General features: G+C 37.6%; 4 protein-coding genes, 1 non-coding gene and 3 pseudogenes across 7 annotated transcripts; 4 read left to right on the top strand and 4 right to left on the bottom strand.

The window, feature by feature from the left end:
• Positions 1 to 14,723: 14,723 nt before the first annotated feature.
• Positions 14,724 to 22,323, bottom strand: LOC105476557 (TM2 domain containing 2). The gene is made up of 4 exons (XM_011732591.3): positions 22,008 to 22,323; positions 21,113 to 21,200; positions 19,390 to 19,505; positions 14,724 to 17,375 (listed from the first exon to the last, which is right to left on the bottom strand). Exons 1-4 carry the CDS (start codon positions 22,232 to 22,234, stop codon positions 17,162 to 17,164), a joined length of 645 nt encoding a protein of 214 aa, XP_011730893.1. The 5' UTR covers positions 22,235 to 22,323; the 3' UTR covers positions 14,724 to 17,161.
• A 148-nt stretch (positions 22,324 to 22,471) lies between these two features.
• On the top strand, positions 22,472 to 135,717 carry LOC105476623 (ADAM metallopeptidase domain 9). Its single transcript, XM_071068356.1, has 22 exons — positions 22,472 to 22,940; positions 33,787 to 33,884; positions 37,874 to 37,932; positions 39,573 to 39,651; positions 41,731 to 41,807; positions 42,828 to 43,023; positions 44,412 to 44,477; positions 47,249 to 47,320; positions 48,702 to 48,871; positions 51,259 to 51,340; positions 52,134 to 52,267; positions 67,733 to 67,904; positions 82,007 to 82,099; positions 83,109 to 83,304; positions 102,452 to 102,557; positions 108,701 to 108,884; positions 114,132 to 114,212; positions 114,463 to 114,568; positions 121,214 to 121,355; positions 122,424 to 122,511; positions 132,586 to 132,653; positions 134,323 to 135,717. Exons 1-22 carry the CDS (start codon positions 22,844 to 22,846, stop codon positions 134,414 to 134,416), a joined length of 2,460 nt encoding a protein of 819 aa, XP_070924457.1. The 5' UTR covers positions 22,472 to 22,843; the 3' UTR covers positions 134,417 to 135,717.
• Positions 44,179 to 44,248, bottom strand: LOC112425715 (small nucleolar RNA SNORD38). The gene has a single exon (XR_003016845.1). It is a non-coding gene; the product is annotated as a small nucleolar RNA SNORD38 (small nucleolar RNA).
• Positions 135,718 to 138,376: 2,659 nt separating the features above from the next.
• LOC105476556 (disintegrin and metalloproteinase domain-containing protein 32) lies at positions 138,377 to 292,149 on the top strand. 2 transcript variants are annotated; one of them, XM_011732589.3, is made up of 25 exons: positions 138,377 to 138,542; positions 150,067 to 150,146; positions 157,204 to 157,265; positions 167,694 to 167,769; positions 170,354 to 170,430; positions 171,835 to 172,012; positions 181,757 to 181,825; positions 184,999 to 185,070; positions 185,269 to 185,435; positions 190,331 to 190,412; positions 205,258 to 205,394; positions 222,137 to 222,317; positions 235,404 to 235,496; positions 236,830 to 237,028; positions 245,802 to 245,910; positions 247,569 to 247,752; positions 256,434 to 256,520; positions 267,984 to 268,086; positions 271,184 to 271,340; positions 278,557 to 278,595; positions 282,013 to 282,051; positions 283,474 to 283,512; positions 288,437 to 288,475; positions 290,852 to 290,890; positions 292,025 to 292,149. In XM_011732589.3, exons 1-25 carry the CDS (start codon positions 138,392 to 138,394, stop codon positions 292,029 to 292,031), a joined length of 2,466 nt encoding a protein of 821 aa, XP_011730891.1. In that variant the 5' UTR covers positions 138,377 to 138,391; the 3' UTR covers positions 292,032 to 292,149. The 2 variants fall into 2 exon arrangements, with proteins under 2 accessions (XP_011730891.1, XP_011730892.2); XM_011732590.3 differs by lacking the exon at positions 283,474 to 283,512.
• LOC105476554 (large ribosomal subunit protein uL3 pseudogene) lies at positions 178,364 to 179,559 on the bottom strand (annotated as a pseudogene).
• Positions 260,716 to 261,114, bottom strand: LOC139355685 (small ribosomal subunit protein eS12 pseudogene; annotated as a pseudogene).
• Positions 292,150 to 327,824: 35,675 nt separating the features above from the next.
• LOC105476553 (disintegrin and metalloproteinase domain-containing protein 5) lies at positions 327,825 to 463,111 on the top strand. 2 transcript variants are annotated; one of them, XR_984127.2, is made up of 22 exons: positions 327,825 to 328,020; positions 328,778 to 328,857; positions 332,828 to 332,883; positions 335,956 to 336,034; positions 336,363 to 336,439; positions 337,253 to 337,424; positions 339,888 to 339,953; positions 360,961 to 361,032; positions 361,207 to 361,373; positions 362,161 to 362,242; positions 367,719 to 367,855; positions 375,119 to 375,302; positions 393,567 to 393,662; positions 412,970 to 413,168; positions 430,303 to 430,393; positions 431,007 to 431,238; positions 441,725 to 441,811; positions 442,418 to 442,529; positions 452,811 to 452,973; positions 454,290 to 454,340; positions 454,817 to 454,913; positions 462,954 to 463,111. XR_984127.2 is itself a non-coding variant. In XM_011732583.2 (21 exons), the coding sequence occupies exons 1-21, from the start codon at positions 327,840 to 327,842 to the stop codon at positions 462,964 to 462,966; spliced, it is 2,397 nt and encodes a 798-aa protein (XP_011730885.2). In that variant the 5' UTR covers positions 327,825 to 327,839; the 3' UTR covers positions 462,967 to 463,111. The 2 variants fall into 2 exon arrangements, 1 of the variants encoding a protein (XP_011730885.2); XM_011732583.2 differs by lacking the exon at positions 454,817 to 454,913.
• Positions 338,226 to 339,030, top strand: LOC139355862 (large ribosomal subunit protein eL21-like; annotated as a pseudogene).
• Positions 463,112 to 473,220: the final 10,109 nt, after the last annotated feature.

The raw sequence follows: 473,220 nt of genomic DNA, 5'->3' as shown, positions 1-473,220 counted from the left end.
GGAGCAGAAGGGCAGGCCCGCTCAGGAGGAATTACAACTTCATCGCCGCGGTGGTGGAGAAGGTGGCGCCATCGGTGGTTCACATGCAGCTGTGGGGCAGGTAAAGGAGGAGGAGGAAGACCTCCACTGTCCCAGCTAATGGTTTCTGCGTGCCTACCTACTCCAGACCCTTCGCAAGCGTCATTTAATCCTAAAACACCAGTGAGGAAACTGAGACGTAAAGAGGTTGAATAACCTGTTCAAGGTCATTTAACCAAAGAGCAGAGGCACAAGGATAACTTCCAAATCCGAGCTCCCCCTGCCCACTTAGGTGGCTGGTGCTTTTTCCCCGTCCTGCCACAGACAAAATTTAAGGTCAGATGTAAGAGCTAGTAGGCATTTTCTTTTCTTTTTTTGAGACAAGGTCTTGCTCTGTCGCCAAGGCTGAAATGCAATGACAGATCATGGCTCACTGCAGCTCCATCTACCAGGCTCAAGTAATCCTCCCACCTCAGCCTCTGGAGTAACTGGGACTATAGGCAGGTGCCACCACACCCAGCTAATATTTGTATTTTTTGGAGAGACAAGGTATTTTTATATTGCCCAGGCTGGTCTCAAACTCTTGGACCCAAACGATCTGCCACCTTAGCCTCCCAAGGTGCTGGGATTACGGGTGTGAGCCACCACATCCAGCTTAGTAGGCATTTTGGTTGTGATCTTGCTCAGCCCCCACTTTGGATGCAAGGAAATCCAGACCCAGAGAACAGGGTTAATTTGTCCTATGTTACGAGGCCAGTTGGTGGTGGAAACTAAGCCAGAATCAGAGCCCTTTGATTCTCTCCTGCCTGGGTCCTTGACACTGTGGTACGAGGCTCTTACTTTTGCCTCTAGTATTAGGATTGGGTTCAGCCTTTTCGCAGCAGAGAACCCATGGGCTGCTACACTAACCAACTCTGAAGAGGCAGTGTCCCTGGAAAAGGAGAGCTGGAGCCAGCTCTCAACCATGCTCACAAGAGATGGCTGGGGCCCTGTGGGTGCCAAGTCCATTGATACACGGAGAAAATTTACGCATAGCCAGGGAAAAGTGAAATGTCTGAGAAAACTGTGATGGAAGTCTGGGCATGGTGGCTCACGCCTGTAATCCCAGCACTTTGGAAGGCCGAGGCGTGTGTATCACCTGAGGTCAGGCGTTCGAGACCAACCTGGCCAACATGGTGAAACCCTGTCTCTACGAAAAATACAAAAATTAGTCAGGCATGGTGGTGCATGCCTGTAGTCTCAGCTACTCGGGAGGCTGAGGCAGGAAAATTGCTTGAACCCCGGAGGTGGTTGCAGTGAGCCGAGATTGTGCCACTGCACTCCAGCCTGGGCAACAGAACGAGATTCTGTCTCAAAAAAAGAAAAAAGAAATAAAGAAAAGAAAACTGTGATGGAGGTATGTTTAATAAGAGTGAGGTTCCCGTGACTCTCAGATGATATGGCTGTATCCCCTAACTTTCTTGCCCTCTGTCTATACTATTGTCTTGCGGAGACAGGTTACTTCACGGCAGGATGCCTGTTCCTGTGTACAGTGGCTCTGGGTTCATAGTGTCTGAGGATGGGCTCATTATTACCAATGCCCACGTTGTCAGGAACCAGCAGTGGATTGAGGTGGTGCTCCAGAATGGGGCCCGTTATGAAGCCGTTGTCAAGGATATTGACCTTAAATTGGATCTTGCGGTGATTAAGATTGAACCGAATGTGAGTATTTCAGGGCTGAGTCAGAGTCTGCATATTTGGAGATTTTTATCTATTTGCTGGTATTTTCTGCCCCACTACACTCTCACACCACATCTTTTCTGTCAAATATATGCTTTTCTCTGGTTTCTTTCTGTTCTTTACTCCTTCTTATTTGCTTCAGTGCCTTTCTATATATCCCTTACCTTTTCTTTTCTCTTTTCTTTTCTTCTCTTTTCTTTTCTTTCTTCTTTCTTTTTGAAACAGTTTCCCTCTGTCGCCCATGCTGGAGTGCAGTGGCTCAGTCTCAGCTCACTGCAACCTCTGCCTCCTGGGTTCAAGCGATTCTCCTGCCTCAGTCTCCTGAATAGCTGGGATTACAGGCGCCTGCCACCATGCCCGGCTAATTTTTGTACTTTTAGTAGAGACTGGGTTTTACCATGTTGGTCAGGCTGGTCTCAAACTCCTGACTTCAAGTGATCTGCCTGCCTCGGCCTCTCAAAGTGCTAGGATTACAGGTGTGAGCCACTGCGCTTGGCCTCTAACTGTTTCTATTAACTATCAAGCAGTCTTTTTTTTTTTTTTTTTTCCCCTCCTTCAACTCCTTCTTCAACAAACGCTGCTTCAGGGAAAATTATTCCTCTATTTGTCTTAGGATATCAGAAATTACTGCAATGGACTCAAAGTTGCTAAGGAATACTTTGAAGTCCTTACTACACATAGTACTCATGGTGTGCACATCAGATATATTGACATGGTGTTTAAGAGCTTTTTAGAAATTCAGTCTCAGCCTTTACCCAGATAGATGTGCTGACTCAGAATCTGCATTAACATAACATCCCGAGGTGATTTGCACGCACATTACAGTGTGAGAAGTGTCACCCTGGGTGATCTTCTTTCTGTTTGTGGCTTATTCACTTTGACTGTTAAGCTTCGAGCTGGAATGGTGCTGTGTAAATTGCTAATGTCAGTTTATGTTCATCAGTGACTTCACTGGCTGTTTACTAATAGTAATTTCTATAAAGTAATTGTTTTAGATCTTAGAAATGGTCCTAGTCATCTTAACAATTGAGAGCTTCACGGTAGTTGGACTTTGAGGAAGAAGTAGAAGGCAGTCATAGAAGCTGTGTGAGTGGGTGCTTCTCAGGTGGTAAGGGCCAAGGTGATGGAGACAGCATCATATATGTGTTAGACACACACGTTGGTCACTTCTGATCTTGATTTGTTCTTTGCCCTTTCTGTCCTCCTCATGCCTCTCTGGGCACGTGCAGGCTGACCTTCCTGTACTGATGCTGGGAAGATCCTCTGACCTTTGGGCCGGAGAGTTTGTGGTGGCTCTGGGCAGCCCAGTTTCTCTGCAGAACACAGCTACTGCAGGAATTGTCAGCACCAAACAGCGAAAGGGCAAAGAACTGGGGATGAAGGATTCAGATATAGACTACGTCCAGATTGATGCCGCAATTAATGTAAGTCACTTAGGACAGAGGTGCCCAACCCGTGGGCTGTGGACCAGTACAGGTCCATGGCCTGTTAGGAACTGGGCCACACAGCAGGCGGTGAGCCACGGGCGAGTGAGAATGACCGCCCGAGTTCCACCTCCTGTCAGATCAGCGGCGGCATTAGATTCTCATAGGAGTGCAAACCCATTGTGAACTGCACATGCAAGGGATCTAGGTTGCATGTTTCTTATGGGAATCTAACTCATGCCTGACGATCTGAGGTGGAGCAGTTTCATCCCAAACCATCCCTCTTTGTGGAAGAATCGTCTTCCACAAAGCCGATCCCTGTGCCAAAAAGTTTGGGGATTGCTGACACAGGAGGCCTATCCTCGGATCACACAATATTGGCAGTTCAGTGAGAAGAATATGTCAGAGTGAACTTTGGCCTTTTGGGAATGTCCAGGTTTGGTTAAATTGCTGAGGGAGGAATGGAATGCCACTTTGTTAGAGTCTGTCCTGTTCAATGTGATCACTGGCATCCATGCTATTGGGTGGTCTGTTGTGGAGGTCACCTTTCCTGTAAGAAGGTGGTGGTCCCTTGACTGGGCGTGGTGGCTCTCACCTGTAATCCCAGCACTTTGGGAGGCCAAGGTGGGCGGATCATGAGGTCAGGAGTTCGAGACCAGTCTGGCCAACATGGTGAAACCCCGTCTCTACTAAAAATACAAAAATTAGCCGGGTGTGGTGGTGGGTACCTGTAATCCCACCTACTCAACAGGCTGAGGCAGGAGAATCACTTGAACTGGGAGGCAGAGGTTGCAGTGAGTCGAGATTGTGCCATTGCATTCCAGCCTGGGCAACAGAGTAAGACTCCGTCTCAAAAAAAAAAAAAAAAAAAAAAAAAAAAAGAAGAAGGTGGTGGTCCCACTGCTATAGTTCTTTACCTACACTTACTTTGGTATTGGTGATGATAGGGGCACAATTTTGCCAGCCAGAGGGGAATAGGAGCTTACTAGAGTGGGCTGCTTTTGGTAAACTGTTTTGGGAGCTGTGTATAAAGGACAAGGGAGCATGTATTCATTGGCTTCACTGATGTCTTTTTCAAATTCCGCTTTTAGCCTGGGAATTCTGGTGGTCCTCTGGTGAACTTGGTAAGTGATCACTTTCCTTGTTGCTTCATGTTTCCTCTTAACTTTCAAAGACTTTATTAATTCCAGGTCAGGGGTGGTGGCTCAAGCCTCTAATCCCAGCACATCTGGGATGATTGCCTGGGGCCAGGAGTTTGAGACTAGCCTGGGCAACACAGCAAGACACCGTATCTACAAAAACAAAAACAAAAAAGGACTTTACATTTTCCATGATGCAGACTCGGGTGCCACTCTTGTGTAGAGAGCTGTGGAATGGTGCTTTTCTGTTCTTGGACCTTAAATCAATAGTTAGAAAAAATTCAAGCTTGTTATCCTGGTGTGTGATCTCATCCCACTGAGAACACTGGGGTTCTAGCTCTGGCTTCCTTTGAAATTTCTCTCTTCCCCGTGCTTTCTGTTTTCATTGGCTAGTTACCAAAAGCCCTGGATTTTATTTATTTATTTATTTAACAGAGATAATGTCTCACTATGTTGGCCAGGCTGGTCTCGAACCCCTGAGTTCAAGTGATCCTCCTGCCTCGGCCTCCCAAGATGTTAGGATTATAGGCATGAGCCACCACACTGTGCCAAAAGCCCTGGATATTAAACCCAGGTTTATGCCGAATGACCAGCTTTGCTATGAAATGTAGATCCTTGAAGACCCCCTGATGCTGCATATGAAGAACTGTCTCTCATTTAAAAATGCTAATTACATAACGTCATCTGTCCAGGTTTTTAGTCTTGACCTCTTGACCTGCTTATAGATGAGAGAAAAGCCACAACCAGCACTCCTGACTTTAAGTGAGCTGCCTGCCTTGGCCTCCCAAATACATTGCTGTGTCATATGTTCTTAAATGGTATTCCATGTCTCTAGTGGAAATGCCAGGTTTTCTAGTTGCTCAAATACATGTGAACACCTGAAAGAGTGCAGTACTGTTTGACATATAGCATGCGATCATCCTTTCTCAGTCCCTTTGCACTGATTGCTTTTGGTTCCTGTTTAAATATTACATTTGCTTTTAGAATGAATTTTATGCAAAATGATTTTTTTTTTTTTTTTCACTCATAGCATTGCATGTCATTTTTGTTTGTTTTGTTCCTGCCTTCTCCATTAGACAATGAGTTTACTAGAGCAGGGATGAAATGCAGAATTTCAGGCCATACCCCAGACCTACTGAATTACAATCTGTAGTTTAACACAATCAGAAATCTCTTTTCTGGCTGGGTACAGGGGCTCACTGCTGTAATCCTAGCACTTTGGGAGGCTGAAGCGGGTGGATCACCTGAGGTCAGGAATTCCAAACCAGTCTGTCCAACATGGTGAAAACCCATCTCTACCTAAAATACAAAAAAAAAAAAAAAAAGAAAAGAAAAATTAGCTGGGCATGGTGGCATGCGCCTGTAATCCCAGCTACTTGGGAGGCTGAGGCAGGAGAATCGCTTGAACCCAGGATGCAGAGGTTGCAATGAGTCAAGATTGCACCAATGCAACACAGCTTGGGCAACACAGCGAGACTCCATCTCAAAAAGAAAAAAAAAAAAAAGAAAAGAACAAAGAAATCTCTTTTCTATCCTTTCCCATTACCTAAAAGGCTACAGGAAGATGAGGTGCATAAAGAGGAAAATACTTGCTACCTCCTACCTTTAGCTTAGCAAAGCTTTGTTCCCTAAGATCAATTTTGCTAATTCTTCTGAATAGTTTCAGTGCAGTGTTGCTGACAATCCCACAGCTTTTTACCTTTTCCATGTTTATTTTTAGTTTTGGTTAAATAATAAAAAGGCAAATGCTCCTTGTCCTACCTTTGTCCAAACACAAACTGTGGCTCACTTTTAAAGTCAATGTAACTTACTAAACGAAAAAAATGAGCTCAATAATTTTTTTTTTTTTTTTTTTTGGGATGGAGTCTTGCTCTGTCGCCCAGGCTGGAGTGCATTGGCGCGATCTCGGCTCACTGCAAGCTCCGCCTCCCGGGTTCACACCATTTTCCTGCCACCATGCCTGGCTAATTTTTTATATTTTTAGTAGAGACGGGGTTTCAACGTGTTAGCCAGGATGGTCTTGATGTCCTGACCTCGTGATCTGCCCGCCTTGGCCTCCTAAAGTGCTGGGATTACAGGCGTGAGCCACTGTGCCCGGCCATGAGCTCAAGATTTTATTTTATTTATTTATTTATTTTATTTATTTATTTTTTTGAGACGGAGTCTCGCTCTGTCGCCCAGGCTGGAGTGCAGTGGCCGGATCTCAGCTCACTGCAAGCTCCGCCTCCCGGGTTCACGCCATTCTCCTGCCTCAGCCTCCCAAGTAGCTGGGACTACAGGCGCTCGCCGCCACGCCCGGCTAGCTTTTTGTATTTTTTTAGTAGAGACGGGGTTTCACCGTGTTAGCCAGGATGGTCTCGGTCTCCTGACTTCATGATCCGCCCATCTCGGCCTCCCAAAGTGCTGGGATTACAGGCGTGAGCCACCGCGCCCGGCCGAGCTCAAGATTTTAAAAAATCCTCAGCATCCTTGATCCTTTGGCCATGAAAAAAAGGTAACTTCTGTGCATGTGCAGTTGCCCTTTGCCCTATAAAGGAACATCCGTTGCTCTCTTTTGAAGAAGTACAAAGTTCCTCTCTGCCAGGTTTTCTTACCCTAAGTAACTAGCTTCACTCCTTCCTCTGTATGTTCTGGTCTTGCACTCGTCAGTCTGCAAAACTTCATGACTGAATGATGTCCCCTCCCTTGCCAGGATGGTGATGTGGTTGGCGTCAATTCATTGAGAGTGACTGAAGGAATCTCCTTTGCAATTCCTTCAGATCGAGTTAGGCTGTTCTTGGAAGAATACCATAAGCGCCAGTTGACAGGTAAAGCAAGTTGGGATGTTTTTGTTTGTTTCCTCGTGCTTTTCAGGAACATTCAATCTTTTGTGGTGACAGCAATTTTTTTGTTTCTGTGTTTGAGACAGAATTTTGCCTGTCATCCAGGTTGGAGTGCAGTGGCGCGATCTTGGTTTACTGCAACCTCTGCCTCCTGGGTTCAAGCAATTCTCCTGCCTCAGCCTCCCGAGTAGCTGGGACTACAGGCACCCACTGCCACACCCAGCTAATTTTTGTATTTTTAGTAGAGATGGGGTTTCACTATGTTGGCCAAGCTGGTCTTGAACTCCTGACCTCCAGTGATCCGCCTGCCTCGGCCTCCCAAAATGCTGGGATTACAGGTGTGAGCCACCATGCCTGGCCCAGAGACAGCCATTTGAATCCTGTAGACTACTGGGTCACTCACTTGTACGCAGCTCCTATAATGGTGATTTGAGCAGCACTGTTTGGGGGACTAGGCACAAACCAAGCATGAGTTGAGCTAATGTGGAAATGAAACCCAGGGGCTGGAGGCAGGAGGTGGGTGGGAGGAGTGTAAAAGTGCTAATGACAAAGGTTCTCTGAAGCCTGTGTTTCATCCAGGTAACCTAAAAGGATAGCTATGATGGCAAAGAGATCCTGGGACATGGGTGTCTGTTAAGCTGCAGTAACAGGAAAGAGGTTTTGTTGTAACACATCATAACTTTCCTTTCCAGGAATGGTGTTTTCAAATAAGAAATATCTGGGTCTGCAAATGCTGCCCCTCACTATGCCGTAAGCATGTGTTTGAATATGTCTGGGTTGTTTTTCAGAGGCAAAACTAGCTGCACAGTCTTAACAGAAAAGCTGAGCTACTTGGACCACAGCCAGGTACTCTTGTGACCCTAGGCCCTATCTGTCTCAGCGTATGTATCTGTCTCTGCCTGTGTCAGCACTAACTATACATAGTTGATTTCATTGTGGCTGTATTTTATAATGTCCAGTGGTTCTAGGCTTTGGGATAGAGGCTCAGCCCGAACCAAGAGAATGACTGTGATTAGCTTGATGGAATCTTCCCTGGCCTTTGTGAGCCTAGAGCAGAACAGAGTACCTACTAAGAGTCTCAGGCTTTTACCAGGGCTCAGAAGACTAATTCATTGTTTTCTAATCTTCTCACTTCTCTTAGCCTTAGTAAAGAATTGAAAATACATTATCCAGATTTCCCCGATGTGAGTTCTGGGGTTTATGTATGTAAAGTGGTGGAAGGAACAGCTGCTCAAAGGTAAGTGAAGTGAAGGCCTTTGTCATCTACCTTTGCTTTTACTAGATGTGTGCCATGGTAAAACACATGGGAGATCCAGACTTGATCTGTCCAATACAGTGGCCACTACCTACATGTAGCATGTACTGAACACATGAAATGTGGCTGGCGTGACTGAGGAACTGAATTTTGAATTAAATTAAGTTTAATTTAAATAAAAAACCCCAGGTCAGGCACAGTGGCTCATGCCTGTAATCCCAACACTTTGGGAGGCCAAGGTAGGCGGATCACCTGAGGTCGGGAGTTTGAGACAAGCCTGGCCAACATAGTGAAACTGTCTCTACTAAAAATACAAAAATTAGTGGGTGCGCCTGTAACTGCAGCTACTTGGGAGGCTGAGGCAGGAGAATCGCTTGGACATGGGAGGCAGAGGTTGCAGTGAGCTGAGATCACACCACTGTACTCCAGTCTGGGCAACAGACCAAGACTCTGCCTCAAAAAAAATAAAATAAAATAAAGATATTATCATTGTGTAGTAGTATATTGGGGTGTGTGTTATTTCAAGTGGATTTCAAAGACATAGGAAACAGAGTGTAAAATAACTATTTAAAAATATCACGTTATAATGATAATATTTTGGATATATTGTGTTAAATAAGATGTATTAGTAAATTAAATTCATCTGTTTAAAAATTTTTTAAAATGTGGCTACATGAAAATTTAAAATTACATATGTGGCTTGCACTGTTGTCTATAGGACAACAGTGGTACTTGGGTACTTATAAAGGCTTTTTTTGTATTTTGGGAGGGAGGTGGTTCTCTATAGTCTAAGAAGAGTTCATGTTATGAATTAATAGCATAAGTTTAAATTAATTTGGCTAGGAATTCCCAAATCTACCCTTTCAATATTAATAGTTATTACTTAATAACTATTAAGTGATTAACACCTATTAGGTATTAGTAACTAACTATTCATTAATATTTTTTTTTTTTCCTTTTGAGATGGAGTCTCACTCTTGTTGCCCAGGCTGGAGTGCAACGGTACGATCTTGGCTCACTGCAACCTCCACCTCCCAGGTTCAAGCGATTCTCCTGCCTCAGCCTCCCGAGTAGCTGGGATTACAGGCACCGGCCACCATGCTTGGTTAATTGTTGTATTTTTAGTAGAGACAGGGTTTCACCGTGTTGGCCAGGCTGGTCTTGAACTGCTGACCTCAAGTGATCCACCCACCTTGGCCTCCCCAAGTACTAGGATTACAGGTGTGAGCCACTATGCCTGGCCCATTAATAGTTATTATTAAGAATGGGAAGAATTTAAAGTGTTAAAGGTTTGAGTATATATTTTAGGTTTTTTTTTTTTTGAGACGGAGTTTCACTCTTGTCACCCAGGCTGGAGTGCAATGGCGAAATCTTGGCTCACTGCAAACTCCGCCTCCTGGGTTCATGAGATTCTCCTGCCTCAGCCTCCCAAGTAGCTGCCTTTACAGGTGCCTGCCACCATGCCCAGCTAATTTTTGTATTTTTATTACAGTCGGAGTTTCACCATATTGGCCAGGCTGGTCTCGAACTCCTGACCTCAGGTGATCCACCTGCCTTGGCCTCCCAAAGTGCTGAGATTACAGGCATGAGCCACTGCGCCCAGCCATATTTTAGGTATTTTAAAACAAATTTTTTGGCTGGGCATGTTGGCTCACCCCTGTAATCCTAGCACTTGGGGAGACTGACGTGGGAGGATTGCTTGAGCCTGGGAGTTCGAGACCAGCCTGGCGAACATGGTGAAGCGCTGTCTCTACAAAAAATAAAAATTAGACCAGGTGCCGTGACTCAGGCCTGTAATCCCAGCACTTTGGGAGCCCAAGGTGGGCAGATCACTTGAGGTCAGGATTTTGAGACCAACCTGGCAAACCTGGTGAAACCCCATCCCTACTTAAAAAATATAAAAATTAGCTGGGTGTAGTGTTCCATGCCTGTAATCCCAGCTACTTGGGAGGCTGAGGTCGGAGGATTACTTGAACCTGGGCAGCAGAGGTTGCAGTGAGCTGGAATCACGCCCTTGTACTCCAGCCTGGGCAATAAAGCGAGACTCCATTAAAAAAAAAAAAAATTAGCCAGGCGCGGTGGCTTGCGCCTGTGGTCCCAGTTACTTGGGGAGGTTGAGATGGGAGGATCATCTGAAGTCTGGGCTGTAATGAGCTGTGCTCATGCCACTGCACTCCAGCCTGGGCAAGAGAGTGAGACCCTGTCTCAAACAAACAAGCAAAAAAAAGAAAAAAAAAAAAAAAAAAACTATAGCAAAACCCCACAAAACCTACGTTTTTATTTGAATCCTGAATGACAATATCAGAGGCCAGCACTAAGACCTGTGTAATAAAGCAAAGGCTAGAACAGCTTCCAAAAGAAGGTTCTCCAGCTGATTTCACTGTTGTTTCAAAACATTTAATACTAAGTACTGAGGGAAGAGGTGCCTTGTCCTACAAATATCATTCTCCTGGGCTTCTCTGTTGTACTACTTCTTCTTCTTCTTTTTTTTTTTTTTTTTGAGACAGAGTCTCGCTCTGTCCCCATGCTGGACTGCAATGGCGTGATCTCGGCTCACTGCAACCTCTGCCTCCTGGGTTCAAGCGATTCTCCTGCCTCAGCCTCCCGAGTAGTGGGACTACAGGCGCGCGCCACCACGCCCGGCTAATTTTTGTATTTTTAGTAGAGATGGGTTTTCGGTGTGTTGGCCAGGATGGTCTGGATCTCTTGACCTTGTGATCCGCCTGTCTTGGCCTCCCAAAGTGCTGGGATTATAGCCGTGAGCCACCGCGCCTGGTCCGTACTTCTTTATTATCCCTTCTCATTGTTTTTATTTTTCAAGAGCTCAGTAATCTGTTTAGATTATGGCACCACTTTCACTGGGGCTTTCCCTCTGGTGAAATCAGAGGGCACTGTTCAGCATAGCAGTCATAGGTCTCATGTTACTAAATTTGGCATATCTCTGGCTTTTCTGGACTTTTCTCATTCCTGCTCTGCTCCACTCTTCCCCCACCTCCTTATTTTTAAGTTCTGGTTCGAGACCAAAGCTATTTCTTTCGGCTAAGTCCTTGCTACTCAGAATGTGGTCTGCAGACCAGCGTCATTAGCTCAGCAGGGCTTGTTGGAAAGGCAGAATCATAGGTCCCACCTTTGATCCACTGAATCGGAATCTGCATGTTTAACAAGATGCCCAGGTGATTCACATGTATGTTAAAATGTGAAAATTAGTGCCGGAAGTTGCTGATGAACAGAAATCAGGACTGGGCATGGTGGCTCATACCATGATGTGGGAGGATCATTTGAAACCGGGAGTTCGAGAACAGCCTGAGCAACATAGTTTCTAAAAATAAATAAACAAAATAAACAAAATCAGCTGGGTGTGGTGGCAGGTGCCTGTAGTCCCAAATACTTGGGAGGCTGAGGCAGGAGGATCACGTGAGCCCAGGAGTTTGAGGCTGCAGTGAGCCATGATTGTACCACTGTACTCCAGCCTGGGTAACAGAGTGAGAGGCTGTCTCAAACAAATCTGTTCTTTCTGGCTTTCACCAACTTATACCTAATAATAATGATAATTACACCATTATCTGGCACTTACAAAACTTTTACTATATCTCAGGCACTATTTGAAGTGTTTTATTTTTATTTTTATTTTTTTTGAGACTGAGTTTTGCTCTTGTTGCCCCAGCTGGAGTGCAATGGCGTGCTCACTGCAACCTCCGCCTCCTGGGTTCAAGCGATTCTTCTGCCTCAGTCTCCCAAGTAGCTGGGGTTACACACCTAGCTAATGATTGTACCTTTAATAGAGACGAGATTTCACCATGTTGGCCAGGCTGGTCTCGAACTCCTACCCTCAGGCAATCCACACGCCTGGGCCTCCCAAAGTGCTGGGATTACAGGTGTGAGCCACTGCTCCTGGCCTATTTGAAGTATTTTATACACCTGTTTGTGCTCCCAACATTTTGTGATATAGGTATTATTTTACAGAGGAAGCAGCTGTGGTACAAAGAGGTTCATTAACTTGTAGAATGCAGTAAATCAGAGAACAGAGAGCAGGGATGTGGGCCCTGGCTGAACCCTTCTATTACCCTGCTTTGGTGGTTGCTTTTTTGTTTCTGAGAGGCAGAGTGATTTAGTGGCAAGAAGATGGGTTCCCAAGTTTGAAAGACCCAGGATGAAATCCCTCTCACAAGTTGCATGACACAGAAAAAGGTCATTTGTCCTATCTGAGCCATAGTTCCTCATATTTGGTGCATAGGTTATTAGTAATAATTTGTGGGTTTCTTTTTCTCTTTTCTGAATCACAGGACTAGTATGAATTAAGTTCTCTATAAGTTCTTTCTTTGTACTTACTGGTCCTAAGTCATCCACCTAAACTGTCCTTGTTCTAAGATTATTTCTTGATTTTAGTTTTATACTTACGCATGTCTTCACATCCTCTTGCATTAAACTTCTTCTTTTTAAACTCCACATATCTTGATCAAACCACATTATCATTCTTCCTTGAGCTTCTCATTTCTATCAAATGGTGTCTCCTGGAGTCATTTGCTGTTCCTTTTTCAGCCTATTTTTACCAAATCACTGGCATGGCTATTTCTGTATTGTAGTGTTTTGTATTTGGAGCTGGTTTTTGCTTCTAGAATATATAGTCTATGTGAAGCAATTAAGTTGAAGGCAATAAAGTCACAACTTTGGGGAAAAGGAGCCTAGAGCCAGAGCTTGAAATATTTAGACTCAGAAGGTTGGCGGGTTTTTGATTTACTGGAAGAAGAATTTCTATAATGCAGCTCAGCATCCTTCCCAGCTCCATAAGCTGGTGAGCCAGGCAGCGGGGTGGGGGTGGGGATGGAGGGCGGGTGGCGGGGGAAGATGGGCAAGTGAGTGGGCTGCCAGAATCAAACTGAGCCGAGTTTAAGTGTCTGGGAGAAAACATAGCACTTGGGCTTTTCACTTTGGCTGCTGAAGCTGGGAGTATGTTTGAAGTTCACAGAGGTCAGGGACTGAGAGAAATTAAAAGCTAAACTCCCCCTTCCAAACCAATTCCAAAAAATGGGAGGAGTAAACTTCTCACATGATTCTGATAGGAAATTAATTTTATAAAGGTAAAGGTAAACTGTCTAGAGGACAGTTGTCCTCTAGGGATGTTTTTGCAGCATATTTTGGAATAGCTTTATGATTTGGAAGGATTGAGGCTATTTCTGGTTTGTATGCTTAATGCCAGCAAAATAGTGCCATTAAGACAGAGATATTATAGATGGGGATAAGTAAAATTCTTCTTGTAGTTTCATGGTTCTCTTTTTTTTTCTCTCTCTCAGCTCTGGATTGAGAGACCATGATGTAATTGTCAAGATAAATGGGAAACCTATTACTACTACAACTGATGTTCTTGAAGCTCTTGACAGTGATTCCCTTTCCATGGCTGTTCTTCGGGGAAAAGATAATTTGCTCCTGACAGTCATACCTGAAGTAATCAACTAAATATCTTGTTTTAAAGTGGGATTATCTAAAACAAAAAACAAAAAAAAACCCAGTTATATCACCTGGTTTGCAGATGTGCCAAACATGGCAAGAGGTTTTTGGATCTTCTTCTTATAAAGAAAAATGGATGGTATCAACCCAAGTGCCCATCGATGACAGACTGGATAAAGCAAACGTGGTACCTATACACCATGGAATACTATGCAGCCATCAAAAGAACAGTCCTCTGCAGGGACATGTATGGAGCTGGAAACCATTATCCTCAGCAAACTAACACAGGAATAGAAAACCAAATACTGCATATTCTCACTTATAAGTGGGAGCTGAACAATGAGAACACATGAACATAGGGAGGTGAACAACACATACTGGGGCCTGGCAGGGGGTAGGGTAGAGGGAGGGAGAGCATTAGCAAAAATAGCTAATGCATGCTGGGCTTAACACCCAGGTGATGGGTTGATAGGTGCAGCAAAGCATCATGGCACACATTTACCTATGTAACAAACCTGCACATCCTGCATGTGTACCTCAGAAATTAAAAATAAAAATAAAAATAAAAATGGTAATCTGTTGTGAGATTACAATTAAAAAATTAAAAAATGGAGTTTGAAACACATACACACATTCAGGGATCATTAGGTTGGGGTACTATGCTGTTGCTAAGATGCCTATGTCAAGTGGAAGAAGAACAGTGTCAGGAAATCTGGGGGAACTGATAACATTTTATTAAAGGTAAGAAACAAATAAAAGACAGGCAGTTTCTAATTTAACCTTGAGAGGACACTGTAGTATTTTAAACCTTTATAGCCATAAACTAGATATAATACACACATATACAAATAGATCTGTCTACCAAAATTTAAGAAACAGCCTGAATAAAGTGCAAAGGCAATCAATTGTTAAATAATACTCCTTTAATCCATCAGGTTTTCAGGTTGTATCACATTTGGCCAGGTTTGTGGGTAGACGGATGATGGGTGTCATTTAAAAGTCAAATGAAAACTGGTAATTTTGGATTGTCACATAGGAATATTGATGATTCTCAGCACTCTAGCAGTGAGAACAACTTTTGTCTCCAGCAGCTTTTCTGACTGTAAGAAGGGCATCTTCAGTAGTTTCTAGTCTTTTTCCCTTTTAACTAAGTTCTCACCCCTGGCAACATAAATGACTTTAAGCCTTGGAGCTGTAAATTTTTTTTTATTTTGGGGGGGACAGGGTCTCATTCTGTTGCTCAGGATGAAGTGCAGTGGTGGGATCTTGGCTCACTGCAACCTCTGCCTCCTGGGTTCAAGTGATTCTCTTACCTCAGCCTCCCGAGTAGCTGGGCTTACAGGTGCACGCCACCACGCCTGGCTAATTTTTGTATTTTCACTAGAGACGGGGGGCGGTCTCACCATGTTGGCCAGGCTGGTCTTGAACTTCTGACCTTAAAAGATTCACCTGCCTCGGCCTCCCAAAGCGCAGGGATTACAGGCTTGAACCACTGTGCTGGGCCCAAAGTTTCTTATTTTTTAAAGAAAACAACTTTTGGTAGGGTTATGAATATACTTAGGAGGTTAAAAAAGTGTGAAATGAGGCAGGACTTGGTTAGGTGTAAAGTAGCATCTTATTTTGGGTAATATAATTTATGTTTTTTAGACTTCCCTTAGTTTTAAAAAATATATATATATGGCATCCTTGAACTCCCTTAAACTTTATTTGTATAAATTTATGGGGTACCAGTACAATTTTGTTTCATGTATAAATTATGTAGATGAACCCCTTTAAATTCTATGTAAAATCTGTGTATGCGCATATTTCTGGGGAGAGTCTAGTTTCTTCATGACCCATAAAAATTTAATAAATACTGTCTTAGGGTATAGAGATTATGAATTAAAAGTTTACCAATTGTTATGTGATAAGCAAGGTTAAGGTCAGTGTGGTACAGAACTTTCAAGACAGAATAGGATCATCTGTTTCAAATTTTTTACAGAAAATTGCCACCTTTAACAATGTAAAAACAGTGATCAGGAATGATAAAGCAAGAAATTCTTAGGAAAGCTACAAAATGATAGAATGTATCCAGGGAAGTTACTTTAACTGGGATATCTGGTTTTAAATTCAATTATTATGAGGTAAACTGTGAGTGAGTTCTACCTTGTTTCTAGAATTTGTAAGTTATTCTGAGTAAGAGCCTCTTCCATTGAGTTGGCCACATTGCCCACTTTTGATTTTATATTTCATAGTTCTTTTCAACTTAGATTGCAAAGGATGGGAACCGAGTTTTTAAAACCACTTACAATTTGGAACATTTCCTTTTATTCCTGGCGATTTGGGAATGCAGAAGTGCGGCTGGATCTCTGATTGCTGCAGCCCACAGGGAGAGATTTAGTACCGTCCTTTTTGAGAGAATGTGCTAAGTTTCTCTTTGCTCCCATAAATCATGTCCTAATTTAGTAGAACTGTGTTTTTCTTTTCAAAGGCATAAGGCTCCTTGCTTTATCTCACCTAATCACGAAGAATAGTTTTACGGAAACTTGTATGAAATCTTAATTTTATTAGCATGGGCTGGTAAATGCTAATTTACAACATGGGCTGGTAAATGCTGATTTTTAGATTGGACAGCTCTGCCAGGAGGAATAGCTCAATTCACACATCTGATGCCGCTGGCTTTCAAAACATAATTGGAATAAAGAAATTATCGCACTGCATATACTGTCTCTGGAACATAATGGAGACACAAGAGGGTTCATTTCAAATGACTAGGTTTCTGCAAAACAAATATAATTTTGAGTTTACTCCCTCTACTGAAAATACTCATACAGTACTCTAGGTTGGCAAAATTTATTCTGCATTTAAATTCAGAAAGTCAGAATTTCAGTGTGTATTACAATCCATGGCCATTTCTATTTCTGCTGAAGATTTTCATTGTTCAGCTTCAGTTCTTGCATGAAGACTCAGGGTCACAAGAGGAACGTGGATACAAATATTCACTTTGCTCAACTTGTTGGGTCCGCTTGCTCCAAAGGACTGAAGATATAGCAATGTACAGAAAGGAAGACTATGGAAACCCATCCACAGCTTATAAACTCGTCACTATCCTTTATGTTTTGTGCATGACGAAAGGAACAAATTTGATTCCCACAACACTTTTTGCTTGTCATTTCGTCTGCAAGGTAAAATCTGGTTTGAAATTCCAAAGTCTGAACAAGCCTTCTTAACCAAACAAATGCCCTCCAAAGAGGGAAAATAACATCAGGTCTGATATCAAAGAAGAGTTTTGAGCCTGTAGAGATGAATTCAGAAGACAGAGCTTTCACCTGCCTCCCTGGGCCATGACGGCAGCTCTTTTTAGTAAACAGTGCACCAGTTGCTGCCATCACTTGGCATCAGCCCTCCAGTAATTAGCAAAATAAGGTCAACAAACCACCAAATCCCAAGTCCTCCAAGTGTCAACAGCTTCCCTACTGCAGTGCCAGTGTGTCCCAAACAGAATCGATCCACGCCAAAACATCCCAGGAAGAAGGAGTAGAGTAAAGTGGTTATGAAGTAGTGTCCGGTATACCTAGGTGAAAAGAACAAAAAGGAAGATGTTTTACTGCACAAAAATTTAAACCCTTAAAGATTAGTGAATTTAACATGAGTGATAAGAAGGTGCAGTGGCCCCTCTGTGGCCTTTTATCCTCCATTTTGTTTTCTTTTACAATATGGTCAATGAGGTGAGAGGATCAGGAAAAACCAAAGTTTATTATACTCCTAGGTCCTAGAGACAGGAGGCACATCGTGTTACACAGGGCTACCTGACAAAGATAACAGGGTAGTTGGAAGACAGAAGCGAGGGGAAGGCTTTTGGCCACTATCTTCATTGGGGTTTCTGCAGGAAAGGCAAGACAGGGCAGGACAAATAGTTTAGAATTGGCTGGTTTGAATAACCTCAGCCGGCTCTAAGGTATAGGAGTGGTCCCCGGTTGCCTGGCACTTGGCCCTGAGAAGATTAAGGCAGAGGAATATTATTTCCTGGGGTGTACAGGCCAGAAACAGAAGATATGTCTCTGGACTAGTTTGCATATCAAAGGCATGCTCCTGGTTGGACCCTTTGCTATCTCTAAGAAATGACTAGCTTCAGGAAGGGCAGTCTCTTCACAGCCAGAAAGGTTTTTAAGATGTCAAACATCATAGTGCACAATAATTTAAAAAACTTTTTGACCATGTCGTGGTGGCTCATGCCTATAATCTCAGCACTTTGAGAGGCCAAGGTGGGAGGACCACTTGAGCCCAGGAGCTATAGGCCAACCTAGGCAACATAGCGAGATCCTGTCTCTACCAAAAAAAAAAAAAAAAAAATTAGCCAGGTGTGGTGGAGCACACCTGTAGTCCTAGTTACTCAGGAGGCTGAGGTAGGAGGATCGCTTGAGCCCAGGAGGTCTGTTTGTGCCACTACACTCCAGCCTGGGCAACAGAACAAGACCCCATCTCCCAAAAAAAAAAAAAAAAAAAAAAAAGCATTTTTTATAATACACCCTCTTCACCTTTACTTTACTCTCCAAGAATCTCTAGTTGGTAGAGGGTCTCAACAGAATACTTGCTAAGATATGGAGCATCTCTAAGAACAAATACTGACTTTTGCAGAGTTGGATTGGACAAGAAGTCATCAAGCACATTAGCACAACAGGCACCATGGTAGGAGTAGGAGTCTGGGCTCCCATCCTCCTCTGTAGAGGCTCTTTTCCTGAGACTCAGATGGCTTCCTGCGTGTAGTTCTCTAAGGTAAGGAAGCACTGTCCTTAAATGAACACTTGATCTCCAAACACTCTTTCCTGTTGTTTTGTGGCAGTGAAAAGCAAGGACTTCTTCATAAGGCTCTGCCCCTAGCCACTGTGCTGACACAGCTGCAGTTACTCTAATATTACTAATCATAGCCATAGACTCTTTCCATTAGCAAACTGTATAAGGCAATTCTGTGCCTTCAAGCAGAATTTACAGAAATGACCTTGATCCTTTACCTTTAAGATAAACTGATTTTCAGAGTGTGGAGCCTACACTTTTTATAATAAAACCTTTATTCTTGAATTACTAAGGCAATTTGCACAAGATTTATATCTATCGTAAGAATTTTGGGGCTAGATCATCTGGCCTAAAATTCTGTAGATGAGGGATAAACTGAGTGCCCAAAGGCACTTAGCAAGTTGGAGAAAAGAGACAGTTAGAACTTCACCTTCTGGGCTTAAGTCCAGAGTCCTCTCTACTATAAACATATTGCTTCTATAAATGAATTATGCACAATGGTAGCCATAGACCCTCTTTGGTGGTTAAAAAAAGTCATATCAAAAAATAACAACGAGCTGAGCACAGTGGCATCATGTGCCTGTTGTCCCAGATATTGGGGAGGCTGAGGCAAGAGTATTGCTTCAGTCCAGGAGGTCCAGGCTGCAATAAGCCGTGATTGCACCACTGCACTCCAGGCTGGGTAACAGAGTGAGACCCTGTCTCTTAAAACAAAAAATAAATAAATAAAAAGACAAGGAAAATGGCTCTACCTCCAACCAAGTACCAACTACTCCAATCAAAGTAACACTTACTTTATACAAGGTTTATTTTCTCGTAGGAAGGTCCTAGGACTGGCACACTCAATTCCATCTAAGGCATGGCACTGGACTGAAGTGTGTTCCACGTCGCTGTAGGCCTGACCGCCAAACTGTGGAATAACAACCAAGACCAAAACCAACTCACCAGAGCAAGTGACACAAACATCTATCTTTATAAAAAAATAATAAAAGAATAAAAGTTGCCTCAGGACTACAATTATTCCAACAAGGGTGAGGTACAGCTGTGCTCAAGGGCAAGGAAATTAGTGACACACTTCATGTGATTTTAAATGAGTCCATCTTAAATGTACATTGTTTTAAATAAACTCCTGTTTTCTTCTTCATGACTGGCTTCTTCAATAATATAGTAAAACACTCCAAACACACTCAATGTCATTAAAGGCTGTTTAGAAGAGATGAACACAATGCTTTACTTATCCCAATTTACAGGAAAAACAGCATATAACAGCATTTGGGAGTGGGTATTTAAAAAGTCACTGCCTATTAGAGGTCTCTTTTATATCTATTAAAAATAAATAGAATTAGGAAATAACTCAGGATATTAACTGACTCAGGACTTTATTTAGGTCATAAATGTGTATTATCTGATATCTGTGGGACATCTGTAAATTTAAGTTCCAGCCAAAAATTTCAGAACTGGGCCTCTTACCATTGCTTAACTGAATTCTAGCCAAGAAATCACAGATATTCATTTTTTACTAGTACCTTATATCAGTGCTCATTACTATTTGCATCGGTGAGTTCCTCAAAGGGAAGGAACTGGGAAATAATGCTTACAGGATAAACTCAATTTTTAATTAAAATGGGCAAAAGTGATCTCTATACAATATTAACTCAAACTTTAATCAATAATTATCAACAGAGTAAAATTTCATTGTCCTAAAAAAATATTTATCTATACATGTTTTCAGTAAGAGTTGCTCTTTTAGTCTTACTACTGTCAGGTTTATTCCTCTGTGTCTGATTTAGTACAAAAAATGCTTTCCCATCATTCTCTTAACACCTGACCAAGTCTTGACTTGTATTATGCGGCATAATAGGATGGTGAGTCCACGGTGGGGAGGAGATACATCAACTTCACTGGTTATTTTTAGAGATAGATAGGAACTGTACACTCAGCTTTAGGGATATTATTAATATAACTTAATAGCTTTTTTCCATTCCAAGAAGCCACTGTTAACCAATGGCTTCCCCTGGAATGCTTTAATGTCCTACAAAGACATATACTGATAGACCCTATCTATCTCCTAAGGGCATGGTGGAATCTGTTTGCCTGGAGAAAAGAAATGTCATTGGCAAGAGAAGCTCTGTCCCAAATGCATGTGTAACAAAGATACTGCCCAATCCATCATCAGTGTTGCAAAGTGCACAGACTGTGTTTTGCTCTTTCAGGAAAAGTGCATGCCTTGGAGAGTCGGGGTGACATTTTAGTTTCAAAATCTGTCAATGGCCAAAGGAACCAAAGACAGGTTGGTCTTTGCACCTAGGTGGTTTTGGCACAGAGATTGTTCCTTCATAAGGAAACCAAATATCTTGCTCAGTCACTGACCCTGGCCATGCTGGAAATTGCCAGTAACGGTCTTTCTGACGAAATTCTTCAAAAAACTTTGTACCTCTTATACTTTTTATGTAACAGCATTTAGACATTCCTATTTCTTATTGAAGGGTTTGCTCTCACAACAAAACAAAAACTCACCTTGAGACAACCATAACCAAGTTCCTGGGATGCAGTTGCATTTCCAACATGATCCACTGGGTCTTCACATTCTATAAATTCATCAGGTCTGTAATTCACAAGATCATGATCATTATCATCATATGGTCTTTGCAAATCGCTGTTTGCATGCAAGTAATCTAACAGGCAAAAGACATTTCTTCATCAAGTTTTCTGGGGTTCAGTTTCACCCTGCTGACCCCTTTCCAAGCCAATTAAACTGAAGCACAGCAGGTCAAATGGACAGCCACCCAAATTAACCTTTTGTTGGAGAAGGGAGGTGTTTCTGGTCCTGTTTCTATAAGGATTCTACTTCTGCCACAGTTTCATCTCTTCAGTAGGCAAACAAGATTCTGGGGGCAAAAATTAAGCTAAAGAATTCTCAGTCCTCTTTGCATCTCTCAAATGCCTTTTCTTGTTTGATCGAAAAGAGATGTTAAAAAATGGCATGATTCTGCAACGGTAAGAATATTGATTGCTTTTTGAAAAAGTGCCTTGTAGGCAGAGACAAGTCGTTTATTCTATTTATGCCTTAGTACTGGCACCGAATCGACCGACTAATATTCTCCTTGGGCTAAAGGGCGTAGGGCAAAGAAAGCACAGCCTCATGCCTTCTTCCAGAGGGTATATGATGTTACTCCTACCCAGTTCTCCTCTTTGGGGATCCCAAAAGCTCTGTCACTGACGCACAAGGGTTTTCCCTGCACGGGCAGTGAGAAACCTGGTTCATGGTATTTGCCTTCGGAATGACCACTGGGTCCTCAGAGGGGCAGGGTCTGAAAAAACGCAGCATCTCCCCCAACCCTACCTTCCCTCAACACCCATATATCCCTGGCACACCCTCCACATCCACCCGCCTCGACCACTGGTAGCTTACAGGTAAGAGCAGAGGATGACCGGAGAGTGGGGGTCGCCATATTCCCAGTTCGCAGCACCCCCGGGGCCCTCCGGGTGGGCGGCGCCAGCGGATGTGAGCTCAGGCTCAGCGGTCGCATTTTGCGAGTGGCTCCGAGACACACAATGCAGCAGAAGTAAATTCCCCAGCAGCAAAGCCGCCTGGCCGCACAGAAGTAAGTAACTAACCGGGCAACCACCTAGCACCATCTTCCCCGGCCCTGGAGCGGAGACCCGGCCTCAGCCACAACCCGAAGCCAGCAGCACAGACCCAATCACTGCGTGGTCAGGCCTTTCCGCGTAGCCCCGCCCGCGTGGCCCCGCCAAACAGCCAATGGACGCGCAGCTCGACGCTCCGCCCACCTCCACCAACCAACCAGAAAAGGCCGAGCAGACGGGCGGGGCTGCACCGCCCTACGCTTCTGCTTCTCGATTCCTCTTCTGGTTCTCATGCTCCTCCTTCTTTTGCGCCGAATGCGTCCTCCAATCGGATCCGTCGACTCCCTAGGTGGGCGTGCCCGGCAGCCGAGGGGGCGGGGCGGATATGACTGGCGGGCCGACTAGTGCTGGTTGCCACGGCCGATTTAGAAATCCTATTCTCGCGCCGGGGAGTGGGTTTTTCCCTACGTCCGCGCAGCCAGGCGATCTCGGGAGCGAGCTCGGACCGAGGGCTGAGTTGCGTCAGTGCCGCGCGCGTGCTCGTCCCCGGGCGCGCGCGCTTCCCGGCCAGCCTTGGGGCCCCGGCAGGGTTGGAAAATGATGGAAGAGGCGGAGGCGGAGGCGACCGAGTGCTGAGAGGAACCTGCGGAATAGGCGGAGATGGGGTCTGGCGTGGTTTCGCCCTCGGGGACCCTTCGCGTCCGGTGGTTGCTGTTGCTTTGCCTGGTGGGCCCAGTCCTCGGTGCGGCGCGGCCAGGTGGGTGTCCGCCCCCCGGGTCCGTTGGGACGGCTGTTTCCTAGGGACGGGGCGCACGGAGTGAACCTGTGGTGTCCGGGAGTGGAGGGGCCCGGCCTGGGGATCGGACTCGGGGTCGGGGGGCGCGGCCGCTCCAGGTGTGTGCGGCAGGGGTCGCACCCGAGGCTTGGGGTCTGGCGCCCCAAGCCCTTCTTGGCCCGGGTCCTCTGCACGGCGCCGCTTCCTCCGTGTCCTGTTCGGTGGAACGGTTCCCGGCTTCCCCCATCCCCCGCCGCCTCGCGCGAAGCCGGGTCCCCCAGACGCCCCGAAACCCACGCTGGGGCGGGCGCTGGTCTCGGCGGGCCGGAGCCCTGCTGGCTGGGCGCGCCTGCGGGCGTTCAGTCCTCCAAAAGCCTGCAGGGAGGGAGCTGGCTCTCGCTCGTGGAGTTAATGTCGCTTGGAAAGAGACTGGGAGATGAAACTTTTGCTGCAGGTTATAATTTGAAATTTTGACGTTCATGGTATCCTTGGGTCAACACAGCTAAATTTAGTGATTGAATAAAGGTGGGTGGTAGGACGCTCATTTCTCTTGGGTCATTTTTGTAGTAAGAATATTTTGTAACCGATGTGCTATCTTTCTGTATAGCCAAACTGTTTTTTAAAAATCTGTTTTTATTGGGTTCGTACTGTGTTAAATCCGGACAGATAATCCCTGCTCTGTTGAACTCACAGGATTATTGGAGGAATTAAGTCATTTGTGTGAAATCGTTTTTGAATTGTGAAACTGCCCTTGACTATATAAGATACTTGTATTGGAGATGCCCAAACATAGTGGAAGCAAATTGTCAGCACGCTGGCGTCTTTCTGTAAACAGGTTGTTTATTTTGGATTTTGTATGAGATAATTGTTTACATGGCTGTATTTTCTCTATCAGCGACAGAGGATGATGGAGAATGGGAGTTTTTACTAAATCATTGATTGAAAGTTATTCAAAGGTGATGATAGAAGATTTCAACGCAGGACTGTTGACCTTCAGGAAACTAATTACTTGTTTTTCTTATCTTTGGCCGCTTCATTTGAAATTAAGTAAATTTGCCCCGGTGTGGAAATGTTGAAGCTCTGAAAATGTTTTGAATGGGAAGTTGCCAAATTTCTTCTGGTTAAAACTACTTTTCCTGTGATATTCTAGATGGTTAACATTCACCGATGTTTAAAGTGAAGACGATTATACATCCGGAGTTTTATTAATCTGTGATTTTTTGTGTTTGTAAATGTAAATAAGACTGTATTTTTAAATGTTAATATAAATGTCAGTCATTACCGACCTGCATATAGATGAATGGAATATCCTGATGGTGTTTAACTGTGCTTTTGGCCAGCTCCTCATTTCGGCGTGTGTATGCTTCTTCAAAGTTTAGCCACCCTTTCTGGAACTCCTGTAAACACCACACAATTGCTTGTAGAGGGGCAGAAGGTGACCAAATACGCTAAGTGCATCTGAGAGATTGGGGAAGGATTTTTAGAGAAAATGGTGTTTGAACTGAGCTACATCGGTGATTTTTCAAGCAGAATAGTAGGAATACATTCTAAGCAGAAGGAAGTTTTTCCAAGAGTAAGAGCGTGGGGGGGCGGGGAGCGTATGAAAGAACATGACTTGTTAGGAAATGATGAAACTGTCAATATGACTTCATGCAGACTATAAGAGGGAGGGATGGAAGATCAAACTAAGGTAGGTTGTTACCAGTTGGGAAGAGTCTTCTATGGGGAACTAAGGGGTTTGGACTTTACCCTGTAGAGAGTTCTTTGGGCAGTGGAGGTTTTAAGTAGGGATGTGACCTAATCTCATTTTCTGTTAAGAAAACAGGCAATACCGTGGAGGATAGAATATAGGAGGGAGAGACTAGAGGCTGGGAGACCGGTTAAGAGGCTTTTGTAATAGTGTGCAGTAAGTCAACTCTTGTTTCTCTTGGGGATGTTCATACAAAATCAGCTGACCACATTTTTGCAGTACAAGATGTTTAAAACGTGCGCTGAAACATTTTCCAGGATTGAAAGAGGAATTTGAGGTACCAGGCACACATCAGTTACATTAGGAGTTAAGTAGGTTTTACAAGATTTTTACTACCATTTATAACATTGTCTCAATGAGGAAATGCAATATCATTTCCAAACAGCTGACTTTAAGTAAACTTTTTTTTTGTTTGTTTTTAAACTGACAAAGGTAACTGTGTCATTGTAAAAAATAACAAGGGGAATCAGGTATGAAACCTCTTCTGATTTTCTGAGGTAGTAATTATGATGAACAGATTTAGAAATTTTTTTTAAACAAAGACTGGCATTCTAAAGAAAATGACTGAAAGCTTACTCATGGTGAGTCACTGTAAAATGATTTGTGTAGTAAGAACTTAGGTCCATACTAATCTCTTTTTTATATGCCAGCAAAATATTTGAATTTGATATGTTTGTGTTTGTGCTGATAGGAGAATGTAGCCTTTTACATTTAAGGATGATTTGGTTTTCAAACTTTTAAGTAAAAAAGAAAGCATGTATAATTAAAATATGTATAAACCCAGTTGCTGGTTTCCAAGACAGTTTTCAAAAAGCACTTGAAGCTTTAACTTACCAGATTTATATTTGCTGTTCGTTAAAAATCCTGGTTTATAATAGAATTTATTATGGAATCCCCCAAAAGATGCAAGCTCTAAGTAACTGGAAGCTTTTTCTTGGGAAAGCTCAAACATATGACATAGCCTCATATTTCTTTTTCCTCTTTGATACCTAATATATACTGGAGGCTTGGAGTCATGCCATCCTTTTGAGTCAGCGCTATGGGACTGCCTCATAAATGAATGCAGTCCTTTTGGTATCTCAGTAGCTAATCCCTCACAGTCTTTTTTTTTTTTTTTTTTTTTTTTTTTTTTTTTTTTGAGACGGAGTCTCTCTCTGTCGCCCAGGCTGGAGTGCAGTGGCGCGATCTTGGCCCACTGCAACCTTCACCTCCCCGGTTCAAGCAATTCTCCTGCCTCAGCCCCCTGAGTAGCTGAGACCACAGGCACGTGCCACTATCCCCAGCTAATTTTTTGTACTTTTAGTAAGATAGAGTTTCACCGTGTTAGCCAGGATGGTCTTGACCTCTTGATCTCGTGATCCGCCCGCCTCAGCCTCCCAAAGTGCTGGGATTACAGGCACGAGCCACCGTGTCCGGCCTCTCTCACAGTCTTTGAATGGGTCTAGTGTGGACCCAGCTAAAGTTGGATAGCACAATGTTGTTTGTATGTTGAGAGATTATTGTAGTTTATTTTCCATTTCATGTTGTTATTTTAATCAGATTATTTTCCCTAAGCGATCATATGTGGGACACTGCTTGAGTCACATCTTTTTTTTTCTTTCTGAGAGACAGGGTCTTGCTCTGTTGCCGAGGCTGGAGTGCAGTGGAACAGTCATAGATCACTGTAACCTCGAATTCCTGGGCTGAAGCAATCCTCCTGCCTCAGCCTCCTGAGTAGCTGGAACTGCAGGGGTGTGTCACCATGCTTGGCTAATTAAAAACTTTTTTTGTGTGTGGAGAGGCAGTCTCGCTCTGTTGCCCAGGCTGGTCTCGAACTCCTGGGCTCAAGCGTTCCTCCTGCATCAGCTTCCCAAAGTGCTAAGATTACAGGTGTGAACCACCACGTCTGGCCTTAAATCACATCTTTTAAGAGTGAGCTAGGGAACCTTAGAATTTAACTTAACTTGGTCAGTTTTTAAATATGGAGTTGTGTTTGTATTTATTTATGTTTATAGTAACGTAAGTATTGAGTTGCTAAACCTTATTGGAAAAAAAGAAAATGGTATCACCCCTAGACATGTTATATTATAGGGCAGAACTCATTCCCATTCATGGGAAATGTCCCATTCCCTTTGATGAATTGTTCTTTTCATGAGATTTTTCATGATTTAAGTCATTTTAGGGTGATTTTAACCTCTTCTCTCTAGTAGTGTAGAATCTTCATATGAGTAGACCCCAGGAGAGCCTGTTTCTGATCAGTCTTATTGAAAGGTTTAGAATCCTGTTGTGAATATATCTTGGGCCTAACCTCCCATCCCAGCTGCTTAAGAGAAGTGATTAAACAGTCTGTACATAGCAATACAATGAAATATGATTTTGCTATCAAAATGACAAATGTGTAGGCTATGTAGATTTGTAGAAAAATTGATACAAAAGATGTTAACCGTAAAAAGTAAGGTTGACTTTTAGTCATATGTGATAATTACAACTATGAGAACTATGTGTGTTTAGCTATAACAATCAGAAGAGGTTATTTATTCAACACATATTTTATTGAATACATATTGTACCAGTGCAGGAAATACATGATGAATAAGATACCGTGCTTGATCTCAAAGAACTTAAATTCTTTACTGGAGGAACTTAAATTGTCTAGGACATTAAATCTTAGAAATGGGTGGTTTTTTCCCAAAGGGACACTTAAAACAAGTAACAGAAGCCATTCTTTTTAAATGTAAAGATGGGTAAATATTTAAGAAAAGTATAACACTAAAAAAGGTAAGAGTGTATGACATAGTCATAGAAATTATAATTAAGTATGTTTGAAGGTAGTTTTCTTTTTTTTTTGAGACGGAGTCTCGCTCTGTCACCCAGGCTGGAATGCAATGGCTCGATCCCGGCTCACTGCAACCTCTGCAAGAATCGCTTGAGGGTTCAAGCAATTCTTCTGCCTCAGCCTCCCGAGTAGCTGGGATTACAGGCACGTGTGCCACCACACCCGGCTAATTTTTGTATTTTTAGTAGAGACAGGGTTTCACCATGTTGGCAAGGCTGGTCTTGAACTCCTAACCTTGTGATCCACCTGCCTTGGCCTCCCAAAGTGCTGGGATTACAGGCGTGAGCCACCACGCCCGGCTCAAAGGTAGTTATTAATATATGGTATGTATTTATCCGGAATTGACCTGGTGAATACTAGAATGAAAAAAAAAAAGGCAAAAACTGCAATTACTTTTGCACCAACCTATTATATGGCTCGAAATAACAGTGCTTTGTAGATCTGATTGAAACAATTTTTCTAGAAGAAATACTTTGGAAACAGAATTAACTTATTTATCCTGAATGTGGAAGCCAGGTTTATTTTATTTTCTACAGTGGAAGCACTTAAAAGTGGCTGTTTATGTAGTAGGCAGGAAAAAAATGAGAGAAGCCCACGGTTTGGAGTTCACATTTGTTTGCTTTGCAATTAGGTAGAATTCTCTTTTTTTTTTTTTCTTTTTTTTGAGACAGAGTCTTACTCTATTGCCCATGCTGGAGTGCAGTGGCACAATCTGGGGTCACTGCAACCTCCACCTCCTGGGTTCAAGCGACTCTTCTGCCTCAGCCTCTCGAGTAGCTGGGACTACAGGCGTGCACCACCATGCCCAGCTAATTTTTGTACTTTTTTTCAGTAAAGACGGTGTTTCACCATACTGGCCAGGCTGGTCTGAAACTCCTGACCTTGTGATCCCCCCGCCTTGGCCTCCCAAATTGCTGGGGTTACAGGCTTGAGCCACGGTGCCCAGCCACAATTAGGTAGAGTTCTTTTAACTCACTTCCCTATACTACAGTTACGGTTATGAAAAGCATGCTCAGACTTCCTCTGAAACACGCTACAGAGTATAGAAAGATCTAAGGAGTTAGAGAAAGAAAGAAAGGCAGCTAACACCTTTTGCTTTCTCTAAGATTAGACATGCTAAGTTTCATGTTTCAATGGTTCATGTTTTCTCTTCAGGCCATGTTTTCTTTTTTTCTTTTTTTTTAGATGGAGTCTCCCTCCGTCACCCAGGCTGGAATGCAGTGGTGCAGTCTCAGCTCACTGCAACCTCCCTGTCCTGGGCTAAAGTGGTTCTCAGCTCATTGCAACCTCCCCCTCCTGGGCTCAAGTGGTCTCGTGCCTCAGCCTCTCGAGTAGCTAGGACAACAAGCGAACACCACCAGGCCTGGCTAATTTTGCATAGTTTATAGAGACAGGGTTTCACCATGTTGACCAGGCTGGTCTCAAACTCTTGATAAAATAAATGATTAATTGTGGCATTTTGGTTTTCAAAATGAGGATTGTGTTTAAAATGCAAAAGAAGGAAAGAAAGTTATATGTAATCTTCCTATATTTAGCTTTTATTTTACTTTGTTGGCAGTCTGGGTAAACAATTCATAGAGGACAGAAGACTTGGTTTCTAGTCTTGGCCTGAAACTTTTAGCTGTCACAGCTGGGGGATGCTATTGGCACCTAGTGGGTGGAGGTCAGGGATGCTACAAAACATTCCACAGCACACTGGACAGCCCCTTTACAGGTTGGAGGTTTATACAAATAATGTTAAAGCTCTTTTTTTATATTAACGTGGAAAAATGTTATTTTGGTTCCCATGAGAAAGTGCTATTTGGAATTAAAAAAAAAAAACAACTAAAGTGAATTGGGGGAAAATCTATGCAGGATATGAACAGGAAACAAGAAAAAAACCTGACCTAGAGATTAGAAAGGAATTTTGGGAAGAAAACACAGGAAGGAGGATTTTCATACAATTAGTATGTATTATTTTGATCGCATTCCTGAAGTATGTGCATTTGTTATGATGTTTTGGAACTTTTTACGGCATGGCTTTAATTCAGAAAGTGGTTGCTTGGATTTTAGAAGCAAGATGTCAATATCAGAATAACAGCTCTTACATACAGAAATTATTTCAGGGTGCTATGATTTTGAAAACCTTTTAAAAATAAATGGTTAGTTATGGCATTTTGCTTTTCAAAATGAGAATTGTGTTTAAAATGGAAAAGAAGGAAAGAAAGTTACATATAATCTTCCTATATTTAGCTTTTATTTTACTTCGTTGGCAGTCTGGGTAAAAGAGTCATAGAAGACAGAAGACTTGATTTCTAGTCTTGGCCTGAAACTATAAGTAAACTAACTTTGCCTGTAAAGTAACTGAACCTGTTTCCAAATGAAAGCTCTTTAAATACCTGCCTGCCCATAAGAACTATAGATGCTTTCTTTTTGGAGGCATTTCTTTTTCTCTGTTATGTTTGCTTCTGAGTTGTAATGAAAACACTTCAGTTTGGTTCTATATTGTTTAGCTTCTAGTGTAACAGTTGTCTGTGTCTATCAGCATATATATTCTTTCTTTTTTTTTTTTTTTTGACAGGGTCTCCCTCTGTTGCTTAGGCTGGACTGCAGTTTCTTAATCATGGCTCACTGCAGCCTTGATCTCCCAGGCTCAGGTGATCCTTCCACTTTAGCCTCCTGAGTAGCTGGGACCACAGGCGTGTGCCACCATTCCCCCCTAATTTTTAAAGTTTTTTGAAGAGACAGGGTCTTGCTCTGTCGCTCAGGCTGGTCTTGAGCTCCTGGGCTCAAGTGATCCTCCTGCCTTGGCCTCCCAAAGTGCTGGAATTACAGGGTTGAGCCACTATGCCCGGCCAGCATATATAATCTTGTCTGTAATGATTTACTTAAAGATAATTTTTTTTTTTTTAAAGTGAAAGCATGTTTATTAAGAAAGTAAAGGAATAAAAGAATAACTACTCCACAGGCAGAACAGTGGCATGGGCTGCTCAGCTGAATATACTGATAGTTACTTCTTGGTTATATGCTAAACGAGGGGTGGATTATTCATGAGTTTTCTGGGAAAGGGGCAAGGATTTTCCTGAACTGAGGGTTCCTCTTCTTTTTAGACCATATAAGGTAACTTCTGGGCATTGCCGTGGCACTTGTAAACTGTCTTGGTGCTGGTGGGAGTGTCTTTTAGCATGCTAATGTATTAGAATTAGCATATAGTGAGCAGTGAGGACAACTGGAGGTCACTCTCATGGCCATCTTTGTTTTGGTGGGTTTTAGCTGGCTTCTTTACCGCAAACTGTCTTATCAGTAAAGTCACTGTGACTTGTATCTTGTACTGACCTCCTATCTCATTCTGTGACTAAGAATGCCTGACCTCCTGGGAATGCAGCCCAGTAGGTCTCAGCCTTATTTTACCCAGCTTCTATTCAAGTTGGAGTCAGTCTGGTTTGAATGCCGCTGACATATTTTCCCTCATCCTTTTACATGGGAACCTTAATCCTAAGGATTGTAGAGGGACAAAGATCTATCTTCTGTGACTTCTTCAGGCTGAACAGGGGCAATCATTCCTGCCTAACTATAGGGTATCCTGTATCCAGGGTAGAGAGGAGCTCGGTCACACAACGTCAGTATGCTGAGGGCCATTCACAACTCTTTGAGTTCTGTTGAGTTCACAACACAAAAGGTGATATCTAGAAGATTAATAAGATTAATAATTAATAAGTGTTCAATTTAAGAAAACATTCAGTAAGCTTATCCTGCATTCCCACACAAAGATTACAATAGCAATATATTTCATGACAGTAAAGCAAAATAAGTAAAATTATTCCAAGTAAACTAAATAGAAAGGTGTTCCATGAACTGGGCAGTTGTTGGAACCAAGCTGATATAGGGTCATTAACTGATTCCAATATATGCCCAGAATTAGAGTACTGATCCAGATGTTAACATTAGCCATCCCTCTTGTTTCTTCTGAGCTGCAGTTAGAGGTCACTGATTGGTTCACTGAAATAAGCAGAGTCAGTTCAAATTGCAGGGAAAAACTCAAAAACAACTGATGAGACTAGAATTTAATGACAGGTGTACCATAGTTCTTGAAACATAATTTTTCTCTTTCCTGTCCCCCATTTGCATTAAAAACAAATCATGATAGGACTGATAGGATATGATAGTTTGCAAAATAAGCTTTAGTCTTATTATACTTCACCTGATTATTTGAAATAAGTGCAGTAAGAATAATTATTTGCCACATAGGCACTTTTTAATTGGCTTTGATGGAACTTTGTTCCATAAGGAATCTCAGATAAGACTTTTTTTGAAGCTGAGCTCAACCATGGGTTTGCACAGTTAAATACAGGTGTGAGTTGGGTAAATTCCTCTCCTCTGAGGTCCTGAGATAACTTGGTGCACCTGGGCCTGTAGATAGTGACATTCTTTATTTACAACAGATCAGGAACTTTGTACAGGGACTGTGTAGACAAGGTACATGGCCACTTTTCTCAAGGGGCTTTTATTGGCTCTGTAAATCAAGTTTGATTCCTTAAAGGAAAGCACAACATTCCAGTCAAAACTTGGTAAAATAACCAGTTTCTCCAGTTGTGTCCTGTTGCAAAAGAAAACAGATTCTTAAAGAAATATAAGATGCTGATGGGTAAAGAGTTTAAAAGCTGTTTATACATGCGTTATATTGGGTATGATATAATTTATGGTTTCTTGCTTGCAGCTGTTTGTATCTTTATTAATCCCAAACCAGACAAAGTTATAAACATTTTATATACAATGTTATCTTGGAAAAAGTTAGATGTAAATAATTCATCTTAATCTATATTTGAGAAATCTGAGGGGTATAAGGAAACTAATGAGTGAATGAACATATAGATTGGATCAAAGGAGGAGAGTATGAGAGTAGGGAGACCAGGTAAAAAAGTATAGTCATCTAGAGGTGAGGTTAGTAAGGGTTAAGCCATTAGTAATAATGCTGGAAGAAAAAGAGGTTGTGTTGGACTTGTCGAGAGATTATGTATTGGACTCCAACATGGTGTGTCTTCCTAAGAGATTTGTGTTGGCAATTTTGATTATACTCAATTTGGATTCAAGTGATGACTTTAGAACCCAGGCCCTGCTTAAGAAATCATGATTCCGTGCTGATAGACTGAACAGAATTGGAAGTGGGAGTAAGTCTGCATGACTTTCAGAGTTCTTAACTGTTAACAAATTTTGTATAAAGTTTGTGTTTTTGTGATGGATTAATGGCTATAATTTGAGAGCATGGCTACATTGTTGAGTATATGTTTGTTATATTTGTTAGAGTTAACCCATCAGATATTAAAAGTACCTTTTCCCACTTACAGTCCTTGTCCATTTAATAAATGTCTTAGTCTGTGTTGCTATAAAGGAATACCTGAGACTGGGTAATTTATAAAGAAAAGAGGTTTATTTGATTCGCTGCAGGCTGTACAAGAAGCATGGCACAGGCATCTGCTTCTGGAGAAGGCCTTAGGCTGCTTCCATTCATGGCAGAAGGGGAAGTGGAGCTGGTGGGTACAGAGATCACAAGGCGAGAGAGGAAGCAAGAGAGATGGGGGAGAGAGGCTCTTTTTAACAACCAGCTCTTGAGGGAACTAATAGAACAAGAACTCTTTCTCCTTCCCTGGCCCCTCAGGGAAGGCATTAGTCTGTTCATGAGGGATCCACCTCCATGACGCAAACACCTGTTACTACACCTCACCTCGCAACACTAACACACTGGGGGTTAAATTTCAGCATGAGATTAGGAGAAGTCAAACATACAAACTATGGCAGTAAGTATTTAGTAGTATCATCCGAGAGGATGTTATTCATGCTTGGTGAGGGGGAGGAATGGGAGATGAGGGAAGGGTGCTAGACTCTAGGATGTCTTCCCCCATTTCCCCACCAAACAGTTCTTTTCTTTCTTCTTGTGTTCATGCCTTAAGATTTCTTTTGAGAAAAAAGGGTTAGGGTTTATAGCTAAAAATGTTTGAAATGATTGCTATGTGTATTTATAATGTTTGGATAAAGACTGGTATACTTTTTAAAGAAAATACATTTTCCTCCCTCATACTTACCTAATGCATTGCTATTTTCATGTATTAATACAACTTTATATAAAAGTACTTTTATTAGATGCACATTATAATATGGGAATGTAATATGGGAATGTCAGGTGATTTTTCTGTGATTTGAACATTCAGCTTTTGATTTTCATTATATTGTGTGCCCACGTAGTTTTTCAGTTTCACTTATTATATTTGTTTTTGCCTTCTCTGTAGGCTTTCAACAGACCTCACATCTTTCTTCTTATGAAATTATAACTCCTTGGAGATTAACTAGAGAAAGAAGAGAAGCCCCTAGGCCCTATTCAAAACAAGTAAGTTGTATCTTGAGAAATAATGTGTTTAATTTTTTTTCTTTTCTGTTTTAGCACAAAGGTGTTATTTGTAGCAGTGATCAGTGAGTTATTACTTGGCTGTTACTTAGCATAGCACAGCTGTGTTAGTAAAAGCAACATATTGAGCCTTAGTATCCTTTTTTTTTGAGATGGAGTCTTGCTCTGTCGCCCAGGCTGGGGTGTGCAGTGGTGCAATCTCGGCTCACTGTGACCTCCGCCTTCTGGGTTCAAGTGATTCTCCTGCCTCAGCCTTCCGAGTAGCTGGGACTACAGGCATGCGCCACCATGCCTGGCTAATTTTTTGGTATTTTTTTAGTAGAGACAGGGTTTCACCGTGTTGGCCAGGCTGATCTTGAACTCCTGATCTCAGGTGATCCGCCTGCCTCGGCCTCCCAAAGTGCTGAGATTACAGGTGTGAGCCACAATGCCCAGCCAGTATCTTTTTTTTTTTTTTTAAAAGACAATATGATCGACTCGAAACATAACAGAATAAAATAGTTAAAATAGAATTCTATCACTAGGGTAGGGTGCTGATTATATACATTTTAATTGACTGGCAATGGTCACCGTGATTTTTATTATAATAAGAATTATAATTCTTATTATAATTATATAACCTGACTCAGTTTGTGATAGCTAGAACACTTTATACTATATCTTCACTGACAGTGGAGAGTGCTAATGTGTTAAATGCATGTATTTTATATTAGGGAATATTTACAAAAATACAGGTTTTATTTCCATATTGGAAGAAACTAACTGTGCTGTTAATGGGGTAACCAGTGCACAAAAATTATTTTTTGTACTATTCTTTTGTAAAGTTTGTTCAGAAATAATCTATTTGGACTTTAATTTTATAAGTCTTTCAACTTTATAGAAGTATAATTAAATTTTAGTATAATTTAACAACAGCAGGTAATAAAGCATAGAATTTAGCTTATTCTGAATTATATTAATATCTGAATTGCTGATACACTCAGAAATGTAAGGCAGCTTGCCTGTTTTTTAGGGAGTGGGCATTGTAAAAAGAACACTGGAGTTGAGGATCAGGAACTTTTAGTTTTGGTCCTCCCTGCGAGTACCACCACCTACTAATTGGGTTGGTCACTCAACTCCATTTACTCCTGTCTAACTGAGGAGTAAATGACTCTAAGATCTCCTCTGTAGAAGAATTTATAAATTTTACTTGTTTTTGGTTTGAACTGGACAGCCTACCGTTTGATTGTGTTTTGTCTTAGAATAGAGTTAATCAGTTAATCTCTGTTTGGGTGCGATCTCGGCTCACTGCAGCCTCTGCCTCCTGGGTTCAAGTGATTCTTGTGCCTCTGCCTCCCAAGTAGCTGGGACTACAGGCATGTGCCACCATGTCCAGCTAATTTTTGTATCTTTAGTAGAGATGGGGTGTTGCCATGTTGGCCAGGCTGTTCTTGAACTCTTGGCTTCAAGTGATCTGCCTGCCTCAGCCTCCCAGAGTGCTGGGATTACAGGCACGAGCCACCTGTTTTCCTCCTTTTCTTCAGTGAATAGTAGACTTTCAGCCTAGGGACTGTGTTTTCTACTTTTTTGTGTCTCTGATAGTATCCTCATTTAGTACTTCCCTCATTGATACTTGGGATTGTCATAAATAACTGTCATTTTTATGCTTTGGTAAATATTTGGAGAAGTGATATGGTCAGTGCATATTGAACTGGATTTTGCTCATTCAACAGTGAATGTAATTTACTCATTCAAAAGTATTTATTGAGTTACTATTGTATGCTAGGTACCATTTAGCTATTGGGGATATGGCAGTGAACAAAACAGACAAAAATTTATGCCCTTGCATGAATGCAATCTTGTATTCTATGGAGCTTGCATTCTAGTGAGTGGGGGACAGAGAGAGACAAAACAAAAACAAAAACAAAAAACCCCAAAACCAAAAATGTATATAACTTCAGATGGTGATAAATGCTGTGGAGAAAATTAAAGCAAGAAAAGGGATGGGAGGCTGGATATGGTGAGTTGCTGGGGAGAGGATTGCATTTTTCAATAGGATGGCCAGGGAAAGCCTTACAAGAAAGTAGCCCTTTAGTAAAGACCAGAAGGAGGCAGGTGAACAATCCAGGCAGATACTTGGGGGAGGAGTAAACTATCACAAAATAATCTTTGGTCTCTAAGATTTCTTTTTATTTCTTTTTATTTTATTTATTTATTTATTTATTTATTTATTTATTTATTTATTTATTTATTTTTGAGACGGAGTCTTGCTATCTCATCCAGGCTGGAGTGCAGTGGCCGGATCTCAGCTCACTGCAAGCTCCACCTCCCGGGTTTACGCCATTCTCCTGCCTCAGCCTCCCGAGTAGCTGGGACTGCAGGCACCCGCCACCTCGCCTGGCTAGTTTTTTGTATTTTTTAGTAGAGACGGGGTTTCACCGTGTTAGTCAGGATGGTCTCTATCTCCTGACCTCGTGATCCGCCCGTCTGGCCTCCCAAAGTGCTGGGATTACAGGCTTCAGCCACTGCGCCCGGCCCTCAGATTTCTTTTTAACAGACATAGCAGTGATGTTTTTACGTCATGTGATTGTCTAAGAGAGAATGATAGAAAGGCACATGATAAAGCTGTAGCAATGGAAAGAGCTTGGTGGTTTTGATGGCCCACTGGAGACTGAGGTAGATGATGAAGGGTTCTTGGCGTCCCATTCGGGATGTGGAGGTAGAATGACGGGATCCGTAGTTTGGTCTAGCGCTTAGAAGTCAGAGGCAGATGTGCTGTGGTGAAGGGGATGATGCTGTTTCTTGACAAAATGTTAACCGAGCCTGGAAACAGTAGGGAATATTAAGTAGACACTTCTGATAATGTTAGTTGTCGAGTCCCTTCCTGACTTTCTTTTTTATTAAAGAGCTAAGGCAAAGTCAGATCTCTTAGTTCCAGAGATCACATTAAGCACTTGTGGCTAATGGCATGGTGAGTTACTGGGGAAGTTGTTTCAGAGTTGCCTGAGGTAGAGAAGATGATCCCATGAATTGGAGGATGTGTATATATGTTACTTTAATTCCTTGACTCTAAGATGTCATCAATTGTGAGACACACTATATTGTTTTATGTACCACTAATAAAGAGACAGAAGTGGCCCAGCGGGGTGGCTCATACCTCTAATCCCAGCACTTTGAGAGACCACATGGATTACCTGAGGTCAGGAGTTCAAGACCAGCCTTACCAATATGGTGAAACCCTGTCTCTACTAAAAAATGCATATAAATTAACCAGGTGTGGTGGTGGGAGCCTGTAATCCCAGTTATTCTGGAGGCTGAGACAGGAGAATTGCTTGAACCCGGGAGGCAGAGGTTTCAGTGAGCCAAGATTGCACCATTGCACTCCAGGCTGGTTGACAGAGTAAGACTCCGTGTCAAAAAGAAAAAAAAAAAAAAGAAAAAAAGAAAACAGAAGTGGTGCTGGTTAGACTGCTGTGCCTTTGTATGATGTGTCCTTGTTTCAGGGACATTAATATGAGGGAAAAAAGCATGTTTTAGAATTGATGAAATGAGGTAAGCCCTGTAATTCGTATCATAAAAGGAGTTGAATTTCTTTTCAACTTTATATAACCAGAACTAGGGATAATCTCTTGAAACCAAGAGTGTCATTTCATTTAGACAAAAGCAGGAACTGTCTTATACTGTAGGTAATACATTGATGGACTTGAGAAGATAATCCCTGCAGTTATAGCTGAATTAGAAATGAATTTGAGAAGAGTTAGATAGACATGAAGGTTATTTTCCATGATCAGTTATGAAAGGAAGGAAAGGATAATCAGAGTATATTTTTTATTATTTAAGGATCGACACAAAGTTCTTCTATTAAACTGTTCAGCCAATACCAAATTATTTTAATTCAGAATGGAATTTCCTGCATCTTATAAATGAGATGTTGTTGAAAAGTAATTTTCAAGATGATGTTTTATTCTTCTTTTCTCCTTCTGTGCATTTAGGTATCTTATGTTATTCAGGCTGAAGGAAAAGAGCACATTATTCACTTGGAAAGGAACAAGTAAGACATTTAATTTATTTTGGCTTTTCAGTAATGTTTTTCTAATAGTATATTGGTTTTGTTTCTAGTTTGATATGGTTTAGTGGATCCTGAACCCTGGGATTAAGCAGATTTAGCTCTTCATATCTGTGCTGCACAGTGGCAGCTGGCTGGGCAGGCAGTAACTTCCAAACAGGAAAGAAGGCAGAGACCAAAGCCAAGCACCCCCCAGTTTTTTCTTTCCAAATGCATCTCTAAGGGAGCAAAGGCTACACATGTGTGGGGGAGTTGGGGAGAAGGGGAGCCTGCAGTGACTGGACAGGGTCCAATTATTGGAAAGACTAAGGTTCCACCGGCTACTCCCATGCCTACTCACATAGACTTTAATAAAGGTAAAGGATATAATGCATCAGGACAAAGAAAGTGCAGGCAGTCATCAAGGCACGACCCCCAGGGTCCTTTTTCAGTTGTACAGATGTGCTTTGCCTCCATATTATGAACTGCTGAGATATGTGTGAGGCATCATATTTTCTGGGGAGCCCAGGCACAAGTTTACTGAAGATATCTTTTCTACCTCGCTGATCATGTAGCTAAAGTCAGGCTGTGTACCTAACTGAATCAGATAAAAACCTTCCATTTGTTCATTTCTAGTCAATATAGACAGGCTGGTCCCGGGTGCCTCCAGGGGAGTTTTGAACTTGAAATGACATATTTATGAATCACACACTTAGCACATTGCATCCCTGACCTGTCCATAAGGCCTGGAGATAAGCATACAGCTGCTGCAGTCCTGCTGCAAGAGAACCTGATCCTCATAAACATGCTTGATGCCACTGAACCTCCTTAACATGGAGTGAGGCTTTGGAAATCAGGAATAATTGTTTCTTTCAACAGTTGAGACAGAAATTTGCCTCCATACTTAGGAGTTTAATTCTTATTTATATAGAACTTTTAGAAAAGAGTGTAAAAAACCATTTATTTTTCTTCTGTAAATATGGTATCCTGTCAGTAACCCAGTTTTTACTTTTCCTGTGAGTTGTGTCTGAAAAATTCAGGGACATTATTTATGTTGCCTTAAGTTTTTTGCAGCTAGCATGTTATGACCATTAGAAAAAATGTGTAGCTTAATGTTACATATTATTTATGAGTAATGTACACTATTTCAGAGTTGTCTGTTTATGAGCTTTTTTTTTTTTTTTCTTCTTTTTTTTTTAAGAGACAAGGTCTTACTCTGTTATCCGGGGTGGAGTGCAGAGGCATGATCATAGCTCACTGCAGCCTTGAACTCCTGGGCTTAAGCAGTCCTCCCACCTCAGCTTCCGGAGTAGCTAGGACTATATGTGTGTGCCTCTATGCCCAGCTCATTTTTTATTTTTTGTAGTGACAGGGTCTCACCATGTTGCCTAGGCTGGTCTCAGACTCCTGGCCTCAAGTGATCCTCCTACCTCAGCCTTCCAAAATGTTGGGGTTACAGGCGTGAGCCACTGCCCGCCTGTTTATGAGCTTTTAATTTTATAGTAGCACATTTTAAAATAATAATTTATCTGGTGAAAATTCTTATTTACTCCAGCTCGTCTCCTCTAGAGATAATGCCTTGTGAATCATATCCTTAGTTGTAGATAGATAACATATATTTAAATGGTATTTTATTTCTCTTCCAGAGACCTTTTGCCTGAAGATTTTGTAGTTTATACCTATAACAAAGAAGGGACTGTAATCACTGACCATCCCAATATACAGGTAATATATTTTCCTCATGATCCCATAGCAAATTTTAAAACAATTATAATTTAAAAATGAGTTCTGTATAGGCACTCAGGACTGTTACATTGCACAGCCCCACAGGGCACCTTTAACATTATGATATATGGGTTATCCTGGGAAAAGTGGGTGCATTTCTATGGACTAAGCTGTGCCTTACAGCTCTCCCGGTACTCAGTAGTTAAGGTTTTTTTTTAAAGACTAGGAAAATAAATCTTCTATTTAATGGTAATCCTCACTGATGATGGGGAAAATTTGATATGTTTTGAAAATAGGAGTTTTCGATTTTTTTGTTGAAAGTTAATATCTGTAAAAGTGAACTTATTAAAACATTTAATTCGTCGTTAATATTTAGTAAAGAAAAACACTCGTTTGGTGTTACATGTTCTAATGTTCTAAATTTTTTCTGAAAATAAGTCTTTCCTAAAAGAGGTGTGGTCCTGTCTGGATCAGAGAACAGAGTACTCCTGGGGACAGAGCTGGCCAGAATACCGAAAATAATTGGCAGATGTCAAATTTGGCTTTATGTGTTTATTACTAGGCATAAACATTTCTAGTTTTGTTTGAGTGTTTTACAGTCCTTTTTGGCACTTAGGTATTACACATTTTTTTCTTTTGCCATGGTTTTCATGAGAAATCTTTATTCCCATTACATGTTTTTTTTTTTTTTCTTATGTACTTTGTAATACTTTACTAGGTTGAATTGTTTCTGTTGGTTGTGCACTTTTTGCAGCATTCTTCAAATAAATAGGAGGCAAAAAAATCTTTATTTTAGATTAATTATTAGTACTTACAAAAACCAAGGAACTGCTGACTTAGGCCTATCCTCTTCTGGTCCACTATCTGATTTCTTTATCTTAGTGCATTATTGGTCCATTGTTTAATAGCAAATTAGTAGAGGAGTTTGAATTTACCTTACAGCATATACCAGATAGAAAATAACCCATCCATCCAGTCGTGCATCCAACGATTACCAAGGCAGAAGGCCAAACACAGTGTAATTTATGTCACTTGACAAAAGCTGTAATGGTAAAAGGCATTTTTTTCCTTGTAGAGGTTTCTTGGCATACTTTCTTTGGACATACACTGTTCGGGCTTTAATTTTGACTCATTATTTGCTGATGAAACTCTTTTAATCTGTTTGTGCCTTGGTATGTTCACTTTAAAATGTAATAATAGTTAACATTTTATGGATATATTGGGAAACTTAACTGAGTTAATATATAAGATGCTTATAACAGTCTGACAATTTTTAACTCAACGAATATTATTTGTTGCTATTATTTAAAGTATATGCTGTTAAAACTGCTAAAAATCAATTTTAATTATATAGAAACTTATGTAAGTATTTTTTTTTATATAATACTTACGTATCATAAGTATAATAGAGTTGTTATGCTTTTCTGGGTGTTTGAAAAATGTCAACCAAGACAGACGGAGTCTCACTTATTTCTTGGTTATTTAATATTGTTCAGGTAGATGAAAGTATGATTGTAGATTTGAAATACAAATTAAAACTTTGATACTGTAATTTTTTTAACATGGCCAGACTGTCATGTATCGTAATGACATATACTTTTGTCCATAAAATGAAATTAAGTTTCACTGAAAGATTTACGTACTTTCCCCTGGGGATTCTATTGCTTAAGATTAAAGTTTGTAAAGCATCATCAGTGTCTTCCACAGGGTCATTTTATACAAACACAGTTTTAGTGAGATGTCAGCCGGCTGCTGTTGGTTCTTGGATCGACTGTGATTTAAAATGTTGAAGATGACATAATGCATCTTGTTCTGCTTCTAGGCTGAAAGGTCACTGAGGCAGAGCTGTTTGTACCTTGTATTCCCTGGAATTCTGCCTAAACATTTGTGTACTCATAGGGTGGTAGGAGATAGTCTGCAGATGGTCTAAATAATGCCATGTGATACTATGAGATGCCAATAATATAAATAAAACTTTGTAGTTGACTGGCCTCAAGTAATTTTGTTAGCTCTGCAATTTCTGTGATGATTTTCAGCAATGTAGCAATATTTGAAGATAATACAGTATTTTTCACTTAGAATCATTGTCATTTTCGAGGCTATGTGGAGGGAGTTTATAATTCATCCGTTGCTCTTAGCAACTGTTTTGGACTCAGGTAAGCAATTTCTTTTATCTTCTTTTTTTTCTTTCCCCTGTGTCTTCCCCTTTTTCCTATTTCTGTCTCCAAATTAAATCCTTTTGGGCACTTAGCAAAACTGGAATTTACTTTGATGTTACTGAACATTTTTATAGCTGTGTTTCAGATATCCTTGACATGTTTATTTAAGAAAGTATTATAGTTGATGAGTTTTAATATGTAAAGAGGAAAATTTTTTTGAGACCACTAAATCATTTTTGGTATTTAAAATAAAATATGCTTTAAATTTCTCTAGCACTTTATATTTATAAAATTTTCACTTGTATTATTTAAGACTTGTATTTAAGTCTCATTATGACTGTGAATAAGAGCTCATTATTTCCGTATTTAGGTGAGCAAACTGAAGTTCAGATAAATTATATTACACTTCAAATTAAGTTATAGTATTAAAATTACATTCCTTGAGGTCATGGCAACATGGCACTGTACTGGTTGGTTGATTGCATGATTGCTTGAACTAATATGTATTAGTTCTATATAAGATGAATATGATTATCTTCACTTAAGTACTAACACTTATTTAATAGTTACTGTGTGCCAGGCAATATGTTTTGTGTGTTTTGTGCTTATTAAGTAATTTTGTTTTCAGAACAATCCTTTGCAGAGTGCAAACCAAGGCAGAGTTTAAATACCTTGCTGAGAGTCCTGCAGCTAATAGAAGACATTTGGAATTCGAACTCTTGTCCTCTGGTCCAGATGCCACATTCTTAATCACTACTTTGTAGTACCTTCCATTTCCTGTAGATCACTCAGGGAGGTTAAGTGACTTGCAGGCAGTGACCCTGATAAGTAGCTATTTGAGCTTTCAATATAGGTCTGCCCCAGCCCTGTCTGTCTGATTCTAAAGCCTCTGTTTTATTCTCTATATCATGCTATGCCTACTTACACATTTAAGAAGTAGGACTTGAACTTAGGTTTTCTGATTCCTTTTGTATTTTCTTTTTCTTAAAATTTGTATGTGTGTAATGCAACATTCAGAGGACTGCTGCATTTAGAGAATGCAAGTTATGGGATTGAACCCCTGCAGAACAGCTCTCATTTTGAGCACATCATTTATCGAATGGATGATGTCCACAAAGAGCCTCTGAAATGTGGAGTTTCCAACAAGGATATAGAGAAAGAAACTACAAAGGATGAAGAGGAAGAGCCTCCCAGCATGACTCAGCTACTTCGAGTAAGGAAATAACAATTTTTCATGGCTCAGACTACCATTTTAGAAAAATCATGTGTTTATTCATGAAACCAATACTATGAGTAGTGTTTTTTTTTTTTTCTTTTCTTAATTTTGCCAAATGTATGCCAGACATTGTGATAGGTACTAGGGGATGAAAAGATGAGCAATATACAGTTCCTGCTACCAAGTTGAGTACAGTTTAGATTCTGTGGGTTTTGGAAATGAGGGCTTAAATCTGCAGCAGTGCTTACTGTGGCCTTGGCCTCCTGGGCTCAAGCAATCCTCCTGCCTCAGCCTCCCAGTAGCTACTACTACAGGTCTGTGCCACCCACCGTGCCTGGCTAATTTAAAAAAACTTTTTGTAAAGATGAGATCTCATTACATTATCGAGGCTGGTCTTGAACCCCTGGCATAAAGCAATCCTCCTGCCTCAGCTTCCTAGAGTGCTGGGATTACAGGCATAAACCACTGCACCCAGTGCAAAAGAGTTTTTCTTTAGGTACCTCTTAGACAACTCGAATGGTGATTCTTGAACCCTAGATTGGAAAGAGAGACATGGCTTTAGGACTTTAACGACTTCAGGTGTGTTTCAAGGACACTCTCATCCCTGTTTAGAGACTGCTATAGCACTTCATGATTTACTCTTGACATGGCTGTCTCTTAGACTGAAATTGTTCTAGGACTAGATCAACTTCAGCTGCAGGGATTGTACCTTTCTATGAGATATGTTGCTGCCTTGAAAGAGGCATATTTTTAATTAACTTATACTAGTTGATGGCATTATTTTTATTGCCTCTCCTGCTATCCACTCTTTTGACTTGGACTATTCTTTTAGACTTTAAACATTGGAAAACATTAAAATTTTTGCTTATTCTACTTTGCATGAATTTCTGTAAAATGACAAAACTAGTCATTTTTTTAAATGGCAACCTTGTTCTAACTTCTGCTCTGGGATATTAGTGACTATGTTTTATCTTTCAGCATAGCAATGGGGTTTTTCATTAAAATGTGTGTGTGTGCATGTGTGTGTGTGTGTGTAGTTTTGATTTTAGAAAATTGGTAATGCTGCTTTGTAAACTTAAACCCATTTTGTCTGTAACTAGCATTTTTCTCATATTGGTGCAGATAACAGGTAACACTTCAAAAACATTTTTTTCCCCTCAGACATAGTTTATCATCACTTAAAGTCAGTAGCAGAACTGGACAAAGTTTTCATAACTAAGGAGATAACACTTCAAAAAACATATTTTTTACTATCTTAATGTAGGATGTGTTAAGTAAAATAATTTTATGATGTTCTTAGCAGACATGAAATAGGTGATGAGAGATTAGGATGTGATCATGGCCTTATAACTTTTTTGCCTTTATGATGTTTGTGTTTTTGACAGAGAAGAAGAGCTGTCTTGCCCCAGACCCGGTATGTGGAGCTGTTCATTGTTGTAGACAAGGAAAGGGTAAGATTGGTGACAATTTTTCTTCTTTTCCGTGAAAAAGATATGAGAAATGAGCATTTAATGAAGGAAATATAAACTACAGTTTGTATTGATTTTACTTAAATAATGATTTTAAAACTAAAATGGTTTTTTTCCCTTAAACCTTATACCACCAGAATACCAACAGAAGCTAAATGTAGCAAAATGTGACTGCCTTTAAGTTTATTTTTTATTAATGATTTTTTTTCGTGTTCTTGCTGATGACTTGCTTATGCTGAATTTTTTCAGTGAATCTGTACTGCCTATCAGGCTCTTGAGAACTTTTCAGATTACTTTAGTGGGCTGTGGCTCTAAAAGGTTTGGCTTTGTTGGCTAATAAAATTGCTTTGCTTTCTAGAATTTGAGATAACCTATATTGCACTTTAAGAGATGGAAAACCTCCAGGTCCTGGCATGCTTTAGAAGGGAATAGTATTAATTTCCGTGTACAGGATCACATGAGGGCATTTTCCTTATTTATATTTAAGAAACTGAACTAAGTGCTTTGCTTTAACTAAGAGAAGTAATGTGTCCCTACTTTGGCATTTACAGGATTATCAGTTTTAGAGGTAATGGCTATATAGTTTATTTTCATGTTGGTTTTTTTGTTGATATAATAATACTTCACATATTTATGGGGTACAGGTGAGTATTTGTTACAACAGCTGTGTAATTTAAAATAGAGAGTATTTTTAGTGTTTTGACTTTTGCTTCCAATTTTGTTGTCAGTGTGAAAAAGTTACTTGTGGAAACTTACTATGATTGGCAGTTCCTTTCTTGTAAGCTGTAGAGACAGTTTTGAGGTTTTTTTGGTTTTAAAAAAATTCCTTGTTGTATGTAGGTTGGAAAATAACAAGCCACTCCAAATAACTAATTTGGAGAAAATATTAAGAGATAGACTCGGATTTGTACATTATAGGTTCATTGCCCTCAAGTGGCAGAAGGAAAAGCACATGGAATATGAACAAGTGTGAACTCAGCCCCAAACAGTGGGCAAAAAGCTTCTGTAGAAGAATGTTTTGGACAAATCGCAAAAGTCAAGATTCAAATGTTTATCTCGGCCAGGTGCAGTGGCTCACGCCTGTAATCCCGGCACTTAGGGAGGCTGAGGCGGGCGAATCACAAGGTCAGAGAGGTCGGAACCATCCTGGCTAACATGGTGAAACCCTGTCTCTCCTAAAAATACAAAAAATTAGCCGGGCATGGTGGGGGGCACCTGTGGTCCCAGCTACTCGGGAGGCTAAGGCAGGAGAATGGCATAAACCCGGGAGGCGGAGTTTGCAGTGAGCTGAGATTGCGCCACTGCACTCCAGCCTGGGCAACAGAGCAAGACTCAGTCTCAAACAAAACAAAACAAAACAAAACACAAACAAAAAACACAAAATGTTTTTCTTCATTGCTGTCTCCAGATGTATTTGTTATATACAGATAGAAAATTGTTAAAAAAAAAAAAAAAGGTTCAATTTCAATCAAGCCCTGTCAAATGTATTAAATTAAATTTTTTTTTCTTGTGTAGGAGAATCATGATTAGATCCCTAACTGATAAAATCTGATATATTCTGATATCATAGAGCAAAATCAGAAATCCTTTAAAAATTTTTCTTCTGCTAAATTGGTTGTATAAAATAATGTTAAAAATAGACATTTGAGTTAGCCAGGTCTCAAAGAAAAACTAGTCATATTTATTTGGCTTAAGATGGTTAAAGTTCTGTATGTTTTCATCTACATATGATTTTTTAACTAGCGATTATTGGTTAATTTCTCATTTTTAATTCAACTCAGCATTTAGAAATGGTTTATTGGTGCTGATCTGTAAGCACTCTGGCTGTTTCCGTACCTCAGTTCTGTTTTCTGTATGTCACTTTCTTTTTTCTGTCCGTAAATCTTCTTCCACTACGTGGAAGAAGTCTCTCTGAACCTGTTCTGGTTTGGAAGCCACACAATTACTGAATCAGTCATTCCTTGCTCAACTAAAGTCTTAAATTTAAAAGAAAAAGGTTTATTGGTGACATCATTAGCCTAAGAGGTGGAAGGGTCAGGAAGTTCTTTAGATTGTCTGTTATTCTTTTCTGTCTGCATTTTGATTGCTTAAAACTCTACCTTTGTGAAATGCTTGAAAATACTTTTGCATTAAAATAAATAAAGGGAACAGTAAGAAGATAATTTGTTTTAAAGTTCTACTAATTTGGAGAAAATGAAGACTTCAGTGCTCTTTCATTATTATTCACTTTACCCTTTTACTGGTTTTTCTTTTATTCCTATCACTACAATGTAACCTTTAAATTTCTTAATTTGAAATGTTGATAAATGTCTAAATGCTTCAATTTTTTGTTCAGAGGAAATATTTGGATTCTTATCTTCATTTTAACAGACACATTTTTATTCTTTTTTTTTTTTTTTTTTTTTTTTGAGATGGAGTTTCGCTGTTTCTCCCAGGCTGGAGTGAAGTGGCGGGATCTTGGCTCACTGCAACTTCCGCCTATCCCTCAGGTTCAAGCAATTCTCCTGACTTAGCCTCCTGAGTAGCTGGGATTATAGGCACCCGCCACCACACCTGGCTAATTTTTGTATTTTTAATAGAGAGAAGGTTTCGTCATGTTGGCTAGGCTGGTCTCGAACTCCTGACCTCAGGTGATCTACCCTCCTGGGCCTCCCAAAGTGCTAGGATTACAGGCCTGAGGTACTGCACCCGGCCTTACATTTCTATTCTTAAACTACTTTGGTGATAATGATTCTCCTTCTTTGCTTTTCCAGTATGACATGATGGGAAGAAATCAGACTGCTGTGAGAGAAGAGATGATTCTCCTGGCAAACTACTTGGATAGTGTAAGTTGTATTTTCTGTCAACCAGGGTGATTCTGTCCTATTCTTTCAGTCTCGGAACAGACCTTAAAAATGTCTCATTTTGAGTTCTGATTTTCATAGGGCCTCAATGGCTCAGTCTTTGAGAGGTCTGCTTTCTGGTTTGTTTTGTAACTCTTTTTAATGTTTAAAGGAAAGTATCAGTGTAGAAAGACTTTGAGAAGAGCAAGAGATTTCATATTACCATTTACTTTATCTTCAGAGTAGCTAGGCTTAGGTGCTTTGGCATTTATGGAAGGATCTTTGAATTCTTGTCGAATGCATCTTATTTTGAGTAAGGCTGCCTTCTACCCTGAAAACATGATACGACAATATTTGTGTGTGTGTGTTTGTGTGTGTGTGTGTGTGTGAGAGAGAGAGAGTTTGGTTTGAGATTTTGGAGTTCATCCAGTGGGAGATACTAAAGAATTCGATATATGTTCTTATAAAATAATTTTATCTACAAAGCTGATATGAACACCAAGCGTGATAGTGATGATAATGATGACGATGATGATGATAGCATTCACTTGAGTACTTACGGCGTGCTAGACACTGAGCTAAGTGCTTTACATTTATTAACCCATTTACTCCTTACCATACCCCTATGAAATTAAGAATTCCACAGTCCTTTTTCTGAAACCTCTGATGTACCTGTGATTAAAATTTTAGATAAAAGTTTAGAAAAACAGTGTGATTCACTCTGTATATAACACCTCTTGGGGTAGCACCTTGTAATCAGACTCATTGATATTTCTGCAGTGAAATATAGGAGTATTTACATTAAATGGGTTAAATGTGGACTGTGAATTGGCTTGCATTATATCAGGGCAAATTTTGGAAGCAGTTTTACCAAAAACTTAATTTCCAGAGTTTGTCAGATTTTAGAATAGAAGATAATAAGGATTTTGAATCTCTGTTACTATCATTTTATGGTTGAGGAAACTGAGACTATTGAGAGGTTAAAGTCTTATTGTATTTTTTTTTTTGAGATGGAGTCTTGCTCTGTTGCCCAGGCTGGAGTCCAGTGGCACAATCTTGGCTCACTGCAACCTCTGCCTCCCGGGTTCAAGCGATTCTCCTGCCTCAGCCTCCCAAGTAGCTGGGATTACAGACGTGCGCCACCATGCCCAGCTAATTTTTCCATTTTAGTAGAGACAGGATTTCAGGATTTCACCATATTGGCCAGGTTGGTGATCCACCTGCCTTGGCCTCCCAACTGCCCAAAGTCTCATTGTGTTAAAGTAAAGATTGTTTTTTTAGGCAGGGAAGTTTTAATTTAAGTAGCCTTGTTACTTCATATGGTTAAAAGATTTTTCTCACATTCTTTACTATATTTTATATACTTTTATTTCTCTCTTCCCAGATGTATATTATGTTAAATATTCGAATTGTGCTAGTTGGACTGGAGATTTGGACCAATGGAAACCTGATCAACATAGCTGGGGGTGCTGGTGATGTGCTGGGGAACTTCGTGCAGTGGCGGGAAAAGTTTCTTATCACACGTCGGAGACATGACAGTGCACAGCTAGTTCTGTAAGTATTTTTTTTTAAACTACTGTTAATGAAATGATCAAAATAATAATTTTTGCTTATTTTCTTGCATTGGAATTGTATTCTTTTGAGGTTTTGGGTGTTCATTTAAATGAGGAAAACTTAGCTTGATGTGGCATTATCATGAAACCTCTTCTGTCTTAGATTCCTGTCACCTTTCTCCCATGTCCTCCTTTTTTCTTGGGTTTACTTCCTCATTTGGGTATAGTGTGTTTTCTACTAGTTTTTTGTGAGCGGATATATGGAAAGAAAGCATTTTGACCTCGTGAGTGTATGAAAATATGTTTTCCCAGTTTCGGAACAGAATTTAAAATTTATCTTAATTTGAGTTCTGATTATTCTAGGGCCTAGGTAACTCAGTATTTCCTAGGCATGCTTTGAGTTTCTCTCTTTTTTTTTTTTTTTGAGACAGAATCTCACTCTGTTGGCTAGGCCAGAGTACAGTGGCACGATCTTGGCTCACTGCAGCCTCTGCCTCCTGGGTCGAAGCAATTCTCCTGCCTCAGCCTCCCAACTAGCTGGGATTGTAGGTGCCTGCCCCCACCCTCGGCTAATTTTTGTAGTGTAGTAGAGACAGGGTGTCACCATGTTGACAGGCTGGTCTTGAACTCCTGACCTCAGGTGATCCACCCATCTCAGCCTTCCACAGTGCTGGGATTATAGGCGTGACACTGGGTATAAAATTCTCTCCATGAAATCCTTTTTCTTCACGATTTTGAAGGCATTGCTCTTTTGTCTTTTTTGTCCCAGCATTACTATTGGGAAGTCTGAAACATTCTGATTGCTGACCTTTTGTATGTGGCCTGTTTTTCCCCTGTCACTAGAAACTTGTAGGATCTTTTCTTGGTTCCCAGGTTTCTGAATTTTCCTGATGATGTGTTTTGGTGTGGGTCTTGGTTTTCAGTAAAATCGTATGCTCACACATCCTTGTACCAGTGAGAATACCATCTAGTTCACTAAATATTAAAAGGAGCAGGTGTCAAGCATACTCACTATGCCTTGCCCAACCACACCCACCAAACTATCTTAACCCCCTCTGTTTGTGTGGTCTCCGTCTGTCCTGTTGGAGACATTTCCCAGATACTTGATGATTTTTAGTTGTTTGTTTACAGTTGAGAATGGGGTTCTGAAAAGGTTTTTGGAAGCCTTGAGTCCATGAGTGCATTTTGGAAACTATGAGTTCACTATAGGGTGGTCTGGCTGGAATGTTTCCTTGTCAATCTGCTTGTGTCAGTACTTCTGGTCATCTTCTCCTGGCTGGTCAGATGGCCCAGAGAAGGATTTATCCATTCATTTAAAATATATTTATTGGGTGTATACCCCAGGCACTGGGACATAGCAGTGAACAAAACTGGAAAAATTCCTGCTCTCGTGGAGTCCATGTTCTGGTGGAGGAGATTGGCCATAAATGAGATAAATAAGTACATGTAGTATGTTAACCAATGATAAGTGGTAAGGAGAAAAATAAAACAGGGAGGGTAGATATAAAAGCATTGGAGGAATGAGGTTGAATTTTGAGGTGACATGGCCTAGCCAGGGAGATGCCTTCTGAGTAAAGGCCTGAAGGAGGTGAGGGAATGAGTCTGGGTTATATTAATATTAGGGAAGAGAGGTCCAGGCAGAGAGAACAGGTGCTGAGGTACAGGTGTGTAGGGTGTGGTTGGGAATCACACGGGGCCCATCCAGATTTTTTTTTTTTTTTAAATTTTGGAGACAGAGTCTGATTCTGTCACCTAGGCTGGAGTGTAGTGGTGCAGTCTTGGCTCACTGCAACCTCCGCCTCCCGGGTTCAAGTGATTCTTCTGCCTCAGCCTCCCAATTTGCTGGGATTACAGGTGTGTGCCACCACAGCTGGCTAATTTTCGTATTTGTTTTTTTAGTAGAGATGGGGGTTTCATGATGTTGGCCAGGCTGGTCTCAAACCTCAGGTGATCTACCCACCTCGGCCTCCCAAAGTACTGGGATTGCAGGCATGAGCCACTACTTCTGGCCCATCCTGACTTTCACGTTCACCCTGCTCACTGCGTGCAGCTGCCCGTGTAAACATATTCATTTCCTTCGTTATCTGTCTCTCCTCACTAAACTGTGTGAATAAATAAACCTAATGTGTTTTAGGAGAGGTTTCATCTAGAAGGTAAAAAGAAACAAACTTGTCTCGGTATCCAGAAAGTGTCTTCATTTGTCTGAAAAAATTAATAAGAAGGGGATAAGGCATAATTATATTCTGATTTTAGAATTTTTTTTTTTTTTGCCATTTTTCTGCCATGATTTGTAGGTTCTCCTAATCCAGTTGAGATTATTCATAAAATAAAAGCAACATGTCCCTTTTTTCCCCAAGAACATTTTTTAACTTTTACATTTTCATTTAGAAAGAAAGGTTTTGGTGGAACTGCAGGAATGGCGTTTGTGGGAACAGTGTGTTCAAGGAGCCACGCAGGCGGGATTAATGTGGTACGTTGTTCTTGATGTTTAACTTTGGATGTTTGCACTGGGACAATATCTAGCATTTATTGACTGTGTACTTCCTCTCCTGGTGCTTAAAACGATATTTTGGGTGTTATGAGGAACACAGTAGAAGTGGCAGATGGGTTCTTTCCCTAGAGACTGGGTCAAGTTTTTAAATATGTATTATGTGTTTATTAGCTTTTTTCTTTTTTATTTATTTTATTTTACTTTAAGTTCTGGGATACGTGTGCATACTGTGCAGGTTTGTTACATAGGTACACATGTGCCACGGTGGTTTGCTGCACCTATCAACCCATCATCTAGGTTTTAAGCCCCATATGCATTAGATATTTGTCCTAATGCTCTCCCTCCCCTTGTCCCCCACCTCCTGACAGGCCCCAGTGTGTGATGTTCCCCTCCCTGTGTCCATGTGTTCTCATTGTTCAGCTCCCACTTATGAGTGTAGCTCTTTACTTTTTATGGGTGAGGAAACATGTACTCCATTTTAGATAATTAAATTAGAACCATCAACTTGTTTTCCTATAAACTACCATGAGTAATCTCTTGGTGCTAAAGTGGTTATCTCTTGCTTGAAGGATCCATGTCCATCATCAGTATGTGATTCATGTTACTTTCTTACTAGACTGAAATGTATAAAGACTGTTGTTGGATGCTTGATTTATCATATAGGCTGTCAACAGTGTAGTGAATAAATTTCCATTTGTGAAAAAATAATCTGAGCAGCAAAACATTTTCTTTGCGTTCAGAAACCTAATTACTACCTTCCTGTTCTGAACAGTTTGGGCATATCACTGTGGAGACATTTGCTTCCATTGTTGCTCATGAGTTGGGTCATAATCTTGGAATGAATCACGATGATGGGAGAGATTGTTCCTGTGGAGCAAAGAGCTGCATCATGAATTCAGGAGCATCGTGAGTACTTGGGTTCTTTTTTCTTCTCCTTTATATGGTATTATAGATCCATGTTTCTTACACTGTGAGGGATATTCATGTCTACATTGGGAAAACAGGAAATGTTATTTCTGGTTCGCTGAAATTAATTACATGACACACCAATGATAAGTCTTTTTTATTTTTTCCAGCCTTTTAGATTCAGGGAGTACATGTGGAGGTTTGTTACCTGATGTATTGCTGAAGTCTATTTTTAATTTAATAATTCCAGAGAGCTTTAAGAAGGCAACACTTACATAGACACAAGTATGTAACTACACTCTTCTGTAAACCAATTATAGACTGAAAGTGTAAGAACGTGGCAAAGTTTATATCTGAATTAGAAATTAGGAGGGAGTTTCTGCTAGGTTCAGTGTGGATTAGATTACATTGAAGGACTGTGTAAGAAATTTCTTCACAAACCTCTTTTTGAGAAAGTGCTGCATTGTCACTGTAGGTAGAAGAGATCCTGACATATTTCTATTTACAAACCCTGTTTTATAGAGATAAAGGTGGGAGGCAAGACAGAGAAGAGCAGAGAGAATGGTTAACATTTATTAAGCTCTTTTTATGTGCAGGCACTGTTGTAGGCTTTTAAAAGGTGTCCACTCACTTAGTACTTATCAGTGAAATGAGGTGCACATACTTTATCTCCATTGCAGATGAGGAAACTGAGGTCACACATCCAAACTGCTGACTGGGATTCAAAGTCAGGAAGTCAGAGCCTGTGATCTGATCTTAGAACCCTTTCCTGTCCCAGAGCTAAAAAATAATTATAATAGAAGGTCCCGTGGTGGTTGGGCATCAGAAATGTAGATTTCTAATGCAAATTCATTGTAATGCCAGCGAGGCTCCTTCCTGATTTAGAAGGCAGGAGTCTTAAGCAGAGACCTGAACCTAACTGTAGTGCATACGTGTGTAGCTGCTGAGCCTGAGTGAAAATTAGATATGAGAGATGGTATCTTTAACAAATACAGGACAGACATGGTGGCTCATGCCTATGATCTCAGCACTTAGGGAGGATTGCTTGAGACCAGGAGTTCAAGACCAACCTGGGCAACACAGTGAGACCCTGTCTCTAAAAAAAAAAAAAAAATTAAAAAATTAACTGGGTGTGTTGGTGCGTGCCTGTAGTCCCAGCTACTCAGGAGGTTGAGGCAGGAGGATTACTTGAGCCCAGGAGTTCAAGGCTGCAGTGAGCTATGATTGTGCCACTGCATTCCAGCCTGGGCAACAGAGCAATACCCTATTTCAAAACAAACAAAGAAACAAACACACATGAAGATTTCACATAGGGAATATCTGTGGCTGCAAGTGTTCATGCCCCTTCCCACCTCCCTCAGGCTCCTGAAGCACTGACAGAGTAATAAAAACTTCTGTCAACCAGCCTTTCAGCTGAAGATCTGAGTGGACAAGACAATTTTAATCACATGCTAGTATAAAGGGAAGCACTCAAGCAGAATTTACAGTTTTTGAACAAATACTAGGCTCAAAAATAGATATGGAAGAGTTAAAATAGTACTTACAAGAATTCATGCTTCATAAAAAAAAAAAATTAGGTACTTAAGGAAAGTCATATGTTTGTAAAAGATTTCCTGTAGGAGAGGGAAATAAATTTAGGATTTGCTTTGGCCAGCAGTGAAGTTGAGAAAGACGTCAGTTCAGGGAAACAAGAAATGAGTAATGAACAATGAGGTAAGTCAATAGATTAAAATAAAAAAGAAGCATTCAGAGGTAAGGAGGGAATGTTATGAAACAGTGCCATAGTGGAATTTAATATGGTATAGGGAGCAATGAAGAGTGGACCCATACTTTATTCACCAACTTGTGAAACATTTATTGAGCACTGACTACCTGCTAGACTTTGTTCTCGGCACTTGGAATACCTCAGTGAGTTAGATCGACTCACCCTTCAAGGAGTTTACATTTGGGGGGGAAGACAATCTATAAACGTAAGAAAATCAATAGTAGAGAGTGTTAGAAGGCGATAAGTGCTATGGGAAATAAAATAGAGCAGAATGTGGAGGATTGGGAGGGCTGAGGGTAGTGAAACAACAGAACAGGCCTCAGTATGACAAAACTGGATGTTAATAACAGAAACCTGAGTGAGTTGGTATTTAAAACCACTCCCCTAAAGTAAACCCTGTGTCAAACAGACTTATAATTAAAATATTTTGAGGAGAATGGTATTTTGAATATTATATTTAAAACTTAGTGCATATTGACATTTAAATATGAAGATAACATAATCTCAAATTTAAGGTATCCATCATTTTCCCCAAGGGAAGAGCCAAAAAAGTGTTGTTGTTGTTGTTTGGTTGGTTGATTTGAATGTGTATAAACTTGCTAGGGATACAGTAGATAGAAAGGAAGTGAACTGTTTGTTACTGGATCTTGGAGAGTCTCTGTAGCTACAGGGGAGACTGACCCCATAGGAGTTGAGGTAGAGGGACACTGATGACATGAGGACACTGATAACATGAGGTAGAGGGACACTGATAACACTGATAATAGAGACGATTCCAGGGGAATTATTCAGCCTTATTCTCCCAGTGACTTCTTATCTCTTGAATAGAAGTGGCCAAAGTGAGTACCTATGTCTTGTCCAGCTTAGTGGGAAAGCTTTTGATTTTTCACTGTGGAGTATGATGTTGGCTATGGGCTTTTCATATATGGCCTTTATTATATTGAAGTGATTTCCTTCTTCCTAGTTTGTTGAGATTTTTTGTTGTGAAAGAATGTTGAATTTTATCAAATGCCTTTTTGGCACCTGTTGAGATGATTATGTGACTTTGATCCTTGATTCTGTTAACGTGGTGTTAATACATTTTTGTGTGTTGAACCAGCCTTGTATCGCAGATATAAATCTCACTTAGTTGGAGGGCCTGATGTTTCTGATGTGTTGTTGAGTTCTATTTGCTAGTATTTGTCTCGAGGATTTTTACATTTATGTTGCTAGGGATATTGACTTATAATTTTCTTTTCTGGTTGTCTCTTGTCTGACTTTGATATTAGGGTGATGCTGGGCTCATAAAATGAGTTTGGAAGTGTTCCTTCCTCTTCAATATTTTGAGAAGACTTTTTTTTTTTTTTTTTTTTTTTAGCAGTTTTAGATCCGGAGAATAATCAAGAGGAAAGTAGAAAGACTCCTCTCATACACTTTCTGTCCCCACACTTGCATAGTCTCCCCATTTCAACATCCCCAAACAGAGGGGTATGATTGTTAAAACTGACGAACCTACATCGACACATGTGGACTTCTCAAAGTCCATACTTTATGGTTCACTCTTGGCGTTGTGCATTCTATGGGTATGGACAAGTGTATGATGATAAGTATCCCTCATTATGGTATCATACAGAATATATCCATCGCCCTGAAAAATCCTCTGTGCTCCACCTGGTCATCTCTCCCTACCCCTTCAACCCTTGGCAACTGCTAGTCTTTTTACTGTCTCCGTGGTTTTGTGTTTTCCAGAATATCATATATTTAGAATCATGCAGTATGTTGCCGTTTTACATTGGCTTCTTTCACTTAGCAATATGCATTTAAGGTTCCTCTGTGTCTTTTCATGTCTTGATAGCTCATTTATTTGTAGTGCTGAATAATGTCCCATTATTTGGATGTACCACAGTTTGACCATTTACCTACCGAAGGACATGTTGGTTGCTTCTAAGCTTTGGCAATTATGAAAAAAGCTGCTGTAAGTGTCTGCGTGCAGGGTTTTGTGTGACCATGTGTTCAGCTCCTTTGGGTAAATACCAAGGGATGTGATTGCTGGATCATATGTTAAGAGAGTATGTTTAGTTTTGTAAGAAACTGCCAAATTGTCTTCCAAAGTAGCTGTACTACTTTGTATTCCCACCAACAGTGAATGAGAATTGCTGTTGCTCTACATCTTTGTCAGAATTTGGTGTTGTCAGTGTTTTGGATTTTGGCCATTCCTATAGTCATGTAGTGGTATCTCATTGTTTCAATTTACATTTCCCTGATGACATAGGATGTAGACGATCTTTTTGTGTGTTTATTTGCCTTCTGTATATCTTCTTTGTGGCATCTGTGAAGGTCTTTGGCCCATTGTTTAATCAGATTGTTTCTTGTCTTATTTTTTAGTTTTAAGAGTTCTTTGCATACTTTGCATAAGAGTCTTTTATCAAATACGTCTTTTACAAATATTTTCTACTAGTCTGTAGCTTATCTTCTCACTCTTTTAATATTGTCTTTCACTGAACATACATTTAATATTTTATTTTATTTTTGGGACAGAGTCTCCCTCTGTCGCCCAGGCTGGAGTGCAGTGGCCAGATCTCAGCTCACTGCAAGCTCCGCCTCCCGGGTTTACACCATTCTCCTGCCTCAGCCTCCCGAGTAGCTGGGATTACAGGCGCCCGCCACCTCGACTGGCTAGTTTTTTGTATTTTTTCAGTAGAGACGGGGTTTCACCGTGTTAGCCAGGATGGTCTCGATCTCCTGACCTCGTGATCCACCCGCCTCGGCCTCCCAAAGTGCTGGGATTACAGGCTTGAGCCACCACGCCTGGCCCATTTAATATTTTAATTCTTTCATGGACGATGCCTTTTGTGTTGTATCTAAAAAGTAATTACCATATCCAAGATGATCTAGTTTTTCTCCTATGTTATTTCCCAGGAATTTTAGAGTTTTGAATTTTACACTTAGATCTTTGATCCACTTGGAGTTAATTGTGGAGGATGTAAGATCTGTGTCTAGATTTATTTATTTATTTTTTGCATACGAATATCTAGTTGTACCAGCACCATTTGTTGAAAAAACTATCTTTTATGTCTTTTGTCAGAGATCAGTTAGCTGTGTTTGTGTGGGACTCTTTCTGGGCTCTCTGTCTTGTTCTATTTGTCTTTTGTTTTGCCAGTAACACAGTCTTTAAGCTTGTGCATGCATCATGTAGTTCTCGTGCCGTGGTTTTCAGTTCCATCCGGCCATTTAAGGTCCTCTCTACACTGTTTATTCTAGTTAGCCATTTGTCTAATCTTTTTTCAAAAAGTTTTTAGCTTCCTTGCGATGGGTTTGAATATCCTCCTTTAGCTCGGAGAAGTTTGTTATTACCGACCTTCTGAAGCCTATTTCTGTCAGCTCCTCAAAGTCATTCTCTGTCCAGCTTTGTTCTGTTGCTCTGAGGAGCTGCAGTCCTTTGGAGGAGAAGCAGCACTCTGATTTTTAGAATTTTCAGCTTTTCTGCTCTGGTTTCTCCCCATCTTTGTGGTTTTATCTACCTTTAGTCTTTGATGCTGGTGACCTACAGATGGGGTTTTGGTGTGGATGTCCTTTTTGTTGATGTTGATGCTATTCCTTTCTGTTTGCTAGTTTTCATTCTGAGAGTCAGGTCCCTCAGCTGCAGGTCTGTTGGAGTTTGCTGGAGGTCCACTCCAGACTCTGTTTGCCTGGCTATCGCCAGTGGAGGCTGCAGAACAGCAAATATTGCAGAAGAGAAAATATTGCTGCCTGATCCTTCCTCTGGAAGCCTCATCCCAGAGGGGCACCCGCCTGTATGAAGTGTCAGTCGGCCCCTACTGGGAGGTGTCTCCCAGTTAGGCTACATGGGGTTCAGGGACCCACTTGAGGGGGCAGTCTGTCTGTTCTCAGAGCTCAAACACTGTGCTGGGAGAAGCACTGCTCTCTTCAGAGCTGTCAGACAGGGACATTTAAGTCTGCAGAAGATTCTGTTGCCTTTTGTTCACCTATGCCCTGTCCCCAGAGGTGGGGTCTACAGAGGCAGCAGGCCTTGCAGAGCTGTGGTGGGCTCCGCCCAGTTCGAGCTTCCTTGGCTGCTTTGTTTACCTACTCAAGCCTCGGCAATGGCAGATGCTCCTCCCCCTGCCAGGCTTCTGCCTTGCAGGTCGCAGGTCAATCTCAGACTGAGGTGCTAGCAGTGAGCAAGGCTCTGTGGGCGTAGGACCCCCCGAGCTAGGCACGGGATATAATCTCCTGGTGTGCCATTTGCTAAGAACGTTGGAAAAGCACAGTGTTTGGGTGGAATTGTCCCGATTTTCCAGGTACAATCTGTCACGGCTTCCCTTGGCTAGGAAAGGGAAATCCCTTGACCTCTTGCGCTTCCTGGGTGAGGCGATGCCCTGCCCTGCTTCAGCTCACCCTCTGTGGGCTGCATCCACTGTCCAACCAGTTCCAGTGAGATGAACCAGGTACCTCAGTTGGAAATGCAGAAATCACCATCTTCTGCGTCTGTCACACTGGGAGCTGCAGACCGGAGCGGTTCCTATTTGGCCGTCTTGGAATGGCAACACAGTCTTGATTACTGTAGCTTTAGAGTAAGTCTTGAAGTTAGGTACCACCAGTCCTCCAACTTTGTTCTTCTTTTTTACTATTATATTGGCTATTCTGGGTCTTTTGCCACCCCATGTAAACTTTAAAGTCAGTTTTATCTATATTCACAAACTAATTTGCTGGGATTTTGATTAGGATTGCATTGAATGTATAGATCAAGTTGGGGAACCGACATCTTGACAATATTGAGTCTGCCTGTATGTAAGCATGAAATATCTCTCTGTTTATTTAGTTCTTTGATTCCTTCATCAGATAGTGTTATTGTTTCCCCATAGAGATCTTATACATATTTTGTTAGATTTATAACTAACTCTCATTTTTGGGGGTCCTAATGTACCTGATATTATGTTTTTAATTTCAAATTCTACTTGTTCATTGCTGGCATATAGAAAAGCAATTGACTTTTGTATACTAACCCTGTATCCTATAACCTTTCTGTAATTGCTTTTTAGTTCCAGGAGTCTTTTTCAATTCTTTTTGATTTTATATATAGATGATCATATTATCTCTGTACAAAGTTTTTCTTTCTTTCCAGTCAGTATACCTTTTACTTCCTTTTCTTTTCTCACTGCAGTAGCTAGGACTACCAATAATCTGATTCTGCTTTACCTTCCTCATATTTTTTTTTTAGTGTTGACAGTGTATTTATTTTTATTTTTAATAGTTATGCTTCTAAAACATATTTAAATTTTATTTTTAATCCAAATTGAAAATATATTTTATAATTATATCACTTAATATATTTACTGTAATTACTGATACATTTAATCAAATCTAAATGCCGTTGATTATAAGATATAGCACTTTTTACATACCACTGAGAATGAAATATGGTGTCAATGAAGTTAATACTTCAATTGTAATCTGAAATGAATCTCAGTCTCAAAGTTATTTAAATATGAAAATAATGTTTTAGAATCAATTAAATATAGCATTTGGGTTTAAATCTACCATCTTATGTCTTTCCTTTATTTGTCTTACTTCTTTTATGGTTTTATTAAACCATAAAGTAAGTTTTATTAAAACTTATTTTATAAAATGGTTTTATTAAACCATTAAGTCTTCGGTGTTAAATATTTAAGTTGATGGATGTTCCAATTGCCCTGATTTGGTCTTTACACATTGTATGAATGGATCAAGTGATTACATGTATCCTGAGAATATATACATCTACTGTGTATCAGTTAAAAATGGGACGACAACAACAACAACAACAAAATCTTCTGTGTTATTTCTTTTGGGTTGATAGAGTGTTTTTACTTTTATTTTCACTTTGTAGAAATGGGGTCTTGTTATGTTGTCCAGGCTGGTTTTGAACTCCTAGGCCTAAGCAGTCCTCCCACCTTAACCTCCTGATGTGCTGGGATTACAGGCATGAGCCACTGTGCACTGCCAGATAGTGATTTTAGCATATACTGTTTTCCTTCTAGACATATTTCTAGAATGGAAATTATACAGTCTTTTATTTTTTTTTAAAGTTGCCCTAGAAATTGTTACATATATTCTTGATTTATCTTGTCTACCATTAAATCTTATCCTTCCCCACACAGTTCAAAGACTATATAGTACTTTAACTCCGTTCATCACTTTCTTGACTCATATAGCTGTGTGCCAGGAAGATACTAGTGATTGTTGAATGAAAATTGTTTATCATTATTCATTTAGATTTTGACCACTGCCCTTGCTCTTTGGTCCTCTTGCATCTCTGACCTTCCATTTGGTGTCCATTTTTAGGTCTGATCAAAGAACCAATTTTGACTTTCCTTTAGTGTGTGTTTAGTAGTAGTATATCTCTTAGTTTTTGTTTTTCTCCTCAGGGTGTCTCTATTTCTCTCTCTTTTTTGAGGATATTTTTGTTGAATATAGAATCATCATCAGTTATTTTTCATCATATTGGGATTTTTCCATTGTCTTTTGCCTTCCATGTTGTTGAGATGTCAGATGTCAGACCATTATTCCATTGAAGTGTCTCTCTCTATTTACCTATGGCTGTTTTCACAATTTTGTCTTCAAACGTTTTTTTGAAATTTCATTATCATGTTCCTATTGTAGAAAGAAAAAAAAAACATGCATACATACATATGTAATGTATATATAACACATTTACACATATAAGTCTTCATATCCTGCTTAGAAATTTTTTAGTGTAAGCCGGGCGCGGTGGCTCAAGCCTGTAATCCCAGCACTTTGGGAGGCCGAGACGGGCGGATCACAAGGTCAGGAGATCGAGACCATCCTGGCTAACACGGTGAAACCCCGTCTCTACTAAAAACACAAAAAATTAGCCGGGCGAGGTGGCGGCGCCTGTGGTCCCAGCTACTCGGGAGGCTGAGGCAGGAGAATGGTGTAAACCCGGGAGGCGGAGCTTGCAGTGAGCTGAGATCTGGCCACCGCACTCCAGCCTGGGCGACAGAGCGAGACTCCGTCTCAAAAAAAAAAAAAAAAAAAGAAATTTTTTAGTGTTTTAAAGTTTGTGGCTTGATATTTTTCATCAGTCAGAAAATTCTCAGTCATGTCTTTACATACTGCTTCTTTACATATTGCCTGTGTACACAGGGTGTCTGCACATTTGCTGTGTCTCTTATGCCTCTGTGATTCTAGTGAACTGTGTGTTAGACCTCACTATGTCTCCTTTGTCTCTTATTTTTTAAAATATATGTTTCCTATCTTTTTGTGTGTTTTTTTTTTTCTTCTGGGTAATTTCTTCTGATATCTTTCACCTCACTGATTTCTGCCTTCATATGTATTTTGTCTGTTGTTAAACTTATCCATTGAGTTATTAATTTTGCTTGTTTCATTTGTCAAATTTCTGTCAGGTTCTTTTTCAAATCTGATACTAGTTTTGTAGATTTTAGTTTCCCGCCCAAATTTTCATGCTTGTCACTTTTGCCCCTGATCATAGTAAGCATGAATGTTTTATGGCTATCATTTGATAATCTTAGAACTAGAATTAGGAATCTTTATTGGACTCTATCTGCTCAGTTTTTTCTTTCTTGTAGTGTATTATGGCTTCATGTGGTATTTTATATTGTGTAGCCATTATATTTAAAAATTTTTTAAAGAATAATTTCTAGGCCGTGCGCGGTGGCTCATGCCTGTAATCCCAGCACTTTGGGAGGCTGAGGCAGGCAGATAATGAGGTCAGGAGATCGAGACCATCCTGGGTAACACGTGAAACCCCATCTCTACTAAAAATACAAAAAAATTAGCCGGCCTTGGTGGCGGGCGCCTGTAGTCCCAGCTACTCAGGAGGCTGAGGCAGGAGAATGGCGTGAACCCGGGAGGTGGAACTTGCAGTGAGCTGAGATCGTGCCACTGCATTCCAGCCTGGGTGACAGAGCAAGACTCCGTCTCAAAAAAAAAAAAAAAAAAAAAAAAAAAATTTTTGAACTAGGATGAGGTTATGCTAGGTAATTTTTTTTTCTTTTATTTTTCCTCAGATTCCTTTTTACTACCAAGGTGATACTAAACTTTCTTTTTTTGAGGGCAGATTTCCTACCCTCTACTTCGCAGGCTATTTAATAAATATTAATTTTCTATCATTTTGTTTGGCGTCTTCTTTTTTTAGATGCCAGTGATGTTGTAGATGTTTCATTTTTTTCCCCTCAGATAACTCAGTCTTTGGGTTCCAGTTCTATTTAATAAAATGCATAATCTACCCTTGTAATAAGATTTTTTGTTATTATTTATGATATTTTGGGGACAGTGGTATTCTCATGCGTTGCTCTTAGATTCCGGAAAGTGTGAGTTGCTCTTCCTGGAAGGTGCCTTTCTAGAGAATTGACTTTCTTGACTCTGCCCCTCAATGTCATCTCCGTCAGCAAGTTTCCATAATCAGGTGTTTTTTTTCTTAATCTAATTCAGTACCAGCACTTAGAATCTTCTCTTAAGACTTCCTAATCCTAGGCTGTGGGCATCAGCATAGTAATGGTGGAAATGTGTTCTGGGAATTTTCAGAGTACTCAAAGAAATAATGTTTTAAATGATAGTGGAAATTTTTTCTTTGTCGTTTCCAGGTAAAACGGTTTCATTATTGTCAATCTCCTTTTGAAGCCATTTTGGGAAAATCACCTAGATGTGAGAAAAGAGAGGAGGAGAGGCTATAAATCATTAATATTGTGGAGTCTAGAGGTGATAGAGAGTAGAAATACTTGAGTTGCTCTTCAAGCCACGTTATCAGGTGAAAGATCACTCTTTTTGTTGCTGTAGGTGCCAGGCAGGGATGGCTAGTGAAAGGGCATCTTCACTGTGGCCTCCAGAGCATTTTAAGGTCTCACCGAAGGCCAACACAGGGGGATGTTGTTACTATCTCCATCTGTTAAAAAGCACCAGAAATGTCTATGATTTTGTTATGCTTTTTAGTTCTATAGTCAATTCATTGTGGGTGAAACTTTTTTTTGGGGGTAGATTGCTGAAGGATCAAGCATTTGAAACACTGCTTATGAGAAAATATCTTTCAATTACGAAATAATGAGCATATTTAAAAAACAACTTGTTTAAAGGTGATAGACTTTATATAGGTTAAAATTAGGGACGAAAATATAGGACTGTACATATGCCTGCACAAGTTCTATGGCCATTGTCTAATTAAATATATATAATTTAGAAATATATGTTTATGTAGCATATATATTTAAATATATATTTAAGTGTGTGTATGTGTGTTTTTTTTTTGTTTTTTGTTTTTTGTTTTTTTTGGAGACACGGTCTCGCCCTGTTGCCCAGGCTTCAGAGCAGTGGCATGATCATAGCTCACTGCAGCCTTAAACTCCTCCCACCCCAGCCTCCTGAGTAGCTGGGACTACAGGTGTGCACCACCATGCCCAGTTTATTTTTTGTAGAGACAGGGTCTCACTGTGTTGCCCAGGTGGCGTCGAACTCCTGGGCTCAAGTGATCCTCTTGCCTTAGCTTCCCCAAGTGTTGGGATTACATTATTAAATATATTCCTACAAAAAACATTATTGCATGTATACCATGTAGCAGGCACTGTACTTACCACATAAAGATTAACAGTACAAAATAAAAAACAGTTACAAGCCTCTGTTTAAACTGCAGTCTCCTTTGTTTATCAAATAATTACTATATACTGCTTTGACATTTTTACTTGATGTCTAGGCTCAAACTCCTGTGGTCCGTCCTAAAGTCATCCTAAAATCTGATCTACCCGTAGTCTTCCCCATGTGAATTAATGGTAACTCCTTCCTTCTAGTATCCCAGGACAGCAGCCTGGGAGTCATTCTTGATTTCTCTTTTTTCTCACTCTTCATCTTAATGGCTGTTCCTTTAAAACAAAAGCAATTCAACCACTTCTTACAGCTCCCACTGTTATCATTTTGGTCCATCATCATCTGTTTAGTAGATTTCTCTAAGGGCCTTCTTTGTAGTCTTCCTCCTTAGTAGAACAGGTATGGTGATCCTATTAAAACATTAGTCAAATCATGTTACTCCTGCTCAACACTTTCCATGGTCTTCCCCTTCTAACTTCCCTATTTGACTTACAGTAGAAAGCCACATTCCTACAATGGCCTATTCCCATCTTTGCTGACTGTGTCTCTCATGACTCATTTCCTCACTGACTCAGTCTGCCAGGAAAGCTTCTACCTCAGAGTTTTTGCATTTGCTATTCCTTCTCTCTATAATGTTTTTCTCCCGGATACACAGTTTTGATTGAACTCTCACGGGTTTGAGATGCCTGTCCTGACTACCCTTTTAAAATCACAAGCATCCCTTCCTCTGCAGAGCTCATCACACCCACACTCCCTCACCTTTTTTCCCCATAGCACTTATTACCTTGTAATATGCTACCTAATTTATTATATAAGTAAATCACTGAATCATAATCATAACCTTTACAGAGGCAGGGATTTTTATCTGCTATTTCACAGTTTCATCCCTTGTACCAAGAAGAATGCCTTGTACATAATAGATATTCAGTAAATATTTGTTGAATGAATGGTTGACTGATATTGCATAAAAGGACTCCTCCTTACAATATTCTTAGTAGCAAGAAAAAGAATAAGGAAGACAAGTCTTTCTGTTCTTGTTAAAAGCCTTGTGCTAAGTCTTTTCTTTCCATGAGTCAGAGTTTTGCCTTTGCCTATTCTTTTGTCTCAAACCATTGATAGTTTATGTTCTTTGTTTTTTCTTTCTCTGCCAGCGAGTCTTTTAAAATCCTTCCACATCCCACATCTATAGACTTTTTTTTTTTTTTTTTTGGTCAAACAGCAGTTAACAGTACCAAAATGTTTTAGGCAGACTGCATTCCAATCCAAGAGGCAGGAGTCAGTACTATCAACTTTTCTGCAAACCAGTTAGCAAAGAAGAGTTTAACATGACTGCTCAGGGCGAAAAATATGTTTCTTAGAGTTCCTTGGATGTACAAAAGACCCAGCCATAGATAGAGCTGCTTTTTCATTAACTAGAATGCAACATAACTTTCACTCCTGCTGCTACTTCTGGTACCATTGCTCAAACTGATGAAAAAGAGATTCAGGGTACCAAATTCCCCTGAAAAAATACAAATGTATATAAGATATAAATTTCATTGTATTTAAGGTGTACAACATGTGTTGATATAAATATAGATGGTGAAATGGTTAGTCAAGCAGATTAACACGTCCATCATTCTGCGTTGTTGCCCATTTTTTGTGTGTGTGGCAAAAAGCACCTAAAATCTCCTCTTTTAGCAAAAATCTTGAATGTAATACAATATTATTATCTATAGTCCTCATGCTGTACCTGAGATATCTAGACTTGTTTGTCCTACGTATCTGCTAGTTTGTATCAGACTTACATGTCCCATTTCCTCCACCTCCACCATAATTAGTGTTTTATTTTCTGTCTCTGGGTTTTTGACTTCTTTTTTTAGATTCGAAAATAAGTGAGATCATGCAACATTTTTCTTTTTGTGTCTGGCTTGCTTCATGTAGCATAACATCCTCCAGGTTCCTCCATGTTGTGGTAAATGTCAGGATCTCCTTTTATAAGGATGAATAATAATCAGTCTTATATGTGCCACAGTTTGTCCATTCAGCTGTTGACAGACACTTTGTTTGTTTCCATATCTTGGCTAATACTGCACTGAAAATGGGAGAATGAGGTGGTGTTTTCATTTTCTTTGGGTGTGTACCCAAAAGTGAGATTGCTGGGTCATATGATAGTTCTGTTTTTAATTTCTTTAGGGAACTCCTATTGTTTTCCACAGTGGCTGCACCAATCTACATTCCCACCAACAGTGCTCAAGGATTCCCTTTTTTCTGTACTCTTCACTTGTCACCTCTTTTATTTATTTATTTGAGACGGAGTCTCTCTGTTTCCCAAGCTGGAGTGCAGTGGTATGATCTCGGCTCACTACAACCTCTGCCTCCCAGGTTCAAGCAGTTCTCCTGCCTCAGCTTCCCAAGTAGCTGAGATTACAGGTGTGCACCACCACACCTGGCTAATTTTTGTATTTTAGTAGAGATGGGGTTTCACCACGTTGGCCAGGCTGGTCTCAAACTCCTGACCTCAAGTGATCTGCCCGCCTCGGGCTCCCAAAGTGCTGGGATTACAGCGGTGAGCCACCATGCCTGGCCATTTTTGATGGTAGTCATCCTAATAAGGGTGAGGTGATATTTCATTGTGGTTTTGATTTGCACTTCTTTGATGATTAATGATATTGAGCATCTTTTCATACACTTGTTGGCCATTTTTATGTCATCTTTGGAGAAATGTCTATTTAAGTCTTTTGTTCATTTTAAAAATGGAGTTATTTGTTTTTCTACTATGGAGTTGTGTGAGTTCTAAAAAATGTAGTTTGGATATGAGATACATGGTTATAAGATACACCTTAACATGGTTTGCAGAGATTTTCTCCCAATCTGCAGACTTTTCATTTCATCGGTTATCTTTGCTGTGCAGAGCTTTTCAGTTTGATAGCTATAGTAATCAAAATGGTATGGTAGTGGTATAAAAACAGACATGTAGACCGATGGAACAGAATAGAGAGCCCAGAAACAAATCCAAACGTGTAGTCAATTAATTTTTGACAAGGGCACTAGGAGGATACAATGGGGAAAAGATAGTTCCCTTCAATAAATGGTTCTGGGGTAACTGGATTTCTACATGCAAAAGAATGCAATTGGACCCTCTTCTTACACCATACACAAAAATCAACTCAAAATGGATAAAATACCTAAATGTAAGACTTGAAACCATAAAACTTTCTAAGAAGAAAACATTGAGGAAAAGCTCCTTGACATTGGCCTTAACAATGATTTTTTGGATATCACACCAAAAAACTCAGGCTACAAAAGTAAAAATAAAATAGAATTTTAATGTGACATGGATTCCTCAAAGATATAGGTGGTGTATAGGTCTATTTTCCACTAGTTTTCAAAGGTAAAAGCAGCCAGTGGGACTATCTGAAAGTATTTTATAGTCATTGAGTAAAACAGTAGCTAAAAAGAAAATCCCAGGTAGGACATATCAAAATTGCATTTGTATAAATCTCACATAGCTTAAGTGGGACATTTCTTAAAGGCCAACTAACCTTCAAAGTACTAACCATGGTTCCCAGGAATTATCATAAAAGTTATTATATGTAAAGCTCAAACTGAAAACTTGTCATATAGGAGTAGCTGAAATTCTATACTGCGCAGTCTGCCTCTTGATGGCCAGTGTGTATCTGAACTGGAGTTTTCCATTTGCATTGCAGAGCTCCTAATAAGTGGTAATGGGCATGGGTGAACAGAAAAATGTTATCCTTCAGAGTAGAAAAAAGACTGGAGACAACGTACAGCTACCTTCCAAAATTTGAAGAACCTTTACTGTGTTAGATAAATAAAACTTTATTTTTCATGGGACTAAATAATTTTTAAAGTCTCTTCTGATGCTGAGAATTATTTTGTATTTCAATGTAAGTGATATTTTGGAAGTACAATATATTGTAAGAAAATAGTGAATTATTATATAGTAGCTGAAGTCATGTTCAATATTTATCACGAGTAGGTGTGAATTCTCATTTCTGTGCACATAATTATTAGCCTCTTTTCTGTCATTTAAAATATGCACTTTGTGGGTTAAACACATGACTTAACATTTTCAGAGTAATCGCTGTGACATAAGATCTTTTTCTTAATGTTTACTATAGGGGTTCCAGAAACTTCAGCAGTTGCAGTGCAGAGGACTTTGAGAAGTTGACTTTAAATAAAGGAGGAAACTGCCTTCTTAATATTCCAAAGCCTGATGAAGCCTATAGTGCTCCCTCCTGTGGTAATAAGTTGGTGGACGCTGGGGAAGAGTGTGACTGTGGTACGCCAAAGGTCAGTTTAATTTTTGATTTTTGCTTTGTAAAATTGCCATGATATTTGCAAGAAATAAAATTGCTTGTTTTGGGCAACTCTGACATAGGGGCTAAAGTAAAATTTAGCAGCACAATGAGGATTGTTATTTTGTTTGTATGGCTGTGTTCCAGGGATTGGTCATCTCCTTCTTCTCAGAGTATGACTAATGGTGCCATCTGTTTTGAAGTCAGGGAATGTGCCATGTTTATTCTCTCTTTTTTTTTTGCTATCTTCTATGATTTATGGTTATTAGCTTATTTGGTTTAAAGAATGAATTTCACGTGGCTCTTTATTTGTAAGCTTTCGCCATTCTGGTACTGCCATTGCAGGAATATTTATTTAGCTGGACTCATTTTAAAAATGAATTGGAGCTGGCCCATCTTCCAGAGTCCTTCAGTATTCAGAGTTCTTGCTACTCAAAGTAGCACTCTCTCTTTGTTAACCTTCAGTGTATGTACTGGTCTCTGGCTTTTTGACCTGTTATGCACACTCATTGCTCTAAACCCACGCCCATCTTTGTTAGGATTGTTCCGTAGCCATATTCCTTACCATACTTAGCCACGCTCCTCTCAACATGGCCTGCTTGAGCCCTTTCCTCCTAGGCCTTGTCTTAAGTTTGAAAGACACTTGTTCAACTGTATGTAAGTTCTACTGTATTCTCAATCTTCTCCACAAGTGCGTCTTTTTCTTCCCTACCTGACCATGCCTGGCTTTTACCAGGTGACTTTGCTTTCCAGAAATGTAGTATGTGTCTTATGATGGAGCTGTGTTGGGCTTTTGTTGCAGTATTGATGCACGTCAGGGACTTTTGGTAAGTATCTTACACAGTATAACCCTCATAATAACCCCAAGAGATTGGTAGTTTTAATAGTCCCATTTTCAGGTGAGGAAAATGAGACCTGAGCAGGTTATGTTTAATTTCTAAATTAAGATGCCATCAGGATGACTAAGACCTTCCTCTTTCTAGGCATTCTTAACTTCTTCCTGAAGTATTTTATTAGTCTTTTCTCCCAACTTCACAAACAAACTTACTGAAATAATAATCTATATTTGCTTCTTGAGCTTTCTCACTACAAAATTACTTTTTTTTTTTTTTTGTTGAGACAGAGTCTCGCTTTGTCGCCCAGACTGGAGTGCAGTGGCCGGATCTCAGCTCACTGCAAGCTCCGCCTCCCGGGTTCACGCCATTCTCCTGCCTCAGCCTCCCAAGTAGCTGGGACTACAGACGCCCGCCACCTCGCCCGGCTAGGTTTTTGTATTTTTTAGTAGAGACGGGGTTTCACCGTGTTAGCCAGGATGGTCTCGATCTCCTGACCTTGTGATCCGCCCGTCTCGGCCTCCCAAAGTGCTGGGATTACAGGCTTGAGCCACCGCGCCCGGCCCCAAAATTACTCTTAAAAATACTTCCTCCCCCTCAAATATCACAGGGTGTTTTTTGGTATAAAAGTTTCAAATAGGGCTGGGTGTGGTGGCATGTACCCATAATCCTAGCACTTTGAGAGGCTGAGGTGAGAGGATTGCTTGAGGCCAGGAGTTTGAAACTAGCCTGAGCAATATAGCAAGACCCTGTCTCTTAAACAAACAAACAAACAAACAAACAAACAAACCCCGAAAAGCCAAATAGTCTTAGTTATCCAGAGGCTGAGGCAAGGAGGATTGCTTGAGCCCAGTAATTTGAGGTTACAGTGAGCTATGATTGGATCACCGCACTCCAGTTTAGGCAAGAGAGTGAGACCCTGTCTCAAAAAAAAAAAAAAAAATTCAAGTAGTAAGTAAAAGCAACTTTACACACCTTTATTTCCCCCATAAATCTCTTACTTCCTTTTTATTTTTTATAAGTTTGATGTATGTCTTTTTAGACTCTATTGCATACATTTATATACAGTATACAGTAGGTACATTTATAAATATTGGGCTTGTTTTAGGATTTATTTTGACTTTAATGTGGTAAGAATACTTCGCATGAAACTGACCCTTCTAAGAGATTTTTAAATGTCCAATACAGTGTTGTTAACTCTGGGTATTATGTTGTACAGCACATCTCTAGAACTTTTTCTTTTTCTTTTTTTTTTTTTTGAGACGCAGTCTCGCTCTGTAGCCCAGGCTGGAGTGCAGTGGCCGGATCTCAGCTCACTGCAAGCTCCGCCTCCCGGGTTTACGCCATTCTCCTGCCTCAGCCTCCCGAGTAGCTGGGACTACAGGCGCCCGCCACCTCGCCTGGCTAGTTTTTTGTATTTTTTTTTAGTAGAGACGGGGTTTCACCGTGTTAGCCAGGATGGTCTCGATCTCCTGACCTCGTGATCCGCCCGTCTCGGCCTCCCAAAGTGCTGGGATTACAGGCTTGAGCTACCGCGCCCGGCCTCTAGAACTTTTTCATTGTGTGTAACTGAAACTTTATATCTGTTGATCAGCAGCTCCCCATTTTCCGTTCCACAAGCCCCTGGCAACCACTATTCTGTTCAGTGCTTCTATGAATTTGACTATTTTAGATACCTAATATAAGTGAAATCACATAGTATTATATCCTTTGTGGCTGCCTTATTTCACTTAGCATGGTATTGTAGACTCAAGTTTCATCTATGTTATTGCAATGACAAGATTTCCTTTGTTTTTGGGAAATACTATTCTGTTGTATGTGTGTATATGTATGTATATATGTACATTTCTTTATCACATTTTCTTTATCCATTCAATTGTTGACAGACATTTGGGTGGTTTCTATATCCTGGCTACTGTGAATAATGCTGCAGTGAACATAGGAATGCTAATGTCTCTTCAAGATCTTGATTTCATTTTAGATAAGTACCCAGAAGTGGAATTGCTAGATCACATGGTAGTTAATATTTTTAATTTTTAAAAGAACTTTTGTACTATTTTCCATAGTGCCTGCACCATTTTGCATTCTTCCCAACAGGGCACAAGGGTTCCAGTTTCTCCACATTCTTGCTGACACTTGTTGTCTTTTGTTTTTTTCCATGATAGCAATCCTAACATGAAGGGGTGGCCTGCCCCTCCACACCTGTGGGCGTTTCTCGTTAGGTGGAACGAGAGACTTGAGAAAAGAAATGAGACACAGAGACAAAGTATAGAGAAAGAAAAAGTGGGCCCAGGGGACTGGCACTCACCATACAGAGGACCCATGCCGTCACCGGTCTCTGAGTTCCCTTAGTATTTATAGAATAAGTTTAAGGGAAAGTGCTGTGCCTTGACATGCATTTGCAAATATCTCCATAAACCTTTTTAGTGCATAAAGAGCAGCATTGCGCTAGCAAGTCCCACCTTTGCCCTAAGGCGGTTTTCTCCTTTCTCAGTAAACAGAACATACAATCCAGTTTTACACCGAGATGTTCCATTGCCCAGGGATGGGCAGGAGACAGATGCTTTTCTCTATCTCAAACTGCCAACAACTGCCAAGAGGCCTGCTTTCCTCTTGCACTAGTCCTCCTCAGCACAGACCCTTCACGGGTGTCAGGCTGGGGGGCGATCAGGTCTTTCCCTTCCCACGAGGCCATATTTCAGACTGTTACTTGGGGAGAAACCTTGGACAATACCTAGCTTTCCTAGGCAGAGGTCCCTGCGACCTTTGGCAGTGTGCGTATCCCTGGGTACTTGAGGTTAAGGGAATGGTGATGACTTTTAACCAGCAAGCTGCCTTCAGGCACTAGTTTAACAAAGCACATCCTGCACAGCCCAAAATCCCTTAAACCTTGAGTCAAGGACAGGTTGGGGGTATGGTCACAGATTAACAGCATCTCAAATACAGAACAAAATGGAGTCTCTTATGTCTACTTCTTTCTATATAGACACAGTAACAGTCTGCTCTCTCTTTTTCCTACACTAACAGGTATGAAATGATATTTCATTGTGGTTTTGATTTGCATTTCCATGACGATGAGTGACATCGAGCATCTTTTCATATACCTGTTGGCTATTTGTGTGTCTTCATGGAGAAATGTCTGTTAAGTCTTAGGCCCATTTTAATTCATTTTTTTTGTTTCTTTTAACATTTTTATCTATTTAGGGGATATAAATGCAGATTTCTTGCATGTATATATTGCATATTGGTGAAGTGAGGGCTTTTCATGTACCCGTTGTTCAAACAGTGAACATTGTACCCAATAGGTAATTTTTCTGCCCTCACATCCCTCCCGTGCTCCCACCTGTTGGGGTCTCCAGTGTCTGTTATTCCACTCTGTACGTCCGTGAATACTGATTGCTTAGCTCCCACTTATTAAGTGAGAACATGCAGTATTTGACTTTCTGCCTCTGAGTTATTTCAGTTAGGATAATTATAACCCATTTTAAATCAGGTTATTAGTTTTTCATTTTTTGCTATTGAGCTGTAGCACTTCTTATCTATTTTGAAAGTTTAGCCCTTATCAGATATGTGGTTTGCAGATATTTCCCCCTATTCCATAACTTGGCTTTTCACCCTGTGGATTGCTTCCTATGCTGTGTAGAAGGTTTTTAGTTTGATATAGTCCCACTTGTCTATTTTTGGCTTCTGTTGCTTTTAATTTTGGCATCATATCCATGAAATCATTGCCAAGACCAATGTCATGAAGCTTTTCCTCTGTTTTCTTCTAAGAGTTTTAATGTTTCAGGCCTTATGTTTAAGTCTTTAATCCATTTTAAGTTAATTTTTGTGTATGGCATAAGATAAGGTTCCAATTTCATTCTTTTGCATGTTGATATCCAGTTTTCCAGGGAGGAAGGGACTACTTTTTCACCATTCTTTTTCTTGGCATCCTTGTTGAAGATCGGGTGATCTCATATGTGTTGGTTTTTATTTCTGCATTCTTTATTCTGTTCCATTGGTCTGTATGTCTAAATCTTATTTTATTTTAGATTCAGGGGGGTACATATGGATGTTTGTTACATAGGTATATTGTGTCCTGGTGGGGATTGGGCTTCTGGTATACCCATTACCCAAACAGTGAACGTTGTACCTTATACATAATTTGTCAGCCCTCACCCTTCTCCCACCCTTTCCCCTTTGGGAGTTCCCAGTGTCCATCACCTCCATCTTTATGTCCATGTGCACCCACTGTTTAGCCCACACTTACAAGTGAGAATATGCAGTGTTTGATTTTGTGTTTCTGAGTTAGTTCACTTAGGATAATGGCATCCAGCTCCATCCATGTTGCTGCAAAGGACATGATTTCATTCTTTTTTTTGGCTACATAGTATTCCATGGTGTGCGTGCGTGCGTGTGTGTGTGTGTGTGTGTGTGTGTGTGTATGATTTTTCTCATCCAGTCAACTGTTGATGGACACTTACATTAGTTTCATGACTTTGCTATTGTAAATAGTGCTGCAATGAGCATATCAGTGCAGATATCTTTTTTATATAATGATTTATTTTCCTTTGAGTAGATACCCAGTAGTGGAATTGCCGGGTCAAATGGTAGTTCTAGTTTTAGTTCTTTGAAAAATCTTTATACTGTTTTCCATAGAGGTTGAACTAATTTACATTCCCAGCAACAGTGTATAAGCATTCCCTTTTTTCTGCATCTGCACCAATATCAGCCTTTTTTTTTTTTTTTGACTTTTTGATGATAGCCATTCTGACTGTTACAAGATGATATCTCATTGTGGTTTTAATATGCATTTCTCTGATGTTCAGTGATGTTGAGCATTTTTTCATGTGTTTGGCAGCTGCTTGTATTTCTTCTTCTGAGGAATGGATTTTATTGAATCTGTAGATCACTTTGGGTAATATGGACAATTTACCAATTTTAATTCTTCCAGTCCATGAACATAGGATGTCTTTCCAGCTATTTGTATCATCTTTTATTTATTTTAGCAATGTTTTGTAGTTTTTAGTGTGTAATCTTTTTCCTCACTTGTTAAGCTTATTCACAAATATTTTGTTTTCAATACTATTGTATATAGCTTTGTTTCCTTAATTTCCTTTTTGTAGTTCATTGTTAGTATGTGGAAATGACCTTATTTTTGCGTGTCAGTTTTGTATCCTGCAACTTTACTGTATTTATTTATTAGTTATAACAGTTTTTTGATGGACTCTTTGGGATTTTCTATATGTATGATCTTGTCATCTTAAAAGAGGGACGGTTTTGCTTCATTTCCAATTTAGATGCCTTTTAGTTCTTTTTCTTGCTAATTGCTCTGGCTAGGACTTCCAATACCAAGTTGAATAGAAGTGGCAAGATTGGGCATCCTTGCTTCATTTCTGAACTTAGAGGAAAAACTTTTTGTTTTTCACAACTAGATATGATTTTAGCTATGGGAATTTCATATATGCCCTAATTATGTTGAAGTTATTTTCCTTTATTTCTAGTTTGTTGAGAGCTTTTTGCATGAAAGCATATTGAATTTTATCAAGTGCTTTTTCTGTATCTGTTGACATGATCATGCGATTTTTATCCTTCATTTTGTTAATGTGACATATCTCATTAATTAATTATTTTTTATTATTTATTTATTTATTTTTTTGAGACAGAGTCTTACTGTTGCCCAGGCTGATAACACAGCCTGTGTTTGCCAGTGCTGCAAACACAGCTCACTGCAGCTTTGACCTAATGGGCTCAGGTGATTCTCGTGCCTCAGCCTCTTGAGTAGTTGGGACTACAGGCATATGCCACCATGCTTGACAAATTTTTGTATTTTTTGTAGAGAAGGAATTTTGCCACGTTGCCTAGACTGGTCTCGAACTCCTGAACTCAAGCAGTCTGGCTGCCTAAGACACCCAGAGTGCTAGGATTACAGGTGTGCACCACTGCACCTGGTCTCATTAATTGATTTTTGTATATCAAGCCATCCCAATTTATACCCAAGGATAAATTCTACTAGGTCAGGTGTATTTTACTTTCAATGTGCAGCTGAATTTGGTTTGCTAGTATTTTGTTGAAGATTTTGCATCTGTATTTATTTGGCACATTGGCCTGTAGTTTTTTTATTTATGGCATCAGTTGAAATGTCTCCTTTCTCATTTCTGATTTTGAGTCTTCTCTTTCTTTTTCTTAGTTAAGGTTGGTCAATATTGCTTATCTTTTGAAAAATACTAACTCTTGGTTTTGCTGATTTTTCAATTCTTTTTCTAGTCTCAGTTTTAATTCTGATCTGAAGTTCATTATTTTCCTTATGATAATTTTGAGTTTAAATTTTCTGTTGCTTTTCAAGTTTCTTGGTTTGTAAAGTTAGATTGTTTATTTGAGGTTTTTTTTTTTTTTTTTTTTTTTTTTGGACAGAGTCTCACTGTGTCGTCCAGGCTGGAGTGTAGTAGCACAATCTTGGTTCATTGCAACCTCCACCTCCTGGGTTCTAGCGATTCTTGTGCCTCAGCTTCCTGAGGAGCTGGGATTCCAGGCGCTCATCACCATGCTTGGCTAATTTTTTAGTAGAGATGGGGTTTTGCCATGTTGACCAGGCTGGTCTCGAACTCCTGACCTCAGGTGATCTACCTGCCTAGGTCTCCCAAAGTGCCGGGATTACAGGTGTGAGCCATCACATCTGGCCTCCTTTTAGTATTAGTTTTGCTGTATTTCGGAAGTTTTTACATATTGTGTTTTTTGTTTGTCCAAAAGTATTTTTTAATTTCGTGTTTGATTCCCTTTTTGACCCAATGGTTGTTCCAAAGTGTGTTGTTTAATTTCCACATATTGGTGATGTTTCCATTTTCCTTTTTACTTTTATTGCCGTCTTTTTCTATTCTAATTGCTAGTTTCATCCATTCTGGTCAGAAAATACATTTGGTATGATTTCAGTCTTCTTAAATTTCTGAAGACCTGTTTTGTGACCTAACATGTGAGCCTAGAGAGAGTTCCATGTGCGCCTCAGAATAGTATGTATTCTGCCACTGTTGGGGAGAATGTCCTGTATATGTCTATTAGTTTGATTTGGTCTGTAGTGTTGTTCAAGTCCTCTGTTTCCTTATTGATCTTCTATCTAGATGTTTTATCTATAATTAAATTGCAGTATTGAAGTTTCTTACTATTTTGTGTTGCTATTTCTTCAGTTTTGTCAGTGCTTGCATTACATATTTAGGTGCTCTAATGTTGGGTGCATATATATTTATTATTGTTATATCTTCCTAGTGAATTGTTACTTTTATCACTATAAAATGTTTTTCTTTGTGTTTTGTGACAATTCTGACATAGAGTCTCTTTTCTTTGATATAAGTTTAGCTACCCCTGCTCTATGTGGTTACCATTTGCATGGAATATCTTTATTCATTCTTCACTTTCAGCCTACATATGTCCTTAGAACTATAGTGAGTCTCTTGTAGATAGCATACAGTTTAGTTTTGTTTTTGTTCTTGTTTTTATCCATTCAGTGTACTATGTGTTTTTGTTGGGGAGTTTAACATAATTACATTTAAAGTAATTCTTGATAGGGAAGGATTTACTGTGATTGTTTTAAATGTTTTTTGTCTTGTAGCTCTTTTGTCTGCCCTTTCTTGCTGTTTTCCTTTGTATTTTTTTGATTTTGTCTGTGTGTTGATGTTCTTTTATCCCTATTCCTTTTTCTTTTATGTAATTTCCTTCTATAGGTATTTGTTTATGGTTACCTTAGAGTGTACATAAAATACCTTGTAGTAATAACAGTATTTTTAAGCTGATAACAACTTAACGTCAATTACAAACAAAAACTCTTCACTTTAAGTTCTCCCATTACACAGTTTATGTTGTTGTGACAGTTTACAATCCATTAATACTGTGTATCTTTCAACATATTTTTTAGTTTGTTTTTGTTTTTGTTTTTGAGATGGAGTTTTGCTCTTGTCTAGGCTGGAGTGTAATGGTGCCATGGCTCACTGCAACCTCTGCCTCCTGGGTTCAAGTGATTCTTCTGCCTCAGCCTCCCGAGTAGCTGGGATTACAGGTGCCTGCCACCATGATTGCCTAATTTTTATATTTTTAGTGGAGACAGGGTTTCACCATGTTGTCCAAGCTGGTCTCAAACTCTTGACCTCAAGTGATCTGCCTGCCTCGGCCTCCCAAAGTGCTGGGATTACAGGTGTGAGCCACTGTGCCTGGCCTATAGTTATATTTTATGCTTTTTCTTCTAAATTTACACTAGAAGTGAAAGTGATTTACTCAGTACCATTAACAGCAACACAGTATTTTGCATTTATCTATATATTTATTCTTACTAATTAATTTTATACTTTCTTTTGCTCCTGTGTTGCTATCTAGCAGTCTTTCATTTCAAGTTGAAGAACTCCATTTCACATTTCTTAGAAGAAAGGTCTAGTCATGATGAACTCCCCTGCTTTTGTTTTTCTAGGAAAGTCTTAATGTCTTCTTCATTTTTAAAGGATAGTTTTGCCATATATAGGATTCTTTCTTGGCAGTTTTTTCTTTCATTACTTTACTATGTCACCTCATTCCCTTCTGGCCTACAAGATTTCTGCTGAAAAATCCACTAATGGCCTGATGCGGGTTCCCTTGTGTGTGATGAGTTGCTGTCTTTCTTACTGCTTTTCAAAATTCTCTGTCTTTGTCTTTTGATAATTTGATTGTAATGTTTCTTGGTGTTGATTTCTTTCGATTCCTCTTACTTAAGATTCTTTGGGGTTCCTGCATGTGGACGTCCATTTCTTTCCCCAGATTTGGGAAAATTTCACCCACTACCTCTTTTAAATAAGCTTTTTGGTACTTTTTCTTTGCTCCTTGTGGGATTGCCGCAGTGTGTATATTGGTCTCTTGATGGTGTCTCATAAATCCCTTAAGCTTTATTCACTTGTATTTCTTTTTCTTTTTGCTCCTCTGACTTGATAAGGTAACCTGACTTTGAGTTTGTTGAATCTTCCTTCTCTTTGCTCTGATCTGCTGTTGCACTCCTCTGTTGCATTTTTCCATTAAGTTGGTGTATTCTTCAGCCCTGAAATTAGTGAGAAGACCTTCTTCACTAACTAACCTGGCCAGAGCTTTTTTGGGCCTCTCAAACTTTCATATTTGTTAAAACTGCTGTTTCTGTTGTTGTTAGCCCCCTGGTGTCTACACTGTGCTGGAGCCCATCAGTGTTCCAAAAGGGGAGAAAGAAGTGATTTGTTGGGCAATCCCTAGAAAAGCTGCAACATGTGACACGTGGTCCAACTGTTTCTCTTTTCAGGGCAAAGCTTGGAAGTGGTATTTTATTTATTTATTTATTTATTTTTTGTTTTTTTAAATCACTGTGTTAAACTGGGTAGAGGAACTGTGGCAAGTGTCTGAGCAATAGTTGGAACAGCCACCTTTGTTCTTTGTGGCCTTCAGGGATCTAGCATATACCAGCTCCATCTGTGCTCTGAGAGAGGAGAGAGAAAAGCCAGTTCCTTGGGTAGCTCCTAGAAAAATTGTAGCATTTGGTGTGTGGTCCTCCTTTGGGAGAAGCTAGGAGCCTTTTTTTTTTTTTTTAAGTATTATTATTATTATCCATTTACTTTGCGTTGAGACAGGGTGAGGAGCTGTGGCAAGTGTCCACATGCTAGTTTAACCTGCCACCTTTGTTCTCTGAAACCCCCAGGGATCTAATATATTTCAGGTCCTATATGTCGTCAGAGACAGATGAGATAGAAGGTAGTCCCCTCAGGAAGCACTCTAAAAAACTGTAATATTGGATGTGTGGCCCAACTCTTTCTCTCCTCAGGGAGATGCTGAGAGCTGTTTCCTCCTGATCTTATATGCCATGTCATGGGTTGGGATTGTGGCGAGAAAGGATCTCCAGTTTTCCTACTGGTTTCAGTGTGGCTGGTTTTACAATTGCCTGCAATGTAGTAGCCTCTCAACTAGTTTCTGGATTTCTTACAAAGGGAATTGATTAATGTGTTACTGTTGAATTGCTGACTTTTTATAGGAAATTTGTTAGCCTCCAATAAAAGTTAAAATGCACATGCTTTTAGATCTAGTAATTCTACCTTTATGTAACTATCTTAGAGAAATATTTGTATATATGCACATGGGATTTGTACAGGGGTGTTTATTGCAGCACTGCCTGTTGGAGGAAGGAGAATCCAGGGCTTTCTATTCTCCCATTTTGGTGATGCCATTCTGGCTTTTGTTTTTGTGTATAAATAAAATCAGATTTAATATTGTTTAAAATTGACTTAAAATCTGTTGTATGCAGATTTTTTTCTATTTCGATATCCTGGACATTTTTCTGTATCATTTTATTATGTAGACATCACCCTTTAATTTGCTGAACAGTATTCCAATACAAGGATTTACTATGATTTATTTAACCATACTCTAATTACTGTAATTAGTGTTTTCTGTTGTAAACAGTGCTGCAGTATACATCCTTGTACACACCTCACGTGTATATATATATAGATATACACACGTCATGTGTATATATACAAATATTTTTCTATGATAGTTATTGTACATAAAGGTAGAATTATTGGATCTAAAAGCATGTACATTTTAACTTACATCAGAAGCTAATGAATTTCATATAAATAGTCTGGGTCAGTTTGCATTTCTGACAACAGTATATTATGCCATTGTGTATCCATAGTCTTACCAGCACAGGATAATATGTTTTCTTAATTTTGGCAAGCTGATGGGTAAAAAATAAGAAGATACTGTTTTAGTTTACAGATTTTCATGTGATTATAGGTTATAGGCATCATTTTCTTCTATGAATTATTATTTTATGTATTTTTTATCAGTTCTGTTGGTTCATTGAATCTTATTTTAAATTGATTTTTAGGCCTCTTTCTATAAGATGGACATAACTCCTTTGTTATATATGTTCTAATATTCTTTGTTTATAGCTTATTTAACTTTTCATAGGTTACATTTTATGTTGAAATTTAAAATTTAAATGAAGGCAAATTTACTAATTTTTTTCCCATAATGGCTTCAGAAATTTGTATCTTTAGCTGGCTTTTAGTATTCTTATATGTAGATCATCATCATAGCCCCTCTACAAATTATTTTAGTTTTTGTTAAAATTTTTATGTTAGCTCTTTGAGGAGGGGGCATGTGGAGTAAGCTTGGAAATTAAACTTATCCACTAATGATCAGTTGTTGTGGAACCATTTAAAAAGGTTCCTTTACGATAACCTAAGTTCTGATATACATTGTCTGTTTCCTGATTCCCTATTCTTTCATGAAGCCAACTGTCCTGCAGTGTTTTTGAACTGGCCAGCGTTCACCTACAAATCTTTATACGTTTTTAATTGGGTATATGCCCCAGAGTGGGATGACTTGGTTAGATGGTAGAGGTATTTAACTTTTCGAGAAACTCTCAAACTGTTTTCTAAAGTAATTGTACCATTTCTCATTTCCATCCTTAGTGTATGAGAGTTCTCATTGTTTCCTATCCTCACCAATACTTCATGTGGTGAGTCTTTTTAATTTTAGCCATTCTATTGAGTGTGAGGTGGTGCCTCATTGAGGTTTTATTTGCATTTCTTTAGTGACTAATGATGCGTTGAGTGTGTTTTCATGTGCTTATTTGCCATCAGGTTATCTTGTGGTGATATGACCGTTCACCTCTTTCCCCTCTTTTAAAAATTTTGATTACTTATTATTGAGTTTTGAGAATACTTTGTATATTCTGTATACAAGTTCTCTATCAGATTGTCAATATTTTTTCCAAGTTGTAGCTTGCCTTTAATTAGCTTAGCAGTATGTTTTGAAGAGCAGAACTTTTACATGTTGATGAAGTTTATTTTATAAACTTGTAATTTTATCGGTTGTTCTTTTGGTGTCCTATCTAAGGACTTCTTGCCTACTCCACAGTTGCAAAGGTTTTCTCCTAGAAGTTTTATAGTTTTAGGTTTCACATTTAGTTCCATGATGCAATTTGACTTTTTTTTTTGGGTATATTTCAAGATGTGCATTAAAGTTCATTTATTTTTAAATGTTTATTATGAAATAATTATAGTCTGACAGGAAGTTGCAAAATAATATAGAGTCATGTACTTTTCACCCAGTTTTCCTTAGTGATAACACCTTATAAAGCTGTACCACAGAATACAGAACAGAACATTGACATTGCTATTTTAACAGAGAAGATGTCTCTGTGGGTGGGAGTTTTTTTTTTTTTTTTGAGGCGGAGTCTCGCTCTGCTGCCCAGGTTGGAGTACAGTGGTCGGATCTCAGCTCACTGCAAGCTCCGCCTCCCGGGTTTATGCCATTCTCCTGCCTCAGCCTCCCGAGTAGCTGGGACTACAGGTGCCCGCCACCACGCCCGGCTAGTTTTTTTTGTATTTTTTAGTAGAGATGGGGTTTCACCATGTTAGCCAGGATGGTCTCGATCTCCTGACCTTGTGATCTGCCTGTCTCGGCCTCCCAAAGTGCTGGGATTACAGGCTTGAGCCACCGTGCCCGGCCTGTGGTGGGAGTTTGGGGGTAAGAAGGAGCCATGGTGGCCCAGAGTATGGTGAGAGAAGCCAAGCAAGGTAAAAAGAGTGTTCAACTAGGGTGAAGAGCCACCCAACAGAGAAGTTAGACCCTGAGCGTGAAGATAAATGTCTTTATGGATGCTAACCTCTCTGTGATCATCAGGCGTACTGTTATGAACGGAATGTTTGTGCTTCCCCAAAACTCATGTGTTGGAACCCAACCACCAGCATGGCTACATTTGGAGATGGGGCCTTTAAGGAAGTAATTAAAGTTAAATGAGGTCATAAGGGTGGGGCTCTGATCCACTAGGATCAGTGTCCTTGTAAGAAGAGACACCAAACATCTTGCCTTCTCTCTGCCCACATGCACTGAGGAAGGGCTATGTTAGCACACAGAGAGAAGGCAGCCCTCTGCAAGCCAGGAAGAGAGTCCTCACCAGAAACGGAACTAGTAGGAACCTTGATCTTAGATTTCTAGCCTCAAGAACTATGAGAAAATAAATTTCTGTAGTTTAAACCTGTGGTATTTTGTTATGGCATTCTAAACAGACTAAGTAAGGCACATACTATATGATTTCTTTCCTTTGAAATATGTTGAGACCTAAATACTTGCATCTGAAGAGACACTGTTAAATCCAGAAACAGTAAGCGACTGTTTCTGGAGGGTAACTGCTACAATCATGTTAGAATGAAGTAGATTTTAGGTGTAAGGTAAGAATTTTATTAATGAATGTTAATGTCAATAACTAATTTCTTTATTGACAGTCATTTTATGTTCACAGGAATGTGAATTGGACCCTTGCTGTGAAGGAAGTACCTGTAAGCTTAAATCATTTGCTGAGTGTGCATATGGTGACTGTTGTAAAGACTGTCGGGTAAGGAATTCCTCCTTCTTGGGAACAAAAAAAAAAAAAAAAAAAGAAAAGGAAAATCTGTGTATATCAAAATTTATTTTTTGAGATTTCTGAGTGAGCACTATTTTTATTTTATGGTCATGGGAAAAATTTTATGCCACTTGTGTGTAATTTTAAAGCACATTCGTTTACATTAAATGGTCTGTTGAGATTGTTTTCTAAGTAGAAACATTTTTTTTTCTGATTTTTAGAGTAACATATATGCTTGTTAGCAATAATTAAATAACACAAAACCATAGAAAGAAGAGCATGAAAGAGCCTCTATCATTTTATACTCTTCAGGTAGCCATTGTTGATAATTTGTTAATATAATCACGTTTTTTCTATACAAATGTGATTGTATGTGTGTCTGTCTGTTCTTAAGTGGGTAAGCACAGATACATATATTTTTATCTGCTTTTTTCAATATGACACCATGAACTCTTTTTTTTTTCCCATTCATGTAGTTCTATAATACATGGTTATTTAAGTAATATTACTTATACAGTTGTACCATAATTTCTTCAGTTAACTAATGATGGACATTTTGATTGCTTCCAATTACTGCTTATAAGAGAAATCACTGGTGCAGAATATTCATAGTAAGTTTTGATATACATTTTATATATCTTTCACAAATGTGCCAGTCTGTACTTCTGCCAACAGTGTTATCAAATACTTGTTTCCTTATGCCAATATTGGTTACTAGTGAGCACTATACTCCTGGTTAGTTCAGTAGGTGTAAAGGGTTCTTGTATTTTTATTTAGTTTGCATTTCTTTTGGTTACAAATGAGGTCATGTTTCTTTACTTTCCATAGTTAGGACTTACATGAATTACCTATTGTTAGCCATTGTTCATTTTTCTATTGGGTTATTTAATCTTTTGTTATTGTTAGAATGCTTTGTAGATATAAATTCTGTGGTTTCACATTTGATTAATTTGTGGACATTATCCTGATACTTATGTTTAATTGCATTTTATTTCACTAGTTCCTTCCAGGAGGTACTTTATGCCGAGGGAAAACCAGTGAGTGTGATGTTCCAGAGTATTGCAATGGTTCTTCTCAGTTCTGTCAGCCAGATGTTTTTATTCAGAATGGATATCCTTGCCAGAATAACAAAGCCTATTGCTACAACGGCATGTGCCAGTATTATGATGCTCAGTGTCAAGTCATCTTTGGCTCAAGTAAGATATCATCATTTATAATTGATTGCTTTGATATTATTTATTTTTGATTTAGGTATTTTAAAAAAGGTAATGAAACATTATTGATAAAGTTGAGGCTCTCTTGTTTCTCATCATATTTCCTTTCTTCCTTCTTTGGAGGCAGTCATGATCATGAATTTAATATGCACAGATTCAGTTGATGTTTTCTAATTTTTCTGTCTGTATCTTTTTATGTTTTTTGTGTATCGTTTACACACACGCACAGATACATTTGTAGTATCCTCTAGTTTTAAAAATGTTGAATTGTGCACATGGGTCTGCTGTTTGCATTGTTCACTCAGAATTTTCTTGAAATTCATCTATATTGATATATTTATATCATAGTATATTAAAGTATTCCATTAGATAAATGGATCATGATTAGTTATTCTCTTACTGATAGATATTTGGGATTTAAAAACAATTTATGTATTTTTACTTTTTAAAGTTTTTATTTTTATCGAGGGCATACACATAAAGAGCCAAATTATTGTATAATGCATAGTATGAACAAATAAGGACTGTTCCCACCCAGTATTCCTATCACTTGAGGCAGTTTTACCTTTTCTGGCTAAGATTTTTGTTAACTTGTGCTAAATTTTTAGATAATCTCTTGGCAATGCTACGTTTTTATTTTTTTGTTCTAGGCATTAGTTATTAATTTTTCACTATAGAAGATAAGTTAGTTTTCTTTCCTTCTCTTCTTTCAACCCTTAACAACTCCCGTCATACCTATGCTCATTTTCCATTCTTCATCCTCCCAATATGGATTAATTGTAATTTTAGTTAGGGCAGTGTTGACTGTGTATTGTATAATGGCCACATTAATGCTCTTCACAACTAAACTATATAGTAAGTTATAATTACTTCCTGATTTCTCTAGAGTTACTAATTCTGTATCTCTTTTTCTCTCTCTCTTTTGGTTTGGTTAATTTCCTATGTACTTTCCATTAATTAACTTGTATATTGTTAACCATTGGCCTGATTGTGCCTTCAGTTGATTAGTGGCATCGAGTATTCTATTTATTTCAATTTGTTCAAATAAGTCTGAACAGAAGTCCTCTGTTCCTCTTCAGTCTTGACTGGTTTCCCTCTGTATAGTTAGTGTTCTCCAGATAAATGGAACCATTGTGTTGTGTGTTTATGTATACAGTTGTGTACCACATAACAACATTTTGGTCAGTGAGAGACTGCATATACAACAGTGGTCTAATAAAATTATAAGGCTGTATTTTTACTGTAATGTTTCTATGTTTAGATATGTTTAGATATCTTTTCTATGTTTAGATATGTTTATATGCCATTGTGTTACCGTTGCCTACAGTATTTAGTCCAGTGTCATGGTGTACACATTTGTAGCCTAGGAGCAGTAGGCTGTACCACATAGCCCAGATGTGTAGTAGGCTATACCACCTAGGTTTGTTTAAGTGCACTCTGTGATGTTTGCACAATGACAAAATCACCCAACAACTCACTTCTCAGATCATATCCCTGTTATTAAGTGACACATTACTGTAGATACTACTGTATATATAATCTGGAGGACTTGTTACATGAATCTAATATTAATATATAATACATAATTTACATATATACTATATTAAAATGTAATCTTATGTATTTATTACATGAAAATCGAATATATTCTCCTGGAGGACTCTGATATATTAGATTCATGTAATAAATCCTGCATAATAGCACGAGCCCATATATGAATTGGCTGTGTGATTGTGGAGGCTGCTAAGTGTGAGATCTGCAGGGAGAGTCAGCAATCTGGAGACCCTGTAGAGCTGATGGTATAGTTCCAATTAGAAGTCTGGCAGGCTCATGACCGTGGAAGAGCTAGTGTTTCAGTTCAATTCCAGAGGCCGGAAAACAGCTGATGTCTCACTCCAAAGACCTTCAGGAAGACTTTTCTCTTACTTCAGAGAGGACTGGCCTTTTTGTTCAAGTTTAAGATTGATTGGATGAGGCCTAACTCCAATAGGGAGGGCAATCTGCTTTACTCAGTCTACTGATTTCAATGTTAATCTCATCCAAAATCACCCTTACAGAGACATCCGTAATTACGTTTGATTAAATATCTAGGAATTCTGTGGATCAAATTAACCTTACTAAAAAGGGTAAAATTAACCCTAATCAAAAATCCACTCCTTGTCAACTAGACACCTTGTTAAACCATACCAAATCTCCAAATGTGGACCTTGTTAAGGGCATAATTCCACCTAGCATGATATAATACCACTGTCCTGCATACAAATAAAACCTCACTAACCTCCTTCCCAGAAAAGGAGGTAAAGTCTTTGAGTGATGTTTATTCTTCTTCTTGATATCCCATAACTTAAATACTGGGATATAAAATGAATAATACTTAAATACTATAATATCAAGTCAATATATCTTATGTTGCATGATAAAGGTATAAGGAATGAAAACATTTGCTCAATACATGTGTGTGTGTATGCACACACACATACACACATGCAGCTATCCTTAATGAAACAGTCTTTGTTTCTGTAACTGGTCACGTGGTTGTAGCTGGTATTTATAACTAACTTCCACCTGTTCTGTATTCCCTTTGCCTTCAGCAAGCACATTAGCTGTTTGTGGTTCTTTATCTGTTAGGGTGACCCAAACTGTCATTCTTGAAGGGTCTAGGCCATTTGTAATCCTGCCTAGATTGGGTTGTTATAGTTTTCCATTGAACTTAAAACTCGATCATGGAGGATGGTAACACTAAGAGATGCCCTAAGGGATCTCTGGCATTCTAGACATACTCTTCCTTGCCTCCATTGTGGAGTAGTAGGCCAATTTTCCTTTGGTAGTTCGGATCAGTAATTCTACCTGGCACAGAAACTGCCTTCTTTGCCTGTTGACTCAGAGGTATGAGGACCCATTGTGACTGGGCTGCTGGCTTAATTTCTAGTTCAGTGGAATCATTATTGTGGCTCCTGGTGGCAGCAGTCCTCCCTTTGGAACTAAGGCCTCTAGTCCAGTAGAGCATAAAGTCATGGGAACAGGAAACAAAATTTTGCTAGTGGGTCACTATGGATAATGTTGTGTGGTGTTCCTCCCATTTCCACCCCTTGATACCTGGACACATGAATCCTGGTTATGGAAAAAACAGCATTAGATGTTGGCTGCTGATTGAGAGCATATACAGCCTTTCGGAGAACCTTGCCCCAGCACTGTAAGGTATTGCTGCTTAGTAGCACTGTAACTGAGTCTCCAAAAGGCATTTCCACCATGCTGTCAGCCAGCTGCTTCAGGATGGTGGGGAAGGAACATGGTAAGACGAGTGAATTCCATGTGCATGGGCCCATTACCTCACTTTTTTGCTATCAAGTGAATTCTTTGGTTTGAAGTAGTGCTGTGTAGAATATTATGATGGTGGGGGAGGAATTTTGTACATCCACAGAAGGTAGTTTGGTAGTTCACAGGAGTGTTGCTACAGGGATGGCAAATCTATATCAAGAGTGCGTGTCTATCCCAGTAAGAACAAAGCACTGCCTCTTTCATGATGGAAGGGGAAAAATCAGCCTGCCACCAGGCAGCTGACTGACTAACCTAGGGAACGGTGTCATACTGGGGACTCAGGATTGGACTTTGCTACTGGAGAATTTGGGCACTTAGCAGCAGCAATAGCCAGGTCAGTTATTGAGAGGAAGTCCATGATGCTGAGCCCATGCATTGCCTCCAGCTCTGCCACTGTGAGTACTTGTTTCCTGAGCACATGGATGAGAACAGTTGGCTGGGGAAAGAATGAGTCATCCTGTCTACTTGATTATTAAAATTCTCCTCTACTGAGGTCACCCTTTGGTGAACATTCACATGGGACACAAATATCTTTGCCATACAACCCAGTCATTGGCCGTAGCCCATAAACTGGTAATCACATCTGGCTATTTCTTCTTCCAAGGAAAGTGAACAACCAGCTGCACTTCAGGGATGTCCCAGAAAGGGGCTGCAGTGCTACAGTCATCCACTTTTGGTTCTTCATATCATGTAGAACCATCTGCAAACCAGGTCTCTGTCTTCTTTTCCATTGTTACCTGCTGGGTAGGAAATTCCCCATGAGGTCATACTTGCTGACTAGGAGAGAAAATGTAGTGTAGCAGGAGTGGGGAGCAGGGGCTTTTGGGGTACTTCTTTATGTAACTTGTGCCTTCCAGGCCTTGGTTGGGCCCAATTACATATGTAGCACTTCCATTTCATGATGGGGTGCTGCTGCACATGCTCAGCTTTATAGCTTGGTGAGTCAGATGACATCCAGTTTATGATGGGCAACTCAGGTTGAATGGTAACTTGGTGAGTGGCCCATGGTTACATGTTCAGTTTCTCCTTTAAGGCCCAGTAGCGGGCCAACAGTTTTTTCTCAAAAGGAGAGTAGTTATTCACAGAGGATCACAAGGCTTTGCTCCAAAATCCTAAATGCCTGCACTGCACCTGACCTATAGGGAACTGTCAGAGGCGCTAAACAGCATTTCTGTCTGTAACTGCTGGTTCAAGCACTGTTTGATTTCTGTCTGTAACTGTTGCTTCAAACACCACTTGATCAAGTGGGCTAAGCAGCAGAGCGTCTTGCCTGACAGCCTGGACCTATTGCAGAGTTTCCCTTTGTTCTGGGCCTTGCTCAAAACTAGCGGCTTTTTGGGTCACTGGGTAAATGGGCCAGAATTACACAACCAAACGAGGAATATTTTGCCTTCAGAAATCCAGATGGACCACTCAACATTGTGCCATTCTGTTGGTTGTGGGAGTGGCCAGATGCAACTTCTCCTTCCCCTTAGAAAGGATATCTTGACATGCCCCACACCACCGGACATCTAGAAATTTCACTGGTAGAAGGCACCTGAATTTTTGTCAGATTTATTTTCTACTTTCTGTTGTGCAGATATCTTGCTAGTATCAAGAATAGTTGCTTCTTCTTGCTCACTAGGTCTAATGAGCATAATGTCTTCAATGACTAGTGTGATATTTTGTGGAAGGAAAAGGTAATCAAGATCCCCCAAACTAAATTATGACATGGGGCTCTAGAGTTGATATTCTTCCTAAGTAGGACAGTGAAGGTGTATTGCTGGCCTTGCCAGCTGAAAGCAGCTGCTTCTGTGTGGATGGGTATAGGTAAAGGTATTTTTCAGATCATAGCTGCATACCATGTATTAGGGGGTGTGTTAATTTGCTCAAGCAATGAAATACATTTGGTACAGCAGCTTCAATTGGAGTCACCACTTAGCTAAGCTTATAACAATCCACTGTCATTCTCCAAGATCTGTCTGTCTTCTGCACAGGCCAAATAGGCAAGTTGAATGGAGATGTGATGAGAGTCCCCACCCCTGCATCTTTCAAGTCCTTGATGTTGACACAAATCTCTGCAGTCCCTTCAGAAATGTGGTATTGCTTTTGGCTTACTATTTTCCTAGGTAGAGGCACTTTCTAGTGGGTTCCACCTGGCCTTTGTTACCATAATGGCCATCACTCCACAGGTCAGGGAACCAGTGTGGCGATTCTGCCAGCTGTTGAGTGTGGTCTGTTTCAATTATGCATTCTGGAACTGTGGGAAAAAACCCACAAGGTGGGTTCAGGGACCCACTAGGCCTGCTGTGAGATGGACCTGAGGTAAAACTTCATTAATCACCTGACCTTCATAAGCCCCTACTCTGACTTTTTGGCCACAGTGACATTTTGGGTTTGCTGAATTATTTCAGTATAGGTTTCTGTGTTCCTGAAAGGTCTAATTTTTTTCTCAGTGCACAGTGTCTTAGTCTGATCAATTCTGTCTCAGTCTATTTTGTGCTATTATAACAAAATGCTACAGACCAGGTAATTAGTAGTGAACAGAAATTTATTGACTTCTGGAGACTGGGAAGTCGAGATAAAGGTGCTGCCACCTGATGAGGGTTGTTTTGCTGAGCCATCACATGACAGAAGGTGGATGGGCAAGAGACAAAGTGGGGCCAAACGCACCCTTTGATAACAATATTAATCTTATCCCAGAGGGCAGAGCCATCATGGCCTAATCACCTCTTAAAGGTCCCACCTCTTAATACTGTCACAATGGCAATTAAATTTCAACATGAATTTTAGAGGGGACAAACATTTAAACCATAGCTGGCTGCTTTAACAAGATGTACTGTAGACTGTGTGGCTTAAATGGCAGACACTTACTTCTCAGAGTTCTGGAGTCTGGGAGTCTGAGATCAGAGTGCCAGTCAATTTGGTTCTTGGTGAGGGATCTCTCCCTTCTTCTTATAAGATCGCCAGTCCCATCATAAGGGTCTCATCCTCATGATCCCACTTAACTCTGATTACCTCCCAAAGGGCCCATCTCCAAATACCATTGGGGTTAGGGCTTCAACAGATGAATTGTGGGGTACACAAACATTGAAGGGGTACACATACATTCAGTGCATAACCATTGCCCTGGTAAAAGGCCATAGGTCCCTTGGAAATGTCTGGTATAATGATTAATAGTATAAATTTTTGGCAGCATATGGGAGGGTTCTTCCTTAAGGAGATCTACTCTGCCTTTATTTGAGAGTTTCTGTTTCTGTAAACCGGCTCAAGTCAAGGAATTGGTTAAGAGGCTGTGACTTTCTGTTTTTATGATTCAAATTAGACTCGTTTACTTGGCCTAGAGTTTTCTTATTTGGTACGGATCAAGTAAGACTATGGGAAGCTGCCTATCTTGCTTCTACTCTAGACAGAAACAGTGTGATCAACTAGCCAATGCTGTAAGTTTTTACATGGGTCAGGTTATTGTGATTGCTGCTTTGACTCTGCTCTCCATTATGGTAACTATGCCCACCTTGCCTTTGGTGGTTGAATGTTGACACTTTCCTATCATCTAGGATCTGATACTTTCATTGCATTTAAGTTTCCCAACTCAGTGGCCATTGCTCCTACTACAAGGTCTGCCCTTTAGATAAGAGTGATCACAGAGCTTTTCAAGGATGCTAGGCCTCCCTTACAAATATATTTCCTACAGTCTTGGTAAAAGGTGTGTTTTCCGAATTCCTCCAGGGTGGGTAAATACATCTGAAGTGACAAATTGACTCCAACATTTTAGTCTCCCTCAGACTTTGGATCCCTTTCTCTGCATTAAACTGAGACAGGCCCTGCATTCCTGACTTGCTCACTGTGAGCTGCCTTTTGAGTCACATTTCAGCCAGTTAGCCGAACAAACTGTTAGAGACCTTTCTAACTCCCTGAATGGCAACATTCAGTGCAGAGTCTCAGACTTGTGAGTCCTCATCAATAAATTCATCCCAATCCAACTTTATATTCCTCCCACCATTATCTCACACCCTTAATATCCCTTCCCACACATGTTCCCTGGATTTTTTTCTGTAAATTAGAAAATTCAAGTAGTCTTGGAGTGTGGTGAACCTCCTCAGGGGTCGTGTTTAGTATTTCACCTTTAGGGGCATTTTCTATGACTTGAGTCTAGTTATAGGTTTAGAAGCAATGAGATATTTTAGAGGTGGATCCTGAGGGAAATTGGCATTGTCGTGCATGGCACCTGCCTCCGGGGAGGCTATTACAGTTTCCGCAGGCAATGCAGGGTTAGTCCCCTCAGATGGTGGAGACGCTGTTTCCACTGGCAAAGACGACTCATCAGAATTTAGAGGCTCAGCCAGGTGCCTGTAATCCCAGCACTTTGGGAGGTGAGGCAGACAGATCACTTGAGGTCAGGAGTTCGAGACCAGCCTAGCCAACATGGCGAAACCCTGTCTCCATTAAAAACACAAAAATTAGCCAGGCGTAGTGGTGCACTCCTGTAGTCCCAGCTACTTGGGAGGCTGAGGCAGGAGAATCGCTTGAACCTGGGAGGTGGAGGTTGCAATTAGCTGAGATCGTGCCACTGCACTCCAGCCTGGGCAACAGAGCAAGACTCTATCTCAAAACAAACAAACAAACACAGACAAACAGTTTAGAGGCTCAGTGTACCCAGCTTTATCAAAGTCTCCCCACATGTCCTCATTCCAACTTTCAAGAACCAGTTCCTTGCCGGTCAGTACCCTCAATTTAACAGTAGATACCCTACAAGGCTAGGAGTTCAATTTGCTTTCAGCCAGTCACAGGATAAGATTCTAGGTTTGATTTTCAACAGTCTCAGCTCTGCAACTACTGGTGATATGGCTGTCCTTTAGGGCACACAGAGAAAATTTCAGGTCACTTATATGGTGCTTTTTTTTTTTTTTAAATTATACTTTATGTTCTAGGGTACATGTTTACAACATGCAGGTTTGTTACATATGTATATACATGTGCCATGTTGGTGTACTGCACCCATTAACTTGTCATTTACATTAGGTATATCTCTTAATGCTATCCCTCCCCCCTCCCCCGACCCCACAACAGGCCCAGGTGTGTGATGTTCCCCTTCCTGTGTCCAAGTGATCTCATTGTTCAGTTTCCACCTATGAGTGAGAACATGTGGTATTTGGTTTTCTGTTCTTGCAATAGTTTGCTGAGAATGATGGTTTCCAGCTGCATCCATGTCCCTACAAAGGACATGAACTCATCCTTTTTTATGGCTGCATAATATTCCATGGTGTATATGTGCCACATTTTCTTTATCCATTCTATCATTGATGGACATTTGGGTTGTTTCCAAGTCTTTGCTATTGTGAACAGTGCTGCAATAAACTTATGTGTACATGTGTCTTTACAGTAGAATGATTTGTAATCCTTTGGGTATATGCTCAGTAATGGGATTGCTGGGTCAAATGGTATTTTTGGTTCTAGATCCTTGAAGAATTGCCACACTGTCTTCCACGATGGTTGAACTAGTTTACAGTCCCACCAACAGTGTAAAAGTGTTCCTATTTCTCCACATCCTCTCCAACACCTGTTGTTTCCTGACTTTTTAATGATTGCCATTCTAACTGGTGTGAGATGGCGTCTCATTGTGGTTTTGATTTGCATTTCTCTGATGGCTAGTGATGATGAGCATTTTTTCATGTCTGTTGGCTGCATAAATGTCTTCTTTTGAGAGGTGTCTGTTTATATCCTTTGCCGACTTTTTGATGGGGTTTTTTTTTTTCTTGTAAATTTGTTTGAGTTCTTTGTAGATTCTGGATATTAGCGCTTTGTCAGATGAGTAGATTGCAAAACTTTTCTCCCATTCTGTAGGTTGCCTGTTCACTCTGATGGTAGTTTCTTTTGCTGTGCAGAAGCTCTTTAGTTTAATTAGATCCCATTTGTCAATTTTGGCTTTTGTTGCCGTTGCTTTTGATGTTTTAGACATGAAGTCCTTGCCTATGCCTGTGTCCTGAATGGTATTTCTTAGGTTTTCTTCTAGGGTTTTTATGGTTTTAGATCTAACATTTAAGTTTCTAATCCATCTTGAATTAATTTTTGTATGAGGAGTAAGGAAGGGATCCAGTTTCAGCTTTCTACTTATGGCTAACCAGTTTTCCCAGCACCATTTATTAAATAGGGAATCCTTTCCCCATTTCTTGTTTTTGTCAGGTTTGTCAAAGATCAGATGGTTGTAGATGTGTGGTATTATTTCTGAGGGCTCTGTTCTGTTCCATTCGTCTATATCTCTGTTTTGGTAACAGTACCATGCTGTTTTGGTTACTGTAGCCTTGTAGTATAGTTTGAAGTCAGATAGCATGATGCCTCCAGCTTTGTTCTTTTGACTTAGGATTGTCTTGGCAATGCGGGCTCTTTTTTGGTTCCATATGAACTTTAAAGTAGCTTTTTCCAATTCTGTGAAGAAAGTCATTGGTAGCTTAATGGGGATGGCATTGAATCTATAAATTACATTGGGCAGTATGGCCATTTTCATGATATTGATTCTTCCTATCCATGACCATGGAATGCTCTTCCATATGTTTGTGTCCTCTTTTATTTCACTGAGCAGTGGTTTGTAGTTCTCCTTGAAGAGGTCCTTCACATCCCTTGTAAGTTGGATTCCTAGGTATTTTATTCTCTTTGAAGCTATTGTGAATGGGAGTTCATTCATGATTTGGCTCTCTGTTTGTCTGATACTGGTGTGTAAGAATGCTTGTGATTTTTGCACATTAATTTTGTATCCTGAGACTTTGCTGAAGTTGCTCATCAGCTTGAGGAGATTTTGGGCTGAGACAATGGGGTTTTCTAAATAGACAATCATGTCATCTGCAAATAGGGACAATTTGACTTCTTCTTTTCCTAATTGAATACCCTTTATTTCTGTCTCTTGCCTGATTGCCCTAGCCAGAATTTCCAACACTATGTTGAATAGGAGTGGTGAGAGAGGACATCCTTGTCTTGTGCCAGTTTTTAAGGGGAATGCTTCTAGTTTTTGCCCATTCACTATGATATTGGCTGTGGGTTTGTCATAAATAACTCTTATTATTTTGAGATATGTTCCATCAATACCGAATTTATTGAGAGTTTTTAGCATGAAGGGTTGTTGAATTTTGTCAAAGGCCTTTTCTGCATGTATTGAGATAATCATGTGGTTTTTGTCTTTGGTTCTGTTTATATGCTGGATTATGTTTATTGATTTGCATATGTTGAACCAGCCTTGCATCCCAGGAATGAAGCCCACTTGATCATGGTGGATAAGCTTTTTGATATGCTGCTGGATTCAGTTTGTCAGTATTTTACTGAGGATTTTTGCATCGATGTTCATCGGGGATTTTGGTCTACAATTCTCTTTTTTTGTTGTGTCTCTGCCAGGCTTTGGTATCAGGATGATGTTGGCCTCATAAAATGAGTTAGGGAGGATTCCCTCTTTTTCTATTGATTGAAATACTTTCAGAAGGAATGGTACCAGCTCCTCCTTGTACCTCTGGTAGAATTCAGCTATGAATCCGTCTGGTGCTGGACTTTTTTTGTTTGGTAGGCTATTAATTACTGCCTCAATTTCAGAGCCTGCTATTGGTCTATTCAGGGATTCAACTTCTTCCTAGTTTAGTCTTGGGAGAGTGTATGTGTCCAGGAATTTATCCATTTCTTGTAGGTTTTCTAGTTTATTTGCGTAGAGTTGTTTATAGTATTCTCTGATGGTAGTTTGTATTTCTGTGGGGTCGGTGGTGATATCCCCTTTATCATTTTTTATTGCGTCTATTTGATTCTTCTCTCTTTTCTTCTTTATTAGTCTTGCTAGCGGTCTGTCAATTTTGTTAATCTTTTCAAGAAACCAGCTCCTGGATTCATGGATTTTTTGAAGGTTTTTTTGTGTCTTTATCTCCTTCAGTTCTGCTCTGATCTTAGTTATTTCTTGCCTTCTGCTAGCTTTTGAATGTGTTTGCCCTTGCTTCTCTAGTTCTTTTAATTGTGATGTTAGGGTGTCAATTTTAGATCTTTCCTGCTTTCTCTTGTGGGCATTTATGCTATAAATTTCCCTTTATACACTGCTTTAAATGTGTCCCAGAGATTCTGGTATGTTGTATCTTTGTTCTCATTGGTTTCAAAGAATATCTTTATTTCTGCCTTCATTTTGTTACGTACCCAGTAGTCATTCAGGAGCAGGTTGTTCAGTTTCCATGTAGTTCATTGGTTTTGATTGAGTTTCTTAGTCTTGAGTTCTAGTTTGATTGCACTGTGGTCTGAGAGACAGTTTGTTATAATTTCTGTTCTTGTACATTTGCTGAGGAGTGCTTTACTTCCAACGATGTGGTCAGTTTTGGAATAAGTGCGATGTGGTGTTGAGAAGAATGTATATTTTGTTGATTTGGGGTGGAGAGTTCTGTAGATGTCTATTGGGTGTGCTTGGTGCAGATTGAATTCAATTCCTGGATACCCTTGTTAACTTTTTCTGTCTCGATCTAATGTTGACAGTGGGGTGTTACAGCCTCCCATTATTATTGTATGGGAGTCTAAGTCTCTTCGTAAGTCTCTAAGGACTTCCTTTATGAATCTGGGTGCTCCTGTATTGGGTGCGTATATATTTAGGATACTTAGCTCTTCCTGTTGAATTGATCCCTTTACCATTATGTAGTGGCCTTCTTTGTCTCTTTTGATCTTTGATGGTTTAAAGTCTGTTTTATCAGAGACTAGGATTGCAACCCCTGCCTTTTTTTTTGTTTTCCATTTGCTTGGTAGATCTTCCTCCAAATCTTTATTTTGAACCTATGTGTGTCTCTGCTCGTGAGATGGGTCTCCTGAATATAGCATACTGATGGGTTTTGACTCTTTATCCAATTTGCCAGTCTGTGTCTTTTAATTGGACCATTTAGCCCTTTTACATTTAAGGTTAATATTGTTGTGTGTGAATTTGATGCTGTCATTATGATGTTAGCTGGTTAATTTGCTCGTTAGTTGATGCAGTTTCTTCCTAGCATTGATGGTCTTTACATTTTGGCATGTTTTTGCAATGACTGGTACCGGTTGTTCCTTTCCATGTTTAGTGCTTCCTTCAGGATCTCTTGTAGGGCAGGCCTGGGGGTGAAAAAATCACTCAGCATTTGCTTGTCTGTAAAGGATTTTATTTTTTCTTCACTTGTGAAACTTAGTTTGGCTGGATATGAAATTCTGGGTTGAAAATTCTTTTCTTTAAGAGTGTTCAATATTGGTCCCCACTCTCTTCTGGCTTGTAGAGTTTCTGCCGAGAGATCTGCTGTTAGTCTGATGGGCTTCCCTTTGTGGGTAACCCAACCTTTCTCTCTGGCTGCCCTTAACATTTTTTCCTTCATTTCAACTTTGGTAAGTCTTACAATTATGTGTCTTGGAGTTGCTCTTCTCGAGGAGTATCTTTTTGGCGTTCCCTGTATTTCCTGAATTTGAATGTTGGCCTGCCTTGCTAGGTTGGGGAAGTTCTGCTGGATAATATCCTGCAGAGTGTTTTCCAACTTGGTTCCATTCTCTCCATCACTTTCAAGTACACCAATCCGACATAGATTTGGTCTTTTCATATAGTCCCATATTTCTTGGAGTCTTTGTTCATTTCTTTTTACTCTTTTTTTCTCTAAACTTCTCACTTCATTTCATTCATTTGTTCTTTAATCAAATGAAAAGAGTAAAGATACTCTTTCTTCCAGTTGATTGAGTTGGTTACTGAAGCTTGTGCATTTGTCATGTAGTTCTCGTGTCATGGTTTTCATCTCTATCAGGTCGTTTATGGACTTCTCTGCATTGGTTATTCTAGTTATCCATTCGTCAATTCTTTTTTTCAAGGTTTAGTTTCTTTGCGCTGGGTTCGTAGTTCCTCCTTTAGCTCTGAGAAGTTTGTTTGGCTGAAGCCTCCTTCTCTCAACTTGTCAAAGTCATTCTACGTCCAGCTTTGTTCCGCTGCTGGCAGAGAGCTGTGTTCCTTTGGAGAGGGAGAGAAACTCTGATTTTTTGAATTTCCAGCTGTTCTGCACTGCTTTTTCCCCATCTTTGTGGTTTTATCTACCTTTGGTCTTTGATGATGGTGACATACAGATGGAGTTTTGGTGTGGATGGGCTTTCTCTTAGTTTTCCTTCAACAGTCCGGACCCTCAGCTGTAGGTCTGTTGGAGTTTGCTTGAGGTCCACTCCTGTGAGGCTATTCCCAGTTAGGCCCTCCCAGTTAGGCTACTTGGGGATCGGGGACCCACTTGAGCAGGCAGTCTGTCCATTCTCAGATCTCAACCTCCTTGCTGGGAGAATCACTACTCTCTTCAGTGCTGTCAGACAGGGACATTTACATCTGCAGAGGTTTCTGCTGCTTTTGGTTTAGCTATGCCCTGTCCCCAGAGGTGGAGTCTACAGAGGCAGGCAGGCCTCCTTGAGCTGTGGTGGGCTCCACCCAGTTTTAGCTTCCAGGTCGCTTTGTTTACCTACTTAAGCCTCAGCAATGGCGGGCACCCCTCCCCCAGCCTTGCTGCCGCCTTGCAGTTAGATGTCAGACTGCTGTGCTAGCAATGAGGGAGGCTCTGTGGGCGTGGGACCCTCTGAGCCAGGCACAGGATATAATCTCCTGGTGTCCCGTGTGCTAAGACCCTTGGTAAAGTGCAGTATTAGGGTGGGAGTGACCTGATTTTCCAGGTGTTGTATGTCACAGTTTCCCTTGGCTAGGAAAAGGAATTCCCTTCCCCCTTGCGCTTCCCCGGTGAGGCAATGCCTCACCCTGCTTCGGCTCTTGCTGGTTGGACTGCACCCACTGTCCTGCACCGACTGTCCGACACACCCCAGTGAGATGAATCCGGAACCTCAGTTGGAAATGCAGAAATCACCCGTCCTCTGTGTTGCTCACGCTGGGAGCTGGAAGCTGGAGCTGTTCCTATTTGGCCGTCTTGGTGCCCCACCCCACTTATATGGTACTTGAACTAGGAATCCCTGAGTTTATCACCTTCTTTCCCTACTTTGTCCGGTAAAGTAAGGCGCTACCACGCAATCTCCTGCTGTTAGTATGAGAAAAAGTTTTGAAGGTATCCTATACATAGTTACCCAGATCCTTTCTTCTCGTAAATGTCTGATTAGGAGTCTCTAGTGATGATATGTTTTTGTACTGCAATTACCATATCATGCTATGAACTATCAGTACTGTGTTTACTTTTGGAAATAGAGTTGTAGGTGTCTTTAAAAATCTAATCAGATTAGATAGCCCATTCTAGAAACCTTGGAATTGATTCAGAAAACTCATTCTCAAAGTTCTGTTCCTCTGGAACCCCTGTTGGTCCAAAATCTGAATTAGACTGCAGAAAAACAATGTCAATTGGATACATACATATTATGTATATATTTATTCATTTATTATAAGCAGTTGGCTCATGCGATTATGGTAAGCAACTGAAAATCCCAGATTTGTAGGATGGTTTGGCAAGCTGGAGACACAGAAGAGATGATAGTTTAGTTCCAGTCCAAGTTTGAAGGCCTGAGAACCAGGATTGCCAATAGTGTAATCAGTATTTATCCTGAGATCTTTCACCATAGTCTGAAGGTGAATCGTTGGCTCTTTCCCTTTTGAGTCTCCTGTTTGCATTTCCCGTATTATCCTTTTTCTTGGTTTATTTCCTCCTTTCATGGAACTTTCGTTTCAGTAGTTTCCTTAGATAGGGTAAATTAGAGGTAAATTTTTTGAGATCCTTCAACTGTGAAAATGCTTTTATTTGGACTAAATACTTGATTGATGGGGATGGAAATCATTTTCTGTCACAGTTTTGAAGCCATTGCTTTATTGTCTTGTAGTTTACAGAGTTGCTGTTGAAAAGTATGAAGCCGTTCTGATTTTTGTACCTAGGGTTTCCCTTATCCCCTCTGAAGAAGCTTGGAAAATGATCTCTTCAAGGTGATATGCCTTGATGTGGGTTTGTTTTTATTCACCTTGCTGTGTAATTGGTGGGTACATTCAATCTGGGAATTCATTTTTTTTTTAGTTCCGGAAATTTCTTCCCTTTCATTTTTTTGATGTGATTTCTTTTCCTGGATCACATATTATTTGGATATTGGATTTCCTAGATTTCCTTGGATATTGGATTTCCATATCTTTTCTGTCTTTTTATCTGTGTGGTTTTTGTTTGTTTTTTTTTTGACCTACTGTCTGAGCAACTTCTTCAACTTTATCTTTTAACTCTTTTATTGTGGTTTTCATTTCAGGCACTATGATTTTAGTTTTCAGAAACTCTTTTATATTCTCTGAGTTTTTTTTCCCCACTTCTTTTTAAGAAATAATCTGTTCTGGGCCAGGTACGGTGGCTCATGCCTGTAATCTCAGCACTTTGGGAGGCTGAGGCAGGTGGATCATGAGGTCAGGAGATCTAGACCATCCTGGCTAACATGGTGAAACCCCGTCTCTACTAAGAATACAAAATTAAAAATTAGTCGAGCGTGGTGGTGGGCGCCTGTAGTCCCAGCCGCTGGGGAGGCTGAGGCAGGAGAATGGTGTGAACCCGGGAGGCGGAGCTTGCAGTGAGCCAAGATCATGCCACTGCACTTGAGCCTGGGCGACAGTGTGAGACTCCATCTCAAAAAAATAAATACATAAATAAAAAAGACTTAATCTGTTTTTATTCCATGCATGAAACATCTTCTCTTATGTTCGTTAGTATGTTAATGATAATTTTTAAAAACTTTCCTTTCTTCTGCGTAACCTCGTTCCAAACATTACTTTTTTTCTTTGTTTGAATTTCCGTCTTTCACATTAGCCATGTTCCTCATCTCTTCCATAGTCCCCGGTCCATGAGAGGGGAATAAGGAGCAGAGGGGTCACTCTAGGCTCATGGGGGAGGCTTGTTAACTGGAAACTTTCCTATAGGGTGATATGGTTGAACTTTTTAATTAGGGAAATGCCAAAAACCACATCTTTAGGTTTTTTTTCCCTCTTGGGCTTGTTAGATTCCCTTATGAAGACCTTATCTATCTGCATCCTGGAGGGCCAAGACCTAGCTGTCAACCGGGCGTGGTGGCTCATGCCTGTAATCCCAGCACTTTGGGAGGCCGAGGCAGGTGGATCGCCAGAGGTCAGGAGTTCTAGACCAGCCTGGCCAACATGGCAAAACTCCATCTCTACTAAAAATACAAAAATTAGCCTGGCATGGTGGTGGGCACCTGTAATCCCAGCTACTTGGGAGGCTGAGGCAGGAGAATCACTTGAACCCGGAAAGCAGAGGTTGCAGTGAGCCAGGATCACGCCATTGCATTCCAGCTTGCGTGGCAAGAGTGAAACTTCTCCTAAAAAAAAAAAACAAGACCTAACTGTCAGCATTCTGGGAGGGAAACAGGAGGTGAGGGAAAATAAGACTGGGACCTCAGTATGAGGCAGGCAAATGTTCAGTTCATCCCCTTATGTTTAGAACAGTTTCTGTGCCTGTTACTGTGCCTGGTATCTCTTGACTCCTGGAACCTTGTGTTTTACTCTCTCCAGAAAATAAACCTCCAGTCTTTTCCCAGGGTAGAGAAGAGACAGTCACTTGACTTCACAAAGATGGGAGGTGACTTGTGGGTCAAACTGCTTCTTAAACAGATTTAAAATTTTTCCTCTTTATTCCGGCCACCTGCCCCTCCTTATTTTCTATAGCCAGAGGTACCTGTTACTACCAGTTTCTTTTCTTGGAGGAATTCTGTGTGTAAAAAGGGTTGATCTCAGTTTTTTCTGTTGCCAGCTTAAGATTCAGTTTTCTGAGATACATTGAGTCATTTACTACTTCACCAATTTCTTTTTGGCTTCTAAGTTTTGTGCAGTCTCCTTTCCCAGTTCCATTGTCTATAGGTTTATGAATTAAAAAAAAAAAAAAACCAAAACTACTTTCTTTGCTTCTATGGGATTTTAGGAGGGGGGGGGAAATACATGCATATATTCAGACTTTTTACCTGAAGTTTGTTGATGGCTTCTGATTTTAAAGATAAGTCAGTTCTGGTGTTATAGGTCTAGTTTTCATTCCTTTGAACATTTGAACTTGTGGAGAATAAGGATTTAAAAGTCCTTCACGAGCTCATGCATTCTCAAATTCCTTATATGTTTAGTACACACCAAATAAATATTTATCAAATAAATGAAGAACTTAAGAGCTAACATAAGAGAAGGTATTGACGTTTACTGTCAAATTTTACCCTTAAAAAAACCTTATGAGGAAGGCAGGGCTCAGAGAGCTAAATGAGGTCACACAGCAGAAAGCAGCAAAACCATGATCTCAGCCACCATGAGCATGGTGAGCTGATGAAGACTTACTGCTAGAATTTATCAAAGACATTGTTAAAAGAAGATACATTAGTTTACTTCTTAAATGGAAATAGGACATATTGAAATATTGAATATACAAATAAGCAAAAGGTAGAAAATAAATAGTTCTACTGTCAATATTCTGGATAAGTAACTGTTGAAAATTTCATGAATATCTTTCACTTTTTTTATGCATATGAGTGTATAATATACAAAAATGGTGTGATATTGACATACTGCTTTAAAACTTGCCCCCTTTCAGCCTGGACTGCATAGCAAGATTCTGTCTCACTAAAAAAAAAAAAAAAAAAAAATTAGGTGTGGTGGTGCATGCCTGCATTTCCAGCTACTTAGGAGGCTAAGGCAGGAGGATTACTTTAGCCTGGGAGGTTAAGGCTGCAGTGAGCTATGATCTTGCCACTGCATTCTAGCCTGGGCAACAGAATGAGACTCTGTCTCAAAAAAAAAAAAAAAAAAAAAGGCTAAAATGTAACTGCCTATTTTCAATACTAACAATAAATTGTGAATACTTTTCCATGTTAAACATTTTTCTACAACATTGTGTTAATGATATACTGTAATTTATTTAAACAGTCAACAGTGTTAGCAGTAAACTTTCGTATAGTTTAGTTGTGGCCTCCATTTATCCTTCTGGATAAATTTCCAGAAGCAGGATTGCTGTATTAAAGGCTTCTAAGACATTTCAACATGATCTCCAGAAATATTATACCACTTTATACCTTCATTAGCTATAAGTGAATATTCATTCCTTCAAATGTTTCCAACATCAAGTATTTCCATTTTTAAAACTTTGCCAATTTAATAGCATTTTGCAGCATAGGCAACGTAGCAAGACCCCATCTCTACAAAAAATAAAAACAAAAATTAGCCAGGCATGGCGGCATGTACCTCTAGTTCTAGCTGTTTGGGAGCTTGAGGTGGGAGGATTTCTTGAGTCCAAGAGTTCAAGGTTACAGTAAGCTATGAACGTGCCACTGCACTCCAGCCTGGGTGACAGAGCGAGATCCTGTCTCTTAAAAAAAAAAAGAAAAAAAGGAAAGGAAGAATAGATTGTTACTTTGTCATCTGTCGTGTTTGTCAATGTATCTAATTAGTAGGGACATCTAAACCAAGCATCCATTTATGATAAATGAAAAAAACAAAAGTAATAGCTGGCAGTGTTTTCTCCAACCCTTCCTAGCTGATCTAACCAGTGATGCAGTTGATTTATATGTGAGAGCAATGAGAATGAATATGCTGCAAATGGTACTCTACTGTGCATGCTTTTTAATTTATTTGTAATTTGTTATTTAATAGTTTTTCTTTTAGGGCCTGAATGTTTGAGTCCAGGCTAACTTTTAAGTACAATTTAAGCTTTATTTTTACATTTTGTCATTACATATGAAATGTGCAATAAAAATGTACTATGTGTAAGGCTTGAAAGGTTTTCCGTGGCATTGAGGCTGTTCATCCAGGTGTTTAGACTGTTGTAGGGAATGCTTTTATTTCGAAAGCTAAATTGCCATAACTTTTTTTTCTTTTTTTAAATGTTTAATGTTACAGAAGCCAAGGCTGCCCCCAAAGATTGTTTCATTGAAGTGAATTCTAAAGGTGACAGATTTGGCAATTGTGGTTTCTCTGGCAATGAATACAAGAAGTGTGCCACTGGGTAAGTGGAGGTGCAGTCATAATGGAACATGAAAGATTATAAGATCCGTCATCTCTAGTATCTTTTTTTTTTTTTTTTTTTTTTGAGACGGAGTCTTGCTCTGTTGCCAGGCTGGAGTGCAGTGGCGTGATCTCGGCTCACTGCATCCTCTGCCTCCCGGGTTCAAGCGATTCCCCTGCCTCAGCCTCCTGAGTAGCTGGGACTACAGGCACATGCCACCACGCCTGGCTAATTTTTTGTATTTTAGTAGAGACGTGTTTTCACCATATTGGCCAGGATGGTCTCGATCTCCTGACCTTGTGACTTGTGATCCGCTCGCCTCAGCCTCCCAAAGTGCTGGGATTATAGGCGTTAGCCACCGTGCCTGGCCATCTCTAGTATCTTTTACGACTGCTCCCTGTGACCGCTGATTTTCTCCCCCTTAAATACCTAACTTTTCGAACATTTTACAATGCAAAGCTTCAGAGAGACTCTGGTGTTAGGAAAAGAACTGGTAACATAATTTGTCCCTTTAGACAGCAACTACAGTCTAGTGGTTTTTAGACTCTTATTTTGTTTATCCTTGATTTATAATAAGAACCCCAACTAAACACCGTTTTCATTTTACTTTCAATAAAAGATTATGTTACTAAGTCCCAAATAAAGGAACCTGCAGAATAAACTCTGAACTTCGTTATTTTTTTTCTAGCTTTGTGTAATTTCAAAATGATGAATTAAAACATTTTATATTTCTACAATTAACATTTGCTTTTTGTAAAACATTAATAATAAAACATTACAAAGGAGGAAAAAGTCATCTATAATCTCAATCCATGTATGTTCACTAATGTCAGTGGAATTATTTTCTTCTTCTCACTAACATTTTATATAATTGGAATTATTCTGTAATATTATGCATTGCTTCTACCCATTCTACCTCCTATGCTACCAGTTAGGCTAAGCAACTATAGTGAAACAGTGCTTGCTAAGAAGAAATAGCAACAAAGACCCCCAAGTCACTAAATCTGACAGTTGTTTTCAGGTCTTCATGCTGTAATACTTGACCTGTCAGTAGCATTCAATTATGCTGGCCATTTTTTCCTTCTTGAAGAAACCTCTTTTTTTTTGGTGATTGTGTAGAATATTCTTCTTCTCCCCCGACCCCATGTGATTTCGTTTACTTCTGTGGCTTCATTTGGCCCCCTCTGTGAGAAACTCCAGCCCTGCTGGCCTGCATGTGGCCTACGGCCATAGGTCTCTGCACCTGCTGTTCCCTCTGCTCGGCATGCTCTCTTTCCCCCTCTCAGCCTGCTCAGTTCTTCATCCTACAGATCTCAGGTGAAGTGTGGTTTCCCCACGGAAGACTTCTTCCACTTCCTCAGCAGGACCAGCTCTCCCTCTGACAGGTGTTCTTGATGCTGTTTGTTTCTTTTTCACAGAATTTGATATATTTTCATTATTTTTTAGTTCATAGTATTTTCTAATTTACACTGTGATTTTTTTCCTTTGACTCGTGTTGTTGAAAGCCTATTGCTTAATTCCCCAGTAGTTGGGAATATACTGGTTATCTATTTGGTTTTGATGTCTAGTTCAATTCCATTGAGAACACATTCTATATGATTTCACTTCTTTGGAATTTATTGAGATGTGCATTATTTAATTACACTTGGAACATTCATCCATACAGACTAATATATGGGTCTGCCCCTTAATACCAGACCAATATATGGTCTGTATAGGTAAATGTTCTATGTGTAATTGAAAGAAAAAGTATATTCTGCAGTTGTTAGAGATGTTATTCTATAAATGTCAAGTTAATAGTCTTATTCAAATCTTTCATATCTGTGGTGTATGTGTATTATATATGTTCCTTCAATTTCTGAGAGAGGTATATTGAAGTCTCCAGTTATGATTGTGGATTTGTCTGTTTATCTTTTTAGGTATGTAAATTTTTGCTGTATATCTTTTAAATTTGTTACTAGGTGCATACACTTTTAGGATTTTTATGCCCTCCTGATGACTTGGATGGCTTTAGCAAATTTATCATTAGCAAATTCTTTTCATTTCTGGAATATTCTTTTGAAGTATTTGTCAGTTTCATTAATTATGTGGCTCTTTTGTTATCACTCTTCCTCACCAAACTGTAAGGTTCAGTGATGCATTTTATCTTTTGCATTTAGCATAATGCCTGGAGGAAACATAATAAATGACTATTAAACATTGAATGAATGAAGGTACAGATGATATGGATGAAGAATGAATGGGTGGAGAATTAATATAACCGATTGAATGAACTGATTTAAAATCTAGGGATAAGTGGATTAATGCACACTTGGAAAGAATTTGCTAGACATTTATCATATTCTTGTCTTTAGCCTTGTCTGGTTTCATATTTTTATGAATATCTTGTTGAAAATAGCAACTATACTTATCAAACTTAAAAATTACTGAATAACTCATTTAGGAAGCATTTTATAATAGTAATATACAAACGATATAGGCATTAAGAATATACATTTGAAGTTAGACTCTTTGGATTTGAATCCTGGTTCAATCACTTAACGTCTCTGAGTCTTTGGACAAGTTACTTCACGTACATACCTCATTTTTCTGTTCTGTAAAATGGGGATAATAATGGCACCTGTTTCCAAGTGTTGTTTTGAACTGAATGAGTTAATGGGTGTTAGTACTAAGAGGAATATCTGGTTCATTGTCATGCTCATCATCATCATCACTATTTTTATTGTCATCTTCATTGTAGAATGTGTAAAATCTAGAAAAGTCTTTTCTACCCATTGAAACTACCAAAAACATCTAGAAACGTTTAAAGAAAGTATTCACATATGGTCCTACCATCCAGAGATACTCTCTTAAGTTTTTGTTATATTTCTTTTTTTTTTTTTTTTGAGACGGAGTCTCGCTCTGTCGCCGGGGCTGGAGCGCAGTGGCCGGATCTCAGCTCACTGCAAGCTCCGCCTCCCGGGTTTACGCCATTCTCCTGCCTCAGCCTCCTGTGTAGCTGGGACTACAGGCGCCCGCCACCTCGCCCGGCTAGTTTTTTGTATTTTTTTAGTAGAGACGGGGTTTCACCGTGTTCGCCAGGATGGTCTCGATCTCCTGACCTCGTGATCCGCCCGTCTCGGCCTCCCAAAGTGCTGGGATTACAGGCTTGAGCCACCGCGCCCGGCCTATATTTCTTTTTTATGTGTATATACATTTATAAACATAAGCCACATGTTTACTTTCACTAAAAGGGTCATCTTTTGGTACATAGATAATGTCATTTTTTCAAGCATTGTAAAAGATAAATTCCAAATATACTGAGGAGTAGAAAGAATAGTGTGATGAATACCAATATATCCCAGACCAAGATTGTTAATGCCTTATCATTATTTGCTTCATCAAGATTTTGCTGAACCATTTTAAATAAATTACAGACATGATACTTTACTCCTAAATTCCTTAGCATCCATCTTCAACAAATAAGGCCATTCACATGATCACATCACACCTAACAAAATGAATGATTTCCTAATATCATCTAGCATCTGATCAATATTAGTATTTCCATAAGTGTCCTCAAATTGTCTTTTATAGCTTGTATTTTTCAACATCAGGACTCACTCAAGGATCAAACATTGCCTTTAGTTGTTATGTCACTTAAGTCACTTTTAATCCAGAATACCTTTTAGACTGATTTTTTTTTTCTTTTCAGTGACTTTGATTTATGGAAATGTCTGGGCCAGTGGGCTCATGTTCTGGATTTGTTTTAGTTTCCTCTTGGTGTTGCTTAACTTAGTTTCTATCATCTGAATTTTCTTTAAATCAGAAGTTAAGCCCAAAATCTTTTTTTTTTTTTTTTTTTTTTTGAGTAGAGCCGCACTCTGTCGCCCAGGTTTGGAGTACAGTGGCATGATGTCGGCTTAGTGCAACCTCCATCTCCCAGGTTCAAGTGATTCTTGTGCCTCAGCCTCTGGAGTAGTTAGGACTACAGGCGTGCACCATCACACCTGGCTAATTTTTGTATTTTTAGTAGAGATGGGGTTTCACTATGTTGGCCAGGCTGGTCTCGAACTCCTGACTTCAAATGATCTGCTTGCCTTAGCCTCCCAGAGTGCTGGGATTAAAGGTGTGAGCCACTGTGCCTGGCCCTAAACCCAAAATCTTAATTGAATTCAGGTTAAATATTTTTGGCAAGAATGTTCATAAACAATGCGTTATATCAAGGAGTCACTTAGTGCTGAGTAGTCTTATTAATATTAGTGATAGTCAGTGGCAATGACCAGATCTTACTATTGTGGAGTTATGCTTTTTAAAATTGCAGCTGTCAGGTAATATGTGGAGTGATGATTTTGTGCCATGTAAATATCCAGTTCCTGACCAGTGTTTCACTTTATGGATGATCCTTGCATGAAGCAGTTATTTTACTGAGGGTTGTAACTGAATTTTCTTTTCTGTTAGTATTATTCAACAGTGAACATCTCTTCTTAGTTTTGTTAGCTGTTTACATTTCTTATTTTATGAGCTGCCTGTTTACATCTTTGCTAATTTTTCTGTTGAAGTGATTTTCTTTGTCTTAATGATTTGTAACAGCTTTTTATATTGTAAGAGTATTTTCCTTTACTCTTTAATGTATCACCAAGCCTATGTATGAAATACTGAGTATATCATAGCAATGTGAATTTTGGTAGGCTCCAACAGATCTTAACTGAGGTCTACTTTATGCCACACTTTGATTTTGAGGTTTTCATATCTAATTTCATCTAATTATGTGAGATAGGCTTCATTTATCTCATTTTTTTTCAGCTGAAGAAACTGAAGCTCAGAAAATTTAAACACTTCTCTCAGGTCAGCTAGCAAATAAATGGTGACTTAAGAATAAATGTAAAGTTGGGACAAAATTATTAACTCTTAAATGCAGGATGAAGGAAAGATGAAGACTTAATAGCAGCACATGCAAAAATTAGGAATTTTAGTTAGTGATATATTCAAGGACATCAATAATATAATGTAGTTATAAAAGCTATTGTAATTTTGAACTTAATAGAAGTACAGTATCTAGAATAAACAAGAGCTCCATTTTTTTCTTTGCTCACCAGGCTGTCACTGAAATTTCATGCTCCATTCTGAGCACTATGCTTCAAGAGGCAGTGAGGCAAACTGGAACATATTTAGGAGGGAGCGTCCTTGTTGCATGAAAAGTGATTGTAGGATAGTGACCTGGTGAAGTAAGTATTTAGGAGCTGCATAATAATTATCCTAAAATAGCTGCTGTGTGAAAGAAGGAAAAGATATCTATGTAGTCTCATGGGGAAGATCTGGGACCAATGAGGAGAAATGTTTTGCAGAGGTAGATTTTTACCTAATAAGCAAAAGAACATGATGGGAACTAGAATGGGCAGTTTCAGGAGGGTGTAAGTTAGAGATATTGGGAAAAAATATCCTATGATGACTGGGCAGTGATATCATAGAGAAGACTCAGATGTAGAGTAGGTGCTTGGATCAGATGACAATCAGTTAAACAGGAAATCTCAGTACAGCATCATAAGAGTTATTGACCTAGAGTGTTATGAAAGGATATAGGAAGGGCATTTAATTCACACAGCCTTGGCAATAAGAATTATGGTCAGGGAAGCCTTCATAGAGTTCCGATATTTAATTAATGAATTCACGAGTTAATGAATCGATTCTTTAAATAAGTAACCAAGAGTTAGCCAGGCAAAGAGGGGTGGAATCCTTTCGTAGTTATTTTGCATTATAAAATCTAATTTCTGCTTTATCATAACTCTGTAAGAAGACATAATTGAATTTTGATACTGCTATATTATTTTCTGTATAATAGAATTTATAAAATTATACTTAGAAACAACTTTATTAGACTTTTGAGCTCTAGACAGACAGTGAAGAAGATTAAGTGTGGTAAAAGAAGCAGCATCAGCACCAGCTGGTACCCTAATTTGCATCTTAGCATCCACTTAACTCTTTTTCCCCCTTTTCTGCCATACTGAAAGAGAGCTACTTTGACCTCTTTCGCTCTCATACACTTTCTTTGTTAAGATTCCCTCCATAGCAGCAAGCTCTGTCCATATGCAAATATATAAATTTCTTCTTTTGTTGTATATACTGGATGCATTTTATGTTGCATTATTTCTCTCTCTTTATAGGAATGCTTTGTGTGGAAAGCTTCAGTGTGAGAATGTACAAGAGATACCTGTATTTGGAATTGTGCCTGCTATTATTCAAACACCCAGTCGAGGCACCAAATGTTGGGGTGTGGATTTCCAACTAGGATCAGACGTTCCAGATCCTGGGATGGTTAACGAAGGCACAAAATGTGGTGCTGATAAGGTAATCAAAATATTTTTTATTTACAAAGTAAAATGAAAAAAGTTAAAAAAATTATACATAGTAAATGGTTGCTCTTTTCTGATTGTAAAAGTAATCTAAATTCATTATAGAAATTTTAGAAAATACAAAGCCACCAAAAGAAAGTTAAGAACTATAATTCTGTCATCCACATTTCTTTACTGGGGTCAGATAACCAGTGTTTTCCACTTTGAAATATACTGTGCATGGTTCCCTCCCCTACTGATATGCTACAATTTATTAGCCAGTTTGCTATTATTGGGACACTTTGGCGATGTCCTGAATTTCAGGGTGTGTGTCTGTGTGTGTTTCTGTACTAGAAATGTCACGGACATGTTCCTAACCACCCGAACTCTGCTGTTTGAATTAGATACAAGGCCAGAGTCAGTCAGCCCATGACTTATTACTAGTGGTTTCATATGAGAAGATGCCCTGGACCAAATTCCTTTTTCTGGAGAATATAAAATTAAGGAGGGTAATTAAGAGTGTGGGCAGAAACTGTAAAAATTCTTTGAGAGATGCTATGAAGTAGGAGCTGGGGTAGAAGGGATGTGGCAACCTTAAGCCTTATACAAGAGATATGAGGGGGCAGGATTGTTGAGTAAGTTGAAGAAACCAACTCAGAGGAGAGAGAGAAGGAGGATATATATTTGATTATGTAGCCCATGAAAAAGAAAAGTGGGTGAACCTTCAGGTTACTTCACTTTCTCCCAAGTTTTCAGTTCCAATTCTGTTTCTCACTACTTTTTACAAGAAGATCCATATATTTTTGGGCCTGTCCTTGCAACTAAGTAAACTTGATTGTTGCAGTTGTTATAAACAACGATAAGAGATATATACATTTAAATTTTGATAGAAAGTACAATTTTCCTTTCAATAAGGTGGTAACAATCTATATCCCATCCTAGGCAACAGAATAAGACTCTGTCTCAAGAAAACAAAAACAAAAACAAAAACAAATTGTGCTGAAAGGCTCATGACAAAAACAACTCTGACACGCTCTTATCTAATCTGCCAGTCTAGACGCCTAAAGGCAACTGCGATTACTTCTGTTAATTACCTCCCTATTTCAAATTAGGGCCAGGCACGGTAGCTCATGCCAGTAATCCCAGCACTTTGGGAGGCTGAGGTGGGTGGATCACTTGAAGTCAGGAGTTTGAGACTAGCCTGACCAACATGGTGAAACCTTGTCTCTGCAGAAAATACAAAAACTAATCAGCGCGGTGGTGCATGCCTGTAGTCCTAGCTATTCAGGAGGCTGAGACAGGAGAATCGCTTGAACCTGGGAGGCACAGGTTGCAGTGAGCCGATATTGTGCCACTGTACTCTAGCCTGGGCAGCAAAGTGAGACTCCCATCTAAAAATAAAATAGAATAAAATAAAATAGCATGCTATTTCTAGATTTATCTATTTTAGACATTATCCACTAGTTTTATTTTTGATAGATAAGAATTCAATTTTCTTATGCAACTCCCAGTTTCCCTGCTCTACCTTTTCAAAATAAGTGCTTAATATTTATGTAATTAATATTGAGGTGTTATTGAGTCAGTCCACAATAGCTCAGTGTACACTGGGCATACTCCAGACGAGGTGAGAGAAAACAGGGGAGGCTAAACAACTGGAGATCAAAGGATCATTTTTATTAGGAAGAAAGCATATAACATGACTTAAGTACATAGCAAAAATGGGCTTCCTCATGCTGCCCTACGCAATTAAACTTACCTGTCCAGCCTTACCTGCGAAGTTTAATTGCATGGTTGAAAGGGCAGACCAGAATGCACCCTTTTTGCCACCTCAGCTTACTACTACCTGGTACCGCAGGTGTAACCAGCATGCCTGGCTAATTTTTTTTATTTTTCTGTAGAGACAGGATCTCACTATGTTGCCCAGGCTGGTCTTCAGCTCCTGGGCTCAAGTGATCCTCCCTCCTCAGCCTGCCAAAGTGCTGGGATTACAGGTGTGAGCCACTGCACCTAGCTGGGCATCTTTCCATGTCTTTATTAGATCCATGTATTTTTTTCTGAGAAGTTCATATTGGTATCTTTTTGTTTTTCTGTTAGATTGTCATTTTTTAAGGCTTCTCATATGTGAAGAATGTTAACTGTCAGTCAGTTATATCTGTGTAAATATGATCAACAATTTGACATGAGCCTATTTTAAAATATCTTTTTTTTTTTTTTTTTTTTTTTTTCTGGTGCCTCACTGTGTCACCCAGGCTGGAGTGCAGTGGTGCAATCTCAGTGCAACCTCCGCCTCCCAGGCTCAAGTGATTCTTGTGCCTCAGCCTCCCCAGTAGCTGGGATTACAGGCATCTGCCACCATGCCTGGCTAATTTGTGTATTTTTAGTAGAGACGGAGTTTCACCATGTTGGCCAGACCGGTCTTGAATTCCTAACCTCAAGTGATCTGTCTGCCTCGGCCTCCAAAAGTGTTGGGATTACAGGCATGAGCCATGGCGTTCGGCCTTAAAATATCATGAAATTATATCAGTCTTATCTGTTTTGTCTTGGTTTCATGTCATGTTTAGAAAAACTTTTTGTATCTCAGTATAATATAAATATCTGGCTTTTATTGGCACAATTTATTAACATTTCATCCTATTTCTCTGATCTTATTGCTGCTGTTAAATATTTTCTTGATTTTTCTACTTGATCTTCCTCTCTTGCAGTATTACACAAATTATTTATTTGTGTGGGGTGTGTGTATGTGTGCACACACACTTTGGTAGTTATATGTCTTTCTATTCTGCTTGTTTACTTAATAACAAGAAAAGCACATCAATATATTTTTCTCAAAGTTGTCAGGATTAAAAATAGTATCTACTGATTGTTTCGGTGTAAGCTATACCACTTTTACTTCCAAACCCCCATGTCCCAATTTTTATTTGGTAGGAAAAACATTGGCTTTAGATTCCAGGTTATTTTTAACGTACATCAATGTATTTTTAAGACCTTTTGTCTTTCTGGATTTTATTGCTAACTGCATAGTTTTTTAGCTATGACAATAATATTTATGTACAAGAAAGGATAGCAAGTGGTTGGCGTGTGTACCTGGACTGATACACCTTGACCCAAACTGACACGCCGTTGAAACCATATACCACATGTTCTGTACAGCTGTAACTTTGTAACTGTTGGTTTAATTTATGAGTCTAACACCTGAGTTTTCACACAGCAGCTAGGATCCTATCCCTTCTGGTATGTACCAAAACCTAGACTGGACAGTTTGAGCAGACTGACAGCTTGGTTGGTACTTCTTCAGATCTGTATTCTTTATATATTTATTCAACATTTATTTCCAGGAAAAGCTAAACATGGGGTAGGGGAAAAAGTGGAAAAGAAGAACTCCTCACTTTCGTTTTTATTGTCCCAGGTAGTTCAACTTTGCTCCCCACTTGCATCCTGAAATCAGTAAACCAGAAGTCTTATAGTCAACTTTGCTTTACTTTGATGTGTGGTGGTTGGTGGTGGTGGCCATGGGTGGTAGGGGGAGTGGTGGTAGTATGTGAGAGGATGGTCTTACCTTCCCACTGTGAGAGTTTTTTGTTTTTGTGAGGCAGGGTCTTGCTCTTTCACCCAGGCTGGAGTGCAGTGGTATGATCTTGGCTCATTGCAACCTCCGTCTCCTGGTTTCAAACGATTCTCCTGCCTCCCAAGTAGCTGGGATTACAGGCATGCACCACCATGCCCGGCTAATTTTTGTGGTTTTAGTAGAGATGGGGTTTCACCATGTTGGCCAGGCTGGTCTTGAACTCCTGGCCTCAAGTGATTCACCCACCTCGGCCTCCCAAAGTGCTGGGGTTACAGGCATGAACCACTGCACCCAGTCCCCACTGTGAGAGTTTTTGAGTGTATTCGTTTCAGTTTGACTTTTCCCATTCCGCAAGGTAAACACTGCCAATCAGAACACCCTTTCTCCGGAGGACTTGGAATTTTCCTGTGCCTTAAAGTAAATCTGCCGGTTATTAACACATTTCATCTTATTTAACTCTTCAGGTGTCCACTGTGAATCAGTTATTGACAGGAAAATCTTCTTTTAACTGGCAGGGAAACTCTTGGTAAATATCTCCTCTAAAGACTTACGGATACAAGAAAACAGTATTTTGAAATCTTTATTCAGGAGTAGTGCATGGCTAGAGGACAGATGAGGAGTGACTTACTGTAGAATCTTCTGTAATTTTGGAATTTCTAATCATTTGAGTATATGTCCTATTTAAAAATTAATGGACAATTGGAGGAAACAGTGTTTGGAGATCTTCTGACTTAAAAGTACAATTCTGTTTAAACCTGTGTATTTTTTAGAGTGGTAAGGCTGTCAATATTTCATTGTATGTTTGTTCTCTAATTGTTCTTTATTTCATTTGAGCATTTAAATATTCTGATCTTGTACACAAGATCAGTTGGTTAGTTACCTAATAAAATTTTACAATAGCACTCAACAGTCTTTTAAAAAGTCTTCTTTTTTTCCTCTAACATCACAACAGAGCAGTTTTCACAAAGATGTCAACTAAAAAATTTCTAAAATGTTTTAGCAGATTTCTTTAGATCTTAGGTTTAATATTTTTTCTGAGTTAATGTTTTTTATCTCTCAGTATTTAGGATTCATTTCTATTTCATATCTCATCATATGAACTAGAATTTCTTGAACCATATAAGATTATGACTTATTTTCAATATTGCTTTTAATAGAAGTATCTAATCAGGGTACTAGAAAACAGATTTTATCTTGTCAACAAAGTACGCTTTTATTTTTGAAAGAATTTTAAAAATTAAAATAAGTTTTAAATATCAGTTGTCCTTTTGATATCTGTCACAGTAAACAACACTTTATGAGAGGTATAATGGAAATAGATCTTCTGTCCTTGAATCTTCCTTCTAGTCCTGGGCTTAACTGTATCTGGTTACTTTTGATTTGAAAAAGTCCATTTGTGAATATTTTATTTAGGATCTTCACATCTATATTCACATGGAAGGATAGATAATAGTTTTATCTTTGTTTTTGGTCTTTATGTCATCTTTGTGTTTTTTGATAATTAATTTTGTGTCAGTTAATTAATGCTACTTATTTTTCTGCATTTTCAAAAATATAATATGGGAATTAATGGTTCCTTGAAAGTTTGAAAGAATTCTGCAATGAAGTAATCTGTACCCAGGTCTTTTTTTCTGGGTACTTTTAAATTAATATGGTCAGTCTTTCTTTACTTAGTTCTTTTTTTTTTTTTTTTTCCAGATTTGTAGAAACTTCCAGTGTGTAGATGCTTCTGTTCTGAATTATGACTGTGATATTCAGAAAAAGTGTCATGGACATGGGGTAGGTAATATTTTCTTTTGGTTTGTTCCTGAATGTCGTGCTAAATAATGAGAAATCTCAGAGGGGACTAGATGAGAATTCCCAGGATTTTCAGATATTGGGGAATTTTGATTCCTGATACATTTTTCATTCTTAAACAGTGTCAGTAAGCTTGTATGAATTTAGTCCTTTCTCTTGGTTTCCATTCTTGAGTTGATGATACAGAGCAACATTCACAATTAACAAAAGTGGTATTTTGATTGTTTTGAAGGTATGTAATAGCAATAAGAATTGTCACTGTGAAAATGGCTGGGCTCCCCCAAATTGTGAGACTAAAGGATACGGAGGAAGTGTGGACAGTGGACCTACATACAATGGCAAGTAATATAGAAGAAAATTAGTGTGATCTCCCAGTGGCCCAAGGCATAAATTGGGCATCCTTGTACCTCTCCCTCATTTCCCACATCAGTTATACATTTAATTATGTTGATTCAGCCTCCTAAATTCCTTTTGACTGTTTCCATTTTTCTCATCCCCATTTATTACTTTCAATTTCTTGCCTGGACATACATCATAGCCTCTTATGTAGGCTCCCTATTTTTCATCTTGCTTCCTTTAATCCATGTTTCACTCCACATTACAGTTTTAGTGTTTTCCTTCAAGAATTCAGTTTTGATTTTGTCAGCGTCTTGCTTTAATTCAGTGTGTTTGCATTGCTACTAGAATGAAGTCCACAACTCCTTAACATGGCTTAAATGCCCTGCATGACTTGCCCCAGCTTACCTTTCCAGCCTCATTTCACTGTGCTGAAGACATATTGTAACTTCTTTGATTTCCTGTACTAGACTACTATCTTTTACCTGTGGGCTTTCATACCATATTATTTTCACGTTGTTGGCACTTGGCTAATTGCTATTTAGGCTTCAGATTATACCTCATTTTCTAAAGGAAGTTTCCCCTGGCTGCTTAAATCTGAATTATCATTCCCTTCTATTGCTTTTCTAGTACTGTTAGCACTATCTGTTAGCACTAATTACTATGCTAATTACTGATTTGCCTTTTAAAATTCCCTGATAGACCATGAGCTCCCAGTTTACCGGTATCTTTCTAGTGACATCATATGCTTTTTTTCTCTTGGGTAACTACCAGCTAGAATGACTAGTCATATAGTAGATATATGTTAAGCTTTTAAAGAAACTGCTAAACTGTTTCCCAATGTGGCTGTACCAGTTTACATCCTCACTAGCTGTATATGAATGAGAGCTCCAATTTCCCCACATCCTCTCTAAGCTTTGCTATTGTCAGTCTTTTTAATTTTAGCCATTCCGGTAGGTATGTAGTGGTATTTCAATGTGGTTTTAATTTGCATTTCTCTAATTACTAATGATGTTGAACATCTTTTCTTGTACTTATTTGCCATCTACATATCTTCTTTGGTTATGTGTCTGTTTAAATCTTTTTTCCAGTTTTTAATGGGTTGTCTTAATGAGTTTTGAAAGTTCTTTGCATGTCACTGATTCAAATATTCAAGTGCTTTATGAAATATGCCTTGTATATATTTTCTCTTAGTCTGCTTACTTTGGGTTTCATTTGTTCTTTTTCTAGTTTCTCAAGGTAGAGAATGAGGTCATCTTTTTCTTTTCTGATACAGGCATTTTATTGCTATCAGTTTTCCTCTAATTCATCACAGAAATTTTGACATGTTATACCTCCATGTTCATTCAGTTCTGAATACCTTCTAATATGCTTTTATTTTTTTCTTTGACTTACAGGTTATTTAGATATGTGCTATTTCTTTTGAAGTATCTGTGGATTTTTTAGTTATCTTAATGTTACTGATTTAAATTTTATTTTACTGTAGCAAGATAACTTACTGTATATGACTTGAATCCTTTTATTTTTTTAAACTTATCTTGTAGCCCAGAATGTGGTTTACTATTACGTATTCTACTATTCTTTGGTGGAATATTCTGTAAGTTATTAGTTCATGTCAGTTAATAGGTAGTCAGATCTTTCATATCCTTACTGATTTTCTGGTCTACTTACTCTGTCAGTTATTGAGAGGAATATTGAGTTCTTTGGCTATAACTGCCAATTTGCCTATTTCTCCTAATAGTTCTATCAATTTTTGCTTTATTTATTATGATGCTCTGTTATTAGGTGCCTAAACACTTAGAATTATTCTATCCTCTTTGTAAATTGACTCCTTTATCCTTATGAAATAGCCTTCTTTTTCCCTAGTAATATTCTCTGCCCTGCAATGAGATATTATTAATACAGCTACTCCAGATTCCTATTAATTAGTCAGCATGGAAAATCTTTTCCCATCCTTTTACTTTTAATTTATTTATATCATGCTATAATAATTAGTGCATATAGTTGGATCTTGCTTTTTATCTAATCTGCCATTCTCTGCCTTTTAATTAAGTTGTTTTGATAATTTATATTTAACTTGATATGTTTATGTTTAAATTTACTGTCTTGATATTTTCCGTCAGTCTGCCTTGTAGTGATATTGTAACACTTCAGTATATTTCCATTTCTCTCATTTTGTGCCATTGTTGTCACATGTTTTACTTCTACTATAAATCCCACAATTCGTTATTATTCATTTTTGAACAGTTGGTTATCTTTCAAAGAGACTTAATACTAGAAAAAGTCTCTATATTTACCCATATAATTACCATTTCTGGTGTTCTTCATTTATGTAAATTTGCATTTTAATCTGATTTAATTTCTGCTTGAAAGATTTCCTTTTACATTTCTTATAATATGGGTGTGCTAGTGACAAATATTTTTAGCTTTTGTATGTCTGAAAAAGTCTTTAATTTGCCTTGCTGCTTGAATGATAATTTAACTGGATAAGAATTTTGGATGATTGTTTTCCTCCCTTTTTACTTCTAAGAATATTCCTTGTCTTCTGACTTGCATTGTTTTTCCTGAAAAATCTGCTGTCATCTTTTTCTTTGTGATGTCTTCTGTATATGTCTTTTTGTAATCTCTGGTTGCTTGTAATTTTTTCTCTTTATCTCTGGTTTTTAGTAATTTCTTATAGTATGCCTTGGGGTACTTGGGATTTTTTGAGCTTTTTGGATCTTTGCTTTTGTAGTTTTCTTCAAGTTTGGAAAATGTTTGGCCATCATTTCTTCAAATATTTTTTTCTGTCTTCCTCTTTCTGTCTTCTCATTCAAGTCCTCCAATTTTATGTATATTTGGCTGCTTGGCGTTATTTCACGTCTCACTGATTGGCTGTTGATTTTTTATTTTTATTAGTTTTTAAAAATTTTAATTTAACTTTACTTTTTTTGAGACAGCGTCTTGCTCTGTCACCCAGGCTGGAGTGCAGTGGCATGATCTTGGCTCATGGCAAACTCTGCCTCCGGGGTTTAAGCAATTCTCATGCCTCAGCCTCCCGAGTAGCTGGGACTACAGGCGTGTGCCACCACGCCTGGCTAACTTTTGTATTTTTAGTAGAGACAGGGTTTTACCCTGTTGGTCAGGCTGTTCTCAAACTCCTGGCCTCAAGTGATCCACCCACCTCAGCCTCCCAAAGTTCTGGGATTATAGGTGTGAGCCAGCACACCTGGCTGGCTGTTGATATTTAAAAATTACTCTTTATTCTCCATGTTTAATTTTGAGTAACTTCTGTTACTCTTCAAGTTCACATTTCTTCTGTGAAGTCTAATTTGCCATTAACTTGATCCAGTGTGTTGTGCATTTTAGACATTATAGTTTTTATTTCTAGAAGGTCCATTTGTTTCTTTTATATATCTTTCATAACTCTACATAAGATGCTCAATCTTTACTTTTTTGAACAAATAGAATACAGTTGTAATAACTACTAATGTCCTTGTCTACTAATTCTGTCATATGGGTAATTTCTCAGTTTTGATATTTTTCCCTCTTTTATTTTCTGCATTTTTGTATGCCTTATAAATTTTTATTAGATGCCAGAAATTGTATATCCTACCTTGTGGGTTATTGGATATTTTTGGATTTCTACTGATGAGGTTTGTACTAGTAGCTTGAGTTATGTCGACATAATTTGATTCTTCTGGGTCTTGTTTTTAAGCTTGTAAGGCAGGACCTGAATAGCATTTAGTCTAGGGCTGATTCTGCTTCATTACTGAGGCAAAACCACTTCTGTTTATGCTGCTCAGTACCACGTTAATTATGAGGTTTCCCCCGGAGCAAATACTCTTCCTAGTCCTGTGTGAGCTGTGGGGCTTATTTCCACCAATCTTTTCACATGGTTCTTTCTCTGGCTTCATATGGTCTCCTTACATGCATATATCCTTCAGCACTGATGCAGATCTTTCAGCTTTTCTCTGTAGCTCCCTTCCCTTTGGTACTTTGCCTAGGAACTCTAGCTGCCTTGCCCTCTTCAGAATACCAGCTCCATCTCTTTAACTGAGGGAGACCACTGGAGTTTGCTTTGGTGCCCACATCCCTCATTAGTGTCTGTTAACTTTCCTTAGATACTAACCTCGGACAATTGTAAGGCTCACCTTATTTTTTCTGCCTCTCAGGGATCATTGCTCTTTGTTGCCTGATGTCCAGTGTCTTGAAAACTGTTATTTCATATATTATGTCTGGTTTTCTGGTTATTTTAGCTGGCAGAGTAAATCTGGTCCCTGTTACTCCACTTTGGCTATAACTGGAAGTCAGGACTATGGATTTTAATGGCTGTGTATCATTTCATCCTGTGGATGTGCTGTAACTTCACTTAGCTGTTTTCTGATTATTTGACATTTAGATTGTTTCTAAGATTTTGATAATGCAGTGTTAACATTGTAGTGTACATGTTAATGCTATACATTTTTCCAATTGAAGAGTCAGTTGCCCGTAATGAGGTTAGTTTGAAGAGAATAATCCTTTTTATGGTTTAGGAGTAAAAATTCCTAATAAATCATATACATTTGTATAATGCCACTTAACAGTGCAAAGGTATCAGTTTCAAAATAATCTTGCCAGTGTTGAATGCTTTAATTTAAATTTTGTCTACTCATTAGTAAGTATAAAATGACATACGAAGCTTGCTTTAATTTTTTGTACAGTTGACCCTTGAGCAATGCAAAGATTACCCCCTGCGTAGTTGAAAACCCATATGTAACTTTTGGCTTCCCCAAAACTTAACTACTAATAGTCTATTGTTGACTGGAAGACTTACCAATAACATAAACAGTTGATTACCACAGATTTTGTCTGTTATATGTATTATATACTGTATCATTATAATAAAGCAAGCTAGAGAAAAGAAAATTTATTAAAATCATAATGAAGAGGAAATATATATACTATTCATTAAGTGGAAGTAGATTATCATAAAGACCTTCATCCTCATCATCTTCCTGTAGAGTAGGCTGAGGAGGAGGAGGAAGAGGAGAGGTTGGTCTCAGGGGTGGTGGAAACACAAGATAGCCTGCATATAAGTGGACCTGCACAGTTCAAACCCACATTGTTCCAGGGCCAACTGTATTTTGATTTTCAGTTGGGATAAATATTGTTTCATATAGTTTTGGGATAAATATTGTTTCATATAACAACTTTTTACAGAAATTTCTGGTTCTTTAACAAACTTAAAATTATGAATCAGTTTACCACTCCTGTTTATATCTACTATATTGTTTCTCAAAAGAACACAGAACAGATAAAATACTTAAAGAATTTGTAAAAGTTCTAATGAAACTTAAAATCTAGAAGGCATGAAAATAAGATTGATAAATTCAACTATACAAAAATAATAAACTTCTCCATGGAGAAAAGCATAGTGCCATAGGTTAAAATGGGGAAAATATTTCCAACTTGTATCATGGACAAAGCTAACCTCTCTAATATTTAAAGAAGTTTTAGAAATTAAGAAGAAAAAAGCAAGAGTCCAGTAGAAAAATAGTCAAAGGACTGAGCAGAAAAAAATAAACAATGTTTCCTTAAGAAAAAAAATGAGGCCGGGCGCGGTGGCTCACGCCTGTAGTCCCAGCACTTCAGGAGGCCGAGGAGGACAGATCATGAGGTCAGGAGTTGGAGACCAGCCTGGCCAACATAGTGAAACCTGTCTCTACTAAAAATACAAAAAAATTAGCTGAGCGTGGTGGCGCATGCCTGTAATCCCAGCTGCTTGGGAGGCTGAGGCAGGAGAATCGCTTGAACCCAGGAGGCAGAGGTTGCAGTGAGCTGAGATCGTGCCATTGCACCAGCCTGGGCAACAGGGTGAGACTCCATCTCAGGAAAAGAAAAGAAAAGAAAAAAATTATCAAAGTATAATTAAAAAAAGTAAATTAAAATTCTATAAGAGAAAATTTTTCACCTACCAGGTTTGCAAAAATCTGGAAGTTTGGCTCTGTGGGTGAGGCTATGGGGAATTCTTACATATTGCTTGATCTTACAAGCAATAAATTGTAACTATTGAAAGACAAATTGACAATACCTAAAAGAAATGATGAATGCACTTGTTTATTGATATAGCAGTTCTGCTTTAGGGAAATTATTCTGTAGTTATTATACCTACACTCATATGATATGACATATGTACAAGGTTATTCATTATAGCAGTTTTTTTGCTAGTAGCAAAAGATTGGAAAAATAAAAATGTTTATCAGTAGGATACAAGTTAAATAAACCCTAGAACATCTTCACAATGGAGTTTCGTATAGCTGTATGGAAAACGAGGAGGACCACTATGTTCAGATGAGTGGAAAAAAACTGATGCACCAAATGGTATATAAATAGTATGCTACCTTTTGTGTAAGAAAGTGTTGACAGTAGAAACATATTTTGTTCTTGATTGTTTGTTCAAAGAAATACTGTAAGATTACAGAAGAAACTAATAAAAGTGGTTATTTTTGTGAAGGCAGAAATAAAGTGGGCAGGAATGAACTGTGAGGAACACTTCTCAATGTATTCAATTAATGTCAGTTTGATTTTTGAGTAATGTGAAAATTAATGTAAAGTATTTATAATCATCTAGTATTTTCTGGGTAGTATGAGTTTGGTGACTGTTGATGTAAAATTCTTCTCTCTAGAAATGAATACTGCATTGAGGGATGGACTTCTGGTGTTCTTCTTCTTAATTGTTCCCCTTATTGTCTGTGCTATTTTTATCTTCATCAAGAGAGATCAACTGTGGAGAAGCTACTTCAGAAAGAAGAGATCACAAACATATGAGTACTTAGATTTTTTTCTTTTAATTCCTATATTAAATATATACATATATTTTCTGAGACAGAATCTTGACTTCCCTGGGCTCAGGTGATTCTCTCTGCCTCAACCTTCCAAGTAGTTGGGATTACAGGTGTGCCACCACACCCAGTTAATTTTTGTATTTTTTTTGTAGAGATGGGGTTTCGCCATGTTGCCCAGGCTGGTCTTGAACTTTTTGAAGCCATCCATCTGCCTCAGCCTCCCAAAGTGCAGGGATTACTGGAGTGAGCCTCCACGTTCTGCCTATATTAAATAATTTATAAAGTGTTAATGCTGATAGTCATATCACCAGAGATTGGTAATCCTCTAAAATAGGGTTGTAAGTTATTTCTCTGACCTTTCGACATGATTAGCATGGGTTGAAAGGTGGTGGTGACCAAGCCGCCTCTCTTAAGGGGAGGAGAAAGGATTATGTTGGTCAGCCTTTAGGCTGCTGAAAGTGGCCCTCAGAGTTCATTTTGCTTAACACCAATTTCTGATAGAGGAGTAAGTAGATACTTCCTATTATACTTCCAACTGACCAGTCTATGCATAATTCCCCCATCTGCATTTTTGAAGTTTGAGTTCCATAACTACAGCTATCTTTCATACATCTCCACTGCACTGATTTGCTGTCACCTCAGCATGTCTAAAACTTACCTGTTACCTTTCCAGCCAATCCATTCACTACCCTTGTATTTCCTAATTTTTAAAATGACTACTTGGCAACCTGAGAATATGCTTTTACTCTTCTCTGATTTTAGGAAGACTTGAGAAAAGTTAGGGAACATTGGCCTCATTGACCACATTTCGCAATTTCTTAAAATTTAAGTTTAATTATAAAATGTGGTTAGTAATGCTTTCTAATACCATAAGGATTAAAAATATGTGAAAGCTGTTAAAATGACATAAAATTTTTAACTGTATCATGATTATCATCCCCACCACTACCAACATCATTATTCTGTATTTGGGAAAATGCAAAATGTGTGTAATATTTCATGTAGAAATGTTTTAATCTTAATTTAGATCAAAAGTAATTGTATCTTTCAGGTCAGATGGCAAAAATCAAGCAAACCCTTCTAGACAGCCAGTGAGTGTTCCTCGACATGTTTCACCGGTGACACCTCCCAGAGAAGTTGTAAGTATAAAATGAAAAATTATTTTTCTTTATTGTATTAAAGGATCAAATGCTTAAAGATTAAAAACTAAGTTATGTAGATATAGCTAGAAACATAGATACCTTCTTAAGAATTCAAGAGTATTGTATGTGGTCGCAGAGTTTTTTTGTTTTTGTTTTTGAGACAGTCTTGCTCTGTTGCCCAGGGTGGGGTATGGTGGCATAATTGCATCTCATTGCAACCTCTGCCTCCCAGGTTCAAATGATTGTCATGCCTCAGCCTCCCAAGTAGCTGGAATTACAGGTGTGTACCACCACGCCTGGCTAATTTTTGTATTTTTCATAGAGACGGGGTCTCACCACATTGGCCAGGCTGGTCTTGAACTCCTGACCTCAAATGATCCACCCGTCTTGGCCTCCCAAAGTGCTGGGATTACAGGTATGAGCCACTGTGCCCTGCCCCCTGAGTTTTTTAAAGGAAAACCAGCAGAGTCCTTCGCTCAGAGGACACAGAAAAAGACAGCTGGACATTAGGAATGCCTTGCCTAGCAAGCAGGATTGGGAAATGACATGGGACCTATGCTATCACTACTTTTTTCTATGTCTGCTCTTTTCCTATTTTCAATACCTGTCTCCATCTCCCTTTGGGATGTTACAAAGACCTTGGTGCTGAGCTATTGGATTGGCCTAATTGTCTCAGCTGTAGGACTGATAGTCACTGTTCCTGCAAGTGAGGAACAGTGTTTAGATCAGTGTTTAGATGAGGGAGTGTTTAGATCATGACACACTTTTACTGATCTGCATATATCCCTAAGCAATATGTAATTTTTATATCTGTTTTAAAACTTTTAAGAACGTTTTATTTGATAATTTGCACATATATCTGCAACCTGCTTTTCCCCTTAATCTCATGTTGTGATTTATCTCTATCAATAGATATAGCTGTGATTCATTCATTTTCACTGTTGATTAGAAATCTTTCTTCATTTTTTAATACACACACACACACACACACACACACACACACACACACACACACAGAGACACAGAATCTCCCTATTCTACCCCCTTTTCCTTTATAAAAAGGAGCCAAAATTGTTATGCCCTTTCTCCTCTTAACCATATATCTTGGAGATTTTTCCACGTCATTATGTATACAGGATGGCCACATAGGCCCTATGTATGCTAGTTCAAAATTATCTGTATACTTTTCTTCATCATTGGCATATATGTATATATTTCTTATTTGATTTTGGCAAAATATATATAAAATTTGCCATTTTAACCATTGTTTTCAAGATGTTTTTTGTAAATTTAACAGTAGTGGTAAAAAAAAACCCAAACACTAATATTTACCATCTTAACAATTTTTACATGTATAGTGCAATACTCCTAAGAATATTTACCTATGTTTTCTTTTAGTAGTTTTATAGTTTCAGGTCTTCTGTTTAAATCTTTAATCCAGTTTGAGTTGATTTTGGTATATGGTATGAAATACCAGTTCATTTTCATTTTTCTTCATGTGGATATGAAGTTGTCCCAACACTATTAATTGAAGTGACTGTCCCTTCTTCATTGTGTATTCTTGGCACCTTTGTTGAAGATTAGCTGACCATAAATTTGTGGATTTGGGGTTCTCTGTTATGTTTGTCTTTATGTCTATTTTATGCCAGTAGTATGCTGTTTTAATTAGTACAGCTTTGCAGTGTATTTTAGAATTTGGTAATGTGTTGCTTCCAGCTTTGTTCTTTTTGCTCAAGATTGGTTTAGTGATTCTGGGTCTTTTGTGATTCCATATGAATTTTAGGATTTTTTTCATTGTTATGAAAATTGTCATTGGAATATTAATAGGTATTGTATTGAATTGAATCTGTAGTTTGCTGTGGTTATTTTAATATTAATTCTTCCAGTCAGTGAGTATGGGATATCTTTTCATTTATTTATGTCTTCAATTCCTTTCATCAGTGTTTTATAGGTTTCTTTGTACAGATGTTTATTTTGGGGGTTAAATTTATTCCTATTTTATTTATGTATGTATTTTTGCTGTCATTCTAAATGGAATTTTTTTTCTGGATTTCTTTTTCAGATAGCTTGTTGTAGTGTATAGAAATGCTACTGATTTTCATATGTTGATTTTGTATTATGCAACTTTACTGAATTTATTTAACAGTTTTTTGGTTGACTCTTTAGGGTTTTCTATATAAAAGACCATGTCATCTGCAAACAAGGACAGTTTTACTTCTTTCTTTCCAATTTCGATGTCTTTTATTTCTTTTTCTTGCCTAACTGCTCTGGCTAGAACTTCTAGTACTATATTGAGTAGAAGTGGTAGGAGTGGACTTTCTTGTCTTATTCCTGATCTTAGAGGAAAAGCTTTCAGTTTTTCATTGTTCAGTATGATGTTAGTTGTGGGCTTGTGATGTACGGCCTTTATTGTGCTGAGGTTCATTATTTCTTTCTTTCTTTTTGTTTTTGAGATAGAGTCTCGCTCTGTCACCCAGGCTGCAGTGCAGTGGCATGATCTTGGCTCACCGTGACCTCTTCCTCACAGGTTCAAGTGATTTTCCTGCCTCAGCCTCCTGAGTAGCTGGGATTACAGGCATGTGCCACCCTGCCCAGCTAATTTTTATATTTTTAGTAGAGAGACAGGGTTTTGCCATATTGGCCAGGCTGGTCTTGAACTCCTGACCTCAGGTGATCCACCTGCCTCGGTCTCCCATAGTGCTGGGATTACAGGCATGAGCCACCATGCCTGGCCCAGTTTATTCTTTGTATACAAATTTGTTGAGAGTTTTTATCATGAAAGAATGTTGAAATTTGTCAAATGCTTATCCCTCATTTCTTAAAATGATCACATGGTTTTTGTTATGTTTATGTTCTTCACTTCTGTTTTTTGTTGTGTAGCATATTTATTGATTTGAGTGTGTTAAACTATCCTTGCGTCCCCAGAATACATCTCACTTGGTTATTGGGAAATATCCTTTTATGTGCTGCTGAATTCAGTTTGCTAGTATTTTGTTGAAGATGTTTGCATCTATGTTCATAAAGGATATTGGCCTGTAATTTTCTTTGCTTGTGGTGTCCTTGTCTGGCTTTGTTTTCAGGGTAATGCTGGCCTTGTAAAATGAGTTTGGAAATATTCCTTCCTCTTCAAGTGTTGGGAAGAGTTTGAGAAGGATTGCATTAGTTCTTCTTTAAATGTTTGGTAGAATTCAGCTGTGAATTTATCAGGTCCTGAGTTTCTTTGATGGGAGACTTTTTAAAGTTACTAATTCAGTCTCCTTACTTATTATTGATCTTTTCAGATTTTTTATTTCGTCTTGATTCAATTTTCATATGTTGTATGTTTCTAGGAATTTATTTTTTTCTAGGTTCAGTTTGTTGGTGTATGATTGTTCATAGCAGTCTCTTATAAAACTTTGTATTTCTGTGGTATCAGCTGTAATGTCTCCTCTTTCATTTCTGATTTTATTTGATTCTTCTTTCTTGTTTTCTTCGTCTACTTAGTGGTGTGTTAATTTTATTTATCTTTTCAAAAAACCGACTCTTAGTTATATTGATTCTGTTAACACTATTTTTCCAGTGTTTCATTCATTTTTGCTCTGATCTTTGCTGTTCCCTTTCTTCTACTAACTTTAGGCTTAGATTGTTCCTCTTTTTCTAGGTCTTGAGGTATAACATTAGGTTGTTTATTTGAGATTTTTTTAAAAAATGCAGGCACTTATTGGTATAGACTTGCTATAAACTTCCCTCTTAGAACTGCTTTTTCTGTGTTGCGTACATTTTGTTATGTTGTGTTTCTATTTTTATTGTCTCAAGATTCAGTTTGTTTCTTGGTACACGTTGGGGATTGGTTCCAGGACCCCCACATATAGCCCAATCTGTCTATCCTCAAGTCAGGCTGTTGGCCCTGCAGAACCCACATATAGGAAAAGTTGGCCGTCTATATATGTGGGTCATGAATACTGTATTTTCAATCTGTGTTTGATTGAAAAAAATCTGCATATAGATGTACCTGTGCAGTTCAAATCTGTGTTGCTTAAGTGTCAGCTGTATTTTAAAATATTTCTTGTTATCTGCTATTGACCAAGTGGTTGTTTAGGAGCGTGTTGTTTAATTTTCCTGTATTTGTGAATTTTCTAAAATTCCTTCAGTTACTGATTTTGAGTCCTAATATCGTAGTTGGAAAAGGTACTTGATGTCAGTCTTTTAAAATTTGTTAAGGCTGGTTTTGCAGCTTGACATATTATCTGTCCTGGAGAATGTTCTGTGTGCATTTAAGAAGAATGTGTATTCTGCTTCTGTTGGATGGAATATGTTTGTTAGATCAGTTTTTTTAAAGTCTAGTTTGAGTCAAATGTTTTCTTACTGAGTTGTTGTCTGGATGATCTATCTGTTGTTGAAAGTGAAGTATTGAAGTTTCCTACTAGTGTTGGGTTGCTATTTAGCTCTGCCTCCAGATTAATTAATATTTGCTTTATATATTTAGGTACTCTAAATTGGCTGCATATGTATTCAGTTGTTATATCCTTGTGATGAATCGACCCCTTTACCATTAATGCCCTTTTTCATCTCTGTTTTTAATGTTTTTGATGTTACATCATTCTGTCTGATGTAAATATTGCTATCCTTGTTCTCTTGGTTTCCATTTGCACAGAATACTTACTCATATTTAAAGGAATTACTGATAGGTAAGGACTTAATATTGCTATTTTGTTTTTGACCCTTCCTTCTTCCCTTGCTGCCTTTTGTATTTCTTTTTAATTAAAAACAATTATGGATACATAAGAGTTGCACATATCACATGGGGTACATGTGATATTTTGAAACAAGCATACGGTGTGTAATGATCAAAGCAGGGTAATTGGGATAGTCATCACCTCAAGGATTTATGATTTCTATGTTAGGAACATTCCAACTCTACTCTTTTAGCTATTTTGAAATATACAATAATTTTTTTTGTAGTAATATTTTGATTCTCATTTTCCTTTGTGCATATTCTATAGTACATATATTGTGGTATCTTTGCAGTTACATAAAATATTTTATAAATGTATAGCAATCTATTTTAAACTGATAACTTCAATCACAAAAACTCTACCCCTTTATATTTCTTCTTCTTCCACTTTATGTAATTGACGACACAAAATTACCTCTTTTTATATTGCTTATCATTAACACAGATTCATTACTTTTTATGCTATGCTTTTAACATTCTAACAAGATTTAAAAGTGATTTTCACACTTACAGTACTACAGAATTCTCTACTTGTCTATACGCTTACCTTTATTATCGAGTATTGTATTTTCATATGGCTTTGTGTTGCTATTTATTTTCCTTTCTCTTCACCTTTTTTGCTCCTCTGCCACTTTGATTTTGAGTATACTGTCTTTGAGTCCACTGATACTTTCCTCTACCTCATCGTTTTTGTTGTTGAATCCTTCCAGTGAATCTTTCAATTTAGCATTACAGTTTTCAGCTCCAGAATTGCTGTTTCATTCTTCTTTATAGTTCCTATCTCTTTGTTGATATTCTCATTTTGTTCATACATCATTTTCCTGATTTATTTTAGTTGTCTCTCTGCATTCTCTTTTAATTTTTTGAACATCATTATGATGGTCATTTTTGAATTCTTTGGTAATTTATATATATCTGTTTCCTTAGGGTCAGTTTCTGGAAATTTAGTTTGTTCCTTTAAATGTGCCGTGTTTCTCTTTCTTTGTATTATTTGTCATTTATTGTTGGGATTTTGGCATTTGAAGAATGAGCTGCCTTTCCCAGATTTTGCAGCCTTGTTTTATACAAGGAGGACTTATGCTACTCAGCCTGGCTAGAGATTCTGGAAGCCTCTCAAAACTTTTTTTTTTTTTTTTGGAGACAGAGTCTTTCTCGGTTGCCCAGGCTGGAGTGCAGTGGTGCCATCTCGGCTCATTGCAACCTCCGCCTCCTGCAACAAGCGATTCTCCTGCCTCAGCCTCCTGAGTAGCTGGGACTATAGGTGTGTACCACCACTCCCAGCTAATTTTTGTATTTTTTAGTAAAGAGGGGGTTTCACCATATTGGCCAGGCTGGTCTTGAACTCCTGACCTTGTGATCTGCCTGCCTTGGCCTCCCAAAGTGCTGGGATTACAGCGTGAGCCACCACGCGTGGCCTGTTGTCTAGTATTTTAAATCTTTTTAAAAACTTCTACAATATAAATATGACTATTGAATTATGAAATGTTTATTTAGGTTTGTGAGACCATACACCAATTAAATTAATTGTTAAGAGGATGGACTGTGAGCCAGACTGCCCAATTTGAGTACTGCCTTTGTCACTTTATAAGCTGTGACTTTAGGCAAGATTCTCAAACTCTCTCTGTACTTGTTTCCTCATCTGTAAAATAATAATAATAATAGTACTAATCACAAATGACTTTTGTGAAAATCAGAGGGATTCGTATGTGTGGAGCACTGAGAAGTGCATGTGGCACATGTGAAATGCTCTATGAGCTTTAGCTATTTTCCCATGTGTTCATTGTCTGCTTTCAACCTTATTGAATCTCAGCTTATTTTTCTGGTATTTAGCGAAGGTATTTTGGTAGTAAATTCTCTGTTTTTGTCTTTTCAGAATGTGTTTGGCTGACAGCTGTTTTTTTTTTTTTTTCTAAGAACTTTAAAGAGACTATATTTTAACATCCTTTGTTGCAATTTAAACATTGTCTGTTATTCTAATGTCTGCTGTAGATGATATCTTTTCCATGTGGCTTTTTCTTCTGTATCTTTAGACTAGTTGGTGTAGATGTGGACTTTAAAAAACTCCTTTGCCAATAAATAGACTTCCTGAGTTGATTTACGTTTTTCAATTCTAGCAAATTCTTAGCAATTATTTCTTTATTGCTTCTGTCTCATTATCTGATTACCTCTTTCACGCATTTCTTGCATGTTAGACTTTTTACTATCTCTCTGTTTCTTAACCTCTCTTTGCTATTTCCAGTATTCTTGTGTATTCCATTCTGATTATATTGGATCTACCTTCTATTCACTGTCTCTACTAAACTATGCCAAATCTTCTCCTTAACCAACTCATTGAATGTCTAATTTCACTAGTTTTATAGTACATTTCATTCCTGTAGTTCTACTTAGTTCTGTTTCGAATCTGCCTGGTTATTTGTGATTGTTTGTTATAGTTTTATTATCTATTTTAAAGCTTTTATTTATTAAAGCATATTCAAACACCTACTTTATGTGGTGTATCTGGTCATTTTAATATGTATGCCCTTGGTGGGTTCTCAGGTTTGTTATTTCTGCTGACTTTCATGATGGCTTATTTCTTAGTGCACTTGTGATGCTGATTGTAAACTCACATTCTTTGGAACTTTATATTGGAAAAAATATATTTGAGTCCTGAATTATTGTGGTTTTCTACCGAGAGTATTTTTCTTTGCTGGATGCTTGGGGCATAGTCAGTCTTTGATGTCTTTAAACTGAAATTTTTGTTGATTTTTTTTTTTTTGACAACACAAATGTTATAAACTCTGGTCCCCAAACTCTTATGAGGATGAGTGTGGAGACTGTTTTATAAGTTCCCCGTCTATTAGCAGGGGCAGTATCATCACAGGCCTTCCTTGAGGCAGGTATTTATTTTTCTAGTTAACCCATGGGGGTGTAACCTTTCGTATGTCTAGGCTTTGTATAGGGCCTTTTATTCACCATTCCATCCTGCTCAGGCCCTGGCTTTTCCTCCTTTATCTATGGGTTACTGAAAATGCATACTGCTGCCTGCCAAGGATAGGAAGATGTTCACAGGATGAAGGCAACTCCGTTGTTTGGACTCTTTCATACCTTCTTGGTTTTTTTTTGGCCTGTAAGATGTTTCTTACTTCCCACCAACCCAGCCAAGTGTTTCAAAATACCTTTTAAATATTTTAGGCAGCATTTTAGGTGTACTGTACTGGGAAGTTTTCTCTGGATATTTGGTCTACTCTTTGCAAGAAGTGAACATGTACTTCATTCTTTTTAATGACTGCATACTGTTCCCTCTTATAAATTTACCAGAAATTTAAAAACAGGTTGTTTCCAGTCTTATACCATAAAAAAATGTGACACTAAGCCTCCTTGTAAATAGATCTTTGCATATATTAAAAAATATACGTCAAATAAATGCCAAAAAAGTTTTTAAAATTTTAAAATTTTATTTTTAATTGGCAAATCATAGTTGTGTACGTTTATGGGGTACAGCATGATGTTTTATGTAAACAATGTGGAAATGATTAAATCAAGCTAATTAACATATCCAGCACCTTGCTTGCTTGTAATCTTTAGCTTGTTTTCATTATATTTAATCGACAAATAATAATTGTGTATATTTTGGGATATGGTGTGATTTTTTTTTTTTTTTTTTGAGATGGAGTCTCACTCTGTTGCACAGGCTGGAGTGTAGTGGCATGATCTTGGCTCATTGCAACCACTGCCTCCCGGGTTCAAGCAATTCTTCTGCCTCACCCTCCCGAGTAGCTGGAATTACAGGCCTGTGCCATCATGCCTGGGTGATTTCTTTGTAGAGACGGGGTTTTGCCATGTTGGCCAGCCTGGTCTTAAACTACTGACCTCATGTGATCCACCTGCCTCAGCCTTCAAAAGTGTTGCGATTACAGGCATGAGCCACCATTCCTGGCCACAATGTGATGTTTTGGTCTATGTATACCTTGTTGTAGGATTCAGTCACGCTAATTCTCATACCCATCACCTCACCACGTTGTCATTCCAAAAGTGGACTGGATCCCTTTGGAGTGCTGCTCCTATGGCTTCTGGAAAGGGATGGAGACATTTTGTTGCATTTTTCACCAATTTTCACAGTACATATAAATCATTCTGTGGTGAAAAAAATTGCAGATGATAGACCACCTGTTCTGTGGTAGAAGCCAGAGGGTGCTCAAAGTCTTCACCACCACTGTGCATTCTCTGCCAGTCATAGAACTTTAGGAGTAGATAGTAAAGAACATAGAACTTTTAACAGTAGATAGTAAAGAACATCTTGGTCAAGATCACTTCATTATTGATTTAGTAATTCCATCTGATCTTTCCTAACGTCTTCTAACATAATGTGATATGTGAAAAATATTACTTTTACTTTCTTATTTGAGGCTAAGTCATACAGTTTCACTTTGTTGTAAACTTCAGCTACTTCATCAAGGAAGAATATAATGAATTCCAAAATCAAGGATTCTAGCTGAGTGGTATTTATAGTATTAGTTAGATACTGTATAGGTTTGGCAATACATTTTGGAAGATTTTATTTAAAATACATTGACATAGGAAATATGTTACCTTTTAACTAATACAGTTGGTTTGAAGCAAGATCATAGCACTTTGGTATTACTGAATTAAAAAAAAAATACCTTAAAAGAATTAAGTATTCCACATTTAGTGGTAAAGATATGTCAAATAAGCAAAATATTTTATAGCATTATAATGCTATAATTCACAGCATTATAAATAAATACAGGTTGAGCACCCCTAATCTGAAAATCCAAAATGCTCCAAAACCCAAAACTTTCTGAGCACCAACATGATGCCACGGGTGGAAAATTCCACACCTGCCCTAATGTGACGAGTTGTAGTCAGAATGCACTGTTGAGTACTTATATGTGAATAAATCTAAGAAAATGATTGCTTACCAGTAGTATATAAATTCAGAGTCAGGAGTGATGGTGATACGAAACAACCACAGATTGTCCACATGAGGGGCTGAGAGAGTGACACCTTTGCTTTCTGATGACTCAGCATACACAGACATTGTTTTATGCACAAAATTATTTAAAATATTGTATAAAATTACCCTGAGGTTATATGTATGAGGCCTGTATGAAACATCAATGACTTTTCTGTTTAGACATAGGTCCCATCCCCAAAATAACTGATTATGTATGTGCAAATATTCCAAAATTGGAAAAAAAATCTGAAATTTGAATCTCTTCTGGCTTTAAGCATTTCCATTAAGGAATATTCACCTGTAGTCTGTTTATTGATTTTAAATATAGAGATTTCTTTTATGTAGAAATCATATTTATGAGCACATAGTGGTAATAACCTTATTATATTTTTCTTTTTAGCCTATATATGCAAACAGATTTCCAGTACCAACCTATGCAGCCAAGCAACCTCAGCAGTTCCCATCAAGGTCAGAAGAAAATTTGCTTAGATTTTTTTGACCAGAATAAAACCTAGGGGTTAATGTCTAATAATTTCCCCTGTATTTTAGTGTAATTTAGTGAAAGGTATTTATTGTCAACAGTTTACAAGAACATGATTTGCAGAAAGGTTTTAAAATAACTTTTATATAAATTTTATCATATTGGTACAGGGTCAAAATGAAATATTAAAGAAGCTTGAGCAAGGCATAGATTCTGCTGCCACAGCTTTCATGTGCCTAAGATTTAGAAGCAAGAGCCTTTGAGGTAACCAGCAGTTGGAAACCAGATGGGTTAGAACAGCCTTCCTGTCAAAAACAGCTAAAAAAGCTGGACAATATAAGAAAATATGTGTTTGAAGGCATAGAAGACTAAAGAAGTGAGGAATTGTGGGGGTAAGGTCAGGAGAGGAAGGAAAGCTAGAAATGGCCCCAGCTTTGGGGGCCACTTTTCCTTCCTAAATGAGTTTACCTGTTCTGACAATAGACAGGCTAGGAAGCTGAGGAGAGTGTTCTACAAACTCACAGGGCAGATTGGACAAAATTTGGAATCCTGCCAAAGAGGAGGCACCTTAGCAAACATCTCAGGTTCTGTGCTGGGACCCAGAAGTAAGAGTGGACTAGACCTTCAACTGATTTCTACAATTTCTTATGTTTTGCTCATGATCAAAAAAAGCCAAGTGTAAAAGAAAATATGACTAAAACCAAAAAACAATAGGCCATAGAAACAGACTGAGAGGGTATCCAGTAAATAGACATGGACTTTAAAATAACTATGATGTCATGGAATTAAAAGTCAGTATTGAGAATTTCACCACAGAACTAAAAACTTAAAGAATCAATGCAAATTCTAGAACTGAAAAACACAAGAACTGAAATGACTCAATGGATGGGCTTAAAATCATCAGAAAGGAAGATAATTTATTACTTCATTTTGTATTACATAAAATGCATAGGACCCTCCCATCCCCCAGAAGTCTTTCAAATTACAATTGCATTGTAACTCTGAGGACTATCTTCATATGTAATCTTTATTATACAGTAAGAATACATTGAAATCCAACTGAGGATCAGGGGAAGAGTATATAAATTATGAGGGAGACATTCACCAGGTAGTGTTCTAGTGTGTTATTGGAGTAGAGGTGTACTAGAATTGGATGATGAGGTTAGGAGAGGCTGTCCACAGGTGGAAGTATGAGGTTTGAGATGGACACCTGGTGTAGAAGTCATAATACTTTTAATTCTCAGAGTGGATCTCATGTTGAAGGAGCTATAAACAGCTAGGTTTACACCTAGCAGTAATTTGCTGCCCTCAGATTCTAACAGCACAGGCAAGTGCTTGATCACTTGGTGTCTTTTACAGTTTATCTTTACCATTTCATGTGCTTTTTTTTTTTTTTTTTGAAAAAACATGTAAACTAGAAACTTCATACAACATTGTTGATTATGGAGTAATATTATTTAAAGTAGTTATTCCATTTTAGACTCTAATTGGAGCCCTTTAGCCATTGAATATCACCTTAATACTGATCTCAGAATGTAAAGTACCCTTTCCTATTGTCAGAGATGTTGAGGATGGTGTTATGTTGAGCTTGTAATGAATATGGCATTATTTCACCCAGTCTAAACACGCTATTAACTATCTCTTTTCCCCTCACAGGCCACCTCCACCACAACCGAAAGTATCATCTCAGGGAAACTTAATTCCTGCCCGTCCTGCTCCTGCACCTCCTTTATATAGTTCCCTCACTTGATTTTTTTAACCTTCTTTTTGCAAATGTCTTCAGGGAACTGAGCTAATACTTTTTTTCCTTGATGTTTTCTTGAAAAGCCTTTCTTCCTGTTGAAACTATGAATGAAAACAAAATACCACAAAATAGACTTTACTAACACAGAAAAACAGAAACTGATTGTGAGAGTTGAGAAATACAAGGAAATTCAGTAAAGCCAGGGAATTTACAATAACATTTCCGTTTCCATCATTGAATAAGTCTTATTCAGTCATCAGTGAGGTTAATGCACTAATCATGGATTACGTTATTTTGAACATGTTATTGCAGTGATTCTCAAATTAACTATTGGTGTAAGATTTTTGTCATTATGTGTTTAAATGTTATTCTGAATTTTTTACCTTAGTTATCATTAATGTAGTTCCTGATTGAACATGTGATAATCTAATACCTGTGAAAACTGATTAATCAGCTGCCAATAATATCTAATATTTTTCATCATGCACGAATTAATAATCATACTCTAGAATCTTGTCATTCACTACATGAATAAGCAAATGTTGTCTTCAAAAGAATGCACAAGAACCACAATTAAGATGTCACAATATTTTGAAAGTACAAAGTATACTAAAAGAGGGTGTGTGTATTCACACACAGTTACTCGCTTCCATTTTTATGACCTTTCAACTATAGATAATAACTCTTAGAGAAACTAATTTAATATTAGAATTTCTATTATGAATCATGTTAAAGCATGACATTCTTTCACAATAGCACTATTTTAAATAAATTATAAGCTTTAAGGTACGAAGTATTTAATAGATCTAATCAAATATGTTGTTGATTCATGGCTATAATAAAGCAGGAACAATTATAAAAACTTCAATCAATTGAACTGTTACAAAACCACTTGAGAATTTCATGAGCACTTTAAAATCTGAACTTTCAAGCTTGCTATTAAATCATTTAGAATGTTTACATTTACTAAGGTGTGCTGGGTCATGTAAAATATTAGGCACTAATATTTTCATAGAAATTAGGCTGGAGAAAGAAGGAAGAAATGGTTTTCTTAAATATGTACAAAAAAGTTACTGTGGTATCTATGAGTTATCATCTTAGCTGTGTTAAAAAGAAATTTTTACTGTGGCAGAAATGGTATGGATAGTAAAATTTTAAGCACTAAAATTTTTTTCATAACCTTTCATAATAAAGTTTAATAATAGGTTTATTAACGGAATTTCATTAGTTTTTTAAAAGTGTTTTTGGTTTGTGTATACATACATATACAAATACAACATTTACAATAAATAAAATACTTGAAATTCTCTCTTTTGTGTCTCCTACTAGCTTCCTACTCAACTATTTATAATCTTATTAATTAAAAAGTTATAATTTTAAATAAAAATTCTAGTCAAACTTTTATAGATATTATCTCACTAATTGTCGGACTTTTGCCAAAGTGTGCACAGTGGCTTTTGGAAAACAGATTAGTTTTGAAGAAGGCAAAAATTTCAGTTTTCTGAAGACAGCATGTTATTGTAACAATCAAGTATACATATTAAATATTGTGGGCAATCTCAAATGAAGGTCCATCATTTCATTTTAAATCTCTGAATGAATTCATATAAGACTCAAACATTTATGCCGTTCACTCATGTAGCCTCAATTTTTGCAATCGCAATGCATATCACTGAAATTTTACAGTTGGTAATGTATTAACTATGTAACTTAACACTTGGAATTAAATAGTTCTTTGGATCTTTGACTAGTTAAGAAAGTTTTTAAAAAGACTATTGGATCTGAACTTCTTTTACTTTTATATACTTTTTAATATACTTTATGTTTTTTACTTTCTTGGTCATGGATGCCACTTCAACATTTGAAAATATTAAAGGATGTCCTTTCTATCTTCAAAAAAAATAAATAAGGGTAAATTATGCAAATTGGACATCTCCGTTTGACTCTGTATGTCAAACTGACCTTGTTCAGAGTATTGCATTCTCCCTTTCTCCTGTGTCTGCAACCATAGAGTTAAGCACAATTTGGGTTTTCTAAACCCAAATCAGATTTCATTAAATTTCATAAATGTTTACTAAAACCTACCATTTTTCAGACACTGTATTAGGTACAGTGATATCTAAGTTCTGGATAGGATATGTTTCCTGACTTTTAGAAGCACATCCTCTGTTATGAAGAGAGCCATACACACAAGAATAATACAAAATCAATCCTATTAAAGATACAAACCGAAAGGTTGGGGAGTAAGAAAGAACAAAATGATATAAGAACCAGAAATTCATTCAGAATACTTACCACTAATTGATGAGTTGAAGCATTTACTGTAATTGCTCTTCTGTTTGTTTCAAAGCAAGGTGAAACTAGCTGTGGCTCAGCAGCTGCCTAAAAGCAATGTTAGCTTAGCATTGGCTGTTCCTATTGAGATACAAACTCGGTGTATTTTTTTGTTGCCTTGTTCCGCTATTCCTCCACCCAGCCAAGATGGAGTTTTGCTCTTGTCACCCAGGCTGGAGTGCAATGGCACAATCTCGGCTCACTGCAACCTCCAGTTCCTGGGCTCAAGCGATTCTCCTTCCTCAGCCTCCCCAAGTAGCTGGGATTTCAGGCACCCACCACCACACCCGGCTAATTTTTGTATTTGTTAGTAGAGACGGGATTTTGCCATGTTGACCAGGCTGGTTTTGAACTCCTGACCTCTGGTGATCCACCCACCTCATCCTTCCTAAGTGCTGGGATTACAGGTGTGAGCCACCGCACCTGCCTGTTGCCTTGTTTTTGTTCATGTTATTAATTTCAGCTGTCAATTTCCCTGTTGAAATTGCTTGCATCCATAAAAATCACATCTTCATTTTAAATGTGTTAATTCCTCAAGTGAGATTTTTCTGTTCCCATGAGGCCTTTTAGTTTATGTGTTGGCCTATTACATAGTATGAGAAATTAATCCATTCTTTGAAAAGAATGAAAAGCTAATGCATACAGATGGAGGCCTGGTGTGAGGCTGGGAAGGAGGAGGCATTGCAGTTCCAGGGAATAAAGCATTGTTTAGGAAAGACCCAAAGTCAGAGCTGCCAAAGCACTGGGGATAGGAGAAATTAAGTGGCAGGTTCCGGTCTGAGTTCAGAAAAATTACTATGCTGAGGCATTTGGCTAGAATTTTCTACTGAAATGTAAGTACTGTAATTGTGGGCAAGAATCTTCTCTATCTCTTTCACTACATGAAATGAGTATTTATTGCACTGAGAAGTTTCTGAACGATAGAATGACATCACATGAGTTTTAGCCAATGGCCTGCGGAGAACCAGACTGGAGGAAAAAGCCTGGTTATGAAGTCCATTTGGGCAGCGTCAGTGGGGAAAAAATGCAGCTGGCGCTCTTCAAAAATATGAAGAGCTGGCGTTTCATATTGAAAAGCGGCTCACTCTTCCCTTCTTTGGAATATTCACACATCTGGCTAGTTTTGAAAAAATATTAGAAACAGGTTTGGCAAATATGAATATATATTTGGGTGTGTATATAGATTTTAATTCAGAAAGTATTACACATTCGCTTTTGAAGGGACCGAGGAAGCCCCGAACGATGGCGGATGCCTGTAATCCCAGCTACTCAGGAAATTGAGGAGGGAGGATCGCTTGAACCCAGGAGTTCGAGACCAGCCTGGGCAGAATAGTGAGCATCCCCGTCTCAAAAACAAAACAAAGCAACTGGGAAGTGCCTGGTGCAGAAAGGCACAAGCTGACTGTGAGTAAGTGTGTCAGTTCTTAAGGTCCATCAACACAAAAGCGAAAAGTTAGTGGAGGACTGCGAGCACGAGCGCGACAGAGGGCGCTGGGTGGTCAGTGGCTCCAGCAACCACGCGGCGGGGTGCGCCGCGAAGGGAGCTGGTTGTTTTAGTCTCGGGGCACCCGCTGCGGGCTCTTATTGTTCCGGACGCTGAACACCGAGAGCACCCCGGGCTCCGGGGCCTCCCGAGAACGCTGCCCCATGAACGCACGGGGAGCGGCCCCCGGCGTCCGCGCGTACCCGGCAACTCCCGGCGTCCCAACGGCTTCCCGCTGGCAACCCCGAAGCCGCACCATGTTCCGCCTCTGGTTGCTGCTGGCCCGGCTCTGCGGCCTCCTGGCGTCAAGACGCGGTGAGCCAGCCCAGACCCTGACACTAGTCCGGACGCTCGTCACACTGCGGCCTGACTCCTTGCAAAGCCCGGGGCCCTCCCTGCCTGGGTCCCTTTGGTCCTGTCACCCTGGCAACGGGGCCTTTTCCAGGGGATTAGGCGCCCCGTCCCATGGAGAAGCGACTCAGGACCCAGCGCCAGGGCTCACACCTGTAATCCCAGGGCTTTGGGAGGCCGAGGCGAGCTGATTGATTGACCTCGGAGTTGGAGACTGGCCTGGGCAACACAGCAAGACCCCGTCTCTAAAAAAAAAAAAAAAATTAAAAATGTTCCGAGGTGGTGGTGCGCACCTGTGGTCCCAGCTACCCGGGAGGCTGAGGGAGGAGGACCACGTGAGTCCAGGAGGTGGAGGCTGCAGTGAGCCGAGATCGCCCCCACTGCACTCCAGCCCGGGCAACAGAGATCCTGTCTTCTTTTTAAAAATTAAAAAATTTTTTTTGTGTGTGACCGAGGCCCTTCTGTTGCCCAGGCTGGAGTGCAGTGGGCAACAGTGGGCAACAGAGGGAGACTCCAGCTCATAGTTCCCCAGAACTATGAGGTAAATAAATTTCTGTTGTTTAAGCCATGCAGTCTACACTATTTCGTTATGGCAGTGAGAGCTGACTAATATAGTACTTAACAGCCAAATGATTGAAAAACTATAAAAGTTCATTAGTAAGAGAACTGCTAAATAAACTGTAGTTACCTCCAAACAATGCAAATGGAACATTGTGGAGAGGGAGGAAGTAAGACACGCCATGTACTGACTCTGGCTGACAAGATTCAGAATAGTATGTAATAAGAGGAGGAAAATAAGGGCATATCAGAACACTTTACTTGCATGTAAGCCTCCCTGGTGATACTGTAAATTTTTGAGAACTCTTCCTAGTCTTCTTCCTATCCTGCCACAATTACCTCTGCAGCATAGCAGAGGTGTGGTCAAGGCCAGGGTGTCAGCCTGGTTAGACTGGGGTGAGGGTTCTCTTCCTGGCTTGTAAACAGCTACCTTCTCCCTGCACACTCACAGGACCTTTTCTTTGTGTACAAGGAAAGAGAGAGCAGGAGCAAATTCTCTGATGTCTCATCAGGGCACAAATCTCATCATGAGGGTCCCGCTCTATACCTGAAACCCTGGTTACCTCCCAAAGGCCATAACCAAATACTGTCACCTTGGGGGTTAGGGATTCAACATAGAATTTTGTGGGATACATTCAGTTCATAACATGTACAAAGTTTTAATGCAGTGATTGTCAAAGTTTTTGGGTTCAGAACTCCCTTATACATGAACAATTATTGAGATTCTCAAAGAGCTTTTGTTTATGTGGATTTATATCAATGTTTAACATATTAGAAATTAAAGTAGAAATGTAAGAATGTGTATCTCATTCATTAAAAATGAAAGTAATGGCCAGGTGTGGTGGCTCACATCTGAAATCCCAGCACTTTGGGAGGCTGAGGCAGGTGGATCACCTGAGTGAGGTCAGGAGTTCGAGATCAGCCTGGCCAACATGGTGAAACCCCATCGCTACTAAAATACAAAAAAATTAGCCAGGTGTGGTGGTGCATGCCTGTAATCCTAGCTACTTAGGAGGCTGAGGCAGGAGAATTACTTGAACCCAGGAGGCAGAGGTTACAGTGAGCCAGGTTGTGCCATTACACTCTAGCCTGGGTGACAGAGGGAGGCTCTGTCTCAAAAAAAAAAAAAAAAAAAAAAAAAAAAAGAAAGTAATATGCCTTTTATATGTTAACATACGTATCACATTTTCAAAATAAAAATAACTATATTTTCCAAAACAAAAAATACGAGAAGAGCAGCATTTTTGTGAATCTCTTTAATATCTGCTTTAATAGAAGACAGCTACTTCTCATATCTGCTTCTGCAGTCAATCTGTTGCTGTATATTTCATGTGAAATATCTGAAGAAAATCTAGACTATACAGTTGGAAAAGGAAGAAATACCTTAATACCTTTTTTCCAGATAATTGAAGGTATTCTTTGTGTACTACAACAAAAGTTGAGCAATGGTGAAGTTTAGTGGCAATGTAGAACATATCAATGAAGTGTTCTTAACATGCTGTATTAATCCATTATCTATCTTGAACTCTGGTATGTTATCCATGTATTTTTGAATGTATTATTTTTTAAAAATTTTTTAAATTTTTGTAAAATACATGTAAAATAAAATTTCCATCTAACCATTGAAAAAATATTAATAGGGCTGGGCGTAATAGCTCATGCCTATAATCCCAGCACTTTGGGAGGCTGAGGTGGGTGGATCACCTGATGTCAGGAGTTCGAGACCAGCCTGGCCAACATGGTGAAGCCCCGACCGTCTCTACTAAAAATATAAAAATTACAGATGTGGTGGCACGTGCCTGTAATTCCAGCTACTCAGGAAGCTGAGGCAGGAGAATTGGTTGAACCCAGGAGGCAGGAGCTGCAGTGAGCTGAGATGGCACCATCGCACTCCAGCCTGGGTGACAAAAGCAAAATTCCATCTCAAAAAATAAAATAAAAAATATTAATAAACTTTATTTTTTAGAGCAGTTTTAGGTTCATAGCAAAATTGAGCTGAAAGAGTTCCCATATAGCCCCTGTTCCCAAATATGCATTTCTCCCACTATCAACATCTGGCACCATGGATCCATTTGTTACGACTGAGCCTGCACTGACACATCGTTATCATCCAAAGTCCACAGTTTGCATTAGGGTTCATTCTCCACGTTGCACATTCTGTGGTTTTGACAAATGTACAATGACACGCATCCACCATTGTAGTATTATACAGAATAGTTTCACCGCCCTACAAATCCCGTGTGTTCTGCTTCTTTATCCCTCCCTCCCCACTGCTGCTGGCAACGACTCATCTCATTAGTCCTCATAGTTTCGCCTTTTCCAGAATGTCAAGTATTTGAAATCATATAATATGTAGCCATTTTGGATGGACTTTTTTTTACTTAATAATGTGCATTTAAGGTTCTCCCATGGCTTTTCATGGCTCAATAGCTTATTTATTTATTTAATTGTTTTGTTGAGATGGAGTCTTACTCTGTTGCCCAGGCTGGAATGCAGTGGCAGGATCTTGGCTCACTGCAACCTCTGCCTCCCGGTTTCAAGCAATTTTCCTGCCTCAGCCTCCCAAATAGCTGGGATTACAGGTGCCTGCTACCATGCCCAGCTAATTTTTTTGTATTTTTAGTAGAGGTGAGGTTTCACTATGTTCAGCAGGCTGGTTTTGAACTCCTGACTTCAAGTGATCCACCTGCCTTGGCCTCCCAAAGTGCTAGGATCACAGGTATGAGCCACTGCGCCGGGTCGCTTATTTATTTTCAGTGCTGAATAATAGTCAATTGTCTGGATCTACCACAGTTTATTTATCCATTTACCTACCAAATGACATCTTGGTTGCTTCTAAGCTTTGGCAGTTATGAATAAAGCTTCTATAAACATCTATGTGCAGGTTTTTGTGTGGACATGAGTTTTCAACTCATTTGGGTAAATACCAAGAAATGCTATTGCTGGATCATATGATAAGCGTATATTTAGTTTTTAAAAAAACTGCCAAACTGTCTTCCAAAGTGGCTGTACCATTTGCATTCCCCCTAGCAATGAATGAGAACTTCTGTTATCAATGCTGTCATATTATAAATTATATGCATAACTATAAGTGCAAGAAATCCTGGCTGTCTTTTTTATTATAACTCAGAAGAGAGAATTTAAACTTTCAAAGGAAAATGCCAACTCCAAACTGCTGATGGTCCCGTCAGCTGAGGGATCTTGCTCAGCAATTTGGGGATGGCATTTTCACATTGAGCAATCACTCCTCATGTCCTCCTCCTTCCAGCCCCTGGCAGCCACTGATCTGCTTTGGATTTACCTGGCCACCACTGTCCCTTTGGATTTACCTATTCTGGGTATAAATGGAATCATACAAAACATGACCTTTTCTGTCTGGCTTATTTCACTTGCATAATGTTTTCAAGGTTCATTTCTGTTGTAGAATGCACTAGAACTTCATTCCTTTTTGTGACTGAATAATATTTCATTGTATACATTCACCCATTTGTTTACCGATTCATCAGTTGATGGACGTTTGATTGTTTCCAACTTTTGGCTGTTAGGAATAATGCTGCTAGGAACATTCATGTACCAGTTTTTGTGTGGACATATGTTTTCATTTCTCTTGGATATGTACTTACAAAGGAAAATGTTAGGCCCAATGGTATAGGTATGTCCATTTCCTTTTCTGGACTTTGTTATCCCCCAATAAGAAACTGGCTATTCTGGGTCTTTTACCTCCTCATGTAAACAGTAGAATCTGTTGGTTGATATCCACAAAATAGCTTGCTGGAATTTTGACTGGGATTGCCTTTACATAGAACAAATTGGGAAGAGGCTGGGAATGGTGGCTTACGCTTGTAATCCCAGCACTTTTGGAGGCCGAGGCGGGTGGATCACTTGAGGCCAGGAGTTCAGGACCACCCTGGCCAACATGGTGAAACCCCATCTCTACCAAAAAAATACAAAAATTAGCTGGTCGTGGGGGCAAATGCCTGTAATCCCAGCTGAGGCAGGAGAATTACTGAAATCTGGGAGGCGGAGGTTGCAGTGAGCCAATATCACACCACCGCACTCCAGCCTGGGTGACAGAGCAAGATTCTGTCTCAACAAAAAAAAAAAAAAAAAAAAAAGAAAAAGAAAAGAACAAGTTGGGAAACGCTGACATCCGATGGAGTGGCAGTGACTACCTACAATGTTTTGTTGAAAATGATTCTGAGGCTTTGCCTAAATTTAGTGTAAAAACTATGATACCTACTAGATTTTTGAAGTGACATACTCATTTATGTATCAGTCTTTTCCTAAAGTGGGATAGTTGAGGCCAAATTTGGCTTTACATCAGAATAATCTCTGGATATTTCTAAACATACAGATTTCTGGATCCAAATCCTGGAACTTTAAAAATAATTATAAACTTGTTAATAATTTTTATTTGGTAATATGTGATTACATTCAAAATCAAGTAAAAGAGGCTACCCTATACGTTACCATCTTTCCTGGTTGTCAATTTTACTATACTTTTAAAGAAAACAACTGTTTTATCAGTTTGATGGTACTCTTTCTGGACTTTTCTCTAGACACTTAGATATAAATATGTATAAATATAGACATATGGTCCTTTTGAAGTAAATTATAAATGATGAAAGCATATTGTATACATTTATGTACATCATCTATTTTTATATATTTTGGATATTAATCATTTTATTTTTTCTATACCTTGCACAAGTTTTCTTCAATGTGTTATTGATCTTTTTATTTGTGATATCCTGATTTTTGTGCTAAGTTTATCAACACTTTCTTATGGCTTCTGCATTTTGTTTTCCTTATTAAGGCTTCCCTTGGTACAATGATTAAAACAAATAGTTTCCCATACTTTCTTAAAGTTATTTTACAACTTTAGAAAATTTAGCCTTTCAGTCTTTCTAATAGTTTTGTAACCTTGTACATGATGTCTTGTAATCCACATTGTGGTGCTAGATAGGAAACTATATTTGTATTTTTCCAAATGGATAATGAATACTGATATTACATCATTCCCCCATTTAATTGTAATGCGAAATTTAATGTGAAATTATAGTTGATTAGTGAAAAAAATATAGATGCCAATGTGTTGATTCGTTGAAACAAATCAACTCGGCTCCCAATACCTAATATGCAGTTATTGACCTGGCAAGTGTTATATTCAATTCCAGTCAGCAATGGTGACAAATGCCTTTATCTGACAAGAATAATACATTTTTCACCACCTTCCCTTCAAGCTGTCAACTGTCCTGTCATAGCACAGAGGGACACTGACCATTTTGATTTCCTATTAGAACATCATGAATGTAGTAGTAGACGTTAAACTATCACCGCCCCGTTGCTCCCAAAGTACACAGGTAGGTCTCAGTTAGAGACCTGTCATGAGACTGAGGATACACTAAAAGGGTTTAAATAAAGAGAGTTTAGCTATGGGACTATTTATAGAGATGTGGGCACCAATAATTAACGATGAAATGCACAGACTGGTAACAGTGGAAAGCCATATCACATGTGTTGAATTGATTGTTTGCAAAGATGGCAATGGCCTTAACACTTCCTCCATCCTTGTGTGTGCTTCCTTTTTGCAACATTTCTTTGTCATTCCTCCCATTGAGAGGTAGAATGTATTTCTTCATTCTCTGAATCTGGTTGGCCTCATGACTTGCTCTGGCCATTTGAATGTGGTAGAAGTGAGTTGTGAGACTGCCAAGTCTATGCCTCAAGAGGCCTTGCAGCTTCCTCTCTGCTCTCTTGAAGCACTGTCTTGACTGCTACATGGAGAATCCTAGACTAGGACGATAAGAGGGTGTGTGAAATGGAGATGACTCAACCTAGGCCATTCAGTCAAAAGACCATGAATGGTGTTGTCTTAGTCTCTCCAGGCCTAGGCGAGCTGCCAGATGACTGCAGCCACCTGAGTAACATTATGAGTGTCAGTACAGTGGGTACTGCAGGGTGTCCTGTGTCATAACACTGAAGTGGCAGGGCAGTGCCATCTGTATCTTGAACTTGCTGCAGAGTCTTCTCTTGCGCTGGATCCCAGTCGATTTTGACAGCTTTACCAGTCACCCGATGAATGATTCAGGCTTTCACACCCCAAAACAGTATGTATTATCTCTGAATTCAAAAACTCAAAAAGGCCCGCCACTCGTTGTGACTCTTTTTTTTTTGTGGTGGGCTATGCAAGGTGTAGCCACTAGCATCTCACTTTGTACAGGATATCTCAGCATGCTGCAGCCACTGGACCCTAAGAAACATCGGGGTTGTAACTATCCCTTAAACCTCCATAGGTTCTACCACATTCCGGCATACATGTATCTGACTTAAACATCTAGGGCACTTGCTACTTCTTGCTCACTAAATATATTAGCATGATGTCTTTCACATGCAACTTGACCAGCATGATGTTCTAATGGGAAATCAAAACGGTCAGTGTGCCTCTGTGCTGTGACAGGACAGTGTCCCTCTGTGCTATGATTTGTTGAAACAAATCAACACATTGGAGTCTATATTTTTTTCACTAATCAACTATAGTTTCACTTGAACTAACTAATGAGACTTTAATTTCAACGAGCTACTTCATTTCACAAAAACTGTAATTTCGTTCACCATTGATGGATCCAGGTCACAATTTATCCCTTGATCTATGTAAGTCCCTATTCTGATCAATGGACCATGCTGATATTTTGAGTCCTCAGGATTAGTGTTAGTTCAGAGGCAGTAAATAATACTCCCTGAAAGTCTGGCTATTTCCCCTCCCCAGGGCATAGTCATCATGGTAAAAGGACACAGGACACTATGGAGGAGGCTGCAGGGGAAGATTCGTAGCACACTCCTGTGGTCGCATGGCAAGGTCTTTCCTAAAGAGGACTCTCTCACTCCTCAATGAAAAGGCTGCAAGCCTTTGAACTGGGTCAGGTATAGGAACCAGGGAAGAGGCTGTGAGTCCTCGTGGTGATTGCATCAGTTTCTGCGCACCACAAACTAGAATTTTCTTGACTAGCCTGCTCATCTAGTTCATTTCTAGGGACTCTGTGATCAGTTAGATACTACCCAGGACTTCTGTAGGTGAAAGCATTTTGTTTTTCACACTGTCCTTGTGGCTTTTTCTGGTAATTGTGCTCACCTGTCTCTGAGAGTCAAGTGTCTGACATCCATTGTCTGCCACTTCAGAATTCCATGATTCCCAGTCAAAGCAAGGAATCATGTTTAAAAACTTTTTTATAAGTTTTATTTTTTCTTCCAACTTTAATTTTAGGTTTGGAGGTACATGTGCAGATTTGTTATATGGGTAAATTGTGTGTCACTGGGGTTCTGTGTACAAATGATTTCATTACCCAGGTAGTGAGCATAGTATCTGAGAAGTAGTTTTTCAGTTTTCTCCCGCCTCCCATCCTCCACCTTCAAGTAAGTTCTGGTTCTATTGTGCCACTCTTTGCATCCATGTGTACTCAATGTTTAGCCTCTGCTCAAAAGTGAGAATATGCGGTATTTGGTTTTCTGTTCCTGTGTTAATTTGTTTGGGATAGTAGCCGCCAGCTGCACCCGTGTGGCTGCAAAGGACATGATTCCATGGTGTATATGTACAACATTTTCTTTTTCCAGTCCACTACTGATGGATATCTTGGTTGATTCCATGTCTTTGCTATTGTGAAAAGTGCTGCAATGAATATACGTGTGCATGTGTCTTTATGGTAGAACGATTTATATTCCCTTGGGTATGTACTCTGTTATGGGACTGCTGGGTCAAATGGGAGTTCTGTTTTAGGTTCCTTGAGAAATCATACTGCTTTTCACAGTGGATGAACTAACTTACATTCTCGCCAGCAGTGTATAAGCGTTCTCTTCCCTCTGCAACCTTGCCAACATCTATTATTTTTTGACTTTTTAATAAGTCATTCTGATTGGTGTGGGATGATATGTCACTGTTGTTTTGACTTTCATTTTTCTAATGATAAGTTTTTCATATGCTTGTTGGCCACATGTATGTTTTATTTTGAGAAGCATCTGTTCATGTCATTGGCCCATTTTTTAATGGGGTTGTTTTTTGCTTGTTGAATTGTTTAAGCTCCTTATAGAGTCCAGATATTAGACCTTTGTTGGCATAGTTTGTGGATATTTTCTGCATTCTGCAGGTTGCCTGTTTACTTGGTTGGTAATTTCTTTTGCTGTGCAGAAGTTCTTTAGTTTAATGAAGTCCCACTTCTCAATTTTTGTTTTTGTTGCAATTGCTTTTGGAGTCTTCATCATGAAACCTTTGCCAAGTCAAAGATGTCTATAATAGCATGTCCTGGGTTTTCTTCTAAGGTATTTATAGTTTTAAGTTTTACATTTAGGTCTTTAATCCATCTTGCATTGATTACTGAATATGGCAAAGGTTCAGTTTCAGTCTTCTGCATATGAGTAGCCCGTTATCCCGGCACCATTTATTGGATAGAGAGTCCTTTCCCCATTGCCAAAGAGTAGATGGTTATAGGTGTGTGGCTTTATTTCTGAGTTTTCTAACCTGTTCCATTGGTCTATGTGTTTGTTTTTGTACCAGTACCATCCTGCTTTGGTTACTGTAGCCTTGTAGTATATAGTTTGAAGACAGGTAGTGGGAAGCCTCTTGCTTTCTTCTTTTTGCTTGGGATTGCTTTGGCTATTTGGGCTCTTTTTTGGTTCCATGTGAATTTTAGAATAGTTTTTTCTAATTCTGTGAAAAACTATTGTTGGTTTGATAGGCATAGCCCTGAATATGTATGTTGCTTTGAGCAATATGGGCCTTTTAACAATATTGATTCTTCCGATCCATGAGTATGGAATGTTTTTTCATTTGTTTGTGTCATCTCTGATTTCTTTGAGCAGTGTTTTGTAGTTCTCCTTGTAGAGATCTTTCACCTCCATTGTTAGCTGTATTCCTATGTCTTTTGTTCTTTTTGTGGCTATTTTGGATGGGATCGTGTTCTTGATTTGGCTCTCGGCTTGGCTGTTGCTGGTGTATAGAAATGCTAGTGATTTTTGTACATTGATTTTGTATCCTGAAACTTTACTAAAGTTGCTTATCCGATCTAGGAGACTTTGGGCAGAAACTGTAGGGTTTTCTATAGAATCATGTCATCTGCGAAGAGAGAGAGTTTGACTTCCTCTCTTCCTATTTGGATGCCTTTTATTTCTTTCTCTTGCCTGATTGCTCTGGCTAGTACTTCCAGTGCTATGTTGAACGGGAGTGGTGAGAGTGGGCATCCTTGTCTTGTTCTAGTTCTTAGAGGAAAGGCTTTCAACTTTTCCCCATTCAGTATGTTAGTTGTGGCATTTAATGATTATGGTTACTTTTTTTTTTTTTGAGACAGAATCTTTCTGTGTTGCCCAGTCTGGAGTGCAGTGGCATGACCTTGGCTCACGATAATCTCTGCCTGCTGGGTTCAAGCGATTCTCCTGCCTTCCGAGTAGCTGGGATTACAAGCATGCGCCACCACCACACCCAGCTAATTTTCGTATTTTTAGTAGAGATGGGGTTTCACTGTGTTGCCCAGGCTGAACTCTTGACCTCAGGTGATCCACCTGCCTTGGCCTCCCTAAGTGCTGTGATTACATGTGTGAGCCACCGTGTCTGGCCGACTATGGTTACTTTTAATCTTAATTTTTCTGTACCTTTATGTCACTGAACAGTTTCTACTTATACTGCTTGTTTTTAGGTTTAAGTCACATTTTTTGGATCACACTGTTAAGCAGATTTTTTTTCCTTTTTTTTTTTTTTGAGACGGAGTATCCCTTTGGCACCCAGGCTGGAGTGCAGTGGCGTGATCTTGGCTCACTGCAACCTCCACCTCCAGGTTCAAGTAACTCTCCTGCCTCAGCCTTCTGAGTAGCTAGGACTACAGGTGCATGCCACCTGGCCAATTTTTGTATTTTTAGTAGAGACGGGGTTTCACCATGTTGGCCAGGCTGGTCTGGAACTCCTGACCTCGTGATCCACCTGCCTCGGCCTCCCAAAGTGCTGGGATTACAGGCGTGAGCCACCGCACCTGGCTCTGTTAAGCAGATTTAAGGAAATTGGTACGCTTATATGATCTTCCTCATCTTCTGCTATAGTTACTGAAGTTGTGTATATTATGTTTATGTAACCAGAGCTTTTAACATTTGCATCTGTTATATAACTATGATTCCCACAGTTGTTTTAGCCTTTAGTCTATAGTTATAATTATTTTGTTCTCACTGTTAGGCATTTTACCACAACTCTGCTGATATTTTTATTGGGAGAAATGTCTCTGACTTTCGTGACAGACTCATGTGAACTTTTTTTTCTTTTTGAGTTTTGCTTGTAAATATCTCTCTTTTGCCTTTATATTTAATGGCCTTTTTGCTGAGTGTACATTTATAGGGTCTTCACTGTCTTTTCTTAAAATTCTTTTTTAGACATTGTTCTTTAGTCTTTTAACATTGAATAGTGTTGTAAAAATTCTCAAGCCAGCCTGCTTATCTCCCTTTATACATAACATGATTTTCCTTTTTTTCATTCTATCATATTTGCAAGGAATTCTATCTTGGAAACCCAACAATTTCAGTAGAATATGTTTTAGTTTAAAGTAATGATCAGTTATTCCTGAAATACAGTATACTTTCTAGTCTATTGTTTTGAATCTTTTATTTCAGGAAAATTTTTTTGAAGTATGTCTTTGATTTTTTTGGTGAATATTTTCTGTTTTCTTCAGGAACCACACATTTCGTGTCAGCTGAATACCTCTTCCCTTCTCCTTTTTTGTTCTTTCATAAGTACCTTGTCTGTTTTTCAAAGTAAGTGTTTTCAAGCTTTATACAGAAGTACACAGTGATGAGCCATGCATACCTGCACAAGAAGCAATCTTTATGAAAGAAACTGAACAGATATTTAGTCAAATTTAAGGCAAGGGTACTAACTTTTTTTTTTTTTTAATCTCTTTAGGTTTTCAAAATTCACTTCTACAAATCGTAATTCCAGAGAAAATCCAAACAAATACAAGTGACAGTTCAGAAATAGAATACGTAAGAGATATTTTTTCGCAACCTAAATGTTTATATGAAATTTCTTATTTTTATTATATAGCTATGAAATATGTCAAGCCCATTTTAATATGAATATAATATCTCTTGTATTTCTACTGATAGGAATTAAAAGCTTTGATGGTAAAAGCAAATAGGTAAATTAGAATGTTCTGTATTTTGTTAACGTTTGTCATTTTCTTATGGTAAATTTTTTTTAAAGTTTACATATAGAAGAGAATGTAGAATTACATGTTTTATCTGAGTGATATCTAGGACATCAGCACAAAGAGAATAATTTTCTCCAAAATGTTGAAGACAATTTCTTTTCAATAAAGCCTCTTTCTCAATCTCCACCTCTACATCTAGCAATTCTCAGACAAGAAACCTTTTATTCTACTATTTTTATTAGAAAGAGAAATACTTTATTTTATTCTTTGATTTATTTAGCAACTATTTCTCTAGACTTGTCATGTGCATAGCTATATGCTATAGGTGTCTTAGGCGATTTAAAAAAAAGAAATATGATTAAGCAAGATTTGCTTGTAAGTGACCAATCTTTTGGTAACATTCTATTTTTAATGGTTTTGTTGAGGTGCAATTTACACCACCACAGAATTCACCCATTTTAAGCATCCAGCTCAACAATTATTACAGCAGTACATAAATAGAATTGTGCAAACATTACCACAGTCCAATTGTAGAATGTTGCTGTCAACCCTTTTTAAAAAGATCCCTTATGCACATTTGTAGTTCTTCTCCAGCCCTTGGCAACTGCTGATCTGTTGTCTGTCTCTATGTATTTGCCTCTTTAGGGGCATTCTATATAAATGGCAACATGCAATATGTAAGCTTTTGTATTAGACTTTTTTTCACTTAGGATTATCCATTTTGTAGCATTGATCAGGTTATTAATTTTTATTTCTTAAATGTGGATATACCACATTTTGATTATCCATTCTCATTCTCCAGTTGATGGACTTTGGATTGTTTTCCGACATTGAGTATTATGAATAATTCTTTTATGAGCATTCATGTATGGACATGTATTTTCCCTTGGGTAGATTCTTAGGAGTGAAATTGCTGGGCACATGGTAAGTTTGTGTTTAACATTTTTAGAAACTGCTACAGTGTTTTCCATAGCGACTGTACCAATTTACATGTCACATCAGCAATTTTTGAGTGTTTCAGTTTTTTCACATACTTGTGGACATTTGACATTTTCTGTCTTTTGGATTAAAGCTATTGTAGTGGGAGTGTAGTGGTATGTAATTGTGGCTTCTATTTGCATTTATTTAATGAATAATTATGTTGAGTATTTTTTAGGAGCCTAATAGCCATTTATGTGCCTTTTCTGTGGAATGTCTACTCAAATTATTCACCTATTTTAAAATTTAGTTGTTTATTTATTTTTGAGTTCTATGAATTCATTATATATTCTGGACACAAGTTCTCTATCAGATATCTCATTTGGAATTATTTTCTCCCAATTTCTGGCTTGCTTTTTCATTTTTCTCAGTGGTATTTTCTGAAACACAAACATTTTCAATTTTGATGACATTCAGTTTATCAAATTTTTTTTAATGGTTCTTGTTTTTGGTTTTGCATCTAAGAACTCTGTTATGGACTGAATTGTGGCCCTTCAAAGTTCATATGTTGAATCCCTAACCCCTAATGTGACTATATTTGGAGATAGGGCCTTATGGAGGTAATTAAGGTTACATGAGGTCAAGGGCCTTACGGAGATAATTAAGGTTATATGGGGTCATAAGGCTAGGGATTTAGTTAATCTAATAGGACTGGTGTACTTACAAGAAGAGGAAATATACTAGGGGTTCATGCATACAAAGTGAAGGTCATGAAAGGATACAACAAGAAGGCAGCTGTCTGCAAGCCAAGAGGAGAGGCCTCACCAGAAATCAGCCCTGTTGGCACCTTTATCTTGGACTTCCAGCCTCCATAACTGTGAGAAAATACATTTTTGTTGTTTAAGCCACCTCGTCTGTGGCATTTTGTTTGGGTAACCTGAGCAGAGTAATCAGATTTTGGTATTGTGAAGTGGGGTGCTGCTTTAACAAATACCTAAAAATGTTGAAGTGAATTTGGAACTGAGTGAAGAGTAGAGGCTAGAAGACTGGTGAAGTACATGCTAAGAAAAAGCCTAGATTGCCTTGAAGGAATGGCTGGTAGAAATATGGATGCTAAAGGCAATTCTAATGAAGGATCAGAAAGAAAAGACTTATAGAGAAAGCTTTTATAGTCTTAGAGAATATACATATAATTATGAACAGAATAGAATTGGTAGAAATATGAACATTAAAGGTGTTTCTGGGCTGGGCATGGTGGCTCACACCTGTAATCCCAGCACTTTGGGAGGCTGATTACCTGAGGTCAGGAGTTCAAAACCAACCTGGCCAACATGGTGAAACCCTGTCTCTACTAAAAATACAAAAATTAGCCTGAGGTGGTGGCAGGCACCTGTAGTCCCAGTTACTTGGGAGGCTGAGGCAGGAGAATTGCTTGAATCCAGGAGGTGGAGGTTACAGTGAGCTGAAATTGGGCCACTGTACTTCAGCCTGGGTGATAGAGCAAGACTCTTGTCTCAAAAAAAAAAAAAAAAAAAAAAAAAAAGTGTTTCTGGTGAGGTCACAGACGGAAATGAGAAATGTTATTGGAGACTGGAGGAAAGAGATCCTCGTTAAAAAGTGGCAAAGAACTTGGCTGAATTGTGTTTTAGTCTTTTGTAGAAGGTAGAAATTGTGGGGGACAACCTTGGTTATTTAGCCAGGGAGATTTCTAAGCAAAATGCTGAAGATGAGGCTTGTTTTGTCATCACCGCTTATAGTAAAACGCAGAATGCAAGAGGAGAGAGGTAAATGGAAGGAATTATTAAGCAAAAAGGAACAAGAACTGGAACAAGAACATCCATATTTTTTAAACCCAAATATATATCATCATAGTTATTGCTTTTTCACAGTGCTATATCTTTTAAAGACACTGAAAGGAGAAATTAGAAAAACTATTAAAGTCTTTTATGTTAGCTCACAAATTTACCCTGCTTTTTGAGTTACCATCTAGTGTTATTTCCTATTAGCCTAAATAAATTTCTTCAGTATTTCTTGTGAGACAGGACTTTATTTCACCATTTTAAAAACAGATTTTGCTGGATATAAAATTGTTAGTTGATAGATTTTTTTTTCTTTCAGTACTTTTTATGTCTTCACTGCCTTCTGGCCTACATTATTTCAAATGAACAATCTGCCACTAATTGTATTAATACAACTTCCTTGTACATGATGAGTTTTTTTCTTGATATTTTCAAGATTTTCTCTTTATGTTTGACTTTCAACATATTAAATGATGTATCTTGGTGTGTATCTTCTTGTATTTTTTTTCTACTTGAGGTTGACTGAGATTTTAGATGTGTAGACTAATGTTTTCCCTCAAATTTTAGATGGTTTTGGCCATTATTTGTTCAAATATTTTTTTTTCTGACCATGCCATTGTTTAGATGTTTGTTCTCCCAAACCCCATGTTGAAATTGGACCCCAGTGGTGGAGGTGGGGCCTTATTGGAGGTGTTTGGGTCATGATGTCCCTCATGAATGGCTTAGTGGCATCCTCATGGTAATTAGTGAATTCTTGATCTATTAGTTGAGACCTGGCGCCTCCCCCTCTCTCTTTCTTCCTCTCTCATCATGTGATCTGCTCCCCTTTGCCTTCCACCACAGTTGGAAGCTTCTTGAGACTCACATCAGAAGCAGATATTGTTGTCATGTGCAGAGATGTAATATCTACATGATTTCTTCAACTATAATCAACATCAGTGATGACTGTGAGTTTCCCAGTAGATTAGGCTATGTTTGTGACTGGGGACTGTGGTGAGGCTTTACTGGGGATGGGGGAACCAGGCAAGCCAGTCCACAGTGATGGCAGTGGCAGGTCAGGTGGATGGGGCCCTGGGCAGTGTGTGACAGCAGCAGTGGCAGTGGCAGCAGTGGGCCAGTCCTCAGGCTGTCTGGTGGTGCATGTGAACACCATTAGTGGTGGCAGTAGGTTAGGTCAGCCAGTTCCAGGCTCCTGGCTGGTGCATGTGGGTGGGCACTGGTCGGGGTTGTGGCAGGCTAGGTGGGCCATTTTCCAGGCCCCTGGGAGGCATGCATGGGCACTGGTGCTGGTAGCAGATGGGGCTGGCCAGATATCAGATCCCTGGATAGTGCATGTAGGCACCAGGGGTGTTGGGTGGCCTGAGCTTGCCCTCAGGCCCAAGGACTGCGTTTGGATGGGCCAGTCCTCAGGCTTACTGAAGGCCCATGCAACTGTGCTGTGGCCCTGCTGCTGGGAGCGTGTGGGGTTGCCGTCAGTGTTGGCAGCCCCAGGCATGTGGCTCTCAGGTTCTGGGGAGTGCATGCTTCATCTCCCTTTGTCCTGGGGGCAGTCTTCCCAATGTGCTACATCACCCCTTCTCTGGGGCGTAGTACACTTTGTGGGCTAGAGTGCTGGGGACCCAGGTGCCCCACTTGTTCAGCTGGCATTGTGCTGTGATAGCCCTGTGGGTGGACATGGGATGTCAGCAGGGCTCCAGGGCTGTGGAAATGGGTCTGCTGGGTCCCAGGGCAGGATGCGATCTGCTGGGGCTGGTCTTTCAACATGGGGCTGTGCTGCCTCTGCTTGGGTATCGAAGGGTGAGTGGGACTCAGTGTGAATTCCCTCTGAAACAATTCAGTCACCAGGAGTGCAGCTAGGCAGGGCCCGTGAAGGGTCAGGGGCTCCCCTGTGGCTTGTATTGCAGGCATTCATGGAGGGACCCTGGACCGTGGAATACCTCTCGCTTGCTTCTTCTCTACAATGGGGACTTCTCCTGGCCAGCCCAGCTGCTTCTTTGCTTCCCTTTCCTTCCAGGCCTCAGAGGTTCCCTCTCCCTTCCCTTTTGAAATTCTAGTTTTCTCTCCTAGATTCTCTGTTTGACATGTACTTATCTGCTCACTGTTTTGGTACCTCTTTGTTGAGGAGGCAAACACAAATTTACCATAATTGTTTAGTAAATTATCTTATGGCCTCCATTAATCAACTCATCTACACTCTAAGATCTACCTGAACTTCTCTATATAGCCTGCAAATCAAGGTATTTCATGATAACACCCATAGTGAAAGTATAGCTAAAAGAAGTATTATCTGGGATACTAATAATGGTTACTAAGTTTTGGTTTTGAGAAAAATATTCATCTAAGAACTGCTCAGGGAAACTGCTTGCACATCAAATCCACCTTAAAATAAGATAAAGATGGGGCCGGGCACGGTGGCTCACGCCTGTAATCCCAGCACTTCGGGAGGCTGAGGCGGGCGGATCACCTAAGGTTGGTAGTTCGAGACCAGCCTAACCAGCATGGAGGAACACCATCTCTTCTAAAAATACAAAATTAGCCGGGCATTGTGGCACATGCCTGTAATCCCAGCTCCTTGGGAGGCTGCAGGAGAATCACTTGAACCCAGGAGGCAAAATTTGCTGTGAGCTGAGATGGCGCCATTGCACTCCAACCTGAGCAACAAGAGTGAAACTCTGTTGCAAAAAAATAAATAAAAAAATAAATAAAAATATAAAGATGCTCAAGCATCTGTGTTCAGTTATCACATTCAGATCAGGCTCACTAAAGAGCTAGTGTCACCAATGCAAATTTAAAAAGTAGGATGCGCTGATGTTTCAGGATTAGGATTTTCTCTTTGGTGCTTCTGCTTTATATTTGCCATATGCCTGTTTTGGTTCTTTTCTCAATTTATGTCTGGTTTTTCTTTTTTAAAAATTAACTTTTGAAATTTTGGAAGAATTTTAGACATACAGAAAAATTGCTAAAAGACTACAGAGTTCCCATATATACTGTTCACTCAGTTTCCTGTAATGTTAGCTCTTATATAGCTACATGGATACATGATATTTATTAAATACAAGAAATTAATATTGATACATTACTAGTAAGGAAACTGCTTTATTTAGATTTCTGGATTTCAACCAGTTTTTCTTCTACTGTCCATTTTGTTCTGGGATCCAATCCACGATACTACCCAGCATGCCCCCCTCTCAGGCTCCTTTGCTCTGTTTCTCAGTCTTTCCTGGAATTTCATGACCTTGACAGTTCTGAGGAGGTCAGGTACTTTGTAGAACACCCCTCGATTTGCATTTGTCAATATTTTCTCATGTTCAGTGAATTTTAGGGAAGATTAACATAGAGATGAGGTGCTCTCCTCATGACATCGTATCGTGGGGTACATGATATCAAGTTGACTTACCACCAATGATATTGACTCTGGTTTCATTTCTGACCTGGCAACAACCTACCTCATTCTTCTTTGATCTGTATGGTACCCTGGTTGCTTCTTATTTTCAGAGATCCTGGAATGCTTATCTTTTTTCTGTGTTTTGATATTTGTGTCCTTTTCATTTTTATACGTTTTAACTAATTTTTTCCTCTGTTTCTCTAACTCTTGCTTTTCACATGTTCCCTTTTGCTGTACAAAATCTCATCACTGAGGTTCACTGACATACAGATATTCCAACCTATTGTCATTCATATTCTAACTTGAAAATAGTAGAGATAAAATCAAAGACAATATTAAATTTTGTTCAATAATCTGTTTAAAATATAGGGAAAAGGCAATACATCTTAGGAGAGTTTTTAAGAAAATGGTTAAATAATTTTTATGATGGACAGAGTAAGCTTCACTGATGTGGACTATCCTCTTATCCCAATGATGCCACCTAAATAGATATTTTAGCGTAGCGCGTGGCCTATTCATTCATAAGAGGTTACAGGTTAGTTACAGGTAGATTTTTAATCCTATGTCAATCCTTAGACTGGGTTTATTTGTGTGGAAATAGTAAAAGTCCATTATAAAATAAATATTTATTTTTTTGATGTTTTGCTGCAGATTTTAAATCACATGTAGTCTGAGAAATGTAATGAAGATGTTTTAAGCATTGTTGGAAGAGATTAATTGATATAAAACTATTGTTTTGCTTCTTGTATTGAATTTGTCTTCACTCTCGGTTGTTTTCAATTCTCTAGGAACAAATATCCTATATTATTCCAATAGATGAGAAACCGTACACTGTGCACCTTAAACAGAGGTAAATTTTTATTCTTTAGTTTTGGATTTTATTTTGTTTCTATGAAGCTGTTTACTCATAATAGAAAATGGAGTATGAGAAAAATACATGGAGTTATTATTAATTTTTTTAATTGTCTTAAGTAAACAGATGCTCTCCTGTGGCTTAATTAAAGTTTGGTTTTAATGTCTCAAGTAGTCTTTGGTAAATGGGAGTTAGAACAAAAAACAGGGACTTATCTCCTGAAGACTGATTTATAATATTAAGTTGGCAGGACCAGCAGGACCTATATCATTAGGGCAGATGTCACAAAAATAAGTAAATCTGTAGCTGATTTATATCAGTTAGGGTTTATCAGAGAAGTGGGATGATCATGAGGAATATGGGATAGGGATTTAATACAGATCTTATAATGTTGCAGAGCTGGCAAATACTTTATGGAAAATAGTCCTAGCTTTGCTACTCTTCAGAGAATTATTAAATAATTGAAATGATTTTCTATAGGGTTTAATTCTCTGATGTAAACCCAATTGGGAAAGGCTGGCTTGGAAGTCATTTGTGACATTCAAGAGGACAGCTTCAGCTAAACTAGTAAAACTAGACTACATGGCATTGGAAAGAGGTGGATTATGAGAAACTAGAGGTAGCAATTATGGACTTTTTCAAAAACATCCCTCAGAGAAAAAAGAGGCTTACATGAATATTTTGAAGAAAGAGAAAACAAAATATTTTGGTTGACGGAAAATTTCTTAAGGAGAAGAAAAGAGAGATGAAAGGCGTAAACAGGCTGGGCGTGGTGGCTCTCTGTATTCCCAGCACTTTGGGATGCTGAGGCAGGTGGATCAAACTCCTGAGGTCAGGAGTTCGAGACCAGCCTGGCCCAACATGGGAAAACCCCGTCTCTACTAAAAAATACAAAATTAGCTGGGCGTGGTGGCATGCACTTGTAATCCCAGCTACTCGGGAGGGTGAGGCAGGAGAATTGCTTGAACCCGGGAGGCAGAGGTTGCAGTGAGCCGAGATGGTGCCACTGCATGCCAGCCTGGGTGACAGAACGAGACACTGTCTCAAAAAAGAAAAAAAAAAGATGTAAACAAGTGGTTTATTGTGTATAAGATACTAAGTAATTCTCCCAAAGAAAAGGTTAACTTACTCTTTTAGGCGGAAGAGAAAAGGAATATGGTGGACGATAACCCAAAGATCTTTGGGAAGAGTATGAGGGAAAGTTAGAGAGCTCACATTGCATTTGAACATCTTATTAAGACTATAAGCAGTGTTGAGAAATGGAGGGCCCTGAGCTTGGGAGAGGGATAGGGCATGTGTATATCGTTTTGAGAAATTAACCGCTTAATGATTATGATAGCCTAATGACTATTAGGAAGCTACAGCAAATAGTTTATATGAAAAATAATGAGAAGCAGAACTATGGCTGCATAGAGATAGGGAGTTTCCTTTGGTTTTTGTGTGTGTATGTATGTTTTTAGTTTTTTTTTTTTTTTTTTTTTTTAAGTTCTAGGGTACATGTGCACAACGTGCAGGTTTGTTACATAGGTATACATGTGCCATGTCAGTTTGCTGCACCCATCAACTTGTCATTTACATTAGGTATTTCTCCTAATGCTATCCCTCCCCCAGCCCCCCAGCCCCCAACAGGCCCTGGTGTGTGATGTCCCCCGACCTGTGTCCATGTGTTCTCATTGTTCAACTCTGACCTATCAGTGAGAATGTGCGGTGTTTGGTTTTCTGTCCTTGTGATAGTTTGCTGAGAATGATGGTTTCCAGCTTCATCCATGTCCCTGCAAAGGACATAAACTCATCCTTTTTTATGGCTGCATAGTATTCCATGGTGTATATGTGCCATATTTTCTTTATCTATTCTATCATTAATGGACATTTCGGTTGGTTCCAAGTCTTTACTATAGTGAATAGTGCCACTATAAACATATGTGTGCATGTGTCTTTATAGTAACAATGATTTATAATCCTTTGGGTATATGCCCAGTAATGGGATGGCTGGGTCAAATGGTATTTCTAGTTCTAGATCCTTGAGGAATCACCACACTGTCTTCTACATTGGTTAAACTAATTTACACTCCCACCAACAGTGTAAAAGCGTTCCTATTTCTCCATATCCTCTCCAGTATCTGTTGTTTCCTGACTTTTTAATGATCGCCATTCTAAGTGGCGTGAGATGGTATCTCATTGTGGTTTTTATTTACATTTCTCTGATGACCAATGATGATGAGCATTTTTTCATATGTCTGTTGGCTGCATAAATGTCGTCTTTTAAGAAGTGTCTGTTTATACCCTTTGCCCACTTTTTCATGGGGTTGTTTTTTTTCTTGTAAATTTGTTTAAGTTCTTTGTAGATTCTGGATATTAGCTCTTGTTAGATGGGTAGATTACAAAGATTTTCTCCCATTCTGTAGGTTGCCTGTTCACTCTAATGATAGTTTCTTTTGCTGTGCAGAAGCTCTTTAGTTTCGTTAGATTCCATTTGTCTATTTTGGCTTTTGTTGCCATTGCTTTTGGTGTTGTAGTTGTGAAGTCTTTCCCCATGCCTATGTCCTGAATGGTATTGCCTAGGTTTTCTTCTAGGGTTTTTCTGGTGTTAGGTCTTACATTTAAGTCTTTAACCCATCTTGAGTTAATTTTTGTGTATAGTGTAAGGAAGGGATCCAATTTCAACTTTCTACATATGGCTAGCCAGCTTTCCCAGCACCATTTATTAAATAGGGAATCCTTTCCCCATTTCTTGTTTTTGTCAAGTTTGTCAAAGATCAGATGGTTATAGATGTGTGGTGTTATTTCTGAGGCCTCTTTTCTGTTCCATTGGTCTATATATCTGTTTTGGTACCAGTACCATGCTGTTTTGGTTACTGTAGCCTTGTGGTATAGTTTGAAGTCAGGTAGTGTGATGCCTCCAGCTTTGTTCTTTTTGCTTAGGATTGTCTTGGCAACACGGATTCTTTTTTGGTTCCATATGAACTTTAAAGTAGTTTTTTCCAATTCTGCAAATAAAGTCATTGGTAGCTTGATGGGGATAGCATTGAATCTATAAATTACTTTGGGCAGTATGGCCATTTTCATGATATTGATTCTTCCTATCTATAAGCATGAAATGTTCTTCCATTTGTTAGTGTCCTCTTTTATTTCGTGGAGCAGTGCTTTGTAATTCTCCTTCAAGAGGTCCTTCACATACCTTGTAAGTTGCATTCCTAGGTATTTTATTCTCTTTGTAGTAGTTGTGAATGGGAATTCACTCATGATTTGGCTCTCTGTTCATCTATCATTGGTGTATAGGAATGCTTGTGATTTTCGCACATTGATTTTGTATTCTGAGACTTTGCTGAAGTTGCTTATCAGCTTAAGGAGATTTTGGGTTGAGACGATGGGGTTTTCTAAATATACAACATGTCTTCTGCAAACAGGGACAATTTGACTTCCTCATTTCCTAATCAAATATCCTTTATTTCTTTCTCTTGCCTGATTGCCCTGGCCAGAACTTCTAACACTATGTTTAATAGGAGTGGTGAGAGAGGGCATCCTTGTCTTGTGCGGGTTTTCAAAGGGAATGCTTCCCATTTTTGCCCATTCACTATGATATTGGCTGTGGATTTGTCATAAATGGCTCTTATTATTTTGAGATACATTCCAACAATACCTAGTTTATTGAGAGTTTTTTTAAGCATGAAGGGCTGTTGAATTTTGTCAAAGGCCTTTTCTGCATCTATTCTGCATCAATAATCATGTGGTTTTTGTCATCGGTTCTGTTTATGTGATGGATTACATTTATTGATTTGCATATGTTGAACCAGCCTTACATCCCAGGGATGAAGCCGACTTGATCGTGGTAGATAAGCTTTTTGATGTGCTGCTGGATCTGGTTTGCCAGTAATTTTTTGAGGATTTTCACATGATGTTCATCAGGGATATTGGCCTAAAATTCTCTTTTTTTGTTATGTCTCTACTAGGCTTTGGTATCACGATGATGCTGGCCTCATAAAATGAATTAGGGAGGATTCCCTCTTTTTCTATTGTTTGAAATAGTTTCAGAAGGAATGATACCAGCTCCTCTTTGTATCTATGGTAGAATTTGGCTGTGAATCCGTCTGGTCCTGGACTTTTTTTGGTTGGTAGGCTATTAATTATTGCCTCAATTTCAGAACATGTTATTGGTCTATTCAGAGATTCAATTTCTTCCTGGTTTAGTCTTGGGAGGGTGTGTGTGTCCAGGAATTTATCTATTTCTTCTAGATTTTCTAGTTTATTTGCGTAGAGTTGTTTATAGTATTCTCTGATGGTAGTTTGTATTTCTGTGGGATTGGTGGTGATATCCCCTTTATCATTTTTTTATTGTGTCTATTTGATTCTTCTCCCTTTTCTTCTTTATTAATCTTGCTAGTGGTCTATCAACTTTGTTGATCTTTTCAAAAAACCAGCTCCTGGATTCATTGATTTTTTGAAGGGTTTTATGTGTCTCTATCTCCTTCAGTTCTGCTCTGATCTTAGTTATTTCTTGCCTTCTGCTAGCTTTTGAATGTGTTTGCTCTTGCTTCTCTAGTTCTTTTAATTGTGATGTTAGGGTGTCAATTTTAGATCTTTTCTGCTTTCTCTTGTGGGCATTTAGTGCTATAAATTTCCCTCTACACACTGCTTTAAATGTGTTCAAGAGATTCTGGCACATTGTGTCTTTGTTCTCATTGGTTTCAAAGAACATCATTATTTCTCCCTTCATTTTGTTATTTTATTTACCCAGTAGTCATTCAGGAGCAGGTTGTTCAGTTGCCATGTAGTTGTGTGGTTTTGAGTGAGTTTCTTAATCCTGAGTTCTAATTTGATTGCACTGTAGTCTGAGAGAGAGTTTGTTGTGATTTCTGTTCTTTTAAATTTGTTGAGGAGTGTTTTATTACCAACAATGTGGTCAACTTTAGAATAAGTGCGATGTGGTGCTGAGAAGAATGTATATTCTGTTGTTTTGGGGTGGAGAGTTCTGTAGATGTCTACTAGGTCCACTTGGTCCCGAGCTGAGTTCAAGTCCTGGATATCCTTATTAACCTTCTCTCTCATTGATCTGTCTAATGTTGACAGTGGGGTGTTAAAGTCTCTCATTATTATTGTGTGGGAGTCTAAGTCTCTTTGTAGGTCTCTAAGGACTTGCTTTATGAATCTGGGTGCTCCTGTATGGGGTGCATATATATTTAGGATAGTTAGCTCTTCTTGTTGAATTGATCCCTTTACCATTATGTAGTGGCCTTCTTTGTCTCTTTTGATCTTTGTTGGTTTAAAGTCTGTTTTCTCAGAGACTAGGATTGCCATCCCTGTTTTTTTTTTTTTTTAATTTTTAAATTTTTTTGCTTTCCATTTGCTTGGTAGATCATCCTCCATCCCTTTATTTTGAGCCTATGTACGTTTTTGCACATGAGATGGATTTCCTAAATACAGCACACCAATGGGTCTTGACTCTTTATCCAATTTGCCAGTCTGTGTCTTTTAATTTGGGCATTTAGTCCATTTACATTTAAGGTTAATACTGTTATGTGTGAATTTGATCCTGTCATTATCATGTTAGCTGGTTATTTTGCCCGTTACTTGATGCAGTTTCTTCATAACATTGATGGTGCTTACCATTTGGCATGTTTTTGCAGTGGTTGGTACTGGCTGTTCCTTTCCATGTTTAGTGTTTCCTTCAGGAGCTCTTGTAAGGCAGGCCTGGTGGTGACAAAATCTCTCAGTATTTGCTTGTTTGTAAAGGATTTTATCTCTCCTTCACTTATGAAGCTTAGTTTGGCTGGATATGAGATTCTGGGTTGAAAATTTTTTTCTTTAAGAATGTTGAATATTGGCCCCCACTTCTTCTGGCTTGTAGGGTTTCTGCTGAGAGATCTGCTGTTAGTATGACGGGCTTCCCTTTGTTGGTAATCCAACCTATCTCTCTGGCCACCCTTAACATTTATTCCTTCATTTTAACCTTGGCGGATCTGACAATTATGTGTCTTGGGGTTGCTCTTCTCGAGGAGTATCTTTGTGGTGTTCTCTGTATTTCCTGAATTTGAATGTTGGCTTGCCTTGCTAGGTTAGGGAAGTTCTCCTGGATAATATCCTGAAGAGTGTTTTCTAACTTGGTTCCATTCTCCCCGTCTCTTTCCAGTACACCAATCAAATGTATACTTGGTCTTTTCACATAGTCCCATATTTCTTGGAGGCTTTGTTAGTTTCTTTTCACTCTTTTTTTTTCTCTAATCTTGTCTTCTCACTTTATTTCATTAATTTGATCTTTAATCACTGATATCCTTTCTTCCACTTGATTGAATTGAAAGCTTGTGCATGTGTCATGAAGCTCTCGTGCCATGGTTTTCAGCTCCACCAGATCATTTAAGGTCTTCTCTACACTGTTTATTCTAGTTAGCCATTTGTCTAACCTTTTTTCAAGGTTTTTAGCTTCCTTGTGATGAGTTAGAATGTGCTCCTTTAGCTCGGAGAAGCTTTATTATTACCGACCTTCTGAAGTCTACTTCTGTCAACTTGTCAAACTCATTCTCCATCCAATTTTGTTCCCTTGCTGGTGAGGAGCTGCAATTCTTTGGAGGAGAAGAGGTGCTCTTTTTTTTTTTTTTTTTTTTGGAATTTTCAGCTTTTCTGCTCTGGTTTCTCCCCATCTTTGTGGTTTTATCTACCTTTGGTCTTTGATGTTGGTGACCTAGGGGTGGGGTTTTGGTGTGGATGTCCTTTTTGTTGATGTTGATGCTATTTCTTTCTGTTTGTTAATTCCTTCTAACAGTGAGACCCCTCAGCTGCAGGTCTGTTGTAGTTTGCTGTAGGTCCACTCCAGACTCTGTTTGCCTGAGTATCACCAGTGTAGGCTGCAGAACAGCAAATATTGCTGCCTGATCCTTCCTCTGGAAGCTTCATCCCAGAGAGGCGCAGGCTTGTTTGAGGTGTCTGTCGGCCCCTACTGGGAGGTGTTTCCCAGTCAGGCTACATGGGGGTCAGGGACCTGCTTGAGGAGGCAGTCTGTCCATTCTCAGAGCTCGAACGCCATGCTGAGAGAACCACTGCTCTCTTCAGAGCTGTCAGACAGGGACATTTAAGTCTGCAGAAGCTGTCTGCTGCCTTTTTTCTACTATGCCCTGCCCCCAGAGGTGGAATCTATAAAAGTAGTAGGCCTTGCTGAACTGTGGTGAGGTCCGCCCAGTTCATGCTTCCTGGCCACTTTGTTTACACTGTAGGCTATTCGAGCCTCCGTAATGGCGGATGACCCTCCCCTCATCAAGCTGCCGCATTGCAGGTTAATCTCAGACTGCTGCGCTAGCAGTGAGCAAGGCTCCATGGGCATGGGACCTGCTGAGCCAGGCACAGGAGAATATCTCCTGGTCTGCTGCTTACTAAGACTGTGGGAAAAGTACAGTATTTGGTCAGGAGTGTACAGTTTCTCCAGGTACAGTCTGTCACAGCTTCCCTTGGCTAGGAAAGGTAAATCTCCCAACCCCTTGCACTTCCCACATGAGATGACACCCCACCCTGCTTCAGTTCACCCTCTGTGGGCTGCACCCACTCTCCAGCCAGTCCCAGTGAGATGAACCAGGTACCTCAGTTGGAAATGCAGAAATCACTGCTCTTCTGCATTGATCTTGCTGGGAGCTGCAGACCAGAGCTGTTCCTGTTTGGCCATCTTGGATACAAGCCTCCCTTTTCTGTTTTTGAGAAAATGCTGATGTGACAGAAAAAAGATGTAATAACAGATTGACTATAGTGGTGGCAGGGATTTGGTGGGGTAGAGGGAGGATGGGAACAGACCTGAGTCAGGTATTATGGCTCCCTGTTGGAGATGCTGGATATGAAGTGCTTGTTATCCCACAAGGGGAAATGTCCTGATGGCAGTTAATTTAGTTTAGAATGGGGGACAGAAGTGTGAGTATCCACATTCTTTCATGATGAAAGCTCTCTGCAAATTAGACCTAGAAGAGATATACCTTAAAACAATAAAGGTCATATATGACAAAGCCATAGCTAACATCATACTCAGTGATAAAAAGTTGAAAGTTTTTCATCTAATATCAGGAACAAGATAAGGATGCCCATTTTCTTTCACCTATTCTATTCAACATAGTATTGGAAGTACTAGCCAGAGCAATTAGGCAAGAACAACAAATAAAAGGCATCCTAATGGGAAAGAGAGATGTTAAATTGTTCCTGTTGCAGGTGACATAATCTTATATGTAGATTACTTATAGAAGACCCTAAGGACTCCACCAAAATTTGTTAGAACCAATAGACAAATTCAGTGAAGTTGTAGGATATAAAATCAACATACAAAAATCATAGCATTTCTATACATTAATAACAAATTTTCCAAAAATGAAATCAAGAAAACAATCCCATGTACAATAGCTACAAAAAATAAAATACATAGGAGTAAGTTTAACCAAGGAGGTAAAAGATCTGTATACTGAGAGCTATGAAACATGATGAAGGGAATTGAGGAAGACGCAAATAAATGGAAAGAACATGGATTGGAAGAGTTAATATTATTAAAATGGCCATACTGTCCAAAATGATCCACAGATTCAATGCAATCCCTACCAAAATTCCAATGACATTTTTCACAGAAATAGTAAAATTCCTATGGAACCCCCAAAAGGCCCTGAATAGCCAAAGCAATACTGAATAAAAAAAAACAAAGCTGGAGGCATCACACTACCTGGCTTCAAATATATTGCAAAGCTATAATACTCAAAGCAACCTTTTTATATAAGCGGTAAATGAAACCACAGAAATGAACAAGATAAATCTATACAGGTGGGGGTGAATGTTAAAGGTAAGAAAGAGAATCAGCCTAGAATTGAGTGCCATGGAAACATTTAAGGGATGAAGGAAGGATCCAAATAAAGGGACTTAAAAATGTAGAAAGACAGGAGAGCCAGGAGGAAGTGGTATCTATCATTATCGCTGAAGAAGAGATGGTTTCAAGAAGGGGAATGTGGTCCACAGTAGGAAATACTTCAGAGTATTTTATTTATTTATTTTTTTGTTTTATTTATTTTAAAATTATTTTTATTATGTATTTGTTTTTGAGACAGGGTCTCTCTCTGTCACCCAGGCTGGAAAGCAGTGGTGCAATCTCAGCTAACTGTAGCCTTGAACTCCTGGCTCAAGTGATCCTCTCGCCTCAGCCTCCCGAGTAGCTGGGACCACATGAGTATACCACCACACCTGGCTAATTCTGGTATTTTTGGTAGAGATGAGGTTTTGCCTTGTTGCCCAGGCTGGTCTCAAACTCCTGAGCCCAAAGCAATCCCTCCACCTCGGCCTCCCTAAGTTTTGGGATTACAGGAGTGAGCCACCCCACCTGGCTGCCTCAGAATATTTTTACTTGACATAAAACTGTCTTTTGGATTGGACAGTCAGGAGGTCATTAGTAATATTTGTGAGATCGGTTTGAGTGGAGGCTTTCCAACAGAAGCTAGTGTGGATGGCCTAATTAAGTTACGTTGGGTTGAAGAGTGAACATGAAGTGAGGAAGCATAACTAAAATAGCATCATGAGTACAGGGATTAATACCAAAGTTGAACTTAGACTGGATGTTTCAGTACATATGCTCAGATGAATATGACGTTTATACAATACTCTTCCACTTCATTATAAAAGTAATATATGTGCATAGTAATAAAGCTTTATAAAGAATGTAAGAACAGAAAACTCTTACAATCCAACATCCTGTTTATGTCTATTAAGTTTTTTTTTTTTTGAGACGGAGTCTCACTGTGTCGCCCAGGCTGGAGTGCAGTGGTGTGATCTCAGCTCACTGCAACCTTCGCCTCTTGGGTTCAAGAGCTTCTCCTACCTTAGCCTCCTGAGTAGCTGGGATTATAGGTGCCCACCACTACACCCAAGTAACTTTTGCATTTTCAGAAGAGACAGGGTTTCACCATGTTGGCCAGGCTGGTCCCAAACTCCTGACCTCAGGTGATCTGCCCACCTTGGCCTCCTGAAGTGTTGGGATTACAGGTGTGAGCCACCACGTCCGGCCATCTTTTACATTTTAGAATGCTCTTCTTTCAGTCTCTTCTTTTCTTCTTAAAAGGAGTCCATTAAGGTAGGAAAACTATTTTGAGTAAATGTATATTGCTTTAAGTAAACATTAAATATATGTCAAAAGAAAATACTACCTTTATATCAGGTTAACAGATGTTTTATCTAAAGATTCAGACAGTAAATGTTTTAGACTTTGAAGGCCATATGTTCTTTGTCAAAACTAGTTAATCTCTCATCTTATAGCATGAAAAGAGCCATGACAATATGTGGGTGAATGGGTGTGGCTGTGTTTCAATAAACCTTTATTTACAAAACAGAAGGTGGGTCAGATTTTGGCTGAGAGTGTCAAGTTTACTGTGTTTTTATATGTTTCAAAAAGAATAATTTAAAAAATTTCCTCTTTTTTATATTCAGATATTTTTTAGCAGATAATTTTATGATTTATTTGTACGATCAAGGATCCATGAATGCTCGTTCTTCAGATATTCAGGTACGATTTAAATTCTGTGTTTTATAGTTTTTTTAAAAAATGTTTTTTTACATTAAATAAATGCTTTATTATACAGAAGTCTCTCAGGATTCACAGGGGATATATTTAAGATATTTATTGATTAATGATCAGGCTTTTCCTGAAGTTTTGGTAAAGACAAATTAGATTGACTTAGCACCTTTCACGTGGCCGAGAACATAGTCACTATTTTTTTAATTAATAGATATTTTGTTAAATAAAATATGTATTATTTATTTATATTTTGTTTGTAAGAATATAAATTAACAAGAAATGTGGACACAAATGTTATGAGACACAAATCACAGATCAAAAACTCTTTCTTTTTTTCTTAACTCTTCCCTCATCTCATCCATCATTTATACATCCATAAATCCTATTGACCCTGCCCTTCAAACTAAGCGTCCAGCATCCACCTTCTTCCTCTGCCTCCATCCACTGAGACCACCCATTTCCAAGTAAACGCCATCTCTAGTTTGGATTATTGCCATAACTTCCTGAATAATCTCCCTGCTTCCTCACCTTGCCCATCCCTTCATTTTATTTATTTATCCCTTTATTTTATTTATTTATTTTTGTATTTATTTATTTATTTTGCCCAGGCTAGAGTACAATGGTGCGATCTTGGCTCATTGAAACCTCCACCTCCTGGGTTCAAGCGATTCTCCTGCCTCGGCCGCCTGAGTATTTGGGATTATAGACATGCACCACCACACCCAGCTAATTTTTATATTTTTAGAAGAGATAGGGTTTCACCATGTTGGCTAGGCTTGTCTCGAACCCCTGACCTCAGGTGATCTGCCTACCTCAACCTCCCAAAGTGCTAGGAATGCAGGTGTGAGCCACCGTGCCCGGCCTTAGTCAGTTCTCAATATGGTGACCATTTTGATCCTGTTAAGACATAGTCAGATTACCCTGCTTCTCTGCTCAGAACCCTCCACGGATGGCCTCCCACCACTCACAGAATGAAAGCCAGAATCACCTGGTTCCCTTTTACCTCTCTGACCTCGTTTCCTGTTATTTTCTACCTCGTTCACTTTGTTCCAGCCTTGTTGTTCTTCACATATAACAGCTATGTTCTCCTTTCAAAGACTTCATACTTTCTATTTCCCGGTATCCAAATGCTTGTTGTTTCCCAACAGACCCATATGTTTTTCGTCCTCATTTCCTTCAGGTCTTTACTCAGAATCACCCTATTAGTCCTTGACTAACCCCTACTTTAAATTGGTCTCTTACTTTTAACACCCCATTTCCTTTACCTTTTTTTTTTTTTGCCCTTTTCTCATGGCAGTTATCAATACATGATTTATCGAATATATTTTATTTATTTACTTTATTTTCTGTCTCCCCAGTGCAATATAATCATCCCAAGGGCAGGGCTTTTTGTCTGTTTTATTCACTGATGTAACACCAGTGCCTAGAAAAGTACCTAGCATATACTTGGAATATAATAAAAATTTGTTGAAATATTAAACTAGATATATTGCTTCACTTACATTGGATGGGATCATCATTTTGTTTTATTGCTCCCTTTTCCTTCCCTTAGTTCCATCTAAGCAGTGTGTTACTAAGAAATCTTAACTTTATTTATAATAAAATGTACAGCACCATTGGGTATTGGAAATTATGTAATTTTCACATCTGTGACAATGTTTGTGACTCTGTGTATCTCTAGCTTGATTGTACTGTGCTGAGAGACCAATTCTGTACAATTTAATTCCTTTGCAATCTGTTGAGTCCCGCTTTATGGCCTGGAGTATGGTTTCTATTTTGTAGATGTTCCATGAGTGTTTATAAAGCATATATTCTAAAGTTTTTAGGTATAGTATTCTGCATGTATTAACTAGGTCATACTAACCACGTTGTTCAAACCTTTTGTAGATTCTGAACACTTGATCTATCAGTTACTAAGAGAAATTAACTTTAAAGAACTTTTTATAACTGTAGATTTTTAAATTTTTACTATTCTTTCAATTGTGACTTTATATATTTTGAAGCTGTGTTATTAAGTGAATGCCAATTTGGAATATTTGTGTCTTCCTGGCAAATTGAAATGATTATCATTACCAAATGTCTCTGTTTATCTCTAGTAATGTTTCTGGCCTTAAAGTCCACATTTCCTCTCTTAGTGCAAATTCAGAATCATCCTTTCGGTTTGTGTTGGCATCTAGCCCTTCAGTCTTCCTGTGTCATTGTATTTTTATGACTCTTTTTTAGCACCATATTAATTAGGTTTTTAAAGAAATCCACATTTACCATCTTTGTCTTTTAATTGAGGACCTAAATTTATATACTGGGAGATATTTTTACCTAAAGCATGAGACAACACTTTGGAAGCAGGGGGTAAAATAGTAATCTCAAGTCATAATCTATTATAAAGTGTAGTTAATATAGTGTAAGTGGCAATTATGGGGAGAATTTTTTTCTGAATGTCACTTTGCTTGTACTGATAAAAATCATGGAGCCTGTGAAAAATATTCAGAAGGTTCTCTCAAGTATAGAAGTAGGAAGTCACTAGAAAGTTTTGTCACTTCCTAAGTAACTACTTTACTTTTTTTCTTCCTAGACTCAATGCTACTATCAAGGAAATATTGAAGGATATCCAGATTCCATGGTCACACTCAGCACGTGCTCTGGACTGAGGTTGTTTTCTATTGTTGATTACAAAACACCGTAGTTATGATATTTGGCTGCAATGAATTTGTTCTCTTTGTATTAAGTGTGGGGCTGAAGGAGGATTCCTCTGTGGACATTATTTAATGATATCCCCCTCTGAACATGTTTCCTATTCTCTTATTTCTCCTCACTTTCCTCATCGATCAGAAACATTTCTAACCTTTCCAGTGGTTTAGATTTCCTAGTCTCCTTGCTCTATGTCTTATGTTTCCTTGACTACAGAAAAGACCATTGAACATGTTTGACTACAAGTGTTGGAGAAGCTAGGTTTAGGACAGCTCAGTCACTGTCTTGGAAAACAGGGAAATTAATCACTGTAATGCTGTATGCTTGCACACTTAGCAGTTGTGTAGGTAATTTCTGTTGCTTTTATAACTACAAAGAAGTGAAATGGAGAGTTGGTTTTGCAGATTAGGGTAATCTTTTGTCTTCTCAGAGTCATCTCTAAGACAGGTTTGGGTCAAAATACTGGACTGAAAATGTATTTATGTTACCCACCATGTATTTTAGTGTTGGAGATATAAAGTTAAACAAGAGATGCTTTTTCTCAAGGAAATCATCTTCCGACTGAGGAGGCAAATTATATATAAACAATTTTTAATACTCATAAAAATACTCATTTTTCTAATGATATTAATTATCTTGAGCTCTTCAAGAATTATTGGGTTTCCTCCTTAGGGCTTAGGGAGTTTTCCATTCTGTCAGGAAATTTTCCACCTTCATTTTGTAGTGTAGGATGCTTGTTTTCACAACTGTGCTTCTTCAGTGCTTCCTACACAGAACCCTGAAATTTGGATCTGAAATCTGTTTTTTAGAGAGTAGTGACTTGGGCTGTTACCTGTATTCAGAGAAAAATAGTGATACAAGTCATTTACTCTTTAAAATCTTGCTTTTAATTTCTTATTCAAGAGTATATAAGCAAAAGTAGTAAATATTTCATAATTCTGCCAAATTTTATTTTTAAAAGTAAAGTTTCTCACTGTATATATTTGTCATATATGCAGTATAATCATTTTTCAAAAGCATGGCAAACCAAAGAGAGAGTCATCATGATTTCTGTTTACAGTTGTTTTAATTGAGATACTGGACTTGGAAAGCAATAGAATTATTCAATTACTGTTATGCTATGTACTGTGTAACTAGCAATTGATTAAGTAACTTCTGCTGCTCTTACAACTATACAGAAATGAAATAAAAAATGTGTTTTGTGGATTAGGGAAATCTTTTGTCTCTTCAGAGTCATTTCTAAGATGGAATTCAGATCAAAATACTGGACTCAAAATGTTTTACTTTTTTTCTTTTGGATTTTGTCAGAAATCCATTATATAGAGTTGATTAAAAGCACTTAAAATTATATTTATAATTTCACAGAGGAATACTGCAATTTGAAAATGTTTCTTATGCAATTGAGCCTCTGGAATCTGCAGTTGAATTTCAGCATGTTCTTTACAAATTAGGCAATGAAGACAATGATATTGCAATTTTTAGTGAAAATAACAGAAGCCTGGAAGAACACCCAATGGATGACAACATTTCTATAAGTGAACAAGTGAGTTGTGTATGTTTTGTTACTACTTTTAAAGCAGTTATTACTTCCATTTAATTTATTTTAAAAATAAATTTATGAGCCCATTGTACAATTGTAGTAAATATCCTTTCCTTGTGAACATCTTATCTTTTTTTTTTTCTCACTCTGTCACTCAGGTTGGAGTGCAGTGGACAGATCATGGCTTGCTGCAACCTCTGCCTTCCGGGCTCAAGCAATCCTCCCACCTCGATCTCCTGAGTAGCTGCGACCACAGACATGCACCACCACACCAGACTAATTTTTTGTAGAGACAGAGTCTCACCATGTTACAATGCTGGTCTCAAACTCCTAGGTTCAAATGATCCATCCACCTCAATCTCCCAAAATGTTGAGATTACAGGTGTGAGCCACCGTGCCTGGCTGTTCATCTTTCTGTTACCTAACAATTTCCTTGAAACCGTACATCACCTTTTTCTCATTGCACCAATCTACCATTTACTTTTTATGATCCGCTTTATTTTAGTTCTTATTTTGTTTGTTATATTCTTATTACTTTCCAAAAATTCCCTCTTGTATATGCAATATAAACTTTAAAAACTCAGTCCCTGCTTTTGCTTCTACATTTCTGGAAGTTACTCAATCAAGTCAATAATTTTAAAGGTTATATTCATGACCAATGAGTCAGCATTAATTAAATCATAGATATAATTAAAAATGTCATAAGCAGAATTGCTGATTATGGTCATGTAAATTGTTCAGTGAACACACTATATAACTGCATGTGTTGGTGCTTACAAAAGCAATTGTGAAAGAGAAAATTTTTATGCCAAGTAACATTGGCATCAGTATTTTATACAAGAGTGTGTGGCAGTATTCATTATTTCCAGTATATACTGTCCCTGTTTTCTGTCAGTAAAGAAAAAAACACCAGGCCAGACGTAGTGGCTCATGCCTGTAATCCCAGCACTTTGGGAACCCAAGGTGGGCAGATCACCTGAGGTCAGGAGTTCAAGACCAGCCTTGCCAACATGGTGAAACCCCGTCTCCACTAAAAATACAAAACTTAGTCAGGTGTGGTGGCAGACGCCTGTAATCCCAACTACTCGGAGGCTGAGGCCGAAGAATTGCTTGAAACTGGGAGATGGAGGTTGCAGTGAGCCGAGATCACACCACTGCACTCCAGCCTGGGTGAGGGCAAGACTCCATCTCAAAAAAACAAAAAACAAACAACAACAACAACAAACACCAAACCTCAGAATTTAGCTGGGCATATAAACGAAGACTGTATTTCTCAACCTCCCTTGCCTCTTAGGTAGGGCAATATGACAAAATTATGGCCAGTGACATGCGAGCAAGCATAATATGTGTTACTTCTGGCTTGAATATTAAAAGGACGGGTTTTATCTTCTTTCTCTTTTCTACTGGCTGGAGTGTGGACATATTGACATATTATGGTCCACAAGGATGAGGCTGATGCCATACAGGTAGCAGAGAAACAAGGTGATATGAGCCTTGCTTTTGAAGAATTTTCAGAGTGGAACTACCATACCTCTTCACAAATTTACGTGAGAGAGAAATAGACTCTAAGTTTGTTTAATTCACTATTATTTTCTGTCTCTGTGTGGATGGCAATCCTAAATCTTAAATAATACAGGGTCCAAATGAGAGTGCAGCGCCAGAGTTTTCAGTGCTAGCAAATATATGTATATAATTTCAAATAATGTTTGTGAACTAGATGCTGAACTTTTTTTTCTTGCCTTGTAAAAATTTCTAATTTGCAATGACTGAGATGACCCAGCGTAGTGAACAATGTCAGTGCCCTGCCCAGATCCCCTCACATTCCTCTCTAGTATATTTTTGTGGGCGTGGTACAGGAGGGTGGGACACCCTGTCTTTGTTTATGCCTTTGCTTTGAACATATGCCACTTGTAACTCTTTTTTATGTGGGCTGCCCTTCAGCCAACTGAAACTGCTTTGCCCAGATGGCAAGGTAAACATAACTGCTAGAGATTTACATTTCCCCAGGGTGGTCCTTAGCCAGCACCTCACCAGTGTGGGAAAGGGAGCTCAGTTTCTTGTTACAGGTCAGGACCACTCTGTAGCACAACTTACACACCAGATTTTCTCTGTGGGACAGTGTCTGAGAGCACACTCTTTGTGTGGATTCCTCCTCATCCTAATACTGCTTCTCCCACTCATTAACTGGTCTCTCCCGGGAGAACTTTCTTAGTAAATTATCTACATATAAATCCTGTCTCAGATTTATCTTTGGGTTTCCTTTGAACACCAGGAAGTTTTCACATATTTATTTTACAGTGAAGTGATAATTACTACAATAAAGTAATTTGAGCACATATGTCAGCCAAATTGCATTTGTATCATTTGGAAAGTGGTATGATCTGGAAAGCGGGGAAGCTTTGGATTCCCACAGATATCATCGTTTGTCTGGACAAGTGTTGAAGGAAAGAAAAACAGCCAAATGAAAGACAGACAGAAAGTTCCTCATATATATGTATATGTATGTGTGTGTGTGTGTGTGTATATATATATATATACACACACATATAATTATACTTTAAGTTCTTGGGTACACGTGCAGAATGTGCAGGTTTGTTACATAGGTATACACGTGCCATGGTGGTTTGCTGCACCCATCAACCCGTCATCTACATTAGGTATTTCTCCTAATGCTATCCCTTCCCCACCCCTGACCCCCTCGACAGGCCCCAGTATGTGATATTCTCCTACCTGTGTCCGTGTATTCTCATTGTTCATCTCCCACTTGTGAGTGAGAACATGTGGTCTTTGGTTTTCTGTTCTTGTGTTAATTTGCTGAGGATGATGGTTTCCAGCTTTATCAATGTCCTTGCAAAGGACATGAACTCATCCTTTTTTATGGCTACATAATATTCCATGATGTATATGTGCCACATTTTCTTTATCCAGTCTATCATTGATGGACATTTGGGTTGGTTCCAAGTCTTTGCTATTGTGAACAGTGCTGCATAAACATATGTGTACATGTGTCTTTACAGTAGAATGATTTGTAATCCTTTGGGTATATGCTCAGTAATGGGATTGCTGGGTCAAATGGTATTTTTGGTTCTAGATCCTTGAGGAATTGCCACACTGTCTTCCACAATGGTTGAACTAATTTACTCTCCCACCAACAGTGTAAAAGCCTTCCTATTTCTCCACATCCTCTCCAGCATCTGCTGTTTCCTGACTTTTTAATGATTACCATTCTAACTGGCATGAGATGGTATCTCATTGTGGTTTTGATTTGCATTTCTCTTAATGACCAGTGATGATGAGGTTTTTTTTTTTTCATATGTTTGTTGGCTGCATAAATATCTTCTTTCAAGAAGTGTCTGTTCAAACTCTTCACCCACTTTTTGATGTGTTTTTTTTTTTCTTGTAGATTTGTTTAAGTTCTTTGTAGATTCTGGATATTAGCCCTTTGTCAATGGGTAGATTGCAAAGATTTTCTCCCATTCTGATTATCTCAATAGACGCAGAAAAGGCCTTTGATAAAATTCAACACCGCTTCATGCTAAAAGCTCTCAATAAACTAGGTATTGATGAAATGTATCTCAAAATAATAAGAGCTAGTTATGACAAACTCACAGCCAATATCATAATGAATGGGTAAAAACTGGAAGCATTGCCTTTGAAAACCAGCACAAGACAAGGATGCCCTCTGGCATCACTCCTATTCAACATAGTATTGGAAATTCTAGCCAGGGCAATCAGACAAGAGAAATAAATAAAGCATTTTCCAATAGGAAGAGAGGAAATCAAATTGTCCTCATATGTTTTCTTAGTTACTGCATGTCATTGTAATTTATGGTAATCTGTGTCAAGAATTTCAATAGCCTGGATGGATGCATAGAGCAAAGTGGCAATAATGGTAGCAACAGAGGCAGTAGAGCTCTACCTTTGTGTGACAATAGCATTACATTGACAGAGGCCAAACATGTGAGGCTTCCTGAACTGAGAGACTCAAGATGTAGTTGCTTATTCCAGTAGAAGAGTCAATGGATGGATTAATTTCTGAAGTAGTAGGGTTTTCCTTGATGTGCAGAAGCAGGATGACACGATAAATATAAAGAGCAGTGTGGCAGTAGATTCAGGAAAAGAGATGTCTAAGCCATACAGAGTACCAGTTGTGGATCTTGACTCACTGCAACCTCTGCCTCCTGGGCTCAATAAAGACTTAATTTGACATTTGCGAATTGTTTTCTATATGTCTTATATCTTTTTTTGTCTCAGTTTCTCTATTACTGCCTTCTTTTGTTTAGTTGATTTTTTTTCTAGTATGTCATTTTGATTCCCTTCTCATTTATGTTTCTTGATGTAATTTTGGTTACTTCCTTAGTGGTTTCTCTGGATATTACAATAACATCTTAAATTTATAACAATCACAGTTTGAATTAATACCAACTTAGCCTCTATAGTATACAAAATGCTGTTTCTATACAGCTTTGTCTTCTTTATGTTTTTATTATCACAAATTATCTAATACATTAAGCTATGTTAATGATAATACAATGTACAATAGCTTAATAATTATTGTGTGATACATTTTCTTTTAAATAATTTGGGGAAAAGTGAGGAACAACAAACCAAAAATATAATAATAATATCTTTTTTTTTTTTTTTTTGAGGCAGGGTCTCACTCTGTCATCCAGGCTGGAGTGCAGTGCTGGTGCTGTGATCATGGCTTACTGCATGTATCCTTTACCTCCTAAGCACAGGTGATCTTCCTGCCTCTGCCTCCCAATTAGCTGGGACCACAGGCATGTGCCACCATGCCCAGCTAATTTGTTTATTTGTAGAGACTCTGTCTTCCTTTGTTGCCCAGGCTAGTCTCAAACTCCTGGACTCAAGCAGTCCTCCCATTTTGGCCTTCCAGAGTGTCAGGAGTGTAAGTGTGAGCCACTGCACCCAGCAATAATAATATCTTCTATAGTTACCAATGTATTTACCTTTACTGTGTTTTAAATTTCTTTTATTGCTTCTTGTTACTGTTTTGTGTGCTTTCATTTTAAACTGAAGGACTACCTTTGGCATTTCTTGTAGGGCAGTGTATTAGTTTACTACAGCTGCCATAACTTTACCATGGACTGGGTAGCTTAAATGAGAATATGTATTTTTTCACAGTTCTGGAGCCTAGAAGTTTGAGATCAAGGTGTTAACCAAGTTGTGGTTTCTTCTGAGGCCCCTCTGCTTGGCATATAAGTAACCGTCCTCTCCCTGTGTCTGTACAAGGTCTTCCTTCTGTGTTTGTGTTCTAATTTTCTCTTACAAGGATACCAGTTACATTGCATCAGAGCCCATCCTAATGACCTAATTTTCAATCTGATTACCTCTTTACAGGCCCTGTCTCCAAATACAGCTTCATTCTGTGATATAATGGGGTTAGATCTTTAACATATGAATTTTACTGGGATACCATTTGGCCTGTAATAAGCAGGCAGGTCTACTAGCAATGAACTTTTTCAGTTTTTATTTATCTGGGAATGTCTTAATTTCTCCTTTATTTTTGAAGGATAGTTTTGTCAGATATAGAGTTCTTGTTTGACAGTTTTTTTCCCCTCCAGCACTTTAAATGTCATCCCACTGCCTCTGGCCTCCCTGGTTTCTAATGAGAAATTAGATATTAATATTATTGAAGATCTCTCATTTGTGAGGAATTGCTTTTCTCTTGCTGTTTTCAAGGTTCTCTTTTTATCATTAACTTTGGACAACTTGATTATAATATGTTTTTTTTTTTTTTTTTTTTTTTTTTTGAGACGGAGTCTCACGCTGTTGCCCAGGCTGGAGTGCAGTGGCGCGATCTCGGCTCACTGCAAGCTCCGCCTCCCGGGTTCCCGCCATTCTCCTGCCTCAGCCTCCTGAGTAGCTGGGACTACAGGCACCCGCCACTGCGCCCGGCTAATTTTTTTTTTTTTTTGTATTTTTAGTAGAGACGGGGTTTCACAGTGGTCTCGATCTCCTGACCTTGTGATCCGCCTGCCTCGGCCTCCCAAAGTGCTGGGATTACAGGCTTGAGCCACCGCGCCCGGCCTGGACAACTTGATTATAATATGTTTTGGTGTGAATTCTTTTGAGTTTATTCTACTTGGAGTTTGTTAAGCCTTTTGGATGTGTAGATTCATGTCTTTCATAAAATTGGGGAGGTTTTTACCTATTACTTTTTCAAATTTTCTTTCTGTCCCTTTCTCCTCTTCTGCTAGGAACTCGTCTTATATATGTGCTTGATGGTGTCCCATAGGTCTCTTAGGCTCTGTTCATTTTTCTTCACTCTTTTTTTTCAGTGTCAGATAACTTCTATTGAGATCCCATCAGCTGCACAATCTGTTCCAGGCATTAAGCTCCTTCTTCCTTTGCAATCTGGTCTTTCTTGAGTGGTCCCATGAATGCTTCTTTTCCATGGTTTGGAAGTGGCCATGGCCCAATTTAAAGGTAGTCTCAATGAACTTAACATCAGTCTTCTCCAGAGCCCACTGCTTGGTCTGCATCAAGACTTGTGGAGGATGAGCCCTTGCTTCTTAGTTCCCACCACACAGCCCTTCAGCATGACAAAGTCATTGGTCACTTTACCATAGTGGACAAAGCCACCCAGAGGGTTGATGCTCTTGTCAGACAGGTCATAGTCAGTGGAGGCATTGATCAATTTGCCATCCTTGATGAAGTAGCCCTGACTGATCTTATAGATCCTCTTGTTGAACTCAGTGCAATGATGGTAGCCTTTCTGCCCAGTACATGCCACAGAGAAGGTCATATGGGCAGGATGCCATGCCCCAATATAGGCAACCCTGCACAGCCCTCAGTGGGTCTTGTAGGGCAGTTTGTTGGTATACCAATGACTGGTGACTTCTTTGTAGCCTTTGCCCTTGGTCACCCATTTGATGTCAATCATCTTGTCCTGCCCAAACACTTGTTTCACAGGTACCTGGTCCTCTAGCCTCTCCAGGGACCAGTCCAGTTTCTCGGCCACAGTGCCTCTGTTCACCTGGGTCTCCATCACATGGGTCTTCTTTTGACATAAAGGAAGCAGGTGCATCTGGGTGTAGGTATTGATGCGGATGACTTGGCAGTACTTCTTCATGCTGTTGAAGTCCTTCTCCAGCTGCTTCTTGTCATCCTCACCCTGCCATTTCTTGCAGTACTTGGTAAAGGCCTTCTACTTAGCTTTGTGCCAGTTCCTATAGAAGCGCCTTTTGCACTCATTGCTAATGTGCTCAACAAAGATGGTCTTAGAAATTCAGAGGCCTTGAGGGGTTTCCATATAGCCCAGGATGCCTACAACCACTATGGGCAGTGTCTCCACAATGGTCACAGCCTCTACCACTTCCTTCCTGTTCACCTTGGGTCCTAGCCGGTCAGCTTTCCACACAATGTGTCATGCCAGCCTTGTATCTCATGAAAGCTTTGAGGTGGACCAATTTAGAAGGGTCATCACTGGGGAAGCTCTTCACCTTACCATGATGCCTACTGCTGTGTTTCCAAGGCAGGAAGCCCAGGGACGCATGTCTTGGAGCAAAGGATTTCCTGCAAGACATCATGCCATCAAATTCTGCTGGTAGAGCTTTATTCTTTTTTTTATTGTGCTCCTCATGTTGAATAATCTTGATTGATTTGTTTTGAAGTTTGTTGATTCTTTTTTTCTGCTTGCTCAACTATGTTATTGAATCCTAGTGAATTTTCATGTATTTTACTTTTCAGCTCCACAACTTCCTTTTTATAATTTCTGTATTTTTATGGATACTCTCTATTTGGTGAAGTATCATTCTTCTGCTTTCCTTTAGCTTTTTTACACAGTTTTTCATAGCTTTTTGAACGTATTTTAAGATAATTAATTTACCTTCTTTGTCTAGTAAGTACAATGTCTGGGCTTCCAGAGGTACCATTTCTATTTCTAATTTTCTGAGAATGGGCCATACTACTTTCTTGTTGTTGTTGAAATTTGAACATTTTGAGTATTTTGATGTGGTAATGCTGGAAATCAGATTCTTCCTCACTCCCCGGCAAGGTCTGTTGTTACTGCTTGCTGTGGGTTGTAGCTGTTTGCTTGTTTACTGACTTTTCTAAAGTAAAGAAATATTTTGTGAACAATATTGTCTAGTAGTCACCTAGTGATTTGATAGAGATTTCTTTAAATTACTGGAGCCGAAAAAGAAAAAAGACTTCCTTGGTTTTTACAGATTGACTCTGGGTTTTGATATACATGCAACACTTATTCCAGATGTTGACAACTAACCCTTGGCCTTGACTCTTGCTTGTACAATGTCTGAAAGCCAGGCAGAGGAGAAAGCTTAGTGTCAAGTGTTTTCTGAGTGTGTGTCCAGCCTTGGGCATGTGGGTGGCCCTCTAGATTTCCCAGTATATGCCTGAAGTTTTCAAAGCCTTCATTTCTCCACCCATTTCCTTACCCAGCCACTTTCTTCCTAGACTTTTTAGTGTGCCTTCTGCTTTTCTTGTCCATTTTTCCTTGCTCCAAGGGCTCCGGCCAGTATATTTGCCTTGAAATGCTTTTTATAAACACTGCCTTGGAGTCCACTCCAACCCTGTGAAATTTCATGGTGGAGGAAACAAAGGAAAGCTTGTGAGCAAAACTGTTAGGGAGCCACTGGACAGCTCAAAACACATAACCATAATTCTTTGAGAACAAATTTGGTATTTCTTCCTCTGGCATGGGAAAGCCACACCAGGAACATGGGCCTCTATCTTCATGGATGCCAATGAGCTGGATGTGTGAGATGGGATGGTAGGTGGGTCAGTTCAAGGACCACAATACTCTCTTATAGAAACCCAGCAGCTTTTTTCCCCCTCAAGCATTGTCTAGTTTTTTATTTGTATGTTTTTCTGGGGCAATGGCGTGAATAGGCCATTTGCTCTTATCATCTGGCAGGCTGATCAGATGTGTACAGGCAGGGGTTCCAAGATCAGGAATGGCAGTATGAAAGGTGACTTAGGCTCAAGATTGGCAAAACAACACTTCTATTGCCTTTATTGACTCAAGCAAGTTACAAAGCCCAGCCCAGATTGAGAGAGAGGAAAAATAAACTCACCTCTTGATGGGAGGCACTGAAAAGTCATATTGCAAAGGACACGAATACAGAAAGGAGCGTGGTGGCTTACGCCTGTAATTCCAGCACTTTGGGAGGCCGAGGCGGGCAGATTGCGAGGTCAGGAGATTGAGACCATCCTGGTTAACACGGTGAAACCCTGTCTCTACTACAAATACAAAAAAAATTAGCCGGGCGTGGTGGCGGGTGCCTGTAGTCCCAGCTACTCAGAAGGCTGAGGCAGGAGAATGACGTGAGCCCAGGAGGCAGAGCTTGCAGTGAACTGAGATTGCACCACTGCACTCCAGCCTGGGCGAAGAGGCGAGACCCCCTCTCAAAAAAAACAAAAAACAAAAAACAAAAAAACCTCAACACACATATAGTTTTTAAAGCAAAAGTTTACTTCTGATACGCAGATGAAGTAGACGGAAATGCTAGGTGTTTTTTCTTAGTTCATAAACTGGAAGTTGTAAATATATTGAGATAGATGTTATAACTTCATGGGCAATCTTCTAACTACTTGAGTACGTTGCCATAAAACTTAAAACTTTATTTATGGATTTTAACCAATTTGATAAAGCAAACAGCTCTGCATATCTTGTAAGTGCTGTGGTAATAGCTTTAAAGAAGAGTTCAAGTAAAAAAATTATGAAATTTTTCATGTATTATATGTGGTTTTCCTTTTTTCTAGTCAGAACCAGCTGTTCCAGATTTATTTCCTCTTTATCTAGAAATGCATATCGTGGTGGACAAAGCTTTGGTATGTGTTTTGCTTTTTCTTTGCTTTGAAATATTTGCTCCAAATGTGTGATTATCCCTAGCTAGCTAGACAGAAACGAAAAGATTCCAATGTTCTTACTCACATGTCATAGAGACAATAGTGGAAAAATGTACAAACTGAGAAACTAAATAGTCAAAATAATACTAGTTTTGTCAGAAATGTTTTATTTGAAATACTTACATAAGAGTACTGCAGAACAAAATGTATTTTTTTTCCCTGGCACTTCACATTTATAGAGTCCCTCTCAATCCATACTACCTTTTAATGGTGATTTTGGTAGAAGTGAAATTCTATTTTAGGGAAGTTTGAAGAGCAGAATGTAGTCTAGGGAACATTCCACCCTAGAATATTTATTGGGACAAAAGTGATGATAGTATAACTATCTATTAGAATGACTTCCACTAATGAGTCAAGATGTTTTTTAGCAGTTTTTGGTGGGGCGCCCATTCTAGTCCATCGTTTACCTGATGAAAAGAGTACCTCGAGATTCTTAATTTCCATAAACAGTCTGAGGCCTCTGAATTTCAGAACCTTGGGGTGATAACTTAGTTTGCGGTCAACTAGATATGTCTTTATTTCTTCTAATAGTTGAAAGATTTCAGAAAATAGAGATTAAAAATATACTTTCTAGGTTTTATTCTGATGATAAGCAGCTGTTTGTGTATACCTACGGAACACCACAGTGGGTATGACTAGTCCTCATTGGCAATTTCTATTCCTAGAGTTTAGAGCTTGTCAGGAAGCCAGAGTTAAGGTCAGGGACCAGGAGGGATTTGGAGAAAGATGTGAAAATAACTTGATTTATTAGAGTACAGGGAAAAGGGCAAAGGGAACATTTAAGAGAACGTTGAGACATTGAGATAGCTGAGAGAAAATTGAGGTATTTCTGGTAAACACAACTAAGTTTCCAGGAAATATTTTGGATTATGAAAATTCTTCTGTTTTTGGATTATGTTATATATTTTGAGAGTAGTTTCAAAAGCTTGTCCAAATTGCCAGGTTTTCAAGTCATATAATGCTGATTAAACATTACTACTTTAAGTTCTTATACATGTTTACATTTTCTTTAATAAAAAAACCCCTTGGTTAGGGCGTGGTATATGCCTGTAATCCCAGTACTTTGGGAAGCTGAGTTGGGTGGATCACCTGAGGTCAGGAGTTTGAGACCAGCCTGGCCAACATGGTGAAGCCTCATCTCTGCTAAAACTACAAAAATTAGGCAGGCATGGTGGTGCACACCTGTAGTCCCAGCTACTCAGGAGACTGAGTCAGGAGAACTGCTTGAACAAGGGAGGTGGAGGTTGCAGTGAGCCGAGATCGCATCACTGCTCTCCAGCCTGGGTGACAGAGGAAGACTCCATGTCAAAAACAAACAAACAAACAAACAATCATAGTATTCATAGTTCCTTCAGTGACTTTATAATTTGTAAATCTATAATTATGGCATCGTGAATTCATTGCCATGATTGTAGAAAGCATATGGTTCTATATATACACAGTTTAATAATGGAGACAGACATGGAAACACAACTGTAAGTTGTTATACTATAAGAACATCCAAGTGGGTGTTTTAAAATGTAGGTTTTATTATTACTCAGGTATATTGAAGCCAACAGATCAGGAGATGGTTGCTATTGAAAAGACAGTCTGTTTAACTGTACATAGTACATACTCAGTTTCCAATGGTAGGGGGCACTCTCCATCATTCAGGGCCCACAAAGGGAAGTACTGAGGTCAGTAAGGAGGGAAAGTGTCATTGAAATATTTTAAATAGGGGAGTGACATATTTCTATTTTACCTTAGAGTAATCATTTTGGTAATAGTGTAGGGACCACATTGCTGGTGGGAAAATTGAGGGGGAGGAATCATTTAAGAGATTATTTTAATAATCAGGGTGAAAACTTATAAATAGGTGGCATCAAGAATAAAAATAAAGGAACAACTTTAAAAGTTACTGATTGGGTTGAACTAGAAGAACTTGATTTGATTGATTTATTCGTTTACTTAGCAAATTCACTGAGCATCATCTAGATAACAGTTGCTGTTCTAGCCGTTGGGAATATAGCAGTGAATACAACAGAACAATTTCCGCTCTCATGGAGCATATAGTGTAATAAATGTAGGATGTGTTAGATAATAATACCATTCACTAAAGTAGTGAAAATATAAGTAGGAACAGATTTTTGAAGGAAGATGATGAGTTTAGTTTTGAATATATTTATTTTAGTTTTGGATATGAGTTTACTTTGGGATAATTTGAGGCTCCTGTGGAACGTCCAAGGTGATGTACTGTAGAGAGTTTGTCTATGGATATGTGCAGTTTGATGTAGTTGCAATCCAGTTTTTCAGATTTCAAGAGTGACGTATATGTATGTATACACACACACACTCATTTGTGTATGTGCATGTGTGTGCAGTTTTATGCAATGGTATTACATAAGTAGCCTTGCATAACCATTGCCACAATCGAGATACTCAACAGTACCATCACCACAGGAGTCTCCTATGTGATCCCATTAGAGCCACACCAATCCCTTGCCCTCTTCTGAGCCCTTGGGGGTCCACTAAGCCATTCTCCTTCTTTGTGATTTCACACATATTGCATAAAGTTATCAAGCAGTCTGTATCCCTTTGAGATTATGTTTTCATGCTGAGCATAATTTTCTTGAAGTTTATCCAGGCAGTTCCATATATCAACATTTGTTTCTTTTTATTGCTGAGTTTATGGTAGGAATGTACCACAGTTTATTTAACCATTTAACCATTGAACGACATATGAGTTGTTTCTAGTTTTTAGCTATTATGAATAAAGCTGTTATGGACATTCATGTACAAGTATTTGTGTGAGCATCAGTTTTTTGAGATAAATGCTCAGAAGTGAGATTGCTGAGCCATATAGTAAATCCATTCTTTGTTTTGATTTCAAAGAAGTTGAAGTTACCAAACTATTTTCCAGAGTGGCTGTACCATTTTACATTCCCACCAGCAATGCCTGAGGGATCCAGTATATATTCATTTTTCACTTATTAATGTTTTGTTTTGAACTGTTGAACCCCAAAGCAGCCTCATACCTCTGACAGTAGATGGAAATGAATCTTAAAAATACTATATAATAAATTGTACTTAAGTATAAAATTAATTCTGTTTTTCAGTATGATTACTGGGGCTCTGATAGCATGGTAGTGACAAATAAAGTCATTGAAATTGTTGGCCTTGCAAATTCAGTAAGTATTTTTCTTTTCATATTAAAATAATTTTTGTTTTGAAATGATAATTTGCCTAAACTTGATATGGTATTCCTGGATAATTAACCCATCCATATAAACTGAGTATGGGATTGTAAAAACATCGAATTAATTTCTGGGTTTTTATAAGACAACATAAATAGTAATTATGCATGTATTTATCTCTTCTGTTTTTAGATGTTTGCCCAATTTAAAGTTACTATTGTGCTGTCATCATTGGAGGTTTGGTCAGATGAAAATAAGATTTCTACAGTTGGTGAGGCAGATGAATTATTGAAAAGATTTTTAGAATGGAAACAATCTTATCTTAACCTAAGGCCTCATGATATTGCATATCTACTAATGTAAGAATAATGTTTCATTATTCCTAGAAAGAAATCAAAGATTTGTGATAATTATGTGGCTTAATGTAAGGAATTATTATTCATTTCTGAATATCCATGCTTCGATTATTTAGTATGTGCTTTATTCAGGCTTTATGCTCAATTTCTAGTTGTCAGGCAATAAAAAAAAAACATTACTAACATTTATTTCTAGGCTAATAAAGCTTTTATAAATGAAGACACTGAGAGTTCCAAGAGGTTAAGCCATCTCAAAACTCTTGGATCTGGTGATACTCCTAAGGTTTGAACCCACAGTTTGTATCTCTAGAGCCAAAACGCTTAACCACTACCCCTAAAGAGATGGGATTTATCTTGAGAGGTTTATATTCTTATATGAGCTTTGACCAAAGGCTTGGTAAATGTGGTTACAAAAGTTTTATCCTAATGAATTTTCTGAGTAATTTTAAAATGTTAGTTTTCTAATTATAAATTATAGCTATATATTTATAATTGTAATCATATTAAATTTATTAGCGGTAACCAGCAAGTGTCTTTCAATAAAACTATACATGTCTATATATGTATTTAAGTTTAGTATGTCAGTATTTTCTTTCGCTTGTGTGAGACTAATCTTTCCCTCACATCTCGGCCAGCCATAAATGTTATTCCTCTTTTAACTTTTGGTAGTCTGATGGATGTAACTTAAGGTCATTGTCGTCGTTTTAATTTTCTTCTTTTCTGATGACTGGTGGATTTGAGCATCTTTTCAAATGCTTGTCGATCATTTGTATCTGTCCTTCTGCAATCGTCTTTTCTTGTCGTTTGATTACTTCCCTATAATTTGTAAGGGCTTTAAAAAATAATTTCATTATCTTTAATATTTATATTTTTCCCCATAAGTTATTGGGGTACAGGTGATATCTGGTTACACGAGTAAGTTATTTAGTGGTGATTTGTGAGATTTTGGTACACCCATCACCTGAGAGTATACACGGTATACACTGCACCATATTTGTAGTCTTTTATCCTTCGCCCCACCTCCCACTCTTCCCCGCAAGTCCCCACAGTCCGTTGTATCATTCCTTTTTTTTTTTTTTGGAGACGGAGTCTCGCTCTGTCGCCTAGGCTGGAGTGCAGTGGCGCGATCTCGGCTCACTGCAAGCTCCGCCTCCTGGGTTCATGCCATTCTCCTGCCTCAGCCTCCCGAGTAGCTGGCCCCCGCCACCTGTATCATTCTTATGCCTTTGCCTCATAGCGTAGCTCCCACATTTTGGGGAGAACATACGATGTTTGGTTTTCCATTCCTGAGTTACTTCACTTAGAATAATAGTCTCCAATCTCATCCAGGTCACTACAAATGCTGCTAATTCATTCCTTTTTATGGCTGAGTAGTATTCATATATATATATGAATATATATATAATGCTGCAGTTTCTTTATCCGCTCGTTAATTGATGGGCATTTGGGTTGGTTCCATGATTTTGCAGTTGTGAATTGTGCTGCTATAAACATGCATGTGTAAGTATCTTTTTCAAAAAATGACTTCTTTTTCTCTGGGTAGATACCCAGTAGTGGGATTGCTGGATCAAATGGTAGTTCTACTTTTAGATCTTTAAGGAATCTTCACACTGTTTTCCATAGTGGCTGTACTAGTTTATATTCCTACCAGCAGTGTAGAAATGTTCCCTGATCACTGCATCCACACCAACATCCACTGTTTTTTTGATTTTTTGATTATGGCCTTTATTGCAGGAGTAAGGTGGTTTTGCATTATGGTTTTAATTTGCATTTCCCCGCTCATTAGAGATGTTGAGCATTTTTTTCATAAGTTTGTTGGCCATTTGCATATCTTCTTTTGGGAATTGTCTATTTATGTCCTTAGCCCACTTTTTGATGGGATTGTTTGTTTTTGTCTTACTGATTTGTTTGAGTTCATTGTAGGTTCTGGATATTAGTCCTTTGTCAGATGTATAAATTGGGAAGATTTTCTCCCACTCTGTGGGTTTTCTGTTTACTCTGCTGACTATTCCTTTTGCTGTGCAAAAGCTCTTTAGTTTAAGTCCCAACTATTTATCTTTGTTTTTATTTCATTTGCTTTTGGGTTCTTTGTCATGAAATTCTTGCCTAAGCCAATGTCTAGAAGGGGTTTTCCAATGTTATCTTGTAGAATTTTTAGTTTCAGGTCTTAGGTTTAAGTCCTTAATCCATCTTGAGTTGATTTTTGTATAAGGTGAGAAGTGAGGATCCGGTTTCATTCTCCTGCGTGTGGCTAGCCAATTATCCCAGCACCATTTTTTGAGTAGGGTGTCTTCTCCCCACTTTATGTTTTTGTTTGCTTTGTTGAAGATCAGTTGGCTGTAAGTATTTGGGTTTGTTTCTGGGTTCTCTATTCTGTTCCATTGATCTATGTGCCTATTTTTATACCAGTACCATGCTATTTTGGTGACTATGGCCTTATAGTATGGTTTGAAATCAGTTAGTGTGATGACTCCAGATTTGTTCTTTTTGCTTAGTTTTGCTTTGGCTATGTTGGCTCTTTTTAGGTTCCATATGAATTTTAGAATTGTTTTTTTCTAATTCTGTGAAGAATGATGGTGGTATTTTGATGGGTTTGAATTGAATTTATAGATTGCTTTTGGCAATATGATCATTTTCACAATACTGATTCTACCCATCCATGAGCATGGGATGTGTTTCCATTTGTTTGTGTCATCTATGATTTCTTTCAGCAGTGTTTTGTAGTTTTCCTTGTAGAGATCTTTCTACTTCTTGGTTAAGTATATTCCTAAGCATTTTATTTTTTTTGCAGCTATTGTGAAAGGGGTTGAGTTCTTGATTTGATTCTCTGCTTGATCACTGTTGGTGTATAGAAGAACTACTGATTTGTGTACATTAATCTTGTATCTGAAAACTTTGCTGAATTCTTTTATTAGATCTAGGAGCTTTCTGGAGGAGTCTTTAGAATTTTCAAGGTAAATGATCATATCATCAGCAAACAGTGACAATTTGACTTCCTCTTTACTAATTGGATGCCTGTAAGGGTTTTTGAATGCTTAGATACTAACTTGTTTATCTGTATGACAAATACTTTTTCCATATCTATAATTTTTCTATAAACTTTTTATTCTCTGCTACATTTCAGCAGACCTTGCTGGACTGAACAAAGGAGGATGAGTGCAGGAATAAAGACAAAGACAAAAGAGTATATTTGCAAGAAGGGGCCAGGGGACTCCTTGCTTCTAGTGAACGGGGGTCCTGAGCTTCTAGAGCCCATCGTATTTATTGAGTAAAGGAGATAGGGAGAAGGGGGTGGTGGTGGTCAGCCGCTTGACTTAGTGCAGGCCTGCATGACTGTATTCTTTGAACAGTAGGCTCCAGATATTCCAGTAGATAACCTCAAGGAGCACAGTGCCAGGGAGTGACTGCCCTCAGTATACCTTCTGCTGGCAGGCACAGATGTGAGTTTGCTTACATTCTGCATTCATGATGAACAGTTTGCTATTTAATCATATAGCCTCCAGGGGAATGCTAAGTTGGTCACGACCCTTAGGCTTTCAGTTCCCAACACTACATGAAAACTTCTACATTTCATATGGTCAAATCTGTTAATCTTTTCTTCTTTCTTTTGGGTTTCCTGTATAGTATAGAAGGTCTCTCCCAACCCCAAATTTTAGTCTGCTAGATTTTTCTTTAGGATTAATATTATTACCTTTTATAGAATATGGAATTCATAGTTAGAACTGGAGCTGAACCTTTGAAGGAGGAGGGAAAGGAAACAAACACTGACAAAGCAAGGTAGTAGAGCTTGACAACTGATTTGATGTGGAATGGGCACGTCAAAACATGTCAGTATGAATTAAAAAATGTATTACTGAGTTTGTCAGGAGTATGCATAGAATTTTAGGGGAAGTCTGAGTTATAAAAACAGGGCTTATTAAAGTATCTGTGGGAGGGAGAAAGAGTGTAAACAATCCTTAGACATTGGAACATAAAACCAATGTTGGGCATTAGGAACAAATACTTGGAAACAAATGCTGGAAGGGTTAGATATAAACAATCTCAGAGAGACAGAATAAAGGTAGTGGAGAGGCAGTGTGATTGTGAAGTGAAGTGCAGTTGAGACAGAAAGGACATTTCAAATTGAAAATTGAATACCAAGCTTCTTAAGTTTCTTTACTCACATCCTGGCTTGTTTGGTGGGGGCTCTAAATAAGGCAGTGAATGCTTGGAGCTTCTATACCTTAGTGGTTGAGAATATGGCTCGGATTCAGACTGCCTAAGTTCAGATTCTTCAGTAGGATGTATTAGTCATGCTACCTTGAGAGAGTTACTTATACTTCCCATCTGACATTTGATTTGCTCAATGGGGACAAAAATAATATTCACTAGTTTGTTTTGAGTATTAAATGGATTAGTTGATGTAAAGCTCTGAGAATAGTGTATTATTATATGACAGTTTAAATGGCCCCTTACTCAAAGCTGAAATAATAATGTTTAGGTGTGAAACAATAAAGCACTCCTATTGGAAACTGTTGAACTTTACTACCTGGGAGCAACACATTTTAATCTACACATTAAAATGATTTGTCACTGTCACTCAACAAAGTATTTTTTATCAGAATATTGGAGCAAAACCTTTGATAAATGTAGCCAGATGTGGTGAGAACAATAAAGGCATTAAAAAGTTGGATCCATTGGATATGTTTCAGATATCAAGAGTATTTAATCTAATTAATACTAATATGTCATATTAAATGGTATTGCAAATTTGAAACAATTAAGAACATATGGAAAGATCGTACCTCAATTTGCTTCAGATTTGGATTTTATGAACTGCAGACTTAAATTATTAGCAGGAATTCTCATTTTTAAATTGTCTGTTAAAATCAATTATAAATGTAAACTTATTTATTTAGTTATAGGGATTATCCTGATTATGTGGGAGCAACGTTTCCTGGAAAGATGTGTATTACTCGTTATTCTGCAGGAGTTGCACTGGTATGTAACTGTTTAATCTTTTTTTTTTAATTAACACATTTAAAAATTATTTAACATGATAGCATATATTTTATACAGTTTATGTGCATGTTTACATTTACAGATTGCATTTGTCTTCCATTACTGTTAAAATTTTTAAGTGTTTAGAAGGAAGAATATTTTGTAGATCAATATCTTGTTGCAATTAATTATGTTTGGGAGTTGGAATAAAAATATCATAAATACACATGCTCTTCTTGATACATAGAATAATGCATTGTGAAAAATTATCTGCAATAAAATTTCTACAACCCAAAATAGATTTTTGCTTGCAGACATAAAATTGGAGAAATATTCTTATAGATAAAATAGATTCAAAATCAAAACAAAAACTAGATTAAGGATTCCTTAAGATGTTTCAGAACTCTGAAAGCCAGTAAAATAAACTTTTATATGTATTTATAATATTGATAAATGTGATTTTATATATATAATAGGTAAAAATAAATGCATTATTAAAAAGTTGATGCTTCTCTTTGTGCTATTTTCTTACCCTACTCCTTTTTTAAAAAACAAGTTTAAGTACTATTTTTTTTAACTTACAAAATAATTTATGTTAATGATGTCAAATTTGTTAAGTATATATCTAGGAACATATAAGAAAATTAATATAATCTTGCATTTTGCCACCAGGTGGAGATAACCACTATTAACGTTTTGATTGATATATGTATCTTCTTGTTTTCTTAAAACTTTTAAATAAAAAGTTTTAAGAAACTTAAAACTTAAAAGACTTTTAAATAAAAAAAATTTAGAACATGATTTTAGAAACTTTTATTCATTTTTTTATTGATACATAATAGTTGTATGTAAAGGCAGTGAGCAGAATGGTTGTTACCAGAGGCTAGGAAGGGTCGGGGAAGAGGGGAGGAAGAGGAGTTGAGTAATGGGCACAAAATTACAGTTAGGTAGAAGGAATAAGTTCTAGTATTTTTTTTTTTTTTTTTGACAGAGTCTTGCTCTTGTACCCAGGCTAGAGTGCAGTGGCCCGATCTTGGCACACTGCAACCTTTGCCTCCAGTGTTCAAGCGATTCTCATGTCTCAGTACAGAGGTGACCCCAACAACTGGCTGAAGTTTTTTGTATTTTTAGTAAAGAAGGGTTTTCAACATGTTGGCCATGCCAGTCTCGAACTTCTGGCCTAAAGTGATCTGCCTGCCTCGGCCTCGTAAAGTGCTAGGATTACAGGCATGAGCCACCATGCCTGGCCAGTTCTAGTATTCGATAGCACAATAGGGTGACTATAATTAACAATAATTTATAGTATATTTCAAAATAGCTAGAGGACAAGATTTGGATTGTTCTCAAAATAAATAAATGGCATATGTTTGAGGTTATGGATAGTCCAGTTACCCTGATTTGATCATTACATATCACCTGCATATATATCTTCTACTTTGTGTCTTTCTCTGTTTATCTGCTACTGTAGCTCTTTCTATGTATTTTTTTTTTGCAAAATGTGATTTTGCAGCACCTGTTTTTATTTCTAATACTTAAACATTTTTTATTACTGAAAGAATGAATACACATGGTAAATTGTTTAAGCTATAGATATACAAAGCGAAAAGTGATAGTAAAACTTTCTACCCCTTCATTTAGTCCTATTGAAGAATTTAATAATTTCCATTTAAGTTCTTCTGTTGGTTAAATTTATTTATTTAAAAATATGTATGCCCTTACTTCTATTTTAATTTATAAACTGTAGACAATATTGGTAATATTATATTTGATATGTCGAGTCCACTCTCTCTACTTGTTGCTTATGTTTAAATATATATTTTTTATATAAATATATAAGTATAAACATATATATAAATACATATATTTGAATATTGGTTCTTATTTTTGATTTTACATAATATCTATATATATGTTACACAATGTCTACTGTTTGCTTGCTGTGAACAGTAAGAGGTGTAATGTAATTGTATGTTTCTTATACCCGTTGTCAGGGTTTAGATAATTTATAACTTAATTCTGTAGGGCTTTTGCACTTTGTCTAGAGATTGATGTAAGAATTAAATAAATAAATAGCATTTTACAGTATTATAAATATATAAATAATATTAACTATTGGATAAAGAAATAAATATTTCTTTTTTTTTTTTTTTTTTTTTTTTTGAGGCGGAGTCTCGCTCTGTCGCCCAGGCTGGAGTGCAGTGGCGCGATCTCGGCTCACTGCAAGCTCCGCCTCCCGGGTTCCCGCCATTCTCCTGCCTCAGCCTCCCGAGTAGCTGGGACTACAGGCGCCTGCCACCACGCCCGGCTAGTTTTTTTTTTTGTATTTTTAGTGGAGACGGGGTTTCATTGTGTTAGCCAGGATGGTCTCGATCTGCTGACCTCGTGATCCGCCCGTCTCGGCCTCCCAAAGTGCTGGGATTACAGGCTTGAGCCACCGCGCCCGGCCAGAAATAAATATTTCTTATGCCAGTAAAGCTTTGACGGTCAAAGGAGGATATTTTAGGCATCAGAATCTAATGGAGCACTGACTTTTTTTTCTAACTTTTTTACTTGTTATGGGTGAAACCAACTGCCACAGAAAATGAAATCCCATCTTCCTTTTCTTGGAATCTTTTACTGCTTTTCTGGAATAACTCTTGATTTTTTTTTTTTTTTAACACAGTGTGTATGAATCGCAAACATTGAGCTATTTTTATCAATGAAAACACTTTTTTCCTTCAGAGTTTAAGTTCTGGGGTACATGTGCAGGATGTGTAGGTTTGTTACATAGATAAATGTGTGCCATGGTGGTTCTCTGCACCTATCAACCCATCAGCTAAGTATTAAGCCCCACATGCATTAGCTGTTTATCCTGGTGCTCTCCCTTCCCTGGCCCCCCCGACAGGCCCCAGTGTGTGTTGTTCCCCTCCCTGTGTCCATGTGTTCTTATTGTTCAGCTCCCACTTAAAAGTGAGAACATGTGGCATTGTTTCCTGTTACTGTGTTAGTTTGCTGAGGATAATGGCTTCCAGATCCATCCATGTCACTGCAAAGTCATTCCTTTTTACGACTGCATACGTAGTATTCCATGGTGTATATGTATCACATTTGTATATGTATCACATTTTCTTTATCCATTCTACTATTGATGGGCATTTGGGTTGATTCCATGTCTTTGCTATTGTGAATAGTGCTGCAATGAACATACGGGTGCATGTGTCTTTATAATAGAATGATTTATATTCCTTATGGTGTTTCTGCCTCTAGATCTTTGAGGAATTGCCACAGTGTCTTCCACAATGGCTGAACTAATTTACATTCTCATCAACAGTGTAAACATGTACCAGGCTGGCCACGGTGGCTCACGCCTATAATCCCAGCACTTTGGGAGACTGAGGCGGGCAGATCGCGAGGTCAGGCGTTTGAGACCAGCCTGACCAACATGGTGAAACCTTGTCTCTTCTAAAAATACAAAAATTTGCCGGGTGTGATGGCAGGTGCCTGTAATCCCAGCTACTTGGGAGACTGATGCAGGAGAATTGCTTGAACCCGGGAGGCGGAGGTTGCAGTGAGCAGAGATCGTGCAATTGCACTCCAGCCTGGGCAACGAGAGCGAGACTCCGTCTCAAAAACCAACCAACCAACCAACCAACCAACCAAACAAACAAACAAACAAAGAAACATATTCCTATTTGTCCATGGCTTTGCTAGCATCTGTTGTTTCTTGACTTTTTAATAATCGCCATTCTGACTGGTGTGAGATGGTATCTCATTGTGGTTTTAATTTGCACTTCTCTAATGATCAGTGCTGTTGAGTATTTTTTCATGTTTTTTGGCCCCACGAATGTCTTCTTTCGAGAAGTGTCTGTTCATGTCCTTTCTCCACTTTCTAATTTTTTTCTCTTGTAAATATGTTTAAGTTCCTTGTAGACTGTGGATATTAGACCTTTGTCAGATGGATAGATTGCAAACATTTTCTCCCATTCTGTAAGTTGTCTGTTCACTCAGATGATAGTTTATTTTGCTGTGCAGAAGCTCTTCAGTTTAATTAAATCCCATTTGTCAATTTTTGCTTTTATTACAATTGCTTTTGGCATTTTTGTCATGAAATCTTTTCCCATGCATCTGTCCTGAATGGCATTGCCTAGATTTTCTTCAAAGGTTTTGATAGTTTTGGGTTTTACATTTAAGTTTTTAATCCATATTGGGTTAATTTGTTTTTTGTTTTTTTTTAGACAGGGTCTCACTCTGCAGCCCAGACTGGAGTGCAGTGGCACAATCTAGGCTCACTGCAACCTCTGCCTCCAAGGTTCAAGCGATTCTCTTGCTTCAGACTTGCCAATAGCTGGGATTACAGATGTACACCACCACACCTGGATAATTTTTGTAGTTTTAGTAAAAACAAGGTTTCACTGTGTTGTTCAGGCTGGTCTCAAACTCCTGTCCTCATGTGATGCACCTGCTCTGGCCTCCCAAAGTGTTGGGGTTACAGGCATGAGCCACCATGCCTAACCAACTTAATTTTTGTATAAGGTGTAAGGAAGGAGTCCAGTTTCAATTTTCTGCATATGGCTAGCCAGTTCTGCCAGATCCATTTATTAAATAGGGAATCCTTTCCCCATTGCTTGTTTTTGTCAGGTCTGTTGAAGATCAGATAGTTGTAGGTGTGTGGTCTTATTTCTGAGTTCTCTGTTCTGTTCCATTGGTCTGTGTCTGTTCTTGTACTAGTACCATGCTGTTTTGGTTACTGTAGCCTTGTAGTATAGTTTGAAGTTGGGTAGTGTGATGCCTCCAGCTTTGTTCTTTTTTCTTAGGATTGTCTTGGCTATTTGAACTCTTTCTTGGTTCCATATGATTTTTAAAATAGTTTTTTTTTCTAATTCTGCGAAGAATGTCAATGGTAGTTTAATGGAAATAGCATTGAATCAATCTATAAATTGCTTTGGGCAATATGGCCATTTTCATGATATTGATTCTATTTATGAATATGGAATATTTTTCAATTGTTTGTGTCCTCTCTAATTCTCTCGAGCAGTGGTTTGTAGTTCTCTTGAAGAGGTCCTTCACTTCTCTTGTTAGCTGTATTCCTACGTATTTTATTCTCTTTGTAGCAACTGTGAGTGGGAGTTCATTCATGATTTCGCTCTCTGCTTTTCTGTTGTTGGTGTAGGAATACTAGTTATTTTTGCACGTTGATTTTGTATCCTGAGACATTGCTGCAGTTGCATATTAGCTTAAGGAGCTTTTGGGCTGAGAGGATGAGGTTTTCTAGGTATAGGATCATGTCATTTGCAAACGAAGACAATATGACTTCCTCTCTTTCTATTTGAATTCCTTTTTTTTTTTTTTTTTAAGTTTGCCTTATTGTCCTGGCCAGAACTTCCAGTATTATGTTGAATAGGAATGATGAGAGAGGGCATCCTTGTCTTGTGCCAGTTTATAAGGGGAATGTTTGTAGCTTATGCCCATTCAGTATGACATTGGCTTTGGGTTTTCCATAGATGGTTCTTAATATTTTGAGTTATATTCATTCTTTCAATACCTAGTCTACTGAGAGATTTTAACATGAAAATTTTTTCGAAATGACTTTTCTGCATCTATTGAGATAATCATGTGGTTTTTGTCTTTAGTTCTGTTTATGTGATGAATCACATTGATTTGTGTATGGTGAAACCAACCTTGCATCCTGGGGATGAAGCCAAGTTGATCATAGTGGATAAGCTTTTTGATGTGCAGCTGGATTCAGTTTGCCAGTATTTTATTGAGGATTTTTGCATCGATGTTCATCAGAGATATTGGCCTGAAGTTTTCTTTTTTTGTTGTATTTCTGCCAGGTTTTGATATTAGGATGATGCTGGGTTCATAAAATGAATTGGGGAGGAGTCTCTTCTTTTCAATTGTTTGGAATAGTTTCAGTAGAAATGGTACCAGCTCTTCTTTCTACCTCTGGTAGAATGTTAGCTGTAAATTCATCTGGTCCTGGGCTTTTTTTGGTTAGTAGGCTATTCATTAGTTCTGCCTCCATTTCAGAACTCATTATTTGTTTATTCAGGGATTCAGTTTCTTCCTGGTTCAGTCTTGGGAGGGTGTTATATGTCCAATAATTCATCCATTTCTTCTAGATTTTCTAGTTTCTGTGCATAGAGGTGTTTATAGTATTCTCTGATGATTGTTTGTATTTCTGTGGGGTCCATGGTGATATCCCCCTTATCATTTATGATTGTATCTATTTGATTCTTCTCTCTTTTCTTTTTTACTAGTCTAGCTACTGGTTTATCTATTTTATTAATTTTTTCAAAAAATCAGCTCCTGGATTCATTGATTTTTTGAAGGTTTTTTTGTGTCTCTGTCTCCTTCAGTTCTGCTCTAATCTTGGTTATTTCTTGTCTTCTGCTAGCTTTGGGGTTTGGTTGCTTTTGGTTCTCTTGTTCTTTTAGTTGGCATGTTAGGTTGTTGATTTGAGGTATTTCTAACTTTTTGATGTAGCCATTTAGTCCTATGGATTTCTCTCAACATGGCTTTAGCGTGCATCCCAGTATGTTGTCTCTTTGTTGTCATTAGTTTCTAAGAACTTCTTGATATCTGCCTTAATTCCATTATTTACCCAGGAGTCCTTCAGGAGCATGTTGTTCAATGTCTATGTGGTTGTGTAGTTTCAAGTGAGTTTCTTAATTTTGAGTTCTAATTTGATTGTGCTGTGATTTGAGAGACTGTTATGATTACAGTTCTTTTGCATTTGCTAAGGAGTGTTTTACTTTCGATTATGTGATTGATTTTACAGTAAGTGCCATGTGGTGATGAGAAGAATGTATATTCTCTTGATTTTGGGTGGAGATTTCTGTAGATATCTCTCAGGTCCACTTGATCCAGAGCTGAGTTCAAGTCCTGTATATCTTTATTCGTTTTCTGTCCCAATGATTTGTCTAATATTGTCAGTGAGGTGTTAAAATCTCCCACTATTATTGTGTGGGAGTCTAAGTCTCTTTGTAGGTCTCTAAGAACCTGCTTTATGAATCTGGGTGCTCCTTTATCGGGTGCTTATATATTTAGGATAGTTAGCTCTTCTTGTTGAATTGAACCCTTTACCATTATGTAATGCCTTTCTTTGTCTTTTTTGATCTTTGGTGGTTTAAAGTCTGTTTTGTAAGAAACTAGGATTGCAACTCCAACTTTTTTTCTGTTTTCCATTTGCTTGGTAAATTTTTCTTCATCTCTTCCTTTTTTTATTTATTTTTTGTTTTTTTGGAGACAAGAGTCTCACTCTATTGCCCAGGCTGGAGTGCCATGGCATGATCTCGGCTCACTGCAACCTCTGCCTCCCAGGTTCAAGAGATTCTCTTGCCTCAGCCTTCCAAGTAGCTGGGATTACAGGCACATACCACCATGCTTGGCTAATTTTTTGTGTTTTTAGTAGAGACAGGATTTCACCATGTTGGCCAGGCTGGTCTTGAACTCTTGACCTCAAGTGATCTGCCCACCTTGGCCTCCCAAAGTGCTGGGATTACAGGCTTGAGTGATTGCTCCCAGCCATCCCTTTATTTTGAGCCTATGTGTCTTTGCACGTGAGATGGGTATCTTGAAGGCAGTATACCAATGGGTCTTGACTCTTTATTCATCTTGTCATTTGTGTCTTTTAATTGGGGCATTTAGCCTATATACATTTAGCCTATTTACATTTAAGGTTAATATTGTTCTGTGTGAATTTGATCCTGTCATCATGATACTAGTTGGTTATTTTGCAGACTTTTTTATGTGGTTACTTCATAGTGTTACTGATCTGTGTACTGATCTGTGTACTTCAGTTTTGGTAGTGGCTGATAATTGTTTTTCATTTTCATATTTAGTGCTTCCTTCAGGAGCTCTTGTGAGGCAGGCCTGGTGGTGATGTATTCCCTCAGCATTTGCTTGTCTGAAAAGGATCTTATTTCTCTTTTGCTTATGAAGCTTAGTTTGGCTGAATATGAAATTCTGGGTTGAAAATTCTTTTCTATAAGAATGTTGAATATTGGCCCCCAATCTCTTCTGGCTTGCAAGGTTTCCGCTGAAAAGTCTGCTGTTATTCTGATGGGCTTCCCTTTTAGGTGACCTGGCCTTTCCATCTGACTGCCTTAACATATTTTTTTACTTTCAGTTTGATCTTGGTGAATCTGATGATTATGTGTCTTGGGGCTGAGTTTCTCATAGAGTATCTTACTGGGGTTCTCTGGATTTCCTGAATTTGAGTGTTGGTCTGTCTTGTTAGGTTGAGGAAGTTCTCGTGGATGATATCCTGAAGTCTGTTTTCCAACTTGGTTCTGTTCTCCCGGTCTCTTTCAGGTATCTTAATCAGTTGTAGGTTCAGTCTTTTTATATAATCTCATATTTCTCAGAGATTTTGTTAGTCCCTTTTCCTTCTTTTTAGTCTGTTCTTGCCTGAATGTCTTTTTCAGAAAGATAGTCTTCAAGCTCTGCTATTTTTTCCTCCTCTTGGTCTATTCTGCTATTGATACTTGTGATTGCATTGTGAATTTCTTGTGTTGGATTTTTCACCTCCATCAGTTCAGTTATGATCCTTTATAAACTGGCTATTCTGTTTATCTGCACCTGTATTGTTTTATTATGATGGTTAGCTTCTTTGCATTGGGTTAGAACTTTCTCCTTTAGCACAACAAAGTTTGTTATTACCCACTTCTGAAGACTACTTCTGTCATTTCAGTCATCTCTGTCTCAGCCCAGTTCTGTGCCCTTGCTGCGAGATGTTGGGTTCATTTGAGGAGCAGAGACATTCTGGCTTTTTGAGTTTTCAGTGTTTTTACATTGATTTTTCTCATCTTTGTGGGCTATCTACCTTTGATCTTTGAGGTTGCTGACCTTCGAATGCGGTTTTTGTGGGGCCTCTTTTTGTTGATGTTGTTGTTGCTTTCTGTTTGTTTTTCCTTTTAACTGTCAGGCCACTCTTTCACAGGGCTGCTGCAGTTTGCTGGGGGTTCACTCCAGACCCTAGTTGCCTCACTGTCTCCTGCACCTGGAGGTATCACCAATGAAGGTTAAGAAACAGCAAAGATGGCAGCCTGCTTCTTCCTCTATGAGCTCCATCCCAGGAGGGCACTGACCTTATACTGGCCCATATACTCCTGTAGGTGGTGTCTGTAGGAGGTCTCACCCAGTCAGGAGGAATGGGATCAGGGACCCACTTAAAGAAGTAGTCTGGCTGCCCCTTCACAGAGCAGATGTGCTGTGTTTGGGGGAGCCCTCCTCATCTAGACCACCCAGACTCTCTAGAGCCAGCAGGCTGGAAAGGCATAGTCAGCTGAACCACAGAGACTATGGCCACCCCTTCCCCCTGGAAGCTCCATCCCAGAGAGAGATCAGAGTTCTGGTCTGGACCATCTGGAGTATCCAGAGACAGCAGGCTAGAATGGCCACCTCAAAGCATAGAGATGTGGCTGCTCCTTCCCCAAGGAACTCAGTCCGTTTCAGTCAGTCTCCAGCCTGCTGCTGTTGGCTGGCTTGAATTCCAAGCCAGTGGGTCTTAACTTGTGCGATGCTGTGAAAGTGGGGCCTGCAGAACGACACTGCTTGGCTCCCTGCCTACGGGAATGCATGAACCGATCTCCCATCTGGCAGGAATTCCTGGGGATAGGATATTCAAAACTCCTGGGTGTCCATGTGTGCCCAAATGGCTGCTTCCCTGAGGCTCCACACAGCTCTGTGCTTTGGACCCAAGGCCCTGGTGGTGTGGGCTCATGAGGGGATCTCCTGATCCATGGTTTGCAAAGAGCCATGGGAAAAGCACGGTTTTCCAGGTGGGGCTGCACAATCACTCATCACTTCCCTTCGCTGGGGATGGGGTCTCCCCTGGCTACATGCCACTCCTGGGCGGGCCATCACCCCACCCTGCTTTTCCTTGCTCTCCGTGGGTCAAACTGTCTGCCTGGTCAGTCCCAACGTAAGAACCTGGATACCTCAGTTGAAAGTGCAGAATTCGCTTGCCGTTTTCATTCCTTTCCAGGAGAGCTGGGGACTGTAGCTGCCTCTAATCAGCCATCTTGGCCCTACCCCCTTCAATGAAAACACTTTTATTTTGTCTTAACATTTGATTGATAATTGGGATAGGTATAGAATCTTTGTCCTAACATCTTCCTACCTCAGCATTTTGAAGACTGTTGTATCATATTTTTGCCAAGTCATTATGAAGTGAAAAGATGGCAAGGAAATTGAGGGCGTATGTAAAGGAATTTGAACTGATGAGTGAAAGAGAGAAGTTAATAAGGAAATTAGGAATAGTGAAAATGTGGTTTTCACTAGATAAACTTGTGGTTTCACAAGATAAAAAAAGGAACAAAGATTCATGACTATGTGAGCAGAGAATGATTGTTTTCTCTTTTATTTCAAATTCATTTATTTTTTAAATTGACATATAAAATTGTCTGCCTTTACTATGCACAACGTGATGTTTTGAAGACTATATACACTGTAGAATGGTTAAATCTAGCTAACAAATACATTGCCTCACATACTTATCATTTTTATGGTGAGAATGCTTAACATCCACTCTCTTAGCATTTTTTAAGAATATAATTTATCATCGTTAATTGTAGTTACCAAGCTGTACAATAGAACTCCCGAATGTATTCTTCCTATCTATTTTTAAATATCCATTCTTTGACCAACATCTCCCAGAAGAGGATTATTTTGAATTCTTTGTCAGTCATTTCATAAATCTCCTTTCTTCTGGGTACACTGCAGGAGCTTTATTAGTTTCTTTTTGTGATGTCATATTTTCCTGATTTTTCATAATCCTTGTGTCTCTATGCATTTGAGGAGATGGTCACCTCTTCTAGCTTTTGCACATATTCTTTTCTGGTAGCAGACCTTTACTTTTACTGTAACCTGGGATTCTGGATGTCATTGGTTACAACCGTGGAGAGGCAGACCTTGGTGTTGGGTTCTCTAGTTGGGATTGGTTGCTTCCCGTACTCTGAGGTCAAATGGTATAGCTGGCTGTGCTCTGTGGTCTAGTGAGACCACTGGCTGGACTCTAACATCAGGTGGGGATACTGGCTGGGTTCTGTGATTGTTTCTGATGGAGCAGGATTGAAGGTTGTCTTCCCTGGCTAGGCAGTATTTTTGTATGTTTGGAATCTGTATCATGTTTCCTGCAGTATGATGCTGTTGGCTAGTCTCTCTGGTGTAGCACCTCCGTGGGCCAGAATGAAGAGCAACCCCAAAGAATCATGTACTTATCACTGTGAGCCCCACCACTGTTTTTCATCTCCAACTGACCCCAGATGGCTTAACCCTACCAGCACTCCCAGTGATTCCTGTGTGATGAGACAGGAGTGAGCCTTTCACAAATGGTCCCAGAATGGTGGGGAAGTTAAATGTCTGCCTCTAATTCACCCCTACCGTACCAGAAACCATAGGCCCAGAGTAACTCTGCATGCAGTGCCACACCAGCCTGGGGCTATTCCCAATATAGTATATTCCCAATATGGTATAGTAAGTCACCACAGCCTCTGCCAGCTATATGCAGCAACTGATCTAGCAATTCCCATCCCATTTTTCCTCATCAACACTCACTCTGTTCTCAGACTCAAGCCTAATGGCTACGGGGGAAATGGCACCAAGTTTTGGCTGCTGCTTTAGGATATTTAAAAAATCATTAGTGACATCCTTCCTGCCTCTCTGGATGTTGTTCCTTAGCTGGGGCCACAACTGAATCTTTAGCCAGCCATTATGGGCTTGTTGCTTTTGTGTTACAGGACACGTGGTGAGTAAATCTTGTAGTAATGAACCCATTTCTATAAATACTAGGCCACAAGATGTGACCCCGATCAGAAACAATATTGTGTGGTGATGCAGAAGATATTCTTCAAGCACAAGAATGTGGTGCTTTAGAATCACTGCAGACAGGCAAGGAAAATCCATACCTGGGATACACGAGGACAAATCATTGCTCCTTCAATGAATGAACAGTCCACTGTAATAAACCCATCTCCAGTTGACTGGCTAATCCAACAGGGGCATAATGCTATGGTGGAAGCTCATCACTGGCTTCTGTTGATGGCAGGTAGAGTGACCTAGATATATAGAAAGCCAGATCAGTTTCAGAGGATAATTTACAGTCATTATCTATCTTTTGCACCAGGGAAACAAACAAGTTAAATGATTATGTGACATGCATCATTACTCCTACAATTTCAAACTTTAATGGTGACGCTTATATATGCAGTATGCAATTCCCTAAGGGATGCCATATTACTCTTCATTTATCATCTTGGGAGCAGTTCCAGGCACTTCCTCTTGGCCCTCCCTGTCAATAATATGTCTCACTCCATTGGTCAGCAGACAATACATGCTAGTATTTCTATACCAGGCATAATTCTGGGATTTGGAAAATAATAGTAGGACATATCTGAAGTTCTTTTGGATGTACTTACTGTTAGATGAACTTGAAACAAGTTTCTTCTGACTACTTGACCTCCATAAGGCTGCACTTAGACCAGTAGATTAAGATGGTATTCAGTTTTTCAGGGTAACTTTAGTTCTGACTCAGAATCCAATAAGCCCCAGAAGTCCTAGCTATTTTCTTTTCCTGCATGCACAGTTATTCTAGTGAATAGCTACAGGTCCCTCTGTGGAAGGCTTGGAGGAATAGTCACAGTTTCATCTGTATGGCAGGTTCCTTCTTTAAAGGTACTCTCTTAGTTGAGAATCCCTGAGGTTGTGAATTGATTTAGGTCTGGGAATCTGCATCACAGCAACTCATGTTAAGTTGTTGCCACCAGACATAGATATCAAGAAAACCTTCAGTATGATGCTCATATATTTTATTTTTAGGGTCCCTGAAATAATTATCATAATCCTTGTAGGTCAAAACAGCTTTGATAATATGTAAGCCCCTTTAGCTTATGGTGGTAATTGCATCCACCTTGTCTCAGTTAAGCCGTGCCACATGGCCTGTAACACTCCTGGTCCCAGTGTTCCTGTTGCAGCTGGGCGTGGTGGCTCATGCCTGTAATCCCAGCACTTTGGGAGGCTGAGGCATGTGGATCATTTGAGGGTCAGGAGTTTGAGACCAGCCTGGGCAACATGGTGAAACCCTGTCTCTACTAAAAATACAAAAATTAGCCAGGCATAGTGGTAGGTGCCTGTAATCTCAGCTATTTGAGAGGCTGAGGCAGGAGAATCACTTGAACCCAGGAGGTGGAGGTTGTAGTGAGCCAAGATCATGCCATTGCACTCCAAGCTAGGCAACAAGAGTGAAACTCCCAGATCCATTGCATTAATTATGTGCTACCGTCATCTCTAGTCTACAAAACAACAACCAGCAGAGATTTTTGATGATACTGGTGTGTCTTTCAGCAAAGCATTTCCAAGTGTCTTGAAGGAAATATCCTCCCAGCTGTCTTTGAATGTTTGATCAAGGTAGTTGCCCAACAGGTTTCACACAGTAGATTCCTTCAATATTACCATATTCCTGAAACTCAGCACTTTTTCACCATACAGTATGCCAGCAAAGCTCCATTATTTTGACCTTACTGACAGTAGGCTCCCGTTAAGTCTAACTTCAGTTAACATGACTCCTGCTTTTACTTGGCACATTAAATACAAAATCCCAGGTGAGTCATGATTAAAATAAATTTTTTCCAGTACAGCCTTCTATTTCATACTGTCTGATCAATCCTTTTCAAAATATAAATTATCCCCTTCCAGAGCAGTACACTGATACTTCTCCTTCAAGACCATGTTGAGAATTAATTCTTGATTTGGACCTAGAGGCAATGTGGGGTAGTGAGACTAATGTTCCAGCTATCTTCACTAAAACTTTTTTTTTTTTTTTTTTTTTAAATGCAGGAGCTCTCTCATTGTTTGGAGAGGGCTTCCTCTGCTGGCAAGGGAAGTAAAGAGATGTTATTCCAATTGTTTGCCTCCCAAGTTTCAGATTCTAATGCTTTTCCCACCAAATCTGATGCTTTTCCCACCAAATCTGGTGGGTTCCAGCCTGGTCCTCAGCCATGTCAATCCATGACTACACAAGAGTTACTTCATTGCTGCTGCAGAGGCTTTCTGATTCCCCGTTTGCATTTTCCATTGCTCATTTGCAGTATTCCCTTTCTATTCTTCATTATGTGCATCCTTTAGGGCTCTTATAAGAAATTAGTTGACCCCAAAATCTTTATTATCCCTATTGTCACCATAACAATTAAATGTCTTTATCTTCCTCCTCCTGCATCATATCCTATGCCAGCTTTGGTAATAATTTGAGAAATCATGATGTCATTTCATACCATGAATTACCAATGCCCCATTTCTTTTTCGCAAGGAAGTTATCTGTGTTACATATATGAACAACCTAATCCAATAGTGCCATCTGAAGGATCTGTTTTCTGTGGCTTCTTTTCATACCAGTCACTGTGTCAATGAGGTTCCTAGTAGGCAGCAGGGTGAGCACTTAAATTGGACAATTTGGTTAATGGCCATTTCATGAACTGGGGGTTGGAGGAGATGATATGGATTATCCAAAATGAGTTTTAGAGCTATTGTAAGAAGTTAGGTGAGTTGAAGATTCTGGTCCATATAACCAACAGTGTAATGTATATTTTCTTTATCAAAACAATTCTTTTGTATATTGATAGTAACTACCTAAGAATTATGTTAGGTGTCCAATTGTTAAATTATCACAAAGCTTGGCATACACTCAATATGCTTCTATCTCAGTAAAACTTCATAAGAAGAGCTTCAGCTTCTCACCTGTTCAAGGATCCATATCTCCCTAATTCTCTTTCATTTGATACAATAAAATATTCATAACCAGAAAATTATTTTTTACCACCCTCTAGAGAATTATCTTTCCTTAGAATTTTCTTTGTTGTTATTATAGTACCCCAAGGAGATAACTCTGGAGGCATTTTCAGTTATTGTCACCCAGATGCTGGCACTCAGTCTGGGAATATCATATGATGATCCAAAGAAATGTCGATGTTCAGAATCCATCTGCATAATGAATCCAGAAGCTTTGTAAGTTTTAACAAAATATTTATTGCTTATGTTTATTTCATTTTAAATATTCAGAGTGTGAAAATTTACTATTTACGTAAAGCACAAATTAGCTATCAATGGGCCAAGTTCACTACAAAGTATAAACATGTAATTTTAAATGTAAAAGTAGTATTAAGTGTAAATTAAAGGCAATCAGGATAACAAATCCAATCTGCAAGATATATTAGCAAAAGAATATGAAAGCACTTAGTAAGGATCTTTAAAAATATTTCAGCAGAACATAATAAGTGGCCTTTGTTTTAGACAAGGTATTTTTGGTTTTGCTTTTAGAATAGTCTGATTTTATGAAAAAAAAAAAAAAAAACCCTAACATCCAAAAGAGTAAGAAGTCCTAGTTGGAGACAAATATATATATATAAATATATATATATATATATGTTTATATATATATTTGTGTGACTTTTGATAAATTACTTGACTTTGCCTAGGTTTACTTTTCTCATCTTTAAATGGGTATAATTATGCCTATTCTTTTATTTCACAGGGTGATATAAGAATAAAAGAAAAAAAGTGAAATAGGAAAGGGTTTTCTAAACTGTAGAGTTCTATAAGTATGTCATTGATTAGCTACAGTGATTTCTAAACTTATTAATCTTCCCCAAATGGTATATCAGACAAGAACTACAGCAGGTGTCATTAGCATTTTGTAGTTTTTCTGTTTGTAGATATGGCCTATGATGTGGGTAAGCCATTCATTACTGAAGAACAGTCAAAGGTCAAAAGTGAAAATAAGACATTAAATTTTGAAAACATATTATTTTTATGGGTACTCCTAAGCACCTCTTAAGGGTTAATTTTTATGTTCTAAAGATAACCCAAACTCAACATATATACCCATAAATATAGCTCAAACTCAACATATTTCATATATATATACACACATGCAATTATATTAAAAATTAGCTCTAAAAGGAATGTGTGTATATATGTATATATACACACCCAAACACACATACTCACACATATCCATATATGTATATATATAATTGATATGCATATGTCCATATAGATTGATAAATGGAATCTATCTATGTATCTATCTATGTATCTATGTATCTATCTATCTATCTATCTCTCTGTCTATCATCTATCTATCTATCCATTCATCTATCACAACAATATGAGAATAATTATTTTGGGCTCATTGTTCATATGGCCAGCTATTTTCAAGTATGCTAGGACAATATGTTTTGTGTAGGTCACCCAGAGCCTATGATTAATGATAATAAGATGAACAAATATTTACATTGTACTTACTATGTTCTAGAGACCATTCCAAGCACTTTACATATATTAACTTATTGATTCTCACAATATCTCTACAGGACAGTTCCTATTATTCCCATTTTTACAGATGAGAAGCTAAGTTATAAAAAGGATAATTACTCGTGGTCAGATGGCTAGTTTGTGGCAGACTTGGGTTTTGATCCTGTATTAGTAAACCTTTAAGTTCATGTGGTATTTTATGTTTAAAATGCTTTCACATATAATCTCCAATTTCCTACAAATCTCTTGTGTATGAGTAGAGTATTATATTAATTTTTACAAAATCTAATAATAGCACACATGTATAACTCTTTTGCATATCCACAGTATATCTCACACATTATTCTATGTTAATTCTCAAAGAAAACACGTAATTAATTACATAATTCATTTTTTTCCCAATTTTTATTTATTTATTTATTTTTAAAATTTTTAAAAAAATTATTATTATACTTTAAGTTCTAGGGTACATGTGCATAACGTACAGGTTTGTTACATATGTATACTTGTACCATGTTGGTGTGCTGCACCCATCAACTCGTCAGCACCCATGAACTCGTCATTTACATCAGGTATAACTCCCAGTGCAATCCCTCCCCCCTACCCCCCATGATAGGCCCTGGTGTATGATGTTCCCCTTACCGAGTCCAAGTGATCTCATTGTTCATTTCCCACCTATGAGTGAGAACATGCGGTGTTTGGTTTTCTGTTCTTGTGATAGTTTGCTGAGAACGATGGTTTCCAGCTGCATCCATGTCCTTACAAAGGACACAAACTCATCCTTTTTTATGGCTGCATAGTATTCCATGGTGTATATGTGCCACATTTTCTTAATCCAGTCCATCACTGATGGACATTTGGGTTGATTCCAAGTCTTTGCTATTGTGAATAGTGCCACAATAAACATATGTGTGCATGTGTCTTTATAGCAGCATGATTCATAATCCTTTGGGTATATCCCCAGTAATGGGATGGCTGGGTCATATGGTACTTCTAGTTCTAGATCCTTGAGGAATCGCCATACTGTTTTCCATAATGGTTGAACTAATTTACAATCCGACCAATACTGTAAAAGTGTTCCTATTTCTCCACATCCTCTCCAGCACCTGTTGTTTCCTGACTTTTTAATGATTGCCATTCTAACTGGTGTGAGATGGTATCTCATTGTGGTTTTGATTTGCATTTCTCTGATGGCCAGTGATGATGAGCATTTTTTCATGTCTCTGTTGGCTGTATGAATGTCTTCTTTTGAGAAATATCTGTTCATATCCTTTGCCCACTTTTTGTTGGAGTTGTTTGTTTTTTTCTTGTAAATTTGTTTGAGTTCTTTGTAGGTTCTGGATATTAGCCCTTTGTCAGATGAGTAGATTGCAAAAATTTTCTCCCATTCTGTAGGTTGCCTGTTCACTCTAATGGTAGTTTCTTTTGCTGTGCAGAAACTCTTTAGTTTAAATAGATCCCATTTGTCAATTTTGGCTTTTGTTGCCATTGCTTTTGGTGTTTTGGACATGAAGTCTTTGCCCATGCCTATGTCCTGAATGGTATTACCTAGGTTTTCTTCTAGGGTTTTTATGGTATTAGGTCTAACATTTAAGTCTCTAATCCATCTTGAATTAATTTTCGTATAAGGAGGAAGGAAAGGATCGAGTTTCAGCTTTCTACTTATGGGTAGCCAATTTTCCCAGGACCATTTATTAAATAGGGAATCCTTTCCCCATTTCTTGTTTTTGTGAGGTTTGTCAAAGATCAGATGGCTGTAGATGTGTGGTATTATTTCTTAGGGCTCTGTTTTGTTCCATTGGTCTATATCTCTGTTTTGGTACCAGTACCATGCTGTTTTGGTTACTGTAGCCTTGTAGTATAGTTTGAAGTCAGGTAGCATGATGCCTCCAGCTTTGTTCTTTTGACTTAGGATTGTCTTGGCAATGCAGGCTCCTTTTTGGTTCCATATGAACTTTAAAGCAGTTTTTTCCAATTCTGTGAAGAAACTCATTGGTAGCTTGATGGGGATGGCATTGAATCTATAAATTACCTTGGGCAGTATGGTCATTTTCACGATATTGATTCTTCCTATCCATGAGCATGGTATGTTCTTCCATTCGTTTGTGTCCTCTTTTATTTCACTGAGCAGTGGTTTGTAGTTCTCCTTGAAGAGGTCCTTTACATCCCTTGTAAGTTGGATTCCTAGGTATTTTATTGTCTTTGAAGCAATTGTGAATGGAAGTTCATTCATGATTTGGCTCTCTGTTTGTCTGTTACTGGTGTATAAGAATGCTTGTGATTTTTGCACACTGATTTTGTATCCTGAGACTTTGCTGAAGTTTCTTATCAGCTTAAGGAGATTTTGGGCTGAGACAATGGGGTTTTCTAAATATACAATCATGTCATCTGCAAACAGGGACAATTTGACTTCTTCTTTTCCTAACTGGATACCCTTGATTTCTTTCTCTTGCCAGATTGCCCTAGCCAGAACTTCCAACACTATGTTGAATAGGAGTGGTGAGAGAGGGCATCCCTGTCTTGTGCCAGTTTTCAAAGGGAATTTTTCCATTTTTGACCATTTAGTATGATATTGGCTGTGGGTTTGTCATAAATAGCTCTTATTATTTTGAGGTACGTTCCATCAATACCGAATTTATTGAGCGTTTTTAGCATGAAGGGCTGTTGAATTTTGTCAAAAGCCTTTTCTGCATCTATTGAGATAATCATGTGGTTCTTGTCTTTGGTTCTGTTTATATGCTGGATTATGTTTATTGATTTGCGTATATTGAACCAGCCTTGCATCCCAGGGATGAAGCCCACCTGATCATGGTGGATAAGCTTCTTGATGTGCTGCTGGATCCGGTTTGCCAGTATTTTATTGAGGATTTTTGCATCGATGTTCATCAGGGATATTGGTCTAAAATTCTCTTTTTTTGTTGTGTCTCTGCCAGGCTTTGGTATCAGGATGATGTTGGCCTCATAAAATGAGTTAGGGAGGATTCTCTCTTTTTCTATTGATTGGAAGAGTTTCAGAAGGAATGGTACCAGCTCCTCCTTGTAACTCTGGTAGAATTCAGCTGTGAATCCACCTGGTCCTGAACTTTTTTTGGTTGGTAGGCTATTAATTATAGCCTCAATTTTAGAGCCTGCTATTGGTCTATTCAGGGATTCAGCTTCTTCCTGGTTTAGTCTTAGGAGAGTGTAAGTGTCCAGGAAATTATCCATTTCTTCTAGGTTTTCTAGTTTATTTGCATAGAGGTGTTTATAGTATTCTCTGATGGTAGTTTGTATTTCTGTGGGGTCGGTGGTGATATCTCCTTTATCATTTTTTATTGCATCTATTTGATTCTTCTCTCTTTTCTTCTTTATTAGTCTTGCTAGTGGTCTATCAATTTTGTTGATCTTTTCAAAAAGCCAACTCCTGGATTCATTGATTTTTTGGAGGGTTTTTTGTGTCTCGATCTCCTTCAGTTCTACTCTGATCTTCGTTATTTCTTGCCTTCTGCTAACTTTTGAATGTGTTTGCTCTTGCTTCTCTAGTTCTTTTAATTGTGATGTTAGGATGTCAATTTTAGATCTTTCCTGCTTTCTCTTGTGGGCATTTAGTGCTATAAATTTCCCTCTACACACTGCTTTAAATGTGTCCCAGAGATTCTGGTATGTTGTATCTTCGTTCTCATTGCATTAATTACTCTAGCCATCAATTCTTCCACTTTTTTTTCAAGATTTTTAGTTTCTTTGCGCTGGGTACGTAATTCCTCCTTTAGCTCTGAGAAATTTGATGGACTGAAGCCTTCTTCTCTCATCTCGTCAAAGTCATTCTCCGTCCAGCTTTGATCCGTTGCTGGCAATGAGCTGCGCTCCTTTGCTGGGGGAGATGCGCTCTTATTTTTTGAATTTCCAGCTTTTCTGCCCTGTTTTTTCCCCATCTTTGTGGTTTTATCTGCCTCTGGTCTTTGATGATGGTGATGTACTGATGGGGTTTTGGTGTAGGTGTCCTTCCTGTTTGATAGTTTTCCTTCTAACAGTCAGGACCCTCAGCTGTAGGTCTGTTGGAGATTGCTTGAGGTCCACTCCAGACCCTGTTTGCCTGGGTATCAGCAGCAGAGGCTGCAGAAGATAGAATATTTCTGAACAGCGAGTGTACCTGTCTGATTCTTGATTTGGAAGCTTCCTCTCAGGGGTGTCACCTGTGAGGTGTGGGGTGTCAGACTGCCCCTAGTGGGGGATGTCTCCCAGTTAGGCTACTCAGGGGTCAGGGACCCACTTGAGCAGGCAGTCTGTCTGTTCTCAGATCTCAACCTCCATATTGGGAGATCCACTGCTCTCTTGAAAGCTGTCAGACAGAGTTGTTTGCATCTACAGAGGTTTCTGCTGCTTTTGTTGTTGTTGTTTTTGTTGTTTAGCTGTGCCCTGTCCCCAGAGGTGGAGTCTACAGAGACTGGCAGGCCTCCTTGAGCTGCTGTGAGCTCCACCCAGTTTGAGCTTCCCAGCGGCTTTGTTTACCTACTTAAGCCTCAGCAATGGCAGGCACCACTCCCCTAGCCTTGCTGCTGCCTGCTGTGCTAGCAGTGAGGGAGGCTCCCTGGGCGTGGGACCCTCCTGGCCAGGTGTGGGATATAGTCTCCTGGTGTGCCCGTTTGCTAAGACCCTTGGTAAAGCGCAGTATTGGGGTGGGAGTTACCCGATTTTCCAGGTGTTGTGTGTCTCAGTTCCCCTGGTTAGGAAAAAGGATTCCCTTTCCCCTTGTGCTTCCCAGGTGAGGCGATGCCTCGCCCTGCTTCAGCTCTCGCTGGTCGGGCTGCAGCAGCTGACCAGCACCGATTGTCCCACAATCCGTAGCGAGATGAACCCGGTACCTCAGTTGAAAATGCAGAAATCACCTGTCTTCTGTGTTGCTGGAGCTGGGAGCTGGAGACTGGAGCTGTTCCTGTTCGGCCATCTTGTTCCGCCCCTACATATTTCAATTTAATGTGTTTATTAAAAAGCCTTGGAGTATAAGTAGCCAAAGTGATCTACTTTTACTTGATACACAGTTAATTAATAGGTACGCTTTAGCAGGTGTCAGTAGTACCAGCAGTGATTTATTGGGTACCTATTAAAAGTCAGATAATTGAATTAGATACTTCACTTATTTAATTATACTTAATTCTCACAGCCTCACCTATCTATGAGGTAGACAGGCATTATCCCTATTATGCAGATGAAACTACTAAGACTTAGATAATTTAATCACTTTGCCTAACTATGTCCTCATAAGTCATAGGGTTGGTATTAGTCAACAAGTTTATCTAATTTCAAAGCCTTGTTTCATTCTATAGTCTACACTTCCTTCATATAGAAGACTTAATATATTGGCATTCACTTTAAGTAGCAAGAAAATATTAGTAACATGTATTTGTAGTAAATTCATTTTTATACTTAAGCACTCCTTCCATGATATCTTTTTTTTGGGTAAAACTATGTCTAAATGTATTTTTATTGTTGAAAAAATTCTACTGATACATAATAATTATACATATTTATTGGGTACATGTGATATTTTCATATCTGTATACCTGTGTAATGATCAAATCAGGGTAGTTAGAATATCCATCCTCTCAAACATTTATCATTTCTTTGTGTTGAAAACATCAAATCTCCTCTTCTAGCTATTTTGAAATATACAATAAGTTACCATTAATTACAGTTACCCTACTTTGCTATTGAACACTAGAAATTATTCTATCTAACTGTGTCTACTTATTAACTAACCTCTCTTCATTCCCCTACCCACTCTTCCCAGTCTCTGGAAAGTATCATTCTACTCTCTCTCTCTCTTTTTTTTTTTTTTTTTTGAGATGGAGTCTCACTCTGTTGCCCAGGCTGGAGTGCAGTGTTGCAATCTTGGCTCACTGCAAGCTCCACCTCCCAGGTGCACGGGATTCTCCTGCCTCAGCCTCCCGAGTAGCTAGGACTATAGGCACCTGCCACCACACCCGGCTAATTTTGTTTTTGTATTTTTAGTAGAGATGGGGTTTCACCATGTTAGCTGGGATGGTCTCGATCTCCTGACCTCGTGTTCCACCTGCCTCGGCCTCCCAAAGTGCCTACTCTATATCTTTATGAATTAAACTTTTAAAGTCCTGCACATGATTGAGAATTGTGATATTTGCCTTTCTGTGCCTGACTTTTTCCACTTAACCTAATGACCTCCTGTTCCATTCATGTTGTTACAAATGAAAAAACCTCATTATTTTCTATGGCTGAATAGTATTCCATTGTGATGTATACCACATTTTCTTTACCCATTCATCCATTGATTCACACTTAGGTTTATTCCATGTTTTGTCTATTGTGAATAGTGCTGCAATAAACATGAAGGTTCAGGTATCTTTCTAATATACTGATTTCCTTTACTTTGGATAAATACCAAGTACAAAGATTGCTGGTTTGTATTGTAGTTCTAGTTCTAGTGTTTTGAGAAACCTCCACAATACTTCCTATCAAGGCTGTATGAATTTACATTCCCACTAACAGCGTATGAGTTGCCTTTTCTCAACATCATTGCCAGTATTTGTTAGTTTGTATGTTGCTTGATAATAGCCATTCTAACTGGGGTGAGATCATATCTCATGGTGGTTTTGATTTAAAAATTTCCAGTGATTACTGATGCTGAATATTTTTTCATGTCAGAAAAGACAGCAGGTTGGCAATTTGTATGTCTTCCTTTGAGAAATGTCTATTCAAATCCTTTGCCCACTTTTAAGTGGGATTATTTGTGTGTGTGTGTTTAAACTTTAATTTTAGGTTCAGTTGTACCTGTGCAGGTTTGTTATAAAGGTAAACTTGAGTCATGGGGGTTTGTTGTACAGATTATTTTGTCACCCATGTACTAATCCTGGCACCCAATAGTTGTTTTTTTCTGATCCTCTCCCTCCTCCCACCTTCCACCCTCAAGTAGGACTCAGTGTCTGTTGTTCCTCTGTATGTGTCTATGTGTTCTCATCCTTTAGCTCCAAGATATGTGGTATTTAGTTTTCTCTTCCTGTGTTAGTTTGCTAAAGATAGTGTCCTCTAGCTCCATCCATTGTCCTGCAAAAAACATGATATCATTCTTTTTATGGTTGCATAGTATTCCATGGTGTGTATGTGCCGCATTGTCTTTATCTGGTCTACCAATGATGAGTATTTAGGTTGACTTCATGTCTTTGCCGTTGTGAATAGTGCTGCAATGAACATTATACGTGCATGAGTCTTTATGATAGAATGATTTATATTCGTTTGGGTATATACCTAGTAATCACATTGCAGGATTGAATGGTAGTTCTATTTTTAGCTTTTTGAGGAATCACCAGTGTTTTCTACAATGGTTGACCTAATTTACACTCCCACCAACAGTGTATAAGTGTTCCTTTTTCTCCACAACCTCACCAGCATTTGTTTTTTTTTTTGACTTTTTAATAAGCATTCGGATTGGTATGAGATGGTATCTCATTGTAGTTTTGATGTGCATTTCTCGAATAATCAGTGGTATTGAGCTTTTTTTTCATACGCTTGTTGGCTGCATGTATGTCTTCTTTTAAAAAGTGCCTATTCATGTCCTTTTCCCACTTTTTGATAGGGTTGTTTGTTTTTTTTCTTGTAAATTTGTTTAGGTTCCTTATAGATACTGGATATTAGACCTTGGTCAGATACATAGTTTGAAAATATTTTCTCCTGTTCTGTAAGCTGTTTGTTTACTCTGTTGATTGTTTCTTTTGCTGTGTAGAAGCTCTTTAGTTTAATCAGATTCCATTTGTCAATTTTTATTTTTGTTGTAATCGATTTTGGAGTCTTCATCATGAAATGTTTGCCAGTTCCTATGTACAGAATGATTATTGCCTAGGTTGTCTTCCAAGGTTTTTACATGTTGGGCTTTACATTTAAGTCTTTAATAAATCTTGACTTGATTTATGTATATGATGTAAAGAAGGAGTTTCAGCAGGAATGGTAGCAGGTCTTCTTTTTCCATCTGGTAGAATTTGGCTGTGACTCCATCTGGTCTTGGGTTTTCTCTTTCGGTTAGTTGGCTATTTATTATTGATTCAATTCCAGAACTTGTTATTGGTCTTTTCAGGTAGTTAATTTCTTGCTAGTTCAGTCTTAGGAGATTGTATGTGTTCCAGAATTTATTCATTTCTTCTAGATTTCCTAGCTTGTGTGCCTAGAGGTGTTTGTGGTAGTCTGTGATGGTTATTAGAATTTCTGTGGGGTCAGTGTAACATCCCCTTTGTCATTTCTAACCTTTACCATTATGTAATGCCCTTCTTTGTCTTTTTTTATCTTTGTCCGTTCAAAGTCTGTTTTGTCTGAAATTAGGACTGCAACACCTGCTTTTTTCTGTTCTCCATTTGCTTGGTTGATTTTTCTCCATTCTTTTATTTTGAGCCTATGGATGTCATTGTATGTGAGACGGTTTTCTTGAAGATAGCATATCATTGGGTCTTATTTCTTTTTCTAGCTTATCACTCCATGTCTTTTAATTGGGACATGTAGCCTGTTTACATTAAAGGTCAGTTTTTATATGTGTGAATTTGATCCTACCATCGTGTTGTTAGCTGGTTATTTTGCAGACTTGTTTTTTGTGTGGTTGCTTTATAGTGTCACTGCTCTGTATATTTCAGTGTGTTTTTGTAGTGGCTGGTAATGGTCTTTTCTTTCCACATTTAGTGCTTCTCTCAGGAGCTCTTGTAAGGCACATCTGATAGTAACTAATGCCCTCAGCATTTGCTTGTCTGATGTCTTTGTTGATTTTCTGTCTAGATGATCTGTCCAGTGCTTCAAGTGGAGTGTTGAAGTCAACAACTATTATTGTATTGGGGTCCATTTCTCTGTTTAGTTCTAATAATGTTTGTTTTATATATCTGGGTGTTCCAGTGTTTGGTGCATATATATTTATAATTTTTATATACTCTTGCTGAATTGTTCTCTTTATCATTGGAGACTTTTTTCTTTTTATGTGTTTTGTCCTATAATCTATTTTTTTTCTGACATAAATAGTGAGTGTAGCTACCCTTTCATGCTTTTGGTTTCTGTTTGCCCAGAATGTTTTTTTTTTCCTTTTCCTTCACTTTTGATCTACATGTCTTTACAATGTAAGTGAAGTTTTGTAGGCAGCATATATATTTTTAAATCCTTTCAGCCAATCTATATTTTTCAATTTAGGAATTTAAGCCATTTATATTTTAGATTATTATTGATAGATTAGGACTTACTCCTGTCATTTGTCAATGTTTTGTGATTGTTTGATATATTCTTTCTTTCATTCTTCTTTTTTTTTTTAGGCAGGGTCTCACTTTGTCACTCAGGCTGGAGTAAAGTGGTGTGATCTTGGCTCACTGAAACCTCTACCTCCTGAGTTCAAATGATTCTCCTGCCTCAGCACCCCAAGTAGCTGGGACTAAAGGTGTGCACCACCATGCCTGGCTAATTTTTGTATTTTTAGTGGAGATGGGGTTTCACCATGTTGGCCATGCTGGTCTCGAACTCCTGACCTCAGGTGATCCACCCACCTCAGCATTCCAAAGTGCTGGGATTACAGGCTTGAGCCGCTGCTCTCAGCCTTTCTTCCTCTTTTATTATATACCTTTACATTAGATAATTTGGGTCGTGAGAACATTTAACATTTTATTTTTTTTTCTCTTCTTCTTTTCTCATCTGTTCCATCAGTGAGTTGTATACTTGTATGTGTTTTCATGATGGTAGCTATTCTCCTTTTACTTCCTGGTTTAGGATTCTCTTAAGCATTTCTTATAGGACTAGTCTAGTGGTGACAAATTCCTCGTTTTTTTTTCTTGTCTGGAAAAGACATTTTATTTCTCCTTCATTTTTGAAGGATAGCTTTGCATATAGTATTCTTGGCTGATAGTTGTTTTCTTGCAGTACTTTCAATATGTACTTTCATTCTCTCCTGGCCTATAAGGTTTCTGCTGAGAAATCTGCTGTTATTCTCATGGGTATTCCTTTATATGTGACTTGACATTTTTCTCTTTCTGTTTTTAGAATTCTCTGTTTGTTTTCTACTTTTGATAGTTTGACTATATATGTGCTTTGAACAAGACCTTTTTGGTTGAATATATTTCGAGATCTTTTGTTACCTGTATCTTGACGTCTATATGTCTTGCAAAACTTTGGAGAGTTTCAGCTATTATTCCTTACATAAGTCTTCTGTGCCTTTACATCTCTTCTTCTTCTAGTCCCAAAATTTGAATATTTGGTTCCTGTATGGTGTTTCATATGTCATGTAGGCTTTCTGTCATATATGTATATAATTTGTCTGATCAGGTTATTTAAAAAGCTCTATCTTCAAGTTCAGAAATTCTTTCTTATGATTAATCTGGTCTATTGTGGAAACTTTCTTTTGTATTTTTAATTTTATTTATTGAAATAATCAATTTCAAGATCTCTGTTTAGTTCTTTCTTATGATATCTATCTCTTTGTTAAATTTCTCATTGAAATTATGAATTGTTTTCCTGATTTCTTTGTATTATTTATCTGTGCTCTGTTTTGTCTCACTAAGTTTCTTTATTATCATTATTTTGAATTATTTTTCAGACATTTCATAGATTTCTTTTTGTTTTGGCTCTGTTACTGCATAATTTTTGTATTCCTTTAGAGGTATATTTTTTCTTTCTTTTTTCATGCTTTTTTATGTCTTTACATTAATATCGGCACATCTGGTGTATCAGTGGCTTCTTACAATTTTATGAATTGACTTTAATGGGGAAATACTTTTCCCTATAGATGTATTTATAGATGTATCCAGGTGACATGCTCAGGTGCCAGCAGTGGTGGCAGTTGGTAGAATGGACCTGTTCTCAGGTCTCCAGATGGCGTGCATGGGCACTGAAGTCAGCAGGTGGGGCAAGCTTGTCCTCAGGCCCCAGAACAGCATGTTATCAGGCCAGTCCCAAGTCCCTCTGAAGGTAGATGCAGATACACAGTGACCTTGACATTGGAGGGTTCTAGCTTGCCGTCAGTTGCAGCAGCCCTGGGCAGGAAACTTTCAAGCTCTGGGTAGAATTTGTTTGGTTCCCTTCATCCTTGAGGTAGCCTTTTTGGTGCACTGCACCACTCATTTCCTGGGCTGTAGATGCAGAATCAGCTAGAGTGCTGGAGACACAACTACATTCCTGGGTCAATCCTGTTTTGTGACACTGCAGCCCTCTGGGTGGATGTGTGGGTATGTCAGTGGCATGATAGGGATGTGGAGATGCTGGAACTGTTGGGATTCAGTTCAGGATCGAACCTGAATCAGGTGGTTTGGTGGGGCTGGGCTCTCAAAATGGTGTAGTGCTGTGTCAGCTTGCGTCTTGGTGGGTGGGGGATGGGGTGTTTGGGACCCAGCACAAACACCCTCTGTGAAACAATACCAACTTGTGGACTCCAGGCACCTGCCTACACTAATCTCAGAGCCTTTGTGGGCTGAGGGACTGTCCCATCACTAGGACTGCAGCCGTCCACAATGGGAATGTGGGTGGCTGGGCATCTTGTTTACCTTCTCTTGCGATGAGGAGTTGCTTCTGGATTTGAACTTATTATGGCCAGGCTGGCTTCTTTGCTCCTCTCTCTTTCTATGCCTCAGAAGTCTTTTTTGTCACTTTTCCAATGAATTCCAGTGTTCTCTCTTAGAACCTCTATTTAATGTCTGGTTATCTGCTTGTTCTTTTGGTCTTTTTTGTGCATGAGAAAAGTGCCAGTCTCCCTTAGTCAGCCATTTTGAAGCCCCCTCCTATTCCTGATATATCATTTTGATAATTTAATTTATATATAGTTTTTAAAAGTGACAACTTGTGTCTTTCTTATTCATACATTTAAAAAATTTATAATTGACCAAAATTTTTACGTGTATATGGGGGCACAGTGTAATGTTCCAACATTTGCATATATTGTATAATGATGAAATTAGGGTAATTCCGATATCCATCACTTTAAACATTTATCATTTCAGTGTGGCAATAACATTCAAAATCTGCTCTTCTAGCTATCTTGAAATATGCACTACATTGTCATTTGATATAGTCACCCTACTGTGTAATAAAATACCCGCACTTACTCTTCCTGTTTAGCTAACTTTGTACACATTAACCAACCTCTCCCAGTCTTCCTCTCTCTCTTCCCCTCACCAGCCTCTGGTAACCACTATTGTACTCTCTATTTCTATGAAATCAACTTTTTAAAAATTTCACACATGAGTGTAATCATGTGGTGTTTGTTTCTGCGGTCTGGCTTATTTCACTTAACAGAATGTCCTCCTGCTCCATTTATGTTGTCAGAAATGATAGGATTCCATTCCTTTTTATGGTGGAATAATATTCCATTTACATATATACCACATTTTAAAAATTAGTTTATCTGTAGATGGGCATTTATATTAATTTCATGTATTGGCTATTGTGAATAGTGCTGCAATAAACATGGGAGTGCAGATATCTCTGTGCTATTCTGATTTATTTTTTATAGCTATAAACCCAGTAGTGGATTGCTGGATCATATAGTAGTCCTATTTTTAGGTTTTTGAGGAAGGTTCATATTGTTTTTCATAATGGTTGTGTAATTTACATTTTTGCTAAGAATGTTCAAGATATTGCCTTTATCCCCATCTTTTATAGTGTGTAATTTTTTTGTCTTTTTGATAATACCCATTTTTTGATCACAAAGAATGAAACAAACACAACCTAAAAACTCTACCCTTTAACTCCCTTCTCCCCAATTTTGAGTTTTTGATCTCTAAATTTACATATTTTTATATTACCTATCTCTTAAAAATTGTTATTGTTTTTCAATATCTTTGGCTTTTAATCTTTATACCAAAGATATGAAAGTTTTACACCCCATAGTTACAGTGTTAGAGTGTTCCAAATTTGTTTACTTTTATACCTTCACATGTTTTCTTGTTGCACATTAGCATCCTTTTCTGTCAGATTGAAAAACTTCTTTTAGCATTTCTTATGGTTTGGTGGTGATGAATTCCCTCCACTTTTGTTGGTCTAAGAGTTTTGAATCACTCCTTCATTTTTAAGGATAGTTTTCCTGGGTACAATATTCTTGGTTGAAAGTTTTTTCCTTCAGGACTTGGAATATGTCATTCCACTCCTTCCTGGTCTTTAAGGTTTCCATAGAGAATTCTGCTGCCAGATGTATTGACACTCCTTCATATGTTATTTTCTTCTTTTCTCTTACTGCTTTTAGGAGTCTCTCTTGTCCTTGACCTATGAGAGTTTGATTATTATATTTATGCCTTGAGGTAGTTTTATTTGGGTTGACTCTTCTTGGTGATCTTTGACCTTCTTATAACTGGATATTTATATTTAGGTTTGGACAATTTTCCATTATTATTTATTTGAATAACCTTTCTACCCCCTTTCTCTTCCTCTACTCCCTTTGAAGGTCAATGACTCTTACATTTTCTTTTTGATGCTATCTCATTGATCCAATAAGTGTTCTTTGTTCTTTTAAATTCCTTTTTTCTTTTTTCTTCTTGATGTATTTTCAAATAGCCTGTGTTTGAGCTCATGAATTCTTCCTTTTGTTTGATCACCTCTGCTTTTCAGACCCTCTAATACATTTTTCAGTTTATCTGTTATTGCTCCAGGAATTCTGCTTGATTTTTAAAATTATTTCAATCTCTTTGTTAAGTATCTCTGATAGTTTTCTGAATTGTTTCTCTGTGTTTTCTTGATGTTATTTGAGCTTCCTCAAAACATCTATTTTGCATTTTCTGTGTAAGAGTTCACACATCTTTCTCCAGGTTTGGTTACTGGTGCCTTATTTATTATACTTGATGGGATCATATTTTCCTGAATGTTATTAATGCTTATGGCTATATCTGGGCATTAAAGAATTAAGTATTTTTTCTAGTCTTCACAGTCTGGCCTTGTTTGTACTGGTCCTTCTTCAGAGGACTTTACGGAAATTCCAAGAGTACTGGCTGATGAGTTAAGACTGTGGTCACTGCTGCCATTTCAGCACTAGATAGCACCTTAAGCTCAATTATGCTGTGGCTCTCTTGAAGATTCCTATGTATCCAACCCTGATGGACTTGGGGAATATCAGAGACAGTCCTGTGGGTTTCCAAGCCCGAAGTCTCTTGCTCACTTCCTTTTTCTTCCCCTAGCAGAAGGAGTCGCTGTCTACACTGCACTGTCTGAAGTTGCAGGAGAGGTGTGTGTGCACTTTCATGGCCACTGCAACTGGCAGCTTACTGGCTCACACCTGAATCCCATGGTCTCATAGACCAGCACAGTAATGGTTAGGGTTTGCTCACCTAACACCCACAGTCACTATTACCTGATTGCTGCTGATATTTATTCATGGCCTAAAGCTTCCTTCGTCAGCCAGTGGTGAAGCTGGCCAAGGCTTGGCTCCATCCCGCTGGGGTGGCGAATTGCCTTCTGAGCTGGGGCAGGTCTAGAAGTCTGTGGGCACCAGCTGGAATCAGGGATCACGGGGTTCAGCTGTTGCTTTGTTTTATGGTAGTGGGGCTGGTACATGTTTCTCAGGCAAAGTCCCATGCACACTTCTTTCTCCCTCTCCTAAAAGACAAATTCACTCTCTATGTGCACTGCTTCAGATTGGGGAAGGGATGGTGTAGGCAATGCAAAACTGTCATTCCTACCCTCTTCAATGTGTCTTTTCTTGTTATTATGCCAACCAGTTACTGTGATCTTTTACCTCATTCTTTTAGCTCTTGTGAAGGTATTTTCTTGCATGGATAATTGTTCACTTCAGTGTCCCTATGGAGGGATGATCACCGGAGGGTTCTATTCCATGATCTTGCTCTGCCTTCTCTTCCACATCTCATCTCTTAAATCCTCACTTTCAAGGTAATGTGCACAGACGAATCTGTAATGAAATCTGGCACATAACAGGTACTCAATAAATCTCAGTTTCTTCCTTGCATTACAGATGTTTACTATATACAAATAAAGTAAAAATGGACTTCCTATGGAACTGTTCAATGAATTCTCTTTATTATTGGTATATGGGCATAATAATATATAATTTTGATAAATATACAATTTTTTTCTGAGCTATTTGAAGAAGTTCAGGACTAAGCACATTATCATTTGTTTAATAAAATTTTGTTGTTAATTGGGTGTTAATTTTTATTTGAAGTGATGTCTGTCCAAGTCTGGGTGCTAATTTTTATTTGGAATAATATCTGTTCAAATCCTTTGCCTATTTTAAAATTGGATTACTGTGTGTGTGTGTTTTGCTGCTGAACTGTACTTAGCTTTGTTTTAATAAGAACATGTATTCCAGTGAATAAAATCACATGACGTCCTCAACTATGATTTTGGCCTCTAAGCACTTACTATAAACATTTGTAATAGTCAATTGAATTTAACATTTTGAAATTAATTTATATCATATAGAAATGTGTTTTCAGAAGTATATTGCCAATGACATTATATGGATTCATCTTTAGGCAATCCAATGGTGTGAAGACTTTTAGCAGTTGCAGTTTGAGGAGCTTTCAAAATTTCATTTCAAATGTGGGTGCCAAATGTCTTCAGAATAAGCCACAAATGCAAGGAAAATCTCCAAAACCAGTCTGTGGCAATGGCAGATTGGAGGGAAGTGAAATGTGTGATTGTGGTACTGAAGCTGTAAGTATGATAACTAGGAAAATTGATTAATGAATTTATTTTTAGTTTATCTTTTTCATAAATGTCATGTATCTCAAATGAGTACCATGCAGAATGTTGACAGTAAGTGAAGCTGGGTTGAAATACAATAAAATACTGTCTAGGTTTTGTAGGTTGAAGAATTTTGAACAGGTTTAAAATGTACTGCACAAAATTATTGGTAATGGGAAAGAGAAGAGTCTAGAATAAACTTTTGAGTTTCAGACTACATAGAGTTCTTTACAAATCTCTGCTTAACCTTTGGACATTTTACAGATGTTTTAATGAAGATTGATTAAGCAGCCCAATGTGTCCTTTAGGGTTTTACTTCACAATGGAATCAGTAGTTAGTACAGGAATCTGTATCAATATTGTAATATGAACACTAGATATTTTGGTTATTCACTTGATAGGGAAACTCTGAAAATATAATGAATTCAAAAGGCCTAGGGTTTAATGCTTTTATATAATTCAATATTTGTAGCAGTACTGCAAATGTTATAAATTTCCTTGGTTACAAGGCAGACAAAAATTTATTAGGATTTGTTCCATCCATAGGTCTGAATTACTTGTACCATATCACATTATTTTAATTACTATGTTTTTGTATTATGTTTAACAATTTAGTAAGAACAAGTCCTTTCTTTATTTTTTATTTTATTTTAATTAATTTATTTTTTGAGATGGAGTTTTGCTCTTGTTGCCCAGGCTGGAGTGCAATGGTGCAATGTCGGCTCGCTTCAACCTCTGCCTCCCGGGTTCAAGCGATTCTCCTGCCTCAGCCTGCCAAGTTGCTGGGATTACAGGCACCTGCCACCATGCCTGGCTAATTTTGTATTTTCAGTAGAGACAGGGTTTCATCATATTGGTCAGGCTGGTCTCAAACTCCTGACCTCAGGTAATCCACCTGCCTCAGGCATTCCGAAGTGCTGGGATTGCAGGCATGAGCTACCACACCTGGTTCTTGATTTTTTTTTTTTTTTTTTAAATCAATTTCATTGGGGTATAATCCACATACAGTAAAATGCACCCATTTTAAGTGTACAGGTTGATGAGTTTCAACAAATGTATATAACCTTTGGTATAATTAAAATATATTTTTTCATAATCCCCAAAAGCTTATTCATATTTGCAGTCATTTCTACCTCCACTTGTCTCCAGACAATTTCTGATTCTGTTACCTTTGCCTGGTCTAGAAAGTCATATAAATGAAAGGACATAGCACATATTGTTTGTGTCTGGCTTTTTCCTTTCAATATAGTGTTTTTGAGATTCATCCATTTATTTCATATCACAATAGTTTCTCCCTTTTAATTTTGAGTAATATTTAATTGTATAGATATACCATAATCTGTTTTAAACATTCACCTGCTAATGGACATTTAAGTTGTTAAACTATTGGTCCATTATTCTTAATTTGTACAAGTACAACTGCTAGGTCATATGATACATGTATGTTTATAAGAAATTGCCAAAATATTTTCCAAAATGGTCATATCTTTTTACACTCCTGTCAGCAGCATATGAAACTTTGAGTTCCTTCGTATCTGAACTAGAATTTGTTATTATCCACTTCTTAAATTTTAGCTATTCCAGTTGTTTTGTAGTGGTTTAAATTTGCATTAACTTTTAGCTTCCACAAATAAGTGGGAACATGCAGTGTTTGTCTTTCTCCACCTGGCTTATTTCACTTAATATAATGACCTCCAGTTCCATCCATATTGTTGCATATGACTGAATCTCATTCTTTTTTATGGCTGAATAGTACTCCATTGTGTATATGTACCACATTTCCTTTATCCATTCATCTGTAGATAGACACTTACGTTGCTTCCAAATCTTAGCTATTGAGAATAGTGCTGCAATAAATATGGGCATGCAAATATCTCTTCGACATACTGATTTCCTTTCTTTTGGGTATATACCTAGGAGTAGGATTGCTGGATCATATGATAGCTCTATTTTTAGTTTTTTGAGGAACCTCCAAACTGTTCCACATAGTGGTTGTACTAATTTACACTCCCACCAACAGTGTACAAGGATCCCCTTTTCTCCACATCTTCACCAACATTTGTTATTGCCTACCTTTTGGATAAAAGCCATTTTAAATGGGATGAGATGATATCTCATGGTAGTTTTGATTTGCAATTCTCTGATGCTCATTGATGTTCAACCCCTTTTCATATATTTGTTTGCCATTTGTATGTCTTCTTTGGAGAAATGTCTATTCAGATCTTTTGCCCACCTTTAATCTGATTATTAGATTTTTTCCTGTAGAGTTGTTTGAGCTCCTTATATGTTCTGGATATTATCCAGATGGGTATTATCCCTTGTCAGATGAGTAGTTTGCAAATATTTTCTCCCATTCTGTGGGTTGTCTCTTCACTTTGTTGACTGCTTTCTTTGCTATGCAGAAGACTCTTAACTTGATGTGATCCTATTTGTCCATGTTTGGTTTGGTTTTGTGTGCTTGTGGGGTATTATTCAAGAAATCTTTGTCTAGTCCAATGTCCTGGAGAGTTTCTCCAAAGTTTTCTTGTAGTAGATTCATAGTTTGAGGTCTTAGATTTAAGTCTTTAATCCATTTTGATTTGATTTTTTTATATGGTAAGAGAGAGAGGGGCCTAGTTTCATTATCATGCACATGGATATCCCGTTTTCTCAGCATCACTTACTGAAGAGACTGTTCTTTCCCCAGTGTATGTTCTGGACACTTTTGTCAAAAATGAGTTTACTGTAGATGAATGGATTTATTTCTGGCTTCTCTATTCTGTTCCACTGGTCTATGTTTCTGTACCATATCATTTTGGTTAGTATTCCTCTGTAGTATAATTTGAAATCAGGTAATGTGATTCCTCTAGTTTTGTTCTTTTTGCTCAGGATAGCTTTAGCTATTGTGGGTCTTTTTTGGTTTCATGTAAATTTTAGGATTTTTTTCCTATTTCTGTGAGGAATGTCACTGGTATTTTTATAGAGATTGCATTGAATTTGTAGATTGCTTTGGGTAGTGTGGCTATTTCAACAATTTTGGTTCTTCTAATCCATTAACATGGAATATTTTTTCATTTTTGGTGTTCTCAATTTCTTGCATCAATGTTTCATAGTTTTCATTGTAGAGATCTATCACTTATTTGATTGAATTAATTCCTAGACATTTTATTTTATTTATAGTTATTGTAAATGGGATTACTTTCTTGATTTTCAGATTGTTCACTGTTACCATATAGAAATGTTTTTCTTCTTTTTTGATATAAATGCATAGAGCTATAAACATACCTTTTATTTTTATTTTTTTTTTCTCTTTTTTTTTTTTTTTTGAGACGGAGTCTCACTCTGTCGCCCAGGCTGGAGTGCAGTGGCCAGATCTCGGCTCACTGCAAGCTCCGCCTCCCGGGTTCCCGCCATTCTCCTGCCTCAGCCTCCCGAGTAGCTGGGACTACAGACGCTCGCCACCTCGCCCGGCTAGTTTTTTGTATTTTTTAGTAGAGACGGGGTTTCACCTTGTTAGCCAGGATGGTCTCGATCTCCTGACCTCGTGATCCGCCCATCTCGGCCTCCCAAAGTGCCAGGATTACAGGCTTGAGCCACCGCGCCCGGCCAACATACCTTTTAGTACTGTTTTGCTCTATCTCATAGATTTTGGTATGTTGCATTTCCATTATCATTTGTTTCAAGAAATTTTTAAATTTCCTTCTTAATCTCCTCATTGACCCACTGCTAATTCAGGACCATATTGTTTAATTTCCATGTATTTGTAATAGTTTCCAAAATTCCTTTTGTTATTGCTTTCTTGTTTTATTCCATTGTGGTCAGAGAAGATGCTTGATATTATTTAATTTTTTTGAATGCTTCAAGATTTCTTTTGTGACCTGACATATGATCTGTCTATACCTGAGAACAAGTCATGTTCTGAAGAAAAGAATGTGTATTATTCAGTTGTTGGATGAAATGTTCTATAAATATCTATTAGATCCATTTGATCTATAGTGCAGATTAAGTTTGATGTTTCTTTATTGATTTTATTGATTTTCTGTCTGGAAGGTCTACTGACTGCTAAAAGTGGGGTGTTAAAGTCTCCAGCTCTTATTGTATTGGGTCTATCTCTCTCTTTAGCTCTAATAATATTTGCTTTATATATCTGGGTGCTCCAGTGTTGGGTGCATATATATTTACAATTGTTATATACTCTTGCTGAAATGAGCCTTTTATCATTATATAATTACCTTCTTTGTCTCTTATAGTTTTTGTCTTGAAATGTGTTTTGTCCGAGATAAGTCTAGCTACTCCTGCTCTTTGTTTAGTTTCCATTGGCAAAGGATCCCTTTCCATCTGTTTATTTTCAGTCTGTGTATGTCTTTATAGGTGAAGTGTATTTATTGTAGGCAACAGATCATTAATTTCTTTTGTTTTTAAAATTCATTCAGCCACTCTTTGATTTTTGATTGGAGTGTTTAGTTGATTTATATTCCATGTTATTATTGATAAATAATAACTTTCTCCTGCCATTTTGTTATTTGCCTTTCTTCTTCCTTTCCTTTCCCCTTTCTTCTCTTTCCTTTCCTTCCCTTCCCATTTCCTTCATTTTCCTCTTTCCTTCATCTTCGTTTTAGTAAAGGTGATTTTCCTCTAGTGATATGATTTAATTTCTTGCTTTTTATCTTCTGTGTATCTGTTATGTGTTTTTAGATTTGAGGTTAGCATGAGACTAGCAAATACTATCTTAGAGCCCATTATTTTAAGCTGATAACAATTTAACACTGCACAAACAAGCAAGAAGACTAATCAAAATTCTGTTTTTAATTCCTCCCCCTGCTTTTCAACTTTTTGTTTTTTCTACTTATATATATTGTACTGACTATGTCGTGAAAAGTTGTAGTTATTATTTTGATTGGTTCATCATCTAGTCTTTCTGCTTAGAATAAGAGTATTTTTATGCGCCCCAGTTAAAGTGTCATAATATTCTGTGTTTTTCTTTGTAGGTACTCTTACCAGTGAGTTTTGTACCTTCAGATGATTTATTAATGCTCATTAACATCCTTTGCTTTCTGATAAAATAGTTTCCTTGTGCATTTCTTGCAGGACAGGTCCGGTGTTGATGAAATCCCTCAGCTTTTCTTTCTCTGGGAAAGTCTTTATTTCTCCATTATGTTTAAAGAATATATATATATATTTTTGCCAGATATGCTATCTTAAGGCAAAAGTTTTTTTTCCAGCACTTTTAAATATGTCATGCCTCTCTCTCCTGACCTGTAAGATTTCTGCAGAAAAGTCTGCTGCCAGACATATTGAATCTCCATTGTATATTATTTGTTCCTTTTCTCTTGCTGCTTTTAGGATCCTTTATCTTAGATCATTAGGGGTTTGATTATTAAACTCTTTGAGGTAGTTTTCTTTGGGTTAAATCTGCTCAGTGTTCTATAACCTTCTTGTACTTGGATATTGATATCTTTCTCTAGGTTTGGGTAGTTCTGTTATTATATTTTTGAAAAAAGCTTTCTACCCGCACCTCTTTATCTACCTCCTCTTTAAGGCCAGTAACTCCTAGACTGGCCCCTTTGAGGCTATTTTTAGATCTCGTAGATATGCTTCATTCTTTTTTATTCTTTTTTTATTTGTCACCTCTGTGGATTTTCTTTTTATTATTATTATTATTATTATACTTTAAGTTCTAGGGTACATGTGCATAACGTGCATGTTTGTTACATATGTATACTTGTGCCATGTTGCTGTGCTGCACCCATCAACTCGTCATTTACATCAAGAATAACTCCCAATGCAATCCCTCCCCCCTCCCCCCTCCCCATATTAGGCCCCGGTGTGTGATGTCCCCCTTCCCGAGTCCAAGTGATCTCATTGTTCAGTTCCCACCTATGAGTGAGAACATGCGGTGTTTGGTTTTCTGTTCTTGTGATAGTTTGCTAAGAATGATGGATTCCAGCTGCATCCATGTCCCTACAAAGGACACAAACTCATCCTTTTTTATGGCTGCATAGTATTCCATGGTGTATATGTGCCACATTTCCTTAATCCAGTCTGTCACTGATGGACATTTGGGTTGATTCCAAGTCTTTGCTATTGTGAATAGTGCTGCAATGAACATACGTGTGCATGTGTCTTTATAGCAGCATGATTTATAATCCTTTGGGTATATACCCAGTAATGGGATGGCTGGGTCATATGGTACTTCTAGTTCTAGATCCTTGAGGAATCGCCATACTGTTTTCCATAATGGTTGAACTAGTTTACAATCCCACCAACAGTGTAAAAGTGTTCCTATTTCTCCACATCCTCTCCAGCACCTGTTGTTTCCTGACCTTTTAATGATTGCCATTCTAACTGGTGTGAGATGGTATCTCATTGTGGTTTTGATTTGCATTTCTCTGATGGCCAGTGATGCTGAACATTTTTTCATGTGTCTGTTGTCTGTATGAATGTCTTCTTTTGAGAAATGTCTGTTCATATCCTTTGCCCACTTTTTGATGGGGTTGTTTGGTTTTTTCTTGTAAATTTGTTTGAGTTCTTTGTAGGTTCTGGATATTAGCCCTTTGTCAGATGAGTAGATTGCAAAAATTTTCTCCCATTCTGTAGGTTGCCTGTTCACTCTGATGGTAGTTTCTTTTGCTGTGCAGAAGCTTTTTAGTTTAATTAGATCCCATTTGTCAATTTTGGCTTTTGCTGCCATTGCTTTTGGTGTTTTAGACATGAAGTCTTTGCCCATGCCTATGTCCTGAATGGTACTACCTAGGTTTTCCTCTAGGGTTTTTATGGTATTAGGTCTAACATTTAAGTCTCTAATCCATCTTGAATTAATTTTCGTATAAGGAGTAAGGAAAGGATCCAGTTTCAGCTTTCTACTTATGGCTAGCCAATTTTCCCAGCACCATTTATTAAATAGGGAATCCTTTCCCCATTTCTTGTTTCTCTCAGGTCTGTCAAAGATCAGATGGCTGTAGATGTGTGGTATTATTTCTGAGGACTCTGTTCTGTTCCATTGGTCTATATCTCTGTTTTGGTACCAGTACCATGCTGTTTTGGTTACTGTAGCCTTGTAGTATAGTTTGAAGTCAGGTAGTGTGATGCCTCCAGCTTTGTTCTTTTGACTTAGGATTGTCTTGGAGATGCGGGCTCTTTTTTGGTTCCATATGAACTTTAAAGCAGTTTTTTCCAATTCTGTGAAGAAACTCATTGGTAGCTTGATGGGGATGGCATTGAATCTATAAATAACCTTGGGCAGTATGGCCATTTTCACGATATTGATTCTTCCTATCCATGAGCATGGTATGTTCTTCCATTCGTTTGTGTCCTCTTTTATTTCACTGAGCAGTGGTTTGTAGTTCTCCTTGAAGAGGTCCTTTACATCCCTTGTAAGTTGGATTCCTAGGTATTTTATTGTCTTTGAAGCAATTGTGAATGGAAGTTCATTCATGATTTGGCTCTCTGTTTGTCTGTTACTGGTGTATAAGAATGCTTGTGATTTTTGCACATTAATTTTGTATCCTGAGACTTTGCTGAAATTGCTTATCAGCTTAAGGAGATTTTGGGCTGAGACAATGGGGTTTTCTAAATATACAATCATGTCATCTGCAAACAGGGACAATTTGACTTCTTCTTTTCCTAACTGAATACCCTTGATTTCTTTCTCTTGCGTGATTGCCCTAGCCAGAACTTCCAACACTATGTTGAATAGGAGTGGTGAGAGAGGGCATCCCTGTCTTGTTCCAGTTTTCAAAGGGAATTTTTCCAGTTTTTGCCCATTCAGTATGATATTGGCTGTGGGTTAGTCATAAATAGCTCTTATTATTTTGAGGTACGTTCCATCAATACCAAATTTATTGAGCGTTTTTAGCATGAAGGGCTGTTGAATTTTGTCAAAAGCCTTTTCTGCATCTATTGAGATAATCATGTGGTTCTTGTCTTTGGTTCTGTTTATATGCTGGATTATGTTTATTGATTTGCGAATGTTGAACCAGCCTTGCATCCCAGGGATGAAGCCCACTTGATCATGGTGGATAAGCTTTTTGATGTGCTGCTGGATTCTGTTTGCTAGTATTTCATTGAGGATAAGCTTTGATCCGTTGCTGGCGATGAGCTGCGCTCCTTTGCCAGGGGAGATGTGCTCTTATTTTTTGAATTTCCAGCTTTTCTGCCCTGCTTTTTCCCCATCTTTGTGGTTTTATCTGCCTCTGGTCTTTGATGATGGTGACGTACTGATGGGGTTTTGGTGTAGGTGTCCTTCCTGTTTGATAGTTTTCCTTCTAACAGTCAGGACCCCAGTCAGCTGTAGGTCTGTTGGAGATTGCTTGAGGTCCACTCCAGACCCTGTTTGCCTGGGTGTCAGCAGCAGAGGCTGCAGAACATAGAATATTTCTGAACAGCGAGTGTACCTGTCTGATTCTTGCTTTGGAAGCTTCCTCTCAGGGGTGTACTCCACCCTGTGAGGTGTGGGGTGTCAGACTGCCCCTAGTGGGGGATGTCTCCCAGTTAGGCTACTCAGGGGTCAGGGACCCACTTGAGCAGGGAGTCTGTCCCTTCTCAGATCTCAGCCTCCGTGTTGGGAGATCCGCTGCTCTCTTCAAAGCTGTCAGACAGAGTCGTTTGCGTCTACAGAGGTTTCTACTGCTTTTGTTGTTATCTGTGCCCTGTCCCCAGAGGTGGAGTCTACAGAGACAGGCAGGTTTCCTTGAGCTGCTGTGAGCTCCACCCAGTTCGAGCTTCCCAGCGGCTTTGTTTACCTACTTAAGCCTCAGCAATGGTGGGCGCCCCTCCCCCAGCCTGGCTGCTGTCTTGCCGCGATATCGCAGACTGCTGTGCTAGCAATGAGGGAGGCTCCATGGGCGTGGGACCCTCCTGGCCAGGTGTGGGATATTATCTCCAGGTGCACCTGTTTGCTTAAAGCGCAGTATTGGGGTAGGAGTTACCGGATTTTCCAGGTGTTGTGTGTCTCAGTTCCCCTGGCTAGGAAAAGGGATTCGCTTTCCCCTTGCACTTCCCAGGTGAGGCGATGCCTCGCCCTGCTTCAGCTCTCGCTGGTCGGGCTGCAGCAGCTGACCAGCACCGATTGTCCGGCACTCCCTAGTGAGATGAACCCAGTACCTCAATTGAAAATGCAGAAATCACCTGTCTTCTGTGTCGCTCGCACTGGGAGTTGGAGACTGGAGCTGTTCCTATTCGGCCATCTTGCTCCGCCCCGCCTCTGTGGATTTTCAAATAGCCTTTCTTCAGGCTCACTAATTCTTTCTTCTGCTTGGTCAATTCTGCTATTAAGAGACTCTGATGCATTCTTCAGTATGCCAATTGCATCTTTCAACTGCAGAATTTCTGCTTGATTTTTTAAATAATTTCAATTTACGTTTAAAATTTATCTGATAGAATTTTGAATTCCTTCTCTGTGTTATCTTGAATTTCTTTGAGTTTCCTCAAAATAGCTATGTTGAATTCTCTGTCTGAAAGGTCACATATCTCTGTTTCTCCAGGATTAGTCCTTGATGTCTTATTTAGTTCATTTGGTGAAGTCAGAGTTTCTTGATGCTTATGGATGTTCTTTGGTTTCTGGGCATTGAAGAGTTAGGTATTTATTATAGTCTTTGCCATCTGGGCTTATTTGTAGCCATCCTCCTTGGGAAGGTTTTCCAGAGTATTCGAAAGGACTTAGGTGTTTTGATTTAGGCCATATTTGCATTAGGGGGTCACCCCAACCTCAGTAATGGTGTGGTTTTTTGCAGACTCTTAGAGGTACTGTTTTGGTGGTCTTGGATAATATCCAGAAGAATTCTCTGGATTACTAGGCAGAGACACTTGTTTTCTTTTCTTACTTTCTCCCAAATAAATGGAATCTCTCTTTCTTTCTGTGCTGACTGTCTGGAGCTGGGGTTGGAGAGACACATTCCTGTGGCCATCACCACTTGGATTGTGCTGGATCAGACCTGAAGTCAGCAGGTCACTGGGTCTCATGCAAGGCTTGCTGAAACCACTACCTGACTACTGCCTATGTTCTCTCAAGGCCCTGGAGCTCCACGATCAGCAGGTGGCAAAGCCAGCAAGGCTTGTGTCCTCCCTTTTAGGGAGCAAGTTCTCACAGCCCCTGGGCAGGTGCAGCAATGCCATCCTGGAGCCAGGGATTGGAGTCAGAAACCTTAGAAATATACCTGGTGTTCCGTTCTACTGTGGCTGATCTGGTATTCCAACCACTTGACACAGTCCTTCCCACTCTTACCTTTTTTTCCCATAGGCTGAGGAGCCTCACCCTATGGCCTCTACCACCACAGGCCTTCAGGGAGTAATGCCAGACCACTTCTGATGTTGAGTTTAGGCCCAGTGACTCCTTAGTCCGCTTGTTGTGGGTGTGCAAGACCCGGGACTCACTCTTCAGGGCAGTGGGCTCCCCTCTGTCCCAGGGCAGGTCCAGAAGTGCTATCGAAGAGAAAAGGCTTGGAATCAGGGAACCCAAGAGCCCTCTTGGTGCTCTGCCCCACTGTGGTAGAGCTTGTACCTGAAGTCAGCATGACTAAGTTTTACTCAAGGCCCACAGCATACTACCTGGGTATCACTGTTCATTCTTTAGGGCCCAAGGGCTGTTTAATCAGTAGGTGATTAATCCTTCCTGGACTGGCTCCTTACATTCAAGGCAGCAGGTTCCCTTCTCTCAACCAGAAGGACGGGGTCTTTTTGGAGCTGTGCACTCTGCTGCCTGAGGCTGGGGGAAGGATGGCACAAGCATTCTCTTAGCTTCCCTGGCTGGTGTCTCTACAGGTCACTTGCCCCTGCAGTCTGGCTTGGAGCCCAACTCACCACTAGGACTTGTCTAGTCATTGCAGTCCTTGTGTCACAGATTGCCCCTCAAGTTCACTTAGGGCAGCAGAGTACTCCAGCCCATGGTGGTGAGGCTTGCTGGAACTCAAGCTCTGACTGATCAGATGGATGGTTCCCCTCTGGCTAGGGCTGGTTTATATGCCCCCTCTATGGATGGGCGTCAGCTGAGGATAGCCTGGTTCTGCTTTACACTGTGTCAAGGCAACACTGAATTCAATGCAAAGTCTCACAATCACTGTGCTCTTTTCCCTGAATCACAGATTCTCCGCACCATGAAGCTGCTGCTGGGGGATGAGGGATGGTTGCTGTTGGCAATTCAAGACTTTCTTTCCCATCCTCTTTGGTGCCTCTTTCAGCAACATGAAGTCATTCAAGAGCAAGCTGTTTAATTTCCATGGTTTTTGAGATATCTTCTTGGTATTGATTTCTATTTTTATTTCACTGTGGCTTGAGTGTATGGTTGGTATACTTTCAATTTTAAAAAAATTTATTTAGACTTGGTTTATGGTTGAGCATGTGGTTGATCTTAGAGTATGTTCCGCGCATGGATAAGAAAAATGTATATTCTGTTGTTGACATATGGGGTACTCTGTAAATGTGTATTAGGTCCAATTGGTTAAGTGTTGAATTACATTCAGAATTTCCTTTTTAGTTTTTTGTCTTGGTGGTCTGTCTAGCACTGTCAGTGGGGTATTAAAGTTCTCCACTATTATTGTGTGATTAAGTGTTTTTGTAGGTTGAGAAATAGCTAGAATCTAAGTTCTACAGTGTTCAGTGCATATGTATTTGGTACCATTAATTCTTCTTGTTGAACTCTTTTTCATTATGTGATGTCATTATTTATCTTTTATTACTGTTTTTGGTCCAAAGTTTGTGTTATCTGATATAAAAATAGTGACTTCTGCTCTTTTTTGTTTTCCATTTGCATGATCTTTCTCCAACCCTTTACTATGAGCCTACTGGTTTTGTTACATATAATATAAGATGGATCTCTTGAAGACGGCAGATGGATGGGTTTTGTTTTTTTATTCAATTTGCGCTTATAGTCTCTTTTACTTATTTCTACTTGGATCTGTATTATTTCTTTCGTTCCACTAATTTTAAGTTTGATTTCTTCTTGCCTTTCTAGTTTCTTGAGGTGCATCATTAGGTTGCTGATTTGAGAATTTTCTCCTTTTTTGATGTAGGTATTTATTCTTATAAACTACCATCTTAGTATTGCTTTTGCTGTATCTCATAGGTTTTGTTATGCTGTGTTTCTATTTCATTTGTTTCAAGCAATTTTTTTTTATTCTTTATTTCTTCATTGACTGTTGATCATTCAGGAGCATGTTGTTTAATTTCTGTGTGTTTGTGTAGTTTTTTAAGTTCTTGTTATTGATTTCTATTTTATTCCATTGTGGTCAGAAAAGATACTTCATATGATTTTAATTGTTTTTTGAATTTGTTGAGATGTGTTTTTTAGCTTAGCATATGGTCTGTTCTGAAGAATGTTTCACTTGCTAATGAAAAGAATATGCATTTTATAGCTGTTTGATGAAATGTTGTGTTAGGTCCATTTGGTCTAGAGTGTGGTTTAACTCTGATGTCTCTGTTGATTTTTTTTTTTTTTTCTTTTTGGTTTGGGTGATCTTTCCATTACTGAGTGAGGTGTTGAATTATCCAAGTATTATTGTAATGTATTCTTTCTTTCTCTTTATGTCGATTAATGTTTGCTTTATATATTTGGATTCACCAGTGTTGGGTGCACTATATTTAGAATTATTATATTCTCTTGCTAAATGGACTACTTTAGTATTATATGGGGACCACCTTTGTTTCTTTTTACAGTCTTTGACTTGAAGTCTATTTTATCTAATACAAATATAGCTATTCCTGCTCTTTTGTGTTTCCATGTGCATGTAATACATTTTTCCATGCCTTTATTTTCAGTCTATGTGTGTCTTCATACATGATGTATTTTTGAAGGCAGCATATAGTAAGGTCTTGCTTTTTATCCATTTTGACATTCTCCATGTCTTTTAAGTAGAGAATATAGTCCAGAGGAAGGTAAGTAGGTTACTAGTTACTCTCTTATGACTGGTAGTATAAGTCCTACATTAGTGTTTTAAATGTTTAGAGATGTTAAAACCTATAACTATCAGCAGCATTCATATCCCTTTCCAAATTCAAACAGTAAGCCCATCAAAATATAACTCCTTGTAAAGATTTTACTATTGTCATGATGTATTTTTACTTGTACCTTTCACTAATTCATAGCAATGTGGACCTGCAAGCTGCTGTGACTTTCGAACTTGTGTGCTGAAAGACGGAGCACAATGTTATAGAGGATCATGCTGCAGAGACTGTCAAGTAAGATTTAAGTTTATGAACATTTTTCAGATATGTAATAAATCATGTGCAGGGTACTTTACAACACTTAGACCTACAGCTGTAAATCAGTTAAGTTACTTTTCAGATAAAGAGAAAGATATAAACTCAGAATCGGATTTCTGATTTTTGTTAACTTTTCTTAGGTGTTCTACATGCCAATATTTTCAGTAAGTTGATGCTGTTGTTTTTTACACCTTGATTTAGAGATATTATAGGATTCTTCAATAGAGAAGACCTCCACTGAATGGAACAATTATTTATTTGCTCGATACAATATTTATATTATTGTAAAGAAAAACATTTTTATGGGTTGTGAATAAGTATCTATATGTAATTGAAAGATACAGCAGATTTCCTTGAATGTATAAGGAATGAAGCTCACTAGAAGTAACATTTTTCACATGGTGCATGTAGCATAACATTTAAACTTTGAACTTATTATTCAAAGATCATTTGACTTAAAGATTATGTTTTAGTTTCTATGGTGAAGACATTGACTCCTGTTTTCTGTTTTTCTTTTCAGCTCTTCTAAAATATTATTAACAGGTTTCTCATAGGAGAATACCTCTGTTGAAGTATCTGTAATGCATTCTATCTTCATGACTGTCCTGCACTGATGCAGTTTTATGTATTCTTTTCTTAGGATGTTATTATCTGATTGCATTCTTACTTCTATAATCTTTTTAGTGTCAGCTGGAAGTCATCAATTAAGAATTATGAGATAGATGTTTTATTTAAGATTCTTTTTGTAAATTTCCACAATTTTGTGTGTGAAAGAGTCTACATACTTCCATGATGTGAGAGAAAGGTTATAGTTGGGTTCATTCCTCTTCAAAGACTCTCACAGTTGAACTGCGTTTTTAATCATGCTTGTGTTTCCCTCTGCAGTTATTCATGTTTCACAGTTGTCATAGAATTTTAAAGTATTCCATACTTACACACTATGGCTTGAAAAAGTATATTTCATTTAGAAATGGACTAAATTACAGTATTTTCACCCAAAAGAAATAAATTTCCTAAGCTTAAAGCAAACGTTCTTCTCTTACATTGAGAATACAAATAAAACTTTGACTTTCATCACATCAGATTTGTGTTCTACATTTTCTTGTACATATATCTTATCTCCTATTTTAGTCAAAAACATTCTATTTATATTTTTATATTATTAGCATAGTAATTTGTGTAAAAAGTATTAATATACATTAATTGATAGACTAAAGTGAAAATGATTAACACAATTTTGAAGTAAATATTAATAAACACAGTAATCCTATTTGTAATGCTTTATTTTTTATATTCTAATTTCTCTTAGATTTTACAATCAGGTGTTGAATGTAGGCCAAAAGCACATCCTGAATGTGACATTGCTGAAAATTGTAATGGAAGCTCACCAGAGTGTGGTCCTGACATAACTTTATTCAATGGACTTCCATGTAAAAATAGCAAGTTTATTTGTTATGATGGAGACTGCCATGATCTTGATGCACGTTGTGAGAGTGTATTTGGAAAAGGTAATATCTTTTTGTTACATCTAAATAGCCCTTAACATTGTTATTAACATTACCAGGATAATGGGGAATATTTTTAATATATATAAAATGTGAAATTTTTATATGGTATAAAATGTGGAATATATTATATGTATATATTTTATTATATGTATAAGCAAACATATACACACTAATTCTTCTTTTTAATGTTTATATTTTTTCCATCTTTGCTGACATAGAACTGACAAAAATTGTATGTATGTTTTTAGGTGTTTGATTTTGTTTTGATATATGTATACATTGTGAAATATTTGCCAGTTAAGCTGATTAATATGTCCATCATCTCATATAGTTACCATTTTCTTTTTTATCCTTTAAAAGAATTTTTGTATCTATCCTTTGTGCAGATTTTGAGTATATAATACAATATCATTTACTAAAGTCACATTGTTGTACATTACAACATGTACAACATGTAGTTCAACATGTACTCTTGAACTTATTTATTTTGCATAACTGAAACTTTGTACCCCTTGACTAGCATTTCCCCATTTCCCCCCTTACCTCAGCTTCTTGCAACCATCATTCCACTCTCTGTGTTTTTGAGTTTGACAATTTCAGATTGCATATATAAGTGAGATCATGCATTATCTATCTTTCTGTATCTGGCTTATTTCACTTAGCATAATGGCCTCCAGGTTCACCTGTGTTATTGCAAATGGCAGAATTTTCCTCCTTACTCTGACTGAGTAATATTGCATTTTGTATGTTTGTGTATATGTATATATATCTATATAAACACAGACATATATATATATCACATTTTAAATACATTTATCTGTTTACCTAAGCTAAAAGTGAACTTTCTTCTCTTATACTCAGAACACAAGTAAATCTGACTTTCATTACATCAGATTGTGTTACACTTTTTCAATCAAATAGACACCAGTTGTGTCCAAATCTTGGTTATTGTGAATAATGTAGCAATAAACACGGGGGTGCAGATATCTCTTTTGCAATATTGATTCATTTCCTTTGAATCTGTACTCAGTTGGAATTGGTGAATCATAAGGTAGTTCTACTTTTGATTTCTAAGGATGTTCTATATTGTTTTCCATAGAGGCTGTACCAATTTACATTCCCACCGACAGTGTATGGGGGTTTCTTTTCTCCACATCTTCACCAACATTTATTATCTTTTATCTTTTTGACAATAGTCATTCTAACAGATGTGAAGTGGTATCTCATTGTGGTTCTGTGATTAGTGATGAGCATCTTTTCATGTATGTCTTGATGAATTGTGTGTATTCTTTGGAGAAATGTTTATTCAATCTTTTCTCCATTTTTGATCAGGTTATTTTCTTTTGGTACTGAGTTTTATGAGTTACTCATATATTTTGGAAATGAATTCCTTACTATACACATGATCTGCAAATACTTTATCTTATTTTACAGAAGTTGGCTTTTCACTATGTTGATTTCTTCCTTTGTTGTGCAAAACATTTTTAGGATGCCGGTCTTCATCCCCTCACAAAAAACAAAAAAATAGGCAACTATTTATGAAGTATAATAGTCTTGCAAAGGCTCTAAGGTCCATCTGAGAACCCTCTAGCAGTACAGCGGAGAAAAAAATGGGAAAAACTGTAAAGAAGGATTGCTGATTACAGCAGCACATCTGAGATATATGGAAATGGTTATGAACAAAGAAGGGAGGAGGCCATCAGTATTAGCCACTCAGCATGTGCCATTGTCATCTCCAATAGCCTGCTCTGCAGAGGACAGTGGTGTCTTTTATTACTGAGGTAACCAACAGTCATCCCAGCCTCTGGCTCCATGGAAAATGAGATCCAAATGTGCCTTTCCTCCAAGAATCAGCTACTGTTTTATAGCTGTGGGACTTGAACAACTACCCCTCCCAACCCTGTGCGCACCCCTGACCCTGGAGCTGTGGTTCGGGTCTGCAGTGTGTGCACTCATGCCTCAGGCTCAGAGATAGTGCAGCTATGTGTGAGTCTTCACACTGAACCTAGGAACTTTTGTTCCTGTACACCCACGTGTGCTTAAGACCCTGACTCTCCTTCTGCTCCACAAACACCCACTGTACTTCGTACATCATTACTTATGTGGAAGCAGGGCTGTCTTCACCTTAGGCACCAGTGTCACTGCTGCCCCTTACCCTTTGGTCTCTTCATGTGTGCTTGTGATTCAGACCCTGGCTCTGTGGCTACTGCATGGGCACCATGCATCAGACACCAGTGAGGGAATGCCCTCAAACCAGACCTTGTGCCAAATGAAATTGCCCAGGGCCATGACCTCCCTGGTGGGAGAAAAAGAGATTGAGGACCCCAGGATCCTTCACCATTGGAAACACAGCAGTCTCATTGTCCCTGCAGATACCACAACTTTAGCTGCTCAGGACCCCCTGCAATCTTTGTTAATGTTGACCTCAGCTGACAGAAATGAATGGAGGGTTCACTGCTGTGTCTTCATCAAAGCCAGAACCATCCAACTCTACCTTTCTAACGGCCTTTTTCCCACCTATAGAGTAAGATTTTTTTTTTTAATCAATGAAAGCATTCTGTAAAGTTTCAAAATGGTGACTCTGCATCAAATTTGAAGGTATCAATGCAATACAATAAGAAACATGAAAAACTGAGGAAACTTATCACCATCAAATGACACAATAATTTTCTAATAACTGATCCCAAAGAAATAAAGATCTTCAAATTGCCTGAATGAGATTCAAAATAATTGTTCTAAGGATACTCCACAAACTTCAAAAGATCACAGAGAAATAACATATATTTTTTATAAAAAATAATCAAATTATTGGGCTGAAGAACACAATGAATAGCATTAAAATGCAATAGATAACATCAACAACAGAATTCACAAAGGAAAAGAAAGATCTGTGAACTTGCAAATAGATTACTTGTATATATACAACTAGAGGAGAAATAAGAAAAAAGAATGGAAAGAAACAAAGAAACAAACACTATGGGATTTTGAAACAGCATCAAGAAAGCTAACATTCTCATTATAAGATAAGAAAGGAGAAGAGAGACAAGGACAGAAAGCTTATTTAAAATAATAATAACTGAAAACTTCCAAATTCTTAGGAAAGATATAAATGCACAGGTACAGGAAGCTCAAAATCCTTCAGTCAGGTTTAATCCAAAGAAGATTACACCAAGCTCAAAATTCTTCAGTCGGGTTTAATCCAAACAAGACTACACCAAGACATATTGTAATAAAACCGTCAATGAAGACAATGAAATTTTGAAAGAAGCAAGAGAAAAAAAAAGATTAAGTAACATAATCCAACATATAAGTTGGATTTTCTCAGCAAATACTTTGCCAGTGAGGAGAGTGGAACGATACAGTGCTGAAAGAAAAAAAAATGTCGACCAAGAATACTTTATCTGGCAAAGCTGTTCTTCAGGAATAAAGGAAAGATAAAACTTTCCGAGACAAACAAAAGCTCAAGGAGTTCATTGCCACTAGATCTATCTTACAACAAATGTCAATGGGAGTTCTCCCATCTAAAACAAAAAGACTAATATGTAGTATGGAAATATATAGAAATATAACATTCACTGGTAAAAATAAGTATATAGTCAAATTCAGAATACCAAATACCAAAATGCCAATATGTCTCTAGTATAAAGGTTAATAGACAAAACTACTGAAATAATTATTACTATAATAATTTGTTAAGGAATATGCAACATAAAAATTTATAAATTGAGATGGATCATCATGGCAGATGGGAGGCAGGACTAGATTACAGCCCCGGATGGGACAGTGTGTGGTGGCTCACATTGTGAATTTTAGCTCCAGATCAACTGCAAGAACAAAACAGCAATCCTGAGAGGACCCACAGAACCTCTGAAGGAAGTGGACTGCTCCTGCAGGACCCAGGAGATACCCCAAATACTGTGAGTGCCCCAACTGTGGAAGTGGGAAAGGGGGACCCTCCCTTCCTCCTCTCCTGAACACACACCCCCATTGGAGAAACTGAAGGCCTGTCTGAGGGAGAAGTTTCCGAACTTACCTGGAGCTGCGTCAATTTAGAGAGCTGGGCAAAATACAGGGGTAGAGGAAGCAGGAGAAAGACCCTGGGAGCTCGCTGGGTCCCCAAGCAGACCATTCCTGCCTGGCACCACAGGGATCTATCTGGAGGATGGCCGGAGGAGCAGTGGGTAAAACTTCACAGGGAGAAGGAAACAAGACTTGGGGCTGTTGAAGTGGGGCATGGTGGGAGTGAGACAGGCCCTTCAGTTTGCATGGGAGCTGGTTGAGGCCTGTGACTGCCAGCTTTCCCCCACTTCCCTGACAACCTGCATGACTCAGCAGAGGCAGCCATAATCCTCCTAGGTGCACAACTCCAGTGACCTGGAATCTCACCCCCACCCCACACAGCAGCCGCAGCAGGACCTGACTAAGGAGAGTCTGAGCTCAGACATGCCTAACCCTGCCCCCACCTGATGGTCTTCCTTACCCATTCTGGTCACTGAAGACAAAGGGCATATACTCTTGGGAGTTCTAGGGACCCACCCACCACTGGTCCCTCTGCATACTACCACAGCTGATGCTCTCGGGAAAGGACCACCTCCTGGCAGGAGGCCAACTGGCACAAAAACACGGCATTAAGCCACCAAAGCTAAGAACCCTCATGTAGTCCATTACACCCTCCGCTACCTCCACCAGAACAGTTGCTGGTATCCATGGCTGAGAGACTCATAGACAGGTCATATCACAGGACTCTGTGCAGACAATTACCAGTACCAGCCTGGAGCTGGGTAGACTCGCTGGATGGTTAGACCCAGAAGACAGACAACAATCACAGCAGTTTGGCTCATAGGAAGCCACATCCATAGAAAAAGGGGGTGAGTACTACATCAAGGGAACACCCCATGGGACAAAAGAATCTGAACAAAAGCCTTCAGCCCTGGACCTTCCCTCTGACAGAGCCTACTCAAATGAGAAGAAACCAGAAAACTATTGCTGGTAATATGACAAAACAAGGCTCTTTAACATCCCTCCCAAATCACACTAGTTCACAAGCAATGGATTAAAACCAAGAAGAAATCCTTGATTTACCTGAAGAAGAAATCAGGAGATTAGTTATTAAGCGAATCAGGGAGGCAATAGAGAAAGGAGAAGCCTAATGCAATGAAATCCAAAAAATGACACAGGAAGTGAAGGGAGAATTATTCAAGGAAATAGACAGTTTAAAGAAAAAAACAATAAAAAATTCTGGGAATTTTGGACACACTGTTAGAAATGCAAAATGCTCTGGAAAGTCTTAGCAATAGAACTGAACAAGTAGAATAAAGAAATTCAGAGTTCTAAGATATGAAATATCTTAGAAATAATCAAATCCAACAAAGACAAGGGAAAAAGAATAAGAAAATATGAACAGAGCATCCAATAAGTCTGGGATTATGTTAAACCACCAAGCCTAAGAATAATTGGTGCTCCTGAGTAAGAAGAGGATTCTAAAAGTTTGGAAAACATATTTGGGGGAATAATCGAGAAAAACTTCCCTGGCCTTGTGAAAGACCTAGACATCCAAATACAAGAAGCACAAGGAGCACCCGGGAAATTCATTGCAAAAAGATCATTGCCTAGGCACATTGTCATCAGGTTTTCCAAAGTTAAAGTGAGGGAAAGAATCTTAAGAGCTGTGAGACAGAAGCACCAGGTAACCTATAAAGGAAGACCTATCAGATTATCAGCAGATTTCTCAACAGAAACCCTACAAGCTAGAAGAGATTGGGAACCTATCTTCAGCCTCCTCAAACAAAACAATTATCAGCCAAGAATTTTGTATCTAGTGAAACTAAGCATCATTTATGAAGGAAAGATACAGTCTTTTTCAGACACACAAATGCTGAGAGAATTTGCCATTACCAAGCCACCACTAGAAGAACTGCTAAAAGGAGCTCTAAATCTTGAAACAGATCCTGTAAACACATCAAAACAAAACCTCTTTCAAGAATAAATCACACAGGACCTATAAAACAAAAATACAAGTTAAAAAGCCAAAACAAAAAACCCAAAGTACAGAGGCAACAAAGAGCATGATGAATACAATGGTACTTCACATTTCAATACTAACATTGAATGTAAATGGGCTAAATGCTCCACTTAAAAGATACAGAACCCCAGAATGTATAAAACCTCATCAATAAACTATTTGCTGGCTTTAGGAGACTCACCTAACACATAAGGAGTCACATATACTTAAAGTAAAGGGGTGGAAAAAGGCATTTCATGCAAATGGACACCAAAAGCAAGCAGGGGTAGCTATTCTTACATCAAACAAAACAAACTTTAAAGCAATAGCAGTTAAAAGAGACAAAGAGGGACATTATATAATGGTAAAAGGACTTGTCCAACAGGAAAATATTACAATCCTAAACATATATGCAACTATCACTGGAGCTGCCAAATTTATAAAACAATTACTAATAGATCTGAGAAATGACAACAACATAATAATAGTGGGGGACTTCAGTACTCCACTCATAGCACTAGACAGTTATCGAGACAGAAAGTCAACAAAGAAACAATGAATTTAAACTATACCTTGGAAAAATGGACTTAACAGATATATACAGAACATTTCATCCAACAGCTGCAGAATATACATTCTATTCAACAATGCATGGAACATACTCCAAGATAGACCCAATGATAAGCCATAAAATGAGTCTCAATAAATTTAAGAAAACTGAAATTATGTCAAGCACTCTCTCAGACCACATTTATCTCAGACACCCACATTTATTGCCCTGGTGCCATCCATGCACAACTATCTATGAAAGTGCATCCACTATTTTAATGCACATCAAAGCATTTGATAATAGATTACTGCACATCAAAGCATTCGATAATGTGGTACTGGGGATCTAATTACACCATTTGGACTGTGGAAGAGCAAATTCTATTGCTTACTAAACTTAGTCAATATACTCTATTATAGGGAATATTTAACATACGACTTCACATTTGCAAAGTGCTGCCCTTTTTATTAGTATTTTCATTTCACTTTTGAAAACCAAGACAAGTCTGAGAGAAAGTGATGATTTAATACTAATGGGAGAGAGTGTTTAAGGGAGAAATTAATGATAGGGGGTTATTGGTAACTTTAGATGCCATATGTAGACTAATAAAATTGAGTTGGTTGAAGACTATACTTTCAGCAGAATTCATCTGACTGCTTTGTGACCAAACATATTCTTTACATTATCTTTCTAAACTGAACTGAATTTTCAAATTTCTTTCTCCAGACAATCTCTCAGTATTTAACATGCCCTGCATTGGCATTCCTAACCTGGTATCTCCCATTCACTATCAAACTGGTTAAACATTGTGAATACTCTGAACTAGTATTGCCTATCCTCATGGAATCTATATAATCTCCCGTAATGGACCAATATCAAAAATGGTGGAAAGAGATAAGATGAGGGGAAAACAAAACCCCAAAAAAGGACAGCAGAAAGAAAAAAATGTGTATCATAGAAGGTACAGGTAAACAGGAGAAACTTTCTTGATCTTGAAAGAGAATAGAGAGGGATTAGATGGGAATTAATAGTGACTAAATAGCTATAATATTAAATCTCATAACAATTCATTGACATATATTATTATCTACTTTTGTCAATAAAGCAGTTAGATTTAGAGAGGTTCGTTTTGGAGAAGGTAACTGTGCTAGGCAGAATCATAAAATGACTCCCAGAATATTTCTGATGTAGACACTACTTGGATAATTCCCTCCCTTTGAGTTGGGGGTAGAACCAGTGAATATATGATTGAATATCAATCCTGTGATTAGCTTATATACTAAAGGTCAAGGAATTTTGAAGATGTAGTTAAGGTCTACTATCAGTCAGTTTTGAGTTAATCAAAAGGTAGGTCGCTCTGAGTGCACCTGAACTAATCATGTGAGCCCTTAAAAGACAGGAAATGTCAGAAAGATTCTCCTGTGGGTTTGGAGGAAGAAAGCTGCTGTGTTCCGAGAGTGCCATGTGACTAGGACCTGTGAGGAAGTTCTAAGAGCAAAGAGCAATCCCTAGCAGACAGCTAGCAAACCTACAACTGCAAAAAACTGAACTACTAACAACCAGTGACCTTTGAAGGGGATATAAACCTGCAGATGACACTGCAGCCCCAGCCAGTATTTTGATCTCAGCATAGTATGCAGAGAAAACCCATATGACTTGCTGAACTAACCTAGTGAGTCCATGACAATAAATGGGTGTTGTTTTAAGCTGCCAAATCTTTTCTAACTTTTTACAGAGAAATAAAAAATCCGATATAATGAAGGAAAAAATAGATAAATACATAGGTTGCTAATTTTGGTCCCTTCAATTTAGACTACCTGAAGATACAATGAAGTTTCTTCTCATTGAAGAAATTTTATTGATTTTGTTATAGACCTGGTTTTTAATGAGTTCACGCTCAATCTAGAAGAATGGTATAGTTTTCTTGGTTTATCGCGCTATTGCTTTCTTTCACAGAGCCCTCTTCTAGTTGACACTTCTATAACATCTCCCCTCTACCTATATTATCTTTTGTGATGGAAATGGATGGAAATGAAGCAAAAGGAGCAATAACAGTGGGCATTGCCTTTCACTTTACTTTTCACTCTTTCCTTACAACCTCACTAGGAAAAATGTTTCAATTAGATATTAATAGAGAGATAAAGGGAATATTATATGAAGAAATGGAGGAAGATGAAAAACCAATAAACATTTTAATCCAAATGTATTTCTGACTTTAACAGGTTCAAGAAATGCTCCATTTGCCTGCTATGAAGAAATACAATCTCAAGCAGACAGATTTGGGAACTGTGGCAGGGATAGAAATAACAAATATGTGTTCTGTGGATGGAGGTATGCTCTACAAATATAAATGATACTTTTCTTATGTTCTATTAGATTTTTGAAAACATTGCCCCCTTCTCTTTAGTTTATGTCATTCATTCCAGTGGTTTAAAGTATTACATGTGCATGGGAGTGAATCTCAAGTCAAAATCTCCAGCCCTGACACCTCTCTTGTGCTGCAGGCTAAAATTTCATCTTATTTTTAAACATTTATACGTGAATGCCCATTACGTTTCTAAATCCAATCCAAAGTTGAAATTCATAATAGCCACTGTACCTTTCCTGCTTATTTTTCCTTTCCATCCACTTGGTTACTTGCCTATGAGGAAGACTGCTCAGTGTCTATAAAATGCAGTTCAATTCCTCCTGAATCTGAAGAGCCAGGTTTTTGATATTTTGATCATGAGTTTAGTTTTACAAAACATCTCTTAGGAACCTACTATACACCACACACTGGGCTAAATCCTAGTTAGCAAATCATACTCATACACTCATGGAATTTGTAGACTCATAAATATACCATGAAGTTTTATGCTTCCTTGACTTGCTTATGCTGTTACTTTTGTTTAGAAATACTTCACTGTTTCTGTTGAAAGCTTACTAATTTGTGAGTTTTAACTCGGATGGTGTCTCCTCTATGAAGTTTTCCTTAACTGTGAGGTTAGGATGTGTCCTCTAATCTCACAGTTACAGAAAACTTCATAGAACTTTTAAGAGAATCTTAAACCTCTGTAATGATTTATTTCACTTATAACATTTTAATGGAATTTGAATCATATTAGTATCTAAGCCATAGAAGAATATTAGACTGTAAAGTCCTTGAGTGTAGGGGTTACAGCTTTTTCATCTTTCTTTCCTTCTATAGGGTGATATAAAATGCTATAGTGAATTGATTATTTGACAGTAAATATATAATCTGCCCAGTAAATAACAGATCACTAGTATTGTTACCAGAAAGGGGTCTGAATACGGATCCCAGGAGATGGTTCTTGGATCTTGTGGAAGAGAGAATTTGGGGCAAATCCATACAGTAAAGTGAAAGCAAATTTATTAAGAAAGTAAAGGTATAAAAGAATGACTACTCAACAGGCAAAGCAGCAGCATGGACTGAGGGTTCCTCTCTTTTGTAGACCATATCGGATGACTTCCTGATGTTGCTGTGGCATTTGTAAACTGTCATGGTGCTGGTGGGAGTATCTTGTAGCATGCGAATGCATTATAATTAGAGTATAATGAGCAATGAGGATGACCAGAAGTCACTTTTGTCGCCATCTTGGTTTTGGTAAAATTTGGCTGGCTTCTTTATCTCCTGCTGTTTTATCAGCTTATGACCTGTATCTTATGCCGACTTCCTGTCTCATCTTGTGACTAAGAATGCCGTAACCTCCTGGGAATGCAGCCCAGTACATCTTAGCTTTATTTTACCTAGCCTCTATTCAAGATAGAGTCATTCTTGTTCAAATGCCTCTGACAGTACCTTTGAAAATTAAGCTAGGATCAATGGATTTATACTTTTTTACTTTAAATGTTACCATGAAAACATTACGTTTTCTGTAGGTACGTTGCCATAAGTGGAAAACCATTCTTTTTTCATCACAGAAAGCAAATCCAAAGCATTCCTAATAAATTCCTAATGTATAATAAGCATATTTTTTTTATGTTTTCAGGAATCTTATATGTGGAAGATTAGTTTGTACCTACCCTACTCGAAAGCCTTTCCATCAAGAAAATGGTGATGTGATTTATGCTTTCGTACGAGATTCTGTGTGCGTAACTGTAGACTACAAATTGCCTCGAACAGTTCCAGATCCACTGACTGTCAAAAATGGCTCTCAGTGTGATGTTGGGAGGGTAAATAATTTAAAATCTATTTTAAAAATATAGTTTTATTCATTGTTTTCCTCTTTTTATTTAAGTATCAAATTTTAATTTATTTCTAGTATTAGGTAATCTTAAATGTTTGGAAGCAAAATGAATAATCTTAAATTAGTCTCTAAATAGTAAGAGGGAAATGGGAAGGTCCCACTGCCCCCCCCGCCGCCCCCGCCAAACCCCTGTTTGAATTTCAGTGTTCTGAGCAAGGAAACTCCAAATATTTGGAGCTTTCCTTGGGAGAGAGTCTTGGGAATATATTATAGTTAAGAACCTCATAGCATGGGAACTTGCTTTTCTTCTGGGAGAAGAAAGAAGAAATCTCACTGTCACTGCCAGCTTTCCCCCACTTCCCTGGTGACCTGTATGACGCAGCAGAGGCAGCCATGATCCCCCTTGGATGCTAACTCCATTGGCCTGAGAACCACCTCCCCCAATCTACCACAACGGCCATAACAAGCCCTACTCTAGGAGAGTTTGAGCTCGGACATGCCCAACCCTGCCCTCACCTGATGGTCTTTCTCTACCTGCCCTGGTAGCCAAAGACAAAAATGACAGTAACTCATGGGAGCTCTATGGCCCTGGTCATCACCTGAAAAACTTGAATACTTACCTGGGTGACCTTAGGGCAAGCTTGTATCCCCCCTATACTACTACAGCTGATGCTCTCTTGAAATTGCTCTGTTGGCTGGAGGCCAGCCAACTCAAGCCATTACAGCAATTCATAACAGAACAACCCTGCTCCAAGGAAGGAAAAAACAACAGCTAATTCCACTGCCTGGAACATTCTGGCTAACCAGAGGTCCCGAGTCTGTCCACATAACAACTTCATTGCTAGCATAACCAGCCTTGGAGAAAACCAGTTGCACTAAACAAGACTATAACCAAGGACTCTCACAGAATCCACTTCACTCCCCTGCTACTTCTACCAGAGCAGGTGCTAGTATCAATGGCTGAGAGACCTAAAGATGGACCACATCACAGGATTCTTTGCAAACATTCCCAAGTACCAACCCAAACTCCACTACCTCCACTGGGTGGCTAGACCCAGAAGAGCAGTAACAATCACTGCAGTCTGGCTCTCAGAAGGCCCCATCCCTAAGGGAAGGGGTAGAGCACAACATCAAGGGATTACCCTGTGGACAATAGTCTGAACAGCAGTCCTTGATTCCCAGATCTTTCCTCTAACATAATCTACCCAAAAGAGAAGGAACCAGAAAAATGATTCTGGTAATATGACAAAAACATAGTTCTATAACACTCTTAAAAGATCACACTAGCTTACCAGCAATGGATCCAAACCAAGGAGAAATTTCTGAACTGCCAGAAAAGGAATTCAGAAATTTGATTATTAATCTACTCAAGGAGGCACCAGAGAAAGGTGAAAAACTACCTAAGAAATTTTTTGAAGTACAGAATATGGACAAAAAATCTCCAGAGAAATATATATCATAAATTAAAAAATCACAACTTCTGGAAATAAAAGACACACTTAGAGAAATGCAAAATACACTGGAAAGTTTCAACAATAGAATTGAACAAGTAGAAGAATTTAAGAGCTTTAAGTCAAGGCTTTGGAATGAACCCAATCTGACACAGACAAAAACAAAAAAGAATAAAAAAGTGAACAAAGCCTCCAAGAAGTTTGGGATTATATTAAATAACCAAACATAAGAAAAATTTGTATTCCTGAGGAAGAAGAGAAATCCAAAAGTTTGGAAAACTTATTTGAGGGAATAATCAAGGAGAACTCCCATGACCTTGCTAGAGATCTAGACTTCCAAATACAAGAAGTTCAAAGAACACCTGGAAAACTTATCACAAGAAGAGCATCATCTAGGCACATGGTCATCAGGTTATCTAAAGTAAAGATGAAGGAAAGAATCTTAAGAGCTGTGAGAAAAAAGCACCAGGTAACGTATAAAGGAAAACCTATCAGATTAACTGCAGATTTCTCAGCAGAAACTCTACAAGCTAGAAGGGATCGGGATCCTGTCTTTAGTCTCTTTAAACAAAACAATTATCAGCCAAGAATTTTGTGTCCAGTGAAACTAAGCTTCATAAATGAGGGAAAGATAAAGTCTTTTTCAGACTAACAAAAGCTGAGAAAATTTGCGACTACCAAACTAGCACTACAAAAACTGCTAAAAGGAGTTCTAACTCTTGAAACAAAACCTTGAAATACACCAAAATAGAACCTCCTTAAAGCATAAATTTCACAGGATCTCTAACTCAATAACACAATGAAAAAACAATCAAGATATTCAGGCAAAAACCAGCATGATAAATAGAATAGTACCTCAAATCTCAATATTAACATTGAAAATAAATGGCCTAAATTCTTCACTTAAAAGATTCAGAATGGCAGAATGGATAATAATTCACCAAACAAGTAGCTGCTGTCTTTAAGAGACTCACCTAACACATAAGGATTCACAGAAACTTAAGGTAAAGGGGTGGAAAAAGATATTCCATGCAAATGGACATGTAAAGTGAGCAGGAACAGCTATTCTTATATCAGACAAAACAGATTTTAAAGCAAAAAGTCTTTTAAAAAAGACAAAGAGGGGGCATTATATAATGATAAAGGGACTAGTCCAACAGGAAAAAAAATCACAATTCTAAATACATATGCACCTAACACTAGAGCTCCCAAAGTTATAAAACAATGCTTGATAGACCTAAGAAATGAGATAGATGGCAACATAATAATAGAGTGGGTGATTTCAATACTTCATGACAGCATTGGACAGGTCATCAAGACAGAAAGTCAACAAAGAAACATGGTACTTAAACTATATCCTAGAACAAGTAGACTTAACAGATATTTATAGAACATTGTACCCCAAAATGCAGAATATATATCTCTATTCATCAACACATGGAACATATTCCAAGATTGACCATATGGTGGACCACAAAATAAGCCTCAATGAACTTAAGAAAATTGAAATCATATCAAGTACTCTCTCAGGCCACAGTGGAATAAAATTGGAAATAACTCCAAAAGAAACCCTCAAAATCATCCAAATACATGGAAATTAAGTAGTCTGCTCCTGAATGATCTTTTGGTCAACAGTGAAATCAGTGGAAACTAAAAACTTCTTTGAACTGAATGATAATAGTGACACAACCCATCCAATCCTCTGGGATACAGCAAAAGCAGTGCTAAAAGGAAAATGTATAACGTTAAATGCCTACATCAAAAAGTCTGAAAGGGCACAAATAGACAATCTAAGGTCATTGTATTAGTCTGCTTTCATGTTGCTCATAAAGACATACCTGAAACTGGGCAATTTACAAAAGAAAGAGGTTTAATGAACTTAAAACTCCACGTGGCTGGGGAGGCCTCACAGTCATGGCAGAAGGTGAAAGGCTTGTCTCACATGGAGGCAGACAGGAGAAGAGTGCTTGTGTGGGGAAACTCCCCTTTGTAAAACTATCAAACCTTGAGAGACTTATTCACTGTCATGAGAACAGCACAGGAAAGATCTGCCCTCATGATTCAATTACCTCCCAACACATGAGAATTCAAGATGAGATTTGGGTGGGGACACAACCTAATCATATCATTCAACCCAAATCTCATGTCCTCACATTTTAAAACCATCCATGCCTTCCTAACAGTCCCCCAAAGTCTTAACTCATTTCAACATTAACTCAAAAGTCTATAATCCAAAGTGTTATCCAAGACAAGGCAAGTCCCTTCCACCTGTGAGCCTATAAAATCAGAAGCAAGTTAGTTACTTCCTAGATACAACAGGGGTATAGGTATTGGATAAATACAGCCTTTCCAAGTGGGAGAAATTGGCCAAAACAAAGGGGTTACAGGTCCCATGCAAGTCCAAAATCCAGCGGGGCAGTGAAATCTTAAAGCTCCAAAATGATCTCATTTGACTGCATGTCTCACATGCAGGTCATGCTGATGCAAGAAGTAGGTTCCCACAGCCTTGAGCAGCTCTGCCTCTGTGGCTTGGCAGGGTATAGCCTCCTGGCTGCTTTCACAGGCTGGCACTGAATGTCTGCAGCTTTTCCAGGCAAACAGTGCAAGCTGTAGGTGGATCTACCATTCCGGGGTCTGGAGGATGGTGGCCCTCTTCTCACAACTACACTAGGCAGTGCTCCAGTAGGGACTCTGTGTCAGGGCTCCAACCTCACATTTCCCTTCTGCACTGCTCTGGCAGAGGTTCTCCATGAGGGCCCCGTTCCTACAGCAAACTTCTGCCTGGACACTCATACATCCTCTGAAATCTAGGCAGAGGTTCCCAAATCTTGATTCTTGGCTTCTGTGCATCCACAGCCTCAACACCACATGGAAGCTGCCAAGGCTTGGGCTTCCACCCTCTGAAGCCACAGCCTGAGCTGTACCTTGATCCTTTCAGTCACTGCTTGAGTGGCTGGATGCAGGGCACCAAGTCCCTAGACTGCACACAGCAGAGGGACCCTGGGCCTGGCCCACAAAGTCACCTTTTCCCTCCTAAACCTCCAGACCTGTGATGGGAGAGGCTGCCACCAAGGCCTCTGACATGCCCTGGAGACAATTTTCCCATTGTCTCGGTGATTAACATTTGGGTCCCCATTACTCATGTGAGTTTCTGTAGCTGGCTTGAATTTCTCTTCAGAAAATGGGATTTTCTTTTCTATTGTGTTATCAGGCTGCAAATTTTCCAAACTTTTGTGATCTGTTTCATTTTTAAAACTGAATGCCTTTAATAGCACCCAAGTCACCTCTTGAATGCTTTGCTACTTAGAAATTTCTTCCACCAGATACTCTAAATCATCTCTCTCAAGTTCAAAGTTCCACAGATCTGTAGGGCAGGGGCAGAAGGCTGCCAGTCTCTGCTAAAACACAATTAAGAGCCACATTTGCTCCAGTTCCCAACAAGTTCCTGATCTCCATCTGAGGCCACCTCAGCCTGGATTGTATTGTTCATATCATTATCAGCATTTTGGTCCAAACCATCTGACAAGTCTCTAGGATGTTCCAAACTTTCCCACGTGTTCCTGTTTTCTTCTGAGCCCTCCAAACTGTTTCAACTTCTGCCTGTTACCCAGTTGCAGAGTCACTTTCACGTCTTTGGGTTTCTTTTCAGCAGCACCCCACTCTACTGGTACCAATTTACTGTATTAGTTTTTTTCATGCTGCTGATAAAGACATACCTGAGACTGGGCAATTTACAAAAGGAAGAAGTATAATGGACTTACAGTTCCACATGGCTGGGAAAGCCTCACAATCATGGTGGAATGTGAAAGGTACATATTGGCAGACAACAGAAGAGAGCTTATGCAGTGAATCTCCCTTTTATAAAACCATCAGATCTCATGAGATTTATTCCCTTTCACAGGAACAGCACAGGAAAAACCTGTCTCCATGATTCAATTACCTCCCACTCGTTCCCTCTCACAATATATGGGAATTCAGAATGAAATTTGGCTGGGAACATGGCCAAACCATAACAGTCATACCTTGAGGAACTAGAGAAACAGGAACAAACCAAACCCAAGTCCAGCAGAAGAAAATAAGTAGCAAAGATCAGAGCAGAAGTAAATAAAATGGAAACAATCAAAGGAAAAATAGATGAAACAAAAGCTGGTTCTTTGAAAAGATAAGCAAAACGGATGGACCATTAGTGAGATTAACCAAGAAAAGAAGAGAAAGGTCTAAATAAGTTCAATTAGAAATGAAATGGGAGATATTACAACCTATACCATAGAAACACAAAAGATCTTTGAAGGCTACTGTGAACACCTTTATGCACACAAAATAGATAACCTAGGGGAGATAGATAAATTTCTGGAAATATATAACCCTCATAAATTAAATCGGGAAGAAATAGAAACTCTGAACAGACTAATAACAAGCAGTGAGATTGAAATGGTAATAAAAACCATTACCAATGAAAAAAAAGTCCAGAATTGGATGGATTCATAGCTGAATTCTGTCAGAGATTAAAAAAAGAACTGGTACCAATCCTACTGAAAATATTTCAAAAGATAGAGAAAGAGGGAATTTTTCCTAAATTGTTCTGTGAAACCAATATCACCCTAATATAAAAACCAGGAAAGGAAAGAACAAAAAAGGAGAACTACAGAACAATATCTCTGATAAACAAAATGCAAGTTTTCTCAACTAAATACTAGCCAACTGAATACAACAGCATATCAAAAAGATATTCCACCACGATCAAGTTGGTATCATACCAGAGATGCAAGGTTAACATATACAAGTAAATAAATGTAATACAACACATAAGCAGAATTTAAAACAAAAATCATATGATCATTTTAATAGACAAAGTAAAAGCATTTGACAAAATCCAACATCCCTTTATGATTAAAACCCTCAGAAAAATTGGCATAGAAGGGACATACCTTAAGGTAATGAAGGCTGTATACAACAAAACCACAGGCAACATTGCACCGAATAGGGAAAAGTTGAAAGCATTTTCCCTGAGAACAGGAACAAGATAAGGATGCCCATTTTCATCACTTCTATTCAACATAGCACTGGAGGTCCTAGCCCGAGCAATCAAACAAGAGAAAGAAAGAGTATTCAAATTGATGATGAGGAAGTCAAACTGTCACTGCTTGCCAATGATATGATCATATACCTTGAAAACCCTAAAGACTCATCTAAAAAGCTTCTAGATTTGATAAATGAATCAGTAAAGTTGCAGGATACAAAAGTAATGTACACAAATCAGTAGCACTGCTATACACCAACAGTGACCAAGCTGAGAATCAAATCAAGAATTCAACCCCTTTTACAGTAGATGCAACAAACCCCCCTCCCCCAAAATACTTAGGAATATACCTAACAAAGGAAAACTATGAAACACTGCTGAAAGAAATTATAGATGACCCAAACAAATGAAAACACATACCATGCTCATGGATGGGTAGAATAAATATTGTGAAAATGACAATACTGTCAAAGGAATATATAAATTCAATATAATTCCCATCAAAATACCATCATCATTCTTCACAGAACTGGAAAAAACAATCCTCAAATTCATATGGAACCAAAAAAGAGCTGCATGGGCAAAGCAAGACTAAGCAAAACAAAAACCAAAACAAAACAAAACAATAAAACCCCAAAAGCAAATCTGGAAGCATCACATTACCCGACTTCAAACTCTGCTACAAGGCTATAATCACCAGAACAGCATGGTACCACTATAAAAATAGACACTTAGACGAATGGAACAGAATAGAGCTCCCAGAAATAAAGCCAAGTACTTACAGTCAACTGATCTTTGACAAAGCAAACAAAAACATAAAGTGGGGAAAGACATCCTATTCAACAAATAGTAGTGGGATAACTGGCAAGCCACGTGTAGAAAAATGAAACTGGATCCTCATTCTCACCTTATACAAACATCAACTCAAGATGGGTCAAAGACTTAAATGTAACACCTGAAGCCATAAAAATTCTAGAAGATAACATCGGAAAAACCCTTCTAGATATTGTCTTAGGTAAAGTGTTCATGAGCAAGAACCCAAAAGCAAATGCAATAAAAACAAAGATAAATAGATAGGACTTAATTAAACAAAAAAGCTTCTGCATAGCAAAAAAAAAAAAAAAAAAAAAAAAAAAAATAAATAAATCAGCAGAGTAAACAGACAACCCACGGTGGCTAAGAAATGTGGTATATAAATACCATGGAATCCTACTCAGCCTTAAAAAGGAACAAAATAATGACATTTACACAACCTGGATGGAGTTGGAGTCCATTATCCTAAGTGAAGTAACTCAGGAATTGAAAATGGAACATCATATGTTCTCACTCAAAAGTGGGAGCGAATCTCTGAAGATGCAAAGGCATGAGAATGATACAATAGACTTTGGGGACTTGAGGGGAAGTGTGGGAGGGAGTAAGGAATGAAAGGCTATACATTGGTTACAGTGTGCACTGTTAGGATGATGGCTACACCAAAATCTCAGAAATCACTACTAAAAATCTTATTCATGTAACCAAACACCACCTGTTCCCCAAAATATTTTGAAATAAAAATTAAAAAAGAAGAAGTAGTGAAGGTTAAATGGAACTGCGGCCTTGTTCCAATCTGACTTGCATCCTTATGAAAAATAGATTTGGATACACAAAGAGACACCAGGGGCTTGTGCACGTAGAGGAAAGGCCATGTGAGGACATAGGGAGAAGGCAAGTCTAGAAGAGAGGCCTCAGGAGAAACCAACCCTGCAGACACCTTGATCTTGGACTTCCAGCCTCTAGAACTGTTAGAAAATAAATCACTGTTGTTGAAACCACTTAAAGCTATGGTACTTTGTGATATCAGCCTAAGCAGACAATATAATATCCTTATTTAGATGTTTGCTAAAACTCTCTTATTATTTAAACACTGGACTTTTTGTTATTGTTTTAATTACTCTGCCTTAGAACTACATGAAGAAACATAGTAATAATAATATCAATTTAAAATGCAAATAAATCACAAATGTCTTTTCTTGCAAAACAAGCAAACAAATAAAGAACAAACAAAAAACACCCTTCTGGAATGCAGCAAAAGCAGTACTTAGAGGAAAATGTATCATTGAATGGCTATGCTTTTATATTACATAATTACTTACTGTAATGTTATGATGGCTATACCCCTCTGACATGGAAACTTTTTTTTTATGTGTTGTTCTTTAGATTTGTGTAAATCGTCAATGTGTAGAATCCAGGAAAATTAAGGCTACAGCACTTGTTTGTTCTGAATATACTTGTTCTGGACATGGAGTAAGTAACCACATGTTTCCCTCAATCACATTTCTTGGACACTTTTTTTGCATCACTTGTTAATTTACTGACATTTTTTGGGTCACTACCATGTGCCAGACTCTGTTGCATCTAGCTTCAGTTGAGAGCTGAATTAAGTCATTAAATTCAGCAGCCATAATTAGTTACAGAAGATATTTTGAGTAGAATTAAATTGCTAATGACCTAAATATATATTGTTATAATTGGGTACTTTTCAGAGGGTGTTAAATTTTCTGATAAATACATTAACCTGGTTCTCAAAGGAAAGATAATTGTGATGTAATTCCTGTGTCTGTGAATATACAGGGATCATAAAAAACTATTGTTTTATTTATCTACTTTTAAAAATAGACTTTATTTTTTAGAGGAGCTTCAGGTTCACAGAAACTTTGGAAAGTAGAAAGTAGAGAGATTTTCCATATATCCACTCATCTTACAGAGGCACAATCTTTTCCAATTTTAACATCACACACCATAGTGGTCTGTTTGTTATAACTGATGACCTACAAGGACATATCATTATCACCCAAAGTCCAGTTTACATTAGGATTCACTGTTAGTGTCTCACATTCTATGGGTTTTGACAAATGTGTAATGATATAGATCCATCATTATAATATACAGAGAGTATTTTCATTACTTTAAAAATTATCTGTGCTCCATCAGTTCATCCTTCTCTCTCCACTAACCCTTGGCAACCACTGATCTTATTACTGTTTTCCTAGATTTTTATTTTCCAGAATGTCATTTTATTGAAATCATATAGTATGTAGCCTTTTCAGATTGGTTTCTTTCACTTAGTAATATGCATTTAACGTTTCTCCATGTTTTTCTTTCTTTTTTTTTTTTTTTGAGACGGAGTCTCGCTCTGTTGCCCAGGCTGGAGTGCAGTGGCCGGATCTCAGCTCACTGCAAGCTCTGCCTCCCGGGTTCACGCCACTCTCCTGCCTCAGCCTCCCGAGTAGCTGGGACTACAGGCGCCCGCCACCTCGCCCAGCTAGTTTTTTGTATTTTTTTAGTAGAGACGGGGTTTCACTGGGTTAGCCAGGATGGTCTCGATCTCCTGACCTCGTGATCTGCCCGTCTCGGCCTCCCAAAGTGCTGGGATTACAGGCTTGAGCCACCACGCCTGGCCTTCTCCATGTTTTTCTATGGCTTGATAGTTCATTTCTTTTTAGTGCTAAATAATATTCCATTGTCTGAATGTGCCATAGTTATTTATCCACTCATCTACTGAAGAACATCTTGGTTGCTTCCAAGTTTGGTAATTACAAATAAAGCTGCTATAAACATCCTTCTGCAGGTTTTTGTGTGGACATAAATTTTCACCTATTTTGAGTAAATACCAAGGATTGTGGTTGCTGTATCATATCCTAAGAATATGCTTAGTTTTGTTAGAAACTGACAAAACATCTTTGAAAGTGGCTGTACCAGTTTGCATTCCCACCAGCAGTGAATGAGAGTCCCTGTTGCTCCACATCCAAGCCAACATTTTTTGTTGTCAGTGTTTCGGATTTTGGCCATTCTAACAGGTGTGTAGTGGTATTTCATTGTTGTTTTAATTTGCATTTTACTGATGACATATGTGAGGCGTATTTCATATACTTATTTTCCATCTATATATCTTTTTTGGTGAGGGACCTTTTAAATTCTTTTGCCCATTTTAAAAGTTGTTTGTTTTCTTGTTGAGTTTTAAGTTTTCTCTTAGTATTTTGAATAACAGTCACATATCTGATGTGTCTTTTGCAAATATTTTCTTCCAGTCTGTGGCTTATCTTTTTATTCTCTTAACAGTGCTTTTCACAGAGAAGGTTTTAATTTTACGAAGCCCAACTTCTTAATTATTTCTTGTGTAGATTGTGCCTTTGGTATTGTATCTAAAAAGTCTATGCAATACCCAAGGTCATCCAGTTTTGTTTTTTTTTTTTTTTTTCTGAGTTATCTTCTAGGAGTTTTTTAGCTTTGCATTGTACATTTAGGCCTATGACCCATTCTGGATTAACTTTTTGAAGGGTGATAGGTTTGCATCTAGATTCTTTTTTTTCCTGCATTTTGATGTCCAGCTAGCACCAATTGTTGAAGTTTTTGTTTTCTCTACTGTATTGCTTTTGCTCCTTCGTCAGAGATCAATTGACTAGATTTATGTTTGTCAGTTTCTGGGCTCCTTATTCTGTTTCATTGAGCCATTTGATTATTCTTTCTCCTATATCATATTGCCTTGATTCCTACAGACTTACAGTATGTTGAAGTTGGGTAGTGTTAGTCTTCTGACTTTGTTCTTCTTCTTTTAATGGTAACTTGACTATTCTTGATCTTTTGTGCCTCCATAGAAACTTTAGAATCAGTTTGTTGATTTCCACAAAACACCTTGCTGAGATTTTGACAGGGATTGTGTTCCATCTATAGATCAAGTTAGTAAGAACTGATATCTTGACACCATTGAGTCTTTCTATCCATGCACATGTAATGTGTTTTCACTTATTTAGTCCTTTTTTATTTCCTTCATCAGTGTTTTGTAGTTTTTCTCATATTGATCTTATATATATTTTGTTAGATTTATACCAAGTATTTCATTTTTGGGGGGAGGGGAGGCTAATGTAAATAGTATTATGTCTTTAATTTCAAGTTTCGTTTGTTCATTGCTGGTGTATAGGAAAATGATTGGCTTTTGTGCATTAACCTTGTATATTGCAACCATGCTACAATCACTTGTTAGTTCCAAGAGTTCTTCAAGTCTTTTTAGAATTTCTAAATTGCTGTTTATGTCATATATGAACAAAGACAGTTTTATTTCTTCCTTCCCAATCAGTATACCTTTTTTTTCTTATTTTATTGTATTAGTTAGAACTTCCTGTATGATATTGAAATAGGAGTGGTGAGAGGAGACGTCCTTGCATTGCTTCTTATCTTAGTGGGAAAGTGTCTAATATCTCACCATTAAGTATGATATCAGCTGTAGGTTTTTTTGCTTGATATTTTGTTAGATGAAAACCTTTCCCTCTATTCCTAGTTTGCTGTTAGTTTACTTTTAAATCACAAATAAATGTTGGCTTTTATTTTGTTGTTGTTGTTGAGATGGAACCTCGCTGTGTTGCCCAGGCTGGAGTGCAGTGGTGCAATCTTGGCTCCCTGCCAGCTCTGCCTTCCCGGTTCACGCCATTCTTCTGCCTCAGCCTCCCGAGGAGCTGGGAGTACAGGCGCCCACCACCATGCCCGGCTAATTTTTTTTGTATTTTTAGTAGACATGCGGTTTCACCGTGTTAGCCAGGATGGTCTCGATCTCCTGACCTCATGATCTGTCCGTCTCGGCCTCCCAAGGTGCTGGGATTTCAGGCGTGAGACACTGTGCCCGGCCCGAGTGTTGGCTTTTTAATATTAAATGCTTTTTATGTATCTATTGATATGATAATGCAATTTTTCTTCATTAGTTTATTGATGTGAGATGAAGTACATCAGCTAATTTTCTAATGTTGAACCAGTTACATGCCTGGTGAACCCATCTCAGCAAACAATTATTTGTAACATCAATTAAGAATAAGAAAAATAAAAATTTTTAGTTTACTTTCACTTAATTCCTTCTCTAATACTATTCTTTTTATATAAATAACATTTGATGACCTTTGTGATTTTCATTCTCTCTGAAGAATCTCTTCTGACATTCATTTCAAAGGCAGGTCTACTGGTGATATATACTCTCAATTTTTGCTTGTCTGAGAGTCTTCATTTCCACTTTTGCAAGATAATTTCAAAGGATTAAATATTTCACTCATCACTCTTTTTGCTTGCATGGTTGCTAAAGAGAAGTCCAGTATAATTTTTATCTTTGTGCCTCTATAGATATGGTATTTTCTCTCTCTGGTTTCTTTCCCAATTTGTTCTTTATCTTTTCTTTTCTGTAGTTTGAAAGTTATTATGTCTAGGTATAAATTTTTGGCATTTGTCCTGATTTTTTTGTGGCAGGGGTTGCTTGATCTGTGATTTGTTGTAAGACATTAATTTTGGAAAATTATCAGCTGTTATTGCTTCAAATATTTCTTCTATTCCATTCTTTTTTGTCTTCTTGGTATCCTCATTACATGTATGTTATACATTTTTTTAGTTGTCTCACAGTTCTTGGATATTCTGTTCTGTTTTTTCAACCTTTTTTTTGTGTGTGTGTGAGCCAAATATTTATTCATTTCTTGCATTTGAAGTACCCTTCGATAACATCCTTGGCCTGAGACTCCTTTCCATAGTCCTTAACTACTACACAATTGCAACCAACCACTTTACAGGGTTTCCCCTCTCTGTCAGTTTTACAGAGGCCTACCCATTCTCCTGGTTTCTTGTTGTCATCAACCTTAATTAGGTTGATTTGGTGTTCAGCATAAAGGGCCTCCACCAACTTGATATACATAGGCTCATCACAGTTGGATGCAAGCACACAAAGATGGGCTTGGTGCTTGTCTAAGGCTTTGGCAGCTTCGGGAATTCCACGTGCTAGGCCATCGTGGATGTGGGCGGTCTTCAGCACCTCTTGTAAAGAAGTATTAACGTCCGTTACACCTCCAGTAGCAATGCCGTGCTCGGCCATGGCGGTGGGTTATGGGTGAAGCAGCATCTTGAACGCACGCGAGCCTCCGCCTCCGCGGGACTCCGCGGTGGCAGGGAAAGAGCAACCTTTTTTTTTTTTTTTGCCTTTTTAGTTTTAGATGTTTCTATTGAGATATCCTCAAGCTCAGAGGTCTTTTCTCATCTCAGCCATGATTAATCTATTAACGGGCCCATCAAAAGCATTCTTCATTTCTGTTGCAGTGTTTTTGATCTCTAGTACTTCTTTTTGATTCTTTCTTGGAATTTTTATCTCTCTGCCTACACTGCCAATCTGTGCTTACATGCAGTCTACTTTATCCATTAGAGCTTTCAGCATATGAAATATAATTGTTTTATTTATTTATTTTAATTTTATTTTTATTGACAATAGTGGTACCTGTTGTGGGGGTATAAATGATAATTAATACATTCATATAATTCATAAAATTATCTTAATTATCAGTATAATTATCTTATATCTTAATTATCTTAATTATCAGTATAATTAAGATATCCATCATTTTACACATTTGTCTTTATGCTAAAACATTTGAATTTATTTTTCTAGCTATTTTTGAAATATACAATAGGTTATTTTAAACTCTGGTCATCCTACTGATGACCAAGTGTCAAAACACTTGGTCTTACTTCTTTCAAACTGGATATTTGTACCTATTAATCAACATCTCTTCATCCTCTCCTCCCATTACACATTCTGGCCTCTGGTAACCACCCACCTACTCTGTATCTTCGTGAATCCACTTTTTTAGCTTCCACATATGAGTAAGAACATGTGATATTTATCTTTCTGTGCTTAGCCTATTTCATTTACCATAATGACTTCCAGTTCCATCCATGTTGCTATGAGTGATGGGATTTCATTATGTTTATAGCCTATGTTTTACATTGTGTATGTATCCCACATTTTCTTTATTTTTTCGTCTATTCATGGACACTTCCATTGATTCTATATTTTGGTTATTGTGAATAGAGCTACAATAAACATGGGAATGCAGATAGCATTTTGAAGTGTTGATTTCCATTCTTTTGGTTATTTACTCAGTAGTAGAATTGCTGAGTCATATGGTAGTTCTGTTTTTAGTTTTTTTTTTTTTTTTTGAGGAATCTCCACACAATTTTTTTAAAGTGGCTGTACTAATTTACATTCCCACCTACAGTGTGTGAGGCTTTCCTTTTCTCCACAGCCTCGCCAGCGTTGGCTGTTCCCTGTCTTTTTGATAAAAGCCATTTTAACTGGATTGAGATTGTATCTCATAATTTTGATTTGCATCTCTCTCATAATTAGTGATGTTGAACATTTTTTCATCTACCTGTTGGCCATTTGTATGTTTTATTTTGAGAGATGTCTATTCAGATCCTTTGCCCATTTTTTTAATCATATAATTTGTGGAGTTTTTTCCTATTGAGTTATTTGAGCTCTTTATATATTCTGATTGTCAGTCCCTTGTCATATGGATAGTTTGGAAATATTTTCTTTTATTCTGTGGGTTGTCTCTTCACTTTGTTGATTGCTTCTTTTGCTGTGTAGAAGCTTTTTAGCTTGGTGTAATCCCATTTGTTTATTTTTGCTTATGTTTCCTATGCATTTGAGGTTATATCCAAAAAATAATTACATAATCAATGTCTTAGAACTATTTTCCTACAGTTTCTCCTGGTAATTTTATAGTTTTGGTTCTTTTTTTTTTTTTCTTTTTTTTTTTTTTATTATACTTTAAGTTCTAGGGTACATGTGCACAACATGCCGGTTTGTTACATATGTATACATGTGCCATGTTGGTGTGCTGCACCCATTAACTCGTCATTTACATTAGGTATATCTCCTAATGCTATCCCTCCCCCGTACCCCCTCCCCACAATAGGACCCAGTGTGTGATGCTCCCCTTCCTGTTTCCAAGTGATCTCATTGTTCAATTCCCACCTATGAGTGAGAACATGTGGTATTTGGTTTTCTGTTCTTGTGATAGTTTGCTGAGAATGATGGTTTCCAGCTGCATCCATGTCCCTACAAAGGACACGAACTCATCCTTTTTTATAGCTGCATAGTATTCCATGGTGTATATGTGCCACATTTTCTTAATCCAGTCTGTCACTGATGGACATTTGGGTTGATTCCAAGTCTTTGCTATTGTGAATAGTGCTGCAATAAACATACATGTGCCTGTGTCTTTATAGCAGCATGATTTATAATCTTTTGGGTATATCCCCAGTAATGGGATAGCTGGGTCAAATGGTGTTTCTAGTTCTAGATCCTTGAGGAATCACCACACCATTTTCCACAATGGTTGAACCAGTTTACAGTCCCCCAACAGTGTAAAAGTGTTCCTATTTCTCCACATCCTCTCCAGCACCTGTTGTTTCCTGATTTTTTAAAAGCATTTGCTTGTCTGTAAAGGACTTTATTTCTCCTTCACTTATGAAACTTAGTTTGGCTGGATATGAAATTCTGGGTTGAAAATTCTTTTCTTTAAGAATGTTGAATATTGGCCCCCATTCTCTTCTGGCTTGGGGAGTTTCTGCCGAGAGATCTGCTGTTAGTCTGATGGGCTTCCCTTTGTGTGTAACCCGACCTTTGTCTCTGGCTGCCCTTAACATTTTTTCCTTCATTTCAACTTTGGTGAGTCTTACTATTATGTGTCTTGCAGTTGCTCTTCTCAAGGAGTATCTTTGTGGCATTCTCTGTATTTCCTGAATTTGAATGTTGGCCTGCCTTACTAAGTTGGGGAAGTTCTCCTGGATGATATCCTAAAGAGTGTATTCCAACTTGGTTCCATTTTCCCCGTCACTTTCAGGCACACCAATCAGACGTAGATTTGGTCTTTTTACATAATCTCATACTTATTGGGGGCTTTGTTCATTTCTTTTTACCCTTTTTTCTCCACACTTCTCTTCTCTCTTCATTTCATTCATTTGATCTTCAATTGCTGATACTCTTTCTTCCAGTTGATCGAGTTGGTTACTGAAGCTTGTGCATTTGTCACGTATTTCTCGTGTTATGGTTTTCATCCATATCAGTTCTTTTAAGGTCTTCTCTTCATTGATTATTCTAGTTATCCATTCATCCATTCTTTTTTCAAGGTCTTTAGTTTCTTCATATTGGTTACATAGTTCCTCCTTTATTTCTGAGAAGTTTGATCAGCTGAAGCCTTCTCTCAATTCATTAACGTCATTCTCCGTCCAGCTTTGTTCCATTGCTGGCGAGGAGCTGCATTCCTTTGGAGGGGAGATGCACTCTGATTTTTTGAATTTCCAGCTCTTCTGCACTGCTTTTCCCCCATCTTTGTGGTTTTATCTGCCTTTGGTCTTTGATGATGGTGACGTACTGATGGGGTTTTGGTGTGGGTGTCCTTTCTGTTTGTTAGTTTTCCTTCTAACAGTCAGGACCCTCAGCTGTAGGTCTGTTGGAGTTTGCTTGAGGTCCACTCCAGACCCTGTTTGCCTCGGTGTCAGCAGCAGAGGCTGCAGAAGATAGAATATTGTTGCACAGCGAGTGTTGCTCTCTGATTCTTACTCTGGAAGCTTTGTCTCAGGGGTGTACCCCACCATGTGAGGTGTGAGGTGTCGGTCTGCACCTAGTGGAGGATGTCTCCGATATAGGCTACTCAGGGGTCAGGGACCCACTTGAGCAGGCAGTCTGTCCGTTCTCAGATCTCAACCGCTGTGCTGGGAGATCCACTGCTCTCTTCGAAGCTATCAGACAGGGGCATTTACCTCTGCCGAGGTTTCTGCTGCTTTTTGTTTAGCTATGCCCTGTCCCCAGAGGAGGAGTCTACAGAGGTAGGCTGGCCTTCTTGCGCTGTGGTGGGCTCCACCCAATTTGAGTTTCCAGGTGGCTTTATTTCCCCTCCTCCATCCTCGCTGCCGCCTTGCAGTTAGATCTCAGACTGCTGTGCTAGCAATGAGGGAGGCTCTGTGTGCCTGGGAACCTCTGGGCCAGGTGTGGGATATAATCTCCTGGTGTGCCCTTTGCTAAGACCCTTGGTAAAGCACAGTATTTAGGGTGAGAGTTACCTGATTTTCCAGGTGTTGTGTGTCTCTGTTTCCCTTGGCTAAGAAAAGGGATTCCCTTCCCCCTTGAGCTTCCCAAGTTAGGTGATGCCACACCCTGCTTCAGCTCTTGCTGGTCCGGCTGTACCAGCTGACCAGCCCTGATTGTCTGGCACTCCCCAGTGAGATGAACCTGGTACCTCAGTTGAAAATGCAGAAATCACCCATCTTTTGTGTCACTCACGCTAGGAGCTGGAGGCCGGAGCTGTTCCTATTCGGCCATCTTGGGCGCACCCTTCCCCGTAATTTTGGTTCTTAGATTTAAGTCTTGAATACATTTTGATTTTATTTTTGTACACAGTGAAAGATAATGATCAAGTTTTATTCTTCTGCATATAGTTACTGAATTGCCAGCACCATCTATTGAAGAGACTGTTCTTTCTCTGTTGTGCATTCTTGGTGCCTTTGTTGAAAATGAATTGGTGTAAATGCATGTATTTGTATCTGGGTTCTTTATTCTGTTCCATTGGTCTAGGTGTTTGATTTTATGACAATACCATGGTGATTTGGTTACTATAGCTCTGTAGTATAACTTGAAGTCAGATAATGTTATGCATTTGGCTTTGTTCTTTTTGCTCAGAATTGCTGACCACATGTTAAGTCATGAGACAAGTCTTAACAAATTTAAGAAGACTGACATCACTCCAAGTATATTTTCTGACCACATTAGATTGAAGCTAGAATTTAATATTAAAAGAAAGTGGAAAAACTTAAAAAATACATGAAAATTAATAATAACACACAATTGAACAACCATTGGGCTAAACAACAAATCATAAGGGAAATTAGGAAAAACCTTAAGACAAACAAAAAATGAAAAAAAGATGACATATGGAAAAAACAGTACTAAAGGGAAATTTATAGTAATAAATTCTTACATTAAAAAAGAATAAAGATTTCAAATAGACATTGTAACTTTACACCTCAAGAAACTAGAAGAAATTGAACAAACAAACCCCAAGTTTGCAGTAGGAAGTTATGAAGATTAAAGCACAAACATGATAGAGAATAGAAAAATAATAGATAACAAGGAAATTAAGAGTTGAGTTTTCCAAAAGATAAAAAAAATGGACAAACTCTTAGGTAAAATAGCAAGAAAAAAAGAAAAGACTCAAAATCAGAAATGAAGGAGCAGATATTACAACTAATGTCACAGAAATTTTTTAAGAAGATACTGTGGTTTATATTTATACGCCAGCACATTGGATAACCTAGAAGAAATTGATAGATTCCTAGAGTGATATAACCTGCCAAGACTTAATCAAGAATAAATAGCCTGAAGAGAACAACAACAAATAAAGAGATTAAATCAGTAAACAAAACTTTCTAGCAAAGAAAATCTCAGGACCACCAGGGGGCTTCACAAATGAATTCTGTTAAACATTTACAGGAGAATTAAACAAGAAAATAAAATTGCAGGCTAATATATCTACAAACATGCATGCAAAAATTTACAGCAAGACATTAACAAACTATATTTGCCGCACATTAAAAGAATCATACACAATGACCAAATGGGATTTATTCCTGGGATGCAAGGATGGTTCAGAATACACAGATCAATTAATGTGGTATGCTAATTGAATCCTAACTCAATATGTTAGGATTAACAGAAAGCCTATATGTAAAAACTCCACAGCTAAAATTATACTCAATGGTGAAATAATGAAAGCCTTTACTTTAAGATCTATAACAATGCAAGGATACTCACTCTGTGCACTTCTATTCAACATAGTATTGGAATTCCTAGATGAAGCAATGAGGCAAAGAAAAGAAATAAAGGGCATCCAAATGGGAAAGTAGAAATGAAGTAGCCTCTAGAGTCTTTTTTTCTTGCTATTTTACCTAAGAGTTTGTCCATTTTTTTATCTTTTCTATATATTCATATATTAATATGCCATGATTATATACATAGGAAACCATAAAGGTTCCATAAAATTAGTAGAAGAAATAATGAATTCAGTAAAGTTGCAGGACACAAAAACAACACTCAAAAATCAGTTACATTTTTATACATCAAAAACAGATGGTCAGGAAAGGCGATTAGTTAAACAATCCCATTTACAACAGCATCAAAAAGAATAAAATATTTAGGTTTAAAACAAACCAAGGAGGTGAAAGATTTGTACACTGAAGACTATAAAACATGAAAAAAATTAAAGGAGACAAAAAATTGAAAGATATTCCATGGATTGAAGAAATTAATATTGTTAAACTATCCCTAACACTCAAAATTATCTACAGATTCAATGCAATCCTTATCAGAATCTCCATGTTATTTTTCAAAGAAATAGAAAATAAAGAACTTACATAAAACTAAAAAAATCCAGATAATTAGAAGCAATTTTTAAAAAGAAGAACAAAGCTTTTCAAAATATAGTACAAAGGTACAGTAACCAGAATAGTATGTTACTCTCATAAAATAGAGACATAAAGCAATGGATGAAAATAGCTCAAAGATAGACTCATATATGCTGGCTCCAGCATGTCACTGGAGGGGTCACATTTGCATTAGAATTTAAGTATGCATTTTTGAAATTAATTGCATGGTAAATTTGTAGGTAAACATTTTAAGATGTCAAATTTTCTTGATGCAAATATTGAGAGCCTCACTTTATAGTTTTTTTTTTCTTTGTGTGTGTGTGTGTCTGTGCTTTAGTCTAAGAAACCAAACATTTGATATGTGAGACTGTTGCTCTAAATAAACAAAATTACACTAGATTATGGTACAAAAGTAAGCTTGATGATCACCTTCTATGAGAAAATATTTTAAAACAATCATTTAATTTTTCAAAATGATCCTAGGTGTGTGATTCCAGACAAAAGTGCGTTTGTTCACCAGGCTATAATCCTCCAAGCTGCCAAACACGTTCCAAAGGTTTTCCCATATTTCCTAAGGAAGACATGGGCAAGTATCTGTCTCTTCAAATATCCGTTTAATAAAAGTATCAAATTGCTTATGATCACTAAAACAGAGTTCGATTTTGCCACTTACGAAGCAACTGATATTTGTAATGAAAAGGTAATCAGAATTCTCTCAAGAAATGGAAACCAAACATGCCATCTTAATGTTGCTCTCTTTTCTTTATAATTAACTAATTAATCAATTAATTTTTATTTTTTTATTTCAATAGGTTTTTGGGGAACAGGTGAATTTTGGTAACATGGATAAGTTCTTTAGTGGTGATTTCTGAGATTTTGGTGCAGCCATCACTCGAGCAGTGTATACTGTATGCAATGTGTAGTCTTTTATACCTCACCTACTCCCATCCTTCACCTCAATACCCCAAAGTCCATTGTATCATTCTTATGCCTTTGTGTCCTCATAGCTTAGTTCCCATTTACGAGTGAGAACATATGATATTTGGTTTTATATTCTCTAAGTGAAGAGTTACTTCATTTAGAATAACGGTCTCAAACTCCATCCAGGTTGCTGTGAATGCTATTATTTTGTTCTTCTAATGGCTGAGTAGTATTCCATGGTGTATATATATATATCACACTTTCTTTTTTTATTTTTATTTTTTATTATACTTTAAGTTCTAGGGTACATGTGCACAACATACAGGTTTGTTACATATGTATACATGTGCCATATTGGTGTGCTGAACCCATTAACTCATCATTTACATTAGGTGTATCTCCTAATGCTATCCTTCCCCCTTCCCCCAATCCCACAACAGACTCCGGTGTGTGATGTTCACCACCCTGTGTCCAAGTCTTCTCATTGTTCAATTCCCACCAATGAGTGAGAACATGTGGTGTTTGATTTTTTGTCCTTCTGATAGTTTGCTGAGAATGATGGTTTCCAGCTTCATCCATGTTCCTACAAAGGACATGAACTCATCATTTTTCATGGCTGTATAGTATTCCAGGATATCACACTTTCTTTATCCACTCATTGATTGATGGGCATTTGGGCTGGTTCTACATTTTTGCTATTGCAAATTGTGCTGCTATAAACATTTGTGTGAGTGTCTTTTTATGTAATGACTTTTATTTAATGACTTCCTCTGGGTAGATTTCCAACAGTGGGATTGCTGGATCAAATGGTAGATCTACTTTTGGTTCTTCAAGAAATTGCCATACTGTTTTTCATAGTGGTTGTACTAGTTTGCATTCCCACCAACAGCGTCAAAGCATTCCCCTTTAAGAACATCCATGCCAACATCTATTATTTTTTGATTTTTAAATTATGACCATTCTTACAGGAGTAAGGTGGTATTGCATTGTGGTTTTGATTTGCATTTCCCTGATCATTAGTGATGTTGAGCATTATTTCATGTTTGTTGGCCGTTTGCATATCTTCTTTTGAGAGTTGTCTATTCATGTCCTTAGTCCATTTTTTGATGGAATTGCTTTTTTTTCTTGCTGATTTGTTTAAGTTCCTTATAGATTGTGGATATTAGTTATTTGTCAGACGCATAGTTTGTGAAGATTTTCTCCCACTCTGTGGGTTATCTGTTTACTCTGCTGATTATATCTCTTGCTTTGCAGAAGCTTTTAAATTTAATGAAGTCCCTTCTATTTATCTTTGTTTTTGTTGCATTTGCTTTTGGGTTCTTGCTTATGAACGCTTTGCCTAAGCCAATGTCTAGAATAGTTTTCTCATGTCTTATTCTAGAATTTTTATGGTTGCAGGTTTAAATTTAAGTCTTTGATCCCTCTTGAGTTGATATTTGTATAAGATGAGAGATGAGGATTCAGTTTAATTCTTCTACATATGGCTTGCCAGTTATCCCAGTGCCATTTGTTGAATAGGGTGTCCTTTCCCCATTTTACGTTTTTGTTTGCTTTGTTGAAGATCAGTTGGCTGTACATACTTGGCTTTATTTCTGGATTCCCTATTCCATTCCTTTGGTCCCTGTGTCTATTTTTATGTCAGTACCATGCTGTTTTGGTGACTATAGCCTTATAGTCATATAAGCCTTATAGTCGTATAAGGCTATATGTCTATAAGGCTTATGACATATAAGTCATATATGTCTTATATATGTCATATAAGGCTTATAGTCATATAAGGCTATATGGCCATACCAGCCTGAATGTGCCCGATCTTGTCTTGCTCTTTTTTCTAACATTAAAATATCATACTTGAAGTTGAATACCTTTTAAAATTTCTCTTCACTGATATCATTGACTCTGTCTTTTAGAATATTTTCAACCTCTCTTCCTCAGCTTTATGACTGATCCTGTGACCTCAGCTCTAAACAAACATTTGCTCTGTGTCTAGTATGTTAGTGTGTTTCTGTTATAGAAGAAATGAAATAGAAGACAAGATTTTGCTCTGAAAGAGTTTATCATTTAAATCAGAAAAATCCATCAGTTTCTGCTTAGGAGATGACAGAAGTGATGCTGGCATATTATTCTGTTTGTGCACCACAGCTTCCATTTCTGTCATTCATTCATTTATTGAGTTAGCAAATGTTTATTGAACTCTTAATATATGCCAGGTCCAGGTGCTGGTCTACACACTGGGGATGTACAGTGATAGCAAAGGACAAAATTAGGATTAGAAATCAATTCTTCTGATTTTTATGCCAGTGCCTTTTTAGTAGCATTGCGATGATCCCATTTATAAACATGATCCCCAATGCCAAAAGCCAACAATCTACCAAAGAAAAATAGGATATACACAAATACACTGAATTCCTTTGATAATGCACCTTGTAAGAGTGCATTTTTTGATAACCATGCAATTACACAATCCCACGTTGTATATCACTGAATTTTTTTGTCCCTACTTAGAGGGTTAATATGAGAGTTTGCTGTAGCTGCTGTGAGACTTGAATACTTTTGAACTTTCCAAAACTTGGTTACCATGCTTTTAGAATGAAAGGTTATAGAGATAGCCCCAAAGATTATGATTACAATTCTATGATGATATTTTCCATGTTCCTTGAATAACAATACAAATTCAGAACATTTTAATGAATGTGTTACAACTTGAAAATAAAAGTAGATAGTTTAATTTTTAATATTTTTTTTTGGATTTCTGTTTTTAGATTCTATCATGGAAAGAGCATCTGGGAAGACTGAAAACACCTGGCTTCTAGGTTTCTCCGTTGTTCTTCCTATTCTCATTGTAACAACTATAGTAGTTTTGGCAAGGAAGCATTTGAAAAAGTGGTTCATCAAGGAAGAGGAATTCCCAAGTAGCGAGTAAATTGCATTTGTGTTCTGAAGTTAAACATTAGTACCATTTGAATCTAGTTATATGTAAGACAATATCATGAGCAGCAACAATACTTTACATATCACTGGGATTTTGAGTATTACATCAATATGTCATTTAATTTTATGAGGTAGTTGTGAGTACCCCTGTTTTGAAGACACAAAGATTTGGAAGTGTAGTTTACATAGCTTGCCAAAGTCACTGAACTGTCAGTTGAGAGAGGAAGAACTCGAATATATAATATCTGTTCTTTTCTTATCAAAGGGGGATGATCTGTATCATCTACAACAGAAGTATTTATTAAAAATGCAGATTTCTGGGCCTTACTACAGACTAAATATTTTAATTCACATTGCTGGCTCATAAAAGAAATAATTTTAAAAATATTCTTTGGGTTAAATTTTCAGAAGGGAAATTTATAATTTAGATTATTACATTTTTATTTTTCAAGAAATAATTCAAACACTAAGAGAATAACATGACAAACATCCTCTTGCCCACCATGGGAAATAAACAGATGTTAATATTTTTCTTGTTTCTCTTATAAAAGAAGCCGTTGTATTTGCAGCCGCAATTTCTTCTGGTATGATCCCCTTGCCTCCTGGTAGAGGATGTCTACACTGAATGTTTGTGTATTTTACATGTTTTTAATACATGTGTCATTATCCATATCCCATAACCTACCTAGTATTGTTTTATGTATAATTTTAAATAGCTATACTTTCTCTGCAGATGCATTTCCTTATCAATTTTGGTTTGTTTGTTTTGTCTTTTTTGTTTTTCTTTTTCATGAGCAGTCCACTCAGAGTTGTTTTTATTTTATTAGTAATTTGAAATATGTAACTTTCAGTTTCATTGAGGTCTCTATTTCTATTGTTTTTTATATCAAGTTTTGCTCTTTTTCCTCCTTTCTGGTCTTTTTACCTTTGCTCTGTTGTGACTCTAGATTTCTTGATTTTAATGCTTTCTTTATTAATTTTCAGCCTTTCTTATTTTCTAAAATAAGAAATACTTTAATAGCAAAAATTTTCTCCTTGTATCTGTCATTTTCTTTATACTCTCTGGTTTTTAAATGATAGTCGACATTCAGTTAAAAAATTTGAAAAATCTAGCAGGATTTCTTGTTTAAATAATGAATCAATTGTGGTCTTTAGTTTTCAATTATGTGATTTATTTTCATTGTTTTAAAAATAATTTTCTAATTTTATTAGCTTATTTTGAGAAACTTGTCTGTGTGATTTAGACTCTTCAATGTTGGAACAAAAAATGAAGTAAATTTTTAGAAATGTGTAAGCTTGATATGCGTCCTCCAATGTTTTTAGGACAAACTTTTAAATTGTGATGTTTCAAACCATTTTTATACATACTGTTTTTTTTTTTTCTTTCCTGTCTGTTTGATACTTTGTCTTCTGTGAGAGGCAAACTAAAATTTTCAGTGGATCGTAGCTTTCCCTCTGATTGTTGAAACTTTCGCTTTAGATATTCCGAGGCAGTGACTAAATGCATAATGTTTATTTTAGTTAAATTTTCTTTTCCTTTAATCATTATTTATCGTATGTTAAATACAATTTTCACTGTTTTAGATTGCTATATCAACTTTCTCTTTAAAAATGACGTTTACTTGGTACATCTTTTTTTTTTTTTTTTCTCAATCTGTCTTTGCATTTAGCTGGCATAAACAGTCTTTATATGAAATGCACTAGTGGAGTTTGTTATGCTCATATGCTTAATCCGTGATGACATATGTTTAGGCTGAAATTTGCCGTCCTATTTTTTTCCTGTTTACCATGCTTTTTTGGTATTTTTTTTTTCTTTTTCTATAATCTATTTTCTTTGTTTCACTTTTCTTTCTTTCTTTTTTTTTTTTCTTGAGATGAAACTTCGCTCTTGTTACCCAGGCTGGAGTGCAAAGGTGCGATCTCAGCTCACTGCAACCTTAGCTCCCCAGGTTCAAGTGATTCTCCTGCCCCAGCCTCCCAAGAAGCTGGTATTACAGGCATACACCACCACGCCTGGCTAATTTTTTGTATTTTTAGTAGACACAGGGTTTCTTCATGTCGACCAGGCTGTTCTCGAATCATTTCATTTTTCTGTTCTCTTTCTTTTCCTTAACTATTTGGACATTTTTGTATTCTGTTTTTGTTTTAGTGATTTTCTTTAAATTTTAGTATTTGTAGTTAATGTTATATAATGTCTAAATTTAATCATTACATATAGTCTTCTTGGAAATAACCCAAGGACTTCAGTCACTTAACTCCTTCCATTTTCAATGCTTATTATTTGACTTTCAAATTTCTCCCAATAAGTCAGTGTTATTTTTGTTATTATCATCTTTATGTTTAGTCAGTGAATACTAGGATTTTCCAGTGTATTTCCCAGTCTTACTCACCATTTCTTTTCTAAAATTGTTTTGTTTTGAAATAATTTATGGACAAAAAGTTGCGAAAATTGCGTAGGGCTCTCATGTACTCTTTGCCTAGCTTTTTCCAATCATAACATCTTACATGAACACTGCATTTCCACAGCCAGTATAATGGTATTGGTACAATACTTTTAATACAACTAAAGATCTTATTCAGATTTGCTAGTGTTTGTATGCATTCACTTATGTGTGTGTATACTATTAGCACATTTTATCATGTGATTTGTTTACCAACACCACAATCATAATTCCTTTTGGAATCCTACTTTTTCATTCTAGGTTCAATTATCTTTTTTCCCTTAGATTTATTGCGGTATGATTGACAAACAAAAATTGATGATTTGCCTGATATATGTATATGCTGTAAAATGATTATCACAATTACTATAATTAACACATCTATCACCTCATATAATTACTTCTTTTTATGTGTGTAGTGAGAACACTTAAGATCTACTCCCTTAGCAAATGTCAAGCTTTTTAGATATAAGGTCATATCATCTGAAAACAGAGACAACTTCTTCCTTTTCAATTTGGATGTCCTTTTTTTCTTATTTCTTGCCTAATTCCTGTGGCTAGGGCTTCTAGTACTACACTGAATAGAAATGGCGAGAGGGGCTTCTTGTTTTATTCTTGATCTTAGACCAAAACTTTTATTGATAGCTTTTCCCTGTTAAGTTTAATGTAGCTGTGGGCTTGTAATACAGGTCTTTTGTTATGTTGAGGTGTATTTCTTCTATGATGAACTGTTGCGAGTTTTAATTAAATATGTTGAATTTTGTTTCCTGTAACTATCGAGTGTATTTTCAGCCATCCTTGCATCACAAATATATATCCCACTTGATCATGGTATATGATCCTTATAATGTTCTAATGTGTCTTTGTTCTCTGTCCCCTTAAGGTTAAACCTCTGCTGCACTGGAGAGGCCAAAGTATTCCCAGTCTGCTGGCAACAACCCTCCAATGGGGGCTGCCAGCAAAAGCACTGGGGTGGGCCAGTGGTGGGTCCATGTATATGTGCATGCAGGCAGGGTAGGTGGGGGTTCCCCCATTTGTGCATGCTGGCAGGGTGGTGAGGGTTCTGTGTGCCCACGCGCACTGGTAAGGAGGTAGAGAGAGGCTGTGCTGGTGGCGAAAGGCTGCAGGCTGGTATCCCAGACTGTTACTAATCTGCTTCTGTCACTACAGTTTACGGTTCTTTTTCTAGAATTTTATATAAATGAAATCATATCATATGATTGTATGTACTTTGTATGGATTATTTACATCACTATAATTATTTTGATATTTATCCATGCTTTTGTGTGTGTCAACAGTTTGTTCCTTTTTATTGCTGAGAATTACTCAGCTGTATGAATCTACCTTAATTTTTAAAATCTATTTATCTGTTGATGAATATTTGGGTTATTTCCAGTTTATAGGTGTTATAAATGAAGCTGTTGTGAACCGCTGGAAACAAATGCTCGGTGCCACAAAGAGGAACCAGCACTGAGACAAAGGATCTGTCTCAGCAAGGCAAATTTACTTCTGCAAAAGGGTGCTTCTCATAGGTCTGGTTGCCATGAGAGCACCCTGAACAAAGGAAAGCAGGGGTTTTTATTTCTAATGCAGCTTGTCCCTACCACTGTGTCCTGCCTCCATTGGCTGGACTTGGACTGCACAATTTAAGCTGAACCCGGTTGACTAACTTGAAAAGTGCAGGAATGCGGTTACACTGATGGAAAGGTAGGAAGATCAGTTTCAGCAGGAGTAGCCATTGCAATGGGAGAGGTAATTTACAGAGTGGGTAGCAGATGTGGAATGTGGGCTGTATAGATAAGGACTGGCAGGAAGGTTGTTTACCAGGGCAGGGGGACACAGTGAGTAAAGAAGTCTGGCCTTGAAAGCAGGGAACAAAAAACAAGCAAACTTAAGCAAACTAAACCTTTGAAGAAGAATTTCTTACTATATTTAACATGAACTTTCAGGTACAAGTTGCTATGTGAATATATGCTTTCCTTCTCTTGTTTAATGCCCAGGAATAGAATAATTGGGTAATAAAATAAGTGTATGTTTAAATTCTAAAGGAAGAGCTATGTTTTCCAAAGTGGTTTTGGCATCTTGTATTTCAGCCACTAGTGTATGAGAGTTTTAGTTTCTCCACATCCTTGTCAATACGTGGTCTCATTTTTTTTTAACATTACCAATTCTGATATTGTGTAGTGGTATCTCATTATAATTTTAATTTGAATTTCTCTAATGGTTAATCATGTTGACACTTGTTTCATATGGTTATTTGCCATCTGTATACCTTCTTTGGAGAAATGTCTATTCAAATTATGGGCTATTTTCCTTTTTATAGTATTTTTCAAATCTTTTGATCATTTTTAAAATGGGTTTGTTGTATTTTGAGTGTTCTGAATATAAGTCCATCATTATATATGTAATTTGCAAACATGTTATCTCGGTCTAAGGCTTGTCTTTTAATACTTTTAACAATCTTTTAAACAGCAAATGTTTTAAATGTTTAGTAAAACCAATGTATCAATTTCTTTTTTTATAGATCACAATTTTGGTGCTGTAGCTAAGAAATAATTGCCTAACCCAAGTTCACAGATTTTTCTCCTGTGATTTCTTCTAAAAGTTTCAGTTTTAGGTTTTGCCTTTAGATCTATATCTAATTTGAATTAATTTTTATATATGTTAAGAAATATGGAAATAGTGTATTTTGCCCAAAAATTTTAAATTATTCTTACACCATTGATTTTAAACTTTGTTAAGAAGGATCAGAATAGTCAGCCATAAAAAGACAGTACCATTCTGAGTAACTCTATCCATCTTACTCTGAATGACCATATATTCAACTCAGGTAGTAGGAACTCAAACTATTCCTGTCCTTCTGTGAGCACAAGAAATTATTCCCTTTGTTCATTTTGGATAAATGGTTTTACTCTGGCTCGGGTAGTTCCCTCACTGGCAAGCGTTCATCAGTTCTCTGCAGAAGATGCAAGGGGTTGGGGGGTTGGTCCTCCGCCAATCTCAGGATTCCTTCTAAACATTTTCTTTTTTTCTGTGGTATTCTGCCCTGTGAACCCTAGCTTCCTTGCCCTTCCTAGGACCCCAATTCTCTCACCTCAAGCAGAGAGACTACTGAGATTTGCCTCAGTTTCCCTCACTGCACTACAGCTTGAAAACTCTCCCTAGACAATAAGAAGACTCAATCACAGAACTCACCTTGTTTCCTTCTCTCAAAGTTCACTGTACTGCACTGTCTAGTAGCCAATGTGTGAAATCAATTGTTTCATACATTTTGTTTGTATTTTTGGACCTTCTGGCAGGAGGGTAAATTTAGTCTTACTCCATCTTGGCCAGAATTAGAAGTATGCTTTTAGTATTTGCAACTTTCACATATTTTTAATCTCTGCATCTCACATTCTGATTAATTTTCTTAGCTCACTCTTTCATTTCTCTACTTTTTCTTTCCTGTCTGTCCTGGTTTAGACTTATGGATTCCATTCCTGCAAAGATCTCTATGAGGAGTCTAAATATTCCCAGATTAAAGCGTTTTTTAAGCAAATCATTTGTAGCACTTGCTGCATGAATTCATGTGTTAGTGTAGTGTTGACATTAACTCTTAGTGGTTTGTAATGATAGACTCTTTTATTGTCAGTGTCTTTGATGTTTCCCATGAGAATTCTGTGTGTGCTGTATTATGAAGACATATATGTAGGTTGTTGTATTAGTCCGTTTTCATACTGCTATACAGAACTGCCCAAGACTGGGTAATTTATAAAAGAAAGAGGTTTAATTGACTCACAGTTTAGCATGACTGGGAAGGCCTCAGGAAACCTACAATCATGGCAGAAGGTGAAGGGGAAGCAAGGCACCTTCTTCACAAGGCGGCAGGAGGGAGAAGTGCCAAGCAGAGGGGGAAGAACCTCTTATAAAACCGTCAGATCTCATGAAAACTCACTCACTATCACGAGAAAGGCATGGGGGAAACTACTACCAAGATTCAATTACTTCCACCTGGTCTCTCTCGATGCGTGGGGATTATGGGGATTAGAATTTAAGGTAAGATTTGGGTGGGGACACGAAGCCTAACCATACCAGTTGTTTAGTTTTTTCTTTCTTAAAGAAAAAATATTTTTAAAAATTTACCATGCATGGTGTTCAAGAATTTGTGGGGGTGTGAACTAGGGTCCTAAAACTGCACTTTTTGGACACTTGGGAGTCCTACTTCTCTTCTTGATGCATTTTTTCTCTCTGTTTATGCATATTTCCCTCTTGCATTCCAAAAGTCACTGGTCAGAAATTTTATTATTCCTGTTTCATTGGTCCGTTCTGGCTCCTGGTTTAGTTAAAGAGTTCACTTACAGCATCTCTGCATCCAAAGGCCTGGGGCTTTAGCTCCTTCTAAGTCAGTGCTATTAAAACTCTGGCCTCAGAGGTAGTCTTTTCTTTAAAAATGAATAAAAAACCAAAAGTTGGATTTTGAAGGTCAGGATCAGACATTTAAGGTCACATCTATATTCTGTGTTTAGAAGGGATCAGAAAAAGCAAATTTGGGTGTTTTTGATACTCTCCTCATTGCAGGATTTGAAATGTGCTCTTCTCATTGATGAGGTATATGAGTAAATGAAAATGTTATTTATTTCCATCTGTGTTCATTGACCTTTGGACAATATTTTAATTAGTCTTATAAGGAGAAAATACTGATTATAAAATGGACCAATTTTCATTCATGAAGTTGGCAAGTTTTCTTAGTACTAACGTGAGACATTTTCAATTTTGTTTTTTAGATCTAAATCGGAAGGTAGCACTCAGACATATGCCAGCCAGTAAGTAGATTAGAAGGTGTTTTTAAGATACATGTTGAAAATTAAGAATTAACTGATAATTCACAATTTATTTCTCAATTTTTTTTGAACATCAATTGGTAAAGCAATGCACTGAAATCCAGACTGCTAATATATAGTCTAATTTAGTTTCTAATAAATTAGTCCTTTCTTCATTTAATGAATGTTTACTGGAAGTCTCTTCTGAGGAAACAAGGAATAAAATAGCTGATGCTAAAATGAGATAGGACATGTATAATTAGTAAAGAAAAAGAATTTAAAGAATTTATAGTGCTTAGAAGTTACCCAGCTTGTGTTATAGAGCCATGTGCTGCATAATAATGTTTTGGTAAATGATAAACCACATGTATGATGGTGGTTCCATAAGATTATAATGAAGGTGAAAAATTACTGTAGCCTAGTAATGTTGTAGTCAACACAACATCAGACAGCAATGCATTACTCACTTGTTTGTGGTGATGCTAGTGTAAGCAAACCTACTGTGCAAAGCAAAATATGTAGAATTCTCATGAGACAATCAATGCTACTTAACCTTACAAAAAAAAAAAAAAAAAGCCACTAACTGTGGTAATGCCAACAGCCAAAGCAATCTAAAGAAATACAGGTAATTGAAAAACCTCAAAAAAATGCTTAGGATCTGCATAGAGGTTGAAAAACAAATGGAATCCATTAAACAAATAAAGGAGCTGAAAAAAGATTTTCTTATTTTTAAATTATTTAGGGAAATCACTCAGAATACAACATAAACAGAATAATAACATATAAAAGACCAGTTAAGAAACAAAAGAATTCAGAGACAGAAAATTTAGAGTGGGGAAGAGTCAATATTTGAAGAAATAACGTCTCGGACTTTTACAAAATTGAAGATGGGTAGTTAAGTGTCAGGGAATATGGAGTCCAGTTCACAGACTGTTAGAAAATAGTGAGAACTGAAGTTATAGTTAGAAAATATGAATAGGGGCTGTGTGTGTTGGGTCATGCCTGTAATCCCAGCACTTTGGGAGGCTGAGGTGTGTGGAGCACCTGAAAATTAAAAATTAAAAAAGTAGCCAGGCATGGTGGCATGAGCTTGTGATCCCGGCTACTTGGGAGGCTGAGGTGGGAGGATTGCTTTAGCTTAGGAGTTCAAGACTGCAGTGAGCCATGATCACCAGTGAGCTCCCGAAAAAAAAGAAAAAAGAAAAAAAAAAAAGAAATAAAATAAACATAAGTAGGATGAATAGGGACAAAATGCAATTTATTGATGATTAAAAGAACAGAACGATTAGGTCAATGTAATTGGCTCTCCCAAACCCATAATTATTGTAGAAATTTATACATCTAGATTCATGACTTCTGTCACAATCTATAAAATTCCATCCATTTGTTGTTTACCCAAGCAGTACACTAATTCAGTCATGAGTCGCTTAACACAAGGATACATTCTGAGAAATGCACTGTTAGGTGATTGTGTTATTGTGTGAACATCACAGAGTGTACTTACAAAATCCTAGATGGTATAGCCTAATACGTACCTAGGTTATATCCTATAACCTTATATATATAAGCCTGTACAGCATGTTATCATATGGAATACTGTAAGCAACTGTAACTGATTGGCTATTTATGTATTGAAACAGAAAAGGTACTGTAAAAATATGATATAAAAGATAAAAAATGATATGTCTGTATAGGACACTTACAATGAATGGAACTTGCAGGACTAGAAGTTGCTCCGGGTGAGTCAGTGAGTGGTGAGTGAATGTGCAGGCCGAGGATGTTACTGAGTCCTACTATAAACTGTATAAACACTGTGCACTTAGGCTACATTAAATTTACTTAAAAATTTATTTCTTCAATAATAAATTAACCTTACGTTTTACTATAACTTTTCAAATTGATAAACTTTTTAATTTTATAAAACTTTTTGACTTTTGTAATAACAGCTCAAAAACAAACACACTGTACAAATTTCTTTCTTTATATCTTTATCAGCTTTTTTGTCTTAATTTTTTTTTCTTTTTAAACTTTTTTGTTAAAAACTAAGACACAAACAAACACATTAGCCTTGGCCTATGCAGGGTCAAGACAACCAATATTACTGTCTTCCATCTCCACATCTTGTCCTGTGGGAGATCTTCAGAAGCGATGATAGATCTTGAGCTGTCATCATGTTATCGGCCAGGATAACAATGCCACCTTCCGGATACGTCTTGAAGGACCTGCTTGAGGTTGTTTTACAGTTAACTTTTTTTTTCTTTAAATAAGCAAAAGGAGTACACTCTAAAATAGTGATAAAAAAGGATAGTATAGGCCTGGCGTGGTGGCTCACTCCTGTAATCCCAGCACTTTGGGAGGCTAAGGCGGGCGGATCACCTGAGGTCAGGAGTTCAAAACTAGCCGAGTCAACATGGTGAAACTCTGTCTCTACTATAAATAAATAAATAAATAAATAAATAAATAAATAAATAAAAATAAAAAGTAGCCAGGCGTGGTGGCACATGCCTGTAATCCCAGCTACTCAGGAGTCTGAGGCAGGAGAATAGCTTGAGCCCGGGATGCGCAGGTTGCAGCAAGACGAGATCTCGACATTGCACTCCAGCCTGGGAGACAGTGTGAGACTCCACCTCAAAAAACAAACAAACAAACAAAACGATAGGATAGTAAACACATAAACCAAAACCAGTTATTATTATCATTATCATGTATTTTGTACTGTACATAATTGTATGTGATGTACTTTCATATGACTGGCAGCACTGTAGGTTTAGGTACTTCTGAAGTCATTCAGCCTCAGCTCCTGTTTACTCTGTGAGCTCTCAGTTTTATCATTTTTATTGGCAACAGGAGAGTCTTTCTTTGCTGTGAGCCTCAGTTGTGTATCAAATGTTTGTGTGTGTGATTTTTTTTTCGGTACTCCTCTATGCAAGGAATGGAAAGGGAAAATTGTTGTGCCAGCTCACTCTGCTAGATTGCCTAGGGGGCAGTATAGGTTTTAATTTACAAAATATTGTCTTTTTTTTTTTTTTTTTTTAACAATGAATAAAAAAACCAAAAGTTGGGGTATGAAGGTGAGAATCATTCAAAGTCAAATCTATGTTCTATGTTTAGAAATAGCTAATCTGTGTTTTTTCTGAACAAATCTATATTCTATGTTCAGTAAAAGCAAATCTGTGTTTTGTGGATACTCTCCTCATTGCAGGATTTGAAATGTGCCCTTCTTATGGATGAGGTATGGGGTAGATGAAAATGTTATTTATTTGCATCTATGTTCAGTGACCTTTGGACATCATTTTATTTATCAGTAGTTAATCTTTTAAAGAGATAATACTAATTATAAAATGGCCTGATTTTCATTCATGAAGTTGGCAAGTTTTCTTAGTGCTAACTTGAGACATCGCTTTCAATTTTTTTTTTTAGATCCATCTCAGAAGGCAGCACTCAGACATATGCCAGCCGGTAAGTAGGTTAGAAGATGTTTTTAAGATACATGTTGAAAATTAAGAATTTATTGATAATTCGCAATTTATTTCTAAATATTTTTGAACAATGTCAATTGGTAAAGCAATGCACTAAAATCCAGACTGCTAAGATACAGTCAAATTTAGTTTCTAATAAATTAGTCCTTTCTTTAATAAATGTTTACTGGAAGTCTCTTCTGAGGAAACAAGGAATAAAATAGCTGATTCTAAAATGAGATAGGATATATATAATTAGTACAGGAAAAGAATGTATAGGGCCTAGAAGTTACCCAGCTGGTGTTACAGAGCCGTGTGCTTCATAACAATGTTTTGGTAAAGGAGAAACCACATGTATGATGGTGGTTCCATAAGATTACAAGGAAGGCAAAAATTCCTATAGCCTAGTGATGTAGCTATCACAACATCAGACAGCAATGCATTACTCACTTGTTTGTGGTGATGCTGGTGTAAACAAACCTACTGTGCTTTGTGGAGGTCATGTTTTACCCTCCTGTGTTGATAAATTTTTACATTAACTGTTGGTCTGGAATTCATGGGAAGCATGGATTGGTGTCCTTATCCTATACGTGTGAAGAATTAAGACTCCTGTTTCTCTGTGTGATTTTTCCATCCAAATCCCTAAACCAGTTTAGGTGCTCAGGGTTCCCATGCCTCCTGGTGTTGATTTTTCATCTCTACTTCTGAAGCAGTTTCCCTAATGCATCTCTGTGTCTAGTGGCCACAGCTTTTACTATCCCTGCCTTTCAGGGCTTCCAGGTTTAGAGAAGGAGGTCAGCTTCATCTTTCTAGGAAGTCTCAACTCTTGATAAGCTGATGTGGCTTATGAAACTGAATTATGTACCCCCAAGTCATTCAAATTTAGTTTGTATTTACCTTTTGCATTTTCATTTCTCTCTCTCTAACTATCACTAGAAATGGCCTTTTTTCTCGTAAAGGTTTAGTAATATGTGTTGTTTTTGCACTAGTTCTCTATGTGTAGGATAGGAGGGGAAATTACCATACCTCCCCATCAGCTCAGTCTTCTTGATATTAGTGTGGATTTTGAATCACAACCTATAGCAATGTATTTATCAATGGACAGACTCTGAAGGCCAGAATCAGGCATTTAAAATGAAGCATATATTCTGTGCTGGAAAGTGAAAAAGAGAAAAACAAATCTGTTTTCTTGTTCCTCTGCTTAGTTGAAGATTTGAAATTTATACTTTTTATGGACATTGCATATGAATAAAAACTTTACTTTTTGCATATGCTAATTTAGTAGTCTTTTGAAATTATTCGTTAGTGGTGATTCTTGGTATCAAATAATTAACACAGTTTATAAAATTATCTGACATTCATTGTGGAGGCACATTTTTGTTTAGTATTAATGAGGAAGCATTATTTTTTCGCTTTCTTTTAGAACCAGATCAGAAAGCAGCGGTCAAGCTGATACTAGCAAGTAAGTTAATTAGGAGGCATTTTTAAAAGTAATAAGTATGTGTTAAAAATTGAGATGAACAAATTGATAATTAATAATGACTTGCTAACTATTAACTGAGTAGCCACAATTAGATTAGTAAAGTACTATACCTTAAAACAAGCTATTTGCTGATCTAGCAACTTGTGAGTATTTGTCTAAATAAGACAATATCTTCTTTCCTGCAGTTTAGTTAATATGTGTTGGGAGATTATTTTGGGGAAACAGAGGAAAACATTTTTGGTGAAATGTTTAGGAGCTAATTCATAAAAAGGATCTTTTTGTATTCTTTTTCTTGGAGTACACGAAGGGGAAGTTTACCTTTTTATTTGGAGATGGTACAACTAGAAACTAATATGTATGCTGATGAATAACTGAGTGAATGCTCACATAGGTCACTTGGGAAGAATTTGTTGAAAATAAAAAAGCATCACAAAGAAACAAAAATTCCACATATTTCATAGCCTCTCAGTATTACTAGGTTCCCCTCCATTTCCTGAAAGGTGGATGTCTTTTTATAATCATCTACTAAGTCTTTACTTCCCCACGCTCAGCAATTGTGGGTTTTGGGTCCTTCTGCAGATACAAAATGCTTTGACGTTTTTACTGCTCCCTCTCTGAGTTACAGTTTTTATATACATTTATAGGGGGCTGGTGTTATTCTTTCTAGGTTCCTCCAAGCCCACTGCTGTTCCCAAATACATCCAAATCCACAGGGCAAACTCTAAGCTGCACAAGGAGGTTGTATGATTTCTTTTGTTCCAGAAGAAATTTACCTCTTCAATAAGAAAGCCTGCATTTCTCATTTCTAATCTGTCTCATTATTCTTCTTCCTTACAGTGACACTTTGGAGTCATGAGTTCGTCTTTAAAATGTTGATTTTTATTATCATGTCCATTCTTATTATTGTGACCAAGGGAGTTACCATATAGGGATCAGGCCCAGCAAGCCTCAGGGACCCTTTTCTCTTACTGTATTCTGTCATCTCAGATAATAAAGCCATGTCTATCTTGCTCAGCATTGTATAGCTAGCACGTAGCAGAGTGCTCGGCTTGTATTATAAGTGATCAATAAATATTGTTGAAGGAATGAATGAATGATTACCTTTGATCTTCACACAGAGGCAACCAAACAAACAAAAACACAAACACAAAGGTACATAGAAAAATCTATATACATTTGTACACATGCATGCATGCACACACATCCATATATCCATGATGATGTTGTCGCTTCCTCCATTTCTTCTTTGCTCAATATATCATCTCTCATCCTGAAACCCTGTTAACATAATTCATCTCTCCCAGGACTCTTTACCTCCATTCAGTGAGGGGTGATAGCATCACCCATAGGAAAATGTACGTTTCAATAGACATCGTTTAATTTGGAATGTTAAACCACTGGTCTAGCCTTCTGGCTTAGCGTGCACCAGGGAATCATTTTAGAATAACTATTCATTTGAATTTTGGTAACATCATTTGACATGGTGGTTGTGCTTGAGTAATATAACATCCACCATGGTTTTTACGTCATTTATTTTTTGAGTAATCTTTAACTGGTGGGACGTCAGTGGAAAGGTTGTTGAGGCCAACGAAAGCAGAGAGGTGGAATGAATTCCAGTGAAGCAGGGTATTTCCTTGACCCCTTCAGGGGAATCATGACAGGGGTGCCTCCTTTACTCAGCCGCCTGACTCCTTATCGGAGGGAGCGCGTGGGTGAATGAGGTGGGAACTGCTGGAGTGCAGGAGTGCTGGAACCAGCCGTCCATTTCAACCCTGGCTGGGCGGGATCAAACTCCACTCACTGGAACCCACTGCGTTCTACCACTCGGGAAGGAGCATGCAGGTGAGCAGGTGCAGGAGCCAGAGCCAGCACTTTTGGGCGCTGGCAGGAGCGAACTCTGTGCACGCCCTGCAGCAGCATCCATGCGGAGTGCCTGTGACTCCCCAAACCCCAGGGGCATGTTACAGTGCTCTTTTAGCTTAGATGGCTTAAGCCTTAACAGCTCAGTAGGCCCTCTGCCTTTTCTAGTGAGGCGGCTGCTCTCTGCCAGTGAGGGCAAAGGGACAGTGTGACAGCCTTTTGAATCCACACTTGTGGCTCCCAAACTCTTGTTGCATGAATGAATTGAAAGATGATAAATATGAGGAATTTTATTGAATAATGAAAGTGGCTCTCAGCAGGAAGGGGAGCTGAAAAGGGAATGGGCAGGAAATCTTCCCCTCAAGTCCAAGCACCTTGGGCTGGACTCTTCTCTGAAGTTATGCCATCAAGCTGTCCCTCTGAAGTCTAGCCGCTTCTCTCTGACATCCAGCTGTAGTCCCCGAGAAGACATCCAGCTGCCTCTCCTCTCTGCCAGCTGAGTCTGGGGTCTTTATAGGCCCAGAACGGGCAGGGTGGGGCCGTGGGTGGTTTAGGAAAAGGCGACATTTGAGAAGGAAAACAGGGATAGAAGTTCTCTCTTTGGGCTGTGGTTTCAGGCTTTTCAGCTTGAGGGTGGCACTTTCGCCAGAGACCCACCCTTCTCTGCCTAGAATTTCTCTGCCATCTGTTCCCATCACCAGTATGGGTCACATTAGTACCACTTTAGTGTAATTATTTTAAATGTCTAAATTCTTTCAATATTTCCAGTCTTTTCCTAAGCAACCCAGAAGAATCTTTGAGAATTTATCAGCAAACTCTAAACATTACTCTCCTATATTATTGTCATTTGGCTTTTAGCTTCTTCTAGGTTTTTACCTACAGAATCCTACCCTCCATTATTATTATTATTATCATCATTATCATTTTTATATTAAATGAATACCTGCTAGGATCTTAAAACATGTTTATCAGTGGCTTTGCTCTCACTATTTATTGTTGAATCCACTGATTTTTCATTATGGGCCTAGTTTCCTTTTTTCTCAAGTACAACCCTTTTAGTTTCAGTTTAGAGATTCTGTATTATCAACATTTTGTGTTAAATGCCTGAACATGCTTTTTTTATTCTACACTCAATTTTGAATATAGTTCAAATGGTTTCTCCCAGCTGAGAAGGACTTTTCTGCAAGTGTCTTGTAATATTCTGTTGTTGTAATGTGCCATGTACGGTCATTGATGAGACCTTAGTTGTCAGTATCATTATTTATTCCCCTCTCAATTAATGTGTTTTTTTCTAGGTGGCTTCTAAGATTTCCTTTTTTTCTTGAATGTTTTGTTATTTTATGATTATATGTTCTGATAGAATTTGTTATTATTTATCCAGCTCTGGATTCAGTATAGTATTTAGATATCAGGACTCAGGTCATTAAATCTAAAAAATTAATTCAGTCATTATGTCTTCAATTATTGACTCTTTCTCATTCTTTCTCTTTTCTCCGTTAGAAATGATTATATTTAGGAGGGTCTTCTCATTTTAACCTCCATGTTTCTTTCCTTTTTTTTTTTTTTTTTTTGAGGCAGAGTCTTGCTCCATTGCCCAGGCTGGAATGCAGTGGTGTGATCTCAGCTCACGGCAACCTCCATCTCCTGGGTTCGAGCAATTCCCTGCCTCAGCCTACCGAGTAACTGGGATTACAGGCACCTGCCACCACGCCTGGCTAATTTTTATATTTTTAGTAGAGACAGGGTTTCACCATCTTGGCCAGGCTGGTCTTGAACTCCTGACCTCATGATCCACTCGCCTCGGCCTCCCAAAGTACTGTGAATATAGGCATGAGCCACCACACCCGGCATTAACTGGGGTCTTCATGTGTTACGCCTTTCTACCTCTCTATCTGACATTGTTTCACTTCCTTATATCAGTTTCCAAATCCTCCATTTTCTTATTAGCTATTTTTTTTTGCCTCATTCCTGCCTTGATTTGTGTGGAGATCCTAAATATTTCTATTTTGAAGATTTTTATATTATCTGTTGATATTGATGTGTGAATTTTTGTTTTGCAATTTAGATTGATAAGTCCACCCTCAAGGGCAGTGATTGTTCTCATGGAAATTCTGCATGCCCTGAGTTGTAGAGGCATGCATTGGGAGGATGAGAGTATTTCAGGTTTGCTTCTCCTGGGGCATGAATGTCGTAATGTTTTCCATTACGGGTAGTGGAACTGAGCAGTTGAGGTCTGCATTGCATGGTGCAGGCCTGTGATTCCTGCATCTCTAGATAATCCTTTTCTTTTCACTTGGCTGAGAAAATTTGCTAGTTGTGTTCTGAAGTGCAGTGGTCATAGGTTTTATTATTTTCATTAAAGACTACCAGGCTTGGAAAACAGCTCCATTCCAGCTTTCTAACGTGTCAAGATCCATGCCCTCAACTCCTTCCAAGCTAGTGTTAATGAAAACCACATCTTTTAGGGTATAAGTAATTCAGCTTTAGCTCTTGTTTTCCCTCTGAGCTTCTAATTTCTTTATTTTTTTTAAATGATAGAAGGAAAACACTTTGTGACTGTCAGTCTTAGTTATGTAGATGTTTTTGTTTTCTTCAGCTTTTCTCTATGTATCTAATAGAAAGGATAAGTTTTCCTATTAGTCCAGTCTGCCAAACTGGTCAGAAGTAAATGTAAGTTTTAATTTACAAACTGCTGCAATTTGTGTATTAACAAATACAAAACTAACTTGGAGGCTGAAGGACAGGTTTAGACATTTACAGTTAAATTTATATTAACTTCAAAGTCATTTGAAAAACCTGCTATCTTGATACTCTTCTCTACTAGAGAATTTACATTTTGTACCATATGTTGCATTTGGTGTTTGAGTAAAAAAGAATGCTATTTATTTGCATGCTCCAAATATTTAAATAATTAGTTTTGGTGCTGTAAAATGGCCTGCTTTTCATTCTCAAAGTAGGCACGCTCTTAGTGTTGACTTTTAGATAGTGTTTTAAATTTATTTTTGACAATATTTAATAGATATTGTTTTTAATTTATTTTTAGATCCAAATCAGAAGATAGTACCCAAGCATATACTAGCAGGTAAGCAAGATAGAAAGTGTTACTTATAAGTAAGTATGTTGAAAATTCAGAATGCAAAAGTTGATAATTCACAAATAATTGCTCAACATTTTTTGAGCAGCCACAATTGATAAAGTCTACACCAAACCCAACTTATTAATATTTCCCATTCTAGAACAAGCATTAAATTCCATTAATCTTTTTTCTTCAATTAACTAAATTTTTATTGATTACCTACTCTTGTGGTACATAAGAAATAAGCTAGTGGAATTTAATAAGAGAATTTATAATTACTTTGTGAAACTAAATCATAAGCTGAGCATTTTGCATCCTTTATTCTGGGATACACAAAGGGGAAATAGTACTTTTGCAGGTTGCATTTACACCCACAAAAACTCAATGTGAACAACTGAGTGAATGATTATTTCCACTTAGGAAGAGTTAGGAGACAGTATTACAAACACACTAAAATTCTACATTTCCCACAGACCCTCAATGTGCCACACATGTGTTAACAAGGGTTCTCTGAACTTGTTTAGAGAAGCTTTTCGTTTCCTACACCCCACAGTTGTGGCTTTGTGATCCTTCTGAAGTTATAAAATATTTACTGCTATGTTCGTCATGGTTTCTCCATTGTAGAGTTTTCATTTTCTTGTATTGCCTAGTATTTTTCCTTATAGTGACCTCTTTGAGATACATTCAACCCACTACTATTCCAAAATATCCTTTATACACATAGGTTAAATTTTCTACACCACAACATTATTTAGTTTCTATTTTCCCCAATGAAGGCACCCCATCCATTAGGAAAGCTACAGTATTTCTGTCTCCTTTATCCTTTCTGTTGTTCTTGGATGTCTCCTAGCATAAGCACCCTTTTACAGACATCAGTTACTTTCTCTAAGTTATGTTTGGTCTCCATTCTCTGTCACTGTCTCCAAGGGAGTTGTGATAGAGTGCTCAAACACTGCAATTCTCCCAATCTTCTGCTCACCTGGAAGCATTGCTCTCCTTTTAGGCTCTGAAATCACTTGATGGTCATGTCCATGTTTATTTTCCTTACCTATTTATAGGTAGCATCTTGCAGGGTTAATGCTCAACAAATACTTGCTTAACGAATGAGTGGTTACTCTTGAAGTTCACATGTGCACATACTCTACTCTAATTACTACTCTAATTGTCCCCTTACATGATCTCTCCTCATAAAATATGCCATAATCATATCATAATCATCCTCTTTAAAAGTAATCAATTCAACTAGATTGAGGGATAGACAAGGGCATCATCTATAGGATAATATACACTGGATTTGGGGAGTATAATTTGGAATGTTAACCCGTTATTCTAACTTTGTGTTTAGCATACCCAGAAAGGTATTCTGTGATTATTCTTTCATTTAAACTTAGTAGGCTAAGCAGACATAATTGCTGTCCTTTACTGTTGTAGCATTCACTGTATTTTCTTGTATTTCTGTTCCTTTTACATTTATATTTTTAGTACTTTTGTTGCCATTGGGAAGCCAGTGGGAGATGTTGGTAGAGCCAATTCCTCGGGTAAATACAGTGAAACAATATATACATTTTTTAAAGCCAGAAATTTAATGGGTGTATATGTCAGTAGACTCATACATCTATAAATAGAAATCTTTTTATTGGTTTGGGAGATAACTAATTATATTAAATAAGAATGTTTCATGGTCAGAGTTGTAGGAAAAATCAACACTAAGTTTTGAAGATATCAAAGAGCAAAGGTAGGGAAAGGACGGGAGAAGTGAAATTATACATTATCACTGAAGACTCTCAATCATATTGTATTGTCTTCTCTGTGAATTAATCTTGATTAATTTGTCTTCGGTTCATTATTTTTCTCTCCCATTCTTTTAGTTGGGGGATTAGAAATAAGGAATCTGTGGATATAAAAATGGAAAAGACTGGATGTGGTGGCTCACATGACAAAATGCTATAATCCCAGCATTTTGGGAAGCCAAGGTGGGAGGATTGGAGTTCCTCCAATTAGAAGGTCAGGAGTTCAAGACCAGCCTGGGCAGCAAACTGAAATCCCATTTCTACAAAGAAATAGAAAAAATTGGCTAGGCATGTTGGTGCATGCTTGTAGCCTTAGATATTTGGGAGGTTGAGGCAGGAGGACATTTGAGTCCCCAGGAGGTTGAGGCTGCGGTGAGCCACTGTCATATTCCTGCCCTCTAACCTGGGTGACAAAGTGAAACTCTATCTCTAAAAAAAGAAAATGGAAAAGAGGTAGAAATTTGGCAAATACTTCTTTTTTAGTACAACTTTGAAGGGAAAGAGGAAGAAATTGCCATAACAAATAAATACAACATAACTTTGACAGGTTGTATTGTAACAAGCTAAAAATGTTGTTTCCTTATTTACTTAGATCCAAATCACAGGAAAGTACCCAAACACAAAGCAGTAGGTAAGTATATTAGAAGTTATTTCTTAAAAATGAATACATGTATGAAATTAAAATAAAATTCAGAATACACAATTCCTAAGTATGGATTGGGTAGATGAATTGGTTAAAGTACTGCACCAATAAATAATCTATCTTTCTTTTATTCTTTTTTTTTGTTTGTTTTTGACAGAGTCTTGCTCTGTTGACCAGGCTGGAGTGCAATGGTGCGATCTCAGCTCACTGCAACCTCTGCCTCCTGTGTTCAAGTGATTCTCCTGCCTCAGCCTCCTGAGTAGCTGGGATTACAGGCTCGTGCCACCATGCCCACCTAATTTTTGTATTTTTAGTAGAGACAGGGTTTTGCCATGTTGGCCAGGCTGGTCTTGAACTCCTAACCTCAGGTGATCTGCCCCTACTCAGCCTCCCAAAGTGCTTGGATTACAGGCGTGAGCCATCATGTCCAGCCTAAATGACCTATGTTCAACTGACCAGTCGTTACTAATCTTGTTACTAATGAGTATTTAAATAACTTAGTTTGTTTTTTTTTTTGTTTTCAGTTTAGTAAAGTTCTCTTAAGTTTATTGAGAACTTGCTCTTGTTGATAGACTAGAATTAAAGAGTTGTACCTAATAAGATGGAAGATCTGTCAATTTGTTTATAAAACAAATCTGTAATTGGGACCATTTTATTCATTAGGCAGCATAGGCTAGACTGCTTCAGGTCTATGAACTTCCAAAGACCAAAAGGCCAAAATACTGTTACACACACATACACACATGCACACACACACACACAATAATTGGCTACAAGGTATGCAAAAAGGAAAATTAATGTGAATTTAAACGTCTAAAATATGTAAATACATTAACTTGTTAAATTCATGAACATTTCATTTTATATGAAATAGTTTTAATTTTTTCATTTGTAAGTACTTCTGATTAAATATGATGGTTCCTCAGAAATCAAAGAAAAGCACAAAGTAAATAAGTGGCTCGTGGTCAAATAATTTCACAGGCAAAATTGTAAACATCCTTTCAATAATTCTTTTTTTGGTGCCACATGAATTTTCCACTTGGCAGTACCCCAGCTGCTTGTACAGTGGGAGGGAGTTTGCTGTCAGTACTTTGAGCAGGTGTTTTTTGTTCTCTTCTACAGTAACTAGTGGTTCCTTCAGAAGGCAACGGATAACATCGAGAGTCTCGCTAAGAAATGAAAATTCTGTCGTTCCTTCCGTGGTCACAGCTGAAAGAAACAATAAATTGAGTGTGGATCAATTTGCATGCCAGTGTGTTCATTTTTTTTTCTTCCCTTTCCTTTACCCCCGGCGACCGCAGTTTTGCAGCTGCAGGGCCCTTAATTGAAAACAGTCCTCCAAACTCATCTCAGCTGTCCCCATCCCCACCTGACTCTGCACGAGCTCTTCCCAATTGTCTTCTCTGCAGCTCTTCCACGACTCCTGCCCCTGTGCCCCCCGCCCCATGCCACCCCCTTTGTTGTACTGCCTGGGGCCCCAGAATCTGGGCAGTGTACCGTGTTCCTCCTTCTGGTCCTTCTCATGGGATTTGGCTGACTGCACACAGGTCCAATATATCCAGATAGCTGCCCTCCTCATCCTCCCCATGACCCCGGTCTGGGCTTCTGAGGGAGGACTGTTTGTTTCAGGGATTGTAACTTCCCATCCAGGCCTTTCCCTCTACCCCCGCCCGCCCACCTTTCTCTTGTCCCTTGGCCAAGTGACCCACAAGGTCAAGCCCAGAAGACAGAGAGGCAGCTTCTGAAGGACCCTTAGGCATAGGTCTTAAAGGCAAATATGATTCCCTTATTAGAGTTTGGTATGAGGCTTGAAAAAATGATTAGAGAAAGGTTCTCTCATTTTCCATTTTCTGAAATAATCTGAAAAAATTGTTTAGATTTTCAGTTAAATGTTTGTCAAAATTCACCAGTGAAGCTCTCTGGGACTGGAGATTTTTTTGTTTTTTGTTTTTTTGGCGAAGGCAAGATTTTAAATTACAGATTCAATTTATTTAATAGAGAACTATTAAAATTTTCCATTTATTGTTGGGATAGGTTTTTTTCAGACACTGTATTTTTTTTTTAAAGTTTATCCATTTTATTTAATGATTAGACTTGTGGCCTAATGTTGTTTATAATATTCTTTTTTATGTCTGTAGGATCTATAGTTATGTCCCCTCTTTCATTCCTTAAAATAGTAAGGTTTTTTTTTCCTCTCATCAGTCTTGTGAAGAGTTTATCTACTTAATTAATTTAAGAATCTCTCCAGAACTGCTCTTGACTTTGTTATTTTTCCCTATTACATCTCTGTTTTCTATTTCATTGATTACACATTTTATTAATTTGCTTTCTTTTACCTTCTTCAGGTGAAAGTTTAGAACATTGATTTTAAATCTTCTTTTCTAATGCATTTAAAAGTATAAGTTTGTCCTATGTACATTTTTAGCTGCATTCCACATATTTTATGTTGTGTCTTCATTATATTTCAGGTCAAAATATTTTCAAATTTTTATTTTGATTTCTATTTTGAGTTATAGGTTATGTAGAAGCCTGTTTAAATCCAAATATTGGTGTTTTTTAGCTCATTTTTTCCTTATTGATTTCTCAATGGTGACTAGAGAACATATTTATGTAATCTCAATTTTTGAAATTATTTTCTTGAGTTGGTTAAGCCTATGATATACTTTGTTGAATGTTCTGTGTGTACTAAATATATACATGTGTATTTTGTAGTTGCTGAGTATATAGATGTTAATTAAGTCATTTGTTGATAGTGTTCTTGAACTCTTGTTTTTTCCTCTTGTTCTATCAATTCTTGAGAGAGACGTGTTGAAATTGCCAACTGTTGTGTTTTATTATTGTTGTTATGTTACTTGTTTTAGACATGTTAATTGCGTTTCATGTATTTTGGAGTTATATTTTAGTGCATGCATCTTTAGGACTGTTATGTTTTCCTAATGAATTGGCTCTTTATCATTATGCGATTCACGTTGTTGTCTCTAGTAATACTCTTAATTTCGAATTCTGATTTTGTGATAGTAATATTGCCATGCAGCTTTTTTTTTATTGGCAGCTTTTTAAGTTGGTCTTTTCACGGAGTATCTTTTTTCATTCTTTTACTTCCATTGCATATTTCCTTATATTTAAGATGTATCTGATGTACAGAGTATGCAGTTGGTTCTTGTATTAAAAAAAAATCCAGTCTGACAATGTTTTAAAATTGGAATGCTTAAAAGCATTCATATCTGTTTATTTTTGTTTATAATTGACACATAATTGTACATATTTATGGCATAAGTGTGATGTTTCAATATGTATGTATATTGCATAAAAAATAAAATGAGTGTATTTAGTGTATTTATCTCCTCATATATTTATAATCTCTTTACAGTAAGAACATTCAGAATCCTCTCATCTAGCTGTTTGGAAATACAATTTGTCCTCCATATCTACAGGTTCCACATCCATGGGTTTCCAGGTTTCTATGTTTTGCCATAAATGACAGATTTCTTTTTTATGGCTGAGTACTATTCCATTATGTATATATATGACATTTTCTCTATCCTTGCATCAATTGATAAACACTAAGGTTTACTCTATATCTTGGCTATCTTGAATAGTGTTTCCATAAACAGAGGAGTGGTGTCTCTTCTTCATTGACTCATTAGTTGTTCAGGAGCATTTTGATTAATTTGCATATATTTGTAAAGTTTCCTAGTTTTACACCATCATGGTCAGAAAACATTACTTGACATGATTTCAGTTGTTAGTTTGTTAAGACTTGTTTTGTGGCCTAATATATTATCTAACGTGGAGAATGTTTTATGTGCTGATAAGAATGTGTATTCTGCAGCTATTGGAGGGAATGGTCTGTGAATGTCTGTGGGGTCCAGAGTTGGTATGTTGGTCTAGAGTTATAGTTTAAATTCAATGTTTCTTTGTTGACTTTCTGTTTAGATGATCTGTCCTTTGACATAAGTAGGATTTCAAAATCCTTTACTATTAAGGTATTGCAGTCAATTTCTCCCCTTAAATTAATTAATATTTGCTTTATATATTTTGGTGCTCCAATTGTATGTGCTTATATATTTGTGATTGTATATCCTTTTGCTGAATTGACCCCTTTATTATGTAATGACCTTCTGTGTGTCCTTTTTTATGGTTTTAAATTCCAGTTCTATTTTATCTAAGTATAGCTACTCCTTCTCTCTTTTGGTTTCCATTTGCATGGAATATCTTTCTCCATCCCTTCACTTTCAGTTGTTTGTGTCCTTACCAGTGAAGTGAGTCTCTTGCAGGCAGCATATAGTTGCATCTTCTTTTTTAATCTATTCAGCCATTCTGTGTCTTTAATTGGAGAATGTAATCCATTTACATTCAAGATAAGGTCCTACTACTGCCATTTTGTCAATTTTTTCAAATGGTTTTATAGTTCCTTCCTTCCTTGCTCTCTTACAGTCCTCCTTTGTGATTGAATGATTTTCTCTAAGAGGACATTTTGGTTTCATGCTTTTTATTTTTTTGTGTATTTACTTTGTGGTTACCAGGAGGCTGAACAAAAAATCTTAGCGATATAATAAGTTATTTCAAGTTGAAAACAATTTAACTTTGATCTAAATAAAACAAAGACTGTATATTTTAACTCTGCCCCCCTTACATTACATTCTGAATTTCTGATGTCACAGTTTACATCTTTTTATATTGCATGTCCCTTAACAAATTATTATAATTTTTTGATAGTTTTGACTTTTAACTTTTATACTAAATGTATAAGTGATTTACAGTCCATCATTACAGTATTAGAGTATTCTGAACTTGACTGTGTACTTATTTTACCAGTGAGTGTTATACTTTCATATGTTTTTGTGTTACTATTAGTGTCCTTTTCTTTTGACTTGAAGAACTCCCTAGGTGTTTCTTGTAAGGCATTATCTAGTGATGATACATACCCTCAGCTTTTTTTTTTGTTTGTTTGGGAAAATTTTTCACCTTCATTTCTGAAGAAAAGCTTTGCAGTATAAAGCATTAATTGACATTTTGTTTTTTTCTTCAGCACTTTGAATATATCATTCAATTCTCTCCTGGCTCATTTCTGCTGAGAAATCTGCTGATGGTCGTATTGGAACTTCTTTGTATTTAATCTGTTTTTTATCACTTGATGTTCTAGAATTTTTATTCACCTTTGATTTTTGATAGCTTAACTATTATATGTCTTGATAAATTCCTCTTTGGGTTGAATTTGATTGAGATGTCTGTGCTTCTTGCATCTGGGTATTGGTATTTTCTCTAGATTAGGGAAGTTTTCAGCCATTTTTCTTTGTATATGCATTCTGGCCCCTTTTCTCTTTATTCTCTTTCTGAAACTCCTATTGTGCAAAAGCTTGGTCCCATATGTCCATATACTTTCTTTATTCTTTTTGATCATTTGAATGGATAATTTCAAAGGCTCTGTCTTCCATCTCACTGATTCTTTCTTCTACTTGATCAATTCTGCTATTAAAAATTTGTTTTAAATTTTTCAACTCAGTCCTATTCTCTACCTCTAGGATTTCTTTTTCTTTTTTTTTTTTTTTAATTTGTCAATCTTGGTTTTTCCATGTTATTGTTTTCCAAATTTCATTTAATTTTTCTCTCTCTATATTCTTGTAGTTCACCAAACTTCTTTATGAGTGTTACTATGAATTGGCATTCATTTCATAGCTGTTCATATTTTTGGGGTTTGTCATTGGAGCTTTATTAGTTTCTTTTAAAGGTGTTATGATTCCGTGATTTTTTGTACTTCTCTTATCCTTACATTGTTTTCTGTACCTTTGAGGAGAGATTCATGTCTTCTGGTCTTACATGTGTTCTTTGCCAGGCATAGAGCTCCACTTATTACCTAGTCTGTGATTCTGAAAGGGCTAGCCGGTTGTGACACCAGAGAGGTAAGACTTGTTGTGGGTTTTCAAGTTGCCTGGGCTGCTGGTGTTGCTCCAGTATCAGAGGTGGCTACTATCTGAGCTCCAGTGACTGGTGAGACCACTGGCTGGGCTCTGCTATTAGGCAGAGCTGCTGGCCAAGTACTCTAATGGCTTCTGATCAGGCTGGTCACAAGATTTATTCCCTGGCTGGGCAATTTTGCTATTTGCTATCTGAATTTAGACAGGGCTTCAGGTGTGTTCTGAGGTTAGGTGGTGTTCCTACTCTGGAGAGGAAGGATCTGAGGCTATGGTCCCTAACTATGTGTGATTGGGGATATGCTTCCTTCTTTGGCTGGAGCTGTGGGATGAACCTTTAGCTGAGTTGAGTGGCTGTTTGACCTCAAGCAGGACTAGCTCCTACATTTCTCCAAATGCATACATACAGGTGGGAGTCTCCCTGCCTGGGTGGTGTCTTTGGGAGAACTTTTTGACTTTGCGGAGCCACTGCTTGCCTGCTTGCCTTCCTGGGTCAAGCTGTTATAGCCTCTATGCTTCTCTGAGAACCATGGAGGTGGAAATATCCCTGCTGAGGCAGGGTCTTTGGGTGGGTTTTTTGGTTGTGTGAAGCCACTGCTTACTTTCCTGGTTAAAGCCAGTGTAGCTCTCTTGCTAGCCTGAGGTCCTTGGAGGTGGGAGTCTTCCTGCCTTGGTGGGGTTATTGGGCAAGCTGTTTGGCTGTGTGGAGCCACTGCTTACCTTCCTAGGTTAAAGTGGTATAACCTCTATTTCTCTGAGATCTGCAAAAGCATGAGTCTGTTGGATTGGATGGGATAATTGCTCTGGCTTTTTGGCTGTGTGTAGCTACTGTCTGCCTTCCTTGGCCAAGCGAGTGTGGTCTTTTTGTTTCTGAGATCCATGGCAGTGGCACTCTCTCTGCCTTTGTGGGGTGTCTGGGATGGGTGCTGAGGCTGGGCAGGGAAACAACCAGTCTAGGAGCTGAAGCTAGACTGTGCTTCCTTCCATGCCTCTAAAGGTGACTAACGCACTTTTGCACATGTGCTATGGGACTGGCTGATATCTGATGGAGCACCGCAGTTGGCAAAGATGCAGAGGTACCACCAGGATCCATGTGCTAGTTGCTTTCTTTCTAACCGACCCCCAGGCATTCAAGTCATGTCATTTCCTCTAGTGTTCTCTCTGAAGTGAGTCCCAAGTGGGTGTTTTGAGAAGTGTCTTGGTATGCTAGAGAAGCTGGATGTCTGCCTCCTATTCTCTTTTTTCTCCTGTAGAAACTGTGAGCTTAGGGAAATCTTCTCTGTCTGGTGCCATGCCAATTTAGGGGGTGAAGTGGGAGCATGGAGTGTGACTGTTCCTCTTACCCTTCTAATTCAGACTTTGTTCAGTTTTACATATCATGCCGGTGTCTCCAGCTTGTTTTCAGGTGTTGGGGTTTTCCAATCTGTGGATGTTGCTGGTTAAATTTTGTTGTGGGGCTAGTGGGTAGTGGAGCTCAAGACTTCTTACTTCACCAACCATCTTGCTGACATCACTCCTAGCATTTATATTTAAATTAATTTCTGATATTATTAATTTTAAATCTACCAGTTTCTATTTTTCTATTTCTCTCATCTTTTTTATTATTTTACTTTTTCCTTCTGTACTTATTTCAGGTTAATTGAGCGCTAATCTGATTTTTTTCTGTTCTATGGGCTTTGTAGCTCATTATTAATAATATTTGGTGTTTCCTCCAGAGATTACAGTATGGATTCTTAATGTATCAAAGTCTATCTTGAATTAATATTATCCTACTTAACTCAAAACAAAAGAATTTTATATCAGTATGATTCCTATTACTTCCTTCTACCCTTTGTATTATTACATTTAAATCTATGTGTGTTGTAAATTCTGACATATTGCTATTATTTTTACTTGAAACAGTCAGTAGTGCTTTGAAAAAGTTTACATAGTCTTTTACATTTACCCCATGTTTATTCTTGCTGGTGCTCTTGATTTCTTCTACTTTTTTTTTTTTTTATTATACTTTAAGTTCTAGGGTACATGTGCACAATGTGCAGGTTTGTTACATATGTATACATGTGCCATGTTGGTGTGCTGCACCCATTAACTCGTCATTTACATTAGGTATATCTCCTATTGCTATCCCTCCCTCTGACCCCCTCCCCACAATAGGACGCAGTGTGTGATGCTCCCCTTGCTGTGTCCAAGTGATCTCATTGTTCAATTCCCAACTATGAGTGAGAACACGTGGTATTTGGTTTTCTGTTCTTGCGATAGTTTGCTGAGAATGATGGTTTCCAGCTGCATCCATGTCCCTACAAAGGAGACGAACTCATCTTTTTTATGGCTGCATAGTATTCCATGGTGTATATGTGCCACATTTTCTTAATCCAGTCTGTCACTGATGTACATCTGGGTTGATTCCAAGTCTTTGCTATTGTGAATAGTGCCACAATAAACATATGTGGGCATGTGTCTTTATAGCAGCATGACTTATAATCCTTTGGGTATATCCCCATTAGTGGGATGGCTGGGTCAAATGGTATTTCTAGTTCTAGATCCTTGAGGAATCGCCACACTGTTTTTCCACAATGGCTGAACTAGTTTACAGTCTCACCAGCAGTGTAAAAGTGTTCCTATTTCTCCACATCCTCTCCAGCACCTGTTGTTTTCTGATTTTTTAATGATTGCCATTTAACTGGTGTGAGATGGTATCTCATTGTGGTTTTGATTTGGATTTATCTGATGGTGAGTGCTGATGAGCATTTTTTCATGTGTCTCTTGGCTGTATGAATGTCTTCTTTTGAAAAGTGTCTGTTCATATCCTTTGCCCACTTTTTGATGGGGTTGTTTGTTTTTTTCTTGTAAATTTGATTGAGTTCCTTATAGGTTCTGCATATTAGCCCTTTGTCAAATGAGTAGATTGCAAAAATTTTCTCCCATTCTGTAGGTTGCCTGTTCACTCTGATGGTAGTTTCTTTTGCTGTGCAGAAGCTCTTTAGTTTAATTAGATCCCATTTGTCAATTTTGGCTTTTGTTGCCATTGCTTTTGGTGTTTTAGACATGAAGTCCTTGCCCATGCCTATGTCCTGAACGGTATTCCCTAGGTTTTCTTCTAGGGTTTTTATGGTTTTAGGTCTAACATTTAAGTCTCTAATCCATCTTGAATTAATTTTCATATAAGGAGTAAGGAAAGGATCGAGTTTCAGCTTTCTACTTATGGCTAGCCAATTTTCCCAGCAATATTTATTAAATAGGGAATCCTCTCCCCATTCCTTGTTTTTGTCAGGTTTGTCAAAGATCAGATGGCTGTCAATGTGTGGTATTATTTCTGAGGGTTCTGTTCTGTTCCATTGGTCTATATCTCTGTTTTGGTACCAGTACCATGCTGTTTTGATTACTGTAGCCTTGTAGTATAGTTTGATGTCAGGTAGCATGATGCCTCCAGCTTTGTTCTTTTGACTTAGGATTGTCTTGGCAATGAAGGGGTTTTTTGGTTCCGTATGAACTTTAAAGCAGTTTTTTCCAATTCTGTGAAGAAAGTCATTGGTAGCTTGATGTGGATGGCATTGAATCTATAAATTACCTTGGGCAGTATGGCCATTTTCACAATATTGTTTCTTCCTATCCATGAGCATGGTATGTTCTTCCATTGGTTTGTGTCCTCTTTCATTTCACTGAGCAGTGGTTTGTAGTTCTTGAAGAGGTCCTTTACATCCCTTGTAAATTGGATTCCTAGGTATTTTATTCTCTTTGAAGCAATTGTGAATGGGAGTTCATTCATGATTTGGCTCTCTGTTTGTCTGTTACTGGAGTATAAGAATACTTGTGATTTTTGCACATTGATTTTGTATCCTGAGACTTTGCTGAAGTTGCTTATCAGCTTAAGGAGATTTTGGGCTGAGACAATGAGATTTTTAAAATATACAGTCATGTCATCTGCAAACACGGACAATTTGACTTCTTCCTTTCCTAACTGAATACCCTTGATTTCTTTCTCTTGCCTAATTGCCCTAGCCAGAACTTCCAACACTATGTTGAATAGGAGTGGTGAGAGAGGGCATACCAGTCTTGTGCCAGTTTTTAAGGGGCATGCTTCCAGTTTTTGTCCATTCAGTATGATATTGGCTGTGGGTTTGTCATAAATAACTCTTATTATTTTGAGATACATTCCATCAATACCAAATTTATTGAGAGTTTTTAGCATGAATGGCTGTTGAATTTTGTCAAAATTCTTTTCTGCATCTATCGAGATAATCATGTGTTTTTTGTCTTTGGTTCTGTTTATATGCTGGATGACGTTTATTGATTTGTATATATTGAACTAGCCTTGCCTCCCAGGGATCAAGCCCACTTGATCATGGTGGATAAACTTTTTGATGTGCTGCTGGATTCGGTTTGCCAATATTTTAATGAGGATTTTTACATCGATGTTCATCAGGTATATTGGTCTAAAATTCTCTTTTTTTGTTGTATCTCTGTCAGGCTTTGGTATGAGGATGATGTTGGCCTCGTAAAATGAGTTAGGGAGGATTCCCTCTTTTTCTATTGATTGGAATAGTTTCAGAAGGAATGGTACCAACTCCTCCTTATACCTCTGGTAGAATTTGGCTGTGAATCCATCTGGTCCTGGACATTTTTTGGTTGGTAGGCTATGAATTATTGCCTGAATTTCAGAGCCTGCTATTGGTCTATTCGGGGATTCAACTTCTTCCTGGTTTAGTCTTGGGAGAGTGTAAGTGTCCAGGAAATTATCCATTTCTTCTAGGTTTTCTAGTTTATTTGCGTAGAGGTGTTTATAGTATTCTCTGATGGTAGTTTGTATTTCTGTGGGGTCGGTGGTGATATCCCCTTTATCATTTTTTATTGTGTCTATTTGATTCTTCTCTCTTTTCTTCTTTATTAGTCTTGCTAGCAGTCTATCAATTTTGTTGATATTTTCAAAAAACCAGCTCCTGGATTCATTGATTTTTTGGAGGGTTTTTTGTGTCTCTATCTCCTTCAGTTCTGCTCTGATCTTCATTATTTCTTGCCTTCTGCTAGCCTTTGAATGTGTTTGCTCTTGCTTCTCTAGTTTTTTTAATTGTGATGTTAGAATATCAATTTTAGATCTTTCCTGCTTTCTCTTGTGGGCATTTAGTGCTATAAATTTCCCTCTACACACTGCTTTAAATGTGTCCCAGAGATTCTGGTATGTTGTATCTTTGTTCTCATTGGTTTCAAAGAACATCTTTATTTCTGCCTTCATTTCGTTGTGTACCCAGTAGTCATTCAGGAGCAGGTTGTTCAGTTTCCATGTAGTTGAGAAGTTTTGATTGAATTTCTTAGTCCTGAGTTCTAGTTTGATTGCACTGTGGTCTGAGAGACAGTTTGCTATAATTTCTGTTCTTGTACATTTGCTGAGGAGTGCTTTACTTCCAATGATGTGGTCAATTTTGGAATAAGTGCGATGTGGTGCTGAGAAGAATGTATATTCTGTTGATTTGGGGTGATGAGTTCTGTAGATGTCTATTAGGTCTGCTTGCTGCAGAGATGAGTTCAATTCCTGGATATCCTTGTTAACTTTCTGTCTCGTAGATATGTCTAATGTTGACAGTGGGGTGTTAAAGTCTCCCATTATTATTGTATGGGAGTCTAAGTCTCTTTGTAAGTCTCTAAGGACTTGCTTTATGAATCTGGGTGCTCCTGTATTGGGTGCATATATATTTAGGATAGTTAGCTCTTCCTGATGAATTGATCCCTTTACCATTATGTAATGGCCTTCTTTGTCTCTTTTGATCTTTGATGGTTTAAAGTCTGTTTTATCAGAGACTGGGATTGCAACCCCCACTTTTTTTTGTTTTCCATTTGCTTGGTAGATCTTCCTCCATCCCTTTATTTTGAGCCTATGTGTGTCTCTGCATGTGAGATGGGGCTCCTGAATACAGCAAACTGATGGGTCTTGACTCTTTATCCAATTTGCCAGTCTGTGTCTTTTAATTGGAGCATTTAGTCCATTTACATTTAAGGTTAATATTGTTATGTGTGAACTTGATCCTGTCATTATGATATTAGCTGGTTATTTTGCTCGCTAGTTGATGCAGTTTCTTTCTAGCATCGATGGACTTTACATTTTGACATGTTTTTGCAATGACTGGTACCTGTTGTTCCTTCCCATGTTTAGTGCTTCCTTCAGAATCTCTTGTAGGGCAGGCCTGGTGGTGACAAAATCTCTAAGCATTTGCTTGTCTGTAAAGGATTTTATTTCTCCTTCACTTATGAAACTTAGTTTGGCTGGATATGAAAGTCTGGGTTGAAAATTCTTTTCTTAAAGAATGTTGAATATTTTCCCCCACTGTCTTCTGGGTGGAGAGTTTCTGCTGAGACATCTGCTGTTAGTCTGATGGGCTTCCCTTTGTGTGTAACCCGACCTTTGTCTCTGGCTGCCCTTAACATTTTTTCCTTCATTTCAACTTTGGTGAATCTGACAATTATGTGTCTTGGAGTTCCTCTTCTCGAGCTGTATCTTTGTGGCATTGTCTGTATTTTCTGAATTTGAATGTTGGCCTGCCTTACTAGGTTGGGGAAGTTCTCCTGGATGATATCCTGGAGATTGTTTTCCAACTTGGTTCCATTTTCCCCGTTACTTTCAGGCACACCAATCAGACGTAGATTTGGTCTTTTCACATAATCCCATACTTCTTGGGGGCTTTGTTCTTTTCTTTTTACTCTTTTTTCTCCAAAGTTCTCTTCTCGCTTCATTTCATTCATTTGATCTTCAATCATTGATACTCTTTTTTCCAGTTGATCGAGTTGGTTACTGAAGCTTGTGCATTTGTCCTGTAGTTCTTGTGTTGTGGTTTTCACCTCTATCAGTTCTTTTAAGGTCTTCTCTGCATTGAATATTGTAGTTATCCATTCATCCATTCTTTTTACAAGGTTTTTAGTTTCTTTGTGCTAGTTATGTAGCTCCTCCTTTAGCTCTGAGAAGTTTGATCAACTGAAGGCTTCTTCTCTCAATTCGTCAAAGTCATTCTCCGTCCTGCTTTGTTCCATTGCTGGTGATGAGCTGTGTTCCTTTGTAGGGGGAGATGCACTCTGATTTTTTGAATTTCCAGCTCTTCTGCACTGCTTTTTCCCCATCTTTGTGGTTTTATGTGTCTTTGGTCTTTGATGATGGTGATGTACTGATGGGGTTTTGGTGTGGGTGTCCTTTCTGTTTGTTAGTTTTCCTTCTAACAGTCAGGACCCTCAGCTGTAGGTCTGTTGGAGTTTGCTTGAGGTCCACTGCAGACCCTGTTTTCCTTGGTAACAGCAGCAGAGGCTGCAGAAGATAGAATATTGCTGCACAGTGGGTGTTGCTGTCTGATTCTTGCTCTGGAAGCTTTGTCTCAGGGGCGTACCCCGCCATGTGAGGTGTGACATGTTGGTCTGCACCTAGTGGGGGATGTCTCCCAGTTAGGCTACTCAGGGGTCAGGGACCCAGTTGAGCAGACAGTCTGTCCATTCTCAGACCTCAATCTCCGTGCTGGGAGATCCACTGCTCTCTTCAAAGCTATCAGACAGGGGCATTCACCTCTGCTGAGGTTTCTGCTGCTTTTTGTTTAACTATGCCCCGTCCCCAGAGGAGGAGTCTGCAGAGGCAGGCCGGCCTCCTTGCGCTGTGGTGGGCTCCACCCAATTTGAGTTTCCAGGTGGCTTTGTTTTCCTACTTAAGCCTCAGCAATGGTGGGTGCCCCTCCTCCAGCCTCGCTGCCGCCTTGCAGTTAGATCTCAGACTGCTGTGCTAGCAATGAGGTAGGCTCTGTGTGCCTGGGACCCTCTGGGCCAGGTGTGGGATATAATCTCCTGGTGTGCCCTTTGCTAAGACCCTTGGTAAACTGTAGTATTTAGGGTGAGAGTTACCTGATTTTCCAGGTGTTGTGTGTCTCTGTTTCCCTTGGCTAAGAAAAGGGATTCCCTTCCCCCTTGCACTTCCCAGGTGAGGCGATGCCTCGCCCTCTTTCAGCTCTTGCTGGTCCGGCTGTACCAGCTGACCAGCACTGATTGTCTGGCACTCCCCAGTGAGATGAACCCAGTACCTCAGCTGAAAATGCAGAAATCACCCATCTTCTGTGTCACTTACGCTGGGAGCTGGAGGCTAGAACTGTTCCTATTTGGCCATCTTGGGCACACCCCGCCCCCCTTGATTTCTTCTTGTAGCTTGTGCTTCCATCTGGAATCACTTTCCTCACCCTGAATAACTTTCTTTGGTATTCTGTGCTGTGTATTTTGGATGGGTGGCAAATTCTGTACACTTTTATTCTGTTAAAAATTTTTTTTACTTTCGTCTTGGTAAGATACAGTTATTATGATTTGTAGTCCAATCTTGCACCACTTCTATTTTAAACATAGATAAGAGATTTATAGAAAGAACAACAACTTACTCAAACCCATGTTTTTCCAATTATTGCCTGTGGCCTATGGATTAAGAGAAGTGCCTCTAGAAGGGGAAACTGTAGGACAGGAAGGCCACATCTACATGTTTTCAGGAAAATCCTCTACCTGACACTCAAATGACAACATTCCTTTCATTGATAGTATTTCACACCATTTTTATTTTGCTTTCTTGCTCCCTATTGTGCTTTTCCATGGCCTCTAAGGCCCAGCCTGTCTGTCTCCTGCCTGTCTCCTGCCTGTATCCTACTCTTCTTTTCATTCCATAAAACCTGGCCACACTAGCCTCCTTAACAAGCCTGTTTTATGCCCATCTGAGGCCTTCTCCACTTGCTGTTTCTTCACTGTGGAATGTTCTTCACTAGTTCCTGTCATGCCTGTCTTCTTCTCATAATTCACATCACACTCAAATGTTTCCTCCTAGAGGTGAGCACTCAACTATAGTGCCCCCACCTGTCACTGCCCATTGTGCATAGAATTCTAAATTGGCATTTTTTTTCTTTGGCACTTTATATTTATTTCTTCTTGGTTTCATTATTTCTGCTTAGAAATTATTCTTGTTTTTGTATGTTGGATTGTAATGTATCTTCCATCACACCCCTTCAGGCACTTTTAAGATGTTTTCCCTTTGCTGTGGCTTCTGAAAATTTGATCATGATATGCTTGTGTGTGGTTTTCTTTGAATTTATCCTTCTTTATGTTTACCTAACTTCTTTGATCTGTTGCTTAATGTCTCTCCACAATTATGGAAAATTCTCAGCCATTAAGAATCTTTCCTTTGCCTCATTCTCCTTAAGGAACTAAAATTATACAACTTCTTGTTCATTCAGTATTGTTTCATGTGTCTCTGAAGGCTTGCTCTGTTTCATTAATTTTTCCCTTTGCTGCTTAGTTTGAATAAGTTTTGTTGATCTGTCTCAAGTTCACTGATTATGAATTTATGTATTTAACTGTAAATTGACAACTTATGATTGTGTATATTTATGGGATACAGAGTAATGTTATGACTCATGAATACAATGTGCAATAAATAAATCCAATTAACCTGTCCCTCACCAGGTTGAGGCTGGAGAATGGCATGAACCCAGGAGGCGGAGCTTGCAGTGAGCTGAGATCGTGCCACTGCACTGCAGCCTGGGCAACAGAGCAAGACTCCATCTCAAAAAAAAAAAAAGTCCATCACCTTAAATATTTATCATTTTTTTGTAGTTAGAATGTTTGAACTTTATTCTCTTAGCAATTTTTTAAATGTACAACACACTATTGTTACATTTCCCATACTGTGCAATAGATCTCAAAAAAATCCTTATTCCTTTTGTGTAACTGAGATTTTGTATCCTTTGACATCATATCCCCATTTCCCCACCCCTAGCCTCTGTAACCACCATTCTACTCCCTGCTTCTGTGAGTTTGATTGTTTTAGATTCCACATATAAGTGAGAAGATGCAATGTTTGTCTTTCTGTGCCTTCATTATTTCCCTTAGCATAATGCTCTCCAATTCCACCCATATTGTCACAAATGACAGAATTCTTCTTTTTTAGGGCTGAATAGCATCAATTGTAGCACATTTTATTTATTTATTTATTTGTTCATAAACATTTAGGTTGACTCCATTACTTGGCTATTGTGAACAGCACTACAGTGAACACGGCAGTGCAGACATCTCATCAACAAGCTGATTTCAAATCTTTTGGGTAAATACCCAGAAGTGAGATTGCTAGATCATATGGTAATTTGATTTTTACTATATTGAGGTAAACTCCATGCAGTTTTCCATAAGGCTGTACACGTTTACATTTTCAGCAGACAAGTGTTCCCTTTTCTCCACATCTTTGCCAATAGTTGTTATTTTTTGTCTTTTTGGTAATAACCACTCTGACAGGTGTGAGATGATATCTCATTGTGGTTTTAATTTGCATTTTCCTAATTATTGATGATGTTGAGCATTTTAAACTATACTTGTTGTCTATTTGTATATCTTCTTTTGAGAATGTCTCTTCAGATCCCTTGCCCATTTTAAAACCAGTTTTTGTTTGTTTTCTTGTAAGTAAGTTCTTTGAATTCCTTCTGTATTTTGAATATTAACTATTTTTCAGATGCATGGCTTACAAATATTTTCTCCAAATCCTTAGATTATCTCTTCACACTGTTATATGTTCTCCTTGCTGTGAAGAAGCTTTTTAGTTTGATGTAACCTCATTAATTTATTTTTGCTCTTGTTGCCTGTACATTTGGGGTCAAATTCAAAAATCATTGCCCAGACCAATGTTTTGGAATTTTTCCCTATGCTTTCTTTTATTAGTTTTATAGTTTCCCATCTTTAACTCTTTAATATATTTTGAGTTGATTTTTGTATATGGTATAAGTGTCATTTAATATTATTCTGCATGTGGATATCCAGTTTTCCCAGTACTATTTACTGAAGGGATTATTTTTCCCCATTGTGTATTGTTGACAGTTTTGTTGAAAACCAATGGACCATACATATATGGGTTCAGTTCTGGGCTATTCTCTCTATAAAAATTGATGTGTCTATTTTTCTTGTCAGTACTATGCTATTTTAATTACTATAACTTTGTAATATCATTTGAAGTCAAATAGTGTAATGCTTCCATCTTTGTTCATTTTGCTCATTCCTACCTTGGCTATTTGACTTTTTTTTTCTAATTCCATGTGAATTTTCAGATTGTTCTTTTGTTTCTGTGAAAAATGACACTAGAATTTGTATGGAGATTGCATTGAATTTGTAGATTGATTTTGGTAGTATGGACATTCTAACAATATTAATTCTTCCAGTTCATAAATACAGGATTCTTTTCATTTATTTGTGACTTCTTCAATTTCTTACATCAACATTTTATAGTTTTTAGTTTACAGGATTTTCATCTCCTTGGTTAAATTTATTTCTAAATATTTTATTTTTTGTGACTATTGTAAATGGAATTGTTCTCTTTATTTTATTTCTGAAAAGTTGTTAGTATATAGAAATGCTACTCATTTTTGAATGTTGATTTTGTACCCTGTAACTTGACTGTATTCATTTATTAGTTCTAACAGTATTCTGGTGTATTATTTAGGGTTTTCTAGGTAAAAGATCAAGCCATCAGCAAACTGACAATTTTATTTCATTTTTCCTATTTGGATGCCTTACCTTTTATTTATTTCTCTTGCCTAATTGCCCTGGTGTGGACTTCAAATGCTATATTGTATAGAAGTGATGCAAGTGGCCATTCTTGTCCACTTTTTCCAGATCTTAGGTAAAGGCTTTCAGTTTTCACCATCGAGTATAATGTTAGCTGTGATCTTCTCATACATGGTCTTACTATGTTGAGGTGTATTCCTTGTATACCTAATTTGGTGAAAGTTTTTAATAATAAAAGGATGTTGAATTCTTTCACATGCTTTTTCTGCATCTGATGATATGATCATGTGGTTTTTTTGTCTATCATTTTGTTGATGTGATGTATCACATTTATTGATTTACGTATGTTAAACCATCTTGCACCACTCAGATAAATCTCATTTGATTAAGATTCTTTTAGGATGTTTTTGAATTCAGTTTGCTAGTATGAGGGAACTTCAAGAAGTTTATGGAAAATGTGTATTATGAAATAACTCTGCATGAATTTCAAATTTTTTTGCATCAAATTAAACTCATACTAACTTGTTATAACATATTTCAACAGGAGCAAATTTGAGGCACTAAGAAGGAGAAGACATTATTTTTTTTAAAGCCGCTATCAAAGTAGCATGAAGTCTGCTATAATTGAAGCAAAAACAAACATCAACTTACAGTAAGGGTTGGATGGAAGAATGATGAATAATTGATACTTATGAAAAATTTTGGGGTGCGATTCCCAAAAGAAATAATCAATTTACAAGTGGATAACTCATTTTAAGAAAGAACAAGATGATGTTGAAGATAAAGCATGTAGCAGCAGACTATGCACCTCAATTTGGAAAAAAAAATGCATCTTGTTTATGTTCTTATTGATGATGACTGATAATTAACAGCAGAAATAATAGCCATCTCAATTGGTTCGGCTTACACAATTCTGGCTGAAAAATTAAAGTTCAGCAAACTTTCCACTCAGTGGGTGCCAAAACAATTATTCCCAGATCAGCTGCAGACAAGAGCAGAGCATTCAATGGAAATTTTAAACAAGTAAGATCAAGATCCTAAAATATTTATTCCAAGTATTTTAACAGAAGATAAAACATGGATTTACCAGTGCAATACCAAAGCTAAAGCACAATAAAAGCAATGGCTACCAAGAGGTGGAAATGTTCCCATCAACAGCAGATGTTACAACAACAATGTTTTGGGGGGATCTTCAAGGCATTTTGTTTGCTGACTTTCTGGAAGGCCAGATAATAACATTTGCTTATTATAAGTGTGTTTTGAGAAACTTAGCCAAAGACTAAGCAGAAAAATGCCCAGGAAAGCTTCACTAGAGAGTTCTTCTTCACTGTGACAATGCTTCTGCTCATTCTTCTAATCAAATAAGGGCAATTCTGTGAGAAGAGAAATAATTGCACATCCACCTTACAGTTTTGACTTGGATTTTTCTGATTTCTTTTTTTCCTAATTTTAAAAACTCTTCAGAATGTAATAATTTTTGTTCAATTAGTAATGCTAAAAATAGTACATTACCGTCGTTAAATTCCCAGGATTCAGTTCTTTAGGGATAGACTAAATGATTGGTATCATCACTTAACAAAAATGTCTTGAACTTGAAGGGGCTTTAGTTGAGAAATGAAGTTTATTTTTAAATTTTTATTATTAATATTTAATTCCATTTTCTATGATTTTTTGACATCCCCTAATGTTGAAAAATTTTGCATCCATGTTCATAAAAAATATTGGCCTATAAGTTTTATTTGTTATAATATACTTGTCTGGCTTTTGTATCAGAGTAATGCTGGCCTCATTGAAAGAGTTTGGAAGTATTCTCTTATCTTTGATTTTTTTGGAAGAGTTTGAGAAGCAGTGGTATTAATTTTTCTTTAAAAGTTTGGTAGAATTCAGTAGTGAAGCCATCAGGTCCAGGGCTATGCTTTAATGAGAAACTTTTTGCTACTGTCAATCTCTGTACTCCTTATTAGTCTGCTCAGATTTTCTATTTCTTTTTGATTTAGTCTTGAGTAGGTGTATGTGTCTAGGAATTTATCCATTTTTTTCTAGGTAATCCAATTTGTTGACGTATAATTATTCATAGTAGTCCCTTATGATCTTTTTTATTTCTGTGGTATCAGTTGTAACGTACCCTTTTATTTATGATTTTATTCATTTGAGATTTCTTTCTTTTTCTCTTAGTGTAGGCAAAGGTTTATTAATTTTATTTATCCTTTTGAAATGTTAACTCTCAGTTTTGTTTATGGTTTGTATTATTTTTCTATTCTCCAATTCAATTATTTCTGCTATGATCTTTATTATTTCTTTTCTTTTCCTAACTTCCAGCTTAGTTTATTCTTGATTTTTCTATGTCCTTGAGAAACGTTAAATTTTATTTCATATTTTTCTTCTTTTTGATGTAGGCATTGATTGGATAAACGTTCCTTTTATAACTGATCTTCTTCCACCGCAATAGATTTGTTATGTAGTGTTTCCATTTCAATTTTTTTCAAGTTTAAAAAAAATTTTACTTTTTGGATACATAGTAGGTTTATATATTTATGGGATACATAAAATGTTTTGATACAGGCATGGAATATCCATGCCTGTATCATCTCCTCCAGTATTTATATCCTCCAGTATTTATCCTTTGTGTTATAAACAGTCCAATTATACTCTTTTAGTCATTTTTAAATGTACAATTAACTTATTATTGACTATAGTCACTTTGTTGTGCTATCATATAGTAGGTCTCATTCACTTGTTCTATTTTTTTGTACAAATTAATGATCCTCAACTTCCCTACAACACTCCATTCCCTTCTTAGCCTCTGTTAACCATCCTTCTACTCTCTGTCTCCATGAGCTCAATTGTTCTGATTTTTACATTCCACAAATAAGTGAGAACATGTGATGTTTGTCATGTGCTGAGCTTCTTATGTATTCTGGTTATCCCTTGTCAGAGGGGTAGTTTGCAAATATTTTCTCCTATCCTTGAAGTTGTCTCTTCACTGTATACTGATCATATTCTTTGCTATGCAGAAGCTTTTTAACTTAATGTGATCCCATTTGTCCATGTTTGCTTTGGTTGCCTGTATTTGTGGGGTATTACTCAAAAATCTTTGCCCAAACCAATGTCTTGAAGAGTTTCCCCAATGTTTTCTTGTAGTAGTTTCATAGTTTGAGGTCTTAGATTTAAGTCTTTAATCCATTTTGATTTCGTTTTTGTACATAGTGAGGGATAGGCATCTAGTTTCATTCTCTTGCCTATGAATATCCAGTTTTTCCAGCACCATTTATTGGAGACTGTCTTTTCCCCAGTGTATGTTCTTGGCACCTTTGTCAAAAATGAGTTCATTGTTGATGTGTGGATTTGATTCTGGGTTCTCTATTCTGTTCCGTTGGTCTATGTGTCTATGTGTCTGTTTTTACTCCAGTATCATGCTATTTTCGTTACTATAGCTCTGTAGCATAGACTGAAGTCAGGTAATGTGAATCTTCCAGTTTTGTTCTTTTTACTTAGAATAGCTTTGGCTATTCTGGGTCCATTGTGGTTCCATATAAATTTTAGGATTTTTTTCAATTTCTATGAAGAATGTCATAGGTATATTGATAGGAATTGCATTGAATTTGTAGATTGCTTTGGGTAATATGGACATGTTAATATTTTCCCAGTTCATGAACATGGAATTTCTTTCAATTTTTTGGTGTGCTCTTCATTTTCCTTCATCAGTGTTTATAATTTTCATTACAGAGATCTTTCACTTTTTTGGTTAATTCCTAGGCATTTAATTTTATTTGTGGCTATTGTAAATGGTATTGCTCTTTCTATTTCTTTTTCACATTGTTCACTGTTGGTATATAAAAGTGCTACTGATTTTTGTATGTTGATTTTGTATACTGCAAGTTTACTTAATTTATCAGTTCTAATAGTTTTTTTGTGTGTGGAGTCTAGGTTTTTCCAATTATAAGTTCACATCATATGCAAGCAAGGATAATTTGATTTCTTCCTTTCCAATTTGGATGTTCACTATTTCTTTCTCATGTCTGATTGCTCTAGCTAGGACTTTCAGTACTACGTTGAATAACAGTGGTGACAGTGGCATCTTTGTCATGTTCCAGATCTTAAGAGAAAAGGCTTTCAGTTTTTCCCATTCAGTTTCCCACTAGCAGTGGGTCTGTTGCCTATGGCTTTTATTATGTTGAGGTATGTTCATTCTATACTCAATGTTTTAGCGTTTTCTATCATGAAGTAATGTTGAATTTTATCAAATGCGTTTTCAGCATCAATTGAAATATATGATTTTTATCTGTCATTCTGTTGATATGATGTATCACATTAATTGACTTGCATTTATTGAACCATCCTTGTATCCCAGGGATAAGTCTCAGTTATAATAAATGCTATTTTAAATGTATTGTTGAATTCGATTTGCTAGTATTTTGTCAAGGATTTTCGTATCAATATTCATCAGAGGTTTTTTTTTTTTTTTTTTTTTTTTTTAGTGTGTCTCTGTCTGGTTTTGGTATCAGGGTAATACTGGCCTTGCAGAATGCATTTGGAAGTCTTCCTTTGTCTTCTATTTCTCTGAATAGTTTGAGTAGGATTGGTATTAACTTTTTTTTTTTTTTTTTTTTTTTTTTTTTTTTTGGGAAGAGTTCAGCAGTAAAGCTATTGGGTCCTGGGCTTTTCTTTACTGGGAGACATTTTACTATGGCATTAATCCTGTTATTTGTTTGGTCTGTTCAGTTTGAATTTCTTCATGGTTCAGTCATAGTAGGTTGCATGTTTCTAGGAATTTGTCCATTTTTTCTAGATTTTCTAATTTATTGTCATATAGTTACTCATAGTGGCCACTAAAGATCCTTAGAATTTCTGAGCTATCAGTTTTATTATCTTTTTTTAAATCTCTAATTTTATGTACTTAGATCTCCCTTTTTTTTTATTTGTCTAGCTAAAGGTTTGTCAATTTCATTTAACTTTTCAAAAAACCAACTTTTTGTTTCTTTGATCTTTTGTATTGTCTTTTTTCATTTCATTTATTTTTGCTCTGATTTTTATTTTTCTTTTCTTCTGCTAATTTTGGATTTGGTTTGCTCTTCCTTTTCTAGTGCTTTAAGATGTACTGCTAGATTGTTTATTTGAAAATTTTCTTCCTTTTTGATGTCTGTACTTGTAGCTATAAACTTCCCTCTTAGTACTGCTTTTGCTGTATCTCATAGGTTTTGGTATGTTGTATTTCAATTATCGTTTGTTTTAAGACATTTTTCAATTTCCTTTTTATCTCTTCATAGACCCACTGGTGACTGAGGACCATATTGTCTAATTTTCATGTATTTTTATAGTTTCCAAAATTCCTCTTGTTATTAGTTTCTAGTTTTATTCCACTGTGACCAGAGAAGATGCTTGACATTATTTCAATTTTTTGAATATTTTGTGGGCTAACATATGGTCTTTCCTTGAGAATAATCCATGTGCTGAGGAAAAAAATGTGTATTCTGCAGCTCTTGGCTTGAATGTTCTGTAAATATCTATTAGATCCATTTGGTCTATAATGCAGATTAAGTCTGATTTTTTTGTTGTTGTTGATTTTCTGTTTGGAAGATCTGTCTACTGCTGAAATTGAGGTGTTGAAGTCTCCAGCTATTGTATTGGGGCCTATCTCTCTCTTTAGCTCTAATAAAATTTACTTTATATATATGCGTGCTCCAGTATTGGGTGCATAAATATTTAAAATTGTTGTATCCTCTTGAAGAATTGACCCCTTTATCATTATATAGTGACCTTCTTGGTCTTTTCTTACACATTTTGTCTTAAAGTCTATTTTGCTGAATATCAGTGTAGTGACTTCTGCTTTTTCTTGGTTTCCATTGGCATGGAATATCTTTTCCATACCTTTATTTTTGGTCTAGGTGTGTCTTTATAGGTGAAGTGTATTTCTTGTAGGCAATAGATCATTCAGTCATGGTAATCCACTCAGTTACTCTATGTCTTTTGATTGAAGAGTTTGGTTCATTTACATTTAATGTTATTATTGATAAGTAAGGACCTACTCCTGCCATTTTGTTGTTTTCTGGCTGTTTTGTGGTCTTCTCTTCCTTCTTTCCTTCCTTCTTGTTTTCATTTTAGTGAAGGTGATTCTTTCTGGTGACATGATTTAGGCTTTTGCTTTTTATTTTTTTCTGTACTCATATTTTTTTGCCTTGAGGTGACCATGAGGCTTGCCAATGCTATCTTGTAACCCATTATTTTAATCTGATAATGACTTAGCACTGTTTGTATAAACAAGAAAACAAACAAGCAAAGACTCTACACCTTAACTTTGTTCCCCTGGTTTTTAACTTTTTGTTGTTTCTAGTTATATCTTATCATACTGTCAATATCTTGAAAAGTTGTAGTTCTCATTTTTGATTGTTTTTTAGTCTATTTAAGATGTTTACACACCATTCTTTCAGTGTTCTAATATCTTCTTTTTTTTTTTTTTGCACACTTACTATTGCCAATGAGTTTTGTATCGTCACACGATTTCTTATTGTTCATTAACATCCTTTTCTTTCTGATTGAAGTACTAATCCCTTTATCATTTCTATTAGGACAGTTCTGGTGTTATTAAAATTTGTCAGATTCTGTTTGCCTGGAAAAGTCTTTATTTCTTTTTTACATTTGAAGGATATTTTCATTGGATATACTATTCTAGGGTAAAAGCTTTTTTTCTTCAGTACTTTAAGTATGTCATGCAACTCTCTCCTGTCATGGAAGATTTCTACTAAGAAGTCTGCTATCTGGCATATTGGAGCTCCATTATATGTCATGTGCTACTTTCCTCTTGCCACTTTTAGAATCCTTTCTTTATCTTGGACCCTTGGGAGTTTAAGGGATTATAACATGCCTTGAGGCAGTTTTCTTTGACTTAAATCTGCTTGTCATTGTCTAATCTTCTCATACTTGGATATTGACATTGTTCTCTAGGTTTGGGAAGTTCTCTATTATCCCTTTGAATAAACTTTCTACCCCTATCTCTTTCTCTACCTCCTCTTTAAGGCCAATAACTCTCAGATTTGCTTTTATGAGGCTATTTTCTATAATAGATCCTGTAGGCCTGCTTCTTTTTGTAATTCTTTTTCTTTTGCCTCCTCTGACTGTATTTTCAAATACCTTTTCTTCAAGCTCACTGATTCTTTAGTTTGCTTGATCAATTTTTACTAAAAGACTAAAAGATGCATTCTTCAGTAGGCCAATTGCATTTTTCAGCTCCAGAATTTCTGCTTGATTCTTTTTAATCATTTGAATGTCTTCGTTATAATACATTTGTCTGATGGAACTCTGAATTCCATCTCTGTGTTCTCTTGAATTATTTTGAGTTCTCTGCATAAAAGGTCACATATCTCTCTTTCTTCAGGATTTGTTCCTGGTGCCTTATTTAGTTCATTTGGGGAGGTCATGTTTTCCTGGATGGTCTTGATACTTGTGATGTTCATCTGTGTTTGGGCATTGAAGAGTTAGGTATTTATTGTAGGCTACTCAGTCTGGGCTTGTTTGTACCATTCCTTCTTGGGAAGGCTTTCCAGATATTCTCAAGAACTTGGGTATTGTAATGTAAGCTGTATCTGCTTCAGCGGCCCAATAGTGCTGTAGTTCTTGCAGACTCGTAGAGGTACCACCTTGATGGTTTTGCACAAGATTGAGAGAATTCTCTGGATTAAAAGGCAGAGACTTTTGTTGTTTCCTTTAATTTCTCCCAAATAGAGTATCTCTTTTTGTTCTGACCCACTTGGAGCTAGGGGTGGAGTGACACAAGCATTCCTTTGGACATCACCAGTACAACTGCACTGGGTCAGACCTGAAGCCAGCACAGCATTGAGCCTTATCCAATGTTTTCAGTAACTACTCCCTGGCTTCCACCTATGTTTGCTCAGTGCCCTGGGACTCTGCAATCAGCAAGTGGCATAGCCAGCCAGATCTTTGTCCTTCCCTTCAGGGCGGTGGGTTTCCTTAGGCTCCAGGCAAGTTCAGAGGTGCTGTCTTGGAACCAGGGACTAGAGTCAAAAACCTTACAAGTCCACCTGGTGTTCTATTGTACTGTGACTGAGCTGAGACTCAAATCACAAGACATAGTCCTTCCAACTCTTCTCTCTCCTTTCCAAAGGCAGAGGAGCCTCATTCCATGGCTACCCCATCGCAGGCCCACAGGGAGTACTGCCAGAATACTGCCAGTGTTTCCTTAAGGTCCAAGGGCTCTCCCGTCAGCTTGTGGCGAATGCTACCTGGTCTGGGATTTATCCTTCAGGGAAATGCCCCCTGACTGCCTAGGGGCAGGTCCAAAAATGCTATCCAAGATGCAAGTCTGGGAACTGGGAACTCCAGGAGCCCACCTGATGTTTTACCTGCTGTGGTTGAGCTGGTACCTAAGGTGCATGACAAAGTCCTTTTTACTTTTCCCTCCACATTTCTCAAGCAGGCAAAATCTCATCCTATAGTCACCACAGCTGGCAATGTGCTGAGTTTCACCTGAAGCCAGCAAGTCTCAGAGGTTCACCCAAGGCCTTCAATGTAGTGCCTGGTCTCACTGCTGATTATTCAGGGTCCAATGACTCTTCAGTAAGAAGGTGATGAATCCTGCCAGAACTACATCCTTCCCTTAAGGTAGCAGGTTCCCTTAGGGTCCAGAGTGTGTCTAGAAATGTCATCTGGACCCATGAACTGGAAAGGGGGCCTCACAACTTTGACCAGTGTCCTATCCCGCTGGGGGTGAACTGCTATCCAAGATGCAAGACAAAGCCCTCCCCACTCTTTTCTTTCCTCCCTCAGTGGAGGGAAGGGGTCTCTTGGAGCCACGAGCTGTGAGATATCCCGTAGAGAAGTCCATGTGGGAAGAACCTGAGGTTGGCCTTCTTTTAACAGCCAGGAAGAAACTGAAGGCTCTTGCAAAACAGAATCTTTCCAGCAATGCCGGAATAGGTGGATAGTGAATACTTTCCCAGTCAAACTTTGAGATAACTGCAGTCCTAGCTGGCACCTTGATTCTTGCCTGTGAGAGACTGTAAACTGGAGGATCCAGTTAAGTGGTACATCACTTCCTGATTTACAAAAATTAAGATAATAACTCTCAATGTTTTAGATACCAGTTTTAGGGTAATGTGTTACACAGTGAGAAATAACTACTTCAGCTTGTAATCCTAGCACTTTGTGAGGCTGAGGCAGGTGGATCACCTGAGGCCAGGAGTTTGAGACCGGCCTGGCCAACATGGTGAAACCCCGTCTCTACTAAAAGTACAAAAATTAGCCAGTGGTGGTGGTGGGACCTGTAATCCCAGCTACTTGGGAGGCTTAGTCAGGAGAATCACTTTAAACTGGGAGGTAGAGGTTGCAGTGAGCCAAGATCACGCCACTGCACTCCAGCCTGGGCAACAGAGTGAGACTCTGTCTCAAAAAAAAAAAAAAAAAAAAAAAAAGGACTACTTCAACTTTATTGCACAATGTTTGTATGAAAATGTTACTTTTACAATTAGAAAACAATGCTTTTGACATAGAAGAGACAATGTGATTTTAAAGATAATACTCTATAGTAAAATCCATTTGTTTTAATCCACTTGTGCTGCTATAACGAAATGCCGCCAACTGGGAAATTTGTACATATTAACAAGAGAAATTTATTTCTCATTGTTCTGGAAGCTGAGAAATCCAACAAGATCAAGGTGCTGGTTGGTGAGGGCCCAGGCTCTGTTTTCTCAGATGGCACCTTGTTGCTCTTCTGGAGGGGAGGAATGCTGTGTCCTTACATGGTGGGAAGGACAGAAGGGGCAAAAAGGGACCACACTCCCTCTGTCAAGCCCTTTTATTACGGTATTAATCCATTCATGAGAGGGGCACCTTCGTGACCTAAATGCCTCTCAAAAGCCCCCACCTTTAAACACTGTTGCATTGGGGATTAAGTTTTCGACACATTAATTTTGGGGGACACATTCAGACTGTAGCATTCTGCTCTTAGCCCTCAAAATGTATGCTCTTATTCACATGAAAAATACATTTATTCCACCTCAATAGCTCCAAAAGTTTTTTTTTTTTTTTTTTTAGATGGTGTCTCACTCTGTCACCTAGTCTGGAGTGCAGTGGCGCGATCTTGGCTCACTGCAACCTCTGCCTCCCAGGTTCAAGCGATTCTACTGTCTCAGCCTCCCTAGTAGCTGGGACTAGAGGCGTGCACCACCACATCCAGCTAATTTTTGTGTTTTTAGTAGAGACAGGGTTTCACCATGTTGTCTGGGCTGGTCTTGAATTCTTGATCTCAGGTGATCTGCCTGCCTCAGCCCTCCGAAGTGCTGGGATTACAGGCATGAGCCACCGTGCCAGCCCAAAAGTTTTAACTCATTAAGGTATCAACTCAAAAGTCTAAGGGTCAGAGTCTCATCTTAATCAGAAATGAGTAAGACTCAAGGTATGATTCAGCCTGAGGAAAATTTACCTGCAGCAGTGAGCCTGTTTAAATTAAACAAGTTACCTGCCTTCAAAATACAATAGTGGGACAGGCATAGGATAGACATTCCCATTCCAGAAGAGAGAAATAGTCAAGAAGAAAGTGGTAGCAAGTCCCAAGTAAGTCCAAAACTCAATAGGACAAACACAATAAAATCTTAAGGCTTGAGAATAATCTTTTTGACTCCATTTCCTGCCTTGTGGATACACTGGTGTCGGGGGTTGGGCCTCCAAGGACTTGGGAAGTCCCATCTCTCTGACTTTGCTGGGTGCAGTCCATGTTTCAGCTCTCACACACTGAAGGTGCATTCCTACAGCTTCCCAGGCCGATGCTGTACACTGGTGACTCTACAGTGCTGGAGGCCTGAGAGTGACCCAGTCCCCACAGCTGCACTAGACATTGCCTAGTGGGGGCTCTCTAGAGTGGCCTCATAACCATTGCTCCATTAGACACTGCCCTAGCACAGACCCTCTGCAGTGGCCCTAACTCTGTGTCTCTGCTAGGCATTGCCCTAGTGGAGATTTTATTCAGCACTCCTGGCTCTGTGACAGTTCTCTGCCTGGGCCCCAAGGATCTCTGAGGCATCCTTTGAAATACAGGTGCTCCCACAGCTCACACACGCTGTGCACCTACAGAATTAGCACCATGTGGAGGCTGCCAGATTTTACTATGTGCATCCTCCAGACAAGTGGTTCAAGCTCCACCTGGGCCCATTTGTGCCATAGCTGAAGTGGCCATGGAGCACTGCACCAGAATGCAGGGGGTGGAGATTTGAGGTGGCCCTGGGTATCCAGTCCTGAGGTCCCATGGGTGTCCTAGGCTTCTCCCTTAAAACCATTCTGCCTTCAAAACCCTGGCACTCTGGGCCTGTGATGAGAAAAGCAGCATCAAAGATCTCCAAAATGCTTTTAGAGTCATTTATGAATTTGTATAGGAATTTTCCACTGTCTCAATGGATAACATCTTGTTTCCTTCTATCCTTGCTAATCTCCTTATCAAGCATTTCATTTGGCCATACCCTTGGTATTTTCTCCCAAATAAGCCTTTTCGTTCTTTATATGACCAGGCTGAGAATTTTCTTTTCCAAATCTTTATGTCCTGCTTCCCTATTGATTATATATTTCACCTTTAACTCATTTTTCTCCTCTGGCATTTCACTACAACCAACCAGAAGAAGACACAGAGCACCTTCAATACTTTGCTGCTTTGTGATTTCTTCCAGCACAAATCCTTGTTTATTATTCTCCATTTCTGCCTTCCACAAAGCCCTAGGTTACAGACACAATTCAACCAAATTCTTTGCCACTTTAGAGCAAGGATGGCCTTTCCTCTAGTTTCTAATACCTTGTTTCTCATTTCCATCTGAGACCTCATCAGAATAGTCTTTACTGTCCTTATTTCTACCAGCAATTTGTTCATGACAATTTAAGTACTATCTATGAAGAACAAGATTTTTCCTACCTTTCTTCTCTTTTGAACTCTCACCAGAATGTTTTTAATGCTACATTTACAATAATATAGGCTATATTTTTTTAGCTTATATATTTTTCACTTCAAAACTGTTCTAACCTCTACCCGTTACCCAGTTTCAAAACTGCTCCCACAGTTTTAGGCACTTGTTATACAACGCCCCACTTATCTGGTACCAATTTCTGTCTTAGTCCCTTAGTACTTCTATAACAAAATACCAGATACTGGGTAATTTATAAAGAACAGAAATTTATTTTTTTTCACAGTTCTCAAGGCTGGCAAGTGCAAGATCCAGACTGGAAGATTCGGGTGTCTGGCGAGGGCTGTTCTCTGCTTCCAAGATGATGCCTTGTTGCTGCACTTCTGAGTGGGAGAAATGCTGTGTCCGCATTTAGCAGAAGGGATGAAAGGAGTGATACAAAGAGCAAACTGTCTTTATTACAAGCCCTTTTATAATGGCATCAACCCATTCTTGAGGGCTGTTCTCATGACCTAAACAGCTCCAAAAGGTCTCCCCCTCTCCAAGACTATTGCATTGGAAATTGAGTCTCCAACATGTGAATTTGGGAAGGACACATTCAGGTCACAGTGATATAGGAGTTAAGAAGAAATTATTAGGTGGGCGGACCACGAGTTCAGGAGATCGAGACCATCCTGGCTAACATGGTGAAACCCCACCTCTACTAAAAAATACAAAAAATTAGCTGGGCATGGTGGCGGGTGCCTGTAGTCCCAGCTACTCGTGTGGCTGAGGCAGGAGAATGGTGTGAACCCGGGAGGCGGAGCTTGCAGTGAGCCGAGCTGGCGCCACTGCACTCCAGCCTGGGAAACAGAGTGAAACTCCGTCTCAAAAAAAAAAAAAAAAAAAAAAAAAGGAAGGAGAAGGAGAAAAGAGGGGTAAGGAAGTCCTCAGTAAGATTTTCCTTTTAACAAAAAGCAGCCCCCAGATCATTTCCTTTTCTAACAAAGAGCAGCCTGTAAAATCGAGCTGCAGACATAAAAAGGCAAGCCAGAAGCTTGCACAGGTGAATGCTGTCAGATGTGCCAATAGGAAAGGGCCTACCTGTGGACTAGGCATGTTCAAAATGGTGGCTCCATCTTCCCCTTTCCTTGTCAGCCACGTGCACAGTAAGAAGCAGGCAACATAGCATTGGCCAAGTAGAGAACCCCTTTGCATAATAAAAGACTAGGGTGGAGTGGCTAGCTTCCCAGTGCATTATGTAAACATCACACCTGGTCCAACCAATCTTTGGGCCCTATGTAAATCAGACACACCACCTCAAACCTGTTTATAAAACCCTGTGCACTCCTAAGCGGGTAGGAAGTCCCATTCCGGTTTCCCCCCTCTCTCTATAAGAGAGAGAGCTGTTATCCTTTCTCTCTCTTTTGCCTATTAAACCTCCGCTCCTAAATCTGCTTCTGTGTTGGCATACTGCATTTCCTTGGTGCAAGACGATGAACCTCGGGTATTTACCCCAGACAATGATGCCATTTCAATAAGAATTAAAAATTAAACAACAACAACAACAACAACAACTTCAAAGGATAAAAAGCAGATCTGATGTGATACATCTTTAGAAAGCATTTCCAACACACTTAATAGAAGTCATGTTGTCGTTCTTCATTGGGAATTTAGAGGCCATTAAGATGTTTCTTATGTTTAAGAATGTCAAAACAGTAACTTATTTATTAGAAAAATAAGAACTCACCTATAGATAATTACATCTTTCTATTAAAGCATGTGATTATATTTCAGACTCAGATTTACAGCTCTATGAACTTGGAAGTCAATTTTTGAAATCATATCTTGCAGAAACAAAATCAAATATATTACATATTTATCTAGAGAAAAACCTATGTTAACATAATAGTTATGCATCTACAAATTGATGTTATATAATGTTGTAAAAAATGGATATTTATGTGTCCATCAATGATAGACTAGATTAAGAAAATGTGGCACAGATACACCATGGAATACTATGCAGCCATAAAAAAGGAGGAGTTCATGTCCTTTGCAGGGACATGGATGAAGCTGGAAACCATCATTCTCAGCAAACTATCATGAGGACAGAAAAACCAAACGCCACATGTTCTCACTCATAGGTGGGAATTGAACAATGAGAACACTTGGACACAGGGCGGGGAACATCACACACTAGGGCCTGTTGTGGGTAGGGGCCTGGGGGAGGAATAGCATTAGGAGAAATACCAAATGTAAATGACGAGTTGATGGGTGCAGCACACCAACATGGTACATGTATACCTATGTATAAAACCTGCTCGTTATGCACATGTACCCTAGAACTTAAAGTATAATAATAATAAAAAAAGAAATTAAAAAAACCCCAAGATATTTATGAAATTCTGCATTTTTTCAGGATGTTTTAGTAACCAAAGCAGTTGACTTCTGGGAATTGAATAATGGAGAATTCTTCAAAGGACCTCAACTATACAAGTATTTATAAAATATGTACAATAATACTTCAAATGTACCTATTTCATGTTTTTGAGGACTTTTAATTTGTTTTTTTACATGAATTCTTACAGAATAGAATAGAAATAAACCTTCACACTCCGTTAGAAAACATTCCTGGTATGGTAATTTTGTCTCAGTCTCTCAGATTGTGGTTTTATAATCTATTATTCAATGATCATTTATTACTATTCAGCTAATGGATATGCCACAGAAGATTTATAGTAATAGTAAGTGTATTTTAATCTACTTAATAAAAATATTCTATGGCTTTAATTTAAATGTATATCTGAAAATCTAGAATACATTTCTTTTTTAAAGTGATAACTGTAACAGCATGCAATGATCTTCCTTATATGCATCCAATTTTGTTTTAAAATGAAACCGCCATACAGTAAGTACACTAGTTTTTAAGAAAGATAAGAAAATAATGAATTGTCAATCTACCTTAATTTCAGCGAAGCAGTTATCATTTCTAGGATTCATTCTCAGGAGGACTGTATTCTTTGCAATTGGTAAAGACTGCCACAAATAACTTCTTAGACACATATCATGAAGGTATTTGCTTATGGTTTCCGGAAATCTGGATATTTGGTGAGCCTGATAATTTCATAATATCCAAGAACTTTTCTTTTTTTTCAGAAGTTCAAGAAAGGGCCAAGAGTCTCATGGGCTTCTTATGTGTTTCTGATGCTCAGGAGGAGGCTGTGAAGCCGAAGGCATCCTTTCCATTCTGTTTCCTGCTGGTGTCTCTCATTTCAGAAATGTGTAAGAATGTGTCCAATCCTATCTTTAGGTGATGAAAATCTAAGGTAAGCTTCTCAGGTCTCAGTCTTTTATGTTTCTATTGGTTTTCTAATTATTTCTCTCTGTAATTTAATGGCGATAGAAGAATCTGTTTATGGGAGCTGAATATTTAATGTATTATAGAAGTAGCTTCTTCACAACATTTAATGGAGTCAAACATATTTGATATAAATTTTAACTTATTTGAAGAAATCTTGAAATATCCAATTGGATTTTGGGATGGATTTTCCTATTTTTGCAAAAAACAAAAATAATAAAAAACAACCCCCCCCCAAAAGACAACAAAACCGCTTTGGGATTTGGATAGGGACTGTATTGAACCTGTAGATAGATTTCGGTAGTACTGTCTCCTTAACAATATTAAATCTTCCAATCTGTGAACATTAGATGTTTCCATGTATTTATGTTTTCTTTATTTGCTGGCATGTTGTTCTCTGTGGACACAGATGAAGAAAGATTTCACACCCAACATTATAACCAGCTAGTGCTGGTCTACAATACATTTCAGCTAGAATGACAGCTATTTGCATGCAGTAGGTTAACTCCAGGAGGAATTAAAGAGAGGAACTGTGGTTTCTTCAGCCACTACATTTGCAAGTCTCTCTCTCCAATTTATTGGCCTATGCATGCGGGTTCACTTTCCTGAATTCAGCTGAACTGCCTAGACACTTTGTCTAGCCCTACCAACCTTGGGCATACATACGCCTTCTCCAAAGACAGATAACAGGTGCAAAAATGTGTTTTCTGAACAGGTATTGTGGAATCATGGATAATTAGCTGCTGAAGAATTTGCTTTCTGCATAAACCAAATTAGAATTAGCTGAAGTGATAACATACTTTCTGCTTTATGGATATAACATAAAGAGTGACCCACTGCAATCTATCTGTCAGTGATAGTATGGGTCAATAATTTTAGGAAACAGAGGATGCCTGGAGCAAGAACTAATTTGTAGCTAACTTCTCACTCATGAGCTACTTGAAGGTGTTCTCAGGCTGCCATAGGAATCATCTTGGCTGGACCCCACAAAAGGCGATATTCTTTTCTTCATGTCCATTTTATTCACTCCTTTGCTTCACTGTTTTCAGTGTGTTTGTCATGTCAGAGAGTCTATAGGTTTTGTTTGCAGATCAACAGTATTGTTCAAGGTCAATATATTCTAGAAATGTGGTGGGCATCCATATAGGAAATTAGTTTTTCAATTCTATTAGAAATGCCAGAAACTTGAATGTATAGGAATTAGACTAGTTCAATGCTGATTAAATTTCTCCAGTCATTAGAATACCAGACAGGTTAGCTAAACTATTAGGCACAGACAAGTAACAGAAATTATAAGGAGCAGCCTGATGGAACGTTAGCATCCAGGTACATTTCATGAATACTATCTTCAGTTCTGCCTACTTGACTAGGCTCCTTCACCTTTCTCTTTAAATCTATACCAACAGACTGTATTCTATGTGCTTGCCATCCTTACACATTTGGATGTGAGGGTGATGGAGCCAGCCATAAATCATATAGCAGATTTAAGGTCCAAGAAAAGCATTTCATAAGAGGTGAGTTTCCAGGATACCAGCAATTTCTTGTATGGAGAGATAAACCTCATGTGTCATTTCAACATCACTCTCATTTCCCCGTATAACTTTAGGGGTTTTCAGGTTGCTCGTGACCTAATTCAGGTGAGGCATCTTTGGTTGTGGAAAGACTCAGTGAAATTTGTTTGCCACTCTAGCAACACCTAGCAACAGAAATTCAAGGTTTGTGTACATAGTGGCAGGTTCAGGGGGACTGTACCTTTTTACCACCTTAAAGACCTGTTGGAACACCATACCACCTCATCCTCAAAGAATGGCGCCTGAAGAATCATATCTAAACCTGGTTGATAAGGACCTGAAGGACTAGAAGACATTATTCCAGGCAGAGTTCTAAAGATGTTCCTCCAAAATTCCTGTTTCCTGGTTATTCAATCAAACACAAAACTAGGTATTTCTGTGAGGGAACTTTGTAAATGTAATTAAGGTTGATAATCAGTAGATATTAAGATAGGGAGATGATCTTGAGTAAATGCTATAATTCTAAGGTAACCACTAAAAGAAAAATGTAAAAACTACATAGCTGTCATGTCAATAAAATAGGAAAATAAAATAATAATGATCAATCCAAAAGAAGGCAAGAAAGGAGAGAAAAAAAAGGACAGGGCAAATGGAAAGTTAATGGTAATTACGATCCAACTATATCAATAATTCCTTAATATTAAATTGACTAAATGGTTCACTTAATATATAGTGATTATCAGTATAATTGAAAACACATAAACTCAATTACATGCTTATTCTTTAAAATTGGTGAAATATTATAAAACCTAGGTCGTGACCATTTTGTAAATATTCCATGGGTGGCTGGGAAGAATGTGTATTCTCTACAGTTGATCTAGAATTGTACAAATGTTTACTAGATCATGCTTATTTGAGTCATCCAATTCTCATATATTTTTGTTAAATTTTCCCTGCTTGATCTATCAATAATTATAAGAGATGTGTTTCAATCTCCAATCCTGATGATACTTTTGCCAGCTTTCCCCTATATTCCTATCAATTTTTGTTGATATATTTTAAAGCTATTTAGTTACATAAATACATGTTAGAATGTTTCAAATTGAGAACATTATCATTTTGATATTTTCCCTCTCCATTCGTCCCATCATAGTCATATTGTCTAAAAATATGCTTCTAGGTTATTAGATATATATGTTCTCATTATTTGATTTAGTATTTTTCTGTCACATATAAACAAACTCTGGAAAGATATTTGATTGCTGTTACTGTGACATCATTTATCATAATTTTCTATTTTCCTTATCATGTGATTTGTTCTCTGAAATGCCTTTCTGATATGTATCTTTACGTCAAATTTTATTTGAACTTATATATTGAAGAAAATTTTAAAACTCATACTCTCACATTTGAATAATATTTCAGATTTCTTTTCAGTTAATACTTTAATAATATTAACCCATTGATTTCATGTATTCAGTATGACTATGAATGTTGATTTGATTCTTGTTCCTTGGTAGGCAACCTGTTCTTTTCCTTTAGAAAATTCTAGAATTTTCTCTTTGGTGTCATTTTAAATTTCAGGGGTGTGTGTGTGTGTGTGTGTGTGTATGTTTTCCTCTTCAGTGCCCAGTTTGTAATCTCTGGGTTCTTTCAATCTAAGGTCATTCTCTTACTTTTTAAATGTACAGAAACTTTTTCCATTATTTCCTTTAATATTTCCTCCTATTTTGATTTTTCTCTTTTTTTGGGAAATACTATTCTCTAGATACAGACAGTTCTATTTCTATTTTCCATATAACTTAATTTTATTTTTGCATTCCTACTTTTTTTCTTTCCTTGTTCTTTTCTGTCAGAGTTTGCCAATCTGATGTTCCAAATTTCCGCTTCATTAAGCAATTGTATCCATTCTACTATGAACTTCATGTCTTGTGACTTTATTTCTTGGTCTCTTGGTTCTTTTTAAAAGATTGTATGTTATTGTTCTTCTGCTGATAATGTCCCTTGGATTTGCATCCAAGTAATTTCAAAACATATTTATAAACACGCTTTCAGTATTTTTACTGAAAATTTACAGTTAATGTGGGGATGTGGCTGTATTCTAGTGTATTTAATATGATGTGTGCTAGGACTTGCAAAGGAAAGAGTGCCTATGGACCCCAATAAACCAAACTGTTTCTGCTTCTACTAAGAGGCAGAATTTTACAAGGTCTGAATAAAGAAATAAAAGCTAGGGATTGCAGGATTATACAGAATGTAGCAGTAATAGTTTGGGACAATAGAGAAGATTTGTTGGAAGTCTGAGCAGGGATTGTATGAGCTGTTTTGCATTCAATAGCTGTCCTATAATGGTGTCTCCAACCCTGGAATGTTACAATCACAGCGTTTGCAACATTTTCTGCAAACATGCATTTTGCCTAGTTCTAGCTAAACTGTTTGCATGGCATATAAATGTAATGGGAAGAAACTTGATTGCTGTCAGTAACCAGAATATTTTTATATTTGTTTCTTTTCTCACTGTAACTGGAAGTTAATTAAAAAAGCGATGGTCTAAGTAAAAGATGTAAGCAAAAGCCTCACCAGGCACCACCCTAACCTGAGAATTGACAATTAGGAATCCTTTCTTCTTTAACAATAAACTGACTGGCGTATCAATGCTGAGACACTTCTCTTGAGTGCTCAGCTGCCCGCCAGCAGCTCATTACCTACTTCCAATCACCTCCCGCTTCTTCCATGTGCTTTTCCTCTCCGCAGCCTCCCTGGGCCGCCTCACGCGCGCTCAGCCCTGCGCGAGCTGCACCTCTCCAGGTCTCAACGTCTCAACTGCTGTTCATCGCCAGGGCTCCAAGACAGCGAGCCATGTTCCTTCTTCTGGTGCTTCTCACCGGACTTGGTGGGATGCATGCAGACCTCAGTAAGTCCAGGAATCCAGGCTTGCGAGGGAGACCTTGTTCACTCTTTCCACCGCCCGGGTCCAGCTCAGACTTTACCCTGGCTCCACGCTCTCCCGCTTTCTCCTGGCCCCTTGCCTCAAGGTCTGTGGCTAAAAAGGCAGAGAGGCAGCTTCCGACAGAAAATCGTTTTATTTCTTTGGGATGGCTTCCTGATCCAGAAAATGAACAAAAATGAAATTTGTGGTTTTTTCCACATACAAAAATTCTGCTACTCTACGAAAAATTGCATCACCGTAAAAAAAAAGCTATTTATCAAGGATTGACTGATTTGGCAACTGTTAGCCTCCACCTGCCCCATTGAAAAGTGCAGATCATCCTTGTATTCAGTATCTATATTCGTCCCTGCAAAATATCTCACTTTCTGGATGCATCTGTGTTTTCTCATTTCCACATCTGTTTACAACACCGAATTTGGTACTTAACGTTTAGTCAAGCTGTGCCAGTGCCAAACTGTGTGTGTGTGTGTGTATGTGTGTGTGTGTGTGTGTGTATCTGTGTAGACAGGGATTTGCAGGGGAGAATGAGAGTAAAAATTTGAGATCTTGACAAGGGGTCAGAAATTTGTAGGTAAGAATGACTAGAAAGACAGTGGAAAGGGGGAGATGTGTAGATTATATTAAAAATAGCCGCTAATGTAGAGAAACAAATGCAGAATCAGAGAAGTGAATAACATAAGATCACGGGTATCAAAATAACGTAGTTTATATTTATTTTTAGATCCTCATAAAATCTTCCTGCAGACCACAATTCCAGAGAAGATTTCATCATCGGATGCTAAAACAGATCCAGAACATAATGTAATTTTAATAATATTTTTAATATGAAATGTTGTTAAGTTGTGTTTAATGTCAAGACCAAAGATGCTGAATGTGGGCAGGATTGTACTTCTTGGAGGCAGAGTTGACAGCTGAGAACAGGTTCACAAGAGGGAGCATGTTGATGTTTATGAATGTGTGAGACTGTGTGTGTGTGTGTTTCTGTTGATGATGAAGGATTTTAGGGATAAGATCCCCCGGGGTCAAAATGCTAGGTATAGGATCCCCCAAGTTTGAAATTTAAGGAGGTAGCAGAAAACTTGGATCCCCCTAGGACTAGGATTAGGGTGAGGCAAGTGAAATGAGTCATGTAACTACAGGATCAGATCCTGTCTGTCTTGAAAATTTTGATATTGTTTTCATCATGGTGTTTTTTTGCATTGATTTTTAAAAAGGTTGCATTAAGATATTATTTATCTTGATAACCGAGTTTTCTAGTAGCCTAGTTCTGGCCCTAGTGATCCCCTAGAGATTTCTCTTAGCTTTCACTAAGTCAGTGAGGATCTGAATGGTGATGATCTCTGAGCAGGTTTATCTGTTAATGATCACGTCAATTTCACATCCAAGATTGAATGGTAGTGAATGTTCCTTCTCTAATAGTTCGGCAAGAGAATACTTCTTACATGGTTTCTACCAGTATAAGATAATCTATTGTTTTTAGTAATTATGGGCCTCCAAATTTATCTTTTTTCCGTTTAGCGGTTTCAGAAACCTTTCCTGTCTGTTTCACGTAAGGATATACTATTTATATTGTTTCCCCTTCCCCATATACCCTTTCTTTACCTTTTCTTCTTCTAGTAGCTGAGGGTTATTTACCAACATGCTTATCATGCAGCTTTGAACACCCCTCTGCTCTGCCTCCCAAGTGAATTACTAGCTATGCTGTGGTGTATGAGCCCTATGACAGCTTCCCTTTCTGACTGGAAAGAAGAGGTGACATTACATCTTTGTTTAGTTTCCTTTTTCCTGAGATTAATAATACCAACTCTCCCTTTCCATTGTTTGTCACTGATAATCTTTGAATTCCTCACTTGTCTAATTTCTAGAATTTTTATAAAGGCATTTATAATATGGAAATTCAGTGGGTTTCTTTTAACTATAATGATTTAAAAAGGTATATTGTAATATATTTTAGCAACAAAATTATAATTATTGTGGGATGTGATTTTATTTGAATATGTTTGGTATCATATGGGGTAGGACCTGCAAAAGTAAAAGTGCCTAAGGGCACACAGTTATAAGATTTAGTAAATAAAAATATAGAATACCCAGTGAAATGCATGTGCACATAAAGATAAAAGAGAAATATTACATGAGGCTTACTTATACTAAAATTATTTGTTGTTCACCTGATATAAACTATAAGCATCTAAATTACATACCTCCTTCTTAACTTACAGCTGCCTGATGATTTGACTTCCCCTAACAGTTCCCTGTTGTATAGAATTTGCTTGTAACACTACTTGCAGTTATACTCTGTTTCATTTAGATCGTAACATAATTTCTACAGTGGTTACACACAATGTATTTTATTCTTTTTTTCTAGTGAATATTTCCAGTAGTTTTACAGTTTTCGCATTTTACATTTAGATGTGTGGTCCATTTTGAGTTAATTTTTGTGAGGGATTTAAAGTCTGTGTCTAGATTTTTTTTTTAATGTGGCAATACTATTGTTCTAGTACATATTTTTGAAAAGACTCTTTTAAAAATATTGTTTTGCCTCGACTTCTTTGTCAAAGATCCATTGACCATATTTATGTGGATCTATTTCTGGGATCTCTATTTCTTTGAACTATTTGTCTATGATTTTGCAAACACCACCCTGTTTTAAGGGCTGTACATTTATACTAAATCTTCTGGTTTTTTTTTTTTTTTTTTTTTTTTTTTTTTTGAGACAAGGTCTCGTTCTTTTGCCTAGGCTGGAGTGCAGTGACACGATCTTGGTTTACTGCAACCTCTGCTTCCCAGGTTCAAGTGATTCTCTTGGTCTCCTGGCTCAGCTTCCTCAGTAGCTGAGACTACAGGCATCTGCCATCATGCCCAGCTAATTTTTGTGTTTTTAGTGGAGGCAGGGTTTCCCCATGCTGGCCTGGCTAGTCTTGAACTCCTGACCTCAGGTGATCCACCTGCCTTGGCCTCCCAAAGTGCTGGGATTATAGGCGTGAGCCACTGTGCCTGGCTTTATAGTAAGTTTTGAAGTTGGTAAGTGTCAATTCTCCAACTTTGTTCTTCACCTTCAATATTACATTGGCTATTTTGGGTCTTCTGGCTCTACATATAAAGTTGAAAATCAGTTTGTTGGTATATATAAAATAGCTTGCTGATAATTTCATTGGGTTTACATTGATCTGTGGTTGACATTGGAAAGAACGGATATCTTGACAATATTGAGTCTTTTTATCTATAAACATGGAATATCCCTCCATTTAGTTAGTTCTTTTTGAGTTTTTGCATTAGTTTTGTAGTTTTTCTCATAAATACATATTTTGCTATATTTATACCTAAGCATTTCATTTTTCAGGGTGAAATGTAAACGACATTGTGTGTTTCACTTAATTTATTACCTGTTCATTGTTGGTATAAAGGAAAGAAAATGAGTTTTTAATATTAACTTTGCATGCTGCAACCTTGCCACAATTGTTTATTTGTTCGGGGTTTCTTTTTGGTGAGTCTTTCAGATTTTCTCCATAGACAATCATGTAATCTGTGAACAAGGACACACATTTATTTCTAGCCAATCTGAATCTATTTTATTTACTTTTTTTTTTTTTTGCTTTATTGCATTAGCTAGGACTTTCAGTATGATATTAAAAAGTACTGGAGAGAGGGGAAGTCCTTTGCCTTCTTTCTGATTTAATAGGAAAACTTTAGGGTTCTCACAGTTAAGAATGACATCAGCCATTTAGACCCTTTCTCCAAATATGGTCACATTTTGAGGTGCTGGGAATTAGTACTTCATCTAACGAATTTTTTGGGGGGTTACAGTTCGGCTTATATCAGTTGGACATTGTATATGAAAAGATGTGGAGGCTCTAGATAATGTATCTTTTGAGAGTTTTTTCCTCCTATTGGTTGGTTTTGTACATTTTTGGTTTATTTTAGTTTTTTTGTTTTATCTTTGTAAGATATGTGGATTTTAAATGTTATTGGTGCTTTCATAGTCTCCTTTAATTTTCATCTTATTTGTTTAATATCAAAGGATTTTAGAGGGCACAATTTTAAAGGTCCCCTCCAAATTCCACTTATACTTCTTTTCACAATGTCATTCAACTAATTCCTCACAGAACATTTACCTGATACAAAGTACCTTGTTATGCTTCAGTATAAAGTTGAGGAATTGAAAACTGTTAAATGCTATTTCTCTTGCTAAAATAAATGTCTAAAATTAACCAAATACATAATTTAATGACTGTTGCATTTTCTATTGTCTTCTATGTTGTTCTCTAGACATGTCTTTAGTCTCCCTGTATTCTCTCCTACATTCTATTTCAGAGGAGTTTGATTGTTCACACAGATGAGTAAAATGCAATGGCTTTTGATGTTATATTGCTGGAAATATATTACATTTCTTGTACTTCTATCTTTTGGGAGGGTCTCTTTCAATGAGCAGGACAATTTACCTTCCAGGAGAGCTCTAGGTAAACAACCAATGGGTCCTCACAATTGAGGTGGACATCCTTGATGGTGGGGTCTGTCTGAACTGAAAGATAATAATCATCGGGTAAGCTTCTCCCTCAGAGGTGTAAGTAATAGTGAATAGCAGGCAAGTGAGTGCTTTACTACCTAGTTCTCAATGCAGAATTCTGAAGCTCCAAGTATCTGTGTGGGAAGGAAAGCCAATATAATGGTTACAGGTTGTTATTAATTTTGTCAATATTTTAAACCCTAATTTGGAGAAGATACACTATTTGGCATGTGTTATTATTGAATTTTTCTAATAATTTTGTTATAGGTTGTTTACATGATTACAATAGAAGGAAAGCCATATTTCGTCCATCTCAAAAAGCAGTGAGTAATTATTTTGTCCTTTCAAAATTTAATCTTTGGCTTCTTAATTTCTAAAAGTATGTATAAGTAGAGTGAATCATTTTGATTCAAATATATTGATACCTACTCTATACTGGGTATTGAGTAAAAACCTAGACATGCAAAAGAGAATAAAACATATTACACTGTTAAAGAATTATAATACAGAATGATAGATTCAGACACATTAATAGAAAGCAAATAATTTTATTATAATATGGTAATATGATAAATGTGTAAACAGTATTCCTTGGAAGTCAGGGGAGGCTTTTAGGGAAGAGGGAAGAGATTACTTGTATCTTAAGGGAAGAGACAGAGCTATGTAAAGAAGAGGGGCAAGACAGGGGAACACTTTTTTTTGTTTTCTGAGACAGAGTCTTGCTCTGTTGCCCAGGCTAGAGTGCAGTGGAGTGATCTCGGCTCACTGCAACCTCTACCTCCTGGGTTCCAGTGATTCTCGTGCCTCAGTCTCCCAAATAGCTGGGACTACAGGTGTGCACCACCATGCCTGGCTAATTTTTTGTATTTTTAGTAGAGATGGGGTTTCACCATGTTGCCCAGGCTGGCCTTGAACTCCTGACCTCAAGCATTCCTCCCTCCTTGGCCTCTCAAAGTGCTGGGATTACAGGCGTGAACCACCACACTCAGCCAACATTCTATTTAGAGAAGAAATTATGTGTAAAGCATAGAGGTGTGAGACACAGTGGCTTTTCTGATATGCACAAAGCCAGTGTGAATTACTAAAGCAAACATTTTCTGAAAAATAGAGGTAAAAGATTCTGGAAAGGTAGGTAGGGGCCAGGTTGTAGAAGATTCAGAATGCATGGTCAGATATTGGGAGCCAAAAATGGTTTTAAGTATGTACTTATGTAGCCACATTGAGTCTCATAGGCTTTTTTTGAGGGGACAAAGTTAGAGTTAAGGTGACTAATTATATGACTATACAGTTTAGGTGAGTAATGGTGGTGGTCTGAACGATGGCACCAGTGATAGCACTTGAAAGAAAAATTCGGTGGACCTCAATACAGATTTGGTGGAATGATTGGTAAACAGTGAGGAATTTCAGATAATTTAGTTGTCGCTCAAGAAAATGAATAGGCTATAGTATAATTAACTGAGGAACATGAACAAGGGATATATTTGTGTGAGGAAGTGGTGATTTTGATTTTTTAGCACATGTGAGATACCCAAGTGTGTTTTTTCCTGTAGATCAGGGGTGTCCAGTCTTTTTGGCTCCCATGAGCCACACAGGAAAAATTGCCTTGGGCCACATGTAAAATACACTTATGATAGCTGATGAGCTAAAAAAAATATTTTAAAATCTCATAATGTTTTAAGAAAGTTTACAAATTTGCTTTGGGCCACATTCAAAGCCATTCTTGGCCATATGTGGCTAGCAATTTGAATCTCTGAAAATATTCAATAAGAATATTGGAAAATAGATTTAGCTATAGGTATATAGATTGAGCAGAAAGTAGTAGCTTGTGCTCTACTTTCTTGTGTTTTTTTTTAATGAGTGCTGTTACGTAGGGTGCTTATAAATAGATCGTGGTTAAAGAGTGAACCCTGGGAAACAGCGATGTTTCCTGGGATAGGTTGAACAAAAACAGCAGCCAACATGGAAGATAAAGCTGGAGGGACCAAGGAGGTAGGAAGAATAGCAGAAGAATGAAGTGTTATGTAAATTGAGTGGACTGAGTGGCCACAGTTTTCAAAAAGAAGCTAGAAGTCCAATGTAAAATGATTTTTTAAAATGCCTTTTGGATTTGACATTCTAATATTTGTGGATCTTTTCCAGGGATGTTTCAGGGATAATAAGAATTGAGAAACTGAAGGAATTGTGTGTAGACAATTCTTTTGATGAAATGTATTAAGAATGGAAAAAAATGTACATAAGGAATAGCCACAGGAGAACATGGGGTCAAGAAAGCGTTCTTTAGGATGATAATGACTTATTAGTATCATTTGAAATAGCATTATGATAAAAATCAGTAGAGCACAAGAGTTCAAAATTATAGGAGAGAAAAAGTAGTGTCCTCTGCATATGGCACAGGATGGTATCTACAGCACCAGTGTAAGGGCTTGTTCTGAATGAAAGAAGTAACCTTCTGGCAATAAAGGTAAGGAGTGCAGATGGGGAACAGGTGATCTGAGAGGGAGGGAACATGGGGGTTTTGTGGGATGATTGACAGGAGTAGTGTCAAGTTTTTGAATAGTTACTGAGGGAAATAAAATTCTGACCAGAGTTATTGAGAAAAACTTGGCACTTAGCAAAGTTTAGCAAATATGAATTTGTAGTGACACCAAGTAACTCTTTCTAAGTTTTCTGTTTATATTAGTCCGTTTTCACACTGCTGATACAGACATACCCAAGGCTGGGCAATTTACAAAAAAAAGAGGTTTATTGGACTTACAGTTCTACTTGGGTGGGGAGGCCTCACAATCATGGTGGAAGGCAAGGAGGAGCAAGTCACATCTTACATGGGTGGCAGCAGGCAAAGAGAGAGCTTTTGCAGAGAAACTCCCATTTTAAAAACCATCAGATCTCATGAGACCCATTCACTATCACGAGAACAGCATGGGAAAGACTTGCTCCCATGATTGAATTATCTCCTACTGGGTCCCTCCCACAAATGTAGGAATTATGGGAGCTACAAGATGAGATTTGGGTGGGGACACAGAGCCAAACTGTATCACTGTCCTAACTTTACACTTTAATTTTGAAACTTGAGTATAAAATCTAAAATCAATGAGTGAAATAGACAAAGATTAGAAAGTTCTATGCTGGAAATTGGGACCTATACTATTTCCTCTTCATGTCTCTAGCAATTTGAGTTGCTCATTTATCTGCATTTTTGTATGGTATGTCATTCTAGTTAAAATGTCTCACCAAGCACCTAATTCAGTTTAAGTGCTAGAAATACATGCACAATAGGATAAAACAAGTCGATTAACACTACTTTAAATTTTTCAGTAAAAAGAAAATTTGTATGAATATTTTTTCTACCTTTTCTGTTTCACAACTTGAGCATGTTTTTTATTATTTTTGCCTAGATCAATTTTATCTTCAGCTTCTTTTATTCATTCTTATGACAAAAATGACATCCGTCATTCCAAACCTCTGCTAGTTCAGGTAAGAATTAGGTTATTTTTTTGTTATATATTTGTAATTCTAGATTTCTTTAAAAAGACAAATATTCTATAATAACTAGAATGTTATTTTACATATTCGCTGAAATTGAGTAACTTAGGCTGGTGCTTATTTCTACCTGGCACAAATTTATTAGGTAATTGCCAATCATATTAAAGTAGAAATGTAGCTAAAGTAATAAATAGTAAATGTAGCTAAAGTAAAAAATAAAAAAATATCAAGTAATAAATATAAATAAATATAAAGAATATATTTGGGGTATATATTTAAAAAATAAGTTATCCATTAATTTTTCTTTTTTTTTTCTTAGATGGATTGCAATTATAATGGATATGTTGCGGGTATTCCAAATTCTCTTGTGACCCTCAGCGTGTGTTCAGGACTCAGGTTGTAGACGACTTAAAGATACTCAATTTGCCAATATTATATCCTGGTAGCCTATGAATTAATTCTCCATGTATCTGTTCTAATTCTATAATCACCTTTGTCATTTCAATTCTTTAAGGACTGAACCAAAATTACTAATAAAATAGGATTGATATTCCAGCAATATCTGTTCCTGATGAGAGGCTACTTGTTGATACTGACAGGATCTGCTGCTTTAGGCTTTAAGAAAGCTTGCGTGTAGGGAGATTGATTGGTCTCCTCATACTTCTTTAGTTTTCTCAAATTCTGTTCTTGTCCAATTTCTTAATGTCCTAGAATAATTGACAATTGTGGAATGCATGGGATAATGGACACTGGCTCTGCAGTCAGTAATTATTAGGCCTATTGTGCCTTCAATTCAGCCCACACAAACAAATGATTTAGGGTATCAAGTGTCAGAGGAGAGTTAAGTGTATCAAAGAGAAGGAATCAAAGACTAAAGAAGAGACTGCCTAGAGATTCTACAGGCTGGTTAGAAAATCTACACAACAGAAAGGGGTTTCAACCTGTTTAAGTGCACAGATCCATGCCACTACCATGCTTTCTTGAAGATAATCACAGATTTGTAATGTAAGGTAACATGTATCCTGTGATATAGTGGTCCAGTTCTGGTGTAAGAAAGACCCCAAAAGATAAAGAGATAAAAGTAAAAAAACCTAAGGTCTTAAAACTTAAAAACTTTAAATCTTAAAAACTGTGGCCCAAATTTCTCACTATAATATTATGGTTTTGGTAGAATCATTTCAGACTTGTTTCGATTGTCTTAACACTCAGGGGAACAATGCAGCTGAAAAACATCTCATATGGAATTGAACCAATGGAGGCTGTATCAGGATTTATACACAAGATTTATGAAGAAAAATTTGCTGACACTAATATTCTCTTAGAAGAAAATGACACTTATTCTTGGTTTAATTCAGAGTATCAAGTCAGAAAAAGTTCAGAAGTAAGTATTGGCTCTTTTATTTTAATTTAGTATAATTTTGTGTAATAAAAAATACTTTCAGAGCCAAGATTTGGTGACTTATAAATCTTAAAACTATTTTACTTTTTCATGAGGGCTCTACGTGACTTTTATAATGGCGAGAGAATAAACTTATGTTTGTCATTATGCTTGCCATTAGATGAAAGCTTAGCAAAAACTTAATCTTAGAAATATGAAGATATGAGTATAGTATAAAAGAAACTAGAACATTAATTTTCATATGTGAGCATTTAGATAATTAATGTAAAATATTCCTTTTCTTTAATTACTCAGATAATTTAGGAGAGAATATTATACAACCTGGATTTCCCAGTTGACAGTTCAAAAATGGATGAGTGACTTACATAAAGTATATGTAAAGCAAAGTGATGAATTTTTTTCTCTACCAAGACCCATAGACTGCCTTAAATAATATGTCTGGCTCTAGCAAATTGCCATTGGTTGTAAATTTTAATATTTTTCTAGACTACATTGTTTGCCAAAAGTAACTTCCTAGTAATTGGTAGCAGAAAATCTGCTTGCATGAAAGATTAGTATGAAAAATTATCAAAAGGCTGAGAAAAACCAAAGCTTTAGGTTATAAACTGAAAATTTCAGTTTCAATTATTATAAAAGTAAAAGATACCTGAGTTCTTACGTATCTTGAGAAGTCTAATAGAAAAGTCTTACTACCCAGGGCACTTTGAACTGGAATCTTCTGAATAGTACCTAAATTTTGTACTTGAAAATAGCCTCGTCCTTTCGGCCGGAACCGCCATCTTCCAGTAATTTGCCAAAATGACGAACACAAAGGGAAAGAGGAGAGGCACCTGATATATGTTCTCTAGGCCTTTTAGAAAACATGGAGTTGTTCCTTTGGCCACGTATATGCGAATCTATAAGAAAGGTGATATCGTAGACATCAAGGGAATGGGTACCGTTCAAAAAGGAATGCCCCACAAGTGTTACCATGGCAAAACTGGGAGAATCTACAACGTTACCCAGCATGCTGTTGGCATTGTTGTAAACAAACAAGTTAAGGGCAAGATTCTTGCCAAGAGAATTAATGTACGTATTGAGCACATTAAGCATTCTAAGAGCAGAGATAGCTTCCTGAAACGCGTGAAGGAAAATGATCAGAAAAAGAAAGAAGCCAAAGAGAAAGGTACCTGGGTTCAACTGAAGCGCCAGCCTGCTCCACCCAGAGAAGCACACTTTGTGAGAACCAATGGGAAGGAGCCTGAGCTGCTGGAACCTATTCCCTATGAATTCATGGCATAATAGGTGTTAAAAAAAATAATAAAAGACCTCTGGGCTGAAAAATGTTTCTCTTCATTGATTAGAAGTGTGGTGTCCTCTCCCCCAAAGAAATACTTAAAGCAAATTTTAGTTGTGTCCTAATTCATTATGTAATGTCTTTCCTATTCAAATTTAATGTATTCCTTGCTGAAGGATGTAAGGTAGCTTATTGTGCAACAGATTACTCAGTTGGTTAGAAAATGGCCAGGTATTATGTATGAAATATTTGTACTGGTTTGAAGATAGTCTTAAATCATCAAGGAAGAAATAAAGTAATTTTTTTTTTTCAGACAGTCTTGCTCTGTCAACCTGGTTGGAGTGCAATGGTGTGATCTCGGCTCACTGCAACATCTACCCTCTAGGTCCAAGCGATTCTGCCTCAACCTTCTGAGTAGCTGGGATTATAGGCGCGTGCCACCGTGCCCAGCTAGTTTTTATATCTTTGGTAGAGACGGGGTTTTACCATGTTGGTCAGTCGGGTCTCGAACTCCTGCCCTTGTGATCCACCTGCCTCGGCCTCCCAGTGCTGGGATTACAGGCATGAGCCACTGTGTCAGGCCATATAAAATAAATTACAAAAATAAGTGGGATATAATCTATTGCATCACAGTTAAGCTCAGGATCCAGAGTTTGCTTTTGAACCCTAAAAAAACACATTGTTTAAAGTATCCATTTGTGTGTTATATACTAGTTTGGAATTGCTTTGACCATGCATGAAACAGAACTCAGAAAATAATAGTGGTAATAGCATTTGTGTTAGGCCATTGTCTTGCTGTAACAATATGCCACAGACCTGGGTAAGCAGTAGAAGCTTATGTGGTGGATCTGGAGGCTCTGACGTCCCAAGATAAAGGTGCTGGCAGGTTTGGTATCGTATGAAGGTTTGGCCTTCACTTACCTCTTGATAATTCCACAATGGGAGTTCCTTTTTTTTTTTTTTAATTGAATATTTTATTTTGAGATAATTGCAGATATACATGGAGTTATAAATAATAAAGATTCCTTGTACACTGTAAAAAAAAAAAAAAGAAAATAGCCTCATTATGTAATCAGGAGCAATATATCTTTCAGTTTATCTCTCAATATAATTTCAGTAGAAGGTAAATTTTTGTAAATTCCTCATGACTCATGTTATGTGTTTTTCAGAAAACTGACTTTATTAAGTTATTCCCTCGATATATTGAAATGCATATTGTTGTGGACAAAAATCTGGTAAGTCTTACTTTATGCATCATTGTTTTAAAACTAGTATATCTCTTTAACTTGATTTCAGTGAGGCAATGAAAATTACCAACCATGCTATATTGCATTTGCAATGAACACATTCTTATAGATTATAAATCAAGTTTTTGTTATTTTGTACATAGCATCTACTCACTTTTGCAAAGTGAAGCATCTTAATTTCTAAAGCTTGTTGACTATTGTTGATTTTTCAAAAAACCTACATCCTCAGTGAAAGGATAGATTGCAACTCCCTTAAGCCCTCAACCCTCATATACAATAATAATATTTAACTGCCTCAGTCTAATTGGAAGGATGGTCTATAAAACAAATATGCCACTTCTTTAAAGCAAAAGGAGAAAACATTATCACCTGTTTTCTTCTCAGTTCTAGGTAAATGAAACAACGAGAAAAACAAATGAACAAAATACTCATATTGAGAATTCATGGCTATACTTTGGATCTCTTATAGATTTAGGCTCCGAATATTTATTACCTGTGTGGTTAGGATTCTAATCCATGAGGCTACATTTGTCCCAGATTGGTAAAAGCCGAGGGTGCATGAGGGAAGCAAATAGTATTTATATCTGGGGGAATGCCACTTCAGGCAGAATACCTCAGGACTCCTACAGATTAATATCAGCCATACATATATGGGCTCACAATCCATAAGGAAATAAAACACCATGAACAATGGTTAGCAAAACAAAAAATACATGTATGGCTAATATTAATTTTTTTAAAATATAGTTTATGATTGGCAGAACAGTAAGGTGACTGTCATTAACAATAACTTATTGTATATTTTAAAACAACTTAAAGAGTGGAATTGGAATGTTCCTAACACAAAGAAGTGATATTAATGAATGTTTGAGGTAATGGATATCCCAGTTACCCTGATTTGATCATGACACATTGTATGCCTGTATCAAAATATCACATGTACCCCATAAGTATGTATAACTATTATGTACCCATAATAGCTAAAAATAAAAAAATTAAAATAAAATACAATATTTTTCCCCTCAAAGAATCTGTTGATTCCAGAAAGGGTGAATATGAGTCAGGGTTGCTGAGCAAAATGTTGGCAGGAATAACAGAACTTGAAGCTCATGGCTCATTAGAATTGAGTCGAGGGTACGTTAGCATAGCTAAGTTGACCCAGTACAAAGCAAATGCATACCCTGAAATAATATTTCTATCAAATTACAAAATCAGAGGGAGGAAAGCAGAATTTCAAGCATAATCAACAAAAAGAAGGCAATTAAGAGAAAGAAAAACACATATTTAGGATTTGTTTCATAAATCTGGAACAAATTTGAAAGCTAATGTTAAGACAAAAGGTTTAAACTGAAATACCTAAGTAATTATATGTAGGGGGATTAAGTACTGCAATTAAAAACCAAAGATAAAGATTAATTAAAAGCAAAGACAAAGATTATCGTACAACACACACACACACATAAACACACAGACATTCTGCTTACAAATGACATATGTAAAATATCGTACATAAGTAACAAAAGTAAAATAATGGAAAAATATAAACAAATTTAAAAAACTAGTTTAGCTGAATTAATATCAGACAAAGTAGATTTTTAGACTTTAAAGTATTTCTATTGTTGTGTAGCAAACCACTCTAAAATTTAGTGGCATAAAATGTAACAATTTATTTCTTTGACTGGGAACCCAGAGACTTTTTGCATTTTTACCAATCTTAGACCCTTTTAGTTTAACTTGGTGGCCTTTCATTGAAATAGCTATCAGATATGGTTTTGCTGTGTCCACACCCAAATCTCATTTTGAATTGTAGTTCCCATAATCCTCATGTGTCATGGGAGGGACCGGGTAGAGATAATTGAATCATTGGGGCAGTTTCCCCAATCCTGTTCTCACGATAGTGAGTTAGTTCTCATGAGATCTGATGGTTTTATAAGGTGCTCCCCCCTTTGCTGGGCACTCATTCTTCTCCTTGATGCTGCCATGTGAAGAAGGACGTTGATATGGTTTGGCTGTGTCCCCACCCATATCTCATCTTGAATTGTAGTTCTCATTATTTTTACGTTTGGAGGGTAGGACCCAGTGGGAGGTAATTGAATCATGGGGATAGGTCTTTCCTGTGCTGTTCTTGTGATGGTGAGTAAGTCTCATGAGATCTGATGGTTTTATAAAGGGCAGTTCCCCCGCACATGTTCTCTTGCCTGCCGCCATGTAAGACATGGCTGCTCCTCCTTCACCTTCTGCCATGATTGTGAGGCCTCCTCAGCCATGTGAAACTGTGAGTCAAGTAAACCTCTTTCCTTTATAAATTACCCAGTGTCAGGTATGTCTTTATTAGCAGTGTGAGAACAGACTAATATACTATCTTAAACATTTTGTGGGATTTCTTTTTTAAACATTTTTTTTTCCCAAAGAGAAAGTTCCTTAAATTAAGATTTCAAAAGCATAGGAATACACTTAGGAGGTATCAGCTACTTTATTAAAACAAAATACACATTGCTGTGAGGTTACTTGTGGCAACTATGAGGACTAACTTAGGTCTAGGTGCAGTCTAGTTGGGGGCTTGCAGGGGAAGTTCTCCTAGTGCCCTTTCTAGAAATGGTCACTAGTAGGAAATTGCCCATTCCTCTGGTTGTTTTCCAAATGGCATGTTTATGTCTGGATTTGCTTGCAGCACCGTTTGTTTGATTGCTTCTAGGTGAAAAGGGATACAGTTTATAAGAAGGTTTAAAATATTGGGCTAGAATATGAGTATAGTGAGGGAGCACAGGTTCATTGTGTTTAATAATATATTAAATGGTAGTGCTTATAAGTGCATGATTTGGGAATCAGAGAGACTGGGGATTGAATCTTCATTTTGCTCATTAGAACTCTATTTTTCTTTTTTTCTTTTTTTTTGAGACGGAGTCTCGCGCTGTTGCCAGACTGGAGTGCAGTGGTCGGATCTCAGCTCACTGCAAGCTCCGCCTCCCGGGTTTGCGCCATTCTCCTGCCTCAGCCTCCCGAGTAGCTGGAACTACAGGCGCCCGCCACCTCGCCTGGCTAGTTTTTTGTATTTTTTAGTAGAGACGGGGTTTCACTGTGTTAGCCAGGATGGTCTCGATCTCCTGACCTCATGATCCGCCCGTCTCGGCCTCCCAAAGTGCTGGGATTACAAGCTTGAGCCACCGCGCCCAGCCTATTTTTCTTTTTATTGGGGAAAAGCACGTAACATTAAGTTTACCATCATAACCATTTTAAAATGTATAGTTCAATAGTGTTAAGTATATACATACTGTTGTGAAACAGATTTCTAGATCTCTTTCCTTTTGAAACGGATACTATCCCCATTAAACATGAATTCCCTTCACCCTTTCCCCCCAGCTCTTGGCAACTACCTTTCTACTATCTATTTCTGTGATTTTGACTACTTTAGATACTTCACAGGAGTGTTCATACGTTTGTGATTGGCTTATTTCATTGACATAATGTCTTAAAAGACTCATCCATGTTGTAGCATGTATCAAAATTTTATAAATTTTTAAAGTTGAATAATCGTCCATTATATGTATATGTCACATTTTGTTTCTCAATTCATCTGCTAATGGACCTATGGGTTTCCACATATTCCTTTTGTGAATAATGCTGCTGATACAGCTCTGATGACTGCAGGAACACCAGGGTCCTTGGGCTCACACTGATTTAGATAAAATGACACAGACACATGTGGAGTGGTTTTAAGGAGCGGAGAGTTTGTTAGGCAAGAAAGAAGGAAGGAAGAAGAAAACAGCTCCCCTATACAGAGAGAGAGGGAGGGAGGATTCTAACAATGAGAAATCCTGTGTGTGGCAGAAGAGTGGTTGCTTATATTGGGATGCTGGAGGAGGCACTGTCTGATTTGCACAGGGCCCAGGGGATTGGTTTGACCAGGTGTGTCATTCACATAGCCCACAAAAACCTGGCCCTCCCACGTGAGCCCTTTAATATGCAAATATGGGTCACCATGATGTTTTGAACACATGGTATTATCTGGAGATGGCCATGACACTTGTGATACCTGGTGACAAGGAGAAGAAGGCAGGAATTGCCATATTGAGTGGACCCATTTTTTAATCGCCGGCATTTGCATGTCAAAGCCTGCCAGCCTGGGCCTTCAAGCCTCCTTTTCTGTTAGAGAAGAAATGTTTCAGGGCGTTGCTTCTTTTTACAGGAAAATTTCCACTAAGAACCTCTACCCTTTCTAGCTGCCTAAAAATTATTTATTCACAACTCCTGTATTATTCCCCACCTCAAGAGAAGCAAACCTAACTGCTGTTAGGGGGTGTTGGATGATGGTTCTTTCTGGATACTTCCTGCTGAAAAAGCGCATCGTGTGGGCGAAGAGCAGTGGGGTCTTCTGAGGTTGATTTAAGGGTTCTCTGAAGAATGGCATGTTTATGTGTGGATTTGCTTGCAGCACCATTTGTTGTTTGATTGCTCCTAGGCGAAAAGAGATAAATTTTACAAGAAGGTTTAAAATATTGGGCTAGAATATGAGTATTCAGATTACCACCATTAGTAGGGGTCCTATAGACCATAACTGATTGTAGAGTTTGACACCTGTTACACCAATGGATTGCAATACCAGTTTACCTTCACTAGATGTCGCTGTATGTTACTAGAAACCTTAATATAAAAGTAACGTTTTCCTTGAGAAAAGCATACCTTTCCCCCTTGACTTACCATTAGAGAATAACTTTAGCTTTAGGCCCTTGTATAACTTGCAATATGATTGGAAGAAATATGCTATTGGGTGGCTAAAATGCCGTTAATTTTAACAATTCTTTTCCTTTAGTAATTAAATTTTTTTATGACTTTTACAGACCATTTTATAAAATACTTAAACATTTTGACTTGTCCTAAACATCCATCCTTTAAACAACAAATCATTTCCTTTTTGGACAAGTATTTATTATATAAGATTCTTCCTTATATATATTTTTTCTCTATAACCTTTTAATAGCTTAGAGTGCATTATATTACCGACCTTTAGTAAAAAGTCCTGTTAAACTTAATGATAGTAAAACTTTCATGCTTCCTTCTTATTCCTGTTACTCTTGTTATAAGCAAAACAACCTTGACTAAATATTTTCTCCAGCTATTAATTCTGATGATGATAATTATTAGGCAAAGTATTTTAGCAATTAGAATTCTACAACGAGAATTCCGCATTGTGGGTGCTACAGTGTGCTACTGGGGTTTCAGTATAGCTTTATTGCAAATAGTAATGTGACTATAACAGTTTTCCACAAGAGGGGCATAATAAATAATTTCCACTGAAAACTTTACTTGCCAAGATCTAACATTTCCCTTTGGGGACTTACGAAGTTATAAAGGCAATCCCATCTACAATTAAATCTCCCTGCAAATATGCATGAAAATGAAGTTTTAACATTTGGCAGTGAACTTCATGAGGAAAGGTTAGAAACAATGAAAAGTATCTGGCGAGGTGGGAGTGGGGCTGCGTAAGGTGAGAGTCCTCACTTAGTTACTTATTTTTTATGTTTTTTTTTTTAGCTTAAGATCTTCTATTTCTTCACATTGATATTCTGGCCATTTTTCTGGGCTGTCAGGGGTTGCTCTCTCAGTTTTTCAGACTTTGACTTGAGTGTAATGTATTCAGGAGTTGATTTTTGTAACTTTTACTGCCGAGGGGGTTGAAAAAACAGCGTAGGGCTCTTCCCAGCTTGGCTTAGGGAAGGAGAGATGAGAGTTTTTACTAATACTAAATTTCCTGGGTTAAATAAAGTTGGTTCTTATTGTAAGTGAGCTAGAGAGGCTCTATGTTTAACCAATTTAGAGGTTTTCTGCCTGAAAACAATTTTTGAGCACATTGATAAGTTTTATCCTTTCCCAAGTGAAAAGCTTGGTGAAGGAATTTTTTTTTTTTTTTTTGAGACAGTCTCACTCTGTCACTCAGGCTGGTGTTCAGTGGCACCGTGTCAGCTCACTGCCACCTCTGTCTCCTGGGTTCAAGCAATTCTCCTGCCTTAGCCTCCCGAGTAGCTGGGATTACAGGTGCCCACCACCATGCCCAGCTAATTTAAAAAAAATTTTTAGTAGAGACAGGGTTTCACCATGTCTCGAACTCCTGACCTCAGGTGATCTGCCTGCCTCAGCCTCCCAAAGTGCTGGAATCTTAGGCGTCAGCCACCGTGCCCAGCCCCTTGTGAAGGATTTTAAGGACTCTCTATTGGCTGGAGGCTGGCAAATGGAGTTTGCCATTCTCTGACTGTAGCCATTTTGAGGGCTGAAAAGTATGCCCTTGAGAAGTGGCCTATTTTGTTTTTGCAGGGGAATACTGAGGTTAATTTTTCTTATGGAGCCTTCCTAGATTGGAAGGGCTTGAAGCATGTTAATGCCTTGAAGCTTCCTTGTCACTGACTTAGCTGCCTGATCAGCTAACCTATTTTTTTTTTTTTTTCCCTCGGCTACCTTATCTGTTTCCTTTTGCTGTTCCTTAGAGTGTGTTTTTGATATTTTCTTTGTGGAAGAAAAACCGAGGATAATAGCCTGCTAATTTATTGGTGATATTTGATAGGAGATTTATTGGTGGTAAGAAAATGTTTTTCCTTTTAAATGGCAGCATGAGCATGCAGAACTAAGAAAGCATACTTGGTGTTAGTATAAATGTTAGCTATTTTTCCCTTGGTTAATTCAAGTGCTCTTGTAAGAGCTGTTAGTTTAGCTAATTGAGTGCCTGTGCCTGGGGAGAGTGACTACTGTTGATTCAGCCTTCTGTACTTCTTGCTTTCGACACTGTTTGTTAGCTAAGAAGAGCTCCCCCTAGAGGACAGTAATCCTGCCACTTCATGTGGAGTGTCCATAGTTAAATTATTTCCTGTGGTTAACTTGGAGGCTTTTTTGAATAGTAAAACTATCATGACAATGGCTTGGAAGCATGTGTTAGTAGGTCTTCTTAACTGCAAATAAAGTTGAGAAAAATATTGGGTTAGAGTTTTTCTCGAGATGCCCCTTATGGTCATGGGAAGAGGGGAGGCCTGGATTAGAGAGGAGAAAAGAGAGAGACTGACTCTAGTGTTTAGAAGGAGGTCTACTTTCCTTTCTTTAATTTGCAGAATTAGCTGGAATTGGAAATTTAATTTCCAAAAAGCCCCTTTGCTGTAATGGCAGTTTGAGCCACTGGAGCTGGGGCTTGAGACCCGGGACCCATTAGTCCTGCTGGACCATGTGTGAGACTGGTTCTCAACCCAGTAACCTCTGCCTCTGGGGGCAGTTGCGTCTCCAGTGGTTTCTGTTACAAACTAGACAGGGTTGAGGTGGCTTCATCTTGCTACCTGGGCTTTCCTTTGTAAAATGCCCTGGCCTGTCACACTAATAGCAATGAGCAGATGCACCTTGGGGATCCTGGACTTTGCAAACCTGCAAAGCTGCTGTTAGAGACTTTGTCCTTCTTCTGAGCTTGCTTTCTTTCTTTTGGGCCTCCTTCTGGTTCCTATTACAAAAGACTGAAGTGGCCACCTTCAGGAAGTTCTCTAAGGTGCTATTTGGTCCTATAGCTTGCTTCTGTAGTTTTCTTCTAATATTGGGAGCTGCCTGTGTAATAAACTTGTCCTTCAGGATGAGCCGTCCCTTGACTGAATTAGGGGATAAAGAGGTGTGTTCTATTAGTGCTTCTCTCAGCCTTTCCATAAAGGCTACAAGATTCTCATTTAGCTTTTGGTTTATTTTAGACAGTTTAGAGTAATTGAGTGGTTGGTCCTGGTTTTCCATAGGCCTTCTAAAAGTCATATGAAAAAGTGCAAGTGCTTTCCTTTCCATTCAGCTCCTGAGCTATTGGGGTTTCAGTTAGGGCTGTCTGCTGGAACTGCTTCCCCCCCAATTGGGAATGGTGTTTCTATTACTTTTTCACTTTCCCAATCTGCTTCCTTACCTTTTGGTGTATTATGGGAGATATATTGTTCATTTTCAAAATTCGCCGCTGCTTGCAGAGCTGCCTGCTTTTCAGCTGCAGTCAGGGTCTGACTTAGGAGCAACATGACATTACTTCATATGAGGTGAAATACCTGAGTTAGATTTTGGAAAGTTTTCGTATACCTCTCAGGGTCATCAGAAAATCGGCCTAAGTCTCCTTTTATTTGCTTAAGGTCCTGTAATCAGAAGGGAACTTGAAGGGGGATCCTTAGATGGTTCCCCTGGAAGTTGCTTTCTTCACTTTGGGGAGCTATTTTACCTGGGCCTGCCTGATACAAATGCTCAAAGAGCTGGGTTGATCTTACAATGCTTGTAAAGGTTTAGTAAAAATGTTATGTATGCCCTTGTGGAAAAGAAAATGAGTTGCTTTTTTCTTCAGTGTTCTGAGGTTAAGGAAGTGCCAGTGTTTCAGAGTACATTCCAGAGGGGTGCAAGCTGAAGATAATTTGTTACCCATTTAGAAAAAGAAAAGAGAATAAAAGCATCCTCTTGTTCTCCTTCTTTTCCATATGACCCAGAGTGGAGGAGAAGACAGGGAGCATCCTTGTACAATTTTCCCTCCCTGGTTTCTGGATCCTGGCCCCGTGTTAAACGTGCCACCCATGGTTGAAGGCATGGTCCTTCAAGCCATGGAATCAGATGAACTAACCGATGGGACTAACCATGCTTTACCCACGCAACCTTAGCTTCTCCGCCTTGTGTGATTCCCTTTTGACTTCCTAAACCTGTGTGATCTGCCTGGATCCCCAAAAAATGGATCTTGGGAGAGACTGTGTCACCTTTGGGTAAAGTTCCTTTAATGTAGGCAATGTGCTAGATTGCCTGCTATTACAGCCCGTGTTAAAGCATTTACCCTTAAAAAAATGGTTCCGGTTATCTTCTGAATTTAAAATCCCCTTACTAATTAAGTACTATCTTAATTGGAGACAGAATAGGTGCCTTAAAAGAATGTAGCAACCGAATGGCCATTTTCCTGCTGATGGGACAATATCGAGACTAAAATTTGGCTGTGGGAGACATCTTACTCCTAAATATTGTGGCAAAGGACTGGCAATGTGTCTTATGAAGAGGATTTCTATGTCCACTAGGTGGCGCTGTTGGCTTAGAAATACCATGTGCTCATCAGCGAGTTAGTTGAGTGACCTCCCTGTGGGTGAAAGGGGAGAACTCTCTTCCTAGAAGACTGCAATGGCATTTTCCTGAGCTATATCCCCATTCTACAGCATTTCCTGATCTTGCCTAACAGGATTATTTCCCTAGCCCGTAAAAGTTTCCACACATTCCACACACACAGAGAGTAAGAGAATACAGATAGAGAGAGAAGAAAAGTTTGGCGACAGGATAACTGGAAGAGAGCCTTGAAATTAAAGGACAGATTTAAGGTTGAGGTTTGCTCCTAATACTCACCACTCTAATGAATGATTTCTCGACCCATGCACCAAAATGATACAGCTCTGATGAATGGAGGAATGGGGGACTCGGAACAAAGAGGAACCCCGTGTGCAGCAAAGAAGTAGTTGCTTATATTGGGAAGTTAAAGGAGGCAGCGTCTAATTTGCGTAGGGCCCAGGGAATTGGTTTAACCAGGTGTGTCATCCGCATAGCCCATGAAAAACCTGGCCCTCCCACCTTAGCCCTTTAATATGCAAATGTGGGTCACCTCAATGTTTTATCACATGGCGTTATCTAAAGATGGCCATAATACTTGGCACACCTGGTAACAAGAAGGAAAAGGTGGGAATCGCCATATTAAGTGGACCCAGGTTTTAATTGTCCGTATTTGCATATCAAAGCTTGCTGGTCTGGCCCTTCATGCTGCCTTTTCTGTTAAATAAGAAATGTTTCAGGGGGTTGCTTCTTATTACAGGAAAATTTGCACCAAGAACCTTTACCCTTTCTAGTGGCCTAAAAACTGTTTCTTAATAACTCCTGTATTACTGCCGTGAACGTTGGTGTACAAATATTTTCTACGAGTCTGCACTTTCAAATTTTGTAGGTATATACCCAGAAGTAGAAGGTTAGCTCATATGGTAATTCTATGTTTAACTTTTTGAAGAACCGTCATACTGTTTTCCACAGCAGCTGCACCATTTTCCATTCCCATTAGTAATGCACAAGGACTTCAGTTTCTCCCCATCCTCACCAACAATTGTTATATTCAGTTTGTTTTATTAATAATAGTAATTCTAATGGGCGTGAAGTGGTATCATCTTGTAGGTTTGATTTTCATTTCCTTAATGATTAGTGATGTTGAGTGTCTTCTCATGTGCTTATTTCCCATCTGTGGATCTTCTTTGGAGAAATGTCTGTTCAAGTCCTTTGCCCATCTTTTAACTGCACTGTTGCTTTTGTTGCTGTTGTTGTTATAGAGATTTGGGATTTCTTTATGTATTCCGGATATTAATTCCTCATATAGATGATTTGCAAATATTTTCTTCCATTCTGTGTGTTGCCATTTTACTCAGTTGACGGTGTCCTCTGATGCACAAAAGTTTCTAATTTTATGTGGGTTTTTCTGTGTTTCCAGTTATAGTTTAGTCCATTCATCAAAAGCCACATTCACAGATTCTTTTAAAAACAGGCACCTTTCCTCTGGGAGGCTTGCCAAGCTTCTGAGTGACAACTCCCTTAATATTAGAAACTGTTTTGTATAACTAAGGGTGTCTACTAAGCACAATCTTAAATCTCACAAAGGTGTTAACAAAATATATTATAGTTACACCCTTGATGTGAGATAATTTCTTACTTTGAGCATGAATGGCTGGAGATGAGGATTCTCCTTGCAATCTGAACAGTTTTTTCCTTTAGAATATCTCTTTCTTCTTTTACTTTATCAAAAACAGCAAATATAAGCTAATTGACACACTTAACACTGATTTTAAATTATTTTGCCAAAGTTCACAAATTGATTAGGAACATTTAAAATTTTTTTTCCAAAGACTACACATTGGGTACAGAGTACACTGCTCAGGTGATGGGTGAACCTCAATCTCAGAAATCACCACTAAATAACTTAATTGTGTAACCAGACACCACCTTTGCAAGTAAACTCTCAGGATTTTAGTTCCAGCGAATGAAGGCAAAAGTGACTAATCAGAGCAAATAAGACTGAGTCAGGTGCATCAGGTGCAGGGGGCATGAACCTCATCCAGCTGGCACAGAGCACTGTTTCTGTGGCCACCAAGCTGCAGACACACCAGCAGACTGCAAAGAACCACATCACTTAGAAGCTGACAGAAGTCTTATTATTGTGATAGAATATGCTGAAACATTGAGCCTTACTGTAATACATCCTTTCATAGAGATTTCACAATGACAGTAAAACCCTGCCACAAGTGGCACTGTCAACTTTTCTATGTGCACTCCCTTTTCCTCACATCAACATTCAAATTACAGAGTCTGCTTCGTCTAAAGGAGCTGTCCTATTGAAGCAGCATCGTTGCCTGGGTTTGTCGTGTCGTGCTGAGATTAATGACACGGACACACACACACGGAGTGGGTTAAGGAGCAGGAAGTTAAACAGGCAGAAGAAAGGAAAGAGGAGAGCAGCTTGCTCTTTCTTATGAGAGAGAGGTGTCCAAAAAGGAAAAGCCGGCCGACCGCGGACTGCACCAGATCTTATAGACAGTCTGGAGGAGGCAGTGTTTGATTTACGTAGGCCCCACAGATTGGTTTGATCAGGTGTAATGTTTACATGGTGCCCGGGAAGGCTAGTTGCCCCACCCTAATCTTATTATGCAAATGGACTTTCTACGTGGCCAGCACCATCTTGTCTGCTCCTTACTGTACATGTGGCTGGCAAAGAGAAGAGAAGATGGAGCCGCCATTTTGAACATGCCTGTTCCCAGGTAGCCTTTTCCTACTGGCACAACTGCCAGCATTCACCTGTGCAAGCTTCTAGCTTGCTTGTCTATGTCTGCAGCTTGATTTTACAGGCTGATGTTTGTTAGAAAAGAAAATGATTTTGGAGTTGCTTTTCATAAAACCTTACTGAGGACTCCTGTACCCTCACTATCCGCCTAAGTAATTTCTTCTTAACTCTCATGTAACTATCAGCTTGCTATTGAGACCAATTTATTTAACTTGCACTGCAGTACAGCCACAGAGCAGAGTAGTAGGTACAGGATCCAGGGGGAATGAGTCCTCCCAGCTGGCCTCTCCTGCCATTTGATTCAGTGATGACTTCCTCTTTCTTTTGACTTAGGCTGATTTATAGAAAAAAAGCACATTCCAGAATAATTAAGTTAACTATTAGCCAGATCGCCTTTAGCTGCTGGCTTGGGTTATATAACAACTCCCTAACTCTAGAAGCTAAGGAACAGAAGGCCAGCATTTTCTCTGATTTCCTGTAGTTTTAATGCTTTTCCACTCTCCCCTCCCCTTCTCCCAGCCCACTGTTCCACCACTTCACCGCATGTGCCTTTGAAAGTCTCTGTGGATCATATTCCTCAAGTATTTTGATTATCTTGGGTGCTTCTGCTTATACTGCCATGTAGTCTGGCCTCATAAGATATTCACTTTACATGACCCTTGCTTGCTGCCTTTGACACACTCACCATATAACACTTGCAGAGCCAAAATTCTAGGAAAAGCACCTGCAATTATTAATGCGTTAAACCGGTATTCCGAAATGACTAAATGCATTGTTTCTGCTGTAGAAGAAAATGCTGGGGTGAAGCCAGAGCAAAGGTAAAAGACCTGGTTTTCCTTAAACGGATATAGCCTCAGAGGCATTTATATTTTCAGAGGACCCAGTCCTGATGCTTCTGATCATTTTTCAAATCAACTTAATGAATAGGAGATGGGCTGCACATTAAACTGATATAACAGGTAAATATCACCTGCATTGAGGGTGGGCAGCTGATACAGGGCAACCTTTTTTCTGTGATTCTAAAGAATTTGTAAGGGGAGTAAAAATGCGGGCTGGATTTCTGAATGAGATTTACGTTCTGCTCTCACTCTTGACTGGCTGCCACAATAAACACGGGGAGATATTTTTAAGCTCTCATGAGCTAAAAGCAATGCCAATTGCTATGGATTGCTTTTGGTAGAGTTTGGGTAATTTCACATGATAAATGTTACCTCTGCTTATGACTTCCTTAAAAGATAACTAAATGCTGAGCCCACTGGAATAAACATCCAGAGTAGAGAGCTACATATACCCCAACATATTGTTTTTTCCAAAGCCACAAGCCTATGCCAGATGCTTTGTACCCCGCACTGCTGTCCAACTGAAGCCTCCCTTTCTCTATCTTCCAAGTACAGCCCAAACCCTAAATGCGACCTTTAAAAGGATCCTTTACAAAGTGGATGTTTAAAGTGAATAAAATGTCATCTAATCATCGATTCCTTTTGCCTTAAGCTGCAGAGTCATCCACATTTGCTATTTCCTTCAAGACCGCTTTCTTTTCCTAAACACCGGAAGCTTCGGAGCCACTCACGCATTGTAGTAATTTCGCCCGCTCAGGGTAAAAAACAAGGCCTTCTCTGTGTTGATGAAATCAGGCTGGTTCCTCAGTAGGATCTGTGGTCTAGGACTACCCTGGAGAGACATGAATTTCTAATTTTTATGCTTGACTCAAATTTCGTACATTGTTTTTTTTCCAAAATCCAGTGCTTTAGGGCTGGGCGCAGTGGCTCATGCCTGTATTCAGCACTTTGGGAGGCTGAGGCGGGCAGATTGCTTGAAGCCAGGAGTTTAAGACCAGCCTGGCCAACATGATGAAACCCGGTATCTACTAAAAATAAAATAAAAAATTAGCTGGGCATGGTGTTGACCCTTGTAGTCCCAGCTACTCAGGAGGCTGAGGCAGGAGAATCGCTTGAACCCAGGAGGCGGAGGTTGCAGTGAGCTGAGGTTATGCCACTGCACTCCAGCTTGGGTGACAGAGCAAGACTCCCTCTCAAAAACATCCTTTAAAAATCCAGTGTTTTATAATGAACTGTTAAGTTGCCTAAGGGGATCTCCATTCATATTATATGGTATTTCATTCACAGCTTCTCTGGGAGAGAAGCACAGAGCTGTACCTCTCAGTCAGCCAACAACACTCCCGCTTGTGATGTTCATGTATAATAATGAGAAACGAGGCTCCCATGGGTGTCCCACACACGTGCATAAAAGAAATGCCATCAAAGTGAAAGTGTTGCCATGCTACACCTAGCGTAGGATCACCCGGGTTAGCTGGAAAAAAAATGTGTCAGTGTCTGTAGTCATGAAGTGATTCTGTATTTTATTGTAGAAATCCTATCAAGTATCAGTTTCAAATGATTTTTTTTTTTGAGATGGAGTCTCGCTCTGTTGCCCAGGCTGGAGTGCGGTGGTGCAGTCTCCACTCACTGCAGCCTCTGCTTCTCAGGTTCAAGTGATTCTCTTGCCTCAGCCTCCCAAGTATCTGGAATTACAGGTGTGCACCACCACACCTGGCTAATTTTTATAATTTTAGTAGAGACAGGGTCTCACCATGTTGGCCAGGCTGGTCTTGACTCCTGGCCTCAGGTGATCCGCCTGCCTTGGCCTCCCAAAGTGCTGGAATTACAGGCGTGAGCCACCGGGCCTGGCCTCAAGCAATTTTTACATACTCCATGCTTAAGTTGAGATGTTGCCTCTTTCTTTCTTTCCAGGAGTGTTAGCAGCTATAGTCAAGTTTCAAGAAGTGGGGAATGCTGTTGGGACTGTGCAGGCAATGGCCTAAAAACAATAAAAAGCCCCACTAAAAGCTGGTTTTCTTTTGATTATTATCCTGTACTGACAATTCTAAGTAATATCAGTGATAAAATAAATCACTGGGGACGACCACTCCCACACCCGCCCCTAGTTGATATGGCACTGTGAAAGCACTCCAGTATCTTTCTTTTTTTTCTTTTTTTTGAGATGGAGTCTCACTCTGTCGCCCAGGCTGGTGTGCAGTGGCTCACTGCAAGCTCCACCTCCTGGGTTCACGCCATTCTCCTGCCTCAGCCTCCTGAGTAGCTGGGACTACAGGTGCCCTCCACCAGGCCTGGCTAATTTTTTGTATTTTTAGTAGAGATGGGGTTTCACCATGTTAGCCAGGATGGTCTCAATCTCCTCACCTCGTGATCCGCCCGTCTTGGCCTCCCAAAGTGCTGGGATTACAGGCGTGAGCCACTGCGCCCAGCTTCCAATATCTTTCTTAGGAAGGATACATCATCAGTTAAATAATGAAATCAATATATATTCACTGTAGAACATCTAGAAAACTTTGAAAAAGTATTTTTAGGAGAGAATTAAAATTCGTATAACCCCACCACTTATTGATAATCATAGACCTTTATGTCATTATTACTTTTTTGGTTATTAAAAGTAATTCTGCCATAAATATACTTGTTACATATATTTCTTTTGGCATTTGTGATTTTTTTTTTGGGGGAAGTGCATTCTTGAAAGTTTAACTCTTAAAAAGAATCCAATATATATCATCATGTCCTGTAAAAAGTATTTATCATTTTATAATTCCTAGATTGGTGTACATCTCTCCCAACACAAAACTTTATCATGAAAAATAAATCCTGATTATTTAATTGGCAATTTTTTTTGGGTTTTCCAATTGTTGTGTTACTACATTTAATAGGTCACTACTTTTGTCCGGGTAATAGTAGTTTCCTCATTGCTCTCTTAGCTGCTGGTAACAAACGGCTCACCATTTCTCTAGCCTTTGCTAGAGAAGAGCTCCTCTGAAGCACCTGGAACCCTGGGTTGCTTTCTTAGGCCGAGAGTAGTCACACATATTTGTGGTGCTTGTTATTATAGCACCTTACTTACAAGCACCAATTTTAAATACTCTAGTACTCTGTAAAGAACCACCACAAAAAAGTGGCTTAATGCAAAAGCCATTTATTTAGTAATTCTGCTAGATATTTCTTTTGGTCTGTATGTGGGTTGGCTGGGAAGTTCTGCTTGTCTCCGCTGGGCTCATTAATGCTTCTGAAATCAGCTTCTAGTCAAGAAGGTGTCTTTGATTCTGGAAGTTGGCTAACTATGAGATAGGGTCACTGGGCTTTGTGTTTTTTGTCTACTAGGAGGGTAGGCCAGGCTTCTTCACATAAGTGTTGCAGGGATCCCACAGCATCAAGAGAGTGAAATCCAATGTTCAAACACTTTAAAAGTCACTTTTGCTGCTGTTCCACTAGCCAAAGAAACAGAAAGTTCATCCTCCCCTCAAAACCCCCACTACCCTTCCCAGTCTCTGGAAACCATCCTTCTACTCTCCATGACCATTAGTTCAATTGTCTTGATTTCTCAATCCCACAAATAAGTGAGAACATGCGATGTTTGTCTTTCTGGTCTTGGCTTATTTAACTTAACACAATAATCTCCAATTCTGTCCATGTTGTTGCAAATGACTGGATCTCATTCTTTTTTTCATGGCTGAGTAGTACTCCATTGTGTATATGCACCACATTTTCTTTATGCATTTATCTCTTGATGGACCCTTCTAAATCTTAGTTATTGCAAACAGTGCTGCAAGAAACATAGGGATGTACTGATTTCCTTGCTTTTGGATATATACCCAGCAGTGGGATTCCTGGATCATATGGTAGCTCAAATTTTAGTTTTTTTGAGGAAAGTGCAAACTGTTCTCCTCAGTGGTACATCCCCACTAGCAGTGTACAAGGGTTTCCTTTTCTCTGCATCTTCATCAGCATTTGTCATGTGATGAGCCTCTTATATATTTTGGTTATTAATCCCTTGTCAGATGGGTGGTTTGCAAATATTTTCTCCCATTCAATGGGTTATGTCTTCACTTTATTGACTGTATCTTTCAATGTGCAGAAATTTTTATTATTTCTTTTTTGAGATGGAGTCTTGCTCTGTTGCCCAGGCTGAAGTGCAGTGGCGCAATCTCTGCTCACTGCAAGCTCCGCCTTCTGGGTTCGTGCCATTCTCCTGCCTCAGCCTCCCAAGTAGCAGGGACTAAGGCACCCGCCACCATGCCCAGCTAATTTTTTGTATTTTTAGTAGAGATGGAGTTTCACCATGTCAGCCGGGATGGTCTCGATCTCCTGACCTGGTGATGCACCTGCCTCAGCCTCTCAAAGTGCTGGGATTACAGGCGTGAGCCACTGCACCAGGCCTGCAAAAGCTATTTAACTTGATGTGATCCCATTTGTCCATGTTTGCTTTGGTTGCCTGTGCTTGTGGGGTGTTGCTCAAGAAACCTTTTCCCAGACCAATGTCCTGGAGAGTTTCCTGATGTTTCTTTGTAGTAGTTTCATAGTTTGAGGTCTTAGATTAAGGCTTTAATCCATTTTGATTTGATTTTTGTATATGGTGAGAGATAAAGGTCTAGTTACATTCTTTTGCATATGGATATCCAATTTTCCCAGCATCATTTATTAAATTTGTTTAATTTTATCAAATGCTTTTTTAGCCTCAGTTGAAATGATCATATGTTTTCTATCCTTCATTCTGTTGATAAGATGAATGATACTGATTGATTTGGATGTGTTGAACCATCCTTGCAACCCAGGGATAAATCCCACTTGGTCATAATGAATGATCTTTCTAATGCATTGTTGAATTTTGTTTGCTAGTATTTTGCTGAGGAATTATACATCAATATTCATCAGAGATATTGGCCTGTAGTTTTCTTTTCTTTCTTTCTTTTTTTTTCATGTCCCTTTGTCTGGTTTTGGTATCAGGGTAATACTGGCTTTGTAGAATGAGTTTGGTAATATTCCGTCCTCCTCTGTTTTTTGGAATAGTTTGAGTAGCATTGGTATTAGTTCTTTCTATGTTTGGCAAAATTCAACAGTGAAGCCATCAGTTCCCAGTATTTTCTTCACTGAAAGGCTTTTTATTATGTCTCTCATCTCAGTACTTGTTATTTATCTGTTCAGCTTTTGGATTTCTTCTTGGATCAATCTTGGTAGGTTGCATGTATCTATGAATTTGTCCATTTCTTCTAGATTTTCCAATGTATAGGTATATAGTTGTTCATAGTAGACACTAGTGATCCTTTGAATTTCCGCAGTATCAGTTGTAATGTCTCCTTTTCCATTTCTAATTTTATTTGGATCTTCTCTCTTTTTTTCTTAGTCTAGCTAAAGGTTTTCAATTTTGTTTAACATTTCAAAGAATCAACTTTTTGTTTCATTGATCTTTCATTCTTTTAATTTCATTTATTTTTGCTCTGATCTTTATTATTTCTTCTACTAATTTTAGGTTTGGTTTGCTCTTGTTTTAGTAGTTCTTTAAAATGCATTGTTAGATTGTTTATTAGAAATTTTTCCTCTTTTTAAAATTTTTAAATTTTACTTTAAGATCTGGGATACATGTGCAGAACGTGCAGGTTTGTTACATAGGTACACATCTGCCATGGTGGTTTGCTGCACCTATCAACCCATCATCTAGGTTTTAAGCCCCACATACATTAGATATTTGTCCTAATGCTCTCACTCCCCTTGCCCCCAAGCCCCTGACAGGCCCCTGTGTGTGATGTTCCCTCCATGTGTCCATGTGTTCATGTGTTCTCATTATTAAACTCCCACCTATGAATGAGAACATGCAGTGTTTGGTTTTCTGTTCCTGTGATAGTTTGCTGACAATAATGGTTTCCAGCTTAACCCATGTCCCTGCAAAGGAAATAAACTCATTCTTTTTATGGCTGCAGAGTATTCCATGATGTATATGTGTCACATTTTCTTTATCCAGTCTATCATTGATGGACATTTGGGTTGGTTCCAAGTCTTTGCTATTGTAAATAGTGCTGCAATAAACATACGTGTGCATGTGTCCTTATAGTAGCATGATTTATAATCCTTTGGGTATACACCCGGTAATGGGATTGCTGGGTCAAATGGTATTTTGAATTCTAGATCCTTGAGGAATTGCCACACTGTCTTTCACAATGGTTGAATTAATTTACACTCCCATCAACAGTATAGAGGCATTCCTATTTCTCCACAGCCTTGCCAGAATCTGTTGTTTCCTGACTTTTTAATAATTGTCATTATAACTGGCGTGAGATGATATCTCATTGTGGTTTTGATTTGCATTTCTCTAAGGACTAGTGATGTTGAGCTTTTTTTCATGTTTCTTGACCACATAAATGTCTTATTTTGAGAAGTGTCTGTTCATATACTTTGCCCACTTTTTGATTTTTTTTCCTTGTAAATTTATTTAAGTTTCTTGTAGATTCTAGATATTAGCCCTTTGTCAGATGGATAGATTGCAAAAATTTTCTCCTATTCCGTAGGTTGCCTGTTCACTCTTTTTTGATGTAGGCACTTACAGCTATAAACTTCCCTCTTAGTACTGCTTTCGTTGTATCCCATAGATTTTGGTATGTTGTATTTCCATTATCATTTGTTTCAAGAAAATTTTCAATTTCGTTCTTAATTTCTTCATTGACCCACTGGTCATTCAGGATCATGTTGTTTAATTTCCATGCATTTGTATAGTTTCCAAAATTCTTCTTGTTATTAATTTGTAGTTTTATTCCATTGTCATCAGAGAAGATGCTTGATTTTCTGTCAGTTTTTTGAATGTTTTAAGACCTGTTTTGTGACCTAACATTTGGTCTATCCTTGAGGATGATCCATGTGCTGAGGAGAAGAATGTGTATTCTGCAGCTCTTGGATGAAATGTTCTGTGAATATCTATTAGATCCATTTGGTCTATAGTGCAGATTCAATCTGATTTTGTTTTGTTAACTTTCTGTCTGGAAGACATTTCTAATGCTGAAAATGGGGTGTTGAAGTCTCCAGATAATATTGTACTGGGGCCCATTTGTCTCTTTAGCTCTAATAATTGCTTTATATCCCTGCCACTTACCACTCTGTGAAAAAAGAAAATAAAAAGAATTTGCTTTGTATACCTGGGTGCTCCAGTGCTGGGTGCATATATGTTTAAAATTGTTATATCCTCTTGCTGAATTGACCCCTTATTTATTATGTGCTGACCTTGTTTGTCTCTTCTTATAGTTTCTGTGTTGAAACCTATTTTGTCTGATGTAAGTGTAGCAACTCAAGCTCTTTTTTGGTTTCCATTGGCATGAATATCTTTTCCTGTCTTTTTATTTTCATTCTATGTGTGTCTTTATAGTTGAAGTGTGTTTCTTGTAAACAATGGATCAATGGATCTAGTATTTTTCATCTATTCAGCCAGTCTGTATCTTTTGATTAGAGAGTTTAATCTATTTGCATTCAATGTTATTACTGATAAGTAAGGAGGACTTACTGTTGACATTTTAATATTTGTTTTCTGGTTGTTTTGTGGTCTTTTCTTCTTTCTTTCATTCCTGTCTTTCTCTAGTGAAGTTGAGTTTTTCCTTTGGTGATTATTTAGTTTCTCATTTTTTATTTTTTGTGTATGCATTGTATGTTTTTTGATTTGAGGTTACCACGAGGCTTGCAAATACTGTCTTATACCATATTATATTAACCTGATAATAACACTATTTTGCATAAACAAACAAAGAAGCAAAAAGAAAACTAGTACAAACTCTATACCTTAATTTCATCCTCCCACTTTTTAACCTTTTGTTGTTTCCATTTATATCTTATTGTACTGAGTATGTCATATACTTAATATAATCTTTGCTATTTAATACTGTCTTGGCATTTTTAAGCAATTAGACATAGGAAGAGCTTACTGGAAAAAGAAGAAATTAGAACATGTGTTATAATATGTTGTGAAAAAGGATGTTTCTAACACAGTATACAGCATCATTTTAATGGTGATCCTGTCATTGAGGATTTTCCCACTTTCTCCACATATTGTTTTTCAGTCTAGGATTATATTTATAATAGAAATGAGAACTGCTTGAAATATCACATTTTAGAAATTCAGTATTCAATTTTCATTAAAAAGAAATAATATGAAAATTGAATGTACTAAACATTGCTTAAAATCATGTTTTATATATTTTTATTAAATCATTATTTGCATATTATTACTGATTTCCTGGATTTCAATTGGAGTGGATTCCTATGGCTACTTTAGAATACAGCATATTGTAAAATAAAAGAGATGTGATATATTAATTATGTCCACTAGTTTTTACAAATCATTTATCTTTTTCAGTTTGATTACATGGGCTCTGATATAAACGCTGTAACGCAGAAGGTTATTCAGATAATTGGCCTTGTTAACACTGTAAGTTTTTAAAAGCTATTATTTTAAAATATATTTTATAAAAATGATGTGTATAATAATTTTCTGTGCTGTTGAAGAGCTTCCATAACCAAAGTACTGTATCAAATGTGTTTTTAGAAAATGTAATATAATGTTCAAGTTTATTTATGATTTTTAATTATATTCTTCTTTTAGATGCTTACCCAGTTACAACTGACTGTCATTATATCTTCCATTGAAATCTGGTCAAATAAAAACAAAATTTCTACTACAGGGCATGCTGAATATGTATTGTTAGAATTTTTTGAATGGAAAAAGGACCATCTTAACTTTAAACCACATCAAATTGCATACTTATTTGTGTAAGTGTAGTATTCTGCATTTTATAACATTAAAGGAATAACTCAAAATGACTTAATATGTTCATTATGAAAAATAAGCATTTATTTTATAGATATCTTGTGTTCTACCCATTTAATATAGATACTATGGAATGTGAGAAATGTAAGCAAGAGTCCTTGTCCTCAAGGAGTTAATGTGAGGCAAAACTTAAAATGTTTTATTAAACAACATAAAGTTATTCATAAAACTAAAATTCCACAAAAGGTATTGAAATAACGAAAAGTTTAATTGTGAGTGCTACAATTTATTTGATTTCCTTTGGTTTATGAACCTTTACCCTAGGTTATCATATTTCTATATTCCTGGCTCACTTCTAGGTAATTCTTATGTTTTTATTTTCTAATATAGTGAAGGGTTAAATTTTCCTACTATCTAGAATTTAATGTGCAGAAAAATCTGGTCAAAAATAAGTAATAAATGAACAAGGAGGTCATAGAAATTTGAATTTTCAGGGCTATAAATATAGAGGAAACCAGAATAAAAACTATAATCATTAGTGCAATAGTATTTCCATAAATTGTTAGGCCTTATCCTAATTATATTTCTGGATATTTATCAAATTCAAAAGAGAAAAGTGTATATTGAAATATTCTTAACATTGAAACTTTGAGAGAAATGTATTTATGGCATAATTCAAAGTAGTATGGTGCTTGGGAGATAGTAATTGTTTGATAATGTTTGCTGCTATGAAACTTATCACCAATAATACCACATTCAAATTCACTTATGGCAAAAGTTATTTTTCAGCTACAGGAAACTTCCCACCTTAATAGGAGCCACATTTCCTGGGCAAGTATGTAATAAGGATTTTGCTGCTGCAGTTGCTCTGGTAGGTAATTATCTGGTTTGCTCTCAATACTTTCATGTTTCAAATTTTCCTAAATATTTTAAAACATGCATAAATATATTACTTAGTTTCCTCATAATTTTATAGCTTTTATATTACTAATTTGGAGCATAATCAAGGGGTATGTCAGGAACGAGGCTAGAATAAAGCCAGTGGAAGCATGATGCATTTCCATAAAGATCAAGCACATTTACTCCTGGTTAAGGAGTAATGTTAGATCCTCCAATCCCTTTTCTCCTGGGATGTGATTATATTTTTGTGAAATTACTTGCTATCATCTTGCAGGTCACTCTGTGTTCATTTTTTCCCCATTTTTGTTCTCTGTGCTTCACTTGAGATAATTTCTATTAATCTGACTTTAAATAGAATTATCTATTCTACAACAGTTTCAAATCTGCTATTAAGCCGACCAATTCAGATGGTTGAATTTTTAAATTCTAGAGTATCTACTTTATGATTTGTTTAAAAACTTTGTTAATTAATTAAATCATAAAATCACATAATTGAGGTATAATCAACATACAAAAGCTATACTTATTTAATGTACACAACTTGCTGAGCATGGAGATAAGTATTACACTTGTGACACTGTCACCACAATAAATGCCATAAGCATATTTGTCATCTCCAAAAGACTACTTTGCTCCCTATGCTTATTATTATTAGTAGTATTTTGTCATAATAACATTTAATGGAAGTTCTATCCTCTTAGAAAATGTTTTTAAATTAATATTTTATATTTTATTTTAGATTCAGGGTATACATGCGCCTGTTTGTTACATAGGTATATTATGTACTGGTAGGGATTGGGCTTATAGTGTGCCTGTTACCAAATAGTGAACATTGTACCCAATAGGTACAAGTGGGTTCTCTATTCTCTTCCATTGATCTATGTGTCTAATTTTGTAATAGTACCATGCTGTTTTAGTTACTATAGCCTCATAGTATAATTTGAATTCAGGCAATGTGATGCCTCTAGATTTGTTCTTTTTGCTTAGAATTGCTATGGCTATTTGTGCTCTTTTTGTTTCCATATGAATTTTAGGATTTTTTTTTTCCTAATTCTGTAAAAACTGATGTTGATAATTTGATAGGGATTTCATCAAATCTGTGATTGCTTTAGGTAATGTGGTCATTTTAATAATATTGATTCTTCCAATCTATGAGTATGGGATATTTTTCCATTTGTTTGTGTCATCTACAATTCTTTTCCTAGTGGTCTGGAGTTCTTGTACAGATCTTTTACCTCCTTGGTTAGGTGTATTCCTAAGTATTCTCTGTGTATGTGTGTGTGTGTGTGTGTGTGTGTGTGTTTATGTGTATGTGTTTGTGTGCCTACTATAAATGAGACTGTTTTCTCGATTTGGCTCTCAGCATAAATATTATTGGTATATAAAAATGCCACTCATTTTTGTTCATATATTTTGTATCCTGAAACATTACTGAAATAGCTTATCAAGTCTAGGAGTCTTTTGGAGGAGTTGTTAGGGTTTTCTAGGTACATGATCATGTCATCAGTGAACAGAGATAATTTGACTTCCTCTTTTTCAATTTGGATGCCATTTATTTCTTTCTCTTGCCTGATTGCTCTGGCTAGGACTTCCAGTACTATGTCAAATAGGAGTAGTGAGAGTGGGTATCCTTTCCTTTTTCCATTCTTAGGGGGAATGCTTTCAAGTTTTCTCCATTCAATATGATGTTGGCTGTGGGTTTGTCATATATATAATTCTTATTACTTAGAAGTATATTCCATCTATGCCTCATTTGTTGAGGGGATTTTATCATAAAGGGATGTTGGATTTTGTCAAATGTCTGTTCTGCATCTATTGAGATGATCATATGGTTTTTGTTTTTAGTTCTGTTTATATGTTGAATCATGTTTACTGATTTATGTTGAACCATCCTTGCATCCTGGAATAATGCTCACAGATTGTGCGCTTGATCTGTGTTCTCTCCCTGGACTTGGAGCAGCAGGAATGGAGGCAGTAGTGGCAACAAGTGAAAAGGGCTCGTCAGTGACCTCTGGGAGTAGAGTAGTATATATTCTGTTGGTACATGAAAGTGCCTGGCCTCCTTTGTTGATGTGGTGGTGTCAGCTGGCACTGGGCTCCTCAGCTCAGGCAGTGGGGCCAGGAGTAGCTTGGCCCCACAGGGGAGGGTATAGCAGCAGCTTGGCTCAGGGATGGCAGGCCACCAGGCAGGGATGTTTCAGTAGTGGCAAAGCATCAGGGATAGAATGGGACACCTCCAGAACAGGACACACTCCAGCAGTGGTTCTGGTTCCAAGCAAGCAGAGTGGAGTAGTTGCTCAGGCCATGGGGATAGGGCAGTGTCATATCCTTCTCATGTGGAAGCATAGCTCCTTCGGGTGGGTTCAGCACCTATGAGGACTGTAGGAATCTCCAGTGGTGAGGAGTTTAGGTATCCAAGATGGCGATGGGGGCTGCTGGGGTCCTTTTGCTTACCTTCTCCCTCAGGGAGAAGTCCCTCCTGTATCTAGACTAATCTGAGCTGGGAGACACAGTCGTGGAGGCAAAGTGTTTTCTTCTGTTCTCTGTGTGGCTGTCCTGGGTTTCTATGTGTTTTTGTTTGTTTGAGTTGGAGTCTTGCTCTGTCACCCAGGCTGGAGTGCAGTGGTGCAATCTCAGCTCATTGCAATCTCTGCCTCCCAGGTTCAAGCAGCCTCCTGAGTATCTGGGATTACAGCCATGCACCACCACGCTTGGCTAATGTTTGTATTTTTAGTAGGGACAGGGTTTCACCATGTTGGCCAGGCTGGTTTCAAACTCCTGACCTCAGGTGATTTACCCATCTTGGCATTCCAAAGTGCTGGGATTACAGGCATGAGCCACCACGTGTAGCCCATCCTGAGTTTTTGTGCTACACAGGGCTTCTGCTCTCCTTTGATATACTTGGCACCCTTATTTAGCTATTTTCACCAAAGCGTAGTTGCTTATTCATTGTTTTGACTGTCTTTGTAGCGGGGACAAGTGGTAGGGGCTTCAGTTGGCCATCTTGCTGCTGTCACTTCCCTCCCAATATCTTTTTTTAAAAAGTTTCTTTTTAATTTCATTATGATTAGTTTAAATTTGTGTTTCTTTACTGTTCTGGTTCATCCATTTTGATTTCTGTTTGTATGTTTTTCAGCTTACTTTCCTCATAGGACTTTCACATATTAAATGCTACAGAAGGCAGGGCAAATTAAGAAAACAGGTACTACACTAGGTATTTCAAAAGGATTTAGAACAGAGAATTAGTTATACAGGTATTTCACATCTGAAAAAAGTCAAAAGGGAATAATGAGTTAACAGATAATAAAATGATAGTTACCACTCCAGAACGAAGGAAAATTGGGGTTCCCAAAATTGAGGTCAGAAGAGGGAACTTCCAACTGGCATTTAGGTCTCTGGAGGAAGGAGTACTGCCTCAAGCTGCTGCTACATTGAAGGGGCATAATTACATGGGTTCTGATAGTACTGGAAGAAGTTGGAGTCAGGAAACTATTGATCCTGGAGTAAACTACAAATGCTGAAATAAACTTCCACTTTAGGAGCAAAATGGTGCTGACTGGGCCATGGTGTTGAATGAAACAACTGTCCGCGGGGAAAAGAAAGCCACTTCATTCTTCCAACTGCAGATAATTTGGTAACAAAAAAATATGAGAAATGTAGTTTGCAGAATCTTAGTCCCACAATCTTATAGCAGAGTATAGAAGGGTAGATTTGAAATTCGTTTTGTTGTTTTTTATGGTGCTTGCACTCATCTGTTATATCATTTTTTCTTATGAGATTTCTTAACATATGAGGACAAAAAGAGGAGTCTAACTTTTTCGTCTAACGGATAGTAGAGGGAATAGGGATCTACCAAGGTTAGGCAAAAATGTGGCTTTTGCTACCATTTATTCCTTGCTTCTTTCCTCATAATTTCTTTTGATCAAAAGCTGGGATGGGGAAGGAGAGATTGCTTGCGTTCAAGCAGCCTGCCAGGAAGTGAAATTGCTCTTTTTTGAAGGTGTACTGAAACGTTCGATGCATTCGTTTGTTGTTATGTTGGCCGTGCTGTTTTTCTACCTGTTAGTGGGTGCAGGTGAACAATAAGCAACCCAGGGCAGTATGGAGAACCAAACATTCAGAAACATCTCCATGGATTGTGGCCGCCTTCTCTGAACTACTCTTTACTTATCACTCCCTCACTATCATTTACTTCAGGTTCCATCAGAAACCAACTACCTTTTTACATTAGAAGATCAGTTAACTTTCTTCTATGATGTTGTTGTTTTTGTATTTTGGAGATGTTCAGTGGCCCGTATTATTTTGCTATGTGGTGGAAGAATTAATTGATTTTGGTGGAAGTACTTAAATAAACAGAGTAATGTCATGTGAGTAATTAAGGCATGTAACAGCTGAGTTATTCTGAATGTTTTCAATTTTACCTGCAACTTCAAAATAATTTGAAATTACTTAGAAACAGATGATAGCTGTGTTCTTTCTCCTATATCACAACACTTTAATTGTGTTCTGAATAGTCATCTGAGCAGGACTCTTAAAGGAAAACATAAGCATTGGAAATTATGTACAGGAGAACAATAAAACCTATGAGGATGTATTATTTATCTATTGTGACATAACAGATCACACTAAAACTTAGCAGACAAAAACAATGCAGTTCTGTAGGTTAGGAATCTAGGAGGAATTCAGTGGGTAGTTCAAACTCTAGATTTCCAACAGAGACAAAATCAATGTGTCAGCAAGGGCTGGAGTTATCTCAAGGTTTGACTAATGGAGGATATGCTTTCAAGCTCAGTCATGTGGCTGTTGGCAGACCTCAGAAAGTCATTTCCAAGATCACTCATGTGGGCTTCTCTACTAGTTCACCTCACGGCATTGCAGCTGGATTCCCCTAGAGTGGGCAAGAAAGAGCAAGATAGAGAATTTAAGAAGCCAGTCCTTTTATAACATATCCTGGACATGATGACCCATCACTTCTGCTATACTCAGTTAATTAAAAGCAAGTCAGTAAGTCCAGCCTATATGCAATAAAGTGGGATTCCACAAGGACGTGAATACCAGGAGACAAGGATTATTGGGACCCATTTCAGAGGATGTCTACTATAGAAGGAATGTAGAATCGACTGTTGAAGAATATTAAAGGCATTTTGTTTAAAATAATTCAAAGAAGCCATAAACTAGGGTTTTTGACTGTTCTGTTTGCTAAGATAGCTGATAATGTCATTAAGTAATAGTGTTTTGAAACTTAATATAACTATTATGTGGACTCATTCATGTTTAATAAATCTATAATCAAAAAATTTATATAATTACTATAATTGCATCCACCTAGGTATCTTGAGTGCATTTTAAGAATTACTTTCATATACTAACTTTTGATTCGGTAAATATTGTTGTATTTTAGAACTGATTATAATTATTAGTTAACTTTTTCTTTTTCTTATATTTAGTACCCAGAGGGTTTATCCTTGGAGTCATATACTGTCATTATTGTTCAATTGCTTGGCCTTAATCTGGGATTAACTTATGACAAAACTGACACCTGCCATTGTTCAGGAGATGTTTGCACAATGACACCAAAAGCAGTGTAAGGATTTTCTTTATTAAATAGACTTGTTCTTTCTTTAATTAATTTCTTTTCCCTTGTTTTCTTTCAAACTTTTTTCTTTTTAATTTTTGTGGGTACATTGTAGGTGTACATTTTTGGGGTGCATGAGATGTTTTGATAGAGGCATGTAATGTGAAATAAACAAGTCATGGGGAATGGGGTATCCATTTCCTGAAGCATTTATATCCCTTGAGTTACAAACACTCCAGTTACACTTTTTAAGTTATTTTAAAATGTATAAATAAGTTATTATTCATTGTAGTCACCCTGTTGTGCTATCAAATAGTAGGTTTTATTAATTCTGTTTTTTTTTTTTTTTTGTACCCATTAACCATCCCCACCTCTCTATAGCCCCCTACTACCCTTCCCAGCCTCTGGTAACCATCCTTCTACTCTCTATTTCTATGAATTCAATTGTTTTGATTTGTAGATCCCACAAATAAGTGAGAACATTTGATGTTTGTCTTTCAGTGCCTGGCTTATTTCACTTAATGTAATGATATCCAGTTCCATCCATGTTTTATTTTTAATTGTGGATACATAATAGCTGCACATCATAAATACATACAGCATGCATATTTATTATATAGGTGTGATATTTTAATCCAAGCATACAATGTGTAATGATCAAATCAGGGTGATTAGGATTTCCATTACTACAAGCATTTATCAATTCTTTGCATTAGGGATGCTCCAATTCCACTCTTTTAGTTATTTTGAAATATGCAATAAATTATTGTTAACTGTAGTCACCTTATTCTGCTACCGAACACTAGATCTTACTCTCTCTATGTAACTGTACTTTTCTACTCATCAACTATCCTCTTTCTACCTCCCCCTCCAACCTTCCCAGCCTCAGGTAACCACCATTCTATTCTCTATCTCCATGCATTAAACTTTTTTTAGTTCCCATATCTGAGTTAGAACATGCAATGTTGTCTTTTTGTGCCTAGCTCATTTCACTTAACATTATGTCCCAGTTTCATCCACATTGTTGAAAATGAGAAGATTTCATTCTTTTTTGTGGCTGAATAAAATCCTACAGTGTATATGTACAATATTTTCTTTCCAGATTCATCCACTGATGGACACTTAGGTTGATTTTATATCTTAATTATTGTGAATAGTGCTGCAGTAAACATGGGAGTACACATACCTCTTCAATACATGAATTTTTTTCTTTTGAATATACTTCTAGCAGTGAAATTGCTGGTTCATATGGTAGTTCTATTTTTAGTTTTTTCAGAAACATTTATACTGTTCTTCATAGTGGCTGCACTAATTTACATTCCCACCAAGAATGTATGAAGGTTTCTTTTATCTGCATCCTCACCAGCATCATTCTTGTCTGTCTTTTTGCTAAAAGTCATTTTAACTGGCGTGAGATGATATCTCATTGTAGTTTTGATTTGCATTTATCTGGTGATTGGTGATGTGCAGCATTTTTTTTCCTATAGCTGTTTGTTGGCCATTTATGTGTCTTTAAAAAATGTTTGTTCAGATCTTTTGCCCATTTTAAAATCAGATTATTTGTTTCTCTGCTATTGAGTTGTTTGACTTCCTTATATATTCTAGTTATTAAGCCCTTGTTAGATGGGCAGTTTGCAAATATTTTCTCCCATTCTGTAGCCTGTTCACTATACATTGCTTATTAAATCCTTGTTAGATGAGTAGTTTGCAAATATTTCCTCCCATTCTTTAGTCTGTTCACAATCAACAGTCACTGTGTTGATTGTTTCTTTTGCTGTGCAGAAGCATTTTAGTTTGATGTAATCCTATTTGCCTGTTTTTGCTGTGGGTGCCTGTGCTTTTGAAGTCTTACTCGGGAAATCTTTTCTCAGGCAAATGTCCTGGTGTATTTCCCCAGTGTTTCTTCCAGTAATTTTATAGCGTCAGGTCTTAGATTTAATTGATTTTGATTTGATTTTTATATATGGCAAGAGATAAGGGTCTAGTTTTTTTCTTTGGCATGTGGATGTCCAGTATTCTCAGTATCTTTAGTTAGAGACACTGCTCTTTCCCCAATGTATGTTCTTGGAGGCTTTGTCAAAAGTGAATTGACTATAAATGTGTGGATTTATCTCTGTATTCCCTATTCTTTCCAGTGGCGTACATATCTGGTTTATGACAGTACTGTGTTGTTTTGGCTACTGTAGCTTTGTAGTATAATTTGAAGTCAGGGATGTGATTCCTCTAGTTTTGTTCTTTTTGCTCAAGATGGCTTTGGCTCGTCTGGATCTTTTGTAGTTCCATATAAATTTTGCATTTATTTTTTCCATTTCTAAGAAGATTGTCATTTCTATTTTGATAGGGATTGCCTTGAATCTATCTGTAGGTTACTTTGGGTAATATGTACATTTTAACAATATTGATTCTTCCAATTCATGAACATGGCATGTCTTTCCATTTTGTGTCTGTGTGTCCTCTTCAATTCCTTGCATCAATATTTTATAGTTTTCATTGTATGAATTTTTCACTTATTCTAAGGAACACTTGTATTTCTGTTAATCAAACTAAAATTTTTGGCAATTATACAACACTACACCAAACAGCTGCAGAATACAGCTTCTTTGCAAGTGCAAATAGGCCTAGCACTCTCCCAGGCCTCTCCATGCCTGGGGAAACCCTTTCTCTTTACTATTTTCAGAATATGGATTATAGTTTTTTTCTTTTGGCCAGCTCAAGGGCACTTTCTATGGACAGGCCATATGAATTGTCTATTTTTAGTGATTCTGAAAGATCTAAATACTGACAGATGTTAAACATTGATAAAAGAAATTGAAGAAGGCACAAATAGAGAGCACTTGTTTATGGATTGGAAGAATTATTCTTATTAAAATGTTCATAGTATTTAAAATGATCTACAGGTTTGGTGTAATTTCTTTTTTTTTTTTTTTTTTTTTGTTCTATTAAAGTTTTATTGTCATTTTTCACAGAAATAAAATACAAATTATAAAATTTGTTTGGAACCACAAAAGACACTGAATAGCCAAAGCAATCTTGAGCAGAAAGAACAAAGCTAGAGGTATCACAATACCTGGTTTCAAAATATATTACAAACATATAGTAATCACAACAGCATGGTACTGCCATAAAAACAGACAGATTGACCAAGGGAACAGCATAGAGAACCCAGAAATAAATCCACACCTAAAGTCAATTTATTTTTGACAAAGATGCCAATGGTACACAATGGGGAAAGGACAGTCGCCTCAATGAAAGATGCTGAGAAAACTGATATGTGGTGCTATGTTAACATTCAGAAGAATGAAATTGGACCCTTATCTCATACCATATGAAAATCAATTCAACATGGATTAAATACAAAAGCATAGGACCTGAAACTCTAAACTACCAGAAGAAAACAAAGGGGAAATCTTTTTGACATTAGTCTGGGCAATGATTTTTTAGATATGACTCCTAAAGCACAAGAAACAAGAGCAAAGATAGACAAATAGGGTTACATCACACTAAAGGAAACAGCTAACAGAGTGGACGGACAACCCACAGACTTGTAGAAAATATTTGCAAAGCATACACATGATAAAAGAATAATATCCTAAAATATATAAAGAACACAAACATCTCAATAGGGAGAACATATACAAGTCAATTTAAAAATGGGCAAAGGACCTGAATAGACGTTTCTCCAAAGAAGACATACAAATGATCAATAGATTTATAAAGAAATAGTCAACATCAGTAATAATTAGAGAAATACCAATTAAGATAGCACCTCATGCCAGTTAGAATTGCAGTTATCAAAAAGAAAAAATACATGTGTTGACCAGGATGAGGAGAAAAGGAAACGCTTGTACTCTGTTGGTGGGGATATAAATAATACAGCCATTAAGGAAAACAATATGGATATCCCTCAAAAATACTAGAAGTAGAATACCATATGATTCAGCAACCCCACATCTGGGTATATATTAATAATAATTAAAATCAATATGTTGAAGAAATATCTGTACCCATGTTCATTGCAGTTATTGACAATAGCCAAAATATGGCAGCAAACTAGGTGTCCATCAGTGGATGAATAGATAAAAACATGTGGTTGTCCTAGTTCATTTTGTGCTCCTATATCAGAATACCCAAGACTGTTAATTTATAAAGAACAGAGATTTATTTGCCTCACCATTCTGGAGTTTGAGAAACCCAAGGTGGAGAGGCCTGCATCTGGTGAGAACCCTCTTTCTCTACGATGCTATGCAGGAGGAAGGGCAAGGGCGCACAGGTGCATATATGAGAGGAGCTGAACTTGGTTTTATAGCTAAACCACTTTTCATGATAACTGTGACAGTCCATTCAGGACATGCATGATGGAAGCATCCTCAAGGATTAGTTCTCGTGGTCTAATCAACTCTTGAAGGTCTCACTTCCCAACACTGTTGCATTTATTGGGTATTAAAATTGACACGTGAATGTTGGGGGACACACTCAAACTATAGCGATTCACCCTGCCCCCGAAATTCACATCCTTCTCATAATTCAAAATACATTCATTTCACCCCAATACCCCCAAAGTCTTAACTTCTAGCATCAACTCAAAAATCTGAAGTTCAAATTCTAATCTGAGTCAGATGAGGGTAAGACTCTAGGCGTGGTTTATCCTGAGGCATATTCCTCTCCAGCTGTGAGCCTGTGCAATTAACAAGTTGCATTGTTTTTTGGTGCTTCCAAGATACAATGGAGGAACAGGCACAGGATAGATATTCCCATTCCAAAAGAGAGAAATAGGCAAGAAGGAAGGGGTAACTGGTCTCACATGACTCCAAAACCCAACAGGGAAAAACAATACTGGCTTAAACCTGCAGAATAACCTCCTTTGACTCCATGTCCTACATCGTGGGCATACTTGGGTGTAGGTTGAGTTCTGCAAAACATCAGGATTCTTGCTTCTTTCTGGTCTTAGTCCACCCAGCAGCTTTCACAGGTTGGAGTATCATGCCTGCATCTCTCCCAGACTGAGGTTGCAAACTGGTGGCTTTAAAGTTCTGGGGCCTCAGGGGCTGCCCCACTCCCATGGCTTCACTAGGCATTTCCCTAGAGGGAACGCTCTGTATAGTCTCACTCTTACGGCCTTGATGGGTTTTGCTCTAGTGGGAGCTCTCTGCAGTGGCTCTATCCCTGTGACAAGTCTCTGCTTGAGCTCCCAGGCTGTTGATGACATTATTTGAAAAAAATCTAGGTGGAGGTCACCATGGTCTGGCATCTCTTGTGTTCTGCAGGTTTGCAGAGTTAGCATTGTGTGGACATTGTCAAGGCTTACCACTTGTGCCCTCTGGAGAGGTGGTTGAGCCACACCTGGGCCCACTTGAGTAATGGATGGGGAAGCTGAGAAGCACTGTGTCAGAAAGCAGAGTCCCAGGGTAGTCCTGGGCAGTGAACCTGTGGATCACACCTGAGGCCTGTTCTCTGAAACCATTCAGCCCTTCTAGAGCTCTGAGCCTATGATGGGATGAGGGGAGAGGCATACTCAAGGATCTCAGAAATGCCTTCAGGGTCATTCTCTTGTTGTCTTCCTGGTTAAGCTGGATAGAACCTGGCTTTATTCTATCCATATTAATCTGTTTAGCAAACAGTTGCTTTTTTTTTGTTTTGAGATGGAGTCTCACTCTGTCACCGAGGCTGGAGTGCAGTAGTGCAAGCTCAGCTCACTGCACCCTCTACCTCCTGGGTTCAAGAAATTCTCCTGCCTCAGCCTCCAGAGTAGCTGGAATTATAGGCTCATGCTACCATGACTGGCTAATTTTGTATTTTTAGTACAGAAGGGGTTTCACCATGTTGGCCATGGTGGTCTAGAACTCCTGACCTCAAGTAATCCTCCCTCCTCGGCCCCCTAAAGTGCTGGAATTACAGGTGTGAGCCACCGTGCCTGGTCAAAGTTGCCTTTTTAAACATGCTTTTTTATTTTTTTACATAGCCATCCTGAAAGTTTGTCAAATCTGTCTGTTCTGCTTCTTCTAATGATAAATTCCATATTTAAATCATTTCCATTCTCATTTTACTATAAGCAGCCAAAAGAAGCCAGGCAGCACCTTGAACACTTTGCCACTTAGATATTTCTTCTGCCAGATATCCTAGTTCATTACTCTTAAATTGAGTCATGGATGGGGAAGCTGAGAAGCACTGTGCCAGAATGCAGAGTCCCAGGGCAGCCCTGGGCAGTGAACCTGTGGAGCACAGCTTGTCTTCTACCTGGTCCTCGGACGCCAAAACAATTCCACTAAATTATTTGCAAATGTGTAGCAAGGATGGCCTTTACTTTGTTTCCAGTACCTTGTTTCTCATTTCCACCTGAGGCCTCATCAGAATGAAATTTAAGTCCATAATTTTATTGGTTTTATGATCACAACCACTTAAGTAATATTTAAGACGTTCCAGACTTTTTCTACACTTCTTCTCTTCTTTTGAGCCCTCACCACAATCTCCCTTAATGCTCTATTTATGACAATCTGGGACTTTTCTGCTTCTCCAAACTCTTGTAGCCCCTACCCATTATTCAGTTCCAAAGCTGCCTTTACATTTTTAGAAATTTGTTATAGCAATAGCTCCACTACTAGTACCATTTTTCTTCTTATTCTGATTTGTACTGTTAAAACAGAATGCTGATGACTGGCTAATTACAAAGAGACGTTTATTTGCCTTATGGTTCTGGATCCTGATAAGTTCAAGGTTGAGGGGCCCACATCTTATGAGAGTTCCTTGCTGTGTTATCCCATAACAAAAGGTATAAGGACAAGAAAGCATACACACGTACCAGAGAGGGGCTCAAACTCACTTTTATGACAAACCCACTATTCTTTTTTTTTTTTTTTTTTTTTTTTTGAGATGGAGTCTCGCTCTGTCGCCCAGGCTGGAGTGCAGTGGCCGGATCTCAGCTCACTGTAAGCTCCGCCTCCCAGGTTTATGCCATTCTCCTGCCTCAGCCTCCTGAGTAGCTGGGACTACAGGCAACCACCACCTCGCCCGGCTAGTTTTTTTGTATTTTTTAGTAGAGATGGGATTTCACTGTGTTAGCCAGGATGGTCTTGATCTCCTGACCTCGTGATCTGCCTGTCTCGGCCTCCCAAAGTGCTGGGATTACAGGCTTGAGCCACCGCACCCGGCCTAAATTTGCTAATTGTTTTCTATGAAGAATAATGCTTTTTAAATCTCTCTTTAAAGTACCATATTATGGGATATATAAAAATATACAACATTAATTTGTGTCATAACCATATTTTTATATTTTAGGTACTCTGGTGGTGTAAAGGATTTTAGCATCTGTAGCTTGGATGACTTTAAATATATTTCTTCTCATAATGGCCTTACATGTCTTCAGACAAACCCTCTTGAAATGCCAACCTACACGCAAAGGAGAATATGTGGCAATGGATTGTTGGAAGGAGGTGAAGAATGTGATTGTGGCAATAAAGACGTTAGTAGAATTTTTTTCTAAAATTTTAAAAATGTTCTAGTAGTAAAGAAGATAAATGCCTTATCTATTAGTAAAATATATTTGAAAAATATATTATTTGGAAAAGATGGAAGCCTTTGTTTTCTAATACTATTATTTTTGGAAGCATGGTCCTTAGATAATTTTTGTCTTTGGTTATGGTCTTCTGACATTATTTAGTGTACGTATTAGTTCCAAATGTAAATTTAAATGCCATTAAGAGTGTCGAAGGGATTGAAAGAATATACCCTCAACAACAAGCAGAAATAAAAACAGACAACAACATCTAAAAACAGTAGATTATAACCAACAGGGTAGCAAAATGCATGGTTTGTTAATATAGGTAAAAACATTTTCTGTGGAAAGGTGATTCTAATTAAAATATTTTGAAATTAAATCTATCATAATTATAAAAAATATAAACATATACAACTAAGATCAAACAAAAATAATTATAAAATATGATAAAGGGACATCAGCAAGATGGCCCATTAGACAGCACTAGAAGTGCCTAATGCTGGTCTCCCACCATAAGAAAGGACCAAAACAATGGATAAACAACTACATTTGACCAGAGTGACTTACATAGAGTGCTAGAGTACAGGAGAGGAATGGCAAAAACCTAGTGGTGCACAGAAACTCAGAATGGCTGCCTAGAGAGAAGAAGGAAACACTATGGTTGTGGCAAGATAAACATGTAATGATAAATAACAAGAAGTAAAACTCAATCTGGCCTAGAAATATAGATTACTGGCAATCTTCAAAATAATAAAACTAATGAATCTTGCAAATCATTGAATACAAAAGTCAATATATAACAATGAGTTGGATTTCTGTGTAGAAACAGCAAATAGAAAATGAAATCAAATGGACAATTCTACATATGTTTCCCAAAACATGATATGTATAGATATAACAAAATATGTGCAATTGTGCACAATAAAAATTAACATTACTCAGGAAAAGCAAAAAACATTGAAATGAATGGAGACATATCCCATTTTCATGGATTGGGAGACATAATATTGAGATTTCAGCTCTACACAAATGGATCCATACATTTAACACAGTCCCAGCCAAAATCCACTTATCTTTTTGTAGAAATTGATAAGCTGATTCTACAATTGATGTGGAAATGGAAATGACCTAGAATAAACCAAGCCATGAAAAGAAAAACAAGAAATTGGAACACATATACTAATTTTCTATACATTTCAATGTTTTCTATGAAGTTATAATAATGAAGACAAGGTAGTATTGACCAAAGGATAAATATATACAATTAATAAAGTAGAACAGAGAATCCAGCTATAAAATGATTTTATATGGCCACTTTATATGATAAGACAAAGGGCTATTCAATGGGTGAAGAAAATCTTTCCAACAAAATTGTATAAACTAAACATATGTGTAAATAAAATAAAACTTCACATCTCACCATACACAAATAATTAACTTGAAATAAATTAAAGACTTAAAAATTAGAGTTAAAGCTAAAAATCTTTTGGGATAAAACGTAGGAGACAATCTTTGTGGCTGGTGGTAGGCAAAATTTTTTAGATTATGGCAAAAAGAAGGAAGTTTAAAGAGAAAAATGATAAGTAGTGTTTTCTCAAATTTAGAACCCTTTTCACTTAGACTCTGATAAAAATAAAACGACAAGCTCCAGAATGTGAGAAAATATGTACAATTTGTATATTGACAGGTGGCTTTTATTCAAATATGTGAAAAGACAAGACTTAGTTTCTGATCAGGTATCTAAGACACTTGGAAGTTGCCACTCCAATCTGTCAACAAGTAAAAAGGTGAACAGACTGAATAAGCAGCAACTCTTTCTAGGTCTGTTGGAGAAGTGAGATCACAGGATGAAGCACTGCCCCCAAATTCAATATATCAACAAGTGCATACAGAGAATCACAACTTGCTAGAACAGAAGCATGTGAGCTAAACTTTCACACAGACAGCACTGGAGTCGAAAAGCCTAAACGAAAACTGACAAATTGCCAGAGACTCAGTGTATATAACTGTGAGTGTTAAAAACTCCAGGAGGACCCAGTTATTGAGGATGTTCTCATACTTTTATGAGCTTCACCTCTAGAAGTTTAATCTTGTTCTCACAGTGAATATCAGAGAAAAATTCCCTTGTGCTTCCAGAAGAAAGAGGAGAAAAGGAACCATTTTGAAATCAGCCAGAGTGTTCAGTTCTTACCAAAAAGAAATGGAAGGGAGAAATTAGGATTATTATGTTTTTATGAATTGTACTATCCCTGAAGTGGTATACTGTTATTTGAAAGTGGACTTGGATTAGTTGTAAATGTATATTTTCATCTCTAGGGCCACCACAAAAAAAATGTTTTAAAAAAGTATAACTGATACACTATGAAAAGATAGAAAATAACATTATAAAATGCTTAGTTAAACACAAAAGGCAGGCTGAGCATCATGACGTGCAGCTGTAGTTTCAGCTACTTGAGAGGATGAGGTGAAAGGATTCCTTGAACCTAGAAGTTCAAATCAGCCTGAGCAACATGGTAAGATCATTTTTCTAAAAAGAAATAAAAAAGGAAAGAAAAAATAAAAAGACAAAAACAAGAACAACCAAAGTCACACAAATAGAAAACAGCAATAAGTATAGTACTTATTAATTCAACTGTATTCATTATCACTTTGCTTTCAGTGATTTAAGTGCACCAATTTAAAAAATAAAAGAGATTGTCAGAATGGATCAAAAACCAAGATCTAGCTCTCTGTTGTGGTGGGTAATACTGAGTGTCAGATTGACTGGAATGAAGAATGCAAAGTATTGTTCCTGAGTGTGTCTGTGAGGGTGATGCCAAAAGAGATTAACATTTGAGTTGGTGGACTGGGAGAGGGAGACCCACCCTCAATCTGCATAGGCACCATCTAATCAGCTGCCAGCACAGTTAGAATAAAAGCAGGCAGAAGAACGTGGAAAGACTAGACTGGTTGAGTCTTCTGGCCTCCATCTTTCTCCCATGCTGAATGCTTCCTGCCCTTGAACATTGAACTCCAAGTTCTTCAGCTTTGGGACTCTTGGAACTTTGACCACAGACTGAAGTCTGCACTATCGGATTCCTTACTTTTGAGGTTTTGGGACTGAGACTGGCTTCCTTGCTCCTCAGTGTGCAGATGGCCTGTTGTGGGACCTCACCTTCTGATCATGTGAGTCAATACTCTTTAATAAACTCCCCTTCATATATACATCTATCCTATTAGTTCTGTCCCTCTAGAGAACCCTGACAAATACAGTTGTCTACAAGGAGCCCTCATTAAGTATAAACATACATGTGTATAAAAATTAAAGAATGAGGCCGGGCGCGGTGGCTCAAGCCTGTAATCCCAGCACTTTGGGAGGCCGAGACGGGCGGATCACGAGGTCAGGAGATCGAGACCATCCTGGCTAACACGGTGAAACCCCGTCTCTACTAAAAAAATACAAAAAACTAGCCGGGCGAGGTGGCGGGCGCCTGTAGTCCCAGCTACTCGGGAGGCTGAGGCAGGAGAACGGGCATGAACCCGGGAGGCGGAGCTTGCAGTGAGCTGAGATCTGGCCACTGCACTCCAGTCTGGGCGACAGAGCGGGACTCCGTCTCAAAAAAAAAAAAAAAAAAAAAAAAAAAAAATTAAAGAATGGAGAAAAATATGCTATGCTAACAGTAATTAAAAAATCCAGGAGTAGCTATTATTAATTTCAGACAAGCAGTATGCAGAATGAGGAAAGTTTTCCTGGACAAAGGGGGACAATTATAATGACAAAGGGGTCAATTCTGTAATAAGACATAAAAATTTTCAATGTGTATGTGACTAACAACTGAGTGTCAAAATATATGAGGCAAAAATTTATAGAACTATAAGGAGAAATAGATTAATCTATTATTATAGTTGGAGACTTCAACACTCCTTTATCAGAAAAAGAGAGATCCAGCAGACAAAAAATCAGTAAAGACATAGTGGAATTCAACAATAACTTTAACCAACTAGATATAATGGACATCTATAGATGACTTCATCCAACAACAAAAGAATACACATTTTTCTCAAAGTCATATTGAACATTCCGCAAGACAGACCATGTTCTGAGCCACAAATCACCACTGAACAAACTTCAAGGAATAGATACCATAAAATGTCTGACCTCAGACCACAATGAAAATGAACTAGAAATTTGTAACAGAGAGATTGCTGGAAAGTCCCTAATACTTGGAGATTAAAAATCACACTTCTAAATAGCACATGGATTATGTAAGAAATATCAGGAGAAGTTTAAAAATAGTTTGAACTGAATAAGAATAAACACATAATTATCAAAAGCCATGGTATTCAGCAAAACAGTGCTCAGAGTAAAATTTATAACATTGGTTACATGTATTAGAAAAGGAAAGAGATCTAAAATCAACAGGCTAAGCTTCCACCTTAATAAACCAGTAAAAGAACAAACTAAATTTAAGGTAAGCATAAGGAAAAAATAATAAAAATTAGAGCAGAAATCAATGAAACTGAAAACAATAAATTAATAGGTACAATGAATAAGATTAAAAGATGGTTTTTTTGGAAAGATCAATAAAAGTAATATGCCTCTTACCAGACTAAGAAAAAAGAGAAATGACACATATTACTAACATCAGAAATAAAATAGAGCACATCATTACAGATGGGGTATTAAAAGAAACTGTGAACAACGCTATGCCCACAAATTTTATAACTTAGATAAATTGACTAAATCCTTGAAATATAATCTGCCAAATTTAAACAAAAACAGACAATATTAATAGGCCTATATCTATTTAAGAAATTGAATAAATAATTAATAACCTTCCAGAAGAGAAAGCATCAGGCCCAGACAAATCTACAAATAATTCTACTAATCATGTAAAGACAAAACATATACCAATTCTCTATAGTCTGTTTTAGAAGATAAAAGCAAAGGAAATACTCTTTAACTTATTCTGTGAAGTCAGCATACTCAAATACTGAAAACCAAAATGAAGGCCTTACAAAGAAAGAAAACTACAAAACAATATCACTCAAAAGCATAGAGACAAAAATACCCAACAAAATACTAGCAAATAAATTCCAACAATGTATAAAAATAATTGTACAATACAATCAGGTAGGATTTATCCCAAATGTGCAAGGCTAATGCAACATTTGAAAATCAGCTAATGTAATCCATCACATCAACAAAGTAAAGGCGGAAAAATTATGTGATCATATTAATAGATGCATTAAAAGTATTTTATAGAAGCTAACAATCATTAATGATAAAAACTCTGAGTAAATTAAGAATAAGGAAACCTTCCTCAACTCAATTAAAAAGTATCAACAAAGAACTTACCCATGAGGAATTGGAAGATTTTTCACTAAATCAGGAACAAGTGAAGGATGTCCCCCTTCGCCACTACTTTTCATTATCACACTGGAAGCCCTAGGTAATGCAATAAATGATACATGTAAATAAGATTGATACACATTAGGAGGAAGTAAATTAAAGTGTCATTGTTTCCAAATGGCATGATAATCTATGTAAAAAATCTGAAAAAATCAGCAACAACAAAAACTGTGTGAAACAAATAAGTGGTTATAGCAAGGTTGTAGGATACAAGGTTAATATATGAAAGTCTATTGGGTGAAACCCCCACCCCCGATATTCTTGTGGGTCTTTTCTATTTCCCTAAGTGTCAGCTGGTCTGATAAATAAGGAAAGAGTACAAAAGAGAAACATTTTAAAGCTGGGTGTCCGGGGGAGACATCACATGTCAGCAGGTTCCGTGATGCTCCCTGAGCCGTAAAACCAGCAAGTTTTTATTAGCAATTTTCAATAGGGGAGGGAGTGTATGAATAGAGTGTGGGTCACAGAGATCACATGCTTCACAAGGTAATAAAATATCACAAAGCAAATAGAGGCAGGGCGAGATCACAGGACCACAGGACGGGATGAAATTAAAATTGCTAACGAAGTTTTGGGCACAAATTGTCATTGAAACATCTTATCAGGAGACAGGGTTTGAGAGCCGACAACCAGTTTGACCAAAATTTATTAGGCAGAAATTTCCTGTCCTAATAAGCCTGGGAGCGCTACAGGAGACTGGGACTTATTTCATCCCTTTGGCTTTGACTGTAAAAGACAGCTACCCCTAACGAGGCCATTTTAGAGGCCTACCCTCAGGGGCCATTCTCTTTCTCAGGGATGTTACTTGCTGAGAAAAAGAATTCAGCGATAGTTCGCCTATTTGCTTTTGAAAGAAGAGAAATATAGCTCTGTTCTGCCCGGCTCACCAGCAGTCAGAGTTTAAGGTTATCTCTCTTGTTCCTTGAACATTGCTGTTATCCTGTTCTTTTTTCAAGGTGCCCAGATTTCATGTTGTTCAAACACACATGCTCTACAAACAATTTGTGCAGTTAACACAATCATCACAGGGTCCTGAGGTGACATACATCCTCCTCAGCTTATGAAGATAACGGGATTAAGAGATTAAAGACAGGCATAGGAAATCACAAGGGTATTGATTGGGGAAGTGATAAGTGTTCATGAAATCTTCACAATTTATGTACAGAGATTGCAGTAAAGACAGGCATAAGAAATTATAAAAGTATTAATTTGGGGAACTAATAAATGTCCATGAAATCTTCACAATTTACGTTCTTCTGCCATGGCTTCAGTGGGTCCCTCTGTTTGGGGTCCCTGACTTCCTGCAACAAAGTCAACCTTTTTCATATATACCAACAATGAACAGGTAGAATTTGAAATTAAAAATGCAATACCATCTACATTCTCATTCCCTGAAATTAAATACTTAGGTATAAATCTAAAAAAATGTTCAAGATCTATATGAGGAAAAGTATAAAACTCTGATTTAAAAATTCAAAACACCAAATAAGCAATATTCCATGTTTATAAATAGGAGAACAATATTTTCAGATGTCAGCTCTTCCAACTTTGATCTAGAAATTCAATGCAATTCCAATCAAAATCTCAGAAAAGTTGTCTGTAGATACTGAGAAAGTGATTCTAAAGTTTGTATGGAGAGGCAGTAAACCCAGAATTGTCACAATATTGAAGGCCAATAACAAAGTTTGATGACTGATACTACCTGATTCAAGAGTTACTACAAATGTACAACAATGAGGAAAGTGTAGTATTTACATAAGAATAGACAGATAGATTGATGGAATGGGATACATGAGCCCAGAAATAGACCCATATAAATATAGTCAACTGATTTTTGACAAAGGAGCTAAGATCATATGATGGAACAAAGATAGTATTTTCAACAAATGGTGCTAGAACAACTGGATATCCATGTACACAAATGTGAATATTGACACAAACCTTATACCTTTTGCAAAAACTAACTTAAAATGGATCACACTCCTGAAATGTAAAATGCAAAACTGTAACACTTCTGTGCGGTAACACAGGAGAAAATCTAGATGATCTTGGGTTTGGCAATGACTTTTTAGATGAAAAAAACCAAAGGCACATACATGAAAGAAATGATTGAGAAGATGGGCTGTATTGAAATTTAAATAATATCTTCTCTGCACAAGATGCTTTCAAGAAAATGAAAAGACAAGTCACAGATTTTGAGAAAATATTTGCAAAAGACAGACATTATAAAGGACTTAATCCAAAATACACAAAGAACTCTTAAAGCCCAATTATACAGTTTGACTGTGTCTCCACCCTAATCTTGTCTTGAATTGTAGTTCCCATAATCCCCACGTGTGGTGGGAGGGACCCAGTGGGAGGTAATTTAATCGGGGGGGTGGCTCCCCTCTTGCTGTTCTTGTGATAGTGAGTGAATTCTCATGGGATCCGATGGTTTTACAAGAGGCTTTTCCCCCTTTTGCTCGGCACTTCTCCTTGCTGCAGCCATGTGAAGGATGTGTTTGCTTCCCCTTTTGCTGTGAATGTAAGTGTCCTGAGGGCTCCCCCCAAGCCATGCTGAACTTTGAGTCAATTAAACTTTTTTATAAATTACCCACTGTCAGGTATGTCTTTATTAGCAATGTGAGTCTGAACTAATATAGTAAATTGGTACCAGGAGTTGGGGGCTGCCGTGGAAGGGACTTTGGAACCCAAAGATGTGGAAGTGGCTTTGGAACTGGGTAACAGGCAAAGGTTGGAAGAGTTTGGCGGGTTCAGAAAAAGACAGGAAGATGTGGGAAATTTTGGAATGTCCTTGAGACTTGTTGAATAGCTTTTATGAAAATGTTGATAGTGATATGTACAATGAAGTTCAGGCTAAGGTGGTCTCAGATGGAAATGAGGAGCTTCTTGGGAACTGGAATAAAAGTGATTCTTGCTATGCTTCAGCAAGAGACTGGCAGCATTTTGCTCCTGCCCTAGAGGTCTGTGGAACTGTGAACTTGAGAGAGATAATTTAGAGTATCTGGCAGAAAATATTTCTAAGCAGCAAAGCATTCAAGATGTGACTTTTTAGAATTTATTCACAAAGATATTGTTTGGAATTGGAACTTACTTACGTTTCAAAGGGAAGCAGAGCAAAAAGTTTGGAAAATTCACAGACTGATGATGTGATAGAGAAGAAAAAACCCATTTTCTGAGGAGAAAGAGAAATTCAAACTATCTCCAGAAATTTGCATAAGTAATGAGGAGCCAATGTTAATCAATAAGACAATGACGAATATATCCCCAGGGCATATCAGAAGTCTTCAGGGTAACCCTTCCCATCACAGACCCAGAGGCCTAGGAGGAAAAATGGTTTCATGGGCTGGGCCCAGGGTCTTGCTGCTTTGTGCAGTCTCAGGATTTGGTGTCCTACACCCCAACCATGGCTAAAAGGGCGGAGGCACAGCTCAGGCCATGGCTTCAAAGGGTGCAAGCCCCAAGTCTTGGTAGCTTTCACATGGTGTTTAGCCTGTGGGTGCACAGAAGTCAAGAATTGAGGTTTGGAACCTCTGCCTAGATTTCAGAGGATGTATTGAAATGCCCGGATGTCCAGGCAGAAGTTTGCTGCAGGCTGGCACCCTCATGGAGAACCTGTGCTAGGGAAGTGCAAAAGGAAATGTGGGGTTGAAGCCCCTCCCAACAAAGTCCCCACCGTGGCACTGCCTAGTGGAACTGTGAGAAGAGGACCACCATTCTCCTGAACCTAGAACGGTAGATCCATTGACAGCTTGCACTGTGCACTTGGAAAAGCCAGAGACACTAATGCCAGCCCATGAAGGAAGCTGGGAGGGGTGCTGTACCTTGAAAAGCCACAGGCGCAGAGCTGCCCAAGGCTGTGGGAACCCACCTCTTGCATCAGGGTGACCTGGATGTGAGATGTGGAATCAAAGGAGATCATTTCAGAGCTTTAAGATGTGACTTCCCCAGTGGATTTTGGACTTACATGGGGCCTGTAGCCCCTTCATTTTGGCCAATTTCTTCCATTTGGAATGGGTGTATTTACCCAATGCCTATACCCCATTGTATCTAGAAAGTAACTAACTTGCTTTTGATTTTACAGGCTCATAGGCAGAAAGAACTTACCCTGTTGGGAAAGCATGATTGTGTTTTAAAATGTGACGAAGTGAGATTTGGGAAGGGCCATGGGCACAATGATATGGTTTTGCGGGGTCCCCACCCAAATCTCATCTTGTATTGTAGTTCCCCTAATGCCCATGTTTTGTGGGAGGGACCCAGTGGGAAGTAATCAAATCATGGAGGTGGTTACCCTCATGCTGTTCCTGTGATAGTGAGTTCTCATGAGATCTGATGGTTTTATAAGGGGTTTTTCTTCCTATTGCTTGGCACTTCTCCTTGCTGCAGCCATGTGAAGAAGGACATGTTTGTTTCCCATTCTGCCATGACTGTAAGTGTCCTGAGGCCTCCCCAGCCATGCTGAACTGTGAGTCAGTTAAACCTCTTGCCTTTGTAAATTACCCAGTCTTGAATATGTTTTTACTAGCAGTGTGAGAAGAGAGTAATACACTCAACAGTAAGAAAACAAACAACCTGAGTAAAAAAGAGCCAAGGATTTTAACAGACACCTTGCCAAAAAAAGATATACAGATGGCAAATACAAAAAGATGCTCCACATCATATATTATTGCTGAAATGCAAATTAAAACACCAGGATACCACTACATACCTATTAAATGTTCAAAAATCTAGAACACTAAAAACACAAAATGCTGGTGAGGCTGTGGGGCAACAGGCATTCTCATTCATTATTTAATAAGCAAGATGAGTGGAATACAAAAATAGCACGGCCATTTTGGAAAATAGGTTGGTGGTTTCTTAGAAAACTAAATATGCTCTTACCATATTATCCAGCAATCATTCTCTTTAGTATTTACCCAAAAGGGTTGCAGATTTATGTCCACATATAAACATGCATACAGATGTTTCTAGTAGCTTAATTTTTAATTGCCAAAACTTGGAAGCAACTAAAATATTTTTGATAGGTAAATGAATAAATAGTCTTTGCTACATTGGACAATGGAACAATGCTCTAAAATATTGTCTATTAAATAAAATGTGCTAAAAAGAAATAATCTATCAAGTCATGAAAAAACATGAAGAAATCTAAAATATGTATTACTAGGTAAAAGAAGCCATCTGAAAAAGCTATGTACCACATAGTTTCAACTATATGACATTCTAGAAAAGATAACAGTATGGGGACAGTAAAAAGATCAGCAGTTGCCGGGGGTTAAAGGGAAGGGAGGGATGATTAGGCAGAACACAGAGGACTTTTAGGACAGTGAAACTACCCTGTATGATACTCTGGTGGTGGATGCATGTTATTATAAATTTTTCAAACACATACCATGTAGAATACCAAAGTAAACCCTAACTAATGTAAAATTGAACTCCAGGTGATAATGGTGTGTCAATGTAGGGTTATCATTTGTAACAAATGTACCACTCTGATATGTTGATAAGGAGGTAGGCTGTGTATATGTGTGGGCGAGGCATGTGGAAAATCTCTGTACCTTCTGCCCAATTTTGCTGTGATCCTAACAATGCTCTAAAAATATTGTATATTAAATAAAAATTAAAAAGACAAAATCTATATTTCTTGAGAGTACATATTACAACTCAATTAAAAGGAGACAAATGACCTAATAAAAGTAGACAAAATAATTTGGACAGTTTACAGTAGATTATTTATAAATGACAATAAGAAAATGAAATGATGTTTAATATCACTAGTCATCTGGGAAAAATAATTAAAACCACATCATATACACTGCCCACATATTAGAATATCTGTAATAATACACCCCCTTCTGATAATAATAGTGAGTTTTGTTGAGACGTACAGCAATTGAAATTTGTGTAAATTGCTAGTTGAGTGTAAAAATATTTGAAACATTTTGGCCATGTCTTATAAAGTTAAATATACACTTTCCTTTTTCCCTAGATTTCCATCTCTGAGTATTTTTTTCCCAAAGAAATGAAAATATATATCCCCTAAAATATTTGTACGTGAATGTTTAGAGCTGCTTTATTCATGGCAGCCAAATACTAGAAACAATCCAAATATCCATCATCATGTGGACAGATACATTGTGGTATTTCTAGTCATTGGAAAACTACTCAGCAATAAAAAAATGAACAAAATGCTGGTAAATTTATCACCATTGGTGAATCACAAAATGATTATGCTGATTGAAATGAGCCAGATTCACAAGGTTATGTAATATATGATTCTGTTTCTCTAAAATTATAAAAAATGGTAAGTAAACTTTAGTGTGAAGAAGTGGTTGACTTCAATAAGTAGGAGATGTCTCTGGTTGGCAATGAGAGTGTTCTGTAACTTGAGTATATGAGTAAATGCATAAACTAAACATTTTAAATGGGTATAGTTTATTGCAGTTAGGTTAAAGGGTACATGCTTTCAGTTACGCAAGAATACCCTCTACTGTAAACTTATATAGCCAAAATGCTTCTCCCAGAATACTTTTGTTGATTCTGTAGTTAACTCAGTGTATGATTGTGATTCAACAATGATTCGCTAATTGGAGTTCTATCCTAATTTGCTGACTCTTACCAAGTAAATTTATTTTTATTAAATCTGGTATATTAGCTACTGTTGAATTATTTCTCAACCTCATACAAATTATATTAACCCAAAACCTTTCAGCACGCACACCAAGACAATCAACAAAATCTGAGTTAGGCCGTGATTTGTAGCACTTGCTGAATTCCTTCCTTTAAACACTCCTACAATGGCAGATTTAAAGTGACAAATGCAACATTATTAAATGCAGAGTTGGAAAAATGTGAATGGTAGCAGATCATTATACAGTATTTCCACCAAAAATTAATAATAGATATTAATATCTTCAAGAGTATAGCTAAAATTAAAATGTAGGAAAATAAGAAATGATGTTGTCAATATTTGCTACCTTTTAAAAGTATAATTTATTTCATTGTAAGTTAATGAAATTCAATTTTTATTAATGGCTTTGTTAGCAACCAGTTCACAAAATTTCTGAAAATTTAACAATTGACCCTTACAAACCAGAACAGGGTTGGTCCAGCACACTAGGACATGTAATAATTGTAAATTAAAAATCACCCAAACATAGTTTCAAAATATTTTAAAGCGAAATTTTACTATGAGGAGAGACAGACAAATTCATAATCACTTTAAGAGGTGTTAACACATCTTTGGTAGCAAATAACAGAAAAAACATATGAAGGCCAGGCGCAGTGGCTCACGCCTGTAATCCCAGCACTTTGGGAGGCCAAGATGGATGGATAGCTTGAGGTCAGGATTTCAAGACCAGTCTGACCAACATGGTGAAACCCCGTCTCTACTAAAAATTCAAAAATTAGCCGGGTGTGGTGGCAGATGCCTGTAATCCCAGCTGTTCGGGAGGCTGAGGCAAGAGAATTGCATGAACCTGGGAGGTGGAGGTTGTAGTGAGCTGAGATCATGCTACTGCACTCCAGCCTGGGCAACGAAGCGAGACTTTGTCTCACATTAAAAAAAAAAAAAAAAAAAAGGCCGGGCGCGGTGGCTCAAGCCTGTAATCCCAGCACTTTGGGAGGCCCAGACGGGCGGATCTCAAGGTCAGGAGATCGAGACCATCCTGGCTAACACGGTGAAACCCCGTCTCTACTAAAAAAAAAATACAAAAAAAAAACTAGCCGGGCGAGGTGGCGGGCGCCTGTGGTCCCAGCTACTTGGGAGGCTGAGGCAGGAGAATGGCGTGAACCCGGGAGGTGGAGCTTGCAGTGAGCTGAGATCCGGCCACAGCACTCCAGCCTGGGCGACAAAAAAAAAAAAAAAAAAAAAAAAAAAAGAAAGAAAGAAAAAAGAAAAAGCAAATAAAAAAATTATTGCAGATGCACAATATTTGAACATATTAAAGATGACCTAATTAAAATATATAAAACATGTTTTCTAAGAGCTGCTGGGAACACATTATTTTATTTATTTACTTTTTATAATTTTTACTTTTATTTCAGATTGGGTGGGGGTACATGTGCAGGGTTGTTTTCTGGGTATATTGTGTGATGCTGAGGTTTCAGGTACAATTGATCCTATCACCCAGGCACTGAGCTTAGTACCCAATAGTTTTTCCACCCTTGCCTCTCTTCCCCACTTCCCACTCTAGTAGCCCTCAGTATCTATTGTTGCTACCTTTATGTCTATGAGCACCCAATGTTTAGCTTCCATTTGTAAGTAAGAATAAGCAGTGTTTGGTTTTCTGTTCTTGCATTAGTTCACTTAGGATAATGGCATATGGTTTTTGTTTTTAATTCTATTTATGTGGTGAATCACATTTATTGATTCACATATGTTGAACCAATCTTGCACCCCATGAATGAAGCCTACTTGATCATGGTGAATTAACTTTTTGATGTGTTGCTGGATTTGGTTTGCTAGTATTTTGTTGAGGATCTTTATGTCTATGTTCATCAGGAACATTAGCCTGTAGTTTTCTTTTTTTCATTATGTCTTTGCCAGGTTTTGTTATTAGGGTTATGCTGACTTCATAGAATGAGTTAGGGATGAGTTCCTCCTCCTTGATTTTTTGGAATAGTTTCAATGGAATTGGTGCCAGCTTTTCTTTGTATGTGTGGCTGAATTCAGTTGTGAATCCATCTGGTCTGGGGCTTTTATTGGTTGGTAAGTTTTTATTATTGATTCAATTTCTGAACTCCATATTAGCCTGTTCAGGGTTTCAATTTCTTCCAATTCAATCTTGGGAGATGGTGTGTTTCCAGGAATTTGTCCATTTCCTCTAGATTTTCTAGTTCATGTGCATAGAAGTGTTAATAATAGGCTCAGTATCTTTTACATTTCTATGTGGTTGGTTATAATGTTACCTTTGTCATTTCTGATTGTGCTTATTTGGATCTTTCCTCTTTTTTCTTTGTCAGTCTAGCTAGTGGTCTATCAATCTTGTTTATCCTTTCAAAAAACACTTTTGGTTTTGTTGATTCTTTGTATTTTTGGGTTTCAATATCATTTCATTCTGCTCTGGTTTTAGTTATTTATTTTTTTCTGCTAGCTTTGGGGTTAGTGTGTTCTTGTTTTCCCGGTTCTTCTAGGTGTGAGGTTAGAGTGTTAATTTGAGGCCTTTGTAACTTTTTGACGTAAGCATTTGCTACCATAAACTTTCCTTTTAACATCATTTTTGCTGCATCCTAGAGATTTTGGTATGTTGTGTCTGTTTTCATTTATTTCAAAACAGTTTTTGATTTCTGCCTTAATTTTGTTGTTTACTCAAAAGTCATTCAGGAGCAAGTTGTTTAATTTTCATGTAATTGTGTGGTTTTGAGAGATATTCTTGGCATTTATTTCTATTTTTATTTCACTATGGTCTGAGATTATGGTGTGATTTTAATTTTTAAAAATTTATTGAGACTCACTTTATGGCCAAGCATGTGGTTGATCTTATAGTATGCTCTGTGTACAGATGAGAAAAATACATATTTTGTGGTTGATGGGTGGTGTGTTCTGTAGATGTCTATTAGGTCCAATTGGTTAAGACTCAAATTTCAGGACAGAATTTCTTTGTTAATTTTCTGCCTCAGTGATCTGTCTAATGCTGTCAGTGGGGATGTTGAAGTCCCCCAGTATTATTTTGTGGCTAAGTCTTTTGGTAGGTCTAGTAGTACTTATTTTATGAATCTGGGTGCTCCAGTGTTGGGTGCATATATTTTTAGAATAGTTACATCTTCTCATTGAATTGAACCCTTTCTCATTATGTAATGTCATTCTTTGTCCTTTTTTTTTTTATTGTTGTTGGTTTTATGTTTGTTTTATTTGATGTAAGAATAGAGACGCTGTTCTTTTTGTTTGTTTTGTGTTTGCATGATAGATGTCTCTGAAACCATTTACTTTGAGTCTGTGGGTGTCATTACCTGTGATATGGTCTCTTGAAGACAGCAGACAAATGGTTCTTGTTTTTTTAATCCAACTTGCCAATCCATGCCTTTTAAGAAGGGCATTTAGACCATTTAAATTCTATCTATCACAAGTTGATACTATCACAAAGTTGTTAGCTGGCTGTTTTGTAGTTTCTGTTGTGCATTGCGTTATAGGGTCTGTAGATTAGGTACTTAAGTGTGTTTTCGTGGTAGCATATATCAATCATTCTTTTGTTTCCTTGTTTAGAATTCTCTTAAGGATCTCTTGTAAGGCTGGTCTAGTGGTAATGAATTCCCTTAGCACTTGCTTATCTGGACAATATTTTATTTCTCTATTTATGAAGCTTAGTTTGGTGGGATATGAAATTCTTAGTTGGAATTTCATTAAAAATGCTGAAAATAAGCTCCCAATCTCTCCTGGCTTATCAGCTATCTGCTGAGAAGTTCACTGTTAGCTGATGGGTTTCCCTTTTTACATGATCTGACCCTTTTCTCTAGTTGCCTTTCAGACTTTTTCATTAGCATTGAACTTGGACAGTGTAGTGACTATGTGCATCGGGAACACATTTTTTTAACCATAATAAATATATTCAGTGTGTCAGTATTTTATCCCAATCACTGCCAACTAATCCTTGGTCTTGACCAAGTCATACCTAGCCCTAGAGGTTATGAGACAACTGGCGTAAAATTATATTTTCAAAGTAGGTATGTATTTTTAACTATGTAAGTAATACACAAATATATGATAATTGTAAAAAAATCAAACATTAAAGATAAACATAAAATTTCCCCTTGGGACCATCACTCCCATCTATAAGGTCCCCATTGTTAACAGCTTTGTGTATATTTTTTCAGACTTTTTATTCTATTTTTACATATATATGTGTCTATAGAAATATGGGCTATAATTCTGGGGAGGAAGTTTTGGACAAATGATACTCTATACATTTTCTGCAAATTACTTTTCTTACTCAACAATATGCTTCAAATATGTTTATATCTATGCATAAAGGCTGCATAATGTTCCAGTGGAAAAAAAAAGATACACAAGAGTATGTTTACCCAGTACATTGCAACAAAGTATAAATCAATAAATAAATCAATTAATAATTTATCTTGCTGCCGAGAAGTTCACTCAGTAAACCAATTAACATAGCCAGAATATCCTCAATATTTGCAAAGTTAAAAAAAGTGTGCTTTTAAATTACCAGTGGGTATTACAATGAAAATTAGACATTATCAAAACTCAGCAATATATCTATAACTATATTTCAATGAAAATTTATAGACTTAAATGTATAAATAATAAAGATAAGAGCAAGAATTAATAAAATAAGCAATCATTATATAATAGATAGCTTAAAAAGAAAACTTAGTTCCTTGAAAAAACTAAAAAAAGTTAAAAATTTTCAAATAACACTAATGAAACCAAATAATAAAAGGTATAAACAACCAATATTAGGACTGAAAAAGAAAAAAAAAAAAAACTCAGAACCTACAGCTAGAAAGAGGACATGATACAAAAATTTATATTAATAAATATGAATATTCTGTGAATATGAGAAATTGCTAGAATGGTAAAACTTACAAATTACTGACTCAGTGAGAAACAACCAATTAGAATGTTCTCATAACTAACAAAAGAGTTGTATCTCTATTTTAAAAACTTCTGACAACTACCACCAGCCCAGTAGATTTCTCTGATAAATTCTAATATTGAAGGAGGTAATAATCCAATTTTCTTCTTCTTCTTCTTTTTTTTTTTTTTTTAATAAACAAAGCTCCATTCATTTTATAAACCAGTGTAAACTTGACACAGAAAAAACCTTTGAGAAGCTTATTAGAGGAAAAGAAAATTAGAGACCAAAGTCACCAGTGAACTTAGATAGAGAAATTCTAAACAAATGTTAGCAAGACAAATTTGGGCTTAATAATGTAAAATTGATTTTGTATTTGAATATAAATCAACCTTATTCACCACAGTAAAATAAATAAGGACAAAATTTATGCTAGATCCAATAAATAAATACAAAACTTACTGTAAAATTAAACATCCATTTTCTAGAGCAGTGTTCTTCAATGGAACTTTTCATAATTATGGAAATGTTCTTTTGTGCCATACAATACACTTTCCACTAATCTTATGTTAGTGTGTTGAGCAATCAAAATGTGGCTCATGTGACTGAGTACGTAAATTATTAACTTTATTTAATGTTAGTTAATTTAAATTTAAATAGCTACACATGGCTAGTAGTTGTCATATTTAACATTGTGGGTCTAGAATCTCTAGTTTTTCATTTCTTCCAGAGAAGTTAAGTGGAAGCATTGAGAAAACAGTAAACATTTGTGATTTTATGAACAATTTTTGAGGTTATTTAATTTTGGTTTCTACAGGTGAATAAATCTGGCTGATACGATTTGTTATAAAATGAATAATATAAGGAAATGTTTAAAGACAATGTTAGTTAATAAGATATCTAATAACTGTTTTCTCTAGGTTTTGGCCCCATAGGAATATCATTGAAATTATATGAAATATAGTGACATAGTACATTTCTTTTTTAAAATTTCAACTTTTAATTCAGCTACAGGGGGTACATTTGCAGGTTTGTTACATGGGCATATTGCACACAGGTGGTGAGCATAGTACTCAATAGGTGGTTTTTCAACCCCCTCCCTTTCTCCTTCCTCAAGACAATACATTTATTTTACACATTACTGAATGAGATATTGATTTCTATAAATCTCACATAAAGAATGGGATTATGAAAAATCAGTGAATTTTAGAAAAGTTTTATACTTTGTAAAGTTATATGTCACAGTTTTATTTGGTGGTACCTAATTATATGTGATTAACTAACACTTAGCATTTTTTTTTACAGAATTGTACACATAAGTTATGTTGTGATGCTTTAACATGTAGACTGAAAGATAATGCACAATGTGGTTCCGGAGATTGCTGTTCAAAAGATTGCAAGGTAAGCGGCAGTTTGTATCTGACAATGGCTCAGCATCAAATGTCTTGAAATACTTGTTTCAAGGAGATGGTAAACGTATCAGTAATATATTCAGCCCTTGCCACCATATTATATCCAAGCAACCTAAGACGCACTATCATACTTAAATTCATTCAGTAATCTATCACTTCCTGTACTTTCATGTACACAATGCCTAATGCTGCTTCTCTCCCAGCTTGATGTTCCAACTCAACATATCAGTTGTTGTTACAACCATTTTGTCTCTCTTATTGACACCATTTAATGAAATCCTGGTGGACAAGAGGTAAAGCAAGTTGGTGGAATAAGACTCTCCAGTGATTGTTCCCCCACAAAAACATCAATTTGAACAACTGTTCACGTATGAAAATACCTGCATAAGAGCTAAGGAAACCAGGTGATGAAACGGCTCCGTTGTCTGGGTTATATACCCTGGTTCTTTGTCACGGTCCAGAAAGAATTCAGGACACGGACACACACGAGGAGTGGGTTTGGGAGTGGAAAGTTTAATAGACAAGAAGAGAGAAAAAGCTTCCTCATAATGAGAAAGTGGGTCGCCAAAAGGGGGTCTCCTGTTCGCTGTGGAACGCAATGGATTTTGTACAGAGACTTGAGGAGGCAGCAATTAATTTACATAGGGCTCAGGGAATTGGTTTGACCAGGCGTGCGGTTTACACAGCCCTGGAAAAGACTGGCCCTCCCACCCTAGTCTTTTATTATGCAAATGCAGCCTCCACCTGGCGGCGGCCATGATACCTGTACCCGTGGTTTTACTTGGAGGCTGTCATGACACCCTTAAACATGGTGACAAGGAAAAGAGGGCAGGGGACACCATATTGAATGTACCTGGCTTCCAGGTACAGCTGCCTGCATTTACATATAAAAGCTTCTAGTTTGCATATCTATGCCTGACTTACCAGGCCGCTTTCTGTTAAGAGAAGAAATGGTTTGGGGCTGCTTTTCATTAATGGAAAATTCCACCAAGAGCTTTTACCCTTTCTAGCTGCCTAAAAATTATTTCTTAATAATTCCTGTATTAGTGAGAGGTCATAGTGCCTGGTTATAGCATGATAAAAAAAGATGCATTAAAGAGGGTAGGAAGGACAGTTTTACATTACCTGCATCGCCCCTCCCTGAACCGCACAGCACAGCACAGCACAGCACAGCACAGCAAAAAGATAGTGTCTGCTTGCCAGAAAAAGAGGGACGTAAGACTAGAACTGTACCTTTTAACCAATACCAGGTCAACCGCAGTAAAACCAGGCACTAGGCAGACACCCAAGGCCCTTGAATCTTGGCTGGTACTTATGATCTGAGCTTTCAGACCTGCCGCGGCACCGAACAGTAATCGGTAGCCCCTGCAAGATGGCCTCAAGTTTCGGCCTGCATCACCACCCACCACTACAACAGTGTTGGGCTCCAAAAAGCCCACAGTGACAAGCTGACTTCAGCAGCTGGGAAGGTTGAATTCTAGCCCAATGTTTCAGTAACTTCAGCAGCCAAGAGACCGAAAATCAAACAGGAATCCTGGAGCTGAAAATACAATGAATGATGTTTAAGAATGCAGTAAAGAGTGCAAACAGCAGAACTGATAAAGCCAAAGAAAGAATCTGTGAAATAGGACACAACTATTTCGAAAATATTCAGTTAGAGGAGAAAACAGAAGAAGGATGAAAAAGAATGAAGAAAACTCACAGGATTTATGGGGCACCATCAGAAAAGGTAATATATGAGCAGCTGGTGTTCAAGAAAGAATAAAAAAGATAAAGAGATGGGGCCAGGCGCGGTGGCTCACACCTGTAATCCCAGCACTTTGGGAGGCGGAGGCTGGCGGATCACGAGATCAGGAGATGGAGACCATCCTGGCTAACACAGTGAAACTCCGTCTCTACTAAAAAATTAGCCAGGCGTGGTGGCCGGCGCCTGTAGTCCCAGCTACTTGGGAGGCTGAGGCAGGAGAATGGCGTGAACTCGGGAGGCGAAGCTTGCAGTGAACCCAGATCGCGCCACTGCACTCCAGGACAGAGCGAGACTCCGTCTCAAAAAAAAAAAAAAAAAAAAAAAAAAAAGAGAGAGAGAGAGAGAGAGATAGCTTATTTACAGAAATAATAGCAGAAAACTCTCCAAACCTAGAAAAAGATATAATCCAGGTACAGGAAAAGTCAAAGGTCTCCAATTAGTTTCAATCCAAATAATCAATATATATGTTCGAATTGATCCCTATGTAGCCATTCCCCTGTCTCTCTCCCTCTCCACAGGCTTTTCTGTTCCTCGAAACAAAACAATATTGACAGTAGACCAATTAATAACCATACGTTGCCTCTAAGCGTTCACCAGAAAGAAAGTTTCATGTTTTTCATTTTAAGTCAAGAGCTGGAAATGATTAAGCTTCCTGCGACAGGCATGTCAAAAGCTGAAATAGGTTGAAAGCCAGGCTTTTGTGCTAAACAGTTAGCCAAGTTATAAATACAAAGGAAAGTTCTTGAAGGAAAGTAAAAGTGCTAGCCCAGTGAACACACAAATGGTAAGAAAGCAAAACAGGCTTATTGCTGATACGGAAATAGTTTTAGTGGTTTGGATAGAAGATCCAACCAGTCACAACATTCCCTCAAGCTAAAGCCTAATCTGGAGCAAGGCCCTAACTCTCTTTAATTTTATGAGGGCTGAGAGAAGTGAGTAAGCTGCAGGAGAAAATTTTAAGCTAGCAGATGTTGGTTCATAAGTTTTATGGAAAGAAGCTTTTTCCATAGCATGAGTGCAAGGTGAAGCAGCAAGCGCTGGTATAGAAGCTGCAGCAAGTTATGCAAAAGATCTAGCCAAGATCATTGATGATGGTATCTACACTAAACAATGGATTTTCAGTGTAGATGAAACAGCCTTCTATTGAAAAAAGATATTAATATAGTTTGGCTATTTGTCCCTATCCAAATCTCATGTTAAATTGTAATCCCCACTGCTGGAGGTGGGAGGTGTTTGGATTATGGGGGTGGATCCCTCATGGCTTGATGCTATCTTCACAATAGTGATTAAGTTCTCATGAGATCTGATTGGTTAAAAGTGTGTGGCATGTCTCCCCTCTCCCCCCACCAACTCCCTCTTGGTTTGGCTCCTGTTCTCCCCATGTGATGTGCCTGCCCTCTTTTGCCTTCTGCCATGATTGGAAGCTTCCTGAGGCCTCCTCAGAAGAAGATGCCACTATGTTTCCTGTACACCCTGCAGAACCATGAATCAATTAAATGTCTTTTATTATAAATTACTCAATCTCAGATACTACTTTATGGCAGTGGAAGAATGGCCTAATACTGATGCTTTCTAGGACTTTCATAGCTAGAGAGAATTTAATGCCTGGCTTCAAAGCTTTAGGCTGACACTCTTGTTGTGGGCTAATACAACTGGTGACTTTAAGTTAAAGCCAATGATCATTTATCATTCCAAAAATCCCATGACCTTTAAGAATTGTGCTAAATCTACTCTGCCTGTGCTCTATATTGGAACAACAAAGCCTGGATGACAGCACATCTGTTTATAGCATGGCTTAATGAATATGTTCAGCTCATTGTTGAGACCCAATACCCAGGAAAAAAAGATTCCTTTGAAAACATTACTGCTCATTGACAATGCAACTAGTCACCCAAGAGCTCTGATGGAGATGTATAAGCAGATTAATGTTTTCTCCCTCCTTAGCACAATATCCATTCTGTAGCCCATGGTCAGACAAATGATCAAGGAGTCATTTTGACTTTCAAGCCTTATTATGTAAGACTCAAGCTGCCATAGATAGTGTCTTCCGATGGGTCTGGGCAAAATTATCTAAAAACTTTCAGAAAGGATACACCATTTAAAATACCACTAAGAACATTTGCAATTCATAGATGGAGATCAAAATATCAACATTAACAGGAGTTTGGGAGAAGTTGATTCAAACTTTCATGGATGACTTTGAGGGGTTCCAGATTTCAGTGGAGGAAGTAGCTGCAGATGTGATACAAATAGTAAGAGAACTAGAATTAGAAATAGAGTCTGAAGATGTGACTGAATTGCTGCAATCTCCTAATAAAACTTGAATTGGTGAGCAGTTGCTTCTTATGGATGAGCAAAGAAAGTGATTTCTTGAGCTGGAATATATTCCTGGTGAAGGTACTGTGAACATTGTTAAAATAACAATATAGGATTTGGAATATTACATAAACAAAGTTGATAAAGCAGTGACAGCATTTGAAGGGATTGACATCAGTGTTGATAGAAGTTTTACTGTGAGTTAAATGCTGTCAAACAGCATTGCATGCTACAGAGAAATCTTTCAGGAAAGAAAGAGTCAATTGATGTGGCCAATTTCATTGTTGTCCTATTTTAAGATATTGCCACAGCCACTTCAATTGTTAACAGCCACCACCCTGATTAGTCAGCGGCCGTCAACATTGAGGCAAGATCCTCCAACAGCAAAAAGATTACCAGTAAACTGAAGGCTTAGATGATTGTTATCACTTTTTATCAATAAAATATTTTTTAATTAAAGTGTACATATTTTTAGGGCATAACCCTAGTACACATGTAATAGACTACAATATAGTTTGAACACAACTTATATGCACTGAGAAACTCCAAAACTTACGTGGCTTGCTTTATTACTCAGTATTTGTTTTACTGAGGTTCTCTGAAACTGAATCCACAATACCTCTGAGGTACATCTATATATAGAAAACTCCACCCCCCCCCAAAAAAACCAAAAACTGTTAGGTTTAGTAAATAAATTCAGTAAAGTTGTAGGATACAAAATTTACATACTAAAGTCAATGGTGTTCCTATACATTAATAGTGAATTATTTCAAAAAGAAATCAAGAGAACAATCCCATTATGATAGATAAAAATAAAATAAGAATAAATTTAACCAGGGAGTTAAATGATGCCTACACTGAAAACTATAAAATATTGATGATAGAAATTGAAGACACAAATAAATAGAAAGCTATCCCCTGTTCATGGATTGGAAAAATTAATATTGTTAAAATATCTATAATACCTGAAGCAACCTACAGCTTAAATGCAATTCTTATCAAAATACCAATGACACTCTTCACAGAAATAGAAAAATATTTCCTAAAGTTCAAATGAAATCAGCAAAGACCCCCAATAGCCAAAGCAATCTTGTACAAAAAGAACAAAGCCATAGGCATCACACTACCTGACTTTGAAATATACTACACAGCTATAGTAACCAAAAGAGCATGGTACTGGCATAAAACCAGATACTTAGACCAATGGAACAAAATACAGAGCCCAGAAATAATTCCACTCATTTATAGTCAACTGATTTTCTACAAAGGTGCCAAGAATACATAACTGAAGAAAGGGTAGTTTCTTCAATAAATGGTGCTGGAAAAACTGGATGTCCACATACAGAATTATGAAGTTAGATCCTTGTCTCTCTCCATGTGCAAAAATAAAACTGAAATGGATTAAAGACTTAAATATAAGACTCAAAGTTGTAAAACTACTTGAAGAAAACAGGGAAAAAGCTTCATGACATTGTTCTGGTCAGTTATTATTTTGGACATGACTTCAAAAACATAGACAATGAAAGCAAAAATATACAAATGGGATTACATCAAGCTGAAAAGCCTCTGCACAGCAAAGGAAACAATCAAAAAAGTGAAGAGAGAATCTACAGAATGGGAGAAAATATTTGAAAACTATACATCTGATAAGGGTTAATATCCAAAATACATAAGGAATTCAAACAACTCAATAGCAAGAAAACAACCCAATTAAAAGATGTGGAAAAGATCTGAATAGGCATTTCTCAAAAGGAATCATATAGATGGCCAACAGGTATATTAAAAAAGTGCTCAATATTACTATCTTGAATATCTTGTCAATGAAAACCACAATGAGCTATCACCTCACTTCTGTTGGAATGGGTATGATCAAAAGACAACAGATAACAAGTCTTGGCAAGGATATGGAGTAAGGAGCACCCCTACACACTGTTTATAGGCTTGTAAATTAATACAGCCATTATGGAAGACAATAGGGGAGTTCCTCAAAATATTAAAAATAGAATTACCATGAGACCCAGTGATTCCTCTACTGGGTTTGTATCCAAAGGAAATAAAATCTGTTTGTTGAAGAGACATTAACACTCCTGTGTTTATTCCAGCACTATTCACAATAGCCAAATTATGGAATCAATCTCTGTGTCCATCAACAGATGACTAGATAAAGACAGTGTGGTATACATACACAGTGGAATACTATTTAGCCATAAAAAGTAGGAAATTCTGTAGTTTGTGGCAGTATAGTTAAACCAGGAGGATACTATCTTAAGATAAATGAGCCAGGCACAGAAAGACAAATAATGTATAACCTCACTCATATATGGAATCTTACAAAGTTGATCTCATAGAATTAGAGATTAGAATGTTTGTTGTAGGGAGGAAGGAATGAGGAGATGTTGGTTGAAGGATGTGTAATTAAGTTAGAGAGGTGGAATAAATTCAAGATAACTATTGTATAGCATAGTTACTATGATTATGTTGTATTTTTGACAAATGCAGAGAATGGATAGTAGTGTTCTCACTACAAAAAAGCTATATATATAGTTCACTTTTAAATATTGTGTTGCATATGATAAATACATGTAATTTTATCTGTCAATTAAAGAATTCCCAAATAATTTTCCACACCCAGCAGAGTTCACTGAAATACTCTGGGAAAATGAAACAAACTCTGGAGCAGGGTAAATGGCAGACATCCATGAGACTGGAGGGAGTGTATGCTTTTAAAATTAAGTCATTATAGGATCTATAAGCAGTTTCAGAAAAAAATACTATTCTCAAAAAAAAAATTGCAAGGCTTGGCATCTTTGAACTAAGAGAATGTTGTAATAATAGAACAAAACAAAGCTGAAGGTGAATAAAATGAAGAATCATTACAGATAAACTACATTCACAATTTAAACTTAAGATAAATGCCAAACTTAGAGAATATCAGAATTCTGTGGCTCAAACTAGTTATTGATATGGAAGATAAATGTAAGAAATTAGAGCCAAATGTAAGGATTATAGCAGAGATAAAAATAGAAAAAAATAGGTAGCACTGAACACACAGATAGTAAATTTTTAGAATCAATATAAAAAATCAGTGGCTTCCAGCGTTCTGTTTAGCTTTCTCACATTATTCCTAAAATTACATGGAGCAACAATGTGCAGATCAAACCTTGCCAAAATAGGATGAGATAAAAGGCTGGCATTAGAAGCAGACAGGTTCATTTATAGCTTAAAGTTATTTGTTCATTCACTAATTCAGGAAATAATTTACTCCATACTATCTAGTGGGAAATAGTAAAGAGAATAAACATATATGCAAACAAACACTAAACAAGATAGTTTCAGGCAGGGATAAGTGATTTAAAAATAAAACAAGGGCCGGGCGCGGTGGCTCAAGCCTGTAATCCCAGCACTTTGGGAGGCCGAGACGGGTGGATCACGAGGTCAGGAGATCGAGACCATCCTGGCTAACACCGTGAAACCCCGTCTCTACTGAAAATACAAAAAAACTAGCCGGGCGAGGTGGCGGGCGCCTGTAGTCCCAGCTACTCCGGAGGCTGAGGCAGGAGAATGGCAGAAACCCGGGAGGCGGAGCTTGCAGTGAGCTGAGATCCGGCCACTGTACTCCAGCCCGGGCTACAGAGCAAGACTCCGTCTCAAAAAAAAAAATAAATAAATAAAAAATAAAACAAAATAGGACAATAGAATAAAAAGTGAGAGAAGAGGGTATTTTAGCCAGAGTAAACAGGAAATGTCTTTCTGCAGGGTGACATTAGAGCTAAAACCTTAATGACAAAGAAAATAATTGGCATAGGGGCTTCAGGGAATAAGTGAAGTGGTAGAGAGATCCTTATTTTGGACATGACTTCAAAAACATAGACAACAAAAGCAAAAATATACAAATGGGATTACATCAACCTGAAAGGAAGATGTATGCATAAAGGAAGAAAAGTGACCTGTTTTGCTCTAATTTAATGACTAATAGAGAAATAGCGTACTGGTCCTAGTCAATGTGACTCTTCAGAATTATTCAGCCATGATTTTTTTTTCTCAGTGTTACTGATGGAGAAACAAAAGTATGTAGCTAACAGTTATTTTCAAAGTGTGGATTCTGTCAAGATTGTCAACTCAAATCACAATTAGATAAGATGATTTAGAACCACATTCTAAAATGTTGTTGACTGCACGTTCTCACTTATAAATGGGAGTACACATGGACACAAAGAAGGAAACAGCAGACACCAGGGCTTAGACGAGAGTGGAGGGTGTGAGGAGAATGAGGATCGAAAAACTGCTTATCAGGTAAGCAGATAAGCTTACAAAATTATCTGTGCAGCAAATCCCTGTGACCCATAATTTACCCATGTAACAAACCTGCATATGTGTCCCTTGAACCTAAAAAAATGTTGGAAAGAAAAAAAATGGAGATGTTAAGCTAAAAAAATATGGTTGACTAATCAAACAATTTTTAAATTGGTTCCTGTTTTAAAGGTGATAAAAATGATTTCGTTTGCATACAAATATCCGCTCGTGAATTTACCAACAGATTTGCTATAGTGTAGTGGTAGATGGTTTACCAGACAGAGTTTATGCGATTATTGAAATGGGCTCCATCATGGTTTGATGCTCAATTCTAATGCCAGATTGTTTTGAGAAGAAATGTTTCATGTGCTCTTTCTAGAGACAAATCTCCTGATAGAGCAATTACATAGGATATATTTGGTAAAGCTCTGGCCAGTCTGATAATTCACTGCCTAAGTCCAGATAGCCTGACTGGTGAATTCTAACAAATATTTAAAGAAGGGATAATACAAAAATACTCCACAATCTTTGGCATAAAATAGAAGAGGGAGGAACACTTCAAAATTTATTTTATGAGAACAGTATTACCTTGATACTAATGCTAGACAAGGTCATTACAAGAAAAGAAAACTAGAGATCAATGTCCCTCATGCATATGGATGCAAAAAGTCCTTTAAAAATGGCAAACAGAATAAAGAAACATAAAAGGAAGTATCCACCATGACCAAAAAGGATTATCTCAGTAATGCAAAAGTGGTATAGTTAATTTAACACATCATACTAATATAATAAAGGACAAGAAAATACAAGATCATCTCAAGTGATGCAGAAAAAGGATATAACAAAATAACACCCATTATAGATTATTAACAAATTGTAAATAGAAGGGAACTTCCCCTACCTGATGCAAAGTATTTATGAAAAACCTACAGCTAACATCATACTAACCATGAAATTCTCAATGCTCTCCACCCTAAAATTAGAATGAAAGTGAGGATGCAAGCTCTCAGTACTTCTACTAAACATTGTATTGGAGGTCCAAGAGAGTAAAATCAGGTAGGAATAAAAATTAAAATGCATCTAACTTGGAAGACAAAAAGTATAACTGTCTTTATTTGCAGATTACATGACCCTGTGTATGTAAAAGCTTAGGAAATTTACCAAAATACCTGTTTGAATAAAAAATGAATTCAACAAAGTCACAGGATACACAATTGCTATGCAAAAATGAATTGCACTTTTATATACTAGCAATGGAAAATACAAAAATAAAATTAAGAATAGAATTTCATTCACAATAGCATAAAAATTAATACTTAGGCGTATATTAACAATACAAAATATACATGCAAACAACAAAAAATTTCTGAAAAAAACACAAAAACCTAAGTAAATGCTGAGATATTCCATGTGAATGATTTGAAAGATGGTATTGTTAAGACAGCGATTCTCCCTTCTGTCAGGGGTCTGCAGTATTACCCCTTGGTTCAGTAAATCAGTAGGAAGACTCACGTGATTGAACATAGAATATACTCATCACTATAATTTATTACAGAAAAAGGATACAAAGCAAAATTAGCAAAGGAAAAAGGCTCATGGGTCAAGTATGAGGGAAAGTAGTCACAGGCTTCCAAGAGTCATTTCCTAATAGAGTCACCCGATGATGGACTTAATTCCTCCAGCAATGAATTATGACAATATGTATGAAATATTGACTGCTGGGAACCCAGACCCTAAGCTTTTTATTGGAGGCTGGTCACACAGGCATCTTTTGCCTGGCATCTACCAAAATTCCAGACTCTTAGATGGAAATTGGTTGTTCATTACAAATAACAAGGTCTAAACAGTTCAGGCACAGTGACTTATTAGTTAGGCAATGGTGGGAACTCTAACTCAGGTGTCAGTCAAAGGCCAGCCTTGCGAATATACCTTTCTAAGTATAGCAGTCTTAAGTCTGCTATGTTAACTCTTTTCTGTACATCTCTAAATTGATCTATGGATTTAAGACAATCTTTGGCAAAATTCCAGTAGGCTTCTTTACAGAAATTGATGACATAATCCTAAAAATTCTGGAAATGCAAGGGACCCAGAAGTGCTAAAACAATCTGAAGAACAAATTGATGGAGTCACCATTTCATATTTCAAAAATTACTACAAAGCTAAAGTAATCTAGCTCAACATTGTACTAGCATAACAATAAATACATGGATAAATGGGATGGAATTGAGAGTCCAGAAATAAACTCTTATATTTATAGTCCATTGAGTTTTGACAAATGTGTCAAGACAATTTGATAAAGGAATAATAGTCTTTTCAGCAAAGGCTGTTGGGACAATTCAATGTCCACATACAAAAAAGTAAATTTGGACCCTTTTATCATGCCATACACAAAATTTAACTCAAAATAGACAATCAACCTAACTGCAGTAGTTAAAACTATACATCTATTGGAAGAAAACATAGGAAAAAATATTCATAACCTTGGATTTGCCAGAAATTTCCAAGATACAACACCAAAAGTATAATTCATAAAAGAAATAGTTGGTAAATTGGACTTTCTCAAAATTAAAAATCTTTGTGCCTCAGAAAACACTGTTAAGACAATAAAAAGACAAGCCACAGAGGGGAAGAAAATATTTACAAACTGTATTTCTGATATAGTACTTGTATACAGAATCTATGAATCATCCTAACAACTCAATAATTGAAGGGAAACAATCCAATTACAAATGTATGAAATATTTGAACAGGTTAAATACCTGTTCAAAGAAGATAGGCAAATATATACAAAGTTATATACAATGATATACAAAATATATAGAAATATATACAAAATGATAATTACATGGAATAATAAATAGATGAAAAATAGTAAAGACATTGTTAGTCATTAGCAATGTGTATATTCAAACAAGATACTACAAGACACCCACTAGAATGGCTGTAATCAAATGACAGAAAATAACAAATATTGGCAAAAACATAGAGAAACAGGAAATCAAAGACTGCTAGTAGGACCAAAAAATGGTGTTACTACTTAAGAGACTGGAAACCAGTTTGACAGTCTCTTAAGCAGTTTAACATAAGTTTACCAATTGAATGAAGGACTCTACTCCTAGGTCTACTCAAGATAAATGAAAACATGTATTTACAAAAGTTTGCATATGGATGTCTATAGCAACATTATTCAATGACCAAAATCTGAAAACAACTCAAGTATCTATAAACGAATTGACAAAAACTATGATATATCTGTATAATGGAATACTAGAGAGCAATAAACGTTGACAGAATACTCATACATATTACAATCTCAAAAACACTACTATGCAAGAGAAGCTAAATACAAAACCCTGCCTATTTTATCATTTTATTTGTAGAAAAGATCCCAAAATGCAAATTTATAGAGACAGTAAGTAGATTAGTGGTTACCTGGGGCCAGTCACAGGCATGGGGATTAACTATAAATGGATATTGGGGATCTTATCCTATGCTAATAGAAATGTCCTAAACTTAGGTTGCGGTGCTGGTTGCACAACCATGTAAATTTTCTTTAAATATCACTAAAGTGTACACTTAACATAGGTGAATTTTATGGTATGTAAGTTATAAATTAAACCTCAATAAAGTTAAAAACAGAAAAGGTCACCCTGATGAAGATAAACTCCCACCTAGTGGCCAAGAAACATGTTTCTCCTGAATTTAGTGATTGTGGACTCATGAGTTGTGTTAGTTGATAATAAGTGAAAAAAATGATTTGAGCATATTTGTAGGCCGTGGGAAATATTTATTAAAAGGTGACCTTGCAGGTTTTACAGTGAGAATTGTAGAATGATGGAAATGTCATACAGTATGTCAGTGGAGCAGTTGACATCTCTAAAAAGAAGAAGTAAATAAGAATATGTAGGTGTTATTGAAAATAATATCACATGGTGAGAAACAATGTGGCATAATAGAACAAAACTGAGATCAGAATCTTTGGATTTAAATTTGTGTCTATACTTTTGTCTCTCATAATGTCATATAGTTGTAAGAATATGCGCATGTAGCCTTTTCAGGTTGGCTTATTTCAATTATCAACATATATTTATAGTTCATCTATGTTTTATAGCTATAGTTCATGGCTTGGTAGCTAATTGCTTTTTATAGCTGGTTAATATTCAATTATATGAATGTACCAGAGTTTATATATGTATTTATCTATTGAAAGACATTTTGTTTACTTCCCAATTTGGGTAATTATAAATAAATCTGTAATAAACCTCCTAAAAATAAAAAATTCCATTACCCATCTTGTCAAGTCACATTATAGAATCACAACTTCCTAACCTTAAAAACAGTGTTTGTTTTATGTTTGTTTTAATTATTTAACAGATATATATTTGGGGTGCAATGTATTTGAACATTGTTTTTTGGAAATATGCTAATTCAGTAAGCTATTCTTTTTTATCATACATCTTATTTGAGATTGCCACAGCTTTCTGGACACACACATGCACACACATGAGTAAGCGTAGATAATAGGTTGACCCTGAAAAAAGCATAATTTTCAAAAAATTAAAAGGGCCACTCATAATATACAATAAATATGTCTGAGTTTTATTCAACTCATTAATGAGGAAATGAGGAAGAATAATAGGCTTGTTCAAGAGTATGTAACAAAACTATATAAATAGGATATTGGAACAAAAGAATGTTAGAATAATATTGCTATGTTCAAAACTGTAATATCCACAGGAAAAAAAATAACTTACTTGGCTATCTTTTCTAAATGATAGGAATTATTTCCTATTCTATCAGACAAAAACCTAAAAGTTAATATGTAACTTCACAAAGTCTATGACAATTAATCAATATTTCTTAGTTTCATTACTTTTTTTCTAGCCTCTATTTAATTTATTTCTGTTCTTATTTTTATTTCCTTTTTTCTATTAACTTTGGATTTTGCTTTTTCTAGTTTCTTGAGGTATAATTAACTTTAGATTGATTATTTGATATCATTCTTCTTTTTTGATGTAGATATTTATTGCTGGAATGATTTTTGCTGCATCTGATAAGTTTTAGTATATTGTGTGACTATTATTGTTTGTATCAAGATATTTCAAAATATTTTTACATTTTCATTTTAAGTTCTTCTTTGCTCCATTGATTGTTTAGCAGTATGTTGCTTAATTTTCATATACTTGTAAATTTTCCAAATTCCAAGTCCTGTTATTGACTTCTTGCTTTATATCAATGTGGTGAGAAAGATACTTGATACTATTTCAATCATTTAAAATTTTCTAAGACTTGTTTTGCTGCCTGACCTATGATCTATCCTGGAGCATATTTCATGCGTTCTTGAGAAAAATATATATTCTCTTGCTGTTTGATAGAATGTTTTTTATGTGTATATTAGGTCCATTTGGTCTAAAGTGTAGTTTGAGTCTGATGTTTTCTTATTAATTTTCTGTCTGGATTATCTGTCTGTTGTTGAAAGTGGAATACTGAAGTCCATTATGATTATTGTATTATAGTATATATCTCCTTTAAAGTCTACTAATATAGACTTTAATACACACACAATTACTGCTAGACCTCAGAAATTAGGTTGATGGCAACACAATGATAGTGGGGAACTTCAATACTCCATTGAGAGCACTAGAAAGCTGCAAGAGAGAAAGTCAACAAAAAAACAATGGACTTAAAGTACACCCTAGAACAAATGGACTTAACACATATTCACAGAACATTCTACCCAACGACTGCAGAATGTACATTCTGTTCATCAGCACATGGAACATACTCCAAAATAGACCATATGATAGACCACAAAACAAGTCTCAATAAAGATAAGAAAATCAAAATCATTGTCAAGTACCTCTCAGACCACAGTGTAATACAATTGGAAATCAACTTCAAAAGGAACCCTCAAAACCATGCAAATATGTCAAGTTGAATAACCTGCTTCTGAATGATCATTGGGTCACCAATGAAATCAAGATGGAAATTGAAAAATTCTTTGAACTGAATGGTAATAGTGGCACAACCTATCAAAACCTCTGGGATACAGCAAAAGTAGTGCTAAGAGGAAAGTTCATGGCATTAAATGGTGACATCAAAAAGTCTGAAAGAGCACAAATAGGCAATCTAAGGTCACACCTCAAAAAACTCAAAAAACAAGGACAAACCAAACCCAACCCCAGCAGAAAAAGAGAAATAACAAAGATTAGAGCAGAACTAAATGAAATTGAAATAAAAAAATACAAAAACTAAATGAAACAAAAAGTTAGTTCTTTGAAAAGATAAACAAATATGATAGACCGTTAGTGAGATTAACCAAGAAAAGAAGACGGAAGATCCGAATAACCTCAATTAGAAACAAAATAGGAGACATTACAACTGATATTACAGACATACAAAAGATAATTCAAGGCTACTATAAACACCTTTATGTGCACAAACTAGAAAACCTAGGGGAGATGGATAAATTCCTGGAAATATACAACCCTCCTAGATTAAAGCAGAAAGAAATAGAAGCTCTGAACAGATCAATAATGAGTAGCAAGATTGAAACAGTAATTTAAAAAAAATGCCAACAACAAAAAAAGTTCAGGACTACATGGATTCACAACTGAATTCTTTCAGACATTGAAAGAATTGGTACCAATCCTACTGAAACTATTCCAAAAGATAGAGGAAGAGGGACTCCTCCCTAAATCATTCTATTAAGCCAGTATTACCCTAATACCAAAACCGGGAAAGGACATAACATGGAAAGAAAACTACAGACCAATATCACAGATGAACATAGAAGCAAAAATCCTCAACTCAATACTAGCTAAATGAATTCAACAGCATGTTAAAAAGATAATCTACCATGATCAAGTAGGTTTTAAACAAGGGATGCAGGGATGATTTAACATACAGAAGTCAACAAATGTGATACACTACATAAACAGAAGTGAAAACAAAAATCATATGATCCTCAATAGATGCATAAAAGCATTTGACAAAATCCAGCATTCTTTTATGATTAAGACCAGCAAAATTGGCATAGAAGGGACATACCTGAATGGGAAAAAGTTGAAAGCATTCCCCCCGAGAACTGGAACAAGATAAGGGTGCTCATTTTCACCACTTCTATTAAACATCATACTGAAAGTCCTAGCCAGAGCAATCGGACAAGAGAAAAAAATAAAGGGGATCCAAATTGATAATGAGGAAGTCAAACTGTGGCTGTTCACCTATGATATGATCATATACCTAGAAAACCCTAGAGACTTGTTTAAAAAGCTCCTGAATCCGATGAATGAATTCAATAAGTTTCTTGATACAAAATCAATGTACACAGACCAGTAGCACTTCTATCCACCAACAGCGACCAAGCTGAGAATCAAATCGAGAACTCAACCCCCTTTACAACAGCTGCAAAAAGAAACCCTTAAGAATATACGTAACCAAAGAGGTGAAAGATCTCTACAAGGAAAACTACAAAACCCTGGTGAAAGAAATCATAGATGACACAAACAAATGGAAACATCCCATGCTCATGGATGGGTAGAATCAATATTATGAAAATGACCATATTGCAAAAAGCAATCTATAATTTCAATGCAATTCTCATGACAATACCATCATCGTTCTTCACAGAACTAGAAAAACAATCCTAAACTTTATAGGGAAAACAAAAAGAGCCCACATAGCCAAAGCAAGACTAAGCAAAAAGAACAAATCTGCAGGTACCACATTACTAGACTTCACACTATACTGCAAGGCTATAGTTACCAGAACAGCATGATACTGATATAAAAACAGGCAAGTAGATCAATAGAACAAAATAGAGGACCCAGAAAAAGACCCAATACTTACAGCTAACTGATCTTCAACACAGCAAATAAAAACATAAAGTGTGGAAAGGACACCCTATTCAACAAGTGGTGCTGGGATAATTGGCAAGCCACATGTAGAAGAATGAAACTGGATCCTCATCATTCACCTTATACAAAAATTAATCAAGATGAATTAAAGACTTAAATCTAACACCTGAAACCATAAAATTCTAGAAGATAACATGGTAAAAGCTCTTCTAGACATTGGCCAAGGCAAAGACTTCATGACTGAGGACCAAAAATCAAATGCAACAAAAACAAAGATAAATAGATGGGACTTAATTAAAAAGCTTCTGCACAGCAAAAGAAATGATCAGCAGAGTAAACAGACAACACACAGAGTAGGAGAAAATCTTCACAAACTGTGCATCAGACAAAGGACCAATATCCAGAATCTACAAGGAATGCAAACAAATCAGCAAGCAAAACAACAACAGCAACAAATAATCCTATCAAAAAGTGGGCTAAGGACATGAATAGACAATTCTCAAAAGAAGATATACAGATGACCAACAAACATATGAAAAAATGCTCAACATCACTAATTATCAGGGAATTGCAAATCAAAACTACAATGTGATACCACCTTACTCCTGCAAGAATGGCCATAATTAAAACTTTTTTTTTTTTTTTTTTTTTTTTTTTTAAAGATGTTGGTGTGGATGTAGTGAAAAGGGAAAACTTTTACACTGCTGGTGGGAATGTAAACTAGTACAACCACTGTGAAAAGGACTATGGACATTCCTTAAATAACCAAAAGTAGATCTACCATTTGATCCAGCAATCCCACTCGGGGGCATCTACCCAGACGAAAATAAGTCATTATATGAAAAAGACCCTTGCTTATGCATGTTTATAGCAGCACAATTCACAATTGCAAAAATATGGGACCAGTCTAAATGACTATCAACCAACAAGTGGACAAAGAACCAACAAGTGGGTAAAGAATTTGTGGTATGTATATATAGTGTATACATATGTGTATATATATACACACACATATACAATGGAATACTACTCAGCCATAAAAAGGAATGAAATAATGGCATCTGCAGTAACCTGGATGGAATTGGAGACCGTTATTCTAAGTGAAGTAACTCAGGAATGGAAAACCAAACATCATATATTCTCATCATATATTCTCAAACGATAAATCCTCATCATAAACATTTAAAAAGTATTGCAGGCTTTAAAAGGAGATATTTTAAGAATCCCACGTGATGCTTAAGTAGTTAATAAGTGGAAGCTAAGCTATAAGGATGCAAAGGCTTAAGAGTAATATAATGGACTCTGGAGATCTGTGGGAAAGTATGGGAGTGGGGTGAGGGATAAAAGACTACACATTGGGTGCAGTGTACACTGCTTGGGTGATGGGTGCACCAAAATTTCAGAAATCACACCTAAAGAACTTATCCATGTAGCCAAACCCCACCTGTTCTCCCAAACAATTGAAATAATTAATAGTAATAATAATAATAATAATAAAGGTGAGATCCAGAACAAAAAAAGATGAGCCCATGAGGTGCACTTCTTGAGCAACACAATTCAATTTATTTAATTTTACCTCCATGATTGTGAAAATACATTTTTTCAATAATCTAAAGTCACTACTCTCATATACCTACAAAGTTAAAATATGTTAAGAAGAGTTTTCTCTGCCTCTCAATGGAGGAGCCAATAGGATGATAAAGCTTGATTCAAAGAGTATTTGAGGAAGTGGATGTTCATAGATATTTTTAAAAATGTTAAAATAGGCTGGGCGTGGTGGCTCACACCTGTAATTCCAGTACTTTGGGAGGCCGAGGTGGGAGGATCACGAGGTCAGGAGATCAAGACCATCCTGGCTAACATGGTGAAACCCTGTCTCTACTAAAAAATACAACAAAAATAAGCCAGGCCTGGTGGCTGGCGCCTGCAGTCCCAGCTACTTGGGAGGCTGAGGCAGGAGAATGTCGTGAACCTGGGAGGCGGAGCTTGCAGTGAGCCGAGATTGCGCCACTGCGCTCCAGCCGGGGGGACAGAGCGAGACTCTGTGTTAAAAAAAAAAAAAAAAAAGTTAGAATAAAAGTACGATTGCCTTTTATACCAATTTGTAAAAGGAAACAAATTCTGAAGAAACAAGTGTTGATATTTACTCATTATACATATGCAAATTTCCTCTATAAACACTTCCAATCATTAGTTTTGAATTTAATGTTGTCTCTAAGCTTGAGTGACACAGTAGATATTGTATTTGTCTTCTCATGCATCACCTAAAAAATTTGTGTGAGACTTTCTACAGATAGCAAATACTTGAAAGCTTAAGAAAAAGTTGGCAAAAACAATTTTGAGAAGATAAATGTTATATAAGCTGGGCCTTCAGGACCTTTGAAAACTAGGAAAATTTTTATTTACTTTGCATAGGATAATGACAGTAGCCATAAAAGACTGGCGCATGTGTTGAAGAAAGAAGAGTTTTCAGAGATGATGATTAGATGCTTCTCAGCAAAAGTAAATTTGTAGAAAGGGAAGCCCAGAAGCAGATGAGAAATATATAATTATGGAAGTTATTTTAAAATTTTTTGCAACACGAAATTTGAAATAAATATGAAATAAATTTTCTCATGTGTGTTCTTAGATCATCATTTATGTGATACATTTCTTGTGTATAAAAAAATGGGTAATGCTTATAAGAGAAGCTAGAAACTCAAAGATAAGCAGACATCCATAAAGGAAAGAAAGACAAAGTGGAGCTGGGGAATATAAAAATTATTTGTAATCCATTTTGACTGAGCCCAAACTGCTCAGTTGGGCAGTTTCTGGTTTCTCCATATCAATCTTAAAGAAGAAATCAGCAGCTATTTATAAAACAATAAATCCTCATCATAAACATTTAAAAAATATTACAGGCTTTAAAAGGAGATATTTTAAGAATATCGTGTGACGCTTAAGTAGTTAACAAGAAGATTTAATTTTCTAATTGCTATTAGAAACTTAGGGAGAAAAAATGGACCAGCATACAGAGCCTACAGAGAAATAAAACTTAAATATCATTGATATTTAAAGTTTTATGTTCCTCTTTCCTCCTAGTTCAAACCAGCTAATACGATTTGCAGGAAATCAGTTGATGTGGAATGCGATTTCACTGAATTTTGCAATGGAAGCTATCCATACTGTTTGCTTGACACTTATGTACGTGATGGAGAATATTGTGATTCAGGTGGAGCCTTCTGTTTTCAGGGAAGGTGTCGAACTTTTGACAAACAATGTGATGATTTAATCGGAAGAGGTAATAATCATAATTTTCTTCTTAGTCCCTAAATTCTGATTATTCCAAAGTCTGTTATTGAATTTTATGGAACAAAAATGTAAACATACGTATTAATGACTGAATTCTTGCACAGTGTATATTATTAGTGTTAAAGAAAAGCAAAATTGGCCGGGCGCGGTGGCTCAAGCCTGTAATCCCAGCACTTTGGGAGGCCGAGGCAGGCGGATCACAAGGTCACGAGATTGAGACCATCCTGGCTAACCCGGTGAAACCCCGTCTCTACTAAAAAATACAAAAAAAAAAAAAACAAAAACAAAAAAAAAAACAAACGAGCTGGGCGAGGTGGTGGGCGCCTGTAGTCCCAGCTACTCGGGAGGCTGAGGCAGGAGAACGGTGTAAACCCGGGAGGCGGAGCTTGCAGTGAGCCGAGATCCGGCCACTGCACTCCAGCCTGGGCGACAGAGTGAGACTCCGTCTCAAAAACAAAAACAAAAACAAAAAAGAAAAGCAAAATTATCTTTTCTTTTTCTTTTTTGAGACAGCGTTTCTCCCTTTCGCCCAGGCTGGAGTGCAGTGGCGTGATCTCAGATCACTGTAACCACCGCCTCTTGGGTTCAAGCGATCCTCCTGCTGCAGCCTCTGGAGTAGCTGGGATTATAGGAGCACACTATCACGGCTGGCTAAGATTGTGTTTTTAGTAGAGACGATGTTTCACCGTGTTGGCCAGGCGTGTCTCAAACTCCTAGCCTCAAGTGATCTGCCCACCCCATCCTCCCAAAGTGCTGGGATTACAGGCACGAGCCACTGCACCTAGTGCAAAAACAAAATTTTCTTGATTGTGAAATACAACAACAAAAAACCTCTCTGAATTTATATGGAATTCTTGTTCCCACGGAAAAGAAACCTCAAGTGAAAATGCAGTTTTTCAAAATATTATATAGAATTTGTGGTGGGGGTTTAGTTTAAAGGAAGCAAGGTGTTTTAATCAGAGGAAAGCAGGGCGAATCACTGATTAGTTGGGTTTCAAAGGGCTTGCTGATAAGTGAGGGCTTCAGTTCACTACCAATCTAGTCCATTTTGATAATTTCCTATAAATGTCATTTGCTTCATTGGAAGATACAAATTCCTGAACGTATGCAGTGTATGTTCTCTGAGAGTGAAATTTTTCATTCTTAGCCCTCCCTTGAGGTCTTCTCTAACCAGGTCGTAGATCTCTAAATATTGTCTACAGCAATGTGACTGCCAGGAATTTAGGGAGAAGGTGAGATGGAGGTTATGATGATTATCATAATTTTGTTCTGCTTTTCTAACAGAATCATTATTTGTACCATATGGCAAGACAACAGCTATAGACTTTAAAACATTGTTAACATATAAACAAAGAGCTGGGTTCAGTAGCTCATGCCTGTAATCCTAGCACTTTGGGAGGCCAAGGCGGGCAGATCACAAGGTCAGGAGCTCAAGACCAGCCTGGCCGACATGGTGAAACCCTGTCTCTACTAAAAATACAAAAATTAGCCGGGTGTGCTTGGGATGAGGCGGGAGAATCGCTTGAATCCCTGGAGGCAGAGGTTGCAGTGAGCCGAGATCTTGAATCCCTGGAGGCAGAGGTTGCAGTGAGCCGAGATCACGTCATTGCACTCCAGTCTGGGCAACAGAGCCAGAGGCTGTCTTGGAAAACAAAAACAAAAACAAAATCGTACAAACAAATGACCAGTAAAATTAGGAGGAATGGGACAGTACTCCAGATCTATGATTTAATGTTTCTTTCAGGACTCAATGCTAGGCAGATAAAATTAGAGCCACATAGTGGATTGCCAATCAGGTGTCTTCCAGCTTATGCTATTCACTGTGTATTTAGTATTATCAGTGATTTGGAGAGATTTTAAAGTCCTTTGTGAGAACTGTGGGAGTACAGGGGTATTTGCCCCAAATAGTACAATTTTTTTTTTTTTTGGAAGGCAAGCATGACTTCTAAAGCATCTTGATTTTCAAATAATGTATGTCCACTTCTAGTGACCACATGTTAATGCATCTAGGACGTGATAATTCTGCACTTGACTACCAGTGAGTTTTTGTACTTATTTTTGAAAAACAATCTCACTTTGCTAGCCTCTTGAGGGCAATAGAAGCCTGATGAAAATTTTTCCTTGATGGTACCTGTATTTCAACACATATTACATCCAATTCTTTGTACAGTAACATGCTATATGGGTTTGCACCCTAGGAGCAATAGGCTACACCATATAACCTAGGTTTGTAGCAGGCTATACCATCTAGGTTTAAGTACATGTTTAAGTACATGTATGATGTTCACACAACAATGGATACATTGCTTAGAACATATTCTCATCATTAAGCAACTCATGACTGTACTCAGTAAATATAAGGTAGTATTATTATTAGATTATGGTATGTATTCCCTACAAATACCCAATTATTTGACTAGGTCATCTATGAGCTGTCATGGTCAGCTAAAATGATCCTTGAACAGGGTTTGATATAATTCTGAAGTAGGCATTAGTTTTGCATGGTAAAACCTATATACTATTTGTAGGAAACAGACAATAAGAATTCTTATACCACAGGCCTAATACAAATCATCATGCACCCCCAAATTGTTGGTTTCTGGACAAAATATACTAATGAAGTTGTCATATTGAAAGACATAGCTTATTCATCAAGCAATAGCATTTAAAGTAGGGAAATCTGTAGATCTATGGTAAAAGAACGAGGTTAACTATTAAGTTTTTTTTTCAAAAAAATAAAACCAGTAAAGGAAAAACACCTCAACTGGTTACCACCTTTTTCTAAGCTCTTTACTAAATATTGTTTTTAGAAATGTCTGGCCCCTACAGTATGCTCCTCTTCAGTGTTATCTCTGCAGATGCAAAAACTTCCTATTGTAGGTATAATATAAAATGATATTATTACCTTTGGTGTTATTTGGTTTGTAGTTATGTTTGCCCTCCATAAGACTGAAAGTCTCATTAGTTGTAAAGTTCTGTATATTATTAGAGGGCTTCATGACCAAGTTGAGTTGTATATCATCTAGACAAATGTTAAGTTCTAATCCAACAGTTATATAAAGTTTTCTCAACCTCAGCACTAGTGATATTTTAGGCCAGATCATACTTTGTTGTGAGGAGTGGGGACAGGGAATGCTTCTCCCATGCATTGTAGGATATTTGGTAGTGTCTGTGGCCTCTGCCCACTAGACAGGATGCCTGGAGACACTTTTGGTTGTCCCAGCATGGATAGGTGAATCTTGGCTTCTAGTGAGTACAGGTCACCAGATCAGGTGATGGATGCTGCTAAATGCTTTACAATACACAGGATAACCTCTACAACAAAGAATTATGTCTGCCGTGCTGCATTGAGACCACCTTCTCTAGAGAGGGCCAGAAGTTTGACTACTTTTGCTGATTAAGACTCTGAAAAAGATTATATTCCACACTAAAGTATGAACAGTTTTTGTAAAACTAACCTGGTAATGTTTCTTTTTCAATTTTTAAGATATGATTTATCAAAAACCGTATTGGATCAATATTCTTATGAAAGTGTCACAAAGATTGGCTCTGGGCATAGATATTTTCCAAACCATAGAAGCATACTTACCGGGGAATTTTACGTAAAAGATTTGCTGGATTATTGGATAGTTGTGTGAGAAGGAGAAATAAACAATATTTCGTGATTATTTAATCAACTAACAAAATATGTTCAGGGTTTTCAGCATATATGTTCACGCTTATTTAGTATATAGCACTATAAAATTTAAATGTAATCCTTGTACAAGGTCTGAGGATGCTTCAACTAATTTATCTGAAGCTACAATTGCTCTGGATTTAAGAAACAGACTATAAACAGGTGATGGAGCTTTGATGAGCACTGGGCAGTTAGGTAAATATTCCTATAATATCACTCTAGCTTTAATGAACACATAGACACTAACATTTATGATAATCTGGAAAACACAGTAAAGATGATTATTGAAGGCTGCGTTGGGGTCTTTTACCTCTCAGTGCACTGAAAGATATTCTGAAATGTTTGAAAAAGTAAAATCATGTGTGGAACTTAGTATTGCATTAAATTAGGAACCAATTGTGTATTTAATCATTTAATCCTGGACATTCTTAAATTTATAAATGTCTTTCAGAAGTTTCTTTTGGATAACTATGAATAGTCAACAATCTTTTGACTATTTTGGACAAAGTTCTTCCTTTGGCTGACAAATTATGGCTAGGTGCTAAAATAGGATAGTGAAGCTTTTCCTTAAAAATTTTATACTCCCTTTTAGCCAATGCAATAGATAAATATATAGAGATAGCTTGAAAACTCCAAATAAGTACAGATAGAAGATTGCCTACTTTGGATGAAGGTGGATCTGGAAGGAAACTTTATATTTTGAAATGCTGATTTAAACCGTGAGAAAAGTAAGGTGGATACTCAGAAAAGCCTTAATGTATTATTGTCAAAGTATATTATAAACTTGCTCAGTTGAAGGCAATTAAATGTTGGCTATCTTCTGTGACACAAAAGAATGCTGAACGCAAGACTATCAAAATAATAAATTTAGCTTCAGGCAAGACTGAAAAAACTGTATAGTGTGGTTTTGTTTGTTTTTTAGTTTTTCAATGTTTATTTTAGCTTTGGGGGGGTACATGTAAAGATTTGTCACTGAGGCTTGCTGTACGAATGATCCCGTCACTTAGATAGTGAGCATAGTCCTGATAGGTAGCCTTCCAACCCTCTCCCTCTTTTTACCCTCCTCCCTCAAGCAGTCCCCAAAATCTACTGTTCCCGTCTTTGTGTCCAAGTGAATTCTGTGTTTATCACAAGTGAGAACACGTGGTATTTGGTTTTCTGTTCCTGCATTAGTTTGCTTAGGATAATGGCCTCCAGCTACATCCATGTTGCTGCAAATAACATGATTTCATTCTTTTTTATAGCTGCATAGTATTCCATGGTGTATATGTACTACATTTTCTTTATTCAACCTACCGTTGATGGGCTTCTTGGTTGAGTCCATGTCTTTGCTATTGTGAGTAGTGTTGTGATGAAGATAAACATGCATGTGTCTTTTTGGTAGAGTCATTTATTTTTCTTTGGGTATATACTGGTACCAGGATTGCTGGGTTGAATGGTAGTTCTGTTTTAAGTTCTTTGAGAAATCTCCACACTGCTTTCTATAGTGGCTGAACTAATTTATATTCCCATCAAAAGTGTATGTGTTCCCTTTTCTCTACAACCTTGCCAGCATCTGTTGTTTTTGGAACTTTTAAATGAATGGTGATGTTGAGCATTTTAAAGTATATTTGTTGCCCCCATGTTTTTCTTCTTTTGTGGAGTGTGTTCATATCCTTTGCCCATTTTTTTAAACAGAGTTATTTGTTTTCTGTTTGTCGAATTGCTTATAGATTCTGGATATTAGACCTTTGTCAGATGTATAGTTTATGAATATTTTCTCCTATTCTGTAGGTTTTCTGTTTACTGTCTTGATAGTTTCCTTTGCTGTGCAGAAGCTCTTTGTTTTAATTAGGTTTCATTATCAGTTTTTGTTTTAGTTATAAATTCTTCTTCAAGGCTGATGTCTGGAATGGTATTTTCTAGATTTTCTTCTAGAGTTTTCATGCTTTTAGGTCTTATATTTGTTTTGTTTTTTTTAAATTTATTTATTATTATTATACTTTAAGTTCTAGGGTGCATGTGCATAACGTGCAGGTTTGTTACATATGTATACTTGTGCCATGTTGGTGTGCTGCACCCATCAACTCGTCAGCACCCATCAACTCGTCATTTACATCAGGTATAACTCCCAATGCAATCCCTCCCCCTCGCCCCTCCCCATGATAGGCCCCGGTGTGTCATGTTCCCCTTCCCGAGTCCAAGTGATCTCATTGTTCAGTTCCCACCTATGAGTGAGAACATGCAGTGTTTGGTTTTCTGTTCTTGTGATAGTTTGCTAAGAATGATGGTTTCCAGCTGCATCCATGTCCCTACAAAGGACACAAACTCATCCTTTTTGATGGCTGCATAGTATTCCATGGTGTATATGTGCCACATTTTCTTAATCCAATCTGTCACTGATGGACATTTGGGTTGATTCCAAGTCTTTGCTATTGTGAATAGTGCTGCAATAAACATACGTGTGCATGTGTCTTTATAGCAGCATGATTTATAATCCTTTGGGCATATACCCAGTAATGGGATGGCTGGGTCATATGGTACATCTAGTTCTAGATCCTTGAGGAATCGCCATACTGTTTTCCATAATGGTTGAACTAGTTTACAGTCCCACCAACAGTTTAAAAGTGTTCCTATTTCTCCACATCCTCTCCAGCACCTGTTGTTTCCTGACTTTTTAATGATCGCCATTCTAACTGGTGTGAGATGGTATCTCATTGTGGTTTTGATTTGCATTTCTCTGATGGCCAGTGATGATGAGCATTTTTTCATGTGTCTGTTGGCTGTATGAATGTCTTCTTTTGAGAAATGTCTGTTCATATCCTTTGCCCACGTTGTGATGGGGTTGTTTGTTTTTTTCTTGTAAATTTGTTTGAGTTCTTTGTAGGTTCTGGATATTAGCCCTTTGTCAGATGAGTAGATTGCAAAAATTTTCTCCCATTCTGTAGGTTGCCTGTTTACTCTGATGGTAGTTTCTTTTGCTGTGCAGAAGCTCTTTAGTTTAATTAGATCCCATTTGTCAATTTTGGCTTTTGCTGCCGTTGCTTTTGGTGTTTTAGACATGAAGTCTTTGCCCATGCCAATGTCCTGAATGGTACTACCTAGGTTTTCCTCTAGGATTTTTATGGTATTAGGTCTAACATTTAAGTCTCTAATCCATCTTGAATTAATTTTCGTATAAGGAGTAAGGAAAGGATCCAGTTTCAGCTTTCTACTTATGGCTAGCCAATTTTCCCAGCACCATTTATTAAATAGGGAATCCTTTCCCCATTTCTTGTTTCTCTCAGGTTTGTCAAAGATCAGATGGCTGTAGATGTGTGGTATTATTTCTGAGGACTCTGTTCTGTTCCATTGGTCTATATCTCTGTTTTGGTACCAGTACCATGCTGTTTTGGTTACTGTAGCCTTGTAATATAGTTTGAAGTCAGGTAGCGTGATGCCTCCAGCTTTGTTCTTTTGGCTTAGGATTGTCTTGGAGATGCAGGCTCTTTGTTGGTTCCATATGAACTTTAAAGCAGTTTTTTCCAATTCTGTGAAGAAAGTCATTGGTAGCTTGATGGGGATGGCATTGAATCTATAAATTACCTTGGGCAGTATGGCCATTTTCATGATATTGATTCTTCCTATCCATGAGCATGGTATGTTCTTCCATTTGTTTGTGTCCTCTTTTATTTAACTGAGCAGTGGTTTGTAGTTCTCCTTGAAGAGGGCCTTTACATCCCTTGTAAGTTGGATTCCTAGGTATTTTATTCTCTTTGAAGCAATTGTGAATGGAAGTTCACTCATGATTTGGCTCTGTGTTTGTCTGTTACTGGTGTATAAGAATGCTTGTGATATTTGCACATTAATTTTGTATCCTGAGACTTTGCTGAAGTTGCTTATCAGCTTAAGGAGATTTTGGGCTGAGACAATGGGGTTTTCTAAATATACAATCATGTCATCTGCAAAGAGGGACAATTTGACTTCTTCTTTTCCTAACTGAATACCCTTGATTTCTTTCTCTTGCCTAATTGCCCTAGCCAGAACTTCCAACACTATGTTGAATAGGAGTGGTGAGAGAGGGCATCCCTGTCTTGTGCCAGTTTTCAAAGGGAATTTTTCCAGTTTTTGCCCATTCAGTATGATATTGGCTGTGGGTTTGTCATAAATAGCTCTTATTATTTTGAGGTACGTTCCATCAATACCGAATTTATTGAGCGTTTTTAGCATGAAGGGCTGTTGAATTTTGTCAAAAGCCTTTTCTGCATCTATTGAGATAATCATGTGGTTTTTGTCTTTGGTTCTGTTATATGCTGGATTATGTTTATTGATTTGCGAATGTTGAACCAGCCTTGCATCCCAGGGATGAAGCCCACTTGATCATGGTGGATAAGCTTTTTGATGTGTTGCTGAATCCGTTTGCCAGTATTTTATTGAGGATTTTTGCATCGATGTTCATCAGGGATCTGGTCTAAAATTCTCTTTTTTTGTTGTGTCTCTGCCAGGCTTTGGTATCAGGATGATGTTGGCCTCATAAAATGAGTTAGGGAGGTTTCCCTCTTTTTCTATTGATTGGAATAGTTTCAGAAGGAATGGTACCAACTCCTCCTTGTACCTCTGGTAGAATTCAACTGTGAATCCATCTGGTCCTGGACTTTTTTTGGTTGGTAGGCTATTAATTATTGCCTCAATTTCAGAGCCTGCTATTGGTCTATTCAGGGATTCAACTTCTTCCTGGTTTAGTCTTGGAAGAGTGTAAGTGTCCAGGAAATTATCCATTTCTTCTAGATTTTCCAGTTTATTTGCATAGAGGTGTTTATAGTATTCTCTGATGGTAGTTCGTATTTCTGTGGGGTTGGTGGTGATATCCCCTTTATCATTTTTAATTGCGTCAATTTGATTCTTCTCTCTTTTCTTCTTTATTAGTCTTGCTAGTGGTCTGTCAATTTTGTTGATCTTTTCAAAAAACCAACTCCTGGATTCGTTGATTTTTTGGAGGGTTTTTTGTGACTCTATCTCCTTCAGTTCTGCTCTGATCTTAGTTATTTCTTGCCTTCTGCTAGCTTTCGAATGTGTTTGCTCTTGCTTCTCTAGTTCTTTTAATTGCGATGTTAGAGTGTCAATTTTAGATCTTTCCTGCTTTCTCTTGTGGGCATTTAGTGCTATAAATTTCCCTCTACACACTGCTTTAAATGTGTCCCAGAGATTCTGGTATGTTGTATCTTTGTTCTCATTGGTTTCAAAGAACATCTTTATTTCTGCCTTCATTTCGTTATGTACCCAGTAGTCATTCCAGAGCAGGTTGTTCAGTTTCCATGTAGTTGAGCGGTTTTGATTGAGTTTCTTAATCCTGAGTTCTAGTTTGATTGCACTGTGGTCTGAGAGACAGTTTGTTATAATTTCTGTTCTTGTACATTTGCTGAGGAGTGCTTTACTTCCAATTATGTGGTCCATTTTGGAGTAAGAATGATGTGGTGCTGAGAAGAATGTATATTCTGTTGATTTGGGGTGGAGAGTTCTATAGATGTCTATTAGGTCTGCTTGCTGCAGAGATGAGTTCAATTCCTGGATATCCTTGTTAACTTTCTGTCTCGTTGATCTGTCTAATGTTGACAGTGGAGTGTTGAAGTCTCCCATTATTATTGTATGGGAGTCTAAGTCTCTTTGTAAGTCTCTAAGGACTTGCTTTATGAATCTGGGTGCTCCTGTATTGGGTGCATATATATTTAGGATAGTTAGCTCTTCCTGTTGAATTGATCCCTTTACCATTATGTAATGGCCTTCTTTGTCTCTTTTGATCTTTGATGGTTTAAAGTCTGTTTTATCAGAGACTAGTTTTGCAACCCCTGCTTTTTTTTGTTCTCCATTTGCTTGGTAAATCTTCCTCCATCCCTTTATTTTGAGCCTATGTATGTCTCTGCGTGTGAGATGGGTCTCCTGAATCCAGCAGACTGATGGGTCTTGACTCTTTATCCAGTTTGCCAGTCTGTGTCTTTTAATTGGAGCATTTAGTCCATTTACATTTAAGGTTAAGATTGTTATGTGTGAACTTGATCCTGCCATTATGAAATTAACTGGTTATTTTGCTCGTTAGTTGATGCAGTTTCTTCCTAGCCTCGATGGTCTTTACATTTTGGCATGTTTTTGCAATGGCTGGTACCGGTTGTTCCTTTCCATGTTGAGTGCTTCCTTCAGGGTCTCTTGTAAGGCAGGCCTAGTGGTGACAAAATCTCTAAGCATTTGCTTATCTGTAAAGGATTTTATTTCTCCTTCACTTATGAAACTTAGTTTGGCTGGATATGAAATTCTGGGTTGAAAATTCTTTTCTTTAAGAATGTTGAATATTGGCCCCCACTCTCTTCTGGCTTGGAGAGTTTCTGCCGAGAGATCTGCTGTTAGTCTGATGGGCTTCCCTTTGTGGGTAACCCGACCTTTGTCTCTGGCTGCCCTTAAGATTTTTTCCTTCATTTCAACTTTGGTGAATCTGGCAATGATGTGTCTTGGAGTTGCTCTTCTCGAGGAGTATCTTTGTGGCGTTCTCTGTATTTCCTGGATTTGAATGTTGGCCTGCCCTACTAGGTTGGGGAAGTTCTCCTGGATGATATCCTGAAGAGTGTTTTCCAACTTGGTTCCATTTTCCCCCTCACTTTCAGGCACCCCAATCAGACGTAGATTTGGTCTTTTTACATAATCCCATACTTCTTGCAGGCTTTGTTCATTTCTTTTTCTTCTTTTTTCTTTTGGTTTCTCTTCTCACTTCATTTCATTCATTTGATCCTCAATCGCTGATACTCTTTCTTCCAGTTGATTGAGTCGGTTACTGAAGCTTGTGCATTTGTCACGTATTTCTCGTGTCATGGTTTTCATCTCTTTCATTTCGTTTATGACCTTCTCTGCATTAATTACTCTAGCCATCAATTCTTCCACTTTTTTTTCAAGATTTTTAGTTTCTTTGCGCTGGGTACGTAATTCCTCCTTTAGCTCTGAGAAGTTTGATGGACTGAAGCCTTCTTCTCTCATCCCGTCAAAGTCATTCTCTGTCCAGCTTTGATCCGTTGCTGGCGATGAGCTGCGCTCCTTTGCCAGGGGAGATGCATTCTTATTTTTTGAATTTCCAGCTTTTCTGCCCTGCTTTTTCCCCATCTTTGTGGTTTTATCTGCCTCTGGTCTTTGATGATGGTTATGTACTGATGGGTTTTTGGTGTAGGTGTCCTTCCTGTTTGATAGTTTTCCTTCTAACAGTCAGGACCCTCAGCTGTAGGTCTGTTGGAGATTGCTTGAGGTCCACTCCAGACCCTGTTTGCCTGGGTGTCAGCAGCAGAGGCTGCAGAAGATAGAATATTGCTGAACAGCGAGTGTACCTGTCTGATTCTTGCTTTGGAAGCTTCCTCTCAGGGGTGTACTCCACCCTGTGAGGTGTGGGGTGTCAGACTGCCCCTAGTGGGATGTCTCCCAGTTAGGCTACTCAGGGGTCAGGAACCCACTTGACCAGGGAGTCTGTCCCTTCTCAGATCTCAACCTCCGTGTTGGGAGATCCACTGCTCTCTTCAAAGCTGTCAGACAGAGTCGTTTGCGTCTGCAGAGGTTTCGGCTGTGTTTGTTATTGTTTACTGTGTCTTGTCCCCAGAGGTGGAGTCTACAGAGACAGGCAGGTTTCCTTGAGCTGCTGTGAGCTCCACCTAGTTCGAGCTTCCCAGCAGCTTTGTTTACCTACTTAAGCCTCAGCAATGGCGGGCGCCCCTCCCCCAGCCTCGCTGCTGCCTTGCCGTGATATAGCAGATTGCTGTGCTAGCAATGAGGGAGGCTCCGTGGGTGTGGGACCCTCCCGGCCAGGCGTGGGATATGATCTCCTGGTGTGCCTGTTTGCTTAAAGCGCAGTATTGGGGTGGGAGTTACCCGATTTTCCAGGTGTTGTGTGTCTCAGTTCCCCTGGCTAGGAAAAGGGATTCCCTTCCCCCTTGCGCTTCCCAGGTGAGGCAATGCCTCGCCCTGCTTCAGCTCTCGCTGGTCGGGGTGCAGCAGCTGACCAGCACCGATCGTCTGGCACTCCCCAGTGAGATGAACCCAGTACCTCAGTTGAAAATGCAGAAATCACTGGTCTTCTGTGTCCCTCATGCTGGGAGTTGGAGACTGGAGCTGTTCCTATTCGTCCATCTTGCTCCGCCCCCCCCTTATATTTGTTTTTAATCAATATTGAGTTAATTTTTGTATTTAGTGAAAGGAAGGGGTCCAGTTTCAGTCTTCTGAATAGATCTGTTGTTTCACAGTAGCAGAATCTATTATATAAATAACAGTGTACTATATACAAAAAAAAAAACTTTACTGACAGTTTATGTTTAAAGGTCAGTTCATTTAGGAAGTCAAGGGAAAGATAAGGCATTGACAAATGCTGCAGCATCATTTGATAAGTGTTGGGGCCATTGTCCCATTGCTTTTTGGTCATATGGAACATTGCCTATTTCAAAAACGTTTTTTAAAATATGGCAATCAATATAGCCTTAATATCCTTAATTTTTAGAGAATGAAAGTTTTTTGATCAATTTTCTATGTTGGGGGTCAGTTGTCATCAAAGGAGATCTATGTTGGTGTTCCTAGCTTGCTAGTTTTCTGAGTCCCTTTGAAAATGTTCAGCTGTGTTTTGGAGTCTCCCAGATTTGCAGATTCTCATTCCAATTTATTTTTTTCTTACAATGTCTCCTATTTTGGATTTTATACAAAAAAAGAGGATAGGGCTTCTTTCATTTTAGGTTTCTACTCAACAGCATTCAATAATTTCTCTTCCTCTGAGGAGCTAATAGATGAATCACTATAGGTCTACTCCCTTAGACGGTAAGTGGATAATAAAATAATACAACTAAAAATTCCTGAGTAAACTTTTTATGTCTCCTTGTGGCTTTGGAATATGCTTTATTTGGTTCTTAGCTCAGGTCTAGGGCATAACTTAAATTTGCGAAGATTACTATCTATACTAACAGTATTAAATAGGTATTAAATCATTAAATTGGTAGTTTTCTTGGGAGAGACCTTGAGGGAAAAGCAATTTGAATAGGAATTTGGGGAAGCGAGGTGAGGGAACAGGACAGTAGGTGATAATGTCAAAATAGGGTAATGAATGTTAGAGGCACAAGGAGATAAATTTCAGATTGATTTACTTTCGTTGGATTTTTCCAAAAAATCTTTAAGAGATGCAATTTTTGTATCAGAATATTGTTCTGAAAACCCTGAACTTTTGTTCTAAAGTCTGATCCTTTCCTATTTGGTACTTCTGTTCTCAAGCTCTTTTTAGCTACATCATCTTTGGCATGTCAAAAGTTCTCTATGATGGCAATTGCTATTTTAAATCATCTTTAGTGAAGTTTTGGTGGTTATTGAGGTAAACTAAAAATGGGGATTACAGTGAAAATCTATTTAGCAGTAATTCTGTCAGGTGTGTTTTAGATGCAGAGAGACCAATTTTAAGACAGTCATTTCAAACAGGGTCTGTAAGTTTTGTGAAACGGTACCTCTGTCTTTTGATTATTTTTCTCAACACTGTATAGTTAATAGCCCAAAAACAATTAGCCTTAGACTGTCCAAACATGATAAGGAGGTTTTCTATGTTAAAGTGATATTGATTTTAAAGACAAAGACTCTCTTCCTGAGGGTTTTTTAGAGCTCAGGGTAACCATTGTTGCTTCAGTGAAAAAACAGCCTAATGGGACCCTCTTATATATTTTTCTTTAAGGCTGGGCTAGACAATGTCTTATAGAATCTGTATACTGCCTGAGTTCTTTGAAGGTTGTTTTAAAACACTCAATACAGGATCAAATGTCATAAACAACAGAAAGAACAAATGATTCCATAACTTGATTAATAAAAGAAACAATATCAGCATATAAAGTTCACCCACCTCCTTGCTTTTGTTTTCTAGTTCAGCATTTTTTAATTTTTTTGAGATGGAGTCTTACTCTGTTGCCCAGGCTGGAGTGCAGTGGCTGGAGTGCAATGGTGCCATCTCGGCTCACTGCAACCTCTGCCTCCCAGGTTGAAGGGATTCTCCGCCCTCAGCCTCCCAAGTACCTGAGATTACAGGCATCCGCCACCACACCCAGCTAATTTTTGTATTTTTAATGGAGATGGGGTTTTGCTGTGTTGGTCAGGCTGGTCTCAAACTCCCGACCTCAGGTGATCCACCCGCCTCGGCCTCCCAAAGTGCTGGGATTACAGGCCTGAGCCACCATGCCTGGTCTAGTTCAGCATTTTGGATTCCCACTAGAGATGGGGCTTGACCACACATAAGGCTCAGGGAATACGCAGTACTGTTGTAGAGTATGAAAGTTCTAATAAACAAAATCAACAAGAGTCTTGAAGGTATTTTCAATAGAAGACCTCTAGGCAATCATAATTCACTCTAATTTGAAAAACAAAAAGCTGAAACGATTTAGAGTTCTTGCTCTAGTTTATCTACAAGGCTGCACGCCTAACAGAAGGCCTACATCTTTCCTTATAACTTTGACATGAAGTAACTTTGAAAGCATATTTAATTAATGTAAAACGTCAGCATAATAATAAAATACTTTTAATGAGAGGGGCATCAGAGTCTGACAACTTCACTTCACTTTACTAAGGAAAGGAGGCCCAGGGAGGTCACACAAGTTTCCCTCTATCACACTGCCTAGTGGAGAGACAGACCTGAACACTGACTTTGGGTTCTGTTAAGTGATCTCCTCATTTGTGCCATTGCACCCTCCTGGCTGGACTGGCTATTAAAAAACTGCCTAGAATTTATATAACATTTCACCCTACTCTGGCATGATTAAAAGCTATAGGCGACTGGGCCCAAGAGCCACTGATGATATTAAACTTCAAAAATTGATTGACGGCATGAAAGATTGTATGAGATTCAATTAATTTCAGCTCTGCTGAGTAAATACTAATTGTGAAAATTGCATAATTTTATTTTCTTTGCTTACTAATGTGCTACTCAGTCTCATCACTTCAGCCTGGGCAATCCAAGCATAGGTCCACACTGGTTGCAACTTCTTTCTATTTTATACCAGAAAATATATTTATGAGACCCTTTGCCCCAAGCTAGGGCCTGTTTTATTATATTTTGATGCTTCTTGTTCAATTAGACATTTTGGTAATAGGTGTGGTCTGGAAATATTTTTATGTGGAATATAGTTTTATGGATCTATCTTATCTCACCTTTGTCTTCCCCCTGCCCCAGATATTTAACTGCAGAAGACTAAAATGATGCATTCTTTTATTTGTATTTCCTCTACTTCTCAATTCTGATGCCCCAAAGGGACCAAATTTAGAAGTAGCAGCTTGTATAGTAGTCAATGTAACCAAGTGCAAGACATTGGTTTTCCTAACCAAATAAGCAGAAACACAGATAACCTGTGAGCCTTCATCATAGGCCTGCTCTGGGATTCAGATGGGGTGGGAAAGCACTGTAGTTCTACAGCAAAAGGAATTAACAACTAAGGTGAACAATTACATAAGCATCCACAAAATAGAGGCGTTTTGTCCAAAGTTTTTTGCAGCTGCGTAAGAAAAGAAAGAAAAAGAAGAAAAGAAAAACAGAAATAAACCCTGAAACGAGTCATTGACTTTTACTTGGGCCATACCAGGCAAAAAACCCCACAATACAACATAACAAAAAAACCAGCCACACATTCTTTTTTATAGAATCTCCTCCAAGAACATTTCTACAGCAGGTTGCTACAGTCCCTAATGTGATCAGCCCTTGACATAGTCTCTCCCACTATTGACTGTGCACCTTGAGGTTCCAGGAGGCACAGCGACTTCAGATGTCACAAGGGTTTGTCCTAAAATCTCCCAAACTAAACTTCCAGTCACTGCCTTTCTTAAACTGTGCTTTTAGGTGTTGTGGAGACCTCAGTTCAAAGCCCATGAAATGGAGGCAGGAATAGGAAAGCTGCCGAAGAAAATGCCTAAATCTCCCAGGGCTTTGGAGAATTAGGTGGTAGGACTGCCCTGCATAGGTATCATCATCCTAGGGGGAAAAGAAATTCCTGGCCAGGAATTTCACCCGGAGCAACAAGGCCTTGAGAGTCAAAAAACAAAAAACAAAAAAACAAAAAAAACCCCACAGATATTGCTGCCATCCTGACCCTCAAAAATGGAACTGAAAAGAGACACCAGAGAGATGTTGGGTTGTTAAGGGGTACATGGGAATATCCCATGTTTTGCTGCTTTTTCTCCTGGGCAAGGTAGGCTGCCAGGGCCACTCTGGGTTGGGTCCGTGGGCTTCAGGAGGTTGCAGAGAAAGCTTCCTGAGCCTCGTCAGGGAACCACTGGCTAATTGCAAAGGCTGTACTTGTTGCTCAGTAAAGCAGGATTATGGAATAATGACCCATCCCTGTCCCTGTCTAGAGTTTTAGTGTTTTGTTCATTGTAGATTTTTCTTGCACTAATTTTGATTTTTTTATACTATTGCATTCAGATGTTATTTATTTTGTATTCTTAGGTTTATACCTTAAATTTTGAGCCATCCTAATTGTGACTCTCTATATAATTTAGAGGAACTGGGAAGTTTAAATTAGATTTAATCAAAGAAGTATTTTGTTTGGAGCAAAGCACACAAACCCGATTACTTACTGGGTGAGTTCAAGAGTAGGTTTTTCGAAAAAGAATTGCTGATGATGGTGGATTCCACTCACAAATCTGTCCTGGCCTGTTCTGTAGCACCTTGTACATGTCTAGATTGTGCTCCTTAACAGAGTGAAATTTATAGATCATGTTCTCCAAGTATGAAAGTCTGTGAAATTATTGAAGAGAGCTCTCTTGTCAATTAAATAGTAGTAACAACAAATGATCTCTATTTTGATTACATATGACTAACATGATCAATGGAAGCTACCTCTAAACTACTAAGTGAAAGTAATAGGACAGTTATTATAGATGTTTGAATTTTTCATAATTTTAAAATTAGACATAACTAAATATATAAAGGACTGAAGTAGATGAACATTGATATTCTTTCTAATTTTAAAATTCAACAATTTTTATTTAGTGATTATTAGGATCTAATAATCTAACAATGGATGCTGACTCTAGTGTGGAGCAAGGAGAGTTAAATGAAGTGTTCTTTGTGTTTGTCATCATTATTGCACTACAGATATTATTTTTCTACTGTTTCATTTGGAATAAGAGTAAACAGCATTTTCACATGGGGTAGGGAAGTAAGGCAGGAAGTAAATAATTTATAGGCAATAGGGCGATAGTTGCTTATTTGTCTAACAATACAGAACCATTCGAATAATGTTGTTTGTTTTCTGTTTGCTGCAGAAGAAAGTATTCTAGGCTTATAAAAAGGAGTTTGTTTTTTAATCCTAGCTCTGCCCCCAGAAACTTTTTAGTCCTGGGTAATGATAAACTTTCTTATGGATCACATTATAATTTCCAGACTGAGTCTATCATTTCTTTAATATAATTTAAATTCTGTATTGTAATTTACTTAAGTTTTTGTTGTTGTTCATAGGTTCAAGAGGTGCTCCAATTTTCTGTTATGATGAAATTAATACCAGAGGAGACAAGTTTGGAAACTGTGGCACTGAATATTGTTTGTTTCAGTATGTATTTAGAAAATTATAAATCTGTTTGGAATGTAGGTTAGAGATTGCTAAAATCTAGGAAATATATTCTATGCAGTCAAATCGAATGTTGGGGGTCAGGTTTTCTTCATTACATAATCTGAGCTGGACAATATTATCCACTGCCTACAAGAACATGTATTTGGTGCCTATAATGTTAAAACAACAATGACCATAAAAATGGCCTCTGTTTATTGTTGTGATGAGCTAGACATTGTTATGCAGCTTATGTATATTATACATTTATAATATAGGTTATAAATATACAACTTACATACATCAAATGTGTATAAGAATTACTTATCTCATTTACTATTGAAAAAACTGGAGACCAGAGATCATTTTCTCAAATTTCAGCAGCTATTGTGGAACAGATCACAGCTGTCATAGTGTAAAAACCACCAGTTTTTCACTTGCCAGTTTGCCTCGTGAAACAAAAAAGAATCATAACATAAGTCATTGTGCAACAAAAAGGTACTGAGAGAAAATTGGATTTAAATTAGTAAATCACTTTTTAAAAATTTCACTATATCAGCATCCTGTGTTATCTCAATAAACAATAAGGTAATTTTTTTCTTCCTTGTGCTTCTAGACATATTCTATGTGGAAAATTAGTCTGTACATGGGAACACAAAGACTTAATATCACGTCCAAATTTATCTGTGATTTATGCACATGTACGAGACCAAACATGTGTGTCTACGTATCTACCCAGTAGGAAGCCACCTCCAGTAGCTTCAACTGTTTCAAGAACAACATATTATTCAGCTGATGACAGAGATGAAACATTTGTACAAGATGGTTCCGTGTGTGGTCCTGATATGGTAATTAGAAATACAAAAATTAAAGTGTTTTAAAATTATTTTTCTGGTTATACTCATTTTGACAATATACTAACCAATGCATTTTCTTCCATTTTTTCTTGTGGTAAAATGCACGTAATATAAAAATTGCCATTTTAACCTTTTAAAGTGTACAATTCAGTGGTATTATATACATTCATAATGCTGTAAAACCATCACCACCCTCTATCTTCATAAATCTTTTCATTTTGTAAAACTGAAACTCATTTCATTAAGCAATAACTCCCCATTCCTACCTCCCCTGATCCCCTAAAAAACCACCATTCTACTTTCTGACTCTATAAATTTGACTACTATAGGTATCTGACATAAGAGGAATAATATAGTATTTTTCTTTATGTGACTGTCTTATTTCACTTAGCATAAGACACTTAAGTTTCAGCTATACTGTAGTATGTCAGAATTTCCTTCATTTTTAAAGCTGACTACTATTCCATTGTATGTACATTCTGCATTTTATCTATACATCTGTTGATGACCATTTGTGATCATTCCATGTTTTAGCTATTATAAACAATGCCACTATAATCATGGCAGTATAAATATATCTTCAAAACTGTGCTTTCAATTTCTGGGGGTATATACCTGGAAGTAGAATTGCTGGATCACATGGTAGTTCTATTTTTGAATTTTTGAGGAACTGCTGTACCGTCTTCCACAGTGGCTATACCATTTTACATTTCCACTAGCCATGCATAATGGTTCTAGTTTCTCCACATTCTCACCAATACTTACTTTCTGTTTTTTTCCTTTTTTCGATAGTAGCCGTACTATCAAGTGGTATCTCACTGTAATTTTGATTTGCATTTCCCTGATGATTTGTGATTTTGAGCAGCTTTTCTTGTGCTTATTGACCATTTGTATATCTTCTTTAGGGAAATGTCTATTTAAATGCTATTCCTATTTTTAAATCATCTTTCTTTGTTGTTTAGTTTTAGGAATTCTTTATATATTTTGGATATTACTCTCTTATGATATGATTTTAAAATATTTTCTTTCATTCTTTGAGTTGCCTTTTTGCTCTGTTGATAGTGTCTTTTAATGCACAATTTAAAAACAATTATAAAATCCAATTAGTCTATTTTTTCTTTTGTTGCATGTACTTTTGGTGTCATAGCCAATAAATCACTGGCTTTTGCCCCATATTTTATTCTAAGAGTATTATAGTTTTAAGGTCTTATGTTTACCTATAGAATCCATTTCAAGTTCATTTTTGTATGTGGTGTTAGGTAAAGGTTCAGTTTTATTCTTTTGTGTGTGGACATCTTGTTTCTCTAGCACAATTTGTTGCAATGATTGTCCTCTCTCCATTGAATGGTCTCAGCACCCTTGTAAAAATTCAGTAGTATCTTTTGACCATATATGCAAGCATTTGTTTATGGGCTGTTTATTCTATTCCATTGGTAATATATTAGTCTTTATGCCAGTACCACAATGTTTTCATTCCTGTAGCTTCCTAGTAAGTTTTGAAATTGAGAAATGTGACTCTTTTAGCTTTGTTCTTGTTTTTCAAGATTGTTTTTGGGGTTCCTTGAGATTCTCTATGAATTTTAGTATAAATTTTTCCATTTCTGCAAAAAAATCATTGGAATTTTTATAGTAATTGTATTGAATCTGTAGATCACTTTAATATGGACATCTTAAACTGCCTTGTTAAATTAATTCTTTAAGTACTTTGCTTTAAGTACTTTTTGATGCTATCATAAATGGAAATGTATTCAAAATATCCCTTTCAGAGTGTTCATTGTTACTGTATAGAAATGAAGCCAGTTTTTGTATGTTGATTTTGTATTTTGCCACTTTGCTGAATACATTGTTAATTCCAACAGCTTGGTGTAATCCTTAGAGTTTTCTACCTGTAAAATTATGTCCTCTGGAAACAGAAAAGTTTTAATTGTTCCTTTCCAATTTGGATGCCTTTTATTTCTTTTTCTTGCCTAATATCTCTGACTAGAACTTCCAGTACAATGTTGAAGAGAAGTGGTGAAAGGAAGTATCCTTGCCCTGTTCCTGATCTTAGAGGAGAAGCTTTAAAGTCGTATCATTAAGTATAATGTCAGCTGTGGGGTTTTTATATATGGATTTTTATCATGTTGAGGTAGTTTTCTTCTACTTCATGACTGAGTGTACTTTGGGTGTTTGTGTCATGAAAGGTGTTGAATTTTGTTAAAACCTTTTCTTTATCAATTAAGATGATCATTTTGTTTTTCTCCTTCATTCTATTAATGTGGTTATTACATTGGTCAGTTATCATACATTGAACCATCCTTGCATTCCAGAAATCGCAGTTGATCATAGTGTGTACTCCTAATATAGCGCAGTTTGCCAGCATTTTACTGAGGATTCTGCATCTATGTTCATAATGGTTATTGGTCTGTATTTTTTCTTTATAGTATATTTTTCTGGCTTTGATATCAGGATAATGCTGTCCTCATAAAATGAGTTAGAAGATGTTTCCTCTTCTTCATGTTTTTGGAAAAATTTGAGAAGAACTGGTGTTAATTCTTCTTTACATATTTGAAGCCATTATGTCCAGAAATTTTCTTCATAGGAAGGTTTATGATTATTAATTAATTAATTGAATTATTAATTAAATCTCCTTATGAGTTAGGAGACTGTTCAGGTTTTTAAGTTCTTCATAGTGTTGATAGGTTTTGTGTTTCTATTAATTTGTCAGTTTTATCAAGCTAATACAGTCCACTGGTAAACAATAGGTCTTGGTATTCTTATAATCCTTACTATTTCTGTAGAATTGGTAGTAATGCTCTCACTTTTATTCCTGACTTTAGTAATTTGAGTTTTCTGTCTTTATTAGTATGTCTAGATAAAGGTTTGTCAATTTTGTTCATCTTTTCAAAGAACCAATTTTTGGTTTCATTAACTTTATTGTTTTACTCTGTATTTTATCTCTGCTTTACTCTTTATTTTCTTCCTTCTGCTAGAATTTAGTTTATTTTGTTTTGTTTTTTTCTATTTCCTTAAGTTGTAAAGTTAGGTTGTTGATTTTCAATTTTTCTTCTTTTTTATGTAGCATTTATGCTAATAAGTTTTCCCCCTAGAACTTCTTTCACTGCATTCCATAAGTTTTGGAATATTGAGTTTATATTTCTATTTGTTTGTAAGTGTTTTTTAATTTTCTTAGTGATTCTTTCTTGGTTTCACTGGTTCCTTAAGAGTGTTTTGTTTAATTTCTATAGCTTTGTGAAGTTTACAGTTTTCCTTAGATTATTTTTCCAGATTTTTAATTTACTTTTTTATTAGAAATTATTATTCTAAATTTTTGATAGATTAAATAATTTATTTTTAAATTTTGATAGATTCAGGGAGGTACATGTGCAGGTATTGGTGAAGTTTTGACATCTAGTGTGCCTGTCACCTGAATAATGAACATTGTCTCCAGTCAGTTATTTTTCAACCCTAACCCCCTGATTTTTCCCCACTTTTGGGGTTCCTGGTGCCTATTATTTCCATCATTATGTCCATGTGTACCCATTTTTTAGCTTTCACTTATAAGTGAGAACACATGGTATTTGATTTTCAGTTTCTGAGTTAGTTCATATATATGATAATGGTGTCTACCTTTATCCATATTGCTGTACTGCATGGGACATGATTTAATTATTTTTATTGCTATATAGTAATTAATGTATTATATATCTTTATATATCTAGATATAGAATTCATTAACATATATTAGTATAATATAAAATATATTATATATAATATATTTTGTAATTTTTATATATATTATATAATATATTAATATATAATATATTATATAATATATTAATATATAATATATTATATTAATGTATAATAAATGAATTATATAATTCATATATGATAAATTCAGAATAAATTCATATATAATCATATATAATAAATGAATTATATACCTAGATATATAGATATATAATACATGAATTACTACACAGTAATATATATAATATAAATACATAAATAATATGTAACAAATTCATTTAAGTATAATATATGATAAACGCATTTATTAGATATATAATATAATTAATATAATTTATTATTTATAATGAATTCTTATATATAATAAATGAATTATATATCTAGATATATAAAGATTTTTATAAAAGATATTTATATATAAAAGATAAAGATATATATCTAGATATATAAAGATATTGATAAATTTAGATAAATAATTCATTTATTATATATTATATAGTATATGATATACTATATAATATATACTATTATATACTATATACTATATATACTATATAATATATAGTATATAATAAATTATATACTATATAATAAATGAATTATATATCTGTGTTATGTTTACACATGAATTATATATATGTGTTACCTTTTCTCCACATGAATTATGTATATGTGTTACCTTTTCTTCACATATATATAATTATATATGTGTTACGTTTTATCCACATCCTCACCAACATCTATTGTTTTTAGACTTTTTAAGAATAACCATTCTGAGGCCTGGCGTGGTGGCACACACCTGTAGTCCCAGCACTTTGGGAGGCTGATGAAGGTGGATCATGAGGTCAGGAGATCGAGACCTTCCTGGCTAACACAGTGAAACCCTATCTCTACTAAAAATACATAAAAATTAGCCGGGCGTGGTGGCGGGTGCCTGTAGTCCCAGCTACTCGGGAGGCTGAGACAGAGGAATGGCATGAACCCTGGAGGTGGAGCTTGCAGTGAGCAGAGATTGTGCCACTGAGCTCCAGCCTGGGCGACAGAGCGAGACTCCATCTCAAAAAAAGAAAAACAAAAGAAAAAGAAAAAAGCCATTTGGACTGATGTGAGATAGGGCGTCATCATAACTTTAAATTACATTTCTCTGATCTTTGGTGATGCTCAGCATTTTATCATATGTTTGCTAGCCACTCGTATATCTTCTTTTTTGAGAGATGTCTGTTCATGTCCTTTGCCCACTTGTTACTGGGATTATTTGTTTTTCAGTTAAGTTGTTGCGTTCCTGGTGGATTCTGGATATCAGTTCTTTGTTGGATGCATAGTTTGCAAATATTTTCTCTCATTTTGTAGGTTGTCTGTTTACTCTGTTGTTATTTGTTTGCTATGTAGACACTTTTTTTAGTTTAATTAAATCCTATCTATTTTTTTTTTTGTTGTTGTTGCATTTGCTTTTGGAGTTTTAGTCCTAAATTCTATTTGGAGTTTTAATCCTAAATTTTTTGGACAGAAGAGTTGTTTCCTAGACTTTAGGTTTAAGTTTTAAATCCATCTTCAGTTAAGTTTTGTATATTGTTAAAGGTAGGGGTCCAGATTCATTCTTCTGCATTTGGCTAACCAGCTATCACAGAACCATTTATTAGAGAGTCCTTTCCCCACTTCTTATTGAATTTTGGGTGTGGATCTTTTATCCTGCAACTGTCCTGTGTTAACTTAGTTGTAGGAGTTTGATTGTGGATTTCTTGGAATTTTTTTATGTAGAAAATAATTTGGAAATAGAGATCATTTTATTTTTTCCTTTTCAATCTGTATATGTTTTATTTCTTTTTCTTGCTTTACTGCAATGGTTAGAACTTACAGTATGATGTTGAATAAGAGCGTTGAGAGAGGATGTCCTGGACTTTTTCCTAATCTAAGAGGAATGTATTAAGTCTTTCATCATTAAATATGATGTTAGATGTAGGTTTCTTTTTTTTTTTTTTTTTTTTTTTTTGCAGATGCCCCTTAAGTTGAGTCAACCATTTTCTACTGCTAACTTATTGAAGGTTTTTATTATACTTGTGTCTTGAATTTTGTCAAATGCTTTTTGTGTGTCGACTGATGTGGTCACATGATTTTTCTTCTTTAGTTCATTGAATGTTGGATTACATTAATCAATTTTTAAATGTAGAACCAGCATTACTTACTTGGTGTTAATATCACTTGGTCATTGTGTATAAATTTTTTATGCATTGTTGCATTTAGTTTGCTAATATTTTGTTGAATAATCTTTGTATCCAAATTCATGAGGGGTATTGGTCTGTAGTTTTTTTTTATTGCTGTTGTTGCAATGTGTTTATCTGATTTTGGTCATTTTATATGGCATTATAAAATTAATTGAAAACTGTTTTTTATTCTATTTTTGGAAAGAGATTGTGTAAAATGTATGTTAATTTTTTCTTTAAATGTTGATAGAATTCTCTAGTGAAATCATTTGGGCCTGGAAATTTCACTTTTTAGGAGGTTTTAAACTATGAATTCAATTTCTTCAGTTGTTGTAATGGTCTTCAGATTATAAGCTGTTTCTTGGTGATTTTTGGTTGTTCATGGTTTGCTAGAAATTGGTCAATTTCCTCAAAGTTTCTGAATTTATAAATGTAAAGCTGTTCGTAGTATTTCTTCATAATTCTGTGTAATGGCTGCAGGATCTGCAATGATATCCTTTATCTCGTTTCTGATATTGGTGATTTGTGTCTTCTTTTTTAAACTTGTCAGTCTTGCTAAAGTTATTAATTTCATAAAAAATTTCAAAGAATTTGCTTTTTGTTTCATTGGTTTTTCTCAGTCTTGCTAACAATTTATTAATTTCATAAAAAAATTTAAAGACTCCACTCTGTTATATTGGTTTCTTTATTATTTTCCAGTTTTTAATTTCATATGGAACTTGCAATCAATTTCATTGATTTCTGCTTTTATTATAATTTACTTTCTTTTGCTTTGAGTTTCATTTCTTCTTCCTTTCCTCCAGTTTCTTGAAGTGGCAACTTCAATGATTGCTTTGAGGCTTTTTCTCCTTTATAGCATTTGGTCTTATAAATCTCCCTCACAGAACTGTTTTAGCTGCATCCTACATATTTTAATGTATATTTTTGTTTTCTTTTGGTTCTATGTATTTTTTTAAGTTTCTTTGAGGGTTATTTGATACATGAATTTTTGATAAATGTATTGTTTTATTTCAACATATTTAGCGATTTTCCTATTGTATTTCTTTTACTGATTACAGGTTCGATTTTATTATTATCAGAGAACATGTTCTCATAATTTTAATTTTTAAAAACTTGTTGAGGTTTTCCTTATGATAAGGAATATGATATATCTTGCTGCATATTCCATAGGCGCTTGTAGAAATGTATATTCTGATGCTACTGGTTGTAGTGACCTGTATATGTGTCAATTAAATCCTATTTTGTTCAGATTCCCGTGTATCTGCTGACTTTCTGTATAATTTCTGTAAATTACTGAGACAAAGGTATCAAAATATCCAACTTCAATTGTGGATTTGTCTATTTTCCTTTCAGTGCTATTACTTTTTGCCTCATGTTTGGAGGCTTTGTGGTTTGGGGTGTAGATATTTAGGATAATTGTGTGTTATTGTTGGAATGATTATCATATCATGACATAGTGTCTTCATTTGTCTTTAGTAATTTTCTTTGCTCTGAAGTCTACTCTAAAGTATAAATATAGCTACTCCTGCTTTTATGGATAAAAGTTTGAACGATATATTTTTTCTGTCCTTTCTATCTCTGCCATTGAATTTGGGGAGAGTTTTTAAAAGCATCACATAGTTGAGTCATGCCTTTAATACAGTGTGGCCTGGTCTTTTGGTTGGTGTAATGTTATTGCCTAAGTATGTTATTTCATTATTTGTTTCCTCTGGTTCCTGTTCTTACTTTTGTCTTTTCTTGCCTTTCAATGGGTGATTTAAACATTGTTTTAGGATGCTATCTTGATCCAGTTATAACGTTTCTAAGTCAGCCATCTCTTTGAGTAGTTTTCATAGTGGCTGCTCAAGGTCTTACGATATATGTATGTGGCCTAAAGAGGCCACTTTGAGTGAAATGAGAAAACAACCTCACTCCCATTTTAGTTGTATTTACCTTCCCTACATTTAAGTATCATTGGTGGTGTTACAATTTTTGTTTCAATCATTAACTGTAATTTTAAAAACCTATAAAGAAATGGATAGTCCATTTTATTTACTCATCTTCCTTTCCTTGTTTTTTACTTCCTTTGTGGTGTTCCAAGATTTCTGATAAACATTTCTTTGCTATTTCAAGTTTACTGATTTGAGCTCAGTCACTTGGCTTTTTTTTTTTTTAATTTAGGTTATTCTATTTTTTCATTCTATAATTCCCATTTGGTTTATTTTTATATCACCTGTTCCTTTGCTAAGATTTTTGTATTTTTTAATTTGTTTCAAGAAGATTTGTAATTGATTATTCATTTATTTTTCTAATAGCTGCTTTACAGTCCTTGTCATATAATCCTGTCATCTGAATCATCTTGGTTCTGATATCAGTTGGTTGTCTTTTATCATTCAAGTTGTGATTTTCTCAGCTCTTGGAAAGACTTAGTTGCATCCAGAAATTGTATTTATTATGTTAGGAGACTCTGTGTCAAATATAAAGCACTGTTTTAGCAGCAAGCAATCTCGTTTAGGTCTTGGCCTTCTTTTGTGGGCTGTTCCAAAGGCAGTCAGAGCCTTTACAATGTTGTTTGGTTGGCTTGGTTTACCTATTGCCCCTGGGGCTCTCCATGGTCTTTGCTGGTGTCTCCTGGAAGGATAGGAGATTCGTCAGGCCAGCCAACTGCATGTCTCTCTGTAGGGGAGAGGTACGGTGGAGTTCTCCATCAGGTCCCAAGTTTCTCACTCCCACAGTTTTCCTTATGTCTCTGGATAGAGAAAGGGGTCTCAGACCTGCACATTCAAACAAGCCTCCTGTGCTAATATATTTGTTATGTTTCCATCTCTCCTTTTTGTTCTACCCATTCACCTGGTAATGTCTTTACATGGTATGAATTTTCACTCAAATGATTACATAGTCTTTAGGTGGACCTCAGGTGGGTCTCTTAAAGAATGTTTAAATAGAATATTGAAAAGTTAGGCAATTCTCCATTTTCCCTATTTATTTACAAGTTCAGCAGTATATGTTATTAATGATCTTCACACCTCTTTTAAGAGCAATATAATATTTTAGTAATTTTTATACATAAATTTTTTGATGTTCTGACATATATAATCTAGTAATTTTGCATACATTATTAGTGAGTAAATCTTTAGAAAAGAGCTGAAGATCTCAAATGAATAATAGTTTTGGTTGAGTAAGATATTATGTGAGCAAGAATTTTTCTTCATTAGCATGGTTTTTGCGATAACATTTTTTGAATTGTATTTATTGTTTCAATAGAAAAGCCAAATGTGTGTTGGTTTTTACTTTTTATAATGGACTCTGATTTTTTCCTGATTGGTAGATGAATACTTTAATTAAACTATTATTAGAATATTATGTTCTACTATATGTGCATTATTGTTATTATTTATATAACATACCAAAATATGAAAACAACATTAACAATTAATTAATGTTGCACAATATAATTATGCAATATTATTGGAAACATGTAATATTCTATAAATTAACAATATATTTAATATGATTTTAATAGTCTAATTGATTTAAGTCAAGAAGATACTATGTGAAGTTAAATTAACATACTATTTTTGAGAGAAAGCTTCTGAGTAGACTTGCTAAATACAAATTTATTTCTATTTAGTAACATTTTGATAATAAATAGCACATAAAAAAAAGTCCCTGTTATTTCTTGCTCATTTCAAAATATATGGAATACAAATATGATCTGAAGCCTCCCTTACTGTCAAAATCTAAATGGTATTAGCTCAAACCTCCATTACAGAGTCCTGACTCTCCTGTTTCTGCATATAGTCATTATTATGACCCAAAGACAAAACTCACTCCAAATATAAAACTCTTTCACAACATGGTGAATTTAGTGACAGTTTTTTGATAATTAAAGAAGATCACATAAATGTATGTCAGAAATTAGAAAAATTTAAATTCACCCATGAAACTTTTCTTTCTTAGAAGGCCTTTTATCCATCTCACCAAGGGGAGTGTCCCATTGTCCCATTACCTCATATAATTACCTGTTGTCCTTTCTTCCCTCTTTCTTTGTATTTTGTCATATGGAAGAGTAAACTATCTTCCTTTGCTGCTGATACTCATGATTTTGAGATCTCACTTCTCTACTCAATAGTTCTCCAACCTGGCTGCTCTTGAGAAACAACTGGATCCTCTCCCCAGAGTTTTTGATATAATGCTCTCAAGGGGAGCCCACACATGGGTATATTTAAAAATGTTCTTCAAATAATTCTTGAACTCAAATGACTAATCAAGTTGTTTTTTCCAGTAATTTATCTAAGTTGACTTCCGATACTAAATGGAAAGAAAATAACACCTCTGGTTTCTTACATATGATTACATCTTTACAATCTGAAAGTACGTAGTTTATTTCATGTTTACTTCAATGTAGTCACAATTTTTTTTTTCACTGGACACTCACAGCTTTTTAATGCAAACTTTTGATAATATGAATTCTAGTATTTTCTTGAATTTTTAAACGTGTTAGCCATGCACAAAATCTGATTTTTTGACTGATTTTATTTTGTACTTTTTTGCTTTGTTTTTAGTATTGTTTCAAAATGCGTTGTAAGCATGTTAGATTCCTGATGGATTTTGAAACGTGCGAGGCTTCTACTGAGTGCAGTGGTCATGGAGTAAGTAACTGCAATGTTTATTTTAAGCAGCTTGCTTTTAACAATCAAACAATTTGAAGATTTTAAAAAAATGACTTTTTTTGCTTGCCATTTTTATGTCATTTGGTGTCATTTAACAGTCTATAATTTATAACCTCAATTTTGTCTTCTTAAGAAACTTATCAAACTACTTATTAGAGAAGACAAAGAGAAAACATTTAAGATGATTCTGGATGTTTAAAATGTTTGATGGATATGTGAGGTGGATATGCTATAAGCAATAGAAGATAGAAACTGGTAAATAAAGATCATTAGAATTTTCTTGCTAATCATGCAAGTTAATTTAGTGTCTAGGCTGTCAGCTAGCAAGTAGATTATAATTAGTGGCAAGTTACTGGTAATTTGAGGTATTTGGGCCTGGCTATGGGGGGAGTTAAAAGAATTTTTTAGAAAAAATTTGATTTGACAACAAAAGCTAGATGTACTTTGCATAGTATGAACATCAGCAAGGGAAAATTTGATAAATTTATCTATTTAGATAAATTCTCTAGAATGAGATACTCTGTGGAGTAAGTATAGATTATTCATTAGTCTCCATCAAAATTATTCTTTTTTTTATTATTTAAGATTTGCAACAATTTTAACCATTGCCATTGTGAAAAGGGGTATAATCCTCCTCACTGCAAACCAAAGAAAGAAGCATTTGGAAGTACTGATGATGGACACTTTGTACCAGCTGGTTAGTGTTCTTAAAATTGTATTAATTATGTACAGTATGTAAGACAGTAAATTATAGGTTTCAAGCCAGATTACAAAGCAACTAATGTCAACTTGCTTTTATTTTATTTGTAAGATTTAAAAAATGTTGACAGTGCAAGTTTGTGCTGTTCTTTCTATATCAGCATTGACATTGTTTACTGAGAAAAAGTATGGCCAATGTTAGGCAGTTTTAAAAGTAGAAATTTTGGTGTGTAAAATTTGACCAGTTAATTTAAACTGTTCACTTTGGATCATCTCCTATATTTATATTTACTATTATATTTATGTTTACTGTATTTATTATAAACTCCTATAAACTAGAGCTTATAATAGTGTCAGTATAGTCATTATTATATTAATGTCCCTAGAATCTTTCAGACTGTCTTTTCTTCCTATTCACTTATAATTGGTTGTCTTTCTCCTGCATTGTAAGGGCTCCATGCTAATCTTTGGAAATTTGCTCTTTCTAATCCTGTCCTGATGTTCCTGAGTGGTATTTTGAGATTAATCAGACCTAGATGAATTGGGGTCAACTGGAGGTGCAAGGCATACCCTGGTTCTAGAAGGTATGAGTCTACCCCAAATAACTGGGAGCATAAATGAGCTGTGAACTCTACCCCCATCTCTCTCTTTTTGTGTGTGTGAGATGGAGTTTCGCTCTTGTCACCCAGGCTGGAGTGCAACGATCTCTGCTCACTGAAACCTCCACCTCCTGGGTTCAAGCAATTCTCCAGCCTCAGGCTCCTGAGTAGCTGGGATTACAGGTGCCCACCACCACGACCGGCTAATTTTTGTATTTTTAGTAGAGGAAGGGTTTCACCATGTTGGCCAGGCCTCTACCCCTATCTCTTTTAGGACCTTGCAAGAAAGTCCTGAAACTTTGGGGCAGACTTATCTGTAGCTTGGATGCTACATAAAAGCGTATATAGGCTGATCAGCTTTTTAAAGAGACAGTGCAAAGCCACATCAAACTATGTATCAGACAAAAAATACCCCATAATAATTAAGCCTATAACATATAACTATATGCGTATATTATTATTTTCATATGATAACATGAAAAATAAATGTTTATTTGAATATGTATTTTCAGTAAACAGTAGTTTACAGTGAGAAACAGAAAGTCCTATAATATAGCAATTTAGGGGGTGGAGCAAGATGGCCGAATAGGAACAGCTCCAGTCTCCAACTCCCAGGGCCAGCGACACAGAAGACAGGTGATTTCTGCATTTTCAACTGAGGTACTGGGTTCATCTCACTAGGGAGTGCCGGACAATCGGTGCTGGTCAGCTGCTGCAGCCCGACCAGCGAGAGCTGAAGCAGGGTGAGGCATTGCCTCACATGGGAAGCGCAAGGGGGAAGGGAATCCCTTTTCCTAGCCAGGGGAACTGAGACACACAACACCTGGAAAATCGGGTAACTCCCACCCCAATACTGCACTTTACCAAAGGTCTTAGCAAATGGGCACACCAGGAGATTATATCCCATACCTGGCTGGGAGGGTCCCATGCCCACGGAGCCTCACTCGTTGCTAGCACAGCAGTCTGCGATCTACCGGCAAGGCAGCAGCCAGGCTAGGGGAGGGGTGCCCGCCATTGCTGAGGCTTAAATAGGTAAACAAAGCGGCTGGGAAGCTCCAACTAGGTGGAGCTCACAGCAGCTCAAGGAGTCCTGCCTGTCTCTGTAGACTCGACCTCTGGGGACAGGGCACAGCTAAACAACAACAACAACAACAACAACAACAGCAACAACAACAACAACAACAAAAAGCAGCTGAAACCTCTGCAGATGCAAACGACTCTGTCTGACAGCTTTGAAGAGAGCAGTGGATCTCCCAACACGGAGGTTGAGATCTGAGAAGGGACAGACTGCCTGCTCAAGTGGGTCTCTGAGCCCTTAGTAGCCTGACTGGGAGACATCCCCCACTAGGGGCAGACTGACACCCCACACCTCACACGGTGGAGTACACCCCTGAGAGGAAGCTTCCAAAGCAAGATTCAGACGGGTACACTCGCTGTTCAGCAATATTCTATCTTCTGCAGCCTCTGCTGCTGATACCCAGGCAAACAGGGCCTGGAGTGGACCTCAAGTAATCTCCAACAGACCTACAGCTGAGGGTCCTGACTGTTAGAAGGAAAACTAACAAACAGGAAGGACACCCACACCAAAACCCCATCAGTACATCATCATCATCAAAGACCAGAGGCAGATAAAACCACAAAGATGGGGAAAAAGCAGGGCAGAAAAGCTGGAAATTCAAAAAATAAGAGCGCATCTCCCCCTGCAAAGGAACGCAGCTCATCGCCAGCAACGGATCAAAGCTGGACAGAGAATGACTTTGACAAGATGAGAGAAGAAGGCTTCAGTCCATCAAACTTCTCAGAGCTAAAGGAGGAATTACGTACCCAGCGCAAAGAAACTAAAAATCTTGAAAAAAGAGTGGAAGAATTGATAACTAGAATAATTAATGCAGAGAAGGCCATAAACGAACTGACAGAGATGAAAACCGTGACACGAGAAATACGTGACAAATGCACAAGCTTCAGTAACCAACTCGATCAACTGGAAGAAAGAGTATCAGTGAGTGAGGATCAAATGCATGAAATGAAGCGAGAAGAGAAATCTAAAGAAAAAAGAAGAAAAAGAAATGAACAAAGCCTGCAAGAAGTATGGGATTATGTAAAAAGACCAAATCTACGTCTGATTGGGGTGCCTGAAAGTGAGGGGGAAAATGGAACCAAGTTGGAAAACACTCTTCAGGATATCATCCAGGAGAACTTCCCCAACCTAGTAGGGCAGGCCAACATTCAAATCCAGGAAATAGAGAGAATGCCACAAAGATACTCCTCGAGAAGCGCAACTCCAAGACATATAATTGCCAGATTCACCAAAGTTGAAATGAAGGAAAAAATGTTAAGGGCAGCCAGAGAGAAAGGTCGGGTTACCCACAAAGGGAAGTGTTGGAAGTTCGGGCTAGAGCAATCAGGCAAGAGAAAGAAATGAAGGGTATTCAGTTAGGAAAAGAAGAAGTCAAATTGTCCCTGTTTGCAGATGACATGATTGTCTATTTAGAAAACCCCATTGTCTCAGCCCAAAATCTCCTTAAGCTGATAAGAAATTTCAGCAAAGTCTCAGCATACAAAATCAATGTGCAAAAATCACAAGCATTCTTATACACCAGTAACAGACAAACAGAGAGCCAAATCATTAATGAACTTCCATTCACAATTGCTTCAAAGAGAATAAAATACCTAGGAATCCAACTTACAAGGGATGCAAAGGACCTCTTCAAGGAGAACTACAAACCACTGCTCAGTGAAATAAAAGAGGACACAAACAAATGGAAGAACATACCATGCTCATGGATAGGAAGAATCAATATTGTGAAAATGGCCATACTGCCCAAGGTAATTTATAGATTCAATGCCATCTCCATTAAGATACCAATGGCTTTTTCACAGAATTGGAAAAAACTGCTTTAAAGTTCATATGGAACCAAAAAAGAGCCCACATTGCCAAGACAATCCTAAGCCAAAAGAACAAAGCTGGAGGCATCACGCTACCTGGCTTCAAACTATACTACAAGGCTACAGTAACCAAAACAGCATGGTACTGGTACCAAAACAGAGATATAGACCAATGGAACAGAACAGAGCCCTCAGAAATAATACCACACATGTACAGCCATCTGATCTTTGACAAATCTGACAAAAACAAGAAAAGGGGAAAGGATTCCCTATTTAATAAATGGTGCTGGAAAAATTGGCTCACCATAAGTAGAAAGCTGAAACTGGATCCTTTCCTTACTCTTTATACGAAAATTAATTCAAGATGGATTAGAGACTTAAATATTAGACCTAATATCATAAAAATCCTAGAAGAAAACCTAGGTAATACCATTCAGGACATAGGCATGGGCAAGGACTTCATGTCTAAAACACCAAAAGCAATGGCAACAAAAGCCAAAGTTGACAAATGGGATCTAATTAAACTAAAGAGCTTCTGCACAGCAAAAGAAACTACCATCAGAGTGAACAGGCAACCTACAGAATGGGAGAAAATTTTTGCAATCTACTCATTTGGCAAAGGGCTAATATCCAGAACCTACAAAGAACTCAAACAAATTTACAAGAAAAAAACAAACAACCCCATCGAAAAGTGGGCAAAGGGTATGAACAGACATTTCTCAAAAGAAGACATTCATACAGCCAACAGACACATGAAAAAATGCTCATCATCACTGGCCATCAGAGAAATGCAAATCAAAACCACAACAAGATACCATCTCACACCAGTTAGAATGGCAATCATTAAAAAGACAGGAAACAACAGATGCTGGAGAGGATGTGGAGAAATAGGAACACTTTGACACTGTTGGTGGGATTGTAAACTAGTTCAACCATTATGGAAAACAGTATGGGGATTCCTCAAGGATGTAGAACTAGAAGAACTGTATGACCCAGCCATCCCATTACTGGGTATATACCCAAAGGATTATAAATCATGCTGCTATAAGACACATGCACATGTATGTTCATTGTGGCACTATTCACAATAGCAAAGACTTGGAATCAACCCAAATGTCCATCAGTGACAGTCTGGATTAAGAAAATGTGGCACATATACACCATGGAGTACTATGCAGCCATGAAAAAGATGATTTTGTGTCCTTTGTAGGGACATGGATGCAGCTGGAAACCATCATTCTCAGCAAACTATCGCAAGAACAGAAAACCAATCACTGAATATTTTCACTCATAGGTGGGAACTGAACAATGAGATCACTTGGACTCGGGAAAGGGAACATCACACACCGGGGCCTATTATGGGGAGGGGGGAGGGGGGAGGGATTGCATTGGGAGTTATACCTGATGTAAATGACGAGTTGATGGGTTCTGATGAGTTGATGGGTGTAGCACACCAACATGGCACAAGTATACATATGTAACAAACCTGCACGTTATGCACATGTACCCTAGAACTTAAAGTATAATAATAATAAAAAAAAGAAAAAATAGATAGCAATTTAACTCTTTAAAAATCCTTTACTGGGAATTTAAATTTTTATTTTCATTTTTATTTAAATTTCTCTTTTTATTTAAAATTTTCAGCCTATATTATTATATATCCTGAAGGTACATAAATGTAAGACTTTAAAAGAAAGAACATAAATTAGCTAATTGCTTGAACTTGGGAGGTAGAGGTTGCAGTGAGCCGAGGGCATGCCACTGCACTCCAGACTAGGTGACAGAGCGAGACTCTGATTCAATAATAATAATAATAATAATAATAATACAGTCATTTAGCCGCCTTATCTGTGATATCTGGGTCATTCTAGTGTTTGTATTATAATTGTTCTAATTTTTGTAATCCAAGTTCTTAGAAAACACAGTTACAATATTCTGAATTTGAAAAATTATACCTGTGCTATCTTGATACAACAGTTATTCTGTAGTATAAGTCAAAGATGGACTGTTAACACTGATGCTTTCGATACCTTTGAATTGCACATTTAAGTTACATTAGTCAGAGTGAACACACAGATTGTGGTTGCCAACATCAGCAGTAATGGGGAGAAAAAGAAAAAAAAGCAGCAATAGCAACTATAGAAGATGGATAGTTGGTGCGTTAGTCATTTGACACTAAAACAGTGTTGTTTTTAGTCCCTATTTTTTTCATCTTTTATATTTCATTTTATATTAATATTTTATATTTTGTTCTTTTCCCTGCAACCTTCCACAGTAGTTGCCAACCAGGAATTTTTCTATCCCAGTGACAGATTCACTAGTGTGTAAGACTTTCAGTACTACAACTAGGATATGTTCTAGGCAAACCTGTATGATTGATATCCTGGGCCAACCACTCTAAGTCTAGATGGAAGTCCAGATGGCAGCACATGAGCCTGCAGTCAGAGAAAACCTTCTAACCCAACTAGTTTCCTTTAGCCATTTGCCATGGGCTCTTCTTTCATCTCTTCCATTCTGGGGCTTACAGGTCTACCCTGAAAGACCTGAGCTGACATGCGAGTTGGCTGTATGTTTTGTCTCCATGTAGTCCCTTTGGGGGCCCTGTATCCAGTCAGGGAGGCCTTGGGCTTTCCCCAGTAAAGCCTGGACTCAATGTGGGAGAAACACTTGTGATCCTGAATGCATTTTAGGACATAAAGAGTTTGGGTTGCAAAGGTCATCTAAATGAGTCCAGGTTTATTTCATTATCCCCATTCTGCTTACTTTTAATATCACTGATTTGTGTTACCATAATATGACCCAGAAAAAGTGTCAAATTATGGATTAGATTGCCTTAATTATAAGCCAAAAACATTGTTGACTTTTGTTACTATTTCATGAATATTTTCAAGGAACTTATAATCTGTTTTATAGCATTATGCATATAATCATATAAACATAAGTACATAATTGAATATGTATGTGCTTGTATGTATGACTATCTGCTTTTTGCGTATGCTGGAGTCTAAATTCACACATATTTTTGCCTAATTGTCTACTTAGTATATAAAATTATAAAGAGTATATTTTAATCTCACTTTATGATTTTTCTTTCCATAGTTTTTCATTTTCTCCTAACCCCCAGAGATGACCATTAATAATACTATATACATACCTGATTTTCAGAGGTTATTATTAACCCTTTTAATCTTTGACAAGCTCATAGACCAGAAAAAATTATATTCTACTTACATTTCTTTAATGCTATGGGGCTTCCCAGTTACTTGACGGCGATAGGAAATTTATAATTTTTCTGTGAATTACTATTTCATCACCTTTGTCTTTCTATTCTATGCGTTTATTTGACCTTTTATAACATACGCATGCAAACACACACACACACAAGTGTTGTACAATACTCATAAAATTTACCATCTGAATGCTTTTTAAGTGTTTAATTCCATGACATTAAGTCCATTGTTGTGCAACATCATCCCTCTGCAGAGCTCTTTCCAAGTTGCAAAGCCAAAACTGTAAATCAATTAAACAATAAGCTCTCATTCCTCCTCTTCCCAGGCCCTGCAAACTATTATTCTACTTTCTGTCTCTGAATTTGACAACTTCAGTAACTCATGTAAATGGAAAGGATCATGCCATGTTTGTCTTTTTTGAAAAAGCCTAGCTTTTTTCACTAAGGCTGATGTCCTTAAGGTTCATACATATTGTAATGTGTGTCAGAATTTCATTTCTTTTAAAGGGTGAATAACATTTTATTGTATGTATATGCCACATTTTGTTTAGCCATTCATTTGTCAATGGATATTTGGGTTTCTTCCATGTTTGGGCTATTGTGTATAATGTTTCTGTGACTATGGGCTTACAAATATCTCAAGACCCTGTTTTCAATTATTTTGTGTATACATCCAGAAGTGAACTTGCTGTATCATATGGTGATTATATTTCTAAGTATTCTGAGGAATCACCCACCATACTATTTTCCAGCAGCGACACTGTTTTACATTCCCACTAGCAGTGTACAAGTTATTTTCTGTTTCAATTTCTCCACATCCTTGTCAATACTTGTTATTTTCTTTCTTTTTTTTTTTTTTTTTCTGATAGTAGCCATCCTGATGGGTGTGAAGTGGTATCTTTTTGTGTCTTTCATCCCTGCATAGGTATAATAGGATCTTATAGATCAGAAATTTATCATTTTTAAAAAGGGTATAGTTTTGTTAAAAATTGGTTATTGGGAGATATTTTCTATTATTGTATTTCAGCATTACTTGTTACATGTAGAAAATCTACTGATATTTGTGCATAAGTTTAATCAATGGATTATCACTGTATTGAGAAGTCTATTTGTTTATTTTTTTGGGGATTAACATTTTTGAAATGATGTAAACTGCAATTAATAGTAATTTTGCCACATCTTTTCAACAATAGTTCTGTGAATGGAGAGAGAGATAGAGAGAGAGAAAGAGAGAGAAACAGAAAGACAGAGGGAGGGAGGGAGCACGTACATTCTGGTCTCTCCTCCACTTTTTGTGAAGACAACAATCCCATCAGATTAGGACCCCACACTTATTACCTCATTTAACCCTAATTATTTCTCAAAGTCCTCATCTCCAAACATCATCACTTTGGGAGTTGAGGCTTAAACATATGTATTTAGGGGGACACAATTCAGTCCATAAAATTCCACTCCGTGTTACTCAAATTCATGTTCTTCTTACGTGCAAAAAAAATTCATCCCATCCCAAGAATCCCAAAAGCCTTAAGCCATTCCAGCATCAATTTTAAGTACAAAGTCTCATCTGAATAGCATCTAAATCAGGAATGGGTAACATTTGAGATATGATTTATCTTGAGACAAAATTTCTCCCCAACTGTGAATGTGTAAAACCAGACAGATTATGTGTTTCCAAAATACATTTTATTTTATTTATTTATTTTTTTTGAGACAGAGTCTCACTCTGTCACCCAGGATGGAGTGCAGTGGCACAATCTCGACTCACTGCAAGCTCTGCCTCCTGGGTTCATCCCATTCTCCTGCCTTAGCCTCCCGAGTAGCTGGGACTACAGGTGCCCACCACCACGCCTGGCTAATTTTTTGTATTTTCAGTAGAAACGGGGTTTCACCATGTTAGCCAGGATGGTCTTGATCTCCTGACCTCCTGATCTGCCTGCCTTGGCCTCCCAAAGTGCTGGGATTACAGACAAGAGCCACCGCACTCAGCCCTGTTTCCAAAATATAATGGTGAAATAAACATAGGACAGACATTCCCATTCCAAAAGGGAGAAATTAGGGGTGATGAGTTTCAAGCAATTCCAAAACCTAGCAGTGCAAGTTCCATTGTATCTTAGGTGTGAGAGTTGGCCATACACTACACACCAGATACCTCAATTGCTTTATCTTTAATCTTCCATATGAACTGAGATGTAAACTAAAAGCCTATCCAAATCCTATTTGGCTTAATGTTCTTCCCTCCAGGTCCACTGAGGTGGTGCATTACTTCCACAGTCCTAGGTGGCAGCCCCACTCCCTTGGCTTGGAAGGCTCCCTGTTCATACTGTCTTTACAATGTCCCACCCATAAGGCACTAGGCTAGGGCTACCTGGTCCACTGAAATTAAAAAGGAGGCCCCACCCTCTATAACCAAAGAGAATGCAGCCTTGATCCTTTGGTCTGTGGCACCCTGATAATCTTTGAGTCAATGGTGCAATTATTCTTTACTTTTCTTGAAAGATAAAGCATGCTCATAGCCAAATAGCCCTTTTGTCCCATTCTTTTTCCTTCATTTCCAACTGGCAATGTTTCTGCCAGTATAATTCCATCTATGCTGGTATTGTCTTAGATTTCTGATTTCTGCTGAGATGGCTGATTAAATACATTATTCACATTCATAATCTCTTTATCAAATGATTTTCTAGCCCCATCCTTCGTATTCTCTCCAGAACACATTTTCTGATTTTGGGAAATATGGATAGGCTGAGAATTTCTGGTTAACAATTATTTTAATTACTTCTTTAATCCATCTCTCCTCTCTTTCATTTTACCATAAGCAGTCAGGAGGACTCAGGCCATGTCTTGAACATTTTGCCTAGGGGTCACCTCAGCTGTTATCCAACGTCAGCTTGCAAACTCTATCTTTCACAAAACTTTAGAACACAATTTAGCCAAGTCTTTGCCATTTTTTTTTTTTAAACAGGAATGGCTTTTCCTTCATTGTCCAATAACATGTTGCTTTACTTCTGTCTAAGACCTCACTAGAAGCACCTTTAATATTCGTATTTCTCCCAACATTCTGTTCATGATTATGTACGTATTCTCTAAGAAGAGGTAGGCGTTCTCTTTTCTCTCAGTGCTCTCACCAGAATCACCTTTAATATCTATATTTCTATCAACAGTCCTTTATTGCACTCTAGGCTTTTTTTAGTTTGCACCTTAAAATGATTCCAACCTCTACCCATTTCCCAGTCCCAAAGCCACAGCTATAGTGTTAGGTATTTGTTAGAGCAGCACCTCATATCTTGGTACCAAAATCTGTATTAGTCAGGGTTCTCCAGAGAAACTGAATGAATAAGATATTAGTTCATCATGTGGTGGAAGGCTGAGAACTAAAAAATCATCAATAAAACACTAGTAACATCCCACTTTATACTTTAGTTTAGTGTTTTTGTTTTTATTATATTCATTTTTTATATATGAAAGAAATGTTTAATGTTTGGACATGATGTTGGTAATGATATCTTCTCCTTTTCATTAGGATAATAAAATCTCTGATGTAATTTAAAATTGCTATTTTTCATTCCAGAGAAAAGTTACATGGAGGAGGGAAGACATGCCCCTTTTCAAAAACAACGGTTTCAACTCATTTTCTACATTTCGCTACCTGTGCTTATTATTACTACTGCCATTTTAATAAAACGGAAAAAATTGAGAGAGCTATGCTATAGAGGGGAAACTGAAAGTGAGAGGTATGTATATACATATATATATAATGTACACACAAATATATGTAAAATATATGTACATATATTTACTCTTATTACATTTAGAAAGACAAGAAAAATGTATTTGTGTTTCATCAGGAATAATCTCCAGCTGTAGGTAAGGCAATATAAAGAGAGGCTCAGGGAGACATTTACAAAATGGTTTGATGCCCTTTGTTATTTGTTTTGATATTGTTTCTCATCTCACAAATTACTAAAACCACACAGTTTACCACGAGTATCATGGTAAGAGCAGACATGGCTGCCAGGGGAATTTTGGAGGTTTATTTAGCCTCTTAGTTCACCGACCCTGTCCATAGAGTCATATCACCTATGAGCTCCATTTGAATTACATGACACTGCATTTCAAGGGAACTTCCAAAAACTAAATTTATTAGATACAGATTCTCAGGCCAGTGATGAACATCTTTATTAGCACACCTAGAGAGGTGTCTATAAATCTATTTTGACAATATTTGTTTTTCTAAATATAGATATTGCTGATTTGTAAAATCATTTCTTAATTAGAAACTACATGTGTAGTTAATAATGTCAGGTTAAAGAGACAGGAGGCACCACCATGTAGGAAGAGAATTACACTTAGCTTTGGGAAACCTTGTTTTAAGTTATAAATCCTGCATGTAACCCTGTAATACTGTGAGTAAGTGATTTAATCTTTATTTACTTAATATTATTCTCTATAACTTTACAGAATGGGGGATAATAATAGCTTTTCAATGTATCTAAACTTTTGAGTACATCAATTTAATGAGTGAAATCATCATGCTATCTGTAACCAGTTGCACAAAATTTTAAACTTCATATTGAGCCCCTTAGTCATAATTTACAATATTTCATCACAGATATATTTACATCTAGTTTTACCCTCCAAGAACTGATGCAAAGATAAAACATGTTTATATTTTCTGAGAGAGAGAAAGAAATATATTGAGCTGTATATAAAAAGTATTTAAAATTTGTGAGTGCTACTTTATGTTTTGGCTTATTGGAACTGAGAAATTAGGGATATCTAAAATAAGGGGACCTGCCTATATAAATGTGGGCTTACAAACATAAATTATTGATTAAATGTAGAATGAGAATGAGAAGACTCAATTACCAGACTGAGGTAACTGATGGCGTTTGTTCTAATATTGAAACAGTACCTGTTTAAGTTGTTAAAAGGAGATATTCATTTATTTGAATCGCTGTTTCTTTGAAGAATAGTTTTCATTCAGGTATTTAATTATTCAAGAATTACTATTTTCCTCACTTTAAAACAAAGTTTATCAATTTTATAGCTCTGTGTCACAAGAAAGCAGCAGTAACAGCAAGTCATCCCTCAGTGAAAGGTGAGTATAGAACTATGTGTTGAATCATTTTGCATTGTAAGTTTTGATCATTGCTTATGAGCACTTAAAAATGGTTAGTTTGAAATCAAACTTTTTTTATATATTTGTTTAATTCTGTCTATAGGTTATTTTATAATAATAAATAATAAAACTTGGTTTTGTGATATCTTAGCCTCTCCTTCTTGACCTATGAAAGGAGAGATTTTTGTGCACTCACACTAGCAACTACCATCTATTAGCATGTAAATCATGGGTTTGTTTTTTTCTTTAGCATTGGGTAGGAGCATTTGTGTTTTAGCGATATTTTACTGGCATATAAAAAGATAACTGATGCTCTAATTAGCAGTACCAACCTTGTTGGCATCAGGGACGGGTTTAGTGGAAGAAAATTTTCCCATAGGGCGGAGTGGAGGGGGATAGTTTCATTAGTTAGATTCCCATAAGGAGTGTGCAACTTAGATCTCTCACACGTGCAGGTCACAATAGAGTTCATGCTGCTATGAGAATCTAATGCCACTGCTGACCTGACAGGAGGCGGAGTTGAGGCAGCTTTGGGCCTCAGATGAGCCCCAGGTGAGCCCCAGTACTATGCTGATCTGGGAGGCTGTAGGCTTCGGGTGTGACACAGCAGGGTACCAGCTGTGATGGCCACAGGAGTGCTCATATCTCCCCTTTCCCAATTTCAGGCAGCCCACTGCACAGACAGATTCCTTCTTCCTGAGGAAAAGAGAGAAAACAGAGCAAGGGACTTTGCCTGTGAACATAGGAATTTCTCCCTATTTCCCTCCAAGTCCATCAGAGTTGTGTATTTAGGAGTCTGCAAGAGATACAGCATATCTGGGCTTAGAGATCCCTCTAGCACTGAAATGCCTGTAGAGACAACAGACTTAAGTAACTTAATACTCAATCTTCTTTGAATTCTTGGAAAGTCCTTTGAAGAAGAGCAAGTAAAAACAAAGCCAGACTGTGAAGACTAGAATAAATACCTAGAGACAGTGATAGACTGCAATACAATAGTAGTAGGGGCCTTTTAACACCACACTTTCAGCAGTGGTCAGATCATCCATACAGAAAATCATCAATGAAATATTGGAATTAAACAACACTAGATCAAATGGCCCTAATTGACATTTACAGAATATTTTATGTAACTGGTGCAGAATATATGTTAATTTCATCGGCACATAGATCATATGTAAGGCCACAAAACAAGATGGAATAATATCAAGTATCATTTTGAAAAACAGTGGAATGAAATTAGAAATCAATGAAAAGAGGAACTTTGGAAACTATACAAATACATGAAAATTAAACAATATGCTCTTGAAAGACCAGTGTGTCAATAAAGAAATTAAGAAGGAAATATTTTTTAAAATTGAAGGAAACAAAAATGGAAACATAACATACCAAAGTCTATGGAATGCAGCAAAACCAGTACTGAAAGGAAAGTTTATACCTATACATACTGATACCAAAAAAGTAGAAAGACTTCAGTTACGCAACCTCATGGTGCAATTCAAGAAAGAAAGCAAGGACAAACCAAACCACAAATTAGTAGAAGAAAATAAATAATAAAAACTAGAGCAGAAATAAATGAAATTGAGAATTAGAAAGGTCCATGAAACAAGAAGTTTGTTTTTGAAAAGATAAACACTTCTTTTGCTACATTGACCAAGAGAAAGAAAATAATGGATTGAATACTTAAATGAAAGATATGATTTATATGAGCACAAATCAGATAAAAAGACATTGCAATTGACACTTTAGTAATTTAAAGACAGCATTCAAGTAGAGATATTGTGACCAAATGTGTGTCAATAATTTGGCAAACCTAGAAGAAATGGACAAATTCCTAGACACATACAGTCATAATGAATAATGACATAGTAGCTGCAATAAAAAGTTTTCCATCCAAGAACAGTTCAGGACTAGATAGCTTTAATATTGTATTCTACCAAATATTTAAAGAAGAACTAGTACCAATTTTACTCAAACTATTCTGAAACATTGAGGAGGGAATATTCCCAATATAATTCTACAAGGCCAACATTTCCCTCAAAAACCATACAAATACACAGCAATAACAACAAAAACCTACAGGCCGACATCATGATGAACATGCAAAAATCCTCAACACAATGCTAGCAAACTGAATTCAACAACACATTAAAAAGATTATTTATCACGATCAAGTAGGATTCATCATAGGGATGCAAGGATGGTTCAGCAATGCAAATCAATAAATGTGATCTATCACATAAATAGAATCAAGGACAAAATCCATATGGTCATTTCAATAGAGGCTGAAAAAGCATTTGGTAACACTCAACATAACTTCATAATAAAAACTCTTAATGTAGTTTAGCAGGAACATATCTCAAAACAATAAAGGCCATGTATATCAAACTCATAGACAGCAGCATTCTAAATGGAGAAAAATTGAAAGCCTTTCCTTTATGATGTAGAACAACACAAGAATGCCCATTTTGCTTCTTTTATTTATCATAGTACTGGAAGTCCTAGTCAGAGCGATTAGACAAAAGAAAGATATCAAGGGTGTCCAAATTGGAAAGGCAGAAATCAAATTCTTATGTGCAGATGATATGATCTCATATTTAGAAAAATCTAAAGACTCCTCCAAGGGGAAAAAACTGTTAGAGGTGATAAATGTAATTGGTGACATCGGGGGATACAAAATCAAACAAAAATTAGTAGCATTTCTATATGCCAACAGTGAACAACCTATAAATAAAGAAAGCAATCCTATTTACAACAGCTATAAAAATACCTAGGAATAAATTTAATCATAAAAGCGAAAGATTGCTACAATGAAAATTGTAAAACACTTAACTAACTGGCTGTGGTGGCTCATGCCTGTAATCCCAGCACTTTGGGGGGCCAAGGTGGGTGGACTGCCTGAGCTCAGAAGTTCGAAACCACCCTGGGCAACATGGAGAAACCTTGTCTCTACTAAAATACCAAAAAAAAAAAAAAAAAAAAAAAAAAAAAAAAAAAGCCATGCACTGTGATGCAAGCCTGTAATCCCAGCTACTCGGGAGGCCAAGGCAGGAGAATCACTTGAGTGTGGGAGGCAGAGGTTGCAGTGGGCCAAGATCATGCCACCACACTCCAGCTTGGGTGACAGAGTGAGACTCCATCTCAAAAATAAATAAAAATAAAAGTAAAACACTTATCAAAGAAATTAAAGAGAACACAAAAAAGTGGAAATATATCCCAAGCCCATGGATTGGAAGAATTAATACTGTTTAAATATCCATAAAACCCAAAGCAATCTGGAGATTCAATGCAATCCCTATCAAAATACCAATGACATTCTTCACAGAAATAGAACAATAATCCAAAAATTTGTATGGAACCACAAAAGATAGGCTTTTTAACAAATAGTGTTGGGAATACTTTATATCCTCATGCTAAAGATGGAAATTGGGCCATTATCTTATACACAAAGGCCAACACAAAATAGATTGAAGACTTAAATGTAAAATATGAATTATAAAACGCTTAGAAGAAAACAGAAAAATCTTCATTACATTGGTCTTGGCAATGATTTCATGGATATGACATGAAAAGCACAGACAACCAATGAAAAAAAGACATATGGGGCAACATTAAACTCAAAAGCTTCTTCATAGCAAAGGAAATGCTGAAAATCCAATGGAATGGGAGAAAATATTTGCAAACCGTTGATCAGTTAAGGGGTTAATTCCCAAAATATATTAAGAACTCTTTCAACTCAATAGCAAAAAACTAATAACCTGATTAAAAGTTAGTTTAAGACTTGAATAGACATTTTGCCAAATAACATATATAAGACTCTTACAACTCTATAGCAAAATATCTAATAATTTAAAAAATGGGCTAAAGACTTCAGTGGACATTTCTCCAAAGAAAACATACAAGTGACAAATAAGCATATGAAAAGATGCTCAATTTCGTTAACTATCAAATGTATGCTAATCAAAACCACAATGAGATTCACCTCACACCTGTTAGGATGGATCTTAAAAAAAAAAAATCAACAATAGCGAAATGTTGAGGAGGATGTGGAGAAATTAGAATCGTTGTGTATATTGTTGGTGGGAATGCAAAATGTTGAAACCATTATGGAAAATGACATGGAGGGTTATCAAAAATAAAAAATACAATTACCATATAATCCAGCAATTCTACTTCTTGAAATTTATGGAAAAGAGTTGAAATCAGGAAACCAAAGGGATATTAGCATTCCAATGTTCATTGAAGCACTATTCACAACTCTCAAGTGTGGCTACAACCTAAATGTCTGTCGATGAATAAGTGGATAAAAATAAATGTGACATCTCTCTCCTCCTCTCTCTCTCTCTCTCTGTCTCTCTCTCTCTCTCTCTCTGTGTATCTAATGGAATATTATTCAGCCTTAAAAAGGAGATCCTGTAATATGTAAAACATGGATGAACCTTGAGGACAAATACTGAAATAATTCTACCTATTTGAGGTATCTAAAAAGTCAAACTCACAAAATTAGAGCAGAATGCTGGTTTCCAGGGACTACGGGGTGGACCAAATGGGTAGTTGCATGTCAGTGGGCTAAAGTATCAAATATGCATGGTGAAAATATTCTAGAGATTTCATGAAAAACATTGTCCCTAAAATTAACAAATCTGTATTGTACACTTAGAAATGTGGTAAGATGGTCGATCTCATGCTGTGTTCTTACTATATATAGCACAACTTTTTAAAAATAAAAACTTTTGCCATTCAAAAGATACCCTTAAGAAGGGAAAAAGGAACCGTGAATGTGGAAAAAATCTTTGTAATACGTATTTCAAATGAAGGATTCACATTCAGAATATATACTGAACTCCTACAAATTGATAAAAAAAAGATGAGAATATAATGACCAAAATATTTGAAGAAACACTTCACAAAAGATGATATCAAAGGGGCACAGAATATGAAAATGTGCTTAATGCCATTACTCTAACTAAGAGATGAATTAAAATCAAAATGATATTTTCCTAAACCACTACAACAGTTTCTAAAATTAAAAAAATGGACAACATCAAGGATTGGCAAGGATATCAAGCTACTAAAACTCTCACGTGGTGCTGGTATGAGGGTATTCAGCTACAGCATACTTTTCACTACTGTTCAGGAGTTTAGCATCTTCTAAACCTGAATATTTATGTAATCTATTACAGCAGTCTGTGCTCATTTAGGGAATAGAAACAATACAGTGATTTAAGTAGGGGATGCAAGTATAAAGACTAATTTACCTATAATAGAAGAGTAACTATAAGATATTGGGAAAACATCCTCTTTATGAAACCCTAGTGGAGAGTACATAAGGAAGAACTAACTTAGAAGTGGGTATCCTTCCCATGCTTGAGGTGGAAAAGATATAGTTGCCTCAGTGGAAAAGATGTAGTTGCAACCTACTGAATGGCAGGGGAAGTTTATTCATTTTCTTGAGTCAGATCTGGTCGTCAGTTGTGTGGCATGCAGAAGGAAACCACCTAGAGCACAGAAAACCATAGTTGAGCTGCAGCTGGTGGCCAGGTATGAGGGTATGTAGTAGAAGTGGGGGTGTCAGTTCAGTAAGAGGACTGAACCTCAATAATCAGATGTGAAATTCAAATTACAAACACAGTATGATACTACTAAATACATGCTAGATGGCTATCATTGTAACAACTTACAATGTCGATTAGTGAGAATATGGAGCAACTGGAGCTTTTATATCCCTTGTAGGGAATGTAAATTTGCAAAATCAATTTGGAAAACTGGTAAAATCTATTAAGGCTTTGCCAATGCCTATTTTATAACCCAAAAGATTCCACTCATTGGTGTGTACCATTAGTAATGTGCACATGTGTGGATCAAGAGACATGCACAAGAATGTTCATGGCAGAACTGGTTGATGAAAACACTGGAAACAACCTGACTTTCCATCTTATTGCCTTCTTTCCCAATATCAGTAATATATGTATATGTGGGTCTCTATTTATTTAACATAAACTCAGTCAAAAGGTTTTTGGAGACATGGCCAAGGATAATCAGGAAAAAGATTCTGATATTCATATGAAAGAAAAATATGTGGTATCCAGGTAAACCTTAGTATTAAATAACATGAATTAAAATATAAATCTGTTTGTTTGTTTGTTGATTGATTGCTTGATTTTTTTAAGAGAGGGAGTTTCTCTTCATCACCCAAGCTGGAGTGCAGTGGCATGATCATAATTCACTGCAGCCTCAACTTCTGGGGCTCAAGTGGACCTCCCATCTCAACCTTCTGAGTAGATGAGACTACAGGCACACATCATCAATCCTGGGGAATTACTTTTTGTAGACATGAGGGTATCCCTGTGTTGTTCAGGCTGGTCTCAAACTCTTCAGCTCAAGTGATCCTCTTGTCTTGGGCTCACAAAATGTTGGCATTACAAGTGTGAGTCACCCATTCCTGGCCTACTTATTTTTTTAAAGTATATTTTCTGACTAAAATATCTAAGAAATTTTGGTAGATACATGAATTAAGACAAATATTTTCATAATTACAATAACTAAATAAAATCTCCATCAACAATTGATATGTACATCTTCTCAAATATTTTTCTAAGCAAAATATTAAAAGTACTTCTTTTACTTTGAGAATATTGTGGACAAATTTTTATATATTAAAATGCAGTCATATCATTTTGTGGGATGTAGTATTCAAATTAAAAATAAAAAATCATTTATTTTATGTTAGAAATAACAAATGAAAGTCACAAGTGAACACTCCAATAGTTGATTTCTCAGCAAGGCAAAGTTTACTTCTGCAGAAAGGTGCTGTTCATTAGTTTGGTCACCATGAGAGCACACCGAACAAAGGAAAGCAGCAGCTTTATCCCTAATGCATTGGGTTCCTACTGCTGTGTCCAGTCTCCACTGGCTAGAGTTGGACCACAGAATCTAAGCTGAACCTGATTGGCTAACTTGAGAAGTGCAGGGATGCGGTTATACTTGCAGAAAACAGTTTTGGCGGGGTTGGGGGAGGAGGGGATCAAGCGGGGGTGGAGGAAGCGTTGTGATGGGAGGGGTGATTTACAGAGTGAGTAGCAGATGTGGAATGTGGGCTCTATAGATAAAGACTGTGAGGAAGTTTGTTTCCCAGGGCAAGGGAACACAGAGAGTAAGGGAGTCTTGCCTTGAAAGCAGGAAACGAAAGACTAGGAAACTTAAACAAGTTAACCCTTTGAAGAAGAATGTCTTACTGTATTTAACATCTTAAAAGTCTATAATTATGAATGTTTGTGCTACTTCCAGTTTTTAGTTATTACAAATGCCCTGTAATAAACATTCTGGTATGGATATATATCTGTGAGCAATTGTCCAGTTATTGCCTGAGATAAATCCCCAGAAGATATCGAGAATAAATATAGTGTAATATGAAGACTTTTGTTGTTTTAAAATATCTATTACTAAATTATCAGTCCGTTTGTATCCAGTTGTAACTTTCATAATTTATTCATTTATTAGCTAGTTTGGATATGTGAGTGATATACTTTCTGAGCCCTAGCATATCTTAAATTTACTTCTTTTATTATACTACCTTACTGAATTTTCTTTATAATTTTCCACTATGTTACTTAGTAATGAGTTATTTCTATAAGGAATATAGAAATAGAAGTAGAAAATACAAAATTTGAACATATGGAATTAGAGGCATTTTGAGACTCCCTTTAGTATGAAGGAAGCTTAGCATGTTTTACCTTTAAAAAAATCCCTTCACTAATCTTTCTGTTATGTAAATTGAGATTTTAGACCTAGCCTACTGTTAATAAATTTCTGCTTTTAAATATTGTTTATTTTGGTTCTAAAATATTTTGTCTTTTTCAGTTTTATACTTAGGTTTACAATAAACATTTTGAATTCATTTTATATTTAACCGGTTTCATTTTTTGAAGTTCTAAAGAATGATTTTAACTTTTAATGGTGTTAAGAGCCATTTTCTAGCCAGAGAACTTGGAATGCTCGAATCTTGACTTTGCCATAACTTTCTTCTCTTATTCAATAAATAATGTGTGTATGTGAGTGTGTGAATCATTCTTCTTATTATTATAGTAGTAATGTATAAAAAACATTGATTAAAAATATATATGAGAGTAAAAGAATGAAACAGTAATCTTCATTAGCTCCAGCACCAGGGATGATCATTCTTAAAAAATTTCATTATATAGATACATACACCAATGTGCATGCATGCATGTGTGTGTATTGTACATGTTGGTGTTATCTAATAAAAAGGTACTTAGAATTACCACCTTTTAATTTTAAAATAAAATCATTGCATATCTTTAGAATGGAGTTTTCAAGGCACTTTATTTATTGACCTAAATAGTTACCAAACATGGATTTAAAAAACCAGTCTACTTTCACAAGTCACTTCTATTATAAAACTGAGAGTATTGTCAGTTGAGGTAACAGGTAATATTTTTCTGGAATTTTTATTTTTTTAATGTTTTTGCTTTTAATCACCCATAGTTTTAAAATTACTTGAGTTAGAAATGTGTTAGCTACAAGAAAGAAAAATGACCAACACTGGCATTTTATTTGTTTTGTTTTCTCCTACAGCACCAGTCTCTAACAACCTTGAATGCTAATACTTGGAGAGAGGAGAGTAACAAATACATCATCAGAAACAGGCCCGAACCAAGGAGGAACAAAACACAATTTCTCTCTCACTGTGGAGGGTTTTAAACTGTGAAATAAATCATCCGGCCTGAATCTCATGACTTATGTCCATTGAATTCTCTGTATTTGCAGTCCAAATTCTACCTTGTCAAATTTGGATCCATAAGATGCTCTGAATCAGGTGAAAGGAGCCTAAGACCTTCATCTAATAAAGCTAAGAGGGACTGCCAGTCAGCCGCACAGCAGAGTATCTGTTTCCCCTTCTGCTTCTTAGGTTGACCAGAATCTCTCTCAAGTCTGACCTATCCCTTTTCTTTCAGAGTTCCTAGCCTCTAGCTAGTCTGTGACTGGTTACAGTGACTTTTATGTAGATGATATCTGAGCTCAGTTCCTCTCTTCTTACTCCTGCTTATTTTTGAAAGTTGTAAACCCACTTTAGTGTGTTAAAATACTTGTTTGCCTAAAGTAGATTTACCGTAAAGCTAAGGAAGCAAAAACTTAAGAACAACTTAGTTGCACAGATTCTCTTTAAAGTCATGAACCTAACTTTGTATTCTTAGAGTTTATCAAATTATATATGGTTCAGGCCCCATTGAACCTGAATCATGTCTTCTCTTCACACGTTCCTTTGGCAGTGGTGTACTAGAGACAGCTCATATCATCTCGCCAGAGCTCACCAGTTAAAGTTTCAGAATATTTGCAAGTCAGTTGTTAAACAGCCATTATAAAAAATATTACTTAAATCTAAATACATTAAAAACCAACATTCAAATAACACCATTTATTCATTATTTTTTATATTTATCTTTGCTTTTTAGGTTATGACTATTGCATCTTTATGGTTGAACTACTATACTATGGTAATGTGTGACTTGCATGTATTACCAACTCTTCCAGAAATATCAAATGGTAGCTTGAAATTAGCCTTTGCTGAGACTGATAAACCTATCGTTGTGGACTTCCTCTCCCTCACATCACAGAAATAGCTGTATAATAGTTGCTAGCAAATCACTGTTCCTGGGGATAGTTCACCTTTTTTCTGTTTTTGTTTTTAATAGCTTGTTGAAGGTACTTTTCTCTCATTGCTCAAATCTATCTCCAACTCTTTCTGAATATGAATACCCAATTGGTCTCAAAAAAATTGGGTATAGAAAGAATATAACTAAAGACAATAAAGGCCATGTGTTAAAAATTAAACCCCACAGCTAACATCATACTGAATGGGGAAAAGCTGAAAGCTTTTCTTGTAAGATCTGGAAGAAGGCAAGTTTCCCACTTCTACTGCTTTAATTCAACATACTATTGGAAGTACTAGCCAGAGCAATTAGGTAAGAGAAAGAAAATAAAAGGCATATAAATAGGAAAGGAAGAAGTCAAAGTATCCCTGTTTGCAGATTACATAATCATATATTTAGAAAATACTGAAGACTTCACCAAAAAAAAAAAAAAAGTTAGAAAAAATAAATCAAGATAGTAAAGTTGCAGAATGCAAAATTAACATACAAAAATCGGTAGCATTTCTATATACCAATAGTGAACTATCTGAAAAAGAAATCAAGAATCAAGTTAATTTACAATAGCTACAAAATTTTAAATATCTAGGAATAAATCAAGAAGGTGAAAGAACTCTACATGAAAAATATAAAAGATTGATAAAAGAAGCTGAAGAGAACACAAGTAAAAAATTCCATGTTTATAGATCAGAAGAATTAATATTGTCAAAATGTCCATATTTATCCAAAGCAACCTTCAGATTCTTCAGAAATCTCTATCAAAATACTAGTGAAATTCTTCCCAGAAATAGAAAAAACAATCTTAAAATCCATATGGAAACGGAAAAGACTCTAGTAGCCAAAGCAATCTTGCAAAAAGAACAAAGCTGGAGGCATCACAGTACCCACTTCAAAATATGCTACAAAATATAGTAATGAAAACAGCATGGCACTGGCATAAAAAAAGTCACATAGAACAATGGAATCAAATAGAGAAATAAATCCATGTTCAGGGCCAGCTAATTTTCATCAAAGGTAGCAAAACACATATTGGGAGAAGTACTGTCTCCTTTGCCAAGACCAGCTTGGTCGGGGAGACCCTAACCCAGTGGCACTAGAGGAATTAAAGACACACACACAGAAATATAGAGGTGTGATGTGGGAAATCAGGGGTCTCACAGCCTTCAGAGCTGAGAGCCCCAAACAGAGATTTACCCACATATTTATAAACAGCAAGCCAGTCATTAGCATTGTTTCTATAGATATTCGATTAACTAAAAGTATCAAGGGATGGGCCAAATTAAAGAAATGGGTTGGGCTAGTTAACTGCAGCAGGAGCATGTCCTTAAGGTACAGATTGCTCATGCTATTGTTTGTGGCTTAAGAATGCCTTTAAGCAATTTTCTGCCCTGGGTGGGCGAGGTGTTCCTTGCCCTCATTCTGGTAAACCCACAACCTTCCAGTGTGGGCGTTAGAGCCATTATGAACATGTTACAGTGCTGCAGAGATTTTGTTTATGGCCAGTTCTGGTGCCCGTTTATGGCCAGATTTTGGGGGGTCTGCTCCCAACTCTCCTCAGTAAGTGGTGCTGGCAAAACTGGCTATCCACATATAGAACAGTAAAACTAGGCCAGCATCTCTCACCATATACATAAAATTAACTCAAAATAAATTAAAGACTTAAATTTAAGACCTCAAACTATGAAACTACTAGAAGACTATAGGGGAAACACTTTATAAAATTGGACTGGGCAAGGATTTTTTTCAATAAGACCTCAGAAGAACAGGCAATAAAAGCAAAAATAGACAAATGGGATTACATCAAACTAAAATGCTTCTGCATAGCAAAGGAAATCAACAGTGTGAAAAGACAACCTATAGATTAAGAAAAAGTATTTGCAAAATATGCATCTGACAAGGGATTAATACCGAGAGTATATAAGGAACTGAAACAACTCAGTAGCAAAACAAAACAAATAATCCAATTTTAAAATGGGCAAAAGACTTGAATAAACATTTCTCAAAAGAAGCAGTATGGCCAAGAGATACATAGGCATATGACAAGGTGCTCAACATAATCAATTGTCATAAAAATGAATAGAAATTACCATGATATATCATCTCGCCCCAGTTAAAATAGCTTATATCAAAAAGATAAGGAATAATACATGCTGGTGAGAAAGTGGAGAAAAAAAAAAACCCTTGTACACTATTAGTGGGAACATAAATTAGTACAACCACTATGGAGAACAGTTTGGAGGTTCCTCAAAATCTAAAACTTGGGGTATCATATGATCTAGCAGTCCCACTGCTGAACATATACCCAAAAGAAAGAAAATCAGGCCAGGCACTGTGGCTTATGCCTGTAATCCCAGCACTTTGGGAGGCTGAAGCAGTTGGAAGTCAGGAGTTCGAGACCGGCCTGGCCAACATGGTGAAACCCTGTCTCTACTAAAAATACAAAAATTAGCCAGGCATGGTAGTGGGCACCTATAATCCCAGCTACTTGGGGGGCTGAGGCAGGACAATTGCTTGAACCCGGGAGGCGGAGGTTGCACTAAGCCAAGATTGCACCACTGCACTTCAGCCTGGGCAACAAGAGTGAAACTGTGTCTAAAAAAAAAAAAAAAAAAAAGGAAAAGGAAAAGAAAAAGTTGAGAATGTTGAAGAGATATATGCACTCCTATGTTTGTTGCAGCACTGTTCACAATAGCCAAAAATTGGAAACAACCTAAGCATCTATCAACAGATTAATGGATACAGAAAATGTGGTACACATACAGAATGGAGTACTTTCAGCCATAAAGAGAATGAGATTCTGTCATTTGCAAGGAGGTCGAACTGCTGATCATTAAGTTAAGTGAAATAAGCCAGGCACAGAAAGGCAGACATCAAATATTGTCACTTATTTGTGGTATCTAAATATCAAAACAATTGAACTCATGGAGATAGGGAGTAGAAGGATGGTTACCAGAGGCTCGGAATGGTAGTGGCAATGAGGGTGAGGGTTTTAGAAGGGAGATATTCTTATTCATTCATAGAATTTTATTCATTCATAGAAAGAATGAATAAGACCTACTAATTGCTAGCACAACAAGGTGACTATAATAATATACTTGTACATTTTTAAATAACTAAAAGTACAATTGGATTCTTTGTAACACAAAGGAAAAATTGAGGGAATAGATACCTCATTCTGCATGATGTGATTATTACTCATTGCATAGTTGTATCAAAATATCTCATGTATTTCATAAATATCTACACCTACTATGTATCCACAAGAATTAAATATAAAAATAAAATGGCCAAGATATACATGAAAAAATGGTCAACATCACTAATTGTCAGCGAAATTCAATTCGAAGTCATAATGAAATACTATTTCACCTTAGAATGGCTCTTATCAAAACACCAGGGGTTTGGTCTTGGTTCTGCTGCTCACTGCACAGAAAGCCAATGACTGAGACAATGAGTATTGCCAGGGAAGATGCTTTAATCGGGTGCTGCAGCCAAGAATCAGTCCAAATTCATCTCCCTGACCAAATTGGAGATTTATATAGCAGGGAAGAAATATGTAACTAGATGTGGGAAAACAGGAACTCAGGAGGGGTAAAGAAGCAATCATGGGCTGGGTGTGGTGGCTCATGCTTGTAATCCCAGCAATTTGGGAGGCCAAGGTGGGTGAATCACCTGAGGTCAAGAGTTGAAGACCAGCCTGACCATCACGGAAAAACCCCATCTTACTAAAGATACTAAACTTAGCCAGGATTGGTGGTGGGTGCCTGTAGTCCCAGCTATTCAGGAGATTCAGGCAGGAGAATCACTTGAACCCAGGAGGGGGAGGTTGCCGTGAGCTGAGATTGTGCCACTGCACTCCAGCCTGGGTGATAGAGACTCCTCTGAAAAACAAAACAAAACAAAACAAAAACAAAATAAAACAAAAAAACTCAAATAAATAAAAGAAGCAATCATGACAAATGAGACAATGAATTATTGTCTGGATGTGATGATCTGGTGAGTTTCAGTTTTTAAATACTTTCTGAGAGACCTGGGAGTCCTTTCCTGAGGAAGGAACTCAGATAAAATGAATGTAAGTTTTAAGCTTTAACACCAGAAGGGTCAATTTCTATGTTTATCAAAAACAAACAAAAACAAAACTGTCCATGGGACTCTTGGATTGGCTTCATGGCTATGATAAAAAATACAAAAAATAATGAATGTTGATGAGGGTGTAGAGAAAGGGGAGCTCTTTTGCACTGTTAATGGGAATGTAAATTAGTACAGCCATTATGGAAAACAGTAAGGGGCTAAAAACTCACATGTTAGTTTTTGGAACTACCATGTGAGCCTGAAATCCCATTATTAGGTATATATCCAAAGGAAATGAAACTATATGTTGAAGAGATATATGCCATCCCTTGTTTATTGTAGCATTGTTAACAATAGCCAAGATATGAAATCAACATAAAAGCCTATCTACTGATTAATGTATTTAAAAATGTGATATATATACAAAACAAAATATTCTTCAGCCATATTAAACAATGAAATTCTGTCATTTGCAGCAACTTGGATGAAGCTGAAGGGCATTATGTTAATTGAAATAAACCAGGCAGAGACACAAATGATCTCAACTTACATGGGATCAACAAAGTTGATTTCATAGAAGTTAAGCATAGAATGGTAGTTATAGAGGTTTGAGGTGAGGATACTGTATTAGTCCATTTTCATGTTGCTGATAAAGACATACCCAAGACTGGGAATAAAAAGAGTTTTAATTGGACTTACAGTTCCACATGGCTGGGGAGGCTTCAGAATTATGGCAGGAGGCAAAAGGCACTTCTCACATGGTGGCAGCAAGAGAAAATGAGGAAGAAACAAAAGTAGAAACCCCTGATAAACCCATCAGATCTTGGGAGACTTATTCACTATCACGAGAATAGCACGGGAAAGATCAGCCTCCAGGATTCAATTACCTTTCCCTGGGTCCCTCCCACAACATGTGGGAACTCTGGGTGATACAATTCAAGTTGAGATTTGAGTGGGGACACAGCCAAACCTTATCATTCCACCCCTGGCCCCTCCCAAATCTCATATCCACACATTTCAAAACCAATCATGCCTTCCCAACAATCCCCCAAAGTCTTAACTCATTTCAGCATTAATTCAAAAGTCCACAGTTCAAAGTCTCATTTGAGACAAGGCCAGTCCCTTCTGCCTATGAGCCTGTAAAATCAAAGGCAAGCCAGTTACTTCCTAGATACAATGGGGGTACAGGCATTGGGTAAATACAGCCATTCCAAATGAGAAAAATTGGCCAAAACAAAGGGGTTACAGGGCCCATGTAATTTCAAAATCCAGCAGGGCAGTCAAATTTTAGAGCTCCAAAATGATCTGTTTGACCCCAGGTCTCACATCCAGGTCACACTGTTGCAAGAGGTGGGCTCCCATGGTCTTGGGCAGCTCCACCCTTGTGGCTTTGCAGGGTGGGCTGGTATTGAGTGCCTGTGGCTTTTCCAGGTGCACAGAACAAGCTGTTGGTGGATCTACCATTCTGGGGTCTGGAGAATGGTGGACCTCTTCTCATAGCGCCACTAGGCAGTGCCCCAGTAGGGCCTCTGTGTACAGGCTCTGACCCCACATTTCCCTTCCACACTGTCCTAGCAGAGGTTCCCCAGCCCTGCAGCAAACTTTTTCCTGGGCATCCATGTGTCTCCCTACATCTTCTGAAATCTAAGTGGAGGTTCCCAAACCTCAATTATTGACTTCTGTGCATCCACAGGCTCAACACCACATGGAAGCTGCCAATACTTGGTGCTTCCACCCTCTGAAGCCACAGCCCGAGCTCTATGTTGGTCCCTTTCAGCCACAGCTAGAGGAGCTGGGACACAGGGCACCAAGTCCGTAGGCTGCACACAGCACAGTGACTCTGGGTGCAGCCCATGAAACCACTTTTTCTTCCTGGGCCTCTGGGCCTGTGATGGGAGGGGCTGCTGTGAAGGTCTCCGACATGGCCTGGAGACATTTTTATCATGGCTTGGGAATTAACATTAGGCTTCTTGCTAATGCAAATTTCTGCAGTCGGCTTGAATTTCTCTTCAAAAAATGAGTTTTTCTTTTCTACTGCATTGTCAGGCTGCAAATTTTCTGCAAATTTTCCTTTTTAAAACAGAACGCTTTTAACAAGAGTCAAGTCATCTTTAGAATACTTTGCTGCTTAGAAATTTCTTCCACTAGATATCCCAAATCATCTCTCTCAAGTTCAAAGTTCCACAAATCTCAAGGGTAGGGAAAAAATGCTACCAGTCTCTTTGCTAAAACATAACAAAAATCATCTTTGCTCCAGTTCCCAACAAGTTTCTCATCGCCATCCGAGATCACCTCAACCTGGACCTTATTGTCCATATCACTATCAGCATTTTTGTCAAGTCATTCAACAAGTCTCTAGGAGGTTCCAAACTTTCCCACATTTTCCTATCTTCTTCTGAGCTTTCCAAAGTGTTCCAACCTCTGCCTGTTACTCAGTTCTAAAGCTGCTTCCAGATTTTCAGGTATCTTTTCAGCAACACCCCACTCCTGATACCAATTTACTGTATTAGTCCATTTACACACTGTTGATAAAGACATACCTGAGACTGGGAAGAAAAAGAGGTTTAACTGGACTTACAGTTCCATATGGCTGGGAAGGCCTCAGAAGCATGGCAGAAGATGAAAGGCACTTCTTACATGGTGGTGGCAAGAGAAAATGAGGAAGAAGCAAAAGTAGAAACCCCTGATAAACCCATCAGACCTCATGAGACTTATTCACTGTCATGAGAATTGCATGGGAAATATCTGCTCCCATGATTCAATTAACTCTCCACTGGGTCCCTCCCACAACACATGAGAATTCTGAGAGATGCAATTCAAGTTGAGATTTGGGTGGGACACAGCCAAACCATATCAGGTACCAAGATACATTGGTCAATGAGTACAATGTTACAGTTAGACAGGAAGTTATAGTGTTCTACTACGCTGTAAGGTGACTATAGAAAATAAAAACATATATTTCGAGATAGCTGGAAGAGAAGACTTTGAATGTTACCACCACAAGAAGTGATAAACATTTAAAGTGATGGGTACAGTAATTACCCTGATTTAGTCATTTTATTCAATGTTTACATGCATTGAAGAATCACACCGTGCCCCATAAACATGTACAATTATTGTGTATAGGTTATGAATAATAAAAATGAATAATACAAAAAAGAATACTCAATTTTCTGGGTCCTTAGGACATTTGACATGGTTTGGAGTGAGCTTAACAGCAACATCTGTCAGAGTTCCAAAAGGTACATTTCAGACCTGCTCTCTGTTATGGAGGCTGTAGAAGCTGCTAAGAGATAACTAGAGTTGCACCACCAAAAATAACAAGGCTACCAAGTCTGTGGTCCAAGGACTTTACCCTTAGAGCTATTCAAATACTGATGAGCTGGGAGGTCTGAGAAGAGGAGCAGTATGTAAGGCAAACATTTACCAATTGCTATGATTAAATGTACCAAGTTTACGAAAACCTAAGGTAAGTGAAATACTCTCATGGCTCTGGGCCAGTGTGAGTTTGGGACATCTTATAAAATAGGATTTCTACTTTTACTGACATCTACCCTGAAATTGTAGAAAGAAGTGAAGGGGAGAAAAATATTTGAAGATGGAGTAGAAATTTCTTGGAAAAAAAGTGACTTGCTTTTATATCTGAAGAGAGAGGTAAGTGCTACAAGTTTGAAGGTGCTGCAAAAAGAAAATATTTTGCTTCCTGGAAAAAAACTTTCTTGTTACTCAGAACTCCATACAAACTGTGTCAAAGGCTGGTGATGATTTTGGTTCCTTATTTTTTTCTGAAATTACTCTGGAAAAATCATCACTTATCTCTACAGTGTTAAATTTATGAATTCCTATTCCTCCTCCTTTTTTTTTTTTTTTTTTGCTTTTTAAATTGGTATTTGATTGTCTTTTTTTAAACTTGCTCCTTTCATTTCTAAAATTTTTTTTATCTGTTTTGATTTTTAGCCCTGCGTCTAATCTCTCCAAGAATTTTTTCTCACTTTGCTTTATTACAATCAACTTATTTGTTTATTAATGTTTACTCACTCTTGATTTCTATCTCTTTTCACTTCATACTAGTAGTTTATAACTAAGTGTGTAGATTATTCCACTTGGGGAGATTTTCCAAATACTCATTACATAGCACCAATTCTAAAGATTCTTATTCAGTAGGACATTTCTCTGATACTATCAGTTATTCTTTGGGCACAAATATTTGTATTGCTAATGATTCAAATATACATATATAAAGCTCAATATTTTAACTGAATTCTTATGCCTAGTGAACTTGAGAGTAGGTTCATGATGAACTGAATATCAGACGACCAATTCTCCATGAGTATTTTATGCAACTTTATATATATTTTTCCTTTTAGATTCAGCGTGCAGATGTGCAGGTTTGTTACATGCATACATTGTGTAATGGTGAGGTTTGGGCTTCTAGTGAACCCACCACCTAAATAGTGAACATTGTACCCAACAAATAATTTTTTCAACCCTCGTTCACCTCCAGTCTCCTTGCTTTTGGAGTCCTCAGGGTTTATTATTTCTGTTTTTGTGTTCATGTGTATCCATGGTGTAGGTCTCACTTATAGGTAAGAACATGCAGTATTTCATTATCTATTTCTGAGTTATTTCACTTAGGATAATGGCCTCAAGCTCCATCCAAGTTGCTACAAAGGACATGATTTCATTTTTTGACTGTAAAGTATTCCATGGTGTGTGCGTATGCATTCAGTCAGCCATTGATGGACACTTAGGTGATTCCATGAGCAAATTTACTTTTTGAATTCCAGGGCCGAGGAAGAAGCCTACTTAAACAGATATAGCACAGATCATGAAGGACACCTCTGTGAACCACCAAGAAAACCTGTAAATCTTGCCTTCTTTACCAGAATTATAGTTAAGAACAAAGACAAGTTTCAGAGGATGCTCTTACCCATGATGCTTGAGATGATCCATCCTAACATTTTAGAATTTCTAACAATTTAAAATCCATCTGATGTTGGTTATCATATATCATCTTAGGCAGGTCCAGCAATTTTCCTGGGCAGCAGAGTCTGTCCTCTATTTGATAACTAGACATCCAGGCTTCTTCAGTCTTGTGGCTCCGTATTCTCACCGCATGGTCC

This window comes from Macaca nemestrina, chromosome 8 (genome assembly GCF_043159975.1).
Source record: "Macaca nemestrina isolate mMacNem1 chromosome 8, mMacNem.hap1, whole genome shotgun sequence".
Classification (NCBI taxonomy): domain Eukaryota; kingdom Metazoa; phylum Chordata; class Mammalia; order Primates; family Cercopithecidae; genus Macaca; species Macaca nemestrina.
Note: the sequence above shows the minus strand (reverse complement) of the source record. Positions and strands in the feature narration are given on the sequence as shown.

Coding starts and splice junctions, on each gene's coding strand:
- LOC105476557 (XM_011732591.3), bottom strand. CDS start 22,234: ATGGTGCTAGGTGGTTGCCCGGTTAGTTACTTACTTCTGTGCGGCCAG. Junction 21,201..22,007: donor GTCATCCTCTGCTCTTACCT/GTAAGCTACCAG, acceptor TGTGAATTACAG/ACCTGATGAATTTATAGAAT. Junction 17,376..19,389: donor GAAAATAAACCTTGTATAAA/GTAAGTGTTACT, acceptor CTTTTCACCTAG/GTATACCGGACACTACTTCA.
- LOC105476553 (XM_011732583.2), top strand. CDS start 327,840: ATGTGCTTTTCCTCTCCGCAGCCTCCCTGGGCCGCCTCACGCGCGCTC. Junction 361,033..361,206: donor TAATTGGCCTTGTTAACACT/GTAAGTTTTTAA, acceptor TTCTTCTTTTAG/ATGCTTACCCAGTTACAACT. Junction 362,243..367,718: donor TTGCTGCTGCAGTTGCTCTG/GTAGGTAATTAT, acceptor TCTTATATTTAG/TACCCAGAGGGTTTATCCTT.
- LOC105476556 (XM_011732589.3), top strand. CDS start 138,392: ATGAACGCACGGGGAGCGGCCCCCGGCGTCCGCGCGTACCCGGCAACT. Junction 150,147..157,203: donor ACAGTTCAGAAATAGAATAC/GTAAGAGATATT, acceptor TCAATTCTCTAG/GAACAAATATCCTATATTAT. Junction 185,071..185,268: donor TTGTTGGCCTTGCAAATTCA/GTAAGTATTTTT, acceptor TTCTGTTTTTAG/ATGTTTGCCCAATTTAAAGT.
- LOC105476623 (XM_071068356.1), top strand. CDS start 22,844: ATGGGGTCTGGCGTGGTTTCGCCCTCGGGGACCCTTCGCGTCCGGTGG. Junction 39,652..41,730: donor CTGACCATCCCAATATACAG/GTAATATATTTT, acceptor TTTTTCACTTAG/AATCATTGTCATTTTCGAGG. Junction 102,558..108,700: donor TACAAGAAGTGTGCCACTGG/GTAAGTGGAGGT, acceptor CTCTCTTTATAG/GAATGCTTTGTGTGGAAAGC.